The 511128-nt window shown below is 42.9% G+C and overlaps 2 protein-coding genes across 8 annotated transcripts; one reads left to right on the forward strand and one right to left on the reverse strand.

Moving 5' to 3' along the window:
* Nucleotides 1-34036: 34036 nt before the first annotated feature.
* On the reverse strand, nt 34037-88481 carry ERICH1 (glutamate rich 1). Of its 3 annotated transcripts, XR_013392369.1 has the most exons (7): nt 88318-88481; nt 78213-78371; nt 72375-72509; nt 44337-44705; nt 41889-42083; nt 36365-36492; nt 34037-34559 (listed from the first exon to the last, which is right to left on the reverse strand). XR_013392369.1 is itself a non-coding variant. In XM_028722399.2 (6 exons), exons 1-6 carry the CDS (start codon nt 88340-88342, stop codon nt 34486-34488), a joined length of 957 nt encoding a protein of 318 aa, XP_028578232.2. In that variant the 5' UTR covers nt 88343-88480; the 3' UTR covers nt 34037-34485. The 3 variants fall into 3 exon arrangements, 2 of the variants coding, with proteins under 2 accessions (XP_028578232.2, XP_077782507.1); XM_028722399.2 differs by lacking the exon at nt 36365-36492 and having other exon boundaries at nt 88318-88480; XM_077926381.1 differs by lacking the exons at nt 34037-34559; nt 36365-36492 and adding an exon at nt 36511-36773.
* A 216-nt stretch (nt 88482-88697) lies between these two features.
* Nucleotides 88698-484295, forward strand: DLGAP2 (DLG associated protein 2). Of its 5 annotated transcripts, XM_077926383.1 has the most exons (16): nt 88698-89080; nt 123077-123186; nt 146196-146250; nt 258769-258801; nt 327795-327827; nt 370636-370701; nt 396097-397163; nt 408830-409041; nt 417950-418097; nt 422462-422681; nt 442454-442803; nt 452873-452958; nt 454751-455166; nt 465359-465450; nt 477464-477616; nt 481158-484295. In XM_077926383.1, the coding sequence occupies exons 2-16, from the start codon at nt 123172-123174 to the stop codon at nt 481374-481376; spliced, it is 3165 nt and encodes a 1054-aa protein (XP_077782509.1). In that variant the 5' UTR covers nt 88698-89080; nt 123077-123171; the 3' UTR covers nt 481377-484295. The 5 variants fall into 5 exon arrangements, with proteins under 5 accessions (XP_077782509.1, XP_077782508.1, XP_077782510.1 ...); XM_077926382.1 differs by lacking the exon at nt 123077-123186; XM_077926384.1 differs by lacking the exons at nt 123077-123186; nt 327795-327827.
* Nucleotides 484296-511128: the final 26833 nt, after the last annotated feature.

Below are 511128 nucleotides of genomic sequence, written 5' to 3' on the forward strand. Positions count from 1 at the left end.
GTTAGAAAAAATAAGTGGTAGATGCATGATAGGGTGACGGGAAGTCGTCATAGATGTAAGAAGAATTTATTGTGATTTGATGTAACATTTATTACTGTTTTCTTTCTAGATGAATTTCTGTTCATTGTTTTTCTTTAACAATAAAGCATTAAAAAAAACATTTTTAGTGAAAGCTGGGGTTTTCAGGAATCAAATTGCTAGATGCTAAAATCAGAAGAGATTCCTATAGCCATAGACTATGGAAATTCTGTATTTTAATTTTTTTTAGTTCTCCCCTATGCATGATAGAAAGCAGAGGACTATTTTGAATGCTTTCTCCATATGCATGTTTGGAAGCCTAAACCTATTCAGCCATAGCATCAGAGTGCTAAATAACATTAGTGTTTATCTCCATAGCTAATTAGTTGAAAGAATGCCAGTATTAGATCCAAATACCTAGCTAAGAAATGCTTAAGAGTGGGGCAGCAATATTATCTCTGCCAGGTACAGGAAGCTTAAAATGGCCTCAGTGTGACATCAGGATGCCAGACTGTGATAGGTCTTTGGACTAATCCCGCAGAGCTCTTCTTATGTTCTTACTTCTTAAATTCTATGAGTTGTGGTATTTGTGTGGATGTTCTGTGTAACATCAAAAAATGTATATAGGAAGTGCAGTGTAAGCGATGGAAGTCAATCAATGAATTTTTTTTATTATTTTCAGATCGAGATATTTGTAGAATAAATTTGGAAGAAATTCTTCCAACTTTTCTTCTCCTTCTTTTCTCTTTATTTCTTCTTTTTTCTTTTCTTCTTTTCTTCTCTTTTGTTCTTTTTTCATGTATATGTGCTTATTTGAAGTGTATATGTGTGTACGTATTTGCTGTGTTTTGCTTATATTTTGAAACAATTATGTTAAATAAAAGTTATTTTTAAAAATGTAGTGATATGTGGGATCAGCAGAGAGGAAATATGTGTATTCTGAAGAAATATATGCACAAGGGTGGTGTTCAGTTCCATTTGGGAACAGAAGCACAGAAGCTACTCCAAGGTCTGAGCATCCATTTTTTGCTGGCATATAGCAACATTCAGGTTTGTTTCTGAATGTATGGGAGAACTGGAATGCAGCAGTAAGCAGCATGAAATAATGGAATGCTACCATGGCGATCAGTATCCCTTCCCGACATACCTCTCCATCAATAGCATGCAACCCCAGCTGTCTTTAGGTCCGTTGTGCTTACAGGTTGAGCACCTGAACCATTCAATTAAAATGCTCATTAGAGCGATGCATTCTGCAATATTCTAACGGTTCAGTCAATGCCCTAGGGGCCTAGCTAATAAAAATTAAAAAGAAAATAAGATTTAAAGGACTTCAGCTTGCATTTATTTCACTTTTTTCATTCTATCTGGGTGACATCCCGCCCACTCTGAGTAGCAAGAGCAAACCTTTTCTCTCTCTCTCCTAGAAACATAAATGTTCTGTTCTTTATGTTGATACCTCCTTGATGTATCCACTGCCAGAGCGAGTGTCAAAAAGAGATTATGTAACTCTGGAACCTTGCTTCCTTCCAGCAGTTGACACCCACTATTTTTAAAAAATATTAATTTAAATAGCCAGCTTATAACAACTTGACATTTCAATTGGAATTTACATTGGTGTTATGACCTTCCCTGAGTCTAGATATGGAGCAATAACCTTCAGTGGTAACAAGAACGTGGTGTCAATATTGGCACTATAGTTTTAAATTATACTCTGGATGTGTCAGTCAATATTGAGGATGGTAGCTTGCTGCTTAAATGGAACACACAGGACGAGACAGTAAAATCCGCCATGATAAAGTGGGCACAGGACATTGGGCACAACATTATGTTTGAGGACTGGGAAAGGTTATGGAACACCGGAATGAAGTTTACGGCATGTAATGCCTTGAAGGAAAACATTATGAAAATGATATACCGGTGGTACATGACTCCAGTTAAGCTGGCTAAGATATATCACCTGTCTGATAACAAATGTTGGAAATGTAAGGAGGCGGAAGGGACATTCTTTCACCTCTGGTGGACCTGCCCAAAAGTGAAGGCCTTCTGGGAAGTGATTTACAATGAGTTAAAAAAGGTATTTAGATATACCTTTCCCAAGAAACCAGAGGCCTTCCTCCTGGGCATGGTGGACCAGAAGGTGTCAAAGAAGGATAGATCTTTGTTTATGTATGCTACTACAGCAGCAAGAATCCTCATCACAAAGTACTGGAAGACACAAGATTTACCCACGCTGGAGGAATGGCAGACGCAGTTGATGGACTACATGGAATTGGCTGAAATGACTGGCAGAATCCGAGATTTGGGAGAGGAAATAATGGAGGAGGACTGGAAAAAATTTAAGGACTATTTGCAAAAACATTATAAGCTGTATGAATGTTAAGAATGTGTACGATTAGGAAACTTTTGCTTCAGCAACTCGATTAGGTGAATTGGAAACTAAGTTATAAGAAAGACGAGGTGGACAACATGAAATAACTATATTATGTTTATTTTAAGGTACAAACAACTGAGATACAGTATTTTGAATTTAGAAACATAATATTTGAAAGATACAGTAAGATATGAAATAAGGTAACAAATTGCTGATGTTTTTATTGCAAAGAACGCAGGGTTCGGAAGATGTGGGGAAGTCCAGTTGGAATGGTAAAAATATTCTGGAAAGTTGGTTTTTATGTATTTCTTTTTCTTTTTGTTCTTTTCTTTACTCTTTATTCTGTAAATTTCTGACTGTTTGAAAGAAAATTTAATAAAACATTTTATATAAAAAAAATATTGAGGATGGTAGCATTCCTCACCCACCCACCCTGAGGTTTAAGGAAAATGGTTATTTTATTTGTTTAAAACTATTTGAACAACCCTTACTTTGAGCTAGCCAAAGTGAAACTGAGATGGATTCTCCTTTTGGGCCAGTAGTGAAGAAGAGGAGAACCCAGACATTAATCCCTACAGCCGTTAAGCTTATTCTGCATCCTGCTTCTTATTTCTCACATACCAGACATTAAGAACATTCTTATGTCACTTGAACAGTCATGGGAGAATTATGGGAAATGTAGTTTGCTAAGGGTGCTGGGAATGGCAGTTCTGTGAGGTCAGCACCCTTAAACTACAGTTCCCAGAATTCTCCATGACTTTTAAAGAGGTATAAGGGTGCTATGAAGGTCTGGTGTGGATGTGACCTAAGAGCCTCAGGTCCTTTGAACCCAACAAAACCAGGGAGATGCAAAGCAGATATTCTACTGCTGAATTAAAGCACATCTCCCTTCAATGGAACGGGTAGCTGTACATTTGCATCTCTTTGTGACTTTGTGCACTTGTGTCCTCTAACAAAGCAAATAGAGAAATCCTTTCACTCAAGGAAGTTCTGTGTGTGCATTGAAAAAGTAGTAGCCAGGAGGAATTGACGAGTCAGGCTGCTAAACAAGCGAAGTGGATACCACTCTGCTGATCTGTTTTCAAAGGGTAAGCCAATATTTGGCGGTGGTTGCCGTTGTCATATGATTCCCAACTGTCTTTCTTCAACATCCCTAAGGAATAGTCTAGCGAGATCCTGCTTTGATAGTGCATTGAGATGTGGAAAGAAGCCATTGTGTAAAAATAGAAAATAGAAATAATAAAAAAGCATTTTTCTAGAACAGATGCCAGATGTACTGGGCACTTGCATTGATTGTTTTTATTTTTAAGTGCATCCTTTGCCAGCTAAAGGGAAGTAAAGTAAGCTGAAGCCATAATTTTGTTGGAAGCAATGTCATCAAAGTTCTGAACAGAGACCTCAAGGCTGCATCCTTCATATATTTTCTTCCAGAAAAGGAGCTGCTGGCTGCAGACACTTGATCTTCCGCTGCTTGTTTTTTCTCAAGCAGTTTTACTCGGTGTTAATTCAGAAGATCTGGGAAGATTAAAATATTTGTTTGTGTGACTCTCTTAAAGATGAAGCATCAGGTGCCTCAATTACATTCACACAGGAACCCCATGCCAGAAGGCATCCTCCAAATCTCTCCGTTTAGAATATCTCGTAACCGTAAAAACGAGCGCTACAGTCACTTAGCCAAGATGTATGAAATTCCATAGAACCAGATGGTTTCCCTGAATCATTCATGATCTTGACTTGGCAGCGCAGGAGGACCTTGACAAAAGCTCCAGTTCATTTTCTGATATGCAAACCACTGAATGACTTGGAACTATGAGTCTGTGCTGATAACAGGCTGATTAACAAGTGAGCATGCTTCCGTCAGCAGCAATACTTCAGTGAAACATGTTTCTCTAGGGCTGAAAGCGGCATTATGTCTAACTGTTTCGAAAATATAAATGAAGTTAGGCATTTCCTCCTGGATGCACAAGGTCGCTTCAGGATTTACCAAATGGTGTCACCACATGAGAGGGACAGTGACGATCACTCCCATCTTGGAAAACAGGGAGCATTGTCTACTTGTATAGGTCTTCTATCATTCCTTCCAACATTCCTCAGATGAAAATAGGGACATTTCTCACTCCCTCACAACTGACCCTCTTTGACACCCTGTTTTTGTGTGTCCCCCCCACCCTGAGCATTTCCTATCAGAAGAAGAGCAACGGCCACCACCATCTCACTAATAGGATACAGCGAACACACCCTCCGTCATCCTGAGAAAACCGCTTTATCCTGATTTTGTTTTATTTTCGTCTTTGGTAGATTTACAATAAGTAAAACACACAGAGTGCGTCCGCCATGGCATTTGGCAGCTTTCCCAGAACATGGGAAGTCTTTTTAAAATTTATAGTTTGGAATGCATAATTGGCTTCATTATTTGCATTATGCTATGGTAAGATTCGGTATCGTATTAATTGGAGTATTATTAATAATAAAAGAATTAATTAAAATTATTTATAAAAAAGCCAATAAATAAATTTTAGAAAGGGGCAAGATTAGATATGGGTGCACAAAGCAATCCCCCCCCCCCAAATCAAGACTTCTTGTGCTCCACTCTTCTTCCCTCCCTCTCATCAGACGTGAAGGAAATAAGCAGCTATCTCATCTTTAAAAGACATCTGAAGGCAGTCCTGTTTAGGGAAGTCTTTAATATTTGACGCTGTATTGTTTTTAACACTCAATTGGGAGCCACCCAGAGTGGCTGGGGAAACTCAGCCAGATGGGCGGGGTATAAATAATAAATTATTATTATTATTATTATTATTATTATTTAATTAATTATTATTATTATTCCCCTTTCTGCTGCCCAGGGTGGCCCTGCCTCCTGCCTGTCTCTCAGAGCTGGCACATCACACGGGGCTGGGCCTTGGCAGTGTCTGCTTCTCTTCCTCCTCACCTACTCTCCAGCTGCCACTATGAGCTTCCCAAGGGAAGAGACCACCATCAGCAGAGAGGCCATGGGGAGGCAACAGGATGCCCTCTCACAGCTCCTGTCGCTCAGGACATGTGCCAGCTCCTCCTCCCCAAGTTCAGCTGAGGCAGCACTGGTGGAGGAAAGAGGGAGAATCTGGGATCAAATCAGAGGTCAGAATGGCTTTCGTAATTCCGGGACTGTCCCTGGAACATCGGGACACTTGGAGGGTATTTCATGCAACCCTGATTCTCCAGGGGCCATTAATGGGGGGAGGGGAGAGCCTCCGTGAGTACAGGATGTTCCCTTTTTCAAAAGATTGCTTTCCATGAGTCGGATGGTGACGAGAATGGTGATTACGTTTGGGCACAGTGTGCTCACCCCTTCTGCTCGCTCTCATGTTGTAACTTAACTAAGGTTACCAGATGTCCCCGTTTCCTGGGGACAGTCCCCGGATTTACAAATCAGTCCCCATACAAAATCCCATCATTCCTGCTGAAGTTGAAAAGTGTCCCCGGATTCATTGAAAAAAATCTGGTAACCTTAAACTTAACACTTATTGTAACAAAGGCTACGGAAACAAAAACTGACTAGAAAACCTGAGGACTATTCTGTGATGTTTCATTCTCCAAGCTTCGCTAGGAGGCTGTTCTATCCCTTGGTATTCTTGTCGTCTCCAGGGGTGCCATTTCAGAGGCAGTAGGGAAGAAGCAAATAAATTTCTGTGTTGGAGGGCGAAAGCCAATATATATTTGTGTCCAAAAGTTCCCTCTATTGAAAATGGACAAAGTTGCAAAGGAAAAAATGTGGGAAGCCCCACTGTGTTTTAAGATTTTGAGCAAGTGTTTGTTGCGCTCACTTATAGAGGCACTCTAATATGAAGGCGCTATCTTAGTGGAAAGAACCCCTTAGCTAGCCAGAATTATACATGGTCCTAACAAATAATAGATCATCAGACACTGGGAAGAAGGTAGAGCTTGCCCCCTCCCTAAGTTGCAGCCCTGAACAACTGATCCATAAAAGGCACAATGCTTTTTTGTAATGCCATACAGAACTGGAGGCATTGCTCCTACAAATGTACTGTACCTTGAGGTACACAGAGAAGCAGAAGTCAAAAAGAAATTGGGGTGGGTGGGAATAATTTTTATAGAGAGCCTTTAAGGAACTGCATTTAAGGAGCAATCACTGTAGAGCAAGTGGCTTTTGAACACCCAGAATAGAGACACAGAAAAGATTATAGATGGCAAAGCCTTAAGGGGGGGAAATGAGGAGTGCGCCTTTTGCACCGCCATATACCTTTTAATGGAAAGGCAATCAAATACAGAAAAGAGAGACAAAGCACCTCCAAGGCAAACAGATTTAAACACAGGTACTGCCATTATATGTGCTTCTCCATTCTGACAGAAAGAAAGAAAGAGGGTGTGTTGTTCCCAGTTTGGGAGAACATCTTGTTGGCCACTGTTAAACTGAATAAAATCTGATGTCTCTGCTGGTATGCTGTTTCAGATTTCAGCGAATAGGTGTTGCAAGGAGAGGGTAAGACTCAGCAAAGTCCAAAAGCCAGTTCTTAAGTCATTCAAGGTCGACTTGTGAAAGAGCAGGGTATTTTTTTAAAGGTATTCTTGGTGATCGTTTCCTATACAGTGGTACCTTGGGTTATAGACGCTTCAGGTTACAGATTCCGCTAACCCAGAAATAGTACCTTGGGTTAAGAACTTTGCTTCAGTATGAGAACAGAAATCGCGTGGCGGTGGTGCGGTGGCAGCAGGAGGCTCCATTAGCTAAAGTGGTACCTCGGGTTAAAAACGGTTTCAGGTTAAGAAAGGACCTCCAGAACGAATTAAGTTCTTAACCCGAAGTACCACTGTATAATTATAACAATGCTGTCTGCACAAGCGAAGACGGAAAAAGGAAGGATTTGTGACTTTTGGTGTGTGCATTAGTACATAGGACAATTTAATTGATTATAATAATAGCTCCCTGCTATGCAGATCCAAAAGGGACGCAGGTGGCGCTGTGGGTTAAACCACAGAGCCTAGGACTTGCCGATCAGAAGGTCGGCGGTTCAAATCCCTGCAACGGGGTGAGCTCCTGTTGCTCGGTCCCTGCTCCTGCCAACCTAGCAGTTTGAAAGCACGTCAAAGTGCAAGTACCGTATTTTTTGCTCTATAAGACACACTTTTTTCCTCCTAAAAAGTAAGGGGAAATGTGTGTGCGTCTTATGGAGCGAATGCAGGCTCCGCAGCTATCCCAGAAGCCAGAACAGCAAGAGGGATTGCTGCTTTCACTGCACAGCGATCCCTCTTGCTGTTCTGGCTTCTGAGATTCAGAATATTTTTTTTCTTGTTTTCCTCCTCCAAAAACTAGGTGCGTCTTGTGGTCTGGTGCGTCTTATAGAGCAAAAAATACGGTAGATAAATAGGTACCGTTCCGGTGGGAAGGTAAACGGTGTTTCCGTGTGCTGCTCTGGTTCGCCAGAAGCGGCTTAGTCATGCTGGCCACATGACCCGGAAGCTCCCTCGGCCAGTAAAGCGAGATGAGCGCCGCAACCCCAGAGTCGGCCACGACTGGACCTAATGGTTAGGGGTCCCTTTACCTTTACCTTATGCAAATCCAGTGAGCCGACCAGATACATAGGCGGTCCTAAAGTTTCTCTTTCAAACATTATACTTTGGTTGTTTGGGTTTTGGTATTTGCATGCCACCTTTCTTAAGGTGGCTTGAGAATCCAGCTGGGAAACAATACAGGGGACAGTTTAGAAGCAAACTTATTTGAGCCTCATATGTGAAAAGGCTCTCAAGAGTAGCAGCATTTAGCAAGGGTGCTAGGAGTGTCTGAGGGTTTGGGACTGGAAGGCTTTTATCAATTCCTTTAGACAATCATGCATCCTGACTTTCTATTCAGTTTTGATATTCAAGAGGTCTCAGAGCAATGGCAGTCACCTAAAACAAACTTCAGTGAAAGATGTGGGAGGAAGGAACCACCTCTAAATAAAAATGCATTTCACGACCAACAACAGACAGAGGTGAGCATCAGTAGTGGCACACAGCATCACTGAAATGCCCTCGTAAATAACTACATTTCCCCAATATGGAGGAAAACAAGAAGATTTGTAAAAAAACACACACCTTCTATACTGCAATTTCATTTTTTAAAATCGTGTATATACATATGTACAGATTAAAAATCAAAATTGCAGATGACTGGCTAACAGTAACAACAACGCCCCCCAATTTAATTCTCTGCCTGAGCCTGACAACATAAACAATATGGTTGTTTTTTTTAGTAAACATTTCAAAATCTATTCTGAAGATGCCTGCTAATCACTACTGAAAGAGCATCTGCAAGCCTGGACCAATAACACTTGAAGGCTCAGTCTGATTGTGCCAAGTAGCTTTCCTGGGAGAGGATATTAGGTTTTCACTGAGCTAACCTCCAGTATAAGTCTCCCATTATATGTGAATAATTTGTACCCCCGCAGTATGATCCTCAGTCCAGTAGCATGGGGACTCATTTCCTTTATGTTCACCCCTTGTCATAACAGTGCTGCGGTGCTCTTAATTCTGGGAGCTGCATCTGAGAAAGGAAAAGAGTTAATAAAGGAAAGAGGTGGCGAGAAAGTGGCCTATATGGGCACATGAGAATTAAGTTTGGCACTGACTTCCTACAGGCAGAATTGTAATTTTAAATATCGGGGGGGGGGGGGGGATCAGATCTGGAAGGTGTCCCCTTATCCCTTTCTGGGTTTTGTATTCCGTTCATTCACTCAGCACCCAACCCACTGAATATTATCAAATTAAGCATCAGATTCTCAGAAAGAGAAGAATGTAGAAAGATAATCCTCTAGGCAAGCTCAAGGCCTGGAGCAATGTGTTTAATCAGCGAGCAAATTAAAAGACAAGCAGAGGAGGGGGATAGAAAAACGGAGTTGCTTGATGAGAGATCTCTTGCCAGAGTCAAGCAGCAGCCCAAACTGAGACCCAAGGGAGGCCTTTGTCTTCTTCTTAAGGATTTGAAGTGCCCTTGGGTTACAATAGTGACATTCTCCTTCTCACCTCTTCATTAGCAGTCTGTTGTAATTTGATCTTGACCTTGAATAGATGCTTGATCTAGCTGGCTGTCCTCCTTCAGATGGATATATAAAGAAGCTTTCGATACAACAAAACCAATGGGAAGCCATTTTCCGTGGTCTCAGGCACAATGAATTCACTATGAACTGTCTCTTTAAGGGCAATCCATCCACTTCCTTCCTCTCTCCCTCCCTCTCATCCCTTGAACAAAGGCAACCCCAGCTGTTGCAGGCCTGTGTTCAGAGCCCTCTTCCGGGCATATGAAAACACCTTTAATAAATCACAACAAGCCTTGCTCCAGCCTGGCCCATATTAGGATCTTCAGATGTTCTGCTCTGTATTCCCCTTCCAAGATAAGTGCAGTGAGTTACCGCGTCGGATAGGGTCTTTTCCGCTGTGACACCTACTCTCTGGGATGCTTTCTCCAATGCGGTAATAGTGCACGGGGTATGAGTTGTCATGTGAAAGGGTCTCACACCCAGACGATGAATAACACCAGCACGTAGCCCTGCAAAAAGGTAAAGAGCCCCTGGATGGTTAAGTCCAGTCAAAGGTGACTATAGGGTTGCTTATCTCACTCTCAGGCTGAGGGAGCTGGCGTTTGTCCACAGACAGCTTTCCGGGTCATGTGGCCAGCATGACTAAACCGCTTTTGGTGCAACAGAACACCATGATAGAAACCAGAGCGCACAAAAACACTGTTTACCTTCCCGCCACAGTGCTACATATTTATCTACTCACACTGGCATGCTTTCGAACTGCTAGGTTGGCAGGAGCTCGGACAGAACAACATGAGCTCACTCCGTCGTGAGGATTCGAACTGCCGACCTTCTGATTGGCAAAGCCCAAGAGGCTCAGTGGTTTAGACCACAGTGCCACCTGTGACGTGTATATACAGTGACTTTGAGTCAGTGAAGTATGCATTCAGCCCTCAGCAGCGACATGTTGCAGCATCTGTATACCTGATAAGCCTGTTGAGAAGGATTGGGGTGGATTCTACACATATATAAAAATCATTCTAAAAATGCTTTTTTTTATAAAAAAAGTGTTTTTTAAAATACATTGAATTTTCCATAAGGCTCACCATCGCTATCTAGTGTCAAACTGTATATTGCACTTAAAACACACTTAAAACGTTTTATTTGCAGCTGTATAGCTGAGTCCTGGGAGTGGTTGAGAGTTTGGAGTTAGCTGCCTTTGTTCTTCTCTGCAGGATCAGTGCTTGGTAGTTCTGTTAAATCTGCCCTGCCGATGAGCAGATCAAGAATGCAAACTGGATTCCGAATTCAGTAGCAGGAACTGCACGTACAGCCCTGGAGGCTGGATGCAGAAGTCCAGTGGGTGCTGCATTTGCTATGCCCTCGATTGCTTACGATTCCCCATGGGGTATGTACAACCCCAGGCCTGTGTCTCTGTGTGCATACGGAATAAATATAAAACGAATATCTTCACTATGTTGTTAATCAGTGTCTTTAGTACGCCGAGTTATTAAGCCCACCATGGTTCAATCAAAGCATCAGACCTGTTTTGTAATTAGGAGCATTCCCCCAAAGGATTAGAACTTAAAAATAACAAAATGAAACAAGCACATATTATCACAAGCCAGCCCACCCCACTGTGGAATGTTTATTTGATTGCATTTGCGAGACTTGAAAGCAATTGAGATGCATGATGTTTCCCAGCTAAGGAAAAATCAAATCCATTATAAATAAGGAACTGAACATGGTGACGCTCTGGCAGTTTAATCGTCACCTTTGTACTAGAGAGAAATATTACATTTGGAAAATAAGTTCCCCACAACAATTTAACTTTTTAAAATTGTTTGCATTGATGTAAAAACATTGTGTTGTTGTTTTTAAAAATCCTGTCTGCTAGGACAAGTTGTAATATCCACTATTGCTAAGTATTTCCAAATACTCCTAGATGGTATGTGTTATCTTTGTCTGCTTGCTTAAGAGTAGAGATGGAAGAAGGAACATTTCGTCAAATAATTCTAAGGAGCAGAAACAAAACGTACAATGAATTAGACAATTTTCCGGAGAATTAATTCTAATTTATTTGAATCCAATAATACTCCAAAAATAAAGAAAAAGCACTGCAGCGTTTAAGGATAAGCCTTTCTGTGATTTATAAAGCCGCATTAAACAACGCTGAAGTCTATATTTTTTTTAAGAAAAAAAAAGACATGTGTGATGCCCCACCGTGGTTGAACATAAATGCTGTTTACAAAAGGAAATAATTTGTATCATTAACAAAAGAAAAAAATATTGTTTCACTGAACACCAATGTTATAAACACAGATGAAAGCAGTCTTTGCGCAAGATGCCTGCAAAATAATGATTGCTGTCTCTCTGTTCCATATTGTTGTGAATATGATGCATCGAAGAGGCAAACTCAATTCCCAGTTGAATCAAGATGTATTGTCAGATCTAAAGGGTACAGGAGGGAAAGTGATCAAGCATGCTGTCCTCATCTTACTGAAGCAGAGTACTGAAGTGCAAAACCACAAGTCAAAGCATAAGTTCGGTTTTTAAAATTCCAGAAATTTTTTGTATTTCTCTGCTTTCAGTGCCTCTCAATGTATTTTGTGTGCATAGATCACTCTTCTGAGAGTGATTTCGTTCCTGCAAAACAATGGCACCTAAGGGAAATCTGGAAGTGGTCGTGGGAGGCGACATAGTGTTCCTGCGCTGCAAATTCACTGCCCAAACAATGGCCAGAGGTTGCAGGCTCCCAAACCCTCAACCTTACAGGCAATGTGCACCTTCAAAGTTAACTGTGCCGGCTAGTAAGCACAGATCTCTTGACATGTGCTGAGTGGTTTAAGTCCGTTCATTTTCTTTGCATTTTCTTAGAATTTCAGAATGTTACTTTGCACAAAACTCCCAGGTTATCTGTATTGCTGGCCAACGCCATTTGAAGTCTCTTACTGTACTGATCTTCCCCAATGTTTACAATGTTTTTTTTTTTAAAAAAAGAAAATACAAGGAAAAAGGTGACTGTGGTTATTCTTCCTCTGTCTTGCTAAGATTGTCTTAAGCATTTCCTCCCTTTCCAAGCAAGACCTTCTCTTCAAAATGACTTTCTGAGGCTAAATAATGAGATTATCCTAATTGAACATAGCAACACACAGAGAGAGAGCCGATCAGCCTGTACTTGCTTGCCTATTCATTTTTCCTGTTTGGGTATAAAGGTCTTTCTATACGTATTGTGTAGAGCAAAAGAAATCCATCACATTCTGGAGGCACTCTGTCTTGTGGTAAAATCTAACGTCTCTCTCAGTCAGCGGTCATTTATTTTTCTCCTGGGAAGATCTGCAGTTCTTCTTCCATCACTTTAAGTTCAGAAAGGAAAAAGATGAGCACAAGACTGAGGGCTCACGACCTCCATAATGATAGCGGAGGACAGGCCTTCCTTTTCACTGGCATATTTGCCTCCTCGCACTGGCTTGACGCAGTTGGTAGGAATAAATGGGTGCTTTTCAGCCTCAGTTCCCAGGACGCGGGTCAAAAGGTCAGTGGGAATCGCTTCTTTTGCGCAAGCTGAAGTGAGCTGTAGGTGGACATACTGACTCCAAACATGCCCAGGAGCACAGCTGCACGTTGCATCACGGTGTCTGTCGTGTTGATGACGATTTTCCCAGCAGCTTGGGTCTGCAAGAGAGCATGGCACATGATAGGTTGGAATCATCTGAAGGTGATGCAAAGAGAAATATATACAGTATTTTTCACTCTATAAAACGCACCAGACCATAAGACGCACCTAGTTTTTGGAGGAGGAAAACAAGAAAAAAAATATTCTGAATCTCAGAAGCCAGAACAACAAGAGGGACCGCTGCGAAAACAGCGATCCCTCTTGCTGTTCTGGCTTCTGGGATTGCTGCGCAGCCTGCATTCGCCCCATAAGACGCACACACATTTCCCCTTACTTTTTAGGAGGGAAAAAGTGAGTCTTATAGAGCAAAAAATACGATATGTTTTTTGAACTTGGAATATGCAGCGGGACCCGCAACCAAATGTGGCAAGGAATTCTCCCTCAGAACAGCTGTGATGTTCAGTGTCAAGGAAGCCATTCCTTCCAATCAGAGCCTGGCATTCCACTCCCCCAGCCCCTGTTTGCACTCAACATTCTGCAGCTTCTGAGCATGCTCAGTTCTCATTGAGTTGGTTTAATTAGGGGTTGCTCCCTCACTGTTTCCCCATGCATTCTGATACACCCCTCCTCTTGTTTCTCAGTGGCCATGTAAATGCCAAACCATGCTGGCTCTCACCATCTGAGTTCCCTAATACAGGGAAAGTTGATTTCCACCACCCCATCTCCTTTCACTGGCTTGTACTCCGACCTAACATCATCCATCAAAAACATGAAAAGTTGTATGTCCAGTTTGCTGAATACTCTTCAGTCTCCTCTTTACAAAAAGAAAACTGAAAAAAGTATCTAGCCGCTGCTTATTTTCCTCATTCTTTGACTTTGGCTGTATACATAAAAAGGTAAAGGTAAAGGGACCCCTGACCATTAGGTCCAGTTGTGACCAACAGGCTTAAAACCCAGCTAGGTCATTCTTTTTCTCAATTTGGATTGAAATTGGTTTGGGGTGAAACCAGCGCCTTTTCTTTTTTTAAAAAAAGTCTATGGGTACTCTCACTTTCCTACTCGTATTGAAATACTGCCCCTCAATGAGGCCAAACTTAGATTCACAAAAAGTTTAGGGGTATGCGTCCCCCCAGAAAAAAAAACATATCAAAACACAGTATTCCATAAGGAAAGACAGGCTGGGTATGGACTCTCTGTGTACACCATGAGTACAGTGGATGTAAACAGGAGTGTGTACATTATGGAGTATTATGGAATGTCAAGTTTGCCCAGGTTTCCTAAGCAGAAACTTTGTGTGAATCACCATCTTCGCACAGACACTACCAGTGTGTTGCTGAACTCTGTTTTAAAGAAGCAGAGTGCCAGGGAGAGCTTTTTAGTTTTTTTCACTGCCACCGCCCCATAGGCCTGGTTCATCATCATTCCTCGCCAGTTTAAAGAACTAGAGTTTATGGCTTTAGCCTTGGTGAATGCCCCTGATGCTTTAATGCATTATAAACAAGGATTCATAAGGACATGCACAGGCTACAGAGTGAGCGTTCTAGTTAATATGAGACAGAGACATACAAGGTGATGAGAAAGTCATTCTATATTAATTGTTATAGAAACCCTAACTGTTGGCATAATAAACTATTCTGCCAACATTTGTGGAACATCCTGATCAATGAATACTGGGTGCTTGTAAATGCCGTGAAATTGACTGAATGGTGGGAAATGCCTCCAAGTTTTCAATTCAGATCTTTGATGCTGCTACTGTATTCTCAACCGCTACATTTACCTAAGGGAATTCTTCTCTCTCTCTCTCTCTCTCTCTCTCTCTCTCTCTCTCTCTCTCTCTCTCTCTGTGTGTGTGTGTGTGTACACTACTAAATCATTTGGTTTCCCCTAGGCTGTGATTCATCTGTATTTGTTAAAGATCAGATCATCATCAGCTAAAGACTGAAACATTTCACCGCTTGTCTGTGTTAATGGGTTTGGAGTCTTGCCATACTAACGTTATTAACATTTTCTTCACATATTAAATGCCCATTTTCTTTGCAGTTTGCCTCCAGGAAAATACAGCCCTTGCTTAAATCCAGAGAAAGTGCCAACATACACGTTCTTGCGTTGTGTGACCTAGAATGATACCAATTACCATGCATTATAGCAAATGCACTTCCCGGAAAAGGTTTAATTGGATATTCATGAATGGATGGGAAATTTAGTTTCACCAAGTCATTCTGGTAGATGGAGCACATATTATAAGCTGTGTGAGCAACACAGAGGCATTTCAGAAGCGTAAATAAAATAGACAGTCAGAAACAGACGGATAGGGAGAGGTAGATACAACTGTCTTACCTGCAGTAATCTGATATAGCCTGGTGTGATCCTCCGCAGAAGTATAACCATTTTATCCAAGTCTTTGGTGGACTTTCAGTTTCTAAGATACCAGAATTATTTTTTAGGATTAGTTGGTAGATGAAATCAAGAATTCCACATAGGTATATAATGCAGGTATATATTATTATTCCCCTGAAAACACTTCACTCAGCATTATCAGAGAGATCTGTACAGGTTGGACAAACATGTATTTCCCCCCCAGACCTGGAAACAGGTCTTCCTCTGCATCCCAGTGTCCAACTAGTATATAAAGCCCAAGCCAATTATATAAGCTGTCACATGTCATCCATCTGCAAAGCTTAAGTATTGGCAGAAGGCCTTGACACTCCTGCCTGGAGCAAGGTATGTTGACAATATCAGAAAGCTCTTTTGGTATGTACCAAGCTCATTAGGAAAGCAAATAAAGGGTTAATGAGCTTTAGGGGCAAAAGGGCTGAAGCCTTTGACGTCTGTATAGAGAGAAAAGTTATAGATTGTGCTGAAGAAGGTAAGGAAGGGGAGAGAAGAAAGAAGGTCATTGAAGAGATGTAACAATACAAATAGGATTGCGCTGACTTATGGGCCTCGCTGTTGTCTGTGTATTATGCATGGAGCTTTTAAGAGGATGAACTAAAATTAGTGTTTGATAAACTTGTTCAGGTGTGGAAAGGTAAACTGTTTCCATTTTGCTCTGTCACATTTATAGCAAATGCCAGTTCTCATTTCCGGCTAGGTCTGAGTTATTAAGCCACTCTTTTGAGGCTGAGCACTGCCCTGCTGGGCCACTTACAAAGTTCTTCTTTTTAAAAAAGGAAGCAGCTGTAACATTGCAAATTGCCCTGTCTCTTGCAGCAGTGCCATGTCATTTTTTTGGTCTGTACTGGGGATGGGGGATAAATTTGATTCAGTTTGCCTCTAAAGGTGTGCCTACCCTATTTTTACTTTCTGAAACAATAAATGAACTGAAAAAGAGCCCTCTTCTCTGAATTTTGCAGTGAATTTCTCCAGCCATATAAAGTGCATAAAAATGCACATACTGGGGCAAATTTTGCATAAAAATATGCATATAGTCAAGAAAACGCTGTACAAAAATGCATTACACCAGGAAAACATTTTGCAAAAAATGTGTGAATCAGGCAAAATTGCACACACACATGCGCGCGCACACACACAAAATTTTTATTAAAGATTTTGTGACCTGAAAAAAGAGACCATGCACATATTTTTGTAACACAAAAATGTATATTTTAGGAGCAATTTGCACAAAGAGGCTGGCGAATTTTCATGATGTCTTGTGAAAAAGAAATGGGAAAATCATGGACATGTGGAGAACTGAAGATTGGGAATATGGCAAACAGGTAACAAAATCAACATCGCTATTGGAGATTAATTAGAACTTCAGATATTCTGTTAGTGAGCGAGTGAGCCTGGGACTAGTCAGGATGGTAGTGAAACTTGGTGGACTCTTAATATGAGCAGAGCCAATGGCAACATTTATTCCAGTGGCAAATGATAGCTGATACAGTAGCCTAAACCTGTGCTTTGTAGTGTGGGTTGAAGACACTGCAGAAGAATCTGTGCACAAGAGTAATCCTGATAGCAGCCACTGCCATTAGAGGGAGGCCTGTAGCTCAGGAGTAGAGTTCAAGGTTTGCATGGAGAACGTCTCAGAAGTGCTAGCCCCTGGAGTGTCAAGGTCTACCAGTCGGTGTAGAGACAATACTGAAGAATCTGGATCAATGGTATGGTTTGGTATAAGGCACCTTCTTGTGTTGCTATGCTACACTTGCTTGGCAACTGCCTTCCTTTGACTCAACAGAACTCACAGAAAGTGGCTACAAAAGAAGGAGAAGGTCGCAGGTGGGCTCTCAAACTGCAATATGTGAAATGATGAGCTGGAGTTGAGCTTTTGGGGGTGGGGGGATGCATCTGTGAGCACGTTGCTAGGCGAGAATAATGCTGGTGGTTTTCATGAAACAAAATGAAACACTTCTGCTTTATTCTAAACATCCTGGCAGCTGGCCAAGAGATTGGCAGAAGTCCATGGCCACCCCTCTTCATTACCCCCAGCCCTGTGTGATAGCAGTAACACCAGGTGTGTCCATCCATAGACAGTGTGATGAACATAGCCTAGATTTAACATGATGGCTAAAACTTGGCCAGCTTGACATCGCTGGCTTTTCTTTTTGAAGGGCAAAACTTCTTTTGGGAAACCGAAAAAGACTAGTCACTTCTACTTCCACTCTTAAGAAGCCTGTAAGTAACACACGCGTTGACTCTACTCTGAAATATATAATTCTACGTATTATATTCAGCTAGTTTTGTATACCCAATTAAATTAATGGCCATGGCTAACTAAAGTCTATTAATTGCAATGGTACTGCTCTGATTAAAAGTTAGTTGAGTACAAGATCCCGGCTCAACAGCCTAAGAATTGATTTATTTTTATTAATTCCATTCTAAAACTGCCTCTGGATTTGAATCCTCTGTGCCAACCTATATATTTAAACACCCTGTTGTATAACTACAACCTATTGGCAAGCAACTATTTTGATTTTATAGAGCAGGGGTCAGCAAACTTTTTCAGCAGGAGGCTGGTCCACTGTCCCTCAGACCTTGTGGGGAGCCAGACTATATATATATTTGGGGGGGGGGGGAGAATGAACGAATTCCTAAGAGAATAACCCAGAGATGCAGAGATGCATTTTAAATAAAAGGATACATTCTACTCATGTAAAAACACCAGGCAGGCCCCACAAATAACCCAGAGATGCATTTTAAATAAAAGGACACATTCTACTCATGTAAAAACACACTGATTCCCGGACCATCTGAGGGCCGGATTTAGAAGGCAATTGGGCCGGATCTGGCCCCTGGGCCTTAGTTTGCCTGCCCATGTTATAGAGTCTCCTGCCCATGCCTGCAGAGGTCAATCAAATGAAAGACAGACATTATACAAAAGCATTTTCCCTATTTCCTCTATTCAAAAGGTTTAATTTACAATTAATGCATTTTCTGCCATGGACCATTCTTGCATTAGCCACAGAAAAGTAGAGTTCAACCAAAAGGCAACATAATGTACCTCTTCCTGTGGATTATCTCCACGATTAAGGATCTGATCTAGTTGTCCCCAACTGAGCTGGCACAACAATGCTGTTCCCCAAAGAAGCACTGTGGTTTTAATGGATTAGGACATTAATCCCTTAAACAAGAATATTATCACAAAAGGAAGTGAGCCAACTTCAAGTGCTTAGATGCTGCTGTCCAGTGTAAGAAATGGGCAGACAGCATGTCTTCAGCAAAGTCACCCTGATGCTGAGAAGCATATTTATTTGGGAAGCAAACCCCGTTGAGTTTTAATGGAGCTGATTCCAAAAAATTATCCTAGGGCAAACTTAGGGATGTTTGCACTATTAGTAGGGTGATCGTCAAGCTTTCCATCTTCTAAGAATGAATGCAATGTGATCTCCAGGTTGTCTGAAATTTCCTTTTATGTCAGCTTTCATAGCTATGTACACATGTCTCCAGCACATACAGGCAGCATACAGACAAAAAAAAAAAAGGAGAATAAAACATTCAGAGGCAGAGGGCCTTCTTGGCAGTGGCGTCCTCCATGTGGAACGCCCCCTCCCCCCATCAGATGTCATGGAGATAAAGAATTACACAACTTCTATAAAACATCTGAAGTTTTTAATGTTTGACATTTTATTATTTTTTATATTTTGTTGGAAGTCACTCAGAGTGGCTGAAGAAACCCAGTCAGATGGGTGGGGTATAAACAATAAAATTATTATTATTAATAATAATAAAACATAACATAAGGAGAGTTTTGCTGGGTCAAAACTAAGATCAGTCGAATTCAGGGCTTCTGCCTTTCCCAAAGCAGTAGCTTGCCAGGCGCTTCTTGAAAACTTACAAGCAGGATGCAAAGACATCTTTGAGACATTCATATACAGAATAGATGTTTTATTATAAACACTGACCAAGCTATCTATCAAAGTCCAGGGTCATTCAACACAATCATGTGAAATCAGTGGCCCTGAGATGTGCTAAAGATGAACAAAGGGGATTATGCCCCCCTCCCCCAATAGCCTTGCAATGGCCTAAAATCCACAGCTTGTGATGTGGAAGCAGGCGTTTTTAGTGCTGGTGCTGGTGTTATGCAATGCACTTTCTGCTGAAATATGGGAGGCCCCATCAGTATTGGCATTCCACCGGCTTTTGAATGTGTCCTTGTTCATAAAGGCATTCTCTTGATATCCCACCTGAGTTTCATGTTTTAATGGGATTGTTTTAACCCCTCTTTTTATTACGGATGTTTATATTTTAATGTTTGTGTCATTGATTTTTGTGCTTGTATATCTCACAGGAGCCTATTTTGCCTTAAGCTGTATATAAATTAAATGACAGAATGGTAGAACTGTAGAGTTGGACCACAAGGATCATCTAGTCTAATCCCCTGCAATGTGGGAAACTTTTGCCCAATGTGGGGCTTGAACCCACAGCCCTGAGATTAAGAGTCTCATGCCCTACAGAATAACAACAATAATGATTAAGGATCCCACCATTTTTGATCGATTTATTACTGAAGAGGATTTATTACTGAAGTGGAGAGAGGGCACTGTTGGCTCCAGATTTTGGAGAGTTCTTGAGCAAGGTGCCCTCGATTAGCATCCTTCCCCCTATCCACTTCTCTGCAGCAAGTCCGTGGGGCTAGTGGTTCCCTGCTGGGGAGTGGACCCTCAGTAGATGCCCCCCATGAGTGTTTCACTCTTTAATCTTCAGTCTGAACACCTGCATTTCCAGGCTTGTTTCCTTTCCTTTCCTGCAAGATTTAAGGTGCACAAAATTCTTCTTCCCTTAAATGCCCTTTGATATATAATGGCAATCTGGCTGCAGCCCAGACAGTTGCATTTTTGGGTACTGGTTGTGTGGATTAATGTAGGTCATTTGTTAAGTGCCTTTCGGAGTCTGAAGTCCAAGGCACCAGATGAATGGAAATTAACATTGCCAGCAATTGCGGTGGGATGGTTGGAAATTAATGAGCTGATAGTTGCACCTCTGGCCGCCTTGCTGCTGCTGTGCAGAGGATGGGGGTAGATTGGGCACTGTGCCTAGAGCAGTGGCATTTGTTCTGTATTTTAAGGTGTTCTGATATATCTTAGGCATGCTCCAGCCAAGGCTGAAGACTTTGAAGTCCCATTGATTGGGAAGAGCTAAGCATGTGTTTAAATCTCTGCTGCTCAAATCGATGAGACTCGAAATGTGCTTACCTTTGGCTGGATAGATGCCCAGTGTGAGTGCTCACGCTATGGATTAACAAATTGGGGTGGAAGCCACCTCTTCCATTGGCTGCTGCATGAAGGCGGCCACTCAGGAGCTCTGTTTGTACAAGCATTACCAAGGAGTGATTAGACTTCCAAATGCACAGTTACAGCATTCTTTGCACTCAGCTGTCAGTGCCAATGTTTCGTGCGTTCTAAAATACTTCTTAAAATTTTTAATCTAGCCAAGAATGCTTGGACTGCATCTACGAAGTATCTGCTCAGCTTTCCAGCCTCATGCTACTAATATGAATTATGATTTCTGGTTTGGAGGGGGGCCAAATGTGCTTAAATGGACTGAATAAGGAATCATTCTTTTAGGAATGGATTTTCTTCTCCAGTGTTCGCAGTGGGATTGCTATCAACAACGCTGACGACTTATTTCTCTTTTCCAAATGAATAATATATTCTTGTTGAATGGATAAATATCCTAATCTGTTAAAACAAGGGTACCTATTTGTGGAATAGCATTGCTGGGCCAGCCTAGTTGGGGACAACTGGATCAGGCTGGTATTCTTAGAAATGATCTGCAGTAAGATGCTGCCCTTTGGCTGAACTCTTCTTTTCCGTGGCTAATTCAAGAATTCTTCGCAGCAGAAAATGCATTAATTGTGAAGCAGAAAATGCATTCCCACAATATTTTGTTTTGATTTAGACAGATTTTAATTATGACTGACCTTTCGGGATATGGGCAGGAAGAACCGATGATGAGAGAATATAAAAAGAATAGCATGGCGGTGGTGGTGGAGTTGGAGAAAGGAAACAATTAAAATCTACACTTCAGATTGTGCCTGAGGAAAATGAAGATGTAGGGGATTTTGAGAAATGGTGGGCTGTTTAGCATTTTAGCAGAAAATCTGTCGGGGGGGGGGGCAGGAGGGAAGGAGCTGCTTTATGGGGTGTGGTGGAAAAGATTTACCACTGTCACATGATTTGGACATGACTAAGAACTGTGCCACACTTCGATGCCTCTTCTGACGTTATTTTCTTGCATCCTGATTTGACAAATCGGACAAGCTCATATTTTTCTTCCCTAAGTGTCACAAATCCTCTTTCTCATTGTGTCTCATTCTGTCTGTATTTAGCTGTCCTCTAACCCTTCTTTACTAGGCCGTAACCTTTTTTATCTGGAAGATCATAGAAAAATGAGAGTGCGATCCTGCTTTAATCTTTGTAGGAACAGAAGTCACAAAACAGAGGTCATGAAGAAACAAAGATACTTTTTAATATATGAAGTTGTAAGTTTGGGGGGGAGGGAAACGTCCTTAAACCCAATAAATTAACGAATGTCAGGATCTAGGGGTGTTAGGGGTGATAAGGGAGGGGTAGTACCTCCAGTGGGGAACACATCATGCTCCTTCTGGGGTAGTTTCTTCACTTTTGTTCCCCACCCTGCACTCAGCTCTTAGCTGTGGCTCTAATACAGTGGTACCTCGGGTTACAGACGCTTCAGGTTACAGATGCTTCAGGTAACAGACCCAGCATGGCCTTGAAAAGCTTTGAGAGCTGTATGGTGAACCTTAAGCTGTATCTTCAATACCTGCCTTCAGGTGCACTCCTGAAAAGGCACCAGAATGAGGAGGAGAACTAAAGTAAGGGGCCAAATCCCAGGGTATGATCTGAAGGATGTGAGGTCACTCCTTTGCTAAGCAGGTATGGGAGACTTCCTGGGAACCACATCCATGTTTCCAACTATCCCAATATTAAAGAAAAGTGGGCGAGATCTAAGAAAGTCTGTCCAGAGAACCCACTAAGATCTAAGAAAGTCTGCCCTGAACCCACTAACCCAGAAATAGTACCTCAGGTTAAGAACTTTGCTTCAGGATGAGAACAGAAATTGTGCTCCGGCGGCGCGGCGGCAGCGGAAGCTCCATTAACTAAAGTGGTGCTTCAGGTTAAGAGCGGTTTCAGGTTAAGAACAGACCTCTGGAACGAATTAAGTACTTAACCCGAGGTACCACTGTATCTCTTTTCCAGGGCTGTTGACAGCATCCTTACAGGTGTGGGATATTTCATTGTACTCAGCCTTGGTTGTATGGTCTTCCTTGCATGTCCTTTATAAGTCTCAACTCATCGGAGACCTCTCTGGGCAGTCACATTGACTTTCTTAGATGTCACCCACTTTTCTTTAATATTGGGATAGTCTGAAACATGGATGTGGTTCCCAGGAAGTCTCCCATACCTGCTTAGCAAAGGAGTGACCTCACGTCCTTCAGATCAAACCCTGGGATTTGCCCCCTTACTTTAGTTCTCCTCCTCATGAAGGCGGGCATTGAAGATACAGCTTAAGGCTCACCATACAGCTCTCAAAGCTTTTCAAGGCCATGCTGAACCCATACAAAAAGACGGGCACTGAGATCGGCAAGGATGCTGGGCTTGTAGTCATCTCTCATTACCCTGGAAGAGCCTGTTTGTTTTTTTAACAAATCACTCTCATTCCTCTGCCCTTTCAGGATATTGTGTACATATCTATTTATTTCTAACAACGTATGAGGTGCAAAAGCCTTTGCCGTACAGATTTAACTCGGTTTGCTGAGCTGAGGCAGAAGCAATTTACAGCCTGCTTATCTAAACATTTCAGAGTTTGCTTTGTCATGCTACAGTATGCAGCACAGTAGCCAGGCAAACTGTAATTCATCTGAAAGCGATGGTTTTGTGTGTTTGCTGTGACACCCGTGCCCGCATCCCGAAGAGCTAAACAAACATGCCTAGAATAAGTTCTTCCTATATTAAACAGTGACCAATTGTCTAAAAAAAGGGGCGGGGAGCCCATTAAAAAGTAAACCACAGTAATGGATATGTTGTTTTGTGATTCGCTATACCTGTTAGAGAAAGATAAGTCAAAGTATTTTGAAAAAAACAACAAGCTAGTTTCAGAGCTGTGATGAACTAATATGAACTGTATTCTTCAGAGAAAGTCATCTATTTTTTTCACCACAAGATATTCCCTAGGTTAGAGTTATAGCTGTTGTCACTATATTACTAGGAAAATTTCTGAGAGTGGTTCATCCATTCACTCCTCCTCCTCCCCCTCCTTCTCAACTGTGTATCAAAGCTGCAAATGTAGTAGCTGTGATAATAAAAAATGCAGGCAAGTAAAACATTCTTGTGTTGCCACCTTTTGTACTTCCATTTGCAGGGGTGCAAAGAGGTGTATAGGATTATGCAAGGTATGTGAATAGAGAAAGGTTTTTCTCCTGTCATAACACTAAAACACAGGGAAATGCAACAATGCTGAATGTTGGAAGATTCAGGAGAGGTTAAAAAAAAAAGTACTTCCTTACACAGTGCATAGTTAAATGATGGCATTTGCTCCTACAGGTGGTAGTGATGGCAAACAACTCAGATAAGATTAGACAAATTAATGGAGGCTAAGGTTATCAGTGTTTCCTGGCTTGTTAGGTATACAGTGGTACCTCTGGTTAAGAATGTTCTGGAGGTCCGTTCTTAACCTGAAACTGTTCTTAACCTGAGGTACCACTTTAGCTAATGGGGCCTCCCGCTGCCACCACGTTGCTGGCACGCGATTTCTGTTCACATCCTGAAGCAAAGTTCTTAACCCGAGGTACTATTTATGGGTTAGCAGAGTCTGTAATCTGCAGTGTCTGTAACCCAAGGTACCACTGTAGTTGTTTGATTGTACACTGAAATGGTAAATAACTGTATGCGTATTGCTAGAGGTGTAACATTGGAAAATTCCATTGAAGGATTAGTAGAGAGCCTAACAGGAGACAGTTAACTTAGAATGTATCACTGCTAGCTCTCATGAGGTATTTAACTTAGATCACATGGGGCATTCTGTTGCAAATATCCATTTTGTGTGAGGTGGTCTTTGTTCTCTCTCTAAAGCAGAGGAAGAAAATGTGTGCAAATGATTCTCTCCAGGAACACAGCCTCTGGCTATAATGGAGGCTGTGGGAGAGACCAGAGCTTTGTTTTCAGCCCTGGGTGAAGTAATTTAATATTTCTTAGATGCTTAACCTATGCTTGGATAAGCATATGATATTATGCAACTATTTGGATGTAACATTATTGTTTGACGTGGAACAAGTTCTGCGAGTAAAGCTTTTGAACCATATTTTTGGACTAGACCATTTTTATTTCAAGAAGAGTCCGTTTTTATTCAACCTATCGCTTCCAAATGTGCAATATTAATAACAGCAACATAGCCATTCTGGCTATGTTTTACCTACAATGCCAAAGAGAGTGTGTCCCTGGTTACCAACTGCTGAGAATTACAAGAAGGGAGAGCACACTTGTTCTCATGTCCTACAATGATCTCTATGATCCTACAATCATAGAGTTGGAAGGGACTGTTTGCAAACTTCCTATAGGGACCACTTTGAGAAAAGGATGTTGGACCAGACAGGCTGTTCTTACAGTATGTCCTTATAACTTACTCCTTGTTCCAATAGCCTGCTGTCTTTTTGATCTTTTCCTTTGTTGAGTGGGCTAGGATGACGAAGAGTGGTCAGTACATTGTTGGACTATCTATTATTATTGTGATTTATATTTTTTGATGAAAACCCATTAAACATCTTAGCAAGAAAAAAACAATAATTTCCCGGAGTTCATCATTAATTTCTCTTTAACACGTCCTTGAAATAAATTTTCTACCCCAATCATCAGAAAAGAAAACAGTACAGTGGTACCTCTGGATGCGAACGGGATCCATTCCATTTTTTTTTTAATAATTTTTTTTATTGATTTTACAATTTTTTATACACAATACAAACAAATAAAAAGACAAACAAACATGTATAATTTCATAACCTTTTTTTTCATAAACCTTACTTCTCGGACTCCCCCAAACCTCCCCTTTCTGCATCCAAAATTTAAAAATTATTTCAGCAAATCCTAACTTTAGACTTCTCAAATATATTCCTTCATTATTCTTTTCTTTAACTTAATCTTTTATCGCTGTAATCTCCTTATCTTTCTAAAGAACCTCAACATTTTAACATTCATCAATTTTGTAATATTTCTTAAGATAGATTTTAAATTTCTTCCATTCTTCTTCCGCCGTCTCTTTCCCCTGATCACGGATTCTGCCAGTCATTTCGGCCAATGACATATAGTCCATCACCTTCATCTGCCATTCTTCCAGAGTGGGTAAATCTTGTGTCTTCCAATACTTTGCAATAAGAATTCTTGCTGCTGTTGTGGCATACAAAAAGAATGTCCTATCTTTCTTTGACACCAATTGGCAGGCAATGCCCAAGAGAAAGGCCTCTGGTTTCTTAGGGAAGGTACATTTAAGTACCTTTTTCATCTCATTATATATCATTTCCCAGAGCCCCGTTCATTCCAGAGCCCCGTTCGCATCCTGACTAGAACGTAAGACGCGACTGCGCGTCTGCTTGTACGCGGATCATGTTTTGCTGCGTCCGTGCATGCGCGTGATGTCGTTTTGAGCGTCTGCGCATGCGCGAGCGGCGAAACCCGGAAGTAGCGTGCTCCGTTACTTCCGGGTTACCACAGAGTGTAACTTGAAAATGCTCAACCTGAAGCACATTTAACCCGAGGTATGACTGTAAATACTTTAGAGTCAAGAGGTGATATAATGTATCCCTCCGGAAATTCTGTCGAGAAAGGGAGAATGCTAGAAACCTAAGCATCCCATAACATACGGTTGGCAGTAATAATAGAATTGAATCACAACCTTTAAGGGGAGAAAACGAACATGATAATTCCTTTGATGATGGGGGTGAATGGAATAAATAGTATGCAGTAACACAAACAATCTCCCAGCAGAGCTGTAAAGTTGATAATAAACAACTGACACTTTCAGGAAATGCTGTTCAATGTAAAACACCTCACCATTACTCTGCTTTCTCTCAGATTCATTGGTGCATTAACTTAGAAGCTGGTGGATCAGCCACTTGAATTCAAATAACCATTTTTGTGGTGTGTGGCTGAAAACACACGCCACATGGTAACTTAATGGTGCAAATCTGGAAGGGTGAATGAGCGCCCCCCTCCCCATGGTTAGCTGTTACTCAGTGCTTACTTTGGAAAATAAAAGACTTGGGGGAGGGTCAAGTCTGGGCAACATTTTGGGAGCCACATGTCAATGGAGGAAGGGCCAGAGGAAAAGTGGACACAATGACAAACGTAAATCTTACCGTTTTCACAGTAGGCTAGTTGCCAACCTGGGTTCCTTTGGAAGGAAGAAGGGGAGATCAATTGAATTATTAATAAAAATTAGATATGTATGCACACACATCCCCCCCTCGTTCTTCCAAGCAAAAAGTGTTATGAGAAGAAGTAAGTAAGAAGGTTGGGGGGGGGTGACCAAGGGAGCAGTCTGGAAGGCCAGTTAGAAAGATTTGGAGGATCCAGTTTGGCCCTTGGACCTGAGATTTATCATCCCTGGCATAAAGAGATTAAAGTGCATAGATCCTGGTTCTTAAAACCCCTTGGAGAAAGTTTGTCTGTTTGTTTGCTTACAAATACAAATATTTGTGTGCCACTCTCTTGCAAAATATCAGCTTGATCTGGCCATGTGACTCAAAACGGAAATGTAAGATTTCCACTGATAGAAAATATATATATATCAATAAGTTCCAAACAGGAGGTTCCTGCTTTTACACTGTTAGATTCATTTAGAAAATAAATGATTAAATGTGCTTTATGTTACTAATTTTACATGCCATGGTAGTGAAGTATGAAAGGGTTAAGCAAACAAGCTAATGCAACTTTTTGCAGCGTACTTAGCTTAATGTAATTGGGGAAAAAATCAATGTACTTCAGTCTGTCAGTTAGCAATCTTGCATTTAATTGAATAATATGCCAAGTGTTTTTAATCTGTTTACCAATGTAAATGGAATAGCACAGTCTTGTAATTCTCACAAACAAGAATGCTTTTCCTGACTTTTAATAGGATTCAGATATGACCTTCATTTTAAGCTCCTTCTATATATAAAATGAAAACGCAATCATTGTGTCTGTTAAGTGAGTCTAGTGTGCTCTTTCCTCAATTATGTTTCCTAATCCATGCATATATATATATATATATATATATATATATATATTAAAAAACTAGTTATAATTCATCATTTTCATTGATAGTTTTGTTAGTGTGATGATTTATTAATTTTTAAAACCTGGATCTAAGCAGCAGAAGCAATTTAAGAATGTAGCTGTAAACAAAGGAACAAGCCACATTGACACAAGGAGACTTCTGCATAAACATGAATAATATTTCAGTATAGATAACAATTTTGTGGTTGGTTGTGTGCAGAATTTGCTTACCCATTGCAATACTCCAGGAAGACTAAAGCAGAAAACCTCTGGTATGTTGCGTAGTTGAGAACTGCCCATCTAATAAAACAATTTTCACGTTTATGTATCATATCTACTGCAGCTTTTAATTTTTCCAAAAAAGACATTTTAATAATTAAATTTCAAGAAAAAAAGAACAACTTCCACATATACACTCCAACGCATATTTTTGTTTTGTTTTGTCAATTTCCCATCTCATTTTCCATGGCGATTTTGTTTTCTCCCCCTTTGCTACACCCTGTCTTCTGTGTCTTATGCCATAACAATATTACAGAAAATCCTAATTACCGGTATTTCTGTTGTTCGTACTTCAAATCCTTCTTGCGAATTCATTAAACTGTAACATTTCTTTAAATAGTCCGAAAAAGGCTTCCATTCTCCCACAAAACTGTCATCACTGGGTTCTATTGTTTTAGGTTTTAACTTTGCCATTTCTGCATAGTCCATCACCTTACTTAACCATTCTGTGGGAATTTCTTCTATAAAATCCTTGCTGCTGTAATGTACATAAACAATTTAATTTAGTCCCCTATTTGGGGGGACTTCTCTCCCCATAATTCCTATAAGGAAAGCTTCAGGTGTTTGTTTGTTTGGTATAATCACTTTAAACAGAATGCCCTACCGCAGAGCTTCTATGATGCACTTGCTGTGAGCAGGTTAACTCCTTGAAAGATTCCATGAACAGTATCTCTGAAAAAATTTACACATCACTTGGGAAGACAGGTGAACTAATATCAGAAGCAAAGATCACCAGTGTTGAAGCAATGGTTCTTCAACATCAACTTCCTTGGACTGGTCATGTTGTGCGGATGATTGTCTTCCAAAGCGACTACTCTATTCTGAACTTAAAAATGGAAAGCGTAATGCTGGTGGTCAACAAAAGAGGTTTAAAGACTGTCTCAAGGCAAATCTAAAAAAAAATGTAGTATAAACACTGACAACTGGGAAACACTGGCCTGTGAGAGCTCCAGCTGGAGAACAGCCTTTACCAAAGGTGTCATGGGCTTTGAAGACGCTTGAACTCAGGACGCAAGGGAGAAACGTGCTAAGAGGAAGGAACGCTTGGCAAATCCACACCATGATCAACTCCCGCTTGGAAACCAGTGTCCCCACTGTGGAAGGCCGTGTGGATCCATAATTGGTCTCCACAGTCACTTATGGACTTATTGTTAAAACCGTGTTTATGAAAGACAATCTTACTCGGCTACGAGTGATCGCCAAAGAAGAAGAAGCAGTATCTCTCTCTCTCGCCTTGCCCTCAAGACAAGGTGACCCCAAATCACAACATATGTAGGGTTTGCAATCATGCTTTCTAAACCAGCCAGAAGGCTGCTAATCCCCATATTCTGAATCGAACCTTTATAGCGGGGTGGGGAACCTGTAGCATATCCAACTGTTGCTGAACTCCCAACTCCCTTCAGACCCAGCCAGCAGAGCCAGTGGTCAACTATGATGGGAGCTGGAGTCCAAGAAAACTGGGGGGGGACGGACAGGTGCCATAAGTTCCCTTTCTCAGAACTGTATCTAGGACATAGTACCTTCGAAATGGTTTTCAAAGGGTGGAATTTAAGAACAACATTGGGGAGAGTCAGAAGCAGGGCTCCCCCCCTCAAAAAAACCACTTTCCCGACCCCCACAAACACTGCAGAGGTGCTGAAATGCACCTAAACGGTGCCGGGACTCACTTCCAGATTTTTCACCCAATGAATTATTATATGGTGGGGTGATGGTGGTGCAGGGACCCAGCTTTGTCACTCTTGCTAGAAACCATCATGAAAAAACACAGAAATTTGGGTAAATTGAACAAGCATTTGATAGCTGGAAGTCTCAAATGGAAACCCTGAATAAAGCACAGTGACACTGATCAACCCCCTATTATATTCTTAACTAGCATTTAATTTGAAACCCGTGTCCTGATGTGCCCTTTCACGGACGGCTCCTTTTCTGCATTGCTCCGCTTCCATCCATCTTGTACTGCAGCTTGGCATTGCTGCCTGTCCTCTTCAATCTCTGCATCTCCCCCCTTTTATTCCTCCCCTCTCTCTCTCACCAAGGCCACTCCATTTACAAAACAGCAACAACCCCCAAACAGTTAGCAATTTTCATTCTGCGCCGTGTTTTCAATTTCTTCCAGTCTAGAGGCACCAACTTTGATTAGTGAACAAGTTTATTTCATGTTACAGGTAATTTATAAAGCTTTCAAGTAATATTGACCTCAATTGGCTTTCCCTCTTTGTTTCTAAAGTTTGTTTTTGTTTGTTTAGGAGCCCGTGGCAAACACAATTCAAACGTTTTGGGATGCTGAACCTGTCTACAGTGACATGTTTCCTGCTGCAGAATTTTTGTACCAAGCAGCAAATAGAGAAGAAGCAGGACAAAGGGCTGATTGAATCTAGCATCCCATTTCCAAAAACCTCCAGCCTGGTGTGTTTGAAATATCCCTCTGTTCCTAGGATTTGGTACTCTGGGGTAGACTGCTTCTGGACATGAATGTTCCGTTTATCTACCATGGCTGGTTAAGTATTGATAGATGCATTCTTTGTGAATTTATTAGGTTTCTTCCAGCCATTGACATGGGAGCCTCTGCCAGTATCCTAACAGTGTGCAATCAAGTTAGAGATATGGTTTCATCACCTGTATCTGGAATGCACCATATTTTATGTCACATACTTCCAGCTCTAGGGGGTGACACAGCAGTTCATAGGACTGAGCAACAGAGTGTCTGTTGCTCAGCCCTTTCTATCTAACTACAGCCAGGGATGAGCGGATCTGTCAATTTCAGTTTCTCTCTGCTACTCATTTTTCCAATCTTAAATTCAGGTCTCCAAATCAGTTCGTGCTCTAAAAAAAATCTCATGAAATTTTGCATTTTAGTGCAAATTTATAAGATACACTTTTTTTGTATGCAATTTTGCCCAAAATACACATTTTACAAGCAAATACCCCTAATACAATGCATTCTTGCAAGGGTTTTATTTTTTGGAAAATATTGGAACATACATTTTTGTACACATTGGTTGGAGAGCTTCATTGCAAAATTCATAGTGGTGTGAATTTGGATGGCTGTGTATTGCTTTGCATATTGTTATCAGGAAATGCAAATTATCTGGCTTTAAATGCAAACACAGCTGAATTTCTCCCTCATCTCTCGCTATACCACCTTAGGGTGACACTGACCAACAGAAGATTTTTTAGCTGGATTAGATTTTGGTTTGACAAAGGATATTGACAAACTGGAAGTGTGCAGAGGAGGGTCTGGAAACCAAGCTTTATGAGGAATGGTTGAGGGAGCTGGTTATGTTTAGCCTGGAAAAGAGGAGACTAAGAGGAGATATGATCTCTGTTTGACAGCTGAGCCATCTCCCTTGGGAGGTGGTGAACTCTGCTTCAGTGGAGGTTTGTAAGCAAAGGTTGGCCGGCCAACTGTAATGGATGCTTTAGTTGAGATGCCTACATTGCAGGGGGATGGAGTAGATTACCCTCGTGATCCCTTCCAATTATACAATTCTATGATTCTATGACGTATGGTAGGAACTTGATTTCACATGCATATTAGGGAGAAATCTGGATGCATGTTGGTCTTGGATTCCAAAGAGCAAGTGTGGCACAATGGATCCCATTCTGAGCTTAGATGGGGAATATCTGGTTCAAGTATCTGCTCAGCTACGAAGCCTTGACCAGCTCAATCTACATTACAGTAGTACTGCTGTAAGGCTAAACCCTGCTCTGGACTCCTCAGGGAAGGGGCAGACTCAAAAGCATAATGCAGCTTTCTGATATCCAAATTGACTTGGGTACCAGTGTAGGTGAAGCTTGGAACATATGCGGCTCATGGGGATAAGATGGATTGAAGCTAAACATTTCCCCAACCCACCAAAAAAAACCCTGCGAGTCCTTAGAATGGCTGCCTCTCTTCATATTAACTGACCCTGACCATCATCTGAAGCGAAGCCCTTCTTCATGTACCTCCTCTGCGAGAGGTCTAGAGGGTGGCAACATGAGAACGGGCCTTTTCTGTGGTGCCTCCCTTTTTGAGGAACGCTCTCCCCAGGGAGGTTTGCCTGGCACCTTCATTGCATATTGTTAGGTGCCAAACAAAAACCATTCTCTATAACCAGGCCTGTGACTAACATTCTATGGTGTTCAAACCACCAACCTTCTGGTCAACAGCAAGACACACTGGGCTACTGAGGCCTGCCATCTCAAAACAAAACAGCACATATCCCCATCTTCTCACCTTACCTTCAGATCTCTGCCCGACGTATTGGAGCTACACACAATCTATGCATATTATGATCATGGAATCGTTTGCAAATGCAACCGGCAAACTCTGGCTCATTGGTGGGGTAGTGGAATATAGATTTAGCGCACGGGTGCCCCCTTTTCTACTCACTGCCCACCTGATTAATTTTAACACTTTTTCGAAGTTTGACGGGCGGAAATGAAATATTCTCTTTGTCTGAGTTTCTGTGAAGGTAACGATGCCTGCAAAAGACACTGAGTGACAGTGCAGGAAATGGATTTTCTTTCACAGTTCCATGATGCAGTTAGGACACCCAAACAGTCGTGCTTACACCACAAGCCAATTTCTTCTTCCAGTTGCAGTTCTGACTTGAGGCTATAAAGTTGTGTTTGGGCTATACCACTTCAGTTTCCAACTTGGGGGCTCATAAGAGTTTTAATGCCTCTGTATACATGCCTTTCTGTTGCTAGAGGTGGTGGTGTCTAGAGTTTCCTCCCTAACATACAAACCTCAGAATAAGGCTTGTAAAGGTAAAGGGACCCCTGACCATTAGGTGCAGTCGTGGCCGATTCTGGGCTTGCGGCACTCATCTCGCTTTATTAGCCGAGGGAGCCGGCGTACAGCTTCCGGGTCATGTGGCCAGCATGACTAAGCTGCTTCTGGCGAACCAGAGCAGTGCACGGAAACGCCGTTTACCTTCCCACCGGAGTGGTACCTATTTATCTACTTGCACTTCGTGCTTTTGAACTGCTAGGTTGGCAGGAGCAGGGACTGAGCAATGGGAGCTCACCCTGTCGCAGGGATTCGAACCGCCGACCTTCTGATCGGCAAGCCCTAGGCTCAGTGGTTTAACCCACAGAGCCACCCGCGTCCCAATAAGGCTTAAGTCACCCTTAATTATAGTTATGCATGAAACTTTGCCCGCATAGAAGCTACTCTCTTATTCAACAACTGGTGCAATGTTAGCTGAATGCGGGGTACAGGAAACACAGATGCCACAGTTTTTGTTTTGTTTTGTTTCAGCTTTTTCATATAGTACAAATGAGGCCCCACAACAAAATGTTACAGAGCATTCCTGAAGTGCACGATCTGAACCTGTGGCTGAAAAAAACAACAACAACACACTTCTTCATGTGCAATAATTGATTTTTGTTTGTTTGTTTGTTTCTGAACATTAAAAAACTGCAATCAGGGCTTTCATAAACTCTCTCAGCCACAGCCCCTTCCAACCTGCAATATTGGGACAATGAACATTGGTATCAGCTTTGGAAGTGGTATTAGCAGGGCTATATTTTTTACATGCTCCACACTAAATAAGAAGAAAGTTAGAAATAACAGGAATGCTCCTCTTTGTTGCTGTTTTACTGCCTTTTTCAAAAAAGCAACTAATAAGTGCAATTAATAATAATAATAAATCATGAACTCACAGCACTATAACTTTGGAACAATGATTATGTTTACTCTGTTATGGCTTTTCTCTCTCCCCTGCTCTGATACACCTAAGAAATACTGCTTGTAACTTGTTTCACAAAAGATGGACATGCTTTAATACCTCGGCTCTTTCACAGAGCAATTGATCAACACAGCAGCTGATATTTGTTCAAGGAGCATGAGGGTAAGGGCAGAACACTGGACTTCTCTCTCCTTCCCATAGCTTGCAAAGGCTAAGTATCCTAGTCAGCATCTTGCTGGCCTATAATGTGACAGCTCCAAGTTTCCTGGTAGAAAGGGGAGTGAATAGCGTTGTGAGATGCATTGAAGCCTATATTGTCCTAATATATGAAAGTGATGGATCTGCTTGAGGAGCAAGATACAAGATACAAAACCTCTCTTTTTCCTCTTTATTTTATATATAAAAATATGGATTCTGACATTCTATAAACAACAATATCATATAAAAACAATGATAGCACTGTACATTTTCACTTGGCTTTGGCCACCAAGTTATTCTGGTAGTTATGAAGCAGCTCGTGAAAGAGTCTTCCTTGCATGAACCAATTCAGTTGCAATAAAATCTCAAGAAGGACCTACAGTAAGGGGGAAACTGGTGCTTATATATTCACAAACTAGAATATATAAAATAAAAGAAGTTTGCAGTATTATATATTAACTTGGGGCTAGAGACAAAAGTTAAAAACCAAAAACAAAACCCAACAGCATCTTTGTGAAGTTGCAATCTTCTTCAATGGCATTGCCATTTCTCAATATTCTCAGACACAATTCAGAGTCTTATGTATTACATTTTAACCCTGTACAGATGGATGTGCACATTTAGCTTATTTCCTGTTCTTTCCAGGAAGGATATCTGTAATCCAGTAGAGAAACAGAGAAGAGATTGCCTTGGCATGATCTGCAAAGGAGAAAGCAAATTCTTCATGAAATGTCAATAAGATAGTGTTCAGTAAACAAATTCCAAATGATAAAAAAACCCCAAGTAGACATCTGTTTCCATTTTGGAGAAATATGAAGGGAGAGGGGGAGACACCTATGCCTGGGAGCTACAAACATGCAAAAACTTCAAGATTTCAAACTCCTAAAATATAAACAGTTGCAGCTGTGACATGAGTTGCTTTGAGCAGGGATAACTCCAGACTTGAATGGTTAAGTATAATTACTTTATATAAGGCAAATAGGAACTTAATGAAATGAGCAGCTTTGGATAAGACCTTTATTACAATTTTAGGGTTGTATCCAACAAAATAGTTCCAATAGCACGAGGATCTTCATTTGTACAAGATAACTTCCCTTCACTTTCATCTTTCCGTGTGCCTCCTACACCCTCCCCAGACCTGCTCTGGAGAGCTGGGGATTTCTCTTTCATGAGCTTCCTCATTCCGTATGCCCTGCTCAATCCAAGCTTGTGGCCAGATCCTCAGCACTCCTTAAACTTACACCTGGAAATCTCTGTCTCTTAACAACAGTCTCTCCTGTTCTCTTTTCACTAGCTCTGTGTACTTGGCCTTCCAAAAACCTCTGAACAAATACCTGCCAAACCCAAGACTCTTGAGTTAAGGAATAAGAAGAGAGGCCTTCTTGTGGATCAGGAATTGATTAAGTTGTAGGAAGTAAAGAGTAGAAATTTATGGACAGTTCTCCCATTGGATGGATGTAGGGAGTAAAGTCCTCTAAGTATCAGTACAGGGACCTGTGCTTTTTAACTTGTTCATAATCTAGAGTTCGGGTTGAGGAGTGAGGTGCCAAATTTGCTGATGGTGATAAATTGTTCAGGGTCATCAAAGCAAAACAAAAGGTTTGCAAAGAGTTCCAAAAGGATCCTTCACACTGAGTGAATGGGTTATAAAATGGCAAATGCAATTCAATGTAAACAATTGTAAAGTGACGCATGGTGGGGCAAAAGTTCTTAATTTCACATGTGGATGGAGAAAAGTTTTTCTCCTTCTCCCCTAACATTAGAAGGCCTCTTCTCCTTCCGGAGGGGAGGTGTTGTGGGCGGGAGATGACTCCCGCGTCACGCAGGGGGCGTTATGCCCCCTGCCCCATCCACATGGCTGGCGCGCCACACCTCCCGGTTGAGCACCCAATCGGGCAGCTTGGTGGGGGCGTGGTTTGCTGCTCAAGATGCAGCCGTGTCAGCCATTCAGCCCATTTGCTCACTTTAGGCTCGGGTGGCGGTTAGGCATTGGAATGTGTTGTTGGTGTGTGGAAGGGCAAGGTGTGGCCATCGCCAACCCCTTCAAATTTGGGTATTCCGGTAAAGGAATCCGGCGGTCGTGGATCCTGTCCGATGCCTGTGTGGCGGGGGGCCATGGCATGACCCTCGGTGACATCAGAGGAGAGCTTATAGTTGTATTAGCATCAACAGGCTCCCCCTACTGGTGGTTAACCCCCTCTTCAGACTCACCCCTCTTCGAGTGGGTGGAGTCAAATTTTCCGTGGTCCAATGCCTAAGCCAATACCTTCTCATTTGCTGTAATCAATAAAGTTGTGGCCTTTTCCTGCCCATTAACCTTATATTCTGTGTCAACGTGTCTTTATTCCACCAAGCGGGGGTCGGGTCCTCAAACCACAACTCATAGTCATCCGATGAAAATGAATGTTGGAAGATTCAGGACAGGTAAAATAAAGGACTTTTTCACACAGCACATAGCTAAACTATGGAATTCATTTCCATAGGTGACAGTGATGGCCACCAACCTGGATGGCTTTCAAAACTGGACAAATTCATGAAAGTAAAGCCTATCAGTTGCTGCCTTCCGCAGGATGGGTGGGTGCTGTTGAGCTCAGGTCTTGCTTGAGGGCTTTTCATAGCCTTCTGGTTGCCACTGTGAGAAAAAGATGGTAAACTTATATGGACCACTGGCCTGATTCAGCATGCTCTTCTTATATTCTTACGGTATTTGCCCATCTTGGACAAATATTTAACAAGAGTATAGCCACATTGTGGCTAGGCATTTTTCACAGTGTTAACTACTGCAGTATAATTATTTTTAAGCTGCCTCCTCTTTGATTTCTTCATCTTTGCACATTGCTTTCTTTTCTTGATTGCAGTGCATGCGAAGAATCTAGATTGCGTATCACGGGTGGAAGGTAAGAATACTGTATGCTGACCGAGAGAAAGAATAGGTACACGGAGGGAAAAGAATTAGAGGACAGTTCTGCAGTTGTTGCTCTTTAGAAAAAGATCTTGACAGAAGACATTTTTAGCTCTTTAGTGGGTGATAATTTCCTAGGCAACAAGAGAGAAAGCTATTTTTTACTTGATGTTTGCCAACAATAACAAAAAAAACCCCAAATGTTAACAGGCAGACTTTGGAAAAGAGGGGACCCTAAGATGGTGGTGGCTGAAGGAGTCCATAGACTAGAAAAAGGAATGTCTTTACAACAAAACTAAACAAAATCCTCTTTGCTCTTGAGACTATGGATACCCAGTGTTTGGAATAAACTACTTTAGTTTATCGAAGTTCAATGAATCGAATGAATCGAAGTTCAATTACTTCAAAAATCTCCAAACTTCATCCAAAAGTAGTTCCCATAATTGCTGGATGAACTGGATGGGAATTCAGTTCATTTTGGGGTAGAACCTTGAACAATTTCTAGTTCATCTTCAAGTTCATTTGATTACATGGGTTGTTGCTGTTGTTTTTAAAATCTTTAGATTCTTTGGGCCTTTAAGCTTTGAGACCACAATTGTTGGGAAAAATAAATAAAACAATTCACATTCCACTGTGTGTATGTTTTAAAGTTTTCTTATTCGGAAGTATATTTTATATTTCAGCCACAGCAGCTTGTGACATTCTGAATGCTTAAAAAATGGCTGAGGATCACTGGATGCACCTGCATTGAGGAATGGACTGAGCAGGAACTAAAGGTATGAATTTTGTAAAGGTATGAATGTGGAATGGGATTACGTAGTTCCTTTTTGGACATGTTAAATTGAATTAGTTGCTTTTTTAAAATAAACTTTCAAAAGCTCTGTTGATATCCAGTTCCAAGAGTTCCTATTGCTCCTCAGTATATGTGATTCTACTGCTTTTCTGCTTTTGTTGTTGTTGTTTAGTCGTTTAGTCGTGTCCGACTCTTCGTGACCCCATGGACCAGAGCACGCCAGGCACTCCTGTCTTCCACTGCCTCCCACAGTTTGGTCAAACTCATGCTGGTAACTTTGAGAACACTGTCCAACCATCTCGTCCTCTGTCGTTCCCTTCTCCTTGTGCCCTCCATCTTTCCCAGCATCAGGGTCTTTTCCAGGGAGTCCTCTCTTCTCATGAGGTGGCCGAACTATTGGAGCCTCAGCTTCATGATCTGTCCTTCTAGTGAGCACTCAGGGCTGATTTCCTTCAGAATGGAGAGGTTTGATCTTCTTGCAGTCCATGGGACTCTCAAGAGTCTCCTCCAGCACCATAATTCAAAAGCATCAATTCTTCGGCGATCAGCCTTCTTTATGGTCCAGCTTTCACTTCCATACATCACTATTGGGAAAACCATAGCTTTTACTATACGGACCTTTGTTGGCAAGTTTTTCTGCTTAGTTCCCCACAAAGCGGCATGGGGTATTCTGTTCTCCACAGCGGCAGTGCATCTCCCAGATGTTCTGAAATACATGAAGTAGCTACCAGAAGGGACTCCTTTTCAGTTGGCCCATAACCCCTGAGTCCAGGCTAGTCTGCTTCGGTTTATTAGAATATGAATGGAAGCAGCTGTTTGAAATATTGTTTTAATCAACAACAAGAAGAAAACCCTTGACAATGAAAGCAAGGAAAATCCGATTTCCTTTTTATTCAGCTTTTGTATTAATGCAGTGCCACAGCTGCCCTCCCTGCTCCTAGGCCTTTAACGTGGTTTGAACTGAAGTGGTAGCTGTTACACTTTCGAGCCTTTATATTTATGACGATTCCAAAAAGCAACTCAAGTTCTCTTTGACATCAGCGCCAGTGAAATATTGAACCTTCGTAAGTATATAACATGTGGCTGACTTTCATATCTCTGGCCAATACGCTTGTTATTGGCCTATCCTATCCTATAGGGAAATAGGAGTCAGACCACAGGTCCACCGAGTTCAGTATTATCTGCACCAGGGCGGTCCAACTTTTCATACCAAGTGGGCCACAAGAGTACTTCAACAGGGAACCCACAGGCCACACACTGCCTTGCTGCATGAGGGGGAAGTGAGGCCAAAATTTGTTAATAATAATAATAAAATAATAATAAATTATTATTTATACCCCGCCCACCTGGCTGAGTTTCCCCAGCCACTCTGGGTGGCTCCCAATCGAGTGTTCAAAACAATGCAGCATTAAATATTAAAAACTTCTCTAAATAGGGCTGCCTTCAGATGTCTTTTAAAAATAGGATAGCTGCTTATTTCCTTGACATCTGATGGGAGGGCGTTCCACAGGGCGGGTGCCACTACTGAGAAGGCCCTCTGTCTGGTTCCCTGTAACCAGACAGACCCTCCATGCCCCTCCAACCCTTATGCTGCCCCCCCAAAGTCAGCTCAGCAAGGTACGAGGCTGTGGCAGGGTCCTAGAGCCCTCCCATCCCTTCCTAAAGCTGGGGAAGAGCTAACTAGGCTTTGGGAAGGAGAGAGGAGGACTCTAGGACCTTGTCAGAGCCCTCATGCCTCATTCCCAAAGCCCAGAGCCTCGCTTAGCCAGCTTTGAGAAGGCAGCGTGAGGGCATCTAATGTTGCCAAGGGCTGCCAAAAATGGTTTCAAGGGCTGCATGCAGCCCTTGGGCTATGTGCTGGACCACCATGATCTACAGTGTCTCCAGAGTTTGAGGCAGGGGGTGTCTCTCAGATATACAGTGGTACCTTGGGTTACAGACGCTTCAGGTTACAGACTCCGCTAACCCAGAAATATTACCTTGGGTTAAGAACTTTGCTTCAGGATGAGAACAGAAATCATGCAGCAGCGGTGCAGCGGCAGCAGGAGGCCCCATTAGCTAAAGTGGTGCTTCAGGTTAAGAACAGTTTCAGGTTAAGAACAGACCTCCAGAATGAATTAAGTTCTTAACCCGAGGTACCACTGTACCTGGAGATGGCGGGGACTGAACCTGAGCCCTACTGAATGCAAGACAGATGCTTTACCATAGCAATCAATCAATCAATCATTTTATTTATGGCTTGTCCCAGATTCCCCTTCTTGTCAATTCCTCCCTACTGGAAGGCACTAGTTCCCGCACAGAGCTATAGTTCTTACTTACGGTGGTTAAACAATGACTTCCTCTTCCAAGGAAGCTCTGGAAGTGTAGTTTGATGAAGGAAATAGTGGGTCTCCTAACAACTCTCAAAATCCTCAACAAACTATTGTCCCCAGGTGTCTTTCTGGGAAGCCATGGTTGTTTAAAGCGGCATAATGATGCTTTAAATGTATATTACAGGCAGGGCCGCAGTCTAAAAACAGGTCTGCCATGTTAATGCGGAAGGCTGTTAATTCAATGTGAACAAACCCAAGTCAGTTTCGGAGTGCAGGATACCTTATGCAGTACTTTGGATCCTGACCAATGTTTTTTCATGCTTCTCTTTTACTGGAGACTTCCTAAACAGTATTTAAAAATCTGGAATTCGGGGGTGAAGGAGTCTTATTTTCTCGTTCTATCTGCTTTTCTCCCTCACACGTACTGCACACACACCAGTGAACCATTTTCAGAGTGAGGTAAAGTGAGGTGTGAAGAGAATTCTAAATGGATGCTTTAAACCACTGTAAGGAGTGAGGAGTGTTTATGCCACAGTCGGATTTATGGAGAACAGTGCACCTTATGAGAACGAGAAAGAACGGGAGTTGTGAACCATGCCTTGCAGCTATTCTCTTCTGTTTTCTTAATTGAAAATAAAACGCACAGATTGCTATCTCGTAAGTCCTAGTCTTCCCCTCCACCAAAGGTAACTAACTTGCATGAAGTTAGAAGGCAGCAAATGTATAATTAGAAAAGAAAATTATTTGGCAGAGTAAAATGTTTTGCTGCAAAACTTCCACATCACGAGTGAAAGGCTCAGGCTACAACCCTATACTGCCTTGGAGCAAGTCCCACTAAACTCAACAGGCCTCACCTCTGACTATGCTTACATTTGCACAGCCAGTGATATTTAGTTTTCTAATTGGAACTGTGTATTACTGTGTCATGGGCAGAGGAAAGGGTAACAGCTAAAACAGGGCCACCACTGACCCCTCTATATTGGACACCCTTGAGACTACCTTTAAACACAGACTGAGAAACAAAAAAGTAGACTGCCTTTGAAATATATATTTTCCCTGCGCATGGAAAAGTGCCTGGATGCGGTTGGAGGATGGATGGTGGCTAACAGACGGAGGCTAAATCCTGATAAGACTGAAGTACTGTTTTTGGGGGACAGGGAGCGGGCAGGTGTGGGTGACTCCCTGGTCCTGAATGGGGTAACTGTGCCCCTGAAGGACCAGGTGCGCAGCCTGGGAGTCATTTTGGACTCACAGCTGTCCATGGAGGCACAGGTTAATTCTGTGTCAAGGGTGGCTGTCTATCAGCTCCATCTGGTACGCAGGCCAAGACCCTACCTGCCTGTGGACTGTCTTGCCAGAGTGGTGCATGCTCTAGTTATCTCCAGCTAGGACTACTGCAATGTGCTCTACATGGGGCTACCTTTGAAGGTGACCCGGAAACTGCAATTAATCCAGAATGCGGCAGCTAGACTGGTGACTGGGAGTGGCCGCCGGGACCACATAATACTGGTCCTGAGAGATCTGCATTGGCTCCCAGTACGTTTCCAAGCACAATTCCAAGTGTTGGTGCTGACCTTTAAAGCCCTAAACGGCCTCGGCCCAGTATACCTGAAGGAGCGTCTCCACCCCCATCGTTCAGCCCGGACACTGAAATCCAGCACCGAGGGCCTTCTGGCAGTTCCCTCGCTGTGAGAAGTGAGGTTACAGGGAACCAGACAGAGGGCCTTCTCGGTAGTGGCGCCTGCCCTGTGGAATGCCCTCCCTTCAGATGTGAAGGAAATAAGCAGCTATCTTCTTTTTAAAAGACATCTGAAGGCAGCCCTGTTTAGGGAAGTTTTTAATATTTAATGATGTATTGTTTTTAACACTTGATTGGAAGCCACCCAGAGTGGCTGGGGAAACTCATCCAGATGGGCGGGGTATAAATAATAAATTACTATTATTATTATTATTATAAAATTCTGCATCCTAGTTTTCAAGGAAAGGAACAATAACAGCACGTTTGTGTGCACTGAACTTACCGGGAGGCATCACTGACTTAGTGTGGAACTCTTCCACAGCCGCCTTGAGTTTCTCTACATTCTGCAGAAATACAGGAGATGTCATCTCACGCAAAAGAGTGACGTCTGACAAAGGCATGCTGCGAGATTCAAGACTCTGTAAAACCTCCTGAACGCTTTCTGAATTCACAGCTGACTCTGCACATTTAGATCGTTCTGGGAGGGGGGGTGGAAGAAAAAAAAGCAGAACAAGAGAGAAAAGTTCATTTACAAAGTCTCCTCTTTATTTATATAGTTATTGATTAACTACCCTTGCTGGGACGCGGGTGGCGCTGTGGGTTAAACCACAGAGCCTAGGACTTGCCAATCAGAAGGTCGGCGGTTCGAATCCCCGCGACGGAGTGAGCGCCCGTTGCTCGGTCCCTGCTCCTGCCAACCTAACAGTTCGAAAGGACGTCAAAGTGCAAGTAGATAAATAGGTACCGTTCCGGCGGGAAGGTAAACAGCGTTTCTGTGTGCTGCTCTGGTTCACCAGAAGCGGCTTAGTCATGCTGGCCACATGACCCGGAAGCTGTACGCCGGTTCCCTCAGCCAATAAAGCAAGATGAGCGCCACAACCCCAGAGTCGGCCACGACTGGACCTAATGGTCAGGGGTCCCTTTACCTTTAACTACCCTTACTTTTCAGCATCACTTGATTATTTTGATTTGCAACTCTTAAAACAGATGCGTTATAATGCATGTCACATCCACACCAGGCACTTAAAAGCACATTTAACAAACATGGCTCCCCCCCCCCAAGAATCCTGGGAATTGTAGTTTATAATTTGCAGCAGCTTTAACAAAGTTCCAAGGATTCTTTGGACGAAGACAAGTGCCTTAAATATTTGTTAAATGTGCAAGTGACCACTGTGACAAGCCATTTACCGCTTGTTAAAACGAATGAGATAGTAGCTATGGTAATGACGGCAATATGGCAAGCTGCAAGTTTCTGGTGGCATTGTATACCAAAGCAAAACCAGAGGAGAGACTGACCATGACTTAGGAACAAGATAACCAACTACAGCTATTTGTAGCTTTAGAGTTATCTATTGTAGCAGGGATGAAAGGCGAACGTAAAAGCAAATGCCTTCCAGCATTATGTCCTGTCACTTTTTGCTCTCTTTCACCCCAGTCTTTCAATCATCTACCGTTTCCACCCTTAGTCGTTCAAGCTGTGCCGTTTTAAACTTGTAGTTTGCCATTGTGCAGGAAAATATGTAGATCTGTCTGCAGAACCACTAAGTCATAAACAGTTTGCCATGAGGGGTGGCCTCTATGTAGTTTGGAGTTGAAGTGGTCACTGTATCACAGGTTCTGAGCACAGGGCTTTGGAAGTTTCTCAACGTGTCTGTCTGAAATCATAGGATGAAATCATATTCTGTGACATTGCCCAGTTGCTTCAAGTTTCAGGTCAAGCCTTTCTTGCCACTGGGTTATACAGAAAAATGAGCAATGTCATCAATGAAACTTATTTTAAGTATGCTTAGCCAACACGATGGCCTTCAAATGTTGTTAGGAGTTTAACTCCTATCATCTCTTGCCAGCATGGCCCAATTGGTCAGGAAAGATGGACGTTTTAGTTCAGTAACAACTGGATGGCACCACATTGGCTACCTGGACTTAGGATATAATTCTGTTTGTGTGATCTACTCACAGTGCAATCCTAGCCATCTCTACTCAGAAATAGGTTATACTGAATTCAATGGGGTTTACTCCCAGGGTAAGTGGGGTGCAGACTAAGATTGCAGTCCTATCCATACTCACCTAGGAGCAAGAACTACTGAAACCAGTGGGTCTTACTTCAGAGTAAACATGCACTGGGTTGTAAAGACAGGGTTTTTTGTAGAGAAAATGCTTTGAAAATAGTTTCCCTTCCCCCGAAACACTTGTTTGCTCCAACAGAAGCAAAAGTGCTGTAAATATCTTTTGCCATTTGCTATTATGAAGACATTATTGCCAATAGTTATAAATAATAATAATAATAATAATAATAATAATAATAATAATAATTATACCCCGCCCATCTGGCTGGGTCCCAACAAAACACTAAAATACAATAACTTATTAAACATTAAAAGCTTCCCTAAACAGGGCTGCCTTCAGATGTCTTCTAAATGTCAGGTAGTTGTTTATCTCTTTGACATCTGGTGGGAGGGCGTTCCACAGGGCAGGTGCCACTACCGAGAAGGCCCTCTGCCTGGTTCCCTGTTGGGCAGCATTATTGCCCATTATGATGAGGCCTCTGTATAATGGGCTGTCACCGTGCCCACATTTTTTTCATATTCCTGTTGCCTCAGGACAGCAAGTTAAAAATTCATTCCACAGAAGAGATCTACACTTTGGGGTTTGGGGCACAAGACAGAGAGAGTCAACATACATTTATTTCTCCAACTCAAAGTTACTGATGATATGGAGGAAATGTACTTACTGTCAGAGAAATAGATTTCTTGTGCTGCTTGCAAAAAATCCAAAATGCCATCTACATTGCTATCTGCCTCTTCAAAGTCGGTTCTTTCCTCCCTCTCGGGCTTATATGTGAAATCTATACCAGTTGGCTTTGTCAGCAAACCAGCTGCTCTCATCTTTTCCTTTTGCCGCTTCTTTTTAATTTTCCTCTTTTTGTTTCGACTTAGATTTGCGCCGTCTGTGTGCCGCAGCTGTAAATTATCTTCAATCAGATTTTCATGCTTCCCACACTTTGTTTGGCCTCCGTGTAAATTATCCGGGTTTTGCAAAACATTCTTCCGTTTCCTCCTTCGGGTGCGCTTTCTCTGGGGCTGTCCTTGATCATTCTCTTCTGCAGGTTCAAAAGAAACATTACAAATAAAAGTGAGAGGCAGGAAGCGACTCTTGGCCGGGCTTTGTACGAATGCCCCCTTTCTCCTGTTTCTGCAATGTTTCCGCATCTCTGATACGTTGCAGAGGATTTGGTTTGGCTACAATGATGGTGATGATTCATTCAGCACATTCAAATGTACATGGTGCTTTAAAGGGCAACATAAGAGAATAAAAAAAAAGGTATGCACCAGTAACAAGGAGCTGAAAGCCTGTATTTCAACAGTAAAGGTAAAGGTAAAGGGACCCCTGACTGTTAGGTCCAGTTGTGGCTGACTCTGGGGTTGCGGCGCTCATCGCTTTATTGGCCAAGGGAGCCGGCGTACAGCTTCCGGGTCATATCGCCAGCATGACTAAGCTGCTTCTAGCGAACCAGAGCAGCGCACGGAAACGCCATTTACCTTCCCGCTGGAGCGGTACCTATTTATCTACTTGTACTTGACGTGCTTTCGAACTGCTAGGTTGGCAGGAGCAGGGACCGAGCAACGGGAGCTCACCCCGTCGCGGGGTTTCAAACTGCCCACCTTCTGATCGGCAAGTCCTAGGCTCTGTGGTTTAACCCACAGCGCCACCCGTGTCCCGTATTTCAACAGTAGGGAGACACAAACACAAAAAGAGGGGAGAAAGGAAGGCAGAGGAAATGAGAGGTGTGAACCAGTGCCAGTTCACATACTTAGGATTTAGTTTAGTTAGGGATAAATTATAGACTACAGCTACAGGCTTCACAGGAGAAGGATTTAAAGGGAGAAGGATGGTATCATAGAGGACCAACATTGTTATGCGTACCTACATCTTAATAAATCAGCAGAGGGGACTCCCAGGTTCAGGGGAAGGACCGTACTCTCCATGCAGAAATCCCAGCACAACCTGTGCTACCTCCAGTTCAAAAGGTGATGGGAAAGACCCCTGCCAGAGGCCCTTGAGAGCCATTGCCAGGTGGACAATATGGTGCTAGATGGGCCAATGGTTTGATCTTGTATAAGGCAGCTTCCTATGTCCGTACACCTCAGTCATTTTTGGTGGCTTACTCTTGCACACTATTATACACCAAATTACAGAGCTGCACAGGATTCAACTCTACACGCTGCAAGACAAAAGCAGGGCGCCCTGTGTCTGCCTCAACACTAATGAAGAAAATAAGTGAGAAGACGTGAGTGGTGTTGAAACTGTCCTCACTGGAAGGTTTTCTAGTATAGATGCCTCCTCCCAGCTCTTCTGAACACAATTATTCTCCATTATAGCTGCCATAGTCATTCACATAACTTAACCTTGGTATTTATCCATAAAACTAAACTCTTGCAGTAAGCCCACAACTTACATGGGGGTTACGTTCCAGGGATCTTTTTTTGGATGCTCATTCATTCATTCACACATTCATTGTGCACAAATAAATGTGTGTAAGTTGTGGGCTTCCTGTACTTGCATTTTCTTTAAAAACAAACAAAATGGGATCTGGCTGCTCATTTAGACTCTCACTATCCTCCTCTCTCTATCATAGCTTTCTTATTTGCCTAATTATCCAGATAGATCTGAGACCACGTAGTCCAGCCCTGACTCAGGGTTCAGTCAGTTTGGCTCAGAACCAATCTGTGCTCCCAAAGCCTGAAGTAATCTCCGACCCTTAACTCTGTCTCAGATACACTGCTCCAGAGAGCACATCTGCCTGTCAAAGCCATTGAACTTCTGCCAGATGCCTTGAACTACCTCCTGTCCCAGCTAATAACAATCCTTTATGTGGCCTAACTAAAATACTACCTCTCATAAATCTCATGAAGCAGATTTTAAAAGTAGAGTGAAGAAAACACAACCCCACTACCATTTAGGAACTTTTCTTCTTAACCGCTTTAAATAGTAAACTAGTACCCAGCATTCTCGGTGAATGAAGGCAAGGACACTGGAATCATTGGCAGGCAGAAGAAGCAGTGCATTTCCCAGGACATGGCCTGAAGTTGCAGGATTCGGCAAACCTTGCAGAAACTAAGCTGGTCTGGGTCAGTACTTCACTGGGAGACTGCCCTCAAACCCCATGTTTTCTGCCTTGAGTTCCAAGTTGGGTGAAACGATAAAGATATGCTGAACAAAATAAATAAAGCAAACTTTGCACTTCTTTTCTAAATTTGCTTACGATTTAATTCCATAGGACCAATCTATAGACCAGAACTGGACAACTCATTTTGGGGGTTTTGTTTAAAGCTGATTTGCATTAATTTGTCTTCACTTGCAAAGCTTGGAAGGGAGACCTACCAAGAATTAGAAAAGCCTCTACCACCTATTTGACAAAACCACATGATACTAGACTAAGGACAGTATAGTGCTTACAATGGAGAGATAAGACTTAGTCATGAAACTCACTGGGTGGACCTTGGGCTAATTGTTATCTCCCACTCTACATGATAGGTTGTAAGGATAAAAAAGGAGAGAGCGAGCTAAAATGCCTTCCACCCTGAATTCATTGACGAGCAGGAAATAAACTATAATGAGAACAAACACGCTTAGGACATCATTCTATAACACTCTCTCCCTCTCCATATATGATCACATAATGGAACCTTATTTGTAGCCATGCCAATGGCTCTGATAAGGCTGTCCCAGGAACCTGCCAAGGCAACCCTGACGAAAGAGAGTAATGTATGAGAGTTGACTGCCTTTAAAATGCTTTATTTCCACTAGCATGGCCTTTAGCATCCAATATTTGTCTGGCAGCTTCCCTGTAACTCATCTCCTGTCTTTGTAATAATAAATTTGCTCTAAAGATGAGGAGCTGCGGTTTTATTTTTGCTGCCTCTCCTTTCTTGAGCTTTGTTATCTACGATACGCTTCCTCTCTTTCAATACCAGGCATCAGACCGTCAGTTTCTCCTTAGCTGATGAATGTGTGACTCACTACAGCGTAGTCTGTGGTACTTTCTACAAAGGAGGAGGCAGCAGGGAAGAAAAATGCATTTGCAATTCAACATCCTGGCATAGCAAAGACCGAAATGATTTGCACTGGGTGCCTACATTCAAGAGTGCTTCACCTGCGTGACATTTGAAATAGCCATCTTCTGCAGGCAGACGAGAAGTAGAACAAATTCCTGTAAATATCAGCAACGTAAACGGCAACAAAATAAGTTAAAAATAAAATAAAATAAAAATAATACTGAAAATGATGGAAAGAAGAAAGAGTCCTCGCCAGAAAAGGGTGGCAAATCAAGCTGTTGGACTACGCCGACATGGCAAAACTGACCAGAAAGCTCAGAAACCAAGAAGACAAAAACTTTAAGAAAGAATGGGGGGAAATTATAATTTACTTAGGAGACTATTGTAAGCAGATGAAAACATTGGCAGGATTCTAATATCACTTGTAATGTATCAAACACTATTGACAATATGGACAGATACAAAATATAGATTATGAAATACTATGCAGTTGAAAATGTTGACAATAGGACTATTGGAGGGGATGGTGGGAAGTCTCGAGATTCAGAGACATTTCTTTATACGGATATGTACTTGGTATTGTTACAACTTTACACTTGTAATATCAAAAATTATTTCAAATAAGTTTTGGCTTCACTTCTTTTTTTAAGAAATTATAACACAATGGAGAACTAGCATGGAGCCTTTGACAGGCCGCTGGACATGTTATCAGGAAGACATTGGATTAGAAATTTGGTAACTACAGTTACTAGAGAGCCTTGGACTAGTCACCTACATCACAGAGTTGCTGATAAAATGGCCCAGCTCACCATGATATTCTTTGGACAGAGGATGATAAATGCAACCATTCACAAATACAGCTAACTGAAATTTGCACACCACAGCATTTACTATTATCCATGTACTCAGTGTAAGGGGTGAAGATAAGGAAGGCAGAGGAGGTAAAATATAACTTAGACTGTTTCTTGGGTGGGTGGGAAGTGTGCAACTCAATAGGCTCAGAGCTTCTTCAGTTTAGCACCTGCAACAACTAATTGCTATTAAGAAAGCAGTAAGATTATCCGCTTTACCTTGCAACTCAAAGAACTGCCAGGTGGTTTTACTGGAACAGTTATATTCATAACCTGAGGATATTTTTTTTAAAAAAAAATCAAAAACTTTTTGATGTACCTTAACAGTAGCCTTCTCTTTTTTTTTGGTTCAACTTTTGCAGGTTTCAGAATTGCACTTCGAAGTAGAAAAAAACTGTTTAATTCCAGAAGGCTTCAAAGAATTCGGGGTGGGAACATACAACGCCAGCTGCCGCAGAGACAAAAGCTCTGCAGACAATAAAACCGTGTTTATTAAACAATGTAAGAGTCATTAACATTTGCGGTTTCAGTGGATATAAATTTTGATGGACCAAAGGAATCTGGTTATTACAGATATTAGATGGAGAAGGAATCTTGGGTGTCTCTTAGTGCAGACCCAGGTCATTGAGCCTAAACTTCTTAATTTTTTTTTTTGGGGGGGGGCAGGATGGCTGGGACAGAAGCAGGCCTGCATGCCCAACAATCCAATGCCACTAATACCCAGCTCTCACAACCAAAACGTACATAATTCTGACCAGTGTGCAAAACATCGCTACTTATTTGCATCAACATGCTTCCCCACAAAGCACTGTGATTGGAGTGGCCTTGGAAAACCACTCACAGCTAGAATTGTCCATCAAAATGAAAGAACTCCTACCAGCCTCTCTACCCTTCAATTCATGGGGGGGGGGGGAGAAGGGGAAGGTAGCACATTTAACTTTTTGGGGGGAAACAGAGGCAACAGACCTACTTGGATGTACGTATCGGGCATCATGGTTATCAGCACAACTTGACTTGCAAATCTGAGAGTCTGCCTCAAATCATCTTGATTTGCTTCGTTTGGGGTACACACAGAACGAATGCACACGCCGAGTATTTTTTTCCTTCCATAAGAGGCAATTTGATGCATTCACCCCAGAATAGGAGCCTGCGCGCGCGCACACACACACACACACACACACACACGGAGAAAACTGAACTAGCTTTCTAACGTAATCTGATATTCAACATGTATATGAATGTATGAAAAGGACTGGTCTGCCAGAAAAGAAACTTGGTAGTACATAGAGGAGTTATTGGTGGGAAAATATGTTATAAAATTACCAGCCTGTATTGTAAAGCGTTACTCACAGTTCAAACTGTCAGCTACTGAAAACAATTAGTGTTTCGGCTCACTTCTGTGTGACAGCCAATTTACAGCCGAGAATTTCTACCCCAAGCCAATACCGCTATTGGCAATCTAAACCCCACGAGAAATAGTAGTTTCCAGATGATGGGAACAAAATTCACTTTCTGAGCACATTTTTCCAATTCCTCCAGTGAGCTAATAGTGGATAGATTCCTACCTTTGCTGAATTCTGTCTGCCAATTATTTTCAATAAAACAAAACAATCTCCCTTGCCTGCCTTTCAGTAGAAAAACACTGTTTTTCAACATCCATGATAGTGAGATCAGGATAGAAAAAAAGACACCAAAAGTTCTGTAAATCCAGTACCCCCCTCCCCCCCCCCAGTATTAGCATCAGATTAACCTTCTCTGAAGGTAAAATGTAAAGGGACCCCTGACCATTAGGTCCAGTCATGACCAACTCTGGGGTTGCGGCGCTCATCTTGCTTTATTGGCCGAGGGAGCCGGCGTACAGCTTCCAGGTCATGTGGCCAGCATGACTAAGCCGCTTCTGGCGAACCAGAGCAGCGCACGGAAACGCCGTTTACCTTCCCGCAGAGCGGTACCTATTTATCTACTTGCACTTTTGACGTGCTTTCGAACTGTTAGGCTGGCAGGAAACCTTCTCTAAAGGAAATGGCTAATTGAAAGCCACCCCAAAGCTTTAGCATGCAATGGACCGTAGGAACACGGTCAAGTTTTCCTAGTTATGTCTTCTGTTCTCTCTTTACTAAAGGCAAGGATTTCCCTCTAGATGGCAAACAGCTGTCCTTAAGAAAGCTGCAGCAAGAAACAGTGTTTTGATCTTTTCTTCTGTGCTGGTGGGGGCCTGGTGTGACAGGCTGTAACTGCTGCCCACCCCAATATTGGGGAAGCAGCCATTCATTGTCACCACTTCTCTAGAATGTCAGTGGCAAAGCACACAGCTGCGCCCTGGAGAAGAGGCAACTCGTCTCACACAACCACCTGCCAAGTGATCTTTCCTGTTGCCAGGGCAAATGCAGAGCTAGCGACCCGCAATGTTGTAAGGACATTTTGGTCGCTGGAGTTTTCATACGTGGACAGCCTGGAAATGATATGCTGTGGAAGCCAGGCCACGACTTGGCAAAGGACACCTTGAGCCAAATCAGGTTTTGTCGTCCTGTGAGCCACTCACTTCCTGCGTGCGCTTAGTGAAACTGACATTGGTTAGAGAAGCAAGCAGGAGGAGCGTGATGGGAGAAGAGAGAACACCAATTCTGTTTTATTTTTAGGTCGGCTTTTTAAAAAACTCTTAAAAAGAAAAAGGAAGAAACGGTCAGCGATAGCTTCGAACATATATAATTGAATGATGATGATCTTGATCTGTTAAGACAGCAGGCTGGAGTGTTTCTTCAAGTAGTTACACCCATCAATCCTTTCGGATTACGGTGGCGGATTAGAGAGTCTCATTGGCCAGCAACAAGATTGCCAGAGTCCATTATTTTGAACAAATAAAGCTTTTGTTTCCAGTATCCAGTGGAAAACCTGTTTATACAGTACAAGGTCATACCGAAAAAGAAGGAAGTCAGAAAGCAAAATACGGACACACTTTCCCAGGGTATTAACTGTACAGTGGTACCTCAGGTTAAGTACTTAATTTGTTCCAGAGGTCTGTTCTTAACCTGAAACTGTTCTTAACCTGAAGCACCACTTTAGCGAATGGGGCCTCCTGCTGCTGCCGCGCTGCTGGAGCACGATTTCTGTTCTCATCCTGAAGCAAAGTTCTTAACCCGAGGTACTATTTCTGGGTTAGTGGAGTCTGTAACCTGAAGCGTATGTAACCCGAGGTACCACTGTACGTCTAGAGCTAGGCAATCCATGCCTTCCACCAATATGCATTTAAAATTTCACCTAGACTTCTATATTATAGACTGTAGAAGTCTATCAAGTATATCATTCGCTCAAGAGAGTATATATTAACAAAACAACATTGTACAACTTGGGACCCCCAACACCTAAATGACCACCTTTCTGATGATGATGATGATGATGATGATGATCCTCTTGCCTTTTCCTCAGAAAAGGGACTCAAGGTAGCTCACAAAAATCAAAACAAAGCATGGATAAAACACATAAAGCTGGAAACATGTAAAAGATAGTAGTTAAAAAATAATTAAGCTATAATAGAATTAACATGATCTAAAACAACTTTAGAAAATCTACCATAATGTATCTAGAAAAAACAGCAACAACATAACGCGATGAAAAGACCTTTCCTTAAAAACAGTCAGATCTCAAAAGCCTGCTGGAATAAAACAGACTTCATCTGCTAGCAGAAGGAGAACAAAAGGCAATGTGGGCGAGACCACAGAGGTGGTTGCCCTGGGCGCAAAATTATTTGGGTTTGCAAAATTTCAAAAGAAAATAAAAATAAATATAAAATAATGCTACTAAACCAGAAGTGGTTTTTTGTGGGTTCTCCTACGGAAAAACAACAACAGTGCTGTAGGTTGTATAGTACACATTCCGCTTAAATCTTGCTCCTTAAAGAGCTCTCATTTATTTTATTTATTTAAATCATTTATATTCCAGTCGTTAACCATTTTGCCCATGGCACATCAACGGTCAGTTGCAATCCCACTTTCAAAGCTCACAAAAAAACAAGTATAAAAGCAGATGAAGCCATATTGCTCCATTAATATTTTTATTAGCACCCACCAAAATGGAAGTGGGAGAATTCTCTCTCTTCATCTCCTCCACCCTTCACTTCCTCTGATGCAGGGTTCTGTGAACTCAACAACTTGCTCACTATTTTTTGGCGTCTTGGTTGGTCCTAATAACGACACTGCCAGACTGCGGATAATAGGAACAACTGAGAAAATATTATATGCCATGGCGAGAGAATGTGGCTAGGTTCGAGATTCCAGATCACCTGTCAAATAGGCACAATTGAGGAAGGAATGCATTACCTCACACACGGTCTGGGGTGGTTCAGTCGCTACAGCAGGAGATTTTAAATCTCAGGGTTGTGGGTTCTTGCATTGCAGGGGGTTGGAATAGATGACCCCTGGGGCCCTTCCAACATGGACGATTCATTCGTATTGGTGTGACAATTTTACATGGGGGTTCTGTTCCTGGCCCCTAACACGCATAAGCCCACTCTGCCCTGTTACATCACCATTACAGCCTCTTCTGGGTCCAAAAGAACCTGTGCATCAATGGGATGCTCACAAAATTGTCACCATGTGTGTCTGTATGTCCCCCCCCTCTTCCCACAGTGAAGTGCTTTGCAAGCTACACACACACACACACACACACACACACACACACACACTCTTAAAGGTTGATAGTCCAACATTGGCACTTGAACACTGGAACTAAAATAAACGTATTCTTCAGACATCCGCTCCCCTCCCCTCCCCTCCAGGGAAGCAACAACACAAGGTGTGTATGTCAGGGCTTCATTACAGATGAGCAAGTCTCCTCTTAACTTAATTCTCGAGTGAAGTTGCACATGTTCCGACCGGTGCTGGGGTTACAAATCGCCTTATTGATGTACTGTGCTATCTGGGCTGGATTGCTGCCAGGCTATTAATCTAAAAGCCTCCAGAGCAGGGGCTCCCATACTTCTCTGCCCTGAGTCTCATCTGCACCCTTATCACTTTTCCGATGCGGGCGGCACCTGTTGCTGAGACTCCCTTTTATCCGCACGGCGTTTAAAGATGCAAGTTCACTTTTGACATCTCACACAGAGATCCGTTTGTTTGTTTTGAAAGCCAGGCAGCAAATAAGAAACTCCCTTTAAATACAATAGTCCAAACACACAATGCTAGTCTTGGCGTGCGGTCAGTGGGGCGACGAGGCTAGTCCTCTAAATGTTCCCCTGGCACCTCCTTCCCAAAGCCCAGGAAGCTTCTGTCTGGCTTAGGGGGAGAGGAGCGCTGCTCTGACGGGTCCAAGAACCATTCCGCAGCCTTCTTTGTTTCCTCATTTCCCCTCCCTTCATGTGTTTCTCTCCATTTTATTTCTTTGTTAAATATATTTTTAAAAATCATTTTAAAAATCTAATTTGTTTTCCAGGTTACACTTGTTGCACCTGAGTGGTGTTCTTGTACGTACTTGGAAGTATGATCTTCCATGAAGAGTAGCTTTAGCAAAATTCACTTGATTTTATAACAAGCTTTTAAAAACTGGCACCAGACGAATGCTGCATCCAGTTCCTCAGATTGCATTTGGAAAGCACCAGTGTGAAACCAGGATGAAAGCTTAAACACGTTCTGCTTATTCACAGATTAATAGAAACTCAACTCAACAATCAAACAAAAATAGAAATCTGAGGGAACGGGGACATCATGTTTGAACTACGCAGTTTTTGAGGTCATTTGAAAAACACACCACAAATTCAGAGGATGATACTTCAGATAGCTAAATCTGAAGTAAGGTAAGTTCTACCGGTAATGTGAATAAAAGCATGAGCAGGTATTAAAATGTTCAGTTTTCCATCTCCCCCCATTTATTTCAAATTCTAGGACTGGGTGAGATTGACAGGCTTGAGTAGTCAAGGGGACACTTATCTCAAAATAGCAATGGGAAGCTTTTAGTAGCAATAACACACACAGAATCTGGAACAGCAACACAAATGCATTGCAAGGTGAAACAAAGTAAAGGGGGTGTCAAATCAGTAAAAAGCAAATACAGACATTTATGGTAAACGTCCCTAAATGTCTTATTTTGTGAATGTTTCACGACCACCCTAAAAGGCGAACGAAATGCAGTACAAAATTACCTTTCCCCCTGGAATTAAACAAAGCAGGAGAATATCCCCTTAAAAACCAACACTCTCAGAACTGCTTAAGGTTTTTCTTCTCGAAGAACACCTTCTTTTTGCAAATGTTATCTGCCGTGGGCTTCCGGCTAGCTTCTACCCCAGAGTTTTCACACTGCCACTAGATCACACACATCAGAGTCAGCCTGGCTTCTGCAGAGCCTTCAGTCCAAATCAGTACATTCCATAGGCTGCTAATGTGATCCGTGTCTCTGAGGAGAAGAACACACATTCACAGTGTAGAACAGTTTAACACTGATGACAACAGTGAGATGGTTGTGGGCAGTGTGAGCCTGCACCTGACAGCACTGCCCTCTGCAGGAATAAAATTGAAGATTACTGCCATCTTGTGGATAAGGGAAATAGCTGCACTTTAGTGCACCAAGAGGAAAGGTACATTATTCACTTCCCCAACTTGCTATGGTGGGGGGGGGGGGGGATACAGATACCTTACAGGCAAACTACAAACTCTTTTGCCTCCTTTTGCCCACCAGGCACCACACATCCAGTACTGTGGGCTCCCACCCTAAACTTCTGGTGCCTTATAGAATCATAGATTTGGAAGGGACCCTGGGGGTCATTTAGTCCAACCCCCTGCAATGCAGGAATCTTTTTGGCCAATGTGGGGCTTGAACCCGCAACCCTGAGGTTAGAGAGTCTCACGCTCTACCAACTGAGCTATACAAATGAAGACTTTCTTTCTTTTTTAAGCAGGCATTTTAGCTACGTTTTCTGATTACATGGCTTGCTTTAGCTGATTTGATTTTATGTTTTTAACCTAACTGAATACCATTTAGGGACTGAGTTGTGAGGCATACACATATTTGAAATAAATAAAATTATTTGATGGCTGCAAAAGTGCTTATGGGAACAACAACGGGAACAATTCAAACAGGAGGCTGCTTTGTGGTATACAAACTGAGGAAAACACACTGCTCTGTTTCCCTACAGTAACACTCAATGAACAAGACTGTAGTGTAGTAAAGCTTTGATTAAATAAACATTTTTTTCATATAGCTGCTACACTAAAGCATAAGTGCTTGAAGTCTAGCTGTGCAAATGTCTTGGAGTCAATAAACAAACAGCAGCATGATTTAAGGTGTCTCGTTCCCCAAAATGGAGAAAGAGGGGGAAAGAAAGGAACAAGACTGTCCTCTGCTGAATCATCTACTAGATTACAGGTTTTCCTCATTACACAGCAGAGCAAACAGGAGAAAGAGTGAATGAGAATCCGAATATTATATGCCCCTCTCTGGGGAATAGTGTTTTAAAATAGTTCTCTGAGCAAACAAGATCCATGCTATATACATTTTTCAGACTCCTTCAGACTGTAGGAAAGAGGGCTGCAGGGACAGTTCCAAGCCTGACCACAAAAGGTAGCTTTGCCTGGGCTGTTGTGAATGTCCAAGCATCATCACCAGCTTAAAGCAGCTACAAGATCATCACCCATGGCTCCAGAAGCCTTGAATGTCCTGCGAGAGACTAAGGAGTCTCTGTGTACCTGTGTAGGTTGCCATGCTCCTCTGTTAAGGGAGAACCAAAACGGCCAGTGAAGAGGCCCCAAAGGGGATGACCTCTGCCTCCAACTGACAACCGCATATGAAAAAGGTATGAAATTGCATTTGTTTGTCCAAGTCTGGTTTCTTCCCTCTGGGAGTACACCGCACGTTCTTGAAGGGTAAAGTTTCTATTTTATGGGCCAATTTCAATTCAGATGGATCCTTGCAAGTGCATGGATGAGGGTGGACAGAGTGGCAGGAGTCCACACATGCACAGAGTGAGCATGGAAACTGGCAAAATAAGGACAAAAAGCCCAGTCATGTTTGAGGTAAGGTGGATGACAACCAGGGATAGGGCCTTCTTAGTGGTAGCTCCTTGGTTATAGGTCTCTCTCGCCTGGCCACTCCATCAGCATCTACTTTGTGATATTTAAAACACCAAGCAAAAACTTTGCTATTTTAGGGGACTTCAATGGGACTGACTGATTCTGTTGCTAATTTCAATTTATCTTAATTGTCTGATGGCTCTCTGCTTAGCTGTATTTTAGAATCGGTTGTTAAGTGCTTATGTTTCATTGCTTCATAATACATTGCAGCCACAAAATACGTACTGAATTTGTCTGAACAACAAAATGATCAATATTTAAAATAATTAAAAAGAGTAGCTGTATAACTTTTAATTTAATTTAATGAAAGATAATTTCCACAGACAGGTATTAAGGAATACCTGTTTAATTTAATTTAATTTAATTTAATTTAATGAAAGGCAACTTTCACAGACAGGTATTAAGGAAAAGCATAACTACAACTTTACTTCCGATAGCTTTAACAGTAAGCTTCCTAAAAAACTTATCTTCCTGTTTGTTGAAAAGGCTTTCAAGATCTTTTCCCCAACGTTCAATAAAATTCTTTTTCTTTTTTGGCAGATCCCACAGACAGGATCTTATAAAACATTTTATATACAGCATTAGCATTCTGTGCCACATAACTTTGCCAGTGCTCTACGAATAAGAGTAGTTTCTTCCAGTTTGCAGCGCAGCCACTCTTTCTGTGCAATCCAAACCCTGACCAGTAGGGGCTTAACTGAGCCACCACCCCATCCACAGACCCATTGCTTACACCATGGTGGAATGCTGGGTGGAAGGCAGGCAAATCCTAGATCAGGCTTGGACTGAGCCAGTGTGGTGTAGTGGTTAAGAGCGGTAGTCTCGTAATCTGGGGAACCGGGTTCGCGTCTCTGCTCCTCCACCTGCAGCTGCTGGGTGACCTTGGGCCAGTCCCACTTCTTTGAAGTCTCTCAGCCCCACTCACCTCACAGAGTGTTTGTTGTGGGGGAGGAAGGGAAAGGAGATTGTTAGCCGCTTTGAGACTCCTTAGGGTAGTGATAAAGCGGGATATCAAATCCAAATTCCAAACTCCTCCAATCCCCATATAATGTAGCAACAGTGGGGGTCAGCTCTTTGTGGGCTTTTTATGGGATGCTGCTGGCGAGGATCCTATTGGCGTCAGTTCTGCCCACCCACATAGTCATGACGTGGAATGGAGAACTGGTAGAGCGAAGTTGGAAGAGGTTGGCAGGGTCAGGTAGAAAGAACCTCTCCCCAATCCAACCATCTATTCCCCCACCCCACCAGTCCAGTGCGAAGGGGATTTAAATCACACTGCCATATGCTAAAATTTTAAAGGCTCAGGAAGGAATGCGCAGTCCCAGGGCTTTGACAAATCTAAAGTTTCAAGGGGGTGGTTGAAAGCGCACAGAAAAACAGAAGGGCCTTTTTGACAACAAAAGCAAAAAAATTAAACGCAAGATTGTTTTGGTTTGGCTCTAATTGACTCCCCAGCGTCCCATTTTTAAAGAAACTCAGCATTAACAAAGTGAGCTAATAACCTAGTCTTCACTGTATCATATTAAACTGCAAGCCTTCAGAATAAGCAAGTATCTGCTACTTGCTCTTTTTTTCTGCTCCTTTAAGTCCCTGGGACAAGGTGGGCTAGAATCAGGTAAAGGGAAATAACTGCAGTTCTAAGCATATAGCTTACTTGAAAGCACACACAAAAATCAATCCGACTAGCTTCCAAATAAAAATGCATATGATTGGGCTGCAGGTCATTAACTCTCACCGCACTCCAAAATAATTTCGTAAGCTTTCCCATTTAAAAAGATATTCCAAGCACATTGGGATGTTAAAGGGCCCAATATTTATTTATCATTCACTTGCCTTTCTGGAAGTCAGCCAAGGTGATGTACAATTCCTGGACTTGAAGGCAATAAGACATCCTATATCATTCACATTTATCTCAATGTGTTTTAAAACCATCAAAAGATAATTTGTAGGAAGAACCTGAAAGTCTTCAGAAAGGCAAGGCAGTTCCTGTTTCAAGTGCAGCTATGACATTGATACGAGCTAATAAAAGAAAATTACTGGTGCCTGGCAAATTTAATTCCTTTAAAACACACACACTCAGCTCTTGTGGTAATAAATTAAAGTTTTAGAAATATTTCTCTGTGTTATATTGTATATATTAATATTCTACACCTTGACATACAGCAAGACTTCTGCCATAGTAGAAGTAGCATGCATATTTCATCCTTGGGGAGTTAGCATTGTTATAGCACAGGAGATAGTACAATGGTACCTCTGGCTACTTACTTAATTCGTTCCGGAGGTCTGTTCTTAACCTGAAACTGTTCTTAACCTGAAGCACCACTTTAGCTAATGGGGCCTCCTGCTGCCACTGCGCCGCTGGGGCACGATTTCTGTTCTCATCCTGAAGCAAAGTTCTTAACCCTAGGTACTATTTCTGGGTTAGCGGAGTCTGTAACCTGAAGCGTATGTAACCTGAAGCGTATGTAACCCGAGGTACCACTGTACTGGGGTGGTGGTGGTGGTGGTAGCCTCAGTTACAATTGGGGAGCGTTGAATAAAATTAAGGGGGCAGTGTAAGCATAAAACGGGACGCGGGTGGCGCTGTGGGTAAAAGCCTCAGCGCCAAGGGCTTGCCGATCGAAAGGTCGGCGGTTCGAATCCCCGCGGCGGGGTGCGCTCCCGCTGTTCGGTCCCAGCGCCTGCCAACCTAGCAGTTCGAAAGCACCCCCGGGTGCAAGTAGATAAATAGGGACCGCTTACTAGCGGGAAGGTAAACGGCGTTCCGTGTGTTGCGCTGGCTCACCAGATGCAGCTTGTCACGCTGGCCACGTGACCCGGAAGTGTCTCCGGACAGCGCTGGCCCCCGGCCTATAGAGTGAGATGGGCGCACAACCCTAGAGTCTGTCAAGACTGGCCCGTACGGGCAGGGGTACCTTTACCTTTACCATGTAAGCATAAAGAAGAAAATTTTGAAACACTGTTCGTACATGTTTCATCTGTTGTGTAACAATGCTTACCAATGCAACAGAGTTAAAGTTGTAGTGATTAATTCCCCCCCCCCCCAAAAAAAATAAATTGATAGCAGTGCACCAGGCTCATCCTTCTCATTAGGGTTATTTTTTTAAAGTTATTCGTATTTTTTATTTTAATATTATCCTTCGTCATCTTAATTTCCTGCCTGTAATGCGAATGTTACTACGGTTGATATTAATAAATGATTTTATAATTTCCAAGCTTCAAGGTGTCTTACTCACAGCAGCATATTTCTTTCCTATGTTGTTGGACATAGGTTAGAAACACAGATACATAAAAGAACACGAATTTGTCATTGCAGAGTTATGTTTGCTTGTTTAAAGAATGTAGATTTTTTTCCAGGGGCACCAAGTAATTTTTTTTATTTTGGAAAAGGGGTCGATAAGCCAAATAAGTTTGGGAACTTTTGCTCTATGGCTCTGCTGCAATGAAAGAAGCAGGAAGGGGTGCAAAAACTCAGAATGAGGCCTTGGAAGCAGATCAACTGGTAGAGAAGAGCTCGTCAGTGTGGCTTCAAACTGGTTGCCTCTTCCCCAGAACTGCAGATCTAAGCTTACTAGCCAATGAGAGGGCTTACCAAACGCTTTCGATGATTGCATTCCACCAGTCCTCTTAACACATCCAAATTCATCTCGCCGACACCAATGCATTTGCAAAATAAATTGCTGTTAAGCAGTGTACAATTTCATTTGATAAAGATGAATAGTGTCATCTTATTCGATACCAGTGGGCGTGGGGCAGTTAATCAAGTTGTTTACCAGCTGGAGAATGGGAGAGAGAGACAGACGCAAAAGAAATACTTATTGCTCTTTGTAATATGCTTTGGGGAGCGCAATCGCATTATCTTGGCAAGAATGTGCAATTGGATAAAGACACACTGCTGAAGACAAGTCGGCCCAAGGGGTCAAATGTACAAATCTTTGCCACTTCCCGAAGATGAAAGTCAAGTCTAATACACAAATCCGCAAGATGTCCACAACAAACTAATGCTTTGTCTTTCTAATGTGACTAATGCAGCAAGATGAATTAAACGAGATGGCAGAAGCCTAAAGTGGCAAAATAGACAGCACCATTGTGCTGTCGCCCCCACCAAAATATGAAAATAATAATAATCTGCAAGTGAAAACAAGACCCGGAGAGAATGTGCTAGACTTCTGGTGGGGTTTTCTATTGCTCTTTTTATGGAGTTTTTGACAGAACGTTCAAAAATTGTCCCACACGCATCTTCCTTTCCACAGCCCCAGGATTCTACCTACTCATTCTTCTGTGTACACATATCAAGGTAAAGTTTGTGGCTGCCTTCCAGCTAATTATAAATTCATGCTTTTTTTTTTTTTTTTTTAAATATATATATACAGGGATTTCACAATATAGGATTAGTCGGGTGTGGCAATTCGCTGCCTTGCAATCTTTCCATTCAGGCAGTACTTTGTAATTTTTGCCTCTGATGTGTGGAAATTGAGAACACCACAAAATTAAAACGGTTCATCTGCCTAGTAATTTTGCTAAGCTTGATAGGTTTGTAGCCTTCTTGTCAAAGCCTTTCAGGTTACCAAAATCCGATTTGAGATTATCTACATGTTGGTGATGTCTATTGCTTTTACGGTGAGACTGCTTGGATTTTTTTTTGAAATATTAAGTGGTTTAAGAAATGCTTCCAAGTAAATAAATAAATGAAAAATACAGTTTGCTTCCAGCCAAGCTTTCCAACTTAAACAGGATGGGCAGAAAACAAAAGTTAATTGTTCACCTCCTTCAGCATTTTACTAGAGTAAATAAGTATCCTTGCTTCAATTCTGTGGCATGGAAGGAATTGGCAAAATTGATCTGATTTCTTGACTTCCACTCACTCCATTGTCTTAAGCATTATACAACACAGGCTCAATCAAGGCAGTTTTTGAATCATTCTATAATAAAAGTAGAATATCTTGTGCACCTTTTTTTAAAAAAGGTCTGAAGTCAACAGCACCAATAAAAACGAAGCAAAATACAGAAATAGTATAAGCTTTCATAGGTAATCAACTACTGTGGGGCTCAGCAGGCACCTCCTTCCTGACCAAAGTCTACACTATATGTAGGAGAAGGATCCATGACCACATGGAACTGAGAGGTCTGAGAAGAGAAGAAGAAGAAGGAGAGTTTGGATTTGATATCCCGCTTTATCACTACCCGAAGGAGTCTCAAAGCGGCTAACATTCTCCTTTCCCTTCCTCCCCCACAACAAACACTCTGTGAGGTGAGTGGGGCTGAGAGACTTCAGAGAGAAGTGTGACTAGCCCAAGGTCACCCAGCAGCTGTATGTGCAGGAGTGGAGACGCGAACCCGGTTCACCAGATAACGAGACAACCGCTCTTAACCACTACACCACACTGGCTCTACATATAGTATATGTAGGAGAAGGATCCAAGACCATATGGAACAGAGAGAGTCTGAGAGGAGAAGTGAGATGCTCTACTGAGATGACAGTGGAAAGTCACTAACTTCTGTCAGCTGGTTCCCTTGGGAGAAAGCCTATCTTCAGCTCAAGTAATAACCTCTATCTCCATCAGTTAATGTCTAGGAAGAAGAGTAGCCTTCTTCTCTCACCAGATGAGCCCAATGCTTGTCCAACACCTTGGATTCCACTGGATAAGGATGATATAAAGGAAAGACCTTCAGGAGTGACATTCAAGCATCTAACAGCACCAGGGTGGATAAAAATCAACAATTTAAAATAAAAATCAGATTTTATTTTTTTACTTAAATTGGATTTTTAAAATTAAACTTAGATTTTTAAAATAAAATGCTTTTGGAGGAATTTTTTTTCTAAGGATAGTTTTCCATTTAAGTTACATTATAGTCCAAAGGCTATCCATCAGGAAAACTCAGTCTAAGGTTTTTTTTTTAATTGTTTAACCACATCAGTTAACAAACATGGATACATACGCTATAATGTTATTGTTTTAGTTAAATAACTTGTTATTAAGGAAATGATTGTTTTTCTCTTTCCAATAAAATACAGCAGAAAAGTTGTCCAAATATAAACACTTAACTTATTAAACCTCACTATAATTTCATAATTATCTATGTATTTCTAATAGTATAACCAAATCAGTAACTTTTGATATAACTGTAAAAACTGCTCTGAAAATTTATTACAAGTATTCCAAAAATTAAACCTTTACCTGGTTGTAAATATTAAGATTATACCAGCAAGAATCAATCTTTCTGTAAAATAAAATAAAAATGTTTTAAATCAAGTCTTACTGACTAGTGATTTAAATTATGATTTAAATAAATTTGATTTAAATCAAATCCACCCTGAACAGCACTAGAGCCCGACTTGGGCATCAGCAAACATTCTTTTGCCTGATAAAAGAACATGGGATAGAATGGAGGAACACGGCGACTGAGTGGGAAATCACAAAGAGGAAAGGGTGAGGAGGGGACAAAAAGTCAAAAAACACACAACCACAACAAAATCCTTAAATTCCTGTACCTATAATCACATTAAATACTACTAAAGAATTCATTGAAGATCAATGGACAAACGTACTGGAGTTAATTTCAAAACATGGAACATAATCTGTTAGGAATTATAAAACAATTGTATGCAGAAAATGATAAAAATAGGAATGTCTATTGATGATAAAAAGGCACACAGACAAAATACGCCTCCAACCATAGCGGGTGTAGCAGGTGGCCAAACCAGAAACCAAACTCACAACAATCAGGAATCTTGCACTAAGCTAAGAAACCCAGAGTGGAAGTAATTTGTGTTGAAACTTTCAGGCAGTAATATTGATTAGCTGTTAGGAATGAATTTATTGCACGGCTTCCAGTGGGCTTTTTTCTTTTATGTGAAGGACGGACAAAAAAAAAAAGCCTACTATTTTAGCAGAGCTATACAGAAGGAAGAGGCCAATGAATCTCCTCCCTAGATAAACCTTTAGGTTTATGGTACAGTTAGGAGAAATATACTGTGGATTCTACAGCGCTACTGCTCACTTGTTCCTAAGAGGGTTTTTTTTTTTGGGGGGGGGGGGGGTTTGCATTCAGCTAACTTTTATTCAAGAAGAGACTCAGTGAAAAGAGTGCCTATGATTAACTTAGTTCCATTAATTTTAATGGGTTTATTCTAGGTAAACGTTAGTTCAGGCTTCCTCAACCTCGGCCCTCCAGAAGTTCTTGGCCTACAACTCCCATGATCCCTAGCTAGCAGGACCAGTGGTTGGGGATGATGGAATTGTAGTCTCGAAACATCTGGAGGGCTGAGGTTGAGGAAGCCTGTGTTAGCTGAATACAGCCCAACATTTTAACTGATTGAAACTTCGTGAGGGGTGAGGACTGTTACTCATGTTGTTGTTGTTGTTTAGTCTTTTAGTCATGTCTGACTCTTCGTGACCCCATGGACGAGAGCACACCAGGCACTCCTGTCTTCCACTGCCTCCCACAGTTTGGTCAAACTCATGCTGGTAGCTTCGAGAACACTATCCAACCATCTCATCCTGTCGTCCCCTTATCCTTGTGCCCTCCATCTTTCCCAACATCAGGGTATTTTCCAGGGAGTCTTCTCTTCTCATGAGGTGGCCAAGGTTTTGGAGCCTCAGCTTCACAATCTGTCCTTCCAGTGAGCACTCAGAGCTGATTTCCTTAAGAATGGATAGGTTTGATCTTCTTGCAGTCCATGGGACTCTCAAGAGTCTCCTCCAGCACCATAATTCAAAAGCATCAATTACTCATAGATTCCTTTAAAAATAACATTCCCAATAAATATTGTGCATTTCCTTATCCTTCTACATAGAGCAGGCCTGAGGTGGCTGCTCTGCGTAGTTGTATGGGCATATGTCTTAATAATGGGAAGGAGAAATGGAAAGAGTGGTTTAAATATGAAGGGTGTAGATCACTGTAGAACAGCACACATGTTGGCTGACTTACGTGTACATGTGTATCATTCAGGGTCAATCATCATTTGCATCCGTTTCCATGGCCTCATCGGAACCTAGGGGCGGCCTGTCCTGTTTTGCCGCCTGAGGCAAAACGGGAATTGCCGCCTCCAGTCCCAGCATCGCCCCCTGGTTCTCACAAAACTCAGTGGGAGCCAGGCGCTTCCCCAAGTGTTGCTGTTCAGCTTCTCCCCCCCTGAGGCAGGGAAGATGAGTGGCAACACCATAGAACATTGCCTTCTGCACTTACGCTGCCTGAGGCAGGCTCTTCACCCCACCTCATGGGTTGTGCCTGTAGCTAAAAAAATGCAGGTTTTTTACAGTAAAAACTGCCTTAAATAAATAAAATACTTGTCACCTTGTTCATACACAACTCCCAGATATGCTATCCTGCTGGCAACTTCATGAGGCAGGTATGCTGGGCTTCTCTCAGTTTTGTGAAACTCTACAATGGGTTCTGTTTCTTTGGCATCCTTGCAGGATGTTTTTTCCCCCATAATGGCACTGAACCAGTCATGCCTCTCCCACACAGGGCCGGATTTAGGTTTGATGGGGCCCTAAGCTCCTGAAGGTAATGGGGCCTTTTATATGTCCAGCTGTCCTTTGTCAACGACAAATTGTCACTGTTTTTTGTGTAGAATATATGCTATATGGTAATTTATGGACCTAATAGGTATCTAAAGCCATTTGCACATAACAAAATGCGTATTTTATCAAAGTAATTGTTGAACTGAAATACAATTAAGAAGAAGTATATTAACAGTTAAAATTTGGGGGGGGGGGCCAAGAGAGTGGGGCCCTCAGCTATAGCTTGTTTAGCTATACGTAAATCCGGCATTGCTCCCACAGTTCCTCTCTGCCTTTGTAGCCATCTTCACACAGGTACAAGGCCAATCTGTGTCTCACACAATGAGTATCAGGAGTGGTACTTTTCAACACTCATCACAAGAACAGTATTATTTGAAAAGACAAAGAATTTTTGTAAAGAGGAGACACAGGCAAGCATCTTAAACCATTGCAAAAGATTGTTTAAAGCACAGGGGTGGGAAGAATCTCAGAAATATTCCTCTCCACTCCTCCCTCAAGATGAAGTAGCTGATGTTGGATTCTTCTTGGACACTTATAGGCTATTTCAGCACAGTAGCTCAAAAATGCCAGGCACACTTCTCGCGAAACAAAGAGCTGGGTGCGCAGGTGTTAGGGATGGAAGAGTATTTCTGGTCTCTTCTCATTTTTGCAGGTGTTCATTCATATGTCAATTGTGTGCATTTGTATACAGTATATGAAAAAAATATATTTAAAATATATATTGAATTGTATATCCTATCGTGTTTTTTAATTTCTTTTTACATACTTTATCAGAAATTTTTGAAGAAGCACAAAAGATAATTACATTCTGATCCATGTATTGGTCTGGGAGTTGTGAATTAGGCCAGTTCTCTTACAAATGCAGCAAAAATCCCTGAAACTCCTCTATCCCTGAGAGTTTTAAACCAGGGTCTATCAACAGCATCAAGGTAAGGTCTGTATCAGTGGCATATTTGTTGCTGCCTCATCCTGCACAACAAATAAATATATTATGATGATCTAGCGACCATCATCATTCTTGACCATCCTACTGGAAATACAGAACAAAAACTTATTTCTGCAGGAATTGCTCTGAAGCACAGGAAGTATTCGATTGAAAACTAACCGAGTTTTACTCTGAGAAGACCCACGCTGAAACTATTGAACCTAACTTAAGTCATGTGCATTAATTTCAGTGTGTCTACTCTAAGCAAATCTGAAAACCAGTCTCAGGCATCTAAGGATGTTTAACAGTGGAAGTTTTCATGCCCAGCGAATAGGCAAAGGTATTGACAAGAGATGCTAGATATGTGGTTACCATGGTTACTCTGTGGTAGATGAAAAGGTATTCCAAGTTCAGAAGCATTTTATTTCCCCTTACTTTGTATGATTCAGCTAAACCCTAGTGTACTGAAAAGAAAACACAACACACGCAACCAATCGCCACACATGTTTGGGTTGGCAGTGCTTGTATGCATTGCCCCAAAATGATCTTAGGTATGACAGTGTTATAAACTGCAAGTGAAAATAGAAGCAAATCTGCAAGTGAAGTCCACCTTGTATAATGTTAAAGGTGACATTCCAGAAATATGGAGGATGCGGCAACAATACCACCCCCCTTGCCTGGGAGGGGAGAAACACCCTTAAATTGCGAAGAAAGAAAAATATATGCAATGACTTTATCATTGTCAAACCTAGATGTGGATTAAGAACATGAAATAGATTTAAGTATCTTGGTGCATAAATATGCAGAGTTATGAAATATCAAGAAGTGAGCCAACATGGCCTTGCCCTCATATTGCAACATGCGGACATCACTCTTGCATCAAATACCTGAGGGTTTTCTGGTCTCTGCAAGAGAGATTCAAGTTTGTTGATTAAAAAAACAAACAGTAGTTTAAGAATGTAAACGTCACTTCAACACACAACTCATTATCACCATCACCTGTTGGGAGGTACCCAACGTATCCCTGTACAACTCCTGCAGCCAAGCTGGTGCCAAACATCGTTCTGTTTTCCTTTGGACCACATCAGTGAGGCCAAGTGGGTGTGTCTTGCCGTCTGGGCAGTCCAGGACCTCCACACCCATTGCAACCCAGTGAGGTCACTTTGGGGCTGCAATGCAGAGGTTTGACTTCACCCCCAGAGATGCACTCCTTTGTCTTTCAAGACAGATGGATGCCAAACTAACTCCAAGTATGACTTAGTTGGACTATCACCCATTGTCTTTGCATGTTATGGATTTAGGTTCAGAGGCCTTTGTCCTGCAAAATAAAGAATCTAGCAAATCAATGTGGCTACTGAAGGCATCAGTTAGACACAAGAACATAAGAGCCTGCTTGATCTGACCAATGGCCCATCTAGTCCAGCATCATGTTCTCACAGTAGCCAATCAGATATCCATGGGGAACCTGCAAGCAAGACCCAAGAAGAACACTCTCCCCTCCTGTGGATTTCAGCAACCGGTATTCAGAAACATTACTGTCTCTGACTGTGAAGGAGCAGCATTAAGAGACAGCACAAAACCAATATTTGCAATAGGAAAACAAGGTTAAAATCCAAGAAAGCCTTTTCCCCCCATCGTACACTAGTGATAATTATATATTAGTCTAACAATTAAGCACAAATACAGCTTCAGATTACAACTTGCAGCATGAATTCTTAGTCTCAAAAATGTTATTATTACTAATAAGAAGTGCTGTGTTGTGACATCACAACAAAGAACAAACATGATTAATGCTACTTCCCTGTCAAAAGCTTTCACTCTTTGTTCCTTTATAAGCCAGATGGTGTGCCTTAAGGAGCTTATCCTACAGAAGTGTTCTTAAGTAAATAGATAACCACAAAAATACTTTGGGAACAGCCAGAGTTCAAGTTTAAACAGCTTGAAGCAACCACGTTATTGATTTAGGTACCAGCATTTGATGGATGATAGCTTATCTGTGGCTCAAAATTAATACTACATTAATGCCCTTGTCAAAACCATCAACTTACTTATTCGAAATGTTTGGGGTGGGGGATGGGGAAGGATGCTTTCAAAGCAAAAAATTCATTGAAAAAGTTCTTACAAGGTTTCTTCCAACTTCATGCTTGTTGAATCCATTTCATTTAGAACCCTCTATTTTTTCCAAAAAAAACCCTAGCATCATGGCCACTGGTCCCATCACATCCTGGCAAATAGAAGGGGAAGAAATGGAGGCAGTGAGAGATTTTACTTTCTTGGGCTCCATGATCACTGCAGATGGTGACATCAGTCACGAAATTAAAAGACGCCTGTTTCTTGGGAGAAAAGCAATGACAAACCTAGACAGCATCTTAAAAAGAGGACATCACCTTGCTGACAAAGGTCTGTATAGTTAAAGCTATGGTTTTCCCAGTAGTGATGTATGGAAGTGAGAGCTGGACCATAAAGAAGGCTGATCGCCAAAGAATTGATGCTTTTGAATTAGGGTGCTGGAGGAGACTCTTGAGAGTCCCATGGACTGCAAGAAGATCAAACGCATCCATTTTTAAGGAAATCAGCCCTGAGTGCTCATTGGAAGGACAGATCCTGAAGCTGAGGCTCCAATACTTTGGTCACCTCATGAGAAGAGAGGACTCCCTGGAAAAGATCCTGATGTTGGGAAAGATGGAGGGCACAAGGAGAAGGGGACAACAGAGGACGAGATGGTTGGACAGTGTTCTCGAAGCTTCTAACATGGAGGCAGTGAAAGACAGGAGTGGCTGGCGTGCTCTGGTCCATGGGGTCACGAAGAGTCAGACATGACTAAACAAATTTTTTTCCAAGTTTCTTAAACGGTATGATCATTTCCCGCAGTCTAGCCGAGCACTTTGCAAGGTTTCTTTTTTAAGAAGCTATTGCCGAATTTTTCAGTTTAGTGTCTGAAAATTTAGCAAAAGACAGCTTTCACAAATAAATATTCCAGCTTCATAGTGGTCCAGTTTGCAAGTCACATTGAAGCATAAAACATTGTTTTTAATGAACATTGGTTTCATGTGAGAGAGCAGCAGGAAGCTGCTCAAATGTTCCTGCAGCATTCCTCCCTTAGTGGACTAAGCAAGCAAGAGTTGTTGTGTCATCCAGACCTGGGCTTGCCCCCCCCCCCCCGGAGATCAGCCAAGAAAAAACCTTGGTTACTGCTTGTGGCTTGTTTGGAAGAAACAAATGAGCCCAGGTCTTGATGACATAGCAAGCCAGACTGTGGCTTCTTTTGTCTGCAAGCAAGGGAGGAACACTGCGGGAAACTTTGAAGAACGTGCAAGAGCACTCTGCTTGTTCGCATTAAACCACCGTCTGTTTCAAACAATGGTTCAAAAGTGACCTGCCAATAAGGTCAACCTAACATCTTGTGCATGGTGCCCCTAATTATACTGATTATACTGCTGTAATGAATGACATTCTGCAAAATGTGTGATGCAACGGAGGAGTGCCTTTGGACAAACTGATGATGGGAAATAGAGAAGAGGAACAGGAGATGAAGTGCAAACACCTCATGCTTCTGTCAACCATGCAAATTAGAACCCAGTGCAACAACACTAGTCAGAAATATACCACCCAGTTAAGAGCAATAAACCTGATAAATGACAGCTGCATGTCACTGATAGGAAATCTCATCTGGATCATGGATACTAAGGTAAAGGTACCCCCTGACAGATAGGTCCAGTCATGGACGACTCTGGGGTTGCATGCTCATCTCGCTCTATAGGCCGAGGGAGCCGGCATTTGTCCACAGACAGCTTCCAGGTCATGTGGCCAGCATGCCTAAGCCACTTCTGGCGAACCAGAGCAGCACACGGAAACACTGTTTACCTTCCCGCCGGAGCGGTACCTATTTATCTACTTGCACTTTGACATGCTTTTGAACTGCTAGGTGGGCAGGAGCAGGGACCAAACAATGGGAGCTCACCCCGTCGCGGGGATTCGAACCGCCGACCTTCTGATTGGCAAGTCCTAGGCTCTGTGGTTTAACCCACAGCGCCACCTGCATCCCATCATGGATACTATGCAGGGCCAAAAGGGGGCAGATCATGGATAGCTTGCAATGGCAAAAGTGGGGCAGAGAAGAACAGTTTTGGGACGCTAGACTTCAGCTTGGCAGAAAAAGAAAGACCACAGAAAGAGGAGCAGCTATAGGTTATGAATTAAAAGCTGTACCAAACACAGGCTCCATGCCAAAACTGAAATAGAAATAAATAAAACCAAGGCTTTTTAGCTCTAAGTACCCTTAATTATAACCTTGTCCACTCACAAGGATGCATGGCTAATAAAGCTAGAGCCAAACGGAGTAGAGAAGTGCAATATTTATCCTAAATAAAGCGGGGAAGCTTGAAAGCATATAGAAAAAATGCACAGACGAATGAAGATCTATACTGAAATACAGTCACCTAGCTATACTTTATTGGTCCTTTTCTTCTTCCGTCTCCGGCTAGACAAGCTTGCCATGAATCACTTTTCATTCTGCCTAGGTTATAAAACACCTGCCCAAGTAACAGGGGAAAGGAATAATGGGATACAGAAATGTGTGGCATCCTCAGCCTGATCCTGCCATATTTTGCTACTGACAAATTTGTCTGTACCTGTAATTCTTAAATACGCCAAAAAATTTTTGGACGCCACACTTTTGCCAATGCAGCTTAGATTTACGGACTGAAAATGCACTTGCCTCATACGTGTGTCACTTACGATCTTCCCCATGTGACAGTCCCAATGCCATGTTACATTTCCCCAGCTCCACTGTTGCTTGGTGTACTGAAGTATTGGCAGCCCCAGTTCATTTCAACTGACGGGCCTCGCCAATGCATGCGATCTCATGCTGTTTCCCTTCCTTTCAATAAACAAAGCTATTCTTATGGATAGAAGAACTCCATGCAAATTCACTTGCTGTCCACAAACAATTCCTGAATTGGAGGAAGTGGCTGCTATGCACATTTTAATATATATATATATATATATAATATAAAATTCATTGGTTTCGATGGAAAATAAGTGGGTGTTCCGAGTGCATCCAGCTGTTCTTTCATGCAAGCTATTCGTTTTATGAATTTCTCATGCACCGAGAAATTCATAAAATGAACACCTATCTGACTAGGAGTGGGAAATAAGCTACTGCATTCTCCTTTCGCTGCTCTTTAAATCAGCCCACTTAATACAAATGCCCAAAACTTAAACTGCTTAGTATTACTAGGAAATCCTTTCTATGTGACAGCAGCATAGTTCAGATAAAGATATGGCATATGTCACTCCAAAGTATCTGTGCTGTGTGTAGTAGGTCTAAGGTTCAATCCCCTTAAGGTTCAATTCCCCTGACTCAGCAGAAGGCACCTATGGAGTTAAATCATATACCACATTCAAGCTCTCTAGTACTTTGGAGCAGAGGAGGAGCCATGGGGATTGCCGCATGTGACATAGAGAATTGAGCAGGATGGAAGGTAGGTAAAGGGACCCCTGACCATTAGGTCTAGTCGTGGCCAACTCTGGGGTTGTGACGCTCATCTTGCTTTATTGGCTGAGGGAGCAGGCGTACAGCTTCCGGGTCATGTGGCCAGCATGACTAAGCCACTTCTGTGCACGGAAACACCGTTTAGCTTCCCGCTGGAGTGGTACCTATTTATCTACTTGCACTTTGACGTGCTTTCGAACTGCTAGGTTGGCAGGAGCAGGGACCGAGCAACGGGAGCTCACCCTGTCGCGGGGATTCGAACCGCCGACCTTCTGATCAGCAAGTCCTAGGCTCTGTGGTTTAACCCACAGAGCCAAGGTGTGGGTGGGACGCCAAATTTTGGCCTTGTATAGGGCACTGCTGAAATCTGAAATACGAAAGTGTGCCCCATTCAGAGACCCTGAAACCCCATTCCTCCATATATAAATATATATTTGAAGCCTGATCCACAGTTTAGTAAGGTCAATGGTAGGTATCCTTGCCCCCTTAGTTGACATCAGGACTTTTTTCCCAGCCGAAACTCAGTTCTGGCACCTTTCAGGTGGGCGCCATTGCCATTATAAGAGAACAAAGGAGGCGTTCGTGGTGAGTCATCCAGCACCTCTTTTTCTAGAAAAACAGCACCGATTAACATGAATAAAGACTCTAGGTATAACATTAATAATGGGATTTACTCAACCGAAGCATTAGGACTGGAGAAAAATTAAGGCAGCGCCACCTTCTTATGCCAAAGAGCAACAAAGAAATGCATAAAACAAGGTAAATGGACTCTTGGGAATAAATTTACCATTCACCTGTAACTTTCAGCTTTAAACAATGACCTGGGGGGGTGGGCACCGGTCAAGAAAAATGTCTCACCTGGAGTATTGGCATCGCTGTCTTCACTCTCAGAGCTGCCATTGCTGGGTTCGTTATTAGCAGCTGGTACATAATCTCCGGGGGGTGGATTCACTGTGTACATTTTCCTTGGAGGCAGACTCACACGCTTTTCACCTAGAAGATAACAACAAAACTGTTTATTCAAGTTGGCTGCACTGCTCTGGCAGAGACAAAAATAAGGGAAAATTGGTTTGGCTGCCCTCATCCGCAGGAAGAAGCTACACAGACTGAAGCAGGTGGACTGACAAATTGTTCCATGTGAATAAAAACAACAAATCTGCTTTACCAGTGGTGCCCAGTTAAAAGGATCCTGGGGGAAGGGGGCGACTCACGGGGTCAGTTTATCTTCTTTAAGAAAAGTTGAGGTACCCAACTAATGAAATGTACACCAATTGATTATGGCTGTGCTTTTTCATGTGAACAATTTCGCAGAACTTTCCCACTTACCTTGTCAGAACTACATAAACAGGGTTCGAAGACTGGGGAAAAGGTTGGTTTATGGTAAGTAGAAAAGTTGGATGTTATTATGAAGTAAGAATTTTACATCTGTTTTTTAAGCTAATAGATGATTTTTTATCTTTCCTTTTTCCCCTTCTCTTCTTAAAGTATTGTTTTTTAAAAAATGTTTAAAAATGCTTATGTTTATTTCTGTATATGCTTTTTCCCTGTTCTTTCAAGCTTGAATAAAAATTAAAAGAAAGGAAAAGGGAGGAGGGGACCTACATGAACACATGGATACGGTCACTAAGGCTGCATCAGTGCGGATACAGCCAAAAGCTACATCTTATCAACTGCAGCACCTGATCTGCAGCCCAGTGTGTCTCTGGTTTTCCATGAAATTTGATAAACGCTGCTGGGAATGCTACTGCAAAAAATAATTAAGCTTAAATGCTGCTCTGATCTATGGTGCACATTAATAAAGACAGCAATTCTCTCACAAATCACCTTGCAGAGTGGATGAAAGGAACATAAGGAACCCCACTCCAAAGAAGTTACAGTACACTTCTGAAAAGCATCTTAATGAGACAGCTTTAATAGAATTTGGCCACACTCACCAAAATTCAGTTGTGCCATTAAATCTATAGCTATTGAGAAACCGAACAGAGCTGAAGGAACGCCTGCTCCCACAACGATTGCTTTCATGAGGTCATGTCAGCTTTCTGTGCACACTGAACACTTCAAGGAGCAGGGCCTCCCATAGATCTTGACGAGACATCTTAATTTCTTTTGTTCAGCAGAAGAAATTAGGACATTTCACAGGGTTCAGGAGACTGAATTCCTTGTGCTCATCTCATCACTGCTGCCTATTTGTTTCTGACAGCATCAAAATACCCGCCCTGCGCCTCGCATTGTCTAAACCCAACTCTTTTAGAGGTCGCGAATGGAAAACAGAAATAAATGCAGCCCAAGATATACAAACTGATTAATCATGCAGTCTGAAAAAGACAAGACATCAAGGCAAAATTAATTGAAACTATTCAAGTAAATTCATTTCCCTAAATTCATGCTAAATCCCTCAAACTGCCAAGTCTTGGAGCCAATTTCTCCTATCACTGTTGATTAATAATGAGGTGTTAAATCAAGCGCTGGAATTAATGAGAAGCAAATGCGAAAGTTAAAGGGTGTTAGACTCTGCTGGAGGCGGTTTTTAAAGGCAGGCTCACTTCCCTGCAGAAAGTTTGTTCCAAAACGTAACTGCAAAAGGTTTTGGGGAGATACAAGTTCGGCATCTGCAAGATTTCCAGTAGCCTAGGCATACCCTTACTGAAGCTCTTGCACAAGAACATGTTGGTGTATAAACATTCCCTGCTCTCAAAGGGTCCCGTTCTCCATGTTTCTGTAGGGTTCACTGTTCTGGACGGACCTTTCCAGAGGGAAGGCAATATCGCCATGTCTCTTGCTAGGTGGGTTGTTAGAAGCTGGATCCTTGCCCTGTCTGTGAAGCCATCCCCGATAAAGCTGTGGCCTGCTACATTTCAATCCGCTCTCTGTGTTGGTTCCTCCTCTCTCTGGTCTGAGGCTACAAGACAAAAATCCCCTGACCGGATGCCGGATGTTCTGCCCTGTTAGAAACGGCCAGAGCAATGAAACATGAGGAGAAACAGTGGGCAGCCTCTAGAAGGCTCAGAGGGTGCTGGCAGTAACTCCTCCTGAATAGAAAGACTTGCTTCCAAGTAAAACATGCAAAGGATTCCACTTTTTTAACTTGTTTCTCATGGGCACACATTTAATAATTACTCTCCTAAACTATTAATGAAGGCTTAAGGTGGCTCTTGCTTCCCTCATGATATCCAAGGGGTTTCTGCTTTGAAATCAGAGAAAGCCATTTACTTATTTTCAGAAACAAGGTTTCTAGCACATATATTAGGGTTGCCATAAGTCCGTAATTTCCCAGACATATCCGGAATACTGCATTCGGAAGCAGTTTCTGGACGGAAATCGCTAAAATTGTGACTTGGCTTAAAAGTAGCTCAAAAACTTCATTTTTGTGTGTGTGAATTTGCCAAAAAAAAGGTCAACAACTTTGAGACAGCTGTGGGCAGGATTCCTGCACTGCATGAGGTTGGACTAGATGACCCTCGGAGGTATCTTCCAACTCTAAACTTCTAAAGATTATATGTTAAACTTAAGGTAGAGAATTGAACAGGCTGTCAAAGAAGTTATTGCAGGCAAGCCCTCCCTCCCCTCTACACTTACATTCACAGACTGTTAGTATGGCCTTATCCCAGTAACTAAGGGCATGCTGACTTTATCTGAACTTCTTTGGATAAGTCACAAGTCAAACATACCTTCATAGGAACAATTTGATATGGGTCTTCAAAATACAAAAACAAAACAAAACCCAGAACACTGTAATGTTGTTATCTAGTTTCAGAAGATTTGAGGGGTGTGTGTGTGTGTCGGGCAACAATTTATTCCACCCCATTGTAGATGCCAAATGAAGAGAAAGCCCAACTGTAATGGTCATTTGGGGTTTCTAGAGAAAACCTTCTGAAGGCATTGGGGAAGAGATAAGATGTCCAAACAGAGACAGAATTAAAAACAGCAGTTTGTGGATCCAGATGAGAAAAAAATAATGGTCTCAGAACATTATGAATAATCAACAATCACATTGATAGTTATCATAAAATCAGTCACCAGTAAACAAATTCTTGATTGAAAGGTATTTAAAATGTCATAGTCTGCTCTGCAATGTAGTAATTACAGTCCGTTGCTCTTTCTTGCCACAGTAATTAACCGCTAAAACGAATTGTTTTAATCAGTCTGAAAAGTTGTTTATTCCATTATTGTGCTGCCAAAATTCCTTATGAATATGTATAGAGGAGGTTTGCCTTGTGTGCCAATATATCACTGATACTCAAGTCTTTGGAATCAGGGAAACTTTGGACTCTTCTAGTAGAGGCATGCTAAAATGCATGCAAACATTATCCAGGTCTAAGACAACAGTACTGCTGAAGTAGTAAAAAGAAAAAGAAAAAGGTATTTATGCACTTACATAATCATTTCATGTAAACGTAACTTAGGAAGATGCGCCTACATTGAATCAGAAAGGTCATGCTAAAATCAAGATTTATTGCGGCATTGGGTTATTGGTTCCAGCAATAAATATGCCACTCTTGCGAGACATATACCATTTCTTATTATTTGTATAACAAGAGATTTCTGTTTCCTGGTAATTTTGAATGACAGGATATCCAATAATAAAAAATTACAGTTCTTCCTGGTAGAGGTTTATCCTGAATACTCCCAAATTGTACGGAAAAGGAGAGTACCGCCTTCACTACCAGTGTGACATATACGTTTATAGTCTTTGTATACGTTTACAGTCTTGTGCTTTGAAATTGGAATTTGCGTGGCCACATGAATGAAGGTGCAGAGATCATTTGCAGGGGAGAATCAGTTGACATGGGGAGGGGGGGGGGAATCAAAAGCTTCCCTAGTTTGCCAGCTGGATTCTTCCCTACAATTGTCAAATGTACGGGTGAAACTAGAAAAATTAGAATATCGTGGGAAAGTTCATTTATTTCAGTAATTCAACGTAAAAGGTGAAACTAATATATGAGATAGACTCATGACATGCAAATCAAGATATGCCAAGCCTTTATTTGTTATAATTGTGATGATCATGGCGTACAGCTGATGAAAACCCCAAATTAACAATCCCAGAAAATTAGAATATTAAATGAAATCAGCAAATAGACTCTCTACGGGGTTCAGGTCAGGCAAGTTTGCTGGCTAACCAGTCAGCATCCCCATAAAGCTCGTCTGTGGAAAGAAATATGAAGTGCTCAAAATCTTTTGGTAGACAGCTGCGTTGACCCTGGACTTAATGAAGCACAGTGGACCAACACCAGCTGATGACATGGCTACCCAAATCAACACAGACTGTGGAAACTTCACACTGGACTTCAAGCATCTGGCATGGTACGCCTCCCCATTCTTCCTCCAGACTCTGGGTCCTTGGTTTCCAAATGAGATGCAAAAGCTGCTCTCAGCAGAAAAGAGTGTTTTGAAGTACCCTCTTTCCCAAGCTTCTTAGAGGATGTTGCTAGGACCTTTTCAGTCAAGACCAGCGTCCTCCTGTCCAAATGTGCATCTTCTGCCATGAGCTTAGAATTCATGCTAAGTTACTGCAACATCAACATGGATCATGTTTCCACATTAAAGCTAAAAATTTAGCTGGAACTAAGTTAATCGGAAATTTAACTCTGCACTGGATGAGTCAAGGGGTTAAATGTGGTGCAACCCATTGAACTCAGGGGTGTCTATGTTCAGTTTACTTGATGTACAACTCTAATAAAGTGTTAAGTAAAAAGCCACTAAACGGTATTCTGTTTCATAAAGAGTTCACCAAGAATGCAATTAGAGAGAATAGGAAGTATGTTCTCTCTTTATTAAAAACTACATTCTTAGATATTGGAGATGCTCAGTAAGCACATGAATTCTGTGGTTTCATCTCCTTGGGAAGGGTTAGTGAACAGAAAGTATGTATATATAAAATATCACTGTATTTAAAATACACATTTGAATGGCTTGTGTTAATGAGTTCAAATGGTTGTACCGATGCCTACCACATTGGCTTAGCTCACATGTACTATTAAGCTATGTTGTGTTTAGCCAGAGTATGGTTTGGAGTAATGCCTGATCTCAGCCTAGCAGGCCAACTATGGTTTATTTTCCAGCAGCAAACCATGATGTGAATCCATCATTTGCTGTTGGATTACTAGTAGTGGCTTTTTTATGTTTTGGCATTATGTCTGAACCCAACAGCCGTGCTTAAACATGGTCTGTATGACACTACCTCAGATGATAATAATAATAATAATAATAATAATAATAAATTTTATTTATACCCCGCCCTCCCCAGCCAAGAAATGGCTTTTGCAGCAGCATCTCTTTATTGCAAGGATGCAGAGGGCCTTCTCGGTGGTGGCACCCGCCCTGTGGAACGCCCTCCCATCAGATGTCAAGGAAATAAACAACTACCTGAGCTTTAGAAAACATCTGAAGGCAGCCCTGTTTAGGGAAGTTGTTAATGTTTGATGTTTTATAGTATTCTTAATATTTTGTTGGAAACTGCCCCGAGTGGCTGGGGAAACCTAACCAGATGCGCAGGGTATAAATAATAATAATAATAATAATAATAATAATAATAATAATAATAATAAGTTGTTGTTATTGTTGTTGTTGTGCAACTAAGCACAATGCACATCATTTTATTTCACTTCGTGCAACACCTCCCTCAAGGTGACAGTTGTCCAACAGATTTCCCAATGTTAAGTCACAGGTTCTCCCAATCTGCAAGCTATATTATACCTGGTAAACTGGACTGTTGCTGCAAAATTGTGGTACTCTCAGGACCTCCCTGCTCCAAAACTGGACTTCTGGGAGCAGTGCTGCTCTCTGCACTTGAAGAAGCCACACCAGGTGGAACAGGAGTAGGAAAGAGCCTCTCCAATACCTTCTTTCTGAACACTAAAAGAAATAAGAAATAAAGTTTATCCATTACAGTTGGTATTTCAGATAGAAGGCCTGAACTTCTTGCACTACAACCATGTCACAAACTTCAATAAAAATTAATAATGGGGGTGGGGAGATACCATGGCAAAAATTGAGGTTACGCTTTGAGGTGAAATTGGAGCGCGGCTGCCCGATGCTCCAGCCGAAGCTATCACCGGAATCTGTTCCCAAACAATATGACATGATCGTAGGAAGTGCAGAACGCATATGGAGAAAATTAGACCCCTGCTTTTCCATTTTCCCAAGAAGCAATTACATAAGTGCATTAAATTGCAGACTAAGTGAAGAATGAAGCCACATCTGCTTGCTTCTTTCCACTCTCTATTCAAGTAGCTCTGGCTAGGGAGAAAATTTAGGGATGACCTTTACAGTGCTCAATAAATAGTTTGTGCTCTGCTCATTTAAAGTGCTTCATTGATTTCGGCTGGACTTTACCTTATTTTATTTAATTTATAAAAACCCCTGAAGTATTGAAATAGAAAGCCACTGAGCAACTACCTTCAACTATCATAGCACTTAGCTCATCCCATGATTGGCGTCTACATATGTGTTGCTCACAAAGTTTCATATGTCCTTCAGGATATTTTTTTTTAAGTCACTACATCTCAGTTTTTGTTTCAGCCTAAATGCAGGTTATTGTATTTTAATATTTTGTTGGAAGCTGCCCAGAGTGGCTGGGGAAACCCAGCCAGATGGGCGGGGTATAAATAATAAATTATTATTAATTATTATTATTATTATTACTACCGTATTTTTCGCCCTATAGGGCGCACCTCATTTTTTGGGGGGGAAATGTCTAGGTATGATCATTTGCGGCTTGAAGTTCATCCCAGCTGAAATCCAATGTCTAATAAAAAGGTAGGAGGCGACATAACAGAAACAGAGTCTAAATCTGTCCAGTGCATATTCACTACAGTCTTGGTTCTCAACAACTATCAAAGCAAAACAATTTACACTTAGAAGAAACAATGTAAAGAAGACCCAATTTATGTTGTTAGAAAGGGGAAACATTGAAAGAAATTAGTTTCGGTGGTTACAGGAAAAGCAGTGTTTACCTTCCAAACTCCTTTGTGATCTAATAGCAAGGTGGAAAAGTGGCACATCTACGTTTACATAAAATGTATGCAAAATCATTGTTGACAACCAGGGTTGATTTGATTTAAATCAAAACAAATCACAAGTCAGTAAGACTTGATTTAAATCAAAAAAATTTACAGAAAGACTCATTCTTGCTGGTATAATCTTAATATTTACAACCAGATGAAAGCTTCATTTTTGGAATAAAAAATTTTCAGAGTAGTTTTTTTACAGTCATATAAAAAAAATTACTGATTTGGTTATGCTATTAGATATACATAGACCGATAATTATGAAATTATTGTGAGGATTAACAAATTATATTTGGACAACTTTTCTACTGTACTTTATTGGAAGGAGAAAAATAATCATTTCCTTAATAACAATTTAAACAATTTGTTTAACTAAAACAATAACATTATAGCATATGTATCCATGTTTGTTAACTGGTGTGGTTAAACAATTTTTTTTAAAAAAAAGAACTCAGACTGAGTTTAGCACACATGAAAAACTTTAAACAAATCCTTATTTCCTGATGAATAGCCTTTGGACTATAATGTAACTTAAATGGAAAACCATCTTTACAAAGATTTTTCCTCCAAAAGCATTTTATTTCAAAAAATCCAATTTAAATTAAAAAAAATTTACATTTTTAAAATTTAATTATTTTTTTTAATCCATTTTTTTATCATTGATTTTTATCCACCCTGTTGACAACTGATCTTCAGTTACTTCTCTTACATGCTATGAAGTTGACATACTCATGTTTGGAGGCTGCAGCAGGGAACCACAAGGTGGAAATGAAAATTACTTCATTTGGATATTCCCTATTAGAACAGTTTTTATGGGATCAGTTGTGCTTGTGTTTCATGGGCACTCTTGCAGAGTCAAGGAAACCCATTTTCACCAATGCATACACTTACGACTGCTTGCGCAGAGTTGTGACCCATGAATCAAACCACTTGATAGCTTGAGAATATTCATTGCATTAATCAAATCAGATGGCAAAGAAATCAATGGCCTTTTAATGACCATGGCAAAACTATCTCCGCTAACACCCCCACACCCCAAAGGGCAGCTTCAGAATCAGATGTCAGCTTATGAGAAGCAAGGAACCCCGCCCCCCCCCCCCCAGTCTGCTTTTCAGCGGTGTATTATTCTTCAGCACATTGCCAGGAGGAGCTAGAAATGCATACACTCTGGGTATGCATTTGCAAGCATGGAAAGGAGCAAAATGCCAACAATGAAAGCAGACTTGGCCATTCTGAACACATAGTTACACCTACCCTGGGACACGCAGGGTTGAAAGGAGAGAAGATTACATTTCAATTGGAAACTCAAGTCAGCTTGCATTCTCTGAATTGATATCTTGATGAATGCCACTGCAACCTTTCTCAAATTGGAATTTTGTAAAATAAAAATAAATGGGGCAGAGACTTCTCCATATTAAAAGAAAGATGGGCAAATGAGAGAGAATGCACCCATTTTCTTTGGAAGGTCAGCAGAAGTATTGTACTATGGAAATTAAAAACTGCTGAGGAATTCTGGACTTTTTACATTGAACCACCTGAAGGCTACTCTTACGGCCTGCATCATGGCCAACATCAGTGTAATGTAGGCCGGATTAAGACAGCATTGATAACGTTTTCTGCTGTACTTTATTGGAAAGAGAAAAATAATCATTTCCTTAATAACAATTTAAACAATTTATTTATCTAAAACAATAACATTATAGCATACAAGGTAAAAAAAACCCACTTTTGGAAATCTTGTGGAATCTAATGGAAGTTTAGCACTCATTTGTGTGCTATATGCTTCCAGTAAAAATCCATTAACCCACAAATTCACAGGAGTTTTATGCTGTAATTTCCCCTTGGTTTTCATTGATCACCCCCCCCCCCCCCGCACTTCCCAAGTCACTCCCATGATGAAATTTAGAGCAGTAAAGTTCAGTTTTCATGAGTGAATCATGGGGGAAACGGAATTGTTCATTAGTAAAACAACAACAACGGGGATGACATGCCTGCTGTTGTGTCACACCACATCTAGGAGTGATGCGGATGCAATTTAGCATGACATGGTGGGGTGCTGATGAAAAAGCTGCAGTTCCCTAATGCAGCTGGTAATGCAGTACGGTATATAAAAGGGACCTTAGAAACTGAGGAAACAGAGGAACTAGCATTATAAACAGGGAAACTAAGGCAGCATTCCCTGCATCTGAATGTACTTTTAGTTGCAATCCTATGGACTCTCAGCATCAATCTAGAATGCAAAACAATAGCTGTGAAAACAAGTCACACCACAAGTTACTGCACCCCTGGCAACTACACCATCATTTCTATGTCTTATGCTAATAACCCATACAAACCATACACCAAATGTGCTAATCAGCACGCAGCTGACAGCAGGAACACTGCAATGACATCACCCTACCATTCACCCAAGCAACATGCAAGCAAGGTCCCAGTCGGATAAGGAGGCAGCCAAACTTATAAAGCCAGAAACTGCAGGGCTCCCCTCTCACAGAGAAGTTTGAACCCCAAGTAGTAGCAGCAGCAACCCACAGAAAGCCACTCTTATGCCAGGTCAAGACACAGAGGCAAGGCTTGCCGTTCTATTCACAGTCCGCCAACTCCATAGGCAATGGAACGGAGGAAGCCTGCATATAGTGCCAACGCCTCCCCTAGGCAAAGGTTCAAGGCCTTTCCCTGGGAACAATGCCTCGCCAACGCACAACGTACCCGATGTATGAGCAACAGTGGTGCCCTGGTGAGGGCAACAAGCATTTTGCAAGGGGAAAGAAAGGGAGCCATTTGGGCAAGGAAGAACGCACACGAAACAGGAGGCTCGCAGGAAACGAGGCCAAGTTTTCCAACAGCTCGGTGGAAGCTGTGCAACATGGGTTTTGTTTTTACAAGGATGGAAATGCAAGTTCTACAACACAAAGCCTACAATGGGGTGTGGGGAGGCCCCTGGTAAGAAGCAGCAATATTGTAAGGAAGAAGGAAGGACACATCAACAGGGCAACAGGTTATGCAAGACTCTAGATCTCAAAAAAACCAAGTTGTGTCCCCCCACCCCACTTCTTCCAGAGAAGCTAAAGTTACAACAGTCACATTCTGTAGCTCCTACTGTTGAAGTCTCCTTTTCGATTGGCTCAGGACTATATAAAACACGATTCCTATGCCGCTTTTCTGGCCTGTGCATAAGTAATCTTGAAATAAGAGTTGTCCCAAGCATTCCAACCACCTAGATTGCTTCAAGTCACCAGGAGAGATATGCGGCCATATTTAAATGACTTATGAGCTGTCCACAGGGTAAATATTCTGGCAAGTAAACAGGAGAAAAACTTACTACAACCAATGATTTCATGTGTGCGCTGCGGGATATTTATGCTCCTGTTCAGAAAGTGTTACGTCGGCATAATCAGCTATTACTCTCTCACCCACCAAGCATCTCTGGGAGTCTATGACTTCAGTTCCTTTCTTACTGGAGCCACAGTAAGAGTGCTCTCTGAAGATCAGAAAAGGCATCTCTTGGAGCAGTAACCCATTGCACTTCAATTTCTGGAAAGACTTGAGACAGACTTCAAACAGTTCAGCTTTTTGGATTAATGAAGATATATACACAGGGGTGAGCTCCCGTTGCTCGGTCCCTGCTCCTGCCCACCTAGCAGTTCGAAAGCACGTCAAAGTGCAAGTAGATAAATAGGTACCACTCCGGCGGGAAGGTAAACGGCATTTCCGTGCACTGCTCTGGTTCACCAGAAGCAGCTTAGTCATGCTGGCCTTTACCTTTTATACACAGAAAGGTGATGTCTGAGGGACAAGGGAGAGGGAATCTTCCAGGGTGGGAGGCTGGGGGAAGCTGCCAGGTGATTGATGGAAGGGTTCACTGTGTGTGTGTGTGTGTGTGTGTGTGTGTGTGTGTGTGTGTGATAAAGCTTAAGACATAATTGTGACAGAGGGCATTATATTTACGTTCTGTTCTTTTCTCTCTCTTCTTATTTTCTTCCTTTCCTTATTCTTGCTCTCCACCCACCCCCCCTATTTTTCTCTAGGTTAGTTTGGCTTTTATTGTATTTTACATCAAAAACTTTTAATAAAAAAATGATTATTTTTATTTTTAAAGAGAGATACTTCAAACCAGGCCCGGAATTAGCCCCTGGCATAGGTGGGCAACTGTCAAGGTCCACACGACAGTATTTTCATTTTAAATATATATAAACTCAAATGTAAGACTAGTGCTAAAAAGGAAAGCCTCAGTCCAACAGGCTGTCATCTTTTTTCTTACCCAAGTACCTCTGAGCCTTACGCACAGTGCAGCTATACTATATTGGGGTCAGAAGCATTTGTGGCAGAGATGCTGGCAGCTGCTAAGGAGTCAAGACAGCCCATCTCCTTTCAATTCTGGATACTGAAAGCAGGCAGAGGATTTGGGCAAGCCTGGGTGGGGTTCATCTGGGGCCAGGTCTGCATTTTCTTTTTTCTTTTAACTGGTGCACCATTGAAAGGAGACCCTATAGTCAGGTCAGTCTTCCGCACCACCCAGCTCACTTGGGGTGGGATACTGGACTGCCGCAGTGGTGGCCTGGGAGAGAATGTGACTGTCAGAAAGACACAATGAAGGATAGGTTAGGACTGCCCCATGTGTGATGGGACGTGTTGATATGGAAGTACTTGGACACTGCAGGAAACCTAGCCTTGTAATCTACCAGAACTGGCTTATTTTCATTGCCTACAAAGGATAATAATTTCAGATATATTCATTACTCTACAAACAACTTCTTTTGCACACAGCCATAACAAGAACACACTTCTGTGTAGCCAAAATGTATCTCCCCTCCCCGCCAAAAAGCTATGGGCAATAGCCACCTAAGTCCTACTCATGTCCAGTCTATTGATTTCACTGTGTCTATTCCAGCTATGATTAACCATTGAGTTTCATCCATTTGTAACGCCACCATGAGATCTTTGATCTCCCATTGTGTAATGTTCCCATTTTTCTTCTGAGCTTCATCTCCACACAATTGGGAGAAACTTCCCCAGCCTTGCTTTAAAATGCAGACCCTGATCCAAGCCACACATTATTCTAAATGCACAGCATGCAATTATGTGTGTGGGTTCTTCCCTCGCTTATTTAATTACAGGTATGGGAGGATGACTTTTGTTCTCTGGAACTGCAGTATGAGGGGAAGGGAATTTCAACCTTAGTGCCCTCAGCTGTGAGTTTAATGACCCCCCCCCCCAAAAAAAACCTATGACGCTCAACAACAACAGCAACCAAAGATCCTACTGGCACCAATGTTCCCACCTCCCCCAATGCCTTATAGATGTATGTGTTTAGAAGCTGGACTCTGTTTGTAATGGAAGTGAGTTTGTTTTGTTTTTTGCTGTTGCTGTTATTATTGTTGTTGTTGTTGTAGCAGCAGCTGTGTTCTGCATGAAATTTAAAATAAATATATCTTTTTCAAACAAACGTGTGTATTTGCACCAGGATCGTAGTGTGTGTGTGTTAGATCTCCCTTCCCCTCATACTATGATCCCAAAGAACAGCCTGCTACCTGTACAGTACTTGCAATTAAATAAGGAATAATAATCATAATCATAATAAATTTTTATTTATATCCCGCCCTTCCTGGTTCAGAACACTGGGCTCAGGGTGGCTAACAACAAATTTAAAACACTTAATTGTAATACAACATAGAAGCAGCATAAAATACAGTATAAAAGCATGAATAACAATAAAATTCAAAGTTCAAAAGTCAATTTGGGGGAAATCCATCCAATAAACATTAGATAATCACCAGGGCTAGCTGGCTGAATTAGTCCTACTTGGACCAGCGAGGAGAATTAGCTATGGGGTCTCAAAGCGGGTAATCTACATAAAAGGGGAGGGGGAGAGAAGGGAAGGGAAATAAAAGATCAGGCTGAATTCAAATTAAAGGCCAGGCAGAATAGCTCTGTCTTACAGGCCCAGCAGAAGGAGGTTAAATCCCGAAGGGCCCTAGTCTCATGGGACAGAGCATTCCACCAGGTCGGAAGCATCATTGAAAAGGCCCTGGCCCTGGTGGAGGATAGTCTGATTTCCTTAGGGCCCGGGACCTCTAAACTATGGTTATTCACGGACCTTAAGGTCCTCTGTGGGGCATAGCAGGAGTAAATAAAAGACACTGGGTGTTGCATGCTGCACATTTAACATAATATATAGTGTGGCCCTAAGTAGGCCATCCTTAGCAATCACAATGGTTCAGACAACCAAAACACCATAATGGCCAAGCACTCACATATACACACAGCTCTATGATGCTCTGAGTTTTGCTTCTCTTCCATACCTGCCTGGAAATAAATACCCCCACCAGGGAAGAATGGTTACACTTCATGCTGCAATGCCCCCATATGCATTACTGATGCTCCAATTTTGTCAAATTATAGGAATGCATTTCCCAAATATATAACTACTTCAGTTTGTGCTCCCGAGTCCATTACATCTGGAGCGCTCCCAGTCTCCCCAGGGTGTCCACAGGTTGTCTTCCCACACCACAACACTTTATATCCTTCCATATTATGAGTCTAGAAGTTAGAACAACAGTACTCTGGGAACGGTCCTCTCAGTTTAGTAAACAGACTTTTATTAATGGAATCCTGGTTTGCTGCCATGTCCAGGTGTGATGCAGGCCAGTTCAGGCCAGTGGTGTAGCGTGGGGGGTGCAGGGGGAGGGCCGGCCGCACCGGGCGCAACATCTGGGGGTGGTGGTGAAGAAGAGACTCGAGTGCTAAAATCCACGGGTTAGGGGGCGCAAATTACTTGCCTTGCCCCAGGTGCTGACAACCCACGCTATGCCACTGGTTCACGCCAAGCTGCTTCCCACCTGTGGCTGGAATGCCAACTCTGCTTTGATAGGTACTTTTACGAATCTCTGAAAACATTTGATGCATTATTTGGAAAATGAGGAAACAACAGACAGACTTCCCCATACGGGACACCGGCTGCACATTCCTGCATTGCAGGGAGCTGGACTAGATGATCCTCAGGGTCCCTTCCAACTTTATTCTATGTGACTTCCATCCAAGACCACTAACTCACAGCATTTTCTCAGCACTCAACTTCCACCTTCAAGGCTTGCCAGAACTCTTTCAGGTTCTTTCCCTCGAACAACTGCACGAGCCATTTTCCTTTTTTTAAAAAAAATATATATGCTTTTTATTAAGTTTTCATTTCAAATACACCAACACCAACAAACAAATATTTCAAGTCTTTTTACATCTGTCTTTATGCTCCATAGAGCCGTTGACTTCCCTCCTTCCCTTCCGCAGGTTTTCTTATTCCAATCCTTAATTCACAGTTCCTTAATAAAAAACTAAACCATGACATAAGATTTATTTCAGTCCTGCCAACGTCTTCAAATTTCTACAGTTCTCACTTATATAGACCATAAATTTACTCCATTCTTGTTAGTACTTTCTTTCCTCCTGACTGTGAATCCTATGTGTCAGTTTTGCTAATTCCACGTACTCAACCAACTTTGTCTGCCGCTCCTTTACAGTTGGTGTTTTCCACTTTTGGGCTATCAAAACTCTGGCAGCTGTTGTAGCATACATAAATAATCTTTGGTCCGTCTTCTTAGTATCCTCTCCTATCAAACCTAGCAATAGTTCTTCAGGCTTTTTTGGGGGGAAAGTATATTTAAATGTCTTTTTAAATTCATTATAGATCAATTCCCAAAACTCTTTCATTTTATCACATGCCCACCACATGTGGTAAAAATCACCATCCCTTTCTTTACATTTCCAACAGATTTTACTACTCGCCCTAAACATTTTTTGCTAGTTTGACAGGTGTTAGAGCTATGGTTTTCCCAGTCGTTATGTATGGAAGTGAGAGCTGGACCATAAAGAAGGCTGATCGCCGAAGAATTGATGCTTTTGAATTATGGTGCTGGAGGAGGCTCTTGAGAGTCCCATGGACTGCAAGAAGATCAAACCTATCCATTCTGAAGGAAATCAGCCCTGAGTGCTCACTGGAAGGACAGATTGTGAAGCTGAGGCTCCAATACTTTGGCCACCTCATGAGAAGAGAAGACTCCCTGGAAAAGACCCTGATGTTGGGAAAGATGGAGGGCACAAGGAGAAGGGCATGACAGAGGACGAGATGGTTGGACAGTGTTCTCGAAGCTACCAACATGAGTTTGACCAAACTGCGAGAGGCAGTGGAAGACAGGAGTGCCCAGCGTGCTCTGGTCCATGGGGTCACAAAGAATCGGACACGACTAAACGACTAAACAACAAGATACCAGCATCTAATATCTATCTGCACGAGCCATTTTCCAACCAATCCCTCAAGTCCAACATCGACAGAGACGGGTGGGTGGTGGGCCTCGGGGCTCCCTGGGAATCCCAGGAGCTTCGCACAACTTCACGGAAGCCCGGTTTTCACCTGTCAGCCGTCGCAGCCCCGGGCCGGTTTCCTTTGCCAGCCGATCACAGGTTGGGAGTCCCTGCAAGCCGCTTGAATTCTCTCTCACTCGCGCGCACTATCGCTTCTTGGAGACTTCCTGGGAATACCCCCCCCCCACAACGTCCTTAGTCCCTTGGCAAGCTTTTAGAAGCCCATGCCTGCCGGCAGCTCGAACCACCATCACCCCCACCCCTGGAATCGCACCCAAAGGTGGCCCCACTTAAACTAGACACGGCGAGGGCTCCACCGCCCTCCTCGGAGCAATAACCCAGCCAGAGACCTCCCTTGCCTAGAAGCCGAGGCCACAACCTGTTCCCCATCTTGCATGCACATGCAGCCATTTCCCCTCCCGTGCTCTGGCCCTCACCTTCCGTCCTCCTGCTGAGAGCCATCCTGCACGGACAGCGCGCGCGGAGAATCCCGTGCAAAGCGCTCTCCTTATCCTGCTTGCAAGAAGCAGCAGCTGCTCAGCGCGCTCCGCTTCCTTGAACAACCCGTCCCCGCCCTCCGGCTTCCTCCTTCTTTGGCTGAGGGGCGTGGCCAGCATCAGGGGAGCCGGCTCCCTATTGGTCCGGGGCGCATGGAGCGGGGCGGTCTCCACGCAGCCGGCGTTCGAATCGCGGAACAGGCCTCCTCCCCGCCCCGTCTGACCCGCCCGCGCCTGGGACGGAGCCATGCCGCGCCTTCTGGGAGGGGCGGGAGGAGAGCGCGCGCGCGCCTGCGCGGAGCGTGAGAATTCCGCCTCGAGGGCGGCTTGGACAGCGGCGGCGGCGGCGGCGAGCGAAGCTCAGCGCACCAGTCGCTTAAAGCAGCGGCAGCAAATAGCAGCACCACCGCATGGACAGCGGGAGAGAAAGGGAGGGAAAGGAAGGGGAATGAACAGCATTAAGCAAGCCGCTGCAGCAGCTACTTCGGCGCGCGCGGGTTTGCGTGCCTGAGGGGAACAAGCAGAGAGCCAACGCGGGAGATATAATGTCCTACCTCACGCCGCCGCCTCTCTCCCGCCAACATCTCCCGGCCACCTCGTCCCGCTGCTGCCCCGGCTTCTCCTCCGCCCGGCTCGCCGAGCCCAGCATGCACCCCGCGCTCTGCTAAGCGAATAGTGCCCTAGAATGTCAGCGCTGAAAAAGGTAAGGGCGTCGAGGGTCGGGCGGTGGGGCGCGCAGGGGGGGGGGGGGAGGAGAGCAGGTAATGGTGGAGTCCCGGGAGAAAACGGGGTGGCGGGAGGGGTATGGGAAAAGTGGAGGTGCGGGAAAGGGGGCACCCAAGCTGGGCTGAGGGCGCGAGCGAGCCGGCAACCATCCCGGACGGCGCTTCAAACTCCGTGGGAGCGGGAGGCGAGGGAAACAGCTGGTGGGGTTCCAGCTGCGGGGGGTGCGAGGATTGAGTCAGGCGGGGGGGGGGGGAGTGCGGAGCTGTGAGAGGAACCGGCGCTGTGCCGTCGCTGCCGCTGGGCTTTGGCTCGGCGTGCAGTCCCTCGGTGCTGTCCGCTTGGGGTTGTTTCAGTGAAAGGGTGTATTGGTGCGGGGCGGGCGGGGGGGGGGAGAGATGTCGCCCCGGCTTTGCCTCGCTTTTCTCCCCTCCACGCGGCAGCCTGCCGTGCGAGGGTTGCCGTGGGCTGGAGACGCAGCTGCTGCGGGGCTGCTCCTCTCCCGGTTTGGGGTGGGGGGGGGGAGGAGGAGGAGGCGGCAGCGGGGACGGTCGCTTTAGCGGGGGCTGCGGTTATTTCTGGGGGGGGGGGGGAAGAGCCACTCCTGGGTTTTGGGGGGGGGTTGCTGGGGGTGGGAGTCGCCCCGGGAGTGCTGCTGGGCTGTGTGGGCACAACTCCTGCAAGCGGCTTTTTTTGGGGGGGGGGAGGTGAGGGGTGCACATTTTAGGGATATTCTGGTGTAACCCATCTGTGGTTGTGGAAGGAGCAGCTTTCGTTTGGGGGGGCCTGTTGGGGGGTAACTACAAAAGAAGCAGCAGCAGTGGGGCAGGAGAATGAATGGAATAAGACAGTTCGAGGGTTTGGGGAGTGAAAGTAATATTGAATGGGGGGGGGAGAGAGAGGACCCGAAATTAATGCCGAGGGACGGTTTTTTTTTTGGGGGGGGGGGGGTTGTTGAGGCAACTTGGGTGATGGGTCGGAAGCGAGGCCCCTCCAAGCACAACCAGGCTTAACAGTGACTGAAAACGCTGGTGTGACATTTTGTGAGTTGGGGGTGTCTCTCGTCACCCAAAACTGATTCGTTTCTTGTGGGGGGGGGGATTAGTGTTGCAGTGACAGTCTGGGTACACGGTGTGTGTGTGTGTATGTGTGACCTCCAAGAAATAACGTGGTGGGCTTTTAAGCTCCTAAGGTGTATGTGGAGTTTCTTAAACGAGGGAAAGATGGAGGATGCGGAGGTAACTTCTGGGGGGGTTTGCAGAGGTACCTGGAAGGGTGGAAATGAGGTATCTCGCCACCCAGGATCAATTGGGGGGAAATGAGGATCTTGAAGCGACATTGTGGGCCCCTGATTAGGGTGTGTGTGTCTCTCTCTCCAAAATAATGGGGAGAGGATGTGGAGGTGCTTGTGGGGTGGTGGTTATAAACGAGGGAGGGGGAATTATTGGGACCGAGGTGCCTGTGCATCTGTGGAGTGTTCTCTTCTCCCCGGACGAAGTAGGGGGAAATAAATGAGAGGGGTGGGGGTGCTGGCGCGGAGAAGGTCGAGTTCATGTGTGAGGCTGCTTCTGGGCCCCCCAAGCGCAAAACCGGGGATCGCACCAGGAAGGTGTCGGGCCGAGAGGGACGTGTGCGCGGGCGCGCGCGCTCTGTGTTCCTCCGGCTGCTGCTGCGGTCCAATGCGCCCTTGCTGGAAGAAGCTGTGCGCCTCGTTGCTCCAGGCAGCGCCGAGCGCCGTCCTCTGCTGCTGCTGCTGCTGGCCCGGGCTCTCTCCGATTGCCTCGCTCTTCCTTGGGCGAGGGGCTCTGGTTGTAGAAGCGGAGGGGTCTGCCCGACCAGATTCAATGCAGAAGAAAGAACTCGAGAAACTCCGTGCTTCGCAAGGCATGACAGGGTGCTTATTTTTTTTTATTTTTTTTTTGGACGCGCTTAACTACAAATTGAGAACGGTGCAGCTCGGTGGCACCAAGCTGAAGCTCAGCGAAAGGAGCGCTACCTCGTGAGAAACCCAGGGCAATGGGGACACACGTACATGCACGTGTGTGTCAGCGAGATTCGTGGTGCCTTGAGGCAGCAGGGGCGCCCGGACAAAATTGCACCCTCACCTCCCGCAGGCAGAAGAGGCAACTGGCGACTCCTCTCTTTTTATTTATTTTTTAAAGGCTGATTTCGGAGGGCGTTGGAAGGGGTTGCTTTGCCAGAAAAAAAAAGCTGGCAAACTACTGTATTGTGGAGCGGGGGGGAGTGTGTGCTATTAACCGCCTCCTCCCTCCTCCACTGCTCTCTCTCTATCTCTCTACACACAAAATGCATCGTCTCCTCCTCCTGTTGTTCCCTCAGCAATGCAAGCAAGCATGAATCTTTCAGGAGGGCTTGAAATGGGGTGAGGGATTTCAGAGCCTGGGCTTGAAGGGTTTGCAGACGGAGATCCCTTCATCTCTACTTGAGCCTTCAAACCCGGGCTCGCTCTCCAAGGCAAGGAGCCAATCCCACGCGCGTCCTTTCCCCGAGGCATTGCCCAAGAACCGCGCCGCTTGGTCCCCCACCCACCCACCCACCCTCACGCTTTGCGGTAGCCGAGCTGCGGGGAAGAGTCTCTCGGTGGCGAGGAGTTCCTTTGATTCCTGCGCGGGCGGCTGCGTCCTGTGTGCGGAAAGCAGCTCCGCGCCAAGGCAAGCGGGTTCACACGGCGCGCACGTCTGTGATTCATGGCGAAGGTGAGGCCCCGGCGCCTCCATCCTTGGCAGAGCAAGGCTCGCATATCCAGCCGCGAACTTTGCGCGGCTCTTCCCCCAAAGCGAAAGAGCAGGACCAAAAACTCTCGCTTGTTGTCGGTTTCTTTACGGAGTTCGGAGACAGAAACAATCCAGCGCTTGTGATTCTACCCGCACGTGGGAATCAAATCACTTGCAGTAAAGTGGCGTGGCTAACTTGGCCTGCAAGTTGTAAGACATCTTGCTCTCCCAGCAGGGACAGCCCTCTTCGCCCTTTTCTCCATGGGGGGGGGGGGGAGTCAGAACAACGAGGAGCCTCTCTTTTCTCACACTACTATTGGAGGAGTACTTTTTTCCATATAGGACTTCTTGGGATTGAGTGGATCACATACACGTGTTTAGAAGAACCAAGAGTGCTGGCAGTTCAGGAAGAAGTTGTTAATGGGGTAGGGGGTGTTGCTGATGCAGCATTGAAATTGTCCTTTGGTGATTTCTGGTGACTCACAGTCTGGCATTGTTAGGAGTCAGAGTAGCATACTACACCATGTAGCATTTTCAGTCTTAAGAGATACGAAACTGGGCAAAATTGGCTTGATGAACAAAGCACTGGTTGCGTCTCAAATTTCAAAATGCCCATAGAAAGAGAGAGTGCAGACATTTTTTTTATTGTGAAACAGTGAGGTTTTAGCTTCACTATGATGGCTACTCAAGGAAGACTGCATGGTTTTTCATAGCATTGTGACACTCCAAAGTTCAGAGTTTAAACTGGGTCTGAATGGAATACTCGTAATATATTACAGTCTAGATGCCAGTTGTTTGACCAGCTTCCTGTTTCCAGCCAGTGTGGTGCAGTGGTTAAGAGCGGTAGTCTCCTAATCTGGGGAACCGGGTTCGTGTCTCCACTCCTCCACCTGCAGCTGCTGGGTGACCTTGGGCCAGTCACACTTCTTTGAAGTCTCTCAGCCCCACTCACCCCACAGAGTGTTTGTTGTGGGGGAGGAAGGGAAAGGAGAATGTTAGCTGCTTTGAGACTCCTTAAAGGGAGTGAAAGGCGGGATATCAAATCCAACTCTTCTTCCTGCCTGAGACTGGCAGGTTAATCATGGTCCTAGTGGGCCACCGTACATAGCAGCTGGGTTGTGTTCACCTTGATAGGTCACAAGTTGTGAAATGCCTACTTCATACTAAGAGGGCGTTACAATTTTCATCAGTTTTATATTTGTTTCTGTTGATATTTTTTTTAAAAAGAAACATTTTCACGCCTATGTTCCCTGGCTTTATTATGACTTCCCCAACTAACCACAAACACCTCCATAAGTACAGTAGACTCCATAAGTCACATTCTGAGACAGATGGAGTTAATGTAACCTAGATAGAACAAATGGAACTAAATGTGTGTAATCCCATTTCTGACATTCTCCATTATCTACCTCTGATTCTCACATTATTCTCATTACAGCTATAGAATTCTAAACTGTAAGAAATACCTTAGTTCTTCATTCTTCAGGGCCCTAGTTACTTCATGCATGATAGATGTGCAGACAAATACTATGCATTTTCACTGAGAAGTCCCACAGAATTCACTTTTTTCAATCAGCAGTTGTCTGTTTCACTCCCCATGTGATCTGTTAATTCCTGACTATAGCAATTTCAACGGGAACAACCATCTTCTATTGGATTGCAAGTGAATGTGATCTTGTGTTCAGGAAAGATCACAACTGGTGTGTTTTCAATAGTCCTGTAGCTGCTGCTATATGTAACAAATGTTATAATGACATTTGAATTGCACTAAATATTCATCTTGGGAAAGAAGTCTCCCACTCACATTCAGCAACATTTTAAGACTTCCAGATTTCTCTGTCTTTAAGGCTGGAGTTTGCAAGTATATCATGATTTATGACTCATTTATTCCAATGCATTGTTCAGCATTGAACTAGCTCTTATGTAGTGATTTGGAGACATATACAGTTATTTATCAAAGATCTAATTCTGGCACTAATTTACTTAGCACTACTTTTGCTTTCTAGAAGCTCAGCTCATAAAGGTATGCATACATATGATCAGTGCTTGCATTAGTTTTACAGTGCAATGCTAACCATGGCTGTGTACGCATTACCAGTTTAAAATGCAGCGAGGTCACTAACACGGAAATGGGTGAGCATTGATAAATGAGCAATCTGCTTTCCTTTATAGTCTACTCTATGGTGGTACCTCGGTTGTCGAACGTAATTTGTTCTGGAAGACGGTTTGACTTCCGAAATGTTAGACAACCGAAGTGCAAAGGGTGGTTGGCAAAGTCAATGGAGAAAAAAGAAACAAACGCAGCGGAAGCCTTTTGACTTACAAGGCACGTTTGAAAACAGAAGCAATTACTTCTGGGTTTTCGGTGTTCGGGTTCCGAAATGTTCGGCTTCCAAGACGCTCGAAAACTGAGGTACCACTGTATTTGGAAGTAAGTCCCAATAAGTTCACTGTGGTTGTCTACACGCTACACCTTTAAAGTACATTCGAAGCACATTCTTCCTCTCAGTGAATTCTGGACACTGTAGTTTCCGCCTCACAGGGTTACAATTCCCAGAAACCCTTAACAAACAATAGTGCCCAGAATTATTTGGGGTGGGGTGGGGAAATATGCTTTGGGTGTGCCTTAAATGTATAGTTCTCATGCAGCCTGTGACTTAGTTCATGGTATGCAAGCTTAGGACTGACATCTGTGGAGCTCAACATGTCTTTTTGCGAAGTGAGGTAGCATGGATTACTGCAGTTTGAGAACCCCTATCCGAGTTGTTGTACAGTGGTACCTCAGGTTACATACACTTCAGGTTACAGACGCTTCAGGTTTCAGACTCCGCTAACCCAGAAATACTGCTTCAGGTTAAGAACTTTGCTTCAGGATGAGAACAGAAAACGTGCTCCAGCGGCGCGGCGGCAGCAGGAGGCCCCATAAGCTAAAGTGATGCTTCAGGTTAAGAACAGTTTCAGGTTAAGTATGGACCTCCGGAATGAATTAAGTACTTAACCTGAGGTACCACTGTATTGTCTATGTAAGTAAGGAACCTCAGCCCCAGGAGCTGACTGTGATTCTCTAAGGCTTCTCTACCAGGACATACCCATCAAAAATCTCTTGAATACTTTTGGCTGGCGGAAGTGCGACCTTGGACTTTGCATTAATTGCTTGGACAACTTTAGCCTCTTGCATGTGGCCCTCAAGTCTGCAAAAGTCTCCCACTCCTGGTGTAAGTTGTGAGGGACACTAATTAGGGTGGTGGAAGTGAAGGAGTATGCCTTCATATTTCAAGACCCATATGTGATCATTCTTAAGGACCAGGACACCTGAAAGATCATCTCATCCCTTACATACCCAGTTGATCACTGTGCTCTGCAAGCAATACCATCTTATCAGAAGATGTGTTCTGCACAATACAGGAATCGGGCGTTTAGTACTGCGGCGCACATTCCTTTTGGATTTCCTTCCCGCTAAATATTATGACATGCATAGTCTCCCCTGTCTTTTCAGCACCTGCTGAGGACCTGCTTTCAATAAACCTTTTAGATTGAGTTTTCTCCCAGCCTACAACCATGTTATACTTATTTCTAAATGTTTTTTAGAAGTTTAGAAGTTTTAAGATGTTTAATTACTTGGGGGTTTGCTATCATGCCCTTGTTCTTAAAGAAGCCCAGGCATCAAATAAATAATATATATTTGGGTATACCTTTGGTTATAAGGTCTCTCTCTCTCTCTCTCTCTCTCTCTGTGTGTGTGTGTGTGTAGACGTTGTGCCCCAGTTCCCAAGTACAAATCTCACCATAACCGTTACCTCACTTGGTGACTTAGACAAACCTCTGTATCTCCACCTGACTTTCAGTAGTGAGATAAGAATACTGACCCACCATCCAGGATGGTTTTAAGAATTACTAGGGACGCAGGTGGCACTGTGGGTTAAACCACAGAGACTAGGGCTTGCCGATCAGAAGGTCGGCGGTTTGAATCCCTGTGGTGGGGTGAGCTCCCGTTGCTCGGTCCCAGCTCCTGCCAACCTAGCAGTTTGAAAGCACGTCAAAGTTCAAGTAGATAAATAGGTACCACTCCGGTGGGAACGTAAATGGCATTTCCGTGCACTCCCTCGGCCAATAAAGCGAGATGGGCGCCGCAACCACAGAGTCGTCCGCGACTGGACCTAATGGTCAGGAATCCCTTTACCTTTAGCTTTACCTTTAAGTTTGTGGAAAATGCAAGGGATATTCTAAACCGCTAAATAAATGCATATCACCATCGTAATCTGCTTTATTTAAATTTTGAAGAAACCCTTTTTCACCACCAATACATTTAGTGAGCATATGAATTAGGCTGAAATCAATGTGATTTACTTCCACGTAAAAGCTTTAGATTGGGGCAAATAATTTTGTAACTATTTGCAATAATCAAAACAATTAAATCAGCTTTCACCCCTCCTGGTAGGGAAATGTCTATCATTATTTCCCGTGGAGGGAATTGTGTATACATGTGACATATCAGGACCACTCACCTAGAAGGTATTCCTTCTGCTTTGCCGATGGTCCTCACCCACCTCCTTTTCCACTTCGAATATTTTCTTTTGGCAATTGATGTGTGTGTTATGTGTATAACAAAATGATAAACAAACTTTACATTTACAAAGCTTTAAATTTGGGTAACTTTATTGGACAATTACATAACTTGAAGAATCAATGCAATAATTTTGCAAATTTAAAGTGAGGGATAAAACTGATGGTACGCCTATTTTTAATAGCCAGGAACAATTAAAAATGCAGTTACATCAAGTAAAATCAATTTTCTTTTACAACTCTTATAATCCTCTAGACGGTGTTGGCAGTAGAATACTGAAATGGCTTTTTTGATCTTAGTATATGTCATTGGGGGCTTTTCCAACTACATGAGTCAAAGGAGAACAGCTGCTGCAATTCAATCTTATTAACAGGACAGACCTTGCTAGCTTGTCGGGTGATCAACAGTGAACTTATTTTATTTCAACAGGCATGTTGAAACAGAGGCCACTAGACCCTATTTCTAACTCCACCTTGTCAAATAGCATTGTCCTTGAAGTTATAATTTAAATTGGCTATCGTGTAGTCCAGGCATGGCCAAACCTGGCCCTCCAGATGTTTTGGGACTACAATTCCCATCATCCCTTACCTCACCGGTCCTGTTAGCTAGGGATGATGGGAGTTGTAGTCCCAAAACATCTGGAGGGCCAAGTTTGGCCCTGCCTGATATAGTCTATCAGCATTGGGTAGATCTGTTTGTACTCCTTTGTTTCCCCCTTAGTTTTTCAGGGCAGATTATATTAGAAGCTTCTTTCTTACAGAGAATCCATTTTTGCCCAGTATAATCAAATCTTCCTTGTCAGCATGAGTAATATAATCGATGTGTACTGTTTTAGGAATCTTTTGGGGTGGTGTTGGCAGGGAGAGAAACTCTCCTTTGAATGTTTAAATTTTTGTTGCTAAAGATAATTTTCTCTCCTTCAACTTTGTTGAAACCCTCTTGGCTTGTACCATCCATGTGTGCATCATGGTTTTATGGATGATTCAATACATATTCACACTTTAGAACAACCCAGAATTTGGCAGACAGAATTCAGTTTTAAAGCTAGTCATAGCAGACCCCTGGTTTTCATTCCACAGTACTGTATGGATATTCATTGAACCAGATGACTGTATAAGGACCTGCCTTTATACTATTGGACCACCTGTTTACTCGGTCTGGCAGCAGCTCTTCCTAGGTCTCAGGCAGGTCGTTCTATAACCTGTTACTTCCAAACCTTCAAAAGGAGCCTGTGGCCTTATGGAAGCCACAAAGCCTGCAGAAATGGGTTCCACCATCACTTCATGATATGCAGGTGAACGACAACACCAGACCACATCTGTGAAGCACATTCCATATTGATGCAGCCCCATTGATGGAAGTGCTAATATATTTTCCTTTTGCCGTTAGAAAAATAATAATATATGTGCAACACAGAACAGCTGGGACAGAATCTAAGTGGAATGAAACATAAAGTAAAGGTAAAGGGACTCCCGACCATTAGGTCCAGTCGTGACCGACTCTGGGGTTGCGGTGCTCACCTCGCTTTATTGGCTGAGGGAGCCGGCGTACAGCTTCCGGGTCATGTGGCCAGCATGACTAAGCTGCTTCAGGTGAACCAGAGCAGTGCACAGAAACGCCGTTTACCTTCCCACCAGAGCGGTACCTATTTATCTACTTGCACTTTGACGTGCTTTCAAACTGCTAGGTTGGCAGGAGCAGGGACCAAGCAACAGGAGCTCACCCCGTCATGGGGATTCGAACCGCCGACCTTCTGATCGGCAAGTCCTAGGCTCTGTGGTTTAACCCACAGTGCCACCCGTGTGTCCTAATCTCCTTTTATATCTAACCTAGCTTTAATTTCAGACCTGCATGAGATGAAGAGTTTTCATGCTATAAATGATACACACAGCAACAGAAGTGTGTTCTTGTCGTCGTCCCCCCCTTTCCCCCCAAGGGAAGTAGATTGGTACTGCACACTCAAACATAAGAGAGTTTAATTTTACTTACTATCCATTGGGTTTATTAATTTGATTGCATGCTGTTTCTATCGCTAGTACTGTAAGGCTATGATTCTAGGCATGCAGTCAGCATTCCTTCTGCTACGAAGCATAATAGGACACGTCCTAATTATTTCTAACCAAAGCGAGAAAATAAAAACACTGTTTTTGCATCGCAGGGAAAAAAATCATTGGTAAAACTTAGCAAGCAATGTAATGATAGAATTCTCGTTTCCCTAAAACAAGATGCTCATTTCTCCCACAGATACACTAGCTGAGGGACCATAAAATTTGTTGGAAGCACTGCCATTCCTGCAGAACTCAATTATGTGCTGCTGGTGTTAAAGACATCCCAGTAGAACTCTCCAGATCAGTTGTTAGAACATTCCACTGGTGCAGACATTCTGTCAGTGTGTCTATGGCGGTGGAGAGGCTGGAATGAGGCAGAGACAAGGGGAGGATGTGGGCAGCACTTCAGTGCACTTGCTTTATTCCTGTTAGTGGCACAAATTGCCCCAGACGTAACACAAGAAATTAGTTTCCTATTGATTCCTTCTATGACCATCATTGTCACAGTCTCTGTGTGGTGCTCCACAGGAATGCCATTTTTTGTTCCCACCCAGGTTGTATGTGTCGTCCCCCCTCCCAAACTGAGCAGGTGTAGGATAACATTCCTTGTTCTACTAGCATAGTTGTGATCCATCTCCCATTTCGGTATAAGCAGAGTATAGAATTGCTGCGCCCATCACCCAATGATTGATGCTCCTTCATGGAAATCAATGGGGAAATGACCAAAATCACACTCAAAAAATTTATTTTGTATGCATTTTCTAATAGGTTAAAAGGTAAAGGGACTCCTGACCATTAGATCCAGTCGTGACCGACTCTGGGGTTGCGGCACTCATCTCGCTTTATTGGCTGAGGGAGCCGGCATATAGCTTCCAGGTCATGTGGCCAGCATGAGTAAGCCGCTTTTGGCGAACCAGAGCAGCACACAGAAATGCTGTTTACCTTCCCACTGGAGCGGTACCTATTTATCTACTTGCACTTTGTGTTTTCAAACTGCTAGGTTGGCAGGAGCAGGGACCAAGCAATGGGAGCTCACCCCATCGCGGGGATTCGAACTGCCGACCTTCTGATCGGCAAGTCCTAGGCTCTGTGGTTTAACCCACAGCGCCACCCGCATCCCTTCTAATAGGTTATCCTGTTCTAAAAGAACTTGTTGGAAGTGCTGACAAACGTAAAGGTTTGTTTATAAAGGGGACATGTTTTATAAATAAATAAAAAACCCATTTATGTGTTAAACAGTTCTGGAAATGTATCAGTCTTTCATACCAGGTATTTGTAAAGGCTAATCTGACATGACTTTTTCTATTACAGATTTTTGAGATTTACTTCAAAGGTGTTGTCATGAAAGCCTGAACTCGTCTTCTCCTGCATTACAACACTATATTGTGTACTAGATTGACCAGGATGACTAATATCTGTTCTTACCCACTTTTGGATGAGGAATTTTGCTGGAAAATGCTGTAACATTATTTGAGTTTCAGGGCAATTTTCTCTTCCGCCCACCCCTCTATATTTACAATATAAGTATTCAATTAAATAAATTGGTTTCCTTTGATGATCCATTCCACATTGCCAAATAATTCTGTTTTGTCCTCCTTTCTTTTGCAACAGAATTAATAGTATTTATGTCCATGTGATCCCACTGAATGAAGCAAGAGCCATAAAATAACTCCTTTGGGACTAACTACTGTGCAAATTTGAAGAGAGAATTTCCCCTCATTAATCTGGTAAAAAAGAAGGTTTCCCATAGAGGAAGCTGCTAAGACTGGAACAAGTACTCTGTCATCCCCCCCCCCCCCAATTTCTTTTTTTGCAGCAATACCCTCTGGCAAAAGCTCTATCTGGGCATTCAGATGGTTTCTATCTGTTAGATATCTTGACGTTAGTCATTAAGTTAGGCAGTAAAACACAGTCTTGCAATCTGGATTTCTGTCAGCCTTTTGTTCTAATGCTATGGAACAGCACGATTTCGGAGAAGGTTCTGAAGTTTTGCGTCCTGTGCATTTGTGCATTTTGTGTAACGTATTGAAGGTACAGCCGTGTAAAACATTTTTAACATCTCAGCAGATCTCCGGTGAGTTAAGAAGATGTATTAATTCATGGTCCCCTTTAGTCAATGGATTGAAGGCATGACGGCACTCGCAGCTTGTGAACAGATTGCTTATAGACACAAACTATGTTTGGATAAATATATTGATATTTGGAATGAGTTTATACAGAATATAGTAGGCTATTGATGATCATATATGTGTTAGCATATATAAGAATCTCCTTCTCTCTCTCTCTCTCTCTCTCTCTCTCTCTCTCTCTCTCTCTCACACACACACACACACCCTTATGTTCCTAATTGCTGTACCCTTCCTCCAGCAGCTGCTTGTCAGTGGTAAACATCATGGGGAAATAAGCTGGTGCCCTGTAGGATCCCATAAACCAATTGCCAAGGAATAGTAATGGTCAGCACCATCTGCTGGGAATTGCTCCATGCTGGAACTAGCACTAAATAATGCCATCTCAACCTATCCTGATATTGTTGTTGATAGCACCAGAAGTCATCAGGAGATCAAGCAAAGTCAAAAGGGATACAATCTTCAGTATAAACTGGCTTCTGGGGCAACCAAGGCTGTCTCAGTTACAAAATCAGATTTGAAGCCAGATTGAATAGGAATACCTAGAGGAGGACCACCATATGCTTGAGCATCTTGTCCCCAAAACGAACATTCAAAACAAGGTGTTAAGTGTCTAAAGAAGACATCTCCTACAGTCTTACCTCTGCTTTGCATAAATGGTTGGGATGCTTTGCTGTTGAAGCATTTATAATACCTTGTGCCCACCTGCCAGGAACATTTTACCTGCTTTTATCAGCAAGGATTGAGAAAGCTGCGAGTGCAAGTGGTCAGCCTCTTACCTCTATTAATACTATTTACATCCTTACTTAGGCTGCACAAGCTGAGGTCTCAGACACTGTAATCAGAGTTGAGTCCAAGTTGGAACAGATGTACAGTATATCTAAAACTATATATAAAAATACCTTTTTGGTGCAAAATTGTTGGGGGAAGGATTTAAATGCTCATGTTAGCACAGCAAAACTTATCTGGAACAGTAGTTCTGGGAAATATCCTTGCATTCCTCATTGTAAGCATGATGAATTGTCTAAGTTTTTAATAAAACATTGCCTTCCACAATAGTACTAATTATTGCCAGTTCTTTATGCAGTGACCACATTGCTGTACTTAAGCAGGTCTGTGTTGTCAATGGCTGGTTGGGGTGACTGCCTGAGAACATACCCTCTAACACCTCGTTGGCAAAATCTGGGACACCATCTTCCCAGAAACCATTTTCCTGTTTTTGTGTATGCAAGAGAACAGTGGCCATTTGGGACTCTGTGATTTCACATGTTTTCATGCCGCACCCCCCGCACCCCAATGCTGTTGGGGGCATGGCACCCTAAAGCACATGTTTTGGGGCACCGCATGAGATCACAGCCCCCCAACACCTTTTTAAAGGGGAAATTGTGGCACAAGATCACGGTGTCCAAAATGGCCACCATTCTCTCGCAAGAAAAAATGGGATGTCTCACACACTTGTGGGGTGTGTGAGAACCACATCTTACATACTCTTGAGTTCCATGATGGAGGAAAGACGTGATATAAATGAAACCATGATTTCAGAGCAGCCTTCCCGAATCTGATCTGATCACCAGATGTTTTGGATAACAGCTCCCATCATCCTGACAGGCTGGCTTGAGCTGATGGAAATTATAGTCCAAAACATCTAGAGGTTGGAGAAAAACATCTTAGGCCATGGTGTTCCAAAGAAGGCACACTTGATGCCAGCACCAGGTTCTTACAGACACCAGACAAAAACTATTTTTAGTTTGCTCAGGTTTTAGCCAGCTTAAAATTTAGCTGATGGTTCTCTTTCATCTGCCAGATGTTTGATTTGTATTTTATTGTCCTGACATTGGCTTTGGGACCAAATTTGGTAAAGAGTAGCAGAAATATTTTAAACAAATCAATAAAACAAAGCACAATTCCCAGCACAACCCCTGCAAGAGGACATGCTTATATAGGTCCCATACATTTCATTGTGGTCTGCTAAGTATAATTCCTTGGTGGATTGTACTGTTAAGATCATGACTGTCTTGATTTCAAAACGAACCCTTTCAGATTTCAGCTGGAATTGGTTTGTGGATAAAACACTCAAAAATTGATTGCCACAGTAATATTAGCACCAAGAGGTGGATTCTATTCTGTTCATCCACCCACAGCATTCTTAACAAAGAATTTTTTCCCCTTTGGACAGAGAATTATATGAGAATATTTAGCTCAAAAGGTGGCCTGGTTAGGAGAATTCTGAGAAGTGGTTGTCAAACAAGTGTTTCCGTGGTATTTAATGCTAGACAGTGTATGTTTATTGTGCAGTACTAGCATCATGGAAAAAAAGGATAAATTGGGCTTTCCTGTTGGAGAATGGAAGAGGTTAAAGAGAAAGTGTTCCTTTCTTTCTCATATTTTCTGAAAGGGAATCTATTAGTGCAGGAAACTCTAAATGCAGGTGTTTCATTTCAGCAAAGTCTTGGTATAGCAGACTCCCTTAACAGCTGATTCTAGCACCAAATTTACGGGGTGGCTGAACATAACTGCTGGGCATTGCTTAACAACAGGTGACTTTCTAAAACCGAAGGCTTTGGTAACGTGAGAGGTCCTTTAAGAATATTCGCCCATTGGTTCAATTCTGCCTTTGTTGTCCCTCCCAAAAGCAGGGAAGTAATTCCTTTTCAGGCCCAATTTAAAGTGCTGGTGGCTACTTTTAAAGTGCCAAACCAGGGCTTTCCAAATTTTCATGTTGGGGTGATAAGCTTTTCAGACATGCATCATTTCGTGACACAGTTATTTAGCTTTAAAAGCAAACCAGAGGTTAAACGGACCCTTTTCCAGCCCTGGAAGGAGCGTGGGGACTGAAAGTGTTCGTGTGACACAGCTAAACACTGCAGCCGACACACTAATGTGTCGCGACACAGTTTGGAAAGCTATGTGCTGAACAATGTGAGACCAAGCAATCTGAAGCATTGTCTGCCGTCCTTCTTGCTCCTAAGACCAGTTTTTAAAAAATCCTTCTGACAAGCCTTCCACTATTAGGTTGTTGGGAAGGAGGCCTTTTCCAGTGTGGCCCCATGACTATGGAGTTACCTCCATAAATTGATACTTATTACCCATTTCATGAATAGCTTTAATCCGCTCCTTGAAGACTTTTAAAGAAAATGTTGGTACTTTTTTTTTTTTGCTGGTGGCCTTTTAATATGGTATTTTTGCTATCTGCTTTTACACTTATATTATTTTAGTCTGCTGATACTGTTTTTATCTGCTGCTATGACAATTTTTAGATGTGTTGCGCTTTTATTTTATGACTGTAATGTTATAGATAGTTAACATGCTGGGAGGCGACCCTGAAAGGCAGAAAATAAAATTAATAACAGAGATGTTTCTGAACCTATTTCGCTTAGCCTCTGATATTTTGTACAGCTATATCCGACTCCGCTTTCTCTATTATAGTCTTCCTGGGAGATAATGTGGACCAATTGCTTCTCAGTTGTTAAGTAGGGACCAGATTTTTCTTCTTCGTAGACTGCAGAGGTTGCAGAAATAAAGCCCACCTCTTCATTAACAAGTAGTAGCCTGGTTTTGGTTCTTCGGATTGATAGCAGTTGGTTGTCGTATAGGCATCATCAGGAAAACAATTTCAAAGTTTATGTCTCAATCAGAATGTCACACTGTGTGTGTGTGTGTGTGTGTGTGTGTGAGAGAGAGAGAGAGAGAGAGAGAGAGAGAGAGTTTGAATTCTGTAGCATGGAATGCAGGGAATCCAACACTGAGCTTGAATTTATGTGTAAACTCTGCAACAAGCTTAATGTACAACACTGCACAGACCTAGAAATTAAACAAGCACCTCATAATCTCAGGACTGCAATACCTCAAGTACTGCCTCCCCGTATATGAATCGACCCATACCCTGCAATCATCATTGGAGGCACTTTGTGTGCCTCTTCATAGGAGGTCTGGAAGGCAGCAATAAAGGAACGGGCCTTTGCTGTAGTGGCTCCCTCCTTGTGGGGGAATGCTCTACACAGGGAGGCTTGCATGGTGCCTTGGTTCCATATCTTTAGGCGCCAGGCAAGAACATCCCTCTTCTCCAGTTCTTTGGTTAATTAAGCAGTCTATGACCTTTAAAATTATCTTTGTGTTTGTTTGTTTTTTTGGGGGGAAGGTATTTTGTTTGTTTGTTACTATGTTATGTATCTGTGTATAGCCCCACAGAACAGAGTCGGGGCGGAGGAAGGGGGGTGCAGTGGGGGTGGACCGCCCCGGGTGTCTTCACTGGGGGGGGTGACATTTGGCGGGTGGGTGGCATGCCAAATGTCCACCATTGGTGGCTCGCTCCATCCCCAGCTGTGGGGTGCGCACGCCACTCCACACATCCGAGCGGTTATCCCGCGTCTGGGAGGGCACCCTCTGACCCGCCCCCCTCGGGAGCGTGCCCACCCTGAGCAGCGTGGGCATATGCAGCGGCGTAGCGTGGGTTGTCAGCACCCGGGGCAAGGCAAGTAATTTGCGCCCCCTAACCCGTGGATTTGCGCCCCCTAACCCGTGGATTTGCCCTAACTCCAGATGTTGCGCCCGGTGCGGCCGGCCCCCCCTGCACCCCCCACGCTACACCACTGGGCATATGCTCCACCGCTGAACAGAGTGTGGCTTACTTCCAAGTAAACATGCATAGGATTGTGTTACACACGTGAAGGAGAGAGTTTACTGTGCTCAGAACTCATTCACATGAGTACTTAAAATGAAAACAAAAAACCATGCATATCCTAGACATGGTACCTGAAAAATCACATGACCTCATACCTGACTGCATATTCAGAAAGATTATTGTCGGTTGCCACTCTCCAGGTGTGCACCAAGTGGGACACAGAGGGTGGTGCTAAGGGATGGAGAGTTCTCTACCTATAGAAGGCTGTCCCCAGGGAAGTTTACTTGGTTTTTACGTTGTTATTTTTTAAGAGCTGGATGAATCCTTTTGTTTTTTCTAGGTGGTTTCTTTCTCTCTTTTAAACCCTTTAATCCTGAATTTGAATCGGTTTTGTGCTTCGTTATATACTGCTTTTATTTCTGTGTAGTTTTGGCAGTATTTTATTTTACATTATATTATCTGAATAGAACGAAATTATATTATCTCAGCATATGCAGTCTTGATTCTTCTTTTTTAAACTGAAGAGCAGGATATAAATAAAAATGTACTGTGGGTGTGGTGAGAAGGTCATTCGAACTGCTTGTCAGGCACGATGATTTGGCAGGATGCTGCAATTCACAAACTACAGTATGTGCTTGTAACGAACCACTGTTTTCTATGTGCAAAATGCAGTGTGGGCTTTTAATTTATTTCTTATATGTAGCTAATTGTCAGCTGCATGCAGAGCGCTCCCAGGAACCAGCCTTTATGGGCTAAATGAGGGGCACGAAACAACAACGCCCTGTTCTTGCCACGATTGCCCTTTTGCTTTTTAAGCTTTGGAGTGGGAAAAGTACCAATTAGAAAGAGTATCAAAGGCTCATTTCACATATGACATGTTGGGGTGAGATCATATGCGTGGCATACAAAATGCAGCGTTCTTACTTTTAATTTGCTCATGTGCCAAAGCAATCCAAATTGGCAGCCATGCAGGGCAGGGCATTTTGGGTGATGCCCACATATGGAATTTGTTTTACAGTGAGAACAAGCAAGTCCCATCCCTACAAGTTTTCAGATGGCGCACCTGTACTCTGATATTAAGTGGGCTGCGGAGGTGGTTATGTTGCTTATTCTGCTTATTTTTTGTTTTTAAGACTCTGCTGGGTGGACTGTTTTTATGAACCAGCTCCTTTCAAGGATTTGGGATGTTTTAGATTGTGTGTGTGTGTGTGTGTGTTTACTGCTGTGTTTGCTGCTTTCAGAGGAAATTCTCCCGAGAAGAGGTGTAGAAATCGATTACACAAACAAACCCTTCCTTAAAAAAAAAAAAAAGCTTTCTCACAATGTGATCCTAAAGGTAAAGGGACCCCTGACAGTGTGATCCTACTCAGAAGTAAATCCCAATATATTTCATAAGCCCTTGCTGTCAGGTAACTGTACGTAGGATCATAGCTTTGAGCCAGTGTAGCTGTGGTGAAAATTCAGCTCTCTATATTGGAGAAACAGGCCAAACCTTACGCCAAAGAATAAACAGACATAAATCTGACATCAAGAATCACAAGACAGAGAAACCAGTAGGAGAACACTTCAATCTCCCAGGACATTCTATACAAGATCTCAAAGTAGCTGTTTTACTACAAAGGAATTTCAGAAATAGACTGGAAAGAGAAGCTGCTGAATTGCAAATCATTACCAAACTTAAAACCATGGAGACACCTGGCCTGAATAAAGACATTGGATTCTTATCTCACTATACATGACAAAGCCATTTTTCACCTTCTCACCCCTTGCTTTTTCCTGTAAGACCTACTGCAGTCGTTAATAGTCGTCAACAGGCTCATCACAGCTATCTGCCAATCACCCATTCCCACCCCCCTCTGAGTAATACCCCTCCCCACCTTCTCACTATATAGAAGGATCTGGCAACTTCTGTTTCAGTGTATCTGAAGAAGTGTGCATGCACACGAAAGCTCATACCAAGAACTAACTTAGTTGGTCTTTAAGGTGCTACTGGAAGGATTTTTTTTGTTTTGACTGTGGTGAAAATGTCGGACTTATTTTGGTTCAGCTTTGACCTTGAGCCGGCCACTGCCTCTTAGCCTCAGCTACCTCACAGGATTGTTGAGCTCCTTGGAGAAAAGTTGAGATATAAATGGAATAAGTAAGTAGGCAATGAGAACCTTGCTTCCAAGGGTTTTAGAGAGAATTCTTCGTCCTAGCTCTGCTTTACTGTGTAGAGGAATTCCGAGTAATGTTTATCATTATCATGGCTCCTGGCTGTATGTAAGTGGTCGTGCATTTTCCTATTAAGTCCAGCAAAACTGTGCCTGTGGTGTTTTGCAGGAGACTCTACTTCCACATTTAAGTAAGGATGTTCAAGAACGAAAGGCCTTTGGTGCCCTCTGCTGTCTACTGTTGACTATTTTGAAGATAATGTTTACTGTTGTTGGCTACTACATTTCTTAAAAATTAATCTCCTGTCTTTCCATAAAGCTTTTCTTTGCTCTAGGAAAAACTACAAATAGCAGATTCTGCCGGTGTTGCTGTCTATGGTGTTTTTCTGTTAGTGTCAAAACATCTACCAAAGGAAATGTAATTTCAACAGTAAATTTTGGGGACAGAAAGTTCTGTTTTTAATTCTGGATGGGAGTTCTGAAGATAAAATAATAATAATCAATAAATCCAAATGCTTTTATGAAGCTGCTAAGCTGTTGGTTATATATACTATTTAATAATTATTTGCACCAGGGGTAGCCCTCCAGATGTTGCGGAACTACAACGTCTATCATTCCTAACCATTGCTGGCTGCAGCTGATGGGAGATGGCACCTAACAGCATCTGGAGGGCTATTTATACCCCATCATTGCCTGCCATCCATATAGTTGTAAGTGCAAATATAGAATGCTGTTCCTTTTCCAACATCCCACAATACATCTACCTATTATTATTTAGTTGCCTTTCAAAAATGACTCTAAATGGCTTACAAAGGCAATAGAAATACTAAAACCAGTTACAATAAACACAGTTAATAGCAACTTTTAAAACAGCCAAACACATCTAGATAAATAAAGGTTCTGCTGCTCCACCAAAAGGGGCCACAAATACATAGAAATCCTTCAGACTAGTAGCCAAAAGCCGGTATAAAAGGGAAACGTTTTTGCCCGGTGTCTAAAGCTAGACAAAGAGGGTGTCAGGAGAGCCTCCCTGGGGAGAGCATTCCACAGGTAGGGAGCTCCCACTAAAAAACTCTGTTCACGTGTTGCTGCCCACCAGAAGTCCTGTGGAGGAGCCGCGTTGAAAAGGACCGCAGATGACAAATGTAGGGTTTGGTTTGTTCATATCTGGAGAGGCAGTCCTTGAGGTATTGGGGCCCTGATGTGTCAAGCCTTTATGGCAGGCATAGGCAAACTCGGCCCTCCAGACGTTTTGGGACTACAACTCCCACCATCCCTGACCACTGATCCTGTTAGCTAGGGAGGATGCGAGTTGTAGTCCCAAAACATCTGGAGGGCCGAGTTTGCCTGTGCCTGCTTTATGGTTAAAACCAGCACTTTGAATTGAACCTGGAAACTAATTGGTAGCCAGGATTGGTGCTATATGCTCATAGTGTCATGCCTGCAGTGAGCAATCTAGCCACCAAATTCTGCACCGTCTGCAGTTTCTGAACCGTCTTCAAGGGCAGCCCAATGATACAGTTCATTGCAAGGAGTCTAGTCTAGGTGTTACCAGAGTGTAGATGACAGAAGTTTAGGCTATCCCTGCCCAGATAGGGGCACAGCTGGACCAACAGCTGAAGCGGATGGAAGGCATTTTGCATCACCAAGGCCACTTAAGCCTCAAGCAACAGTGATGAACCCAGTAGGTCCTCCTTGTGCTCATTTGGAGGGAATGTAGCCCCATTAAGAGCCGACAACCTCCCATCCCTCCGTTCTAGGAAACCATCCTCTAGCAATGCCTCAGTTTTGTCCGGATTAAGGCTTCGGTTTATTGGCTTTCATCCAGTCCATTATTGAGACAAGACATTACTGAGACATTTTGCCCATCTTTTAAATTTTTTTTTATGACTATCTATTTAATTCCATAGAACATAATAATACCTTTCGGAGTATAAAATGTTAAAGAGGGGTGTATTTTTTATAACTAGTAAGACCTGCAGAAGCGCTTTGTGTGGCACCTTCTGTATTATTATCATTATATATAATCATTACACAACTGTTTCTAAATTGTACAGCAACTTTGCTCACAAGGAGGGAGATGCTGCTAAGGCTGGACAGAATGGTTCGAATTATCCGTGTGTAATATTTGCAGTGGATGTCTGGTGTTTTAGCTAAAAGTCAAGTCTTTGGCCAGTGAAGCTGGAGCTGTGTGTTAGAGCTGGCAAAGCCAAGCAAATTCTTGAACAATTGTGTCCCACTGTCTTGCCCCTCCGCCTCTACTTCCTGGCAATGCCGCTTCTGGGAGAACAGGGACTCAGCTGTACAGCTGCAAATTAAGTGTTTTAAGAGTGTTGTAAAGTGCATTATGGGGCACAGGTGGTGCTGTGGGTTAAAACCACAGAGCCTAGGACTTGCCGATCAGAAAGTCAGCGGTTCGAATCCCCACGATGGGGTGAACTCCCGCTGCTCGGTCCCTGCTCCTGCCAACCTAGCAGTTCGAAAGCACGTCAAAGTGCAAGTAGATAAATAGGTACCGCTCTGGCGGGAAGGTAAACGGTGTTTCTGTGCGCTGCTCTGGTTTGCCAGAAGCGGCTTAGTCATGCTGGCCAAATATCCTGGAAGCTGTACGCCGGCTCCCTCGGCCAATAAAACGAGATGAGCACCACAACCCCAGAGTCGTCCGTGACTGGACCTAATGGTCACGGGTCCCTTTACCTAAAGTGCATTATACAAATGGGACACTAGATGGTGATGGTGAGCTATGGCAAATTAAATATATTTTTCGAAACTTTTTTTAAAAAACAGTTTCACAGAGTTGTTGTTTCACCATACATGCCATTTTCCTGTTGAAACACCAAAGTGGCTTACTAAGACAGAAGCCCACTCAATGTCTTTCTTGGGACACTCCTCTGAACCCAGTGTCATTTCCCCATGCCTGCCAGGGTGTGACATTGCTGTGGTCACCAACCTCACCCTGCAGCTTTGAAACTATGGGAGCTTGCATAAAGTCACCTGGCCAGTTCACAACTGCTGAGACCGTTAAACCCAGGGTCTATTATTGACAAACATTCTGATGGTCTAGGTATGAATGTCATAAATAAAGTCACGCATGATTGCAACAACAGCATCTGGCCATAGAGAAATCCCCCCCCCACAACCCCCCCCCCATAAATAGTGTTGCTACATTTTGGATAGCAGAGGCAGATGCATGGCATGAGAATTAGCTAGCGGAATATGCCCCCATAGAGATTGCTAAGCAACACTTGACAGCAGTATATATAAGAACTCCGGCATTGTCTGCCGAGGTAAATTGCATTCATTTTCACACTGAAGCCCTTCAGTAGATAAAGATGGATGACCTATAGCTCCAGGCTTTTATAATGTCAAAGGAGAAGAGAGCAGGGGGTGGGATACAAAAGAACTAGTGAAACTTATCTCATTTTGTTTGGTACCATGAGAAGGTAATAAAAGGTCGCATGCATATGAGAGTCCACATGGTTGTCAAGGCTGGACCTTGAAGCACAACAGAATGAATTTGCAATCTGCCAAATGTGAATACTGCTTGGTGGAATTGCCGGTGGAGGCTGAGGGGTGAGCTGGGTTCAATGATTCTATTATTATTATTTATTAAATTTGTATACCACCCTTCACCTGAAGATCACAGGGGAGTGGGCAAAATAATAATAATAATAATAATAATAATAATAATAATAATAATTTATTTATACCCCACCCATCTGGCTGGGTTTCCCCAGCCACTCTGGGCGGCTTCCAACAAAGTATTAAAATACAGTAGTCTGTTAAACATTAAAAACTTCCCTAAAGAGGGCTGCCCTCAGATGTCTTTGAAAAGTCTGGTACTTGCTCTTCTCTTTGACATCTGGACACAAAATACGTAAAAACAACACACCCAGAAACAAACCAATAACCACAAACACCTATAGATACTTATGGACCCCTCCCCAAACGTATTGTAGAATTCAGTTTTACAAAAACTGGTAGTGTTGATCTCAACCTAAACAGGACTGAATTCCTAGAATTTTGTGCCAATGATCTACTTGAACTATTCTGCCTCAGCTAGGAACATCTGTTGACTGTGGAGCTGACAATGCATGACCCACAAGCAATGTGTCAGAAGGATTAGATAGATATATGATTACATTTCTTCTTCTTCTTCTTCTTTGGCGATCACTTGTAGCCGAGTAAGATGGTCTTCCATGAACACGGTCTTAACAGTGAGTCCATAAGTCACTGAGAAGGCCAGTTCTGGATCCACACGTTCTTCCACAGCGGGGACGTAGGTTTCCAAGTGGGAGTTGATCATGGTGATGGTTTGCCTTCCTCTTAGCTCGCTTCTCCATTTTGCCCTGAGTTTGTGCTTCTTCAAAGTCCATGACAGCTTTGGTATTGGCTGTTCTCCAATTGGAGCTCTCACAGGCCAGTGCTTCCCAGTTATCAGTACTTGTGTTAGATTTTTTAAAAGATTTGCCTTGAAAACGTCTTTAAACCTCTTTTGTTGTCCACGGGTATTTTACTTTCCATTCTTGAGTTGGGAATAGAGTAGTTGCTTTGGCAGACGATAATCAGGCATTCGTACAACATGACCAGTCCAACGAAGTTGATGTTGAAGAATCATTGCTTCGACACTGGTGATCTTTGCTTCTTCCAGTACACTGGCATTCGTTCCCCTGTCTTCCCAAGTGATGTGTACAGTTTTTTGGATACACCGTTGATGGAATCTTTCGAGGAGTTGGAGATGGCGTTTATAAGTAGCCCATGTTTTTCATTTATATTCCTTCCTATAAGGAGCTCAGCATGCATGGGCTGCAGTCATATATCAGTTTATTCTGTTTCCTTAACTCTTAATTTCTGCATTATATTTCAGCTTTCACATGACTTAAAAGTCACTTTGGAAATATAGCAGAGTATAGCATAGGTTTCCCACTCATTTACATGACATTTGCTTCCAGAAAAGCACCTGTTTGAAAATAGCACAGAAATGAAGGCTATGTTTCTAGAAGTGGCTTTCTCATTGTGTGAAAGCCGAAATGAAATGCAGAAATTAACTGTTAGGGAAGCAACAAGAGAACAGTGTAAAATGCTCCCTCACATTTTATTCTTACAAAAGGTTAGGCTGAGAGACTGTGAGTGTCCCAAGGTGGCCACTGAGCTTTGTGCCTGAATGGGGTTGGAACTTGGGTATCCTCAGTCCAAGTCTAAACGTGTAAGCATCCCAGGTTATTATGCCCGCAAGCAGGACGAGGGGCCTACTCATAAGGGGTTCTGTACACTCTAGCCAACATAGGATGGGCGCTTTTATTTATCTACTTTTAAATTTTATTTTTACATTTCTACCCCACCTTTCATCTAAGGAGCGTAAGGTCACATGCACACTTCTTCCTCTCCTCGTTTTATCTTCATAGCAACCCTGTGAGGTAGGCCTGGCTGGGACACTGCAATTGGCCCAAGGTAACCCATTGAGCTACATGGCTCACTGGGGATTTGAACTCTGGTCTCCCAGATCCTAGTCAATACAGCACACTGCATGCTACTTATTAACCAGAGACAAACCAAAAGTGGCTCACAGATTCAACTCCTCCTGGGTGGTTTTCAAGCTTCCATAAACCTCCAATATCTCCAAGCAATATACCGTATTTTTCGCCCTATAAGACACACTTTTCCCCCTCCAAAAATGAAGGGGAAATGTGTGTGTGTCTTATGGGGCGAATGCAGACCCCTTGGCTTCAGCGATAGCAACGCGAAGCCTCCGAAGCCTGCGCTCCGGAGGCTTCGCATTGCTTCCGCTGAAGCCAGGAGAGTCTGCTCTTTGAGGCTAGCAGTGGGGGAAAGCAGCGCTTCCCCCATCGCCAGCCCCAGAGGATGGGGGGCAGCAGGAAGGTGCGCTGACGCCTTCCCGCTACTCTCCAACCCTCCTTTGGGCTTTTGCGGGAGATGGGGGAACTCCCCCACCTCCCGCAAAAGCAGGCAAAAGCCGCGCGCTCTTTAAAGGGGCTCCGCGGCTTCTGCTGGCTTTTCTAGGAGGTGGGGGAATTCCCCCACCTCCTAGAAAAGCCCACAGGAGCCGCACACCCTTTAAAGAGCGAGCGGCTCTTGGGGACTTTTCCCCAAGGAGGGAGAAGGGACTGACTGGCCGAGTCAGTCCCTTCTCCCTCCTTTGGGCGTTTGTGGGAGATGGGGGAATTCCCCCACCTCCCGCAAAAGCCTGCAAAAGCCTTGCGCTCTTTAAAGGGGCTCCGCGGCTTCTGCTGGCTTTTCTACGAGGGGGGGGGATTCCCCCACCTCCTAGAAAAGCCCGCAGGAGCCGCGCACCCTTTAAAGAGCGCGCCGCTCTTGGGGGCTTTTCCCCGAGGAGGGAGACGAGACTGACTGGCCGTTTCAGTCCCTTCTCCCTCCTGGTCGAAAAGCCCGCAGGAGTCACGCGGGGCTTCTGCTGGCTTTTCTACGGGGGGGGGGGGGGGATTCCGCCACCTCCTGCAAAAGCAGGGAGAAGGTCTTGGAGTAGCGCACAGGCTGCGTGCAGCCTGCCCACTGCTCCCAGAGCTGCGGGGGGGGGGGGAATCATATTTTCCCCCTTGATTTCCCCCCCTGAAAACTAGGTGCGTCCTATGGGCCGGTGCGTCCTATAGGGCGAAAAATACGGTAAGCAGGTTGGTAACTGAAAATGAACTATTTTTTTTCATTAAGCTCCCACAGTAATTTCACTGTTGGTCTCTAGCACTGAAAACAAGTTCTGCCTGGGAACAAATCCTGGCTTGAGTTCAGGCCTTTGTGTACTTAAGCAGAGGACGGTTTGTGATGACACATCCTTCAATATTCAATCATGTTCCCTAGTATGTTTAAATTGTTCGAAATGTCAGCATTTTGAAAGGTTCAGTATAGCCCAAGCCTCTGAAGCATCTTAAATCTACCCCTATTCATTCCATTCTACTGCACAAGAGAAGCTGCCAATTCTTCACCAGTTTAGAATAACTCTGCTGGATGCAGAAGCAATGGCAGTAAGAAGTATTCACCCTTCACCACAATCACTTTCATAGCATAGCACCTGAAATGAGCTCTGTCCTGTGTAGAGATGGGAAGGCCTGGAAAAATTGGGGGGGAAAACAGATTCCCCCCCCCCCCCCGTTTTTCCCCCAAGCCATTTTTTATGGAAAAATTGGGGGTGGGGGAAAGTGTGTGGAATATTCAAACTATATCAAACTGGTTTTTTTTCATTTCCCCCCAGAAAAAAACAGCTTTGGAAAAAAACGGGGAGAAACAGGGGAAAACCTGTCCCTCCCATTTTTCTGGTTTCCCCCCAGGCCTTCCCATCTCTAGTCCTGTAGGAGGTTGTACTCATTCTTCTTTCATTTGCATTCAAGCTGCTGTTCCTCCTAAGTTGCTTTTAATTCCCCATTCTGCCAAGAAAGTGAATGAGTTGCTTGGGAGCTATCATGTTAGCCACCTGGGTCATCTCCAGATACCAAAGGTCCACTAGGGTGGGGGAATAAATCACATGAGGCAAGTGGAGTTAACTCTTTATTAGGAAAAAAACAGGATCTGCACAGGAGTGCCGGACCTAATGAGCACAGCAGCTCTTCTTTGGTAGGTCATGCCCTTATGAAGTGGTTGTGTAGGTCTGAAGCTCCTCTCCTCCCCATGCCTAAGCCCCTTCCTCTCCAGGGTTTTAACCCAAGCAATCCGAGATCGTGCCTGCATGCTTATCATTGCTCTTCCCGCTTCATGCCTCTCCTGGTTCTGGGTCCGGGGGGGAGGGGAGCTTGTCACCTGGGCCTCTTCAACAACTTGACTTATCTCTGACTCTTGGCCTCCTTCATCCCAGTCTCTTGCTTCACCTTCTAGCTCTGATTCTGGTCTGCTCTCTGCCACAGGCTGCCCCCGCTCACTAAGCCCTGTTACCTCTTCAGCTTCTGACATCTCCTCTTCCCAGTCTTCTCCCTCTGACTGCTCATCGTCGTCCCACCAATCCCCTTACTCTGAGCCTTCTTCCCTTGGGGGATCCCTAGCTGGTTCCTCCCACCATTCCTCTGCATCTAACCAGTCCATGACAATAGTTGTTTCCTAATTATATTTTCGGGGGCGCGGGTGGCGCTGTGGGTAAAAGCCTTAGTGCCTAGGGCTTGCCGATCGGAAGGTCGGTGGTTCGAATTCCCGCGGCGGGGTGCGCTCCCGTTGTTCGGTCCCAGCACCTGCCAACCTAGCAGTTCGAAAGCACTCCCGGGTGCAAGTAGATAAATAGGGACCGCTTACTAGCGGGAAGGTAAACGGCGTTTCCGTGTGTGGCTCTGGCTCACCAGAGCAACGATGTCATGCTGGCCACGTGACCCGGAAGTGTCTGCGGACAGCGCTGGCCCCTGGCCTCTTGAGTGAGATGGGCGCACAACCCTAGAGTCTGTCAAGACTGGCCCGTACGGGCAGGGGTACCTTTACCTTTTAATTATATTTTCAAAACCATTATCATTATTTTACAACCTCTCCTCTTCCTCGGAACACATTCTATCTTGAGCTGGAAGGTTAGGACTCATTCTTTTTGTCCACAGATTTGTGTTCCTATGTTCCTGTTTGGTATACATCCTGTATCAGCTTCTGTTCTTTCTCAGTGCTTCATCATGAGGCCCAGAGGTTTATCTCTTTTCTCAGGAGCCTACTAGAAATCGATTCCACAATTTGTAGTGCACATTACACTCCTAGCTCCCCAGTGTATTCTGGAATAAAACTTTATTTTGTGTCTTTATGAAATAAACCCCAGGGTCATCTGCCCTTTCTGTGTCCCGTTTAGATTTACGGGTGTAATTACACTTTGATATATATTATGGAACATGGCACGTTTGTGTTAAAGAAGAACCCGCGCTCCACATTTAAGGAGGAATCCTGAGAGATCTAAAATTTATGCACATGTTTGTGCATTTGAAAACATAAACAAAAACCCTGGCAGGTTTCTGATAAGTAATTAGCCACACACAATATTTTGTTGCACGAAAAGCAATTGTGCTTCTAGTTGGGAAAGAAGAGCAGTCTTTCCTGCCATTCTTATGTTGCTCCAGGAAGTTGCTGGACTGGATTTGTAAGGTGGTTTTTGCTCTGTGCTATATTTATTTATTAACCAATTTAATTTCTCTGCCCTCTGCATTTCAGCTAATGCTCACACAATGGCCACAGCAATGTGCCGTGTTTTCCTGTAGTTAGCTCAGGTTGGTGTTCTCAAATGGCTACTCTCATTGACACCAGGTGCTAACACTGGCTGTAGAATCTTGGGATGTTTTAGGGACTTGCATGCAACTCTGTTTTCTGGTGAGACTCTGTTCCAGACTACACTGTCTCTGGGCACTAAAACTGAGTCCCTGCTCATTCTGGGTATCTACAAAGACCTTTATTGATGCAGCTTCATTGACATAAAGCTTGAGTGTTAAGTTTGTACCTGAAAGAAACACAAGAGTTGCACTAAAGGCGATTGGTTGGCATGCCCTCCTCCACGCTTATGGTTCCACCATCAGCCATAACAGCTGATAACAGTGCAGGGACAAAAAAGACCAACTTTGCCATTACACAGGGCCTAGTGTCCTACTAAGACATATGCCCATAGGATTGGGGACTTGAGAGAGGGAGAGAAAGTTAGGCCTAAGCATCCTTTCATATATGAACTGTGGTTTGCCCATGATTTACATACTTTGGTGTAACTCCAGCATCCTCACTGAACGATGAGATTGGGTTGTTCTGCTTCAGACCTTGGAGAGCTCCTTCTGCTCCTAGTAGATTCCACTGGAACACAGGAAACTCCCTTTTATAGAATTAGACCATTGGTCCATCTTTGCATTGTCATTTCTGGCTGACAATGGGATTCATTGTTATTGTGGCTCTCCAGGGATTCAGACAGGGAATCTTACTTAGCCCTACTTGGAAATGCTGGAGAATGAACTTGGCTATTCCCCTAAATAAACCCATGATTCGACTTGGTGTAAAGAAGGAAGGAAGGAAGGCAGCAAGCAAGCAAGGAAGGTGCTTTTATCCTGAACCTTTAGGGAATGCTGACATGTTGGTTGTGCATTCTGTAGCTCGTTTAGCTCATGCACACCCAATATTGAATTTGCATTGGATGTTTACAAAATTGCGGCAATTGCTAGGATGGCTATGTGCCCTGTTTTACAGAGGACAGCCATCTGATTGAATGGCTGTCCAGTCTAAACATTGCTTAAAGATTAGAAAATCAGAGCAGGTGCCTTGAAATTGCCTATCAGCTGTTAGTAGAACCTGCACACCACCAGCAGCAGCTCCTGCACAGCATACTCAGCAAGCATACAGGCCACCTCTTCACAGTCTTCCTTACTATGTTGAGATTTAATGTGTTTCTTTTTAAATTATTGCATCTGTCCACATAAATTAGCTTGTGCAATGCCCCTGATTCCTTCTCTTCCCTCACATAAATCACATAAATAACAGTATCTGAAGAAGTGTGCATGCACACGAAAGCTCATACCAATAACAAACTTAGTTGGTCTCTAAGGTGCTACTGGAAGGATTTTTTTTTATAAATAACAGCAGCCACTGGATTGTTCAATTCAGTTGTTTATCAGGCACGGAGTATGACATTGTGTTCTGTTTCCCCACTGAATACAATCTGGCACTTCCTCGTTGGAGCATCGATTTGGTGTGATCTGAGGCCTTGCCCTGTGGCTGGCCAGCCCCTTGGACTCCCCCACCCCCTAGCACCTTCTTCCTGTTAGGCCTGGACTTGGCTGGGACTCCAGTCAGGCCCTCTTTACCCTTCCCCTCCTCCTCAGTTATAAGGACAGCCATGTTTCTCCCCAGCTGTTCCTCATCTGTCTTAGCATGCTGTACTGCAGGGAGGAGAAATGATGTGTCTTATCCAGCTGCAGGGTTGCCTCCCAGACATCTTCTGCCAACATGCCCTGTTGACTGGGACCTTGCTCCTGCATCCATGTGGGAGGAAATCCTTGGGGGCAGTAGGGTGGTCATTCACAAATGCATTTCCCTTGTTTTGATACCTAGTGTGCTGGTCCCGGGGGGAAGGTTACTGTTACCGTAGTCAAAGTTCAGTCCTGAGTCACTAGCCTGGAAATAGTTCTCAAGGTGCGAGGCGAGGTCCGAAGCAGGGAGCCGGGCGGGGACAGGAACACTCGAAGATCAGAAGCAGGAAGCCGGGCGGGGAACAGGAACACTGGAAGGTCAGAAGCAGGAAGCCGGGCAGGGAACAGGAACACTGGAGGAACAGGACTGGATGCTGGCCGAAACAGCTCTTCAATGACGACGTTGCTCCCGCAACCTGGGACCGGGCTGACTGGCCTTTATCTTCTCTGAGGCCAGGGGCGGTCCCGGCCCCCAGGAGCCCCGCCTCTCCTGGCCTTAAGGCGAGCACTCCTCCTGGGAGAAACCAGTTCCCTTCACCTCTCTGCCCTAAGCCTCTGCAGTTCAGGAGAGGCTGAAGGGTTACTGGGCCCAGGGGGAGACTCACCTGTAGGCACTGAGTCCTCAACCACCTCTGGGGCCAGAATGGATTCACCTGGTGCCTGCTCCTGAGGATCTAGCACAGGTGCAGGCTCCTCAGAATCAAGGCTCTGCCCCAGTTCAGCCGGCCCTGGAGGCAGGGACTCCTGTGCCGGCTGGGATTCCTCCGGTTCACTCTCAGAATCGGAATCCCAGGCCATCACACCTAGGCTTCTTTGCATCATTGGCAGGGAACTGTATCTGTGCCCTCCCTTCCCTTGCACCCCTGATAAGGAGAGTGTGCAGACGGGCTCCTAGCCACTCTGGTCCCTTTCTGTGCTGTGCTCTTGGTGGTGGGTAACCTTGACAACCCGTAGGTATGCCCTTGTTGGTGTGCATCCTAAGTGGCTACCCTAGAATCAAGCAAGGGGTACAGAAGTGCTGGGAGACAGTAATCAAGCTGTATGCTTCCAAATTACTGAATCTATGAGGGAAACACTTTTAGATCATAGAGAAAAGCCACAACATTGAAACAGAAAAGTTTATTCCATTCATATCACTTACTTCAACAAGCTCAGGCTGTGCACAGATTTGGGGTGTGTGAGTGGTTGGAGCTATTCAGCTTCGTCCTCATGATGGACCTGTGAAGTGAATTAGGCTGAAAGATAATAAATTGTTTAAGGCAACCTGGCAGGCGTCATGCCTGAGCAGGAACTGGAACCCAGACTAAACCCAGCACTCCATCCACTAAATCACACAGGCTCTACAAGAAATCCTGTTCTTATTTTCAAGACCGCTCAGAATGAGTAACGCATTATATGCTACCACACAGTCACTTAAGCATTTAATATTCCTCTGAGTATTTTCTTGCTCTCTTTTATCTCTCTCTCTCTCTCTCTCTCTCTCTCTCCGTGTGTGTGTGTGTGTGTGTGTAGCCACACTCTGTCTTCATGTCAGATTATTTGGCAAAGCTGCGTTACCAGGACATGGTCTTTATGAGTCATTCAATATGTGCTTTGGCTGAGCTGGTTAATTCATAAATATTTATAGTTCTAGCCCTGCAGTGTAGTTCATAAAGTTGGGTGAGAAGCATTTAAACTAAAATAATGCTACTAGTGATTACTTCAGTTAAAAATGAAATAAAAACCCTCTGCACTTGTATTTCTCTGCTTTAATCCTCTAAGTTGCAGCTTCACAAGAAATATAAGCCACTGGAAGTCCTTTAAGTTATCGTGCTGTTTTTGCTTGACTCGTTTGTTTCCTTTGGAGTTAGGTTTGCTGAATCATTAGGAATTGATTTTCAGATGCTTTGGAAATCCAAAAAGCTCACTCTGTGTGCTGCACAAAATATTCCTGACTAGTATTTTATGGAATAAAAACAGGAGTCAGGAATCTTTGAATAGCACACGAAGTCCCTCCCCCCCCCAAAAGATCTAAACAAACAAAAACTATCCAGCCAAGTATATCATTTTAATTATAATATCAAACTTTAAGGCGAAATCTAATCTTACCTCAAATCTAACTTTTATCTAATTTAGTTAGACAAAGGGCAATTTTAAAGTTAAGATTCTACATTTCCAGCATCCTTGTTACATTACTAAGCAGATGAGGCTGAAATAATTGAGCTACTCTAGGGGATAATAATTGAACATGTATGTCAGTTAACACTTGCCTTTGGAAAACCAGCTGGCTCATTATTGGGTACAGTCAGCTCCCACTTCAGACATTTGCTCAGTGTGTGGAGGTTGGTGGGGCAGAGCTGGAAAGATGAGCATAAGGCCAGGTTCAGGGAGCCCAGCCTCTTTAATCACCTGCATGGAGTGATTAAACAATTAATGCATGGAGGAGACTTGTGAGTTCCAGTCCAAAGCTATTCATCCTGATCCAGGGGGAAAGGAGAGGCACTACCAGAAAATAGTGAGAAGTAAGGGACGCTTCAAGCCGGTGCTAGAAAAGCAACACACACACACACACACACACACAGACAGACACAAGCTGCAGAAAACATGCACCTAAAGAGAAGCAAACTGATACTGAATTGCTAAGGTATTATTTATTTTGCAGAATAAAAATAGATTAACACCCCCACCCACCCACACAATTATAAGATGTTTGACTAAACATGTTTCCTTAAAATGTTAACATGCATAGGTATACAAATATCAAAGCTATAAAATAGACATTTTCCTTACCAAAGATATCCATAATGGCATTTATAATTATTTATTTTCAAAACTAACACCTTAAAATTGCCAGAGGGCAGGAGGAGTGGTGTCAAAAGAGTTAAAACAAACAAAAAAAATTCCTATCTTTATATTGCAAAAAATGGTTTAGAAATTCAGTACCAGTTTGCTTCTGCCTCTCTCTCTCTCTCTCTGTGTGTGTGTTTTCCTGCAGTCAAGCATTTCATCCTTTACCAGACAGGACATTTTCTTCACTGTGTAACAATATTCTGAGTACCTGCAAATAGGTGATCTGTATGGGGAAACCTGATTTTTTGCATGCAGATTGCTATTGTTGTTATCACAGCAAAAGAAATAAGGAAAATAACGTTCCAATGAGTCTTCAATCAGATACAGCCCGAGAGTTATGCGTAGGACCCAGCTGAAGCGCTGCCTTCTCGGCCTCCCATCATTCACAGCACACTTACCGCAAAAGCTGTGCTTTCATACAAACAGCAACAGCCCATGCTTCAGTCTCATGTATATGCAATGTGCCTTTAAAATATTGCTTTCCCCCAGTTTAATAGGCTTCTGTGTCAATCTCATTAGCCTATGTGGAGCCGTAGCAGCGCTGTTCTGTTGAGCGAAGCAAAGGACAAATCCGTCTCTCCATATGTTTAAAGGCTTGGTAAAGGCAAGGTTATTTGCTTAATGGGTACCAATCCTTTGTTGACGTTCCCACAACCTGGTAGGCAGGTCATGGTATATACCTTCCTGCCAGGGTGGGAGCGTGGAAAAAGCTGTAAGCTGGATTGGGTGAGAGAGATGGGGAAAAGACAGCTTGAGCTCTTGGAGCTGACTGACAAGGAGCAACTATGTGGAGCTGCAAGGATATTGCTTTGGGGCAGAGGGGGATGTTGATGCTGCATTAATGCTAGCATTGCCTCTTTGCTTGCCTGATCCCCTTTCCCTTCCCTCCTTTGACTTACCTGATGCATTGGCAGCAACGGCACAAGGTGGCTATAGCTGAAAGGGCAGCTGCTGAATAGCGGGCAGGAGAGTTTTTGGAACCTGACCCCTCAGAACACGCCTGGTACTTATTTGCACACCAGAGTTTATTTTGGTACTTCCGGGACATCTAAATAAATATATAAATAATACGGTTGCGTTTCATTTGGTTCTTAATGGATGGGGGACCTTTTCCTGGTAGAGGACTGCATTCCCTTGCAGGCAACTTTCTGGAGCCTGCATGCAAGTGGTGGGCGGGGCCAGGGGCTAAAAAGTGGGCGGAGCCATTGACATTGAACTGTGCTTCCCTTTGAACGGTGGCTTGTTCCCCCGTTCCAGCCACATAAAAGTCAGAGCCCTGCTCTCCACCCGCAAGATGGAGCAAAAAAGCATTGACATTGTTCAAGCCATGCAAAAGTACTTGAGGGAGGACACAGGTGGTCCAAGGAGAGTCCCAAGGGCTTGGAGATGATGTGCAAGCATGCGGCAGAAGGCCTCACCCTCACCTGTTTATGTTCGTTTGAACATATGTAAAAGTGTATTTAGGTTGGGGGTGGGAGTGGTCTCCCATGAGATCTGAAATTGTGCTTTTTCAGGCTGCCTTCGGGCTCGTCAATGAATATGAGTAGGTTTGGAGTGTTGCCTCCCAACACAAATCTCCTCCCCTCTGCCTGAGATCATTCCATAGCATCTGAAAATATTCTTGATCTGATACTATCCAGTCCAAGCAAAATTTGGAACCTCCCCCTTCTACCAAATGGGGAAAACAACAACAACAACCAAGCATGCTTTCCGTTTCTTTTGCATAAAAGCGGTCTTAAACAATAAATAATGTTTCCACACACTCAGAGTCAAATCCTATAAATCCTGTACAGGACATTTGTTTGACTTTTGGCTCTGCTTGCTTCTTTCATGCTCCATTGCTGCATTCAGCTGAAATAAGTGCTATGTGGGACCTTCATTTTTTTACTCTCTTGTTTTATGTGAACACCACATACACTTACGCTTTTCTCTCTCTTTCTCCTTTTTTTGCATAGGGGTATGGGTGGGTGGCTGGGGCGTCTTGCCTTTTGCTATGAAATCGTTTTCCCCCATTTCTATTCATTCCTCATCTTAGGGTTTCTCATCCCCTGACGTGCGAATGTAACTGCCACAAGTTCACCCACTGCATCTTCTTGTGAATGCCTGCAACGCACACAAGGCTCAGACATTATGGGGACAACTCAGGTACTGTTAACCTCCCGGGACAAATGCTTCTTTTTGCACTGAAGTCATGCAGTTGCCCAGAAAATATGCCGTAACAAGTACTTGGGGAATGGTCACTTGCACTGGTTTAACTCTGTTGCTCTTGGTTTATGTCGAGTAGCCTAAAAAATGGATGGGCTGAGGCTGGTGAAAAGGTAGTTAAAATTGAATGTGTATACTGGTGAGATTATTGGTTCAGAACTATGCTAGCATGTCTCCAGTGACTGTGGGGTGGGAAGTCCATGTGCAAATAGCATGTGCAGTTGTTCTCAAGATTGCTCTTGTAGCACAACTGCTGCTGCAGGGCAAATGTGCTCAACGCAGCTCAACACCTATAGAACAGTAAGCGAGACCTGTCCCCTGTTCATTAGAGCAGGGTTGGGCAACCTTGGGCTCTTCCTTATGATGCTGGACTCTCATCTGCCCCAGCTAGCATGGGATGATGGGAGTTCTGGTCCAGCAACATTTGGAGTACTGTCTAGCCACTGCTCTGCCATGACTCCCCAGAGCTAAATCCACCAGCAAGCCAAGAATCATGGCTTTTAAAGCAAAGCAAGATGTGGGAGTGGGGAGAAGCATCTTAAGGAGCTCATGCAGGGTAACAAAGTCAGCCTGAAATGGTCAGCCAGTAAAGGTCAAATAAGACTTATCTGATTCCTCCTCCCCTGGGCTAATAATATCTTATAAAGAGAGGGAGTTTATATCAGTGAAAAGCCATAAGAGGAAAGGGTTATGTGCCCTCTTTCCTCCCTTCTCCGATCTTCAGAACAACCCAATGTAGCTTCTAGTTATCTGACCAACAATTTTGGGTGTCCCTAGTACCTGATGTCCATGTCATGCCTGGCTTGGTCCCAGCTGTGGAGGATGGAGAAGTCATGATTCAGGTCCTCAACTTCAGCTGACGAAGTCCAGGGGAAAGTCATCTAATGATACAGAGAGATGTGTTCCAAGTGCAATGGGTCTATGTTAGACTAGACCTGGGAGACCAAGGTTCAAATACTTCGTCAGTCATGAAGCTCACTAGGTGGCCTTGGGCCAGCACCACTCCTCAGCCCAAGCTATCTCACAGGGTTATTGTTGTGAGGATAAAATGGGTTGGGCAGGGAAGAACCACGTATGCAACTTTGGGTTCCTTGGAGGATATAAATGTAATAGTGAAAAAACTAAACAAGTGCACCAGAATGCAGGGAGCTTATCCCCACACACTGGAGAGCAGCTGGTATCCCAGTATCGTTGAGCTTCAATTTTCAACTGCCCCAGCCAATGTAGCCTATGGCCAGCGTTGATGGGAGCTACAGTCTACAACATTTGGAGGACATCAGGTTGGGAAGTAAAGGTAAAGGGACCCCTGACCATTAGGTCCAGTCGTGGCCGACTCTGGGGTTGTGGCGCTCATCTCGCTTTATTGGCCAAGGGAGCTGGCGTACAGCTTCCGGGTCATGTGACCAGCATGACTAAGCCGCTTCTGGCGAACCAGAGCAGCGCACGGAAACACTGTTTACCTTCCTGCCGGAGCAGTACCTATTTATCTACATGCACTTTGACGTGCTTTTGAACTGCTAGGTTGGCAGGAGCAGGGACTGATCAACGGGAACTCACCCCGTCGCGGGGATTCGAACCACCGACCTTCAGATCAGCAAGTTCTAGGCTCTAGGACGCCACCCGCGTCCCTTATCAGGTTGGGAAAGGCTACCATAAAATACCTGTCTGCATCTCCACTGGTCCAAACTTAGGGTTGCACCATAGAACCATAGAATTGTAGAGTTGGAAGGGACCCTGAGGGGGGTCATCTATTCTAGTCCTACCCCCCTGCAATGCAGGAATATGCAGCTTTCCCATATGGGGATCAAACCTGCAACTTTGGTGTTATCAACACCATGCTCCAACCAACTGAGCTATCGCATGGCACCCCTGCTAAGCAGACTGCCAGGTCCCAGGACGTCCCAAAACAACATTTATCCTGACCGCCCTATCTCTCTTCCCAACACAGTTCAACATTTATGGGGAGAAGATTGTTCTCAAATTAGCTGGCTGATGGTGCGTTACTTTAATTTAGTTGCGCTGATTGTTTCTGATGTAGTAATGACTTAAGTAATTAATCTATCTCATGCTTTTATCATAATTCCCTCACCCTTAACATTTTTGGTGCTGCTGAAGGCTTTAATGCATTGCAAAATCTCAGAAACAAGTGCTCTGAAGCTCACGTTTTTAAAAAACCATATAAATAATACTACAGCAGCACCCCCTAGTGTGTGCTTAACAAAAATGATCATGATATTGTTAATAAATTCCTTTTTGCAAAGCATGTGTGTGTTTATAAGCCGCAACATCATTCATTCACGTGAGCAAATGAGCAGCCTAGCCTGATTACAGGGTTTGCTTTGTTTTAGGCTTTTAGCTTAAGAATGTTTTCAAAGCTGCTTTCTTCTATGCTTGTGCTTTATCTACACAAAACCTCTTCCAAAACAAAAACCAGATTTGTAAAAATAAATAACAAAAACTCTTGGAGACAGCATATTATGAGGGGTAATTGATTAGCAGGATTTTGATTCTTGTTATGGTGGTGGTTGAATTCATTGTATTTCTGTTACTAGCTTTCTTTCATTAGAATGATGTCAACGTAGTGTTGCACACCACCCGCAATCTCCCAGTGGTGCCAGATTCCAAGGGTTCTGGGTGCTTACCCTAGGTTCAGTTCTCTTGGAATGAGGGACAGTGGACACTGTGCCCTCTTTAGGACATATGGTTTATTGACACAGGACGCGGGTGGCGCTCTGGGTAAAAGCCTCAGCGCCTAGGGCTTGCCGATTGAAAGGTCGGCGGTTCGAATCCCCACGGCGGGGTGCGCTCCCACTGCTCAGTCCCAGCGCCTGCCAACCTAGCAGTTCGAAAGCACCCCTGGGTGCAAGTAGATAAATAGGGACCGCTTACTAGCGGGAAGGTAAACGGCATTTCCGTGTGTGGCTCTGGCTTGCCAGAGCAGCGATGTCACGCTGGCCATGTGACCCGGAAGTGTCTCCGGACAGCGCTGGCCCCCGGCCTCTTGAGTGAGATGGGCGCACAACCCCAGAGTCTGGCAAGACTGGCCCATACGGGCAGGGGTACCTTTACCTTTACCTTTATACAAGCTAAGTCTTAAGATGGAGGGGCTCATGGCATTGGCACCCTAGGAGGTCTTGCTTCTCCCATAGCCACAGCCTTGGGTTCAAGAAGAATACTCTCAGGCTTTTGGCTGCTTCTAGCTCAGCACCAGTCTGATGAGGGAGGGGCCCCTCATTTGCCCTTTTGTCACAGAGCAACTTCCATTCTGGCCCTTGCTTGGCTCATTCAACAATGAGACCCTCAATTATATTTCAACCCTTGTGGATCCCGGAATCAGAAGGGACTCAGACATCATGCAACCTACCTACCTACCTAATCTTTGCACTGTGCACACAAATGCAATGAAGTGTCTTACACATTTCAGAGGAACTGACCGTGAATGTAGCTTTATACTTTGAATATACAATGTCATCCTGAAAGACAGAGCCTGTATGCTAACGGATAACAATTCATCATAGGGCTGGATTCAAGTAATGTGTTCCGCTAGTGGAAGCCGGTGCAAGGACTTATGCAAATCTAACAGAGGTTTCCCCTCCCCTTCTCCTCCCATGTGCCCCTGCACTCCCCCCCACCCCAATCAGTTTGGTTTTTTTGTTGGGAGAACCAGAGAAGAGCACACAGTGGGAGGAGGGGAGGGGGTTCGTTCCATCTGGCTGGCTGAAATGCTTGCAGGGACAGAATGATTGCCACAGCACTACGTTGAATTCCTCCCATCATCTGCAATTAAAGTTCATTGCTGCTAAGGATTCGTTTACAGGAAGAGCCCCTAAATTTTATTAGCAGAACAAGTCGTGATTTTGCTCCACATTGCATATTATGCTGTTGATTCAGGGTGGGGGAAAGCTTGCCCCCCCCCCCCCGAACATGTACTGTTACTATATACAGTGGAACCTTGGTTTTTGACTTCCGGTTGGACTTCCGAAACATTCAAAAACTGAGGCGCAAAGGACAGACTGCAAATTTACAGAGAATATCAAGAAAAATACAGTAGTACCTCAGCGGAAGCCATTCGACTTCCGAGGCGCGTTCGAAAACGGAAGCGTTTACTTCTGGGTTTTTGGCGTTTGAGTTCCGAAACGTTTGTCAACAGAGACATTCAAAACCCGAGGTACCACTGTATTTTTTATTCCTGACCTCCTTCCAAGGAGCTCAGGTGTTACATGCCTGTTCCGCCCTCCTTTTATCCTCACAACAACCCTGTGAGGTAGGTTAGGCCTAGAAAGTTCCACGTCTGAGTGGGGTTTTGAATCCAAGTCTCCCCCAGTTCCAGCCCAACATTCCAACCACTACTCTGTTCTGTTAGATATTGTAGTTTAGTTATCCGACTAATTTGCAGTTTATTTATGCAACAATTATGTTACCATTTACCACCAGCTGGAACTTTCCATGGAGTCCATCACATTTGACCAGATAGATTAGCTTCAGGAAGTTGCCACATGACCTGGTTTTGCAATTCCCTTTAACATTTATACTCCTTAGATTTACCCAACACTCCCCTGCAACAGCTCTAAACAGGTGTAAACCAAAATATATATTTCAGCACTGTTTTAGACTGCCATGCCATGGGGTAGTATGTGTTGTCGTCTTGCTTATCTCTGAACTAAGCCCCCCAAAATCCATTTGCACCGTATTTCAGTTCTCAACACCAAACAAGCTCTAAACCATTTTGGTTTTCTTTGCTTTTCCTTACCAGTGATGGTTCTTTTCTCTAGTGAAGGTATCAATGCGCCAGTCTAACATCAATGTGCCAGGCTAACAGTGTGCTCGCCCTGTCCCTGCAGCTCCTTCCTGTGCCACTGTGGCAATATTTCAACCTCCAGAACCATGTGGGCAGAGCCAGTCGTGTGGATCCTTCCCATCTGCTTGTTATCTTCTAAGGAGAGGAGACCATGACCAGGGGAGAAAATCCTTGCAGCCATTTCTCCACCCATGAAGTTGTATACTTCCCAATGTTACCATAGAGAAGGAATAGGGAATGGTTTTTTTGCAGACCGAGGGCCCCATTCCATTCCAGGCAGCCTTCCAGGGGCCACATTCTAGTGATGTGTGGTGCCAAAGGCAAAAGTAGGCAGAGCAACATGTGCGGGTTTTACCTTTGTGCAACAAAGGTTAGTTTATTCTCAGACCTGTCTTTCCACCTTCGAGACAAATAAGGACCATTATCAAAGCAGAAACACGCAAGGAGGGTGGAAAGCAAGACTGGTGATGGGTGTGTCTTGGGGAAATAACATGTGTGTGACCAGAGAGAGAGAGAGAGGCCTCCTGGAGGGCTTACCCCAAGGAGGAAGTCATTCCCATATCTGATTTAAACAAACACATTTCTATTCCCTCCCGCAGTTGTTTATCAGTTACCCATTTATAAAGCCTTTAATGCTACGTTACTATGTATTTTTCTCTGTTGGGAGACTGACCATATTCTAAAGCTACCGCAGAGATTGTAATCAGCAATAAATGAGTGTGTCAGTTTAATCTTCAGCATTAAATGCCCTTAGAAGATTATAGAAATATTCACAAAGACCGAACAACAAGAACCACAGGATCGCAATGGCTCCCGATCAAAATATACTTCCCTAGAAGAGCTAAGAAATATCGTCTTCCAAAGCTTTTGCTCCTCTCATGAATAGAACCCCCCCCCAAAAAAAACCCCCACATTTCCCAGTCTAGTAATGTAAATTGCTGCTGATTCCATTCCCATAGTTGATCAGGACTGCTTGTATGGACTAAAAAAAGAGAGCCCTGTCTTAAATAGCTCTAAAGATGGCTTTGGAGTTGATTAATATGTGTTTGAAAACGTAGGTATAATGGAATGTACTCCATTAAGTTATCTATCAGCTGACAAAGAGTGTAAAACTGTTTCAACCTTTTTTAATAAGATAATAACTGGCACTAGCCAATGGTTCTTGATTGCTCATTTCCACTCATGAATAAGAAGAAGAGCAAAAGGCCTTTCTCATCCAACATCCTCTTTCCCACAGTGACCATTCAGATGCCTTTGGGAGGCCCAAAAGCAGGTCACGAGCACAATAGCCCTCTTGCTGTTGCTGAGCAACTGGCTGAGGCCATACTTCCTCCCGCACTGGTGGTAACATATAGGCCTCTTGCCTAGTAGCCATGGGTAGCCTTTATTCTCCACGAATTCATCTAATCCCCTTCTACAGCTGTCGATTACTATGTCTTACAATAGCAGATTGCATATTTTGAATACGTGTTGTGTGAATTCTTGCTCTTGCCTGTCCTGAACCTCCCTCTGTTTGGTTTCCTTTGGGAGGAAGAGCAGGATATAAGTGCAGCAAAGTAAAGAAAATCACTGGATGACCCCAGATTCTAGTATTATGAGAGAGGAAGAAAGATTTGATGCCTCTCTTATCATGTTCCCAACTTTGTAATCTTTCCTCCACCCCCCCACTAATTGCTAATAATAATAATAATAATAATAATAATAATAATAATAATAATTTATACCCCACCCATCTGGCTGGATTTCCCCAGCCACTCTGGGCAGCTTCCAACAGAATATTAAAATGCAAGAGTCTATTAAACATTAAAAGCTTCCCTAAACAGGGCTGCCTTCAGATGTCTTCTAAAAGTCTGGTAGTTGTTTTTCTCCTTGACATCTGGTGGGAGGGCGTTCCACAGGGCGGGGCGGGTGCCACTACTGAGAAGGCCCTCTGCCTGGTTCCCTGTAACTTGGCTTCTCTCAGCAAGGGAACCGCCAGAAGGCCCTCAGCGCTGAACCTCAGTGTCCGGGCAGAACGATGGAGGTGGAGACACTCTAACTTTTCCTCTAACTTTTCCTTCTCTACAATGTCCTTTTTGAAGTGCAGTGAGCAGAATGGTGCACAATATTCCCAGTTGCATTGTCAGTTTTGTGGAGGTTTTTGAATTATTCCCAACATGGAATTTGCCTTTTTCACAGCTTCCACAGACCAGGTCAGCAGCTGCATTGGGTTGTCCACCACAATGTCAAGATCCTTCTACTAGTTAGTCACTCAGTCATCTAAGACCCCATCAGCGCAAACACCTGCTCTCCCAGAACATGCAACTTTCAAAGGCCCCAAAACTGTTTCTTGAAAGTCACCTGTATTACAGGAACATTCAACTACTGAGATGCCAAGCAGATCACAGCCTCCTGGCCATTTATTGTGGTGTGTCAGAGATTTGACAAGCCCTCTGATTTTGTGGCCTTAGGCAACCAGCAAACCTAGGAAGAATATTGAGCCTCTGGTGGGTTGTCATACATGCTGGTTGAGTTAAAAGTTGCCAAGGTCTTCTAAAATGTGTAGCCAATTAGATACTGGAAATAATTTTTGGGGGGAGTCCCAAGTGCTTTAGCATGCTTACTGTTGTAACTGAAGTCGTGGCTGTCAAAACATGGGATTTTAGAACATTTCCCAAGTTGTTTTTGTGAGACTGGCGGTGGTTGAAGTCTGCCTTTCCTAATAATGGGCTGGAGGACTTTTGTTCAACCCTTTTTGTTTAACTCTGACAGGCTAGCAGAGACAAGCATATCTGACATTATCTATTGCCAGGTCCAATTGCTTTCTATACTAACGTCACACAGGTCAAGTTTTGCTGATTGTAAGCAACAGTGTGATCATAAACTATTTTGTATGCTAAGCAAACACTGAATCTACTCCTTGTTAAGTTTTATAAGATAGGATCAATAATAATTCTAATCTAAAGATTTTGATTTAGGCATGCTTTTATTTTGTCCAGTTATCTAAAACGATTCTTGAATTGCTTTGTGAAAGGGACTTGGCTCTTCTTCCTCTTCAAAATTGGGTGGTTGATGTAGCTATAGCGGTATACCCAGGGCTTTATAAACAGGGCATGTCTCTACCCCAATAGGCTTGCAATTTCTAATTCAGCCCAAGGGACCCAACAGTGGAAGGGAAGGAAAATAGAGCCAGGGTAAACATAGACAAAATACGCGGAGGCACACTCCATTGTCATTTGACACAGATGGATGCCAGCAACATTAGTATACTTGGATTTAATTACAGTAGGCAAGTTTTATATCAAACAATTAAATATGTATGGCATAAAACAGAGTTTCCCAACCTTTTTTGGGCAAAGGCACACTTGTTTGATGAAAAAAATCTCGAGGCACACCACCATTACAGCCCCGTGACGTCAGCGCGCAGCGTCACGCCGGGAGGGACGCACGAAAGTGTAACTTTCAATTTTTTTCCCTCCCCCTTGCTGGGGAACCTCCAAGCTTTGGGGGTGGGGGGGGGAGGAGGCAGCAAAGCGAGGGACTGAGGGACTCCTCCAACGACAAGGGTTGGGGAAGAAGAGAAAGGGCTATTCCGCTCCAGTCACGGGAGGGGAATATGTACTGGCCCAACTGGTGTGCGGTCTTCGGAAAGCGGGGTGCGGGAAGGAAGCCTAGGCTCGGGGTCCACCGACCTCGGCGGAGAAAGGCAACAACCGGAGCCGATGACGAGCCGGCGCGTGCGTGCAGCGGCTGGCCTCGAGCTCGGGAAGCTGCGCGCGGCGATGTTGACGCGGGGCGCGCGAGAGCTTGGGGCGGGGCGGGAGAGAGAGAGAAAGAGTTGGCAGCACCAGGCGCTGTTACTTATTGCGCTGCGGACGCTGCCAGCAACTGCGGTGGTTGTGCGGCGGCCGCCGCCGCAGAACGTCCTCGTCAGTCAGCTGAGCTGCCTGGCGGCGTAGGGAGCCGAGGGGCGGGGCTTCCTTTCTGAAGGAGCTGAGGGTGGGGGTCCTCCGGCGCCTTCGGCGAAACAGCGCCGGCCCAGAGCGCTTCTAGGAGGCTGCCTTTGTGCGCGACGTAAAGCCCTCTTTCCCTCCCTCCAGCCCCGTGTCACATGTGGAAAAGGGGGCTGGATCCAGTGACGCAACTCGGAAAACTGTTAGGGAAGCCAGAGCAGGAAAGTGAGTGGGAGGCGGCGTCGCCGCTTTAACCCACGTTTCCTTTTTGAAAGAGAAACCAGTGTTTCCCAACCTTTTTTGGACTCGCTCGCGGCACACCAGGCAACATCTCGCGGCACACTAGTGTGCCGCGGAACACCGGTTGGGAAACACTGGCATAAAAGGTCACCAAGTTGCACCTGCGTTTTATTTTAAAAAAGCAAAACCAAGCTGACCAACAAAACATTCTGTGCTTAAGTGGGGAGGGGGTGGAGTCCTGGGGGAGAATCTTTCACTTTTGATGCTCATGAGGAAAAGAAAGCAACCAATACTTCTTCATTCTGATACAGCAGGGGTGGCCAACTCCCAAGAGACTGCCACCTACTTACAGAATTAAATACTGGCAGTGATCTATCCCCATTTTTGGGTGGTTCAGGTCGGAATTGTTGAGCTTTTTTTAGGGGGGAGGAAGGCACCAAGGAACAGCCACTGACCAACAAACCGCTGGGAAAACAAACAGCCTCACTCCATTCTGCAACAATGGGGGGCGGGGCCAGAATTGATTTTAGCAAGGCTAAGGAAAGGGACCCAGCGATCAACCGCAATCTACCTATGCCTCACTGTAGATCGCGGTCGACCTTTTGGACATCCCTGTGATACAGGATTAAATGTAGCCTTTCTTTCTTTCTTTCTTTCTTTCTTTCTTTCTTTCTTTCTTTCTTTCTTTCTTTCTTTCTTCCTTCCTTCCTTCCTTCCTTCCTTCCTTCCTTCCTTCCTTCCTTCCTTCCTTCCTTCCTTCCTTCCTTTCTTCTCCTCAAGTGGGCAACAATTCCTGGGGGCAAACAAGTAGCCTATGCATATCTTGAGGATACAGGTCAACCAGGATACAGGTTACCAGCCTGTTGTATATCATGAGCAGCATATTTTCAAGTGTCTGTAGGCTTTATGAGAATGTAAGAGCTTCTGAATATTCCAGGAACAAATTAAGAGTCTATTAAAACACTGGTAAGGGTCATGTAGGAAAAGCAGAACATGAATCCAGGCCTATAAAGAAATAAAATAAAACAACATTCCAAAAAAGTACACACGATCCTAACTCCTGTGTAAAATGTTCAACATCTGTCCAAAATCGGAGTGCTGTATATAGGTCCATAATTATACCATGAACATTTCTTAGAGACAGAACATCTAGCCTACCATTTAGCTGCAATGTATAGTAAAATGTTTGGCAAGGCAAGTAGGAACTAGCTTTGGCAGATTTATTAGTGGGGGAAGCTCTCTTGCCCTTTGTGGGGTAGGAGAACAAAACTCTGTGATCTAGAATGTTATTACGTAACAAGGATTTGTTTGATATTTTCCTATCAACACTCACCGTTATGTAGATAAGATGGTAAGCTGACAATAACAGTAAATAACTTGAAGCTCTTGCCTTGTGGAGAGGGTGAGACGTCAAAAAGGGAATCATTTTGTAGCCTGCACGGTCCATTAAAGAAATGATTTGAGGCCAAATCTCTCTTTTATTTCAGCTGGGAAAATGTAATTGGAAGCTAAGTAGCAAGTTGAAATATTACTAGCCACATCTACCAGAATATTTAGAGACGGGTCAAGTGGATAGACCAGAGCATGATCAAAAAGAGAAGGAGGCAAGCATGCTACTAGTCGTGTTTCGAAGCCATCCCTGAACAAAGAATCGCTTAGGTTGGACTCCACTGCGTACCTGGGAACACGTGATACATGTATATATTCCACTTACAAATCCCTCCTGTTAAGTTGTGGGTGAACATATCAGACGACACAGCAATTCTTCAAACAGCTCTTGTTTATTCACAGGCCAGAACAGAACTGGGCTGAAGGGTTCAGCCAGCATGCTTATATAGAGCTCAACTACAAAGCAACAGTATCAACTTTCTGTAACTATCCAATCACTAAATGTCACTTTCAATTCCTTATTTGCATATGTGGACCTGAGTGAAAACTATCTATAGTATCCCCCTGCTGGCCCAGGGTGAGAACTTCAGTACATAACACCTCCCCCAAAGGAAATCATTTCTAAGTTTGTATCTACACATATGAATTAGCATATCACGCAACCTTTATACAAAACTGTGTCCTATTTTGTCCTCTCTTTTGTTGGTGAACGAAAGAGAGGACAAAATAGGACACTGTTTTGTATAAGGTTGCATAATGTGCTAATTCATATGTGTAGATACAAACTTAGAAATGATTACTATAATTTGAATAGAAATACAATATAGCTCACGATAGTGGGGGAAATGGTGACCAGGTCAGCTGTGAGCTTGCAAACTCAGCTGTTCAGATGCTCACTGTTAATGGGAAACTGCAAAGCCCCTTTTCTACCTTCTGGTGGCTCTTTATCTTTAACCTGGCTGCCCTTCAAATAGAGGACTACCCTCTGAGAACATCTCAAATTGAGGTTTGCAAAATAGGACACATGGGCCCCCTACATATTTATAAATATACAGTCTGTCTGCAGTCTTAAACACATAAGGAAGGTAGCATCACTGGAAAAAGCGGGACAACTCCTGAGTAAAGATGCATGGAATTGCACCGTTAGTCTCCAATTTGTAATCTTTTGCAGGTGCAGCAGACCTTTGAACTCAGATGCATTTATTCTCCCCATGGAATGATCCTGAGAGGGTGCATGCACACCACGTATGTTTGAATCACGTGGTGTTCCCCCAAAGAATCCTAGGAACTGTTGCTGGGAATTGTAGCTCTGCAAGGGGTAAACTGCAGTCCACAGTATTCTCTGGAGGAAGTCATGGGTTTTAAATGTAGTCTAAATGTACACAGTGTGCATGGAAGCCATAGTGGACTGGAATGAGTCGAGTGGTACATCACAGACTTCTATAGTTTATAAACTCAAAATAGAACAAATCTGTGGTGGGCAGGGATATTTGTCATGGCTCAACTTCTCTCGCTCATTCTTTAAAATATATGAAAAGGGGAAAAGGAGCGACTGAGGACTAACATGCCTCAGTAGCTCCTGTAAGTGACAGCAATACTGAGTCAAGCACACTTGGTTGTACTTTTAGATTTCTCAAGCCGCGTAAGTTGCATTCTTCCCACATAAGCAAGGTTACCTACCTGTTTCCTGACCATAAAGCTAACTTTAGCCGCAAGCACATTAATAAAGATAGAACCAGATACTTTATTGGCATGGGAAAACACCTGAGTAGTTTAAGTATGCCAGACACCAAGGTATCTTAATTTAATTTTTCTATTGAGGCTTATCTAAATTGTATGCGAGTAAAACAAATGAGCTATAGCTGGGATTTCTCTCTCTTTGCAATTGTAATAGCTTTGGTTTTTGTAACCCTATCCTTTCCCAAAGAGTGTTTTAAAAATAATAAATAGGGAGCTATTTTTTATATACACCGGCTACAGCTCGGACCTTGGTGGCAAAGGGATGGAAGGAAGAAGAAGTCCCGACAATAACGGATTGGCATAACAAGCTACAAGAATTTGCTGAAATGGTGCAGTTGACAAATAGCCTGAAAGACAATTCAAAACAAAAAATTATGGAAAAGTGGGCTAGATATAAGATATATGTTCAAAAATACAGTAATGGTTCACTATCTATGCTAGCATTCGATTGACACTGGAGAGAGACTGAGTTGAGAAATAAGACCAAGGGTACATATTGATATAGGAATGTATTAGATGAAATGTAAAGAAATATACAATAATAAGAGTACATCATTTGTAAAAAAGGAATATACAACGGGATAGACAGGAAGTCCAAAGTGTTGGTACATATATGATCTTGGAATAGTTTTTTGTCCTTGTTTTTTTTTAATATAGGTATATAAACTTTGTATACATGCTGAAAATTATATTATAATAAGCCTTGTGATGTAATATGATAATGTTTACCGATGTAACATTATAAAAATCAAAATAATAATAATAAATATTGATAGCAACAAAAATATATGTGTTCTGTACATTGGATTGGGAAGTGCAGAAAATTGTAGCTCCCATACACTTCAGCAGGAAATGATGGGGATTGGCTGTTACCTTCCTTCCTTTTTGAAATTTTGCCGGAGTTTTAGCTATATTTCCCTCCCTCTTATGATTATGATTTCCAATCACTTATTCCCCTTCCCACATTCTACCCTTGGCAGGCCCCTGTTGTGTATATTACTTTAACTATCCCTTATATTCGCAGTTAATTAGCAGATAAGGTCAAAGGAAAAGAAAGCTGTCACTGGAGTGCTTTCTCCCTCGGCTCTCACCATCCTTATGCTGAGACATTTATTGGAAAGCAAACATCTAAGTGAAGAGGTTTGTTTCCAAGCCTGGGGCATTTATTTGTCTACAACATTCAGCAGCCAGTGACCTTATGCTTGCTATTTCAAATGTTTAATTATGCAGTTGTTGTGGGGCTGCAAACAGAGAAAGTGTTCCCCTTGCTACACCAGGGGTGAAAGGTTGCTTTGAGTGAATGGTTTATGGATTAATGCACACTTTATTGTAGTCCTCTCAATCATGGGCTGAACGTCTGGGTTGCTTTAGCTCATAATCAGCAATGATAGGCTTTAAACTCTCTCTCTCTCTCTCTCTGTGTCTATTTGTCTACCTACCTACCTATGAAACCATTTTGTGTATCCATCATTTCTGCTACATCCTTTAAATTATTTGAATTCTAGCATGGGAGTTGCTTTTATAGTAGAGTGAGACTTATAGTAGTATGAGACTTAACATGGCCAATCCCAGCACAGAGCATTCTTGTTGGGATGGAGATGAATGTTCAGAAACCCAGAGGAGCACACACTTAAATCAATGGACTTAGGTCCTGGTCTGGAATGTGTCCACTGAGGCCACCATTCTGCAGAACGGATGTACCAAAAATAGGATGTAGAGCACCTTTCCTGTTGCTAAGTTACTGCAAGGGGCACGCTCCAAAGTAACCTGTCAAACTGCATCTATACCAGACTTCATCATAGGAATTACCTTGCTATTTTACCCAGCTCCTCCTGTGTTATTCCACTTCTCCTGAGAGATGTTTGCATGCTGAGGGCATGGGGAGGGGTCTGCAACCTGTGGCTCCGGAGCCGCATGTGGCTCTTTTACACCTTTGCCGCGGCTCCGGGGCGGATACTAGCGAGGGGAGGAGGCTCATTGTGTGCCCCGACACTCCCCACTGTGGCGGGCGCTGTACTGGCTGTGATGTCGCATAGGGGCGGTGCGTGCGTTAGTCACGCACCGTCCCGACGTCACCTTCCCGCCCGCCCGCCCGCCCGCTACATTGTAAGGGGCATGTACACTGGTCACTGCACTGAAAGGGGGCATGTACGCTGGTCACTGTTTTGAAGGGGAGTGAAGAACACACACACACAAAAAGGTAACTTGTTAATTTAACGTTTATTTCTATGAGGAGTAATTCTGAGGGGTCAAACAAAGAAATAATAAAAAAGTGACAAAAAAGTTATTTTTATAATGACGAGTTTTGCGGCTCCCAGTTTTTTTTCCTTCGGAAACGGGTCCAAGTGGCTCTTTTTGTCTTAAAGGTTGCAGACCCCTGGGCATGGGGGAAAAAATAGGCTGACTCCTCCTAGATGAAGCATGGGAAAGCTTTACCTCTCTTCTCATAGCTACATCACAGCACACATAATATACTATGCCTGGTATAGCAGTGCACCAAGAAGGTTTAATTCCAGTTACTGAATCCTAGATTGTATTGCCTGCCTAATTCTGACTGGGAAGCTTACATTGGAATACTGGAAGCCTCCTTCTGCTGAATCAGACCTTTGGTCCATCAAGCTAAGTGCTGTCGGCAGTGAATGATGCAACAATCTATAGGGGTTCAGGCAGGAATCCCTCCTAGCCCTACCTGCAGATGCCAGGGATTGAAGCTAGCACCTTCTGCATGCACCCTGTAGGTGGAGAAGAGGATAATCTCTTAAGGCTTCCACATGACATAAACTACAATCCATTAGGTAAAGGGACCCCTGACCATTAGGTCCGGTCGTGACCGACTCTGGGGTTGCGGCGCTCATCTCAATTTATTGGCCCAGGGAGCCGGCGTACAGCTTCCGGGACATGTGGCCAGCATGACTAAGCCACTTCTGGCGAACCAGAGCAGCGCACGGAAACGCCGTTTACCTTCCCGCCAGAGCGGTACCTATTTATCTACTTGCACTTTGACGTGCTTTTGAACTGCTAGGTTGGCAGGAGCAGGGACCGAGCAACGGGAGCTCACCCCATCGCGGGGATTCAAACCGCCAACCTTCTGATTGGCAAGTCCTAAGCTCTGTGGTTTAACCCACAGCGCCACCCGCGTCCCTATAATCCATTACATAAACATAAAACATAGCTGAAATTTCTTTCTTTCTAAAAAGACAAAACATCTTAACAATGCCATCTCTTGACTCTTTTCTGCTGCCACCTCTGCACTCCCATCAATCCTGTGTTTCTATATCAACCACTTTTCGTCCCGTCCCCCCACATCTCTCCTCCAATCTGCCACCTGCGTGTCTTGCATAAGCTGCTTCTGCCGTTCATTCAGCAATGCTCTTGATAAATATTAGCAAAAGCCATAGTTGCTTCTATCCATTAACTGGAATAGAAAGGAGGAAATAAAAAGGACATTAAATATCTGGTAGTACAAAATGAAGCAAAAATGTGATAAATTGCCAGCTTTGTAGATCAGAGTTTGGCAGATTTCCTATGAAAATTGCGGGGAGATGTTCACGCTCAAGAACTGCAAGGTCTGACAGAAGCGAGGGTTAAAAAAAGAATCAAGATGTGGGATTTAATTGATTTCAGTGAAGCTTCTCTAAGCATGGCTAAATCTGGTTCTAACCCATAATATATGCATTGTAGGATATATCTGGTATATATGCTGAGATTAAGGTGAGTTGACCGTACTAAGTACCAGCAATTGTATATTCACATGAAGGCATGGAGAACATTATACCATAGCTGTCAATTTACAGATTTGAAAATAAGGAACCAGCAGCCTCGAAAATAAGGGATCAGCAGCCAAAATAAGGGATTTCTCCCCCCCCCCCCACCACCACCATGTGGCCCCGCTCCAGACAGACCTTTTCCCCGGCAAGGGTGAGTGGGCGGTTAATGACGTATCCATCTGATTCCGAGCACAGGTGTGTTCAACTTCTGAGCCCCTCCAAGCCAAAGGCAGAAAGCCCAGCCAGCAGCCAAACGAAGCCTCAAGCGGTGGTTCCCACAGCGCAGCAACCCGGCAAAGGGGATGCAGCAAGGGAAAGCTGGGAAGCGCTGAGCATGCAACAGGGCCGATTTGATCGGCACAAGGCATGCAAGCTCCACCCCCCAGTCGTTCTTAGACTCCTTATTGAGTGAGCAATGCAGCCAAGCAACACAGTTGGAGCCTCCCTCCTCCCTGGCCGGCAAGGAGGGAGGGAGAGGAGCTGCTTCCTTTGAAACCCGGGAAATTTACGGGATATCATCAATCCGGGACAGCAGCGGGACACGGAGCTGGGATAAGGGAGTTTCCCGCCAAATAAGGGACGGTTGACAGCTATGCACTATACAGGGCATATGTTGCGCATTGCCCACCCAACATCGATAATCACCAACACATCTCAGAGAACGTGAACTTTTTCAGTGTCTGCATTCCAGAAATACAACTCCAGAAGAACAGCAGAATCTGACATGGTGCATTTTCCTCCTGCAAATGTTTTCAGTAACTGCAAATTCAGACAGAAATTCTGGGAGAAACCAAATGCAAGGTGATTTCATAAAAGCACCTCTACATAGAATGTCACACAGTGACATGCATTACTGAAGGTCTTTGTAGGCAATTGCCCCCCCCCCCCAAGGAGGGCTTTGCCATTCAGTCGGGTGAAGTGACTTGCTTTAGGTCAGAGCTTTACAAACTTTTCATGTTGACAACACACTTTTTAGATGTGCATCATTTCACCACACAGCAATTCAATTTTACTAGCAAACCAGAAGTTAAACTAACCCCTTTCCAGCCCTGTGAGGAGCATTCGCGCGACACACCCTACACACTGCAGCTGACACACTAACGTGTCACAGCACACAGTTTGGAAAGCTCTGCTTTAGGTGGTAGTATGGGAGAGGAGGGTGGAATAGATGAAGGCAGATATTGTCTAGCTGCCCCATTTCAAGTGTTGGTATGAGCTATGTGTCTGTGCCTCTTTTTAAGCTCCATACAACAAAATGTCTTCAACCAGCACTTCCCATCTCATGCTCACTTTTCCTTAGCACTATGCTTGTGTAACAGGGCCTGTATGGGCACCCATTTAAAACATATTGGGATATCACTGCATATTAGGTTTGGGCAACCTGCGTCCCTAGAACCTCATGTGGCTTTCATCCTAATTTCAAAAGCCCTCTATAAGCAATCAGTTCAAGTCTCCAGCAAGAGGGAGCTGCTCTTTTCCTTGACAGTCCTCTCTCTCTCTCTCTCTCGCTCTCTCTCTCTCTCTCTCTCCTCCTTAATCAGCAAAGTAAATAAGGGGGATTGGTGAAAACTTGACGCCCTGACTTGCATAACCACTTTCCACTAGGACAAAGCCTCCACTGGATGCAGCCCTTTGTCTTTTAATTTATGTTTCTATTTCAGGTGTTTATCATTAACAGCACTGAGCATTTTTGAATTGGGTAGGAACACTGCAATTATGCAAGATGTTGGCAAGAATAGGAAGCCTATTGATAGCTAGTGCTATAATTAAGCACTAACCTCTGAGATCCCAACTTGTTTGCAAAATGACAGCTGCGGTTTCTATTTGTCGTTTCCATAGTCACCTTTTAAATGGAAAAATGGCAACCGTAAAGAGTCTTCTGTCACCGAAGTGCATCAATACGTTTCTAGAATAGGCAGACAAGAAATGTTGGTGGTGGTGGGGATATTGATGTGATTTAAAAATAAAGCATGTCGCCATTATGTAATGTAATGATTCATAGTGACAGATAGCTTCTGTGCTAGTCTGATGGCAGCTGTCAACTTGACTCCACTGACTAGCTGAACCAAATTGGTGGCCCCCTTTTTTAAACTTCAGGTCTGCTAAACACTTTAGTTTGCTAAACATTTTAAGTTACGGCACTGTACATTTTAGCAGCTGGCTTTCCCAGCAAGTAGAGCAAGGCAGTTTAGTTCTGAACACGCACATTTATTACAGGACATCTGATGAAATGAATTCAAAACTTGTTCTCTGAACATGCGCCATCTACTAAAAATGGCTCATCAGTGCTAAAAATATTGCGATGAATAAAGAAGACTCTTAAAGTAATATGCCAAAAACTCAGTGTTCCTTTCTTTTTCCTCACTGCACAATAGTAACTGGCTAGGCTGCAGTGATAGCATGGAATGCTTGTGATAATTGTAACTGATGCAAAGAGAAGCTCAGTGATAAGAGCATTGATAAACTTCTGTGAGAGGAATGAAAAGACAGTGTGGCTGTCACAAAATGCTTAGATACAAGGAAGGCTGTTTGATAAGGTGGCAAGACAGGCAGGTACGTGAGGATATGGGGAAGCTGGAATGGGACTTGGGAAATCGCCCTACTGATGGAGAAGCTCAAAGACAAGTGTCCAGGTGAAATAGTGGGCAAAGAGTTGTGTTGGATAACAAGTTTGGTTAGTAAATGGTCTGGTACATTTTGGATTAGTTCTCTTTATACTGCCTGGAATGGGTAACTTGGACCAAAGGGATTCCACACTGTAGCTAATTTCACAGAGTTTTGGAAACACTGATTTTCCTTTTGAAAGCTGGCATCTTGGGTCTTATATAGCTGTATATCTTTTTCAGAACTAGTATGACCACAAAGGCAAAAAAGGCAAATGGAAGATTTTTATGCCACTCACAGCTTTGGTATAAATTTGCTTAAAAGGCTACCCTGTAATCAATCTACTTTAGTGCAAGTTAAATGCCAACAATTATCTGGTGATCTATTCAGAGTTCCAACATACAAAATAATAATAATAATGATAATAATGATAAAACATTAAATACTAAAAAACTTCCCTATACAGGGAAACAGAAGGAGGGGAATCAAACCCTGACGAACCCCACATTATAATAATAATAAAAAATTATTATTTATACCCCGCCCATCTGGCTGGGTTTCCCCAGCCACTCTGGGCGGCTTCCAACAGAACACTAAAATAGAATAACCTATTAAACATTAAAAGCTTCCCTAAACAGGGCTTCCTTCAGATGTCTTCTAAAAGTTTGGTAGTTATTTTTCTCTTTGACATCTGGTGGGAGGGTGTTCCACAGGGCGGGTGCCACTACCGAGAAGGCCCTCTGCCTGGTTCCCTGTAACATTGAATGTTCCATGGGGCTGAACAGCACTGCTTAAGCATCACCCTCTGGAAATGACAATCTGAGTAGGACCAGAACCACCACAAAGCAGTGTCACCGACCCCTATCTCAGACAAGCTCTCCAGAAGTATAACATGGTTGATTGTATCAAAAGCCACTGAGAAGTCAAGGAGAATTAACAGGGACACATCTCTCCTGTCTCCCAATGGAGGTCGTCATACATGGTGACCAAAGCAGTTTCTATGCCAAAACCTGGGTCTGAACCTTGATTGAAATGGATCTAGAAAACCAGTTTCCTCCATGAGTGCCTGGATCTGGTCTGTGACCACCCACTCAGGAACCTTGCAGGGACCACCCCCTCTCATAAGAAGGTCTTTTTTCACCTCCCTGGCCTAGCCAGCTGTCCCCAACCTGCTAGTTTTTAACCGCCAAGAGGGACTAGGATCCAGATCACAAGTGGTCACTCTAACTGATCCGAAAACCTTGTCCATGTCTTTGAGCTCTACTAATTGAAACTCATCCAACATAACAGGACTAGACAGTGCTCTGGTCACCTCTCAAGATTCATCTGCTCTAACAGTGGAGTAAAAATCCTGGCAGATGCAAGCAGGAGCTTGCAAATCCATGGGGTTCTGCAAAACATGCCAAAAGAATGGAGGTGGGTTTTTTTTTGCAATGACAAAAGTGAAAAATGAAGCTAAATAGACCATATTCATTGGTTCACCTCCTACTCAATATATTAGATTTGGGCACTATTTTTATCCAGCTAGATATTTAATCTCTTGTCAGAATTGCTAGAGATCTTGGCTGAGATGTCTTTATTGCACTCTTTTCCTGCTTCCCTGCCCAGTCTCATTACACAGCAGTAGAAGGGGAATGCAGCTTTCGAAATTGCCTGGTACGTTGGCAGATGAGATGTCCTTCAATTGCTCTGTTTCATCCAGAACGTCTGCATGTCTGGAGACCTTGTCCTGGGGGAAAACCACACCCCTCCAGTTTTCAGGTGCTTTGAACTGTCCCATCTGGAAGAGTTGGAGCCTGGGAGAGGCAACCCAAGCACTATTTGTGGACCCAATCCTGTTTAGAGGCCCCATGTTGCTGATGTTCTTAAATGCAAAACAGATGCATTTTACTACTCTCTTGGAAAAACCTATACTTTTTTTTATTAAAAAAAATTGTTGATTCACTACTAAATAAAGGATACCTCATTTTCAGCAAGAAATCCCTTGGCCATTCAAAGCAGAGAGGCTTTGACTTTCTTGCATTTGCAGGTATTTAATGTCCACCTGCATGTGACACATGTGAACTTTCTGATCAAGATATGTTGCAACAGGAAAGGAATCATAGCTGGTATTTTCCCTTCCCACCACCCCTTAGTCCCCCCCTGCTTTGTGACTGCTGGGGAAGCTCTGATCCTTTAGAAACGGGTTCTGTATCTGTCATAACGGAACTAGTAGCGCTCATCATATCGAGGGCTGAAGCAACAGATTATTCGCTGAGTGACACATTACACGTTTCCTGTCTTGGTTAATTGTGGGAATCATCCTGTGATAGGAGAACTGTGTCATAAAAATGCAACCGTAATTTGCAAAGGTGTGCGTCACACCGTTACTCATGAACAGTGAACATATATTTTGGTATTTCTGAGTTTGATGTTGTATCTTTGGCGTCTGATTGACTCTCAGAGTTTGTTGAATCATCAAGGAAAAATTTCCTGCTACATTTTTGTTTTGTTTTGTTATCAGAGGAAATACTTTTAAATTCAGAAATCACTTAGCTGAGAAATTATGCCTGCTTGAAACTCCAATGATTTCTTTTATTTCTGAAATGTGTTCACTAAGTTGAATATAAATCAACTAAGTTGATTATAAATCAACACCATTCATTTTCATTTTAAATAAGTGATTCTCTACTCGTGAGTAGAGGGATCAGGTACTTGAAATGCTAGTGGCCAGCCTTTACCAACCTGGTGCTGATGTAAACTCTAGTCCAAAACATTTAAAGAACACAAGGTAGATGAAGGCTACCCTAGTCTTATACCATTGCTTTAATTGGAAATACAGAAATATATGAAAAACTCAAAACTGAAACATTATATCCAACTGCCCTGTTTGTTAAACGTATGAGTTTTGACATAAGATCATAGGGAATGTCGTCTCTGAAGAAAACGAACTGAAAAAAGGGATTTGGAAGTCCCTTGCCTATACTTCATTGTGACCATTGCATTAAAGCTAAACATGAGATCCGGAGCCAGCCCTGCCATTGGGCAATGTCAGGTGGCTGCTTCAAGTGGCAGATAGTGGAGGGCAATGGCAGACCCCCAGCTCCCCTTGCCCTGCCCATTCCCATCCTCCCGAGCAGGTACCCCATTGGTGGCCGTGCCAGCTGTTTGTAGCCTGGGCTGGTCACTCATTTGCCTGTTCACTTTCCCTCAGCACATCACAAAGAGTGGTTGGGGGAGAAACCCCATAACAAAAGCAGGCAGGAAGTCAAGAACACCAGCAGGCATTGTGCAAATGTTGCTCTGCTGAAGAAACACCTAGTGGTGCTGCTGCTGCTGAAACACTGCAGCATTTATTTGAACAGATAGTGAGCAAGCACTAGGCAGAGTGATGAGTGGATGGTGGTTGTGAGGTGTTGGCCATGCCACACAGCCTGCTCTGCACCCTTGGTGTGAGGCCACTGCCCTCAAATGCCACGGTTGAAGTAAAATTTGATGGCCAGTCTGTTCAGTTTCTTGTACATGGATTGAGGTGTGTTTACCTCTCAACCTTCACCTCAAGAAGCAACAGTGTCTTGGCCCAACTCTGCCTCTAACTCCCATCGTCACTTCTTAATTTGGAGGACTGAATGCGTTATCATTGCTTTGTCTAGGACTGATAGGGATGACTGCAAGGTTTAATGTTGCTCCTCAAGAAAATCTCCCAATGTTTTTTCACAGTAGTTTTCTAAGTGGACTCTAAGCTCTTGCTGAGTTGATCATTATCTAATTGTTGTTTTCTGCTAGCTAACATGGGAGTGTTGTAACCTTAGATCAGGTGACAAAAGATATTTGGTTGCAAATCTCCATTTGGAAGGGAGTTGCCTTTGAGTTTTGTCTCTGAAACTTCATGGAGGGAGTGAGGATATAAATGAAGCTCTCCTGAAAGGAGGGTTAAGGCCAATGGAGGTTGGGAAGCAGGCTGTGGGGAGAGACAGACCTCTGATTCTAGATCTGTTTGGATTATTTAGTATTTTCTAAAATGCTGAGCCTGTGCTGCACAGCACAAGATATTGTGTGGAGATTTTGTGGATGTGTCTTCGATGCTTATGTTCTGTTTCTGAAGAGTTTTGCAAGTAAAAGTTTAAACAATATTTTTATGGGTCTGGACATTGATTTATTCCAAAAGGAGTCAGTTGTTATGTATCCAGTTGCTTCAAACTGCACAATATTAATATCTGCAGTGTGTTTTGCCTGTTAACAAGTCAGGCTTCTACTAGGTTAGTTAGGGCAGCCAGTGACCTAACTCCTATCAGCTCCAGCCAGCATAGGGATAATGAGTAGTCATGGATAACGAGAACTGAATAAGGATAAGTACCCAGTGAAACAAGAAGTAATAATGATGTGACATGTTTGATATTATGCACAAAAAGGGGGTGCCAGCCATTTAATTTAATTACACTGTCCTTTTGCTCTCAAACACTAACGGACATTATTTTTGTTTTGTTCTTCCTATAACAGGTTTTGCCTGGCATTCTGCAGAAGCATTGCTGTATTTTACCAGACAGGAACACAGGTAACCACTGAGATTTTCCTATTGTTCTCTGTTAATATATCCCTTTGTTTTGGGGAAAAGAAGTTATGAAAATTGTATAAAAGCCAGAGGATTCCCCTGGTGCTCCTCATGAGGGACTTCAAAATAAATGAAGTAGTGAGAAATGGGTTACTTAATATAAACTGATCCTTGAATTTAAATTACCTGTTCTCTGTGGAAAAGCATGCTTACAAAATATGCCATTCGGGGCCATTACATTTCTAGGAAATTGCTTTTAGCTTCTGCTACTTGAAGTTGCATATATGCATTCCTGAACTATTTTTTGTTTGTTAATTTCATAAAATATATTCCTAGTTATTAGTTTCAGAATATCTACAAAATTAGCATAGATAGGCAGTGTAGATCATGTGGCTTTATATTCTCATTAGCCTTAATCTCCATTTCTCGATGAGGAGTTGAAGATGAAAAGGAGGTATTTCCTATTGCTGTATGGAAAGGAGTCACTTGAATTGACAGGATTTTGAAAGTTTAGTTTTCAGAATATTAAATGACTGAAGATTTGCATTAATAATAATGTACCTGCCCCCAAGTCTGGTATGTATTGATAGCCTATCAAGGCATGTGGCTGAATTTACTTTGAATCTTGACTTAATATGTAGATCTAAGTAGAGTTATGTAATGTGTTTACTGCTGCTTGTTCACTGAAAAGAAGTGATCTTTCCACTCCTGCATTTGAGGAAGGAATGTTAAACTTGGGGGAATTAGAGTTTGAAGATGGAGTGCACTTATATCCAAGATATGAAAAAGGGGAAAACTCTGTAATAGAGGTCCCACTTTCAGTGCCTGGTGTTTCTAGGTATGGGAAGAAATGCTCCATAACATACTGCTATGCTTAAGTCTAAGATCATAACCAGTACATTGAACTAAGCCCAGAAGCCAACAGATACCCATTGCACCTATATATCCTAGTTTCAACCAAGAATAAGTGAGCTGGTATTTGTCTGCATTGATTAGCTGACAGTTGCTTATGAGTACATGTTATACAATGACAGATAATTAACTCAGCATGTTATTTCTACTTGATAATTTATAAGCAGACTAATATTATTTGTCAGTATGTGTATTTACTGTTTTCTTGCACAATCAGGAAGCTGTGGAATGCAGTGAGTTCTTAAATTGCCCCAATGCCTACTGTGTTATCTGTTATATAACTTGAAGGTTAATTGACCTGTTTTTTTCCCTTTACTTTCATCTGCTCTTACCTATAAATTAAGCATCCAGCACCACTTTTGTAAATAAAAAGGTTATTGGCCATGTTCTGGGAGAGAAAATCCTTAGATATTTATTGCTTTTTTTAAAAAAAACTGCTGACTAGGAAGCGTTGCTCATATGTTCAATCTACTGTGTGGTGGGCAACAAATAATGGCAATGGGGCCACAAAGGGTTGTGGATGCAGCTCATCATGTGGAAAAAGGATTGGATCTGAAAATTTTATGGGCTAAATTTGTACAGAGTTGAGATTAACCCAAGCATCACCGTTTGTCAAGTCTTGGAAAAATGCACCTGATCCCATAGACTTTGTTGTTGTTGTTTAGTTGTTTAGTCGTGTCCGACTCTTCGTGACCCCATGGACCAGACCACGCCAGGCACTTGGTCAAACTCATGTTAGTAGCTTCGAGAACACTGTCCAACCATCTCATCCTCTGTTGTCGCCTTCTCCTTGTGCCCTCAATCTTTCGGCAATTCGGCTCCAGGGACCACGCATTCGCTCCATAAGATGCACAGACATTTCCCCTTACTTTTTAGGAAGAAAAAAGTGTGTCTTATGGAGCAAAAAATACGGTACATACCTGTAAGTGACTGAAATGAAACTAGTAGATATTCATCATAATTCCATTGGATTCTGAGCTCCTCACTTTCATATACAATTATGGGTGGGATTTTCACAGCATATATATGGCATGTTGCCCCCCCCCCCGCCTTAATCAATAGCTCTCAAATTACAGCAGTGGGTGATTTATTAATTCTGCTGAATAGTAAACTTTAATCGGTTAATAAACCGATTAAATCGGTAAATGGTGCCACAACCGAGCAGACACTTAGGATATCGCCTTAGATTTTTAAGATAATGGGGGGGGGGGGAGGAGACAAAGAAAGGATCCGGCAAACATTAAAGAGAGAAAGAGCTGCCAGTTCCCACAGCTATTCCTGGGGGTAGGGTGTGTGAAAAAGGGCAGTGTTGAGCAGCTTTCTGGATGTGTCACCAAAAGTGGAACTGAATGGGGATGTTCTATGCTACCAGTTATAGGAAAAACTTGAAGAGTGAACCTCAGCCTGAATGTGAAGTGGGCTTTTCACAAAGGTCCAAGCTGGACTTGAATGTCATTACATAACAAAAGATGCAGGTGGGGTCATTCCACCTGTACTCCACTGCATTTCATATCGCAGTTGCACATCCTTGTACATAACAGCCCAGTGGGTATGTTTCTTGGCAGTTTGTCCACAGCAGAGAGTGGTGAGTGGGCATGGATGTCATCATATGGCTTCCATTTTCAAATTGGATGGAAGCTAGTTAGGGAGAAATGCATCAAATCACAGTATTTCTCAAGAAACCATAGGATACATGTGGACAAACCAGTGGTAGGAATACCCTGAGTGCAGAGTGAACAGGAGTGGGTACACAGCCTTAGTAGGTTGTTGTTTTTTTTGACCTTGCTGAAGGGGACAAGCTTGCACCTGTTCAGAAAATGCAAAACTAATGCTTGGTCTACTCGAAGCAGGACATGCTTTTTGAGTGGCATCTAGTCACTCTCAAGGGACGATTAATGATTCAAGTCTATGTTTTGCTTGCATTAGATATGGCAGGTGTGGTCAACTCCCAAGAGACTGCGATCTACTCACAGAGTTAAAAACTGGCAGTGATCTACCCCCTTTTGGGGGGGTTCATGTCAAGGTTGTTGAGCATTTTGTAGGAAGGAAAGCCCTGTTTTTTTGGGTTCAGGTCACAGTTGCTGAGCTTTTTTTAAGGGAGGAGGGAAGTCCCGGTTTTGGGGGGGGGGTGCAGGGCAAAAATGTTGAGCTTCTTTTAGGGGAGCCACTGATCTTCCAGTGATCTACCACGGATGTCCAGTGATCTACCGGTAGATCATGATCTACCTGTTGGACGTGCCTGAGATATGGCAATAGGTGAATAGGTGTTGGGGATCAATTGGGCAACTACAACCTCCTGCTTCCAATTTGCTTGGACCTGCATGGGATTGTTCCGTAGGGCCATTCCCTCGCTTACTACAATCGCTCTCATTGCACAGAGCAAAGCCAAATTCCTGGGGCATGTACAAAGGTCCAGCTGAAGCAAGCTGCTTAAGTAACAATTATACACACCTCTGTCTGAAGCTGCCTGAAAAGGAAAAGGAAATGGAAACACATCTTAGAAAATGGTGGTGATTTAATTGTTCTTCTGGACTATTTCTATGTGCAGGGAGTGAGTTTTGTGCCCAAGCATCCAAATACATATCTTCTAGCATTATGAGATGGTAGTGTCTCTGGATGCCTTTTCTCCTATAACTAGCTCTTTGAAGGGATACGGTTTAGTTATAGGGGGGTGGGAATGCCAATCTAATAAATATAATTCCCTACTAATAAATAAGAAGTTTTAAGGAAGATTTAGGGGCAGCACCAGTATTTATATTCCAGCCATTTATTTCAGCAATACAGCTCTCTTGCAATGCCGATTTTGTAGTCTTCAGCTGCTGCTTGCTCAGACCTTACAGAATGTTACCATGAAGATGCATAGCCATTCATGGCTTTCAGCCCTGTTTCTATGGAAATGGGACCAGGAGGTTTTTTTGCTGACAGAAGTGATGGCAAGTAGTATCTTAATCTCCATCTAATCCACAGCTGACTAATTTACCCAGTGTTATATTTCTTATCTAGTCTTCTCTCCTCCTGAAAATTATAACAACATTTTCATCTTCATCACCCATGACCTTACAGACTCTCACAGGATCTTCCTCCCAGGGTAAAAGGAAGAGGCAGAGGTAGGGGGAGAGGAAGAATGTGGGTGAATGGTTTTACATGCAAAGATTGGTTAAGAATGAGGATGCAGAAGGTAAGCTGGGGCAAAGGGCTTTGAAGGAGGTGTTTAGCAGAAGGAAAATTGTATCTTGAGTCACAGGACTGAAACAGCTCATAAAATGTACACCCTGCAAACAACTTCTGGCAGCAATGCTACATATATCCCATTGGCACTATCATCTTATATACTAAACGTGAACTCAAGTTTCTGAGTGAGGATCCTTATGTAGCCAAAACCAGTGCCGCCTACACACAAGGGGGAAGATATCAGCAGGCTTGGGAGAACCCTGAGATTTGCAGAAGTACAAAACATCTCAAGAGAAAGACCAAAACATCCCACCAAAAACTGAGCGCTCTCCATGGCCACAGAAGACCAACTGTTGACTTTCGTTTTTGTGTGTGAAGTGTATGGAACTGATTATCCTGCAAGAGGGCATGGCTGCCTGGCTGAAACTCTGAATTCCCCATCGCAGCATTTTGTTGCAGCTCCTTCTGTTATTATTATTTATTATTATCTTTATATCTCGCCATTCATCTGAAGATCACAGGGCAGTTTGTGACATGCCCGACCTTATCCTATTTGAGGCCAAGGAAGTCTGAGTGACCTTGGGCCATTTACTGTACCATCTGTTCCTCTTTGCTCAGAATAATTGGAGCCAACCATGGTTTAGATTGTGCAGAAAGGTTCTAGATAACCTGTACATATTGCCCCCCAAATCCTACAATTCCTTGACCCAATACTGACTGTCATTAGTTTAACCACAGAGAAGGTTTAAGGTGAAGCAACTCATTAGTTCCTGGCTTTGTAAGGGGTAATAAGAGAGTTTTTGGACAGCTGGTTAAGAAAGACATATCCCACAATATCACTTTGCTATATGCTTTGCCTTGTTTCCATTGTACAAAGTGTCCACTTCAGGGCATCTTATCTAGTATTCAAAGTCTTCCACGTTACTGACCCTGCTTGTCTTGGTCATCTTTCGGGACCATGACCTCCCAGAATATCCATGCTTCGTTGGATCTCTGAAAATGTTTGACATTGATTCGTTACCATATGGGGATGACTTTTCAACATAGGCCTTGCAACCTCGAGCAACTGATGCCCAACTGTGGAATTTGCTCAAGCAAGAAGTACATGTGTCACATACATCGGTTAAGCGCCTTATCTTGGGATTTCAATGTAAGAAAAGAGTTTTTGGCACTGTTTCCCCGCAGTAATCTCTTATTGAATCACCAAGCCTTTTCAATCGTATTAGCCACTGTCAATCTTGTAGGAAGTTATGGTAGGATTTTTGTTTTTGTATGTGCTTGTTTCACATTTCCCAGAAGGAAAGGATATTAAAAGAGATGTGATATTATGACTTACTTGGAGAAATCTGTTTAGATATAACTTTTGGCAGACCTCCAGGTAGTTGTAAGAGGAAGCACAAAATGCTTCTTAAAGTCTTCTCCACCTACTGTTTTGTGTGCATGTCTACCTGGATTAGGCAAGAAAATGTCAGATGTGTGAATTGTATGTCCCTTTCATTTATCGGCTTCATTGCTAGTTTTTGAAGCAAACCCACTATTTTCTCAGGCTATTTCTTGGGGCAGGGCTCTTAGATTATGATGAAAACTTTGAGCTATACACCCTAATATAAAGAGGAATAGACCTGGTTGTTTATAAAAACACTTCCCAGTCCTTGGTGTTCTTTCAGTTTCTTCAAAACAATCTATCAATGATATTAACCAAAATGTATAAAACAAATTTGCCATGCATCCCGAAGACTGCTCTTCTTTGTTATTTGAAGCCTGAGGTGAGACCAATAGACTTAGAATGGATTGCAACTCTCCTAGCAACTATGAGAATCTGCATTGCTAAATACTGGAAGACTGTAGCAACTTCTCAACTAAAACACTGGTTGGAGAAGACATGGCAAGTTCATTAAAATGACACATTTAGGAAGAGAACTTAGAAACACAACAAGAGGATCAGTCCATAGAATTCTGGATTTTCTTCATTAGTTATTGGAACAAGAAAGCTGAGGACAATATTTAGCTCTACAATCAATTCACTTTTAAGCTTTCCTGCTCTCTCTCTTTCTTTTCTTGCTGTCCCATTTATCCTTGTCATCTGCTTATGTTACTACCGTATCTTATTAGATTGTTACTTTACCCCTCCAGAACCACCATAACGAGATGGAAGCATTTTTTAAGCTTTAAGATTTTTATTTTATTTTAAGAAAACAGGAGGAAGGATATGTAAGTCCCTGCCCCAGTGACATGCATTCAGGGTTAATTACAGCAGAGTTTAGGTAAAGGTAAAGGGACCCCTGACCATTAGGTCCAGTCGTGGCCGACTCTGGAGTTGCTGTGCTCATCTCACTTTATTGGCCGAGGGAGCTGGCGTACAGCTTCCGAGTCATGTGGCCAACATGACTAAGCTGCTTCTGGCGAACCAGAGCAGCACATGGAAACGCTGTTTACGTTCCCGCCGGAGTGGTACCTATTTATCTACTTGCACTTTGACGTGCTTTCGAACTGCTAGGTTGGCAGGAACAGGGACTGAGCAACGGGAGCTCACCCCGTGGCGGGGATTCAAACCTCCGACCTTCTGATCGGCAAGTCCTAGGTTCTGTGGTTTAACACACAGCGCCACCCGCGGAGTTTAGGATGTTCTAAAAGCTCCGCCAAAAACCTGCATCCCCCTTGGCATGAGAAGAGGAAGGGCAAATTCAGTGTTCTTCCATGTCACATCATTTTACTCCTATTTTGGCTTTTGATGTTAAATGCCCCCCAAATGGATCATTTTGCTGTGCAGATTATGCTTTTCTCACAACCATCTCTGCTTGTAGCAGATGTAGATTTCCAGCTGTGGCAACTCATAACAAGGAGCAACATCTGTAGCGATGGCATATACCCAGGATAATTCCTGCACCTGCTCATGATACAAGCAGAAGTCAGCATGGGCTAATTATAGTGACACCCTCGGCTGAAATGGTCATATTTGCCTGTTCTCAGAACTGGGATGATAGGAAGCTCTGTGTCATCTTATTTTCTTTTGAACCTCAAGGTTAATGAAGGCAATTTAGTCTTAACTTGCATTAGATCACTTTGGAAAGACTGAGAATGCCCTGAAACAGATTAATCTGTAGCTCTACGCCTCTGAAGTATTACTGGTGGGGTTTTTATGTGTGTGTGTGTGTGTGTTTTTAAAAGAAAACTAATATACACTGTCAGCAACACAAGTTGCATCAATTAAAGTTTTATAGCCTGTGTTGATGCTGATTAACTACGAAGCGAAATGAAGATGGGAAATGGCAGGAATGATTGATGTTTTATTTAAAAGGCACAGTTTGTTTATTTAGTGGTTCAATTTAATTCGCAAATAGGTGCTAAGGCAGTATATAAATCATACTGAAGCATCTACTTTGTATGGATGGGCTTTTTGACAGCCAGTTGTGAGGAACATAGCGTCGAAGTGCTTAGCTTAAAAGACAATGTGCCAAGTTCAGTAATAATAGACTTTGGGTGTGTGAAAGTGAGAAAGTGTTAGCGGCAAAACCAGGCCCAGTATGACATCTCTGATGTCCTTGAAAGAGGGTTTACTTCTCCCCTTGCCCTAACACCCCAGGAGATTACCGATAAACCTGACGCAATATTCAAATTCACACTATAACACAGTATAAATAAGTAGGAATACTAGAACAAAAAAAGGGAAGGAAAACAAAAAAAGAGAAAGAGAATAAGAAAGAGAAATAAAATACCAACAACAATCATAATGATCTTAATAAAATTCAGAATTACATAGTTATATATATAGCCCTTTATCACCATTTTATCTCAATCTTCAATTCACATACAGAGAATTGAGTCCTTCCAGCTCCCACCTGGAATGGCTTCCCCTTCCTCAGCCTCACAGGCTAAGGAAAACCACTCTAGCCTGCCTCTCACAAATGTCCCTGCTCTTCTGTCCATCACCTTTCTGTACGTATCTTCATTTATCCCAAATATAAGTCTTCAGATATTTAAAATATACATATAGATAATATTTATAGAGAACTATCAAGAATTAAGTTAATGAAAAAAGCCATATGTGAATGTTTAGAGGGGTGTACATTGTTCATTTTCACAGCCTGGCAATACATTCAGTGGCAAATACATCTTTTGAAAACCTTTTTCTTGGTAGAATAACTCCATAGTGGTAGATACTTAAATGGTGGAATAATTAAATGGAAGTAAAATACGAATCCTAAGTTGGTGGAAGATGAAGAAAATCTATACGGGAGAAAACATTGAAACCCCAATCTCCTCCAGAAATACTGAATTAAAATAAATCAAGACCAGGTAGCCATGATAGACAATTACGGCAAAATTCACAGTAGAATAATACCAACAGATATATACACAATGCAGTTGATTAGCTTACCAATCACTCAGAATTATTCTCTAGGCTTGATTCCAAGCAAACTACATATGGTAGAAAGAGCTGCTAATAGCTAAAGCCTAGGAAACAAAAGAGTTGGAATAATGGTCACATCTGAATGGGATAGTGATAAATTACTCTCCTTGACATGTGGGCTGCTTAAAATGTATTATGGTGAAAATGAGATGGGGTTCCCTGCCTGTGTTTGAGAATTATTCAGGTTATTACAAAAAAGATAAAAGGATCAGGGGCAGACTAGTTTGAAGTTTAATATGAACAAAGTATACAGACTCGTACTCGGTATTTATATAAGTCAAGTTCAAAAACTCAAGGTGTTTTACATTATCTCAGTGATTTTTTTACAACAGCAGTTTAGGGCAGTATAATCTTTTTAATTTAGGATGCGGGGGTTTAAGGCTGAATGATGGGACATTGCCTAAACTGTCATGCTACAGCAATAGTGGATACTAAAGTAAAACCCCATAGAATTGCTGATATTTTATCTGGTAAGAAGTTCCAGACTAGGTTCCAGGTAAGAGAAGTGGCAGAGATGTTGCTGCTTCATCAGGCAGGTAAAGGAGTTAGGAGAGGGGCTGGGGGAGGAATAGGGCAGATAGGTGGATTAGGGGAAGATATAGGTTGTCATTGGGGAATGTAGAAGGGATCTGGACGCTCTGTTGTGCTTGTGAAGATGCCATGAAAATGTAGCCAAACCCAAGGAAGGCTCAGAAACAACCAGGCTGCTTTCGGGCGTTTAAGGAAAATATCTTGGTTAACTAACTGCAGTTCCCAAGCAAGTCCTGAAACTGATTTTTTTTAAATCGGAAAGAAAATTGTGTCACTCTGACATACCGTATTTTTTGCTCTATAAGACTCACTTTTTCCCTCCTAAAAATTAAGGGGAAATGTGTGTGCGTCTTATGGAGTGAATGCAGGCTGCGCAGCTATCCCAGAAGCCAGAACAGCAAGAGGGATTGCTGCTTTCACTGCGCAGCGATCCCTCTTGCTGTTCTGGCTTCTGAGATTCAGAATATATTTTTTCTTGTTTTCCTCCTCCAAAAACTAGAGGTAGATTGCAGTGATATAAATGGTGAAATGGAAAGTATACATGAGAATATCGGTGCGTGACTCAGATGCATATTGATTGTAGCAATGGTACGAAAAGCAGAAGTTCATATATGCATCCACATAAATATGGAGCACTTTGATATACAGTATTAACAGTTGAGTCCATCTTGGCAGACATTTTTAAATCGTATATCCTACTTTAAAATATGCCTCCATTAGAACTTCATATGGAATTCTGCAGTCTCCTGTGTCCAAGCAATTAGAACAGTTTGGAACACTCTATTGAATTGTATTTGGTGACTTCATCTTCGTTTATGTGCTTGGAATTTGTGACTCACTGGAATTAAGTTACAGTGCACAAGAAAATGTATTGTAGTTGCACTGTAGGTGACAAACATAAGAAGGATGCTTCTAACAAAGAGACAGATTTGGAAAATTGGCCATTGTGTCTTGATGCCAGTTTCTTATTCGTCTTATATAACTTTCTAGAAATGGCAGTGACATTTCAAACTGCTATAAAGAATTTCTCTCAAAACACAAGCTTCTAAAACAAATCAAGAATAATTCTGTGCTTGGAATAAAGTGTTAACTGCTGATGCCTTTTTTATTTTTTTTATTTTACATATACACCTTGATTTTATTCCATCTTTTTCCAGTGCCAAAATGATGATGAGCAAATCACTTTTATTTCAGGAATAAATATATAGCACAGTTTTAATGGTATGGTGACACACGATTGTGTGTGTGTGTGTGTGTGTGCGCGCTGAGTTTATAATAGGTCTTGGGGGAAGGGAGAATCTTTTCAATTTGTTTCCCAGTGGTAAAATTTTATAACATTCCAACTTGTTGCTATAGAAACTACAATAGCAAGAAGATACGTTAATCGGATGCACTGTATTTTATGTGCCTCTATCTGCTGGGTTATGCATTTTATTAATCTCCAAAGTACGTTGATACTAAGTGTCATATGTAGCCATTTGAGCACCGTTTTGAAACTTCCCCTTCCCCCTCCCCTCCCCCCCCCCCCAAATTATGGGCATTGAAATATTTTAATAGTTTATACTTTGCCATTGCAGGTATCACCCTTGCAAACCATTAGTAGATAACAGCCACAGCGATCTACTGGGGTATGTTATGCTAATGCTTCTCTGTTTCACAGGAGAGCACTAAAGATTTATATTTGTTCAGCTATTTCAAAAGATGAAAAGCATCCAAAAAGCATTAGAGGTTGTTATTAGCAATGTCCCACAAAAAATCCCTTTCTTTAATGTTTCCAGTGTGTTGCCATGACCATCCAGGCACTTAACCACTTTCTACACTCATTTATTGGTGAGTCAGGTAGGATAATGAAGCTGTATTAGCATGGATTAGTTGCTCACTCATTAAGCTTCTTTGACTATTCTTAATCAGTGTAGTTGGTGTGCTGGTGTCCTCATGGTTCTGGCAGTGTGTGTCTTCAGCATCTGGGGGTAAGAGGTGGTAGCCCTCACCGTAATTTCCTCCTACACTAGGAAACGGTTCTGAACAGTGTTCAGATTGTGATTACATAAGTAAAGGGCGGTTATTATTCCACATTCATCTGGAATAATTTTGCTTATTTTAATAAATTAACATTTTTACAAAGCTTTCTCAAAGATTGCGCAAACTGAGTTGCGGCACCTCTCAGGTTGGCATTCCAGGAGAACGAGGGAGGTGTTCATGGTGAGTTCCAGCACCTCTTTTTCTAGCACTGCCTATATACTGTTTAGATTTCTGGATTCCCCCACCCTTTAAACTCCACATTTCTAAAAAGTTTTTGATTTGTTCTATCATTGAAATTTTTTCCTATGTATATGCTACTGTTTTCACTGATGGTTCCCTTATTAAACACCCAAAGTGTGGATGGCATACATCAGTATATGTGCATCTTTGAACACCTGTGCAGGTATATGTATTTCTTCCACACCTTACGCTTTGCTGTAAGGAAACACCTTTCCCCCATTTGCTGTAGTAGTGGATTTCCTACATTTGCAAGGGAAAGACTTTTGCTGTATCGTCAATGATGATACTAAGTATGGAAAAAGCCAGAGAGAGGAGCTCCTTTTAATCAGACTTGCACAATATGAGACCTAATAAGCCAGGTGCAGCCCAATAGCCTTGTATTTTAGCTTGATGCAGTCCAGTTTCTACTGTTTCAGGAAGGCAGGTACCCGAGGAGTATGTTTTCACAAACCTTTTGATGCAGTTCTTGCATTAAAGCTTCCCGTCACCTTTGATAATGGTTTTATAGTTGATGTTTTAACTGTGTTAAATGATATGTATTGATATTTTTAGACCTTGAAAACAGACCTAGTAAAGAGGGCACTGCTGTAACTTCCTATTGCTCAGGTCACTTGGGTGAAAAACAAGCCAAAGGCAGCATCCCCAACCTATTGGGCAAGCATACATAGTTGGACTTGTGAGGCATGGTCTGAGTCAAGTGCCTGGATGGAAGATTGCTTGGGGAAACTTTAATATGTTCTGCCTGGGCTTCCATCATGTTAGCTAGGTGAAATATGAACCTTGAGGTTGTAGTGGATAGCTTGATGAAGACGTTGACTCAGTGTACAGTAGCTGTGAAATAGCAAATCCCATTCTACCTACACAGTATGCTGAACACCAGTTGCTTGAAGCCTCAGGGATGAAGAGTGTTGCTGAGCTTAGGTCCTGCTTGTATTCACCCTACAGACACCTGTTTGGTCACTGTGGGAACAGGATGCTGGACTTGGATGGACCATTGGCCTAACCCAGCTGGCTCTTCATATGTTCTTATGGAATAAGATGATTCAAAGTTAGCAGTAGGAATTCCTCAGCTATGGATCACATTGTACATTTGCATGCTGGTGACTGTGTTTCATCTTATAGCAGAAGCTTGAGTCTTGTCTGAGCATTTATCATGATGCCTAACACTGCGCTTAAAGCGTGACTCATTCATTTTGCACATTAAAAATGAAACGGAACATGATATGCCCCCAAGCAACATCTTATTGAATCAAATGTGAAATTAAGAAATGTGTAAAAGCATGTCAATTTCTATCCTTTAAATACGTGAAATTGGTCTTTAGACAGTGCTTAAATCTGACTTGGTATGTATGCTCTTTCTTGTGAGGTCTGAAAAAAATATTTCTATTAAAGTTGTGTTTAAATTTATCAGCTATAAAAAGCACTCTTCAGGGCTGTGTTGTAATTTCTCGGGGAAGAATTATCTGATAAAGTTTTGAGAATTTTCTTTTTTGAGCTCCTCCAAAGCTGTTTGTGAATTACAGTCCTCTTCTGAAGAATATTCGATGACATTGTCTCCCCAGTTTCACTACCTGTGAATAGGAGGTGAATTATATAAGTGCAACTATGGATCCAATTCTAGTATTATTTAATATGTTTTAATACTGTTGAAAGTTGCTGTGGGCTTGACTTCCAGTTCTGATTTCTTTCTTTCTTGCCCCTGTCAATGACTGAAGAATATTTGGCAGTATACCCTCCATCCAAATTTTGCACCCTACAATTTTGAGAGGTGATTTTGGGTTCATAGTTTCACCCTATAGCCTCATCGGTCTTCATAGTGATATGTTGCCATTCTGGCTCATTTGAATACAGCCATGTAGTTAGAAAGAAACAGCTGCCAGTTAGCAGAAAACAAATTATAAAAACAGCTGCTGCATCAGCAACAACAAAAAAGTAATAAATGAAAGGTCTGGTGCTATATTTCAGTCCCCCTCCCCAACTATTTTCACACCAAAAAATTCAACAATATGTATTTATTTCATTTGGCTTATAAAAAATATGCAGGTACCTCTCTTCATAAAAAGCAGGGTGGTTTACAACAGTCATACATAAAACCATATCAAAAATTTAAAATTAGAGATCAGCTAACTATTACAGAGGGATATTTTCTTAATTGCCAGCATCAGCTTGGCAGCATAGAAATCTTTTCAAATATCGAATGAAAATATTGACTGTCTTTGACTTTTTAAGCACTGTAGTAATTACATTCTAATTTGGATTTATGAAACCCATTGAAGTTGCTGATGCTGTAATGATCAATAGGAAAATCCATTTTGGGGAAAGTGAGTAAGCGTGTTCTGAAATGATTTCGGGGGTCCAGTGACATCCTACACAACTTCAGGACTATTTGTAAATTTGAGTTAAAGTGTTGAAGTCTGTAAATTTGAAGCAGTGGCAGCGGAGAGGCATAAAAACTGAGACTTGGGGAGCTCGCATAATATAATTCTATGAAATATGCTCAGGCCCAAGAATGGGTGAGTACCTTGAGCAGGAAGAGAACAGGCTGACTGGGTGAAAACCAAAGAATACAGCAGCTGAAGGCAACTAGTGTGGTGCAAAGGGAAGACCTGGTGGATTTATATGGGACAATGGCTTCTGACTGGTCCTCGTGTGTCACCTGACTTCCCAGGCCAGGAGAATGATGAATTATGGTGTGAATGCCCCTGCTGAAATTCCCTTGAATGTCCTGATGAGGCAAGGAGCTCATGGAAACCAGCAGAAGATGAATGACACTGAGGAAATGCTTTTTGGTGCCTTTCTGATAAAATTTCAAAGTTTCATAAAGGCACAGCAGTGCATATTGCATGGAATAGATGCTTTTTGCTTCAGGCAACAGACTAGTAGAGAACAACATTCATTGGGAAGCAAATGGGTGAGCTGCATATTGGTATTACACTAATAGTCACTCTGTATGAATGACTGCTATGAGTTTGACTGCTAGAGAGTTGTTGTTTTTAATTAAAAAACAGAAACAAAGAAGAGGCAGGCAAGAATCAAGCAATGAGTGTCAATGGCTGCCATCATCACCTCAATGGCATAGAAGTAAAAGGGGATGCACATTTCAGTACCATACTTTTCCTTCTGTTAGACGCTCCCATGTATAAGATCCCCCCTATTTTGGGGGACTAAATTTTAATAAAATGAGGGGAGATGGCCCAAAGTGGTTGAGCCTCTCCCCCCATGCAGCCGTGGGATGGAAACACTCCCTAGATAATTTCCCGCGCACAGGTAGGGAGTGTTTCCCTTGCGCAGCAACATTGAGGGAAGTTGTGCTCCAGCCAGCCAGCTGATTGGCTGGAGGGCACCTTCCCCATGCCACTGCGCACGGGAAATGGTCCAGGGAGTGCTTCCTGCGTGCAGTGGCATCGGGGGAAGTTGCATGCTGTCAGCCAGCACCCCCAGATCACTCCCCACTCACTGCAGCGTCGAGAAAAGCTGTGCGCCACTAGCCAGCACCCCCAGATCGCTCCCTGCATGCAGCGGCACCCCCCCCATGCCACTATCCGTGTATTGGATGACCCCAGTTTTTTGACATGATTTTTGTGTCAAAAACCCTGTGTCCAATACACTGAAAAATACGGTAGTTTAGACAGTTGTCATTGCAATCCAGGACCAGCTCAACCATGAGGCAGAGTGAAACAGCCGCTTTGGGCAGCATAAGCCCCTGAGGCAGCATCCCCAAAGGCGCCCTGCCTGTCCCGCCACCTCCACCACTGTTGGAAAAGCTGTACCGACATTAGTGCTGATTTACAGCACCGTCTCACCAAAATCTTACAAGATCTTACTGGAACATGCCTAGGTAAGGGATGCTTTGGAGGCTGTGCAGCAGCAACAAAGCAGGGCAGCCCTTCTGTTTCATCTCAAGCAGTGAAATGGGACATGCCACCCCTGTTGCAAACATGCCTTTGTACTGATTTCAGTGGGGCATCCTGGATTGCACCCCTTTCTTTCCTCAAACGCTTTCAAGCAAAGTAGCAGTTTCATTTTTTATTTCATGCCATCTAAGATAAATACCCAAGCCAGCTTTGGCCATGGTTGTGATTGGTGACAAGTAAAATCCCTAATCCCCCCACCTTTCAGCTAACCAAAAGTTTGGAGGTGTGAGCAAGCCTTCTCATGATTTCACGAGAAGAAGTGCTTGAAGCATATTATTGAAGGCAGCTGTTCAGTAGGAGGAAGTGGAGGTGTCTTAAGTAGAAACACAGCAGTTTCACATGCACAAACTACTATTTTTGTTGCACATTAATATGCAGATTCTGAAAAGTTAGATTGAATCCCAAAGGGGAAAAAAAGTGGCGTGGAATGATCACTTGCCAAATAACAATAGTATTTTTGTAACCAAATGTTCTTGCATTGTTGGAAAAACTGGCACCAATATGTGCATCCCAGGCTAATCTCAGGTTGTATTTTTATTCTGATACATTCACAAGCTTATTTATAGATATTCTCTTGGACACAGGACTGATTTCTCATTCTGTACCTTAGGATGTATCAAGTAGGTGGTAATTCCCACATGTTAACAGCCCTTTCTGTCAGCAGAATTATATGCGAAGAGCTCCTTTGTGGGCGAGAAACTGGTTTCAGGAAGTACTTTACACAATGAAGTCCAGCATTTTAGCAGTGATATATGTGGTGAATTGCCATTCATGTTTGCAAAAGATGGCTGTGAAGAATATGCCTTCCTTTTCCTGTGAACATTCAGAAGGTTAGGATCTGACACAAGGGGAAAGACAAATATATACCTGCTTTGTGTAGTAAGGGACTGCTTTGTGTAGTAAGGGACAGAGCCACATGGCAGTAATGCCAGCCTGCTAGGAGAAATGGGCTGTCATGCCGCATCCAGAAACAGATCTGCTTAAGCTTAGTGATGCAGAATTGGAAGAGGACCTACCATATTTAGAGTATTGTGTGGCAGAAGACCAAAGAATGAAATGGTCTTCCCTATTGACAGATACAAAAAAGGTCACCCAATCCTATATAGCTCATGTTTTGTTGCTGCTTCTGCTGTTTTATTACCTGTCCTTCACCAGAAGGTCCCAGGGCAATTTAAATTGTTTTAATATTAACAATTTAAAATTCTGTGTTAAAAACAGTTAAAACAAGTCACAGTCCTGAAAACATACACCTCAGATGCCAAAGTCAAGAGCAGAGAGAGGTGCTGTGTAAGTATGCGGTAAGGGAGACATTTTTTAACTGGCTTTTCCTGGACAGATGTACACCTGTGGCTTTTCTTATGTTCTGGTTTGTTATTGGCATCCGTCTTTTTTGGGAGACAATGAAGGAGTTCCCCTTTGGGTATGAAGTCAAACAATTGGAGAGTTACAGCATCTGCTGTGGCTGGAGAGACATGCTTTGTGCGGCAGCTGGGGCAGATGAAGGCATCTCTCTGCACTCCTCCCAGTGGTCATTCCTCCTCTGGTCACTGTTATGGATGCATGACCTGACTCTATGTCTCCAGGCACTGCGGTTGTCTGCAAGGGATCCCCATACAGTGGGGTTGATGTTGCTAGCCTTCATGTTTTGTTTGCAGACATCTTTGTAACACAAAGTTACAAAGGGTGAGACTACAGCCCTGTTTCACACCGCTCTTTATAGGGAAGACATCTAAGGATAGACCATCATACTGGATGATGGCACGCATGTTCTCTTGGAAGGACATGGTCATCATGTGAACCTTAGGTGGGCTCCTATCTTGTTGAGCAGTGTAAAGAGTCCTTGTTGGCTGACAAGGTCAAAGACCATTTTCAGGTCTATGAAGGCGACGTACAATAAGTTCAGAGCTCTTATAACATAGTAGAAGAAAAATGTGCTGATCAACTGTTTTGCTTTTCCAAAAAACCATTTCTGGTTGTATTCCAAAAAACACAGAATCCCAATCTGATTTTGTTGCAAGGGGCAGGCAGACAACAATCTATTTTGGCTAGTCATGGAGCACCACAATCTTTGTTGCAGCTACTAACAGTAAACTTGCTGAGATTTCTTTAATTTCGTTGTCCCCGAGAGGGGGCAATGACAATAAAGATATTATTATTATTATTATTATTATTATTATTATTATTATTATTATTATTATTTAAGCTAGCTGTTGACTTGAAGGTTATGTGCAAATTCCTATATGGCGGTCAATATAATTCCTTCTGCAAATGTGCTCCATTTCCCACTCAGGATATTGGCCTCAAAGGACATAGATGGACCAAGGAGTACACCCCAACTATATACCTGCTCTTTCAGGGGAGTTGCAATCCCAAGCAGAGCAGACTGCCTATACAATTCCAGGACTTGAAAACTACCCACCCATTGCACCTCTGTCTTGTTGGGATTCAACTTAAGTTTGTTTGCTCTCATCCAGCCCATTAAAATAAATAAACTGAGTTTAAGTCTTGGTAAGATGGATGAACAGTGGGTGAGCACTTCCCATGTCTAGGAGATAGGCCAGTTGCAGTTATGCAGTATGGAGGCACTCTTGGATTCAGCCTTGTGACTTGAGGGTCAGGTTATCTCAGGGGCTAGGAGTACCATTTACCATCTGCAACTGTTTCTGGATCACAATGGCTTGCCTCCAGTAGCTGAAGCAATGGTAGCATTGAGGATAGACTGCTGTATTATGCTCTATGTGAGACTACTCATACGGTTGGTTCAGAAGCTGCCTCTGGTGCAGAATCCTGTGGTTCAGTTGTTTTCAGGCATTGCCTATGAACAACATATAACACCTGCATTGAGAGAGTTCCTCTGGCTGCTGGTACATTACGGAACTTTCTTCAATATCTTACTAATAGTATATAAAGCCCTAAAGAACCTGGGGCCGGTGGTGTACTTAAGAAAATATCATCTTATTTCTAATACCATTGTCCAGTCTTTGCAATCTGACACATAGGTGTATCTGACAGTGCCTGAGAGTGTCACACTGCCCTCAGCAAGAAATTGTGCATTAATGTGGTGTTACTAGGGTTATGGAAATCCTTGCCTAGCAAAATCAAGTTGGCATCATTCACAACGAGTTTCTGATGTCAACTTAACACTTGGTTATTTCAGCAAACCTTCTCATGGAAATAAGTTATTAGCTTTTATAACCTTATAGTCAGATAACCGCTGTTGTTGTTGTTGTTGTTGTTGTTGTTGTTGTTGTTGTTGTTGTTGTTGTTGTTGTTGTTGTTGTGATTTTACTTCTGTTTCTTTAATGTACTGTACTTGGTGTTATATGTTATGTCCTTTTGGCTTTAATTGAGGTTCTGTATGTTGCATAGATATATTTGTATATAAAACATGGCCGGCCAAAGACATTCTGGCACCTGAGGCAGATCCTAAAATGGTGCCCCCTCCCCAGGAATGAGAGGGCAAATAAAGGTCTGCATTGGGATTGGTTGCCCCTGTGGGTTCCACCACCTGAAGCAATCGCCTCACCTTGATGGGTGGGCCATTTGTTGTTGTTGTTTAGTCGTTTAGTCGTGTCCGACTCTTCGTGACCCCATGGACCAGAGCACGCCAGGCACCTCTGTCCTCCACTACTTCCCGCAGTTTGGTCAAACTCATGCTGGTAACCTCGAAAACACTATCCAACCATCTCGTCCTCTGTCGCCCCCTTCTCCTTGTGCCCTCCATCTTTCCCAGCATCAGTGTCTTCTCCACGGAGTCTTCTCTTCTCATGAGGTGGCCAAAGTATTGGAGCCTCAGCTTCACGATCTGTCCTTCCAGTGAGCACTCAGGGCTGATTTCCTTAAGAATGGAGGGGTTTGATCTTCTTGCAGTCCATGGGACTCTCAAGAGTCTTCTCCAGCACCATAATTCAAAAGCATCAATTCTTCGGCGATCAGCCTTCTTTATGGTCCAGCTCTCACTTCCATACATCACTACTGGGAAAACCTTATATAAATTTGTGGTAGAGAAATGGAAAACAAAAACAAAAAACTTCCAGAACAACTTAGGGCCCAATATCTGAAGGAGCACCTCTCTCTGTATTATCTTGCTCATGGTTTAATCTAGTGGTTAGAATTTTCTTTTCAGTCCATCATGGAGTGAAACCTGAGGTGATGGGACTAAAAATCAGACATTCTCAGTGATGACAATCTGTCTGTTGAGCATCCTTTTTTCTTAGGTGTGCCTGGCACTAACATTCATTAGTTTTTGGCACTGACGAATACTTTCCTCTTCCTCCAGGCCTTTGGGGATGGTTGGTAATGTAGATACAGGTAGCCATCTGGATTTGTCTAGAGAAGGAACAGATGAAGTAAACTGTATGTTGTCATACTGGTTCGGGGCTTTTTGATTGATTTCGTGAGGCATTTTATAGTGTATATTTTTTATTGTTGTGACCTCCCATGTGATCACTTGTTGATGAAGAGCAAGATTTAAATTTTATTAACTGCATAAATAAAGAAATATCTCCTTGTTTATTTTCCATCTGACAAGTTGATTTGTGTGCTGCTAAGCTAGTATTGAACTAAATGTCAGGTTATTTGCAAGCTTTGCAATTAAGTGTACACCACTGAGAATTTCATTTTTTAAATAAAAAAAAATCCCTGCTGAAATGTTTGTTTATTTTTGTTTCAGCTCTCATAGCTCAATAGAACGGTTGGTGTTAAGTCTTTAAACTGAAGAACTTTTATCAGGGTCTGAAAAGTTGTTGAGGGTACTTAACATCTTGTACCTCTCCATTTTTTCCTCATACGCATATAGGAAACGGCCTTATACCATCCTCTTGCACAAGCCCTAGGATTCAATTTAGTGTGCTTATAACATGTTTTTCACTAGGTTTTACAGTGCAGAGTTTAACAGAACTGTGGCTATCTTTGAAGGGCAAATCTGCCAAGAGGAGATTAATATTGGAGTGTAGGTGGGGAAGGGAGAAGATTGGCAACCCCTCTACACAAGCAGTGGCTTCTAGTGTTTTAACTATATTTATTAATCAATATTTCAGATTATTGTTTTGTAAGCTGCTTGGACTGTTTTAAAATAGGAAAGTGGTGGTTGTGGTGATGCTGCTGTAGACTGGCATTCCTGCTGAGACTTCCTTCCTCTCTGCCTCCCTGTGTGTATCACTTTGTACAACTTGCTATGGCAATCTGAACCATCGCAGTGAGTTTCCCCGCCTTGATTGGAAACACCATTAACATGGATTCCTACAGGCGGGTTGTGGATTCAGTTCAGAATATCCCCAGCTCACACTACACAAGACAGCAATATTTTAGATATTCATATCATACAGAGAACTAGCAACAGAACAGAAGAAAATAAACTGAAAGCTTGCAAAAAAAAAAGAGGGCAAAAAAATAAGTTTCATAACCACTCTTAAATCACAGCTAAGCTGTAGAATTTTTGTTGTGTTTCCTCAGCTAGAAGGTTACAGAGTTAGGAGCCACTGCCATAAAGGTCTTGATTTTAGCTGCTGTTGCCCTTATTTATTGCAAAGATGGAGCACCCAAATGATATCACCTGACAAGTTTTCAAATGGCACATGGGGTGATATGAGGAATAGACAGGAGGGTGAGGTGGAGAACTCATCATCTCAGTTCAAATTTCATATATACAACTTCAAGACAAGCTCATAAAAGCAGAAGGCAATAAAAACTTGAGTGTGGATTTGTGTATCCTACTTCTTTTTGTTGTTGTTACTGTTCCCAAAGTATCAGGTGTTTAGCTTTCATTTGATGGGAAGGAAATGAAGGGGATAATAGTATATACCAGCCAGTAGCTGATAAATAGATGAGGATAATGTATTTAGAATGAACAGAACAGGTTCATTCTGCTTGAATGTGTTTTATTTATATTTTTCATGAATCGCCTTCCACGTGAGTCTCAGGGTGATTTATGCAAAAACAACTAAAAACAGCATTAAAAACAGTTTGAAGGAAGATACATAGGTTCAAAACAAACGCTAAGGCAGAAAGCTTTCTACCCAAGTGGAAAAGCTTGCCAAAACAAAAAAATATATATATTCAGTTGTTTTCTGAAAGTACAAATATGCTGTTGAACAGGGGCAACTACATTGAAGGCCCTGTTTCAAATTGCCATGAAGCTGATATCTGAGGAACTTGAAGGAGAAACTCTCTTGTGGAACATAGTGACCTACTGATGTTTTAGGGGGATAGACGGTTTTTCAAGTTACAGTGGTGCCCCGCAAGACGAATGCCTCGCAAGACGAAAAACTCGCTAGACGAAAGGGTTTTCCGTTTTTTGAGTCGTTCCGCAAGACGAATTTCCCTATGGGCTTGCTTCGCAAGACGAAACGTCTTGCGAGTTCTTGCGAGTTTGTTTCCTTTTTCTTAAAGCCGCTAAGCCGTTAATAGCCACTAAGCCGCTAAGACTTAAAAACCGCAAGACGAAGAGACTCGTGGAACGGATTAATTTCGTCTTGTGAGGCACCACTGTAAGTGGCCTCAAGCTGTATTGTGCTTTTGTATGTTAGTAGCAAAACCCTTTCCTACCAAATGTTGACATTGCATGCTTGTATTTTATTGGTCAGTGCTGAGGGCTATGTTGATTTTATTTATGGGTCTAACTGCAGTGTTGCTGTAATTTGTCAAGTATGGCAAAAAATAATATAACGAAGCTGGAATTTAATAGCTAGAAAACACAGTAACTACCCCGTTCTTGATGGATAAAAACCAATGCTGGGTGGCAGGGGCAGGGAAGAGCCCATAATTGTTGCTTGTATTATCATGGTCAGCTGCTTTTCTTGAGGGTTCTAGAGGGGTCTGATAACTTGTCCCAATGCACACAACCTTCTCATCTGACGGATCACCTTAAGAGATTGTGAAGATTGTGAAACTAGTCCAGGTATTTTTATGTTGATATGGCCAAGCCAGTATCCCAAGTGCAGAACCACTGATCTGTGCACTTCTTACATCTCTCTAGTCTTACTAACCCTTTACCTACTGGCTGGCAGGTATGGATTTTCTCTATGGTTTCTCTGAACATTAGAGTATAATTGTTTGGCTTTACATTGCTGAAAGCTGATTCATCTACGTACGGGGTCTGAGAGAAGGCTGGCCTTTCAAGAGGTTGTGGCCTATTCACCAGTGAGGTCCTTTTCAGATTTGCGAGTGCTAATGCTCTATCCAGACTGGCAGTAAAGTTTGCCCTGCTAAGACAAACACTTCTCTCTAGCATGCAGAAAGGTGGAGACCAGGAAGGGTGAAGACTGAAACTCTCCTCATTGTTTGCAACGGGAGTAGATTTGCTAGTGGAGAAGGGCACCAGCTGCTATCTAAAGTGATAAACTTGAAAGGGAAAAGGTTCCTTAAGATGTTTGGACAGACATTCTTGGAAATGACTAACTCTTTAACGATGGACTGGTAATGACACCTCTAATAACAGCCTTTAATTGTAGGGATAAATCGCTAGAATTTTCTTCCTATTTTACTTAATGGGCTGGCTAAAACTCATTACCATAATGGACTTGTGTGAATATTACTATCAAAATGAATAATATTAATAACTGATATGGTACTCTTCCACACACATATGCCCAGTGCAGATCACAATGAAAGAAATAAGAATGCAGCAGCAGCTATAACAGTAACCAATAACAGGTTGTTTTACAGTAATTTCAGGCTATAAACTAATAGCAGGTTATATTACAACAATTCTTAAAGACAAGAATGAATACATATCAAATTGCTTCAAGAACCATCTACTATCAATTCATTTAGTTGCATTGTATTGTATTAATTGTATTGTAATAACAGTTACGCAGCATCAGTCACTAAATTAATACTAATCAAAGCTCCATAACATTGTTTCATATTTATCATGAAGTATACCATGCCAGTAACTAAAACTGACCCAATATATGGCAATATTTATGGCAATCTTTATCAACAGTACAGGTTACACATTTACTCCATGATTTCATCTTATAGATGAGGGGTAGACCAAGTTGACAAATATGACAGTGAATGTTTGGGAGAACTATTATCATTATCATTATTATTAAAATTTATATCCCATCATTGCTGTCAAAGGAGTCCAGGTTATGCATATGTTCAGTTGTACGTGTGAGAGAGAGCCTGGTGTGTTATTCCCATGGACTCAGAGGACTCAAGGTCTCTGAACACTTGTAGCTGGCACATGGTGTTTACTGTGCAAATGCACTCCCAGCCCACACGGGTTCAGCGCTGAATCCAGAAACACACCCAAATTCTGAACCTGCTTCTTTAAGGTGAATGTTGTCCTATCCAGTACAGTCCGAATCCCTTTTATTCCTTTCTTTTTTTCTACCTTTCAGCTGACCAGGAGCACCTGTGTCTTGTCTGGATTAAATTTCAATTTTCAGTACTGATCAGAGTTTAAAAGCTCTGCAGGACCATCTTGCTTTTCTTGTCCTCATCTGCAGGATTGGTGCTTATGGTCCTGAACCTCTTCCTCCTGCATTCAACAGAGCCTTGTACCTGTCCAGGGTCCTGAACTGGCTCAGGCAGTCCTGCATTGGTCTCCTACCTTCTGTATCTCATTGCCGAATGGGAAAATTATATAACAGGGAGCCTGTTCTATGCACAGAGGCGATTTACATAACTATGAAACCCAATCAGACAGGGGTGGAATTGACAGAAGGGAAATGATGGAGGCCTACTTTCCTGCTTCATGCAGTTGAGATGAATCCCTGAATATGACTAAGGTCAATACATAATTGCAACAGACTACCCTCGTTCAGGGGACACAGGTGGCGCTGTGGGTTAAACCACAGAGCCTAGGACTTGCAGATCAGAAGGTCGGTGGTTCAAATCCCTGTGACAGGGTGAGCTCCCGTTTCTTGGTCGCTGCTCCTGCCCACCTAGCAGTTCGAAAGCACATCAAAGTGCAAGTAGATAAATAGGTACCGCTCTGGCAGGAAGGTAAACGGCATTTCCGTGCACTGCTCTGGTTCGCCAGAAGCGGCTTAGTCATGCTGCCCACATGACCTGGAAGCTGTATGCCGGCTCCCTTGGCCAATAAAGCGAGATGATTGCCGCAACCCCAGGGTCGGCCGCGACTGGACCTAATGGTCAGGGGTCCCTTTACCTTTACCGTTACCCTTGTTCAGGCATTTGATTGAAAAAAAATATGGTCTTAAACTAGGGAGAAAGGGAGGGGAAGACACTCAAGATTTTGCTCCCATATCTCCAAACATGCAAGCTCATCTTTAGGAGACGGTTTAGCATGAATGCCTGCAGAAGGTATGCATGTTTGATTGAACACATTTAGAAGCATTCCCATGACTGAAACACATAATTTAATCAGCATTTCATTTCTTACCTCAGGGAGGTTTCTAAGCACACTTAATGGAATATGCTTAGAAACTATCCACAGACCTTTGTGTTAAACACACAAAAGAACAAAATAGGAGCCCATACTCTTTTCATGCTCACTCCCTGTTCCTCATTCCTTGTTTAAGACTACACCTGAATAGGACATATTGTGATGTGTTTATGGCCATTTAAAAAAATCATACAGTGGAGCTGCTTTTTCATTTTCTATGAACTGTGCTATTTATTTCCTGGCTAAATCATGTTAAGAACCTTTCTGTATTTATTCTTTGATCTATTCTCTGTGCACAAATGTCATAGAATACAGAAGAGGGCGGAAATTCAGTTTTAAAGTGTTAGGCTGTAGCTCAGTGGCTCAGTACGTGCACATGAAATATTGCTGATTCAGTCCCTGAACATTTCTAAAGATGCCTGAGAAACACTTCTACTTGGAATGACTGTTTCCCTGTTTATATGCATTTATGCTTAAATTTGGTTAGAGGGAAATTTGCCCTCTAGGTGGAGCTATCCACTTGAGTTATAACAAAATCATGCTGAGAGATGCTTTGTTGAATGAAAAATGTAGTGGTCTTCAGGGAATTGCCACAAAATAGGACTCCAAGTCACTTCAATGCCCTATTTTTCCAAGACTCCAAAAGGCCCCTGTTCTCTTTTCCTCGATTTCTGATGGTTGTGCCAAAGCAAAACAATGAGGTGGTGTTTATCTTTTCAGCGCAATGTTAGTATTAAACTGTAAACTTACGGTGTTCTATTTTTCCCCTCTGTATTGTTGCCAAGTCTGTGGCTGACAGGTATAAAAGCTATTTATTTTATTCTTTCTTTTTCCATCAAAGTGTAGGGCATTAGAGCTTACAGTTTGCCCGTAATTTCTTTCCATCCTTATAGCCAGCCTGGAGGCAAGCCTAGCATTTTAGCTTCCATTGGAAACAGAACGCTTAACTAGAAGAACCTTTGCTCTGATACAGCATGTCAGGTGTAATGTACTTTGGGGTGGGGATTGGTTTAGCCATTGGGAAAGTACAGATTTGGTGAGTGGCATAGAAAAGAAGCTCCTGTCTGGGCTCTGCAGGCAGAGTCAGTTGTGGGTATTAAAAGGTAAAGGTAAAGGGACCCCTGACCATTAGGTCCAGTCGTGGCTGACTCTGGGGTTGCGGCGCTCATCTCGCTTTATTGGCCGAGGGAGCCGGCGTACAGCTTCCGGGTCATGTGGCCAGCATGACTAAGCCAATTCTGGCGAACCAAAGCAGTGCACAGAAACGCCGTTTACCTTCCCGCTAGAGCGGTACCTATTTATCTACTTGTACTTTGACATGCTTTTGAACTGCTAGGTTGGCAGGAGCAGGGACCGAGCAACGAGAGCTCACCCCATCACGGGGATTTGGACCACCAACCTTCTGATCGGCAAGTCCTAGGCTCTGTGGTTTAACCCACAGCGCCTCCCAATAATACTTTCCTTTGAGTAAAAGGGAATTCTTGGCATGGATACCCACTTGAGACAAGTGTAGTATTCTGTTTACACATCCTATACTGAACTCTTCCTAAACTGAACTCTGAAAGACATCCATGTTTGCTTTAGGATTCAAACTCTGTGCAACATGTTGCATGGTCAGCAAATCCCTTAGAGAGACCATCGTGCTCCCTAGATCCATGCATTTCATTTATCCTTTCGAACGTGAAGTATGACTGGAGTTTTCTAACCAATCACATTCTGTCCTTTTGTTTTGGTTCTTCACTCCTTCCCTTCCCTTCCATTCCCTTGCACTTTCCTTCTTGCTTACTTTGCTGTTCAATATATATTTTTTGAAAAGCATACTTTTCATTTTACAAATGCAGCTGATGGCACTGCAGTTTGAAGGGGAGCAGGCTATAGCATGTGGGAAGACTGATTCACCCTCTTCTTCACACTGTTTTCCTGCCAAATATCACCTCCTATTTGCTGAAGAAAATACAATGGTACCTTTATTCCCTGTCCCCTTCCTGTAGGTACAATCTCTCCCCCCCCCATGGTCTTATGCCTTACAAACCCACCAGTTTCTTCATCAGATCTGCTGTTTCTTCAGATCTGCTGATGACTGAGTCAAGTGCTATGTTCATTACCAAACTCCCGCATCCTTAAAAAACAAACAAAACATAGTCAGCAGCTTCAGCCTTGTGTGGTATTGCACCTTCATGTAAATAAAGTATAATCTGATGTGTCTAACAAGCTGTAACATGACACAAGATGCTTGATCAGATGTATCATCTTTGCTGACTGTAACATCCGGGTTTAATAACTGCCATTTTCCCCTGCAAAGAAGAAAGTCATGGGGACACATTGCCAAGAACATAGCAAACCACAATGAAGCCCCGGCTTCGTATTTTTTTCCATTTTACACAGGAACCTCTTAGAGAAGGCATACAATAATTCATTCAGCTTCATTTGAACAGAAAGACCACTCCAGGGTAAGGTTACCAGATTTTCCCCCCAATGAATCCTGGGGCACTTTAAATACATACATACAGACATACTACATGTTCGGGACGTTGATGCTGCAGTGATGCCTTTCGGAGCAGCCTCATCCCAACTCCTACTTGCGTGAAAGCAGGAGGGGGCGGGGATCCCTCAGCTGGGAAGGGAGGCTTCCCGTTGCCTAACTGAGAGATCCCTGCCCTCTCCTGCTTGCACGCAAGCTCTGACAGGCAGTGTGAAGCCTCCCTTCATTCTGTGCATGCATTTATTTTATTTTATTGCTTATTTATACCACCCTGTGTCCAAGATGATGCACAACATAGTAAAACAGCAGCCAAACAGAAAATGAGATCATAGGATGAACTAGGAGGCAATGCCAGTAGAACAAGGCAGGAGTCAGGATGAAAGAGCAAGAGTAGGGAGAGCTCAAGCAAAGCACAGCTGAAACAGGAAGCCTCCTCTGCTGCCCAGTGCCCAGCCTGGCATGTGGAGCCAGTGCACAGCCTGGAAGGTTCTTCACTGAGAGGCTGCAGATATGCAAATGAGCAGCAGCCCACAATTTGTTGCATTTTGCTGAGAGACTACAGTTAATGCGCTTAACTGCATGGTCAGCAGTTCTTGCCAGAGAATTAGGTAGGTCCAGTTCAGACTGGCCTGGACCTGACTGAAAACGCACCAGAGTTTTTAAGCAGAATGAAGTTTGCTTTTCAAGCTTTCCACCCTTCAGTCAAAGTCATGCCCCATCTCTGAAGGCCAAGTTGTTATAATAAATGGATTTTGGCATATGTTCCCTGGTTTTAGTAGCTGTCATGTGCACAATGCTCTTGAATTCTCACCTGACTCAAGTCTTCAATTTAAAATATTGATTGAATATTTAAAATACTGAGATGCAACCTGCATTTTTTTTAAAGTGCTGGGCTAAAGTTTATAACATTGTTCCCAGGGGCATCTTGTCCCAGGAAAACAACCAGGCTGCTGAGAGCAGTCAAACTGCTGTTCAAAGTCGTGGCAAGGCATTGTTATTATTTAAAAGAAAGAAAGAAAGAAAGAATATATTTGTACAATGCAGCCAACCCTGGAAGTCATCAAGTATTTTCTCCCTTCACAAGGGATGATTGAATGCAGGAGGGGACCTAGACGGTCCAGCTTTAATTCTCACTGAAAGAATTTGCCTGATAGGTGTGCAAAGCCAGCAGGTATGGTCTATCACAATATTTTTACCACCAAGAGGAGGTGACAGTCCAAGCAAGCTGGAGAAAGGAATACTTGGGATTCCAGAGCCAGTTTGGTTCTCTGACAAGGTCTAGACCCTGAGCAAGTTCAGAGGTGCCAGTTCAGGTTCAAGTGGCTGGAGCCCAGGACTGTGGGCAGCCATCTTGCAGCTGTGAGAAAAGAAAGAAGTTGCTGCATCATTAGCTGGGAGCAACTGCCAAAGCATCATAGTCTGTTTTAGAGAGTGAAGACTAAGGCGACACCTTCCAAATACTGAACCTGCCCAGTTAAAAGTCCAGTGCCCTTTTATGCAACCACTGGCTTCTTCTAGGCAGTGAGGTTTTGAGATCTGGGCATGTGCGCAGGGAATGCCTCTCAGGACTTTCCTGATCCTCTGTGGAATCTGAGCATCCACCCATCTATGTCCAGTGGCAGATATAACCCCTTGGGGTTCAGAGTACAGAATCTGGTGCTGGAGGATCTAGTTCAACAGGACCAGAGAATAAAGCCACCTCTTTCTCAGAGCTGCTGTTGCTTGAGGACTCTGCATCCACAGATTACTGGTCCATGACAGCAGTTTTAATGTATTGGACAGTTGTATGGGAGTGACAGAAGTGCTGTTAACATAATCGCACAGCCTTTGCTAGATAACCCCGCATAGTTTCCTTTGCAGACTTTACCCTTCCTTCCATTTGCTACTCAGCTGCATTGTATGCATCTGAATTGCTGATCTGCTTCCTGTGACATCAGTATTGCTCTCTGTACGCCAGATATTCTCCTGTTGTCTCCTTCATCCACCTACTGCTCTTATTCCCCATCACCCCAGAGCATCCGAGTTAAACAGCATGCCTACATTCCAGCATATCCCCTTGCCAAATTGTTGCTAGGATTCCCCCTTCCCCCTTTTCCCATTTCATCACCACTTGTCCATATTAATACATTTCAGATGAAACTTTAGAGCCCAATTTCCCTTTGTCTCAGCACTTTCTGATGAGCCAGATATTGACTTGCCACTTCAACTGTAATATTAAATCTGGACTTGGAGGAAGCTTAGGGAAATATTGGCAGCAGGAGAATGAATTATGTGCTACTGACCTTATTTAAAACCTGGCAACTTAAAATATTAAGTGGTTTATTTGAGGAATGAGGGCAAACACACAGGAGATGATTTTGCTCCACCACGGTATTGGTGCAGCATCCATGGTACTGCAGGTTCTCACAGATGGCACCTCTTCATTCATGATGTCTGACAGAAAGTTTCATAGGAGCCCCTATGTGCTCCTAAGGTGCTTATGAAGAGACATCTTTGGGTGGCCAAATGAGATACATAAATAACCCTTACCCCAAGTTCTTACTGGAATTCCAACCCCACTCCTACTACAGTGGTACCTTGTGTTACGTACTGTCCCCCTTACGAATGCTGCGGGTTCCTCTAACCCGGAAGTAGATGCCCCTTGTTGTGACCTTTGCCCTGGGATGTGAGCAGAAGTTGCGCTCCGGCGGCATGGCAGCAGCAAGAGGCGCCATTAGAGAAAGCGCGCCTCATGTTATGAGCGGTTTCCTGTTACAAATGGACCTCCGGAATGGATTAAGTACATAACACGAGGTACCACTGTACTAATAGTAGCCTTAGGGTAGTTTGATAGCTGAATTTTAGATATTTCCACTTTTCACGTCCATTTGATGCTCTCCTACATCTTTGGTGCTATAGACCTGCCGTTTTACATTCTCTGCCCATGCAGAGCTCCCACTGCAATGGTATATCTGTATCCTACCTCGCTTGCTACTAGCTAAACTCACATCCTTTGAAGTCCTCAGGCAATAATAATCTCAATGTGCTTTGCTTCATTTTTTTCACTGTTTAAAATTGAGCCAGTAATGTGCTGCTTCTTTTTATATAAACTACACAAACCTATGGCTCTTCATAGATGGACTACAACTCCCATCTTCCCTGCCCATTGGTGATGCTTGCTGGGGATAATGGGAGGCAGAGTTGAACAACATTTGGAGGGCCATAGCTTCCCCGATGCTTAAGATGCTTTGAAAACTGTGTGTGAAAGCCACAATAGCAGAGTGGAAAAACAAACAGGAATATAAAAGATATGTATTTAAATCTGTTTTAAAATGCTTAATTTTAGTGATTCCATATTGAACCTACTCTTTTATAGAAATGTTAAAAAATAACTATTTGGATAAGGAGGAGAGGATCAGGCACCAAGTAAGGGATGTGGATATTGTTGCTTAAACTGGCTAGGATTAAGTGAGGATGCTGGTGGGCTGAAGAAAAAATAGCACAGCTGAGAAAAAATTGGTAATGAGAGGAAGTGAAAGGAACAAGCATTTGACTGGATCTTTTATTGTGGCTTTTAAAAGTGGTTTTTAAAGCCTTGCTAATTGAACTGACACTGGGCACTCCTCTGGGTAGCCAAATTGACATATTTGATGGTTATGGCAAATATTGGGGAAAATACTTCCAAGCTTGTATTTTAATGTTTACAGGTGATGGTTGGTTTTTGCAATGACTACGATCTTTTGCTCCCATTGACATGTGTGAAAGCATTTCAGGACTGCTGCAAGCTTTTGGCATTCATACTCACAAACTAGAATGTTTCCCGTTTGACGTGAAGTATGATTCCCAGCCCTCCCTGGATTTCAGATCCTACCTTTGACTGTAACTGGGAGCTGTTCATCTTTTGAGTGCTGAAATTTGCATCTAATGAGGTGTTTATACGGCAAGTTTTCTAATGCTAGTCTTTTGGCTTTAAATAGGCTTGTAGAATATATTTACAGATAGCTGGTCTCTCTCTTTCACCTCCCTTTCTCTCTCTTTCGGCTTAATTCAAAAATAAGTGGCTTAAATCAGAGGGCTTACCTCGCATTTAAAATTTAGTGCCTGTGTTTGAACATTTTGAGGCATTTGGTGAATTGCAATGCTTTTCAAACTGAAGCGTTTCATTTTAAGCTTAGTGAGTGTAGGCTGTAACCATAGTGATTTCTGCATATATAAGCTTTGCCAATGCACTTCAGTCCTTGTGTGCAACATACTGTACTTTCCTATAAGCAGGAGTTGGCTTCCACGATAAGAGCGTTTGGCAATCTTGACAAAATCTGTTGTGAGTTTATCTGGAGGAATAACCTTTGCATAAGGCACTGGAATCATAGGCATGGCAATGAATCCCTCTTTGTGAGGAATGTTGCCCTATTCACTAGCATTGCCCAGTCAAAGGTGTCAAAGGCTGGAACCAGCATGGTTGCAGCTGTGTACAGAGAGTTTCTCAATGGATGCAAGGGATTCTCCTTAGCACACTGAGGCCACACCGAAAGGGATGCCATTTATAACATAATAGCCTTTGTGTGAATATGCTATGTGTTCTGTATCTGAAGAGTCTGGCTTCTATTATAGAACCTATACGCAGGATTAAGCTAAGGTAAGACTATAACATGAACTTTCTCATATGTTCTCTTTGTTGTGGTAGTCGTGTTCAGGCTGTGCTTACTATTCACATTAGCCCCTGTATTGCAAAACTAATCCCCATAGTCTTTGTGAAAAGAGAATGACCAGAAGCCATTTCATTTATAGAAATCAGATATAGAATGTAATTTAAAGAGGTTGCTAGGGGGGAAGTCTCCAAAGAGTAATAACATGCACACAGTATGCCCCTCCAGACTGGTGCTTTATATATGTTTTCTGTTTTGTTAGTTGTTCTGTTATGCTTCCCCAGTGTTACCACATTGCCCAGAGAGTCGTTCTTGCACTAAAGCACAACAGATGTGGGCTACTTTCTCCCCCCCCCCAAACCCCCTCCCTTAACATTTCTGGTATCAAAAGTTTTAGGATTTCAGCAGCAAGCTACATGAAAGGCACCAATTGCAATCAATGCAGTGTGTCCACTCTGAAACGTCTTACAGGTGCAAACAGTATTAAAAGCTGTAGTATGTATAACTGTGCCCCAATATTGTTGTGAACATAAATAATCACAATAAAAAAAAATGCCTGGAGCAGCCTGGAATGCGTTACAACCTCTTTAAAAAGGGCATTTCATTGTCAAATGTTTTCATTAGCATGTTAGTATTTTTATTTCAAGACAACAACAATGGGACAAATTAATCACAGCCTTCTCAGCTTTTGAGTTGGAAAAAGTTGGCGGTTGCTTCCAGAAAGCATGGAAATAACACACATGGCATCTAAATATAGTTCTGGTTGGTTCCTAGGACAACAAAAGGCAAGGCCGTGTGATGAATTAACTTGTCTCTTCAGATACTGTGCTGTTATTGTTATTGTTATTGTTATTGTTATTGTTATTATTATTGCCTTTACCAGCAGGTCCAATGGGGGGGGGGGTTACAGCAATTTAAAATTCAGTAGTAAAAACAGTTAAAACAAGTTATAGTCACAGGAATAGGGTGGGTCTCGAAAACACACATCTGAGGCCACAGCAACAAGATGGATCTTCAGCATTTGCCAAAAGTTGTATAGTAAAGGTTGCAGACACACCTGTGGGGAAGGAATGCCACAGCTTGGTGACAGTTGGTTCTCTTGTGACCTAACTCTGTTCAAGTGTTCACTTGAGTAAATTCAGCATTAGGTTTCCAAATAAGATGGCTGTTTAATAACATGAAATATGCTTTAAATACTTGGTTTCATAACAAGATATAATTATTATGCTGTACTGATGAACATAGCAAATATACACAGCAGTCCAGAATTTTTTTTGGCTTGCTTTACTCTGTGTACTTTCATTTCGCATTGGGTTTTGCCAGATTACGGAAGAAGTGAATTGTATAGTGTTTAACATAAGCCAAAAGCTTCCCTACCATGGGCCAGGGAACTCCCACTGCTAAAGAAGCAGTCTTCATATAGTTTTCTCATTTGGACAGAGCTTTGTGAAAGCAGCTCACAGATTGAATATCTGCCTGAAACCTCTGGAGCTACAAGATCTAGTCATGAGTTATTTGCAGTTGCAGCTGTAAAAAACAACAATAAAAAACCAACCTGATAAATCGTTGTGCATTGTGTAGGACCAAAGTCCTATGATTGCACATTCATCATTCGCATGACACATTTTGCAGTGCTGTGTGTTGTCCCTGAGGAAGACAGAAGATGGCATTAAGAATCTTCAGATAGCCATACGTCCTTTAGTCCAACTCATGTGAACAGTTCTGGTTACAAATAATGCATTGCTTCAGCCCTTCCTCTCTCTATATATATTGTTCAGACCACTAATATAGGTCTTGGCCTTCACTGGGCAAAGCCCAATCAAATTTATCCGAGAGGATATCACTTCATTGCTGTTATACCCAATAGGAATTTATTAGGAGGCTGATATGTCCACTGCATTATTCTCTCTGTGAGCCTATTCGGTGGGGTTGTAAATAACAAAGCAAACAGTTATGAAGCAGTGTGAGGTTTTCACCAGACATTTAATAGGTTGATGCATCTTCATTTTGAATGGTGGGTTAATCCCATGCCCAGAGTTTAGATTTTGTGTGAGTGCGCCCAGATTTATGGCTTTATCCTTAGATGCCACACAAACGGACAGCAGACTAACTGGGAAAATTGCAAAAGAAAGTCTACTTCCCTTCTTGGATTTGTTTCTTCCCTTGCTGCAGGGTCCAGTTTGGAAGCAATTTGCATGATCTGCAGAAGTTAAAGAATGAAAGTGTTTTGTTTTATTGATCTGGCATAATTAGTTGCAGCTCCTTATAGGAAAGTGGAGAAGATACAGCAATGTCCTACATTTAGGTAACTTCCTTGTTTACAGAATATTGAATCACTTGTTATATTTCCATCCAGGGTTTTCCTTGTTTACAGAATATTGAATCGCTTGTTATATTTCCATCCAGGGTTTCAGTTAAATCACCAATAAATATTTGGTTGCTTAATTAATTAATAGCTGTGTCTCAAACTACTCCTGCCTATGACATGTGCACTGCTAACAATTAATTGTGCAACATATAACCTTTGAATCTATAAGGCAATAAGTCTAGCATAGGCTGGGCAGGGCAATGATATCTTTAGTTTCCTGTATGAAGGCTGTCCTTCTACCAGAATCCAAATGTGTGCCACCCTGACCGTGTTTCAGCATTTTCATCTCTCCACAGACCTATAAGGCAAGAGTGCATAAACATAAAAGGTTATATGTTGCACAACCTCAGACCTGGGAACTGAATGTAGCCCTCTCTCTCTCTGACTCTCAGGGCTCACTGTCATGAATCAATGGTCTACCTAGCAGCAAGTCACTGCCCACTGTCAAATCCCCAGTCTGGGAACAATCCATGAGTTCAAAGTCCAGTCTGAAGTACAGTCCCACAGAGATCCTGGAGCATCCAAGCTGAGGCCCATCAACATGGGTAGTTGAGTAGGCACAGCGCTTCAGCTCTGCTGTCCTTTTGTACTTTGCATGCTGATTGCAGCATCTGGGCTTGATGAGCCAAGTGACCCTCACCTGTCCTGAGCCTACTCCAGCTGAGGAATCACACCCTCCTCCCAGAGCTAGTGAGCCCCACCTGGTCAGCTAGTGGGCCCATGCTTTCCTCTGCTTCTTGGAGCACCCTGCCCACTGCCCCCTACAGCTTAGAGCCCGCCATGTTCATGGAGACAGGGGGCTCTCTGGCTCTGGGTCCAACTGCTCTGGTTCCTGTGCATTGACCCCCATCCCTTTGCCATCCCCTATCACTCCGTGAGAGCGTCCTATACCAACCTTTCCTTCCCCATCCCCAGCTTACCCCAGTGTGTCCCAGTCCCAGCTATACCCCTCACTGGGATCCTCCTCTTCCTTTTCCTCCTCCTCGTTGTCCTGCCAGTTCATAATACTCATGCCAGGCTACACCTCTTTCCCCAGGCCAGACACTGCCCTTGATTTGTAACCTCATTGAATGTAATTGCCTGGCTGGGATGTGTCCTTGAACACTGACAATGGTCAATTACCCAATTCCGGGTGGGCAGAAGTCACAGTGCTCAGTCCCAGATGGCTGTTGAGATTCATCCAGTTGGAGGCATTGCAAGGTGGGATTGCCCACCAAACTCCCCATTTGAACAGGCCAATTACCCACCATTCCCATGTGTCACCTAGAAGGTTACCAGGTTACCCATAAGGGAATGTAGCTGTTGGGTGTCAAGGCTCTGTCAAGGCTTCAGGAAAGCTATTCCTTCCCCGATTGCAGCAAGAGCAGAGAAAACAAGGTAGAGTCCTTTTTCATGAGTTTTATTCAATTCTAATAGCAAGAGGGACGCAGGTGGCGCTGTGGGTTAAACCACAGAGCCTAGGACTTGCCGATCAGAAGGTTGGCAGTTCGAATCCCCAAAACGGGGTGAGCTCCCGTTGCTCGGTCCCTGCTCCTGCCAACCTAGCAGTTCAAAAGCACATCAAAGTGCAAGTGGATAAATAGGTGCCGCTCTGGCGGGAAGGTAAACGGCGTTTCCGTGCACTGCTCTGGTTCGCCAGAAGTGGCTTAGTCATGCTGGCCACATGACCCGGAAGCTGTAGGCCGGCTTCCTCGGCCAATAAAGCGAGATGAGCGCCGCAACCCCCGAGTCGGTCACGACTGGACCTAATGGTCAGGGGTCCCTTTGCCTTTAACTTTAATAGCAAGAGACAAAAAAACTCAACAAGCCTGAACAATGATGTTGCTCCAAACTGGGCTCCTCCTTCCTTCCTTCCTTCCTTCCTTCCTTCCTTGCAACATCATTTCCCTTTACAGTGGCTGCCTGAGGCCAAATGTCTCTGATTCCATTGTTCCTGCACCCTTAATGAATGCTGAGTTCTGGGAGAAGGGGGATCAGAAATACTCTCCAGTGACAACGTGTCAGCTGGCTGCCCTGTGGCAATCCCCCCCTTCTTCTAACACTTCCCAACACTTTTGTTTGTCTGTCTCTGAGCTGTGACCTTCCTCAGCCCCCTCAACCCCCTGCTGTAAATCAATGCTGCATTATTCTTCTCCTGCAGCTTCAGGAGAAGGGGGGAGGATGATCTCAACCATTCCTCATCCGCCTCGCCCTCTTGAGTCCAATCCCTGACATTGGGCTAAAAAAAAAAGGTTTCTCATCCCTGGTTTAGGGTGAATTAAGGGTGAATCTGGGCTTATGTCCCAGACACTGGAATGAAGCACAGTCAACCCAAATTTGCCTATGTTTTGTAGAAACTTTCATTTTTTATTACCTGACTGTGGAGATGCCCTCCCTGTCAAGGTGTGTCTGTCTCCAACATTATCAACTTTGGGGAGCCGTTTGAAAAGATTCGTGGTGGCTGAAGAATACTGTTTCTGGCAACCATTAAATTACTAGATGAGATGCTTTTAACTGCAGAATGCTTTAACTATTTTAGAATGCTTTCTTTAAAAAAAATATAATTAAAAATTGTGGGTGTGTTTGCTGTCCTGGGCCCCTTGTGGAGGAAGTATGGGACATAAATTCAATAATTCAATATAAAGTTATTATTTCATTCCTATAGGCAGTGTTGAGTCTTAGGTGTTAAGTAGTTTCTTGAGAATGAAGGGAATTTTCAGGTGATTGAATTATTTTTAAGAATGACACTAACTGGAAGATTTGGGCTACAATCCTGGCATGAGTAACACAGCAGTAAGCCCCTTTAAACACAGTGAGGTTTACTTCTGAGCAAACATGCATGGAATTGCACTGTCAGAGCTAGGACTGAAGTCCAAATAATTTCCATTATTTTCTGTGAAGTAAAAAAGTTTTAAAATGCTAATCGCTCCGCTGCAGAAGATACTTTCCTTGCAGAGGAATTTTTGCACATTCTTATTTTAGTAGTCATGCAAAAGTTGGGGGGGGGGAGTTTTACCATCAAGTGCAGTCCCTTTCTTTTCTACGAACACTAATTCTTCCTTTATTTTTGCCCACTGGTACTTATGGAGCATGAAATTGAAATGAGCATTCCCATCCCCCCCCCATCCTTTTGTGTTCAGTATTGCTGCTTATATGAGAATAGTAGCTTTCTTTTTTGTTTCAAGCTGTTCTGTGTTCTGTTGACTTCACAACTCAGCAAGTGTATTTATGTTCTGAACAAAACACCAGTTTTTGCGGTTTGCTGGAATTGGTGGTGGTGGGATTTGGCAGCGACGGGGAGAATGTATAAAAAGCAGAATGTAGGTTTCAGGCAGGTCTTGTGCATAATGGTAAAGTCTATACGCAAAGGCCCTGACATGGGCATTTAAGAGTCAATGGAGCAATACAGCAACAGAAATAGTGGAGCCTGCATATATAAAAATAGTCATTGAAACCTGTTTATTTTGTGTAGGATATAGTACAGAATTCATCCTCAAGAACATCAGATCTTTCATCATCATCATCATCATTTATTATTATTCGGAGCTTCTGCATCCACTAAAGTTGACAAGGGACCTCGACAGAACCTGACTCCCTCAAGTTATATTTCTTTGCACAGTTTGAAAGCTCTCAGACATGTCTGCCAGAGGGATGTTATTAGTAGTAACTGCACAAAACTCAGCATGGAAATGGCCAAAAGTATCAATCTGTCTGACTTTTAACAAAGCACCAGTTTCTGGTCCTGTTCCAACAAGAAAAACCCTGACAGAAGTCAGTGGATCATAGAATCATGGACCTTGAACATCTTTTGTCCAACCTCATGTTAAAACCAGGGTTGACAGGATGTGGCATCTGGAGACATTGTACAAAGTATATGCAGCACTGCATATATTATTCTTTCATAAACCCATTTGTCTGTGGCCATCCCCCCATTCATTCAGTATATACCTAAAGTACATACTGATTAGCGTACCTAGATGTTTGCCTGGAAGATACACTTGGAGATCTAGTTTCATGATCTATAGATGCACCCTATATCCAGCTAAAACTGGATTAGATTAACCCAGCTGCCACATAAACAAAGACACTTGGGCTAGGTAATACTGCTTCCAAACAAAGAACATTTAAGTTGAGATGCATGTCAGCAATCACAAATACTCTAATTGAACTCAACAGTGCTTGGTAAACTTGCATAGGATTGCACTGCAAAACATTAACCATAATGTACATTCATAGACGTATTATTTACTCTTATCATCCCATGGGCTCAAAATAAAATAAAATGTTCTTCTTGACACTCTACCAGCCTGGAGTCCAGGAGCTCCCCAAGACTACAGAACAGAATAATTAGGGCAAGCTAATTCTGTATCATTGATGGAAATGTCGTTCTCCAAGTTAGGAGGCCAACCATCATAACTTTTGACCCCAGCTGGGTTTTATCCACACATTCCAGTTCCCAACCATGACTAGACACTTAGCACCATGTCTGCAAGTGATAAAGGGAAGGGAAGGAAGAGTCAGGTGTGACTGCCACATTGATGGGGAGATTAAATATTACTGTGAATGCCTGCCAGGCTCTTACAGTCCTATGATCACACCTCTCAATCAGCTATAGCAAATGTCTCAACATTGGCTCATAGATAATATGGCACAGTGTCCCTATATAGTTGTATTTCAAATGTCCACATGCAAACCCAGTACCATACCCATTTTGATACAAGCTGGTGGCATTATCAAAAATATTCGTAGCGTGATCCAATTTAGCACTAGTTAATGGGCACCATGCAGCGGACTCACATAGTCTTTATAAAGATCCTCCCCCTTTTATTAAATAAAGCAAAGACAGCCGGGGGGGGGGGTGCTATTGAGTGAATGGAGGCACTTTGTGCACTTCCCACATCATCTCCCAGCCTCTCATTAATATGTTAACCAAGCTCTGGAACACAAAGCAATTTGTTTTGAACCATTGGGAAGAGCTGGATGGGGATATGGGAAGCACTCAGGCATAGGTTGGAGGAAGTGAAAACAGGGTACTTTTGAACCTAGGTGCAGGTGGTATGTCTGCAGAGTACTGGATCGTGCCAGCGCTGTCCAGGATGCAACTGTGACCGCCCATTTGGAACTCTTCCCCAGATTAACATTTTTAAAACAAAGCTTCCAATAGCTTGAGTCTCTATCAAGATGATTTTGAGGAAAGGCTGAATTAGAGCTGATGGAGCCGTTGATTCCACCAGCCAGTCAAAACAAATAGCTTTGGTCCACATGGAAAGCATCTTTCAGCATTTGCTTCACCTTGGGAGGAGATAACAGAATTGATCCCGATATATGGCAGAAAACAAGACTGAGCCTCCCACCATTTGAACCCTGACTCAGACATGTAGTCATTAATTAGAACCCAAGGTAGGAATGATGAGCAAATGTTTCATAGGGAAGACAATATTTCATAGGCAAAGACAATCTGGATTTATGAATCCAGCCACTCCCTAGACCTTTTACTAGATGACCCCATGCAGATGAAGGAACTGAAGATTTTGTGAACATGCTCATATAGTCACGTGCACTTTCATTTTTGTTAGCTTTGTTATATACAGTTTGTTCTTTTAGTGGCTCTGTTTGGGATGATCATCTCGCTTTCCATTTAATGAAGCATTCGCTTCCCTTTGTCCAAGCGAGCTAAAAGCACTTAGATATTGAAATCAAAAATAAAAGCTAAACAATTAATTGGCCGCTTGTTTATTGCAGCCAGATTGACATTGCCCAAACACTGGAGAGATGTGTGCTATTGGACTACAGGTGTGATATTTAGCCTTCATGGAAATAGTGACTCAAAATGATATTTCTTCATGGTATTAAAAAAAAAATCAAATAAATTTGCTTTGACTTAGCACTCACTTAATTTTTTTATATTAGCAATAAGGGCCACAGTAAAAATCCACCATCCTATCATGCTAGGATTTGGAATGCATGACACTGTATTTTTTTAAATTTACACACACACACACACACACACACACACACACACACACACACGACTTTATTGCAGTCCATGGACCCAAAATACACAATACATTTTTTAAAATTTACATTGTCCCTGTTGTTTTAATTTCATTTTTGTATTTTCCCCTTGTATTCCCATGAATGCATATTTGTACTTCACACTGATTTGAAGCCACTTTGTGTCCCTTCCTGGGAGGCCAGGGGGACGTTTCTGGAACAACTCTTGGGTTGGGGCAACTGGCTAAAAGGTTTTATAATGTTTTAAGCGGTTCTGATTTTGGTTCCTCTGCTTTGCTTATGTAGGCTTGACGCTGGTTAAATGTTTAGTTGGGGTTGGCAGTTATTTTAATTTGGGTATAACTGTAAACTGTTTATTATTGATATTATTGTTATTGTTGTTGTTGGTTTCTATTGATTCATTGGTTGGTTTGTTGCTCGTATAGGATATTTTGTTTTTTAATGTTTGATGCTTTGTTGTGTTTTTATGTATGTTGTAAGTTGCCCGGTGTGGCTGGGCAAACCCAGCAAAATGGGCAGAATATAAATTTATTATTACTATCATCATCATCATCATCATCATCATCATCATCATCATCACTGTGTAAAGTAATTAGTTCAAAAAATTATGAATAAAGATCATAGTATTATAGAATTATAGAGTTGGGAGGGGCCCTGAGGAACATCCAATCCACGCCCCTGGAATGCAGGAGTATGCAGTTGTCTTATACAGGGATCAAACTTGCAACCATGACGTTATCAGCACCATGCTCTAACCAACTGAGCTATCCAGAATGAAAATAAGAACATAAGAGCCTGCTAGATCAGGCCATTAACACATCTAGTTAGTCCTATCAGCCAGCCCTTGAGTCTGCGGCTGCTGTTGCTGAATGCCAGGTTGCCTCTGAGTAAGACCCCTCTCATCCATGATCCATGATTTTGGATGAGGACGCCGATCTGGTCTGTATCACTGAGACTTGGGTGGGTGAGCAGGGTGGAGTTCGTCTTACCCAGGCTTGAGGGTTGGGGAGGCGGAGTTCCTGTGGTCTATAGCGATTCCATCACTCTCTCCAGGCTCTCTTTCCAGGTGGGGGCAACTCCTACTTGGGGACTTCCCTGGCTTTTTTTCTTGCCCACGTAGGACCAGTCTGGATAGTTTAGCCTTGGTGAAGACTTGAAGAAGGCTGACTTTGCTGCCTCCATTGCATCCTCATTGTGCTGTCCAGCAGAGCTTTTCTGAGTAGTGCATTATGTAGTGTCCTTATGTGGGGTTCCTCAGGGTACAATTTTACCCCTTACACTGTTTAACATTTACCTGAAACTGCTGAGCGGGGTTATCTGGACTGAGGCCCTGCTTGTGAATGGTTCTTGAGACTTGGATAGATGGCATGTTGCCTGCTCTTGATGGAGTTACGCTCCCTCCAAAAGATTGTCTATGTAGCTTGGGAGGACACCTGGGTCCTTCGTTGTGGCGCAAAGTGCCTTCCATCAGCTTCAGCAAGTGGCCTGCAGATCCTTTTGGGTGTGATGGTTGTCAGAGAGGTCCATCTTGGTATGCCCACCAGCCTTAGATGTTTGACTAGGTGAAGGCCCAGGAGAGGGCATTCTCTGTGACAGCTTCTAAAGTTGTAGCAAACAGTAGCTCATCAATGCAGTTGTTCCAGAACTGGTGTTATATGAGAGTTCCCTAAGGCACCTGCTAGTAGCATGGGCACTGCGTATTGCAGAAGCTGCAACTTCCTGACCATTTTCAAGGACAGCCCCATGTAAAATACATTACAGTAATCCAACATGGAAGATACCAGAGCATAGATAACTGTAGCCAAGCTATCTTAGTCCAGGAATGGCCATGGCTGGCATAGCAGTGAAACCTGGCATCCTAGCCACTGAAGCTACCTGGGCTTCAAGTCATAAACATAGCTTTCTAGCCTTTTGAATTTAGCAGAAAGGCTGAAGCAAAGTTTATTGAAAACTCAGAAATGCTTTGGGTACCAAAGCAGCAGGAATTGAGGGGGATAATGGCAGAGAACAGGCACAAAAGGAGACAAATATTCTCAACAGTAGAGGGGTTGGGAAGTGGGTGTTTTGCCCTCCCCAATCCTACTTCTGTTTCTAAAGCAGGCGCTGTACACCCAGTATGGCATGAATTTGAACCCAGTTCTTTTGTAGTGGAATAGATTCACTTTAAATATTGGAGGTGCTTACAGTTTCAAGCACATTTTTCAAGGCCAGAATGGAAAGGTGGCATTCATGCAGCATGGTACCTGTCACAACTAAGGGCAGCTAGTTTGCCCAAGCAGAATACTTTGGAAATTGCATTTCTTTTGGTACTGGAGATGTGATAAAAGCACCCAGCCAATATGGGACTTTCACCTGCATTTTTCAGCCAGCCTCACAACATTCTGGAATGTCCAGGCCAGCAAATTCTCACAATTACTCTATGCTGTTAGTGTGCCCCACTGTATATCGTATGGACTGCACTGTGAAATATTGGCCTAGCTGAAATAAGAATTTAAAGCCATTGGTAATTGCAATGTAAATGACTTTGATACCCCCTTTTTAAAAAAAACAACAACACCACATTTATTCAGTAGTTACAATACAGCTTTGTCCGCTGCCATAATATCACAGAATGATCACTCCCAAATGGCAGTGATGTGGGATTGAGGATTGGAGTGAATGGCTTTGATACCTTTGAGTATTTTTTTAAAAAAAACTAATAAATGGCAACACAACAGCTGCATAATATTTCTGCAGGTGGCTGCATTGTGTGTTAACATGTTGCAGTGGCAAGGCACAAGAAACAGAGTCCTGCTCATTTGCTGATAAGAACACAGCCACCGTCCATAACATTTCCTGTGCGGCTTTCATTCAGCCTGCATGTTGCCCCCAGTGCTTCCTGAAATGCCCAATGACTGCAGAAAGGGCAGGTTTCTCTTGGGTGCCTTCTTACCAATCTCTAGGCAGGACAACTTTTGTTTCTGTCCTGTTCTTTTCAGTGGGAGCTGTCTCAGGCAGTTTTTCAGTGCTCGTTCTCCTTGCACTGCTCTTCTGATAACGATGTAGGATCCGTAGTGGTATCACAGTAACTAGAAGAAGCTGCAGCTGTAAGTGGATGGACCCCATCCACCACCTCTGCCCACTCAGATATTCTAAAGATTTTGTTTCGTCAGTGGCCGTGACGTTTAGTAGGAAGTTGCCCATTTATGGAGACTAGAGCAAATGATATCATCACAATAGGTGGCTCCTCTCTACATAGGGATCATTTGTGAAATGAGATTACAGGCATTTATCTGGGAAACAGGAGGCAGAGGCACCTGCTTTATGTAATTGATATCCTGGAGAATAATGCTGTACAATAATCAAGACAGATCTTCTATTCCCCCCACCTCCTGTGATTTGATTAGGTGGGGAGAAATAGCCCTTCTTTTCCTGCTCGAGCAATAAAGCCCCTTATCCACATGGAATAAGCTCCAGACCATGTTTTCTGTTATGCTTGAATATATGGGACATGCATTGCAATCCTATGCTTGCCACAATGCTGCAGTATAGTTGTTTTGCAGAGCTGTGTAGCAGGCTAGTCAAAGCTGTGACTAACGAGGTCCTTCCTTGGATACATAGTTCAGTCTCTGGCCTTCCTTTTTTAAAAACAATGCATTTGAATCATTCACCGATTGCATATTTTTCCTGATCTGTGTGAGGCTTCACGCTCTCTGCCTGGATGCTGCCTGCAGTACAGCAAGACCCTCGGATACGGTAAGTCAGAGATGACTCAATTCTCACTCTCTTGCTTTCTGTGTATACTTTCATTCTATACTATGCTGTGATGCACATAAGTATGATGTGTGTTTGTGTGTTAGGGGTGAGGAATACTGTCTTAATTAGTCTGTCAGCTCATTAATTTTCAGCAGAGGCTCGCTCTCTTTCTCTTTCTCATTCTCCCCCTCCCCCAGTACTTTGCACCATGTCCCCCCCCCCCTCCACCACCTGCCTCTTCCATGCAAGCAATGAAGCTGTACTGTCTTCAAGTAAAATGATCAGGCTTTCTTTCCCCCCCTTTTCCCTTTTATTTCAACCTTGCTGCATTGCACGGTATGTTTTAGCTGCAGGAACAGATTGGAAAAGAACATATATTAAGGGAAAGTGTTGAACTTAACAGGTGATGCCATGGGAAGGGGAGGATAAGTTCAGCCTCCAGTTTAACCTTTGCAATATGTAATTTCTAAGACAGGGCTCATGTTAGGTTTCGTATTTCTCTTTGCAATAAGCATGTGCCATATGCCTTTCTGCTTTCCATATTCTTCCAGCAAAACTATGGACCTTCAGCTGCATTAGCCTCCGTTTGAAGTGAAGGCAGTAATATTAAAAGCCCCACCATAAAAAAAGCCAGTTCTTTGTAATGCAGGGTGCAGAAGATGATTCAGTAGTACCTCTTATCAACTGCATTAAATGTGGTAAATCGAGGTGGGGGGGGGGATAAAGGCTGTGGGTTGCTGTTGTACGAATATGATACCACTGCTTAAAATATATATCCTTTAATATACTAGCCCTATCATTAGAGAAGACTTGAAAAGAATTTCCAATAATGATGAGGTTGGTACTTTATGAATTATAGAGAGAGGGGATTTCATGCTGGGTAAGAATTGCTTGAGAAGGAGTAGAATGAAGGGGTCTGTTGTAACAGTAGGTTACTAGGTCCTCTTTACTAAGGTTCACCTATGATCGTCTTTACTGGAATGGGCAACTTTGCAACAACTCTCTGTTGGTGCCTGGAAGGCTTGAAATGCACATTGTATGTGGGGCCAGTTTAGATGCCTGCATTTTCTGTGCAACGTGATTTTCAAGGGGAAGTGAGTCTAGGCAATGACACACAAATAAATAAAGGTTTGTCAAACAGTTCTTGTAGACTCTCGGTGAACTACTATTGTATTTGTAAAACCATCCAATTCATTTTTTTTTTTATTTACCTCTCTCATTTCTCCAGGATGGCACAATCACTGAATGGCTGCTCTTTGCACTTTGGTGTTAACATGCCTTTCAATATATAAGTTTATGCTAAGTTTTAAGGGAGGTCTAGGACTGGCATTTTGTAACCATACCTTTAATCCACAAAAACATCCTATTTTATCTTCATGTGATGCAGCCTGTATGTTCTTTGTTCAGCAACAAGTGATCAGATAAGATCATCTAGCATGCAGAAGAATACAGGCAAAATGGTTAATCTGTGAATAGCTGACTGTAAGTAGTTTGCAGCGCATCTACATATGTGCGCAGTTAACACCTGCGAGCACCTCATTTTGCAGTGTATTCTTTATTGAACTACTGGAAGGCGAAGGAAATTACTTTTGCTCATCAGTACATTAAGCTGACATGTGCTGTTGGGCATTGCATCTTTTACTTTCCAAGCAAAACTGGTTTGAAATATTTATTTAAGGAACATACATGCAGCAAGTCTCCCTAATATACTTGGACAAGTTATTTCTGAACATAAAAGAAACTGGGAAGTTTATTCCTGTGTATTGAAGCTTATTTCTAGAGATAATTCATCGGTACAAAGGGTACAATTTCAGCCAGCCATTTAGTTCCTTACATGTTACTCCGCACTAATTGTGACATGCAGCTTTTTATGTACTCTGGCTGATTGAATTTTAACTATAACCTGATTTGCATAATTTAGATTTCAGAGAAAAATTTCAGACATTCCCCCTGTCAGACAACTGCCAACAATTAAATGGTCTATTCCAATTAAAGTCAAACACTTTAGGAAGGCTGTTGATTTAACATTGCAGGGAGTACAAACTTAATATAGGAGACGTGAGAATACAAGAATGCTAACTCTATAGACATTTTTATTTCACTTTTTGAAACCATTATAAAACACTGATTATTTCATTCATGTGCCAATATAGGCTTATTTAATTGGAATGATCTACAAATAAAAACTGGTAACATATCAATAAATTTTCAGGCTGTTTTAGAACAGGAAGGAACTTGAAGGAAAATACCTTTGAAGGTTTAATACTTTTTCATATTAAATGTTTCACAATTTCACCAAATACAATTTTCAGTGAAAATTTCAGATTTAAAAATTAGTTTATGAATTGGGACTTGTGAAATTAGGTTTGACTCCAGTTTGATTAAGCTGGAGACAAATTGGGATAATAATTGGTTCTGGCCAGAATAATTACTCTTAGTATCTTCAGAATGAAGAAGCCACTGGGAGAGTTAAGATTTCACTGAACAATCAAAACCATGTTCTTTTGTAGCCTGCTCTCATATAGGTTAGGTGTGCTTAAGACCATTGACTTCAGTGAGCTTAGGTGTGCTTGTGTCTGCATATTTTTAAGGCTGTTGTTCTATTCTTCCCATCTATGCAACCTACTAATGGCAACAACCATGTTAGTAGCATGGTGCTGGAAACGGAGTACTTTGCCTTCTGTTCAACAGTGGCAAAACAGATGCTGGTATTTAATATGCACTTTAAAAAGGGAAAGGGCCATAGCTCAGTAGCAGAGCATCAGCAAAAGGCATCAGTCTCAATTCATGGCCTCTCTAGGTAGGGCTAGGAAAGTCTGCAGCCCTGGAGAGTCACTGCAAGTCAGTGTAGACAGTACTAAGGCGAATAGACTCACATGATATATAAGGCAGCTTCCTTCCTCAAATAACATTTTATGCTTGATGCAGAGTGGAAATAATATAGCCTATTCAAATAATGCAAGTGACCCAGAAGTTAATATAACACTGGGAAATTTATTGCAGGAAATAGAGGTTCAGACAGATAAACCGTGTTTTTAAAAGGAAGTATGATAGATTTTTTTGAAATATTATTATTTCTCAGTTGTTAATTTTGAAAGCATATAGGTAATTGTATCTTCGCCATTTAATAAAATTATAGCTAAAGACGATAGCTTCGTGCACCCATGCATTCTCTTGGATATGGTTGGTGAAAGAGAGACAGTAAAATGGCATGAGATACCCATGCATAGTGCAAAGCTGTTTCGTAATTTACATTTTGTGCTTGAGAATGTACAAGTTGGTTCACAGAAACTGAGTTGTAGGAAGATTTGGGTTCTCGTATGAGGAGTGTAGCTATGCATCATGCAGCTCAAGCTTTTGCGTGCTCATCAGAGGTCTCACTGATGCCCCAGTGAAGTCGCCTTGAGTAAGCGTGCATGGAAATGCAGACTTCAGCAAACTGTATTTACTTCGCCAGTGTGAAATATTAAAGAGGTGCAGCTTGAGGCTCCTGCCCAGTGGTGTGGTGGGGCTTTGCACTGGTTCCTCCTGAAGGGAAAGGATCCAGAAAGGATTTTCCCCACTCCACCTCACCAACAGTGTGACAGGCCTTTGTACCAGCTTTTCCTGAAGAAAAGAGCCGATGCAAAGACATCCCTTACAGAGTTTGAGCCCCCATTGTGGGGGGCAGGTAGCATCAGAGCATAACATCTCAGGTGCCAAAATGCACTAGGCTACCCCTGAGAGCCAGCTTGGTGTAGTGGTTAAGAGCGGTGGACTCGTAATCTGGTGAACCGGGTTCGCTTCCTCGCTCCTCCACATGCAGCTGCTGGGTGACCTTGGGCTAGTCACACTTCTTTGAAGTCTCAGCCCCACTCACCTCACAGAGTGTTTGTTGTGGGGGAGGAAGGGAAAGGAGATTGTTAGCCACTTTGAGGCTCCTTAAGGGGAGTGAAAGGTGGGATATCAAGTCCAAACTCTCCTCCTCCTCCTCCTCCTTCTCAGTTACGTATAGATTCCATCCTAGATGTTACTATTTCTGCTAAACATGCAGGAAACATGAATGTAAGTTATGAAAGTTGCATGAATACATATCCAGGTTATGTGACTTGCATTAAATATCAAAGAGCAAAACAGATAGTGTAGTATTTGATGGAAACCAAACTGCAGTGGAACAGAAACAGCGCTGATGTGGCAAACAGCTGCCTTCTTACATCCGGGTATGTTGAAGGGTAGGTTAAAAAAAAAATCCAATAAAATAAATAAATATGGGAGAATCACTGCAGCTGATCTCCGCCTCTATCTGCAGATTGGAAAGTCCACTGTATTCCAGCATCCCTAACGGCAAGATCCCAAAGGGTGGTCAGTGGACAGTTGCAACGCGGTTGCTGTGTGGGCAGTAAGAACAAAAAGGAGCATTCTGGGAGCATTCTGGAGCGATTTTTTTTTTAAGTGGTAAGGGAAAATGGGGAAGAAATGTAAAAAGCCACCAGGTGAGAGGCCAGCAGGGCTTACAAAGTGGCAACTCTCTCTTCCTTGACCTCAGTATGATTGTGCTGCCTATATAACATTAGATTTATTGGGGGGTAAGCTAATGTTCAATGTTTTTTATTATTATTTTAAAAATATTCTAAGTGCATTATAGTTACAGAGCATTCTGGGAATGGCCATCAAAATACTAAAACATTCATATTCAAATTCTTCCTAGTTGGCTTTTGTTAAGCAATTATTGCAGGAGAGGGAGAGGGGTCTGAAGTGGAGTTCCTCCAAGGATTGGTATTGGAACCTGTGTTTTTTAACTTGCTCATAAGTGATACAGAGCTAGGGGTGAGTAGTGAGGTCTCTAAATGTGCTAATGATACCCAATTGTTCAGGGTGATTAAAGCAAAAAAAAAAAAATAAATAAATAAATAAAAAAAAAATTACCCAAAGCTCCAAAATGGTTCCTCCAAACTTGGGTAAAAGCTGTAAAATGGCAAATGCAGCTTCAGTGTGAGCAAGTGCAAAGTGATGAGCATTGGAGCAAAAAATAAATAAATCCCAGTTTCACATCAACTTTAATAGGTTCTGAACTGGCAGTGACTGACTAGGAGCAAGACCTTAGGATCATGGTGGATAACTCAGTGAGGATGTCAACTCAATGCGGTAGTTGTTTTTAAGTGAATTCCTTGATAGGAATTATAGGCAAAGGGACTAAAAATAAAACTGCCAATAATATAATGCTGTTATGCAAATCTATGTTGTAGGAATGATTGCAATACTGTGTTTAGTTCTAGTCGCCTCAACCCCTCCCTGCCCAAGATGATCAAGGGCTTGAAATAAATCCCCTATGAGGTGAAATTACAGCATTCAGGCCTTTTTGGTTTGGAAGAAAACTGAGTAAGAGGAAACCTGATAAGAGCTGTGTAAGATTATCTCTCTCTTCTCCGCCCCCCCCTCTCTCAAAATACTAGAACCCAGGGCCATCCAGAGGAGCTGGAAGCTGGAAGATTTAGGACAGACAAAAGGAGATACTTGTTCACACAGTGCATAGTTAAAACTATGAAATTCGCTGCCACGAGAGGCATTGATGGCTGCCAACTTGGATGTCTTTAAAAATGAAAAGGCAGACTCATGGAGGATAAGGTTATTAGTGACCACAAGCCACTACGAGCCTCCACTGTCAGAGGCAAGATGCCTCTTACTATCAGTTGCTGGGATTCACAAATGGGGAGTGTGCTGCTGACCTGTCCATGGAGGCGCAGGTCAGTTCTGTGTCCAGGGCAGCTGTCTACCAGCTCCATCTGGTACTCAGGCTGAGACCCTACCTGCCCGCAGACTGTCTCATCAGAGTAGTACATGCTCTAGTTATCTCCTGCTTGGACTAATGCAGTGTGCTCTACGTGGGGCTGCCTTTGAAGGTGACCTGGAAACTACAACTAATCCAGAATGCGGCAGCTAGACTTGTGACTGGGAGTGGCCACCAAGACCATACAAGACCTACATTGGCTCCCAGTATGTTTACAAGCACAATTTAAAGTGTTAGTACTGACCTTTAAAGCCCTAAACAGCCGTGGCCCAGTATACCTGAAGGAGCTTCTCCACCCCCATTGTTCAGCCCAGACACTAAGATCCAGCTCCAAGGGCCTTCTGGTGGTTTCCTCACTGCAAGAAGTGAGGCTTCAGGGAACAAGGCAGAGGGCCTTCTCGGTAGTGGCACCCGCCCCATGGAACACCCTCCCATCAGATGTCAAGGAAATAAACAACTGTCTGACTTTTAGAAGACATCTGAAGGCAACCCTGTAGCAGGAAATTTTTAATGTCTAATGTTTTACAATTTTTTTTATGTCTTGTAAGCCACACAGAGTTGCTGGGGAAACCCAGCCAGATGGGTGGGGTATTATTATTATTATTATTATTATTATTATTATTATTATTATTCAGGTCCTGCATGATGGCTGTCTAGAGGATTCTGGTTGGCCACTTTGAGAACAGTATGCTGGACTAAATAGGCCTTTCATCTGATCCAGCAAACCCTTCTTATGCTCTTATAAGCTGGAGACATGAAGTCTATGATATTCACATATAGAGTAAGCAAGGTGCACATATGTGCTTTATCAGGTGCAGCCCAGGAATCCTGCCACTCACCTTGAAAGCAATTGAGCCTTTGGGAAGGTTCCAATAGAAGGCTTCAAAAACTCAAGAACTTTCTGAGTGTTTGCATAGAAAGCCACAAAAGCTCAAAGGCGCACACAAGTAGTTATCTCCACCTATTGCCACTCCCCTGCCCCAAGGCCCAGAAACCTACCTTAGGGACAGGGGGGAGATGGTGGAGGCATGAATTCCCAGGCCCCCAGGAGAGCATCCTTTCCTGCTGGGAAATGATTCTGAAACTATATGCCCCAGAATGTCCCATTGACAGCTGACATCACAAGGGCAAAGATGCCATGCTATGTGCCTGAGAGCAGCACCACCTTTCTGTTACCGAAAAGGAAATTTCTGGGCTTTGAAGGAGAGGCAAAGGGAAGCAATGGCAGTTCACCTAACTGAGAAAAGCCTCGATCCTGCTTGCAAGCATTTGAGCAAGGGTGCTTGCTTATGTGAGTGCCCAAATGCTCTCAACGTCCCTTGTAGATACCGCCTCCCCCAAGCTCTGCTGAGCCAACTTGATAGGGAGTGTTATGGCCATTGCTATTATGCCCAGCTCCCTGGATACCTCTTTCACTACACTCTACAAAACGAGCATGGACTCAAATCTACCGATGCTCACCAGTCCCAGGAACAAACAAAATGAGTTTTAGTTTTGCAAAATGTGTTCTGCTGTTTGCTAAGCTCTTTCTAACTGCTTCTTGACCTGACTCTGGTTCTGTGCCTCCTAGTCCCAGCTACCCATTTTTATTTTTATTTTATAAAAAATTTAAGACAAAATCAAAATCTGGTAACCCTATTCCCCTCTGTAAATAACAGCAGATTGCGTTTACTTCATGTGGAAGCCGGACATTAACTACTACAGGCCATTGGTTTGTACTCTGCTTTTTACTTTTCTAGTGTGCTGTCCTTATGAAGACACAACACACAGTGAACTGCAGATGCATTTGAACTAATGCAAATGGTCACCAGAAATGCATAGTTCTTGGGCTTTTTAAAAGAACCATAGTCATTTTCAATACCCCTCCCTACAAAACATACTGCAGGGCGATGTTTTATTAATTCTTCGTTTTTCCAGTGCATTTCAATAGCTTGCAGTCAGTAACGTTCCAGAATAAATATTCTGTAGCATGAATAGTCAGAATGATGGGTTTTTATTTTTATTTTTTGAGGCAAAACAAATATCTAGAATGATAATATTCTTCCATTCTGGCAGACAGTGCAGGGAACAATATTCAGCAGATCTCCAGTGTCAAGAAATGCAGATTTTTAGGATCATTACACACATTCAGCATTTCTGTGGCTCAGTAAGTCTAGGTCTCTGGCCTATTGTGGGATAACTGATCAGAGAAAGAGTTGTCTTTTTGCATAGCCCCTTTGCCGAATCTGTGCATTTGGTTGCATAAACCAGATCAGGCACTAATGCTGCATGAAACAGCATTGCTTCCCACTGGGTAGCCTCTGTGGATTCTGCTGTACAGCTGGAGGAGAGCTCAAGCAAAATCTGTGGTTCTCAAAGGAGCCATACTGTGAGTAGGGGAATTGACACAGCAGTCCCTGGGAAGCTGCCTTTAAATGGGGTGTACTCAGATACCTTTAGAAAGAGGAGAGTCATATCTCACTGGCACAGCACAGTGTTGACATGCAAAAGATCCCAAGTTCTAATCCTGGCAGTTTCAGCTAAAGGATCTCAGGTGTCAAGGCTGGGAAAGGCATCTGAAGAGTACATGGACCAGTGACCTGGCTCAGTTTTCTGCGTATGATGAGAGATTTATGCTTGTCCATTTATGCTTCTAGGCTTTCTGCTTTAGAACACAAGTTGGTTGAAAGTTTTTGAGAGCCAATCAATCTAACAAATTGTGGCAGACATGTTATTTCCATTTTCATGGGGTCCTTAGCAAGAGCAGAGAGGAGCATATATAGCAGGTAAGCATCAAAAGTGGCCATGTTTGGTTACTTGCAAAGGATAGGGTTGTATAGCAACATTCCTACAAGCATTTTTGGGTACATTAGGGTTAGGTTTTTGTGGCCATGTTTATTTGTGGTTTATTTGTTGGTTCTGTGACATTAAGAACATTTATGTCTGATTTATGTTGCACATTGATGACAGAAATGACATCTAAAATGAGAATGAGAATATTAAAGAATTTATTTTTCTCTACCTTTCCCCATCTATTTTTCTGCCTCTGACAGCAGTATATATCCTTTAAAGTCAATTTTGCCATTTCCTCTTCAATCCCTTCGCATTTGTTCGGAACATCCATACGGCAGCTGAAGTGAACATTTCATGACTAAATGCCATTAAAAATAGGAAGGAGGGGATCAGTTGGTTGCTAATTGGGTAGGCTAATTAGACAATAGCTCCCTTAATCATTTCAGCTGAAATATTTCACAAGTGACACTCATGTGGAAGGCCTTCCAGGAACCACATATCTTGCTTTCGATTGAGAACTGTTAGAGATTTCAGTGTTTTGCGCTGCTATTGTTCCACTTCACATCTGAGAAAAGGATCATGTGGACCAGTTAAGAACTGCTGGATCAGGCTAATGGCCCATCTAATCCAGCATTGTGTTCTCACAGTGGCCAGCCAGAAGCCTGTGGAAACCAGCAATCAGGATCCAATGGCTTCCAGCAGCTGGTATGAGAGGTACAGTTTTAGAGGTACACTAGACACGTGACGAAGGACTTGAGGAATACATACATGGGATGTATGACCCCCCCCCCTCATTTTGAGCAGGAGACCACCATTTGAAACTGTTCTCCTTTTCAAAAGTGGTTCAAAAGATGTTTTTTGGACTACAGTTCCCATCATTCCTGACCACTGGTCCTGCTAGCTAGGGATGATGGGAGTTGTAGTCCCAAAACAGCAGGAGACCCAAGTTTGGGAAACCCCACTGTACAGAATGGGGGGGGGGGGGGGAAGGGCTGCTCTCTGAAAACCCAAAGCTTCCATAGGCCTGCAGAACTGTTTGTGGTGTTCCACGAGTCCTGACTGCTTCCAGGGGCTATGAAGCAACTGTCTATTAAGCATGGAGTTAAAAAAAATTAAAACTTCGGTTTAAATATTTACAGCTGTGTGTTTGCTGTCATGAGATTAGTTGCCTCATGAAGATGATGTACCCATTTTTAAAGAGAGGAGGGATGCATCATGGGGGCAGCCCACTACCCATATTATTCCTTAATCTGTGCAGAAACAATTACATCTGAAGAGCAGATTTCTGAGCTTGGTGGCACGAGCATGCCGCAAAATCTGGCTGTGCTGCTAGCATTTTAGCAGTGCATTTTACCAGGTACGTTCTTCAGGAATGCTCAGTTGGTAGCTTCCTGTAGTCTTCACTAGTCATTGCAACACATAAACACAAGCATGGGGAATGTCCCATGAAAGGACAGGTGAGCTTGGCCTCTGGCATGCCATTTTCTCCATGATGTAAATCATTGAGAAGTGGTGTGGCCTGAGGTACTTTGCAGGGCTTGGAAATGCTGAAACTGCACTTGTGGACCTGGCAGAAGCTCCCTTGAGATGGTTTTTGTATCATATGCAGAAAAATAGAAGGAGCAACTGGATACAGTATACTGCTTATCATTAAGTATAACAAGCAAATTGTTTCAGGTAGCAATAATGCCTATGTTAGAATTGTGCTCCAGCAAATGAATAAGGACGTGGGTGGCGCTGTGGTCTAAACCACTGAACCTTTTGGGCTTGCTGATCAGAAGGTTGGCAGTTCGAATCCCCACAACGGGATGAGCTCCCATTGCTCAGTTCCAGCTCCTGCCAACCTAGCAGTTCGAAAGCACACCAAAAAGTACAAATAGATAAATAGGTACTGCTGTGGCAGGAAGGTAAACGGCATTTCCATGCGCTTTTCTGGTTTTGGTGTTCCATTGTGCAAGAGGGAGCGGCTTAGTCATGCTGGCCACATGACCCGGAAAAAACTGTCTGCAGACAAACACCCGGCTCCCTCGGCCTGTAAAGCAAGATGAGCGGTGCAACCCCAGAGTCATCTGCGACTGGACTTAACTGTCAGGGATCCTTTACCTTTAAATGAATAGGACATAGCAGAGTCTAGCCTAACTGTTTACATTTTGAAAGCAAAGTACTTTGCACATCTATTAAATAGAATATCTGTCTTTGGAAAGTGTATGCATAGATTCTTTAGCCCATTTCTGTCTATTATTCTCTTGTCCATGTTTTCTATGAATCATGCACTCCTGGGAGAAGAGAGGATCATCTGAGAAATGTAAAGGTCCTCACAGCCTATCAAGGGCAAGTAGAACTCTCTTGAAGCCTGAAAGTTGTGATTTAGGAGATAAACATGGTGATTGTTTGTCACCCTGAAAAAGTGCTGGAGCCAGCACTCAATCCTTCCTGCTTTGGATGCCAAACATCTACTTTTGGACTGCTGCTGCTTTTCCCTGTAGCTGAGCAAAGGCAGTGGAAACCTTGGTTGGACTGGACAGCTGCTACAATACTTGCTAACAGACCTTAAGCAATGATAGGAGACAGAAATCCAAAGGAGGAATACACTGTGGGAAGCAGGGGCTTTGAAAGGGGGACAGTTTCAAGCCAGGAGTGTTCAGGAATAGCCCAATACATTTTGCTACCTGAGGTGAAGGACAAAATGTCTCCCTCTCCCCATATTCCAAGTACAGAAGGTAACTGGACCGGCCATTAAATCATACTCAACATTGTTGGTTGGGCATCATGAGGGTATCAGGCCAGCTTAGTGAGTTCAGGGCTGGTCATGTGGAACAGAGAGGTATCCAACCCAGGGGAATGCCTGGGGCTGGGGGTTGGGATGCTCAGGAGAACAGCTTGAGTGCTGCCATCACTACCACCACCAGATCCATGCCTGGGGTGATCGACACTCTGCTTCATGCTATGACCAGCCCTGTGAGTGTCCCTGGCAATGAAGGGCAGCTAAGAAACACACCAGAATCAACATGTCTCCTAGAAGTCACTAATGGGCAACATATACAGATTGCTAGTTGCTTGATATCCACCACTGAAGGCTTCCTGTTATATTTTGTGGAAGCAATCTGGTCGTATTTCTCGTAACAGTTTTATTTGATATAGGTATTTGGTCCAATTAAGGCAGTACAATTGCTCACCCTTTTCCTTCCTGGTTTTAGCTATGTGGTGGAGAGTGGTCTTGGAAGGATAATAGAAAAGGCCGATCTAGTAGTGAGATTACTTCCCCAAGAGGGACCCAGCTGTCCAACAGGTACTCCAAAAAGCCTTAAACGTTGGCCAGTGGATAATGCACTTTTGGAAAACCACTCAAAAACATGATTAAAAAGGAGAAGGTCACCAGGTGCCATTCATTTTGCATTTAGTACGTCCGTCTCAGATGTTTGTGCATGCATTTAAGTTAAAAGTTTGTGATTGTTTTATATGACATCCTAGTCTCACCGAAATGTTGTGATATGTGTTTGCATGAGTCACACTCCACGTGCTGTTTCTCTTCCGGTGCGTAAGTGCAGCAGAAGTTCTCTTGATGTGCCTGGAAGTAGCAGGTAGCCTCAGAAAGCGCCCCAGTTAGATAGCTGGGCTCCCCTTAAGGTTAGTCCAGAAGCTGCAGCTAATGGAAAATGCAGCAGTAGTCAACAGGTGTTGAGAGAATTGTGCTTGCTGCTTATATTCTACTGAGTCAACTTTAAGGTATTACTTTTTCATTTATAAAGCCATAAACAACTCAAGACTAGATAGAGACCACCTTGTCCCTTAGATATCTGTAGCTGGTCCCTGTGTTCAGCTGATGAGGCCTGGTTGGAGGTCTCACCCAATCTGGACCTTCAGTATGGTTGAACCAGCATTATGGTGCCCTCTTGATGATTAGACAGGAATCTCCTATTCTGTGCTTTAGATGCCAGTTAAAAGCTCAGGCCATCCCCAGCTGAATTGCTGGCTTTAATTTGCAGCTGATACAAACTACAATGAATGATTTTTATTATGCTTTGTAATTTTGTTTTATCCTATGTCTGTGTTTATATACTTCTGACCACTGCTTAGATATTATATATTAAGCAGTTTATATATTGTTTTAAAATAGTGAAACAAAAACATTAAATCCTCCTGAGTCAATATTTTGCCACATTCTTCAGACCAGCCAGCCCCAGAACCAAGCATTCTGTAGCACATTTTAATCTGGGACACGTACAAAAAGAGAAGTGCGTTTCATTTATTAACATTAATTTCACATTTCCAGATGTGGATTTATTGTTTTTCTAGAATTTGCAAGAAGCAGTTTTATTGGGTTTTTGTTTTGTTTTAGTTTTGTAGAAATGATTGTATTACTTTTAGAAGTTGGGTTTTGTGCTTCTTCCTGCTTTGATCTTGTAACCTGCTTTGATTGGCTTCTTGCTGTGAAGTGATCTATAAATCTGTTAAATAAACAAATAAGATCCCTGACACTTTGATCACCAAAACTGGGAGAGGGGACTTGAACAGTGCTCCAGGAAGCATATTTACTTTCTCCCACATCAGTGAAATACTGTATTTAATTCCTTTGGGATAAGATGTACTGGGATATTGTTTGAGGACAATGCTGTTTATAGTGTCTCTCCCATTTTCTTGGCCATATTGTCTAAGAATCATATGCTCCCTGGGAGAATATGATTTGAGAATATATATATTCCCCTTATTTAAGCAGTGTAAAACAATATTTTAAAAACCTTCCTTTATTTAAGCAATGTGAGTGGCCATTGAGGAGTCCGTATTCAGGAAAGGGAATGCTGTACAAGTCAAGGTCAGCGCTGCTAGCTTTGATCTCAGTGCACATCTGGGGAGGGGGAAAGAGAAAGGGTTGCATCCAGATGTTTCTTCTTTCCCCAACAGGGGGCAGGCAGAGCTGACACTTCTGCCTTCTCAGTCGACTGGTAGATGTATGCAGCGACACACAAAGCTGCACTGTGAGCGCTATGTCTAGTACCAACCAAGTGCTGTTGCTTTCACTAGTTTTCCACGAGAGTGGTGCAGAATGACAGCCTCAATCTTTGGTACCATCTGCGGTTTGAATTATGCCCCTGCTTCTTTGGATTTGGCTGTGCTTGTTGGTTTTATTGCTTGCTTTCAGGCCAATCCCATGTAGTTGAAAGTGGCTTTATTGTGACATGAATTTCATTCCAGCGCTGTTAGCGTTTCCATAATGAAAACAACTTTGAAGCAATAATACGAACAGTTAAATGGTTTCGATAGAAATACCTTTGCCGTGACAGATCCCGGATGTGAAAAGGACATCTTTAGTGTAGGTGTTTTAAAGCACAGCGAGTCCATGGCCCCAAATTGTTGATAATGTTAGTAAATAAGGAGAAAACCTCTTTAAAAATAAATAAGTAAAATCCTGTGGCATCTCACAGACAAACAGATTTACTGTGGCTTAAGGTTTTATGGAAGGAGGCCATCGGCTGAACGAAGCTATCTTCAACTGACAGCTGCATGCATACACACATGAAATTGTAAACAGAGGGGACAAAAGGCAGTGAAATTCAAGGGGTACCGTCTCTGGAAACAATTCATTAAACATATAAATCTGAAGTTAGAGAATCCTATAAGGATTCATTTTATGTATCCATGGGAACAGACCGAGCTTAACATGAAAAATTACACCATGCTACAAATATAACACAGTGGCTTCATGTGGCTTCCTACCTCCACCACCTCATTGACTGAGTAAATAATATAAACAACGTTTCGAAATCTTAAACAGTGCCCCGATAAAAGCATGCGAGAATCTGAAGAACATGCCCTTTCACCGCAACTGTCTGCGGTACAGGTATATCACCCAGCTATAGCAGGTTTGTGTTCAAATGTGGAACAAAAAGCAGGGGGTATTTGGGAAGGGAAGGCGTTCTTTCTTGAATTTTAAGAAATGTGAAAAGATTGTAGTCTTCTCCACGCATTGCTCATATGTAGAGGATAATCATACTGATAGCAGCTGTGAGTTTAGCTCCTCCCCTGCCATTCTGATTGCCATAACTTTTGGCAGTGTTTTTTTTCCTGGGAGGACGCAGGGGTACGCACACCCCAAAACATTTTGTGAATCTAATGGGAGAAGAAACTAAACATTTAATAACGGTGAATCGTTAGTTCTGTTGATTGGCACGGTGAATCATCAGTTCCGCTGCTACCCCCGATAGTGGCCTTTACTATATTTATTTTCCCCCATTTGAACTATAAAATGGCGATTTTCTTGAGTCACAATGAGAGTACCCCTAAACATTATTTTTTTTTAGGAAAAAAAGCACTGACTTTTGGGGTGGGGAACCAGCTCTGTTTCTGGAGTTCTACATTGCACAAGGAACCTCTGTACAGAGAGAAGACTCCTTGCTGATGAAGTTATGAGAGGCAGGTCACCAACGTAGTGCCCTGGGGCACACATGCACCCACAGAGGCCTTCACAGCATCCACAGTGCTGAAAATATGTTTGAAAGAAGCACCCTATTGTACCCAGTAAGATAGCTTGTGGTGTGTGCTTGGTTGCAGGGTGTGGGGTGCCTGTGACAATGTATTCAGTTTGCAAATGTGTCAATGGGTGCAAAAAGACTGGTGTTTTCTGAGTTGTGGCAGGGGTTAGAGGAGCTCCATGACTTTGTGAAGGGGAGCAAAAGATGTGCAACCCTACAGTCCCTTTCGCCATGCACAGCCTCTTCAGATGACAAACGTGTGAAGTTTTATTTGTTCGTTGGTTTGTAAAAAATCATTGTGTACTGACAGTTCTGATAGTATCACCTAATTTTCTTCAGGGACTGCTCTAGTGTTTCTTTAGTGCAGGAACTGTGTTTGGGAATGCAGAGCCTTTGCAAACAGACCTGAAGAATTCTCATCCCGTCACTTCCTTGCTATTGCTCTGCTTAAGAAGCGAGGTGATCAACTGGAAAGACTTTCTTTCCTTTCCTTTCCTTTTGCTGAAAAGTTAAAACGAAATGACAAGACATAAATGGAAATATACTGAATGGAGAAGAACCTAGATGAATGCATTGAAGCAGATTATGGAAAACAAGACAATAGAAATTCAGTTGGTGTATAATGAATATGTAAAATCACAACTAAATTCACAGTCTAACCCCATTCTAGCATGTGGCCGGATCCTGGAAACAAAAGTTAATTAATCTGCGATTGCTAGCTAAGTGCTGAGAGGGCTATAGAATGAGCAGGTACCTGTTGTTCAGTAGTGCTAAAAGCACACATTTGACAGCAGGCTTCAAGTTATATTAGGTAAGATTGCTTGCAAAAAATGTCTACATTAGTCAAAACTGTGTGTGAAAAATGTTTATTAGGATAAATTCAAGCTGAAATGCTAAATAATTTTTATGACATTAAAAAAATAAGTGAAATTGACCCACATGCACACCACAAATAGCTGCAGAAATGTAGAGAACTCAATTTGAGACTGGGAAAAAGGGGAAACTGAGAAATCCGAAACCGACAGATTCTTCCATCCCTAGAGACTTAGTGATGTTGTTGACATGTGACATTAGTCTGCATGGAAGTCAAATCCAATCACGAGCAGCCAGTGCCCTGCAGCAGTGCCACAGAGCAATCCTTCCAACTCCTGATTCATTGCCACTTACCTGGATGGTGTGAGGCAGGGCCGGATGGGGCCGTGCAGGTACACCAGCAGGGCCAAGCTGGCAGTCCCCACCAGTGCACCTTGCATCCCTATCCTCACTACAGCTCTGGACCACTGAAGGTAAGCCTCAGTGACGATGATGTTGGGAAGGCAGTTCTGTAACACCAACCCACTGTGCTAGCCACTCCTGATTTCAGTAGGTTTGCAATTCTGAAATGAGTTATGAGCCCTGACTTGGCTACAACGAGCTTTAATATTTTCATAATTCAAGCCGAGATTGATTACAGGTTAATTTACATTTCCTGTGCCTGCAGGGCCTGCACCAGTGGCATATTTTACTGAACTGCAAAAGTAGTTCTCTTAATCAGGGTAACCAAAGTGATTTATAATGTCCTGATTGCAGGCTTCCCCTGCGCATCTGGTTGGCCATGCTGAGAAATGGATGCTAGGCTAGATGGGCCATTGGTCTGATCCAGCAGGCTAGTCTTATGTTCATAGGTCATAAAGCAAAAAACAAGTTCTACCGATGAGAAAGTGTGGAGGTGGCAAGCCCCAAATAACTGTGAGCCCATTCCTCTTTTGCTGATAATTGTTGATGGTGCTCCATATCTTGCTTGTGGTTGTTTGAGGGTGCGTTCTATGCTCCTCTGCCAATGGCATGAGAGCTTTAGCAATTGGCAGACATCTCAGATATACAGCACTACTGGGGACCCAAGCCAGCATAACATCAGGGATATACCGGCATAAGCTGGCCGCCGGCTTAATGTGAATGTAGCTTTGCCCAGTACCAGTTTTTATCTTGTATGCTTAATCGGGCAATGGGAAATAACATTGACCTCAATTTGATGACCACATAGGATGCAATTCTTTCGTGGGCAGCAGTTACTGGCTTTGTGAAGATTTTTCATGTGAGGCAACCAGCTCCTTATCTCGAAGGCCAATCTCAAAGGTGGGTTAATGGGAAGCATACAAACAATTAAATTTAAGAGGAGAACATATGCTTGCATTTTTTACTTGCCAAGATTTGACTAGCAAGCATTACCAGAACGTGGGCATAATGGTTGTACCAAGCTGTGTCAATCTGCTCATTTTCACAGTCTGCCTGACTCTTTGATTCATATATCCTTATTCTTTTTTTAAAAAAAGTCCCTCCTCCCTTGCACTATCCATTGTGTTCTTTTAACTAGTGCAAAATGCTTTTCAGTAATCGATAGAACTAGCACTTGCCTTGAAGTTATTGTTTCTGCGGTAAACTTACCAACTTGATTTGCTTTATAACTCATTAAAAATTGGGATCAAGAAGCCTTAATCAATGTCAGAACGTTTGTTTCCAGAAAGGCTTTGTTACCACAAAAGTCTTGGAAGAACATTATAATAAGTATTTGAGCTCATCCAAATTGATTGTGTATTGATTCTTTCTGAAGAGAGTTGGCGGTGACTTTTCTGTTAATGCTATTCTTGGTGGTTTGATAACTGTACAGCTGTAATTGGGGAGGTTGGCTGCAGGGGTGGGAACGCATGCAGATTCCTTCATTAATTCCTCATTGCGGCTTCTGTCCATCCTCAACTTGAAGTCAATGGAGTAACTAAATTCACATACAGCCTTTGGTCCAGTTGAATTTCACTGTTATGAGGAAGAAGGGAAGGAAGGAAGGAAGGAAGGGAGGAAGGAAGGAAGGAAGGAAGGATATTCTTGAACCATGGCAAGGGGAAAAGGTAGTTTTGCACCACCATCATCTAGACCCCATCTAGCAAGCTCAGTTTTGGAGAAGTAATAGGATATCAGTGGAACAAGTCACAAAAAGAATAAAAGAGTGGGTGGGAACAAAAACTTGCACAAAGAAGTCAAATCCTAAGAAAGTTTCAAGGCACTTCACGTTTTGAATTTACAAAAGCTCTATGGGGGAAGGGAGCTGACTCCATAATTGCTGGATGGCTGCAGGTGTATGATGGGCTGGTTCTCCCACTGAGTACAGTGCAGGTCTGTGAAGCATGATGCTGTTGCATAGATAAATAATCCTAAAATTCAAATGGATGCGTGCAAGTTCTGTGTGAATTTTCTCAATATTCAAAAGCGGGGGCAGAATGAGAATGTGATTAATAATAATAAGTAATAATAGTATGAATATGAATATATTTTTAAAAGAAAGACACACATCCCTCTCACTGGGTTGCTTTCATGTGTTTGTATGTATGAATGCATGCATAAGTGTATGATCTGCCTATTTCTTCTTCTATCTGCAAGCAGCAACTCTGGGAGGGCAACTTTGATTGAGAAGATGCTGCACTATAAGGGATAAATTCTCATTCTGTGGCATCACTGCTCAGCTCAAACTGACACACACAAACAAACAAACAAACACACACTTGTTCTTCACGTTTGTGAACATTGTAATGGAATAGAAATAATCTGCTCCTTTTGTAGAGAAGTGCAACACCATCCACAACACACCATCTTGTCAATTGCCAGATGCAGGAACCACCTACCAGCAACACATTGTGGGTCTTCAGTCTCAGTTTGATGGCCCTTATCTACCCCATTACTTGCATTGCTGGGGAACTTCTGTGCAATGCTGACATTGCGCACACCACGAGAGACAAGATCGCATCCTGAGGTCCCCCACAGCGCTAGTTCTGTGGGGCCATGCATAAGTGCTGCTCAGCAGGAGCAGTCTTGCAGATAGAAGCAGAAACACCAGGTTCCTTAACTTCAACCACTCAAGAGTTGCTCCAGAAGGATACTACAGACTATTCCATCAAAAGCCACCGAAAGGTCTAGGAAAGCCAACAACCAGGCAGCCCTCCACCTACCAACCTTCCAGTAAATCAAGCTGCATTGCCGTTGCTGTGCCAATATGTAGCCACTTGAAAATTACCAGTTCTTCTAAATGAACGGTGTCATCATTCCCTAGTTCTTAAGTACATTTCTGTTAAGCATACAACCCAATAAAGTGGGAATCTCATTGCTAGTTGTGGCTAGCAGAACCCTCCAGATGCCCTTTTGCATTTGAAGACTCGCTCAGTTACCATGTGCCCATCCGTTGAAGTGCTAACCAAAGTTGATCTAAAGGTTGCCATTGGATTCCATTGACTTTCTGAGTCGGTGTTTTTCCATGTCAATGAACATTCTAATAGCTCAGCTTTCGTTTCATCTTCCAGCAGAAAACAATTTATTTGCATTCAGTATGTGTGCGTTTCCAAAGAAAATGTTTACTGCTGTTGTCTGCACCAGCAGGCATATTTTGATTTTTGGAAATGTACTCTTATGTTCTCCCCCCACCTAACATCTATGGCATACAATACTGCGAGCCAGTATTTGAGAGTGGGGAGGAGATGCTGCTGGGCTGCTAACTGTCTTCTGCTTTTGTGCACAGATTGGTATTGGTGGCTTCTGGGGCACATTTACTGTGTGCTTTCAAATATAAATAATGAGATTCACCATTCATAGCATGCTTTACAGCGGTTGTTCCCCAAATCTTCCTACACTCACATTAAAAATTATTGAGGGTCTTGGTGGCTCACTTAATAATGTTTCTGCCTGTTGTAGCAGTTGTAATGTGCTGTGCTAGATACTGCACAATGTTTAATTGTCTTGTAATTACTTAAAGCACGTCAAAGTGCAAGTAGATAAATAGGTACCGCTCCAGCGGGAAGGTAAACGGCGTTTCCGTGCACTGCTCTGGTTCGCCAGAAGCGGCTTAGTCATGCTGGCCACATGACCCGGAAGCTGTACGCCAGCTCCCTCGGCCAATAAAGCGAGATGAGCGCCGCAACCCCAGAGTCGGTCACGACTGGACCTAATGGTCAGGAGTCCCTTTACCTTTACCTTTACCTTTACCTTTAATTACTTCTTTTATTTCTCACATACATCATATTACGATTTGAGTTCTATAGAATTGAAGCAAAAGAGCCAATAAAGATAAAAGTCATCATGAATATTTACTATGATGGATGCGCTATATCCCATCTTCAACCACGAAGCCACAGGCTTCCTGAAGACCACCTGAATGAAGCTTGCAAACCACTGGTGGTCTGCAGACCACAGTTTGGGAAACTTTGCTTTATGGCATTCAGATGCACCAAATATATTGTAGTTTTTATAACCACCCTGTAAATTAGATCAGCATTATTATTTCCCAGACTGCTGATACAGGGCTCTTGCTGTACTGATTGCCACTGACGACCTCATGAGTTCATGGCGTGGACAACATTTAAACTAGGGATGTGTTGATTTGTGGTTCAGTTTTTTGAGGGGCCAAACTACACATTATGTTGAACATATGGTTTCCCCTTATGTGTGGGATTCTTTCACAAACATTCTGCCCAGGGCCCCCAGTTTGAATCAGGACCCCAGTTTAGGGAGCAAGTTGACTTTAACCCTTTGCTTCCTATTGTGTGGGACCATCTCTGCTATTTGTGTGGGAGGGGGAAGCTTCTAATTAATCAAATGAGAATTCTTCTCCCAGCCCCCAGAAAAATAGCAAGCAAAGGAATTTCATCTGGACTGGGAAGCAAAATAGATGCAGAATCTTAATTATCTTGGAATCATGTTTGCTGTTAAGGCATTATTTTGTCCTGTAGTTGAAGGACACTACTTTTGTTTCTGAAAGCATAACCATGTTAACCTCTTGCAGCAAAAACAACTAAGAGTCTTGTGGCACCTTAAAGGCAATTATTATGGCCCAAGTTTATGTGGACTACAGTCCACTTCATCGTACAGTATGTACGATGTGTTATCCTTAAGTGTTATCCTGAGTTGCAGATATCTGGTTGGGGAAGGGAGGGAATTCATACAGAGTAGTCAGAAGGTAAGGAAATGTTTAAAAGTACAGATGGTGATAAGTGCATTGTTAACAGCGGACATTCACAAGAACAGTTGTGTTGATAACACAGACAACCTGGCATTGATAAGCTGATTAACACATGTAGTGTGATTTTTTAAAAAATCAATTGTGCCAAATCAATCCACAAGTGATAGCGTTGAACCTGTTAATGAATTGTGTTTGCCACGAAGACTCCTTAACAGAGAACGCTGGTAGAAATTATAGAAATAGGGTAGCTAGCTAAGCATACTCTTCTCTGCTAACTGTTAAATCGTCTCGAGCATAGTTAACAACCATGGTTGACATTGTGAGAGAAGGAAGGGCAATAGTCTGAAAAACACAGGCCATTGCTTCAGAGCAGGGGTGGGGTGGGATGCGGCTGCCGATTCAAGACTGGCAAAAGTCTGCAAGCCAAGGAAAAATAAGTAATTGCTTAGAGAAATAGGTAAAGAGCGCAAAATAATAAAAGTTATAAATAGGAGAACGTTACACAGCTAAGAAAAGAAGAACTGTAAGAAAATAAGATGCTGTCAAATAAGCCAAATGCAGGATTTGCAAATGTGCAGGCCAGCAATAGTTTTAAATTGCTTGGAAATCAAGGGAAAGTACAGAAAGACACAGATAAAACTCCTGCGAGAGAGAGAAAGCCATAGAGAGCAGTGTCTAAAACGAAGAAAAGCAAGAACTACCAACTTAGAAAATGAAAAAAGAAAGAAAGAAATATTCAATTTAAATTTAGTTTTCTGGCACTAAAAATCATTCAATAAAGATTGACAGTGTTATCAGTGTAAAAGAGAATTTGTGGGGGTGGAAGTTTTGAGCATTTTTTTTAAGGCTTTGGAGATGTAAGGAAAGTATACGGACATCAACAGCAATAGGAATTTGGCTTGAAACAGAAATAAGTATTTTATAAATCACATTGAAATGAAAAAGAGGTGAGGGAAAAGCCTGTAACTGCAGTCAAGCAAAACATAAGCAGAGTTATTCTCTTAAACACAAAAGGGGGTGGGATCAGTACTCCCCCCCCCCCAGAGTATGCAGTACTGGCACCCCCTGCCCCCCAAAAGGTTAAAAGTTTGGCACTTAATGTAACAACTTCATGGTGAGTACTGGCACATTTTTTCTTAAAACAATGACATCAACAATGATAGAGGGAGAGGGGACTTCACGGCACTAGGTACTAATAACAGTCTTCAGCAAAGTGTCATAAAGGCAGGGCTTTTTTCAGCTGGAAGTCACCAGAACTTAGCCCTTGCACCTGTCAGGTCGGCACCACTGCCTTTAAAAGAGTATTTCATTCTCCACTGCTGGATCATATGATCCCCTGTTTACTTTTCTGTCCTGTTGTATGGGAACGGAAGTAAGTCTGTGAGAACTTCTGCTCTTTGTTCTCTCACTCTCTTCTGAGAGACTGTCTGTGTGAGAAGACGCAGCTTACAGCTCGCTGTGATGCTTTTGTTTATTTTGTTGTAAATAAAGACTCTGACGCTACGTTTACGACACAACCTCGTGTTTCGCTGAACTCTGCTAAGCCTGCTCTCCTCTACGGATGTGGGTCGCAGTGTTTTACAGGACTACGGCTGAGGAATGTCCGGTGATCTGTTGTGGAGCCAAGAATGTGCTCTTAGCGTTTGTGGTGGGTTCTGACTCTATTTTTCTTTCTAGAAAAATAGCACTGCATAAAGGTGTGTGCGAAACGTCAAACTAAGTGTGGAGGATCATTTCTACAATGGACTGAAGAAAATGTTGAAACTGTGTTGCGTGGCGAGTTCCCGCCCCCCTCCCCAGTGGAAATAAAGACACGTGACACAATTATTTAAGGTTAATGGGATAAATATGGCCACAACTTTATTGGTTACAGGTGATGAGCGGTATTGGCTTAGGCATTGGTCCTAACTGACTATCCGGCTTCAGCCCTTCTGCTTGAAGTCTGGGAAGGGTTAACCACCAGCAGGGGGAGTTCTGCTGATGCACATCAACTAGGATCTCCCCCGGGGTCACTGCGCGGGGGCGTGCCTTAGGCCCACACTCCATAGGCTTCGGACAGGGCCACGCCCCCCGGAACTGCCCTTCAATATGTTGGGGAGATGATGGCACTTCCTCCCTCCTTCATCTACATAACAATACCAATACCAATGCCTAACCACCACTCAAGCAAAAGCTCGCCGCCAGTACCCTCAGACCTGCAACCAATCCCTAATCCCAGAAGATATGTCAGCCAACCAAACATCATTTCCTGCATCGGAAAGATGCACACCATCCTCTTGGTAGAGGGCCACCTTGCTGATTTGGATATTGGGGTGGTCAATGACCAGTGCTGCCACTCTACTGCGCCACTGAAAACTCTGTTGTCATACAGACAGTAATGATAGGTAACCGTATTGAAACAATACAATGGGCAGAGGGTAGCCAAGGGAGATAAGGAGCCTTACATCTAGCAAGTAGAACCTTGTCTTCTTTTTTAATGGCAGGGCAGGGGTTGTTTTGACATTAGGCAGACTGAGCCCCCAAAGTGTCAGCTCTGTTGGCAACCCACCGCCTACGCTGCAGAAGTGGTGCCAGCACCAGCTGTAAACGTCCGAAATGTGTGCAAGATCTCATGCAAGTTGGGCAAGATCTCACCCAGTGCGGGCAAGATCTCGCCTGGAATTGGCACCCACGCCAGTGGCAGAGGCAGCAGGGCGGGCAGAGAAGTGACTCTGATGGCAGCAGTGGCAGGGCAGGACAAGACAGCGCTTCCCATTTTGCCTCAGGTGGCGAAACAGGACACGCCGCCCCTGCGGCAGGGAATTACTAAGAGTGAGAAGAGAAGCTATCCAAGGCATGGATATGTACATTAAGAGAGTAGGAATGGGGGAGCAAATGCAGCACAATCTGATTTATTACAGTAAAAAGAACAATAACAAGAAGCGCTAACAGATGCACGTTCATCAAGCAGAAGTAAGAAACAAAAATGTAGAAAACATTTGTCACAAGAGTTTATTTAAAATGCTGCCGAAGCACACAATATGTCTTTACGTGTTAAAATTCCAGCATATTTCAGAGTGCCAATTTTGATATGGGCGATTTGATACATGCATTTTAGCACTGCTCAGCCGAACGTCTGAGGCTTGAGGAAACGGGGGGTGAGGGTGGGGATCATTTTGCAACATGCTGTTACAAAGAAAAGGTCACTGCGGCTTTGCTACAGTGTCCAAGATTGTTGCAAAAATGCTTAACTGGCCAGCAGCCCCCTTCAACAGCATTTCCTAGAACCTTTCTTTTTGCCAGCATCAACGGTATTTGTGGAATTCGGTTTCGAAAAGTCCATCTGGATATAGGGTGCATTGCTGTAACCTTAGCAACAGAGGGGGAGTTGACACAGTTAACACAACTCTCCAATCTAGTCTCACAGAGTGCTTCACTGACAGGAGGCATTGCTGGAGTCAAGTCAGGTGGTTCTACCACAGCATTTGAGGCATCCCATCAAACTAAGGTGCAAATCTCTCCTGAAAACAGGTTTAGCTTCTCTCAAGGATCAATTTTGCACCTCCCAGAAGAAGAAGAAGAGTTTGGATTTGATATCCCGCTTTATCACTACCTTTAGGAGTCTCAAAGCAGCTAACATTCTTCTTTCCCTTCCTCCCCCACAACAAACACTCTGTGAGGTGAGTGGGGCTGAGAGACTTCAGAGAAGTGTGACTAGCCCAAGGTCACCCAGCAGCTGCATATGGAGGAGCGAAGACGCGAACCCAGTTCACCAGATTACGAGTCCACTGCTCTTAACCACTACACCACACTGGCTCTCAGTCTGCTTTGCCCCTCCCGAGGATCCAATTGTGCACTCTTGCCCCATTCCTCCCCACCCAGCCTCTGACCACCCCTGTCAAGATGTCTCCATGGGGCGCATGCAATAAAAAATTTAAATTACGCAAAAACTCCCACAAAGATTTACGTTGAGCACATTAAGACAGTTCAGGGTCTCGAAGCCACCAGTATTGTTAGGAGACTGCAGCTCAGAACACCTAAGCTTTTAAAGACAACTCTGTGTGGGTCAGTTGTAAGGGAGCCATGGGGCCACTATCAAGAAGACTCTGTTTCTCATGCCTGCCAGCCTAATTAGTCTTACCAGCGTGTGTGAATGAACAGGGCCTCTGAAGAGACAAGAGCAGGTAACTTGGACTTCCAAAATCTCTGGAGGAGGGGAGAGAATTTGGTTAAAGGAGAATTTTGGAGGCATTTTTTTTTTTTTTTGCAAAGGCATAAGTTGTCCTTGTCATGCACTCATTGCAAAATATTGGGTAGCCTGGTCTTCTTCCCTCCCTCATCCCGCTGCCAACTGATCCAAACAAAGAACTTTCAAGTTCATTGAAGCTGATGCTTGAAGAACAGCATGGGTATATTCTATTGATCTAGCATCTCCCTCTCTGTCAGTCTTAGATTGTTATTGACTAGATTTGCTTGATAGGATTTTCTCTCCTATCAAGAAAGAGTAGTAGTAATTGGGGGGTGGCGGGTTGGGGAGAGAGAGCACCATGGAGTGAAGAGGCAGCAAGAACATTTGCTGATATCTTGCCTTTGAAGATTTCACAAAACAAACCTCTTCATATAGATAGTTTTTGGCACCAGAAATGCTCTTTTGAAATATTTGGGCTCTAATAAGTGTGGATGTTGTAACTTTCAACAGTCAGCTGAAATGTGTTAGAGACATAAACCGATAGTGCAAGATTTGGAAGAAATAGTTAAACAAAGGACATTGTACTATGCTTTTGTCTGCTTAGGGTATTTTTTAATGCTTGTTTCTATGAATGAAACACAAATGTTGGTGACACAGCACACAGGGCATTTTAGGATGTATTCTAAACACTAAGGGTACACAACAACAACAAAATTCACTTTGTATCTTTTAGTAGCAGTCCTATCTCTTTCAGATCTGCTCTGTGTTGTTAGAGTTTGATTCATTATTCAGGTACAACTCTGATCTGTTAAATCCAAAGCCTGCAAATTACACACATACACACACACACACACAGAGAGAGAGAGAGAGAGAGAGAGAGAGAGTGGTTTGCCCACAAGAAGGAAGCCAACCATTTTGGAGAGAGTAAGGATAGAAGCTGCTCCCCTCCCCATTTTTTTGTGGGCTGTCAATTTAAAAACTGAAGAAGTTCCTTTATCTATGAAGCATGTGAAATTTCAGACAAATTAGTCCAGGGGTCATCATTATAAAAAGCTGAAAATGTTACAAAACTGAGTTCTTTCTTGCTCCCATCCTGTTACTGGAAGTACCTTCCATGGATGGGTGGCTGTGGAGGGGGGGGGGACAGAGAGAGAGAGACAGGGTGAACTAGGAAAAATAATAATTGGGAAAGAAGTAGGCATCCCAGTAGTCTAAATTTTCTGCTTTCACTGCCAAAACTCGGAAGAAAATGACATCTCACATGTCTCCTTCACCATCTTTCCCCCAAGTCACTGTGATTGGAATGCCCCAGGAAAATAATTCATTGTGAGTGAACGCTAGACCTGTCTGTCAAAGCAAAGATCCACCCACTCCCTTCTCATCTACACCAGGCCTAAGGAAACTCGGTTCTCCGGATGTTTTGGGACTACAACTCCCATCATTCCTAGCTAACAGACCAGCAGTCAGGGTTGATGGGAATTGTAGTCTCAAAACATCTGGAGGGCTGAGTTTGCCTAGGCCTGATCTACACCCACTCCACTTTTGAGCTCTGGGCATTTCCATAGTCAGACTGGTTTTATTTCTCAGAACAGCAAAGGGAAAGGTAGGGGAGAGAAACTCTGTATCCTGAAAAAAGCAGTGATCTGACCACTCCTGAAAAAGCTCGCTTTGGACCCATTGCTTTGTGATGACTACAGACCACCTGCAAATACCTCTATTTTAGGGATGGCAATTGAGAAGGCTGTGGTGCAACAACTGCAAGCCCTTTTGCGAGTCTTTTTATCAGGGTGTGGTGGCAGAACCTGTTTATCTGTGACGCAATTGGTCAGTTAGTGAAGTATTTTTATTTATTTACTTGATTGGGGGCGTATCTGCCCCCCTGAGTCCCCCTAGCTATGCCCATTGAGTCACCCCAGTTCTCCTTGTTATTCAGAATACCATACGACACAAGAGAGTCATTGCACACCCCTACTAAATACTTTAAGCCTCTTTGAGCCCTGTTTGGGCAGTTCTTGCATCATATGTTAAATAAGTAAATACAAATAAATTGAAAGAACCCTTTTTGCTCAAACTAAACTTTGTTTGAGGGATGCGGGTGGTGCTGTGGTTAAACCACAGAGCCTAGGACTTGCCAATCAGAAGGTCGGCAGTTCGAATCCCCGTGACGGGGTGAGCTCCCGTTGCTCGGTCCCTGCTCCTGTCAATCTAGCAGTTCAAAAGCATGTCAAAGTGCAAGTAGATAAATAGGTACTGCTCTGGTGGGAAGGTAAACGGCATTTCCATGTGCTGCTCTGGTTCGCCAGAAGTGGCTTAGTCATGCTGGCCACATGACCGGAAGCTGTACGCCGGCTCCCTCGGCCAATAAAGCGAGATGAGTGCCGCAACCCCAGAGTCGGCCACAACTGGACCTAATGGTCAGGGGTCCCTTTACCTTTACATTTACACTTTGTTTGCCCCAGTAGGATGCACAGCATCTTGAGTAAATGATTGAAATTTTTATTTTTGGGGTGTAAGGCTCCAAAAGCTGGTTCCTGATAGCACATTTTATTTTGCAGTCTTGAACACCAAATTGAAAGATTGTATGAAAAGCTGGTGATAAATGTCAGTTGCCAAGTAAACGATGATAGTGATGGGTTATAATATCACCTCTGAATAATCTCATCAGAAAAATTATCAAAAAAGAACATGAAAAAGCTTGAATTAAGTTTGTGGGTGTTATGGTAAATTGCTTGATAGATGTATTGTTCCAGCCCAGTGGCTCTGTCAATTATGCTTCATGTATTATTTATTTTCATACTTATTACACACCAGGGTCCCATTTGTTCTTAGATACGAATTGTATGCCAAAATCATAGGAATAAAATTAAATCCAAAGTTCAAACACTAGACAATTTAACTTTTAAAACTCCAAAACAAAAACAAACAAACAAACAAACAAACAAAACATACCCCAAGAGTTGACTGTGATGATGTGTTGAAGTGGATCTTTGCAGTTTGATGACAATGATACAAATTAGATTCTCACTCTATTTGTGTATCTGTCACCTGCAAATTTGATGAGCATCCCCTTCATCAAATTCCTTCATCAAAGTCATTTATAAAGACGTTGGGCAACAACGGACCCAGGACAGAACACTGTGGCATCCAACTCGTCACTTTTCTCCAAGCTGGGTTGCAGACTGCGTTACAGCATGGAAAATAGGATTTGAGCCAAAGGCTTTGTGGAAAGGGTGGGTTTTAATGAGGATTTCAATGAGGTAAGAAAAGTAGAATTATACAGTTGTTCTGGAGTTAGTCCCAAGTATATCGGGAAACAAGAGAAAGGGGCAGAGTCTTTTGAGAGAGCAGGAGATCTTTGAGTACTACCTGCAGTGGATTAGTACAAGTATTTTAAACCTTTTCAGACCTAGGGCCCACTTCAAACCCAAATATATGTATTTCGAAACCCATTTCTTAACATTTTACCATATATTTGCATGGTGGTAGGGCTCCTCTTGTGGCCCACCTTGGACCAAGCCATATCCCGTTGGTTGAAGACCAGTGGGTAGTGGCATACCATGGAGGGGCACAGGTGGTTGCCCAGGGCTCAATTCTGAACACCTGGTGCTGCATGCTTCCATCACTGGGCTCTGTTGAAAATGGCTTCTCCATGTGAACCAGGAAGTGACCTCTCCAGGCAATGGAATGACTCTTCTTTTCTTATCTCTGAGGCTGCAATTTCTTGGATGAAGTGGATGCTGTTAGGCAGTTGAATTCACATCTGTACTGTGTCCATTTCACTCCCCCCCACACTATCACCACTTTGCACGGCCCTGGGAATTGGCAACCCACGCTGTGCCACTGCCAGTGGATTAGAGTATCTGTGTCTATCATTGTTGCCTTGGCATGTTGCCTCCCATGATGCATAGAGATGTATAAAGGTAAAGGGACCCCTGACCATTAGGTCCAGTCGTGGCCGACTCTGGGCATGCGGCACTCATCTCGCTGTATTATCCGAGGGAGCCAGCGTACCGCTTCTGGGTCATGTGGCCAGCATGACTAAGCCGCTTCTGGTGAACCAAAGCAGCGCACGGAAACACCGTTTACCTTCCCGCCGGAGTGGTACCTATTTATCTACTTGCACTTTGACGTGCTTTTGAACTGCTAGGTTGGCAGGAGCAGGGACCGAGCAACAGGAGCTAACCCCGTCGCGGGGATTCGAACCGCCAGCCTTCTGATCGGCAAGTCCTAGGCTCTGTGGTTTAACCCACAGCGCCACACGCATCCCTATAGAGATGTATACAGAAGTGTTAATTTCCAATAATTTCCAGGGATATGCGTAGATATGCAGGAAGACTGCCAAAGAGTCTTGCGGCTGATTTTTACACGGGGTCTGTATGCATCTTACTGGAAATGATTTGGTGCGCATAGATACATGATGTGGGATAAGATGTCCAGGAGAAGCTTGGGACATCAGCAGAAGAAATGAACATGAGCGTTTACTTTCAATTTCAGGAATTTCTTGGTAAATTATAGCTGAAAAAGACATTAAAACTGATACCACAGAGCTTAAGGCTAAGCATTGTAAGATATATGCAGCTAGCAGAGTGCAGTGGCTGCAGTTTAACATACCAATTGGCCGTCAATGTCTTTCTTCTAGGCAGAGTGTGCTACTCCTGTCTGCTTTTCAGCTGCATTGAAAGATAAAATGCAGAAACCATATTTTCTGTTTGCCCAGCACCCCCCTTCCCTCCCTCCTTCGCTCCCACCAGTCACAACCCCCTGTCTCTATCTCTTTGCCTTTCCTCTCTTCCTATTCGTGGAATAATTGAAAGACCACAATATAAAGCCACTTAGCCAGTTCCTAACTCAAACAAGCAATCTTGTTGTAAAGGGAATTTAAGGACTTTTGAAATGATACAGTAAACTGAGAGAGAGAGAGAAAGAGATAACTGAATCTCAGCTCTTCTTTACCATTGCTGAGGGTCAGTCCCGGCATTGGCATTTGTGCTCCAAGCCCAGCTCTTGCACAACTTGCCAAAGATGAAACTATTTATGGTGTCAGTTTTGCAGAGAAGGGAAGAAAACTGTGCTAAAAGGCTAATCTGTAGGCCCTTAGTATATTTCTAGCTCAAAATGTTTTGGTGGATTTCCCAGACATGTTCCAATCATAATAAGGAACCTCTGTTTTCTCATTGGAAGAAAAAAACAACACACAAAACCAAAAAAAGAGAGAGATTTTTCCGCCATCAACTTTCAATAGTGAAAAATGTAAATATCTCCCTAGAAAGAAAGGGGAACAGAGCAGGCAAGGGAGAAAGCCATTCTATTCAGAAGAAGCGCGCGTGCACACACACACATGAGAAAGTCACTATATAATAAGAGGGTGGTTTAAAGCGTTTGGGTGGTTAGATGTGACATTTTCCATACATGGCAAAACAACTGAGTTTTCTAGATACATAACAGTTTATGGTATAGGGAAAGCCAGACTTACTAATCTGCCAATTCTCCCTGATCTCTCCGTGGCTTTTGATACCATCAACCACACTAGACCTTTGGATAAATTGTTTCATCAAGAATTTTGGAGGACCATTGCACAGTCTCATGGCCATTATGCAAGTGGGTCTCCAGAGTCCCATCATGTCACCTCTGCTACTTGACATTTACATGAAACCACCAAGGGAGGTCTTCTGGGGAATCTGTGTCGCGTATTCCACGCGGCGCTTTCAGCGAGACACTAAGAGTTCCAGGTTTTTCCAGTGCAGTCTTTTTTAATGTGAGCTATATACAGGCTATATACAAAAGAAACAGTCCATACAGAGTACTTACAAATGAATACTCTCCACCACAGCACCACCACACTACAGCACAACCACCACACCCACTGTTAAACAGGCTTTCCTTTTAAAACAGGTGATAGCCAATCACACTAATCACACTCCTGCTGAGTCACTCTGACCCAGCAGAGTATTGCATCATCCTGTTGAAGCCTGCAGACTTATCCAGTATCCTGCAAATCCCAACACTCCTCCTTAAGTCAAAGGCTTGAGACCTAATAATTCTCTTAAGTCTCGAAATTTAGGAGCATCCAAACATTTTGTATACAAATCTGCCACATTACATTTCGTGTTACAGTGCTGTACCTTTAACACATTTCTTTCCAAAGCATTTTTCACATTTCCGTATCTTATAGCAATATGTTTACTCTTGCTTTTAAAGTTCTGTTGGTTGGCAAGCTGTTGTGCAGCCATGTTGTCACTTAGCACAGTGATTGGCATTTCAGAAGGTATTCCAAGCTCTTTTGTTAGGCAAGCAAACCATTCTATTTGTGATACACATTCACTTATGGCTGAGTACTCTGCTTCACAAGTACTTGTGGCAACAAATGTTTGTTTCTGGGATTTCCACTGAACCAGGGCATTTCCAATATATATGGCATAGCCAGTGGTAGACTTTCCATTTTCTCTGTCCCCCCAGCTGGCATCAGCGTATGCATACACTTGCTGATCATATCCTGTATCCAGCACCAGTTTGTAATCTTTTGTGCCTTTCAGATACCTTAGGATTCTTTTAAGTGCTACCCAATCTCTCTGAGCCGGGTCTGCACTTCTTTGGCTTAACATGTGCACTGCCAATGTTATGTCGGGTCTTGTCCAACAACTTAAATATAACAGAGAACCCAACAGAGAATGAAACGCTGTTGCATTCTCACATTTTTGCCCTTCTGGTTCATTTTTGTACTGGGTAGTTATGGGAGTGTCAACCTCATTTGCCCTCTCCATTCCATATGTCTTCAGTAACTTTTCGATTTTTTCCTTCTGACTCAGAGAGTAGACACCCTCTTCATTTCTCTGAACCTCTACTCCTAAGTAATTTTGAATCTCTCCCAAATACTTCAGTTTGTATTTGTTACCTAGGCTGTTTATAAACCAAGACACTTGCTTTTGTGCAGTTGTTATTAGACAGATATCATCAACATACAAAAGTAAATAACAAACACTTCCTTGCACCATTGCTGAATATAAACAGGAATCAGCCAGGCTTTGTTTGAATCCCATCTTTTTCAAAGTTGTGTCTATGCATTCATGCCATAGACGTGCACTTTGGTGTAACCCGTATAGTGCCCTTTGCAGTTTTAACACCATGCTGTCTTTTTCCAGCTCATAACCTGGTATTTGCTGTAAATACACCTCGGCATCAATAGGAGCATTTAAATATGCTGAGGCAACATCAAAATGATTAACTTTTAACCCTCTCAGACTTGCCATTGCTAAAACTGATTTTACTGTTTCAGCCTTTGCTGTTGGGGCAAACACTTCATCATAATGTATCATTTTCCTTTGTGTAAAGCCCCTTGCAACCAACCTGGCTTTCCTCTGACAACTACCATCAGCCAGTTTTTTTCACTTTAAAAACCCACTTACAGCTTATGGGCTTTTTACCTTCAGGCAATTCTGTAGGTACAAAGACATTGTTGTTTAGCAGAGAGTTATACTCTGCCTGCATTGCCTTTAACCACGCCTCTTTCTCTAGAGTAGGTAACTCTTGCACTTCTTCAAAGTTTTCTGGCTCAGTTACACAAACCTGGTTTATGGTGGCTGGGAACCCATAACGGTCTGGAGGTTGACCTTTATTACTTCTTGCAGACCTCCTTGGTTCAATAATCTCACCCCCTGGGCTACCTTCAGGACTGCTTTTGGGGTGGATTGACTCTGTAGATCTACCTCCTCCTGTCCCTGTTGCACTTTCTTCTCTCCCCTGCTTTATGCTAGCAGCTGGAGAAAAATGCTCAGTCTTTACCTCCTCCCTTTCAGTTTCTCTGGGAGAGCTGCCAATTCTTAGCTTTGTTTCAACTGCCTTATCAGGTATGCTCGGCAGTAAAACTTTTTCTGGCAGCAGGTTTGCATGTATCTTGGGCCAATTTCTTTGCTCATTAAAGCTGGCTGATCGACTATAACTCAAAAGATTTTTATCATCTTCAAACCTGTAGGCTTTCGTACCACTTTCATACCCAAGAAATAGCAACTGCTGTGCCCTTTTCCCACCTTTTCTTCGGTTCTTTACAGGTATGTCAACCCACGCCTTTGTCCCAAAGATTCTCAAATGTTGCAAACTGGGACTTTTGTTATAGAGAATTTTATAGGGTATGTCATCTAGTACCCTTGACCACAAGCGATTCCCAATATAATTTGCGGTCTTAATACTCTCAGCCCAGTACTTAATTGGAAGATTTGCATCTGCTAACAATGCTTTCATTTGTGTCTGCAAGACACCTCCCCTACGCTCTGCTACCCCGTTCTCCTGAGGCGTCGCCACATTGGTAAGCCTATGTTTAATCCCTTGGGAACGCAACCAGTTTCTTAGGGAGCTTGCCATAAACTCTCCTCCCCTGTCTGTCTGAATAGAGCACACCTTTTCGCCAAGTTGCCTTTCTACCCTTCTTACCCAAAACTTCAAAGTTTGGGCAACATCAGACTTTTGCTTTAATGGATAGACCCAGCCAAATCTAGAATAGTCATCCACTAGGATCAAACAATACTTGTTATGGGAGACACTTGGTGGAAAAGGACCAGTTACATCAGCATGAATCAACTCCAGTGGTTTTTTGGTTTCTCTCTGGCTTGCTCTTGCTACTGGGCAAGCCCTGCTTTTAACCTCCTTGCAGATATTGCAGTCTAAGTAATTATCACAACTTTTAATGTTTTTCATCCCCCCACACAACTCCAATGTTTTGTTCAGCACCTTATAGCTTGCATGAGCCAGACGCCTGTGCAGGAGATGAATACACATATCATGGGTTGGGACATTTTGCACATTCGCAACCTTAGACTCACACTGCAGTACATACATATTAGTTCTAAGGTTAGCATTTGCCAGCACTGCCCCATTTTGCTTTATCTGGCACTGATCTCCCACAAAGTTTACTTCAAAGCCTGCTTTTGCCAAGTCAGGAATGCTCAGGAGATTGTTTTGCAAACTAGGCACACACAACACATTCCTGAATGTGTGTCCCAGCTGTGGGAACACAACCTCCCCCTCACAAACCACATTAGCTTTCTGGCCCGTAGCAAGACTTACATGTTTTTTGTTTGAAGCCCTAGCATCAGTTAGCAGTCCTTTTCTTTTACAAAAGGTTTGAGAAGCTCCACTGTCCAGAACCCACAGCTCTTCATTTTCTTGGCCATCTGCAGACACCCAAGCGGTAGACTGCCTCTGCTGCCTCTTGTGCTTCTGCTGTTTTTGTTGTTTTCTTGGGCAGTCCCGCAGCAGATGTCCACTGGACTTGCAGCAAAAACACCTTTTTACTTTGTTGACCACCGGCTGGTCTGCAGCAGCTCCTCCTGGCTGTTTCTCCGGCTCCCGACACCTTTGCTCTTCCCGGCTGTTGTTCCCTCTGGGATGCTCCAACAGCTGGGCTGAGGTCATCTTTCGCTCTGCACGCCTGTCCTCCTCTGCATACAACCGTCCGGTAACGTATTCCAGAGTCAGCTTATCAGTCTCTACCGACTCGAGGGAGTTGACCAGCATATCATAGCTGTCATCAAGGGAACTCAGGACTATAAAGACTTTGTCCTCTTCCCCCACAGGCCTCCCTCTTAAGGCTAGCTCCTGGAAACAGCCTGTTAGGAATTTTAGGTGGTTTACCAGAGAGTCCCCCGGTTTCTTCCGACACCGGTACAGTCTCCTGGTCAGTGTTATCAGTGAGCCAGCTGTCTCTCGCACATGGACAGCCTTGAGCGCATTCCACGCCTCACTTGCCGTCACCTTATCAGCTACGTAGACTAGCTGGCTGTCGTCCACTCCAAGGATGATCGTAGCCAAAGCTTTCTCATCCTTTTCAAGCTGGGCCTCTGCTAGTGCCAGCTTTTCATCGTCGTCCTCATCCTCCTCAGGGGGCTGCGGTGGAGTTTCCACCACCTTCCACAGGCCCTCACGCTTGAGGAAGTGTTGCATGCGGACCGACCAGATGCTGTAGTTCGTGGCCGTCAGTTTCTCCAGCAACACGCCAGTTCTGGACTGCTCCATCCCTGCAGCTCACCTCCAGCACCCACGGCTAGATAACTGCCACCTGTACTCTTGCGCAGCGGAAGCGTGCTGGGCCCATAACCCTGTCGCGTATTCCACGCGGCGCTTTCAGCGAGACACTAAGAGTTCCAGGTTTTTCCAGTGCAGTCTTTTTTAATGTGAGCTATATACAGGCTATATACAAAAGAAACAGTCCATACAGAGTACTTACAAATGAATACTCTCCACCACAGCACCACCACACTACAGCACAACCACCACACCCACTGTTAAACAGGCTTTCCTTTTAAAACAGGTGATAGCCAATCACACTAATCACACTCCTGCTGAGTCACTCTGACCCAGCAGAGTATTGCATCATCCTGTTGAAGCCTGCAGACTTATCCAGTATCCTGCAAATCCCAACAATCTGAAGTGAGATGAGATGAGCTCAGCGTGTTGATGAAAGTCCTCTCTACTTTCATTTTGATCAGATTAGGATGAGGCTAAATCAGTCCTTGGAATTTGATATTGGGACTGGATAAACTGGAGCTCAGTCTGGACATGGTGCAGGTTCTGTGAGGAAGGTAAATAATCTGATGGGAAAGTGGTTATCGTTGGTTTTGGATGGAACGAGCCACTACCACCATATCATAAAGACAGTACAGTCTCTGCTGGGCCTTATTCCGAAGGAAACATGAACCCTGGAACTCCTGGAATCTGGCACTGCTCTGAGATAGGGGTGGTGTGCAACAGTTTGTTTATTTATCGAGCTATTTTACAATGTCAGTGGTTTTATTCTGCAGCTTGGAAATATCTGCTGTTTTATACTTGGTTGCTTTTATTAGGTATGCATGTGTTATATTTGTTTTACTGAGCCATAACTTTGGTACATTTCCCTAAAACTGAAACCAGCACTTTGCCTTTTGTTACATTTTTGTTGTTACTAAAGAAAATATCCATTCTTCAATAGGCACAAGTGTCTCAAAAACAAGCAAACAAGCAAAAATCCTTACCCAGTACCGCAAGGATTCAAAATCTGGCTTACTGCAGCCATTTGGCTTACCTCAGGGTAGGAATAGAAAAATTCATCAATTTCTGCTTCTCTTTTTATGGTTTTCAGTTCACATTCCCACATTAGTTTGCTACTTTTAAAAAAGTCATCGTGAAAATTCACCACTATTTTCGTTTGCATTCCTCCTAATATACACATTTCTGCAAACTTTCATCTAATATAATGCATGTTAATGGTTTTGCTAAAACTAATATATGCACATTTTCGCCCAATATACACATTTTTGTACACTTTTTTCCCGTTGGAGAACCACATCGTGAACTCTGGAGAAACGTGGATTTCAAATGATCATCACATTTTGGTTTGGTAGTGTTTTAAAAAGCGTGAAATAGATAGGCTTGCATTAACATGCAGACTGAACCAAATTCCTCTCCCATCCCTACCTTAGGGACTGCACAGCTTCCTAGTCCTTCCCAAAGAAGAAAGATCTGCTTGAGCAGTTCTTTGTGAGCAGAGCTTTCCATCTATCTAAGACTTGGATGCAAACTAGAGAGTTTTCCTTTTGATACGATTTGCATACCTGTTTGATGAAATCGCTTCCCTTGTTGACTATGTAAATTTCAGCTAAAAAATTGAAACGTTTAAGAAATTGGCTCAGCTCTGTGTATTCCCCTCTCCCCTCAAGTCAAACCTTCTATCTCAATCGTGCTTCCCCACAGTAAATTCCCACTTGGGTTCATTCTGCATTATCACAGTCTGGTAGAGTAGCTTCGGTATTACCAAGCTGTATAATAAGCACTGAAGCAAGTCTCTCATTGTACACACAATCAATATCTTTTTAATGGATCAGCCCCCATCACCAGATTATAGTGTGCAGCAATCAGCAAACTGGAAGCAGGCAATGGCAGAATTACCTTTGGGACCCACATGGCGAAGGCTCATATGGTCCATGACTCGAAAATACCAATAAAATGCAATTCATATTTGCCCAACAATTTTTTTAGGAGTGACATTATTTTCAAAACTCCATTACCATATTCTCCATCACTGGGCTTTGTTTGACCGGGGGTGTAATCCTGTTCATCATTAGGTAGCTTAGATTCCAATGAAATAAAGTCTATCTGTGTGAAGGGCTGCAGCCAACTTTTTAAAATTTTACACTTACTTCTATGGTTTACTTTTTTCATGGAAGTATTCTGCAATGATTAGGATGAAAACAACATATATTTTAGAATACTGCAGTGTGATATATGCTGCAAGACTAACAATTGTTATTGGGAGAAGAGTAATGAACTGGGAGATGCCTCCTTGTGTTCTGGTTGGGCCATTATCATCAAAGTCCACTCCCTTTTGTAGCACAATTTCTGACCAGCAAAAGTGGAGGATGGGGGGGCATTTTTGGCCACTTTTGTAGTGAGGCGGCAAACCCTACATATTTTTGAGTTCAATGGTCTTACCATTGTGATCTGTGTTTCCTTGAAGTGGCAGCAGAACTGCAACCAGCAGCCCATCAGACATCCTGTTTCAGAGCCATAGCTGTAGTGTCATTAAATGGAACAGAGTTGCTGGCAGGTTGTTGAGTGTAGCCGTGACCCTATAATCACTGAAAAGGAGTTGGTTTTGTGCAGCCACAAGGAGGCCTTGGTGTGCACTACAGCCATGCTGACGTTGGGGTAGGGAACCTATTGCTGCAGCCAATAAAGGGTGAAGTACTTGGGGTAGATCCCAGTTCATCCCTGTTGAGAGGAAGCCTTAATGTGGTAGTTGCATCCAGCAATTGTTAGCAAAATGTCTTTCTACTGGTCCAGTTTTGAACTCACAACAATTCCTAGATTTCTTCTAATCCACTTGTATAGTAAGCTGAGCACCTTTGGGCTTCTGATGATTGTTCTGTTGGTCAAAGGACTGCGAACCACAGGAATCAGGTTGGTGGTCTTCTGTAATATCTGAATCCTGTAATCCTTGGTTAGGACATTGCATGTGAGAGATTTTACTTTCTTGGGCTCCATGATCACTGCAGATGGTGACAGCAGCCACGAAATTAAAAGACGCCTGCTTCTTAGGAGAAAAGCAATGGCAAACCTAGACAGCATCTTAAAAAGCAGAGACATCACCTTGCCAACAAAGGTCCGTATAGTTAAAGCTATGGTTTTCCCAGTAGTGATGTATGGAAGTGAGAGCTGAACCATAAAGAAGGCGGATCGCCGAAGAAGTGATGCTTTTGAATTATGGTGCTGGAGGAGACTCTTGAGAGTCCCATGGACTGCAAGAAGATCAAACCTCTCCATTCTTAAGAAAATCAGCCCTGAGTGCTCACTAGAAGGACAGATCGTGAAGCTGAGACTCCAATACTTTGGCCACCTCATGAGAAGAGAAGACTCCCTGGAAAAGACCCTGATGTTGGGAAAGATGGAGGGCACAAGGAGGAGGGGATGACAGAGGATGAGATGGTTGGATTGTGTTCTCGAAGCTACCAGCATGAGTTTGACCAAACTGCGGGAGGCAGTGGAAGACAGGAGTGCCTGGCGTGCTCTGGTCCATGGGGTCACGAAGAGTTAGACACGACTGAACGACTAAACAACAACAAGGGGGGGGGGTGAATGTTCCTTTAGGAGTTGTGTGTCAGAAGGAATTTGACAACTGCAGCTTGCGATGCAGGGTCAGTAAAGCTGCACCTCATGCAAGTCTTCTCTTTGACAAACCTATCAAAGGAGGACGAGCCCTGTCCACCTTTTCAGTGTTCTCTGATTCCAAGCACACTTACTTGGATGCAAGTGTCACTAAAGCTCCCCTTGGCTTACAGCTGTATCAGCCATTTACCCATATTGTGATCCCACATGGCTACAGGCTGTGGGTGAATGATATATTCACACAGGCCAGGCACTGATTGAGTGCCAATTAGCCACAAAATTGTGATTGCATCATTCTTAAGAAGCCCACAGCTGCATGTGGTCATACCATGGAGAAGTGACTCCTCTGCCACACTCTGTCTGTGTTTAAGGAACCCTTATTTTCCAGTCGGCGTGGTTCATACATTTTTGCATGATAAATAGCCTTGTGGTCAAGGCTTTCATAGTAGGGTTATTAATTGTTTTCCTTGCCCCTGTGCCAATGGCTCTGAGAGCAACTGCAGAAATTAAGAAGGAGACATAATAAAATGGAAACTATACACTTGGCTGCTATTAAATGGTTTTGAAAGCTGTCAAATCCAGGTAGAAGGTTGTGCTGAAATGTGACAGGGTATTGTCTGGCTGAGGTTGGGCATGTTGGGTGGGTTTTATAGTAATATAAATGGATTCCCATCGTATAAAATTTGGTAACTGTTTTGATATTTTCTGTAATGAGCAAGTGTTTGGATCCACTGCTTTGGTTACCAGCTGTGGGAAGCTCCAGTTGGCTTTATGAAAAGATATAGATCCAGTGCTTTTTTCTGGGGGTACACAGGGGTACGCATACCCCTAAACATTTTGTGAATCTTTGTACTTTTGTCCATTTACTGTATTTATTTTTCCTGATTTGAACTATAAAATGGTGATATTTTTATATATAAAATGAGAGTACCCCTAAACATTTTTAGGGGGGAAAAACCACTGTATAGAACTATTTAATAAGTCTACCATTTTTAAAAACAAACAAACTCTGAAGATAAATTTTACTGGCTAAAACACACACACACAATTTGTGAGCTGTTAATGAATCTTCCTCTACATGTTTTGTAAAATGGGTTGTGATAGAAAGTTGCTCATGCTTTGTGACATTAGAAGCATTTTCCCAGACCCCATATGAAAACCGTTTCTGAAAGTGATGCTAAGAGGCTGAGTCTTTCTACATTTATTTAATAGAAAATGGAAACAAAAAAGATGTCACTCTCCATAAACATTTAAGTACATGTCTGTAGTTTCAGTGGAATTGTGTAAAATAACCTTGGTGCATTAATTGCGGCTGTCAGCATAAGTGTTCTGTTGAGGAAAGCACAATCAATTTCAATAAAGCGTATAAAACAACTTGCTTAAGATGTATACAAAATAAATAATGCATCAAGAATTTCAAAAAATGCATGCAGCTTCCAGCAAAAGGTAAACAGAATATGCAGAAATATTTATTGTTTCCCACTTTAATTCCTTGCAACCATTTCAAAATATGGTGGACTGGTTCAGATGTAGTGAGAAATCATGGCAGAACCTTTTACGCGTATGCTGCAGTGACTTGGGCTTGCATATCTCGCTCCCCTGTCCTCACCATAGAACACTGGAACAAGAGATTGAAAGCTTCTGAATGCAGCTGAAATGTCACCTCTGTTCTGTTACGTCTTCAGGGAACCATGGTTTGTTTAAATTCTAGAACAAGTTGTAAACCATGATTTGATTGACTTGGTTGAACCAAAGAGTATATACCATGGGTAGGCAAACTAAGGCCTGGGGGCCGGATCCGGCCCGTGGACGGTCCAGGAATCAGCATGTTCTTACATGAGTAGAATGTGTCCTTTTATTTAAATAGCATCTCTGGGTTATTTGTGGGGCCTGCCTGGTGTTTGTCCATGAGTAGAATGTGTCCTTTTATTTAAATAGCATCTCTGGGTTATTTGTGGGGCCTGCCTGGTTTTTACATGAGTAGAATGTGTGCTTTTATTTAAAATGCATCTCTGGGTTATTTGTGGGGCATAGGAATTCGCTCATATTTTTTCCCCCTTCAAAATATAGTCCGGCCTCCCACAAGGTTTGAGGGACAGTGGACCGACCCCCTGCTGTAGTGTATACAAACCATGGTTCCCAAGTAATGTGTTGGGGAGCTATGGCTTGTTTAAAAGGGAAGCTTTCAATCTCCTCCTAGCTTGCACCAGGGAGGGGGAGGACCACAAAAGACTTATACTCACATCCTGGGTACCATTATATCTCAACTGGCTTAATTGTCTTGAAGAAATCCAAATTCAGGTAGGTCTATTCGGATTTTTCTGTGGAGAATTTTTTTTAATAGGTTTATTTTCAGAGCTATAGCACATGGTATAACTTTATTACTTACATGAAAAGTGAAGATCATGGACTATGACCACCCTAAGTGCATGGACAGTTATGGAAAGACTTACTTGCATAATTAAATGATTTTGTCATGGCAACTGATAGCTTAGTTGTGACTCAGCTTTGTACGATACACATCAGTAGCCAAAACCCCAAATGTATATCCAGATTGTTAATAGTCTCCCTTGTGAAGTTGATTGGAAGATGTTGTAAATAAGGAGGGCTTGTGGGATTTTCTCCCTCAAGTGCCAAAACAACCAGGCTGGCCCTTGGGTACTATGTAATTGAACTTGGGGAAGGGGGAAAGCATGCACTGCTCCATCTTAGGCAGCAAATTGTCTTGGTCCTGGAAAAGCAACTTCCACATACCCAGGCCATCTGGTGCAGCGTTTCTCAAACTGTGGGTCATGAATCCTGTGCCAAGTGGGTTGTAGGCATTAGTGCTCCCTCACCACTTGCTGGAACGTTATGGTGAAGAGTACTGGCACCTTTTGTTCATGCTTCTGCTGCCTACCAGCTGCCTACCAGCCATGGAGGAGGAAAGGAAGGCGTGACATGGGGATTCCCGCATGCTCAGGTTTCTGCTGCCTGCCAGCAAGCAGTGGGCTCTTCCTTCATCATGTGCTGGGGCTTGCTGGAAGGGGGCAAATGAGCAGGGAGGAGTGGCAGGAATGCCCCCACTGCTATCTGCGAGCCAGCGGCAGGTCCTGTACATAGCTGTCAACTTACAAACTTGAAAATAAGGGACCAGCAGCCTCGAAAATAAGGGATCAGCAGCCAAAATAAGGGATGATCACCCCAGCAAGGGTGAGTGGCTGTCGATGACGTATCCATCTGATTCCGAGCACAGGTATGTTCAACTTCTGAGCCCCTCCGAGCCAAAGGCAGAAAGCCCAGCCAGCAGCCAAACAAAGCCTCAAGCGGTGGTTCCCACAGCACAGCAACCTGGCAAAGGGGGTGCAGCAAGGAAAACCACCATCACCTTTCTGCTGGGAAGCGCTGAGCAAAGGCGAGTCCCCAGGCAACGTGGCCGATTTGATCGGCACAAGGCATGCAAGCTCCACCCCGCAGTCGTTCTTAGACTCCTTATTGGGTGAGCAACGCAGCCAAGCAACAGTTGGAGCCTCCCTCCTCCCTGGCCGGCAGGGAGGGAGGGAGAGGAGCTGCTTCCTTTGAAACCCGGGAAATTTATGGGATATCATCAATCTGGAACAGCAGTGGGAAACGGAGCTGGGATACGGGAGTTTCCCGCCAAATAAGGGACAGTTGACATCTTTGGTCCTGTACTGTGGCAGGGAAATAAGGAATGGTAGAGGTAACCACCCCCCCCCCACACACACTCGGGCTTCTGTGAAACCTGTGGCAAGTGTTTCCTTTGCCATACAGAGGAGCTTTTCAGAGAGGGTTTTTATTTTATTTTTACTCAACTAACATGTGATTAATTAAGAACAGCGTGTGTGTATTACGAGAGAGAGAGAGAGAGAGAGAGAGAGAGAGAGAGAGAAGAAGAAGAAGAAGAAGAAGAAGAAGAAGAAGAAGAAGAAGAAGAAGAGACTCCTGAAGGAGTCTCAAAGCGGCTAACATTCTCCTTTCCCTTCCTCCCTCACAACAAACACTCTGTGAGGTGAGTGAGGCTGAGAGACTTCAGAGAAGTGTGACTAGCCCAAGGTCACCCAGCATTGCATGTGGAGGAGCCAGGAATCGAACCCAGTTCACCAGATTATGAGTCTATCGCTCTTAACCACTACACCACACTGGCTCCAGAGAGATGTATCTGTGGTGTGTGGTGTGTGAAAAGGAGTGAGGGAAGGATCTATATGTTTTGTGTACATGTGATAGAAGCAGATGCGTACGTTTGGTAGGGGGAAGAGATGCGCTAGAGCAGAGGGGGTGAAATCTGTGTGTGGTGTGTTGTTTGTGTGCGAGAAAGAGGGGGGAAGGTACGTGTGCAGGTGTGGCATGTGAGAGAGAGAGGGAGAGATGCACGTTTGTAGTTATATGTGGTTGTGTATATGTGAGTTGTATGGGGATGTTAGCGTAAGTGACAGAGACAGAGAGAGATGCAAGTGTCTATAGTCTGTATGTGCATGGTGTGCATCCAAAATTATTCCAGCCAGATTGTGTACAAGGGAATGCTCTCTCTTGTTGTCAGACAGCATCAGCATCAGTGTTTGTGTGTTTTTCAAAATCTCTATTGCTTCGATCTTCACAATGAAGACCAGCAGGACTTAGCTGGATTCACATGGTAAGCGTGAGGGGTGGTTGCTTCCCCTGCCCTTCCTGGAGCGATGCCAGTGGGACAGCAATGAGTGTGCTTTCTCAAATGTTGTCCTGTGCCGTTTTCCCATGATTCTCACTCAAAGTCATGAATGCCATCTATTATTATTATTATTATTATTATTATTATTATTATTATTATTTAGATTGAATTATCACAAAATAAATAGGGAAGGGGTCACAGGAAAGAGAGTGGGGGCAGGAGAGGCATTTTTTAAAAATATCACAACAGGAGTACGTAGTGGCACTTCCAAAACTTCTAAGTTCCAAAATTTATGTGACTGAATCAGTGGGACATCATTCTAGGTAAAGTTTGGGCTTGTGGATCAGCATAGCAAAAAAGTTGGAAACCACTGCTTTGCGGAATACATATATGGCTCTGCTTTTCTCTGTGTAAGAGTGCTTGGGGTTTGAGTCCTCTGAAAAAAAATGCATGACTCATTCTAGTTGTAAAGGTAAAGGGACCCCTGACCATTAGGTCCAGTCGTGGCCTACTCTGGGGTTGCGGCGCTCATCTCGCTTTATTGGCCGAGGGAGCCAGCGTAGTACAGCTTCTGGGTCATGTGGCCAGCATGACTAAGCCGCTTCTGGCGAACCAGAGCAGCACACAGAAACGCCGTTTACCTTCCTGCCAGAGTGGTACCTATTTATCTACTTGCACTTTGACGTGCTTTCGAACTGCTAGGTTGGCAGGAGCAGGGACTGAGCAACGGGAGCTCACCCCGTCGTGGGGATTCAAACCGCCAACCTTCTGATTGGCAAGTCCTAGGCTCTGTGATTTAACCCACAGCGCCACCCGTGTCCCCATTCTAGTTGAGAGAGGACTAAAGATGACAACTGGAATGAGGAGAAATGGTTGATAGTGTTCTTCCACTGTCACCCCTCCCCTCCCCACCAAACTCCTACCTAGGTGATATAGAGCTGACTCCGCAAAACTGAGAACTGCAAAACACTGTTAGATGAAAGTACAAGATTTTACAACATCGAAAGCTGCTGGAGTGAATAACGTTTTCATGAAATAAATACAAAAAAAGATAGAAGAAGTGAAAGCATGCAGTGAAGAAGCTGATTGAAGCAGCAATTCAAGTTTTTCTTTTTCCTGAGAGTCAGGAAAAGGGAGGAAGATATTTTTCACTTATAATGGCAGGGTGAGCATGTGTCTTTATCTGTATAGAGGTGCAGGGAGAGAGGAACACAAATGGATAAGATCAGTCTTCCAAGCTTTTTGTGAACCTCTGAATGAGTTAGAGAAGAATGCTCAGTCCTTTGACTGAACAAATTATGTAATGTAATGAATTTCTTGAAGTTAAATGTGAGGATATTATTTTTTTTGCAATGGTTGTTTATTCCCTTCATTTAAAGAGATTGAGGAAGGGAATATGATGAACCTACTACCTTTTATGTTAAAGGCACTCAATTCCTCCATCATGTAGAAATTGGAGGCATTTCAAGCCGCAGGCACAAAATATAGCAAGTTTGTTCAGTGCTAGTGCATGCAAATTGGAAAGAAAGCTTTTTAAAAAATACATGGGATGAATGGGAACAAATCACCAATATGTCTGTCTGACTGTGTGTGTGTGTGTGTGTGTGTGTGAATAAATTTTAGAAGGCGAATTTCATGAGCAATTTCAGGATGCAAGCCAGCCTCCATAAGTTTTGATGCATGCTAGAAAATGATTTCTATTTTAAGGTTAGACATGAACATCTGTCAGGATACACTGAGTAAATAATAACCAATAACTTGACATATAGTTCCTTCACTTCACAAATATATGAGGTAACTTTTTTGTATGAATAATAAACGTTGGCACTAGAGAATATGTAAAAATATACATGGTGTCTCCTGAATATCAAGCCAAGTAGCATTTTTTCCCCTGTTGTATTCTTGATTGGATAACAACTTTGATACTTGCTGATCTGGAACACAGATCATTTAAATGGAAATTATTATTATTATTTATTATGAAATGGAAAGTTATAATGTTGTTGTTACATATTAGGTAGATAATATGATAAGATTGTCATACTTATTGTTAAGTTGTGGGCGAACATATCAGACGACACAGCGATTCTTCCAAAGCAGCTCTTTATTTGTAAGCTGGAACAGAACTGAACTGAGGAGCTCAGTCAGCCTGCTTATATAGAGCTCCACTAGAATGCAACAGTAACCATTTTCTGTAACTAGCCAATCACTGAACGTCACTTTCGATCCTTCATTTGCATAACTATCTACAGTATCCCCCTGCTGGCCCAGGGTGAGAACTTCAGTACATATCACTTATAATAGACCCATTAAGCCCACCAAAATCAATGGATTTCAGTTTTTAAATGATCCCATAACATTTCTGGTTTCATCCTAAGACTTGCGTAAGAAATGGGACAAAGGTTGCTATTGCCAAATAGAACTGCCTTGATGTAAAGATAATTTGCCTTCCTTAATCTTTAATTATAGGTGATTTTGTAATTGTTGGAAATCAACGAGCGTAACTTCGACATGCTCTGCTTTAAAAAGGATTTGGAATTGTGTGGACCCGATAGGATGTCGGTCTATGTCTGTTCTCAGATTGCCTGAGGAGATTGCATTTCTCAAGCAGACATTTATCGAGTTGTCATGTAAGGTGTGTAGAGCACAGGAGACCAGAGCAATCCTAACCCCAGCAGGGCAGAACCAAGACGTGAAAGAGCCAGGGTAGCTTATCTCTGCATCTGAAGCTCTGCAGCTCCTGCCAGTCATAGTAGAAGGCAAGACAGTGAAAACCATGTCCGACAGTATGGCAGTTTGGAGGTAGCCATCAGGCCTGGATTATTATCATTAATACTTGAAAGAACTCCTAGCCATACAGCACATGAAGGGTAGCAAAGTGAACACAATTCAATTTGACTATGTAACAGAATCAGTGAAGGAACTTGAAGGCCTTTCCCATTGTCCTTACTTCACATGAACAGTAGAGACCATATCTTCATCCCCGAGGCAACCGAAATGCTCCCCTCTCTATTGCTATGTTACACTGTTACACTTGCCTTTCCAGCACTGTACAACTAAACCTGGTCCTGCTCTAGTCAAGCATAGTAATTCGTGGCTAGTTGAGAGTAGAATGGAGATAGCCATCCAAATTCTGCACCAGTTAGTGAATTGCATGTGACTAGATCTGGATCAAGGAAGGAGCCAAATTGGCAGAGCAGTTAGGGATTTATTTCCTCTTTCCTCCTAACACTGTCCTCAGTTTCACATTGTTTGCAGAGACACACCGAAAAATCTGTGCAGAGCAGAGTGGAAATATTCGCAAAACACATTTTTTCATTGTGGCTTGGCTCTTGTTTGGGCTAACACCAGGTTACTTTCCCCTCCTCTATTCAAGCAAATATTATATTTTAAGTATTCCCTTTCTGCCAGTAGCTTTAGGTGGTTCACAGGCAAGGCATATCACCTCAGATTTTTGTCAATTAATATTGATTAAAGCAGATCAAAACGGTCACCTCGTGTTGAGATTCACTATTTCTTCTCCGCCTGTGTAAAGGATGACAATTTAAATGAGGGACATTCTGGAAAAGGTCCTTGGTTTCAGAAGGGTTAGCAAACTGCTTGTTTTAAAATGAGAACCTTGCTGTAGCCAATCTTATTCTCAGATTCTGCCTCAGGCAAAAAAGAAAGAAAAAACCTTTATAAAACTCATCAGATTTTAATGATACCATGGAAAAGTATTTAATTCCACGCTGAAGTCCAGTAACTCAGTGTAGTGTGTCAAGAGACCCAAAATTTTGTGGGGTTTTTTGTCCATTTCATCCTTTAATATTTTATTCACATAATATACCTTCTTTACAACAAACAACTCCAAAATAAACAGACAACTCCAGAATAAAATCATATGTAACAAAACCATAAGTCTCATGTTTTCACGAGACCCAAAATTTTACGCCGAGTTTAGAAGAGAATTGGCATATGGATTTGCACCTCAACTAAAGTGCATCTAAATTCTTTGCAAAGTGCACAGTTAAGTAGTAATTTAACCCTTGTAAAGAGTTGGGGTTTGAACGGACCCCAAAGGGGTACAACAAAGGTATAGAACTACGGATTTAACCCGTAGTCCCGTGAAATATGTTGCAACCATGCTGATTAGATGTTTTCTCTCTAGGGTCGGTGCAGGTGCTGAATCGAGATAATTCACCCTTTTCTCCCACACAGTGCAGGGTTATGATTTCTGGGTCAGGCTAGGAATCACCCATGAGTGCTGGTCTTTACCTGCTATCAGTGGCGTAGCGTGGGGGGGTGCAGGGGGGGCCGGCCGCACCGGGCGCAACATCTGGGGTTAGGGCAAATCTACGGGTTAGGGGGCGCAAATCCACAGGTTAGGGGGCGCAAATCCACGGGTTAGGGGGCGCAAATTACTTGCCTTGCCCCGGGTGCTGACAACCCACGCTACGCCGCTGCCTGCTATCTTTCCTCCCCTGCTCCCCCCTTGAAATAAATGCTGGCATGGAATGTTCCATGATCTAGGTAACCAGGGAGGATGTAGTGTTCAGAGACTACCTAAGAGGTACGCAGTTCACATCGCAGGGTTCAAGGTGCCTAGTAAGCTACCATGTTAGCATTCCAGGCACCAGGAGGAAGGAGAAGAGATGAGAGAGAGAGAGAGAGAGAGAGAGAGAGAGAGACCTCTGCATCTCTCTGCTGCTTCTGCTGTTGCCATCACTACAGCAGCCATGTGAGTAGGTGGGAGTGAGAAGGAGCAGTTATTTCCCAGCTCAGATTAAAATCTGAATTAGAGCAGAACTCAGTAGCCATAATGCTTGCCTCAGTCATTATTGATAGTGGAGGTTCATATTACAAAGTACACAAAATTGCTAATTGTATTACTTCTGGAGAAAGTGTTAAGAAGGTCTCATAGATTCCAGAGGGTGTGGATATGTGTACAGTGGTACCTCGGGTTACATACGCTTCAGGTTACATACTCCACTAAGCCAGAAATAGTGCTTCATGTTAAGAACTTTGCTTCAGGATAAGAACAGAAATCGTGCTCTGGCGGCGCGGCGGCAGCAGGAGGCCCCATTACCTAAAGTGGTGCTTCAGGTTAAGAACAGCTTCAGGTTAAGAACGGACCTCCAGAACAAATCAAGTACGTAACCCGAGGTACCACTGTATTTAACTTTAAATCTGGGACAGTCCAAGCTGTGTTCCCTCTTGAATCTCTGTCTCTCTGTGTGTCCCATACTTTCTCTGTGTGATTCACTTGGCCCGCCGGCTGTTTTGTGACAGTGTTGTTACTTGGATAAAAGTTATAGTTGCCTAATACTGGTGAGGATCTTTCCTTCCTCCTCCAGAGCTAGCTGGTTGATTGCACAGTGACTATAAGGGCAGGTAGCATCCCTTCACATGAGCCTTGGTTTTAAGTCTTAAGATTAGTGCCTATAAAAACAATTTTGGAACCCAAGAAGGCATGGGATTGGCTTGAGTAGCATGCAAAGTGTGACTGCAAGCTGGAGAGTCTTAGTTCAAATCTCACCAGAACCATGCATGCCGTCTCTCTTATTTCAGCTCCCTGCCCCCCACCCAGTGGTATGGGAATAATACTGCCCCACTGTCTTACATAATTGTTCGAAGGGTGAGTTATATAAAGTACTTGGGGAAAGTGCCTTATTCTATATTAGTATTTAATCTGGTTTTTTCCTGTGCGAACAATTACCTTTTTCTTCTCAAAGTCAGCATGAATTTTAAAAAGATGTTAAGAGAAACATTTGGCTGGAAAAGAAAAATAAACCATTTGGTTTATTTAGTCTCATGTATTTTAAACTTTGCATTTTTGTACACTTTTCATTTGTGTACAACCCTTTTGAGTTTTAAATGTCCATGAAAAGCAATATATATATATATATATATAATAAATAAACACATGTGGTTTTATTACTTGAAATAGAAATCAGTAGAAGTTAAGGAATCTGTTGTGTGATCTTTTATGCACACTAATATCAGTTTTGAAATTTGAAACTCCAATCTGTATGTGTGGGATTGTTCTTGTGTGTGTGTGTGTGCACGTGTGTGTGTGTGTGTGTGTGTGTGTGTGTACACTATGTGAGATATATAATAGTTTTGATCTAAAGGAACAGATGTAGTGTAAACTTTGTAGTATTGAGGCACGGAAGGCAGATGCTGAGACAGGGCCCATTTGATAGTAGCATCCTCGGGAGAAAATGCATTAATAGATGTTCCAATAAGAAAAGAAAGCTGGTCAGCCATGAAGGAGGCCGTAAATAACAAAGTATTTCTTTTCTGTCTTCCACACAACCTTCTAGTAAATTACTTCAATATCTTCTGCACAAATCCAGAACATATTTTTTCTGTTGGTTGTTCATGATCAGCTAATGGAAGTTAACACTGTGGGAGAACATAAATATTCCAAGACCATCAAGATTAGTGGTGAAGGGGAAATGCTTTATGATTTCACGGAATGGGTGAGATTGCATTTTTGCAAGCATTGTCAATGCAAGAGAAACATTTATTTGCTTAATAGTTCTGCTGCTCTAGATTAAGCATTTCTTCTCCCCAGTCCCTCTTTAGCGGTTTTATATTTATATATATTGTACATGGGAACAAAATGAATTTTGAAAAGGGGTTTTGTTTGTTTGTTTTTAAGCTGGCAAATGTTTTAAACTTCATATTCTGATGTGCCTGCTAGGCAAATGTCATTGTCTGGGCATTCTGCAAAAGCTTTGTTCTACTTATTAACAAGAGGGGGAAGGTTTTTTTCTGGAGGTGTGTTGAGTAATATGACTCTTGGGATATGCCATTGCAATGAAGAAACAGCAGGATGTGCTCTGCATGCCTAGAATAGCACCTTCAACTATTGAAATACTTATCTATTAACATGCAGGTTCAACGTTTCTCCTGATGTTTCAGTATAGAAAGTGTGTTTGTTTAGATCTGAATGAAAGTCATTTCAAAAGATGATCTGGAGCAGAGTACTTTAGCTGGGCGAGGAGGCAGGATATAAATTATTATATAAATGAAAATGGTAGCTTTGTTTAAAGTAAAGGTAAAGGGACCCCTGACCATTAGGACCAGTCGTGACCAACTCTGGGGTTGTGGCGCTCATCTCACTTTATTAGCCGAGGGAGCCGGCGTACAGCTTCTGGGTCATGTGGCCAGCATGACTAAGCCGCTTCTGGCGAACCAGAGCAGTGCACGGAAACGCTGTTTACCTTCCCGCCAGAGCGGTACCTATTTATCTACTTGCACTTTGATGTGCTTTCGAACTGCTAGGTTGGCAGGAGCAGGGACCGAGCAATGGGAGCTCACCCTGTCACGGGGATTCGAACCGCCAACCTTCTGATTGGCAAGTCCTAGGCTCTGTGGTTTAATCCACAGCGCCACCTGCGTCCCTTAGCTTTGTTTAAAAGGGGCATCTAAATCCAGCATATCTTCCTTTCCACAGGTGATGTGTATATAACGTCTTCTTTTTCTAAAATGCACAATACTTTTATTTTATGCCCATTGATATTAGCTACTGGAAAGAATATTTTGTTTTTCATATAATTTACAATGAGAGTTATCCAATGGCTGTGGCTAATATTGAGTGTGGCTAATATTTGGTATTAGCCAATGCCATTAGGTTAGGTACAGCATTAATATGTTTTATTGAACCCACCTATTTTTGTTAATGCTGATGAATGCATACATACAGTCTGTGGTCACCAATGTACTTTCTATGAAACTGCCCATGAAACTGCAAACTTCTGCGGGGGTTACACTCTGGGGGTAGCGCATAAAGCCAAAATCATGTAGAGTCAAAACACAAAAGCCAAGGGTCCAAGGAACTGGAAGCAAGGAGTCAAGAAGCCAAACATAGCAAGGCAGGAAGCGTGTTGCTGCGGCAAAGAGCCAAAGGGAAATGCTGACCTTATATCCCTTCCCGGCTCTTGCCACCAGGTGCTGTGAATTACCAATCAGCCTCACCTGTGCGGCCGCACCTTGCCTCTTCAGAACAAACTTAGGAAAGCCCCAGTCCTGTGAAGCCCTACTGGTCACAGGGCCTAGCTTCTGTACACACTCCTGACAAGTAAGTTCAGTTGAATTCAGTAGCATTTATTTCTAGGTAACTCTTTAGAATTGCAGTGTTAGAATTACTACTGGAATGGCGAAGGAAATTTCTTTTCTCTCACACACATATTAAACGATATTCCTTGTTTGTGACAAGCTGGATAGTACAGGGTCACCTTTATCAGTCCACTGAGTCTAAGCCAAGCAGGAAGTCTGCATAACCTCTTCTTCATCAGGTTCAGTTTAGAGCAGCCAAATTACTACTTTAAATTATATTGAGAGCATTTTGTCAGCAGAGGACTGGCAAGGTACAAAATACACTGGCCTTCCTTAGCTTCCATTTTGTTCCATTTTGTTCCAGATGGTCCCGAGGAGCCGGTAATGCATCTAATAATGTTAAGAATCATTCATCCACTTAAAGCAGCATCAGAGTTTTTCTACTACACTTTCTCAACTTTAGTAGGCATTACTATCTGACCCATGCCCTTAATTACCTGCTTCCACCAGTGTGGTGTAGTGGTTAAGAGCGGCAGACTCGTAATCTGGTGAACTAGGTTCGCTTCCCCGCTCCTCTACATGCAGCTGCTGGGTGACCTTGGGCTGGGCACACTTCTCTGAAGTCTCTCAGCCCCACTCACCTCACAGAGTGTTTGTTGTGGGGGAGGAAGGGAAAGGGGATTGTTAGCCGCTTTGAGACTCCTTAGGGTAGTGGTAAAGCAGGATATCAAATCCAAACTCTTCTCCTTCTTCTCCTTCTCTTTCTTCTTCCTTTTATGTTCACTCATTTTAACCAAAGCTGAGTAGTGTGGCCGACCTGGGCTCCTGGCAGTGACATCAATGCCATGTATAGCAGGATGGGGCAGGCTTGGGGGAAAGTTGGGGTGGCTTGGGCATACTCAGAAATGACCCCAATGGTGGGGGGCCAGGCTTCGTGGCACCACATGTCCCCACTGGCTACCCCTGCAATTTGGACAAAGTCTTACAAAAACAAATTTTGAACCATTTCACCGGTTCTGAAGGTTTCCTAGGAAATCTTTCAAAATAAGCCACAGGTGCCCATGTGCCTGCTTAGGTAGTAATCTGAATGAGGAAGCTTTAGGACAACTTTGTGGAAATTGATTCCCTCCAAATGTCATTGAATCCAGCTCTCACCTTCTCTGACCATTGGGCATAGTGTCTGGGGCTGATTGGACAAGGAGTCCAACCTCACCTGGAGGGCCACAGGTCCCCCCCCCCGCTTTTGGGTGTTTCCATGTTGTATTGATCATGTGATATATATTTCACCTCAAAAATCTCTGTATTGTAAATATGGGCTGGTTGTTCATGTAGAACAGAAAGCAGAAGGGAGACAATTGTAATTCAACTGGCTGTTCTGGTCAACATAAATTTTATATTTGCATTACAAAGAGACTCAAACATAGAATAAGCTTTTATCCTAATGCATGGGTAGGCAACCTAAGGACCGGTGGCCAGATGAGGCTCAATCGCCTTCTCAATCCGGCCCGCGGACGGTCCAGGAATCAGTGTTTTTTTTTACATGAGTAGAATGTGTGCTTTTATTTAAAATGCATCTCTGGGTTATTTGTGGGGCGTAAGAATTTGTTCATCCCCCCCCCAATATAGTCCAGCCCACCATATGGTCTGAGGGACGGTGGACCAGTCCACGACTGGAAATGTTTGCTGACCCCTGTTCTAATGTGTGTGAATGCCCTTATTTGTTTCACTTTTCAATAGAAATCTAGGTTGGGAATAGCAGAATGTTTTTTTTTTTAAATATATACATCAACCATAGACCTGATTTTCTCAGCAGTTTGACACGTCATGAAATTGCAGGTTCAGTGCTGACTTGACATTGGAGAGTTTCATGATATCCTAAGACAGAAATATATTTTATAAGCTGAGGTGCTTGGCTTATGGGATTTACCCTCCTCTTCCTCCCAGGTACCTGCAAACTGATTTTGTATGAGTGCTTTTCTGATGCTAGCAGGATTTGGATCATTCCTAGGAAGCGATTGGGAGATAAGAGATGTTGGCCAAAATGTACTTGTAATAATTAAATTGCCAGCTGGCAGCATGTCAATAGTTGGATGTTCTTGCTGACAGAGCCAAGAGAACCTTTTAGCTTGCTGTAAGTTGATAGAGGTCTGAAAGACCTGTCAGTCACCAGGATGTGCTCTGCCTATAATAATAGCTCACATTCCAGGATATATGAAGTGTTATTCACTCGTAAGAGGAATGCATAAATCCACTAGTATTGCGGATCATATCTCAGAAAAGCTAGGTATATGAAGGAGGAGCCTTTTCCGCTGAGCAATTTAGATCAGGCTGTTCTCTTATAGATTTGTAGAGTTGGAAGGGACTCTGAGGATCAACTAGTCCAAGCCCCAGCAATGCAGGAATCTGAGCAAGATCGTGCATGACAGATGGCCATCCAACCTCTGCTTAAAAGCCTTCAAGGAAGGAGAGTTCACTCCCCCTCATGGGAGTTATGTTCTCCACCTGAACAAGATACTGTATGTGTAGTGTTGTAACGGTCAGCAACATTATTGTTGTTGTTTTTTAGTCGTTTAGTCGTGTCCAACTCTTCATGACCCCATGGACCAGAGCATGCCAGGCACTCCTGTCTTCCACTGCCTCCTGCAGTTTGGTCAAACTCATGCTGGTAGCTTCAAGAACACTGTCCAACCATCTCGTCCTCTGTCGTCCCCTTCTCCTTGTGCCCTCAATCTTTCCCAACATTAGGGTATTTTCCAGGGAGTCTTCTCTTCTCATGAGGTGGCCAAAGTATTGGAGCCTCAGCTTCACGATCTGTCCTTCCAGTGAGCACTCAGGGCTGATTTCCTTCAGAATGGAGAGGTTTGATCTTCTTGCAGTCCATGGGACTCTCAAGAGTCTCCTCCAGCACCACAACAACATTATTATTTCTGCTTATTTAACTGACAAAGGTTGGTCACATTATGACACCTGGAGCCAAATCAGAAATGGTGACAATACTTGTTTGAAGCTAACTTCTTCCCCGTTGCTTCTTGCAGCCAATGAGGAAAGGTAGTAATAGCATGACTTCACAACATCACTGTCACATGATACCACAAAGCCAATTTAAAGTGAGGGCAGTAAACATTGCCTTCATTCCGAATGGGTATCTGTGAGAGACCTGTACAATCAGCATTCTGATCCTGTTTGTAGCCCTCTCCCTCTTCCCAAATGGGTTTGCTTTTTGCAGGAATGAAAATGTTCGTGAGAATTGACCCATGTATCAGGTCAGCTCCAGCATTTTGCAAGTAAGAGAGGGGAGGGGAAAGAGAGAGAGAGGATAGTGGTGTATTAACTGAGCCAGGAAAGAAAACCTATCCTTCTGTTGTCACAGAAAATTATATTTCGATGTTTAATGTTTATCTTATGCTAAAAGCAGGAGGAAGGTTAAAGGGGCTTGTCTCAGTATGTTGTCAAGCTTAATTATTAAATGATTTTCAAAGTGCTATGAAGTTTTAGATTAAAGGATCCTCATATTGCAAGACTAAAGTGATCTCATTTATTATTCATTTATTATCAGATGCTGTAGGGTTGATGCAGAGCTGGTATTTTCATTAAAAAACAATAAATTGAAATGTTGATGCCCAAATTAGCTTCGCTTTAATGCATATAGCTTAAAATGATAACTATTGGCTATAAAAGTTTGGTTCTGAAAAATTGCAATGAATAGTTTTAAATAGTGAGCAACAGTGAGCACATGTCTGCCTTAAGCTCCTGCAGTTTTAGAACCAGTGGGATATAGTGGTGAATATCTTTGCATGTGGAAGATTCGGCTTACACGTCTATACAAACTTTGGACTCAATGATAGTTATTTCCAAGTTAGTAAATGATAGTTATTTCCAAGTTAGTATGGATTGGGCCAAGGTGTGAGTAACATCCTCTGTTTGAAGGGCTGCCTGGTCCTAATCCAGTTTAAAGCAAAATAACCATAAGAAGAGAGAAAAAGAGGGGCCTTGAAGTTGCCTGTCTATAGTTAGCGTCTGGAGAGCAGACTGAGCAGGCACACAGGTCACCATAGGAAACCATTTTGTGAGTCAAAATGTTTTTAACACTATAATTTCTGCTTCTTGAGTTGATATGCTTAAGGGGTGTCCTCATTCCACTTTTAATATTATCAATCTCCCCCTTTTTTTGCATTCATGAAATAAGGTATATCTACACCAGTGTGGTGTGGTGGCACCTTGCAGTGTTCAGTGGAGGTCTCTGATGGGTACAAGTTTCATGCTCCTTCCTTGTGGAAAGAATAGACAGTATCCTATTTAGGGTACTCCCAGGTGGATATCGAAGCCCTCCTACAGTCCTATGACACAGAGGGTGAGTCCCTTGCAATGTCTCTGTCTCCCAAGTCTTGCAGAAGCCAAAGACTACAAAATAAGCCGAGGCAGCTGTAATTGGCCAAGCAACCTCTTCAAGGAGGTGGAGCCTACATAATTCATTAGTTGGCTTTGCCTTCCTGCAGACATCTTCTGTAGCTACCTTAGCAAGACCCAGTGCTTTTTTTCTTTTAAAAAAATGTTTAGGGGTACTCTCATTTTGACTCAAGAAAAATCACCATTTTATAGTTCAAATCGGGAAAAATAAATACAGTAAGTGGACAAAAGTACGAAGATTCACAAGATGTTTAGGGATATGTGTACCCTTGTGTTCCCCCCCCAAGAAAAAAATGTACTGGCAAGACCCACTGGAGGTATCCAAAGCTCTGCCTGCTCTTGTTGGAAAACTGTCACCTTGTGAGCCTCGGTTTCCCATGGAATTTGGACACTGAATTGTTCCCATGCAACTGGACATGTATTAACTAGTATTATGGGCTTATACTAGGAAGACCTGAGTTTATATCTTCACCCAACCATCAAGGTCACTGGGTGATGTTGGCCCTGCCATTGTCTCTTTGACTTACCCCCCATTCTTGTTGAAGACAAGATGACCCTGGAGGGACAACAACATACATCTGATAAATTAAATTACCGTAAATTCTTCTTTGCCCAGTTAGCACACAGTATTGTTGAGAGTTTGGTTGATAAATTAGTTTCTCTCATTGGTAAAACCCAAGGGACAACTAAGCAACACCATACAGAGTCATTTTCTAATATTTAAGGTGATATTTTATTCTATTAAAGAGGAAGGAACCCAAGTGATTATATGGAAGCTTTATTTAGGGGCAGTTTAATATTAACTGTAGAATACTTAGACAAACTGTTGAGAGCACTTCCCTCCTGGCTTCTATATACATATGCTATTGACACCGAACCCTTGTTGCAAAATTAGTTAGTTATTTCAGGCACAGGGTGCCATCAGCTCTGCAATGATTCATGACTGCTACATTTAAACCACAATGCCTAATTTTTATAAAATTCTCCATCTGGACTTTTCTATTCCACAGAATGGACTTCCTGTGCTATGTTCAGACACTGGTACATGCTAATAAGATTTTGTGGTGTAATAATCACAAATGCTCTAGATCCCACCCCCTCCATATATTTTAAGGTATAGCAGACAAAGCTCGCTTTCCTATTTGCAACATTTCACATTAGTTTAGTTCCAAAAAAACATTTAAATAGGGGTTGCTTCTGATAGAAGCAGCATGACCTTAAAATGGCAATGTACTTGGAGACTATGTTGGAGAAAAAGAGACAGAAATAAGAATTCGTGCATTATGCTGACGGCAAGGTTGCCACCAAGAATGCAACCCCATGGGTGCTACTCCACATAACAGGCCATTTGTCAAACATTTGTCAGTCTTTTGTCTAAGTCCCAGATGGTTTGGACCAATGTTATCATGCCCCACTCCAGTAAAGAAAGGTTTCGCTAGCATGGTTAACATACCTGACCTATATAAGGAGTGCTTCATAACAAGAAACTTAACACAGATAGTGACACCTGTCTTTTCAGTGGCAAAGCATGATACTTTACTATACGGGATGGCAAATATGACCTATTAGACATTACTGAACCCTAGTGGGTTGAGACCCATGAATGGAATGTAGAAATTGAGGGGTATAACCCATTCAAAAGGAATAAACCGAACAGGATGGGAGGAGGAGTAGCATTATATGTAAAGTATGTGTACATTTGTGAAGAGATTTATGGCGTGGAGCATGGAAGGCAGAAGGGAGTCCAATATGGATGGGAGTTTCTTAAAGGTGAAGTATTGGAGGCACAAATGCAGACAATTCCAACAAGAAAAAAAAAGTGGGAGGCATCTAAAGATTGTGGCTGCATAAGGAGCTTACAGATGACCTGAAATTTGAGGAGTGCATGTATAAGAAAGGGGAGAAAGGGGAAATTATGAAGGAAGAATACACATGAGTATTCAACAGTTGCAGGGGGAAAGTCATGCAGCCCAAAGCTCAGAATGAGATTGTGAGAGAGGTTAAAATAATGAAAGAAGATATCTTTGGCTATGTTTGAAGCAAGAGGGAGGACAAACAAGCAGTAGGTCCTCTGTGTGGAGAAGACGGAGAAATGCTATTGGGTGACAGAGAGAAGACAGAACTGCCCAACACCTGCTTTGTCTCTGTCTTCACCCAAAAGGAAAGCAGTGCCCAACCTGGTGATAGGAGGATAAATGATGCAAGGAGGGAGCTGCAGCTCAAAGAGGTGGCAAGGGAACACATAGCTACTTCAGTTGATGGGGGCCTGATGAGCCGTGCCCAAGGGTAATGAGAGTGTTCATCATTTGAGTTTCACTATGAAATATATTTCTTAATGATTTGTGGAGTTCTGTAAGAATTGGGGGGTACTAGGCCAGTAGGCTGATAATGTCTGTCACTGCATATTTGATCACTGTTCCGGGCAACATTTAGTCCCAAATTCTAAAATGAGAACTATAAATGTCTAGAATGTGGAACAAGATTAAAAGCAGGCATTCACGCCTTCACTTTCAAATATTTTGCAGTCAAGACAACTGCATTAAATGCAGTTTTACCAGAACACATTCTTGGTGTTGCAGTGTCAAGAAATGTGGTCATCATTCTCTATGCATCGGTAGTGAGCCAAGGAGTCAACAGACTGTACACATTTTACTTGATGTTGATTGGTATTATATTGTGATACTTGGCAGCAAATTCTTGTCAAATTGAAATGAAACTTATTGAAACTATGCAGTATTTAAATTTGGTTTTTGGAGTTTCTGCCGCCTTTCCTAAAAGCAAAACTTGAGAAAGGAAGTTAGGAGCCAGCTGCTGTTTGCTATGACCCGTTAGACATTTGTTTCTCAAGTCTCTTCAATGATTTCTCACGTAAGTGACAAGAATGGTGTGACTTACTTCATTATAGCTCCTAGGAAAGCGCTGGGTCAATAGTTTCCCCACCAAGTTAAATACATGTCTGCTTCAGACCAATAATCATGCCAGCAGAGGGGAATGTTCCTAAGACTAATCTATTAAGCCAGAGAGCTTGGTTCGAGTGATCTCTGTGAATATTCACTTGTTTACAATAGCAGGTAGCTTTGTGTTGTTGTTCTCTAAAAGGTCAGAAAGCAAGTTAAATGTATGAGAATTTCTTGGGAAAAGCTGAAGTCAAATAATGGGATGTTTATCTAGCTAGAAACCCCATGCCACCATAGCTTTATACAAAACGATGACAAATTATCCAAGAAAGGGCAAACTATAATAATGTGGGGCTGCCCATGTTCTGTGGGACTGTCCCTAAGGATGCTTCAGAATCTGGAAGAATGTCACCACCTGATTTCATGTGGGTCAGCATTATTATTTGACACCAATGCCTTCAAAGCTGCACAATATAATGCTCTCCAATATGTTTCCGGGCCTAATTCAAGCTTTAGTCATTTATATTTTAGACTTCACAAGGCATGGAACAGAACAAAGGAAAAGCAATAATCAGTCTAAAACACCATTAAAACACTACATCAAACCATTGGAGCCATTAACTAATCCGCTAATTATGCAAAAAAGAAAAAGAAAGAAAAGAAAAGAAACCATTACCAGACTTGCAGTCATTCCTCACATCCCTGTGTGAAAAGATGTGTTTTCAGTTGTCTCCTGGAAATCACGACACATATTTTGGGAATTACTTGACCTGGGAGAAAGATGTGCAGCTGCCAGCAAATCAGTTCAAATGGCTCATGGTCAGCAGAGGCAAGAAGCAGGTTTCGCCCTCACATTGCAACCTTAGCACATACAAGTCCATGCCTTCTATTTAGTTACTTGTTGGCCATGACACTGAGTTGTCTGGCCTTTGCTTGGTAGAGATTCTGAAGGGGCATGAAGCCTCTGTGTGCAAAGGGCGAAGACACACTCTGGATCCTTGCGGTATAGATGTGCCCCCACACCCACCCACCATGAGAGGCATCTACCATAACTGACAGATGAGAGGGGGGGAAAGGTAACGGTGCGTTTGATTTCCTATACTGCTTCTTCCCACCCCACTTTTCTTTGCTCTGTGAGCTTGACTTCTCTGTGTTGAAAGAAGGCATGCAGTTGCAAATTGAACTACCGTATTTTTTGCACCATAACACTCACTTTTTTCCTCCTAGAAAGTAAGGGGAAATATCTGTGTGTGTTATGGAGCGAATGCCTGCGGGTGGTGGTGGGGATCTGCTGCAGTCGTGAGCAGAGGATCCATGGTTCCCCTTCCTTCCCTCCTCCATGGTTACAAAGCATGGATCCACATGGATCCTCAGGATTTTTGCATTGGGCTACTCCAAACTCACTGTCAGATCACATGTCTGTGGCCACAGCATGAACCACAAAAATCATATATCCACTATTTCGTTTAGAATATTTTTTTTTCTTGTTTTCCTCCTCTAAAAACTACGTGTGTGTTATGGTCTGGTACGTGTTATAGAGCGAAAAATACGGTAAATTGCAACTAAAGATGCAAATGTTCATCTGACATGTAGATAAACATAAACATTCATTTTCTGAAATGCTTCATCGTGAGACACTTTCTCATTTCTTTTCCTTATTTTTTGTTTTCTGGCAAAGATAAAGCTGCTCAAATCACCAATTTGTTTTTTTGTATTTTAAGTGTTTTGCATTGCTGTGATTATTCTCAAGGAGTGTCAGGGCCTGAAGTGGTGAGGAGACGAGGGACATACTGCATGTTGCTTATGCATTGGGTGTAGTCCTATATGGCTGACACACCCTTCTCTCTGGTAAAAGATTCTCTGCTTTTCAGCAAGAGAAAGGGCCGGGATGAGAAAGTTTCCCTTGATAACCATTTCCTCTATGAATCTCCCTGCTCACTGCAGAATTGCACAGCCATGCTTTTAAAATAAACATGGCTCTGTAGCAGTAGCACCAAGGGTAAAGCGGGCAAAGAGAAAAATTTAGGGTGGGCAGTGGAGCCAATTGGCAAGTGGCAAGTTACGTTAGCTTTGAAAACCACTTCTTTTATTGAAGAACGCGATATTTTAATGCCATCATCATCGCTGAGGTTTCTGTGGAGGGGATATGTTGATTGAAAAGGTCTAGCCAACCTACTGAGGGTATTTGGCAAGCCAACATGACATTGATGTGGAATTGAGGATTGGTGTGGTCGTTCTTTGGTGTTATGGCAGGGGACAAAGCTGAAGTGCAACTTTTGAATAAATGTGTTTTTAATAATAAAAAAGCACTAAAAGGAATAGGAAAAAAGAAAGGATGTTAGCCTAAGGGCTGCTTGGAAACCTTTTAAATAAATAAAAGTACCCCCTCCCCACAATGCACACCAAACACACATATTGCTACATACATCAATGCCAGTTGAATTTCTGTGGTGCCCTTTATCTCGCTGTCCACTTATTTAACATACAAATTTAACATACTTAATGATGTACCACTTTCCACACTATACATTTCTAGGTAAATGAATGATCAAAACAACATTCGAAAAAGTATCTCTCTGTCTCCACACACACACACACACACACACACACACACACACACACCATTCCAGAAATAAAAATGGGATGAGAATGCAAACAACTGCAATTTTCACTTCTGTTTCCACTGGAATTCTCTGACATCCCTAGCATAAGTTTGCAGCCTTATTCATCCTGACAGCGTCAGTCTCCTTGACTGCCTCTAGCACTGCTGTCTGTTCCTCTACTCCTTTTCTGCCAGCCATCGCTTCCTTTGTCCTTGTGACCTGTGTGAGACGCCTTCTTCTTTCTCTTTTTTTCTTTTTCCTCTTGCCTCAGTCTCTTCCACCTACACTTCCCTCAAGGTTTATGTATCTCACTCCAACCCTTGTTGAACTGGAAACTTGTCAGGAAGACTTCCTTTGTAGTGAAGCTGAATCGAAGGTGATAGTTTTTGTTGTGATGAACTGAGCCTTGAGGAATTCCACTAAACAGCAGAATTTCTTTCCCCCAACAGATCTGCCACATTTATTTTTCAACACGAGGTCTAAGCAAGGAGAGTGCCAGGTTTAACAAAAATATAGGCACAAGGGAGGGGAAAATGCAGGGAGACATGAAAAGGAGGAATGGAAATTAAACATAATTCATAATGTAGTCAGGTTTTATGGCCATGACACATAGTTGTATTTAGATACAAATATTGAAGCAAAATCCTGAAAATGACTAATAGCCGTTGAGCTTTGCTTTAAATTATACCTTGGCTCCCAGCTGCACTCAATCTCATGATAATATATACATATTTTATTTCTCTTTAAATGGCAGAAAATGAACTGTAAATTCCATTTCCCTGACATCAGAGAAGCATTATGCAGACAAACAATGACAGAGAAATATTCTGTAGTAATCTTTCATTGACATAAACGAGTAGAAAATGTGCAACATTAAATGCAGTCTTTAGGATGAATTTCCAAAGCACATTCTATCTCCAACTAGATTTGCCAGCTTCATTTTAGACTTATCATTGATCTCTAAAACTTATAGGACTTATCCCAGAGAAAGTGTGGTTTCATGGCCTAACCGCAGTGTACTGAATGTATTCTGAGCCATAAGGCCGCTTGCTAAAGAGGGGAAAAAAGAACCCACCAAGCACATTCTGTGGTCTGAGTGGTAGGGAAAGGTGACTTCCTTTGGCAACAGACCATACAGCCAATGGGTTGGATCCAGACTCAGGTCATCTTAAGAACAGACCATAATGCATGACTGAATCTGGGTCCGCAAGCTGTGGTTCATAAGCATATGTCTTCATGTGTATGCATGTATGTTGGTGTGTAATGTTTTATACAGTTGTGGTTCTGGTTGGGAGGATGTGGGTCATTGTGGAGGGTGCTCACTCAGCTTCGGATCAGCTTTTGAACGAAAGGGAGGGTGTTTAGGATAACAATGATCATGAATTGCAGAAGCATAACATTTCAGATAGACACCAACTTTCTAGGGCACGGCAAAGACTATTGTTTTCTTTGTTTCCAGAAATCTCACAAACAAGATCTATCTTGTCACTGACTCCTGCATGGTGCCATCAATCAATGGTCTTAAACAAGTGGAAGAGAGGAAATCACAGCAATTCTCCACTCTCTCTTTTCCCATAAGTAGTCCAGACCAAGCCAAACCAAGTTCCCTTTGCATAAGGAGAGGGAAAAGAAGATTTTAGTTAAACAGAGATGTGACTTTTGATGCTAGCACTGAAAGGTGTTTGTCAGGTTAGGCAAAACCTTAATTTTTAAGAGACATATTCATGGACCCTAGAAGTTTGTAGAGAAAGAGAATACTAGGCATCGAGTAGATAGCAAGTTGAAGACTAAGCACATTTTTAGAATGAACAGCATTAATTAAAACTGTTACTGCAACAGTTGTTGACACAGACTCTCCTATCTAGGTCAAAATGTATCTACTGTAAATGTACATTTAGTCTGTCATCTTTAACTCATGCAATTTATTTTCTGAGACAGGAAAGGAAAACAACTTAATTAATAGATTAACTGAGTTGACTTATTGAAATAATTGAGCTCCACTGTGTGGCTGGGTGACTTTGCTAATCAACAGTAGCAGCATTGGAAATATAGAATGAAGGCTCATGATTAGCTATATGTTTTTATTTAGCTCTCAGGTGTGTGATATTTGTCTAGATTTGTTGGATGCTGTGCTTATTAGTGTGTTTTGTGACAGTTTTTATAGCAGGAAGACTAGGGGAACCCCATGTGCAACTAAAGCAGCTATCTTTCCCTCTGCAGTAAAGGGAGCACTTTTTTGGGGGGTGGGGGGTGGAAGGAAGGAAGGAAGGAAGGAGCACATGAAGCCAAGGCTTGCTTCAAGTGAGGAACCTATATTCCCCAGACCTAGTGCTGTAGTGCTTGAACCAACCCCAAAAGTAGCAATAGGAAGGCTTTCTAGATAGGATGTCAGGAAAACCTTTTTATTTTTCATATTTCATTTGCCATGCACTGAGAAGTGAATATGATCTAGCACTAATGGTGTGGTACAGGGAGAGGAAGCCATTTGTTTATGAGCCCAAAAGGGATTGAAAAGGAAGTTTGGAGGGAAAGGAAGCTTAAAGCATAGGATAGGGCTGCTTAGGGACCAAGGCTTTGATGAACTTTAAGGAAATTTGATGGATTCGTAACTGCTAAACAGGAAGATGGTTACTAGCCACAACTGCTATGTTCTACCTCTCCTGTGGGAGGTAATATGCCTCTGAGTACCAGTTGCTAGGATTCACATGTGGAGAGAGTACTGTTGTGCTCAAGTTCTGCTAGCTAGCTTCTCATGGGCATCTGGTTGGCAACTGAGGACAGAGTGCTGTGCAGAATAGCCATCCACATATAACTAGCATCCCTAACTCTAATTAATACATGGAGGGGTTAAGAACATAGAGCAAGGTGTCCTGCCAGGCTCAGCTAGGACACTGTTCGACCGTGGAAAAGACTTCCTTGGGAGGTTGTCTTTCATTGTAGGTTTTTAAGCAGAGGCTGTATGACCATCTGCTTAAAGTTGAGATTCCTGCATTGCGGGGAGTTGGACTAGATGAACCTTGAGGTCCCTTCCAACTCTTCAGTTCTGTGATTCTATGACCTGAACTGCCTCACAGAAGCTTTCCCAAACTCTAGAAGCGCAGACAAATGAGTGGCAAGATTTGTACCCATTTGTCTGCCAGCAGCTGCCTTGTTTCCAGGCTTTTACAAAGGAGCGCAAATCTCTGCTGCTGACAGTCATTCCTTAGGAATGTAAGCCATAGGGCAGGCATAGGCAAACTCTGGCCCTCCAGATGTTTTAAGACTACAATTCCCATCATCCCTTACCACTGGTCCTGTTAGCTAGGGATGATGGGAATTGTAGTCCCAAAACATCTGGAGGGCCAAGTTTGACCATGCTTGCCTTATGGAGAGAACTAATGGGAGTGAAATCAAAGACGGTGGAGCCATTTAAAAAGCAGTTTGGGGGCTGAGCATGAGAGGAAACTGAAAAGAAATTTCTACCATTCCGTTCACGTGGTGGTATTTTTCTCATGACTTTTGAAGCATGTGGCATTCTGATCTAGAGAAAAGTTTTGTTAAGATCCACTGAAACCAATTCAAGAAATGAGTTGTAACTAGCAGTGTTTGAGTTGGGCCAGAAGAGGTTTAAGAAGCAATTTAAGAATTATTGACTCTGAGATGAGCTACTGAGAGTGTATGTGTGGCTACTATGCACATCCATTATATCACAGCCAAAGTTTCAATGAGATAGTATTGCATTTGATCTCCCAAAACACCTGGAGGGCCGGAGTTTGCCTATGCCTGACATAGGGGCATAGGAAGCTGCCTACACTGAGTGAGACACGTGGCTCATTCACCTAAGCGTTGACTTTGTGCAGACTGACGGTGGCTTCCCTGTGTTTGAAGCCCAGGTTATCTCTCCAAACCCTACCTGGGATTGAAGCTGGGACATCTCTGTATGGAAATTATGTGCTCTGCCACTGAGCTATGGCCCTTCTCTTGCACAAAGCAGACCAAGAGTTTGAAGTGCCGTTTGGGGAAAAACACCCTTTGCAGAATGTAAGCTGTTGTAGCGCGGAGGGCTTATTTAAAAACTGCTGCTTACAGAAAAGAATTTCACAGTATCTTTTAATTACTGTGAATGATCAGTGCCTTTGTTTTACTTCTCAGCTGAAAGATGGCACTTCCCAACAGCAGGCAGGCTTCTGAAATCATGCTGAGACGATGCTGACTCAAAGGAAACATCGCCATATTTCGAATTACCAACACAGAAACATTTTTTCCAAGAGATATTCTGTTCCTCGTGAGATTTATAACTCTATTCCCAAGTGCTGTGATTAAACAGTTATATCCTTCCCCTCACACGCTCTTCTGGTCGCTTTGCAGCCTTGTGCCCATTTTTCTTCACAAAACAACTTTTATCTCACATCTCTGCTCTCAGCTGACGTGATAGTAAAGCAGACAAATTTACAGGCAAAATATGCAGACTTTGAATTGCCATGTAAACGTTGCTTTCGGTTGCATTTTAACCCACCTTAGGATCAGATGATGAAGAGCGGGCTAAAGCATTTTAAATAAATGACAAGAACGAGACGAGTTGCTTGTTACGGTATGTGCGTGCAAGTCAGACGCCCCTTTCTCTAATAACATTACTCGGAATAAAAGCCACATCTCCTCAAGACTTACACAGGAAAGAAATGAAATAAAAATGGTTCCCCGAGAATGCAAAATAGAGATGAGTTTCCCTGTAAACTTCAAGCAGCAACAATAACACATGTTCAGTGGAACCATTAGCAGAAATGAAAATGGAAGCTTTTGGTGCAAAGTGGTTAGCACTTTCTGATGTAATACCTTGGCAACACTTCCCCCAGGTGGGATTGGACAACTGACTGAGGTAGGCGGAGACCTCCAGGTATCCCACCTGAGCCAAGCCTATGCTGATGGAGCCGCTCCAGATCTAGGGGCTGCGCGCGTCCACGCAAAGGCGCCCCCCGTTTGAAGCGGGGAGCGGTCATTAGTTTGAAAGATTGTAGGCAATGCAAATGGGAAATGTTTTGAAAGGCTTGTGCTTCCACCAATTATACTGAAGCATACAGTCCAAGTGTTGAAGCAGAGCATACAATGATGGTCCATGGGAAGCCTTCTGCGGTGCTACCTCTTTCAACCAGGGCACCATGTGTGGCAGTCTTTCATCAGAGTGTTGCCTTTTCCTTCTTGGAGTACAACTTCAAGAGCTGCTTCTATAGAAAAGCCTTCCTGAACCACCCCAGCCTCTGCTTCTGTGCCCTAGTCTTGCCTCCTGACATTCCCTTATTCATTTCTCAGTACAGTGGTACCTCAGGTTAAGTACTTAATTTGTTCCAGAGGTCCGTACTTAACCTGAAACTGTTCTTAACCTGAAGCACCACTTTAGCTAATGGGGCCTCCTGCTGCTGCCGCGCTGCCGGAGCACAATTTCTGTTCTCATCCTGAAGCAAAGTTCTTAACCCAAGATACTATTTCTGGGTTAGAAGAGTCTGTAACCTGAAGCGTATGTAACCTGAAGTGAATGTAACCCGAGGTACCACTGTACTTTTTTTATTTTAAAAAAACACGCCTGATTCTACCTCATCTCCATTCCCCCCCCTGTTCTATCTGTCTAAAGTGGACCGTAAATTCCCCTGGCAAGGACTTATTCTATATTCTGTAGCAGTGTCTAGCTTTCTGTATACACTAAAAAACAGCATTGTTAGGAAATGTTAGGCTTGGAGTGATTTCCCTGCAACCTGCCTTGAGAGCACATTGGGAACAGAAATGTGAAAACTTTTTAACATTACGTTTAACGGCAGTAGGGTTCCTGGCTTACATCAGAGGCATCTTGTAGTCTGTTAAGAGAAGGCCAGGTTTTTCACATTGTGCCTTAAATAGTTATATGGATGAAGGGATTTTGGCAGCTGCATGTAGGTTTCGGAACTCCATCTTCCTGCAGCACCGTGCAATGGGGGGGGGGACCTTTTAAAATCCCAAATTTCTCAAGCTGTTAAAGGCACAGAAGTCCTTTATGTTGAAAGGTTGGACCATTTATTATTTCCTGGTTCATCCTTTTGTGCAGACATCATTTTGGTTCTTTTTGTATGCATGTAGATGGAGGGATGACATCTGCAAAAGCAGTCTCAGCTCACTGGGCATCAAACCTAGCATGTTTGCTGAATGGTAGAGATGGGGAACTTGTGGCCTGCCAATGTGGTTGGGCATCAACTTGGATCAGCCACAGCCAGGCATAGTCAATGGTCAAGGGTGTGATGGGAATTACAGTCTATCAACCTTTGGAACCCCTGATCTCAGGGACCATGTGTATAGATGTGGATCATGTAACCTGTGTTAAGGATAACAGTTTAATTTCCTGAAATGGGAATGTTTACTTATGTTAAATTACTGTTTATTTTTAATGTGGAGTTTTTCCTTTGGCAGTAGCTGTCATGTGATTGGCTGACTGTGAGTCAATGAGACAGGCATTCCATTCTGTTGTGACTGTTATTCCAATAACTGTCGTTTTTAACTGTCTTTCTTCATTCCCCCCTCTCTCTGTGAGGGAGAATGGCGGCTGAGAGAGGCTTCTCAGGATACTGCTGAGGACATTGTGTGTCAGTGTGATGTATCTGAAGTGAAACAGACAGAGGATGATCCCTAAAGGTTATTAGGGAGAAACCTGTGCACAAAAGCTCTCTGTAAGGAACAGAGAGAATACTGCTGAGGTGAAAGTAAAAAATAAATAAAAAATCCATAAGACACTGTAAGACCTGAGTGAGCTCTACAGTTCAAGAGAGAATGTACCCATGTTTGAATAAGCATGAGATTGTAAATATATTCTTCTCAGTTGAATATAAAGAGTCTGGACATTGTGCAGTCTTTACAAAGAAGCTATCAACAACCTAGAGGAGCTATTTAGCTTCCTAGCTGTAAGCTACTCAGTTACTTTGTGTATCATCAAAATTTATACACACAACAACAACAACCTGTATGCATAACCTGTGGGTGTTTGTATGCATTGGACCATGTATGCAAAAGCAGTGTTTATATAGGCATCACTCTCATCCTCTCTTCTTAGTTCAGATTGGCTGGGGCAACCCAGTCAGATGGGCAGGTTATTATTATTATTATTATTATTATTATTATTATTATTATCATCATCATCATCATCATCATCATCATCTACTATGGGTACTGGGTATTGGAGTTAGAGAAAGAGAGAAACATAAAGTGGGAAGAGATCTGCCCTTCGCTGCTGATTGTCCAAGATATAATGTATCAAACAAATACAGCATCAAGAGAGGAGAAGCTCAAGGATATAATGAGGCAATTCTAGTTTAAAAGTGATAATCTCTGTAAAGGCTACTGTATTGACTACTTTCTATATTTCTTTCTTTTTCCTTGCAGAGTCACAGTGTACACTCTGTGGTGAACCTGAAGGTGAGTTGCGCATCAGCATCCTTAATAATTTTCAAAGTCAATAGTGGTGATACTTGACTTGCATGATTTGTTTATTCTGCTAGTACTTTTTCTACTGTGGCAGTAGATGGAACATGTCATTAGATGTGATGCTAAGGGGGGGCGGGAGCCGGGGGGGGGGGAGTGGAGAAGAGACGTGCTGCTGTGTTAGATGCCAGAAAATGAATTGAATTAGTGCTGAGTAAAGCACAATACATCCTTTGGGCAGCAGGAGACCAATATTCTCTTGTAATAAAAATGGAAATACCCTTTACCCAGGTATTGTGCAATGGTCAGTATAAGATAATAAGAAAAAAGAAAAGAAAGGGAGAGTGTGAGTATTCATTTTAGGGCATATAGAAACATAGCACAGTTAGAATTTAACTCGAGCAATTGACATTCCGCTGTTGAATTAATAGCATTTTGCTATCATTTTGCAATGATTCTGTCAGTGCAAAGATGTCTCCTTGTGCCATGGAACATTCTCCTCCCTGTGTGTGCACCCTAAATATGTTCTGGGCTTTCCCCCATTTGTCCAGCGCAGATTTGAGGGCAGAGCATGCCCAGGGGCCCTAATCCTTGAGCTAGCAGAAATGTTTCGTTGAATACTGCCCTTATTCTCATACTATAATCCAACCTTTCATACACTGACCTGCAATAAGTCTTCCACTAGGTTTTGCACAAGAGCTCATCCTACTGGCGCCATTACTGTATTTATTTATTTTTGGTGGCAGAATGAGATTTTCTCTCTTGCACGTAATGTTTAGGATGTTTAATTCAACTGGATTTTAAAATGATCTTCTGTCATGCTCCCCTGTTCTATTATTGTTTTATTACTATAATATCATTTCTGTATTTTGTAAATAACTTTCAAGTTCATATTGCTGAAAAGTAGGATATAAATACCAACAGAAGATAAATAACCCAGCCAACATTGTGCAAGCGCTTTTAATTTCCAGTTAGCTCAGTAGAAGAGAGTTCAGTTAACTTGGATGGATTTTGTTGTCTGTTTTTAATGTCTGTTTGCAATAAAGTGGACAGAAAATTGAACTGGAAGTATTATTCAGACAAGCCAATAAATTATTCAAATATAGGGAGTTCAGGATGTACTTAATTCATCTCAGTGAAATCTTTGGACTTACAAATTCTTAACTTTACCTGGATTGTGCCCTTACGTTGTAAATTTGAAATATCATTTTCATCGCATGTATGATTTACATTTTGATTGTATCAACCGTGAGCCGCACTTGATCTCAAGACACTGCAAACAGCCTTTGGGGATAAATAGTAGCTGCTGGTGGATTTTTAATTTAGCTGAAATGAGACAACTTCATTCTGTGGAATGTCTTAACGTCTTAAAAATAAAACTGCAAGATGTTTCTGATAATTAGAGACTATAGGTAGTATCCAGTAGTAACCAGAGCAGACCCACTGAAATCAGTAGTTAAGTAACATAAGGCCATTGATTTCTTTGGGTCCAGTCTGAGTATAATTTAGGTGCTACTCTATAAAGTTATTCAGCATTGTTAGCAGTAGCATTATTTTTAAATTAAACCAGTGATCCTGTGGTTGTAGATATGGCATTCGGAAGACATGTAGTTTTCTTAATATTTTTGTGGGCAACAGGAGAGATGAGAAGTCTAAAAAATTTATATTACATTGGGGCTCCTCTTTTAGTCTTAAAATAATTGAGTAGGGAGAAACACTGTATTATTTCAGTTAACACCTTCTTTCTTGCCATCTGTGCCTAGTGTAACCTTTCCCCCCTTCTTCTTTTTTTTTTAAGAACTAGATGATCTGGTTTTATTTTTTTTCAGATTAGGAATCTGGGCATTGGTTCAAGAATGATATCTTAAACATGCAATAGATTGCTCTCGGTAGGGTTTAATTTCCACCTGAGTGACTCTGCAGTGTGCTGGTTCCGTGGCGTTACCTCCAAGTCTAAAAGAAACCAAGCAAAGACTTGTAAGTGGCCCCAGAGAACCTTTACAAACACTACTGAAGCATGGATTAATGCTTCATAATTCTTGGTGCTCTGCGATCTCTCAGCAATTTGTTCAGTAATTTGCTTGACTGCTCCAGTGCGGTGCAATATTATAAGACTCCATACTTTTTTTTTTTTTACACAAAAAAATGCTGCTTAATTTATTATTATTATTTTATCTAGTTTTCTGAAAGGACTTCAGTGTGCCATTATGATAACGAATTCTATTTTGGCTTGGGGCAGGGTCTGACAGGCTCCATAAAGGACTGCTGCTGCTGGATAGAGAGGGCTCCGTTTTTGTTTTTTAAATTGCTTTTATTTTTTATCTATGTCATTTTAAATTGTGATTGATATTAATGCTGTATTCTTAGATTTCATGATTTATGTGGAAATTGTTTTCCATTTGGTTGTGTACTTTCTGATGTGTTCTGATGTATTTATTACTTATGACTTTTGTTATGTTGGTAATTATGTAAATCTTGTCATGTTGTTTTAACTATGGAAAGGCAGCATACAAATAAAATTATGATGATGATGATTTTTTTGTGAAACATGACCTCATTGTTTGTGTGTATTTGATGTTAAAATGAATTCATTGTGATTTTGAGACACAGTCCAGAAATATAAAGACTTTGCCCTCCAGTGATGGCCAGGTTGTTTTATTGCATTAGGCTGCTCAAAATGTATTGACTTCCACTTCCACTGCCACTTTCCTCCGGGAAAACCCACTCTTTACTGCTGAATCGTAGCAAACGCCAATCAGGTTTCCTCCAGATTGATGCTTGCTCTGATTTAGCACTAAAGAGTGGCTTTTCCAAGGGAAACTGGCAGTGCAAAGGCAAAACACACTTGGACATGTGCCTAGAAAGCTTGGGATTAGCAGAAAACTGTGTACCCCTTCATGTATTAAAAGTGTGGAAGAGCCCTAAGCCACATTGAGCCACTATTATTATATTAATAACATAATCACTCCCAGTTGTAAACAAATTCTACTGTTAACAAATTTTGGCTTATTTTCTTGGTTTCTTCAGTGGCATTAAACTAGAGCTTTGCAGTTCAGATGCAATAGGGAACTGGATAAGCCAGGTTCTTTGCTCCAAAGCCAGTGCATGATAGAAAGAAGAGAAGGGCAAGGGAGGAACACTAAACCAGGGGTGTGGAACCTACTGACTGCCGGTCAGCTATGAACTGCAGCATCATTTCATCTAGACCTTGGCACTCTTCCCAAGCCATTCTGTTCACACCTAGACCACATCCCCTCTACCTGTCCCATAGGAGAGAAGCCAGGAAAGGGCTGTACTGGGTGTGGGAGTGGGGACTGCACTTTAGCAGCTTATTCCATCCCTTTGGCTTCCTTGACTGTCTCTTCTTTGGCTACAGCACGGACAGAAACTAAAAGGCAGGCAGGCAGGCAGCTGCATTAGCTTGGAAGCATGAGTGCAGAGGACATAGAGGGATGCTCTAGCCCCCGTGCTCTGGCCAGAAATGCCAGTCATCCTGCATGCCTGTGTCTTCTCCTCTTAGCTTTGCATCAGATAGGGAGAGTGAGGAGAGAGGAAGGATGTGCATAGTTTCTGTGCATGGCTATGTGCGTTTATGGATCTGTGAATATGCCCTGCTCATGCCATGCCCACTTTGGGTTCTGGCATGGCACACTTTGCTGGAATGTAGATACCTGACAAATTCCAGCCTAGGTAAAACAACCTTGGTAGGTTTTTTCCCCCCTTCTCCCTTGCTAAATCATAAGGAGGAGCACTAAACCATAGTTTATGAAGCCATGGATGAGCCAAGCCAATGAGTGCTAGCTTTTATTGACTGCTTTGTAAGTTATCTGAAGATTTCTCTTTCACTATCTCTGTCACAATTGTTGACAATAATAATGTGCAAATTTAAACTTAATAGGTTGATTCATTAATTACCCATTTATCAAAACAAAATGACCACCTCGGTTTCTCTCTCTCTTTTGTGGTTGGCTGTCTTAACTTTATTTTCTTCTGAAATTGTTCTATGGGTCTTTGGACCACAATAAAGATTATATATTTAATTACCCATTTAAAAGACAGATGAGTGAAACGGAGACCTAGTGTGTGAGAAGTCTCAGTTATACCCTTCCAAGTCCCTGGTTTGGCATCAGTGTAGACTCCATGATTAGGAAAGTGACCTTGCAGTGCAAATGAAACTGCATTCCCCCCATCAGTTTTGATTGTAGATATCCAGAATTGTAGGATAGAATTCACACTCTTTTATTGTCTGAGCTGCTCCAAGTTCTTTTGATCTGGAAAGTCCAATATCTTATGAGGAGAAGCTAAGGAGTTCATTGCTGCATTAGACGTGATGGTCGAGCTTGTGACAGGTTTGTCACAAATTGGCTTGGACATAAGCTGTAATAATTCCCAAAATATTGTGAAATAGCTTTGCTTATTTCTGAACCAACACCAACCCCTATTTGCCTCAATAACTGCCCATAAATCCTCTCAACTTCCACTTAACTGACTTACCTGTTCAGTGGCAACAGTAAACCATGAAAAATGAGAGAAGGGAAGAGTTGGGTATATTTCATCTTCCACTCTCCTTTACCAGCAGTTAGCTGGTCTCTGCCCACTTTCCTCTTGTGGAAAAGTGTCTGCGCTCTCGCAGTGGTGGCAAACACAGAGAGGGAGAGAAGGAAGGAGTGCCTCTCCAGTGCCTGGCATGTTTCCATGCACTATTCCAGTTCACAGATCGCAAGTAAGGTAAAGGTAAAGGTACCCCTGCCCATACGGGCCAGTCTTGCCAGACTCTAGGGTTGTGCGCCCATCTCACTCTATAGGCCGGGGGCCAGCGCTGTCCGCAGACACTTCCGGGTCACGTGGCCAGCGTGACAAGCTGCATCTGGCGAACCAGCGCAGCACACGGAACGCCGTTTACCTTCCCGCCAGTAAGCGGTCCCTATTTATCTACTTGCACCTGGGGGTGCTTTCGAACTGCTAGGTTGGCAGGCGCTGGGACCGAGCAACGGGAGCGCACCCCGCCGTGGGGATTCGAACCGCCGACCTTTCGATCGGCAAGTCCTAGGCGCTGAGGCTTTAACCCACAGCGCCACCCGCGTCCCAGGAAATATAATCTCCTCAAGGGCTACTGTACCGCAGTGTCATGCTCCAGAGAGAGAATATGGGAGAGAACTTTTCTCACCCCATTTGTTCCAGAAGAATTATTCTGCAGCTTGGATTAAATTCCAAATTGGAGAAGAAACTGGGGTTGTAAGGCTTGAGTAGTACCGTATTTGAGAAGACAGTGTGGGAGAAATGTTCAGTGAACTCAGTCCAATAATTTCTGCAGGGAAAAATCTTAAGAAGATGAAAGGTAAGCATAATTTGTAATTGTCAAAAAGAAAATACACTGCAAAAGAAAACCCTTTAAAAGCCACTATTTATTCCATCCATCGCCATGCCTCTATGCTCTTCATTGAGCATGCACTGCACCAGATTCCTCCTATGCAACAAGTTCACCTGGGCTTCAAAATCTCTGAGGTGCACAAAGCATGCTCTCCCTCATGGAAAGCACGTGTTGTGGTGGGGGATGACTAGACACCTCACTGTTGCTAGGCAAAAGGTTTGGCCATTCTTTTAAGCAGGGGTGGGCTGTTACTGGGGAAATTTATATGTTGCCATTTATTGATTGACAGCCCTATTTGTTAAATACAATGCATGCAGCGATGAACTTCCTCTTTTCGATGTGTGCTTCGGATCACCCGCCCTCCCTTCCCTAATGTTAGGCTGTTTGCTTGACCTTGCTATGCCTGTCATGGGGTCGTCTGCTGTTGGGGCAGGGGCCCAGTAGGAATTTTGTCCATTTGGCTGATTGGCTGGTGCCATTTGGTTTTTGCCTACTGCGTAGCAAATCGTCACAACTTGTAAGGTTGCGGTTAGGCATTGGTTTGGGCATTGGTTGGTGGAGGGGTATGGATTTGGCTGTGCCTGCCCCTCCAAAATGCTGCTGCTGCTGCTTCAAGGGTTTTCCGTTAAAGGAACCCAGGGGCTCACCATGCTTTTGTCCGAAACCCCCTGGCAAGGGACTAGGGCCACGCGAGAGCCCCTGGGAGCATTCTGGGGAGAGGTGAGGCATGGTTCTCAGTCCCGTCTCTCTCCCCAGGTGACTTACCCTTGCTGACTTCGCGGGGGTGCGAATGTCAGAGCTGTCCCCGTGCTGGGTCAGTTAGTGCTACCAATGCCTAAGCAACCACTCACATTGCTGTAATTTAATAAAGTTGTGGCCAAAATTATGCTAAAAACCTTAAACAAAAATTAAGTGTCATTGTGTTTTTATTTGGGGTGTCTTGGGGACCTCGACGTGCAAAACAAAAACCCAGCCCATAAATTCCTTAGTGCAACAGAATTGAAATGATTTGTCCAGTCTATGCAGATGATATGTCTGTGTTACTATTAGAGCACAGATATCGCCCTGAAACTCAGTCAAGTCTGATTGGACAAAGTTTTCAGCACTAAAAGGTAATATTTGTTTCACAGGAAGTGGATGCATGAGATTAGTTACGTATTCCTTTTCATGGTTTACTAAACTTATAGACAAGGCACAACAGGATTTTCTTACTCTGTCCAGACTGCCTTTTTATTTCTGCTATGTACCACATCTTTCTTTTTTAATTAAAAAAAATGCTCTTGCTATTTTTTTTATTTTATATTTTGTCTTCAGAATTTCGATTCATTTATTAGCAAGCTGGGCCCAACAGCAGACATGTCCCTCATTTTATTACTTTACTGCTGGCATAAAAGATGCCCTGGAGAGATTACAGCATTCAGAGATTATTCATTCCCAGCAGCCCTTCCTTTGATCATGCTTCAAGGAAACAAGTCAAATCTACAGTGACCAAGTCTATAGTTTTGAGGTGAAATATTAATTACGTGCTGAATTCAAGCCTGTGAGCTCCCTCGATTCATCCGTCAAGGAGACCCAGAGCACTATTCTCCTTCTCCTCCGCCCGCCCTTCAAAATCCTTGGCTCATCATAGTGTCACAAAGACACTAAGTAAAATGGTTGTGGCTGTTGCGTTATGAATTACTTGCCCCCCAAAAATCTTAGAGGGCTTCGGTTGCTAGTATGCTGTGCCATTTTGTTCTTTCCTGTCTACGCAAAGCAGCTGTAAACCAGGCATAACTGCTTCTGTAAACCAGGTTAATGGCCGCTTTGCATCAGCGCAGAAGCACAGAGCAGCTGGAGGGTAATAGCCAGTAAAAGGCCAAAATGCTGTTCTTGTTATACTTATGCAGACAATATTTGACATTTGGAGAGTAGAAATAGGTCTTCCAGTTCAGTCCCTCTCCTTCTGTTTGTTTTGTTTTTATAGAGTTATTTTCCCAGCCACAGTTGCTTTCCACTGACAAATGTGGAAAGGAATATGACAATCAACAGATGCCTTTTGTGCATTTAGCTCAGCCTAGTATATCATTAGATCTCTAGCCAGGACATCTTCTGTAAAATGATAGTAATGCTCTAATCCTAGGGAGATGCTGTTTCTTAGGAAGGCTTATTTATTTGTTTGAAAATTTCCAGCCTACGCCTTCCCAATCACATGGTCCCAGGGTGAGTTGCAATACAATAAAACGGTGGAAGAACAATTAGTTCAGCACAGCTTATTTATTTATTTTATTTACAAAAACTGATAAAAGTACTACATATTCTTTAAAACATTCAGGCAGCCAAACCCTGGGCTCCTCCCTTTGCAGAAATTACAAAACATCTCATTTTGCTTTTTCTAGCAATAGATCATTTACATGCACTATATAAGCATACTTTTGCAACCTTTTAAAATGCCTTAGTAGGTTGACCAAGCAGTTCTTTGTAGATTGCTGTACACAGAGTCCTTCACTGATCGCTTTGGCTGTGGCATCAGCCGTGGGAAACTGTGCCAGAATAAAAGAGGAGCACATGGGTTCATCTGGTAAAGGTTGTGAAGATAAGCCCGCACTGGTCATGGATTTTTGCTAATAAAGCCATGTGCAATGGTATTGATGTACATTCCTTCCTTGGAACAATTCCCCAAAACACTTTCCCAAAGGAAGATCTTGCTGGAAGAAAACTCTCAGATTACCTTAGTGTCCTGAAAAAAGTAATCAAGTGTTTTGATTACGTCTGCATCAAGATAAAATATTCCATCAAGTCTTATAGAAGCGACTGTCATATGAAACTGGGACCTGCTGCCTGTTGGAGTAGCAGCAATGTGGTAATTGGGAAAGTGTTGGTTTTGGAGTGTTTCTTCGACATGCCCAAAGTTATTCTCCTTCTCCATGACTGACTTAGCAAAATACTAAATGGACGACAGAGTGAAAGATGTTTCAGCCTGAAAACCAGTGTCAAAACATACAGTGTGACATCTCAGTAAATAAAATTAGCTTGTCTTCATTCGTCAATTATGGAAGAAAACCATTAGGAGACACCATTTAATGAAGCACACGCTGAGAAATCGTAAGATGTTTTCAGAATGTGTTTATTTACACCTGTCAAACATTATGGATCTGGTCATATTTGGTCATATTTCCAAACCATGATGGATACAAAGTAAAAGGAACCAGTTATTTGCTAGAAAACTTTCAGAGGACAACAAACCCAGCTAACAACAGAAATCGACAAGAATTCTTAGTTTTATTGAATTATCCAACACTCTAAAGACAATACAGACTTATTCAGGTGAATTCAGGTTCATTCTGCTATGAAATAAATTGTCTTTTCCCAGCCAAATAAGAATTCTTAAGGTAAATCCTTATGCCATTTATCCATATAAATGGGATCCTCATAACAGAGGGTCCTGGTTGCGCTTGGGACCCAAGAGCTCACCTGACAGGGTTAAAATGGAGGGGGGAGGAGCAGGAAGTCCTGGTCATTCCCCTGGGATCATGCCAGGCTGTTTTAGCCAATAGCCAGTAGGTGGTGTGATCCCAGGGGCTTTAAAAGCAGCAGTGTGATGCAAGTGGGGCACTTGCATTTGCACAGCTGAACACCCGCCCACCCTCCCTAGTTTAGGTAGAATCGCTTGGCCTTTCTTTGGTTTGGGTCGCCTGTTTTGGAACAGGGGCTGGGTAGGAATTTTTTTCCATTTAGCAGATTGGCTTTTAGCCATTTGGTTTTCGCCTACCCCTTAACAAATCGTCACAACTTGTAAGGTGGCGGTTAGGCATTGGCTCAGTTGGAGTGTGGGGAGGGGGAGATGCAGCCATCACCTGCCCCTCCAGGAACTGGGTATTCCGTTAAAGGAATCTGGGGGTGCTGGATCTTGTCCGAAGTCCACTTGAGGGGCTAGGGCCATGCCAGGACCACAGGAACCCCGGGATGAGCTTAGGTTAGTCCTCATCGACCTTGCTCCCTCATTTGGTTTACTCCATTGGACGATCACCCTGAGAGGCGGAGTCAGTTATAGTGGGGAGTCAATGCCTAAGCCAATACCGCTCACGTGATTGTATTTCAATAAAGTTGTGGCCAAAATTTGCCCCAAAACTTAAACTAATATAAGTGTCTGTGTGCATTTATTTTGGGGGTGGGTCTTGGGGCCTCGAGACGCAACCATGCTTTTCTGTACTGTGCTCTTTTAAGAATATTAAAAGACCCTGCTGCATGTTGCCAGTGACCCATCCAGTCCAGCATCCTCTTCTCATAGTGGCCAGCCAGATGCTGCCTTGACTTGAATGCAACAAGACTCTCACCATAAGCAATTTCAAGCAACCAGTATGGAAAGACTGCCTCCAATAGTGGAGGAAGAACATAACCTTCACTGTCAGTAGCCTTTCTAATGTATCGCAGGCCTTCTCGGCATCCCTTTTTAAAAAACAACAACACAGTGCCTATGTTTTATTTATACAGTCAATAATATTAAGCATTCTTCTGTTATTTATTGTTAAGGTCCGTGCTTTAATACAATCTGTTAGATCACCATTATCTGGGAATAATCTTATTTTGGTTTATTTTCCAATGTTTTAGTTAAAACCTTATACTCAAAATTTAATAAAGTTATAGATCTATATGCATTTATGTTTTCCTTATCTTTTCATTTTTTATGTATTGAAACTATTTTCTCTCAGTGTCCATTACTGTGGCATAATCCATCTTCAATGTATTTCATTCAGTCCATTTGTTAAAGGTTGTTCCAAAATTTCTTGAAAAGCCTTCAAATGGTCTGCAATAAATCCATTGTGACCTAGTTTTTCCATGTTTTGAATTGTTCAGCTTGAATTGTGTTGTGGCTGAATGTATCTTATTACTGTACAGTTTATTTCTTCTAATCATTATCTCTTTTCTTCAGCACTACATTTGCAGCAAATAATTTTTATATAAGTTATTTTAGGAAACTGTGATTGATCTCATGCGATTTTTAAAAAATCATAAACCTTCTAATTATGTCTTTGTCGTCTATAGTTATGTGACCTTTATATTTTTTATATTGACTATTAATGTGTTTCCCCCTTTTCTCTTAATTCTGTTAGTGAATAATTTGCTTATCCTATCTCCATGTTTAAAATACTTCTGTGGCTGTTATTTCTTAGTGAGCATGCACTGGATTATTATTTTTTTAATTTAAAAAAATGTAAATGTGACAAATGAAATAGATATATGTATGCTAAGCTATACATTATGAATTTTATTTTATTAAATCTGTAAAATAAATTTAGGTCTAATAAGAAAATAACTGTTACACATAATTCATTTCTCCCCACCCCCTACAAGGCCCTTTTATTTAACACACCAGTTAAACAAATAAGAGGGAAGATTGGAAGGACCAGTGTAATAGATGTTGTGTTGAGAAACTGGCACAGGCAAAAGCAGAGCCGCTACGGAATAATCCAACCAACGTGTATTTTTCAAAGAGATGTCACTGCTATCCACTTTTAATTATGGATTGGAAGATCGGGGGAGAAATAAGGTGGTGACACTCTACACCCACATTGTAGAGCTATCTCATGCTTCAGCGTAGTTAAATAGGCAGTACTGGTTTCCAGTTCAGTCGCTAACATAAATTCACTTAAGTCTGAAAATGGAAGACAACAGCCTGCTTACATTTTGCCAGTAGCTGCCTTCATATGTACCTAATGGCTCTGGGCTGGCTCCTAAGCCTGAGTACCAGTTCAGGTAGAGCAGAATTGCTAGTGTGGTGTCTGCCTTTCTAGTGGCTGCCATCTTTGGCAGCTGTTCATAAATTCTGGGTTGCCTCTATTCCTGTGGAGACCTGCGCATTTGTATCTAACTATTTATACGTGTATCTAGCTATTGTTTATTGTTGTGTTAAAAATCTGAGTAAATTTGATACTAAAAACAAACCAGAAATAGGAGCCTTGTGTCTCCCGTCCCTCCCCCCCCCTTCTTGCGTCTCCTTTTTCAGTAACATCTAATAAAGCAGGCATAGGCAAACTCAGCTCTCCAGATGTTTTGGGACTACAACTCCCATCATCCCTAGCTAACAGGACCAGTGGTCAGGGATGATGGGAATTGTAGTCTCAAAACATCTGAAGGGCCGAGTTTGCCTATGCCTGTAATAAAGCAAGAATTGTCATTTCAGCCAGACTCCCAAGTTCCTCTGCCCAACAAGTGGTTGCTGATGAAGTAGAATGGAGATAGGAAACTTGGAGCATGATGATGTAATGGCAGGGCTGGCCAAAGGTGTTTTGTAGCCAAAGGTGTGAAGGACAAGATGACACCCTCTTCCAGTTCCACATAAAGAAGCCAGCTAAACTGGTAGCTGAAATGCGCTTCAACACTGGCAACAGGACAGCATCCTCTACCACACCTCAGCTCAGCAGCTTGGCTGAGGTGTTGCAAGGCACTACCACTGCCTCACCCCCCAACATCTACTGACTGAGGCAGCCACCTCATTGTGCCTAATGGTAAGGCTGTCTCTGTGTAATGTCACAGGATTTATAGAAATATAGAATATATAGTTAGAAGAGGCCCCGGGGATTATCTGGTCCAAGGTTTCTCAGACATGGGTCTCCAGCTGTTTTTGGACTACAGTTCCCATCATCCCTGGTCCTGTTTGCAAAGGATGATGGGAGTTGTAGTCCAAAAAAACAGCTAGAGACCCACGTTTGGGTCCAACCCACTGCAGTGCAGGATGATGCAGCTGAATTACTGGATACTGAAGAGAAATGAGAATAAAGAGATTTGGGCCTGCTCTTTTTGGTAGCAGCCACAGATCCTCCACAGCTTTAATATCAGCCAAAGTTACTTATTTTGTAATGCCAATAGGCATCGGCATGTGTTACTGGGGCAATGACAATTTGCAGTAGATGGAAACAGCTTACTTAAAAAGGGTGTCTGGATTACGGAATCAAATTAAATGTTCTCTCTGATCAAAACTTGCCCATTATTACTGTACCTTTTCTTTGGGTGCACAGCTTTTTGGACTTCTTTGTGCACTGATGCATCTTGTGACTGATTAGCACTTTGTTTTTAAATGAGGAAATAAAGGATAACGAGTGGCGATTTAGAGCTGCTGTATATAGAGAGCGTAACTGACTTGGCAACCTGTTCTGTTTTGCCATGAGAGGTTAACCTCGAGTCTTTTCTTTATAGTTGCCTATGAATAATGGCATTGATAGTATAAGCTGAAATGTACATTTTGCTATAAATCCCAGATTTATAGTGTTTTATACATGCATGCCATAGCATTTGGGCAACGCACATATTAAAAGCCTAATGACTTAACGTTACTGTTTGAAATATTTATAGAAAATATTGTTGTTCTGGATGCCAAATCTCTGGGCAAATATTCCAGCATCCTCTTCAAATAGATAAAACCCTTTCAGTTAAAGTCCAGAAGTCACAGTGGTGTAAACAGTCATATTGTGTGTGTATTGTTACATATATAGCCCTGTGCCCAAGCAGTGAGATTTTCAAGAGTGGCAGCACATAGTTCAAGTTCGTCCAGGGATTTTAACTTCTCACTTTCAGCAGAGAGCTACTGGAAATTAATGGTTTAATCACTCTTTCATTCCAAGTGTGGTACGTTAATGTTGCTCTACTGCTATTTAAGATATGGATACAGTGGTACCTTGGGTTAAGTACTTAATTCGTTCCGGAGGTCTGTTCTTAACCTGAAACTGTTCTTAACCTGAAGCACCACTTTAGCTAATGGGGCCTCCTGCTGTTGCTGCGCCACCGGAGCACGATTTCTGTTCTCATCCTGAAGCAAAGTTCTTAACCTGAGGTACTATTTCTGGGTTAGCAGAGTCTGTAACCTGAAGCTAATGTAACCCGAGGTACCACTGTATTATAAATTGTGTGTGTGTTTGTGTGTGTGTGTGTGTGTGTGTGTGTGTGTGTGTGTTTTACAGTTTTAGCCACTTTGAGAATTTGGCATGGACGTAAAAAGCAAGTTAAGAGAAATACCTGAAACGAAGAATGCAAATAAAAATTAGAGTCGTAACATTTCAGAGTTCCTCCTTTTCTTTAGAGAACATGTTCAAAACACAGTAACCTTCATCTACCTTCCTGCAAATCTACCTTGCATCCATGGCATTGTAGTCATGACGACGCCACAAGTCTCCTGTTCCTTCAAGTATGACAGTTGACAGTGTTGCCCTTGAGCTCTTAATGGCTTGGGCACTGCGGTGATGAATGAAACGTGCAGCACATGGCTCTCGGAGGAATCTAGCAGTTGTTTGATCAACTGTGTCATCCTTATTACAGAGTGGGTGCTGCCCTCCAGGGCTTGTTTGCCCTCAGAGCTCAGCTTTATTGCGGGGCATGAGTGAGAAAGAGGAATCCGGCCTGTTTGCATGTGGTGTTTTGAGCTGCAGCACTGATACAGACATCATAATTGCATGATGCACCCAATGCTGAAATCATTTTAGCTCGTTGCTCTTAATTTTAAAGTTAAGTTTAAACTCTCTCCTGTTGAACTCAATGGGGCACGAGAAAATGTTTCATTGTTAATTACTTTGAGTGTCATGGGAGCCATGCATGGTGTAGTGGTTAAGAGCAGTGGACTCGTAATCTGGTGAACCGGGTTCGCTTCCCCACTCCTCCACATGCAGCTGCTGGGTGACCTTGGGCTAGTCACACTTCCCTGAAGTCTCTCAGTCCACAGAGTGTCTGTTGTGGGGGAGGAAGGGAAAGGAGATGGTTAGCCGCTTTGAGACTCCTTAAGGGGAGTGAAAGGCAGGATATCAAGTCCAAACTCCTCCTCCTCCTCCTCCTCCTCTTCTTCTTATAAGGCTACCCCTCAGCTTCCAGGAGAGAGGAAGCCAAATGCTGGCTCATGATGGCTGGCAGTTCGGGGATTCCCTCCTAAGAATTTTGAATTGCCCAATCAAGGGCAGCTTGGTGGCAGGGATTGGGCAGCAGATCAGAGTGGAGAAGTCTTCCTTACGGTCTGCCACCTAGATATATAGGCCAACTGCGCCCGAGTTTGGCAAAGAGCAACCTGCCCTTCCTCCCTTTCTGCTGTGGTTTATTGTGCATGCGAGTCTCATTTGCTTCCTTTGAGCACCGTGTTATCTGACCTTGACATGGCTTAATATGGTTCCCATATTTGGAGCTGGGAAGGAATATGTGTTTATAGTTAAAAGTTTGCATGTGGAAGGCAAGATGCTGAAGAAACCTAGGGAACAAGCTGAGCCAGCTCCACTCCTTTCTCCCAGTGCCACTTCTTCACGTCTCACTGAACAACAGCAGTCTGTGTATGAGGCTGCCTTTCATTGCCCAACTCCTATTGCGGCTGAGTGGCAGATGTCAGGTCAGAGTATTTCCCCCTTCCCCCACCCTTCAGGTCATTCAACGCCTAGTGAGCCTCTGTATCTCCACTTGATCCGGTGAGCAGCAAATGCCCACATAGGTGGTATCTACTCCTGCTGGGGTCTTCATGTATGCATCACCAAAAAAGAGGACAGTGCATCAACATCATACTACCAAAGAAAGCAGGTGCAGATTTGCATACAATTTGCATGTGCTAATATCTCCCAGCAGATCCCGATTTAGAAATTACTATAGTTTAAATAGAAAATTCTGCATCTCTCCTCATACTGGGGAAGACAACCAGCTGCCTTGTGTTCCTCTCCAGGTGCTACCTGTTTATAGGCACCTTCAACACCCTTTCTCTCCCTTATGTGGCTATTATTTGTTTTTGAACAGCTTGGATCTTCTGGCAATTCTTCAGATTGAGGATTGCCCACTGTAAAGTAGGATACATGGCCACCCTATGCATGTAGCAGCAGAGATATCTCATGCCTCAGTGGGTGGTGTGGAAGACAGCCCTTGGCTGTCATGTTGTGACTTTGTGCATGGCAAGGGTCTCCACAACCAGTCCTGCGCACACATGCGCGCACACACACGCAAAGGGGGAGAGCAATTGCCTACCTTATGCTCTGTTATATCTGCATTGCCAAATTTCCAGAATCTCGTTCTGGATAACAACCTGAGGTCTATCTAACAACCTGAGGTCTATCTAACCCTTCATGAGTTGCTGCGTGTGGTTCAAAGAAACTTGGGGGGGGGGGAGAGCACAAAAGAAATATATTTGGAAAGAAGACATATTTGTTGTGGAAAAGGGGAGTGATCAAAATGTAGTTTTATAGAAAGTAAGCAGCATTGCAGCTAGGAAAACATTGCTTTTTTGTTTTTGGTTGGTTTTTTTTTTACATTGGGCAAGCCTGTGAGTTAATCAGAAGATCATTATCATAAAACACTTTTAACAGTACACTGCTGACTGACAGAGTCATGAGGAGAATGAAAGAGAAAATGAAAGAAATCTTTCAACAAGACCTCTGGAGACATTCTGAAGTACCTGGCTGTCAGCATTCCTGGATCAAAAGGAGTAGCTGCTCTACTGAAATGAAAGGACACATTGGCAAATTCATATCTATTATTTTCAAAAGATTGGCAGATTATTTTGCAACACAATTTAGCAACATTTAAGTCTAGTGCTGAATGAATGGAGTTGCTTTTAAACCCGTCTGTATTGTGATACTTTTGCAAGCATTACAGCACCTGTTGGGAATCACATGGAGTGGTTGTGTTCTTGTTTCTATTTTCAACAGGACCACTGGCTTCCTGAAAACCTTTGTTTTTCAGACTCTGTCAGCTAGCTTTGATTTCTGAGAAATTTCCGCTTCTGAAAATAAATGTGATTCAGAGGCAGAGCAATTTCAAATCTCCCTACTGCCAGGCTGGGAGTTGGCTGGGGTTGCATTGAGTGGAAATGTCTCTTTGTCCAGCTGTCCCACCTAAGCCAGCCTCCTGCTTGCTGCCTGCCAGAGTCATGCAAGCCTCATTCTGTAGGTGTGGTCCTCTCCCTTCCACCTGCCAAACATGCAGGCAGGTGGGAAGGCCACTAGCATTATGCATTATGCCAGCAGCGAAGTCCCTGAACAGGACATCCCAGAAGCAGGAAGGCCTAAGCCAGCTTAAGATCCATCAGATCCTTAGCCGGTCTCGTTGCCTTTATGCTACAGCATTGGATTTGATTTCTGTGCAATAATAATAATAATAATAATAATAATAATAATAATAATAATAATAATTTATACCCTGCGGCTTCCAAAAAAATATTAAAATACTGTAATACATCAAACATTAAAAGCTTCCCTAAACAGGGCTGCCTTCAGATGTCTTCTAAAAGTCTGATAGTTGTTGTTCTCTTTGACATCTGGTGGGAGGGCGTTCCACAGGGAGGACACCACTACTGAGAAGGCCCTCTGCCTGGTTCCCTGTAACTTGGCTTCTCGCAGTGAGGGAATTGCCAGAAGGCCCTCGGTGCTGGACCTCAGTGTCTGGGTTGAACGATGGGGGTGGAGACGCTCCTTCAGATATACTGGGCCGAGGCCGTTTAGGGCTTTAAAGGTCAGCACCAACACTTTGAATTGTGCTTGGAAACGTCACTTCGCTTTTTCACTATTCATTTATGTATGTATTGTATTTAGTTTTTCCATCTTTCTTCCAATGAGCCCAAAGTGGTGTACACGGTTCTCTCCCTCTCCATATTATCCTGACTACAACCCTGGGAGGTGTGTTATAACAAGCCAACAAGCTTCAAGGCTGAATGGGGATTTGAATGCTGGTCTCCTAGGCCCTAGTACAATCATCTAACCACTACGTCGCATGGGCACTCTTCTTATTGCTCATCAACTTGTAATCATATCTCTCCACTGGTTCCTTTCCTGTTTCTTCCTCTGTAAAATCAAGTACCTAATTATCACCTTCTATACTCTTATGCAGTGGCACATGCCAACACTATGGCTGTCTTCTCCCACGTTGTATTCAGAATTTGTTATTGTGAAGTAATTAAGCTGCCCACATAGGGGCACATTTCTGACTAGTCTGCACATTTCTGACTAGTTTCTACCATGTTTTCACTGCTTCCCTGCCATTTAACCTCATGCATCTTCAGATTAAACGTTACCTTGTTCTTAGCATCGCTCAGACTCCGCTTGTTATTCGTTATGTAATACTTAATGTGGGGAAAAGTTTGGAATGTGGTATGAAGCCAGCCTCTCTACACAACTGGCTTGTTATATTGTTCCCTCCCACCACTATGATAGCTTTTAGCTCTGTCTGTCTTAATGGTGAAACGAAACAATTGATTAATTGTTGGAAATGTTTGCTTTTAAAAACACTCATAAAAACACAATCATGCCTTAAGGAATTTTCAACACCTACACAGTTAGTATAGGGGCTTTATTTCTTGCTCTCTTCTGATGAAAATATGGAAATTTGCAATACTTGTAATAGGGAAGTTTTTAACAACTGATGTTTTAATGTATTTTTAATCTTTTGCTAGAAGCCACCCAGAGTGGCTGGGGAAACCCAGCCAGATGAGCGGGGTATAAATAATAAATTATTATTAGTAGTATTAGTATTAAGCAAAGAAATTTTGCTAATGGGTTGAAACGATCTAACAAGAGAAAGAGTGAGCTAATGCTGATTTAGTTTTGTAGCCCTGTCTCTTGGGTATCTACTGTCCCCAGACAGGTAATTTTCTGGAATGAAGAAACTACCACAGTCACTGGCTGGCTGAGAAAACCAACCATCTGCAGAAACCAAAGAATTAATGGCCATCTCTGGTGTCTCCAGCATTCCCACTGTCACTCCTGTAGCAGCAGCGCCAAGGGCAGCAAAACGTTTGATGTGACATCATCATATTGTTGGTCTCTCACAATGTGACAATACCACATCACACATTTGTAATATATGTTCCGGGGGTGGGTGGGTGAGGACCAGAAGATGTAGAGCTCATGATTTCCGTGGCAGCCGCCTTTGTTGTGTAATGCTCAGTCCCAGCATGAACTGCTAATTGCTGATTTAAGAAATGTTTGATTTCTCATAGTGCTGCCTGTTATTGTCACCCTAACTCTCTATAGTACTTTGACAATCCTGGAATGGCATTCTCCATTCCAAATCTTTTTTATCATTTTACTTCGTCCTCTTGCCTGAGGACTCTTGGCAACCCTCTGGAACACAATGGGATAAGGGATGGTGCATGGAGCAATGCCAATAGGTAGAAAATCCAGTTTGCCAACTTACAGGAGTGAAATTACTTGGTTGAGACAAAACCGACACTGGATACATACAGCCTCCTCTTTGCCTGATAGTGCTGCTAGCATTTTGTTGTTAAAAATGTATTGAGACTGTGCACTTTGCACATTGTGCCAGAAGAAAGGGCGTTGCAAAGAACATGTGTTGTTTCTGAGGTCTGAAGTTGATATTTAAAAAAAATACAAGTAAACCGTCTTGAGTTTCTGCTGGGAATTATGGAGATACACTGTGCCAGGAGGGGTCTGAGTGACTGTTAGTCATCAGTGTTAGCAGTGAATCAAACCAGGGGCAGTTCTGTGAGTGAAGTGTCTGTGTGAAGGCATCAGAAGCCGGTCAATTCTAGCTGGTCAGCTCCATCCTGATGTTTATGGGCCAGGATTGGGGACCCTTTTTGACTCCACAAGCCAGATCTTTGTCAAGGCAGGCCTTGCGGACCATAATTGACAGTTGGTGGTCCTCTCAATCATGTGACTTCACTGTGGCATCATGTGATTGATGGGTGGGCACTGCCCACCTCTTGAAATCCCTTGCGGATTGAAGCAGAGAAAGAATTCTATACGTTGAACCACTTATTCCTCCAGCAGCTCCTTACCATTTAGTTCTTTTCTATCTCCCCTTCTTCAGCCCTTCTTCTGGGATGTGTTTTTAAAACAGCTGAAGCAAGGCTACCGCTAGCACCACTTTCATGTATAGTGTTCAGTGCATTTTTAAAGGGAAAAAAATCCAGATTTTTCTTTCCTGTTAAACAGCCTTTTGAGGGTTCCCAGGTCACAGAGCTGCCATTTTCTGATGGTGGGTCTCACTTCCTTATCCCTTGTGGTGGGTATGAAGCACTTTGTTTCCCCCCGCCCCATTCTCTCTTTATGCTGCAAGGCAACAACACCATCCATCCGTGTTTTCTTTTCTTTTAGTTTTTTGTGGTTATTTTTGGTACTCGCGTAATAAATTTTGCCCAAGCAGTTCTAGACAAGGAATTGGCTGGCATACGTGTTCTATTTTTGAAGCAGGCAAATTCATATTGCTTTGCTGTCTCCTCTGAGTCACTCCTCCACTCGCCACCGTGGAAATCCATGGGCTCAAATTATGCTGCAGAGTCGCAGAGTCCCTGGCACCTCCAGCTAAATACTGTAACAAAACAGCTCAGGTAGCAGATGATCGGGGAGATTCTCTGCCCAAGACCCCAGGGGGCTGCTTACCAGACCAGGTGGAGAAGTAGTCTGGCCTGCTACATGGCAGACAGAAGAAGGAATAAAAGTGAAGATTTGCTACATCTTCTGAATGGAAAAAAGAAGATCTCATGCAATGATGTCTTGATAGTCACTTGAATCTCTTTCCAGAGAGGGAACTTGTGTTTAGTGTTTTGCAGACAGAAGAGTCTTTAGAAGACTGAACAAATTTATTATGGCATAATATTTAGTGGGTTACGATCCACTCTGTCAGATGCATAACATGTTATTGTGAGTTACAGGTCTATATACACATTACTGGGGTGGGGTGGGGATTGCAAACAGTGACTTCAGACAGAAATCAAATGTATAAAAGTACAGCCGGTGATAATAATTAATGGTGGGAATTTGTGAGCTCTTATGTTTTCTAAGGGATTTCCACTTTGATCCTGGAAGCCTAAATACCCACCGTCCATTACAAAGGGGTTGAAGACCTCATGGACTTAACTATATTTCATATAGATGTCAGTTTTCTGTGGAAACCTTTCTCTGGAAGTCTTATATTAACTAATATGTTTAAGACATTATGTACTTATGGTTATTGTATCCATTAATATTATTTATATGTTATTTCCTTTCTTCATTTTCTTTCATTGTCTTTAATTCTTTTTCTGACCCTTTAATTTTTTTCCCCATTTTTTTTCCCAAATATTATTTTTGTGGTAATTCACAATGCAGGTGTTGAGAACACCTTTGTCTTAGTTCATTCCACAAGTGATAGGAGTTTTGGTAACCTCTCCCTCGAAGATTTATATTTATATTTTATTAAAAGTTTTCTGTGAAAAAAGAATGCGAAATAAAAGAAACATGAATATGAAAGGAAAGAAAGAGAAAAACTAACCAACACAATACAGTACACTAGAGTATTCAATAGTATATTAAATAAGTGATACAGTTAATAAATGTAAAAATTGTTAACAAGACATTATACTTTTAATGAACAAGGATTCTGAATATCGCTGTATTTATCCATACACAATCTGCATCTGAAAGCAATCCATTCATATGTTGCTAGAGTTGTCATATCTTTTATCCAGTGATCAAAGATAATCTATGGTATTATATTTCCAATGAATTAATATCAGACATTTAGCAGAAGTAAGGGTGTGGAGAGTCCCTTTACATTGACTCTTTGTCAAACCCCATATAGTTGCTATATAATTTAAAATAATATCATCACCTGACAATTTAAAATTTCCCCCAAAAGTAGTATTTATGTATCTTGATACTTTTCTCAAAAAAAAAAAAATGTAAGTGTCAGAAATTGCCTAAATATACGTTTCAGCAAAGCATTTTCTTTATTCGATCTCCAGCAGCATGTTATTTCAGAGAGTCCCTTTCTAAGCAAGCATAGTGGGGTCCAATAGAATCGCAATATTATTTATTGTTGTATAAGACGTAAATATGGTAACAGATTGTATCACCTGCAAACCACAGGTTAGGTTATTAAATACCTTGAAATATTCTCAGTTGGGAGCAGTTAGTGGGCCTTTAGTCTGGCTCCAGCAAATTTAAAGGTAAAGGGACCCATGACCGTTAGGTCCAGTCACTGACAACTCTGGTGTTGCGGTGCTCATCTCACTTTACTGGCCGAGGGAGCTGGCATACAGCTTCCGGGTCATGTGGTCAGCATGACTAAGCCGCTTCTGGCGAACCAGAGCAGTGTACCGAAACACCATTTACCTTCCCGCCAGAGTGGTACCTATTTATCTACTTGCACTTCGTGCTTTCGAAATTCTAGGTTGTCAGGAGCAGTGACCGAACTACGGGAACTCACCCCATTGCGGGGATTCAAACCGCTGACTTTCAGATCAGCAAGCCCAAGAGGCTCCGTGCAGACCACAGCACCACCCGCGTCCCTTTGACTTTAAGGAGAACACTAAAAACATTCCTGTTTGCCCAATCATTTGATGACTGATAGTGGCCGTGGCTACCATGAGATTAGAAACTGTGATGATATGCTATTGCTTTTAAACATTCTTAGGTGTTCCAGTTGTTTTTAGATAGTTTAAAGTTGTTTTTAAATGTTTTTAAAAGGTTCTTTTTTATTTTAAATTGGACTTTTTTTTTACAGTTCAAAGTTTGCCACCCTGGGCTTCTTTGGGAAGAAGGATGGGATACCTAGTGGTACAGTAATAAAACTGTTAGCACCAGTTGCAGAGCTAAGCAAGGTCTGGTATGGCTTCAAATTGGATGGGAGACCATGTGTTGAGATTCTTGAATTTTGTGGCATTGGACTAGATAACCCTCAGGGTCCCTTTCTACTGTGCAATTCTATGATTCTATGAAATTTAATAATCAAACAAATAACTACCCTAAGGAGCAGATATGCTCATATGGAAGTGTTGAGACTTTTTTCAAGCATTCTGCTGTGTGGTTTGGAGCCTTACTGCTTATTTTCAGTTATGTGCTTTTAAGCACTGCCAGAGGAGAGGATTGGGAACTGGTTCATTTGCCCTTCCCACTGCATTTGAGAGGAAGAAGTGCCCCAGTCCCATATCCAGTCCTCTTTAGCAGCTTGTTTAAAGCAGCCGTTGCAAAATTTGTTCTGGAAGCTACTTATATTAACACACTGGGCAGTGGCTGCTGCTGGAAGAGACTATTTATTTAAAAAGCTAACTTGAACTAACAAAGTTGAGAGGTCAGTGCAGGGCAGTGGCTGCAGCCCTCTTTGGGAATTCAGGACTTGTGGGATCTTGCTACATCAGCTGTTAATAATAATAATAATAAATTTTTATTTATATCCCGCCCTCCCCAGCTGAAGCCGGGCTCAGAGAGGCTAGCAACAGTAAAATAATACAGCATTCTAAAATCAATTCATTATAAAATCAGTTCAAATCAAATTGATGGCAACCATTGTTACAAGAGATCTCTTGAGAAATCTGTCCAAAATGGATCATCAACATTATCTTCTCTCTGTCCATTCAACCCATATTGCAGTACAGGTTCTTGCTGTGAAAGTTCTCTACAGTGAATGCTATTTATTTAAAAACGTACACATCATACGTAAATAGATATGTAAATTGCTTAGCAAAATACGTTATTCATTAATGTAGATAGGTGCCTCTTTGATTTACTTGTTTCTCAAGTGTTGTTCATTGCCAAAGGAAAGTGATGTTAACTAAGAATGCAATTTCAACTATGTCTACTCAGAAATAAATCCCACTGAATTCAGTGAGGCTTACTGCCAAATAAGAAGTGGGGTAAGCCTTAATCTGCTTCCTGTTGTGAGTTTTTAAAAAAACTAGAACTGATAAGATTGCTTTTGAGGTAGGTTTTTGTTTTACAATCAAGTGGTATATAAATTTTTATGAAATAAAATAAATAAATTATACTGAACTGTGAAATCAAAGTAGGGAGAGAGTGGCTGAAATTCTAACCTCGCAAGCCTGGGAGCAAGCACTATTGAATTCAGTGGGACTTACTTCTGAGTAGACATGGTTAGGTTTACAGCGAAAGATGAACTTCTGATGGGCCATTAGTCAATTCTGGAACACACCAGGAGGGCACTTGATTCACAAAAATCTGTTGATGGCTGAGATGTGCATATCTTTGTAATACATTTTTTTTAAAAAAAACACACACACACACATTATACTTTGTATATTTCCACATCAGAAGACAACTAAATGGAGTACTTGTATAAAATAAACCAACTGCAGTCACACAGAAAATGCCATATGAAAGTGCAAAAAAATACTGGAATGGATTGAGGCATGTTTGTGCATCCACAGGTGTTACTACCAGATCTTAAACTTGTAGAGTAGGGATAGTCCTGGCATATATCCCCCGTCTTAGAAAATAATTCATGGAATATTCCCTTTGAAGTCAATGAAAATATGCTGGACTAAGCAGTCTATCACGTATTCCTAGGACATAAAGCCAATTTTACACTGATTTTACAGTATTTGTAATTATTTAATAGCTAAGCACTCACATACTCAGAGCAAATGAATTTTTGAATCATGAATGCTTAAACAGCACTATAATAAATATTTCTACTAAGTGCAGCTAATTAGTAATAAGATTGTTTCTTACCTAATCCTCTGGAGAGAGAGAACATTACCATGTTTTTTCTTTCTTATTTCTCATGAAGTTTATTAGCACAAAAGCAATCAATTAACAATGAGATGCTAGCTGAGAAGGAAACAAAATGGATACAGAAACAGCACCTAACAATGTGGAGTGGAAAAAAATGCAAGTATGCAAGCAGCAGATTAAAATTTATGCTGCTTTAAATAGATGAAAATGCTAAAATGTATGTTGCACGAATGTCCTGTAGCATGTAAATCTATGTAGGATTTGGGTTATTCCAGTCTGCTGTGATTAAATTCCAAATTCAAGTAGCCACGTTAAAGTATTCTTCTCTGAAATCTCCAGGCATTTTTGTAAATTAGTTTTCTATGTTAAATGATCTTCCCAGTCTGCAAACTGTTTAATGGTGCATGAGCTGAGCAGATTTTATTCTAGAACATGCTTTGTTTCCTAGCCTCCATGCATTAGAGGAAGTGCTGGTACCATTATGCTTGGCATTGCTGAAGCCATATTTGGAATGCTGCACGCAATTTTATCAGCTACGTGATATATTCATGAAGGATGAAATCAAGCCAGCTGGAGAACGAAGAGGGTTAAAAGCGTGTCTTGGGGTGACATTGTTTTCTTTAAAGCCTAAAACACTTGTTCCATTGATTTCAATAGGTCTATTCTTAGTATGACTAAGTCAGGATCCAACCCAGTGTTTCCAATGTTCATGTTCAGTTGTGCACATTTCTTCTCTAAGCTGAGAAATTACCTCTGGAGGAATTCCTTATATTATATATTTTTAATATGTCTAATCTGCATAAGGGTTGCATAGTTTGTTTGTATAAGGCCTCACCATTTTCTACCTTTTGCAAATACAAGTGTTGTCATTTTTACTCCCTAGTGGTTGTTGTTTGCTGTTGGCTTTTTATTACTAAGATGTTTATATTGTTCAGACTTATTCTTACAGGAAGTTTTATTATATGTTGCACACCATCCTGAATGGACACAGGTGGCGCTGTGGGTTAAACCACAGAGCCTAGGGCTTGCCGGTCAGAAGGTCGGCAGTTCAAATCCCCATGACGGGGTGAGCTCCCGTTGCTCGGTCCCTGCTCCTGCCAACCAAGAAATTCAAAAGCACGTCAAAGTGCAAATAGATAAATAGGTATCACTCCAGCGGGAAGGTAAATGGTGTTTCCGTGCGCTGCTCTGGTTTGCCAGAAGCGGCTTAGTCATGCTGGCCACATGACCCGGAAGCTGTATGCCGGCTCCCTCGGCCAATAAAGTGAGATGAGCGCCGCAACCCCAGAGTCAGTCAAGACTGGACCTAATGGTCAGGGGTCCCTTTTACCTTTTACCATCCTGTAAGAAGGCTGATTTGGAGGAAATAATCAGGGCTTTTTTCCGGACGGAACTCACCGGGACTCAGTTCCAGCACCTCTCAGGTGGGCGCCATTCTAAGAGAATGAGGGAGGTGTTCATGGTGAGTTCAGGCACCACTTTTTCTGGAAAAATAGCACTGGATGATAAATATGATACTCTACTAGTGAGTTGCTCACCACATTGTACACTTTTTCAGTTCAAGCTCACAAACGCTCTTGCATTATTAACATTGCATTGAGAAAGACTTTTCGTTTCCTGTTTCAGATTGGATTTTGGGAGCTTGCTTAATGTGAAATGTCAAAGGTTCCCAAAACTCACGTCTATCTCTCAGGGAAGTGGTAAACTCTGAGAAGTACCACTTAAGACTGCAGAGGGTTCGAATGAGTGAATGTGCCTCTATACAATGAAAAAAGAAAAAGAAAGCCTCTCTTCCCCACTTTGGTAAAATTGTTCAGCTGGGATACACTTGTAGGCACCTGGAACATTAATACACTGAGATTTTGTTATTTTTATTGAAGTCTTGTATTGATTGGCTGTAATTTATACAGCCTTGAGCAAATTGGATGAAGTGGAGTAAAAAAGGTATAAATTGGATGAGGTGGAATAAAAAAGGTGTAAATTGGATGAGGTGGAATAAAAAAAAAAAGTATAAATAAAGCAACACCATCTAAATAAATGGGTGTTAAAAATCTGGGGCATCCAGTTCACCAACAGCAAGACTTGCCTTGTTTGCTAGTAGCCCTCTCTACAAATGACGTTGCCTTCAGTGCAACGTCATTTGTAGAGGCTCACTGGATTCCAGAGCGGCCTCTCAGGACTTTCCTTCACTAGGTCAGATACTCCAAAGCAGAGGTCACATTTTTTTTAAATTTTTGACTAGTCACGACATTTTGAATTTTGAGAGTTCGCCTGTCACAAAATGGCTGCCGTTGGCTGGGTGTGGCATGACGCAAAATGGCTGGCATGGTGGGCCTAGCATTACACAAAATTAGAGAGATAACCACCTCCGACAAACTTATGGAATCAGCAATGCCACGCTGATCCTGATTGTAGAGATCTTATACATTAACCGATGCTGTTTCTGTCTAAACAACAACAAGGTAGCCACACCACTTAAATCTGATATAAATTATTTAGAGGGTACTTTCACCCCCCCCCCCCGTAAGGCTAGAGATTTGCTTTTAAAAAAGAAATGGAAGCTCAGGGTCCGGGACACGAGCCCAGGGGCACCACTGGCACCCACAGGTGACCCCTGCTCCAAAGCATACCAAGAAGGGAGTGCGGGATGGGCAGGGATGGCTCACCGTTGGCATGGCCAAGATCCTGAGTTGGGTTTGGAGGCGCTTGGAATCAGCGCACAAGGAGATGTATTTCCAATCTCTCCCCTCGCTCTATTCCAGATTCATGCCCATCACTATTTGTTATAGCTAAGGATGTTTCTAGTTGGCATTACATTCACAGGCGTGCCTTTGTTTTTGTCCACCTAAGCTATCTCCTTTGTAGTTTTCCTAAAAACATCGGCTTTTCGCCTTTAATGGAACTCAAACAGAGCTATTTCTTGTGCATTATGCACATTCAATACATTACGATCAGTTGGTTGCCTGTTGTAATAGGTCCATCAGAACAATTTAACTTCGTATAGTGTAACTTTTTGTTTGCTTCTTTGTTAATTCTCTAAATCAGTATTTTCCAGTTAGGGGGCCAGGGGCCCTTGGGGGTCCGCAGGACACACCCAGGGGGTCCATGGCCCCATTCCTTGCCTCACCCCAACTAAGTTTTTGTCATTTTTGCATGCTAACATCACACATTTTATGGTCTGTTTTAGCGCTGTGCAATTTTACAACATGTTGGCCGAAATCGGTTTTGAAATCACACCACGATGCCGATTTTGAAAAATAGGGAGTCCTCAGCAATTAGCTAATTGGGAACCACTGTTCTTAATGCAATCTGCATTGAAGGGTTGTTAGAAAGGATTTCTTTTATTTTTGTTTAGCTTTGTTTTTATTGTTAGTTTGTCTTTTACTATATCGTTTTAAATAACATTAACAAAAAATGTTGAAAACAATTTGTGTCAAACTGCAGACCATTAAACAATGCAGTTGTGTGCATGTTTTCTAAGGAATATGCCCCACTGTGTTAGAATCATAGAATTGTAGATTTGGAAAGGAACCTTCTCGTCCAGCCCTTTGTAATGCAGGAATCTCAACTACAGGATCTATAACAGATAGTTATTCAACCTCTGCTCCAGTGATGTAGAGTCCACAACCTCCCGAGGGAGTCCGGGAGTCCGTTCCACTGTCAAACAGCTCTACTGTCAGAAAGTTTTTTCTGATGTTTAGTCAGAATCTCCTTTCTTGTAACTTGAGTGCACTGGATCAAGGCCTACCCTCCAGAGCAGGAGAAAACAAGCTTCCTCCGTCTTGCATGCGACAGCCCTTTCTATATTTGAAGATGACTATCATATCTTTGGGACGCGGGTGGCGCTGTGGACTTGCTGATCGAAAGGTTGGCGGTTCGAATCCCCGCGGCGGGGTGCGCTCCCGTTGCTCAGTCCCAGCGCCTGCCAACCTAGCAGTTCGAAAGCACCCCCGGGTGCAAGTAGATAAATAGGGACCGCTTACTGGCGGGAAGGTAGTTGCAGCTTTGTCACGCTGGCCACGTGACCCGGAAGTGTCTCCGGACAGCGCTGGCCCCCGGCCTCTTAAGTGAGATGGGCGCACAACTCTAGAGTCGGACACGACTGGCCCGTACGGGCAGGGGTACCTTTACCTTTACCTTTTTATCATACCTTCGCTCAGTCTCCTCATATCTCCTGTTGAATGGGGCTTACTTCCTGGCCCATTTTGTTTAGGATTGCAGCCTTTTTTCCTAATCTGATTGGGAGAGGGCCGCAAGGGGAATTTCTTTCATCCAGTAATATTTTTGATTTTGCGTTCTGCATGGTGTTTGTTAACCGTATTGCATCCTGAGCTTGACGCATAATGCGACCAATTTCATATTTAATACCATTGGGTTTAGGTTCTGTCAGATGGCGATGGTGGTTGCTCATGAGTAACCAGTCAGGACTCCAACCTGTCTATTTACAGTGCAGAACCACAAGTTCATGTCTGCCTCAATCGCTAGCAGACTCCAGGAGTGGACATTTCCAGGTCCTCCCCCAACATAAGAGCTTAGTCACCCCCAGCCATTTTCTTCCTTCTTTATGTTTTACACCTCTGCGCAAGGTGGGCGACGGAGGAGGCATGCTTCCCTTCTGGCCGGCTTGGCAAGGAGCGGTGCCGAGGCTCCCAGCAGCGTCCTCTAACCCTTTACCCGGGAGGTGTGGCTTTCCCCACCCTCAGACTGACGAGGCACAGCGCTGGGACTCCCAGCAGCATCCTCTGGTCCCTCCCCCTCTTCCCCACTGGAGGTGTGGCTTTCCCCACTGCAGGAAGAGGAACTGCTTCTGAAGATTTTCGGAGGTTCCCTGTATCCCAACTGCCCCTCTGCCTCCCTTCCCTCTTCCGACGGCAGTCCCCTGACAGGTTCCTTTTATGCAGCCTGGATTCAACTTGACCTAACTGGCTGTATGCAAACAGAAGGCTTCAAATTGCATTGGAGGCTTTATTAAAAGCCTAAACTTTGTCCTTTATCCCATCTGCTTTCAGCTCTTGTGGTCACAAAAATGAATGAATGAATGAATGAATGAATATCGAAAGCATTTGTATCTTACCTTTCCGTTGCAGAACAATGCATGAAAAAGGGTGATTCAGCTGAGTTCAAAGCTCGTTGAAGCAAAAGGTTTTTAAAGTGGTGATGAAAAGCCACCAGAAAGGTGGCAAACCGGATCTCCCAGGAGATGGAGTTCAAAAGTTTGGGTGCCAGTATGCAAAGTCCCCCTTCCCCATGTCAAATGACAGCAGTAAAATACATGTAAGACCTTTCGTTGCTGACCTGAGTGGGCCAGAAGGCTTATGTGGGAGAAACCTGTTTAGCTGGTATTCTGGTGCCAAACTGTGTAGAGATTTCATGGTAATGACCAGCACTTTGAATTGGGCTTGGAAATCGACTGGAAGCCAGTGCAAGCAAGCAGAAAGATAGATAGGTGATTCTTGCAAGAGACTGTATGAATGCTCGATATATATATATATGTACGAAATCATCATAGGGACGCGGGTGGCACTGTGGGTAAAAGCCTCAGCACCTAGGGCTTGCCGATCGAAAGGTCGGCGGTTCGAATCCCCGCGGCGGGGTGCGCTCCCGTTGCTCGGTCCCAGCGCCTGCCAACCTAGCAGTTCAAAAGCACCTCCGGGTGCAAGTAGATAAATAGGGACCGCTTACTAGCAGGAAGGTAAACGGCGTTTCCGTGTGCGGCTCTGGCTCGCCAGAGCAGCGATGTCACGCTGGCCACGTGACCTGGAAGTGTCTCCAGACAGCGCTGGCCCCCGGCCTCTTGAGTGAGATGGGCGCACAACCCCAGAGTCTGTCAAGACTGGCCTGTACGGGCAGGGGTACCTTTACCTTTACCTTTTATAAAATCATCATGGTCTATTTTTATGCATAAGAACTTCTGTCTTAAGGCATCTAAGGCAAGGTACATCAGTTAAAAACAAAACACCAAATTTTACAAAATAAAATCCATTAAAAAATAATCAAAAACTAGCATGCAACTATCAAATGCAGACACAAATAAAAGCCACAGTCTAGCCCAAGTTTTGTGGAATTTAAATTAAGCAGAGTTTGGATGGCCATCTGTCATGGAAGCTTTCGTTCAGATTCCTGAATTGCATGGGGTTGTACTAGATCATGGGTAGGCAAACTAAGGCCTGGGGGCCAGATCTGGCCCAATCGCTTTCTAAATCTGGCCTGCGGACGGTCCAGGAATCAGTGTGTTTTTACATGAGTAGAATGTGTCCTTTTATTTAAAATGCATCTCTGGGTTATTTGTGGGGCCTGCCTGGTGTTTTTACATGAGTAGAATGCGTGCTTTTAATTAAAATGCATCCCTGGGTTATTTGTGGGGCATAGGAATTCGTTCTTTATTTTTTTTCAAAATATAGTCCACCCACCCACAAGATCTGAGGGACAGTGGACCGGCCCCCTGTTGAAAAAGTTTGCTGACCCCTGTACTAGATGAACCTCAGGTTCCCTTCCAACACCACAATTCTACTATTCCACAATTCTGTCTCATTTAAACAGTCCAAATCTCCAAACTTTGGTGTTTATTTTTGTGTGTGTTTTTATATAATAAAGCACCCTGTGATCTTTGGCTGAAGGGTGGTATAGAAATTTAAATAATAATAACTTCTGGTATGTCCTCCACCCCAAATTAGTCAATGGTGGTTTAGATCAAGAGCTGTCTTTCTACAAGCAGCTTACCTTTTCACGTGCCAAAGAGCTTTTTTCTGATTTCGGATCAGAGCCTTTTGCAATAAAGGAAAACTGAATTCTAAGATGTGATTCCATCTTGTACAAGGTGATACACTTCCTCCTTGCACAAGATGTGCATGTCAGCTGGGTGTTCCCCGTTTTCATCTCAATTTGTGTGCTTGCCATAGGTATTGCACAAACTATGTCACAAGGTCACCCAACGATTTCTGCTAGCTCTTGCACAGAAATTCCCAAACAGCATCACTGCTAACATTTCTTCCACTAGCCCATCTCTGGATAAATGATGTTGCCCTGAGTTTTACACAAGGCCCTAAGTGTCACCTTAGCTGTAAAGCCTAGACAATGTTAACAGGTGCTTACTGACTTACGTTCCTTCATTGTCAGATGTTATGGTTTGCTGTGTTAGTGGCTGCCAAGGGGGTATTATTGATCTGTCGAGACATCTGTTCTACTTACATTCATTTGACTATTCCTTCCTGATGGATGGGCTTCTTATCCCATAGCACAGTCTTGCTAACCAGGCCTCGGTAGACCAGAAATAAATGCTGTTAGAAAAGGCATTTCAAAGGGGTTTTTTTGTTTTATGTTTCCAGAAACAAATAGCACTTGAACCAGTACTTGTGTATAAAAGTTTGGAAGGGGGGAAAGTAATAAATCAGAGTAGCAAACCTGTTCCCCTCCCTATGTTATAGGACCTCAGCTCACATAAGCCTCAGCCAGCATGACCGGTGACCATAGATGATGTAAGTCCAACAGCATTGTGAAAGCCACAGGTCAGTAGTGGTGGGGATGTGCTGCAGAGTCACCCTCTTGCATTCAAAGGGTCCAGTTGTTTCGGGGAGCAAGCACTAGGCTGCTCACACATCTCCAATAGAAACTGCCCTGCTGGATCAGATGAGATTGCCCATTTAGTATAGGCACCTGTTTACAATAGCCATCCTCTAGATCTCACCAGGTGGGCCTGAGGATGATGGTATTTCCATTACTTAATCTCAACAGCTGGTATTCAGAGATACTCTGCCTCTGAACATAGATTTTCCATTCCACTGCCATACGTAATAGTCATTGATCAACAAAGTACATCAAATATGTGACTATGTCAGATATTATTTTAGTTTCAGCATCTATAATTGCCTTCTAATATATATTCATTAAAGGTGTGCACTATCGGGCCTTATTTTGTTAAATGTCTGGAGGTTAACAGTTCCCACAAAACTGGTCCCAAAGCATTTTCTAACTGTAGCAGTGACATTTCCACATTAATTAGTAATAAATCCAGTTTGCCATAGCTGCTGTGGTCTGAACAAATGTGATAAAAAATTGATGCAATAATAGCTTGCCATTTTTCACTCCTTCAAATCAAATGCTTGAAAGTAATGTACTGTGTAATATTCTCCGTTAACAAATTGCCTATTGATGGTAATAAACTACCCTTGTATAACAATGAAGCGTTTTCAAAGATTCTTTCTAATAATCTCCAAAATGGCTCTCACAGAAATCTGATTCTAAAGCAATTTTAATGTTCAATGTCAAGTTGAGGTAGAATTTACTGATGCTACTTGACTGGATCTGCTCTGGAATTTTTTATTTGATCTTTTACTCATAACCCACTCAATCAAAGTATTTGCAAACATAAACACATTATAATTAGCACTGTGCTTTAAGGCTGGAATTTATAGAACTACTTGAGTTGTGTTCAAGTGCTTCAATCTTGCCCACACACAAAAAAAGACTTTCAAAATGGCGGGTGTCTATTCCGTATCACATACTGTTCTGGAACTCCCACTTCAGAAGCAGTTTTGTCAAAGAGAGAGGAGCTATTCTAAAAACAGAAGTCTGAAGTGCCCTTAGTGTATCAATTTTTTCCTGAGGTCCTTAGGGTGCAAGCCAAAATGCATAGATCTAAAAGCCTTGCTCATGGCAAAAACTGTTTTGAAAGCTCCCTTTATTTGCTGCATGGCATGGAAAGCTGTTGTTGTTTTTGTCCATGGAGTTTCCTTAGCAGAGATACTGGAGTGGCTTGCCGGTTCCTGCTCCAGGTGGATCACATTTAGTCAAAACTCTCCACTATGACCTGTCCATCTTGGGTGGCCCTGTACGGCATAGCTCATAGCTTCTCTGGGTTATTTAAGCCCCTTCACCACGGCAAGGCAGTGATCCATGAAGGAACCTAGACAGCATCTTAAAAAGCAGAGACATCACCTTGCTGACAAAAGTCTGTATAGTTAAAGCCATGGTTTTCCCAGTAGTGATGTATGGAAGTGAGAGCTGGACCATAAAGAAGGCTGATCGCCGAAGAATTGATGCTTTTGAATTATGGTGCTGGAGGAGACTCTTGAGAGTCCCATGGACTGCAAGAAGATCAAACCTATCCATTCTTAAGGAAATCATCCCTGAGTGCTCACTGGAAGGACAGATCCTGAAGCTGAGGCTCCAATATTTTGGCCACCTCGTGAGAAGGGAAGACTCCCTGGAAAAGACCCTGATGTTGGGAAAGATCAAGGAGACGGGGACGACAGAGGATGAGATGGTTGGACAGTGTTCTCGAAGCCAGCATGAGTTTACCAAACTGCGGGAGGCAGTGGAAGACAGGAGTGCCTGGCGTGCTCTGGTCCATGGGGTCACGAAGAGTCAGACACGACTAAACAACAACAACATTGGAAAGCTGCTGTTTGAGAAATACATCCCCCAGTCAATGAGTGAAACAAGCCACATGTTTTTTCCCCCACCCTAGGTCCTGTGCAAAATAGCATTCAGTATGGCAAGGTAAAGAAGGCATAACACCAAACTGCTGATGAAAACCAAAGGCTTCACATTGTTTTGTACAAATTTACAGAAAGATTTACAAAACGAGAACATTTTACCTAGATCGGGATTTAATGGTGAACAAATAACATTGCAGCAGTTTATTTTTAGAAGAGAGTATGTTTCGGTTCTTAACTGCTGATTTATAAAATGTCAAATATTTTTTAATGATTCGGAGTTTTGATGGGTAGGACATGAGATACTTAAAATAAACTGTCACAGTGGGAAACATTATGGTAGGCAGAATGGAGTTGCACTTGGGGGAAAATGTGTTCTCACAGGCAAACCTGTTGGGTGGGTACCATTCTCAAATGTAGTAAAATTAATTGCTATATTTCAGGACAAGAAATCAGAAACTGGAGAATTTGGCTGACTTTCTGGAGGAATCTAGACTGTTCTGTTAAAGTACATTTTAATATAATTATTTGGATTTGTCCACCAAGCCAAATCAAAAACATGGAGTTTGCTAAAAGGTTGTTGTTTCTGATCCTCCTCTGAGAAGGATTATACATACACATCAGGATGATAATAATGAAAATAGCATCCCTCTGGCAACTTTTGCTCTTCCCTCCACATTCCAAAACGTTCACCATGCAATGCACCATCTTCATGCTACAAACTTCACACCAGTGATGTAGAACCAGAAGAGACTGGGGGGGGGGGGATGTTGCTATATGTTTGGCATGTTCTTAAATGCTGAGGGAGTAAGGGGAATATTTAGGAGAAAAGAAAACCTTTACTTGAAAATATTCCCATGAAATCATCTTGCATTCACTCTGGAAGAAGCAGCACTTGATAATCTAGGTGAGGAGTATTAATTTGTAATGGGTTTGTGGGAGGCTGTTCATATGTTAATATATGTGGCTTATTGTGTGGCCTTACTAGAAGATGTTCTGCTACATGCTGCTTGGGTCACTTGCATCAATGTGGTTCTATTAAATGTTAAGAGACATTTTTGGGGAGGAAAAATATGTCTATTAAAATGGCTGAGCAAAACTATAACAACCCAAACCATAGCTACAATATTCAGCTTAAAATGCTTTTTTTATGCATTGAATTTTAGTGATGAGAAAAGAAAAAGGGTAGCTCTATTAGTGTGCCATGTTTCAAACAATATTTTTTTAATAACCTCATTGCATTGTAATTTGTATCACAACACCAATTTCTTTGGGGAAGATTGTGTGAGAAGTAATTATTGTCTCATTAAGCTTGCTCGTCATGCTCTTCCCTGCAACAAAGACACATTTTGAGAGAGAATGGAAATCAGAAATGAATTTCTGTGAATTCCTGAAAAGTAATTTCTCAATACAGATCACTAATGAAGAAAATGAGTAGTTGCCTTAATAACAAATGTGCTGGGCTTTAATCTGATGCTTTAGATTCCGTAATTCGTATCCTGGTCCCTGATAGTGGCTGATTATTATGACCTTCAAGTTGTACTTGTTAAGCAAGACTTGTTTATTTTGTGGGCTGTCTCCTTTGAATGCAAGACTCTCTCACTTACCCATTATTATGAGGCCAGGTGCTCCACTACCTTGTGGTTATGTAGCATTTGCTGGGTATCTCCACCTGTTTCGTGTTTCTTCACATAGACCACACAATTCTAGCAAGACTTGGCAGTAAAGCACATGGTGTTTGCAACTAGCTGTAACAAGGGTCAATTAGCATCCTATTCAGAAGGTTCTAAATGCTAGGGATTAAGTGCCAATTACACCTGAGCAGCTGTTCCCGGACGACAGATAAAACTGGGTGGTGGAGTTGGGCACTAGCCAAAAGCGTGAATATGATCTTCCCAGGTTTAATTTTATCTTTTATTTCCATCTCCTTTCATCTGTCTAGGTTCAGGGGTAGCCAATGATGTTTTGGACCACCAATCTGATCAGTCCTGACCATTAGTGGTGCTGGCTGGGGCTGATGGAAGTTGCAGTCCAACTGGCAGGGCTCTGAGGAGGGGGTAGAAGAAGTAGCAGGGCCAGGGGCAGTGATTTGTGGGGGTTTGTGCCTCCTGCACAGGAAGGGGCAGTGATTTGTGTGGGTTTGTGCCTCCTGCAAGGTAGAAGCCAGAGCTGGAGGATGGGGAAGGGTTCTGAGCTGTTGAAGGGAGGATGTGCAGGATGTGGGGAAGGTGCTGGAGCTGGGGCAGGATGTGCCAGGAGTTGAAGGGAAGACAGTGTCTGAAGAGAGGGGGCTGGTAGAATCCCCTCCGCCCTCCCCCTCCCCTCCCCCTCCCCTATTCCCAGGACCAGGAGGGGCTTGAAGAGACAGGCATGGTGACAACTTCTATGTAAGAGAAGTCACAGGTTGCTTACACTTACACTGTCAGATGAGAAGACTTAAGTTTGGGTGTAGGCCACACCAGTCTAGCTTGAATCACAAACCCGGGGAAAGGCGCCAGCCACCAGAAGTGTGTGTGTGCATGTTTGAGTGCCTCTCAGGAGCTACTGTAAATTCATGCTTTGTCAATAAAGAATTAAACTGCCAGCTGTTTGTCCTTCTTGGTTTGATGTGCTTAGGACAACAACTGGAGGACACCACGCAGGCTAACACTGACCTAGGTTATTGCCCTTGTGCCCTACTTGTCGACTTCTGTTCTCATGAGAAGACCAGTGTCGCCACTTAAGGCTTCATACCTGGATTCAGATTCTGAACAGGCCCTATAATTAAATATCCAATGCACAAGACTTGTACATGCTTTCTAGGTGCACTTGACCCATTGCCATAAATGGTGTTAATTATGGACTGATTCACAACACTTTTCCTTGGTTGCTCCCCACCCCAAACTACTCAAGGTGGACTGAATTGTTTCTCGTGAAGAATTTGAATTGCTCATCAGCAGCACAATTTGTCATTTTGCCTGCTGCCAAAGCCTCCCAAATATGATTTGTGTGGTGTTATCAAAAATGGTACCTTGTGCTGGTGACAGATGACCTATTTACTATGAGCAAAGGAAAACAATATGCTCATTGTGAGATAAGTAGTTGTGTGAATTGTTTTCCGTGCCATTTTCTGTGCCACTAGAACAGAGGTTCCCAAACCTATTTGGCCTACTGCCCCCTTTTCAGAAAAAAAAAACCTCAGCACCCTCTGGAAACCTACAATCCCTAGGAGCAAGACCAGGGCCACGGCCCGCCTGCCATAGGTCAAACAGGCAGGCAAGCTGTGATCCACTTCCCAGGCCTGGGTGAAGCCGAAAAAGGTTTACCCAACAGATGAAGCATGTACAAAAGATTTTTCAAAATTTCACTTTATGCTTCTTCTTCCCCCTTATTTTTATTCAACGGCCTCCCAATTGCACCCAAAGCTACTAATGCCCCCCTGGTTTGTTCCAGGCCCCCCCCCCCCCGGCGGGGCGGTATCACCCACTTTCGGAAGCACTCTACTAAAAGATGCACAAAAGTAGCTATAATAGTAATCACACTACTACTAACATTTACAATTAATAACACTATCAATTAAAGTTTGTTAATTAAGTCCAAAATAAAAGTCAAATAGGGAGGAAGGACCTGCGCATTAATTCTTCTTCCTTTAATGCATGTATACTTTTTACACTCATGATTCTAAACAACTTCTGATAGCAGCCCCTAAGCCTGTCACTGATATTCTTCTGACAACTGCTTTATCACTTTGTGTTGTTGAAGGTGGCATTTAACCAAACTGTCATATATTGCTGATTCTCTGCCTACAGATGGATATGTTACCTTTGATCACTTTAAACCTTGCCTTGTTCTGCAGCTGACATTTATTTCAGAATAGCATTCAGTGCTGTCTGTGATATGGACACATGTTGGGACGTGTTTAGATTTATAGAAAGTGAACTGCTGTCTTGGGTTTAAGGGGGATGGGCCTTGAGCCATTCTTAAACTCCTATCTTCCAGCTTTTGATTATAGCGACATGACATGTATCCTCCTATTAAAGTGGATGTGTGGGTGTCTTAAAAATAGTTGTGGCACTGAATATGGCTTTTTAATATGTAATCTGTAATCTGATGGTGTACATGGGATTCTGATTTAGATATTACTATTTTGATTTAGATAGTATATTCAAAGTTCCAAACTCGCAAAGTTCTGGAGAAATGTTTGCCAATATACATATTATGCCTGCATGCACGTAGCAGACCACTGTGTACCAAAATATCATCTATGTCATCAATTCTCTGGAGGCTTTATAGTCACTATAGACACACAAGACAGAAAGACTCATTGGGCCAAACTCTTCTCAAAACTACACAAGCTGGGAAAGGTTTACAGCAGGAGTCAGCAAACGTTTTCAGCAGGGGGCCGGTCCACTGTCCCTCAGACCTTGTGGGGGGCCAGACTATATTTTTTGTGGGGGGGGGGCGGGATGAACAAATTCCTATGCGCCACAAATAACCCAGAGATACATTTTGAATAAAAGCACACATTCTACTCATGTAAAAACACACTGATTCCCAGACCATCTGCGGGCCAGATTTAGAAGTTGATTGGGCTGGATCTGGCCCCCAGGCCTTAGTTTGCCTACCCATGGTTTACAGATACAAAGCAACTCATTTTGTGGAGCTCCTCAAAGTTGGTTGGACAATCATAGGCACTGCATGAATCCCTTGCTTTCCAGTCTCAGGAGTTTCCTTGACTCATGTCAATACTGCAGGATACTACATATGGATCCTTAAAACCAGCCTTTGGGGACTTTGGAACAGCTCTGTCTGAATTGTGACTTCTGTCAGGTACTGAATGAAAAACAGATGACATTTTTAGATGCAGTTGAGAACTCACTGGTTGTCCGTTGCAGAATCTTATTTTATATTTGAGCTGGGGAAGGACATCCTGTGGGAGTGATGCTCAAGTCATAATTCAGCCGAACATTATCAGCTGGACAGTTCATATTCCGAACAAATTTTAGAAACATCACTAAGATTGAGGAGCCAGGTGTAAATGGCAGGACAACCTTCTAGCTATGCAAAGGGACATGGATCTGTGTGACACATATACACTGTTTTGTACTGTACTGGGGGATCCATACCAGCTGCCTTCATCAGGGCCAGGCTGAATATTTATCCTGTAGTCTACTGATTGGCTTTTTGTGACCTTAGCATTAGTTCACATCATCAGATGCTGTGTTTTTGACACTTGCTCATTGTGCTGATATGTTCAGGTGTGGGGGTGTTTCAGCTTTACAGCTGCATAACACATCTGGTAGGATCCCTTATGGCAGGCCTGGCCAAACTTGGCCCTCCGGCTGTTTTGGGACTACAATTCCCATCATCCCTGACCACTGGTCCTGTTAGCTAGGGATTATGGGAGTTGTAGTCCCAAAACATCTGAAGGGCCAAGTTTGACCATTCCTGCCTTATGGGGAGAACTAATGGGAGTGAAATCAAAGATGGTGGAGCCATTTAAAAAGCAGTTTAAAAAGCAGTTTGGGGGTTAAGCATGAGAGGAAATTGAAAAGAAATTTCTACCATTCCTTTCACGTGGTGGTATTTTTCTCATGACTTTTGAAGCATGTGGAATCCTGATCTAGAGAAAAGTTTTGTTAAGATCCACTGAAACCAGTTCAAGAAATTAATTGTAACTAGCATTGTTTGAGTTGGGCCAGAAGAAGTTTAAGAAGCAATTTAAGAATTATTGACTCTGAGATGAGCTACTGAGAGTGTATGTGTGGCTTCTATGCACATCCATTATATCACAGCCAAAGTTTCAGTGAGATAGTATTGCATTTGATCTGCACTCCTGTATTTATATCAGGTTTCTTATACTCAGCAGATAGCATGAAAAAATTGTTTCTGTAATTTCAGTGGTTATGAGCAGAAGCAGTGCATGCTTTAGAGCAATGACACAACAGCTGCATCCTGAAGGCATGATGTACCGTGAACTAAAAGTCTCCACTGTTATGTAATAAAGTATCCAGGAGAGGAACACTGAAGCACCCCTTCACACATTATTCACACAGATAAGAGTGTACACAGAAGTTGTGGGACCATACCTGTGACGCTCCCTCTCTCTAGACAAAAGACATCTCCTCCCAGTTCCACCCTTCTGTCCACACGTTTGCATGGATGTCTGAGGTGACATATTTTGCAAAATATGGTCTGAAGCTCAACATCAAAAAAACTAAGATCATAGCCACTGATCCCATCACATCCTGACAAATAGAAGGGGAAGAAATGGAGGCAGTGAGAGTTTTTACTTTCTTGGGCCCCATGATCACTGCAGATGATAACAGCAGCCACGTAATTAAAAGACGCCTGCTTCCTGGGAGAAAAACAATGACAAACCTAGACCGCATCTTAAGAAGCAGAGACATCACCTTGCCGACAAAGGTCCGTATTGTTAAAGCTATGGTTTTCCCAGTAGTGATGTATGGAAGTGAGAGCTGGACCATAAAGAAGGCTGATCAATGAAGTATTGATGCTTTTGAATTATGGTGCTGGAGGATACTCTTGAGAGTCCCATGAACTGCAAGAAGATCAAACCTATCCATTCTTAAGGAAATCATCCCTGAGTGCTCACTGGAAGGACAGATCCTGAAGCTGAGGCTCCAATACTTTGGCCACCTCATGAGAAGAGAAGACTCCCTGAAAAAGACCCTGATGTTGGGAAAGATGGAGAGCACAAGGAGAAGGGGACGACAGAGGACAAGATGGTTGGACAGTGTTCTCGAAGCTACCAACATGAGTTTAACGAAACTGCGGGAGGCAGTGGAAGACAGGAGTGCCTGGCGTGCTCTGGTCCATGGGGTCACGAAGAGTCAAACGTGACTAAACTACAACTGAGGTGACAGAGTCTGTTGGAATTCTGTGCAGTCAGGTTTCCAAACTGGGGGGATCCTCTGTGATGTGTGAAGGCTTCTCCACTTCCATACATCCTTGTAAATGGTATGACTAGGATAGGCTTTTTGTGGCCATGGGCAACCTCTATGTGCAACCCCCACAGTTCTTTTTTACAAGCTTTTCCCCTTCATGCAAGTTAAACCTGAAGGGAACATGTATGTCTGATTACCAAACATGGAACATAAGAAAAAACGTTTACAACTATTTATTTCACAAATGAAAATATATCAACAGTAGTTTCCACTTTCCATCAGGAATCACTTAAACCTAATGAACGTTTCTTTTAAATATGAGAATATTATATTTTTACCAGCACAATTTAATAGATGTGTGTTGCACCAAAAACTTTTAAATAAATGAATGGTTATGTTTATGGTTTTAAAAAAGCAAAACATCCATCCCTCATGGAAACCTAAGTGAGCCTTTTTCTGCTGCAGAGAGTGATTCACATGCAGGCTGCTTTTTGTGGGGGTGGTTGGATCTGACAGTCTGCATACATAACATCTCGGAGCCGTAAAACACATCTGTAAGACCCTACAAAAGGCAACTGCTCTGTCCTTTGAATCTGAATCTACCTATTACTGCATAGGGGAGGAAAGCAGAAATGAATGAGTTTTCTAAAATTGCATATAGATTTAAAAATATGGATTGGAATCTGAATCTCAATAGGTAACCATCTCAATAGCAGGTGAATTGGAAGTTGGAAAAGTGAGTCTATATAGATAAATTCTCACATATGCATTGTTACAATTTAAGGGGATTCTTCTTTTTATCCATACAGAATACTTGGCAAGTCTCTGCTAAACTGACCACCATTGCTTATGAGCAAAGTACCTGTATATTCTGATAGCAGAGCAAATAGCAGCTTGGTGTAACTGGTGATAAACGGCATGAGGAGGTGGAATGGTTAAACCCTCAGCATGATAACTCCCATCTGAATGTTGAATTTCCTCAGTTATTAAGCCTTTAAAAGCAGTAGTAGAGGTTGACATACATCAAACTCTTGCTTCACATATACTGCGCCTGTTCATTGGGAGAGATAGGAAGCCCAGAACACTTGTTCTTTAGATGTCCCTTTTATGAAGAGGCACGTAGTAAGACCATTGATCCCCTACTGGTGAGGCTCGCCGACCTCCCAGAAAAGCAAAAACTCAACCTTTTCCTGTTAGGCAAAGATCAGAAGACGACCTGGAAGGTCGCCAGATTCTGTGTACAGATCTGTAGGCGCAGACCATCTCCCAACTCAAACTAGTTTGCTATGAAAATCCCCAAACTCGGTTCCTTGGGTGACTCTGGGTCAATTCCCTGCGGCAGTTTATTGTTGTACATTGTTTTAAATTTATTGTTGTACATTGTTTTAATTGTTTGTTTTTCTTCTGTGACTGTACCCCCAAGTACGTTTTATAACCTGTGTACTCAACTGGCAAACACCAGGCATCTATTGACACATATTACAGACATCTTTAAAAACTATGTAATGAAGCACTGTAGTTTCTTATGTTAGAAAATTGAGGTGCATCCCCTCTCCCCCCAAAATTTACTGTCCCAGATTATATGAAAACTCTGCGGTCTAGTCTCTATGAAACTTGATTCATAATGCATTAGTTCAGGCTCATCTTAAGAAAGTATTTATAGCCCATTCAAAATTTATCAAAAGCCATTAAAATAATATCTAAAGCAGCTGCATCTGATTACATCAGAAAAATAATGTTCTATTCTTGCTATACTGCAATAATTTTTTTAAACAAGAATCGGACCCATATGTTTGATCTTAGCTTAGACTCAGATGGTCCATATTTCACTCATTTCATTAAAATTCCATGATGTATCTCTAAATTATTTTGTCCTCAGATCATTCTTACCATAGTGTTAAAACATCTTGTTTAAGAATGTATGGAAAATAATTTCGGACTTTGTGATGGAGAAGAGAAATAAGGTGATGTTCATACGGTGATGTTCATTTCTATAAACAGATGAAAAAGTTGTCTTCACATTTTTGAAATACAAGCATTTGTCCCGTCTTCCCCTTCAACATGGGAACCTGCAATTTTGGCAACCGTGTGGCAGTGTGACATATATACTACAAATTCTTTAAACTACAGTGGAACCTCGGGTTACGTACTGTCCTCCTTACGAACGCTTCAGGTTACGAGCTCCACTAACCTGGAAGTTAGGTGTTCCAGGTAGCAAACTTTGTCCCGGGATGCGAGCGGAAGTCGCGTGGCATCAGTGGGAGGCCCCATTAGCGAAAGAGCGCCTCAGGTTAAGAACGGTTTTGGGTTAAGAAGGGACATCCGGAAGAATTAAGTTCATAAACGGAGGTACCACTGTGCTATGTTTCATTGTCATTGTTAGCAAGATCTTGAAATATGTCAGGCAGAGTTGATATAAGGATAAATAAATGCATGCTTGCAATGTCTAAGTTGCCCTGTTAGCCATGGTAAGATGGTAAAAAAAGATGCATCAGTTTGGATTTAGCAGAAGAAAGAGCAGGGATGAACACTCAGGTATGCAAATCACTGAAAACATCACTTTGCAGTTACAGAACTGTATTTATTCAGTATTGCTTTGTCATCTATATTTTAATAATAATTGAGGCCAAAGAGACCCTTGGCATGTTGAAAGGAGAGGCAAGCTGAAGAAGCTCTTGAGTTTGAGAGCTTACACAATTTTCAGTGTCTATTATTAAGCCATTTCATTTTGCTCACCCAAATCCATTATGGTTTAAGCAGCACACCTTCCACACATATTGACATTTACGTGAATACAAGTTCAGTAAGATAAAAGAATAATGCCAATGAAAACTAATTAAAATGGTTCTCAACCAAAATGATTTCATCCAATTTTATTCTTAGTTGTTTGACCATGTTACGGTCAGCCTTGGAAACTTAATTCTTTTTCGTTTAAGTGATACTTGACCTAGCCATGTTTCCCAATAAAACATGGAAATGAAGATGTTGAAATGTTGTTTAAGTTTATTTAAGTTTATTTATACAAAATAATCCTTAAAACATGACTGCTTCCTGCAATTCCTCTCATGTTTTAAAATTCCTCTTTTCTCAAAATATCTCATATTTATGGCAGGGTTGAGGCTACTTCATTCAAACATGTAACACTTGTAAGGCCAATACAAGAAGAAGAAGAAGAAGAAGAAGAAGAAGAAGAAGAAGAAGAAGAAGAAGAGGAAGAAGAGTTTGGATTTGATATCCCGCCTTTCACTCCCTTTAAGGAGCCTCAAAGCGGTTAACATTCTCCTTTCCCTTCCTCCCCCACAACAAACACTCTGTGAGGTGAGGTGAGTGGGGCTGAAGAAGTGTGACTGGCCCAAGGTCACCCAGCAGCTGCATGTGGAGGAGCGGAGACGCGAACCCGGTTCCCCAGATTACGAGACTACCGCTCTTAACCACTACACCACACTGGCTACAATACACAACTGAAAGTTCTAATTACTTAGTCAAGTATTCACAAAATAGCAAAATCCTTATAGAAGGATGTAAAGATTCATGAAGCGTGCTTTGAGTGAAGCAAATTTCGCAGTCCTTCCGCTTGGAAATGCTCACTCTTATCCTTTATATTTGCACTTAGATGCATACATAAGTGCAGATGAGTGTTTGCATCTAAGCAATTGCTTTTATGTCACAGGTGTTAAATCATCTGAAGTACCAGTTGACAATTGCACCATGGGAATTGGAAATGGAAAGTATAGTACAACAATATGCATTCGAATACAATTAAGCACCGTGATCCGCAGGGCCAGCCCAGAACCTTTTGCCACCTAGGCAAAACTGTTGCCATCTGCAGAACACCGCTACATACACAACCGCATACACACTGCCTGAGATGCCTCAGGGAGTAAAAGGAGGTGGCGGCAGCATGTGTGCAGTATTGGCTGGTGTGCAGATCTACTTCCTGAAGCAATTGCCTCACCCCATTCATGGGTCGGCCAGCTCTTAATACCCCTCATTCATTCATATGCTTGTTGAAACATATGCCAAGTATACTGTATAAAATCAAGCTGTACACATTCCTTTTTTAAGAAAACAGAAGCATATCTTTAACTGGATATTGCACATAACAGAGTGTTTCCTGTGCTTCCAGTATTCAGAAGTTGCAGCCTTGTTCGCCGTTTGTTGTTGTTTTTTCAAAATATTTGGACAACTGCATAAAGGTACCACATTCTCTTTTAATATGCTGTGAATTGAATTTGCTGTTGGATGACCAGCAGTTGCCAAACATTTTCTAGCTGAGTAAGCTGATAAACCTATTTACTCTTTCTGGAGGCTCAAGCATAGGACCATTAGTTTCAGATGCCTTCAGCAATTTACTTTGACATATAGAAGGTCATCCTTTCACTGTCTTGGTATATTTGCACTTTAATGATCACCAAAAAATAACAGCTGCATTAGCACATGTTGCAGTGTAGAGCTAATTAGTAATACAAGACCGCATTTGCAGCTGCTGTAACCACTGCCTTCCCGTTCCCTCACTTTTATTCTGATGAATTGGAATTTCCTGTTCCATTTATTTTGAAAATCTTTAAATTAAAGTGAAACCACCTGCAGTAATTTAAATTGCAAGATAAAATATTGCCGTAAAATATCCTACACATACCAAAAAAAAAACAACCCAAAAAATTCTTCAAGCCTCATTTTCTTTTTAGTGCTGGCTTGCAAGAACTCTGCCAGGTAATTCATTAGGCATGGAGCAGTGGATGATTTATTATCCTATAGTTAGGATTGCCAACTTCCAATACTTTAAAGACAATATTCTAGCCTCAAAAATCATAAGGGTGGCTTAGAAAAACACACCATGCGATCTTATAGATAGAGTAAAAGGACTGCCAATTTTTAAAAAAAGATTTTAGTTGATTTAATTTTTGGCTTTTAAATCAATCAACTGATTAAATTTGAATAAAAATCCATATTAATATAGGTGCCTTTTGAAGCAAATGATATAGTTTATCATTGTTATTGTTTTTGCTTACAAATAAATTTTATTAGACTTTGGAAAAAGGAATGCAAAAAGTATTATCTATTTTCTTTTTTATCAAAACTAAAGCATTAATCTAAATAAAAACACAAGCCAAAAAAGAAGAGAGAGAAAAAATAGAAAAGGATAGAGAGATAGAGAAGGGATAAAGGAGAGAAGGAGAAAGAAAGAAAGGTAGTAGGGAATTTATGAAAGAAAGAAAGAAAGAAAGAAAGAAAGAAAGAAAGAAAGAAAGAAAAGGAACTTCTGATTCTTGGTCTGTCTGCTGTATATAAACATTATTCAACAGCTACAATATAATATCCAATAGAACCACTTTCTATAAGCCAACATTATCTTCAATCTTCAAACCCAAATGTCATTAGTTCATCTTCTTTTTCACTCAAAAGTCTATGATAGGTTTCCAATCTTTAATAAATGTTAGCAATGACTTTTCTCTGATTAAACATGTCAATTTCGCCATCTCAGCTAAGCCCATTAATTTTAGCAACCATTCCTCCACAGTTGGTAATTATGAATCTTTCCATCTCCGTGCATATAAAAGTCTCACTGCCGTAATCATATATTGAAACAAAGTTCCATAATCTTTTCTAAATTTTAATTAAAAAGACTCACTTTCATTTTTATAATAGAAGATCAGCTATGATCAAAGTCACTCTTGTCCTTTTGGAATACAGAATATTTCACACTGCAGTAACATATTGGAACCACAAGGGGATAAAGAATGAACAACTTCGGAATCCATCCAAATTGTGGATGATTGTGATTTAAAAGATATGCATTGAACAATAAGCTGCTGATTAGACAACCTTTATTTTACTTATCTGAAAGCATATACCCCACACCATTTTCAGAGAAACTCAAGAAGACTTAAAATCAAAATAAAAAAAACAATCTGGTCAATGACTTTTTACAGCCATGATTTTAACAGTTGCTTAAAAAGTGATAGGACCTGACAAACTTTGTTGGGCAAGTTGTTCCACATGGTGAGTTCCATAAAAGAAAAGGTTCTAGTCCTGGCTATTCCCAAATTCGAGGGAACTGGATTAGGGCTTCAGATGATGATTGGGACACATGGGGATTGACATATGGAAGTAAGCATTGTGTGAGTTCCTCAGCTATTCGGGGCTTTAAAGGTCAATACCAGCACCCTGAATTAGTGTCAGGGACTGGACTAAAGGAGACGAGCTTGAGGAGGAATGGTGGAGGTCGCCCCCCTTTCTCCTGAATCTTCCAGAGAAGAGGAAGGCAGTATTGAATTACAGCAGTAGTTTGAGGAAGTTCACAGCTCAGAGACAGGCGAACAGAAGAGTTGTGCCCGGACACAGAGGTCCAGCTCTGAGGGTCTTCTGGTGGTTCCCTCACTGCAAGAAGCAAAGCTACAGGGAACCAGGCAGAGGGCCTTCTCGGTAGTGGCACCCGCCCTGCAGAACGCCCTCCCATCAGATGTCAAAGAGATAAACAACTACCTGACATTTAGAAGACATCTGAAGGCAGGCCTGTTCAGGGAAGTTTTTAATGTGTGACATTTTTGTGTATTTTTAATCTTTGCTGGAAGACACCCAGAGTGGCTGGGGAAACTCAGCTAGATGGGCGGGGTACGATTATTATTATTATTATTATTATTATTATTATTATTATTATTAGAGAAGGGGGAGACAGAGACAGAGCAGCCAGCTGACACGTTATCACTGGAGAGTATTTCTGACCCCCCCTTCTCCCAGAACATTGCGTTCATTGAGGGTGCAAAAGCAAATGACTCTAAGACAATTAGCCCGCGGCAGCCACTGTAAGGTGAAGTGCTGTTGCTATAGGGTGGGGGGCGTAATGGGAAGCAGACTGCATTCCTTTGTCCCTTGCTGTGATGATTAGTAAGATCTCTTCCTTGTTTTGCTCTGCTCCTTGTTGCCACAGGTGGAGAGATAGAGTTCCCCGAAGCCTGACAGTTAGGCCCAGAAACAAACCAATAACTAGTGTACATCATACAAAACTGGTGTGATAGAATCAAAATGCCTGTTAACCTGTCAGCAGCCTAATTGATACATTTTAAATCATTATTATTACTAATAATAATTGTATTGTTATATACCCCTCCCATCTGGCTGGGTTGCCCCAGCCACTCTGGGTGGCTTCCAACATGTATTAAAAAACATAATAAAATATCAAACATTAAAAACTTCTAACTTTAAAACTACTAGTTGCAGTTTCCAAACACTTTTCAAGCTCCACCGCCACTGCTGAAGCCTGCCGTATCTGTGTTGTGTGGTGGCACACACAAAGTGCCAGAAGCGATACCGGCTTCCAGTGAGATCTTGCGAGATTTTGAGAGCTTGCCAGAAACCAGTGCCACCAGCCATAACAGAGTGCCCACAGGGGTTTCCACTGCTTGAGACGGTCATCTCACCTTGCCTCATGGTCAGGTCTGCCTTGTCACCAGGGCATGAATGACTGTCATGGCTTAACTTCATTATAAATGTTGTAGTTGGCCAACCAGCTGAAGCTAGAAAAAGGCATCCCTCATAGACAACAACTGCCTGTGCCTCTAGTAGGCCTGTCGTGGCCAACAAAGTATACTTATACTGTTAAGTTGATCAACCTTGTCCAGAACAGACTGCAAACCCAAGTCACACTACCTATATTTCTGTTTTGTTTGGATTAAAAGCTTCAACTTTCCCCACCCCATCTGTGGTTCAGCCTTTCAGCTTCAACTTTTCAGCCATCTGAGATGAGCCAGAAGGTATCGTAAGCTTCTGAGAGATCAGGAGAACTAACAGGGTTGCATGACCCATAAATCTCTTGGCAGAGATCGTCTGCTAGGATAACCAAGGCAGCTTCTGTGCTGAAGCCAGGCCAAAGGATGATGAATTTCATCCAAAAAACACTTGTTTCAATCCAAATATTGCACAATTCAAGAAATATAGCACTGTGATAGCTACCAAAAGCTTCAGCAACTCTCCTTTCCACATTATTTTACTTTGTATTGTGGCTTGTTGAAATGTCGAATGAACGTTGGTGTTTTTCTTACATGCGTGTGTGCAAAATGTCCTAAAATAACCGATCCAAACAGGAAAATTTTCATTCTTTCATTTCTTGTTCCCTAGTTTGGCATAGTTGAGGTTATCTCTGCATGTCAATTTGTTGTTCATTCTCATTCCCACTGCTTAATCCAGAGGGGGCACATTTTAATCTGTGATTAAAGTTTAGTTGATTAATGAACTGATTAAATCAATTAAAGGTTGTTGCACTTTGGAATACAAAATCACATAATCATATATCGTAGTTTTCCCTCGCTGCCACATAAAAGGAATTAATCATTATAAATACCTTATAGGTTTCAGAAGTGTCCTCTCCCCTGCCCTCAAAGTCCTGTTGTGAAATTCAGGATACAGTGATAACAATGGAACATGCTGTCCATTTTTAAGCAGAATGGGGCTTTTTTAAAAAGACACATATTCATTTTGTCGATAGGTTTACTGCCAGGAGGAGAAGAGACTTGTACATCATATTTGCACTCAGAGAGTTCTGATTACAGCGCTACACCTTTGTATAAAGCCACCTGTTTACCCATATAGTTCCCATAGGCACAGCAAAGCAGTAAACTGTATTCAATTCTTTATTTTTATGACTGCGATAAACCCCTGATAGTTGGAGGAATGCTTCATGTCATGTGTAAAGAGAGTGCTTTAGATGCATAAACAGCCTCCTATTTAATCTTCTGCTCACCCAGAGCCAGCCTGTATCTGTGCCTTCCTCATGGATCACGTTCACAACCCGAGGTATGACTGTACAAAGGGGCAGGGAACTTACAATTCCAGGCCTTCCAACATGCCGCAGAGACAAATCAGGATGCACGTCTTTCAGGGCTGAGCTCCTGCGTGAGTCGCATGATCCCCAAAACATGCATCTTTTGGGCGCTGTGAGAGCCTGTGTGGTGTTGTGGTTAAGAGTGGTGGACTCGTAATCTGGTGAACTGGGTTCGCGTCTTCGCTCCTCCATATGCAGCTGCTGGGTGACCTTGGGCTAGTCACAGTTCTCTGAAGTCTCTTAGCCCCACTCACCTCACAGAGTGTTTGTTGTGGGGGAGGAAGGGAAAGGAGAATGTTAGCCACTTTGAGATTCCTTCAGGTAGTGATAAAGAGGGATATCAAATCCAAACTCTGCCTCCTCCTCCTCCTCCTCCTCTTCTTCTTCTTCTGGAAGCCAGGCGACTTGCATGACTGCACAGTCCCTCCAAATGGGTGTTTTTCGGGGCCACACTCTCGCAGGAGCCAGGTAACTCCCTTGAGAACACAGCCCCTGAAAACGGGTGTCTTTTGGAGCTGCAATTTTGTAGGAGCCCAAACAGGACATCCTGGGATCCAGTCAGAGGCAGGAATGGCTTCTGTAATACTGGTACAGTATGTTAAAACAGAAATGGGAGTGCCTGATCACCTCATCTGTCTCCTGAGAAATCTCTATGTGGGACAAGAAGCTACAGTTAGAACTGGATATGGAACAACTGATTGGTTCAACATTGGGAAAGGAGTACGACAAGGCTGTATATTGTCTCCCTGCTTATTTAACTTATATGCAGAATTCATCATGCGAAAGGCTGGGCTGAATGAATCCCTAGCCGGAATTAAGATTGCTGGAAGAAATATCAACAAGCTCAGATATGCAGATGACACAACCTTGATGGCAGAAAGTGAGGAGGAATTAAAGAACCTTTTATTGAGGGTGAAAGAGGAGAGCGCAAAATATGGTCTGAAGCTCAACATCAAAAAAACTAAGATCATGGCCACTGGTCCCATCACCTCCTGGCAAATAGAAGGGGAAGAAATGGAAGCAGTGAGAGATTTTACTTTCTTGGGCTCCATGATCACTGCAGATGGTGACAGCAGCCACGAAATTAAAAGACGCCTGCTCCTTGGGAGGAAGGCGATGGCAAACCTAGACAGCAGCTTAAAAAGCAGAGACATCTCCTTGCCAACAAAGGTCCGTATAGTAAAAGCTATGGTTTTCCCAGTAGTGATGTATGGAAGTGAAAGCTGGACCATAAAGAAGGCTGATCGCCGAATAATTGATGCTTTTGAATTATGGTGCTGGAGGAGACTCTTGAGAGTCCCATGGACTGCAAGAAGATCAAACCTCTCCATTCTGAAGGAAATCAGCCCTGAGTGCTCACTGGAAAGACAGGTCCTGAAGCTGAGGCTCCAATACTTTGGCCACCTCATGAGAAGAGAAGACTCCCTGGAAAAGACCCTGATGTTGGGAAAGATGGAGGGCACAAGGAGAAGGGGACGACAGAGGACGAGATGGTTGGATAGTGTTCTTGAAGCTACCAGCATGAGTTTGACTAAACTGCGGGAGGCAGTGGAAGACAGAAGTGCCTGGCGTGCTCTGGTCCATGGGGTCACGAAGAGTCAGACACGACTAAATGACTAAACAACAACAACAACATGTTAAAACAGGGCAGTTGAAGGGTGCACAGAGGAAGAAAAGCAAAGGCAGGTGGAAGCAAGGAAAAAGTATATGCTAGCTTCATACTGTGTGTTTTTCTCTAAGCAAACATGTTAATTAATTCCTGTCCACCTATATGCTACTCCTGCTTTTTTTTTATTGAGCAGCTTGCATCACAAGCATTAAGTTCTATTGAATTATGCCAACTCTATTAGGTTAAATTCTATTGAATTATACTAGCTGTATGAGCTTGCCTAGCAGGGTGTCCATTAAAGCAAACAGGACTTGGGGCCCATTTGCTGTGTACTTCCTTCCCATCATCAATCCACTCCTGATCCAGAAATCATTAGTGATGCAGAAGACAATGGATATAGTGTTGAACTTCTGCTAATAAAGGTGAACATAGACAGAGAGCAAGGGCTTTCATCACCCCTTCAAGGCAAAAAGGCTCAGTTTGGCTGCCCCTTTCACACTCCTTAATCCTAAACAGTTTCAGATTTGTCTGTTTATCTATCTATCTATCTATCTATCTATCTGCATGTTGTTATCACACTATCAAAAATTTAAGTTGAACAAACAAGAGGCCTACATATATGTCTAAAAGTAACAGAAGTTATCATATTAAATATATTCAAACTGAAGTAAAATTATATAAAAAGAACCTATCTAATTCTCAATCTCTGTGGCAAGGCACAGCATTCTCCATAAAATAAAATAAATGTCTCTAATATGAACACAAGTTAAAATAAATGCAGTTTACCCAAACCTGAATAAAAACTAAGCAAAGTTTTTATCGTCTTTATTTAGGTGGCTGCAAGTTAATGTTACAGGTTGCTTTCCTTTATCCTGAAATATATATATATTTAAGAGTATTCCAGTTTTGTGAAAGTCATGGGAGTTTGTATTATTAGCATTAATCACTCAAAACCCTAATGGAGAGTCTTTGAGAGAAAGCCTTCAGAATTCATTAACAAGGAACTGTCACAATTGTACCATCACAACTGACCTCAAACTCTTGTATTTGTATTTGTGTGAACATATTTATAGAACACATTTGTAGTGGTTTATATAAACTCGCAGTCCACAGGCAAAACTAAGACTTCCTCTTTAGAAACTCGGTTGCTAAGTAACTAGCGTGGCCACGATCACATAACACAGCTGACGAAACCTGCAAGGAAATTAGTACTCTTTAGTCACAAGTTATATTTTGCTCCCATATTTAAAGTTATTTTAGTCAAATGAAAATGGAACCACCTACATTAGAAAGTGCACAGATACATTTCCCCAAAATGTTGGGATTTCATATTGAAGTTCGCTTCAAGTACTAAATACATTTTCCTTTCAGGTTTAAGGAATAGTGTTCAAACCATGTCGAGTTAGACAGCTGAGATTTTTCCATACTGGTTTCTGGCCTCAGGATGATCTGGTCACATGACTGCCACTCAGCATGGCTATATGACTGAACTCAGTGTGGATTTGGCTTGGGAAACTGGGTTTTGGCACCCAAGTAGCAACTGCTGGAAAAAAAGAAAAGAAAACCAGCAATCTGTGCTTGAGTTAAAGACACAAGGCATCAAAAGTCACACAGCCAGTTCAGCCCATGGCGTCACAGATGAAAGGCATCGCAGCATGGCCCATCAAACAAGCCCACAGCTGCTACTGACCCAAAGGGGTTTTGAATGCCTTTATTTACTCCCTCTTTTCAGAGTAGCCTGTTGGTTGAAAAAGAACAATCACATAATCACAGGGCTGGAACAGATTGCAAGATCATATCATGCCGTTGTAATGCATGGCCTTCTGCATTAAAAAACAAAAGGGGGGGAGGGAGCCAGCCCACAGCAGCCAGGCTGTTCGCTTGCCACCACCAGAATGGAGAAATTATGCTGACTTAGAGGTACTACTTGCAAGCATCAATAACTGGGTCAAGTAATTCAGCCAACCTTACACTAGGGCAAGCAATATATATATAATTTCTAGACCTACTGGCAAATCTGACTTGAGGGGAAATTTCCTTCCAAAATAGAAATATGCCTACAACTGTAAATCAGAGATTCTGCTACTAAGACCTAAAAGCCTTTTTAAGGCAGGAAAATGCACTTTATCAGCTTTGTTCGTGCTAGTGGTGGGCGAGCCTTCCAAGGTTGTGAGAATCAGCAGTTTTCTAAGCATTCCCCCCCCCCAACCCACCCAAAATGGAAAAACTGGAAGGAGAAACAATTTGGAAGGTTTCACCCCAACTCCTGTCTATCTCCCTGTGCTCCTGTTATTCCAGTGCAATCCGCCACTCTCCATGGGGGTGGGTGATGCTAACACAAACACAGAAAGAGGAAATAGGCTAGTTTTTCACACACACAAATGAGAAGACTTGTGCCTCTACATTTTGCCTCCTAACTTAGGTTCTACAAGTGCTGGAAACATACTTTTGTGGGGGGAGGGAGATCAAGCCAAGGATTTGGAGATCGTCCCCCCCTCAAATTCCCATGGCATCCTCCCTCTGTCCTCAAATACGTTCCCTCACTTCCCTTTCTCCCTTGTTATATTTAAAAGAAGGAGTAGTGGTGAGGGCTGCATGCTTCCCTCCCCCCCCCAAAAAAAATCATGGTCTATTCATTAGACTAACTGGGTGTTAGTCTAATGCCCGTATAGTTAATGCTATGGTTTTCCCAGTAGTGATGTATGGAAGTGAGAGCTGGACCATAAAGACGGCTGATTGCCAAAGCATTGATGCTTTTGAATTATGGTGTTGGAGGAGACTCTTGAGAGTCCCATGGACTGCAAGAAGATCAAACCTATCCATTCTTAAGGAAATCATCCCTGAGTGCTCACTGGAAGGACAGATCCTGAAGCTGAGGCTCCAATACTTTGGCCACCTCATGAGAAGAGAAGACTCCCTGGAAAAGACCCTGATGTTGGGAAAGATTGAGAGCACAAGGAGAAGGGGACGACAGAGGATGAGATGGTTGGACAGTGTTCTCAAAGCTACCAGCATGAGTTTGACCACTGCGGGAGGCAGTGGAAGACAGGAGTGCCTGGCGTGCTCTGGTCCATGGGGTCACGAAGAGTCAGACATGACTAAACGACTAAACAACAACAACTGGGTGTAGTGGATTTGGGGAGAATAGCTGGTTCCAAGGACTCTTGCCATCATGTCCTGTTCTGATCCACTAAGGTTCAAGTCTGACTTAGGCTCAGAGGAACACACACACACCATCCCTGGTTTAGAGCCATGTAAGCCAAACTTCTTAATACTCCTTGATTCCGGCAACTGCTGCATCCAAACTGGTGCCAAGTGTATTGCCCTACTGTCCTTTGGACGACATCTGGTGGAACACTCTGTCACAAGAGACCAGGGCCCTGCGGGACTTGACATCTTTCCGCAGGGCCTGCAAGACAGATCTGTTTCACCAGGCCTTTGGCCAGGGCACAGCCTGACTCCCTCCCTCGGCAATCTTTGCGGAGCTCTGGCCCAATGGTTGCCAGTGGCTTGAATTAATTAATTTTATAATGAATGATTTTAGAACGTTGTTATGCTGTACTTTTGTACTGTTTTACTGTTGTTAGCCGCCCTGAGCCCGGCTTCGGCTGGGGAGGGCGGGATATAAATAAAATTTATTTATTATTTATTATTTATCAGTGAGGGGTCTTGTTGTCTGGGCAACCCATACACACTGATCAGGCTTGCGCCCCAGAAAGTCACTTTGGTGCTGCAAATGCAGCAGTTTGACTTCACCCCTGGAGTTGCACTCCATTGTCTCTTGAGACAGATAGATGCCAGTAACAACTTTGAACTGAACTGAAGCTAGATTTGCAGCAAGAACAGGAATAACAACAGCATGTATCACAGTAGCAAAAGTGAGTTGTTGTTGTTGTTGTTGTTTTAAGGAATTGTGCCTGGCTAATCCCTGCAAGGTTCCACACTGAACCACTTTCATACTGACTGTTTGATGAGAATGAATTTAGATGTATTCAATATTTTAAAAAATGAAATCAAAATCATTTAATTTAATTTTTAAAAAAACTGCCACGCTTCCTCCAAAAATATGCCACAGCCAAATACAAAAAATGGATGGATTTGTGGTTAGCCTAGATGTTTTTTTCTTCAACATCATTCACTGGCTAATGTTCACATTATATGGCTTAATTCAATTATGCAGATCAATGCATATTTTCTCCGACTTTCTATTTCAATCACAGAATTCATTAACCTGAGCAATTCTTTTCTCTTTTTAATAATTCAAAACTTTCCATGTAATCAAGTTCAAATTTGACAGCTCTGTAAGATCAAATGGGTTTTTCCCCCCTTCCCACACACAATCAGGAAGGTTGTCCCCAGTATTGAAAATTTATCTTCACTGATGGTCAGCAGTCTAACAAAGAATGGGACTGCAGGAAAATTCTTGTAGCTAGATCTTAAAGAACAGGAAGATGCCGTGTCAAGGATCCTACTTGTGATGCCCTGGTTATTTTTTGTGGTACAGTGGTACCTCGGGTTAAGAACTTAATTCGTTCTGGAGCTCCGTTCTTAACCTGAAACTGTTCTTAACCTGAAGCACCACTTTAGCTAATGGGGCCTCCTGCTGCCACTGTGCCGCTGCTGCACGATTTCTGTTCTCATCCTGAAGCAAAGTTCTTAACCCGAGGTACTATTTCTGGGTTAGCGGAGTCTGTAACCTGAAGCATCTGTAACCTGAAGCGTCTGTAACTCGAGGTACCACTGTATTCTGTTCTAAAGGTTGTCACTTTAATATGGATATCTGGCAATCATACCCTACCACTTCCTTCTTCTGGCTCCTGTTCCTCTGAGTTAGCAGTAGGCATTTTTCATTCATTCAGTGCGTAGTGGGTGATCTGAATATACATTTGGATAGGATGTGGTAAGATAAATGTTGAGATTTCATTTATCCGTTGCTGTTTTCCTGGGCGGGGTAAATTACTGTGTAAACTAGCAGAGGGTGTTTTTGTACTTAACACCTTGCAAGTGACTGCATGCTCTCAGAAGATTCCTGCTGGAACAGTCAAAAGGCCCATCACATTCCAACATTCTGTTCCACTTTGGCCAGCCGAATGCCTTTGAGAGGCCCTCAAGCAGGGACTTGAGTGAAACAGCACTCAGGTGGTAGTTTGTCTCCACAATGAACCTAGCCACTATGCCCTGCACTTGGTACAGTCTCCTGACCAACCTCAAGGGTAGCTCCAAATGAAATAACATTTCCTTCCTTGCATTTCACACATGTACTTTGTGATACAGTGTAACACGAGCATTTTTTGTTAGCAAAAACATGATCTCCACAGACTTGACTGAGTGCTAGGCCTAATGAGCACAGCTGCTCATTCAGATGCCGAAACTGAAAGTTCCCACCCCCCTCACAGCCGTCTAAGTCCCCTCCTCTCCAGAACAGAGACTGTGTCTGTGGGCAGCCAACCTCCCCTCCACCCATTTCAGTCCTCTTCTGGTTCTGGGAGACAAGTGGGGAGGGGAGCTTGTTGCAGCAGGAGGGGGAGGCACCCAGGTCTCTTCACAAGCCTGAGCCATCTCTGTCTTTTAGCTTCCCTCCCCTCCTGCATCAGCTTCTGCCTCTGATTCTGGACTTCTCTCTGCCACAGACTCCTCCAGATCACTAAGCTCGGTTACCCCTTCAGCTTCCAACACCTCGTCTTCCCAGACTTCTTCCTCCAACCACTCACCGTTGTCCCACCACCACTCTCTGGGCTCTGAGCCTTCTTCCTTGAGGGTTTCCCAGCTGCTTCCTCCCACCATTCCTCTACATCCAACCAGTATATGATATACAGCAGTTCTTTGTCATATAGATGTTCTTTGTGATATAGACGGATGTGATATAGGATGGATGGCGGCTAACAGATTGAGGTGGAATCCTGACAAGACAGAAGTCCTGTTTTGGGGGGATAGGGTGTGTGGAGGGCTCCCTGGTCCTGAATGGGGTAACTGTGCCCCTGATGGACCAGGTGCGCAGCCTGGGAGTCATTCTGGACTCACAGCTGTCCATGGAGGCGCAGGTCAATTCTGTGTCCAGCGCAGCTGTTTATCAGCTCCACCTGGTACGCAGGCTGAGACCCTACTTGCCCGCTGTCTCGCCAGAGTGGTGCATGCTCTAGTTATCTCTCGCTTGGACTACTGCAATGTGCTCTCTATGTGGGGCTACCTTTGAAGGTGACCCGGAAACTACAACTAATCCAGAATGTGGCTGCTAGACTGGTGACTGGGAGTGGCCACCGAGACCACATAACACCGGTCTTGAAACGTACTGGCTCCCAGTACGTTTCCTAACACAATTCAAAGCGTTGGTGCTGACCTTTAAAGCCCTAAACAACTTCGATCCAGTATTCCTGAAGGAGCGTCTCCACCCACATCGTTCTGCCCAGGCACTGAGGTCCAGTGCCGAGCGCCTTCTGGTGGTTCCCTCACTGCAAGAAGCCAAGTTACAGGGAACCAGGCAGAGGGCCTTCTCGGTAGTGGCACCCGCCCTGTGGAACACCCTCCCACCAGATGTCAAAGAGAAAAACAACTACCAGACTTTTCAAAGACATCTGAAGGCAGCCCTGTTTAGGAAAGCTTTTAATGTTTAATAGACAATTGTATTTTAATATTCTGTTGGAAGCCGCCCAGACTGGCTGAGGATACCCAGCCAGATGGGTGGAGTATAAAGAAATTATTATTATTATTATTATTATTATTATTATTATTATTATTATTATTGACATTGTTACAGGCAACTCACTTAAACATGGTCTGCCCTGACCCCATTTCCCATTGATAATGTCTGTAAACAGGAATTGCTCAAGCTACTGTTACAATTATTTTCCACGTCAGGTACATGGAAAGTGTTATGTGATCTAGCCTGTGATTACAAACAAGATACTAGATTTTTAAGAGGGAAAATCCAGTGCTAAGGTATGTGATTAATAGTGTACTATACAGCTTGGTTCTTTCTTCCTTATAACACTAAATACCTCAAATAATAATACTAATTAAGCATTTTATTCCAAACTTTATGCATCGTGTTCTTGGCTTGAACTGAATAAGGAAGGCTTTAGGTAATTTATAAGAAGGATGTTTCCAAGAATAGTTAGGCAATGGAGCAAATTATCGTAGGCTCCCCATCATTAAAAGCTTTAAAAATAGGTTAGAATGACTTAAATCAGGAACAGAACAGATTAATTGGCTGTGCTTAAATAAAAAGCAAAGTCCATTAGCTAACTGCTAATGATAACATTCCTAAGTTACTCAGTGTGCCATATCTTCAGTGTGGCAACTCTCCCTTGGATTTCAGTTCTATTGTATTTTGTGTACCAATACATTCTGCCATAAAGGTAAAGGTAAAGATACCCCAGACCGTTAGTTCCAGTCGCAGATGACTCTGGGGTTGCGTGGTCATCTCGCTCTATAGGCCAAGGGAGCCAGTGTTTGTCCACAGACAGCTTCCGGGTCATGTGGCCAGCATGACTAGGCCACTTCTGGCGAACCAGAGCAGCGCAGAGAAATGCCGTTTACCTTCCCGCCAGAGTGGTACCTATTTATTTACTTGCACTTGACGTGCTTTTGAACTGTTAGATGGGCAGGAGCTGGGACCGAACAATGGGAGCTCACCCCATCATGGATGTGGTTTAGACCACAACGCCACCCACGTCCCACATTCTGCCATATTTCCCCCCAAATTATTTCCTTTTAAGAGCCATACATCTCATCCTCTGAAGGATCCTGAAATATCTGTTACCTGTAAACCCACCTCACCTCTCATGTAGTTCTGTTGGGTCATTTGCATCATTACTTTGACAGCAGAGGTCTTGTTTTTACCAAAATTTGGGTTGACCCTCCCATTTAAGGCACTGGTAGGGTTAGTTGCTAAATTGCAATCCAGAAACCTATATGACAGGGGCATTTTTAAATGTCTGTATGTAGAGGGAAATGTGGATGCCGTTACTTCTCTAGCCTCTGTTCCACCCCACCTCAGTCCTTTTGTGTACTAACTTCTACTTGCGTGGCAAGTCCCCTCCCCCCTTGTGAAATGAAGACACAGGACACGTTATTTAAGGTTAATGGGCAAAAAAGGCCACAACTTTATTGATTACAGGAATTGAGAGGTATTGGCCTTAGGCATTGGTTCCTATCAACTACCCGACATGGAGACCGGGGAGGGTTAACCACCAGCTGGGGGAGTCCTGCTGAAGTACGCCAACTAGGATCCCCTGGGTGTCACTGCTTGGGGGCGTGCCTTAGGCCCACACCTCCATAGGCTTAGGACAGGGCATCGCCCCCCGGAGTCCTCTACCGGACTACCCTTTTCCTTGGGGGAAGGTGATGGCGCTTCCTTCCCCCCTTCATTTGCATAACAGTTACCCCTGCCAATGCCTAACCGCCAATACCAGGAAAGTTGTGACGTTTGCTACGAGGTAGGCGAAAAAACCAAATGGCTGGAAATTTGCCAAGTGGAAAAATTCCTACCAGGCCCCTTGCGGCGACCAACCGTAGTCCATAGCAAGGTCAGGGCTAACTAAACCTAAAGGGAAGGCGGGATGGGAAACCGAAGCAGCTGGAATGGGGAAGAGAGGGAGGTCCCCAGGCGCGCCAGCCTTAAATGTGTTAGGCCACGCCTCCCCGGCCCGCCGATTGGCTGGCCGAGTCGGTGACGCGCCCGAGGATTCCCCTGCTCTCGCGGGGGCTGTGAGCCAGCCCCCACGTGCGTGGGGAGGGGATGGGCCCGCAACCCCACCTCCTCCCCAGCTCGGAAGTGGCTTTATGGCAACAAGGAGGATCTCAGATCTTTACAATGCAGTGTGAAGTGCTTGGCGAATGACAAAACGAGAGCATACAGCACAAGACATGGCGTCTTATCTCTTACTGCAATGGAAAACCACTACAATGGAAAATCTAAATGCATAGTGCAAATCACTGGGCTGTAATCTGGCAAGCCTAGGTGACTGAGCAGTGTGTGTGTGTGTGTGTGTGTGTGTGTGTTATCTGCCTTGGTTGATTTCCCTTCCATAAGTGGTGCCACATAATTTTTCACAACCACAGACCATCGCCAAGCATATCATGTACAATATCATTTACAATTCTAACTATGGAAATAACTTGTCTCATTGTAGTGGTTTCAAAATTAATATGGGAGGACTGACTATTAGGCATCTGTTTGACAAGTATATCTGGTACTTCATAGATCTTTAATGATTCTCAATGACCAAAAAGAACAAAAAGTTCTTAGCAATTCTGCCATCCCTCTGCCTTTTATCCTGTGTTAAAATAGCGGCAGAAATTTCCTAAAGCCCCATTTACTTTTCAAGGTGATGTGAACACAGGGAAACTTCAAAGGTTTTTTTAGCTTGATGTTTCCCCCATCCACCATCAGCCAAAAGGGGCATTGATGAAATAATTACTCTGGTTTGGAAAAAGCAGAGCTTTGATTAAGAGCATGACAAAATGTAATATTCAATAACTGTGATGGCATTCATATTTTTCAGATTTGCAAACATTCTGCTCAGAAAGCTGCTGCTTGGAGATCAAATGTAGCCATTAGTATTAGTTACAGGATCAGAGTACTGAAAGGGACCTTAAGAGTACAGTAATTTAATCCACCCTTCTGAAGACATTCCTAGTAGGGGTAGAGGGATAAGTCCATTTCTAGTCTGTGTCAGTTTCAAACGTGCTCATCCATAAGTCCCTTCCTTTGCATTTCTACAACAATCTTTCTGCTTTTTAATGCAAAATTTTGGCAATATTTTGAATTCACATCTTTAAATAGAAAATGTGCCTTTCAAAACACATTTTACCCAAAATACACATTCTAATGTGCATCTGGATAAAGTATGGTACAAATTTGTTTGTTTGTTTTTAAAAGAGAAGTGCAAAAGCTGAAGCATAACTCCACATCAACTCATATTATTTATTACAGGATGCATGAATCAGTTTGGTTTGCTTAAAAACGTAGATGAAATTAAACAGAATAGCTTTGCCCTTCTCCAGCAAAAATGTGTGTAGAAATATACATACAGGGTTAAGTATGTATAGGGATGCGGGTGGCGCTGTGGTTTAAACCACTGTGCTGCTTGGGTTTGCTGATTGGAAGGTCGGCGGTTCGAATCCCCGCAACGGGGTGAGCTCCCGTTGCTCAGTCCCTGCTCCTGCCAACCTAGCAGTTCAAAAGCACATAGTGCAAATATATAAATAGGTACCACTCCGGCGGGAAGGTAAATGGCGTTTCCATGCACTGCTCTGGCTTCGCCAGTCATGCTGGCCATATGACCTGGAAAAACTGTCTGCGGAAGCCAGTAAAGCGAGATGAGCGAAAGTCCAGAGTCTTTCACGACTGGACTTAAATGGACCTTTTTTAAAGTATGTATAAAAAGCATATATAAGTGAAAATAGCATACAAAAAGGCAGTATATGCATTATATTGTGGAAAACTGTTTTGCAAAATGTGCAAAAAATGCAAAAGGCAACAGCAAAAAATGCAAAGGAAAATATACCATTTTTTTGGAGAAATTTGCATTAAAATGCTGGTGAATTTTCACAAGGACTTCAAAAAAAAAAAAGCTGATATGGAATTGTAGAAAACTGAACTTATCATGGGAATTGGGGTTGCTTGTGTGTAAACCTCCAACTGCTCCAAACTGCTTGGGGTGATTGCGTCTTTCCCTAGCTGAGCAGCCCTTTTGCGCGGCTGCTTCAGTCGCTGGCAGAATCCGTCAGTGGGCGTTTCCTAAACTTCTTCCAGCATAAGAATTCCTTAACGGACAACCTCCTCCTCGCCTCTCTGCGCGGAAGCCTTCTGCGCAGAGTGGGCGTGCCAAGCGGTGGTCCTCCACTCTCCTCACTGACCTCACTGGAAGAGTCTCGGAGCCTCCCCTCCGAAGTGCTCTCAGCCTCTCCTTTCTTCCTGGTGTCACCTGGACTTCCTTCCCCAGCGGAAGCTCTCTCTCTTCCCTTACTGGTTCCCTCTCCGGCATCATCGGGGAGCCTCACCTCTCCACTCTGCTCCGATGTCAGTTCCCTGACAGAACTGATTGATAGAAACTGATAAAACAAAAACAGGCAGGTTCACCCTTCCCTACCTCAAAGTTAGGAGGAGTACAAAAACTTTAGGAAGGAAGAACTTAAGAAGAAAGCCTAAAAGATTGAGAAATCCAGTATTTGGGATTTGGGAACAAGCATGCCCACTCCATTCTGTCAGGCGAAAAGAAATAAGAAGGAAACCAGAAGAGAATGAAATGGATTGTCTAAAAGTCATTTGCCTGGTGTGGCAGAGATTCAGTTGCTGGCAGCTGGGTCAGTGCTCCTTACCTGAAGGGAAGAGGAGACAGTGACATGAAAATTGTGGGGTGTGGTTGTTGCATATAGTGGGGGCACCGGATCAGCTCTGCCAGCAGTGATGCCACTGCCAGGAAACTAACACTGAAGCTCCAGCAGCCACTTCTGCCAGGAATCCTGCACAGAAGCACTCTACACTGTTGCAGGACCCTACTTTCAGTGCTTTGTAATCTGCCCTCCACAAATTTGTCATTTTATATATAGCATTTTATTTTATATAGCATTGGTTTTCATTACCAGTACTTTAAACAAAATTAATCCACATGAAGATTGTAAACCACCCTTGAAAAAGAAAAAGAAAAAGAGTTGCAAATGGCTGGGTCAGTGTGGTGAACATCCCCAAACTACTAAATGTGGCAGGAGCCTTTGGGGACCCAAAAGTAGAATTGTGATGAATAGGAGCAGCTATACTGCTGATTAGAACTTGGTTTGGGAATTGCCTTGACAGCAAGAAGTGCTCTTTCTGCTGCTTCAGAAATGCTCCTTTAATGAATAATGCACAGGCGTTTCTGCAAGCCGTAGCAAAGCTTTCACGCTAGCTGTAGCATGCAAAAACTTCGGTATCCGTTTTTTTCCCCCAGAAGTGGGGCTGCTTTTGCTTCATGTTGGGTTCCAAAGACTTGCCATACCTTTTGGAAATTATAGCCAGGCGTTGCAGAGCTGGTTTCATTCAAAATGATAATACTTTTCCACTTTTATGCGATACAGAAAGCTGCTAACTCTTTTCGCACATCCAGTCGCGTCTCGGGAGCTACCAGCAGTTATCAATGCCACTCCACTTGCATAAAAAAATAGAGATGTTATTGCATACAAACAGCTAGTGGGCAAGGTGTTAGAATTATGTATCCTTACATGTTGGAAGATAAACCCATAGGGAAGGGCTACCATGCACAAAGCAAACCAGTGTTCCATTTGTATGTAACTTGACTGGTAGTAGTAGTAGTAATAATAATAATAATAATAATAATAAATAATAAATTTTATTTATATCCCGCCCTCCTCGGCCAGAGCCGGGCTCAGGGAGGCTAACACCAGTAAAATTACAGTAAAAACATAATAGGGGGGGGAACCCAATTTAAAATACAGGTTAAAATGCAATTTAAAATGCAGCCTCATTTTAAAAGTAGCCCATTTTAAAAGATGTCACTGGTTCACCCAGAGATCTTTGCTATCGAGAGGCACTGAATCTGAGACTCCAAACATGCCAAATATATGCTCTTGTGTTGAGCTAGACTTCAACATTGCCTAAAAATCCTTGCCCTAGAATAGGATATCTTCTACTTAGAACATGCACACAAGGTGCCTATATAGCCTTTCCTAGAAAATTTCCAAGGAAGGAGATTCTTCAAGTTTGCTTTTCAAATTATTACATTGCTGAGAGCACCTCGAATTAGGAAGCTTTTCTTAATGTTTAAAATACGCATCGTCTGTATGGATTCCACACACACACTCACACCGCTCTGTGAACAAACTTCCCTTCGCTTTTTTCAAGTGCCTTTATATATCTGAACATTATAGTGACATATATCCAACCCGTTGTCTTCTATGTGCTAAATTTGTCGATACTTCTTTAACCTTTCTTCATGCAATACACCTTCTGAACATGCAGTCATCTTATCTATAGCTGTCTTCCAAATCCTTTCTTTGAAGACAGCATGTCATAGTGGTTAGAGCATTGGATTAGAATCCCTGAGGATTTCAGGGTTCAGATCCACAACAACCACGAAGCTGATAAAAAATTAAGTTAAATTGACGTATCAATTATGAAAAGAAAGAAAAGGAATGAAGAAGGCATGTTGTGTTTAAAGATTAGCACTTCTGAGCATATGAGGTATTTTACACCACAGTAAGAGACTTCACCGGATACATCTGATGCTTTCAAGCTACCACCCATGTACAATAAGTATACTAATTATTACATTTTAATATATATAAATAATTATGACCTGGGGGTTACAGGGGTGATTTATGTCAACTGCTGAAATAGTGGGTATTGTAACAGCTTGAGCATGGCAAATACAGTGGTACCTCGGGTTACATACGCTTCAGATTACAGACTCCGCTAACCCAGAAATAGTACCTTGGGTTAAGAACTTTGCTTCAGGATGAGAACAGAAATTGTGCAGTGGTGGCGTGGCAGCAGCAGGAGGCCCCATTAGCTAAAGTGGTGCTTCAGGTTAAGAACAGTTTCAGCTTAAGAACGGACCTCCGGAACAAATTAAGTACTTAACCCGAGGTACCACTGTATGTATCATCCTCATGCTCAAAATTATGCCGAAATTGCATTGCCTTTTATGTTCCAGAAAGCAACGTAAGATGGTCTCTGTGGGAAAACTTTGCACAGCTATGTAAGGTGACTTTTTAAAACTACTGTGTAAAGTTCAGAAAACCCTGCAGCAGTTTTTGCTGTTGGTTATGATGTTGTTGTAATATGAACTTCTTACAACTGGTGGCTAATTACATCCACGGCCATAACATCCATGCTGTGAAGGAATGGGTTGCTTGCTGAAACAGGAAGCCCTCTTACTGTTTGCAACTTTATTCTACTCTCTTCCCTCTCCTCCCGCCCCCAACTATCAAATTTTGCATGCAAGGAACGTAGTGGCTGGTGCTTAACTACAGTCATGTATTAGCCAAAATGAAATGCGGGGGCATGTATTGTACCTGATGATGTTTGCTTAATTGAGCAGCAGCTCAACAAATTCAGAGATTTTGCTTAATAACAAGTAATATTGCTGGTTCTCCTGGTCCTCAGCTCTCAAGGGAAGCTGCTAGAATCCCCAAAGCAAACACTTAATAGATAGTCACACAGCAGAGATTTCATTCCGTTGTTAACTGCGGTAATTGTATACACTGACGTCTAGCTGGGAACTGCAGCAAGCTGTATTTATCTTTATTTAAGGAAAAACTTTCCACTGCCCTCCTCAGGCTGTGTCAAATGGCATCCTTTTGTGCTTGTGAAAGTAATAAGAGGAAGTAGCCTGATTTGTGGGCCCAATAGGCTCAGCTGCTTTGAACGAACTAAGGCCAATTAATTCTTTGCATGGGAGATTTGCAGTAAAAGTGACCACCAACCTATCCACGCACACACACATTCCAGCCCAACATTTGACTTGGCTACAAGGAGGGGGGGGGATGCAGGTGTTCACATTAGCTATGCATGTAGTAAAACAAACTAGAGCTACTTTATCTTGACTCTCACCTTATTAGTACTCATAAAATCAAGTGCTTCAGCTACATTGCTCTTCAGAACCTGCAGATACCAGTCTCTCTTTTTTTGCTCTCCCTCCCCTCTGCATTTATATTTATTTCGTCATTATAGCTGGTAGGCAGGTGATGCAAGTCTTGTTTAAAATGTTCCAGCAGGTGTAAACACATAAACAAACAAACTTTACTCATGTGGGATTCTAGGCAGCCAGCATCAAATTTAAACCAGATCCCTGGTGCACGTACCATATGTAGAGTTTGCATGTGGGCACACTATACACAAAGGCAAATGGATTGTGGGATGCTAACACTACATGATTGTGTGCTGACAACAACCCATGCATTTTCCCTTCTGCATGACACCATGCACAATATTTCCTGCTCTGTTAGGCAGCTGCTGTCCAAATATTGGTCTTTCCTAGCCCTTCCGATGTAGGAACTTCCATTAGAGAGGTCAGGGATGGAGCCTGGGATGTCATAAACACGGAGCTACGGGCCCTCATATTATTTATCTACTAGTAGTGTGATTCCTTTTTGAATTATGGTGCTGGAGGAGACTCTTGAGAGTCCCATGGACTGCAAGAAGATCAAACCTATCCATTCTGAAGGAAATCAGCCCTGAGTGCTCACTGGAAGGACAGATCCTGAAGCTAAGGCTCCAATACTTTGGCCACCTCATGAGAAGAGAAGACTCCCTGGAAAAGACCCTGATGCTGGGAAAGATGGAGGGCACAAGGAGAAGGGGACGACAGAGGACGAGATGGTTGGACAGTGTTCTCGAAGCTACAAACATGAGTTTGACCAAACTGCGGGAGGCAGTGGAAGACAGGAGTGCCTGGCATGCTCTGGTCCATGGGGTCACGAAGAGTTGGACACGACTAAACGACTAAACAACAACAACAAGTGTGATTCCTCCTTGTTGGGATTTCATTCTCTCCGCTGCTGATGTGTGATTGTTTTCATCACATGTCTGTGTTGACATTCCATACTATTGGAGTCCTGAGAACAGAAGTTCATTTACACTGTTCCATTATGTTGTACTTTTGCTTTTTCTGTTCTCTCTCAGAGAAGAAGGAGAGAGGAGCCATGTTTCCTTTGTTCTGTAACACTTGATCTTGTACATAATAAATTAGCTTAGGTTCCACACCTCTATGCCTAGTTTCTGCTTGGACTCTGCTACAGTATTGTGTGCACATATCTTCGGATAAGTGTCGCAGAAGCGCATCGGGACAGAGAAGTGATGGATCATCCCGAGGGGCGCTTGAGGGGGAAGAATGCAGGTGCCTGGCATTTTCCCAAGTTGGCTACGAAGCCCAGTGCGGTACACCAACACTCCTCTGGTCACTGGTCTGGATACACGACTTGACTGCCTGTCTCCAGGCACTGAGGTTGTCGGGTTTCCCACATGGCAGGGTTGATATTCCCAGCCTTCATGTCATGTTTGCAGACATATTTGTAACATAGAGTTGGTCTGCCAGTGGGCCTGGTGCCAGAAGCCAGCTCCCCATAGAGCACATCCTTGGGGACCCTACCATCTCCCCTTCTGTGGACATGACCAAGCCAGCGTAGATGTCGCTGAGACATCTGGTGCAAGTCTGGTTAAAGTTACCTTATAGGGTGATACTACATACAGGCATTATGCAATTTGACAACCCGGCAGGAGTCATCCATTCTTGCCAGGGTGAGTGTTGGACGTTACTTCGGCAAGCATGCCTTCATGGACATGACTGAGATAACAGACTGGTCTTCTACTCCTCTTGTCACGTGAAATAAGAAACATTCCAGTTTCCACTTAAATAGCCTCCCAGAACTGTGATATCTGAAGATAGGAAGGTTCAGGGTGCCTCCAGACTAACAGAATTTTTCAGAAGGGATTCAAGCACATACCAGAAAATTTAGGTTTGCACAATGAAAATGCACCAGAAGCGTTGTCTCCCTAATGCAACAAATCCACTTTGAAAAAGAAATAGCTTTCTGCAGTAAGGAAAGTGACATGGAAATCCACTGAAAAGCATTGGAGTGAACAAATGATCAACAAGAATGATGTATAAAGACTCCACAGTCAAATCAGGGTGAATGAAGAGGAATGTTCATTGTCGTAGAATCTCCCCATAGAATCACTGGATGTGCTATCCACCTGGTTGATATGGTAACTCCTTCAATCAGGAGCACAACCCGACTGCTTTCTCTTACTCCATATGCAAGGCAGGAACTTGGTCACTTCCATTTCCCTATTCAACACTTAAGCTCCTTCCTCTCTGATGCCCAGCTGTTGTCATGGATTGAGGTGCCATGTGTGGTGCATTATTGTGTGCCTTGCCGTCTGGCATTGTCTGCTCATCAGTCCCTCCCAGCACAAATAATAGGGACACAATCTTTTCCCAGGCTTCTGCTGATTAAGGAATTCCTGTTTACTGGTTTTGTTTGTTTTAAGGTATTCATACCCTTCCCTTTAAAGTAAAAGCTTTCTTAAGGCATGAATTACAAGGAAGGTAAAAACAGCCCCCAACCCAAATCTTTATTTGCAGTTCTATAACACAACTGGCAACTGCTGTTGAGGGTTTGTATTGAGATAGCTAGTAACTTTTTCCTGAATCTGATTATTGTACAAACCAGCAACAAATTAGTCTTTCAAGGCATCATTTAACATTTGACCAAATTGACATCTTCCTGCGTGTACAGTTGATTCTCCACTTCTCTGACACCGCTGATGGAACTAATAGCAGTTTGCAGTCATTGATGGGGTAGGAGGGAAATGATCTTGCATAACTCCTGTACTATCCAAATATGCAGCACTGCCCCTCAATATGTAATCACCTTTGGTTCATCTAATTTACATAGTTTTGGCTGCAGTAATACCCACTTACCTGGGTATAAGCCCCATTCCACGCGGTAGAAGACATCAGAGTGGGTAGAGGAAACTCTGTCCCTCTGCATAACTTTAAGGTGTGTGAGCAGTGAAGAGTAAGGACCAAGCTGGGTCAAACTTCTGGGTCAGGACCTCTTTTGCTGGTAAGTCATGAGTGATTGGTTTGGCTAAGTTTCCTCTACCCGCTCTGAGGTCTCAGAATACACAGCACTGAACCTGTCAGTTTTGACCTGTTTAATGTGGAAGAACATTATGTTCAGTATAACATAAGGTGGGCGAGGTGGGATATGAATATTTCAAAAACTGAATCCATGCAACAGAGCAGAACAGAGTTGGGGGTTAATATGAATACCCTGACAATTTAGGAAAGATATATATATATATTTATGCCGGCAGAAAAAAACATTTTTATTCTATTTGGCATTTATTGGTTTTTAATCTTCGACTGATTGCTTTAACGCTGCTCTTCTTGTTTTTTAATGTTTTGTTTTGATCCTGTTATTCTTTTGTGGTGTTTTGTTTTCTGTATACTGGCTTGAGGGTCTTGTTACAGTTGACTGTAAATTTATTTTTACAAATACAAACCAAATAACCCTCATTTACTACATGCAATGCTTTTTTAAAAGAAACTGTATGAACCACTGCCTGGCTGTTACATTGGACTTGCACCAGGAAGAACTGGGTTCAGATACAGCAACTGGACAGCGGACAGTTTTACTTCTTCATCTGTAGTTTGAGAATAACTGTGACCTATCTCAAAAAGTTGGCCAGGATAATGACTGAGGAAACCATTGCAAGGCTTCTTTAAATACCTATTGTGAAAGTGATTCTACTGACTTCTTTAAAAAATCGTATATATATTTTTTGCTGAATGTATAACTTACAGTGTATTGATCCAGATAACTGCAGTTCAGTTTCTTATCCATTTCACACGCTGATTATTATTTGCCATGACAGAAGTTCTTATTGGATTCAAACTAGTGCTAAAGGTTTTTTTTGTTTTGTTCTTTTCCTTTTCCTCTGCTGCTTTAATTTATAGGTTTGGATTCTCTAACAGGGAATGCATTTTCAGGTAAAGTTGCCATTAGAGCGGAATATATGTTGCACATGTGTGTTACACTGTGCTTGTGAGTTTGTGTGTGTATGTATGCTTGTGTTAACATCCTGCATGTTTTATTACCTGCAACATGCCTGAGTGGTGCTGTTTTTCTAGAAAAAGAGGTGCCGGAACTCACCATGAATGCCTCCCTTGTTCTCTTAGAATGGCAATGGCGCTCACCTGAGAGGCGCTGGAACTGAGTTCCTGTGAGTTATCCCTGGAAAAAAGGCCTGCCTGAGAGCAAGAAAATGACAACCTTCTATATAATGTCTATCAAAATGCAGATGTAAAGCTTTATACTACACAAACCAAATTCCATCTGGAATTAACTGGATGCTGGTTTCAATAATATTTGCCTGCTTCCTAGTAAAAGATATGTGGGTGGCTGAACCCACCCACAACCACCCACCCACCCCTGCATACACACACACACATATGGACACATACATGAATATTCAAGATAGTCGTTTTAATATTAATTCCACAAGAAGCAAAATAAAATATTGAAAAGGGCCGGAACACCTGAACACATTATATTAATCGCCCTGTTGTTTGTGGCAATTATATAGGAACCGTTGTTTTGGTTCTTATAGAAGTGATCAGTGGGAAATGGCCTAACATGCAAAGAGGTCAAAACAGAATACCTCTTTCGTTACAACTGGCTGCCCTGCCTATTACTAACTGTAATTGTGCTGATTTAGGATTCAGCGCAGATTAGAGGCAAGTTTTGTATGTCTTAAGAATAGATTGGGGGGGGGGGGGGAGAATGGGGAAAGCCCCACCGAGCCCCAGACCTATTTTACTGAAAAGCATGGGGAATCCTCCTTGCATCATTTAGTAGAGTTCAGGTGCAAAGCTCATCACACGGAGGGGCACTCTAAAGCAGGTATGGTGGTACCTTGGTTTACGAACTTAATCCGTTCCAGAAGTCTGCTCTTAAACCGAAACCGTTCTTAAACCGAGGCACACTTTCCCCAATGAGGCCTCCCGCCGCCGGTGCCCTTCCACCATTCAGATTCCATTCTTAGACTGAGGTAAAGTTCTCAAACCAAGACACTATTTCCGGTTTTGCGGAGTTTGTAAAACAAACTGTTCTTAAACCGGACTGTTCTTAAACCGAGGTACCACTGTATTGGTTTTGTTCTGAAATTGTTTGTTTGTTTGTTAAATTTGTATGCTGCCTTATAGCTGTAGATCTCAGGGTGGTTTACAACCCCAAATTTCAATATAAAAAAACACTAAATACATAATAAAAACAAAGACAAATTCAACCCAATAATCCCCACTTCCACAACATTAAGGGAAACACTGCATTGTGCTCACAGATAACACTAAACTGTGGCTTGGTGTTAAGAGAACAAGCCACAGTAACCCTTGAGCCGCAGCATGCCCCACCCCCAACATTTAACTCTTTCTCTTCCATTTTTGACTAACCACAGCTCTGAAAAATAGCTGAACCCAGACAAACCAGTGTTAGTCTTAAATATAGTTAGTGGAAACAAGCCAACTTCAAACCATGAGTTAGTAGCTACCTTGTTTCGCTAACCATAATGAAGGTTCTCCACAGTTTAGGCTTTGGGTGTAATGCTAAACTGTGGTTAATCTAAAATCGAAACAGAAGTTTCTGGTCTCTGTTGTTGCATGTGAACTGGGCCTGTGTGTGGTTTCATCTGTGTAAGGGGATCTGATTCCTGTTATATGCACCTTTAAAATACCCTTTCAGCTCAGAAAACGACGACTGTTTATCAAATGCCACACATGCACTGGCAGGGAAATGTATAAACTCACGTTCAATGGAGAAGGAAAGGGGAGATGGGGAGGGAGAGAGTATTCCAGGGAAACCAGAGGAACCAGCACAGGGACAAAACAGGATGGCCTCATCAGAGTGAAAATTTCAACAGATGGCATGAGGGGACAATCACCAGGTAAAGGTTGTAGCAAGATTGTTTGGAGAGAGAATCACAGCACTAGTGATGATGATTTAGACATTAGGGTATGACAGTTTGTGGATATGCTGAAGAGGCAGGGGCCTAGATACCTAGATATGCAGAGAGGAAGAATGTGAGAAACCAAAGGTGAGTATGTATCTGTAAGTCTGTGCAAATCCCTGAAAATGCCAGGCTGCAGAAAGAGAATTTGGGTGGAAAGCCTTAAGAATTTTGTCTTTGTCACTTCGCTTAGGGGGAGATACTGTCAGCTAAACTTGGAAGCTCTGAACAAGATCTGAGAGTAGTCAGTATGTATGTACATATAACCTGAACTCAATGATAGCGGATTAAAGTCCCAAGACAGCATATTAGGAAAGGCAGGCCAATGCGGAGAGTAGAAGCAGGAGAGTCACAAAACATTTAGGAGAGAGCAATCAAGAAATCAGGGAAAGACCCATGAAGATAGTGATACCATGGAGGTGAGTGGAAACAAAAATTCTTAATGTTCACTTAAAAGAAAAATCTGTTCAGGTTTTGTATGCTAATTACATGTCACATTTCATGAAACTGGGTTTTGTAGCCAAGAGCAAATCCTTACAGAAGGTAATTTACACAAAAGCTTGTAGATGTGGCCAGCTACTTTCACAAAAGGCAGAATATTGTCATTAATCAGAGAACATCAGATTTCTTTTAAAAAATGCCCCTGACATCTTCATGAAAATTTAAGTACAATGGATGTATTTCCTGAATAGTATTTCTCTTATGACCAATGTCCTTCACAGCATAGCTCTCTGGTTCTTTGCTTCTATAATCAGTAAGGTCAACCAAGAGAACCTGACTTACATAATCAATGCACAGAAGCTCACTGTTCATGCAGCACTGAAAAATTCTTTTCCTTCCCACGAATGACCTGCTGAAGCTCTAGTATTTCAAAAGCGTTCTAAAAATAAAAATAAACAGTACTTGCAGTTACAGTTAAATTCATTGGCGGATCCATTTGGGAGGGTGCGGGAAACACACCTGTTTATTTCAAAAGGTCTTGGGGTTTGTCACTTGTGTAATGCTATGTAAAAGGGACGTGGGTGGCGCTGTGGGTAAAAGCCTCAGCGCCTAGGGCTTGCCGATCGAAAGGTCGGCGGTTCAAATCCCCGCGGCGGGGTGCGCTCCCGCTGCTCAGTCCCAGCGCCTGCCAACCTAGCAGTTCGAAAGCATGTCAAAGTGCAAGTAGATAAATAGGTACCGCTTACTAGCGGGAAGGTAAACGGTGTTCTGTGTGCTGTGCTGGCTAGCCAGATGCAGCTTTGTCACGCTGGCCACGTGACCCGGAAGTGTCTCCGGACAGCGCTGGCCCCCGGCCTCATGAGTGAGATGGGCGCACAACCCCAGAGTCTGTCAAGACTGTCCCGTACGGGCAGGGGTACCTTTACCTTTTTAATGCTATGTAATGGGAAACCATGGCTCCCCATTATGTGAATGAGCTATGAGAAATCTTGGGGCTGCACACTTCTTCTCCCTTCATCTACATGGAAGAAATCTGTGGTGCGACCAAAACAGCAGACGGATGCTTCTAATCTCCTCTTCTGATGCACAAAAGTGCTGGAAAGGAAAGAAGAAAAGCTGATGCTGGTTATAGCTCTCTTGTATCTCAACCAGGCCATGGCTTAAAAACATTCCCTGCAATTAATTCAGTAATTCTAATGTTACACTGAAGTCCATATTTGGGGCAAGTATCTTAGTATAACATAATCTATCGATTTATTTAGGGACGCGGGTGGCGCTGTGGGTAAAAGCCTCAGCGCCTAGGGCTTGCCGATCGAAAGGTCGGCGGTTCGAATCCCCGCGGCGGGGTGCGCTCCCGTTGCTCGGTCCCAGCGCCTGCCAACCCAGCAGTTCGAAAGAACCCCCGGGTGCAAGTAGATAAATAGGGACCGCTTACTAGCGGGAAGGTAAACGGCGTTTCCGTGTGCGGCTCTGGCTCACCAGAGCAGCGATGTCACACTGGCCACGTGACCCGGAAGTGTCTCCGGACAGCGCTGGCCCCCGGCCTCTAGAGTGAGATAGGCGCACAACCCTAGAGTCTGTCAAGACTGGCCCGTACGGGCAGGGGTACCTTTACCTTTACTATCGATTTATTTATTAAATTTATATCCCACTCTACCTCCCAAAGGAGCCCAGAGAAGCATACTGGTATAACAATGATTAGGTGAAATTATTTAAGACCCTGGTTCCACTCTGCAATCATTTTGTTCTGTATTGTATATCGAAAACATTTAAAACCTTATTCCAGTGTTGGCACCCTTTCCAGTTAATATTTCTAACATGCAATATAAACTTTGTTCTTCACGACAATAACTCAGCAGTTCAGTAGAGCTACAGACGTTTACATCAACTGAAGAACAACCCTACTTAGAAATGTGTTTGATGTATTAGTTTATTGACTATATTTTATGGCTACAACTGCCCCCAACCCCAGCACACAGAAGCAGAAGGTTTTCCTCTGCTGATTATGGAGATTCCATGAAGTTGCACAGATCCATCTTCAGGACAGACAATGGGAGCCCTGCAGATCTATATTATTCATTCCTTTTCACACAGTATCATTTTCCCACCAGGGACCCTGGGACAAGTGCATGTGTGCTTCAGTGAAATGCCCAACAGAAATAATTTTGATGTAATCATACTTAGCAATCATGCCAAATCTGATTCCCATTTTTTCCCCCATGCATCAGCAGCGCAGAAGAGGGAAATGTCACAAATGAAAGAAGGCGCCAAAAATTATGAAAATCTAGGCATGTGCAAGATTTGTAAAAAGTTTTTTAAAAATGAGTTTTGAAAAGTTGGGGGTTCCTGATGCATTGAATCTACTTTGAAAATCGGACCAAATCATTTGGAATGCTTAAATTAGACCAGAAAAGTAGACGAGAATTTCAGAAGCATCGCTGTCAATAAGTACATTTTCCCCTGCAATGTTGCACGATGGCTGGTTTCTGGCCACATCCTCAAACTATAAAATGTGGGAAATTGCTAACACAAAATTGCAAGAGATACTGATATTGCACTGCCTATAATTGTTAAACTGCTTGTTACAAAGATTTAAGACCATATGGCATCATTTCGCTTTTATTATAATAACCCATATTTAAACCACAAATGTGTTCCATTTGTTATATTGTCAGAGGATTAGCTTGACAGATAGGGAGGTCTGAATATAATTCTTGAATACTTGCCTCTGTCATTTTTCTTTAGTTAGGACAGTAAAACACAACGACTTGCTCATTTCTGGTTGTCTCTAGTTAGTGGTACTGATTACAACCAATGTAAAAAGGGGCAAAAATACACTATGCCATTATTTAAAGCATCAATAAAGGACATGCAAATACTGCCCCAGCTAATCACGACATTTTTGTAATCCCATCAGCTCTTGTAAAAAGCCCTTTCCTAATCAGATACTGGGATCCAGTAGACCTCTGTTTAGGATGCAATGCTATAGTCTTACCTGGGAGGAAGTCACTGGTACTTACTTTGAATAGACATGCCTAGGATTTTCCTGTTAGAAGAAGAAGAGTTTGGATTTGATATCCCACTTTATCACTACCCTAGGGAGTCTCGAAGCGGCTAACATTCTCCTTTCCCTTCCTCCCCCACAACAAACGCTCTGTGAGGTGAGTGGGGCTGAGAGACTTCAAAGAAGTGTGACTAGCCCAAGGTCACCCAGCAGCTGCAGGTGGAGGAGCAGAGACACGAACCCGGTTCACCAGATTACGAGTCCATTGCTCTTAACCACTACACCACACTGTTAGTTATAATTGTGCTGTTGGTCAGGGTTTTAAAGGTAATGGATAATATCTAAGTGTGCGCTCACCTTTTGGGGCAGAGTGATGCTTCTGCAGGGATGAGCAAAGGGAAAGTCCTACTCTGATTGCACAATGTTGGGTGTTATTCAGTATCTTTTGACAATGACTCCAAAAGAATATTAAACATACAATATTTATAGTTCAGTTGTCCAAGTATACAGGGATGGTATCCAGAGTCTGCAATGATTCCCAGTGTTAATTCCTATGAAGTTTAATTAGACCCCCTGATACCTTACTCATGCATTTTGTTTTCCTTCAGTAAAAAGCTTATGAAGGTATGGGTTTTGGTGTGTGTGTGTTTAAATGAATAGCTAACATCTGGTTATCTTAACTGCAGCATCAACATAAAGTAGCTAATTGTTCTTTTAGGTAAGGTTTTTTTTATCCTGTTGTGGACATTTACAACATGTGTTCATGTCGTTTAATTCCTTAGATGTGAAGCATTTTATATGGAGCTCTAACTGACCAAAAACAGAGAAATAAAGACGTACCGGCAGATGTTTACTAGAAAAAAAATCACAGCCCCGACACATTTTGAGAAAAAGCTATTCTTCGTAGGAATGGCTAGAAAAACACCCCAAAACTGTGTATCAAACAGTCACATTAAAAATGTACAAAGAGTGAAAATGGATAAAACTCTCAGCACATAAATTAATGCTGCATTGCAGCATATAATGCATGCATTGTAGTCTGCTCGATGGCAAAGCATTCATAAAGACTTTGCGGAAGCCTATTATTGTGCCCCTTTTTGAAAAGAACAGTTATACCCCTTTAACCCATCCTCTTTCCACTGGATCTAGCATAGTAATTAGTTTGCAGCAAATAACACAAAACGACGCCCACTTTAATGCAAAGATTCAAGCATACGTGGCTTTGAACATGCAAGGCTTTTCGTATGTCATGCATGTACTTGTACTCATATTTTTCTAGCAAAAAAACCCAAACCAGCTCTAGAAGAATCTAGGGGAATTGAAGCTGACTTAGTGCCCTATGAAGCCTAGCATGGAAAACAGCCTTCAAAAGCAAATATCATAGCTGCATTATATTAAAAAATGAAGTCACTTCAGAGATTTTGATTAAAAGGGATTGGATTGGGATGCTAACTGACATCCCTCTGGGTTTCCCCCTTCTTTTGGGAAATACTTATAGCAGGCATAGGCAAACTCGGCCCTTCATATCTTTTGGGACTACAATTCTCATCATCATCAAATAGGTCTTTGCAGCTGACTGATATAATTTGTATTATTTTTAAAGGTGTTTTATGTCCTATTGTTGTGCACCACCCTAATACATTATGATATGGCGTAACAGAAATGCTTTTGTTCATTTATTTGTAAATAAACTGCATCCTACCAGGATCCAGAGCAAACTTGTCTGAAGTGCTGCATGCTGTTTAAAAAACACAGTAGTCTCTCCTCCAGTATAATGATTTCCCGCCTATTTTTGCCAGATCATGCTCCATATATCTTTCTACAATAAACCCCCACAATGCTGTTAAATTGATGATTTCTTTGCAGTGGCACTGGAGTCACTGAGAGATGAGCCAATGTAGTAGGATAACATTAATGAAACAAGCATTTCAAGGGGTTGGACTAGATGACTCTCAGGGTCCCTTCCAATTCTACATTTCCATGATTCTATAAATCACGCATAGGCAAACTCTGCCCTCCAGATGTTTTGGGACTACAACTCCCATCATCCCTAGCTAATAGGACCTATTGGCAAAAGAGATTTTCACGAGAAGCCTGAAATGCATTTGGAAATGTATATTTTAGGGTACAATGCACACAAATAGTGAACAAATACATACAAAAATAATTTGACTTTTTGCAGAGTTTTTTAAAATTGAAGATTGGTGTTGGAAATGAATGCAGAAAGGGGGAAAATGCAAAACTGGTCTCAGAAATAGCCATCACTTAAATGTAGAAAAGTTAAATGGTAATATGGGTTCAGGCCCTATTGATTCCATTGACCATAGTATCCTTCTGAGGTGACTGAGTGGGATAGTTATTGGAGGCACTGTTTTACAGCGGTTCCAGTCCTGTCTCCAAGATCTGTTTCAGAGAAAAGCAGTGAGTGATCGTCTTTCCGCCCCTTTGCAGTTGTGCTGTGGTGTGCTGCTGGTTACCATCTTGTCCCCAATTATGTGAGATGCCTGTGAACTTTATAAAGCACTGCCCATCAAATTCAGTGCCTTGAACTTAGTAGCTAATTGGCAGCCAGTGCAATTATTTCCAAAGTAGGGTAGCGTGTTGGGAATATCCTTCCCTAATGAGCCGCTGAGCTGCCACTTTTTTGCACCAGCTGCATCTTCCAGTCCTTCGGGGGCTGCCCAATGGGGAACACATTGCAGTAACCCAGAGCATGGACAACAGGTTACCAGCACATGGACGAGAAATGGTCATAGCTGTCTCAGCAGTCGGAGCACGGACTCCTAACTGCCTGTGCCTCCTGAGACAAAAATGGATCTATGATTGCCTCCAGATTATGAACCTCCCTTTTCAGGAAGAGCTTGACCACATCTAAATCAGGCAATTGACCATTTCTGCCCTGATTCAGATGTTACAGAGAAGTAGACAGTGTACTGTTCTGATGACACCCTAAATCTCTGAGTGGCCGCTTCCAGTGGCTTCAGCTGACCAAGATATCTGAGAGTCTCACCCCTTATATACCTGATTGACCACTTCACTGTGCAGGTGAGGGCCTCTTATCATTCTGCACAAAGTAGGAGGTCCAATTGCACCTTTCCTTTGGAATGCTTTCTCCTTGAATATTAGATGGGCAGCCTCTCTGTTGCCTTTTGGGCACCTATTGGAAAATGGTCATCATTCAACAAGCCTTTTAAGTTGAGATGGTTCCCAGCCTGCTTCTGTATGGGAATAGGATTTATTTTTAAAAAATATGCTTTTCATATGTTTTTATTTCTTTACCACTTTTTTGTTAAAAAAAGAAGAAGACTGCAGCCTTTGCAGCGTTCCTCAAATCTGAATGTGACTGCCCCCCCCCCCCCCAAAATAGATAATAGTTCTTTCCCAGGCAAGCATTATGTTCTCTGAAACTAACCAGCGGGAATAAAGAAGTCGGGAGAGGCAAATTACCAGCTCTCTGAAGCTGTTAGAAGAGGTGATGAGAAAACATTGAAGCCTAGTCTTCCCTTGCTGTAAAGGTGGGAAAGTGAAGGTATCAAAAGGGCAGTGCTGTGGGGAAAACATAAGGCGGTACATGCCGCGCAGATGAACAGCATTGTAGCAGAGGAGGTGGCTGTGGATGTGCTGCACATTGCTTACTGATACCTATTACATGCATTGTTATGCACATATTAGAGGTATACTGCAATGGACTACTGCAATGCACTCTACATGGGGCTACCTTTGAAGGTGACCTGGAAACTACAACTAATTCAGAAAGCGGCAGCCAGACTGGTGACTGGGAGCGGCCGCCGAGACCACATAACACCGGTCTTGAAAGATCTACATTGGCTCCCAGTACATTTCCAAGCACAATTCAAAGTGTTGGTGCTGACCTTTAAAGCCCTAAACGGCCTTGGCCCAGTATACCTGAAGGAGCGTCTCCACCCCCATTGTTCTGCCCGGACGCTGAGGTCCAGCGCCGAGGGCCTTCTGGCGGTTCCCTCATTGTGAGAAGCAAAGCTACAGGGAACCAGGGAGAGGGCCTTCTCGGTAGTGGTTCCCGCCCTGTGGAACGCCCTCCCATCAGATGTCAAAAAGATAAACAACTACCTGACATTTAGAAGACATCTTAAGGCAGCCCTGTTCAGAGAAGTTTTTAATGTGTGACCTTTTGGTGTATTTTTGGTCTTTGCTGGAAGCAGCCCAGAGTGGCTGGGGAAACCCAGCTAGAAGGGCGGGCCACAAATAATAAATTATTATTATTATTATTATTATTATTATTATTATTATTATTATTATTATTACTATACACCCCAGGTTTCCTAAAGGAACCAGCACCCCAGGTTTCCTAAAGGAAGCATGTAACCATGTTTATAACTGCATTTCTTTAAAAAAAACCATATGCATTAATACTTAAATGTAGAGCTTCGTGGTGGTACTGTGTTTCATAGAATTGTAGAATTGTAGAGTTGGAAGGGACCTTGCGGGTCATCTAGTCCAACCCCCTGCAGTGCAGGTTCCTGCCACATACTGCACGTGTATAATGTACACATTTTCTGTGTATAATTCTGCGTATCATTTGGTTGGGCAAAGCCTGATCCGGGTTCAAAGCACCAAATTCCATGTTTGAAATGGATTCCTCCTCCGTATTTTAGGATTGTTAGAATGGGTGTGGATTAAGGTGATGTGCTAATGTTGCACAGCCAGATAAACAGCAGCAGGAAAGAAAGAGAGCAATAATTTAAGGTAAGCAGCAGTCAAAGCCACCGGTCCATGTGGGCAACAAACTCTGTTGAGACCCAACAAGGCATAAGGCATCATCAGACATCGTGGGCAAAGAAAATGAGCAGCCAGGCTAGAGAATCTAGAGCTGGAGGATGGGAGAATCAATATTTGCCTAAGATGTTGAATTTTCTATCAGTCTCACTTTTTAGGGGAGTCTTCCGTAGGTCAACGTCCGATTACTTCTACATTCCGCAAAGTTTTCTTAGACTTCGGACCAAATGACACAGGACATTAAATGCATCTTTACATCTAATATGCAGGGGTTTTTTGAAAATTCAGATTGCATCACCTAAGGCAGGACTTAGAATTCATGGGATCAGAACAAAAGGGAAGGAGCAATTTAACCCTTTTATCATCTAGTAAAGTTTAGAGGGGAAATCCTCTTTACCTATTTGGTGTCAAAAAGCCTGCAATCCCACTTAACTGGAAGTAACCCCCCACTGAGCTAAATCAGAGTTACTTCTGAGCAGGCATGCATTGCAGTTATTTTAGTGCCGGTACATGGGATAAATTCCCGTAGTAATTTATTGTGCTTTTTGTTGATGAACTGTGGCTGCACTTGCATTCAGGAATGAGTTCTGTCACACAAAATCCATGTGATGAACTACCTGGGATTTTTCTAGGCTTGCTCCTCTGATTTAATAAGTGAAGTAGAGGCAGGAAAACTTTTTTTTTTTTTAAATGTGGATCACTGCCAATCCTGTTTAAGACTGATATGTGTTATTTAAAATGAAAGCAAGTCCCCCTCTGTATCTTGCTGACTTCCAGAATGTTTCATGAGGCCTATTGCTCTAATCACAACAGTGTTTTTTCTGAGGGACTTTTTGCTTCTAGTGGCTAAAACAATTAGACCACAGCATTTAAGTCTTTAGCTCAGTGGTTCCTAATCTTTATGTGTCTGGTTACCTCTTTTTAACCTCAGTTTTTTATTTTTTTTAGAAAATTGGTGTAATTTTAGGCTCCGTTAATTGAGAAACTACACAGTGACCAAAAAATCCCCAACACACCCCCTATTATGACCTCAGTAATGCTTCTGAATGAATTCACTTTTTATTTGTCACAACAGCAAACACATACATTAACCAATGCAAATGCATGGATAATAATGCTATCAATGGCATACTTTCCAACATTTCTCCACTGAAAACAAATAAGTCCTATTACAAAAAAAATAACAATAATAATTTTATTATTTACACCCTGCACATCTGGCTGGGTTACCACAGCCACTCTAGGTGCCTTCCAGTATATATGAAAATGTAATAAAACATTTTTAAAAAAACCCTTCCCTATCCAGGGCTGCCTTCAGCAGCAACAACATCTCCCTGGAAGAAACACAAGGAGGGTTGGAAGGAAGTGATGGGGAAGGTGGAGGGGAGTCTGTGCAACTTGATTGCAGTCCCCCAAAGGGAAAGAAAATCATTTCACTGCAGCAAACTTTTCTGTGATACTTCCCTCCCTTCCCTCTCGCCCACATCTGCATATTTAGCTAGCAGGTAAAGGGAACCCTGACCATTAGATCCAGTCACAGACGACTCTGGGGTTACAGCATTCATCTCACTTTATTGACCAAGGGAGCTGGCGTACAGCTTCCAGGTCATGTGGCCAGCATGACTAAGCCGCTTCTGGCGAACCAGAGCAGCGCATGGAAACGCCGTTTACCTTCCCACCGGAATGGTACCTATTTATCTACTTACACTTTGATGTGCTTTCGAACTGGTAGGTGGGCAGGAGCAGGGACCGAGCAACGGGAGCTCACCTCGTTGCGGGGATTCGAACCGCTGACCTTCTGATCGGCAAGCCCTAGGCAGAGGAAGCCTTTTTAAGAGTGATGGGAGCTACTGCCACAATCACCACTTCCACCATTGCCAAGCTGTGGCACATGGTCTCTTTGTGTGTGAAGACCCCTTGAGATATGTCCATGGCACCTCTGGTATCCCCACCATTACTGCTCTTGTTCAGTATCTGATCTGGGATACTGGCATTTTGGGACTGTAGTCCAGACTTCCAGAAGTACTGCTTTTTTCATCTTCTTTCCCCATCCCTTTCCTTTTGGTTTATCTATGCACTGGCAAAAGTTTTAGTATTAAAACTAGTGTGAAGTGTTCCTGCTTCCGCTCCAAAAATAAAAAAAATGAAGGCTGTGAAGATGGCATGTCACCAGTATAAAAGAATAGGAATTGCCTGCTGCACAGTCTTATGCAACTGGAGTGGCAATCCTAAGCATCCTTATTAGGATGAAGGTTTAGCTGAGATCTCCAGAACTTTGCATCTCCTCAAACAGGTTTAGGATCTTGCCTTGGAAAACAGTCAGTCACTGATATTTAACATTCTGTTTAGAACAATTCTCCCTGAAGCATTAAGAAATACTTTTTAATAATCTTGAAGACATGAGAGTGATTTTTTTTTATTTTAAAAAAAAAACCCTTCACATTAGACTGTTCACTTTTATTTCAGTCTCCATAGAAACTGTTCAGATGTTAAGTTATTTTTGCCTTTGGAATCTTTATATATTTCAGAATTTGGACATGTGTTCAGAGAAAGAAAGTCTGTGAAATCCCAATTAAATGATGTTGCCATATGTACAGCTGGCAGGATATGAGGATGGTTTGGACTGACAAAACTTCTCAAAAGGAAGAAATGTTTCCTTCCTTCCTTTTCCTCTTCCTCTCCCCCTCCCCCACTCCACCCCATGCAGTGAAGCAAGGAAACTTCTTTTTCCCAGTCTAACTTCTGGCTGGAGAATGATACAATGATCTGTGATGAACAACTTGTGTCGCAGTAGCAGAAACTCTACAATGGACACAATGATCAGTAATCTGGTTTGAAAATTCCCTTTCAGCTAGGTATGAGAGTATTACTTTTGGCCATCTGTCATGGATACTTTAGCTGAGATTCCTGCATTGTAGGAAGTTGGACAAGATCAGTGTTTCCCAAACTCCAGCTGTTTTTGGACTACAACTCCCATCATCCCCACCTAGCAGGACCAGTGGTCCAGGATGATGGAACCTGTAGTTCAAAAACTGCTAGATATCCAAGTTTGGGAAACACTAGACTATAGATAACCCTTGGGGTGCCTTCCAACTCTACAACTCTATGATTCTATGGTCTCTCTGAGTTTCTCATTTCCCCCAATATTAAATTTAGTCCTCCACATTTACACATCCATTTGTGATTATTATTTTTTAAGTCCTCACGAAAATTTGCCAGCATTTGCGTGAACATTTCTCCCCAAACACACTTTTATTGGTATGCCGTTTTACCTAATGTAGACTTTTTGCAAAGCAATTTCCCTTAATGCAATACATTTTGGTTAGTTATTTCCACGAATACAGTACACCGTACCCTAATATATGCACGTTACCCGGATGGAGAACTGCACTGGAAAATTCAGAGAAGTGAAAATTTTGGAAGATGACTGTGTTTCAGTTCAAGCACTGTTTGGGAAATTGAATTGAATTTTTCCTCAATCCCTACTTTGTCTCCCAGCTGGGGCAATAAATAAATAAATGCTCCATTCCCAACCAAAAAAACACTACATCTGATACCAAATTTGTTTCACTTTTGTTTTGGGAGTTAAGGGATTAATTTATTCAAGAAAAATGCAAAGCATGGTATGTATGTCTACAGTGTAGTTCTCCCAATTTTCACAACACTTTTCTACTAATAGAACTGCAACAAGTGAAGCTGTCACTTTGTCCTTACAAGAAGAAGAAAAAAGAGCAAGTTTGCTGTTTTAGTATTATTTAACTGGAATGTGATTGAACAGTGCTCTTTTGTTGTATTTCTCTCTACTTGCCAACCTTCGCAATAATGTCACTAATATAGATGAATGAGGCCCTTCTGGCTATGCTGCAACCTGAAGAAGCTTGCTTAGCAGGAATCAGACAGAGGGTCTTTTCAGGAATGGTGCCCTTTTTGAGGAACCATCTCCCCTCTGAACTAAGGAATCAATGCCGGTTTGCAGCTTGCCGAAAGCTTATTTCTAAAATGCTTCGCTGGCTGTTGTTTTTGTTAACTCTGCTGTTGACCTAACAGCAGCTGTTTTACTCTGAATTTTGTAATAGTGTGGTTCTTTTCTCCCTCCCCCCCTTTTGTGTACAGCACCTTGTTGTTGTGTGCAAAAGGCAAAACACATCAATATTTCAGTTTCTCGTGAAATGCTCCAGCAGCTCTGGATGGATACTCATTTTGTAAAGGACAAGATTACTTCAGAGCTACTGCCTCGAATAAAAGGTAAAGGTAAAGGGACCCCTGACCATTAGGTCCAGTCGTGACCGACTCTGGGGTTGAGCGCTCATCTCGCTCTATAGGCCGAGGGAGCCGGCGTTTGTCTGCAGACAGCTTCCAGGTCATGTGGCCAGCATGACTAAGCCGCTTCTGGTGAACCAGAGCAGCACACGGAAACGCCGTTTACCCTCCCGCTGGAGCAGTACCTATTTATCTACTTGCACTTTGACGTGCTTTTGAACTGCTAGGTTGGCAGGAATGGAGACTAGCTAACCCAGGTTAACATCCACGTCCATGCTATGTAAGGCTGAGGGCTGCATTTTCTAGCAGGCAACTTTCCAGTGGCCTCATGTCAGTAGTGGGTGAAGGAATGGATATGACGCTTATCTTTGTAATCTACAGTCCAGCCACACAAAGGTTGGAGGTTTCTACACATACAGCTCTCCACCTAACCAAACAAGAACATAATTACGGTTCATAGAGAGCACGTGTTGTGGTGGGGTCTGAACAGGCCACCCCTCTGTTGCTGGGCGGGTTAGTATGGATGACCATCCTCAGTGATTGGACAGCTGGGTTACTGGGCAAATTTTAGTGTTGCCATTTAGGGGGACGGACCAAAGGTTATAAAATTAAGTCACGCAGCACTGACTGGGCTCTTTTACTGCGTGCATCGGATCACCCGCCCACCCTCTCTAATCTAGGGCTATTGTGTTGGCCTTGCTATGCCTTTCATGGGGTCGTCTGCTTTTGGGGCAGGGGCCTGGTAGGAATTTTGTCCATTTGGTGCCATTTGGTTTTTGCCTACTTTATAGCAAATTGTCACAACTTGTAAGGTTGCGGTTAGGCATTGGTTAAAAAATTGGTTGGTGGAGGGGTAAGTGCCTGCCCCTCCAATGCTGCTGTGGAAAGGGAATTCCATTATGGGAATCCAGGGGCTTTTCATTCTTTCGTTCGTACCCCTGAATGGGGCTTAGGGCCGCGCAAGCCCCCAGGAGCATGCGGGGGGATGAGGGTCTGATGCCCGGCTCTATGCTCCCCCCAATATTGTTTTCCCTCACTGGCTTTCGCTGGAATCCAGAAGTCAGTTCTGTCCCTGGGCGTGGGGACAAATAGTCATAACCAATGCCTAAGCAACCACTCACATTTATGTATTTTAATAAGGTTGTGGCCAAAATTATGCCAAAAACCTTAAACAAAAATTATGTGTGAATTGTGAATTATTTAGGGGTGGCTTGGGGGACCTTGAAACGCAACCAGCCAGCCCATAACATTGGCCAGCAAAGAGCATGGCCGGGGGGGGGGGGGAGGTTTGGCCTGGGGAGAACCACAAGGGCCAGGTTCATAGGCTTGGAGCTGCATTTAACCTCTGGACTTGAGATTCCCCCACCGCTGTCATAGGTGAAAACATACAGCATTTGCACTGGGCAGTTTTTGTACTACACAAAACACTAAAATAATTGGAATAAATAAGGGGAGGCAACCTTACTAGATTAAGCGGTTCTTTGAATCTGCCCTCCATTTTTGGGAACAAGAGGTGCATGACACTATCCCAGGCATAAAGATGACTCTGCTGAAGCAGAAAACAATCTCCTTTCTTGCTATTTCATATAGGTACTCTTGCAAGAGCAGAATCACGTATAACATCTTTATAGAAAGGGACATTGCTGCTTCCCGGCTACCGCATAAAAGAGCATCTAATTTCTCTTTACACATCAGCTTGCTGCTAACTAAAAACCAGCAACGTGTTTAGTCTGTGGGTAGTAAAAATCCATAGGGTTCTTTAACAGTATTTCTTCAAGGAAAACCAGTTAAATAATGTTTAGTCATGGAGAACGACAGCATAAGAAAATAGCTTGGGTTTTTTTTAAAGGGAGAAGTGAATGCTTCAGCAGGGCGTGCGGTACAGCCCAAGATAATGGCTTTGATTTAACATTCTTCTCTCGGCAGGGATAAATCTGATAGGAAAAAGTCCATAGCTCTGCCCTGGGAGCCAGGATGCTTAGGATTATTTACAGTGTGGAACCTAAGTAGGTCTACGCAGAAGTAGGTCTTATTGACTCAATGGGATTTACTTCCAAAGAGATGGATCGCAGCCCAAGAGTGGAATCCAACGTCGCTCTAAGTCTCTCATTCTGTCAGCGCAATAATTTTTATTTGCACTTTCAGCACCCCGCTAAATCTGTTCTGGAGCAGATTTGGCGAGGGAGCAAGGCACTCGAAGAGAAGTAGGAGGGGGGAAAGTCCCATTGCACAAGTGGTTCTGTATCGCCCCAAACCACCCTTTTTGGTGCTATTTCCTACTTTCCAGAAAAGAAGAAAATGCTTCTCATTTATTTATCGGGCACAAAACACAGTACACACTGTAAATACTTTTTTTGGAGTGAAACTCATTAAGCTGTAGGCGATAGATTTTAGCAAATGATGTGTTAAGACAGAAAATGGATGGCTTGTGAGTAGGATGTGCTTGCATTCCTTTTAGTCTTCGATTTGTAAGATGCCACTTAGTTCTGCTGACCTAGGCCTTATAGGCAGGGCACTCTACCAAAGAAAACTGGTTACCAGTTAATTTATTAGTACTGTGAAGGTGCATGTGAGGCATGCAATGGAAATACAGTGCAATTGTTATTTACACAGAGAGAAGTCAGATCATTGATGTCTTTTTCTCAAGCTCTTGCTTTGTACCAGGGGTGGGAAACAGTTTCCTCCCTGCCTGAATCTTATTCAGGACCTCAGTATATCAGTAACATCTGGCAGTGGGGTGAGTGGATAGAATTCCCTCCCCCTCCTGTATGATAGCAAGGTGGTACACATGGCCATGGCTTGGAGAAAATGAACTCAAGCCAGGCCTATGGGATAGACGTTCCCCACCCCTGCTGTAAGACTATGTCCAAACCAGCTACTTTTCCAGTACTCAACAAGATTGACAAGTGGAGCATACATTTACATGCATATTTATTCCAAAGCAAGCCCCACTGTGTTCAGTTGGACTTGCTCCCTTGCAAATGAGTATACAGTCATACCTAAGGTTACAGACGCTTCAGGTTGCATTTTTTCAGGTTACGGACCGCCAAAACCCGGAAGTACCGGAACGGGTTTCTTCCGGGTTTCGACGGTCACGCATGCACAGAAGCACTAAATTGCGCTTTGCATATGCACAGAAGCGCTGAATCGCAACCAGCATGTGCACAGACACACCATTGCCGGTTGCAAACGCTGCAGGTTGCGAATGTGCATCCTGCGCAGATCACGTTCGCAACCCGAGCGTCCACTGTATAGGATTGTAGCAATCTCTGAAGTTTCCCCCACAAACCCTGTCCAAAACAGGTGTTTGTGAACTAGAGCCTATTTTTAAAAAATGGGTGTGAGCAGGGCTTTTTTTCAGCCAGAACCCACCAAAACTGAGTTCCGCGGCCTCTTTGGTGCATTCTGGCACCTCTTTGTAGCATACCAGCAGCTGTATAGCGGCACGGCACCCAGAGTTGTGTGTCAAGAGGCTTTGGGCGGCATGCCACTCATTCCCCCCCCCCCAAAGAAATACTCAACAACTTAGGGTTGTCCATCAAAAAGAAGTGGGAGTTCCTGGATGTGGGAAACCGTAAGTGTTATAGGTGATCCAGGTTGACACAAAGCTTGTATTTCCTAGTCAGCATACAAGAAGTATCAAATAGCATTAGCTGAATGAGAACCTTTATGTAGACAAGGATAGTTGTTGTTGTTTTAGGTGGACAGACGGGCAGGGTGGGGGTGGGGAGCTGCTGTCTCTTTAAGAAACGGCAGTGGCTCAGCTATGCCTGTAGCAAAGAGCTCCCTCACAGCTGTCGGTGATTAAATAGAGAATTCTAGCAGAGTAGAATTGCAGCGATATGGCTGAGCCAGCAGCTTGCTTGAGTGCTGACTGTTGGAGAAGGGAGACAGCATATAAATTGAAAAGGGAAGAGGGAAGGGTGAAGCCAACGTGTAGCTTTGGGAAGGAAAGAGGCTACTTTAGGATCTGTGACCCTGAGAGAATGTGCCTTTCCTGAAAAGAACCAGATGCACACTTTATACAGGGGGGAAGACCCAAATAGCACAATAGCCCATTCAGATTTACAAGCTGGAAAGTGTTGTTCTGTAGACAGACACACGCACACACAGTGATATTGATTCATCTGTGAATTTCTTTTGGCTTGCTTTCCCTGAGCACAATGTAGTCCACCTTTACCCTGTTTTCAGTTTTGTCCCATAGTTAGCAGGTGGATGTAAGGGGATGTAAGCAATTTCTGTCCCATCCCATGTTCCTCACAGTCATGGTCAGACTTGTTTCCATTCCACCACCATTTGATTTCTGCTTCTACTGATGCTATTCATCCCTCTACCTGTGATGGCCTGAAAAGGTAAAGGGACCCCGACCGTTAGGTCCAGTCGTGGACGACTCTGGGGTTGCGGCGCTCATCTCACTTTATTGGCCGAGGGAGCTTCTGGGTCATGTGGCCAGCATGACTAAGCCGCTTCTGGCGAACCAGAGCAGCGCACAGAAACGGCATTTACCTTCCTGCCAGAGCGGTACCTATTTATCTACTTGCACTTTGAAATGCTTTCAAATTGCTAGGTTGGCAGGAGCAGGGACCGAGCAACGGGAGCTCACCCTGTCGAAGGGATTCGAACCGCCAACCTTCCAATCGGCAAGCCCTAGGCTCAGTGGTTTAGACCACAGCGCCATCCGCGTCCCACTGATGGCCTGAAACTCACCCAATTAATTATATAATTAATTTCATCCCCTTTCCAAGGAAGGGAAACGTCAAAAACAGGGCAGAAAATCACTTCATTATTTATGTAACGTTTCATGATGTTAAAAATAAATTAAAACGATTGCAAATATCACTCGTATCCACTTGTGCGATCTCTGTACCTGACTTATGATGGATGCGTGAATTACGGCAACTACCTCTCCCCATTTCCATTTTCCAATGGGATTCTCTGACATGTCTGGTGGGTAGGGAAGCAACCGGAAGGAGGAAAGCTGAAGGTTATTGTGTTTGAAAGAGAAAGGCAGGATCTCAGAAATGTGATCACACAGCCCTCTTGGAAACAAGCTTATGATAATAACTTAGCTAATAATAATGAACCTTGAAACAAGGGTAGACGTATGAGTGCAATTGCAATGAACTGTAGAAAGCAAATGGAGGCAAGGAGACCCTCCCTGCTCTTTTGCCAGTGATTTCATAACTGGATATGCAGCAGGTGTACTTGGGAGCCCTTTGTTGTGACCCTTTAATATTTTTTTTAAGAAATATACGTTTTATATATACTGTACTACAGTGCCACAATTTCCCCCTCTCCACTGCTACTCTGCACTGATAAATTCTTTTGTATTATTTATTTATTTAATTTCTTTTATACATACATACTGCCTTACACCCGACGATCACTTCGCTGTATATAAAAAAGACAAAAATACATAATAATAAATTTTATTTATACTAAATTTTTTTTATTTTATTACCCCGCCCTTCCCGGTTCAAAAACTGGGCTCAGGGTGGCTAACAACAAATTTAAAACACTTAATTGTAAAAGCAGCATAAAATGCAGTATAAAAACATGAATAACAATAAAATTCAAAGTTCAGAAATCAATTTAGGGGAAATCCATCTAATAAGCATTAGATAATCACCAGGGCTAGGTGGCTGAATTAGTCCTACTTGGGCCAGCGAGGAGGCCAGGGGAGAATTAGTTGTGGGGTCTCAGAGTGGGTAATCTTTATAAAAGGGGAGGGGGAGGGAAGAGAAGGGAAATAAAAGATCAGGCTGAAATCAAATTAAAGGCCAGGCGGAATAGCTCTGTCTTACAGGCCCGGCGGAAAGAGGTTAAATCCTGAAGCATAATAACAAACAAGGCAGTAACAATGTTTTACATTATGACAACCTAAAATATGAAAAGGAGTGCCTGTAAAACAAATGGTCTGGGCTATCTAGTTCAATATTCTGCTTTGTTGTTGTTGTTGTTGTTTAGTCGTGTCCGACTCTTCATGACCCCTTGGACCAGAGCACACCAGGCACTCCTGTTTCCACTGGCCTCCACAGTATGGTCAAACTCATGCTGGTAGCTTCGAGAACACTGTCCAACCATCTCGTCCTCTGTCGTCCCCTTCTCCTAGTGCATCAGGGTCTTTTCCAGGGAGTCTTCTCTTCTCATGAGGTGGCCAAAGTATTGGAGCCTCAGCTTCAGGATCTGTCCTTCCAGTGAGCACTCAGGGCTGATTTATTAAGGATGGAGAGGTTTGATCTTCTTGCAGTCCATGGGACTCTCAAGAGTCTCCTCCAGCACCATAATTCAAAAGCATCAATTCTTCAGCTCTCACTTCCATACATCACTACTGGGAAAACCATAGCTTTCACTATACAGACCTTTGCTGGCAAGGTGATGTCTCTGCTTTTTAAGATGCTGTCTAGGTTTGTCATTGCTTTTCTCCCAGGAAGCAGGCGTCTTTTAATTACGTGGCTGCTGTCATCATGGAGCCCAAGAAAGTAAAAAGCACAGGGCACAATATAGGGGGGAACCCTTTCCACTGGGTGGGCAGGTGGTGGATGAGGTAGAGCTGCCCCGCTGCTGATCTACACTGATATCTGCCTGCAGAATTACGCCAACATCATTCTGTCAGTGCAGAGTTCCGCTTCTGTTGCCATTTCGGCAAGTGGAAATGCTTGCCAGTGGGACCCCATCAATGGAAGCCAGCAGAGTGTCCCCAGTTGGTGCATCCCATCGGCAGAGAGAGGCTGAGCTTGCCAACAATATGTTGCGTCCCAAGTTGCCTCCACTGCTGTCACTTGGGCCTTTCACCCTGACTGCCATGCACAGAGAGGCTGCAAGCACACCAGGGACCCTTCCGCTCCATTAAGGCTCACCAGGCTGAAGGTGAGCTTAGAGCTGCAGCCTTCGTTCCAATTGTGGATGTTTCCACTATATTTGCTTCCTCTCTGCCTGGCAGATCAGCTGAGCGCAGCGCATTTTTAAAAAACATTTGATGTCTTTGTTCAGTGGGATTTCTCTGAAGCCACTTTCCTGCGACTGAATCCTGTGTCATCAGAAACGCGCTGCTCTGCTTTTCACCTGTCAGTTTGTGGCGAAAAGCTTTTGTTAGCCCTTCGCTTTGGTAGAAGAGACGGAACTGCAGCAATGATAGTAGTTAAGGTACCATTTCCTTGCCTTCTGGGACCCTTAAGAACCATTGTGCTGTGAACTGTGAAACTGACCATCTCTGCCTCAGAGACCTTGTTACACGGATAAATGAGGCAGTTAGGGGGGCCATGTATCCTCCTATACTACAAGTGGCAGCTCTCTGTTTTGAAGGGCTGTTGGAGGGCAGTCCTCTGTTTGAAGGTGCCCTCTAATTGAGGGGCTGCCTGGTCAAGAAAAAGAAAAAGGGGGATCGGGAGGAGCCTTGTGGTTGTTCATCCACAATGAACACCTGGACAGGAGACTGTGCAGGTATCCCGGCTGCCTAGTCAGCTTCCCCCACTCTGGAGATACTTGGTGTATTTTTATTTAAATATTAATAATTATTCCTAAATTTGTACCCACACCTAGAAATGTTTCCGTAGTGTAGATTACTGTGGCTAGCAAGGCTCTTCCTGTCCGAACGCAATTGCAGCTGTCCAACCAAAAATTAGGCACTCCTAGACCCTGATGCTACCCAAATGTAAATTTTGTGGCGTGTAACTGAAAAGAGGACTAAGTGGACTAAGAAAATGACTGTTTTGCCACATCTGAATAATCTGCAAATAATACTGAGTAATCTATTAATTTGGTCAGAGATTTGGTGCCTGGCTATAAACTTGATTTGGTCTATGCCATGTGGGGTATTATTTTGCTGTTTTGCTGCATATAAGTTGGAACTGATGGGTCAGTCTATTTCCAGTCGGTAGGATTTTGACTCATTTGTAAATCTGTTCCATCCCATTTCCCCATTAATCTGTGGTGTGTGGGTGTGTGAGACACACACCATATACAGTATAGTCTGCAAAAATTCCAGTTAAATATAGATTTTCTCACAAAATGCATATTTCAATGCCTATTATCTCAATGTGTACATTTCTACATTTCTACATGTATAGGTAAAGGTAAAGGTAACCCTGCCCGTACGGGCCAGTCTTGACAGACTCTAGGGTTGTGCGCTCATCTCACTCTATAGGCCAGGAGCCAGCGCTGTCTGCAGACACTTCCGGGTCATGTGGCCAGCGTGACAAGCTGCATCTGGCGAGCCAGCGCAGCACACGGAACGCCGTTTACCTTCCCGCTGATAAGCGGTCCCTATTTATCTACTTGCACCCAGGGGTGCTTTCGAACTGCTAGGTTGGCAGGCGCTGGGACCGAACGACGGGAGCGCACCCCGCTGCGGGGATTCGAACCGCCGACCTTTCGATCAGCAAGTCCTAGGCACTGAGGCTTTTACCCATCTCCCTTTAATACATTTTGTTACTTTTTTGTGTTGGGACCTGTATTGTAAAATTCAGAGAAGTGTGGAATCCATTGCATAATTACATCCCAGTCCTCACCTCAGTCTAGGAATCGTGGACCAGATCACTGTGCATCAGAATTCAAAGAAATTAAATTCCACAAGCATCCCTAGATGTGAGCCTGTGATCTGTTAAGTGTCTTTTACACAGGCTGTACTGCTGCATGGTACTCTTTCCAATAAGAGGTACATCCAAAATATGACTGAGTTTTTCTCATGGTCCTGTGGAGGCTTTGATCCAAATTGATTTTCAGCTGGGAGCCAATGTGCACCAGGTTTCTAAAAGAAGAGCCTGAAGCACACCCAAAAGCAGCTGCAAAAAACACACAGGACCTGCATCAGGAAGTGGCATTGGCCCTGCTGTTCATGCCTGAGAAGGGCAGGGAAGCTGTCAGAGCTGGGTTTTAGCAAAAGATGGGACTATACTCAGTTGCTTCATTGTTGTGGTATAGGGGTTATTTGGCTAATGTTTCTGCCACCGCGGCAGACAGAGAGCACTGATATGAGGTTATTGTGTGATCTGTGCTGAGTGCTCTGTTAAACTTGTTGATGTTGAAAGGCCTCTATTTTGGCTAAAAAAAATAGGTTTTCATGAATTATAAACAAAGCAGCACCAGCAGAGTTCTATAGGCACTTCCATTTCCTCTCCTTCCAGAATCTTCTCCAGAGGGTTGCCAACCCTCAGGGGGTGGGGTGGGGCTGACTGCAGGGGAGAGAAGAGGAGAGGAGAAATGTCTGTTCTGTCCATGCAAGTCCGTTGTCCTAGTGGAACAGGAGTGCCTTGTTTTCAGTAACATAACTCAATGTGGCAGGAGTTTCCCATGTATGTTTTACACAGCTCAGGGAGTTACCCAGTAACATTTTGCGGGGTGGGTGGAGCTGGTCTTCCACAATGATGATTGGAGGAGGAGCGGAAATGGCCGTGTTGCTTTGTTCCTGCCACTCCACTGCCAGCTACGTTGGCACAAACCCGCCAGGTAATAAAACGGCATGGCAACTGGCAATGCAACACAATGGAATAGAACTGGCATGCTATTTCCACTGCTTGCACACCCTTGTTTTTATAATTGTAGATTTTGTGGGTTTTACAGAAATCGGGTCCTCCCTTAAAGAGGGCACGTATTGCGGTGAGACCTGGAAAACCGACACCCTGTGTTGTGGGTGGGTACGATTGGTCAGCCACAAGACCCGATTGGTAGGTCCCTTGAAGCTGGGTGCAATCTGGCCAATGGGACGCAGTCCAAACGGTTTGAGGAACCTATTTATGCCCATGCACGTGACCCAGAGCTTCCTCTTGCAGCGTGTGCATTCGGAACACCCGCCCACCTCTCCCTACTTTTAGGGCTTGTTGCGCTTGACCTTCCTATGCCGCCGTGTGTCGTCTGTCGTTGGGACAGGGGCACAGCAGAAATTTTCCCCACTTGGCTGATTGGCTGTTGCCATTTGGGTTTCGCCTGCCGCATAGCAAATCATCACAACTTGTAAGGTTGTGGATAGGCTCTGGTTCATGTGATAGGGATGGGAGAACACTCTCGCCATTCCTATGTGAAGGGTATTCCATTAAAGGAATCCAGGGATTCGGTGGTTTGGTCAACCCCTGAGAGGGGGTTGTGCCTGTTCCTGAGTCCAGGGGGACATTTGGGTGGTGGAGTTATCCCACTCCCGGCTTTCCGCTTATCCAGGTATTCACCACTGCCTGACCTATGCTGGAACCCTGGGTCGAACCAGAGCCTATACAAGCAGTTACTTTCTGTAGTCAATAAAGTTGTGGCCTAAATTCTGCCAAAAACCAAAACCAAAATTTTGACTCAAGTGTGAATTTATTTAGGGGGGAGGTTTCTGGGTCAGAACACGCAAACAGGTGACTCTGTGACAAATCTTGTTGTCTTAATTTTGTCCCTCAGATGTTCCTGGAGCCTGTTTATTCTTACAATTTGGGCCAGATTTGCACACATGTGCTGACTTAAAATGCATGACAGTGAAGTGATGAAAAGGAGGTAGAAGGTTCCTCCAAGCCAGGGGCAGGGAACCTAATGCTTGGAGGCTTCTCTGCCCAGCCCTCGGAACTCTGCCTAGGCCACACCCATCACCAACCCTGCTGCACATGCTCCTCAAGTTCTTTCTCCTGGCTGGGATATGTCCTTGAGCTGTGACAATGTCTCTTGCTTGCTGGAATGGAGAAATGGGGAGTATGTAGAACCTCTTAGCCTTTAGATGATAGGAATTTAGCCTCCTATGCAAAGGTAAGAGTCCCATCCATTGCTCTGCCCATTGTCACTGGCATGTGGTTCCCCAGAATGTTCTTCATGTGGGAATGTGGCCCTTAGGCTGTAACAGGTTTCCCAGCCCTGCTCTAAGCTGTCCCTGATAGTGTGAGCAAATGAAGCTGGGTTGCCTCCTTCCATCTCCCATTCAGCCTCTGCCAGTCAGCGGCAGCAGATTTTAGCCAGACCAAAGAACATGCCATAAACCTGGGAGGAAGCATCAGTGTATTCCCCAGCAAGACATCCTCTTCTTGTCTCCCTAATGCTATGCAAGGGAACAGCAACACCATGCAAAAACCTGCAACTAGCACATGGAATGGAAAAAAACCACACAGATCCCTTCAAAAAGTGTGCAGCTTGGAATACTTTGATAGATTTGCTCTGTGATCATGGTGCTGGTCTGTAATTAAAGGAATAGAAAGTAGCAATTTTTATGATGCAATTGCAGATTTCACTATTTAACAATTAACATTAGATGCTTTATATGTATCCTCCTTGAATCTTACCTCTGCCATATAGTCTTAAAATTACTGTAATTTGGCAAGTGATTAGCAGTGAACTGATTCCTGTTATTGCTCTACATACATGACTTTTATTTCTATTCCTTAACCCTGACCAATCTGCTAATATCCACCTTGTTTGGGTGTTAAGTAGAGTGAACACATCATGCTTCCTCTTTGACACATCCTTAATGTGGGTCATACTACTCTTTGTTAGCACGTGAGTTCAGCTTTTGCAACTTTTTAAGGCGGTGGATGGCAGCAGAAACTTTTGGATTTTGAAATGTGATTTGGGAGTATATGCTTTCACATCTGCATCCACAATGAATGCATTCTGATAAGGCCACACTGATTTCAATTTTCTGAAGGCGCTCAGTTCCCTATGAAGTTTACTGGTAACTATGAGACTTCCTGGTAAATCTGAACATTTCATGTTCTGGAACACTGCAGATTAGCTACTTCCCCACCTCACCTTCCAACACAGTTTCCTGTGAATGGAACCCTGCTCATGGAATATCTACATGCAACCCGTATATATATATCGTGTGTGTGTGTGTGTGTGTAAAATAGAGAGAAAGAGAGAGAGAGAGAGAGAGAGAGAGAGAGCGCTCCTGTAGAAATCTGGAGAGATGCTGCATGATCTTGAAATCCCAAATTGCCATAAACGAAGCCTGGGCCTTTAAAATATCAGACATGGAGCAAATTTAGGGGTGGCCTTATATTGCGTTAAAAATATTGGGTAAATTTAATGGAGGAGGAGCTTTTATTATACTGCGTTGGACATTTTAGCCATAACCCTCCCAAGTAAGTATCTTATTCACAAAGTATTAGAAGGAATAGAGCTGGGCGGAAGAAGGAAAAATATGTGGTTTCTTACCCCTAGTCTCTCTCTCTCTCTCTCTCTCTCTCTCTCTCTCTCTCTCTCTCTCTCTCTCTCTCTCTCCTTCTCTTTAAGTTACCAATTATTGTAGTCCCTGATTGGCAGTTGCTTATTTCCTACCAAGTTGTACAGCTGCTGTGTTTTTGCAGTTCTCTGCCATTCAACTCAAAATAAAGAAAACTTCGCAGTTTCTCCATGGCAACCATTCCATCACTTGATTCTTGTTCTATTTCCAAGGTGCCTGAAAGGCTCCTCACAAGGGGGAGGAAACAAGCTCTAAGCAGGGTTTGAGAAAGCGAGGGTGGTGAAAGGTACGATGGAATTTAGAAAATATTTCCGGTCTGCTACTTGGAGTGGTCCTGACCTTTCCTCTCTTCAGGAACACTTTCTGGTAGATGGGGTTTGTCTGAGGTTGGCATTCATCTAGGGATGATTCAGCCTGCCCACCCAAGAGCAGATAGACAGTTAATTGTGGAAAGTATTTTTTTAAAGAATATATACAGAAGTGGGGGTAGGGGGCGGCATTTGAGTGTGGTTTGCGTGGGTGGCAGAGAAGAGGAAGGCTGAGTGGCTACTTCTGCAATACACAAATTCGCAGAAAAGCTTTTTGCAGTGGTTTTTCCAGCAGAGCTTGTAAAGATCTTATAGTTAATATTGGCAAACACTTAGTGATTGGGGACACACTTACGTTGGGGATATGTGTATGTATGTGTATGAGAATATGTGTACATGGGATTTCAAATAGAGGACAGGCTTGTAGTCTTTTCAGTCATTTTGCTTTGCATTCTCTGTTGACTTTAGGGTGCTTCCCTTTCGTGTACAGTGGTACCTCTGGTAACGTACTTAATTCGTTCTGGAGGTCCGTTCTTAACCTGAAGCTGTTCTTAACCTGAAGCACCACTTTAGCTAATGGGGCCTCCTGCTGCTGCCGTGCCGCTGGAGCACAATTTCTGTTCTCATCCTGAAGCAAAGTTCTTAACCTGAAGCACTATTTCTGGGTTAGCAGAGTCTGTAACCTGAAGCGTATGTAACCTGAAGTGTATGTAACCCGAGGTACCACTGCACTGTACTTTTCCGTCTATAGGACGCCCCCATGTATAAGACTCCCCTATTTGGGGGGACTCCGATTTAAGAAAATGGGGCGGGGAGAGATGGCACAGAGTTGTTGAGCTTTTATGGGGGCTGGAATGGCTGAATATCGCTCACCCACCACTGGCGATAGCACGCATCGCCGAAGACCCGCAGCCGCCAATCAACCGCGCTATTGCCACAGAGGCAGCCAATCGCAAACAGCCCTTCACACAGCCACCAATCACCTGCCCTGTCGCCACAGAAAATCTCCTGCTTCTGGCTGCAACCAATTGCCCAACCCCCCTCTGCACTACCCATGTATAAGACAAGGGCAAATTTTAAAGCTAATTTTTAATATGGTATTTACCCTGCATTCTTTCCATCAGGTTGCCTGCACACAATAACCTTTAAAGCACATTCAGAGCTCCCTCAAAGAATTCAGGGCATTGTAGCTTGCTCCTCACAGAGTTCCCAGCAAGCCTTAACAAACCACAGTTCCCAGAATGCATTGGGGGGAGTGCTTTGAATTTGCTTTGAAGGTATAGAGTGTATAGACACAGCGTCAGTTAAAAAATATTCTCTGTTCTTAGGGAAGGACTGAGTGACTAATTCCACCCTGTTCTTTCACTGGCACGCAGTCACTGATTGGTTCTGTGCCATTGTGTGCATGTTGTTCACTTTTTGTATAAAATCTCTTAAGTTCTGTATGTTGTTTAGTCATCTTAGTCGTGTTCGACTCTCCATGACCCCATGAACCAGAGCATGCCTTGGAAACTCACTTTCTTATCAAAGCTTCTCCCTTTTTATGTCCATGGAGTTTTCTTGGCAAAATACTGGAGTGGTTTGCCAGTTCCTTCTCCAGGTGGGTCACATTTAGTCCAAACTCTTGGCTATGACCTGTCCGTCTTGGGTGGCCCTGCACGGCATAGCTCATAGCTTCTCTGAGGTATTCAAGCCCCTTCACCACGACAAGGCAGTGATCCATGAAGGGGAAGTTCTGTATATATCCCAGAAAAAGGAATAGATAGATAGATAGATAGATAGATAGATAGATAGATAGATAGGAAATGTGTGTTTGTAGGAAACTTTTTCATTTCCAATAAATTGTCTGATTTCCATTTAAACTCATCCAAGTTGGTGGCCATCACTGCCTCCTCTGGAAGCAAGTTCCATAGTTGGCTTATGCACTGTGTAAATATGTGCTTTCTTTTCTCTCCTGAGTCTCCCAGTGTTCATCTTCATTGAATGTCACTGAGTTCTAGTATTATGAGAGATTGAGAAAAACCTTTCTCTGCCCACTTTCTCTACAATTTCATACACCTCTATCCTGTTTGCTCTTACTCACCTTTTATCAAACACCCCAAGCATTGTAACCTTTCTGCATAGAGGAGCCTCTCTAGCCAATCGATCCTTGTTGTTTTTTCCCCTTTCTTGAACCTTTTCCAGCTCTATAATATCCTTGTTGAGGTGAGCCAACCAGAAGTGAACACAGTACTCCACGTGGGGTCACTCCATAGATTTGTATAATGACATTGTATTGCTAGTTTTATCTTCAAACAGTTTCCTAATTATCCTTAACATAAAATTCACCTTATAAAAAACACAGTGCCAACATATTCATTAAGTTATCCACCAGTGGCATGCCGTCAATGGACTAGGGAGACTAGGCTATTCCCCTAAATATTCCCTTGGTGCCTCCTTCCCCAACCATGGAAGATTCTGCCTGGCTTAGGGAGGGAGGCGTGATGCTCACACGTGTGGCATCAGGACATCAAACACGCATCCCCTTACAATTGCCCTCTCAAAGTGGCACCCCTGGGTCTAACTGTTCCTCTATGAAAAAATTCACCATACGACACTGTTATCCACTATGATCCCAAAGTCTTGTTCCTAACCAGTCACTGCCAGTTCATACATACAGTTCGTATATATGTGCCTTGATATACATCCATTTACATTTGTGTACATTGAATCACATTTGCCATTTTACATCCTATTCACTCAGTTTGGAGAGATCCTTTCGGAGCTTTCCGCAATCCCTTTTTGTTTTAACTGCCCTTTACAACTTGGTTTAATCTGCAAACTTGGACAGGTAAAGGTAAAGGGACCCCTGACCATCAGGTCTAGTCGTGGCCGACTCTGGGCTTGCAGCGCTCATCTCGCTTTATTGGTCAAGGGAGCCAGCGTACAGCTTCCGGGTCATGTGGCCAGAATGACTAAGCCGCTTCTGGCGAACCAGAGCAGCGCATGGAAATGCCGTTTACCTTCCCGCCGGAGCGGTACCTATTCATCTACTTGCACTTTGACATGCTTTCGAACTGCTAGGTTGGCAGGAGCTGGGACCGAGCAACAGGAGCTCACCCCGTCGCGGGGATTCGAACCGCCGACCTTCAGATCGGCAAGTCCTAGGCCCTGTGGTTTAACCCACAGTGCCACCCGCGTCCCTGCAAACTTGGATACCTAACTCTATATCAGTTATGAACAAGTTAAGAAGCACAGGTCTTAGTACCAATCCTTTCTATATCCCTCCATTGAGAGAACTGTCCATTTATTTCTACTCTCTGCTTCCTCTTTCTTAACTACTTACTAACCCAAGAGAGGACCTCTCCTTCATGACTGCTAAGCTTATTCAGGAATCTTTGGCAAGGTACTTCGTCAAAAGCTTTTTGAAAGTCTAACTACACATTGCGAACAGGATCACCTCTATCTATGTACTTTGCTTTTTTTTTTTTTTCCTTTTTTTAAATAATAATATTTTATTATAAATTCCAAAGAATTAACAACCAAACAGAAAAAACCACAAAAAAGAACAGACAAACCTCAAAAATCCAAACAATAAAGCATCAAAAAAGAGGAAAAAATACAAAAAAGAATACAGAAAAAAGTATAGCATAAAAAAGAACACTCTTTCATTTTGATAACTTTCAGAACCTTATTCTCTTTACTTCCACCCGCCTTCCCTTCTTGTATTCTATTTTAAAAATTAATTCAGCAAGATCATTAGTTATTCATTTTTAAGCCTTTGTCCATCTCTTTACAGTCTATTTAACTTAATCACTAAAACCCCTTCATTTCATTTTCAGAGCCCTTAGCATTCATAAATTTTACAATATTTTTGAAGATAAATTTTAAACTTCTTCCAGTCCTCTTCTATGTACTTTGCTTGTGCTGCTAAGCCAGCTGTGAAGTTTGGTATGTTCATCAGGTATATAATGCAGCTTGCATGATTCTGGATAAGCCAGTTACAGAATGACAGATTTTGAAGGACATAAACTCATAGATCATCTAATCCAAGCAGCTCTTTTTTAGGCCCTGTGACTAATTATCCACACATTTTGCTGAAGACTAAGCAAAAGGCTCCCATAATTTGAAACGATGTGTGATAGGAATCTCTCTTTTCCGTGGTTTCAGTTTCAGAGCCTAGCAATGTTATCTATCTACCAGATCAAAATCTATCATTCAGAATGTATGTATAGCCACACAAGTTGAGGAATGAAGAAATAAACTGAATATGCTGGAAGACCTGAATTGGTTTTTGCGCTGACTGAATGTTTTTGCAGCGCACTGTTGATCTGATGTACGCAATATGCCAGAAATATGTTACAGCATTTAGGCTGGATCTAGACACATCAAAGAAGCATTTCAGTTAAACGTGTTGCAAACTTTGTATGAGAAATCGGGTAAGCAGAAACAGAAACTCCACAGCACCATCTGGTGTCACAGTGTTAGAATGCATAAACAACACATATAAAGCGTTTTTTCTTTGCCAATGTATCTGAGTCCTTAGGTGCCCGTAATAGAATTGGTTGTACAATCAATTCCTTCTTCCTGCCAGCATCCGCCACACAAACAACAACAATCACCCAGTTCTACTTAATTGGATAGACTTTTTCATATGTTTAAAAATATTTTAACTACAAGTGTGTTTGTGTGTTGCACACAAGTTGAAATGACAGAGGGTTCCTACATCGGTACAAGATGAGGAGGAGGAAGTCTGAAGTCTTTCCTTAATTATAGCTTTATGCGTTTCAAAACATAAAGTAAGCCTGCAATTCAAAGCAAGCTTTAAAAGGGAACAAGTCAGAAAAGATTGTTTGGCCGAAGAAAACAATCACTTGGGTGATGATGTTTTTCTGGGTCCCCACTATCCCCATGAGATATTAAAATGAAATCCCAATTAAAGACCCTTCCCCTTTAACACATTCCCCTGCAGATTCATTTCTCCCCCTCCCCCCTCACTACTTATTTACATTGCTTGATTTTTTTCTTAGCAACAGTTTAGTATCAGCTGTACCACAGCTGAGAGCTTGTAAACATGGTGGGAAGAAGCAGCTTCATTAGTGGCAGAATATTTATCTTCTTGTTGCTTTTCCAGCCTCTGAATAATATCTGAGTATGTTGTGCCAAGTTGAATGGTTCTAATTCACTACAACATAAATCGCTGAAGGCAAATATATTGTTAGCGAAGCCGTTGATGTGCTAATCACGTTCCTGTGTCTCTAAGTTACATAAAAATGAATGCATTTATGCAGTTAGGAACCTTGAGATATATTAACAGATGAATCTGCGAAATGTACAAGGTATATTTCCCCCCCTCCACCGTCATTTGATAGCCCATGGAAACAAACCAACTCATTTTATATTCTTATATATATGAAGATCAGGATTTCATGGTTATGACTGTCAGTGTTGATTTTTAGGTATTGAAATATCATCAAATGCATTAAAAAAAACAGCTTTAAAACTGAAATGATATTCAAATAGAGGTCACTTGGTTCCCTGCATTGAGATCTCATTATAAAATTATCCAAAATGCTCAGAATTCCATTAACTATATATCAGAACTACAGCTTCTGATAGTTTAAGAACTATATAGTATAGGTGTAGGTGTTTCGCATTCCGGTGGTATTGATTCATTTAATATGTTTTGTCACACATTGTGAAAAAATATACAGGTAAAAATCACACATCTATTTAGGTGCCTGAAATAACTCTATTGACATACATACATACATACATACATACATACATACATACATAATTTTATTTGCGTGCTGCCTTTCCGTAGTTAAAACCATGCTGAAGGCCGCTTACAACATGTAAAAAACTTTTTGTTGTTGTTTAGTTGTTTAGTTGTGTCCGACTCTTTGTGACCCCATGGACCAGAGCACGCCAGGCACTCCTGTCTTCCACTGCCTCCTGCAGTTTGGTCAACTCATGCTGGTAGCTTCAAGAACACTGTCCAACCATCTCAACCTCTTCAACCTCTGTCATCCCCTTCTCCTTGTGCCCTCCATCTTTCCCAACATCAGGGTCTTTTCCAGGGAGTCTTCTCTTCTCATGAGGTGGCCAAAGTATTGAAGCCTCAGCTTCACGATCTGTCCTTCCAGTGAGCACTCAGAGCTGATTTCCTTAATAACAAACATAAAAAAGTAATCATAAATAAATAAAACATCTAAAAGTACACAAATTGGGGGGATCCACATAAATCATATGAAGATCTAAAATAAAGATACAAAAAATAATAGCAGTAACAGCAGCCCCCCCCCCCCCCCCGCAAATCTTCCCTGAGCAATTCCCTAGCACTTCTTGGTAAATATACAGTTCACAAAACTAGATTTCTGTTAAACCACAACAGTCTGTAAACTATTGTAGTATATCAGAAAAACTATGCAACAAGAGGAATTCCACTTTGTAAGTTTGACAAATATTTAGGAAAACCACTGTTGTTGGAAGTGCTGCCAGCCAAGCCTGCTACCAGTGAGCTGGGTTAAATGCAAGTGTTGCGGGCGACTGGTGTTTCTAAAAGGTGCTCTTGTGTCTCCTCATTGCAACGCCAGACTGTGCCGTTGTTAGCCTATGACACAACATTTCCCACTAGGCAGGAAATATGTTCCTGCTGTATGAGAATGAGGAATGCTTAAAGTAATGATTTCTCGGTGTCAGAGAAGGGAGGATTGTTGCGCCGCATCTTCCCCAAATAATACATCAGTATATGCAAAAGCTAGGACAAGTTGTTCTTTCTTCATAGCTAGGATCTTAGACAATATTACAGTGCGCTTGCTTGCTCTTTTGCATGCTGCAGGAAGGATTGTGTGAAGTGGTTAGTGAAGGACCTTTGACTCTTTCCGTGTTTCTCTTTCACCAGGTTTCTCGTACGCACAGCAACCTAGTTCATATGGGCGGGGAGGGGTTGTAGTGGTTTTTAGGAAGTCATTAGCTCGCACTAGGCGTCCTATTGGGAAGACCCAGTTTCCATGTTCTGGAAGCTGGGAAGTAGGGGCAGTACAGGATTCCTTTTGGTGTACCGACCTCCCTGCTGCACCAAGGATTCCCTGTCCGAGCTGCTCCAGGTTGTGGTGGATGTTCTCCTGGACACACCTAGTTTGGTCGTCCTAGGGGATTTTAACATCCATGCCGACACAACCTTACAAGGGGCTGCTCAGGACTTCGTGAAAGGCATGGCCTCCATGGGGCTGTCCCTGATTATGTTTGGCCTAACTCATAGTTAGGGACGCGGGTGGCGCTGTGGGTAAAAGCCTCAGCGCCTAGGGCTTGCCGATCGAAAGGTCGGCGGTTCGAATCCCCGCGGCGGGGTGCGCTCCCGTTGCTCGGTCCCAGCGCCTGCCAACCTAGCAGTTCGAAAGCACCCCTGGGTGCAAGTAGATAAATAGGGACCGCTTACCAGCGGGAAGGTAAACGGCGTTTCCGTGTGCTGCGCTGGCTCGCCAGATGCAGCTTTGTCATGCTGGCCACGTGACCCGGAAGTGTCTCCGGACAGCGCTGGCCCCCGGCCTCTTGAGTGAGATGGGCGCACAACCCTAGAGTCTGCCAAGACTGGCCCGTACGGGCAGGGGTACCTTTACCTTTACCTTTAACTCATAGTTGCGGACATGCCTTAGATCTGGTATTGGGGAAATTTTATTTCCTGTATCGGGAAATTTTTAATGTCTAATGTTTTACCATTTGTTATGTGCTGTAAGCTGCCCGGAGTGGCTGGGGAAACCCGGCCAGATGGGCGGGGTGTAAATAATAAAATTATTATTATTATTATATGACTCCATGAGAATCAAATTATTATTGTGCCATTGGTATATATTTAAATGCAACAGGAGTATAGTAAAAACAACTAAAGTACAACTGGAGTGTACTAAATGCAACATTGTGCCAGTAAATGAGTGTATGTAGTAGTTGCCAGCGCATACATACATGCATTCTCAGTTTTGGGTTTCTAGTTACTCTTGAATTTAGGCATCAAGTGTTTTTAGTACATGATCTTTTTTCCCTGCCCATGGCAAGATAAGAGAGATGTTCAATTAATGAGTCATTTCTGCTCTATCAGGACAATGGCAGTGATTAGCCGTAATGTCTGACTTTCAGTTCCGCTAGGAGCACAGCTGTGCATCCAAGGCTCCACTCAACTCCCACTCTCGACTGCAAATAGGATTTCCTCAGCAATAAAACCGCCATATATGCATCCGGATTTCTGAATAAATTGCTGGTGGACTTTGTCAGAGACACAGCCTTGCCCAGTCAAAAGTGTATTCAGTTGAGTTTAAGGGGAGGTTCTAGGGTTGCATATTAGCATCACTCGCAAAGCAGAATAAAATTAGACAGCAGCTAGTGACCACTATTTTGATTGTGTGGTTTTTTAGTACTCTAACCAACCCTAGATCCATTATTTTCCGATCTCAAGGGCTCTGCCAGGTTAAAACAAGTTCACATCTACTGAAATCTTTTACATGCCAAGCTATGAAATCATTTTCAGAATGAAGTTGAGCATTTTCAAAAAGAAATGCAAGCTGAAATAAACTGAATTCCCTGCAGATGTCCACAGGACAACACAATAGTAAAGAGGAAAATCAACTGTGGTTAAAAAGAACCCAGCAGCATGGTTTCTGTTTGAATATTGTAAAAAGATTTAAAGTGAAATATAATATTAATTTTTCAGTTCAAAATAAATCTGGTTCTATGAAAGGTAGACAGCCTTTCTACCTGTACGTAGCAAGAAGACCACATGCCATTGGGATAATAAAACCAATGTTTGCTTCTGCTAAGCAAATTTAAATAAGAGTCCCTCCTGAATACGAACCTCAGATCTCCACTGCCTTTTTTTATTCTTTTCTTTTTCTTTTTGCATTTGTCTCTGTGTTTACATTTTTTTTTTTTATTATCAGCTAAAGTGCTTGTCTCAGGTGCACATAGCGTCCAGATGGCAACATGCTGGCTTTTATCAATGCCAACAGTGGGAATAAGGGCTTTTCATTCAGTTCTGGGAGAGACCAAGCAGAGCTATTTCAAAAGTCTGAAAACAGTGTAGTGCTTGGATTCAGGAGAAGCGGGTAATGCAAGGATTAGAGTATCCTGATGCAACAGGTAATCTTATATAGCATATCCTCCAACATTTCTCTGATGAAAATAGGGACGTCCCATTCCGTAATGATAATTTTACTATTTATGCCCCACACATCTTACTGAGTTGCCCCAGCCACTCTGGGCAGCTTCCAACATAATAAAACATTAAACATTAAAAAAACTTCCCTATACAGGATTGCCTTCAGACAGCTTTGGGGGTTGGATAACTCCATACCTTCCAACATTTCCCCAGTGAAAATAGGGACATCCTAAAGATAAGTGTGACATTCCAGGATCAAATCAGAAACTGGGACGGCTTCTCTAAATGGAATATTGGGACACTTGGAGGGTCTGGTATAGAGTTCACATAGCAACACATTCGTTCAATACTTAGACCCTTTAGCATAGCAAACAATGACTAATTGTTCAACGTTAGCCAAATGCAGAGTAGATCCATTGAAATCAGTGGACTGATATTGCCCCAAAGGATTAAATTGGCTTCAGTGCAGCGCTGGCACGCTTTAAACTCTGCCGTAAAAGCAAATTCTCAATCATTTCAGAAAACATTCTCCAGAATGTTAAACAGCTGCTTTTAGGGATGCTATAGATTGCATGTCATGCGGTTCAATAAGCTAGGTTTGAAGCTCTGAGTGTATGACTGCAATATGAGTAATCTAGTATGTGCCATGGCGTTCTCTATTTCTAATCGCTGGGTTGGAGTCAATCTTCTACTTACATGCTCCATAAGTTTAGAAGCTGTTTTCATATCTGGATGGCACACTCACAAGGACTTGCTTACACAAATATTTTCGCATGCACTTTACAGACTTCTAGCCACACTGTCATACACAGACCAAGTCGTGTGAAGGCTGGATTTAGCATGTTGACTTTTCACATGCCCCCAAACTGCAGTTTGCATAGAGCAGACATCTGAGCCATGCTAGTTTCGGCATGTTACTGGCATTCACACATATTTTTGTGCATGGCACTGTGGGGCTCAGAGCCAGTAAGAGCTCACAAAAAAATAAAATAAAATGGGTGTTTCAGGCAGGAAGGGTAATATGGCGAGGCTTTCTGTCTCCTTTGAATAGTGTCCTTTTTCTTCTTAATATTGGCCAAGTGCTACATTATGCCAGCAATGGAGCAAACCAATTGGGCGCCTGGGGCGGCGTGCGTGCCCTGTGCCCAGGGTGGGGCCAGCTGCCCATGGGGGCAGGGCCAGCCACCCATGGGGCGGGGCAAGAGGCAGAGCCTCCAAGGAGTCTGCCTGCCTCCTCCCACTCAGCAGCCCTACATCTGAGGGGGAGGCAGCAGGCAGACTGTTTGGGGCAGTGCAGAGCCTGCGGGCACCCAAGCCACCGCATCACTCCCAGGAGAGACATGCGGCTCAGGTGTGCTGCGGGCCCCACAGTGAGTGTCACCTGGCGTTTTGTCACCCCCCTCAGTGGTGACACTTGGGGCAGGCCGCCCCCACTGCACCCCCTTCCTCCGCCCCTGCATTATGCCCGTTCCTTCAAGCCAGATGAAGATAATGAAGAGACTCCCCCCACACACACCCATACACGCCTAGAATTCTTCAGATTGCAACTTTCCTGGTGACAGGGATCTTAATTTTCAGTTGAATCACCCTGAAAAGTGCCCTTTCTTTGAACATTCTGGACCGGCTTTTGTCTGAAATTCCATGGCAGTACCAATAGGATGCACTATCATGTAATGTTGATTTGTCATAATGTGAAACAACTACATCAGAAGGAAAGTTCATAGGAAATTAAGGCTAAGCTGTTACCTTTCCAAGAACAGCAGGCACAAACTACAGCAATGTTTATAAATGCACCACGTTGCTGAGTTTTCTTGAGTACCTCTCTTTCCTGGCCTTGCTGGAAGAGGGGCTATTTCAATCTAGATAGAATGTTTTAGCTAACGTTACAAAACTCCTTTGCTTGTATACACAGTGCATTAAGACGAGTGTGTTTTGCCTTGAGAGTGGCACCGCTGCATCCTCTCAGTTGAGCATCTTCACCTAGACCTCACAAGTGGAATAAGGATTTCTAGCTGCCAACACCAAGAAAATCCTGGCAGTTGTAAGCTCAGCATTGTTCAGATTTCAGAAGAGATGGTGCCGTAAAGAACAGATAAATCACACTTGTTTTTCTTTCAAGTCATTTTACTTTTCTCAGAAGACTCAAAGGGAAAAAACCAAATTGTTTAATTTGGCACTGGCTTATCTGTTTTGTCGGTCTCTTGCAGTAGTGACAAAAATTTGTATTAACTTTTGCAGGGGTTTAATAATTCATCATACAATATATGTTTTTCTTGGAGAGAGAAAAACCTCCAGAATCCCATTGGTTTACTGTGGATAAGCAATGAAAATAATTGGTGTAATGAGCAGATGTGAATCAAAGCATGAAGTCCTGGAGGGCAAAGTTCTATAAAAAGCGCAGTATTGAAAAGTTCAGTATCACAAAATCATTTTATCTAAATCTTCACATTTAACCAAAGTGAACAAACATCCATAGATTTCATTTCAGCCTGGTCTCTATCTCTCTCTCTCTCTTTAACCTGGCAACAGCTCCTGGTGGCATGAATGAGAGCCTGAGGCACGTTTTTGGAATTTGACTTGTACTAATTGAGTGATCATTAAGTGAGAAGAGAACGTGATTTGGTATCTGCACAAGAAAGCTAAGCAATGTTTTTAACGATAAAATAAAAATGCTTTTAAATGATCTCATTTTGTCATGGGATTTTGCATCTTAAAAAAGAAAAAAAAAAGCTAAAATCAATTGGAATTCATTAGTTGGAAAGAATTTATTTCCAGTATGGTCAATGCTTATTATGTGAAGCCAGATATTCATACACCTGCCTATCTACTCTAACCCTTTATCAGATGTTCCAGATGTTACTGTGCTTCATTGCCCACGCCAGCAGGGGCTGATGCGAGTTGGAGTCCAGCAACATCTGGCGGTCCAAAGGTTTCTCCAGCTGTGCTTTTGCAAGTCACAGCTTGTAAGCTGATAGAACCACATTTTAAAAAAAGAGAGAGAATCAGAAAAGCCCTCTAGATTGAGGTGGTGTTGGATGCATAGCCATTCTTGAGTCCATATGGCGGCTGTGAGAAATGAAAGGCAGCAAACAGCTCAGAAAATTAAATGTGGGGCCTGCCAGAAGAAGACATAATTCATGCTGTGTAAGGGCAAAAGGAATCTATTCAAGGCTTGGCTAGACTGGCAGTGGGCTTTCATGGGATTCTGTATGTTCTGTTCTATTTCACCTTACAGTGGTACCTCGGGTTACATACGCTTCAGGATACATACTCCGCTAACCCAGAAATAGTGCTTCAGGTTAAGAACTTTGCTTCAGGATGAGAACAGAAATCGGGCTCCGGCGGCGCGGCAGCAGAAGGAGGCCCCATTAGCTAAAGTGGTGCTTCAGGTTAAGAACAGTTTCAGGTTAAGAACGAACCTCCGGAACGAATTAAGTACTTAACCTGAGGTACCACTGTATTTCTTTTTACGTTGTTTTAAACTGTTCGTAACACTGTGCTTCCATTGTTGTAACTTGCCCTTGGACCTTAGAATAAAGGGTGGGCAATTAATATTGATACTAGTAGTAGTAGTAGTAGTAGTAGTAGTAGTAGTAGTAGTAGTGATGAAGATGATGTTCCACGCACAGAACCCACAGGATCTCCTATTAATTTCTGTGGTTGGAATAACTCAGTGGCATGGCCAATAGTGATGTACATGAAGAACTTTCTCCAGCATGAGAGAGAATGGTGACGGTTCTGTGAGCATGGAAATTCCTTGCTCAAGAATCCTTCAGATTGCAGCACCTTTGTGCTTTGAAATGCACCACTAAAGAGCCATTTCACCACATGTTCCTATTTGTTTTGAAATTCATGTGGAACTTTAAAATATTGGTTACATTTGCCCGCAGAATACCCCTGTTTGGTTGGCCGCTATTTTCATTTATAGAAGGAGGCTTAACTCCTTTCCATGGTAATGGACATTTTTGGCTCCCTTCTTACCTCTGTTTTTCGTTTTGTTTTTTTGAATAAAGCTACATTTTTTGTTAAATTCCTTGATACATTTTCTAGTTGGCTCCAGCAAAAGTTCCTCCTATTGTTCGCCTTTTTTATTGTGAAGCCAGATTTGAGGCTCCACTTCTGAGTTTTAACTTGTAGACAGATCACATGAGCCATCTCCATGGTAACTCTGCCTGATTTATGTTTGTATTTAATTAGAGTTGTCCATTACCTCTCCAAATAGAATTTAATTTGAATGCATGGGCCTGTCACATTTTAAAAGATTCATTATACCCAATCTGCAAGTTGATTGACGAGATTTGCAGGAGATTGCATATTATATGCACGGCGTATTTAACAGTTTCAAATAGAAAAGGTAAATGTTCCTTTTCTCCAAAAGATTTGTGAATTTGGCTAGTCCCCGCCTCCGCCCCCCTCCCTTCCACAAAGGTCTGTGCAATCTTTCCCATTGTTATAATTTTAAATCATATTAGCTGACCTTCAGGGTATGTCACAGCCAGAAGCAAAACTGTATGTATTAGCATTTGCAACCGTGTCATTTAAAACTGGTTAACTTCAGCTAGAAAGCAGAAGTTACCATTTACAGACATGCTGGGGCATATTGTTTATTGATATAAAATATGGGCACCTTGCACAGACCCTTGTGGAGGTTATTTATATTTAGCTAAGGGGTTTGTATCTTCCCTTTAGACAGGCTCTCAGGACTAAATTTCGTGAGAAGTTAAAATGGCAATACAACCATTAAAAATAAATAAATAAAACAAAAATTGGGGGTGGGGGGGGGAGAGACCTCTCTAATACAATTCAGGATTATCTATGCTGACTAGTAGCAGCTCTCCATAGGTTTAGATAAGGTTCTCTTCTAGCCCTACCTGAAAATGCTGAGAATTGCATTTAAGGGATATGCAGTTGGCATATACTGGGCCATGACACTCTGGTCCAGACAGGGTATTCTGACAGGGGCAGACTAGTAACAGAGTATTTATGCTTCCTTGTGGAACAGAGGGATTTTTCCTAGGAGCTAAGGCAGCATTTAAAAGGTTTCACACAATGGAATCTTAGGTAAAGGTAAAGGGACCCCTGACCATTAGGTCCAGTCGTGGCCAACTCTGGGGTTGCGGCGCTCATCTTGCTTTATTGGCCGAGGGAGCCAGCATACAGCTTCCGGGTCATGTGACCAGCATGACGAAGCCGCTTCTGCCAAACCAGAGCAACACACGGAAACGCCGTTTGCCTTCCCACCAGAGCGGTACCTATTTATCTACTTGTACTTTGAGGTGCTTTCGAACTGCTAGGTTGGCAGGAGCAGGGACCAAGCAACGGGAGCTCACCCCATCATGGGCATTTGAACCACCAACCTTCTGATCAGCAAGTCCTAGGCTCTGTGGTTTAACCCACAGCGCCACTCGCATCCCTAATGGAATCTTAGGCCTCTCCTAGATGACCTGCATATTAAGCACTCATCCTGGTTTGTTTACAGGGAGGTTCTGTGGTGCTGACTCAAACAATTATTAATCTCATACTTTTCCAGTGCATTTTACCCATCAATTTCCTTACTGCATTTTTTTAAAAAAAATACGTATATGTGTGTGTGTGTTGTGTAAGAACACCATATCCAGTTTAATTGTGCGCCTGGAATTCGTCAGAATGCAATTGAATCTCATTGTGAAAAGTCAGCTGTATGGAAGCAGCTACTGTGTGCTTATTTACACCTCCATACAGAGAAATAAAGCTCTCCTTGTAGTCTGATCTTTATTTGATCAGTGGTCATGCTGGCTGTTCGAGGTAGGAGTAGGCGATACAGAGCACTGTGGACATTTTCAGATCATAAAGAGTAGTAAACTTGCTTTGCGAATTGAGAAGTGGTCTGCAGGTCACTTCCTGGGAAGGGTTATGCCTTGGACTAATTGAGGGCATTGAGGTAGCAGCAGCCTATGAAAGCCACTGTTTATACGCTCCCCCTTTTTATGTTTGCATTTCTCCTCCTACTTCCAGAGTTTTTTGGAATTCTGAACATAGTATTACGATGGGCGTTCCTTAGTTCAACATTAAAAAACACACACTACTAATAGACAATTGTATGTCAACATGGGGAGGGGGGAATTGTATACTATTGGCACAAAAATGGAAGCAAGAAGAATTACTGACAGAAGAAGAATAGCAAATGAAATTAATGGACTATGCAGAATTAGATAAATTAACAGGAAGGATTCGAAACCTGCAGGACCAGAGATTCTTAGAAGACTTGAGTAAATATTTGAACTATTTGAAAAGCAATTGTAATAAGGAGATTATGCTAGTAGGCCTGCAAGAAGTTCTGTAAGGAGGATTATATGAAATATTGCAAAGAATATTATGAAGAGAATTGTTAGTTAATGATAATTAAAAGTAATAGAGAAATTAAGAAATGCAGAATAAGTGATAAAGAAAATCTTCAGAGATTGTTGACGGAAGTCTAAAACATTGCATAAGATAAGAAGTTATGTTATAAATGACTATTGGGAATGATATGTTAAAAAGTAATAAAAATGTGTGTGTGTGTGTATATACACACACAAACTATATATATATATATATATATATATATATATATATATATATATATGCTTTCGTAGATTATATATATATATATATATATATTGTACTGCACTGTGCTCCTTTAAGGGACATTGAGTTTTGTGAAAGTTAAACGAATAGTAAATATCTGTGCTCCTGATAACATCTATGTGGTTTACTTTGTTTCTGTCTTTCTAGAGGAAGACGGTGGTGACCTCCTCAAGACGGGGATCAGCTTTCCAGGAACGCCAGAGGAAGAACTAGGTACAGATCTCAATTCTTTTCTGAACAAAACTCATTGTAAGCCAAAGCTAGGTGTCAGCCACTCCTGAAACCGCTTAAAACAAAGTGTGTGTTTGCATGTGCCTTTTTTTAATTGTAATCCGGAATCAGCTTGTGCAAGGAGTTAATTACAAACTTAGCAGTTAGCTTTTGCAGTCTCCACACTTTACAAAAGTTATTCAGCTGACTCCCTCTCCAGATGTCCGCTCTGTACTGAACAGAGAAAAGCTGAACCATAAATATCAGGCCAAAATAAGAGAGTTATTCTACCTAGGTAGATTGAATGAATGAATGTGGCCTATACTACAAGACTGTTCAGTACTGAATCATTTGTGGGATATTAACTAAATAGTGATGTTTCCTAACTACATTTCCTAAGAACACATTTAGAATGTTTGGAATACTTATTCAGCTCAGAATTCAGGGCCTCTAGATGAATTTCCATTATGGGCTTAAGGAAAATGGTCGAAACTCCATGTGTATACCATCACTTGTGATATACTTCCTGAATGTCCACTGTATCAAATGTTCGCAACATGCTAGAAGTCAGAGGTTACTAATGTGATTTATCACCGACGATTTTGTGCAGACATAGTATAGTATCAAGTTTTCGCTCCACAGAAATTTCAGAGGTATGAAGTAGCCCTTTGCCAAACTTGGTTCAGTCAGTGGAGCACAGTGGACCTTAGTAGACATAGCGCTCTTTTTTATTTATTTAAAAAGAACCATTAAATGTATGTAATATTCACAGAAGTATAACGAAGACATACACTGTTTGTCAGTCATATGCATGTACATGTTGCTACATAATATTTCTGTCAGTTGGTTATTGTCACTTAAAATGTGATGAAGGGGAGCACCATAGAATTTCTACAGATTTTAAGTGCACAGCATTTTTCACTCAAGTCGCTATTCCCTTCATTAAGTATGTTCAAACAGCTTATAAGTCAGTTGCATATTTGCAGACGGGATGAATAAAAAAACAGTCATTTTGTCTTTTCTCATTTAGTTCATGATTTGGGGCATTTCATGCAAGATGCCACATGGGCACAAGGGAAGTTGTCTAAATTACTGACTGTGATATAATTAAATTGTGATGGGGGGGGGGCAAAATAATGCCCTCCTTTCATCCCTTACCACCATAGTTTAATATAGTCAAGAATTATTAGAGTTTTAGCCTGACAACATTGGCGGGGAAAGGGTTTACCACATTGGCTACCTCTGTCTTTGTTATTATTTTCTTGCACATTGTGTTTAGAGCAAATTCAGTAAGGGCCCAATTAAGGCAAAGTTAAACATTTTTAGTCAGTAGTGTAGTGATGGTGACCATGATAAAATCTCTGGAAGTGATTACCTTTGTTGACTGTGTGTCCACAACTGAACAGGGGCTGTGGCTGCAGTTGACTGACTGACTTTGACTCCAGTTGATGTTAGCTAAGCTGCTCTGGCTTCTTAGAGTTTCTAGTTCAGGCACAGGCAAACTTGGCCCTCCAGATGTTTTGGGACTACAACTCCCACCATCCCTGACCACTGGTTCTGTTAGCTAGGGATGGTGGGAGTTGTAGTCCCAAAACATCTGGAGGGCCGAGTTTGCCTATGCTTGTTCTAGTTCTTATTGACTGCAGCGGGAAGGGAAAGGTTGGCAGAAGGGCCTAGGAAAGTAGGAGTAGAAAAGCCCTGGTTGGAGCAGGTATTGACCCAGAGGAATAAGAGGACAGAGTCAGAGGTCTAAGTGGCTCCAGGACTGCCTGTGCCATTAGGTATTATGCAGCAGATGCCCCAGACAGCAGATCCTGGGAGATGGGGACCACTCAAGAGAAAAAAGTGGCCTGCCTTCAGGTGCAGTGAAAGATGCTCTCCTTCTGCCAGGGTTGAAGCAAGATCCATCTACCAGTCTGTATGTGGAATTCTGAAGGGGCATGTTGCGTCTTCGGTCAGCCAAGTGGGAGGGTTAAAAAAAAGTGGGAGAGAGACTGGGCAAAGATGAGAAGTCACATATTGATCTGAAAATCTTTGACTGTGTTCCTCTGGTTGGCATTAATGTGAGAGAGTTAAGCAGTAAGCACACAATCCACTTTTTTTTTTAATGAAATCTTTGAAATGTAAAAGTGCTTAACCTTGGCTGAATAATTCCTACAGTGGTTTAAGTTTTGCTTGAAATAATGTCACTCTTTGAACACAATGCTCACAGAGTGCTCACTTATTTTAGCTTCCAGGAAATGCTCTCCCCCTTCCTTCTTACCTTTCAGAAAGGTACGCCATGTGCATTTGCAGCATTGGGCGAGCAGGAGAATACTCTTCCTTACCTATTTGGTCAGCCTGTGTACAAGAAGGGCAAAATACAATGAATTTCCCTTTGGTCCCCTTTACTTTGACTTTTGGTGTTGTCCACAGAAAATAGAACGGGGTGGATTTTTGTTTTTTTTTAAGTTTTCAACAAAGAAATAGACGTTATAAAATAAATAGTCTAATTTGCTTTTGCAGCAGAGATATCAATACAACATTATATGAATATATACTGTAAGAATTATTAATTTTGAAATGTGCCTCTCTTTTTTACAAATATGCAACTCTTCTATTTTTCTTGTTTTATATACCTGGTTTTCCCCCTTTAGTTATAACTGATGGTCAAAACAATAGTCTTCATACTGGAGATAACATAGGCTACAGTAGAGCATGTCTTTTGAAAATTGAGAGGACTTAACTATATGGCTTCATCTGCTCTTCTGAATTCAAGAGGGTTTTTGTAAACAAAGCTAACTATACTTCTTGTTTTAAAACAAACAAACAAACAAACAAACAATAAGCAGATATGCAAAACACAAACTATAATCAACGATAAGCAGATATGCAAACAAACGATAAGCAGATATGCAAAACACAAACTATAATCCAACCAGGCATTTTTAGTGTTTCTTGTTTTCAGTAGGAGAAATGTTATTCCCACTGAAATAAATAACATTTAAAAGAGTTTAACTTGGACAGCCCAAAATAGCATTCCTATTTTTAAAGAGAGAAATCAAACTGGAACTTGGTTCAAAAACTATCCTTTGTCCCCTGAAATTGCTATGGGAAATTTTAATTTCAAGAGGTTTTGAATTTTTTGTGAATAAAGTCAAAATGTATGTCTTTTCCTTTAGTGGCCCACTAAGTATTTGGTGACAATGTCATGTCTCTGTAAGCTATGTTTCTGTTTTGTTCCTGTTGTCACTTACTCTTTTCCAGTGTGAAAACTGTAAGAAATCGATGTGGGGATCCTCAGCATTTATCCACCTGTACTCTAAATATCGTAGTTTGATATAATTATAATGGAGCAATCTTGCACACTATTTTTTTGTATACTTGCGCCCCACTGAAATCACCATGATTCATGGATTTTGTCACATTGCACAGGATTCTGCACTTGATTTCCCCCTACATGTTCTCTAAAACATATTGTTAGAAAACATTGTGCAATTGTATGAAATTGCCATAATTATTATGGCAAATACTGTCATTTTATCTGGATGTTACAAATAGGCAAAAATATATTTAAAACAAATTATTTGCTGAATTTCTACTATTAAGTTGCATGGTGATTAAATCCACACATGAATGCATTGGTTTAAAGTATTTGTATATTTCCCTTCATAAATATTAACTCCAGAGATATATATTTTTACAGCAAATTAAAATTATACATATATTTGCCTTTCTCCTTTCTGTTCCTACATGCTCTGCATAGCTGATTTGCATTTTTCTAAAAATTAGATGCTCCGTGTAGTTTTAGGGAAAATTACAGTTTGGAAATCCTGTTGAATAGATCAAAACTGCAGCATTCTAATGTTGATTTTTGAACAGTTGTAGGGTTATTTTGTAAACATTTCATTAAAGCCAAACACAAATGCTTATAGGTGCTTTGTTCCCAGCCGACAGCAAGGAGATTACTGAACGAAAACTTTTGAAGTTGGCATGCTAGGAAGATTATCAACACTTTCCACTGTGTGAATTAACATAGACCATACCTCTTCCATATGGTCACAATTATCAAGTAACGAGCCCATTTTAAATAATGGGGGAAAGTGATAGAACACCATACAAATGTGTTACCGAACCAAGAACAGCATCCAGGGGAAAGAATTATAAAAGGAGTGTCTATATTTGTAATGTATTTTTGTCAGTGTTTGTCCTTTGATGCTATGGCCTGTCGGCTACACAAATAAAGTCTATTGATTGATTGATTGATTGAGATCAACTTTTTGTTGCAGAGTTGATTCCTCCAAATAGCTTATTAGTTTAGACAGCAGAGACTGTATTGGATTTCTTTAAAGGAGCTTACAAAAAGCTTTCACATTGACTTTATTCTCCAGAGTACGATTTCATACCTTTTCCCTATAGATATTGTTTATTCATTGGGTAGCAATATGGAATGCACTTTGGGGAATTCATCTTGGCCCAGCATTTCTTACACAGGCATATGAATTTGCAACTAAGGGAGCAAGTGGGGTATTTTCCCCACAATGAGCTACACACACACACACACACACACACACACACACACACACCAGGGAAGAGCTGCTTTTCTGAGTAAAAGCAACTGTGTATTCAATTCATAGCTGCAGTTGTTACAAAGATGGGCTCAATTCTACACATAATAATAATAATAATAATAATAATAATAATAATAATAATAATTTTTATTTATACCCCACCCTCCCCAGCCAAGGCCGGGCTCAGGGCGGCTAACAAGCAATAATAAAAACAAGTTGAATGAATACAACTTAAAAACAAGATTAAAATACAACATTAAACTATTGAAACATTAAAATATTAAAATGCAGCCTCATCACAGGAGGAGGAAGGAAAAAGAAAAAAGAAAGAGGGGGAGGGAATCAAATTGGCTCCAAGCCAAAGGCCAGGCGGAACAACTCTGTCTTACAGGCCCTGCGGAAAGAAATTAGATCCTGCAGGGCCCTGGTCTCATGAGGCAGAGCGTTCCACCAGTGTTGAAAAGGCTCTGGCTCTGGTTGAAGCTAATCTAACTTCCTTAGGGCCCGGGACCACTAGGGTGTTGCTATTTATGGACCTTGAGGCTCTCCGTGGGGCATACCGGGAGAGGCGGTCCCGTAGGTACGAGGGTCCTAGGCCATGAAGGGCTTTAAAGGTCAAAACCAGCACCTTAAATCTGACCCTGTACTCCACCGGAAGCCAGTGCAGTTGGAAAAGCACTGGGTGAATATGCTCCCATGGCAGAGACCCCATGAGGAGCCTCGCTGCTGCATTCACTTGCGAAGATGTCCTCTCCTGACCAAAAGTTGGAGTCTATGGGGCATGGAGAACATCTGGTGGTGACTTAGGCTGTAATCCTAACCCCACATAACTAGGAGTGTGGATTCAATAGTACTTACTTCTGAAAGGACTTAGATATGGTTACACTCTCAGTCTTGCAGATGGCAAGCCAGGCTTCAGGACCTTGGACAGCTCACCTCACACAGCTTTCTATGAGGGCAGTCCTGAGCAGGCATCCCCAAACCCAGCCCTCCAGATGTTTTGGGACTACAACTCCCATCATCCCTAGCTAACAGGACCAGTGGTCAGGGATGATGGGAGTTGTAGTCCTAAAACATCTGGAGGGCTGAGTTTGGGAATGACTGTATTAGAGCATGTTGCTCAAGTGAAAATCCTATATGAGAATGGGGACAAGCACACTAAGCTCTCTCCCTCCACCCCATGTCATATCCTCATCAGCTTTCATGAGTTGGGGGCAAAGTCTGCATTGGGAAGCTTCATCTGCTTATGGAGGCTCTCAGCACAATTTATAACCCTGTTTTTCCAGCAGAGATGATACCATGAAAGATGGGGATTGTGACTTGGGGGCTCATCCACACTCACCCTGCTCCCGCATAGGATTTGCACACAAGGGCCAAACTAGGTCTGAAGTCAGGAACACACCAGAAGTATAATACCCTCCTTTAGCCAGGTTATCTCTTCCAGGCTTCTTCCCCTTCCTGAAGCACTCCATTGTCTCTCAATAAACTTCAGTCTTGTGCACTAACAAGCAGGCACTGGGGAGCATCGGGCCCCTGTTGTGAAATAATAATAATAATAATATTCTTATTATATACCCCGCCCACTCTGTGTGGCTCCCAACAGAACACTAAAAACAGAATAAAACTTCAAACATTAAAAACTTCCCTAAACAAGGCTGCTTTCAGATTTCTTCTGAAAGTCATAGAATCATAGAATCATAGAATCATAGAGTTGGAAGAGACCACAAGGGCCATCGAGTCCAACCCCCTGCCAAGCAGGAAACACCATCAGAGCACTCCTGACATATGGTTGTCAAGCCTCTGCTTAAAGACCTCCAAAGAAGGAGACTCCACCACACTCCTTGGCAGCAAATTCCACTGTCGAACAGCTCTTACTGTCAGGAAGTTCTTCCTAATGTTTAGGTGGAATCTTCTTTCTTGTAGTTTGGATCCATTGCTCCGTGTCCGCTTCTCTGGAGCAGCAGAAAACAACCTTTCTCCCTCCTCTATGTGACATCCTTTTATATATTTGAACATGGCTATCATATCACCCCTTAACCTCCTCTTCTCCAGGCTAAACATGCCCAGCTCCCTTAGCCGTTCCTCATAAGGCATCATTTCCAGGCCTTTGACCATTTTGGTTGCCCTCCTCTGGACACGTTCCAGTTTGTCAAGTCAGGTAGTTGTTTATTTCCCTGACATCTGATGGGAGGGTGTTCCACAGGGCGGGAGCCACCACCGAGAAGGCCCTCTGCCTGGTTCCCTGCAACCTCACTTCTCTCAGTGAGGGAACCGCCAGAAGGCCCTTGGAGCTGGACCTCAGTGTCCAGACTGAACAATGGGGGTGGAGACGCTCCTTCAGGTATACTGGGCCGAGGCCATTTAGGGCTATAAAGGTCAGCCCCAACACTTTGAATTGTGCTCGGAAACGTACTGGGAGCCAATGTAGGTCTTTAAGGACCGGTGTAATATGGCCTCGGCGGCCGCTCCCAGTCACCAGGCTAGCTGCCGCATTCTGGATTAATTGTAGTTTCTGGGTCACCTTCAAAGGTAGCCTCAGTTTGTCTGGTAAACTAGATTCAGGGGTTGCTGTTGCCAGGCAACTCTGATTCAAGGTTCTCCTGACTGTCAGGTTCCTGCCTGGGGTCAGCGTCTGGGTTCCTACCTGGGGTTCAGCACCTGTGGGACTTGTACCCTTCGTGTTGCTGATGCAGGGGTTCTTTCCACACACACTATCAGAATACCGACTGCTGATCAGAGTTGGGGTCATGATGGCAGCATGTCTCTCCTGAGTACAGAAACAAGCATTAAGCTTCTGAGGAAAATTTACAATATGCGGTGTACTGAGGGCAAACATTTGACAAACGGCAAAGGTTTTATTTCTGCCAGAGGTCAGAAAGGAAGGAAGGAAGGAAGGAAGGAAGGAAGGAAGGAAGGAAGGAAGGAAGAAAGAAAGAAAGAAAGAAAGAAAGAAAGAAAGAAAGAAAGAAAGAAAGAAAGAAAGAAAGAAAGAAAGTTGCTGCCACACTCGGCTCCACCCAAGGAGAGCAAGCACAGAGCCAAGCATGGCAAAGCTTCGATGGCTGCAGCTCCTTCTCCTCTATCACTTGCTCTGGAGGGGAAGGAGGTAGGAAGCAGCCACAGGCCAGCGGCAGCCGCCATTGGAGGAACCCCAGCCATTGGAACCGCTGCACTCAGCTCTGTCCCCGGCTCCTCTGATCTCCTGACATCAGGCACATGGCATCACATGCCACCGGTCCCCCATTCTTCTTTGGAAGGTGGCTTCTCTCTATGAGTATGACCAATCCTGGGTATCACCCAGACAGTTGGTTTCTAATTAGTAAATGCAGAACTGAATTATGTTGGCAGATTCTATCAATTTATATGAGGAATCTTAATTTTTACACATTGAAAATGTCCTTGGGTTGAAAGCCGCTGTTCATTTTTTTTTTTTTTTTAATGTATTGTTGTGTTCAGTGCTTCAATGCTTAGGCCATAAGCCAACAAGTCCATTTACATATCAACAAAAGGATTATGCAGTAGACCTTGTTTCCATCCCATTGTGGAGCAGTTTTGAAGAACTGGGTGTGGGCTGCTGTCATGGTAGAAATAAAGAAGATGAAGAAACAACTTTCATAGGAATCTAACCCACATATTATCTTGGATAATCTGTAAGCTGTTGCCTTCCATAGATTTTTACTGGGGGAGTCCCATCAGTGTCAGCATCCATAACAGGTTTTCCGAATATACTGTAATGTGTATGTAAAATTATTTTGTGTAATGTAATTCTTCCTTTACAATAGCAAGGCAGTAATAGTATTATTTTAAAAACAAAATATCAGGTGAAAAGGCTCACCAATTTAACTAAAGCAACAACTTGAGAGCATGAAGTTCATTCTCAAACTGAACCCAATACCTCCAAATGAATAATCTTCAAGATTAGCAATATCTGGCTATTAATGAAACCGTTTCTGCTGTCATTCTCCTGACACTCACACATTGTGCTACTGAAAGGATTTCTTAAAAGGAAAATCATTATAATTACACTCTTAACTTTTGTTTGTTCCTTTTCAGAACAATAGGGATGTGTTAACTGCAGTGATAACACTTTTGCAACAGATTTTATAAAGGGTCCTGGGCTCGTTTCATCTGGTTTTTGCAAAGTTTTGAGAAGAATAAGCTTTTGAGTGCTGTATTTCTGGGCTCCCATCCAATCTGCTTGTATAAATGTCTGAATAATCAGTTCAGAAGCTGCGTATTGCCCCTCCTACCTCTAAGGTTTTAGACACCATTGAGATTTTTTTTGAAGACGCTGAAGTTATTTTCAATGAGAACGGTGGTGTTCTAAAAGAAATTTAAATGATAAATAGGTGTTTTCCTTCTTCCCACTGCATAGCCGGATTTGTGATATGAAACCACAACAAGTCATGAGAAAACTGAAACCAGTGAGGGCTCAGCACTGTATCCCACCACCAACTCCCCTGGGTCTGAAGCTTTCTGATCTGTGGCTTCACTAGGGAGTTCCTTGTCTGAAGCCTCCCACCACTCCTTGTCATGCAGCCCATCCCTGACACTCTCATTACAGCCCCCACCCACAAATCAACAGATCTCTGGACTGCGTGGGATAGGGTGTAGGGGTTGTAGTAGGAGGCAGAATTGCTTTGTGCAAGTGGAAGTGCTTTTCTATTAGCGCAAAGCATCCTTGGATCCAAGCCACAGAACTGGACGTTTTCTGCCAGAAAGTGCTACTGAATGCAGAAAGGGATCTTGCATCCTTACTAGATGGAATCACAAGGTGTTGCTGGGGGTACTACATACTTAACAGATTGCAGACCTTGGACCACCTCATTAAAAGGAGTGAGTTTGAGTGAACCATGCATGGAAAGATTCATAGACACGTGCCCTGATCTGTATATCTGCATTCCAATCCAAACATGATCCAATTTTTGGAGCGAACAAAAAAAAAATCCCCATCCTTAGTTTCACTGCTTAGTGCAATTCCTTTTCAGAAGATGCTCAAAGGACTGCAGACTTTTGATCAATCTATTTGACTAGTTTTGCTGTAGTGGAAATAGGAGCAATACTAGGCCAGGCACATATATACATGCCCCACGCTCAGTAGTAGCCTGCTTTAAATGACTTTTATTTATTGTTCCTTTGCTATCACAAAAGCTCTCAACGTGCAGCTGTGATGTAATCTGATCACCAGTCTAGCTAATCTTAAAAATGTAGTAATTAAATAATAGGTATTTATTTGAGGATTTGTCGGGATTGGCTTTACGGTAATTTTTAGAAGTTTTGAATGGATCTCATAAACATATAATGCTTATCTGAATGAAGTTTTGAATTATTTGGGTCTGTAAAGAACCATGCATTGAGGAGAAATATATATATAGTGTGAGGGAGGTTAATTTTGACCTTCTATAAATAAGCTATGTTCGTGCAACCTTCTGACCAGACAGGAGCTCAGAGAAAATTCAGTGGGTATGGAGTCTGCTCTCATGACACACTATTTGTGTGCATGTCCAGCCATGTACAGGACTCAACTTCTGCCTAACCCAGGGCTAGCCCTACCTTTAGGTAAAGTGAAGCAACTGCCTCGGGTAGCATATGCTGAGATATGGCAGCCCTCAGTTCTGTTGGAGAAATGTTGGCATACCTTGTCCATCACGAGCAACTACCCTGCTGACCTCCCTCAGGGACAGGGCTGTAACTTACTACTTGTTGTGAAATAGGTTTCAGCATCCAGTCCTACTATATGTGAATGGGTGTGCTTGGGTGTGCCGTTTTATCCTTTGTCTCAGGCAACCTGGCTTCTAGCATCTCTGAGGGTGAAGGGGGGGGAGGAGAGGGGGCTTTGTCCATCGCTTACCCTGCTGCTGACCTTGCAACAGCCGTTTCCTGGAAGGGGGTCTTTTGAGAAACTATTAGCTGCCATGCATGTTACTTTGCAAGCTCCGTTGCAAGAGGGCTCTGTGGCAGATGCAGTGGGAGGCTATGCCAGCCGCCTCAAATTTGCCCTCAGAGCAATTTTGTAGCCACAAATGAACAAAAGAGAAGGGGCGCAGAGGTCCCTGATTTCCATCATCAAAGCCCTGCACTGTCTTTAGGTAGGGCTGGGATAAACTCCCTTTCTGAAACCCCAAAGAGCTGATGCAAGTTAATGTAGACAAGATTGAGTTAGATGGACCAATGATGTCCATGTTGCCACCACTGTTGGCTGCAAAACTTGCCCCATAAGTATCTTTTGAAATCATAGCCTTCAAAACCAAAAGGGCAGGAAGGACAATTGATTTAATTGTATACAGCACCATTCATTAATATGGCGCTTTATTCAGTGACCTGTGCAACACAGACAGATTCCAGCCTCAAGGATCATACAGCTTGATTGGGGGCGAGAGGGCAGGATATGTGGTGTGAACTGCATGAGCACAATTAGTGTATGCAATAACGTGCTTACTGACTATAGCGCCTTCTCTGCATTTGAAGGAAAATCTCCGTTGGAACCAATGGCATTTCCCCATGGGTTCTCTTTGCATAACCCAAATAAAGCGCATGCTAAGGGCATTTGCGCCATTAAAGTAACATCTAATTTGACCATCGAGAGCTACAAGTGGAAGGCAGCATCTGTCTTGACCGAGGGCTCATCCGCACTGAATCAGAACAAATATCTAGCAGGTTTTCTGCAGATTGGCTTTTGCTCTGATTCAGCAGTTAAACAGTGAGTTTTCCCAGGGAAAGTGATGGGGCAAACGGAAGACCACTCTGACTCATGCCTAGAAAAGCACAGGGCAAGCTGAAATGTGGACAAAGCCAAACACTCACAGTGATTCTGTGGAGGAGTGTGCTCTGTGCAATAGGGTCTAGGGCAGCTTCATTGGGAGGGGAGACATGCTGGAAAACAGACTGAAGCATCCAGGGAAGCTCCACTCACACTGAGTGCCTCCACCAGATTTTGGCCTGGGTACCCCATACCATGGGACGTGGGTGGCGCTGTGGGTTAAACCACAGAGCCTAGGACTTGCCGATCAGAAGGTTGGTGGTACGAATCCCCGTGATGGGGTGAGCTCCCATTGCTCGGTCCCAGCTCCTGCCAACCTAGCAGTTTGAAAGCACGTCAAAGTGCAAGTAGATAAATAGGTACCGCTCCGGCGGGAAGGTAAACGGCGTTTCTGTGTGCTGCTCTGGTTTGCCAGAAGCGGCTTAGTCATGCTGGCTACATGACCCGGAAGCTGTACGCCGGCTCCTTCGGCCAATAAATCGAGATGAGCACCGCAACCCCAGAGTCGGTCACAACTGGACCTAATAGTCAGGGGTCCCTTTACCCTTTACCTTTACCCCATACCATACCATCACTGTCTGGTTTGTATCAATGAGTTTCACTCATGCCATTTTAGAGCCTTCTTCACATCTACTCTTGCTCATAGTACCATGCCACTAATATGAGCCTCTGTTCATGTTGTTAAATGTGTGGTTTATTATCAACAAAAACACCAATGTTTTCTTATCCATTCATCCAGCTACATGGGGCACAACTCATTCATGCTAAAATCCTAGTGCAGAGAAATCCCGTGGCCATAGCCACTCAGAGAAATTAGTACATAAGCAGGGAGGACCATATGACTTATCGGCGGTAATAAGCATGTGTGCAACAGGTGAAAAATGCGCTGTTACATCTTTGCAAATTCCTTTTGGGAAGTTGCAGGTCATAATTTTTCTAACATGATTATTGCACTTTTTTGTGGAGCATGAATGCCACATATGACTGCTTTCAGACAAAATATCTAAATATTCTGTCATGAAGTGAAGACTGCACCATCTAAAACATACTCATCTAAGTTGGCCATTGATTGACCCGTGTAATTGTCTGGTTTGTTGCAATGTATGTCCATCATACCATTTGACCTGTCGGCTATCATACGTCTTTCGATCAAGAGCACATGGTAGTTTTTGTGCATTCAGTCCTTACCTAGAGTGGGTTGTTTTGTTATCATAATTAGGTTCTTCAAGGAAGGCAGCTGACATTCTCCTTGGTGAACATTTAGAGTAGAGTCCTACATTTTGTTACAATTCACTTGCTTCTTTCTTTCTTTCTTTCTTTCTTTCTTTCTTTCTTTCTTTCTTTCTTTCTTTCTTTCTTTTTTTTGCAAAGATGCACAGCAAAATTAATAAGCCAAATAGTTTTAATTCATCATGTAAGGTTGCAGGTGATTATTTCAGGGTTCTGCTTGGTCACTTAATATAACTGGAAAAGAATAAGACTCATGTAAGCTACATAATGAGAGCTTCTCTGTCTCGGCATTTGGACTGATGCATCCCATGTTGTGTGTGGTTTGCAGAAATCAAATTATTTATATATTCCATGAAGGTGATTCTCAACCTTTCAGCGTAAGGCAGGCATAGGCAAACTGGCCCTCCCTATGTTTTGGGACTACAACTCCCATGATCCCTAGCTAACAGGACCAGTGGTCAGGGATGATGGGAATTGTAGTCCCAAAACATCTGGAGGGCCCAGTTTGCCTATGTAAGGGCTATATTTTTATTTTTCCACACTATACTTCTCACCTTTGCAGGATCAAACAAAGCAAAAAGTTTCATCTGGTCACATTTGCAACTGTTTGATAGAGGAGCCCTAATGTGAAACTCTGAATGTCTTTAGCGGCTCCAAACTATCTCAAAAAAAACCCCCACCCTTGGGCAAATATATCCCTTAAACAGCTTCACTTTTTCTTTCTTGCATTCAGAAATGCAAAATAAATAGAACACTGAAGTTACTTTAGGATGCAGTTGCAGAATGATGTGTATTTTGTCATTATATTATTATTTTCCCATTATTGGGACAGTAAAGTAGTTCAGATACATTAGACTGTAGGAACACTTGAATAGGATGATTCAGTGTACAAAAGCAAATTATTTATTATAAAAATCACCCAAAACCTTGTACAATATTGCTACTGAAACTAATATCACCATTTTGATCTGCTGGTGCAGGCATAACGCTAAACCATAACTGTGCAATGCTTGGACTTGTGAGCCTCTTCCTTCCTGGCTTTTTCTCCTCTGACACAAGCCAGAGGAGGACATGAGAAGCTTTCATATTTGGATTTAAGCTAATCAGATTTCCATGTTACATTCAAAGTTTGGGAACTTTGGTTAGTTTCAACTCCAGTTAGTAAACAAGGCAGGATTATAAGCAACAGTTGATATTGGCTACTTTGAACTAACCATACTTCAGACTTCACGTTTGGGAACTCTGGTTAGTTTAAAAGCAAAAGTATCTGATTTCCTCCTCTGGTGGAGCCTGGGGCTTGCCGTAGCTCAGGTATGAAACACTAAATTATGGTTTTAGCATTCTATCCAAACCAGGCCATGATATGGAATGTCAATAGTATTTATGGGTTTGCTTTTCTGCTTCTTTTGCAGTGTTGAAATATAGGTTGACAAAATGTTAACATTTAGCGTGTTGAAAATTGTTAGTCACTATCCAAAGCGCTAAGCATTAAGTATTATTATTACTTTCACAGATTTTGTTGTATTCTATGGAATCCAATTTTTCATATAAAAATGGAGTTTGGGGGCCACCTCTTTGAAAAGGTAACATTTCTTCTGTAGTTAAATGTACCGTAGCCTTAAGTGCAGTTAGCTTTGCAGACAAATGTATTTTAAATTTGCAAGCAGTAGGCATTATCTTGCATTCTTCCATGTGCCTTTCTTCCTGTAGTTTGCAGTGCAAATTCATAAACTTCACACCAGGCGTCCTGCTGGGTTGGTTGATAGTTTAGGTGCTTCAACAGTCGCATGTGCATAAAATATGTCAAGGATTAGGAATATTCATTGACGTTCTCAATCGGCAGGGCCATGGAGAACCAACAAAAAATGTGAATTCCAATTTCTGGTTTGGTAACTCATTCACATTTGAATGCCTACACAGCAATCTTTGTGGGCTGATTCTAATGTTAACTAAACAGCATAGCTGACCCTCTGCTCCCTAAATCACTGTAGTAACATAGGCATTAGGGCAGGCATCGGCCCTCCAGATGTTTCGGGACTACAACTCCCATCATATCTAGCTAACAGGACCAGTGGTCAGGGATGATGGGAGTTGTAGTCCCAAAAACATATGAAGGGCCGAGTTTGCCTATGCCTGCTTTAGGGAAACCACATGGGTGGGACATTTGGCATGGCTACATTCCACGCCATTGCCACTAAGCCAAGGGGATGTGCAAGAAATGTGCACATTTCTTGCACAAAACAAAAAAAATTCCTTCCAGTAGCACCTTAAAGACCAACTAAGTTAGTTCTTGGTATGAGCTTTCGTGTGCATGCACACTTCTTCAGATACACTGAAACAGAAGTTGCCAGATCCTTCTATATAGTGAGAAGGTGGGGAGGGGTATTACTCAGAAGGGTGGTGGGAATGGGTGATTGGCAGATAGCTGTGATGAGCCTGTTGACGACTCTTAACGACTGCAATAGGTCTTGTAGGAAAAAGCAAGGGGTGAGAAGGTGAAAAATGGCTTTGTCATGTATAATGAGATAAGAATCCAATGTCTTTGTTCAGACCAGGTCTCTCCATGGTTTTAAGTTTGGTAATGAGTTGCAATTCAGCAGCTTCTCTTTCCAGTCTATTTCTGAAATTCCTTTGTAGTAAAACAGCTACTTTGAGATCTTGAAAATTTGAAAATTTGAGATCTTGAACAAAGGAATTTCAGAAATAGACTGGAAAGAGAAGCTGCTGAATTTTTCACCTTCTCACCCCTTGCTTTTTCCTATAAGACCTATTGCAGTCGTTAAGAGTCATCAACAGGCTCATCACAGCTATCTGCCAATCACCCATTCCCACCACCCTTCTGAGTAATACCCCTCCCCACCTTCTCACTATATAGAAGGATCTGGCAACTTCTGTTTCAGTGTATCTGAAGAAGTGTGCATGCACACGAAAGCTCATACCAAGAACTAACTTAGTTGGTCTTTAAGGTGCTACTGGAAGGAATTTTTTTTGTTTTGACTATGGCAGACCAACACGGCTACCTATCTGTAACTGATTTCTTGCACAGTAATGTGCAAGAAATATCATTACATCACACACCCCTCCCATTGCATACATTACTGGAGGGGAGCAGGAAATAGACATGTAAAATAGATAATCATACAGCTTGGGTAACATAGGAATCTGCACTCAGTATGCTTTCTTCTCAAGTGTCTTGACTTCTGTCTGTTTGTGAGGACTCTGTTTAATTGCTTTGGGATTCCTTTGATACTGGAAACCACACTTTTGATTTATATTTTCCCCTCTGGAAGGCCATTATTTATGCAAGTGTTTACAGGCAATGTAACAATGCAAGAAATGCTCTTGTTAAATAACTAGCATCTTCATAAATAAAAGGCACACTGCATCAGTACAACATCTCAGTGAAAGATTACTTTTGTAATAATGCGAAGACATCTGCAGGAATTTCCATCTCTTGCCATAATTCCTCTGCAGCTCACAGAAAATAATAGCTTGACACACAAATCCATTAAACCCTGTGCTTTCCGTGTGAAGGGCTATTGCCCCACACTTAGCAAAGTTAGATTATTTCTAGGTGTTACAAAGTTGGTATTTATTTCTTTATTTCGTGAAATTTATACACAGCTTGTTGTGGGATGGGGAACATATCTCAACATGTATTATTTGCAATACTTCCCATTTGTTTTGCTCCCCCCCCCCTCCCCAGTTCTGAAATTGTGCCTGGCAGGTATACAGTGGTGCCTTGCAAGACGAAATTAATTCGTTCCGCAAGTTTTTTCTTCTTGCGAGTTTTTCGTCTTGCGATGCACGGTTTCCCATAGGAATGCATTGAAAATCAATTAATGCGTTCCTATGGAAACAGCCTTCAGACCAGGTCCGGGGACAGTCTGTCCCCGACCTCTTCTGAAGGCTGGGGGGGGGGGGACAAGGGCTTTTCTTCCCACCCCCAGCATTTTAAAAAACCCCGGGACAGCGGAGGACTTCTCCGCTGTCTGGGGCGATCTTAAAATGCTGGCGGGCGGCATTTTAAAATCGCCCGGGACAGCGGAGGACTTCTCCGCTGTCCGGGGCGATGTAAAAGCCCCTGGGAAGGCAGGCAGGGGGGACAAAGACTTTTGCCCCCCGCCAGCCTTCAGAAGAGGTCCTGGACCTCTTCTGAAGGCGTGCGGGGGGCGAAAGTCTTTGCCCCCCCGCCTGCCTTCAAAAGCCGTCCGGGACAGTGGAGAAACGCGCTGCCTTTCTCCGCTCTCCCGGGAAGGCAGGCAGGGGGGAGCAAAGACTTTCGCCCCCCGCCCGCCTTCAGAAGAGCTCCTGGACCTCTTCTGAAGGCGGGCGGGGGGCGAAAGTCTTTGCTCCCCCCCGCCTACCTTCAAAAGCCGTCCGGGACAGCGGAGAAACGCGCTGCCTTTCTCCGCTCTCCCGGGAAGGCAGGCAGGGGGGAGCAAAGACCTTCGCCCCCCGCCCGCCTTCAGAAGAGGTCCAGGACCTCTTCTGAAGGCGGGCGGGGGGCGAAAGTCTTTGCTCCCCCCCCCCGCTTGCCTTCAAAAGCCGTCCGCGATAGCGGGAAGCGCTTCCCTGCTATCCCGGACTGCTTTTAAAATGCTGGCGGTGGGGAGCAAAGCCTTCGGCCCCCACCGGCCTTCCTGGACCTCTTCTGAAGGCCGGAGGTGGGGGAAAGGCTTTGCTCCCCACCACCAGCATTTAAAAGAGGTCCCCGGAGATTTCCCTATGGGCTTTCTTCTTGCGAAGCAAGCCCATAGGGAAATTCGTCTTGCGAAGCAAGCCCATAGGGAAATTTGTCTTGCGAAGCGCCTCCAAAACGGAAAACCCTTTCGTCTTGCGGGTTTTCCGTCTTGCGAGGCATTCGTCTTGCGGGGCACCACTGTACAAACAAATAAAAAATGTTTTGTTTACTTTTGTTTAGGACTGGCACTCACTGATGAGATGATGCTGTGGCATGCTACATAAACCGTATGAGTCATTCCACAGCACCAGTACCGAATCCCATTGATAAAGTTTATTTCTTGGGGTAGGTTGTAAGGACATGGCTGGGAACAGAATATATGGGCAGGGTATAAATAATATTTATTTATTTATTTATTTATTTATTTATTTATTTATTTACCCCGCCCATCTGGCTGGGTCTCCCCAGCCACTCTGTGTGGCTCCCAACCGAATATTAAAAACACTATATAGCATTAAACATTAAAAGCTTCCCTAAACAGGGCTGCCTTCAGATGTCTTCTAAAAGTAAGATAGTTGCCTGTTGCCTTGACATCTGAAGGGAAGGCGTTCCACAGGGCGGGCGCCACTACCGAGAAGGCCCTCTGCCTGGTTCCCTGTAATCTCTTAGTGAGGAAACCGCCAGAAGGCCCTTAGCTCTGGACCTCAGTGTCCGGGCTGAACGATGGGGGTGGAGACGCTCCCTCAGTTGTTGTTGTTAGATAAAGGCTCTGTGTATATAGAAAAGGAGAATTTCACAAGGGTTAGGGCTCAGTGTCCTAAACTCTACATGGATGGTACATGAAGATCATGTAATTCATTTCAAATCCACACACAGAAAAGGGACAGCAGTACTCAAGTCTCAGGCCAAGCCTCCTAAGAACATCCAGAGACCCCGTCTGGTTGGTTCCTAGGGTGGGGCCTTGTCTATGGTGTGACCAACACACAATTTAGTTCAGTATTCTGATGGGCATGTGAGGAGGAAGATGCCTTCAGAGCCCTCAAGATGGGTGCAAAAAGAGGCCATGATAAACAGGGAACCAGAGTTATGTGAGGGGTGGTGAAGGATGGGAACAGAATACAAGATAAAAAGGCCCAGTGACTGTGTATGTATTTTTTATTTTACTAACTACTGTACACATATATCTTGCCTTTCCCCACAAGGAGCTTAAGGCAACATTATACACGGTTCTCCCCTCTTCTCCATTTTATCCTCCTAACAAGCCTGTGAGACAGATTAGGTTGAGAGATATCTCTGGCCCAAAGTCACCCAGTGAACTCATGGCCAAGCAGGGGTGTAAACTAGGGATATGGGAGGGATTTGTTGGACCCTCTCTCCCCTCCCCGCGTGCTTCCTAATTATATTCTGGGTTCCCCTTCCCTCAATCTTCCAAAACAGATTTAAGGGGGATGCAGGTAGAGGAAGTTCTATTGTGCAGCCTAAAGTGTTTGTGCTACTGGAACCATTTAGTTGTATGGTATGCCATTATATCTCAAGCGTCAAAGGCCAAGGCAAATAGGTGTCTCCTCATTTTGGCCCTCAAGATATTTTGGAATACAATTCCCATCATCCCTGACCACTGGTCCTGTTAGCTAGGGATCATGGGAGTTGTAGGCCAAAACATCTGAAGGGCCACAGGTTGGGGATGCCCGGCCTAAAACATATCTACGAAACATATTTTTGCAGATAAAAGCACTGAAAAGTGTATTTTGCATCAAAAAGTGCATATTTTAATTGTATGCTGGCTTCTCATATATTCTTTCAAAAAAATCTGCAAAAATGTGATGTACTGAACACCAGAAATACTGAAGTGGGGCAGGATTAGGCTGCTCAGCCCATATCTCATCTGAACCCAGGTCTCCCTGGTCCTAGTCAAACACTCTCACTGCTATTACAAATTTCTCAAAATCCACAGTGGCTTCAGTAACCAAACAATGATCTATGAAAGTCATGAATTACATTGCAGATCCAAAAAGAGCTGAAAATAGTAAGAACTATACTAAAAAGGAAGAGTTTTGATGTTTCCACCTTGTGGGTTACACTAGCATCCAATAAGTTTTGTAATCAAGATTAGAATTGTTCTGAAAATATGTCATGTAAGAATGGTTTATTCATACCTAGATGCTACAATTGGCTTATGAAATTGGTTTTTCATTCAGTAGGAAAGAGGCTGATTTTAGCATTCAGTGTGCTTGTTTTGAATGTCTTCAACATTTTCACTTGCTTTCACAATATTTCAGTTAGCTGCAAGATAGGCTCTATGACTTTGTTGCTAAGAATAAAAAACACAGTTTTGAAGTCCTCCGTAGTATTGAAATTATTTTTGTGCCATTAGTTGAATTATATCACCATTTTCAAATCATGCTTTCAGTGTGTTTAAAGCTCATCTTAACATCCCTTCCTATCGACACTGCATAAGAAATGTTCTCCAGAGGAAGACAAGAGTAACTGAAAGAAACAATGAAAGACATATGTTAATTGAACTTTTGTGAGTTGTTGGGGTGAGGATATAAAGGAAGTAAGAGGGACACAGGACAGGTAACGCTCTGGGGAAGGTATAACACATGAGAAGAGGTGGTATTCTGACCATTCACTTGAAAAAGAAGAGGACATAAGCAGTCAATTGTTGTACTCCAATTCCCATCAACTCCAGCCAGCACAGACATTGGTCAGGGATGATGGGAGCTGTAATCCAACAACATCTTTAAGGCTGCAAATTCCCCAACCCTGAAGGAGATGAACTCTTTACTAGGCTGGTAAATTACCTTTGAAATCTCACACAGAACAGTAACAAGACTCAGCCAACTTTTAATGGCTTGGAAATAACCCCTGTATGTATTGTAGCTTTCTCTTTCCTGGGGAAAGGAAGGAGCAAAAATACTTATCCAGATCCTAAAAGAAACCATTGAGTGTTAAGGTATTGATATTTGATGAGATATCTCAAGGTGATGAGAGAAGGCAGCAGCCGCCCTTCTGAAATCATTTCCTGCTACTCCAAACATGGCACCAGAAGCATAGCATTGTTTCATGAATTTCAACAATATAATGAGCAAATAGAGTAGTGTAATAAATTTAAAATTTAAAGCCTGCAGATGAATTTGATTTCTTTCTTTTTTTAAGAACCTCAGTCCCCTAACCTAGCAAGACGGAGCCAATGAAGCTAAGATGGAAAATAGGCAAGTTTCCAGACACAGGCTGAAGGCCCTAAGACGCTCCAAGCATAGACCTTGAATGGGAGAAAAGTGCAAGGATCCTTTTCCCAATCTCTATACCTGCAACTTTCCAATACCTCTTTCCAATACCTCCAATACCTGCAACTTTCTATACCTCAAACTTTCCCCTCCGCCATGTTGTCCCCAGATCTGCTCCAGAGGGTTTGGGGTAACCCCTAGAACAGATATAGAGTGTGTACATGGACAGCAGAGAGGGAGAAGGTTGTACAGGCAAAAATCCTTGCACTGATAGAATAAGTGACTTAGAGGTATATTGGACTCCACCCTTTGTTTCATTATGTGTGTGTACATACATCTAGTTATTTGACAGGGCTCAGTGAAGCTGGCTTAAGTACCGGTAATCGGTTTCTGGCGTGCATGAAAATGTTGTCACAGAAATGGCCACTGTAAACATGTCATTTGTGCTGAAGCTACGTGCCTTTACATGAAGACACTTGTAAAAGGTTTGCGATGGAGGCAGAGCCACACTTTTCAAACTGTTGCTTTATCCAATATCTTCACATGAATTTTCAGCTGTGCCTCAGAAGTGAATTCTGAACGCAGCTGCGCCTGTGAAACATTAGTTCCCTTTTTCTGTCATGGCAAGGAGGTGACTAATGTGGAGAGATCACAGATTCAGAGGACAATTTTGGACCTGAGGCATTTGTGCAGCGCAAAACAGCTGGGTGATGGAGGACAGTTAATGCCCTTTCTTTGCTGTAAAGGGTTGATTGGGCTAATGAGGACCTCAGCCTCAGGGGCTTAATAAGCCTAGTTTATAATGTGGTGTTAAAAAAGACTAGACAAATTCATAGAGGATATGCCTTCAAATAGCTACTTAGCCATGGTAGCAAAGTGTAAGTCAGAGTTAGAGAACCTGAGGTCCTCTAAATGTTGAGCTACAACTCCTGTCATTTCTGACCATTGACTATTCTGGATGGGACTCTTGGGAAGGCCACAAGTCTTTGCTGTAACTCCAATAGAACAAGCAGCTCTCTGAATACCAGCTGGTGAGGACAAACTTCAGTTCCTTCTGGGGGCATCTCTCAGGCATTTACTCCAGCAGAGCTCTCTTCTTCTGTTCTTAACCTTTAAGCAGTCGTGGCTGGGGATAGGAGCAAATTTGGTTTGGATAGAAAAGTGCCATGCTTTTTAGTGGCTCCAAGCAGCTTGGAAGCAGTTCAGGGTTTAAAAGAAAAAAAGAGCAGCCCTCAAACTACTTCATTCAAGTTTTGCAGTACTGCGTATTCTGGAGTGTACTGCATTCCAACCCACACATTTCGTTGGGAGTGGCGGAAGGGGTGGGTTTGCTCCAGAATGTGTATCAGCCTGAAATCCTTCCTCATCCCTATTAGATTCTGCAGAGAATACCTTTGTGTCTCCTCAGGTGGCGAGCAGCAGATTATAATAGGTCTTTGCCAAACTTGTGATGCTAAGTAAAGGCAGACAGGGCTTCTCTAATAGTATTCACCAGCAGGTCACAGAAACAGGAGAAGGGTGTGTGTGTGTGTGTGTGTGTGTGTGTGGTGTATTCATTCTGTAATGCTTTCTGTCTCCAAGTATAGCCATTTTAAAATGCACAAAACAAAGTATAATGATTTCTTTTCTTTATAATTGGAGTTAACCATTCTTAATTCAAGTACTTATTACCTGGCTAATTCCAGAGTGTTTCTTTCATGTGCAGTTTTCATTGATGAAAATTATGTCACTAAGGCTCAGCAATTATTTATTTTATGCAGTCGTATCTTCATGGGTGTTTCAGGGCTCTAAGAAAAGGAAATAAGTTTTAGAGGGTAAAGTGTTTGAATGGGGAAGCCCTAATGTTTTGAATTAACCTAGTACAGTTAAAGTAATTCAGTGTCATGCAGATATTCACAAATGTTAGTAGGCAACTCACTCATCTAGGTTAGCCATTGTGAATAGGCGAGTGGACATTTATTTCTATATATCTTATCAGTATAATAAATGAAATGGAGAAGGTTCATATTCCCAGTAGAGAGGGATGAACTTCTTTGTGTGCCCGGACACAGACATACTCACACACGCCTGCCTGCCTTGATTTAGCATGGCTTGGGTCTCTCTTGACCTTTGGAGAAGAGCTCTTCATAAAACTCCACTCCTTGCAACAAAGTCTTCTGAGCACATTTAGATTACCAATTTTGGGAGCTGTCGTTTCTTATTCCCCCTGCTCAATATACAGGAGGAACACTTCCCAGCCTTCATGTTAGTAATGCATTGGGAGTTCAGAAGAGCCCAAAGTTTCAGCCTCGCCTACCATTTTCCCTCTTTCCCCATATATACTCTACTCTGACTAAACCCACAACTTGACATCTTTAGGAAGTTTTGGCAAGGGTCCAAGGCTGTCTCCAACAGCCAAGTTATAGTGATTCAGATTACTCTTAGGTCAAAGAGAGTGCCCTAGCAACACATGAGATAGAAACAGGCCGGGTTGGCTGGGGTTGGGAAGAAGGGGGCAATTACAGTAAGTACAGCCTTAGAGCTCACTTCCCTCCTACAATCCCTTTGTTTGCCTTCTGCCTTGGAGAACAGAGATACATCCACCGTGATCACAGCAAGTGAAGTCACTTGACAGCCACGGTGGCCACTCAAGTCTCTTTCTTCCTGCCTGCTGGAAGCTGTAAACAGAGACATCTGAAGCAGCAACCGAATGGATCAGCAGCAAGTGGTGACCAGAAAAGGTCAGAGCAGTGGGATGAATGGACAGAAAAAAGGATAATATTATTCATTCATTCCTATATACCATTTAAAGCCGAAAACGGGCTTCTAAGTTGGTTGCTGCACACACAAACACACACACCAGTTACACAAACATTAAAATACATTTATATTTCCTTGAGCACGCCAGCACAGACACAGATGCCATTGCTGCTGCTCCTCGGCTGACAAGTCCTTTCTCATCTCTAATCCCACTATCCCTGTCCCATTTAGGTACCTTTGTGCATTGGGGACTTGGCAGGGGATGCAACTTGGAGGGCAAAGAAGGGGAATAGGCTCTCCTTTTAATCCAGCTGCTCTGCTGCTTAAGAAATGTGGGAGAGAAGCAAAGGGCATTGAGAGATTTATTTTTCAGGGTTGGTACTGGTTTGGTTTTTTGTTTTTTTTTAATTATTTCAGGGAAATCTAGATGTACTTTTTTCTTTTAAAAACCTATTGGGATGTCAGTTCCTTTATTTTGTGTAGCACACAAGGCTGCACTTTTGTTTTGCTCAGGAAAAAGAGGGTCCAATTACACTTTCAATGAATCCTCTAGAGTCTGAATGGCCCCCTAGATTAGAGACGATTGCCATTCACATGATAGCCAAGAAACTGACATCATCATCCATTAGATCAGATCCTGTGAGTCCCATCAAATGATACTTCAGTGTCAATCCATTGAAGCTATAGTGTGGCAAGACTGTATTCTCTGGCTTCTATTTCTTTCAGAATCCACTACTTATTTGTATTGCACATTTGCAATAGTTTTCAGTAACTATGTTTTCTCAAGGAAATATGTCAAAAGGCTGTGAAGAAGCCAACATAAAGTATAATCACTGAAATGTATGGCTGCTCTTGTGAAGATTGCTCTCCCAGCTCAGATGCTAATTTCCTTTTGAAAAGTTTAATAAACTGAATTTTTGAGAATTTTAGAATATTTCAATCATGCTGATTTGTTTGTAGAATTTCACAGCTGCAAGATCTTGTCTAACATTGAGCAAAAGAATTAATCAAACTCTGAACACAATAGAAACACACTTAATTAGAAGTCATTTTTTTTGGTGTTTATTGGGCATTAGATTTCCCTGAAAACTAATGAGGAAAGTTATTAAATGTAGAAGAATCGAATGTTTCTGTAGCATATGTCACCTTTTGCTGGTGAGAAGGCAGGAATTTTATATTTTGCACTTTAACTTTTGAGTCATGTTGATTTCTATGAAAGAGAGTTAAGTACATGTTGAACTCAGTCATACCTGTACAGCTCAATTCTCATAATTTACTCATGCATTCTTTAGTAGGATTTAGTTACTGAGAACGACTTAAATTTGCAGTGCAAACTGTGTCACATTAGCTAGACTGAGCCCTAAAAATTATATCTGTGACACTATCAAGTAGCCTGCTAAACATTTGGATAATCTTATTGGTCAAAATGCTGGCATCCATCTGTTTCAACAGACAATCTCTGGGGGTGGAGTCAAACTGCTGGAGAATGTCAGCGTCTGCTGCGACTGCAGAGACCAGAAACTCATAACTGCTACCTCCCATGCTGTTTTTAGTGCCGTAGCATCACCAAAGTGATCTCTCTGGGGCACAAGCAGTGTGCAGTGTCTATGGAAGTCCTGGGCTGCCCAGAAGACAAGATCCCACTCGCTGATGTGAACCAAATGAAAGTAAAGTAATACATTTGGCACCAGCTTGAGAGCCAGTGTGGTGTAGTGGTTAAGAGCGGTAGACTCGTAATCTGGTGAACCGGGTTCGCGTCTCCGCTCCTCCACATGCAGCTGCTGGGTGACTTTGGGCCAGTCACACTTCTCTGAAGTCTCTCAGCCCCACTCACCTCACAGAGTGTTTGTTGTGGGGGAGGAAGGGAAAGGAGAATGTTAGCCACTTTGAGACTCCTTTGGGTAGTGATAAAGCAGGATATCAAATCCAAACTCTTCTTCTTCTCTTCTACAAGCCAGTGGTGAGAAATATCCAGCCATGAATCTGCCAGACCTCCCCATTTGGCCCACAACAACATTTTGGCCAAGCCATGCTCACCTGTCCTGTAGTTGATGTCGTATATCATATAGACTCTGTAAATTGTTTGCTAAGTGACTGTAATTTTAGTAATTAAGTAATAATTGCAGCACCATTTTTCTTTGTAGTACACCTGCTGTTGCATCTCTCCTATCTGACTGATACGTGTTCTTTGTGTTCTGTCAACAGACCAGCCATACTCATGGTCTCCTCAGCACTTCGATGAGGAATCATATTCTCCTGTTTCAAGGAACATGAAAGGATTATCTGGCAGTCACAACCAGCCACAGCTATGTTCTGCTCATACTTGTGGTTTAGCATCCCCTGAAGATTGTGAACACCCCCACGACCATCTTCACCATGGCCAGGAGTCAAGGCAATCATATCTTCTCAGCCCCACGGAGAGCTGCCCGATGGACCACCATCGCTGCTCGCCGCGAAGCTCCATCCATTCAGAATGCATGATGATGCCCATGGTTATGGGCGATCATATGTCCAGTAGCACTTTCCCCAGAATGCACTACACCTCACATTACGATACTAGGGACGATTGCACCATGTCTCATGCTAACACTAAGATTAACCGGATCCCTGCAAATCTGCTGGATCAGTTTGAGAAGCAGCTTCCTCTCCACAGGGATGGTTTTCATACCCTACAGTACCAGAGGACCTCAACGGCCACCGAACAACGCAGTGAAAGCCCAGGGAGAATACGTCACCTTGTTCATTCAGTCCAAAAACTTTTCACGAAATCTCATTCTTTGGAAGGATCTTCCAAGAGCAATGTCAACGGGACAAAGGGAGATGGCCGAGGAGATGACCACCACCACGGACATCATTCTAAACATAGCAAAAGAAGTAAAAGCAAAGAGCGGAAACCTGAGGGCAAGCATAAAACTGGGATGAGCAGTTGGTGGAGCTCCGACGACAATTTGGATAGTGATAGCACTTACCGAACACCTAGTGTTGTAAACAGGCATCACCCGGACCATATTTCTCATTGCTACCCTGAAGCTCTTCAGGGACATTTTGGGGACCTCTCATTAAAGACTTCTAAAAGTAACAACGATGTGAAGTGCTCGGCCTGTGAAGGGCTTGCGATGGCCCCTGATGGCAAGTACATGAAAAGGAGTTCTTGGTCTACGCTTACAGTAAGCCAGGCTAAAGAAGCTTATCGCAAGTCATCTCTTAACCTAGATAAGCCTCTAGTTCATCAGGAAATCAAACCTTCCCTGAGGCCATGCCATTACCTTCAGGTAGGAGCTAAATGTCATATATATATATATATATATATATATATATATATATATATATATATATCGGAACTCACTGTTATAAGAGCACTGGAGGGTTGTTGTTTTTTATGTGCATGCCTTACATGAGTTATTTGCTGTCAAGTTCTCTAGTTTTTCACCTTGGAATAAAACATAAGAACAAGATGTTCAGAATAATCAAAAAGGAAAGAGTAATCAAACTGGGCATGTAATAGATCATCATTTAAACATAATCCTATTATCATATCACTACTTTAGTAATTTCACATAAAAGCTTCTTCTTTTCTATTTCTATTTTCTATTCTATTTCTTATTTCTTTAAGTTCATGGTATCTTCAGCTGATATCTTGTTGTATTTATTTATTTTTACAACCCACAAGAGAGCAGCACGAATCCACTTCCTGCCCTTTCACGAGCTGCTAATCACCAAGCTCCTCATTGACTTCCCTGAGTGGAGTCTGTGGGGTCTTGGATCTTCCATTGCTGCTCTCTTTGAACAGTGTGCATGTTGCATGCATCTAAATTCTGCCTTGCTCAATAAGGGATAAGTACAAACAATGCCTACTGCGTTCAGCTCACCGTGTACAGAATCCCAATACCATCTCTTAAAGGCAGCTGAAAGTGGGTAAGTGGTTTGGGGAGCCTAGAGCAGAGAAAGGGTGCTTAACCTTTCCCCCGCATGCCTCTCCTTTGCTACAAACGGCCCCTGCAGGAATTTTCTGACTGCCCCTGTCCTCCTGCCTTGATTCTTCAACTAATTTCGCCTTTCCTGAAGCTGCTTTTAAAGATGTCATTCAGGCTTTGTTACACACACTTGAGTGCAATGCGTTGTCAAGCCCTTCGTTACATCTATTTTCTTCTGATATCAGACGTTTCTTAGGAAAAGGAAATTATAGGAGCAATTCTATGCATACTTAATTGTCCCATGGACATGTCTGCCCCCATTTCCCAATATAGTCCTGAGGGATAAACTGACATGACTCAGGTGATTCATAATCAGAAGGCTCTCCTATCTGAAGAAGTGTGCATGTACACAAAAGCTTATACCCAGAACAAACATAGTTGGTCTCTAACGTGCTACTGGACAATTTTTTAATTTATTTATTTTGACAGCATCAGACCAACACAGCTACCTACCTGAATCTAGATCAGGGGTCGGCAACCTAAGGCCCATGGGCCGCAAGTGGCCCATGGGGGTCATTTAACCGCCCCATGGACCCCCTGCCCGCTCGATCAGCTCCCATGCACCGCACTAAACCGGCACGGAGCCGATCAAGCAGGGACCACCTTCCATGATGCTGGCCGGCTTCCCATTGGCTGCAGGAAGCTCCTACAGCCAATGGGAAGCTGCGCACGCCTCCTCCGCACCAGAAGGAGCACTGAAAATAGCATTTGCACATGCGCACGCACGCACACACACACACACACACTGGCCCACCGCGGCGTCTGCGGGACCATGAACCAGCCCAAGCCACAAAAACTTTTCCGATCCCTGATCTAAATGGATTTCCTGTTGTTGTTTTTCAGTAATTAGCAACTCCATGTACTTATTTGAAGAAAGTAGCATAGTGTGGGTTGCCAGTACCCGGGGCCACGTAGAGCAGGGCGGGAGCGAGGGAAACGGACAGGGTATGCATGCACATTTAACTGCCCAACAGCATCCGTGTCACCCAGGAAATGGCAGCTGCAGAGATAAGAAAAGAAGAGCTGTTCTGTTATCGGGAGAGGTCCCTGGTTTGCATGGAGAAGCTATTTTCAACAGAGTCCAGAGATGGAAACACACAGCTATATTGAGGCAGCACTGGGTGTTGAAATTTGCACCCCTAACAATTTTGTTCCTGGGCCAACCACCCCACGCTACGCCACTGCTTGAAGATCAGAAAGAGACACTGGAGAGTGAAACTTTAGCCATCCCACCAGCTTACACATACTATTATTCTATCTCAGTTGCTGCCTAAATCTGTTATGGGCTTTGTGGGACAAAACATATGAGTGCCTCTATATTTTTCACTGAGGAGGTAATAGAAGCTTTGAGGAAGGCATTCAGATTAGGGAAATAATGAGATTTGAACACCTTTTCCCTGTACTACTTTATTTCAACACAGTTATGTTGTGCTGCTAATTAGTATTTTTTTTTTTTTAAGCATTTATTATACAATACAGTCACAGCAAAGGAAAGAATATAGCACCAAGCCCATATGGTATCCTGGCCATGGATCTCCCATAGTATATTGAGTGCGGCCCTGCATAAACATGCATATGATTTGGCTGTTAGATCTTATGTTAGAGATGTTAGAGAGTTATGTTGCTCAGTTGTTGTTATCCTCCATCACTGTGTTCACACTGCTTAGATTAACCTATCGCTGTTTGAGTCCTTTGGTCTGCAATGATATTTGCCAATAATGTTTGTCTAATTTATTCAGAAAATGTATAAGGCTTGAATAAATAATCGGATGCAGAGAACTTCTAAGGCTGCTAGATGAATGATGGGAGCTCAGGGTTCCAAAATAATAGGAACAGCAACATTTGCCAGGCTGCTACCAAGAAATACCTGGAAAAGTTTCCTGGCTAGCTGAAAACAATTCACAGAATTTTGAACGTATATTTTAAATAATAATATTAATAATTTTATTATTTATACTCCGCCCATCTGGCTGGGTTTCCCCAGCCACTCTGGGTGTCTTACAGCACATAAAAAATTGTAAAACATTAGACATATAAAAATTCCTGAAACAGGGCTGTCTTCAGGTGTCTTCTAAAAGTCATATGCCGTATTTTTCACTGTATAGGACGCACTGGACCATAGGACCCACCTTGTTTTAGAGGGGGAGAACAAGAAAAAATAAATCTCCCCCTCTCTGCTCAGCACCCCTTCAGCGAAGTGGCAGGAGAAACGGAGCCCCTTCCATTTCTCCTCCCGCTTGGCTGAAGGGGCGCTGCACAGCTCTCGCTCTCCCGGCTTCAGCAAAAGGAACCTGAAGCCTGCAGAGCGCAGCGGGAACTCGCAGGCTTCGGGTTCCTTTTGCTGAAGCCGGGAGAGCAAGACTCTCCTGGCTTCAGCGATAGCAATGCGAAGCCTCCGAAGTGCAGAGGGAGTGCTCCCTCTGCGTTCCGGAGGCTTCGCGTTGCTTTCGCTGAAGCCTGGAGAGCGAGAGGGGTCGGTGCGCACCAACCCCTCTCGCTCTCCAGGCTTCAGCGAAAGCAACGCGAAGCCTCCGGAACGCAGAGGGAGCACTCCCTCTGTGCTTCGGAGGCTTCGCATTGCTATCGCTGAAGCCAAGGAGCCTGCGTTCGCTCCATAGGATACACACACATTTCCCCTTAATTTTTGGAGGGGGAAAAGTGCGTCCTATAGAGCGAAAAATACGGTAGTTGTTCATTTCTTTGATATCAGATGGGAAGGCGTTCCACAGAGCAGGCGCCACTACCGAGAAGGCCCTCTGCTTGGTTCCTGGTTTAAATGTTAGTTTTGAAAGCAACAGTGCACCATCGTCTTAATAGTAAATTTGAACCCAAAAGAAGCCTACACTTCAATTTGTGATATTTGAATGCTCATTACTGGGACAAACAATGTACTCAAAGGCACCGTGCACAACAGAAGATTACAAAGTAGCTGCTGGAATGCTAAATCATACATACAGTATATATTCAGCATTATTCTGATGTCATAATTCAGAATGAAAAAACTGTCAATTTAGAAAATAAAAAAATGGAAGGTGGAGTAAATGGGCTGAATCTAGCAGAACTATAGGTGTCCACAGAAATAGTTCGGGGAGTAGGGGCAAGCTCTTTGATGTGCAGCTGCAGATTGCTGGCTTGAGTATTTGCAGTCTTTTCTACAACTAAACTGCATGTACCATTACATGTTGCTGAAGAGAAACAACAAGGAACAACGTTGGGTTGTGCCTGCTGGTGATTTATTGTATTGCATGAGATTATACATTTCAGAACGAATTTCCAACAAATTGCTCTGTTTGTCCATTTAACAGTAACAGTGTGAGGCACATGAAAGATGTACGGCTTCAATTTGTCCACTGAACAGCATTACTGTGAGAATCTAAACCAAATTAAAAACCCTTAAGGCTTAAATTCTTACCCTTTACACCGAATCTGCCTTAGTTGTGGTGAATGCCTGACGTAAGGCCTGAAACCAATGCTTGTCTGTCCATAAAGTAATAAACGAAATTATAATGCAAAAATGGATTGGAATCTTTGAGGGTCTGGGGCAAAATGCTCCATAACTTTCATTTGCAAATTTCCCCTTGGGAAATGTATTCAACTTTTCCTCTATGGACACTCAACAACACTCGACCAAAAGCCAGACAATCAGTTCAACTCATTGTTGAACATATACATGTCTTCCACCCTGCCCAAAGTGCTAAAGGATCATTTACCTGTGCGTGGTGTAGCTGAGAAAGAACGTGCCATAAGGATAGCCATAATAGGAAACAGTTTGGCATGGTCCAGTCATGTTGCCTATGGCACACAATAATAGATGTATTTCTTTGGTAAGCAGGTTGGTAATGAGTCCTCAGCAAGGTTATAAGCAAATACAGGCAGCCATGTAGATGGACTGCTCATAGAACTATTCTGTGGATTGGTTGGGATGAGGGACAGCATTTTTTCTGTTGCATGGATTGTCTGGGTGCTTTAAGTTCTACATTGACTGACATATCTCTATAATTATGCTAAAGGTCTCCTCATTAGCTTCCCTTGGATGTTTCATTATTTCCAGAAACACTTGTATATGTGCTCTCCTTCCCATTATATCCAACTTCACAGATTGCACAGCTTGGGTGACAGATTCCAGGATCAAATAATATTTGCTTATAATCACAAGACAATTGATGAAAGTTGATGTTTGTGATGTGCACAACATGAAAGTTGTCTTGTCTTCATGTCGCTTAATCTAGTGCTAATTGCTTGAATTGCAACACAGTGCTTATGTAATTTTCTGTCAACACACAGATACTCTCGTATTTTTGAGTGCACTATGTTTTACATAGCCTTTGGTATGTTGGATATTAGATGCCATCACTGGATGTTCTCACGGGAAAATTTAAGATGGCTTTAATTGGGCCAACTGTAGTACAAACATCAGCTACACAGCTAGGATAATCTGTTGTGTGATTAATTCTGTGAGATGAGGAGTGGACAAAGGTTGCCTGAGTGTACAGTAAATTGCCCTGATTTGTGCTTGAACACCATATTCCTTTCCTACCATGGTTGAGCAACCATTGTATTCTTGTCCAATTAACATTGAGATCCAGTCCAAAGTCAGAACTAGTATTGAGACTGAAAGGAACTCAATAAATTCCTCATGTACAGATGTATTTCCATCACTTTCTTCCACAAATCATACACCTAGAGACAGTTGTTCCACACCAGAAAGACCTGCTGTTTCATCTTCTAAAACTGAGTACCTCATGCAAGCATTAGCCTTCATAACAGTATCTTCCATCAAAAGTTGGCCACATCTTGCAGATGTGTAATTAGCATTGCTTGCCCGAGTATCCAAAAGTTCAAGCTTTTTTAAAAAAACCAAAAACATCCCCTGCCTCATCATGAAAACTGTAAAAGGTCCACCATGTTAGCTGTGGAACTGGTCTTACCATGAAGAGCAAGGTCCTGTAACACACAATACACAATGGTTGATATTTTAGAGTGCTTGTTTTATTTTATATCGCTTGCATATGGCATATTAAGTTATTGTTCAGTTGACATCTTTTTCCTGTTCGTGACAGAAAGGAAGTTAGAAGCATCTTCATGTGAACCACTATGCCATCCACTTTGTGAGTGCTCTCTTGTAGCTTTACTGAAGTCTTTGTACTTGGTACAAACTTTGATGATCAGTGTGCCCCGTACTTCTCATAAATTGCAATGATGGCATATAAAACAGCAGCGTATTCTAGCCAGTGATAATATTTAGAAACCCTTGGACCCGTATTATCATGCCTGAATCGATTACTTTCTGTAGGAATTCAGCATTGTGTAAACAACTAAAACTTTAGCAGATGTGATGGAGAATTTGTTTTTTTACATGTAGTTCCCTATATCCAGCTTTTCTGTTGCAGTGTTCTCATGCCCTGACCTTGCTTGTACCTAGATATTTTCAGCTTCTTTTGTGGCAGACACAATGGGTGCTATTTACATGATTACACTGGTACCTTGGTTCTCAAACACCTTGATACTCAAACAACTTGGAACCCAAACACTGCAAGCCTGGAAGTGTTCCATTTTGCGAATTTTTTTTGGAAGCCGAACATGCTCCGTTTTAAGTATTACGCTTCCAATTTGAGTGTTACGCTGAGGTCTGTCTGTTTTTGCTATTTATTTTGCTTTTTTGTGGCTTTTTTGTTTTTGTGACTGTGTGGAACCCAGTTCAGCTACTGATTGATTGGTTGTGTGACTGCAGTACATTGTTTACTGTTTTCATTTTATCGATCAATGGTCTCGTTAGATAGCAAGATTCATGTTAAATTGCTATTTTAGGGGTTGTTTTTAAAAGTTTGGAACGGATTAATCCGTTTTGCATTACTTTCAATGGGAAAGCGCGCCTTGGTTTTGGACCACTTTGGTTTTGGAATAGACTTCCGGAATGGATTAAGTTTGAGAACCACGGTTCCACTGTACTGATGATGAAGTAGTACTATACAATTCTATGATTCCATGTCAGCTTAGATAGTACGTTCAGTATGTGTCTGGGGCTCACTGGCTGTTGTCTGCTTTTTAGAATAGAGCACACCTGGAGGAAGTTAAAAAAAACACTTCAAAGAAACGTACAAACAGAAAGGAAGTAGTAAACTTCCTCCCACCATTACTACTCCCGCTAACATTTGGGAAATGCAATGGTAATACACTATTGACTTTCATTTTAAAGTAATCTTGCCTATATATGAATGAATGACTCAGCCTGAAAATAAGCACATCCACTAAAAAGAAGTACTGTTTCCCTAGCTCCCACTTCCGAATAATAACTCTGAGTTTCTCCTCATACAGATACTAATCCAACGGTCACATTGAGAGCACATTTCCTAACATAAAGTCAATGGACGTATTTTTAAAGTAATAATCACTCAATAATAATCAGACAGATAGTGATTGTCTTGAACATTTCCAAATATAAGACATTTTATACCAGGCAAAAATCTCTGGGTTCAATGTACATGCATATTGCATATGACATGAAGGGTTTAAAAAAACACACACTATAGAATACAACTGATGTTCAGCCTTAAGTTTGCATGTGTTTTGAAGTGGTTTGTATCTATTATGATGCGGGCATTGCTTCTGTCATGAGTTTCGCATGCTGGACATCAAGCACTATAATGTCATACAAAGTCCTTTGTGTGTTAAACTGTATATATATATAAAGATTTAATATCTAGAACAGGAAATGGCTTTTTAAAGAAATTATAGATATCAACACTTGTTACAAGTAGGTAATTAGAGTAATTATTCCCAGTTAGCAGATGCAAACTCTTCAGATGGGAATTTTAGGCACCAATAACTATTTACACAAGCTAAAAGGCACTTTGATGCTTTTCAGGGCAAGTAGACAGATTTTTGCTGCTGATCTGGAAGAGAAAGAGAGATGTGTTATAATAGCCCTTTGAAGTATATTGCATTATACTTCAAAGAGTATAATAAGAGTATAGTAAGAGAAGAATTGCCATACTGAAGAGGCTGAATTCTTAAGTAACATTTCAGATATAACAATGACCATGATCTAACTGTGGGACAAGCATATGAATTTAATTTCTGTAGGTGTGTTGACATATGTTTGTAGCTTGTTTCTAATGTGTGTCCCTGGTGGGAGCATCATACAGAAAGCCAAATAGGAAAGACAGCATATGGATGATTCATGTAAAGGTCTATTCATACTATATTAATACAGTGGTACCTCAGGTTAAGAACTTAATTCGTTCTGGAGGTCCGTTCTTAACCTGAAACTGTTCTTAACCTGAGGTACCACTTTAGCTAATGGGGTCTCCTGCTGCCGTCGTGCCGCCGCGTGATTTCTGAAGCGAAGTTCTTAACCCGAGGTACTATTTCTGGGTTAGCAGAGTCTGTAACCTGAAGTATCTGTAACCTGAAGTGTCTGTAACTCAAGGTACCATTGTATAGAAAATGAAAACTTTATTGCAGATGTGGCTAACATGGTGCCCTCTAAATATTTTGGACTCCAATTCCCATCATCCCTGACCAGCCACACTCGCCGGGCTGATGGGAATTGTAATCTACAATGTCCAGAGGGCAACCCCTGCTTTATCAGGTGCCCAAAGCAAGCAAACCTACTCCCTTGCATTAGGACACAATTCATGCCAATTAAAAGCAGTGGAAGCTGTAGCTGAATCGGATGTGGGTTCCCATAAAGCATGTACAGTATCAAGCAATATACAGGCAGCTCCTCATTTATGTGGGGGTTAGGTTCTGGGCCTCCGCATGTGTAACTAAAACTGTGTATATTGGGAGCACCCTGGAGAGTCTTCCTGGCTCACGAGGTGACCTTCCCCAGAGCCCAAAGTGGACATCTGGTGCTGAAGAAGGCAGGGAGTGTCTCCCTCCTGCTGTGACCAGCTCCCCTCCCCACTGTTCTCCCAGAACACAGAGAGAAATGAAAATGGCAGAGCCAAGAGAGACAAGACGAAGGAGTCTTAGGCTGCTGGGGAAGGAACCAGGGAAGGAACCTTAGAGACGGGTGGGAAGGCAGGGACCTTTGGTCCTCACAACTGGCTCACTGGGGCAAGACCTACTGGCAAGAGTTGCTGTGATCACTAGACTTGCACTCTTTGGGTTTCTTTGAATAAAGTGTTAACTGACTCTGGGTGTTTTATTGCTGACTTGCCCCTGACTCCGGCCCCTGACAGGAAGCCGTTCCACAGCAAGCAAGTTGAGATGACATGGATTTGCACAAAGGCCATTTCGATAAAGGCCATACAAATTACCTGCCTTCCAGAGAGGAATACTTGTAGATTAGCTGAGGTGCAGCAGAATACTTGACTAAAGTAGCTCTTCCTAACATGAATCATGTCTGTTGTTCTTTTCCAAATTCAGTTCAACAGTTCTGTTCACTTAAAGTGAAAGAGACTTAAAACTTCCTTGCTGCACTTGTGAAAAAGTTTGCAGTCCTATACCAGCCTAGATATTCTCTATTCCCTGCCAGCTGAGAAACAGCATAGATGCAAGGGCTGTTCTGACTGCTTTATAAATCAGATATTAATTAAGTGTGAATGTGATTATGAATGAATCTGACTGTATATGTGTTACATTAAGTGTGGGTGAGTGGCAACTCCCACCTCCCTGTGGCCAACAGCCACCTATGTAGCCCTCAGGCACAAAATAGTTGCTTGCCCCTGATTAGGGTCAAATAATAAAAACCTAGGATGATAAAGAACCATTTATGTAAAGAATCATTTATGTATATCTACAATGAGCACTGGACGTGTGCAAATGCAGGTCTAGATGCAGCACAGTGCCATTTCCAATCTTGCCTGGACCTTAGTTCATTCTGAATTATGTGACAGTCCTTTGAATTATATGACCACCATGTAATTAGACAGTCATAACTGCTTGATAGCTAGCAAAGTTCATCATCACTCTCATGTTCTCTTCAGTGCTGAGCTGACATCCACTGATTCCAAATATAATGCAAGGGAATTAATTGAGATTCTACTAATCAGGGAGGTATTTAAAAAATGACACATAAAAGTTTTAAACTCTCTATGGGGTAGTTTTAGAATTGGTACTTTTTTTGCAGCAAAATAGATTCCTGGGTAGCATGAATATATCTTCCCTTATTAAGAAAAGTCATTATTCATGGTGTCCTTGCCTTTTGTGAATTGTGGTGTCCTAGCCTTTTGGGAGAAGATTTCAGACCACCAGCAACTCTGTTTCAAGAAGCTAACTTATTTTCTGTATTTATTTAACTACCCATAACACAAAACCTATCCTGCCTCAATTGGTTCCAATGCTCTCTGTGTACAAGTGGGACAGACATGCACTTCTTTGCCTAGTAACTGCAATCATTGATCAGGGTCAGGGCTTTTACCCAGAATGGATAAGGTATCAGTCAGGTTCTGTAGTTCCTTTTAGCTCAAGGAGGGCTTCATGTGTGACACCTCCAAGGTATCCAGAAACATCAGTATGCACCTGGATGCATATCTTATTGAAAGTAATACAAGGCTGGGAGGTACTATCAGAGGCGGAGCTAGCTGCTCTGGTACCCAGGGGTGGGGGCATGGGGGCGAGGCAAGCGTCCCATGGGGGCAGAGCGAGCCACCCAGGGGGGCAGAGCGAGCCACCCATGGCAGGCTGCTTTCTGGATGGGTGTGGGAGCCGCACCGCTTTGCCAGCAGCCTTACTACCTTCCCACTTTCTTTTTACAGCTCGGGGGAGGCTCCCCCCCCCAGGAGCGGGGGCAATGGTGTGCCACCTGCCTGCAACTCCCAAGCCTCCCCCCAAGCTGTCAAAATGAAGGGGGAAGGGGAGGAAGGCCAGCGACAAGGTGGCACAGCTCTGCCCCTTCCCCCAACAGCTCAGGGTAGGCTTGGGAGTCGCAGGTGGGTGGCGCAGCGAATGTCACCCCCCTCAGTGATGACACCCAGGGAGAACCACCCTCTTCCTCCGCCCTGGGTACTATTTACTCTTGGGTGTGTATCTGTTTCATGTGCACAGTCCAAGAAGTGCTACATGCATGGAAGACTGCTTCTGTTCCAATGTATCCCCTTAGCTGGTTCAGGGCAAAGAAAAAAGGGATGGAGAGAAGAAGGGTTAAGGGACGAGAAACAAACCCTCCTTTGCCCCACCCTTCATCTGAATTTATTCCAAACAAAACTCTAAGGGGGGAAGCTAAGGTGCAAGCAAACTGTATTTCTTTCCTACGATTCCATTTATGTTATGCCATATTTCAGAAAGTGAAAATTTGGACTGAAAAGTTGTTGAGCTTTTTTCCCCATGGAAATCACCACTTCTGATATGAGTTGCCATATTTCTGTATTTTCCCGGACATTAAAGGGACTCCCACCTGAACACAATTCCCAATGGCCGAATCCCGGACATGTCCGGGATAATCCAGACATATGGCAACCCTATTTATCGAAAACTTGGTCACTCGTTAATTGACAATCGCACACCACTGCAATTCATTCACCAAGGCATCATGAAGTGTAGTTCCCAGATGTTTGAGCCTTCACTCTAGTTTCTGACTTTTTATACATTACGGGCATATCAGAATGCAGGTTTCCTGGGTCTTAGCATTCATTGGTTTTTCTGAAAGCTGCTAAAAGGCAAATAAAGATTTCTATTTACCAAATAAAAAACTTAACATGGTCACAGCAAGCTGATTTGACGAGGAGAACTTTACGACACATCTGCATCTTTTGTGACACTGGGTGGTAGAGTCTCCCCATTTTGTGCCACTACGGCATAGGTTGCCACTTGTTAAATACTTGTCTGCATTCACCTCACGTCAAATGCAGCAGAATGGTAACGGCTTCATACCTTAACGGCCCGATTAAAACTGTCTCTTTTATGTAATAATGACAAATGCTTATTCCTTCTTCATCATAAATGTTTGTTCTTAAAAGGGTTCCATGGCAAGATGAGATTTATTTCTCTTTTGTGCTTGTTGTAATATACTGTACCAGGTGCCTCAAGATGAATGGGGAGGGTACCCTGCTGGTGGTAAAGATGAGGAGATTCCCTGCAGAAGGATGAGAAGTGGAAGTTATATTAAAGCCATGGGAGATGAGGAGAGTGGAGATTCCGACACTAGCCCCAAAACATCACCAAAGGTAGCAGTCCATCCGGAGTCATTGTTAAAATCTATCGGACAAAGAGCTCTTGGAGACCACCAAAAGTAAGCCTCTCAAAGCTTTTTCCTACGTTTCATTAATGTGAGTTTCATTGACTCAAACTACATTTCCTTCTGCAGTTTCTTCATATTCTGCCACAACGGAAAGAAAATGTTAGCTGTACTTATTCTGACTTTCCCCATTTAAGTGGGTGGTTCTGTTTCTAGCAGAAGAAGAAAAAACCCAATTCCTGTGCCCTATAATAAATAGCAAACATCTCATATAGTTTACTATATTTCTAACAGAAAAGATCTATGTGCTGTGAAATAAAACTGACAGTAATTGGAAAGACAATGGCATTTTCAGTAAAGTGGGAAAACAGAGTAGCCTTGTATTTAATGTGCATCCATTAAATATATCCTGAAGAACATATGAATACATACAAATTAATTTTTCAAGCTAGGAAGAACAAGATGTGATGGGGAGGGGGCAAGCTCACAGGAAGCTAATTTTTCATTTACATCTTTAGAATTAGGCTGTTATGGGATGGCTTCAACTTTCCTATCATCAGCTCTTCCTGTTTCAGTACAGTGGTACCTCGGGTTAAGTACTTAATTCGTTCCGGAGGTCCGTACTTAACCTGAAACTGTTCTTAACCTGAAGCACCACTTTAGCTAATGGAGCCTCCTGCTGCTGCTGCGCCACCGGAGCACAATTTCTGTTCTCATCCTGAAGCAAAGTTCTTAACCTGAAGCAATATTTCTGGGTTAGCGGAGTATGTAACCTGAAGCGTATGTAACCCGAGGTACCACTGTATCTATAAATTATTTGTGAACTAGATCCCATGGTAACACATAAATGTGGCCTCTCTGGGGCTCAAGCCTGGGTATTGTGTATGGAGGTCATAGGCTGCCCAGACAAGAAGACTTGCCACTCGGCCTCACTGATGTGGTCCAAAGGAAAGCAGAGCAAAACGTTTGGCACCAGCTTTGCTGCAGGTGTTGACAGAAGGAGGCTTACAAGATGCCATCCAACCATCGATTTGTATCAGGTTGCATCTTAGCTTTTTCTTCTCCTGAAGATGTCCCCTACAAGGCAGCAGAGGTTTAGGATCAGAGTTTTCCTTTTTCTAGATGGGCTACCTTCCCTCACATGCGGAAATTGCCTTCTTCACCATTGGACCCACTTTTGGTCTTGTTCTCACAATCCACTGGAGCACCTGCAGGGGATAGACTAATTGAACAAGAGGGGGATGTAGCAAAGCAGAGTATATGTAAAGTTTAAGGGGGAAAGTATGCCCAGAACTTCTACATTCTCAAGCAGCAGTCTGTTCTCAGATACAGAGGGAGGGGAGCTGGCTGAGTCCATCTTTCTCTCATCCACACCAGAGGAGATTCCCCAGGAGTGGAGATTCAGTCTTTGAGCTCAAGCCTGAGACTGGTAGCATGGAACCTGAAGCTCTGAAAGATGCTAAGCTTTAGGCCTGATGGCTGTCTATTCTAAAAATCTTGACTCCTCATTCATGGGCATGGAATCAAGGAAGAGTAATCAAGGCACAGAAAGTTATTAGGAATTGTTTGGAGTTTGGTCTTTGTTGGGGCAAGTTCCTTGGATACAGTCAGCTGTCCATAGTCCTGCAAGGTGTACGTTATACCATCTTACTTATCCTGAAGCCCAGGGAACCCAATAAAGAGTATCTTGATTTCCACCTTTCAATGTCTCTGTCCTGTGCTATATTTCTGCCCAATTCCACAGCACTTTAAAAAGCCCTATTATACCAACAGAAAGGTTATTGTGTAGGAGGCTAGGATGTTAAGAAGCTAATGACACAACCATTTTTATTTCAGTTTCAGGGCCTAGTGTTTATTTTTCTTTCAGATGGTCATCTCAAATGAACTAAATGTTAGTGACAGAAGAGATGGGGGAGAGGGGTTTTTTGTTTGGTTTGATTGCTTGGAAAAGACAAATTCTGCCCTTTATGAATAGCTCTGCTTGGAAAGAAAGTGAACTACTATCTTTCTCTAAGTTTCGTTTGGAGACTTAAATCACTGAGAGGCCAATTCCACCAGATACTTTATATACGGTGGAATTCAACACCACGCTAATACAACCATCAAAGCAACAAAACAATCTCCCTTTTTCTTCCCCACATGTGCTGTTCTGGGTGTTCTTCTGACCTTCTGGAACCTAACTGGGGGTTGCAATGGGATGAAAGGGAGAAAAGTCCTGTTGTTCCTGCTCTCAGGAGTATTTAGTTGAATCCAGCCCTTAATAAAGTTTATAATTATTACAAAAGTCCAAAATAATAGTCAACAAAAGGAGAGATTGCTAAGCACGAATGATACATCACATGGGCTTTATACGCTAGAATGTCTTTTCAGAATAGCATCTGAGATTGCAGCGCTGGGAACATCATTCACATTAGAGATAAAGACCATTCTGTATTCCATACTGTACTTAATGTATCATACTGTGTTTTGTGTATTTTGTTTTCTTTCCTCCTTCTCAACTGGTTATTGACTGAAATAAATAAATACTAGCCCATGTCAGAAGTAGAGTTCATTGGTAAATGGTTACTGCTGGAAAGAGGTTGTCTTCTAGAATTTAAGAAGAGCAAACCCTCCTCTGTTTATCTGAAAGAGAGCAGCATTTAGGGATTCACAACATAATCCCTGTATGCAGAATGAATAAGGCAAAGGCTTTTAAATAGAATTATTGAATAAACTAACACATGTAGTTGTGTTAATGACAATCTGTACACTGCAATAATACACAAAATACAATATAGATTATGTTGATTGCTTAATGTGTCATTTGATGCAAAAGAAAAGCTAATTCTTCCTAAATTAATTTTCACAATTACCAGCCCTGTGTTTTATCCTAATAGAATCTTTCTTGAGTGTTTGCTTCTGTAAGGATAGCATTATAACATGAAGAATGGTAAATGTCTTTGAAGGAGAAAAATTAAAAGAAAAAGGTCTACCATGGTTCAGTGATTAGGTTCATAGAATGAGGTGGGAAAAACAAGCTGCTCTTCTCCTACAGCAATCTCATTTTATTAACTTAATTTTCTATTACCCAGTTTGCTTTTTTTATAGAAGAGGGAAATGTGCAGCTGCCTTCCTAGGTACAAAACACTTTCATTTAATTTGACACAAAGCCTGATCTCATCTAGTCAGACCAAAAGCGATAGATGCAGCATTAGCCAAAGTTTAGGCTGCATATAAAATACCTTGAATTGCAGGTACTTCTAAATGAAATGGGACGTGGGTGGCACTGTGGGTTAAACCACAGAGCCTAGGCCTTGCTGATCAGAAGGTCGGCGGTTCGAATCCCCGCAACGGGAGAGCTCCTGTTGCTCGGTCCCAGCTCCTGCCAACCTAGCAGTTCAAAAGCACGTCAAAGGGCAAGTAGAGAAATAGGTACCGCTTCGGCGGGAAGGTAAACGGCTTTTCCGTGTGCTGCTCTGGTTCTCCAGAAGCGGGTTAGTCATGCTGGCCACATGACCTGGAAGCTGTACACCAGCTCCCTTGGCAATAAAGCGAGATGAGCGCCGCAACCCCAGAGTCGTCCGTGACTGGACCTAACGGTCAGGGGTCCCTTTACCTTTGAACAGTAAAATGCAGTTCAAATAATCTAATAAAACCATCTCTATGATGATGTGTTTTCTAACGAAATCCAATAACAGCAGCAGAAAATGATGGGGAGAGGGCAGCTATCATTATGGAGTTCATTATCTGAGCACCAGCCTGTTCTGGGCATGTAGGTTTAGACTTGGGAACGCAAGTTAGAGCCCAGGCTGCAGTAGTAGCTAGGAGTTGGTTTTGCCAATTTCATGTGGTGAGCAGAAGGTCAAACTTAACTGGAACGCTTTGTTTTCTCGAGACGATTATAGTGTACCATACTCTGCCCTCGATGATGGTTCAGAAGCTTCAGAAGTAGGATAATGCAACACCTTCTCTCCCCATAGGAAGTACCTTTAGCTGGGAGTATATTACAGCAGTGCTCCAGGGTTGACATCTGCTCCCCAGTTGATTGGGTGCAATTCAAAGTACAGGTTATGATACCCTAAATAGGTTATTCATAGAATTTGGAGGTTCTGACTCAATTAAACTTTACTCACGGCCTACCTCTTTTACCTGAGCACTGGCTTATCATGCACTGTCAGTTTCTTTAAAAGCCCACATTTAATGTAAAATTATATTTATACTACTGCAAAAGAATGAAACCCCATGCCATACTCTATTTCCGCAGCATAATTTTATAAGTCTATTAACACACATATATTTTTATACCGTTATATGCATTGTTTTATGTATCCATTTATGTGCTGGTTACTTGAGGAAACCTGGAGTGCATATGCATATAATAGTGCTTATAATCGGCAATAATTGTTCAGATTTTTAGTGAGACTAGGGTGCGGGAACCAAATCCTTAATGAGATGATTATTGGGCAGGGGAAATCCATGTGGGTAAGCTTGACATCTAAAATTTGGAAAATTCCATCCCAAGTCCTAAGCAGCTTGGGACCTTCATACTTCAATACCACCTTCTTTTGTAAAGTGAAGGCCATCTCTAATATTGAGGTTCTCATCCATGTACCGAGTAAGGACTGAAAAGGCTTCTAGGCAAAATAAAGAAGGAGAAACTAAAGTACAAAAACTGGAAAGTGACAAGGCTCCCCTTACTTTGCTCTTAAAGATGGGACATTACATTGTTGTATTAAATTGAAACAAACCTTTGATAAATTCTTATTTATTAAATCTAGGTTTCACAACGATCAAGGTTTTAGTAGTTTTTTCAAAAAAAAATATGTTGCAATAAAATGTAGTTCCAGTAAGTGTTCCACCCTCAGACTTTGTTGATCTGAAGGGCATGATAATAAGAAAATTAAGCTAAAGGGAATTTGAGTGCCTTAGTTCACAATCTGTGGTTTTAGAGTTTGGGTCAATTATCCATCTCAACAAGCACTCGCTTTGATACTTATATGACCGGTAGGAGCAATAGGAGGTGAAAAGAATTTTCTAAGCAATGTGGGTTATTTTCCTTAGAAGAGGAATCCACTGAGAATTACCGGTAAGTCTGTCTTTGGAGACTAACCTTGAGGAATGAGCAGGCAAGTGTGCATTCTGTCAGTGTTTCCTTCTGGTTGGTGTGGTACACGAATGGCATTTATGTTCTGAAACTCTGCTAATCATCACCCTCGTACTTACAGGATTGCATCTCCTGGTATGTCCAACAGAGGACCCTAAGGTCCATGAATAATAATAGCTTAAAGGTACCGGGCCCCCAGGAAGCCAGAAGATCCTCCACCAGGGCCAGCGCTTTTTCAGTGATGGCTCTGACCTGGTGAAATGCTCTGTCCCACGAGACTAGGGCCCTGCAGGACTTGATCTCCATCCGCAGGGCCTGTAAGACAGAGCTATTCCTCCTGGCCTTCAATTTGAATTAGCCTGTTCCTCTATTCCCTTTTCCCCTTTCCTCTTCTATGAAGAAACCCTTCCTGGGACCTCACATTTAAATTCTTCCCTGGTCTCCTTGCTGGCCCTAGTAGGACCAACTTGGCCAGTTAGCCCTGGTGATCATTTGATGTCTACTGACTGGGGTTGTTGTTTTCCGGTTTTTCCCCCCTCCCAAAATGACCCCTGAATTTTTGAATTTGATTGATATTGATGCTCCATTTTATGTTGTACTTTGTGCTGTTTTATGCTGTTTTTAAGTCACATTTTAATCAATGTTTTATATTTGCTGTTAGCCGCCCTGAGCCCGGTTTTTAAACTGGGAAGGCTGGAGTATAAATAAAAATTATTATTATTATCATCAACTCAGCGGTGGCTGATGCTCCTTGGGGCTGGTAAGCCAGAAGGCAGGGAGGCCAACAGTAGGGAGCGCCACAGCCAATGATAGGCAGAGTTTTAAGTAAGAATGTGGGCAAGTGGAGGCTTGCTAAGGGCAACTGAGGTTGGTGCACCATTCGCTCCGATATATAAGACAACACTGTCATAGCAAAAGAGATGGTGCAGAATTCTGCTTTGATTCGAATGTGGGCTGAAATCCCAATATCATTTTGAAGTCCTAACCAGATTGCAGATTCTACTCCCAAATTCACCAATCTATTCTAGAATTTTGGTAGGCAACAATTATTTTTATTTTTAGGTTTGTTTTTAATATTTGATGTGTGTGTGTGTGTGTGTGTGTGTGTGTGTGTGTATGTACACACACACAGAAACATATACCACCTTGATTTTTTAATGGTAAGAACTAAATGCCCCAATAAATAAACATGTAGTTTATATTCCGACATCTGTAGAAACTTTCCAGATTTCAGTTATCGCTGTACAAAGTGCTTTAAATGACAATTTTTACTAAAATATGCTAGAAAGCTTATTGATTGTCCATACAAGACTCCTGTAGAATTGAAGATTTATCTGAGCTACCAAAATAATTAGTATGATGAGAGCGTTATTAGAACTGACCTTAATAATGCTAAGCCATTTTTGTGGGTAAACTGAATAAATTTAATCTGATTCAGAGAATTTATAGTAACTGTTAGTTCCAGCATGCTGTGATGGAGTTAAGAATGGACCAGAGTTGTGCTCATTTCTTGTGCGCCGCCTTCACACAAGCAGCTCTTGCTGAGTTCAGCGGAAGCAGTTAGTTATGCAGCGCTAAAAATGAATATAACCCGATGCAACCTCAGTTAAGAAATTATGTGTTGATAAAACAATTGAAGCCTTCAGCTTACAGAGTGAGTATGTGATATGTTTTTAGTGCAGGCAATGGAAGCTTTGTTCACGGGAAATTGTGTTTTTAGAGGTATTCACAGTTCCTTTTGTAATATGCCTCTTTGGGATATGAGCTTGCCAGGTTTCTCAGCCGTATTATGTTCATTGGAATTCACCTGCTTTACCTCCATTTGGTGTCCTTTGTCCCCCTTTGAAGCACAAGAAACTGTGCAAGTATAATGCTATTTGTTACTGCTTCTGCATCAACTGGATAAAGCTGCAAAGGCATGGCATGTTCTAAAAGTGGCCTTAAGGACAGACTCCATTTGGGCTGAACGTTGGAGATACTGTTCATACACTTACAAGGCAGCATTTGCTGAAGTTGCAAATGGAATCAGGGGAATGTTAGGATAAATCAAAAGGCACTTGGTGTCATTTTCTCACTTTAAGAATTTGAATTGAGGCTAAAGCAGATAACAGTTTTTAGTCACGCTAGTTATTTAGTGAGTCTTTCCACTTTCCACTGGTTTCCACTTTCCCATAGGCTCATCACTATTTACTAACCATTTCTGAAATGCAACAATTTTTGTGATGCATTTTGAAAGACTCTTTTGCATAGCTCAAGCAAAACTAAAGGCCTCCCCCACCCCCTTACAGTAGCTGAAAACACAGTATTCAGTAATGTGGTAGAAATTCCAGACCCGCTGTATTTTATCATTTCAATTGTACCGGGACAATACTATACAAGTTTGGCAATTTTAGTCAATGGAAGAAAAGTCCTCCCTTTGACCATTGCGGAATTTAAATGTGGGTTATGGTTTCTCATTGGCTAAATGCTTCCCCCAAATGGAATGCCTTTTCTTTGACTGGCCTTTCACCATCAATGTGATTATGTGCCATCTTAATCCTAAGCATTTATACTTGGAAATAAGGTGTGCTAAGTTCAGTGGTTGTTATTACTAAGTATGTCTAGGACTTCAGCATTCATGTCTGTATTATGGTAAATGTTTACAACTGAATGAGGAAGGTCCGTAGGCAATATTTTAGTTTAGTAAGGAACAATTCGCAGTTTTAAAGTGTAAGTAAATCATTCACCACATGCTATGCAGCAGGACAATAAAGAGGTTTATTAATTAAACTGAGTGGCTGGATTGCCACCAATGACAAGTCAATGCCAAACTTTTAAAAGTTCACCTAAGATATATCTCACTTAATATATGCATGCAGTTTAGATTAGTTTGCAATGAGATGTCCTCTGGGGTTGCACAAGGATCAGCCCCGGGTCTGATGCTGTTTAACATCTTCATTAATGACTTGGAAGAAGAAGTGGGCAGCACACATCTCGGGGGAAGCATTGTGAATGATTTATATGATAGGCTACAAATTAAAAAATGAGCTCAGCATACTAGAGAGCCTTATTGGAAAAAAAGAAGAAATGTTGGACAGATTCAAATGCAAAGTATTATACAACGGAGAGAGAGAAAAAGATCCACTTTGGGGGGAAATTGAAGCAGGAGGGTAATGGCTTGCAGATAGCATTGCTGGGAGAAATGTTAATAGTATAGGAAATGGCGAGCAACTGGGGGGGGGAACCATCGTGGCATAACAGATGGATATATAGGCTGCCGTAACGATCATTGTTCACTTAACGGTTTAATTTGTTTAGCACCAACATAATGTGAAGTGAGATGTTCATGGGGCTGGTTGTAAGCATTGGGAAAGGCTTGAGAAGCACTCGGCACCAGCCTCAAGTACACCCCGAAGTAGGATGCCAGCGAATTTGAAAGGAGTCTGGTCGATCCGAGTGCTTCAAATCTCCCAAGTGTCATACATGCTGTTAGAGGCTGCAGCAAAGTCCAGGGACTCATCTTGAGCACTTCCCACTTGGACCAGACAATTAGAGCTCTTAAGTGCTGACAGCGCCAACCATATGCTTAGGAGAAGGAGAGCCTAAATCTAGTCCAAGCTCTTCTCCATATAGGAGACTGGGTCTGTTAAGAGCTGGGAGCAGATGTGTGCAGCTGAGGCCTTTCCAGCTGGGTCAGGGCCTGGGCCTGTAGTAGGAATACGAAACAACCAAAGGCCAATTTTTCTGTGGTATTCCCCTAACTTCGATGGAATCCTAGGGGGAAGCTTCTGGGGGAATGGGCAGTGGCCTCCTGTATCACGGGGTGTTCTTTCCACCCCCTCGCTTCTTTCTAGCCTTAGTTTTTCATCCTTTGTTTCCCTCTCTATCTTTCCTTAATAGTCAGAGCTACCTGCAAGCGGCAAGTGATGTGCCGGGTGGACACAACTTGGATCCGTCAGCAAACTACAATTCCCCCAAGTTCCGATCAAGGAATCAGAGCTATATGAGAGCAGTGAGCACGCTCAGTCAGGCCAGCTGCATCAGCCAGGTTGGAAACATTTTTTATTTTATTTTCAGCCTGATTTTCTAAGCAACATCAGCAACAGGAGTTTATCGTATCACCCAAGCTAGCTACCAGCTGTTCAGCAGTTTTTGTCAGCAGTTCCATGCCAGAGAATTGAAAACATGTCCAGTTCCGAAGGGCTTAAACTATTTGAGATGGCCTAACGAAAAATATTTAGCTGAGACCATTTGCCTAAGTGTGGAGCTTTTCCCATGTGCAAGTGAATCACATCTTGTAGCTGAAACCACCAGAGTCTCAAGCCTTTTTGACCTGTTTGACACACTATAGTTTTTCAGACAGGGATGAAGAACTTGTGGCCCTCAAGATGTTCTAGACTTCAGCTCATTTCAGCCCCAGCCAGAATGGCCAATGGGAGGGACAGCTGTAGTTCAGCAAGACCTGGTTCTAAGGTGTACGTTTGAAATGTTCTGTATATGAACTTAAAACATATAACAGTAACAACAGCTGGTTTGTCTGGAGCGAGACACACCAGTAGCCTGAGTTCAGACAACGCAACGAAACAACAGTGCGACAGCAGGACCGAAGGAGGGGCAAAGTGGCTATGATCTCCTCTCTGAGGGCAAACATACTCATGTATTCACATGCTAAACCGTGGTTTGGTTTAGCATTATGTACAAACCAGGCCACAGTATGGAAGTGGTAAACAATGGTTTGCAAATGTAGGAGTTACTTACCAAAGAGCACAAATTGGCCGCTCTGTGATGAGTATACACTTGGTGGCAAACACTGGTTTGATGTGGCACTCTCTGTGAAACTGCCCATTCAATAAGTGCCAGTGTTGTGTCTTAGTTGTGAAATTTAATTGGGAGTAGCTGGCTTGCACAGTTTACATCCCACCTTTTTGAGGGTGTGAGATAGGAGGAAGTAGAAAAACAGTAAGCTGTGTTTTTGTTACACTGAATTTTTTAAGGGGGGAAGCTGTGTGTGTTGTATAGGGCGAACCTTTGGCGTATAAAGCTAATGAGTGTTAATTTGTGTGCTTCTTGTTTTTGAATGTCTGAACACCCCCCACATTCTAGGGTAAGAAATGCAGGAAAGTCATGTAAATTGAAGCAAGGACTTCTTGATCTATTTCATTCAATGAGCCTTCCTATGTCGCATAATCTTCTACTGATTATGATTCAGTTCTAAGGGGAAATCAGATGGCCTGTTAGCATGCATGGATTGTCATCTCAGAGATTCACGGCTTGAAAAGGGCTAAGAACAGCTGTGAAATGTTCTGATTGCCTTGTGGCAGGCCCCTACAGCTCCTATACAACAAGAGAACCAGGACAAAATTGAGGCTAGCTGACAGCAGGCATAGACATTCCAGGACTGCACTTGTTCACAAGTTCATCTCTGCCAGAACTTGAAGTTACTAAAGACAAGTAACTGCTTCCCACTGCACTTTTTCCACTCCTTCCTCTCCCTGGTAGCATAAACATCCAAACAAAACGCGGGTGGTGCTGTGGTCTAAACCACTGAGCCGCTTGGGCTTGCCGATCAGAAGGTTGGCTATTCGAATCCCCTCGACAGAGTGAGCTCCCATTGCTCGGTCCCAACTCCTGCCAACCTAGCAGTTTGAAAGCATGCCAGTGCAAGTAGATAAATAGGTACCACTGCAGTGGGAAGGTAAATGGCGTTTCTGTACGCTCTGGCTTCCGTCACGGTCCTCCGTGCACCAGAAGCAGTTTAGTCATGCTGGCTACATGACCCAAAAAGCTGTCTGTGGACAAACACTGGCTCCCTTGGCCTGAAAGTGAGATGACTGCTGCAACCCCAGAGTCGTCTGTGACTGGACCCAACTGTCCTTAAACATCCAAAATGAGATTGCCATACTCTGAAATTCCTTGACCGAAAGCATTTTCTTCTGCAAGGAGCTGCCAACGGAAGCATCTCACCACACATTTTATATTATAAACCATGCCAGAGAGAGTGGAAGAGGAGACGTGAACTGCTGTTTATCTTCAGCAAAGCCCAGAAGTGTCCCACTTCCATACAGTACTTTGTCTTATAGCACTAGGCAGCGCTGTTCCTCTAGGACAGCTTTCCCCCAACCTAAGTGAGCTGCCGCTGTTTTGCACTACAGCTCCTATCTGCTCCAGACTATTTGGACAGCATCATGTTGGTCAAGGAAGTTAAGTGTGTGAAGAGAATGCTATGTCCTCGTTGCTCCTGGTTCCTGCTGCATATTCTCTTCCCCAATTAAGCCAGTGCAGAAGAACTGAGGAGAATGTGAGCCCAGAGCCATGGAGGTTTTTCAGGTGAACATCAGATACAGGTGGACCTCAGCAAGCCATGCCACATAAACTTTTCATGCCCATCTAAATAGCCATTTATGCTGCAAAGGGAGATTCGTATACATTTTTTTCCTCCCCACATAAAAAAGGGGCTATGCTCCTTGCCAGCAAGTTGAATTTACAAGTAGGAAATAAGACAATCATAAGTATGAACTGCATTATCCCATCTTTCTTTCCTAATATTGTTTGCACAAGGCTATTCAGAATGGGAATGTTTGTCTTTCCAGAGAACATTAGTTAATGTAATTTGATTAGAAATGAAATAATCATTACAGGGGCCAGAACTAATTGTTTTCAGAACAACTTAATTCTGGAAGTGTATTTATGGGAAATGGTACTATCAGGCTTTCGGTGCAATCAGAGGCTATTGGTCAGAAATTATTTGTTGAATCTAAAAATACATACGTCGTCAACTGGACTTTTGCCCCTCTTTAGCCACTTCACAGGGTAGCTTTGTGTTGGGATGGAGGCAATACAGCCGCAAGTGTTATGGGCAAATGCAGTTTCTGTCAACTGCCAATCTCTTTCGGCAAATTGGCACTTTGGAATTTTGATAGAAGGCCAGGACAGCATGCCTTCTGTCCACCCTGCTGTGGGTCAGCCTACTCCCACCCACAGACAGAAAGAGGGAAAGCACGAGAAACAAACAAAATTAGCTTTTCTAAGGTGTCAGCTCCAGCGAAATTAAAATGGATTCCCTTGAATTTGCTTGATTTTCCAGGGAGGGGGGGGCGGGAATCAGCAAATTGAAACTTGCAGTGGTAGACTAATCAGTAACCGCCACAGATTCGGTGCTTGGTAGCACCACAAAAACTTCGATCCAAATCGTGGGTAATTGTGGTTTTTACGCAGGATGACAAAATCAACCACAAATCACGAAATGCATCTGGGTGCACAGATTTGGCAGTGGTTTGGGAGGGGATCCCTTGAGAGGGAATAATGAGGATCCATAAGGATTAAGTGCACCATGGATCAAGTGCGCTTCAAAGCGCACTGGATCCTTGATTTAATCAGAGGTGATGGGTGTGTTCTGTGATGTGATTATGATTGGCAGGACAAGGAACCCAAGGAAACATTGCGCAGTTTCAAGAGCATCTATTTTATTGGATCCAACTTGTGGATCCAACCTTCTCTCTCTCTCTCTCTCTCTCTCTGGCATGCCATTCTCTCTCGCTCTGTCTCTTGACTCCAGTCCACCCTACTCCACCCCCACCCCCTACCCTGTTGCTCCATTTTTCTCCTTCTGCTTCCAGCTATCCCACATCAGTCCCATTTAACTCAGTAAACTTCCTTATCTTACAATCCTAGCCACAAGAACTTCAAGCCAGGATCATATTGTTTACTAGCATCATTAGTTTCACTAGTATTTTCAGTCTGTCTCCTATTATAAAATGAACACTATAGTAGTAGGAGGAGGAGGAGCAATTTGTGATAGATGTTTGGAACAAAACAGTTTCCTTTTACACTCAAATATAGAAAAAAAAACCTGGTTTGTTCAACTACTTTTAGCTGTAAGAAACCTTGATCAAACTAGTTTCAGATCCTGGTTTGTTCAATAACTGTGTGTCTTCTTCTTCTTCTTCTTCTTCTTCTTCTTCTTCTTCTTCTTCTTCTTATTATTATTATTATTATCTATACCACCATTCATTCAAGGATTATAGGGTGATTTGCAATATAAAAACACACACAAAAAACTACATAACATAGTAGCAAAGAAAAACAATAGCACCCCTACACAGTTATTTTATTATTTATTAAATTTCATTGCTAAACAAGTTGAAACTAAAAAGCTGTCCTAAGCTGTCATCCAAAAATAACATCAGAACTGGACAGTCTACTTAGCACACAGATAGCAAACATGCTTAGTTCAATGATGTTGAAGCATTTTGCTGCATGATAAAAGTGTCAAGAGGTGATGTGGGGGGTGAGGGGGGGGGACTCTATCAGTGTTCAGGTAGTGCCTGCTTTTGAAGTGCTACAGCAGAGTCCATTCCTGACAGAGCAAGCCAACCAAAAAAAAAACCCAATGCAATGTTGTTGTTTATCTAGATGAGTGAAGCAGAGGTCAATGGGCAATTTGAATCTGTTTGTGAATCAGTGTTTAGTGAAGTTGAAGCTCAGGCCATGGATGCCCTCGATCTGCCGGGTTGTTTCCGAACCAGAAGCCACAGTTACTTGCGTGCCATTCAGGCGGGCTACTCTCAAGACGACGAATGTATCCCTGCAATGGCATCTTCCAATATCACCTCAACAATCAGGTCAACAACAGGTAAGATTATCTACGTTCTTCCCTTTGCAATGAGCCGTTTTGCATATGAAAAGTTGCGAAATGTGAAATCTCTTGTGTGAACGGAAGGCAATGTACGCTGTGCGGCCATGACTCATTCTGTGGGAAAGCACTCGGCTGAATAACACCTTTTTTTTAGCTCCAACATTGGCTTACATTTTGCATCATCTCATAATTAGGAGCCTCAGCTGTCTATGAACCCTGCTCTGCTTTCTGAGCTCGATGGTATAACCAGTGAGAGCTATAGCAAACATTATCCAGAGTTGGATGCATCCTGCTCCAACGTATATTTCTTGTAAAAAAATTTTTTAAAAGCAACCATAAATTTCAAAACTTTGTTTCCTACATGCATGTGTAGGTTTGCAACTTTCCATCCTTTAGCCCCAAAACACAGTTGACTGAAGCCTTCCCCAATTGCTTTATTGGAGTCCTCGGATTCCCAAAATGGCTTGGATTGAGAGAGGGCAGGGAGAGAGAGGAGAGTTTGAAAGCACCATCCCAGCACACAGAAAGCCTTAGGATTCTGCCTAAGTACGGGAGAGGGTCTGATGCACCATCTGCATAATTTTTCCATTATTTGTCATAAATCATCCACAATCATTATTATGCCGCTCATTTGGCATCCACCTGTTGCCTGAGTTGTTCTTTGCCAGCTTCTAGAAGCCGGGCAAAGTCCTGTTGTTGTCTTTAACTTGCAATATTCTGTAAATGTTTTTAGTTGTCTCTGCTCTGCTGCTGCAGCTTTGGTTTGTGTCTGATGTGTGAGTTTATTGTAACTATTGTGGATAAATGACATGATCACAATTTGTTTTGTAAGGCACATTTTAAATAAATTCATTTGTGTACACGGTGAACGGTCAGGTATTTTTCGTTACCTCACCTCAGACCTGGGCTTGCTGATCAGACTGCTTGACACTTAGGTGGGCCTTATTGCTCTAGTACAGACTGTGTGCCTGGTCTTCATCCCATTCCTGATATCCTGATAGTCTAAGGTGCCACACTTAAAAGGAGGGGAGAATGACACCATGGAGTGGAAGCAAGAGAAAGTTGCGCTGTACCATATATACAGATGGTCTCTCTCTCTCTCCCTCCCTCCACACACACACACAACTCAATAACACCCGATCTTCCACAACACATTTAAAAGGGCATTGGATGTCAGTCTACCTAAGACCTGGTTAAAGGGGAACATTTTCTTCTGGGACCTACAGGTGTACGTTTCTGAACACAATTCAAAGTGTTGGTGCTGACCTTGAAAGCCCTAAATGGCCTCGGCCCAGTATACCTGAAGGAGCATCTCCACCCCCACCATTCAGCCCAGACACTGAGGTCCAGCTCCGGGGGCCTTCTGGTGGTTCCCTCACTGCAAGAAGTGAGGTTACAGGGAACCAGGCAGAGGGCCTTCTCGGTAGTGGCGCCCGCCCTGTGGAACGCCCTGTCAAGGAAATAAACAACCATCTGACTTTTAGAAGACATCTGAAGGCAACCCTGTATCCAGAAGTTTTTAATGCTTCATGTTTTTATTATGTTGTAAGCCGCCCAGAGTGGCTGGGGAAACCCAGCCAGATGGGCGAGGTATAAATAATAAAAATATTATTATATTAGTGAAGACACCAGATGAACCTCCCTGAGGAGAGCATTCCACAAATGGGGAGCCACTGCATAAAAGGCCCTTCTCATGTTGCCAGCTTCTGGACCTCTCATGGAGGAGGCACTCAAAGAAGGGCCTCAGATGATGAATTCAGGATCTAGGTAGGGTCATATGGAGAGAGGCAGTCCTTGAGGTATTCTGAGCAAAAAAACAACCACCTGTCAGTCCCTAGCAGGAGCTCTGCTGCTTGTCACCAACGGCAGCAAGACTAAAAATAAACTTCAGAAAAGAAGAAAAAGGATTGCCACTATGTGTGATGCACAGACCCATATCCCTAAAGTTGCTACCTGCAAATATCACTCAGTCCCAAGTATAGCCCTTGAATATTTGGATTGGTCTGTGGGATAGGAGACGCACTGTAAGTCTATACAAGGCACCACCAAGCCAAAATCTCATTTATTTGAATCCCATTTATTTCTCTGTCTTGATGCTTCAGTTTTATGCCTTGTATAAAATTGTATCCCTTGATTAGCTGTCTTCTGCTTAAACAAAGTGGCTCTGACTTTGGGAAAATGCCTAACTCTCATTATACACTCCCCCCCCCCCCCGTTTCCTGAAAATATCAGGTAATTTCTTGCTCAAATACTTCATCTTTCTGTCTTATTAAGCTAAGTAAAATGACTCTGGAGGGGGGGAAGTGGGACCATCATTCCAAACATCACCAAATTTAGAAGGCTGAAAATCAGGTTTGGCTTTCAGGCAATGTAACTTGTAACTACGGTACTTGAATTATCTGTAACGTTGCACAAATCAGCTCTTGGTTTCTGGGAGAATGCTAGAATGAGTAAAATATTCAAATGGAATACATATCAAATGTCAAAAGAAGTGTAACTATTATGGACTACAGTGTTAAATGAAACTTTCAATTTCCAAAACAAGTTATTAGCTTCTAAATGATGGAGTAACCATTTAATATTTCTGCATTTGAAATGCAGTGGACAGCAGTTTCTTTGCATATTATTTTCACACTTCAAATGACCATTTACTTATTAATCTGAAGCAAACCAAATTAAATATAGTGCAGCGTGTTAGAAATAATTTGATATATAGAGCGTCTTTTGTGTAAAAGGCAGAAAGGTCAGAAACTAATTTTTTAAAAATTGTAGCAAATGGGCTCCTTTGAATATTTAGGAAATTTAATAATGTATCAGATTTAATTGTATTTTTATTTCATTTTTTGCTAATATGGCAAATCATAGAAGTGGTTTCGTAGAACTGTAAAATTGTTGCTTGGTGAAACAGGATAACGCTTGTCGATTCTGAAGTTGTAACCCATGTGACTGCACTAATATTTTAATATATAATCTACCCAGAAATAGCAAACATGCTGCATTTGTAGGGAGTCACACAGATAGTTCAAGCAGAATGCATGCTGTCTCGTCTCATGTTTCTGTACACAGAAACCAGATTGTGCATAAACAAGTCCCCAGAGGCAGGGGAGTGTTTTGCCATCACTGCTGATCTCTACCCGTGCAAAAATGCTACAGAGTCATGCCTGAGAAGGTCACATAACCTCCCAGCTGTCATAAGTGCCGGCCAATCAAGGTACACATGTTGCTTTCAGGAGCAAGTGATGGAGGACATGAGATCCAGCTGGAATCTCAAACCAGCTGTGGGATACACTGGTGCTCAAGGTGCCAGATGTGTTCTGGATACCTTCATCAACTGCTGCCGTTACATTTTTGACATTTGAAACATCTGATTGCCTGCCACTGCCTTACACCTATCCATTTCTCACAGTGGCACTGGTTTCTATTTGACCATGTGGTGTTTGCCCTCCTGGGTGGGTGATATCATGCTGGGTCATAAGGAAAGGGTTAAATGAGTGTGAAGTGATTGGCCAGTGGGAACCCAAGGGGAGGAGTTAGAGTTAGTGTTGTTGAGATGTCAATTGGGTGTTAGAGAAGAGAGAGGGAGGATAAGTCTGTGGGTTGGGATAGTTTGATGTGAGAGCGTGAGAGAATCTGTTAAGAGGAGTCAGATAGACAGTTGGGATAATCAGTTAGAAGTTATTAGGAAGGTATAGGCCGGTAAAGTATCTAAGATTAAGAAACTGACAAGAAAAATTATCTGAAACCATAAACTTGTTAATGCTTATAAAATAACCTTGTTTATTTGGTTTAATGTTAACAACTGTCTGGACTCCGTGTGTACCCGAGAGAAACGGGTTGGTGGCAGCGGGGAAGCAATCACAGTGGTGGCACACGGATCAATAGACCGTCAAACGTCCGGGGACCCTGTGTGATCGTCACAGACCACATTAGGCAAATATCTGCTTATCAGCATTGGAAGGTTTTCGTGATAGGAATTATTATTTCTAAATCATTTTAACTGTGGCTCCATGGGAATAAGTGGGGAAACATTATGTTCCGAATGGACTTTCTAATGTTAATGAGTCCTAGAGAGCTGAAACTATCTTCTTTGGGTCTAAAAGACAAGGTTGCCTGGAGTTGCAGCCATTTGAACCAGCTGCCTTAATATGTCTCCCACCCTGGCTTTTTTAGTTGACCTAAGTTTCTAAGCAGGGGGAAACTACCTGTTCAGAAATATCACAGACCTTGCTGGACTGCACAATTCCTTTGTTTTTTTAATCCCACCTTTCAAGATAAAGACAAACCCCACAAGGCAGTTTGCAAGTAACCTCAACATTCCTTAATAAAATCACAATAAACTAAATCATAGAGAGGGGGTAGGTTGATTGTAGAGGATCCAGAAAAAACTAATTTGGGGGAGCAAAGGTCTGGCAGAGATCATCATTTGGGGGGCAAGAATTTAATACATGTGACACAGCCTCAATGTGTTGTTATTGAAAACCGGAGGAGCAACTGGGGTAACTGGAAAGAGCTATCTGTTAATTGGAATGGTTCTTAATTCCTGGTAAACTTAGATGGGATTTCAGCCATCTTAAAAAGCGAAAGCAACAAGAAATCTAAGGAGCACTCTTTGGTACTATAGGAAATAAATGAGTCTTGTAGTGCATCTTGAAAACCGTCAAAGAGGTCCTGACAAACTATCAAGAAGAATGAGCCCCGAAGGAAAAGCCCCAAATGAAAAAGCTCAGCTTCTGGCCTCTTCAATTTTGATCCTAGGACTGATAGCAGGAGTGTTGCAGCTGATTTCAGCTGCATTAGTGAGATACGACTTGAAAGGCTGTTTGTAAAACAAACACCCTCGACCATTCTTGGCTTGCAGTTAAAAGGTTATTGAGAAAGAGCTGGGAACTTTTGCTCTTGGGGTTGATAAAGTGAACAGTAGCTAGATAGCCTCCTGGAAGCTGCATAAGGTTATGCCCCATGGAATTATGCAGATCAATTTCAATCAGTCATCTCGCTGACCCCATAAAACCAGCTGTTATGAGGTCAGCACTTTGGGGCCATCAGACTCTTCTAACTGTAGGTGAATAGCAGGGAACATTTTTTTTCTAAATGCCTTGATTCAAACAGACACTTTTAGCTACCAAATACTTTTATGAATGTAATTATATATCTGCCTGTATTTCTAAATCCAGTTGAGTCGAAGCATGATCACACAGCAGGAGGGAACATGACACTGCTGGAATCGCAAGGCCCTCAAATATTTCGTTCAAGGTCACTCGAAATCCACAGTGCTGGATGTGGCTTTGTCACAAGTGACACTTATTCTAAGGATACCTTAAGGATGTCTTTACAGGAAGTGCAATTAATCACTGGAACATTATGTGTGCCTAAGAGAATATATTCTGTATACATTCATAGAACTTTTCCTCTTCCTCTTCTGTTGAGAAAAACGGTGCTGCCTTCATAGATTTTACCTCAAAATCCAACATTTGAATGCCTTAGACTTGTTGGCACTTCTTTTGGCAGTCGTCAAATGTAGGATCTCACTGTCATCCAACTGTCAAATGAAGCTTTTCAGTGGTTCCTTGTGGACAGGTTTCCCACAAAGACAGCTTGGCTGCTGCTGCTGCTGATGATGATGATGATCTTCTGCCATGTGCAGCCGTAAGGTGTCAGGGCTGGTTCAGCTGCTGGTCAGCACAGAGGCTCAGGAATGAGCAGTAAAACTGATTCTTTATTCAAGGAAACAGAATACAAATAGAGAAAACTGCGGCGAGACTGGCCCCAGTAAAGCAGTTGCCAGAACTGATGATCTTAGGTCTCACACCTCCTCCCCTTCTGGCTGTTTTCCCTTCAGTCTTAAACTCCACTGGGGAGGGGCCTCCTGTGAGCTATGGGCTTGTTGTCCTGCTACATGCAAAAGTCTGAGTCCTTGGAGACCAGGAGGGATGGGAGCTGAATACAATAGGACTGGCAGGCTCCTGTGAATCTGTTGCAGCCTCAGCCCCCTCCTCTTCCTCCTCAGCTGCCTGTCCTACATCTGCAGTGTTTTCTGCCTCTTCTTCTCTCTCACTCAAGCCCATTGCTTGTTCAGCATCCAACTATTCTGCGTCCGTTCCTCCTCCTCATCCTCTGACCTGTCTCAACACCTGGCTTGGAGCCTTCCCCTTCTGAGGCTTCCTTAGGGGGTTCTCCTGCTGGAATCATTCCTCACCATCCAGCCAGACATAAGGGAAGGTGGAGTGAGCGGACTCCTTGAATGTGCTCCAGAATCCTTTGTGATGTACAATGACACATGACAGACAAATAGTGATTTCTTGGCAGAGAAATTCAAGTGACAAGTGTTCAGGAGGGCTGGTCGCAGCCCCCAAGTCCTTGCCTCTTATTGGCTTAGCAGGCGCTGCCCTCCCTAGCCGGGGAGCCTGACACGGCTAGAGGTGGACACAGCACCAAGTGACCATCACACACACACCCCGGCCCCACCAGAAGATGCCAGCCTCCCCGAACCCGCCACAGCTTTGCCATTCAGCAAGGGCCACCCACCCAGAGTCCCAGGTGAGCGAATATTCTCAAAGGAGAATTTTGTGGATTTGGGCGAGCAATTTCATTACAGCTTTTGTTTTGCAAAAACATGAAATTTGGTGTTAAAATTCCTGACATCCTTGTGATCACTGCATGTGTGCATTTAAGGGAATAATAAAAAAGAACAATAAAATGAATACATACCACCAGGGTCTCCACTGCTATGATTCACTCTGCGACTCTGCTTAATTAGTGCTGCTGGAACTCTAAGGAATTAGGTTGACACTTTATCCTCTGCAAAAAGTATAGAAAGCCTGTGTGACACAGTGTTTATAGATTTTGAGGATATGCCAGCTTTTGCTGCACAGAACGTTAAATTCTGTTTCCTATCAGATAGAAATATGGATTGTCTAGAGGGAGAAAGGGGTAGGGGGACACAAAGAAGCTGCTGTCAATAATTCGCTTCAGGATGCTAACTGCTTGCTGCACTATAATTTATTGTTAATTATCAGAACTAAAATAGAAGCCTTTTTTGTCATCCGTTGAACATACCTTGAGTCTAGTGTTGCCCACATCTCTCTCTCTCTCTCTCTCTCTCTCTCTCTCTCTCATACAAGTATCCAGGTGGGTGACCTTGAGATCTTATTTGATTTACAACTTTTGAAAAGCAGCATTAACTACACGGCATACACAAATATTACCCTTTACGCTAAGTGTTCCTGTGTTGGCAAATGGAGTTTATTTTTGTGCAATGCGCGGCACAGCTTTTCGATGGACTTGCAGATTTTACAAATTTGTAGAATCGTAACGCCCTTTGAAGAAGAAACAAACAATGCTAGTTTAACCTATTTAACCAGTGTTAAGATACGTGCACCAAGATCTGGCTGGTGAGCATATGAATATGTGAGTTTTATCCTATCCTCTGAATATCTTTCACTCTCCTCCTTCTTTGGCTTCCTCTTTGTGCCTCACTTGGCTATCCCATTCCTGTTAAGAATACCCAACATTAGGGTTGCCATACGTCTGGGGAAACCACTATTGAGGGGCCAACATGCCCATCCGGACAGATTTTTACATTTTAAAGGAAATGTCCAGGTTGGGGGGGGGGGGAGTTGGGCTCCGGTGGTTTGGGCTGCTTGGGCTCAGGCTGTTCTGCACTCCTTGGCCGCTGCCAGTCCGAGCTGGGGAAAGGGGTGCCTGGGCGTGGCATTGGCCGCCACCCACTCACCTCTTTCCAAGGCCCGGGCTGTTGGGTAGGGTTGTTCTTCAAGGTATGGCAACCCTACCAAGGTATGGCAACATTACAGTGGTACCTCGGGTTAAGAACTTAATTCGTTCTGGAGGTCTGTACTTAACCTGAAACTGTTCTTAACCTGAAGCACCACTTTAGCTAATGGGGCCTCCTGCTGCTGCCGTGCCGCCGGAGCACGATTTCTGTTCTCATCCTGAAGGAAAGTTCTTAACCTGAAGCACTATTTCTGGGTTACCGGAGTCTGTAAGCCAGATAGGAAAGGCAGCATATGGATGATTCATGTAAAGGTCTATTCATACTATATTAATACAGTGGTACCTCGGGTTAAGAACTTAATTCATTCTGGAGGTCCGTTCTTAACCTGAAATCGTTCTTAACCTGAGGTACCACTTTAGCTAATGGGGCCTCCTGCTGCCACCGGGCTGCTGCCGTGCAATTTCTGTTCTCATCCTGAGGTAAAGTTCTTAACCCAAGGTACTATTTCTGGGTTAGCGGAGTCTGTAACCTGAAGTGTATGTAACCTGAAGAGTATGTAACCCGAGGTACCACTGTATTTCACTTTTCCTCCCAAAGGCCTACAGCTCCCACAATCTCTTGCAGCCCCAGTATTTTTCTTCCATACGAATGCTGCCAAGATACAGATTTCTCTCTCACACACACACATATGAATGGGTGAAGTTAGATTTCTTAGTATTAATACGTCACTAACAATTAACTTAATTATTAAATTTGTAGGGAAATGGTAATAGCGCACAGTTTACGCCATCGTATTGTTCTGTTATGAATCACCTTCCATAGAAATTTCAAGGTAATTGTCGTTCGTACAATGAGAACAACTTAATATAGGTTTAAAAGCAAGACTGGAAAAAAATAGCTGAAGGTAGGTTTGAAACAATACCAAGGCATACCCAAGGCACGCACACACACAAAACAATCCAGCCAGCTGGTGAAAATGGAAAGTTCAAATAGTGGGTGCTTGCCATATCTTAGCAGAAATGCTGTTTCACAAAACAGGGGAAGCCACGCTGAAAGCCCTCCTCTGAGTCATGTGTTCTAGAGGCCTGTTATGCAAATAACAAAGCTAAATGAGAACAAAATTAACATACCCCTTCCCACCTCTGCTTTTTAAAAAGGCTGGCGTGTGGAAGGAACAAAATTCTTCTCAGTTAGCCAGACAAAACAGGGGAAGAAGAACATCAGGATCCCACCGTGGTGAAGCTGGGTCATCTGTTTGGACCCTGTGGGTCATTTCCATTTGGAATAAATATCTGAGCTTTTCTTCGAACATGTTATCATTTCTTAAACCATTATTTAATGTAGCAGCAGAATCAGAAGGTACGTGAATGGATGGTGAGTTAACCACTGAGAGCAAAAGAATACCATAAAAGTCATGAAAGATATGTAAGGACAAGAATGGGAAGCAATGGATTACAATTAGGAGTTTTATTCGACTGAGTAATCCTAAACTCGTGATAAATTTATGAATAACTAATTATGGGGTGTTAAATCTCTGTTACTGTTCAAATCTGTGCTCAGGAAACAAAACACTACGCTAATTTATAATATATATATAGTATAAAATTAAATTTGTATATATTTATATATTATATTAATTTAATCCTCTGGTATAAGCATCTGGTATCTGTCTGGTAACACAAACATCTACATAAACAGGAACGTTTTTGCCATATAGTAAAAACACCGTAAGAGAGGAGGCCAACTGCATCTCCTGTTCCAAAGTGTTCCACAAGTTAGGTTGCAGAATTTCATTGTGGACATTTCAAAACAGAGGACAGAAATGCCTTAAGTACAGCTTTTGAGTGACTGTCTGTGAGATGAATAATTCATGTTGTAGTCCTCCTGTCATTTATATGGGTTTGAGCCGCGCTCCTCAATTTATGGAAAGAGCCAAGGTCCAGCAGAGGGTCCCACTGGAGGAAATGGGGGAGGTGATATTTGTTGATTCCCTCTTCCTTCTGCAGTCATATCCCACACTGTTCTAGACAGTCCCACAGGAGAACACAAGAGGAAGACAGAGTTCCACTTACAAGTACACTTAAGCAAACCTTATCTGTGTTTTTCCTGCTTCCCTTTTCCTTAAAAAGGAAAGAAAAGGCAAGCAGATTGTGAAAGAAGATGTCTCTGACTTCCTTTTTTTATAAAAAAAAAACCCACAAAAACCCAACAACCCACATGTCTCTGTGGAGTATAAGAATATTTTCCCTAAAATGAGACAGGACGTCATAGAAGAAATCTTAAAAGGGGTCATTATTTAATTAGAAAATGACATATTTACAGCTGAAACTGTCATAACTAAAAAAAAATTGAATTTGCTTTCTAAAGTACAGCCATAAATCAGAGTGAGTGAGTTCCATGTCTGTACTGAACATGAGACATTTATAAATCAGTGAGGTAAATCCTATTTACCTCCCATTTGTTGGCAAATGTCTGAAAATCTCCCTGCTTTTCACCTTCGAGCACGCCAAATTATAAAGTTGCTTAAATAGTTTCCCCAACTATTAAGGTCAGATCTTTGCTGAGGTATGAATGGTTCTGTTTGGTTCCATGCTTTTTGCGTGGCGAGTCCCCTCCCCCAAGGGAAATGAAGACACTGGACACGTTATTTAAGGTTAATGGGCATAAAAAGGCCACAACTTTATTGATTACAGGAATTGGAAGGTATTGGCCTTAGGCATTGGCTCCTATCGACTACCCGGCATGGAGACTGGGGAGGATTGTCCACAAGCCGTGGAAGTCCTGTTGAAGTACGCCAACTAGGATCCCACGGGTGTCATCGCTCGGGGGCGTGCCGGGGGCCCTCACCTCCCTAGGTTTCGGACAGGGCAACGCCCCCCGGAGTCCTCTACCGGACTACCCTTTTCATTGGGGGAAGGTGATGGCGCTTCCTTCCCCCCTTCATTTGCATAACAATTCCCCCTGCCAATGCCTAACTGCCAATACCGAAGAAGTTGTGACGTTTGCTATGAGGTAGGCGAAAAAACCAAAAGGCTGGAAGTGCGCCAAGTTGGAAAAAGCAAAGAGGGCGGTCCCCGGGCGTGCCGGCCTTAAAAGGGCTAGGCCATGCCTACCCTGCCCGCTGATTGGCGGGCCGGGTCGCAGACACGCCCGGGGATTCCCTCTTCTCGCGGGGGCTAAAACCAGCCCCTGCATGTGTGGGAAGGGGTGGCCCGCAACCCCCCCTCCTCTCGAGCTCGGAAGGGGCTTTGTGCAGATGGATATAATCCAGGAAATGTAGCTCTTTGTACTCAGAGAAATTACGTGTAAGATCTAAGGTACGATTAACCTCTTCCAGGGACTCATCTTACCTTTTGTTCACACTTGCCAAGAAAATGGAGATTTAATTGAAAATTCTGATTGCTGCAACTTAATCTTGGGCGAAGGGGAAGTTCTCTCTGACTGAAACGCAAGCCCTCCTGGCTGTCTCGTAAGTGATGCTTGCTATATATTGCCGCCCCCACCTCCCTGCCACCTTGCACGGCGACAACAATTTGAAGGCAAGGCACAAATGAGCCTTTGATGAATGAGGCTTGTTACATAGAAAATGCAATACGTTCCCCATGCCTTTTTAGCAAGAGGTAGTAAGTGAAATCCAAGTGAAATTCTATCTCTGTCAGCCCAGATAGTTTCCACTTAGGCTTGTGTTTGTATTGATTCATAGGAAGAAAGGTGATTACTGCTTCCAAGTAAGAGGGGATTTATGGGGAGATTAGAATGCTTCATGTCTTTGAGGGCTTCCATGAATGTGACCTCCACTTGGCTAAAACTCCAGTTAAAACTGCCGCCATGGTGCTTTCCTGTCTAGTATGTGGATATTTTGGTGCGTTTGGATAAACCTGAACAGAGCTACAACATATACAGTGGTACCTCGGGTTAAGTACTTAATTCGTTCCGGAGGTCCGTACTTAACCTGAAACTGTTCTTAACCTGAAGCACCACTTTAGCTAATGGGGCCTCCTGCTGCTGCCGTGCCGTCGGAGCACGATTTCTGTTCTCATCCTGAAGCAAAGTTCTTAACCTGAGGTAATATTTCTGGGTTAGCGGAGTCTGTAACCTGAAGCGTATGTAACCCGAGGTACCACTGTAAACCGGTTTAAAGTGCAGGACATGTATAATACCAGTTTGGGCAGAACCATCTGATTTCTTTCTGAGCCACTTCCACCAAACAGAAGAGCGAACACAGGGGATGAGAGTCGGCTGCATGTTATACAAGCCCAAGAACATGAGCGACCTTGTATATCCCACCACACCTTTACAGCAATCTCCCATTGCCAATTTGCTTGACATGTTGTGAAATCTCCATGAGAACTCCTTTTTGTGAGTGGTTCCTATGCAGCTCATTGAAATGCCAACAATCGAGGATTATTGCAGAACTGAAAAACAAAACAGGAAAACTCATCCATGGGACTGTTAGAAAGCAAACTGATCCCATATTACATTGCTTTGCTACCAGTTGGAACTCAACATCTTCCTTTAATCATCACTAAGGGGCTAAGCAGAGTCTGCTTAAATCTAAGCAACCGTTTAGATAGGGAGGGCGTTCTGTGTTTTATTCTTAAATCTTCCTGTATCCCAGCTTTTTTGTGGTCTTCGTCAGCTGCAAATGATTATATTCCCCCTCCCCGATATATATCTTCCTATTTTAATTATCAAGCCACACAATGAGTTCACACACATTTCAAAGTATTCAGTTCAGAATTGCTTGCATGCTAAGCCAAGGGTTGCAAAGCAACTCCACCTTGTCCATTCTTCTAAATCAGAGACAATGTAACACAGCTAAAATGTGAACTCTTTCCCAGTATGATTCAAGGAGTATCTGAGCTTCCAGTATCGCAGGGCATTGGACTAGATGAACTTTGGGAGTCCCTTCAAATTCAATGGTACTATGATTGTTATGCTAACACAGTGATATCCATGGGGCTCCACCATAAACAGAGACTGTGTTTTGCCATCTTCTCTGTACAAACCAAAACCATTGCACAGATGAATTATTCTTCTGGGTACTTTGTTCTTTTCGTCGGTGAACAATTCGCGTATGTAATTCTAGCCCACCATAGACTTCCATGGACTGCAAGTGTTGTATCTGAGGTAAACAATTCAATTCTGATCTAGAGTTTTGAGAAAATTGTTTTGCAGTTTCTTTTATGAATGTGCAATTCTGTATATTGTGCGGCTGGTGAGTGTGAAAGCATTGCATAACCTTTAGCTTTGTTATGGTAAGGTTCGAACAGTGAAAAGCAGGACAGAAACGTTGTTGAGCCAAAAACTGACACTGCTGACATGGGTTTTCCTGGACATTTTAGCAATTTCCACCCGGACACTGCTTCTGACTGCAGTATTCCAGATATGTCTGGGAACTTCTGGACCTATGGGAACCAATAACGGTTATGGATTACTACCAAGACAGATCAACTTTAACTGAACCAAATGCACATACTTTGTATGTGCCACCAAATTATTTCATACATGACATTTCATCTACGGGAGAAGGAGAGACATAGATGCCCTGTTACACCATTATGTGTAGGAAATGTGCAAATGTCACTTGTTTAAGTGTTTGGAAGCCATTGTATACTTATAGGCAGAATTGTCAGCAATCGTATGGAGCTGAAAGTAGGCTACTGTGTTACATGATAATGTGTACCCACTTACAGAAAAAAAAAGCCCTCCCTGTTTTGCTCAGGGTGGGGGCTGAAAATAGACGGGTTCTCTGTCACTTCCAGGATGCCTTCCGGCAACAATGCAAAGAATAACATTATACCTCACAGCATGACATTACATGTCGCAGAAGCCACGGGGCCTGCAGCCATGACAGAGGGGTCATCTGATAGCAGCAAGAGTGGCAAGATTGGCAGCGTGGCAGCAGCAGTGTGGGCAGAGGCAGCAGCCCTGCAGGATGCATCCAGAGGTGGGTTGGAATGAATGGGTCTGGGAGGGCAGGGATATGGGGTGAGTGGGCCATTGAGAGTACATTAGTTGGTTGGGTTAAGAGAAGGTTGAGTTTAGGGGACGGGGTGACCTTTAGTGGTTAGAGAAGCCTGGCGTGGGTGGAATTGAGGCAGTGTATTTGCAGCCTTTCTGAGCTTGTGTCCATCCTAAGACCACGTGCATCCTAAACACTATTAGATCAAAGCAGCAGATGTTTCCAAATCAGATTGGGGTGATGGACTGAATAGGAGGGCAGACCTTCCAGCAGAGTCCAAGCCACTCTGAATCACAATAGTCTGCTATCAAACTATTCATGTCTTGGCCAGTGGTGATGATGCAGCGTCACCCATTCCAGAGCCCTGCCTTTTCATGGAATGATGTGCCCCCTTCCAAGTCTGCCACCCCCACATGGGCACATATGTCCACAATGGGGGCCCACCCCACTCCCATGGTAGCCTCTAAAGCAGGCTTCCTCAAACTTGGCCCTCCAAATGTTTTTGGCCTACAACTCCCATGATCCCTAGCTAGCAGTACCAGTGGTCAGGGATGATGGGACTTGTAGTCTCAAAACATTTGGAGGGCCGAGTTTGTGGAAGCCTGCTCTAAAGTAAGGGATGGGGTGATCCAGGAGAAGTGGAATGCTCCTGATAACATGAAGGAGTCGAGATCATGGAGGTTCTGGCTGCAGATATCTTTGCCATATCACCACCAGGTTGTAGAGAATGTAAGGGTCAAAAACCTGGTTCTCGTTTTTGAAGGTATCTGGTGTGTGCTCTCAGAAGAAGAAGAAGAGGCCTCCTGAACTTCTCCAGCCCAGCCCAGGACATTTATAAATCTTGAGTGGAAAGGACACAATGCACAGATGTTCTGGTGCACATGCATGTGTGTCACTCTCTCTCCTGAAGGAAGAGACCAGTGAGCACACACCTGGCTACCTGGCTGTGGATGACTAGCAGGAGAAGCAAGAGAAGCTAAGACTCAGTATCCTGTCCTTGAGAGCGCCCCATCTATAGCAGGTAGCATTGGCAGCAACAACAGATTCTAGAAGGAGGCTGCGGAGGGCAGCCCACAGACATCTAGAAAGCTATAGGGCCTTGGGAAATTGCCCGGACTGGGGCTGTGTCACTAAACTCCCATGTATTGTTGGACTCCCATCAGCTCCAGCAAACATACTCAATGGTCTGGCATGATGAGAGCTGTAGGCCCACAATATATGGGTGACCACAGATTTCCCCTAACTCTGCTCCACTACATACCTTATCATGTAAGGCAAAGCTGTTTTGCAGTACAGTTTATTATACTGTAAGCAGTATAACACTATGCAGTTGGTGTTTTTGAGGCTATTGATAAACTATAGGGTTTATATCTGCCTACCTCTGCTTATCAGATCTGTCTGATATTCTTGCATTTTAACTTGTGCATATTTTTCTACTTAAAATTCATTTCAGTCGTCCTTTCCTTTCTGCAGTAACGTCTTGGTGAAGCAAAAAAGATTTCCCTCAACACCAGTGTGAGTATTTTTATGTTTAATCTTACACAATTGCAGCTCTCTTCATCACATGTACTTATCTATGGGGAACACATAGTGAACAAAACTTGGCTTTGAACAGATTTCATTTTACTGAGTGACCTCTAACAGAACTATGAACAACTAACTTAATGTAGGAAACACATTGTTTTGTAACTTTTTTTAAAAAAAGGGTGCCTTTAACTTTTAGCAACTTTAAGTTCAGCTTGAAAAGTTCTTGTCTGAGCAATTTTAAGTTATCCACATCCTTAATTTTTCTTCTCATTTTTCCCCAAACAGGACTTACACAAATGGGTCAAGGAAGCCATTCATGAAAGCACAGAAGACCTGCACATTGTTCCTGTGGTGGAAAGACAAGAGAGATTATTTAAAACCAAAAATTAAAAGTGGATCAATGTTTAATTTTGTATATAAAAATAAAATAAAATTACATTTTCTGCTACTTGTTTTATTGATAAGAAATAGTATTTTTTTAAAAATGGCTGACTAATTCAAGTCATAGATAGGCCATTAAATTAACATAATAAATTAACCCACTATCATACTTCAGCGAATATACATTTCAATTTATGTTGTGATTATGATTTATGATGCAATTAAAAACAATTATTATTAACCATCAGTAGTTCTTGATAAATAAATATACCCATTTTTAAAATGTGTGTGTTAATGATGTGACCATTTCGGATGCAAGTTTTTAAAATAATTACTTCATTATTTATATTTAATGATACTAATATTTTACTGCCATTTCTTTAAAGAGAAATAAATGACATTACTGCACAATCGATATACATTGTCTCGTATTTGTTAGGGGTTGGATTTGGTTGGATTCTGAAGCAAAACACACCACTTTGAAGGGATTGGGGATTGGTCTGAGGTGAAGAAGGATACACGTGGGGTGCCGTGAACCAAAGGTGGAAAATCTGAAGTACCTTGCAGTACCTTACTGATCTGAACACGGAAATCGTTTCACAGAAGTATCTGCTGAAAGCAAAATTATGCCTCTAAGGGTGTAGGGAAAGTTGCTTGACAGGTCTAACCCGTAATCAAAGGAAATTATTATACCATGGCTCCGCTGTCCCAGTGCTTTGGGATACTGATGTCAAAGTAATAGTTTTGCTCTCTGGCGATTATTGCTATTTGTTAGTTCGGTCTTCTAGAACCAGTACCATTTAATAAGGCCGCAGCACTTTCCTGGACACCCTTAACTGCTGTCTCCGCTGTTTACAAGAGTCAAAGGGGTGGGGAAAGGATGGTATGATGGAACCAATTCAGCACTCCTGCTGGTGTGTTTGCATCACACCGATTTGGCTGCCAATTTACCACATTCTCCCAGTAAGCGATATTGCAGGCAAGCACCGCCATCGCACCCGGCCAACCGCTACTGCTTCAGCGTTGTAACATTGAGCGAGTTCTCGTAGAGTGAATTGGAGGCTTGTAAAAATGATTTTACGTTTCGCCAGTACAAGTTTACCTCATTCCAAAACTTATACCGCCAATCTCTTATTTACTCACCCTTTCCTCACCCCCTCTAATCCTTATTGCCTTTTTCAAATCTACCTCTTGATTTTGTTTTGAAATTGCCTGCTTTCTTTTGCGCTTTTGACTATAAAACAATAGGCAAGGTTAGGCACATCGTTTTATGACCATACCGAGTCTATAAAGGCTGCCTGTGCAAGGAAATCATGGCAGCTGTTCTTCTGAAATTTCGCAGAAGGGGCTTCCAGTTCTGCAAATTTCATCCAATTATGCCAAAAAAAAAAAAAAACTTGCAAAGCTGTAGATTATTCCTTTTGACTCTATTGCTTCTTCTTTCTGTGGGGTGGAATGTCTCTCTCTCCCCCCCCCCCATAGAACCTTTGGGGTCTCCTCTTCATCTATAGCAACAGAGACGATGAGGAGGCTATGTCAGCAGCTCTTTACACAAGCACTAAGTTGTCTGAATTCCTCCTCCTGTTGCTCCTGATGAATGACAGCATCTCCACATTAGTTGTGGCAAAGCGGTTCTCTTTCTGTGTACTGTACTAACTGTGCTGAAGAATAGTTTGCAAGATGGCCACCTTCCAAGGTCCTGTTCAGCGAGCCTCTGTTCCTTCATTCTTCTCTTTTTGAGATTTCTGTACATTTGGGTCCTACATAGAGGTCAGGCACCTTGCTTGCGGTGGGACTCTATGTTTGTTTCTTTTCCATTCTGCTTGTTGCATTCTATTAAGACAATACTGAGACTAAGGAAGAGAAAGGTGATAGTGAAGGTCACTTCTTTGGCCAGTTGTAAACAATAAGACAGGCAAGAGGCGGCTGGCTGAGGGCAGATGAGATTGTTGGGGCAATGCCCCCATTTGACCTAGTGGACCAGCCTCCAGGAACCTGACCAAAACACACAAATCGGGAAGAGCAATGTGGTTATTCCCACCTGGCTGGAAAGTTCTTATCTGAGAATATTCAGGATCGACTGCAACATGTGGAAGGCTATCTATTGCTGTGTGTGACCTCCAGCACCAGAGGCAGGAATGCTGGACTAGGTGGGGTTTTTTTGGCTCTGATGCAGCAGAGCTCCTTTTAAATGGTACCTGCCATCCTTTATTTCAAAAAGCAGCCTACCTGGGAACATGAGGAAGGAACAGAGCAGCTCCAGGTTGATGCTGGAAAAAGCTGAAAAGGAGTTACAGAAAAAGGGAACTACTGTACACTACATATCATATTTCAACAAGTGGATCCTCAGCAGAATACAGTCTGTTTTTCTATCAGAAAGATGGGGAGGGGGGAACTAGGGAAGAAGTTCATCTGTCAGTCATCTTTTTAGGCAAAGCTTACTCTTGCAGGTTTGCATATGAGTAATGAACCACACAGGATTTGTTTTTGTTTGTTTTTTGTCCGCTGCCCAACAAAACAACTTAGTGTTCCAGTGGACACTCTTTTAAAAATACGTGCCTAAGTTAGCCACTTTTATTGTGAAGGAAAAAATTAAGAGCTCTCAATCTCACATTTGTTTCCTGCCAACCACCTCGCTGCCCCAGTGAGCCTTGTTGGGAGGCAATGAGTAGCTGAGGGTGGTTTTTGGCAGGAAGTTGACACAGAGGACTGCTCCAGATCCAGAGCAGGTTACTTTAATTGATATATTGATTAAATTAAATTAAATTTCTATACAGCCCTTAATCCGAAGACCACAGGCAATGCGTTTAAGGCAATGGTTAGTTTGGTTGTGTGCTCACCCATGTGTAGGACTATAGACTAGTAAATAAAATTTGAGGAAGAAGAAAACACAACCATTTAAAACCATTTTTCAAAGCTCTGGGTCCAAGTCAACAGTTACAAAATACTAGCTGTATCTTTCAAAACTTCAATCCAGTTTGTTTCTAGGCTGCCATTTTGTCGTCTGCTTGGTATCTTTTGTGGCAAGTGCGAGCGAGTGGGAGAATCTTCACCAGCTAGGCTGTGCCTGGCATAGACCAGTTTCGGTCCAACTTTCTGTACAAAAAAAAACTTGGAATACTTTTCCGCATGGAGATTATACTATGAATTGTTCTAACATAACTATGCATGCTTTGCTGGGCGAGATAGTATTATTATGTTGGTTGGGGAAAGAAATCAGACCTGCTTCATGTGAATAACAGTAACAGTAGATATTTGTTTTCAAGGCTTTCTTCTGTGCTCCGTACTCTGTACCTCTGTATAATCAACCTCGGTGCCCTTTGCAAGGTGCCTATGTAGTAGTAGGGGTGCCACCAACATTTCCCCAGGCATTCCTCGTCTTATCCCTGGGTCTTATTAGTCACCCAATAGGTACTGTAAACTGGGTGGGATAAAGCCATCCTCCTCATTAGTGGGCATCCCACTTCCTAGTCCAGTAGCAAAAACAGTTTCAAGTAGTATGTTTCATCTTTTGACTATTTCCCCATCTCATAAATCACAAGGAAGCTTTTAATTCACTGTCCTCTCCCTCTTTTGCCACCCCTCCTTCCATTTCCTCCATAGTTGAAAATTAGAAGGGTTCTGGGTGTTGGGAAGCTGGGTTTGTTACAGGATCGTTGCAACCTGTCTTTAATCCACTTGGTCATTGCATAATCCATGCCAGCACTGAACGGAGGGGAGGGAAAGAATTATACCTTCCTTCTCGTGCCATTTGTGGGAGCATCAACAAGCACATGTGTTTCATTCCTTGTTTCTGGCCTCCCATCTTTGCTTAAACTTGGATGCAGGCATTCTCTCCTAGCTGCTTTTCCCCTTCACTGGGGCTGAGGGTTCTCATTTGTGCAAGAGGAACATTCGCAGTCATTGTTTCCTGTTTGAAATGAAATGAACCTGTTGCTATAGCTACCCATTCTGTATGTGAGAGGGAATTTGTGCTGATTGTGAGGTTCACAGATGAGCATATTTCATAATTGCCTCCTGTTTTTTTAAGCAGCATAATTGTCCTCTGACAGTTCCCACCCACCCTATAAATCACAACAGTGTTTATTATTATTATTATTATTATTATTATTATTATTATTATTATTATTAATTGTGTTTTCTTTCTCTTAATTTCTTCCGTAGCTGTAACTTACACAAGTTACAAAAAAACGCCACCGCCTGTACCCCCTCGTACAACCTCAAAGCCACTCATCTCAGTTACAGCACAGAGCAGCACAGAATCCACCCAGGATGCCTATCACGATAGCCGGACTCAGAGGATTTCACCGTGGCCTCAGGACGGTCGAGGGATGTACAATTCCACGGACAGCTTGGATAGCAACAAGGCCATGAACCTGGCTATGGAAACGGCCGCGGCGCAACGCCACGGGCCTGAGAGCCACGGCCCCTCAGTGCGAACCAGCGACAAGGCCATCCTCGTGTCGAAAGCGGAGGAGTTCCTTAAGAGTCGGCGCTCTTCGATAGGGATTCAGGTAGCCTGTCATTAACATCTGTTCTGCGGCAAGCTGTTCACCTCCTCGGCTCCGTAAATAGTACCAAAATGAGTCATTCAGCTTCAGTGGCTCCTAATAACTTGAGCAACATTCCCTGGCTGCTTAGCGTTAATTGTCATTCACATCACAGCTATGTGGCCATGCAGAAAATGGTTCAGCCAATGTGCAGTGCCTGGAAAGAAAAAATGAATGAATATATCTCTAGGCAAGTTGCCTGTCATTAATGCTTGATATGAAAATTATACTGCTCAGCCACACAGGTGAGCCACATGTTCCTCTCTCTCCCTCTCCCTCCTCTCTGTAAATTCAGAGGTCTTTATATAGAATCCTGCCACTAGTAGAAACATAGACCCTCTTTTGACCTTGAAGGAGAAGTCCTGACATAGGCTGTTTGTTCTTCCCTGTTTCGCTAGAAAAGGAAGAACACTGCACTGCATGGTACAGGCACCAGTAACTGAAAGCACTTCTGCTCTGCTAGTATTTTAAATACTTGTCCATATAGGCTTATACTTAAGGATGTCTATGGCATCTCTGTCCCATGTATGAAACTGGTAGAAACTGAATGTTACTAGTGACTTTTCTTCTTCCTTTTCACTCGTTGGTGAGGGGTACCTTGAAGAAACAGAGGGCAGATGTGGAAGTAAACCATGAGGTGGTATAGTCCCTGCTTTCAGATTATTCATCTGAAAACATCTCCATATAGAAACAGACACTCATCAGCTTGTATATATTCAGTTGTTGACATGGTGACAGTCTTCACATAAGGAGGCTTTCAAATGAATGCTTTTCGCTGTTTGAAACTTACTTTAAAATTGTAAGGACTGTACTACCTCGTCTTGCAATTTGAATCAGGCCTTAAAATACTCTACTACAAAACAGTTAGGTTACTGCTGGTCATATGCTGAGGAAGAAATACAGAGTGAGCGGCTGTGAGCAAACATCCCTGCAAGAATTATTACCAAAAGTTGGATTACACTAGTAATACTTGGCTGTGTATATAGTGTTACAATTGGAAGTATATTCCTTTACAACTGTTGATTACTAAGCACCATTGGTCACAGGAATGGTGCTCCATTAGCAATAATAGTTACAGCTACCCCTAGTGCTAATGCCTACTTGTGTATATTCTTGAAATGAGTAGGCAACACTGCTGGTAAAAAAATACCAGTATATCTTGGGATTATTCAATGGACTAAATAAAATCTTTACCAATCTAAAGTTCAAAATAATATTTTTCAGTAGCTGTCAGGTTTCGAGGTCAGTGGTCACTGAAAGCCTCTTGAATACAACTGTCCATTTAAGTAAAGGTCATAAGGGTGACCTCTGTAAGGATCTCAGGAGTTCTGTAACATGCACCCCAATAATTCAATTCATTTTATTAGGTTCAGCTCATTTGTTACCAAAGGGGGGGGGGAGCTCTCTTGCATTTTTCTTTTACCTTGTTCCTTATGAATGCTGAGATTGCTGTCGGCTCCGAAGGTGCCTTGTAAGAAACCATCCTCATTAAGTAGAATTACTGCCCCTTTTAGACAAAAGCCATTCCAGTGACAATAATTATTGCCAGGTTTAAAGAGATGTCGTGAAAAGCTTCTTGATTAGATATGTCTCATTTAAAAGAGATCTTCTAAAAGCACTCCTTCCAGGAGTTTGGTAATGTGCAGCTTTAGCCAAGGTCCTAGGCATATAAAATGCCACTGGGCTTTGATAGAAATCCATATATCTCCCTCTGTGACTTTGCTACAGGCCTACAGCTAATGTATAGAATTCAATTTAGCATCAACATAAAATGTTCAGGTCAGCTCTTTTTCTGTATGCTTAGGCAGTAATTAAGCGTGGAGCTCTTAACGATTCACGCTGCAGTACTCTGCAATGAAATCACTTATTTATTTATTTAAAAAAGAGAAGGGGTGAGGCTTAGATAGATGATAATAAAGAAAGCTTTGAAGTGTCTTTGATAGTTTGGGTTTCAAGGGATTCCTTTCCTGATCAGGCTTCTCTGCTGAAACAGGGGAGGTGCTGGCAGATGTTGTCATCTGTCCTGTACAGTCGTCCCGCCTTTAAAGGTGATGTCTTTTATAAGAGCCTTTCCTATTAGCTAGTTTTGTTTTGTGTACTTCACATATTTGCCCAGCAATTTGCACAGAAAGAGTTGAATCTCTATAGCAACGAGGCATCTCATGTTCGGTGTCTATTGCTTCCTTTCAAGTACAGCAAATGACAAACATTATTTGTCAAAGGTATTGACTCTTTTTAAAAAAGAAAGGAAGGAAGGAAGCTGAAATGTATATTTTCAGTAGGACAAAGACTTTCTTCCACGATCCATTTGGCAGATCCCACGGACAATACTGGGTCCACGAGGCAAGGAGACCAACAGCAGTAAAATTATTCCTCTAAGGATAAACCCTTTATGGTTGTGCCATTTGTGAAAGAAGATTTGTTTTGTCGTATACCTATTGCCAGGGTTGCAATAAATAAAAGCGTCCTGACTTTTAATGTTTACAGTGCAGGAAATCATGTGCTTCATAAACCTTGTAGGTTTTCCTAGTGAAGCCTGTATTTAAGGCACCTGAGAAATTGGTTTTATTTACATACTTATTTGATTAACGGCAGCCCGAGTTTTCTCATTAGATGGCTGTGCAGTGACACTGCCTTGCACCTGCATGTCTTTCCATTCATAGCAGGCTCATTAATTACTGAATTTTTAAAATCACACTCTGTTTTAACAAGGTTTGTACGCCAGCGGTAGCAGTGCGGAGGACTGCAGCTTAACTTAAGGCAGTGAGCTACTCCTGACACTCTTCATTTTAACCATTTTGCCTCTGCAGATGGAAATCAGCTACCGACTCTAGTAGGAATTTCATACAGAGCTGTTACAAAACTCAGATTTTCAGAGGAATAAAAGCAACCATGCGTACAGTATTTAAGCCAGCGGGAGTTATGCCATCAACACTATGCCACGCTATAGCCTCTGTGCTGACAAGGGAAATTTGGAAGTAAAATATTGTCTCTGTTTTAAATATCCCTCCAGATTACTTGGAACACTGCAAGTGAGCTTACCCCACTCTTGTTTACTTTTATGTTTCAGCCTTGTCTTAGATCCACCCCACACTTTACGGGAATTCCACGGGAATTCGTCTGCCATTTCCCCTCTTAAAGGTAAAGGTAAAGGTACCCCTGCCCGTACGGGCCAGTCTTGACAGACTCTAGGGTTGTATGCCCATCTCACTCAAGAGGCCCGGGGCCAGCGCTGTCCAGAGACACTTCCGGGTCACGTGGCCAGCGTGACATCGCTGCTCTGGCGAGCCAGAGCCGCACACGGAAATGCCGTTTACCTTCCCGCTAGTAAGCGGTCCCTATTTATCTACTTGCACCCGGGGGTGCTTTCAAACTGCTAGGTTAGCAGGCGCTGGGACCGAACAACGGGAGCGCACCCCACCGCGGGGATTCGAACCGCCGACCTTTCGATCGGCAAGCCCTAGGCGCTGAGGCTTTTACCCACAGCGCCACCCGCGTTCCCATTTCCCCTCTTAGAGCATGCATAATACTTATTTTATTTTTATTTATATCCCAAGTGTTCTCAGATCGCATTCAAATAAATACAATAAAATTCATCAATAAAACCAACTGGGGAGACACACATATCTAAACCTTTAGGGGAACGCAACAGAATGTTGCAGTCAGTTTTGGCTCCCTAGTGTACACACCCAATGGATGCGTGTTTCCCCTTCACAGGTCATGTAATCACTGCAGGAAACACTGGTACTGGTGTAACCCAGATGCCATGATTCTGCTGCAGGCAAGGCCTATGGTTGTAGGGCAGGATCCAACCAAGTAGTTCTATTTGTGCCATGGGATTTCCCCTCTTTCTCCTCCATGCATTTGTCCCGTCCCCCCATGAACTCCTCAAGTCTGCTCGAGGGTTAAAGGGAAACCCAGAACAGATTTAGGGAGCACATAGGGAGAGAAGAGGGCAAAAAGTTACTTTACACAGCCAAACATTCTTGCCCTAACAGAGCTACTTTGTTGGGTACGCCCTATGGTATTTCAGAGCCAGTGTGGTGTAGTGGTTAAGAGCGGTAGACTCGTAATCTGGTGAACGGGGTTCACTTCCTCGCTCCTCCCCGTGCAGGTGCTGGGTGACCTTGGGCTAGTCACACTTCTTTGAAGTCTCTCAGCCTCACTCACCTCACAGAGTGTTTGTTGTGGGGGAGGAAGGGAAAGGAGAATGTTAGCCGCTTTGAGACTCCGTCGGGTAGTGATAAAGCAGGATATCAAATCCAAACTCTTCTTCTTCATATGTAGAATATATACCATGGCTTGTATCCAACCGAGTCATGACTAACTTGTCCATTGATTTCAATGGGCTCTGCTCCGAGTATGTCTTAGTAAGGTACCACCTCACCATACTATAAACCAGTAAATCCATGGCCTTGTACAAGTAAAGATCTTTGCAGGAGTATCGACACAGTTCCAACCTCCATGCCCTGCTCCTGGTAAGCCACAGCAACACTGGTGCCAGAAAACACCACCACCACTCTCGGTCGGCCTCTCTTGAATCTTTACATATGTAAATTTGCTTTACACTGACCAAAAGAGCCACATTGAATGCTTCCTTGTTGTGACCTTCACTTATATGAGGAGACAAGCAGCAAGTACACAAGACCACACTTGTCGATTCATACCACCACTTCGGGATTTGAATCCAGATCGTTGCCAGGTACATAAAGCTCCTATGACATAGGACTTTGAACCTTGTGGGGTTGGGTTTTTTTATTAAAACAACAGCCTAGAATAAGGTTCTAGGTGTTCTTATTCTAAGGCTGGGTAGCAGAAAGATCAGCGAAAAGGCCTATGCTGGTCTAAATTTAGTTAAGAAGATACCAAGGAAGCCATAAGCTTCTGTTTTCAACATTACTGTCTGACCCAGATCACTGCCAGAACTTGGCAGGTTGAGACGTCTCACTATTATTCTCACATCTACAAGGTGTTGGCTATCAAGTGAATATCTAATACATACACTTTCATGTTCTTTTTAATCATCTCATTGCCAGTAAAATATAGGATTACGTAATAATATGGATAACAGGTTAACTTTGGGGAGGATAAATGTTTGCCCCAAAGACCCATTCTAATAGGATACAGTCAGTTTTCTTAAGAAGTTTGAGAAAATATTGCCATCCTTTACATCTTCTTGTAGGTTGTTGTTTTTTTTTTTTTTAAAAAAAAGTTAACTAATTACAGTGGTGCCTCGCAAGACGAAATTAATTCGTTCCACGAGTTTTGTCGTCTTGCGATTTTTTTCATCTTGCAAAGCATGGTGTCAGGAAAGTTTTGGAAAAGCTTCAAAAACCTCAAAAAGCTTTAAAAACCTCAAAAAAGGCTACCACACCGCGTGCTATGAGTTGCTCCTCGAAGTCAAGTCGCAACTGTATTAACGGTGTTAAGAAAAGGAAACAAACTTTCAAGACGTTTCCGTCTTGCGAAGCAAGCCCATAGGGAAAATCGTCTTGCGAAGCAGCTCAAAAAACAAAAAACCCTTTCGTCTTGCGAGTTTTCCATCTTGCGAGGCATTCGTCTTGCGAGGTACCACTGTAGTGAATTGTTACCGTATATACTTGAGTATAAGCCGACACGAATATAAGCCAAGGGACCTAATTTTACCTCAAAAAACTCGGGAAACTTGTTGACTCGAGTATAAGCCGGTTCACCACACCACAAACCTCCTGGTGGGTCAGAGTGTGTGTGTGTGTGCGCACGCGTGTGCGTGCATGCGCACATAGCAGAGGGGGCTTCTCTCTCCTCCCCAGCCCCTCCCATCCCCCTGCCTACCTAGGGTGCTGCCAAGAGGCAGAGGCTGGTGGCAGCAGTGGCAGAGGAAGAACAAGCAGCCTGAAAGGGTTGCTTTCAGGCTGCTCATTCCTCCTCCTTCACCCCCAACAGCGGCAAAGGTGGACGAGGAGGAAGGAGCAGCCCAAAAGGGCTGCTTTCAGGCTGCTCGTTCCTCCGCTGCCGCCGCCACCAGGAACCCTCACTCAAGTATAAACCGAGGGGGGCTTTTTCAGCTTAAAAAATGTGCTGAAAAAGTGGGCTTATACTTGAGCATATACGGTCATTAATTTGGTTGCCTTTCACACTCTAAAAGGTCAAGGAATACTGGTTTACATGGCAAAAACATGAGGTCTTCAGTATGAAACTCAAGTTACAGTCATACCTCGGGATGAATACACTTCAGGTTGAGCGTTTTCGGGTTGCGCCCCGCCGTGACCCGGAACACGTTACTTCTGGGTTTCGCCGTTCGTGCATGCACAGACGCTCAAAATGACATCACGCGCATGCGCGGAAGTGGCAAATCGCGGGTTGTGTTCGCTTCAGGATGCGAATGGGGCTCCAGAACGAATCCCATTCTCATCCGGAGGTACCACTGTATTTGTAAAGATCAAATATATGCTGAACATCGTTTCTTAAGGAAGGTGCTACAAAACTAATAAATATATATGCTATCTTTTTTTTGTTTTAGTTGTTGTTGTGGTCAACCATACTTTCAGGATATTTTTCTAGGAAGCAAGCAAAATTTCCAGAGGTTCCAGTGATAAATTACACACTGTCATTTAATGAACTCCTTTTAATAATATTCACAGTGAACAGATATATTATTATAACTCCATCAACAATGCGCAGAAGCTGTTTTTGTGGCACCATCTCACCTTTCTAAAAACAGTCTGACAATTCATAGCATATTTTTCCTGCCTTCATGGTGTTAAATAACTGTTGATAATCTTCAGTGCTAGTAGTAATAGACAACAGCAAGCTGTGTTGGGGGGGGAATGTGTTGTTACTTCCTTTATCACTGCCATTTTCCCATTTCCCCTTGAACTTCAAATCCTTGTGATCTGTTTTCAGTAAGAGATTACAACAAAAGAATCTAATAAACCTTCGGCTCCTACAGCTACCACCGATAGATTTATCAAATAATTAGCATTCGTTCTATAGCTCGGATTATGCTGCTGATGTCGATTTCCTGTTCCTAAATATTAGAAATCATAAAATGGTACCGTGGGATGAGGCATTAAACAATTAACAGAATGCAATGACACCATAACACACATGACGTATGTGTGGAAACAGCATGGGACCAGCAGGGTTAGGGAGACAAGAATCTGCCATGCTCTGTCAGCAGTGACTATCACATCCAGCCCTGCATTTACTAGCAGATCTATTAACCCTGATAGGTCTGTGTGGCCTCGAAAATGTGCATATAAAGCAAAGGAAGTGGAAGCTAGAGTGGTGACTGGGAGCGGCCGCCGAGACCATATAACACCGGTCTTGAAAGACTTGCATTGGCTCCCAGTATGTTTCCGAGCACAATTCAAAGTGTTGGTGCTGACCTTTAAAGCCCTAAACGGCCTCGGTCCAGTATACCTGAAGGAGCGTCTCCACCCCCATCATTCTGCCCGGACGCTGAGGTCCAGCGCCGAGGGCCTTCTGGCGGTTCCCTCATTGCGAGAAGCAAAGCTACAGGGAACCAGGCAGAGGGCCTTCTCGGTAGTGGCGCCCACCCTGTGGAACGCCCTTCCAGCAGATGTCAAAGTGATAAATAACTACCTGACATTCAAGAGACATCTTAAGGCAGCCCTGTTCAGGGAAGTTTTTAACATGTGATATTTTATTGTATTTTTGGTTTTTATGGAAGCCGCCCAGAGTGGCTGGGGAGGCCCAGCCAGATGGGCGGGGTATAAATAATAAATTATTATTATTATTATTATAAGTTAGACATGCTTCTCACCTGGATGCCTTACAATTCAGGTACCTATCCCTCTTCCTTCGTAAAGTTCATATGCAGAGGATACATTCCATCCCTGCAACTAACAAGTTATTTCCTGATGGCCTTGAAAGGACCAGTCTACTCTACTGCAGATCACTGGCTTGTCTTTCCATACTTACAACACATTCCAGAGTGCAAAGATGTTTCTCTGTACATAACATTTGGAGGCTTAAAGACAGCCTTTGATGCAATGATAGAGAGTGTAAGGGGTGGGGGTGGGTTGGGAACGAAATCCAATTTAGACAGCAGCCTCTCAAATTACTAGGGCACCCTGCGTCCAGGGAAATATCTAGGAAGCATGCTTACATAAGCCCTGGGCAGTATAATACTACTAATATTCATAATAATGAGGTGAAGCATTCCAGTGCTATATCTATTAGTAGTAGCAGAAATATTTGTATTATTGCAAGCTTGATTATGTAAAGTGCCCATTACTGTCCATTTCCTGAATTTTACAGGCATACAGGTAAACTTCTCTCCACCTGAACACTAAAAGCTCACACATATATATATATATATATATATATATATATATATATATATATATATATATATATTTGCTTTCGTAGATTTTCACGGGTACAGGAATGCAGGTTTTGGTGTCCTCGGGTGTCTTCCCGTGTAAAAGATGGGGTGTCTAGGCGACGTTTCGACGAGGTCTCACTCGTCATCTTCAGGCTGGTGCTTTCGGCTTCTTGTTACTGGAACAGAGCTCTGTTCCAGTAACAAGAAGCCGAAAGCACCAGCCTGAAGATGACGAGTGAGACCTCGTCGAAACGTCGCCTAGACACCCCATCTTTTACACGGGAAGACACCCGAGGACACCAAAACCTGCATATATATATATATGTATACACACACACCGTATTTTTTGCTCTATAAGACTCACTTTTTCCCTCCTAAAAAGTAAGCGGAAATTTGTGTGCGTCTTATGGAGCGAATGCAGGTTGCACAGCTATCCCAGGAGCCAGAACAGCAAGAGGGATTGCTGCTTTCACTGCGTAGCGATCCCTCTTGCTGTTCTGGCTTCTGAGATTCAGAATATATTTTTTTCTTGTTTTCCTCCTCCAAAAACTAGGTGCGTCTTGTGATCTGGTGCGTCTTATAGAGCGAAAAATACGGTGTATATATATACGGAGAGGGTCCCCTCCACTGCCCAGATTTATTTTTGTGCACTTAGCACTAAAATGTTTAGCTTGCCAAATTGCATAGAAAATCCTCATTTGGCAATGGTTTCTGCTTCTAGGCATGGCAAGAAAATGAAAGGTATTAAAACATGGAAGTAATCGCTGGGGTATTTAGAGAGTGTCAGCCCTGGCAAGCTGCATAGAACGATAACTTGGAGCAAGATATATGCCTCTTGTATTGATTTTTCTGGCACTGAGAATGTAACATTCAGAACTTTTAAAATCTAACTTAACTAAAGAAAGTATGCTTGAGGAATTCAGTTTCTGAAAATTTCAGTACAAACTGCTCTGATCTGCCCCTCCCTGTCCAATGTGCAGACTGAAAGGTTTACTCTCCTTCAGATTTTGCGAAGTTTTGCAGTACAATTCTCAGTTCCAAAAATGTTTAAATTGGATGTTTTAACATAAAATCCATTTAGAAATGTGCACATTCAGATAAAATATACGTGCAAGTGAATAATTTGTGATGAAATACATCTCTAATTGCATAGTTTTAAACACGAATTTTCATGTGGATTTTGATTAATGCACAAACAGGACAGACCTATGAATAACCACATACAAAATTGGCATAGACTGGAAATAAACTAATCCATCCATCCTGAATTAAAAGTTCAGTTTTGATCAGGTACTACAAGAGTGCACATAAGGAGCTTTTGAATCTCTGGTGGTCGAGAAGAGGGATGTCAAGCACAATGCGACTCCATGTGTTCATTCAACATGGTTTCCAAAGTACGTGGGAAGAATGACAAAACAGAGCCATAGTTGCTCCTCGCAGTTTTGTAATATACAACAGCATACTATTTGAAATATTTCACTCCATGAGATTCCCCCCCCACCCCATCCTGTGATCTCAAATACACCTCCTTGCAGATACCCTGCGCTGCAATCAGTGTGTCTGATCCATTTGTAGACATGTTTGGGCCCAGACTGCTACTCGTAAAGAGAGAAATGTAATGTTAGTTTAAATCCACGAGGTAGTAATAATTCCAGGTTTTCAATGTTCACTTCTGCAGATTTATCTTTTGTGTTGAACTAGGTGGAAACAGCAACTGATTCAGATACCGAGAGCAGAGGCCTACGGGAATACCACTCAGTTGGAGTGCAAGTGGAAGATGATAAACGGTATGTCAAGCAAAGGCACAGTGTGTGTGTGTGTGTGTGTGTGTGTGTGTGTGTGTGTGTGTACATGATATAATGTGGTGTGAGTCTTCAAGAAAACATGTGCCATGTACGTGCATGTATTTGGTGTGTTTACATGTGAACATTTTACCATTATTAGAAATCATTGAATAATAGCTATGAGCAACCTTGCCCCACAATTAATATCTATTCTATTTATTTATTTCTCCCAAAACAGCTTACTGTTTTAAAAAGTCACATTAAAAAAAGAAACCAAAGTATTACTACCTACACAATGAAAATCAATACAAATTTGTTTAATAAAACCAAACAAGCAGCATGTTATACAACCATATAGAACATCACTGCTAGCCATCTTGTTGGATGCTAGCTACTCCAGTTTGGCTTATCCAAAAGCCGATTGGCAAAGAAATACCTTTAAGCCTTGCCTTAAAAATAAAAATAAAAAATCAAGCCAAACCAAGCTCTCAGAGAATATTTACATATTTTAGGCCAGAGTTTGGCAACTTAAGGCCCATGGGCTGGTTCTGCCCATGAGCCCATGGCCTGTTCCATGGATCGGCGTGGGGATTCCACAGTGGTTTCTTTTCATGGCGCGGGCACCATTTTTTTCCTGCCGACATTTTCCCCCCTCTCCCTCACCGCAGTGGAACCTCCTCCCTCCCTCCTCCTGGTGCAGCAAATTTTCGGCCAATTGCCTGCTAAGGTTTGAGGCCCTGGCCAATGGGCAAGCAACGGCTGCGCGTGGCCGAGAGGAGGAAGGGGCTGGATTGAGCTGGCCGAGTACATTTCCAGCAGCCCCTCGTTGGAGCAAGCTGTTTGCCACCACTGCTTATGCTGCCACCACTCTGCCAAGTGTGGCTCCTGTGCCTACCCTTGCGAGCAGTAGAGGCTGTCGTCATCAGTGGAGGAGGAATGAGCAGCCTGAAAGCAGCTCTTTTGGGCTGCTCGTTCCGCCACCACCGCCAGCCTCTGCCTCTTGGAAGCTCCCTAGGTAAGCAGGGGGACAAGAGGGGCTGGGGGAGAGAGCGGGGAGAGAAGCCCCCTTTGCCGTATGCGCATGTGCGCATGCACACACACACACACTCCAGCCCACCAGGAGGCTTGTGGTGTGGTGCACCGGCCCACCCCCCAAAAAAGCTTGCCGACCCCTGTTTTAGACCTTAAGATTGGTCATTCATCTATTTGCTGTTATTTGGTTTAGTGATAATCTGAGTCACTGCGGCATTTTCAGGCAATCTCTCCAGTTCACTTACAAATGAGGTGCTTTGTTTTCTACTGTGGGAACAAATCAATGTTCACTTCCAAAGGTGAATGAATGAATGAATTTATTAATACGGTCACAGACCAGCTTCAACACACACAATATCACAGATCATAAAAAATCAGAAATACAAGGGACAATATGACAATAACAAGGATTTAAATATAAAAATTAAAATTAATTGTTAGCGTGCCCCCTGTAATTAACATTTAGGGGATTGGACATTATGGGATACCACTTGCTTCCTGCGATACACTTCCAAAGGTGGCTTGAATGATTTTCATTAGTATCGTTCTTCTGATCAATAGTCCCATTGTGTCCTATGTAAAGTAGGCTTCATTCACTTGCTTCATTCAAATAACCATGTTTGATTTTTATTAATATTTCTGAACAGTAATGATAAGAGATTCTGAATGGCTGCAGAGTTGAGATATTGTGATTTTATCAGGCAAAAAAAATGTATTTTTGGGCAATATGTGGATTTGTGTGCTGTTTTCTGTTCCTCTCCAGGCATGGGCGGTTTAAGCGCTCAAATAGTGTAACAACAGCGGTTCAGGCTGACCTGGAACTCGAAGGCTTTCCAGGACACATAACAATGGAGGACAAGGGACTTCAGTTTGGTGGTTCTTTCCAGCGGCATTCAGAACCCAGCACCCCTACTCAATATGGTGCGGTAAGAACTGTGCGGACACAGGGGCTGTTTAGTTACAGAGAAGATTATAGGACCCAAGTAGACACCTCCAATATCCCACCACCTGAACCTTGGTTGGAACCAGCCATTGAGACAGTTGAGACAGGGCGGATGTCTCCATGTCGACGAGATGGCTCTTGGTTTATGAAGTTGCTACATACTGAGACCAAGAGGATGGAAGGATGGTGTAAAGAGATGGAGAGAGAAGCGGAAGAAAACGATCTTTCCGAAGAAAGTAAGACCATAGCCATATTTTGCATTTTCTTTTAGAGTACTTCTGAAACAGTCTAGTCCTTCTTTAATGTTTATATTATTGCTGTGATCACTCGGGGAAATCTGATAAAACCCAACCCTTCTTATTAAATCAAAGACCTATAACTTTATTTTGTAGTAGTAGTAGTAAGAGGAAGAAGTTTCTAAGGAAAGTTGTTGTTTGATAGCATGCTGACCTCTTGATTATTTGCACTGCGTATGATGCACCTTTGGGATTTTGCTTCTATATGTTATATGTCTCCTGGGACTATAGAAGTTAAAACCTATTGAGTTATCTACATAGAAAAGCTCACACACATATATTCCCCGTAGTCTGTGATTTCCAAATATGAAGGAGAATTCACATTTGATCCCACAGAAACATATAATACAATTTCTTGAAATTTGAAGGAAAGGAAGAAACAGAACATGGCCCATGAATTCTCAGAATTTTCTGTAACTTTACATCACTGGTGTAGCAGCTAACTGTTTAAAAGTTATATTATACTATTGTTATGTTATGTTATGTTATGCTATGCTATGCTATGCTATGCTATGCTATGCTATGCTATGCTGTGCTGTGCTGTGCTGTGCTGTGCTGTGCTGTGCTGTGCTATGTTATATTCAAATACGGGGAAGAGAAAAGAAACAAATCCCAACTGCATTGCATTTTTAAATTCCCACGCCCAAAGTTCAGAATCTTTTGAGGGCTTATTCCATGCTTCCACTTTGGATGGTAATCATGATTCAGTATAAATATTGTCCAACCAGTGTGATTTGTTCCATATTTTCACAAGCATCATTGGTGCCACACTATGATTGCTTGAATCCCATAGCAGTGCAACTGGTGGGACTGAGCTGTTGAGCCACCCTCCTGACACCGGCGTCACTGCTGCTTACCTGGATGTGGCTAGGGTGGGGGCAGGGTGGGGGCCATATAGGCCTATTGGTGCAGCCAATCCCGTGACCCTGCCAGTGTGCCTGTGCACCCCCCTCCCACTGCCAGGCACTATCCTATCCCCATCCAGGTAAGCAGGTAAGCAGTCTTCGTGTGGCCCTGATTCTGTTCATAAAAAAATATGAAACAAATCACATTATATAAGCAGTAGATGCCATGCTTGGGTTTACGGGGCATTTCCAGTGCTGATCAAGGCATCCATCCTCAACAGGAAGAAGGGGAATTGCTTTGCAGACTGCATTATATTACTGAGCTCAGCACTCTATGCCTCTTTGTTTACGATCTATTACCACCTATTGTCTTTTATTCGGTTGACAACAGGGGTCCACAGAATATTGCCACCAATGGTAAAAACCATTTTATTCTGGAAACAGCAAGGAAACGCTGTTGCCTCTTTCGAAATGAAGCCAGGTTGTGTCCTGTGTTCGGACACAGCATCAGTGTGGGGAAGGATGGAGGGGTTACTTCAAACAGACTTGTTCACCACCACTCATCCCCTGTAAAATGACACCAGGAATCGCATAATGTACGTAAAGGACCCCTGGACGGTTAAGTACAGTCAAAGGCGACTATGGGGTTGCGGCACTCATCTCGCTTCAGACTGAGGGAGCCGGCGTTTGTCCACAAACAGCTTTCCGGGTCATGTGGCCAGCATGACTAAACCACTTCTGGCTCAACAGGACACTGTGACAAGTACCAGAGCTCATGGAAATGCCGTTTGCCTTCCCACTGCAACGTAGGTTGGTTTCCCTGCCTTTAGCCCCAATGGCCACCAACAGCCATGGCATGTAACAATATAATTCGCTTTTGCAGTTCAAGCTTCTGCATACTTACTTGTTTCCCATGGGGCTTCTTTCCCTCAGAAGGAAGCCTTCTTAAAAGAAATGGAGGACAGATATTTGTGGGGAAAGAGTTACGCTTGCTTTGGGGCTTGTTTGAGTCTTCCTGATGAAAAGCTCTTTTCTCCTGGTTTTTCATCACATACCACCTGACACTTTTGCGCCTTCATGGGTTGATAAGCGCACACTCAGGAGGGCGTCGTGATATCGCAGCCTGAAATAACAAAGAGTCTTGTGGCACCTTAAAGGCTAACAGATTTATCGTGGTCTCTTTATTTTCCTTTGCTGTGACAGACTCTGGGATTTGTCACAGCTTGAAATGCATCTTGATCGACATACATGACATGAACACTCCTTGATGAGAGTAAGTCGTTTGGGCTCAAGGCAACCGTTCAGGTGCTACTATTTTCTGTGGTGAAATACTGCTTCCAGTAGGCTTTACAGGAAAGTCTGTATATTTAACATGTCAGTGCTTGTCCATCTCTGTATATTAATGTAGCCTGAGTAGATCTTCTCCAAGATATAACCAGACGATATTGATGGCATAATACGTTTATGCTGTTTATCTTCTGTGATTTATGCCTACCAATAAAGGTTTAGCCAAAGTAGATATGCGGTTTGAAAGGCAAGGCTGCTTCCTGTGAATGCAGATTTGAGCAAACACGGTGGCAGTGAGATTCTAAAGCTCCACTCGTGTCCAAGTAACACCAGATATTATACACCCGCAGCATAGTCAATTCTCTTTTGGTTGTGAATGTGCTGTTTCAAGGAGTTTGCAAAGCTATTGAAAACAGACCCTAGGAGTTTGCCTCGCAGGTATACTGCGTCATGGTCTAACTCATTTGGGCTGTAGTTTTTGCTTCTGATTCCCTGGGTAGTTGGACATGCAAGGCAGCTTTTGCTGTGGACAGAATAATCAACCTGATAGAAGGGAGGAGGACAAAACAGTCTTCCCAGTTCCCCCACTCCCAAGACACTGCCTCTGGAGAGCCAGTGTGGTGTAGTGGTTAAGAGCGGTGGACTCGTAATCTGGGGAACCGGGTTCGCGTCTCGGCACCTTCACATGCAGCTGTTGGATGACCTTGGGCTAGTCACACTTCTCTGAAGTCTCTCAGCCTCACTCACCTCACAGAGTCTTTGTTGTGGGGGAGGAAGGGAAAAGAGAATGTGAGCCGCTTTGAGACTCCTTCGGTAGTGATAAAGTGGGATATCAGATCCAAACTCCTCCTCCTCCTCCTCCTCCTCTTCTTCTTCTCTGATTGCCCCACCATAAATGCCTGCAGGAGACAGCAAAGGAGGTATCAAGTTTGACTGGCAGGTTGGAGGATAAATCTTATGGGGTTTTGCTTAGAATGTGTAGATTTCCAAATGGGATGTGCCAAGCAGAGCCAGTGGCCACCTCAGAGCAGAAACAATTCATACGTATAAGCCAGCAACCTCAGGTCATACTTTGCTAGATCAGACCAAAGAACACATTTGGCCCTAGTACACTTTTTGCACCTGGTAATGAGCTGCCAGGTGCCTCTGGTAAATTTACAGGCCACCATTTGCTCTTTGTCCCTGGGTGGCTGAAAACCAGGGACATACTGCTTAGAGAAATTTCAATGGCTAGCATGGATAATAGGGACAGATAACTTCATGACTATTTTTAACAGTCATTTTGGCCCCGTTCACATGACACGATGTATACTGCAAGCACAGGTAGAAAGGGCAAAGGTTGTGATTCTAGCTTGGTTCTTGAAGGCCTGAATGGAGCCCTTGTGTGACTGAGAAGTCTGGGTGAACAGTTGTATGTATGCCTAACTCCACAGGTTGGGAGTGGAACCAGTGGGCACAATCCTGCCTACCTTTCTTGTGCCTACCTTTCTTCTGGTCTATAGCAATAGCATGGCGGAATATAGATTACCTTAATTTCCCTATATATAGATTACCCTATAAACAAACAGACAAAACAGGCTCTGGGGAATATGGCCTTCTTAAGCAGCTTAGTGACAGCAGCATCAAGAAGCAGGAGTGCGGTTGGGTCAGGAATAAGGCACCCACTGGCCCCAACTATAGGGGGCCTGGGGGCTCAAGCACCCACACCATGGAGGCCTCCAATGGCCCCCAATGGTGTCCAAGGCCTTGTGAGGCCTCGGAAATGGTGTCTGAGGCCTCCGGTGTGAATTCCAGTGCCTCACATAGCACCAGAAATCACGTTTGAGGCCTTTTGGGGCCTCGGATGTGACTTCTGGGGTCCCCAGACACCGCTGGGGCACACACAATGTGGCATCATGTCATTACGACACAATGTGACATCATGACATCACATCACATCATGTCGCACACCACTGGGGACCCATAATCTGGGGCCCAAGTCGGCGCCTCTGAAGGCACCTGATGCGCTTCTGTGATAGAAAGGGTAGAAGCACACTGCACACTTTGCAAAGTGCACTCTATAAGTTGTTTGGCCATCCACTTTTCTAATTAAGCTAAACTGAAAATACATACCTTTATGATAGCTATCAATAAAACTGAGGCAGGATTTTCAGTGTGTGTGTGTGTGTGTGTGTGTGTGTGTGTGATTTTAGTTTACTAAAGGAGATTTATTTAATAAATTCTCTTTTTAAATTAGTCAGATCCATCAGTGAATTTAAATCAAATATATCTTAAGAACCCACTTCTACAACGGAGATACTTTAGAAAACAATAACAGAAAATCAATTAGAACATAAAGCTAAAATGTCAGAATTCTGTTTAGCATCATAGTTTATCTTACTATACAAATTTCTACATGTATTTTATCCTAAAATACACATTTTAATGCATTTTGGTACTTTTGTTTTTATAGTTGAGAACTGTATCGCAAAATTTGGAGAAATACAAAATTCGAAGAATGATTACATTGTGTTATATCCAATACGGTCGAACTCAGATTAAACCCATTGAAATAAATGGGCTTGAGTTACTAAAGTTCATTGATTTAAATGGATCTACTCTGAATATGACTAAAATTGGATACCATCCATTTCAATCTGCACATTTTACAACAGGTCAGTTCCATCAGAATTCAGAGAAATCCAATTCCTCAAGCATCCTAGGCATAAAGTGAGATTCATTCTGTGAGCCATTTGTTACCCAGGTAGTGTCTCAATTGCTTGAACAGACAAGGAATCACTCAAAGTGAAATTTAAAAAGCGGCCTGCAAGACTTAGATATAGATTTCAGTTTGTTCCCTCCCCTGCCCTGTCACTTTAACCAGTCTCTGAAATGTGAAGAGCTAACATCAGTGCCATCAGCTAACATCAGTGCTTAGCTCATTTTAAAATGGGCATTCTCAGCTGGTCTCAGTGTGCTCTACTTCTGCCAATATGACCCTCCCATGCAACAAGATCCACAGTCCATTTATACCTTGATTGGAACTCGCTCCCATCCAGCTGAAGTCACTGAGGTTCTCATTACTCTCGAGATGCAGCAACAAGATTGATGGCTGACTGAAACTGGCCGCTCAGAGCATATCTGACCAGTTTTCAAGCAGCTCCACTCCCCACCCCCCGAACTCCAGGTACAATTCAAAATGCCTGCTGCAACAAAAGCTGGCATGGACTATTCATCCCAGACTTTCATTGCTGATTTATGAGGGCAGATTGAAAAGGCACCCCAAAGACTGGGGCAATCTTTAGGAGTTGTCTAGCATCCATTATCTTTTTATGTGGAAACTCACCATTATTTAATATGAGGTAGCAGAGGGTTTACGAGGGATGTGGGTGGAGCTGTGGGTTAAACCACAGAGCCTAGGGCTTGCCGATCAGAAGATCGGCAGTTCGAATCCCCACAACGGGGTTAGCTCCTGTTGCTCGGTCCCTGCTCCTGCCAACCTAGCAGTTTGAAAGCACAAAGTGCAAGTAGATAAATAGGTACTGCTCCAGCGGCGTTTCCGTGCACTGCTCTGGATCGCCAGAAGCGGCTTAGTCATGCTGTACGCTGGCTCCCTCGGCCAATAAAGCGAGATGAGCGCCGCAACCCCAGAGTCGGTCATAACTGGACCTAAAGGTCAGGGGTCCCTTTACCTTTACTTTTAGCAGAGGGTTTGGGCCTTTTCCCACTCCCCATTTTTTTTTAAAAAAAAGAAAATTAAGTTTGCTGGCACGTGAAGCAGTGGCAGAGTTGCAGTCAAGGCGGCCCTCAGGTGTTTCCCTTGGAACATCCTAATGGAAACAACACTTCAGGGTGCCCCAAAAGTAGGTCTACTGCTTGAGAATCCACTTTCTTTATTCTTGAGTCAAGTTCTCTTCATTCATAATACTAGTCAAGAAAAATAATCCTTTGGTCTGACTCCACTATCCTTTCCAACTGCCGCACCATTCTTTCCAGCTGCCAGCCTAAAATTTGACTGCCACTTTGTGGTGTGTCCAGTTATGTGTACCCATGTAATCTGTTGTGATGAATTCCATTGGTTCAACTTTGGGGCCTACTTTGTATGGTCTTGTTCATACTGTACAGTTTGCTCTTGGCTTTAGTTTCTGGTTTACAAGGAGAGAGCTTAGCCACAAGCCTGGGGTCAGACAACCTGCAAAGTGTGGTGCAGGAGTAAAAGTAGACCAGGGAGGAGTGTAGCTGCTGCACAGTCACAGTGAGCAGTAGTTCGTTTTTTGTGTTCTGCAAAGGCATCCTATGCCATGATGTTCAATTGCTCCCAGATGGAGAGATAGTTGCCCTCACTGGCTAGCAGGCATGTCCAATTTTGTCAATGTCATTTTCCTTCCATTTTTTCCACTCCTACATTCAGTTGCTCAACATTTCCACATCTATATGTGATTTAAAACAAATTTGCCAAATCCTTCTGATAATTCAGCAGCATTTCAGCATGCAGGTCTGCTCTGCTAACTTACACACCTCTGTTTGCAATTTTGATGCATGTGCACCTTTTACAAATCAATTCCCCCTAACAAAATGCATTTTGGGCACTTATTTTCACCAACATATGAATTATTATGCACAATTCTCCTGTGCACATTACTTGGATGTAGAACCACATTGCAAAATTCAGATCAAGGGATGACTGTATTTTGATTCTCGCATTGTCTCGGAAAGTGTGTATTCAGTAGATTTGCCCATAAATGTGAACTGGACTGAATTACTTCCCTACTGGCCAATGGGAGCAGGCATCATTTGCCCCCCAGAATCATGCTATAGACTCATTCCTATTGGATTGTTCTGTGGCTAATTGAAATGCCACTGGGCTCCTTTGACTGCAGCTCCACCACTGCTTGAAGCATTAGCAAAAGAAGAAGCAGATAATAGCTTGAAAAATCAGGGTTCTGTGTCACACTTGGAGCCTACTCAAGTAGAGGAGAACCCCCATTGCAGGCATTCAACCCCCAATACATGGGGAGATGGCTGCAGGGACAGCCAAAGAGTTATACTGGGGATAGGGATAGGGGATAGGGATAATTATCCAAGGGATGTACTGGGGATAGGGATAATAGGCTCCTCCCCACTTGGTGCCATAGTAATTGCGTAGAGGGGAGAGAATCAATGAAATGAACTATTTGTGGCAGATTGTCATGACCCAGGCATGATAATTCCTGATAGTAAAGTTCCTAGTGTACATGAAGGGACCTATGTCTGTGTTTTATTCAAAACAGAGAGAGAGAGAGATACCTCTGTTGACTGGATTAGCTCTCCTTAAAATTTCAATGCGACTGACATGTTTATAATGCTTGCTTTAAGCTCATCCTGTGTTTTCAGGATGAGGCTGCTTGGGAACCAGAATAAACTATGTTTACACACAAGAAAGCAGAAATCAATGTCCATTAATGAATCCCCGCTTGGGGATATTTATTTAACTCAACAGCTTTAAGTAACTTAAAAAAAAAAGGGGGGGGAGACAGCAATAGCAATATGTGTTATAATAATCCATCTGCTATTTTAGCACCTTGCCTTCCATCCTCTTCTTCCATTTCCTTCCTCTTCAGCTAATTTCTCCTCATTCTGTTCATTAAGCTGGGTCAAATGCTAACACATTTCACCGAGCAATATTTTAATTAAAAAACAACAACATTGGTGACTATGGCTGCAATCCTGCACCTTTCAAGTTAATGAAATTAAGCAAGGGTAAATGGCTGAGCCTGTAAGTCCTCACAAACGAAGCAGCCTTTCCCTGTGTCAACATCGTTGAGTTGAAATAAGCAATGAACCAACCCAAATTCAGAGTGTTAGGATTCAGCAAGCTTGTCCATCAGCCACTTTTTAAATACATGGATTTATTTGTTCACATATCTGAGACCTGTATGTATTCTGCAGTTTCCATAAGGAAACTCACACCATGTAGGCAAAATCCAACAAACGTTAGTCATGGCTTAAAAATCTTACACACACTTACTTGGAAGTAAGCTCTACTGAAAACAGTGGGATTCGCAATCCAAGTAATGTTGAGAACAATGTAATGGGAGCTATTCATACTTTATAAGTCTCATTTATTTCAAGGGCACTTAGCAACAACTGACTTACACATGCAAATACATGTGCTGAGTTTTCAAATTTCGCCTTGGATTCCAGAACAGAGTGTAATCATTTCTAATAAAGACCCCAAAAATGAAGCTTATTTGCTTTGCTGAACATGTTGTAAGTTAGGGTGAGATCCAGTGTTAGTGATTTCAGTGGATCACCTCTGAGAACCTTTCTACACTTAAAATTTATAGTGGCATAGTTGCTGATTTTCTTAATTTGTGTGTGCGCGCTACCACATAACACCATCATTATTCAGTTAGTATTCATTGGAATACTGTACTCAAAGCCCCACTGATTCGACTATTGCAAAAGATCCAACTCTTGTGAAAGATCTGAAATGACTCCACAATATTTCCATTTGTGTGGGTAGTGGGTCGGTAGGTGTGGTTTGGAAGACATCTGTTTTGTGCCACTTTGCTCGAACCAGTGAGAGCCGCCAATTTACGAGCTCAGTTCAGAAGAGAGAGATATAAGCTCATAGCAGCAACCATTAGCTGCAGACAAAATTTCCTCCCTGTAACCATGTTCGTCATACCGCAGGCAGACATATAGTTCCTCTTCCAATCTATGCTCCCACAAAATCAGAATTCTGGAATACCAGGCAACCAATTAATTAATAAATAAATAAGTTTTTAAATGGCTATCCCTGCATGCTCATAACCTGTTCTCATATTGCTACCCTCCAGACGTCTCATGGAGGAGACACACAAAGAAGAGCCTCAGAGGATGATCTCAAGGTCAGATCAGATTCATATGGAGAGAGGCAGTCCTTGAGGTATTGCAGTCCTGAGCCATTTAAGGCTTTTGTAGGTTAAAACCAGCACTTTGAGTTTGGCCAGAACCTGCCATTAGTGTGGAAATGTAAACCCTGAATTCACTCTCTTCATAACAGTGGCATTTGACCAAAGGTGCAATCAGCTACAAATTCACTCTTAAAAGCATCAAATCAGGCAGCAACTATAACATTATAATTTGTGAATGTGGAAAGTGCCGTTGGATCTCACCCTTCGTCCTTATTAATGGGATACCTTCCAACTTCTTAGCTAATTACAATACCAGTTAAGCATGCCAGTTATGGGCTCCCTTGTTAACAGTCCTCTATTCAGGTTTCAATCCTGTTCATGCTTACCAGGGAAGAATCTCCATTGGAGCTCAGTGGGGCTTACTTCTGAGTGGTGAACCATTATTGCGGCATGAACCCAGTATAGAAATGGGGGCAGCAGTGACCCTCTTCTGAACCAAAGTAGGTGCTAAGTATTGTTAAAACTGAGAAGTACCAGTGTACACTGTTTATTTGCAAAGGTGGAAGGCGGGAGAGAACCAGAACAGGTGGGGAGCCACACTCACTCTTCTCTCAGCAAATAAGCAACTGCCATGCTTAAGTGTATCTTTGCAAGGGGGATAACCAGAAAAACTTGGCCAGACCTCTCATTTGCCATGCCTCTGTGACCTCCTAGCAGTCCCATCAAGTGGCATCAGCTGCCACTCCCTGTGGATCCTCTGTAAACAGATGAGTGAGCAAAGATAGCAATTCACCTAGTGCAAAAATCAAACCAATACCTAGCAAAAAAAAAACAAAAACCCTACCCAACCTTGCAAGTGTGATTTCACTATATTTTTTACCAATTGAGAAAATAATTTCATTTCCTTCCCCCCCACCCCACCATCCCCAGGGCAATTCCTCTTTAAGATTTTGACAAAATAAATGCAACAGTTACAATAGGACCTCACAATTTCTATCTTCCTTGAACAGGGTTTAAGAAGAAAAGTTCTCAATGACAGGATTTTCCAGCTTAACATTTTTGTTAACACAAAAGTATTGGTGCCTTGTTTTGTCTTGGTTTTGCTTCAAACCCATACTAACTGTAACCATCTTGCCTGTTCAGTTCTAGGTAAGATCCGGAGCGCCGTGGGAAGTGCTCAGCTCCTCATGTCTCAGAAATTCCAGCAATTCTATTGGCTATGTCAACAGAATCTGGTAAGTCGGCATTCTTAAACATTGCTCAGCAGATGTGACTCTACTTCCTCTTCTACCTTGTCTGTTATCATCTTCTTAAGCCATAGATGGAGTATCTCCCCAAGTTAATATTTCACAATGTGCTTTAGAAAGTTTCATTCCTCCAAGGACACCCGGCTTGTCGCTTGAGAGACATACACACAAAATCCCGGAAGAAAGAGTTGTATGCAATTAAATCATGGTGCGTTTGAAACAAGTGCTTCAAGCACAGACCCTCCGAGTGCCCCTATTTTCCAGGGACAGTCCCGGATTTACAGAAAACATCCCAGTTTCCGATTTGATCCTGGAATGCTTTTCCTTAGGACATCCCTATTTTCATGGGAGAAATGTTGGAGGGTATGGAGTTATGCGGCCTAGGACTCACATACCTATGGGACCGCCTCTCCTGGTATGCCCCGTGGAGGACCTTAAGGTCCACAAATGACAACACTTTGGAGGTCGCAAGTCTCAAGGTGGTTAGATTGGTCTCAACTAGGCCCAGGGCCTTTTCAGTACTGGCCCTGACTTGGTGGAACGCTCTGTCACAAGAGACTAGGGCCCTGCGGGACTTGACATCTTTCCACAGGGCCTGCAAGACAGAGGTGTTCCACTTGGCCTTTGGTTTGGACTCAGTCTGACCCTTACGTTTCTCTCCCTTTATGGTTTTGATCTATGGGCTACTATTAAAATGAGGCTGCATTTTAAATTGTATTTTAACCCGTATTTTAAATTGGGGTTTTCCCCCTATTATGGATGGGGAAGGCAAGGTATAAATAAAAATTTAGTAGTAGTAGTAGTAGTAGTATTACCCCCCCCCCCATGCCAAGGAGATAAGTAACTATATAACCTTTAGAAGACAGGCAGATGCGTAAGGCAGATGTGTAAGGAAGTTTTTAAATGTTAAATGTTTTGTTGTGTTTTTATATACGTTGGAGTCCCCCAAGAACCTCCCCCCCCCCAAAAAAAAACTGCTCTGGAGCAGATTTTGTAGAAGTGCAGAGAGCACAGAGGAGAGGGAGGAGAGGGAGGTGAAGTTCCACTGTGATTGCAGAAGTTGTTGCTTTCTTCTCCTGGCAGGGTGGCTCACTTGCAAGTCACATGAGCTGTTTGGCTACTAGTCCTAAAGGTAAAGGTAAAGGACCCCGACAGTTAAGTCCAGTTGTGAAAGACTCTGGGGTTGCAGCGCTCATCTCTCTTTACTGGCCGAGGGAGCCAACGTTTGTCCGCAGACAGTTTTTCTGGGTCTTGTGGCCAGCATGACTAAGCCGCTTCTGGCGAACCAGAGCAGCACACGGAAACGCCGTTTACCTTCCCGCCGGAGCGGTACCTATTTATCTACTTGCACTTTGATGTGCTTTCGAACTACTAGGTTGGCAGGAGCTGCTAGTCTTAGTGGCCGGAGAAAGGCTAGCAGAATCAACCTGGGCAGCGTAGTTCCAAGCAAGGGCTGCGGCACAAGACCTGCCAGGATAGCTGGCGCTTCTTCCTTGAGGTACCTTTTCCTGTCACTCCTGTTTCTCTGCTACAGACCTAAATTAGCTGTGAAGGAAACTTCTGCCAGGATGCATTGCCGGTAAAGGACAGGGCTTCCTGTTACATATCCTTACCCTATTACGAGAGAATTAAATGAATGCTTCTCTTGCCATTAGAGGATGTGACCTATAAATCTGTCTTACTTTAATCAATCATTCTGCAATATTTGCAGCATAACCTTTTCTGACATGACAAGGCATTCATTCTGTTTGAGACTTGGTTAAAACAACCAGTGTTTTTAAAAACATGCTGGCTGGAAGAGCTCTGAGCTGCAGTTTCTCACCCATATGCCTTGGTTTGTGAGCTGATTAAGGACTATGCTGGTCCTTTTTTTCACTGCCCACATTCCCCTAAAGTCTTGAATGAGCAGCTTTACTCTTTCAGTTCTCTGAAGGTCACATTATGTATATTGGGGGGGGGGGCGGCAGAACCCCAATCCCATGCAACACTATAGGCTGCATCTAATGGCAGCTTTGCCTTAGGAGAAAGTGTATCTGTTCAACAGGTTTTAGTTGATGCTGCTTACCTTACCTATTCAAGCTCTGAGGCATAGCTCAGTTAGTAGAGTATGAGACTCTTAATCTCAGGGCTGTGGGTTCAAGCCCCACATTGGGCGAAAGATTCCTGCATTCTTGTTGGACCATGATTGTATTATTCTACCTGTGGGCCATATTGCATTATGTTCTGAAGGGAATCCCCCCCCCCCCCAAAAAAAATCCCTGCCTTCTGGGGGTGGGTAAGAATGGAAACACAGAAAAATCAGTGCCTGAACTTGTGCAAGCTAAAGTGCTATCTGCTAAGGCAGCATCACCATGGGAAACATTCACTCTTTTTTCTGCCTGTGTGTGTTCCTTAAACACTCATGAATCGTGCCCTAAAGTCCCAGACAGGAAGTAGAGAGACTTTATAAGCAGGGCCAGTGCTGCATGACGTGTGTTGCTGTTTCCTCCTCCTCCTCCTTGCCCCTGCTGCCTTTTCCCTTATCCTGTTCGTGAGAAGCTGGGGTAGCTCAGTCAGTAGAGCACGAGGCTCTTAATCTCAGGGCTGTGGGATCGAGCCCCAAGTTGGGTGAAAGATTCATGCTCTTTTGTTGACCATTCCGGGTCGCCCAACCACTGCCTCAGTGTCGTTTCTCCTGGCAGATAAAGAGCAGCAGATGACTGCAAAGGTTGCAAGGTTTCTAGCTGGGGCAATCAGAATAAGGTCCACTATTTGACTCCTGATTCAGGACTGTGTTTTATATAACTGACTTTTATTTTGTTCTGTGTATATCACAATGTTGTTGTTGTTGTTGTTGTTGTTTTGGTGTGTGTGTGTGTTTTTGTTTGTTGTTGTTTTTTGCTATAGCCAACAGTTGACGCAAATAAAGTTTCATGCATGCATGCATGCATTGCAGGGGCATCATAGAATCATCAAATTGTAGAGTTGGGAGGGACCACTAGGTGTCTCTCATGGTCCCTTCCAACACTACAGTTCTACGATTCTATGTCCTTGTCCTCTCCTTACCTGCTCGTCCTCCTCCCTGCCTAGGGCTGTCTTGTTCTTGCTACGCCTCCTTTTATCCTTGGCCTCTACCAATCCAAGGCCACCCTTTGCTGCTCAATGTCACAATCTGCAGAAAGGTCCTTTCCTCATTACAACTGAGATGGTCTCCAGGAATCCCCTGTGCCACTGCCACGTCACAGCAGTGGTGTAAAATACTGTTAAATTATCTGTTTAGCAGAGGCTTTGAAATGTTTGTCGCCGTCTGCCACTGCAGTGCTGCAGCAACACAAGCGCTCTCCCTGGTCACCTCAACCACAGTGCCTCGCTCTGAGGTAGGACTCTGTCCTCCGAACAAGGAGACATGGGCTCCGCTGCCATGCCAATGAAGACATTGGTCTATGCCCAGTCAATGAGTTGGTGAGTGTGCAGCAGCAGCTATGGTGGATGCCCTTGCTTTTGTAGCAGCCACAGTCGACTGAATGCTGATCATGGAGGTGGCTATAGCAGCAGCACCAGATTTAGGATGGTGCGGGCAGTTCCCCCGCACAGGGATCAGAGCCAAAGGGACACAACATTGAGGAGATCCATATTTGAGAAGAGCCATTTGGGGGCACCAATTTTTGGCCTCGCACCGGGCGCCATATTACGAAAGATTACCCCCCTGGTGGCAGCAGTCAGGGGTAGGAAGCACATCTGCTGCCCTTTGTGATCCACCAGACTTGAAGCCTGCGCCTCACCGTGCCACATTAGTGCACCAGCCCTGCTCATATTTATTCCAAGGCTTTCGCTTCTCAGGCAGCGTCCTTGTAATCGACGCCTCCATTAACACTTTCAGAAGAGTCGCTGCTTTTGATCACTGCCGAAGGAAACATTACTATAATGCTATCTATTACACATTTCCTCATTGCATGTGGAGCACTGGAATTTCCTGAAAGTACTTATTGATGATCAAAACACCATCCGCTTTTCAAGTACGTTGTGATCCTTAATTTGTAACAGTGAGATCACCTGGGAGTCGCACCTACCCATCCTTCAGAACTGTCAAATGGAGAAGCTTGGATCTACATTTTAGCATCCCGTCGCTACTTGTCCTCCAGTCCCATTTGTTTGCTTTAACCATTCCTTTTCAGCTAGGTGGGCTTTGCTATGGTCTAGTGACAGTTGTCGTATTCGGGGCTGGGAAGGAATTTCCCCCGCTCTGCAGGTTTCGCCTTCCCCATAGCACTAATAACAACTTTGGCGGTTAAGGCCTTGGGCGGAATTCTATAGTCTTTCATCCAATTGGAGTGTCATGAAGTGGTGACTATCCCACCCCCCATTCCCTGTGGCGGCGTTAACAGGATACCCAGTGAGAGGGGTCTGGAGGAAAGTCTCTGTCCAAAGAGCCAAGTGCATAGGGCTAGAGCTTTCCTCAGCGTTAGGCGGCCATTTGTGTAAACCTGCATTTTGCGATGGTTCCTCCCCCAAATAGACCCTGTCATGCCTCAGTCCCCCAGGGATTGAGGGGATACTTGCCCAGTGCATATGCCAAGGCTTCCTACATCTGAAATCAATAAAGTTGTGGCCATTTTAAATCCCAGACTGTTGTCATGACCATTCATTTACCATTCAGTGGTTAGGTTGGGGGGCTCTGCGGCTGGGCTTGCAACCACATTTTAGCATTCTGTAGCTACTTGTCCTCCAGTTCCATTTATTTGTTTTACAGTGGTACCTCAGGTTACATACACTTCAGGTTACAGACTCCGCTAACCCAGAAATAGTGCTTCAGGTTAAGAACTTTGCTTCAGGATGAGAACAGAAATTGTGCTCCGGCGGCACAGTGGCAGCAGGAGGCCCCATTAGCTAAAGTGGTGCTTCAAGTTAAAAACAGTTTCAGGTTAAGTACGGACCTCCGGAACGAATTAAGTACTTAACCTGAGGTACCACTGTATTTTGCTTGTAAGGCCTTTCAGAGAAAGGGCTTTGTCTGTTTCATCCACCGCTATTTCTCTCTCCTTTTTTCTGCTGGTCTGAAGCTTAACACCAAGGTCAGGAAGCTGGGTCTCTCCAGATATTATTGGACTCTGACCCCCATCCAGGTGTGTCCAGGTGTGATGGAAACTGAAGTCCAGCAGCATCTCTTCAGATGGTGCAGGACAGAAATAAAAATAAAATTTTTCTGTATTTTCTTTTCTTTTTTTTTTAAGCCAGCAGTTTCTAGAGTGGGAAAAGAAGAGCCAAGGAGAAAACAGACTTGATGTTAACTGAGTGAATGCATTTCATGTGCATTTTTTTTTTTTTTTTAAAATGTAAATAGGGAGCTATGATTGTTGATTTACATCTTAACTACAGCAAATACATTCCTTAAGGGCTCCTCTCATGCAATTAACATCACATGAAGTTCGGCCCTCAGAAACACACCGTAGCAACCAAGCTTGCCAGAATGTGGCAGGTTCTTCCAAATCTTTTTTTTTTTTTTTCCCGCAGGAAGGTATGTGGTGAGTAGCTGTGAGAGGGAGGGAGGGAGGGAGGACTGTTTTATGAATGGAGCACAAATCAATTGCAGACTTGGCACATTTCATATTTCCTGGCTTCAGAAATGCCATACAGAATCAGAGCAACTGGGATGAGTCTCACTAAGAGGGCAGCTGAACATCACTACAGTGGTACCTCGGGTTAAGAACTTAATTCGTTCTGGAGGTCTGTTCTTAACCTGAAACAGTTCTTAACTTGAGGTACCACTTTAGTTAATGGGGCCTCCTGCTGCCGCCGCACCACCAGAGCACAATTTCTGTTCTCATCCTGAAGCAAAGTTCTTAACCCGAGGTAATATTTCTGGGATGGCGGAGTCTGTAACCTGAAACGTCTGTAACCCGAGGTACCACTCTAATGCTTTTGTAACAGCACCACGAGCATGAGATGAAGTAAGGGCAAAGCAAGTGGCCAATGGATTTCAGTTTCCAAGTTGAACACTTCCACAAATTGACCTATCGGCCCTGTAATCTTGGGGCTGAATCTCAACAGTGAGCAGCTGCCCCACTTCCTGTTCTATCTCCAGGCTCGACTCAAAATGCTGACACTTCCCTTCAGAGCTGTGGGCAAGCTGATATGGGGGAATTAGCTTCCCCCATATCAGCCAGTCTTCTTTGGTAGGCCCTCCTTTGGGTGCTGCCTGTGGTGAGGTGGGTCATTTTTAATGGTGGCATCCTACCTGTGGAATGCTCTCCTCAGTGGTGTCTGCCTGGCTCCTTCCTTGCAGCAGGGGCCATGGGATGGAGATGCAGAGTTGCTGCATCTTGCGTGGAATGAGCGGCGGGGACAGATGCACCCATGGGAGTACCAAATTGGCTTGGGCAGTACTTCTATGCAGCCTCAACCTTTCCAACACCCTGCCCAACCACAGCTCCATCCAGGTGTACACTGTAGTGGCACAGGTGAGAGGAAGAGGGGTTGCCACCTGCCATTACCAGCCGCATTGTTGTTTACTTTTTGCACCCAACAAGAAAACATTTCACAGATTTTCCCAGGGTGTTTTTTTTAAAAAAGAAAATTAGTTTTAGTCTCTCAGAACTTGACTTTTTAACACAGCTGGGACCAGGGGGTTGTTACTGGTACTGGTACTGGTACTGGTACTGGTACTTATGTATTTATTTATTTATTTTTGATTTCATACTTTTTTAAAAAAATGGATAATGATAATTGTAAGCTACCCCAGGAATAAAACCCTTTTTTGAAGTTCAAAGTAGATACTGAATGAATGAATGAATATTTAGAGCTTGAATGCAGTAAAAAAAAAGTTAAACACTACATATGAGCAATGTTTCACCGATATAGCAGCATAAAACGATAAAAAAGACAAGGTAATAACGCATTATGAACGTAAAAAGTAGGACGTCGTGTGTCTATCAGCGTTAACCCTTCTGCAACATTAAAAAACATGGGTGCAGATCCGCCCTAAGACTGTTATGCTTCTGCAAGCCAGATTTTTTAAAAACTTCCCACAAGTTGGATAGCTTTGGAGTCAACTGCAGACATAGTGCCTTGATATGATCTTGTCGTCTGTGGATTCCATTGCATTGCATTTCTAAAATTGCTGCACGGTGGCAAAATCATTCATCTTAACCCACCTAACTGCAAGATAGGCGATATTCTCATTTGATTTATGTTTAGGCCAGGAGTGCCGCCTTAAGTAATTTCAAAAGTGAATTTGGTGCATTATTCTTAATAGTGTAGTCAGATATACACAAACAAAGGGTGTGTGTGTGTGTGTGTGTGCAGTTACATATTAGATTCTCCTTTGTAGAAACCAGGGTTTTTCTTCATGTTGGTACCTACCAGAGATGGATGTTACTAGCCTTCTGAATTCTAATGAGATCACAGCTCAAGGCAATGCAGTTATAGACCAATACAGAAGTGCAAACATCATCCATGCCCTTTTTGTTAGCTATTTTCCCTCTGCACGTAGATCAATTTATTTCAAGCTGCATTTCTGTGTTGTTGTTTTCGGAAAGACGAGTTTCTGGATAAGATCAAATTTAAGGGTGCCTCAAGACGAAGTATCTCTAGTGTTATGCATTTTGGGCAGATGTTATTAGTGTGGAGCATTACACATTATCAATTTATATATACCATTTCAGTGGCAGGAGGCAGCCCTCTTGTGGCCCAAAGAATGTAAAGCAAGAGCTGTTCAACGAAAGAGCGACATTGGCAATTATGCAGAAGGCAAACTCACTGTTTCCAGTGGAATCACTTGTTGTTGTTGTTGCTTAGTCGTTTAGTCGTGTCCGACTCTTTGTGACCCCATGGACCAGAGCATGCCAGGCACTTCTGTCTTCCACTGCCTCCTGCAGTTTGGTCAAACTCATGTTCATAGCTTCGAGAACACTGTCCAGCTATCTCGTCCTCTGTCGTCCCCTTCTCCTTGTGCCCTCCATCTTTCCCAGCATCAGGGTCTTTTCCAGGGAGTCTTCTCTTCTCATGAGGTGGCCAAAGTATTGGAGCCTCAGCTTCAGGATCTGTCCTTCCAGTGAGCACTCAGGGCTGATTTCCTTAAGAATGGAGAGGTTTGATCTTCTTGCAGTCCATGGGACTCTCAAGAGTCTCCTCCAGCACCATAATTCAAAAGCATCAATTCTTCGGCGATCAGCCTTCTTTATGGTCCAGCTCTCACTTCCATACATTGCTACTGGGAAAACCATAACTTTAACTGTATGGACCTTTGTTGGCAAGGTGATGTCTCTGCTTTTTAAGATGCTGTCTAGGAAGTAAAAAATCACCCCCTTAAATTAGGGTGGAATGGAAAACCACAGTGGAGTATAGTCTAACAGTCATGGTGGTATATATATTATATAAAGCATAACCCTGGATAAAGTAAAGAATATCTGCAATGCAAATATGTGTATGCATTCTATGAAATACCACCCATTGCCAGGTAGACTGTGCCACAGGCAGTCAGACTTGTGTTAAATGCTGCAAGTGGATTAAATCTCATTTGCAATAATCTCCATCTAATTTCTAATGGTCTGGCACATACTATGCACTTGACGCGTGCTGCACTGAGATATAAAATTAACAAATTATTGGTTGAATTACATGTAAAATGAAAAAATAAATTAGCATTAGCCACTCCCATCTCCTCCACTAAGGATTTCCTAAGGAGCAAAGTTAATTCTGAAAAACACAAAAAGTCTCCTCAAAACATGCTTGGCTATTGACAGGAAACCCCTAAGGCACGGTCTGATAAATGGTAGAGCGAGAGCCCTGTGTGTGGCTCACAGGAGACGTTTGGAAAGGAGAAGGGATATGTGAATGGGATTATCAACAGTAAGAAGGGTCTGTTGGAAAATGTTTAAATTGTCTTCTCCTGGTCAATGGAAGCTCTTTCTAGAACTTCTATGGCATCAGGGCTTTTAGAAGACACCATCTTCCTTTTCTTAGATTGTTTGTTTCTGGAAAATATAATCATTCATATATATATATATATATATATATATATATATATATATATATATATATATATGCAGGTTTTGGTGTCCTCGGGTGTCTTCCCGTGTAAAAGATGGGGTGTCTAGGCGACGTTTCGACGAGGTCTCACTCGTCATCTTCAGGCTGGTGCTTTCGGCTTCTTGTTACTGGAACAGAGCAGGATCTCAGTGTTTGAGTTCCTATAAATACTGTCGAGGAGGTGTGGTGTATAGCCTCCAATGTTCTGGGCAGAGAGGAAGTTCCCAAGGATAAAATCCAGTTGGAAAACCAAGGGGTCTATGAAATACCCTGCAAAGTCTGCCCAGCCACGTACATTGGACAAACAAACAGACGAATAAATGCACGTATTGCAGAACACAAGAATGCCGTCAAAAAAGAAGAAAAAACTTCCTCTCTTTTCCAACACATGAAAGAAACAGGACACGAAATTAATTTTGCAGATTCCAAATTGCTCTTTAACATGGAACATCACCACAAGAGAATAATCATGGAAGCCATCGAGATAGAGAAACACCCTCACAACATGAACAAGCGTGACGACACATCCCGCTTGCCAGACATCTGGAAATTAGCCCTCCCCACAAAAACTGACACCAGAGCCAGAGGCACACAGAACGCCATCACCAATCAACCACACCAGACCCAAACCCAGACCCTCTCCACAGATAAATTACAGACACCATCCAGTAGCCAAACCATGGTGGCACCTCCGGATGCTGCACCCCCCTGCAATCCCTACACAGATCTGGCTGGCACAGGCCACAAAACCACAGCTCGCCCCTATACTCGAAGCCAAGCCAGAGCACAACTAAGTGCAGTACAGCCATCTTCTCAGAAAAACTCTTCACAAAGTTCAAGAGGTCAAGACACAAAGGCCTTAGCAACTAATCCACACCTAATGACCCACCTAAGTGGTACTCAGGATATCACTCAAGAAATCACCCAAGATATCCCTCAAGTAATTAAGGAACAAAAGAAGAAAAGGCACACTAGCCTGGGAACTTCCTCTCTGCCCAGAACATTGGAGGCTATACACCACACCTCCTCGACAGTATTTATAGGAACTCAAACACTGAGATCCTGCTCTGTTCCAGTAACAAGAAGCCGAAAGCACCAGCCTGAAGATGACGAGTGAGACCTCGTCGAAACGTCGCCTAGACACCCCATCTTTTACACGGGAAGACACCCGAGGACACCAAAACCTGCATTCCTGTACCCGTGAAAATCTACGAAAGCATATATATATATATATATATATATATATATATATATATATATATTTCATACCAATAAACACACTTAACCAGAAAATGATGTACGATTCCTCAGAATAATTGCACATTTTGTAATAAATTCATCTATTCACAATTCTCTGTTCTTGTATTGCTGCCATCAAGACAACAGTTGTGCCCCAAGGCCCCCAAGCCTTTCCCCAGTAAATAACTTCAAACAGACACATAATTTTAGTTTAAGTTTTTGGGCAAAATTCAGGCCACACCTTTATTGATTACAAAACAAATTGAGCGGTATTGGCCTAGGCATTGGTCAGGGACTATAACTGACTCCTGCCTTTCTGCCAGGCAGTCTGAAAGGGTAAACACCAAACGAGGGAGCAACATTGCTGAAGATCGACGGAAGCTCATCCCAGGGTTCCTGTGGTCCTGGCATGGCCCTAGCCCCTCAAGTGGGCTTCGGACGAGATCCAGGACCCCCAGATTCCTTTACTGGAATGCCCTATTCTGGAGGGGCAAGTGATGGCCGCACCTCCACTCTCGCACATTTCTATAAACCAATGCCTAACCGCCAAACCTTACAAGTTGTGACGATTGCTAAGGGGGTAGGCGAAAACCAAGTGGGTAAAGCCAGTCTGCCAAATACCCAGCCCCTGTTCCGAAACAGGTGACCCAATCCAAAGCAAGGCCAAAGCAGCAGCACCTAAAATAGGGAGGGAGGGTGTTCAGCAGCGCAAAGCAAGTGCCCTACCCCCGCCGCGCTGCCGCATTTATAGGACCCCGGAATCATGTCACCTGCCTCAATTGGCCCAAACAGCCAAGCGCAATCCCAGGGCCCAACAGACAAGGCTTGGGCCATGCCTAGCAACAACACACCCCGTGGGGGTGGCTTAAGGGTCCCGAGTGCAACCAGGACCCTCGATTTAGGAAGATCCCATATTCCTCCAAGGTGGCGTTTGGCCTGCCAGAGGCCTGACTCCACCCACTCTATTGTTTACATAAAGTTAAAATGGGGAACCTGATTTCTAGGAACTGATTATTGTTTGACTAATCCCCTTCCTGGCCAACGGTTGTGTGTTTTAGATAGCCAAGCAGAAATGTTTTCGATTCCAAGGTTACTAACATATAAGAGAGATTAGCCTGAGTTCCAGAATATTTCTGTTTGAGAACAATTTCAAAAGATATGCATGTAATCTGCCTTGTTCAATCCACATCTCCAACATTTATCCAACCCTAACTTGTATATTTAACTCCCTGGAGAAGACACTGATGCTGGGAAAGATGGAGGGCACAAGGAGAAGGGGGCGACAGAGGACGAGATGGTTGGATAGCGTTTTTGAGGTTACCAGCATGAGTTTGACCAAACTGCGGGAGGTAGTGGAGGACAGAGGTGCCTGGCGTGCTCTGGTCCATGGGGTCACGAAGAGTCGGACACGACTAAACGACTAAACAACAACAACAACTTGTATATTAAGTTCCATTTATAAGGCGTTAAATACCATCGATAGAGGGGTTTTTTAATAGTTCCGCCTTAGGTCTCCTGAAATTATATTAGAATGGAAGTTGTCCCCAATCCAGTTCCATGGTTTCCTGGTTATTCTTTGATCCATATCTTGCACCAAATTCAACCAAACCATAGTTAAGTTTGGGGAAAGAGTATTCATATCTTTTGCACTATGTAGGAAAGACCTGTTTTGTGTGAAAAGCTTCGCGTCATTCCGGAAATATTTTACATTCTGGCTCCCAAGTGAATTACACCTCTTTTGTTGTATCTATGTCAGGATCCCAGTGCAATGCCACGGCCGACTTCGCAGGATCTAGCAGGATTCTGGGACTTGTTACAGCTTTCAATTGAAGATGTCAGTATGAAGTTTGATGAACTGCACCAGCTGAAACTGAATGAATGGAAAATAATAGAATCACCTGAAAGGAAGGTAAGCAAAATATGTGCAGACGAGCTCCTTTTCAATTGGCACTGACAGGTGCAACCTTCTTGTGTTGCTAACATCCCATTGATCTTTCAAGTCTGAATTTATTCCCAGTTCAGCCAGTTATTTCACAGTGTACTTTGGGGGGGGGGGTTTTCCAGCGGCAAAATAATAAATAAATAAATAAATAAATAAATAACCGTATTTACTAGAATCACCTTTTTTGGCCAAATTACGTTGCGAAAAATTAAGGTGCGCATTAGATTCGATGGCACATTTACATTCGCTAGCAAATCCTTTTTTTGGTTTCAAGGTTCTGAAAATTGAGTTGCCCATTAGATTCGATGGCGCATTAGACCCGAGTAAATACAGTAAAATATGGATCAGCAATGCTTGCCCACTCTCCATTAATGGGCAATTCCTAATGTTGACAAAACTGTAGTTTATTTGGTCTAAATGATGCTTCGAGTCTTTGACTCTGCAAGGTTAATTCTGAGGGATGGCTGCACAGGAGGAAGCGCACATGACATCTACTGCCCACATTGTGTCGCTCCTAATCCTATCCTCGACTATACTGTAGATAGGTGCCACATTCTTCTTAGACCCAGCAATCCTATGGCTCACAGGAAGCATCAAGTGTTCCTCTCTGAGGCTGGAATCTGGTGTTGCTATTCCTGGAAAAAATGTCAGTAGGGTTATGGGTAGTTTGGAGGCATATCAGGGTATCCCCCAAACCTGGGGGGGGGGGGGGGAACTATGTCAGTTCAAAAACTGACAATGAGAGGAAATTTTAATTTTATATATATATATACACACACACACACACACACACACACACACACAAAACAGAAAAACGGAACACAAAGGGCTTTAGAAGGATTGTTCAGCTTCACTTGGTTTCTGTGCCTGCACATTTCATCCACTTTGGCCAGGAAGGGGGAAAGTTATGCTAGGTTTTTGGTTCCCCATTCTAGTAAATGGGGAAACACAAAGCTGCCTTATTATACAGAGGTGCTCAAGACACACAAAAAACCAGAGAGATTTCCCCATTGCATTTGACTTGCAGCCAAATGCAATGGGGAAATCCTGACATAGGATGGAATATTTTGATTGCAGATTGCAGATTGCAGATTGCAGCTGCAGAGATAAGAAAAGAAGAGTTGTTCTGTTGTCTGAAGAGGTCACTTCCTGGTTCACATGGCGAAGCCATTTTCAGTGGAGACCAACGACGGAAGTGCGCAGCTGTATTGAAGCAGCACTGGGTGTTGAAATTTTGCGCCTCTAACAATTTTGCACCTGGGGCAACCACCCTGTGTGCCCCCTCCCACGCTACACCACTGCTGGGAATTGCAGGTGTGCAGACTGTACTTGCACTCTAGACCTGCTTGCTGGTTTTCCACAGGCATCTGGTTGGCCACTGTGGAAACAGGATGCAAGACTAGATGGGCCATTTTCCTGGTCACAGGCTCACATTATGTTCTTATGCTAGGGTGTGCCTGACAATAACTAATGCTAAGGGTCTTAATGCAGAGAAGATAATAGAGATGAGTGCACAGCGACAATCTCATATTTATCAGAAGCCAAACAAAGTATAATGGGTCAAATTAAAAAGCAAGTCTTTTAGATAGTCTTTCCACCACTCCCTCACCACTTCAGAATATGTAATTCCGTGTAGGGAAGAAGACTGGGTGCCATCCAGTCAAAAGGAGGCACTTCTGAGTCCTATTGATTTCAGTGGGAGAGTTAAAATGTGCTTAACACACACTCTCTCTGATTGAAATCAATAGCACCCTCTGTTTCCAAAAGACTGAACAAGCTTCAGCAATTTTTAATAGGGTTGCAAGTGGACCTTGTGGAAAATAAGTATTCCACTCTGCTTCCAAGTAAAGTAAACACAAATTGATCTGGCAAGGTAATTCCTCAGGGTTGCCAGCATTAATGAAATCTCTTTGGAGGTTTCCATGGGTTTAATAATGGATGCCATTTTGGGATTTACTTGCGACGAGCATGTTCACAAATAGAAAAGAAAACATCCTGCAGCTTATATTTATGTAGGGCCAGGGGATGACAAGAAGGAAAACATCGGTGTATGCTTTGATCATACATGATTCAGCTGCCATGCTCCCAACGACTATTCTCCACAGGGAAACAGCACTTATGACCCAGAATGGAACTCATCAGATGTTACTTCTGTTAAGGATAGTGGTTTAATTTCCTGAAATGGGAATGTTTGCTTATGTTGAATTGTTGTTTATTTTTAGCATGAGGTTTGGCAGTAGCTCTCATGTGATTGGCTGACTGAAGTCACAGGAGAGAAGCATTCCATTCTGTTTTGACTGTTATTCCAGTAACTGTCGTTTTTAACTTTCTGCTGCTTCTGTGCTCTCTCTCTCTCTCGCTCTCTCTGTGTGTGTGGGGGGGGGGGGGAATGGCTGCTGAGAGAGGTTTCTCAGGATACAGCTGACAACAGTGTGTGTTAGTGTGATCTGTCTGAAGTGAAACAGAGGAGATCCCTAAACGTTAATAGGGAGAAACCTGAGCATGAGATTGTAAATATATTCTTCTAAATTATATGTTTATGCAATGCTTTTTTCTGGGGTATGCAGGGGGTACCCCTAAGTATTTTGTGAATCTTTGTACTTTTGTCCATTTACTGTATTTATTTTCCCCAATTTGAACTGTAAAATGGTGATTTTCTTGAGTCAAAATGAGAGTACCCCTAAACATTTTCTTAGGGGGGAAAGCACTGTGTTTATGAAAGTAAAAGGTTTTTTAAATATAGAGTCTGGACATTGCATATCTCATTCATGGATAGATAGATAGATAGATAGATAGATAGATAGATAGATAGATAGATAGATAGATAGATGATAGATAGATAGATAGATAGATAGAGATAGATGATAGATAGATAGATAGATAGATAGATAGATAGATAGATGATAGATAGATAGATAGATAGATAGATAGATAGATAGATAGATAGAGGTAAAGGGACCCCTGACCACCCCTGACCATTAGGTCCAGTCACGGACAACTCTGGGGTTGCGGTGCTCATCTCGCTTTATTGGCCGAGGGAGCCAGCGTACAGCTTCCGGGTCATGTGGCCAGCATGACTAAGCTGCTTCTGGCAAACCAGAGCAGCACACAGAAACGCCGTTTACCTTCCCGCCGGTGTGGTACCTATTAATCTACTTGTACTTTGATGTGTTTTCGAACTGCTAGGTTGGCAGAAGCAGGGACCGAGCAACGGGAGCTCACCCCGTCGCGGTGATTCAAACCGCTGACCTTCTGACTGGCAAGCCCTAGGCTCTGTGGTTTAACCCACAGTGCCACCCGTGTCCCATAGATAGATAGATAGATAGACAGATAGATAGATAGATATAGACACACAACAACAACAACTTCCTCCATGCAACCGCATGGACATGTAACATTTCATGCAGAAGCCTTAGCAAATGTCGGAACTTGCCCTACATTAGCGCTTGATGTTCTTTGGCTTCTTTGTTCAATTCCTTTTATTCTTATTCTTCTTTTTCAATACTAGGAAGAAAGAAAGGTTCCTCCTCCAGTACCAAAGAAGCCCCTCAAAGGAAAATTCCCTATCACGCGAGAGAAGTCTCTAGACCTGCCTGACAGACAGCGCCAAGAAGCCCGGAGGCGGCTCATGGCTGCCAAGCGAGCGGCCTCTTTCCGGCAGAATTCAGCCACAGAGCGTGCAGACAGCATCGAGATCTATATCCCAGAGGCCCAAACAAGGCTTTGAGGACTAGAACACTGCATAGTTTCTCCATCTTTTTTTAAAAAAGACAAAATGAAAGCGAAACGCTTGTACAGTTTGTCTCTTCCCCGCTCATTCCCCCCCAGCCTTTGGTCACAATTTCCCCTACTGAATGATCCTTGGTGTCGTGTCCTTCGTGCCACGAGCGCAGCGGAATGCTTTCGGTTTCCTCAGAATTTGCTGAGCCTCTTGCAAGAACTGCTGTTCTTTTCTCTCCATTTCTCTCTCCTTTCCTTTCCTTTCCTTTCCTTTCCTTTCCTTTCCTTTCGGTATTTATTATCAGACTGAACAATCAGCTCCAAAGGATAGGGCTTGTTGAGACCTTACTTATCCAATATGTTCTCAGAGGACAACAAGAAACACCTCCTGAGATGGAACCCAGCTTACCTTTTTTTGTTTGTTATTTATATTTTTATAAATTATGTGATATCTAGGGATAAGAATAACAGACTTTCAATTGGGTACATCTCACCGTTCACCAGAGGCATTAGCTATTCCAAGTAGAAGGTGCTACAAATGTCAAGAGAAAGAAAGAAAGAAAGAAAGAAAGAAAGAAAGAAAAAGAAAGAAAGAAAGAACCCATCTCTCTCTCCTCTCCTAGTCCCTTGCCTTGTATCTGGCTAAAGTTTCTGCCCATGTGCTCTCCCATTCGGCTCATCTTTGTTACTGCAAAATAACAGTAGGCCTATCATCTCATATTGAGTTGAGTTTTTTTGGAGATGAACAGGGATATCCAGCCATTAACCTCCAACATTCATCAGGAAAAAAGAAGCATGGAAATATTTTCATATGTCGGAAGTGCAGCCCAGAGAGAAATACCCACTTGGAGAAGCGTGTTGAAGTCAGAAGGAGAAATGCAAAAAGAGTGGGACTTGAGTAATTAAAAAGAGGGAAGAGGGAAGCCTTAAGAGTTTAGATCTTCTGCAGCCAGATGTGAAAAGTTCGATTCTAACTCCTTTGGAACATTCACTACATTTTAAACAGGTTTTTTTTTTTTAGAAAAAAATGTTGTATCTATTTTGTTTGCAAACATGATTGCAAAATTCAAAAGTGATGCTACATGACGTGTAATATTTGAAGTCTCAAAATGCTATATCAATTGAGTTTTCAGGGTATCCTTTAAAACAAAATACAAAAAAAAACAAACCTTTGCTTGTTTAAAATGCCAGTTGTGATGTTGTAACCAGTTTAAGAAAATATGAATGTGAGTGGTAAGTATATCTCAGTTTAAATGGTAATCTTAAGGTGAAAAGGTGAACTGTGGCTTACGTTTGTATTTTTTTCCAGAATTCTTTTTCCCCCTATGCAGTATTAGTTTTTTTTAAAAAATAAACATAAGGAAAAGTGTCTTGATTGTTTCAGACTTAAAGAATGCCATTTCAGGAATGGAATGACTTCTAGGTATGGAATGTAAGCAAAGAAGTTTGTTCTCCAAGCCCTTGATAAACACCAAGGCACAAGCTAGGAAAAAAAATATTCTGGAATGAAATAAACACTATAATAGATTTACTCTAATGTAATTACCTTCTCAAAGGTTATGGTCCTAGGTGTGTGGTTTTTTAAAAAAAAATGTTTTCAGGTGAAGACGCAAGAAAACATATCCCACAGATCCTGAAATAAGGATTATGTAATATTAAAAAAAAATATCAAAACTGAATGAAATCCATGAGACAAAATTCTGTTATCGGTTTTATTTGAACAATATGTATTTATTAGCCATAGGCAGAACAGCTACTTAAACTATACTACAGCACTTTGGTTTTTCACTTTGATGAGCACTTTAAATATGTAACTTTGCAACGCCCTTCAGCTTGAAAATGCTAGAAGTTATAGGAGGTTAAAGCAGATCTGAAAATGGGTTTTCTCATCCCCCCTCCATCCCTTTTCCTCCAATGTGTTTTGTTACGCATGCGTTCTTATTTTAGGGCAAAGCTGATATAAGCATGTTTAGCTTCGAGATATGAATCTTTAGAGTTGAATGTTTGAGAAAGGAGAGAACACTGTTAATTGAGCCTGATCTCTTATGTAGATTTTACCAAATAGCCTTAAAACTGAATTTGGAAGCAAAAAACCAAGAGGAATGTATATCACTAAAAATGCAAAAAAATAAAAAAATAAAAAATATTAATAACAATAACAATCCTAAACTATTCTTCTGTAAAGATTAGGATATCCCCTTCCCTAGAGCATTCAAAGAGTTTCTGTACATCAATTTATGGGTAGTGTACAATATTAATGCTGCTTATTGTTCTGTTTCCAATGCAAGCCTATTTGCAGGTCTAGGCAAATTAAAAAATGATGTTTTGTTTCAAGTGGAACTGCTAATTAGAAGTATTTACATGAAAGTAAAGGAACGGAGGATGCATTTCCTAGAGACAGCAGATTTGGAAAATATCTTGCTTGTTTCTTCCTTGTCCCACCACTTCCCTATTATGGCTATGGATATGTTTTTATCTCATTTTTTGAACAGATGTTGCCAAATCACATGTGCTTTTCTCCTTTGAGTAATCCTATGTAAATCAGGGCCTGGTGGTAATAAGGTAATCTGCATTTGATTCCCCCCTACCGTATATACTACATGCAAAGCTAAACAATTTTTAAAGAGTCCACACTTATTAAGTGTACCATCTAATTCATCAAATATTATTTGCACATAAAACCTCTTTCACTCTGAACTCATTTTGCAGGAGCTTTGCTCAGGGGGTTTGCGCTGCAAGGGTGAATCTGCACTGGAGTGTTTCTGTGGCTTCTACATTATCAGCCAGGCATTTTTCCTTTGCCTCCAAAAAGTGCACAGCAACACACAGAACTCTGAATAAACACACGAGCAGAAAAGAAACACGAATGCACATGCAAGATCACACTCAATTAACATGAAATGCATTTTGGCCCTATCTCTTATCTATCTATCTATCTATCTATCTATTTATTTATTTATTTATTTATTTATGGAGACCTCTTTAAAGGGAAGCTAACTTCCAGTGCAGGCGAGACCTTTGATTTGAAGCATTCTTATTTATTTCCTTATTTATTTTACTGCCATGTTTTTAAATATATATATATATATACTTTTATTAGTAAGGAAGGCACAACTCATAAAAGGTAAAGGAGGCCATAAAAGGTAAACGAGACGCTAATTTTGCATCTTGTTCATACAATGATGTTGAATAGGACCCTTTGCCTCTGTGTGTGCTCCCATGTCCCCTGTTTGTTCCACTTCTGTTCCAAAGAAGAATTTTTCAAATGTAAACCAGATGCCTTCTGCTGATTCTGATAAAATGTTACCTGTTCACAAGTCAAGTTTTTAAGTGCAATATATATCCGTTTTCATTTTGTACAGGAAAGATGAAATGAATAATGGCAGGTCATAAGCCATGCTTTCTCATGTGTTGTACTTTTAATTTGTTGGGTGGTAGGAAACTGAAATGGAGGTTTGTCGTAGTGTTGCAAGTCAAGCAGTCTAGAAGAAATGGCGAAGGTTACATAGAGAACATTACTAGAGCTGAAGTCTGTTGTATGAATAGCGATGTGAAATGTAACTGTGTACTACAGCAGTGTTGAAAATGTACAATTTTCAGTTCCTTCTTCAAGACAGGGTGAGGTTCCCGTTTTGAGAATTAGGGTTTACAAAATAATATTAGGTAGACAGGCTAACAGCTCAGTCCTGTGCATGTCTACTCAGAAGTAAATCTCGTTGAGTTCAAGGGGATTTAATCCCAGGCAAGTGGGTGTAGGACTACAGCCTAGTTGCACTTTCATAGTCTGTGAGGTTATTACATTTGACTAATAGCACAAACTTATGTATGTGTCCAGTGCAGCTTCCTCCTAGGTAAGCATGCAGAGGATTACAGTGCCTAAATACACAACATGGAAATGAGTCCTATTGATACAATGAGACTTGCTTCTGAGTAATAGGAATTACACTACAAAGCTGTGGTCTGAGCACACACACCTGTGAATAAGTCGCATGGGGAAAACCATGACTTACCTCTGAGTAAACATGCATAGTATCAGGCGGTATGGAACAAATTATTTTGGGCTAAGCTAGAAAATATTCTAGACTTGCTTGCAATTTGTATCATTTGCATTCCATTGTATGTCAGCCATATGTAGTCATCTTTATTTATTTCTTTTATCATTGAGAGAGCTATGCCCACCCTTCAAATACACGTGTTTTGGTAGTTGGCTACTCGATTGGTCAGAATGGCCTTTATTGAATAAACGTGCAAGGATAGAGATGTCGTTGAGTGTAAAACCAAAAACTGTGTCTTGTAACTTCCAAGCTGGGTCCTCAGAAATGAAGCGCATGATGGTTCTCGTGGAATGAATTCTTGAGAATCAGCTAAAGTAATTCAAAGGAAAGGTGTGGCTTTCATGTAGAAGATGCTACCCCAGGAAATGCTTTGGCTTGTGGAAGTTGCTGTTTTATCATTCAAAGTGCTATATGTGCCCATTGAAGTGGCCCCAGGCAAGCCATCATGCACGGGCTTGCTCATTCTAGTCAAAGGGTGAGAAAACATCCTCTCTTTTCTCACTCCATTCAACCTGCCATATGAACCTTATAGCTCAGGCCTCAGGGGGACTTACAGGAAAGTAAGTCCCCAAATGTTCTATATAGCGCTAGAGGCTTAGGTTTGGGGATGCCATGAATCTGAGAGTTTAAAGCTATAGGGAGGGCAGGAATATGGAGAACAGGAAAAGGTGTTCTTTTCCCGCTGTCCTGAAACATCACACAGTGTCAGGACACAAGTCGCTTGTGGCACACATTCCCACACAACACTGCGCCGTCCCCCAGGATCTTGAGCGGTTATAGACTTGAGCGGGTCGATTCTTTTTTTCCCCCTTCTCCCATACTCCCATCAGTTGACACCTCTGCACGCCATATGTCCTAGATGCTCACAGGTCCTTCTCTCTCTCTCTCTCTCTCTCTCTCTCTCTCTCTCTCTCATGCTCTTAATCTGCAAACTTCTGGGTATCTTAGGAGTCCCCCTAGTATGATGAAGCCTCTATGCTATTTTGGGATGGCCCTGTTGCCAAACAGATATGCACTTCACCACATGAGTTTGTTTATTAGAGGATAATGATTATGCAGACCCTGGTAATGTTATGCTACCCTCACTCTGCACATGTTCCAGAGGCAGTAGAGCCACAAATGGTCAAAGAAGACCTTGGAACCTATGGATCCAAAGGCCTCTCCTTCCCTTGCCACACCTTCAGAAAGGGCGTCCTCCTTTCCCCTTCCATTGGTGTCAATAGGGAAATTTGTGGGATAAGGAGCAGGGGAAAATGGGGGGAGGGGAATCCACACTTTTCACCTTCCACCCTGGGTGGAGTGAGTCAGGAGAGCAATAGATGCAGTAAATACTCTGCTGTGAATCCCCCCCACACACACACACACCTGGGTACATAAAGGTAAAGGTATAGGTACCCCTGCCCATACGGGCCAGTCTTGACAGATTCTAGGGTAGTGCGCCCATCTCACTCAAGATGCCGGGGGTCAGCGCTGTCCGGAGACACTTCCGGGTCACGTGGCCAGCGTGACAAAGCTGCATCTGGCGAGCCAGAGCCGCACACGGAAACGCTGTTTACCTTCCCGCTAGTAAGCGGTCCCTATTTATCTACTTGCACCCGGGAGTGCTTTCGAACTGCTAGGTTGGCAGGCGCTGGGACCGAACAACGGGAGCACACCCCGCTGCGGGGATTCGAACCGCCGACCTTTCGATCGGCAAGCCCTAGGCGCTGAGGCTTTTACCCACAGCGCCACCCGCGTCCCCTGGGTACATAGGATTGCTCATTTAGAGATTTTTTTTATTGCATTTGTAGCCTTCAGTTCTCTATTTGTGGTCAGATAGGGCTATCACTAACATTATTAATAGTGTTGGAGTTATATAATAATTTTGCACACACACACACAAAAAGTGCATGAATCGGAATGATCTACAGCTCAGTGACAGAACAGATCCCTTGCGTGCAGAAAGTACCAGGATCAATCCTTGACATATCCAGGTCACAGGACTGGGGAAGCAACTTTGCCTGAAACCTTGGATTGCTACCATCAGTCAGAGTAGTTAGCGCTGGGCTGGAGAAACCAATGGATTGACCAGGGCAAGAAACCTTCATGCGCTCAGAGAATGTTATTTGCACCTAAAGCTCCCAGTGAAAGCAACTACAGCCTGCCCTTAAATTCAACCCCATTGCTTTCGAAGGGATTTAGGTATGATTGCATTGTGCTGGAATGAGTTCAAAGTGCCTGAGCCTTCAGAAAGGCTCTTTTACTGTCTTTCCCCATTTTATTTTCTTCCTCACTCTCATCCAGCCAGAGACCTCTATCTGCTCATGGCAGCAAGCACCTGCATGTGTATCCCGGCGACGAGAAGATTGGCATGCACACAGAGTTAGTTCTTAGGCTTCAAATCCAATTCAGTGGTCCAAGTCAGAGTTGTGTAATGGGCAGGAAGAGAAATCAGAGGGCTGCATTTGCCCTTTGCTTCCTCCCCCTGTACAAATGATTGGCAGCATGGCTGACAAATTGTAGCCCCAGGCAGGGTCTGTACTGAGCCTCAATGGGACCTGGGCCACTGCTGGCTGCCACCAGTGCCCCCCAAGGCATGCATCTGTGGTGCCCTCTAGAGCCCTCTGCACACCCACCCACCCCCGATGTGTTTACCTTGCCTGGTGGCAGTGCTTTTGTGTGGCTCTCGGCTCCAGCTGGTGCCATATAGCCGCCATCTTGCATTTGGGGCAAAGTGAGATGGCAGCTGCCCAGAGCATATCAGAGCACAAACAGCTCTCCCCAAAAGTGTCACAGTACTGCCAGGCAGTTATAGTGTTGGGGCAACAGTGCAGGGAGATAGTGGTAGGGTAGGTGGCAGCCCTGGTAGGCCTTGCCTAAGCACGGGGGCCCAACAATTGCCCCAGTTGGTTCCTGGTGCCAGACCTAGTGCCTGGCGTTGAATGCTTCTTCTGAGCCTAATAAATGGTTTGGGCAGTAGTCTGCATGCTTGTCGTCTCTCACGCAGCTAAGGATATATTGATTTTTGGTAGAAGGAGGGGGTATTGATACCAGAGTGTTTTACCCACACTCCTTTTCTCTCTTTTCTTGCCTTTCTTGTTTTTTTTTTTTTTTCATTCCTTGAACTTTTGCTAATATTTCTTTTCCTTCTTGTATTCATTTCTTTATAGCGCATATTCCTCTCTACCACCAACTAGAGGCTGGCTCCTGCCTCGGGCAGCTGATTTTTGTGTGTCCTGAAATTGTTGGTTATTTGTTTCATGTTTACTGCCAGGGAGGGTGGGGCAGAGGCGCTTGTGAGGTTTTCTGCCACAGATGCCAAAATATCTTGACTTGCTTTGTGTACTCTGGAGAGTGAACCAATTGAACTTTGCCTCAGGCAGCAAAAGGTATTGGTTCACCCCTAGGAACCAGCTGCTGCTTCTCAGAAAGCCCTCTGTGACAAAAGGGCTCTCTAAAGGATAATGAGGCTGATTTCAAACAGAGTATCAGCGAGAAAACTATGTTAGGGAGATTGTTTTCACAGATAAATCTCCCTTTGGGGACTGAGGTACTCGGCAAGGTATATTATAAATCAGTTGAAAATTTAATAAGTAGCAAACATTTCCCTGGCTTGAAGGCCAAATGGAGGAACTTTTTTTATTATTGTCTATAGAAAGTAGGTTACATTAGATAATAAGATGAATGGCAAAGTGGGAGCTTGCACATGGAAAAGTGATTAATTTAAAAATCAGGGGAGGGGTGATATTCACAGATGCAGCAAAGATGGATGTAGTTCCCTCTCTTTTATTTCTGTCGCAACCTGAATCATTTAATGGGGATGTAAGGCAAATTATTTAGGAGTTTGCCCCCTTTCCAATGGCAGCTATAGTAGATGCCCAATTGCCACTTTTGCCACTGACATCCCATACCCTCTAACATTTCTCTGATGAAAGTAGGGACGTCCCAGTCCGTGATGATAATTTTACTGTTTATACCCCACACATCTTACTGGGTTGCCCCAGCCACTCTGGGAAGCTTCCAATATATATATATATATAAAAACACACTAAAACATTAAAATATATACTGTCATACCTCGGGTTAAAGTTGCTTCAGGTTGAGCGTTTTCGGGTTGCGCTCCATGGTGACCCGGAAGTAACGGAACACGTTACTTCCGGGTTTCACCGCTTGCGCATGCGCAGACGCTCGAAATGACGTCACAGACATGCGCAGAAGTAGCAAATTGTGACCTGTGCAGACGTGGGTTGCGTTCTCTTCAGGATGTGAACGGAGTTCCGGAACAGATCCCGTTCGCATCCAGAGGTACCACTGTATATATAAAAGTTCTCTATACAGGCTTGCCTTCAGACAGATTAGGGGTCAGATAACTCCATACCTTCCAATATTTCTCCAATGAAAATAGGAGCATCGTCAGGAAAAGCAGGATATTCTGGGGTCCAGTCAGAAACCAGGATGGCTTTTCTGAATCAGGGATGTCCCTGGAAAATAGGGACACTTTGAGGGGTCTGACATACACAGATGTTCAACCTTAAGTCTATTTGTCCTGGTGTAAAAGCCGGGAGGTTTCATAGGTTCAACACAAAGCACTGAGGCACCCGACTAAATGCTCTTTGTCTGCCACCACCAGTGCATTCTCTCCCTTGTAATTTTTTTCTCATCAACGGTGACAGCTGCACCAGCAGTTTCTCATCTGGGGCTCCCCCTTCCTCTCTACCTCAGCCTGAGCGAGGTATTTTGAGCAGCATAGGCAGGAGGGTGCCTGCACAGTTACTGCTTTGCCTCTGTGGGGGTGGAAATTCTCTTTTAGATTTTAGAACTGAAAGCGGCGGAATTCCAACTCCAACTAAAGCAGAATTTGTAGCCACCGTGGCAAATGGGGAAAGGGAGGAGATGGCTGGGAGGAGGCCACAGGAGCCTCCAAGGGAGGGAGGGTAGGTAGCAGTCAAGCAGTCAGAGGCGTGAGTGTCTGAGGTGATGGCCAGGGAGTATTAAAGATGGCATTTAGCTATGTTTTGGCTAGAGCAAACCCACTGAAATTAATGGCCCTATCTCAGTTATGTTCATTGCTTTCAGAGGATCTACTGAAGTCAAACAGGGTTGAATGCCACCCAAATCCTCTACCCCACACCTTCCACCCGAGGCGATTGCTTGCCTCAGGATAGCACCAGCCCTGATACTAGCCAAAAGCTAGCAGACTTAACATGAGACAAAGAATGGAAGCCAGACAATATGGGAATATTGTCTAAAGTAGCCATTTGCTCCTTCCGAATAGGCCATGCTCGGTACCAAATGGGGTCTCCGTTTGTTTGTTTGTTTGTTTGTTTGTTTGTTTGTTTGTTTTCAGTTGAGATAGATAAAAAAGCACCTGTTTTCATAATCAAATGCAGCTTTACTTCCAGTGATGGAATTGGATTGTGCATTTTGCAAAACTCCCTTGATTTGGCAAAACTCTTAATTCTAAGAATGTCTACTCAGATGTAAGCCCCCACAGAGTTCAGTGGGTATGGGATTGCAGCCTTACAGTGCAATTGTCTACTGAGGGGTACGTCCTGTTGTGTTTGATGTGTCTTACTCCTGGATAAGTGTGCACAGGATTGCAGCCATAATGTATTCTACACTTCGGCTGCAACCCTATGCGCCCTTAACTGAGAGCAGACCCCACTGGACATAGTGGGACTTATCCTAGAATTGTTGAATTGTAGCTGATCATCTTGTCCAACCCCCTGCAATGCAGGGATATGCAGCTGTCCCACACGGGGATCGAACCTGCAACCTTGGTGTTATCAGCACCATGCCCTAGCCAACTGAGCTATCCATGTCTGAGTATACATAGGCTTGAGCTGTCGCTAACAAATGTGGGTGGAGCTTTCCTGATTTATCATAATTTCACAGGTACTCTGTACCTGTGTATTCTTTTCCCTGCCACCGCCTCTTAGCTCATAACTACTTGTGCAATCTCCATTCGTATTTCTGCATTGATTTACCTCTGAGGTTTAATCTTTGTCTTCATTTCACTTTCAAAGGGCTCGGCATGTACACATTATCCCATCCATTTCATCCATTGATTTTCTTCTTCTTCCAGGAATCCCTTTGAAACAGTGCAAATAATACTACTCTACAATGATTCTTTCCTGTAAAAACAAAACAAAAAAACAAAAAAGACACTATTGCTGTACAGTTTTCTTCTGTACCGAAATAAACTCATAGGTTCACCTAGTATGTAAACGTGCCAAAATATTCAAGTGTGGCCTGAGGACTAAATTAAATGCCTCCTATAGAATTTCAAGGAATGTTAGAAACAGGAAACTAGCTCTTTAGTTTATCGTTAAGGAATTATATATATATATATATATGATTATATATAAAAGATATAAATATATATATAGACACATAAGAAGTCATATCAACAATGAGGATGAACTGAGTGCCAAATATTTGCCATCTGTATAAATCTACACTTCACTAGAGTTAAAAACTATTTTATGTAATTCTCTTTCTCATGCTTTTATGGTTCTTTTGAGAAGTTCTGTTAAGTAGCATGCAGGATACCTAAACTGAATGTACAGTATGATGTTTCATTGCTCCAATAATTTCTTGCTTCTCAGTAATACCTTATTTACCAAAAATGTTGGGTTGTTTGTTTGTTTGTTTGGGACATCTTTGCCAAATTGTTTTATTCTTGAGTTACTCCTTTTCATGATCCTCTATTTGCCTTCAGCTAATTGTAAGGAGAAAAACAAAATGTGCGTCACTCTTTTCCCACCCCCCCAACCCACCCCACCCACTCCCACCCCACCCCACCGGCTCTTTTCTGAAGCTGCCTCTATCAATTGGTTCCTGTATTGTTTATGATCATCTCCTGTAAATAATTCTGCAATTAAATTTTTTGAGAAAACTGGCTCTGCTCTTTATTAACACAGCATCTGTCCATGGAGAACAATGCAATAACCAGAAATTAGAAGCTATTCTGACAGCTCGTGAATCAGATATAAAGTCTCATGTACGTATCTAGGGTGAACTCCAATTTTGCATAGGCAGATTTCTGCTCCCATAGCAAGACTTTCCCATCTTCTCCCTATCTCCTCCCCTCAACTGCCCCCCCCCCGACACAAGCAGCCTGCAACCAATCGGGGCTCCTACAGCCAATCAGAAGCCGCAGCTTGGTTTTCGAATGGTTTCGGGAGTCGAATGGACTCCCGGAACTGATTAAGTTGAAGAACCAAGGTACCACTGTATATAAAAACATAATAATACATTAAACATTTTTTTAAAAAAAAAACCCATCCCTATACAGGATTGCCTTCAGACAGCTTGGGGGTCAAATAACTGCATACCCTCCCAACATTTCGCCAGTGAAAATAGGGACATCCTAAGGAAAAGCGAGACATTCCGGGATCAAATCAGAAACTGGGACGGCTTCTCTAAATCAGGGACAACCCTGGGAAATTGGGACACTTGGAGGGTTTGCGTTTCACCGAGCTGAATTCAGTTCCAGTGTAAGCAGGCAGCAGTCTGAATGCCCCACCACAGGGACATTTAGAGCTGGGAAACCACGATAGGTTGCCAGGAATGGATAAGACAAGGAAAGTTCTTACCAATGTTGTGTATTCAATATTCACAGAGAGAGGCTTAGAAATGCAGCCTCTTGGAGTAATGGTGTTGCTCCCGAGTAAATCGCCACTTGCTCCAGTTCTGCCTCCTCCTCCTCTCCCATTATTTCCCAACTTCGCCCCTCATCTACCTTTGAGCTGTGACCTCCCTCAAACGACTGTTGTACATCTGTACTGTCTCCCTCTTCTCTGGAAGGTTCAGGCTGGTCTCCACCATTCCTCCTCTGTCCAGTCCCTGACAATACCCCAGTAAATGTTTTTAACTTCTGTGCCATGTAAGCAGTAAATATCCATGTCCAAGACTGGCAAGCCGCTGACGAGTGGGCACCCAGTGCAGGGGGGCTGGAGTCTAACAGTAGTCTATTGGGGGGGTGGTCAGTGGTGTCGCAAGGGGGGGTGCGCTCCGGGTGCCATGCCTTGGGGGTGAGAGGAAGGCACCCCGTGGGGTGCTCGCCCCACTGCCCCCAGGCGTGGCAGCAAGAGCAGCCATTGTGCCGCCGCATCCACATGTGGAGGATCCTCTGTTCGCGGCTGCAGCCGCAAGTGGAGGATCCCACCACTGTCCGTACGGCACTCAGCGGCGGTGGCAAACCGCTACATACAACTCATGCGCTGTACGTAGCAATGCCACACATGCGCTGTACATAGTAGTTTGCCGCTGGCACCGCTCAAGCGCTGTACGGATGGTGGTGAGATCCCTCCTTCACCACTACAGCCGCAAGTGGAGGATCCTGCCAATGTCCGTACGGCGCTTGGGCAGCGCCAGTGGCAAACCGCTACGTACAACACATGCGCAGTGTCACACGCATTTGCTGTACATAGCGACGCCACACATGCGTCGTATGTAGCGATGCCACGGATGCGTCGTACATAGTGACGCAACACGTGCGCAGCTGGCGGTTTGCCCCGCCCCGGGTGTCGGTTAGCCTTCATTTGTCTCTGGGTGGAGTACCAGCCAGGAAGGAAGAATCAGAATCAGGAAGCTTCAGAGCTGGAGGGTGGAGCACAAGATGGGTCAGAAGAGGAGGAGGAAGAGGCAGGTCAGGCCAGTGAAGGGCAACCCAGTCAGATGGGTGTGGTATTGTTGTTGTTGTTGTTGTTAGATGCTTCACCACCCTCTCCTGCACCACTCTCCCTAAGAGCATGGGCTTTTTTCAGGGTGAACTCACAGGAACTCAGTTCCAGCACCTCTCAGCTGAGTGCCCTTGCCATTCTAAGAGAATGAAGGAGGTGTTCGTGGTGCATTCCGGTACCTCCTTTTTTCTAGAAAAATAGCACTGCCCAGAACTAGGAAGAAATGGAAAAGGGATGCACAGAGAAGGTTTCCACACAGGAGCAGTCTCTGGCACACAGCCTGTCGGGAAAGGTACGTAGACTGTTGTTTTATGTACTGTTGCTGCAAATGCTCCATAAAGCAGGGGAATAGCTACCTAGTCTCTAGATTGCTGTGCATAGTATCCAAAGCTGTATAAGTGTTAATTTTGACAATAAATGCTTAACTATCTGCTGTGTGCCTTCTTTGGCTGGGAAACAGCCTAGACGGTCCGTGCTTTTTTTTTCTTCTATGAATGAATTTGGAAGTGCTCTAACTCTTCCAGCAAACAGAAGGGTTTAAAAAAAAAACAAATAAATATATCCTAGAAAAAATAGTAACATTGCTAGTTCCCTGCCGGAGGAAATGGAAGAAGCAGTAAAAATACAATGAAAAGTCAATGTGAATATTTAATGTGGAGTGCCTGGATGAAGATCTCCCAGTTTAGGAACCGCTTCTCTATGCAAAAGTGTTCACACCTTGGCTGAAGACCAGTTTGGAATGGCAAAGGGCTTTGATCAGTGTCAAGCTGGTTTGGAGAAACAGTGCCTCAAGCTATAGTCTCTTACAACAAAGCACAGGATAGATATGCATTTTGGATAATGCCAGGTAAACATGGATTAAAAACATAACACTGGAAGCACAGTAAATGGGAGCATGAACACAGCCTTTTTTTAACAACTGGAATGCCAATTGTAAGAAATATTTGTTGAAGTAGTAAAATCAGAAGGGTGTGCTTCCTGTATTTAAAAAATATTTTTTCTATTTATTTATGGTCATTTTGGCCTTTTTTAAAAAAAAAAATATTTAAACTAACCTTATATATTGCTTGCACAACAGAACAAGTCAGCAGGCAAAGACCTTTTTATTTAAATGGGTCATTGGTCACTAAATGGCTATTGCAGCAGAGATTTTGACTGGTTGGTGTTCTACTTCTTTTCTTGCTGTGCTTTTAAATACAAGTTGTTTTGATTCAGTGTTGTTTTTAACATGCTAACTTATTAGTTCCTTTTAAATATTTATAACTGATTTGTGTGTTTTTAGCTGCCTCTGTTTTTAGTTCATGTTCTGACCCCCTGCACTTGGAGAAAGGCAGGGTATAATAAAATAAATAGGTAATATTACAAAGGAATATGAACCAGAAATATGAACTAACCAAATAACCCGCTCTCTTATTTTTAACAAGGCAACTTACGCAACCCAGGAAGGGAGTGAAACTGCTGAAATCTCAGTGTTGCAATTGTTTTGTGAAACAAGCGATAGCTTATGAGAGCATCTGTGATTTCAAAACACATAAGCGATAAAAGGAGCACTCTCCTTTGTCGTAGCCAGAAGGAGGTCTGTAAGTTAACGCAGTTTACCCAAGGGTATTCCTTTCCTAAAATCCTTCTAAATGGATTTTTTTTTAAAGAGTAATAGCCTGAAACAACGATATTGCTACGGTAGCAACATAGAGAATGCATATCAAGAAGTCCTCTGCTTCCCCATCCACTACAATGGAGAGAAAGACGTGTGTGCATAACCCAGCTCATTGAACTGAAATGAATGGGTAGGCTTTTAAAAGGCCAATGAAGTAAGGTAATTGGAGACCTTGCGATGCTGCCTTCAAATTCAGCCAGGTGACTCAATTAGCTGCTGTGAATACCAGTCACCAGCAGAGGGAGCCTCTGAAATCCTAACACATGCTATAACTTCATAATAGTTTCACCTGCCTGTGTCCAAACACATAAACTGGATCCGCCTAATTCAGATGACGTTGACAGACAATGCAAACCCTCCTGACCCTCCCATCCGAAATAACTGAAGTAATATCTGCATGTTGTTGGAGCATTTGCCATTGGGGGTATTCCTAGTCCCATCAGACGCCAATTGTGACACCAGAACTTTCATTTTTTGACATAGATTCTTGGCTTTACCGCCATGGAAAATAAGTCATAAAGTTACCAGACGTCCCTGTTTCCCAGGGACAGTCCCCGGATTTACAAATCAGTCCCCTGACAAAATCCATCTATTTAGTAGGAAATTGAAAAGTGTCCCCGGATTAAGAGATGCCAAACCCTTTTTCAAATAAATTAGAGGCAGGTGTTAAAAACTCCATGCTTACTAGGTTTAGAGCTTTCTCTCTCTACATCATCTTGGTATCACCTGAATGCCAATTTCCTTTACCATTCTTGCATTAGAGCAAGTATCTCACTCACAGCTACTTTACGAATTCAGACATGCATCAGTCAGAGTGCTGGGCCAGTAAAGGGACCCCTGACCATTAGGTCCAGTCATGGCTGACTCTGGGGTTGCGGCGCTCATCTCGCTTTATTGGCCGAGGGAGCTGGCGTACAGCTTCCGGGTCATGTGGCCAGCATGACTAAGCCACTTCTGGCGAACCAGAGCAGCGCACGGAAACGCCATTTACCTTCCCGCTGGAGTGGTACCTATTTATCTACTAGCACTTTGATGTGCTTTTGAACTGCTAGGTTGGCAGGAGCAGGGACCAAGCAACGGGAGCTCACCCCGTTGCGGGGATTCGAACCGCTGACCTTCTGATCAGCAAGTCCTAGGCTCTGTGGTTTAACCCACAGCGCCACCCGCGTCCCTTGTGGGGCCAGTTCATAATCTGCTTTAAATCCCCCCCCCAATATATCTGCATTTTTCTTTTACACGCTGGGGGGGGGGGATGTAGCAGGGGAAGCAAAGAAGGCAGCTGTCACCTGGTGCATAAGAAATGCAAAACATAGCAGCGGCTACACACGTCTCTTACATTTTGCAGGAGAAAGAGACGTGCGTAGACACTGTTACGTTGTTGTTTGTTACCTCGGAAAAGAGGGGGGAGGCTTCTTATTTTTGCTCAACAAGGAGACCACAACCGAGGCTGAATGGACTTTATTTAAAGTTATTCCTGGACTGGACTAGGAATGCTGTTGGTGCAGTGAAAAAAGAATGAACTGCTGCCGAGCAGGTTTGGCGGAGAGGCCGAGTTAGAGAAAATGTCTTGTTTTTAACTGTGTGCCGAGGAAGAACTCTAAAGTGGAATTTTAATGGCGGAGACTGGATATGCACTCTGTGAGTTATTTATGGCTGCAGCTTGTACGATAGTCGGTGATCAGCAGAAGGAATAGAATGTGACTTTGTACCATCCAGATTAGCACTGCAAAGAACTGAACAATGGAAGGTAGTAATTAACTCTCCCGGCACACCAGGTCTGGAACAACAATGTATATGAAGGACTATACATGTGAATTGGATGACTTATTTATAAGATGTAACAGAGATGCTATTTGTAAGGAGGAAAAAGCGGCCAGCTGGAAGAATGGTTTAACGGCAAGTGAAAGATGCCAACTGGACTCTAAATAAGAAATGATGGGCAATGTGATGAAATGAAGGTGATCATATGTTCAGAACAGGAGCGGGAAACCTGATTTTAAGAAATTGTATTAATTTGATTTGATTTGATTTGTAATAATTTGGAAAATTAATAATTATAATGGGGGTGGGAGAAAAGAAATACAAAACATGATGCAGAGTTAGGCATTTTAAGTGCCCTGGTCTTAGACAATTAGCAAGCACACTGCCACCTCAGTGGTGATAAAATGGTAAAAATCTTCCTGATTTTCTACTGCTGATTTTCTAACAACTCTATGCGCGTTCAGCCCTGGAAGCTGGGTCAGGAGTTACCAAGAAGCTTGACTGAGCTGGCATTCTACACATGTGCAAGAACAATGGGCTGTATTCAAAGTAGCACTGTTATGAAGTGTGCATCAGAACCCACATGTATACCCATGCGTTCAATGCACAACTCTGTGTCAGGGTGCTGTCAGCGGCTCCTGCCTGGTTGCCCAGGAAAGTATAAAGACAAGGAAAAGTTTCTTACAGTCCTTTTTTATTTCAATATTTACAGAGAGAGGCTACAGAACCCAGCCTCTTAGGATAATGGTGTTGTCCCGAGTGAATCTCCACCCCCATTCTCTCCCACTTCCTCATTCGTCAACACCCTCTACGGGTGCCACTAAGTGTCTTCTCAGCTCTTTGCTCTCCTACTTTTAAGGCTCGCTGGGTTCTGGGAGATGGAGGGTCAGGAATGCCTTCTAATGACAACATGTCAGCCAGCTGCTCTGGCTCTCCCACAATTTCCCAACTTTCCCCCTCATCTGCCTCTGAGCTGTGACCTCCCTCAAACCACAGTTGTAAATCTATACCAGGGGTAGGCAACATAAGGCCCGGGGGCCGGATGCGGCCCAATCACCTCCTAAATCTGGCCCGTGGACGGTCCAGGAATCAGTGAGTTTTTACATGAGTAGAATGTGTTCTTTTATTTAAAATGCATCTCTGGGTTATTTGCGGGGCATAGGAATTCGTTCATTTATTTATTTTTTTCAAAATATAGTCCGGCCCACCACATGGTCTGATGGACGGTGGACCATTCTTCCTCTGCCCAGCCCCTGACACTCTGTGAGGAATGGGATCTTTTGCTAGAGTCAGTACATGTGCCTGCTAGGAATATATGTTGCACACACCAGGAAACAAAGGAAGGTTGGCTTATTACATGAACTAAAAGAGACAGAGGATGTGAGTGCTGCTCCAGGAAGCAAATCACACGGCACAAACACGTGTGTGTAAAAAGAGTCCCTAATGACCCATGTCTGAAGAGTGAGTGTGACAATTTGCTACAGGACCCAGACTAAAGCAAGACAAGAAAGCCTAATTGTTATTTCATTTCATTTTTTATTGGATTTCTATACTGCACTTCGTCATAAACTCCCAGGATAAAATCACAGAATAAAATACAGGATAAAAACAAGAAAATCAGGCACTCCAAGTGTCCCTATTTTCCAGGGACATCCCTGATTTATAGAAGCCATTCCGGTTTCTGGATTTGATCCTGGAATGTCCCACTTTTCCTTAGGATGTCCCTATTTTCATTGGAGAAATGTTGGAGGGTATGGGGTTATCCAAACCCCACCCCCCTTCCAGGCCTTCTGAAGCAATCCTGAATAGGGAAGGGGTGTTTTTTTAATGTCTAATGTTTTATTATGTTATTATATATGCTGGAAGCTTCCCAGAGTAGCTTGGCTGGGGCAACCTAGTAAGATGTGTTGGGTATAAACAGCAAAATTATCATTATGAAATGGGGCATCCCTATTTCCCTTTGGGGAAAATGTTGGAGGCTATGGTAAATCAGGGGAAAAACAAAACAGCAAAACAACAACCCGCCTTCCTGCAGACACATTTAAAAGGCTGTAGAAGACCTGGTTGAAGAGGAATATTTTCACCTGGCACCTAGAAATATATAATGAAGGTACCAGGTGAGCCTCCCTGATGGTACAGAAAGTCAGGGATCTCAGATCTCTGCCTTCATGAGAGTGAAGCTCTTCCCTCAAAATCCTATGCTGGCCAGACAACAGGAATCTCTTACCCAGTGCTTTTTTCTATTTAAAAAAATGTTTAGGGGTACTCTCATTTTCCTACTCTTATTGAAATACTGCCCCTCAATGAGGCCAAACTTAGATTCACACAATGTTTAGGTGTATGCGTACCCCTGCGTGCCCCCAGAAAAAAACCACTGCTCTTATCCATTCCTTGGTCTGTGGTCCAGCGAAGCATAGCAAATAATCCCTGGAGATATTTGAGGAGGTGCAATGCCACATGAAGGGACGCGGGTGGCCCTGTGGGTTAAACCACAGAGCCTAGGACTTGCTGATCAGAAGGTCCGCGATTCGAATCCCCGCGACGGGGTGAGCTCCCGTTGCTCGGTCCCTGCTCCTGCCAACCTAGCAGTTCGAAAGCACGTCAAAGTGCAAGTAGATAAATAGTAGATAAATACCTTCTCTGGCGGGAAGGTAAATGGCGTTTCTGTGTGCTGCTCTGGTTCGCCAGAAGTGGCTTATTCATGCTGGCCACATGACCCGGAAGCTGTCTGCGGACAAACGCCGGCTCCCTCGGCCTATAGAGAGAGATGAGCGCGCAACCCCAGAGTCGGTCACGACTGGACCTAACGGTCAGGGGTACCTTGACCTTTACCAATGCCACATGAGCGAGATGAATAAACACCCAGCAATAAAAGATAATGGGAGAAGATTTACCCCAGCAAATTATTTGTCAAAATTACAAATACCTAAGTACAGAGGGTCATTTACCCTCGCTAGATTCAATGTGCTGCCATCTGCCTTATTGCAGGGCAGATCTGAGGGTAAACCATACAGGGAACGAGTCTGCCCCTGCGGCTTAATGGAGGTAGAAACTGTCTCTCATGCTGCCGTTTCTACGGGGATATACGCTCAGTATTTATTACCTTTGCTATTCAAAAATCTCCAAATCAATCCGAACTTCAATGTCTAAAATCCCTGGTAGAGGACAAGGATCCTGAGATCACGTTAAGGGTAGCCAAATTCTGTGTGATTGCCATAAAACTTGGGGAACAAGCTGTGCTATCATAATGATTACATTTTTAAATGATAATTTTAGGTTATATGTTAGTGACTAAGTTTTAATTTATATATTTTTAAACTGTTGCTATATCTGTATTATCCCTGTTATACCTTATTGCAAATTCAAATGTATCCCTATCATGTTTTATGATTTCCTTGATATTGTATGTGGGCTGGAACTGGTCTGTGACCGAAATAATAAAATTCATTCATATTTGAGGAGCAAAGAGAGGATCCCATTGGATCTTGTGAGCTACACAACCAATTTGGGGGCAACGATTCCCTATGGAGAGGGGAGGGGTTGGGGGGGCACCAGGTGGCGCATTGGAAGATGGCCGACAATAACATCTCTCCGACCCACACGAGGTAATTAAGAGGCTGCTATGGGAAGTATGCAGCCTTCCCACCCCCCCCCCAAGGAGATGGGGGGGGGACTGCCTTGCCAGCGGTGGCCACAATGCACCCCCGGATTTGAAAGAAGGGGGTGCCCGGTCACTTGGCACAAGCCCTCCGTGAAGTCGGCTCTTCCTGACCCCGTCTCCAATTAGCGCCCGGGTTCGCTTTAGCTCGGAAATATAATTGGTAACATATATTTGGAAAGAAGCTAAAGCACATACATCAAGCGAAATTCGGGAAATAAGACTGCTGATTAATGGATCTCTGTGACCAGAGCGACGGATGGGACAAATAAATCAAGTGATGAACCACCATCAAGAGACTGGTATGTTTTGGAGTGAGACGGAAGGGGGGTGGAGGAAAAAAACTGTTCTTTTCTTTGCCTTATGTGAGTATTAATAACCCTCCACCCCAGAAAGAAGTTCGTGGCATTTTATATTAATCACAAGCAGGAATTCAAGAACTGTGTGGACTGAATTACAGATCAAAGAGATAATTGGTAAACAAAGGAGAAAGGAGGAAAGTTGTATGACGCAGTTTTAAATGGCGTCTCGCTAAGACAGGCTTGTCCAAGAAAGACGGGGGGAGGAGGACCAGGATCACTGGAAGGTGAATCATGACTGGAATGTGATCTAAACCTGGCAGAGCCCTCCTGATATTTTGATATACTGGCAAGCCTGGAGAATTAAAGGACAGACCGAGGATAATTTTTTCACAAAAGTGTGGAATGGTGTCTGTTCCTAAGTGATATGATTCTTGGAGAGTGCAAAACCCACACAGAGGACGTTTGTTTCCAACCCGCTTGTGAATTTTATCAGAGATCGCAAAGAAAGGATTATATGATAACAAGAAGAAGATGAAGAAAGTAATAAAGAGACTATCTAGACAGAACTGGATAGAACTGTTTAATTAAAGCAGCAATATAAGTGATGCTTGGACCCCCGTTTGGAGCTTGAAGTATGGGTACCCCCAACAAAATTTAAAAATTTGGCTGTATAATTTGGAACTAATGTGATTTGGAAATAATGTGATTTGATTGGCCTGTTAATAAAAATTATTATTAAAAAAAAGAGAGGGGAGGGGTCTTCCTGGATGACTCTTAATCTTTCTTCCTTTTTACTACTGTTTATTTCCTGCAAGTTTCTGTCTGTTCACGATTCTGTTTGCTTCATTAGCTTTCAAGTTGAGAGCACATGGCCTGACCAAGGAATGACTAACTTGTTATCTGCATGTTTTCAAACCTTGACCTCACCTTCAGAGGAGGAGTGCCTTGTCTATGTGGAACTCATTCTTTTTTTATAGGTGGTGATAATCACACTTTGATAGTAACGCAAGATTACTGTGCTGATCTTCACATTAAGTATTAGGAAAGCAGGATAGTTACTCATAACATCATGGTCACATCCCTATGAGATTGCTACTAATCTTTGGCCCTGGTACCAGGGACTAGTACCATCAAGGACCAGTACCAGGGCCAAAGATTAGCTCATATTTAAAAATCAAATTATGTCAGCTACACTGATGCCATGATCTACAGGAGGGTTTCCCAAACTTGGGTCTCCAGCTGTTTTTGGATTACAATGGCGGTTCCCTCATTGCGAGAAGTGAGGTTACAGGGAACCAGACAGAGGGCCTTCTTGGTAGTGGCGACCAACCTGTGGAACGCCCTCCCGTCAGATGTCAAGGAAATAATAAGCTATCTTATTTTTAAAAGACATCTGAAGGCAGCCCTGTTTAGGGAAGTTTTAAATATTTAATGCTGTATTGTTTTTAACACTCAATTGGGAGCCGCCCAGAGTGGCTGGGGAAACTCAGCCAGATGGGTGGGGTATAAATAAATTATTATTATTATTATTATTATTATTATTATTATTATTATTATTATCATCATCATCATCATCATTACAACTCTCATCATCTCTAGCTAGCAGGACCAGTGGTCAGGGATGATGGGAACTGTAGTCCAAAAACTCTTGCGCTACACAGAAATCAAATGAACTGATTGTCATGCTAACAATTCTTTCGCACCTCCCAATTAAATCCATATGTATTGGACGGGAGGTTGTATTTCACCTTAACTGGAAAGCAAGAGAGAGAAAGATTAACAATGCATGTTTACATGGAGGGGTTCCTGCAGGGCTGAATGGGGCTTATTCCAAGGTAAGTGTGCAACCTATACACAGCATCTGCACTTAGTCCCATTAAATTCAACTTAGAACTGTGTTACAAACCCATTCGAAGCACATTTTTGAAAATCAAAACAAACAATTAGGCCTTAATTGAACTATTAGGTGTTGATCATTCAACAGCTGCCATACCTGAATAAAGTACTGATGGCTACCTCTGCATTACAGAGGCAAGAAGTTAGACTTTTTAATTTAAAGTACCTGAAATGTTTGCTAAAAAGTATATCCTGAGAGTTGCTGCTGAGACAAATGGGAAAGCTGATAATCAAGTTGCGGATATGTGCAAAAAACGGTTCTTATCAAAGTAGGAATTTACGGCTTGGCACAGAGCTTGTGATTTGTAACAAAATGAAATAATCCCTGGGGAAGACATTGCCTGGCAAAACTAGATCCTAAACGTGTTTGTCAAGTTCACAATTTATGACTTCAGCAGAACATATTAGGATGCTTACTTTCCAGGTGACACAAAGAAGCGTGGTCGCTTTGCTTATGGGCATGGAACCTCTCCTTTGGAAAGGCCCTGCAACTTTCCTAGTAATTAAAAGGGTAAAGAGTAAATGACCTCTAGACGGTTAAGTCCAAAGGCGACTATGGGGTGCAGCACTCATCTCGCTTTCAGGCCGAGGGATCCTGTGTTTGTCCACAGACAGCTTTCCAGGTCATGTGGGCAGCATGACTAAACCGCTTCTGGTGCAACGGGACACCGTGATGGAAACCAGAGCGCACGGAAACGCCGTTTACCTTCCCGCCGGAGCAGTACCTATTTATCTACTTCCACTGGCGTGCTTTCGAACTGCTAGGTTGGAAGGAGCTGGGACAGAGCAACGGGAGCTCACCCCGTCGCAGGGATTCGAACTGCCGACCTTCTGATCGGCAAGCCCAAGAGGCTCAGTGGTTTAGACCACAGCGCCACCCACGTCCTAGCAATTTCTTAGCAATACTCGGGGATAATAATAGCAACCCACCTTACAGAACTGTTTTTAACTGTTCTTATGGATAATTTTATTGTTTCAGCCTTCTTGCAAATCCCTTTGAGGTTTTTCGCCTTACAATCAAGCGGTATATAAAAGTTACAAAATAAAAAAATTAGGATTACTACTGCCCAGTGTGTGTTGAGCCCTTTGAACAGTTGAAAGTGCTATGGTGTATCTCCCCAGATTCAGGTCAGTCATAAATGTACTTCTGTGAAATAGATCGGGTTGTATGCTCACGGAAAGGAAATGTTGGAGAGTTGTTATGATGTCATTCCACAGAGCGTGTAATTCATGTGTAACCTTGTACTAGTTAGCATTTATAATGAGCTCTGATGGGTGATTATATTACACAACAACAAAATGCGACCTAATTCTCGGAAGGGCAGATTCACCACGCAGGAAATTAAGGCTGATCCACTCTTCACAGTTGCTCTGGAAAACAACAGGAGTGATGGTGCTTCCTGTAAGCAGCATATGACACACGACTTTAAATGTTCATGTGCTTATTATATGCTAATATATTTCTAGGCATGCTGGCTCATTCAGCCTACTCACAGCTGGCTGCACATGTGTCTAACATATAGACATTACATGCTTGCTGCAAGAAAGACCGGCGCTACCTTGGAGTTTCCCAAACTAGTTACAATGGGTCTATTTAGGTATAAGATTCCCAATCTTCCAACTATCAGGGACATGCCATGGACTGTCTTTTCAGTCTCCCCTCCTCCTTGCTTACTAAAAGTTGTTTGATTGAGCTGTGTTCTACTTTTTCATCAATGGTGCTCAAGGTGGCTAATAGCAAAAACATATGCAATAAAATATAATGTAAAAAGAAAAAAGAAAAGCAGGTAAAACACATCAGTACAACTGACAATAATACGTCAAAACCATTTGTTCCATATTTACAAAGGGCATAACAAGCGATCTTATGGGTCTGAAAGAAAGGTATTTGCCTCCCTACTTCCTAATTAGTGCAAAACGGTATTGCTCTTACATCAAATCAGGGTTTGCAATTCACAAACCATAGTTTGTTTGGCTCTAAAAGAAGACTGGATTTGCACTGAAAAGAAACCCACATTGATTTTGGTGGACCCCTTCCGCCATGTTGGTTTGTTGCTGTTGTTGTCATAAACCCCCCTCCCCCGTTTTCATAAGATCTGAATTGCTCTTTTAATAGGAGGAGAATGGTTCTGCTCTCGTATGTTTTCTGAGGCAAAAGAGGCACACTATGACTATTTCCTCTTGATGTGCAATTGGGAGTTTCTCTCATAAACCACCTCCAAAGTTGCCACATCAGAGAAATCCTTCATCTGGAAGGCAGGAATCAAATAAGAGCTCTAAGGAGTTTATGGTTTCACAATTCACATTCATTTCACAGGGATATTCACAGGCAGAATTCTCACCCGATTGTGCTTTATGATACCAATCTCTCCCTCAGTGCTTGAGATAGAATCCTAGGCTGATGCAATTCACCTCGCCTTATAATGTTGCTACAACAGGCTGAGAAGGTAATATTGACAGATTAGCTGAAAACGTGAGTACTGTATGTGGTTGCAAGGTAGCTACTCCATTGGTTTGTGAGATGGAGTGTAATGACAACACATGAGTAACCCTAGGGCCTTGCATAAATTTGGATTATCTCTTAAGAATTTCAGGATTTTTCACTAAGGTGTAATTATGACTTAGCAACTGCATTGTTTCTCAATAAAAGGAGTGCCTGTTTCAAAGCTGAAAAGTATTTTTGAATTCGTATAAATAGAGGCACTGATATAATTCGGTGTTTTCAGTGTTTTGTTTACATTTTAAAAAAAAAACCAACATGAGGTACCAGTACTCACATATTCATAAAACTGTCATGGGTGCCAGCACAAAATGTCTGCCATGGGCAGCAAAGAAGAGATGCTGTCATCCATCAGCTTCTCAAGGGCCACAGGTTCCCCATTCCTGCCGTGGAAGCTTTTGGTCCTGGTGAGGAATACAACTGATAGCATTGTAGAGCTGGAAGGAACCACAAGGGTCATCTAGTCCAAGCCCCTGCAATGCAGGGATCTTTTTTGCCCAGTGTGGGGCTAAAATCCAGGACCCCGAGATTAAGAGTCTCCTGCTCTACCAACGCCTTTGCTGAGTTGCTGGTACAGTTTGTGGCGTCCTCTTCATGCTGTAACAGGTTCGGCTAATGTCTTCATCAGTTTTGCAACAAACTCATACTCTCTCTGATATTTCTACAGGTGTGTTGGTGGGTAGCGCACACAGAACCTACCCAGCCCAGTGACGTGTGCATGACAAAAACCAGTTAGTTGAATATTTGCTTTGACAATGCTAATTTGGCTGTACGAGTAAAGGCTTGGTGACTTAATAGGAAATCCCCAGCTCTTTCACAACGGTACACCTTAAGAATAGTATGTGAATAGAATAGAATAGAATAGGTCTTTTGTGATGGATAGCAGAGTGACCTTGCAACTGTATGCATGTTTCCTTGGAGGAATGCCTACTGAATTCAATAAGACTTACTTCCAGTTGTTTGGAAAAAGTGTTCAGGTCAGTGGTTTATCCGATGAAAATAGGGGTGTTTTATTCCATAATAAGGGATGTGGGTGGCGCTGTGGGTTAAACCACAGAGCCTAGGACTTGCCAATTAGAAAGTCGGTGATTTGAATCCCCGCGACAGGGTGAGCTCCTGTTGCTCGGTCCCAGCTCCTGCCAACCTAGCAGTTCGAAAGCACGAAGTGCAAGTAAATAAATAGGTACCGCTCTGGCGGGAATGTAAACGGCGTTTCTGTGCACGGCTCTGGTTTGCCAGAAGCGGCTTAGTCATGCTGGCCACATGACCCGGAAGCTGTACGCCGGCTCCCTCAGCCAATAAAGCGAGATGAGCACCGCAACCCCAGAGTCAGTCACGGCTGGACCTAATGGTCAGGGGTGCCCTTTACCTTTATTCCATAATAATAATAATAATAATTGTACCCCACCCATCTGACTGGGTGGCCCCACCCACTCTGGGCGGCTTCCAACATAAAACAAAAAATAATAAAACATTAAACATTTAAAAACTTCCCTGTAAAGGGCTGCCTTCAGATGTCTTCTAAAGATTGCGTAGTTACTTATCTCCTTGGCTCAGGGGTCACATAACTCCATACCCTCTGACATTTCTTTGTTGAAAACAGGGATGTCCCAGGGACATTTCTGGACAACTCTGAATGGTGCAAAATTTCAGGCACTTACCCAGGGTTGGGTTTCTTTGGAATGAGGGACAGCAGAGACTGATATCTTTAGGATACATGGTTCATTTACATTTTTATATAGTCTGAGCCCACAATGGAGGTCTCACAGCAATAACACCCTAATAAGGTCTTCTGTATTTGTATTTGTATTTGTACAGTGGTACCTCAGATTACAGGGATGCGGGTGGTGCTGTGGGTTAAACCACAGAGACTAGGACTTGCCGATCAGAAGGTCGGTGGTTCGAATCCCCGCGACGGGGTGAGCTCCCGTTGCTCAGTCCCAGCTGCTGCCAACCTAGCAGTTCAAAAGCATATCAAAGTGCAAATAGGTAGATAAATAGGTACCACTCTGGTGGGAAGGTAAACGGCGGGAAGGTAAACAGCGTTTACGTGCACTGCTCTGGTTCGCCAGAAGTGGCTTAATCATGCTGGCCACATGACCCGGAATGCGGAACGCCGGCTCCCTCAGCCAATAAAGCGAGATGAGCGCTGCAATCCCAGAGTCGGCCACGACTGGACCTAATGGTCACGGGACCCTCTACCTTTACCTCAGGTTACAGACGCTTCAGGTTACAGACTCCGCTAACCCAGAAATAGTACCTCGGGTTAAGAACTTTGCTTCAGGATGAGAACAGAAATCGTGTGGCGGCGGCACGGCAGCAGCAGGAGGCCCCATTAGCTAAAGTGGTGCTTGAGGTTAAGAACAGTTTCAGGTTAAGAAAGGACCTCCAGAATGAATTAAGTTATTAACCCGAGGTACCACTGGAATTGTAAGACCTTGCATACAAAAGCAATGTATGCAAGTGAATACATTAGCAGGATTCTAAAAAGGAAACTTGTAATGTGAAAAACAATGTTTAAATTTGGAGGTAATTAAAGATAAAGATTTTATTGACATGCATGAGTGAAGATAATACAAAGGAACCGAGGCAAGGAGCAGAGGGAAGTTGGGGGATTCAAGTAATCCCACAATGTGGATTTAATATTGATTGTGTATAGGTAAAGGTAAAGGGACCCCTGACCATTAGGTCTAATCGTGGCCGACTCTGGGGTTGCGGCGCTCATCTCACTTTATTGGCTGAGGGAGCCGGCATACAGCTTCCGGGTCATGTGGCCAGCATGACTAAGCTGCCTCTGGCAAACCAGAGCAGCGCACGGAAATGCCGTTTACCTTCCCGCCAGAGCGGTACCTATTTATCTACTTGCACTTTGACGTGCTTTCGAACTGCTAGGTTGGCAGGAGCAGGGACCGAGCAATGGGAGCTCACCCTGTCGCGGGGATTCAAACCGCCGACCTTCTGATTGGCAAGTCCTAGGCCCTGTGGTTTAACCCACAGCGCCACCCGCATCACACATTGATTGTGTATACTGTTGTTATAAATGTTTATTTTGTGTGGGTTTTTTCCCTTTAATGTAATGGTTTTGTTTTTGAGTGTGGAAACTAATAAAAATATTATATTTTAAAAACACACACACAGCACCCCAATAAGGTCTTGTTTCTCCACAGCCATAGCCTTGAGTTCTAGCAGAAATCAAGCATGTCTCTTCCTCACGGGCTTCAGCCTGCAGCCTCCTTCTAGCTTCTAGCTCTCTCACACACAACACAACTTTGGCTTTTGTCCTTCTAACTACCAGCCAGTTGAGGGAGACACAGAGCCACTTCCTTTGTTACTTTAATGACCCATATTTGGGCCATGACCAAGACGTTGGCCTGGCTATTCCAACAACTGAATCCTTGCCAGATCCAGGAATTAGGAAGGACTCAGGCATACAGGCTAACCCCACCCACCCTTCAGAAAATTATTATACTATCTGCATAGATCTTGGTGCACAGGAAGTACGGTGATATGTCTTCGCCTAGAAGGAAATAACAATTACTTTCTGCAGTGAATGCCTTTCGGAAGAGAGTCACGGGCAGTAATTCAGTGCCACTCCTGATCTTCATTACGCTATGACTTATCTGCTTACACTACAGGATGTCCGAATTTTATACTGATTGTGAGCACAGTTGTCCTGAGTGACAAGCCAAGCTGGAGGTCAGAGAGATGAGAAAGCACCGAGGAGGAAAATATGCCATGTTGATTTTTAATGAACAAATTAATGCAAGGGGCACGTAAAAGAGGGCAGTACTTTGTTCGGCCTTTTGCCAAAAAAAAAAAAAAAAAAGAAAAAAGGAGGCAGGTGACAAATGAGAAAAGATTGTCTTTAAAGATGCTATGGCAGATCGCCAGCCAACCTCTGCTTGAAAACATCTGGGAAAAGAAAGACCACAAGCTCCTAGATCTACAAATATCATTGAAAAGCATTGAAAGTACTCAATTATCTGAGAGACCACAAGCTCCAAAGGGCATGGGCCAAATTCTCCTAGCTCCAAATTGCAATTTTCATTTATTCTCACTTTCAAATCAAGGGTGAAGCATATGTAATCTGATTTACTTTCCTTGGGGAAGGGGCAGTAGATGACACTTGGTGTTTAACCCAGGATTCTAGAGCAGCACAAGATAACCGTGATGCTTGTAACACTTCTTCAGAATGTCTTAAACTAGTGTTGAGCTGGAAGCAATTTGAGTTCGCAAGGTTGCTCAATAATGTTACAACTAATCTAAAGTTGCATCCAAGCATCTTTTTCCTCAATAAAATGTATCACTTGCATCATGTTCTTTCATTAGAATACTGTTTGCGTTAAATTAAGCTAAAGAAGGGAATAGTTCTAGGAAAGTACTCATTACCCTCTAAAACGTTATGCAAGTTTTCTGCACTGAAATAATGTAAAAAAAAACAAAACCCACCTTGTCCTTTTGCAAAACCTTTACCTAATTGTATATATGGTAATTATAATAGCAAGCAATTCTGTTCGGTCTACTGTTTGGTAGTAGTAGTGGCTACTGTTTTCCATACCTTTGACCACTTACCAGTTTTGTATGCTGCTTCTACAATAATAAAGCATCCTTAATTAAAAAAACAAACAAAAAACCCCAAATATCATTGAAAAGCATGGAAAGTACTCAGTTATCTGAGTTTCTGTCTCCCAGTAGCAGCCTGCCTCCCACAATGTTCTGTTTAGGAAAACTGGATTTCCTTTAAAAAAAAGCTCAACATCTTTGGCTGTCCCCTCAACAGAAATCCTGGCCACGCCCATGCCCTAGGGAGACCGCTCCACTGTCAAACTGCTCTTACTGTCAGAAAGTGCTTCCTGGTGCTTAGTGGGAATCTCATTTCTTTTAACTTGAAGCCATTGGTTCAGATCCCACCTCTGGAGCAAGAAAAACCACACTTGCACTATCTTCCATGCAGCAGCCCTTTAGCTATCTGAAGACGGCTATCGTATCTCCTCTCAGTCTCCTCTTTTCTAGGCTAAACATACAGTGGTACCTCTGGTTACGTACTTAATTCGTTCTGGAGGTCCGTTCTTAACCTGAAACTGTTCTTAACCTGAGGTACCACTTTAGCTAATGGGGCCTCCTGCTGCTGCTGCGCAATTTCTCTTCTCATCCTGAAGCAAAGTTCTTAACCCGAGGTACTATTTCTGGGTTAGCGGGGTCTGTAACATAAGGTGTGTGTAACCCGAGGTACCACTGTACTCAGCTCCTTCAACCCTTCCTCA

This window comes from Podarcis muralis, chromosome 3 (genome assembly GCF_964188315.1).
Source record: "Podarcis muralis chromosome 3, rPodMur119.hap1.1, whole genome shotgun sequence".
NCBI lineage: Eukaryota > Metazoa > Chordata > Lepidosauria > Squamata > Lacertidae > Podarcis > Podarcis muralis.

What these genes read in the sequence shown, in the direction of transcription:
- ERICH1 (XM_028722399.2), bottom strand. Translation starts at nt 88,342, where the DNA reads ATGGCTCTCAGCAGGAGGACGGAAG. An exon ending in GCAACAGTCCAGTTTACCAG is followed by an intron (nt 72,510 to 78,212) that starts GTATAATATAGC and finishes GTTATCTTCTAG; the next exon opens with GTGAAAAGCGTGTGAGTCTG. An exon ending in TAAGTCAGTGATGCCTCCCG is followed by an intron (nt 34,560 to 41,888) that starts GTAAGTTCAGTG and finishes TCTCCTTTGCAG; the next exon opens with ATCATGCCAAGGCAATCTCT.
- DLGAP2 (XM_077926382.1), top strand. An exon ending in ACTCTGTGGTGAACCTGAAG is followed by an intron (nt 258,802 to 327,794) that starts GTGAGTTGCGCA and finishes TTTAATTTATAG; the next exon opens with GTTTGGATTCTCTAACAGGG. An exon ending in CAAGTGGAAGATGATAAACG is followed by an intron (nt 452,959 to 454,750) that starts GTATGTCAAGCA and finishes GTTCCTCTCCAG; the next exon opens with GCATGGGCGGTTTAAGCGCT.